The sequence below is a fragment of the Eschrichtius robustus genome, chromosome 21 (assembly GCF_028021215.1).
Source record: "Eschrichtius robustus isolate mEscRob2 chromosome 21, mEscRob2.pri, whole genome shotgun sequence".
Classification (NCBI taxonomy): Eukaryota; Metazoa; Chordata; class Mammalia; order Artiodactyla; family Eschrichtiidae; genus Eschrichtius; species Eschrichtius robustus.
Window position 1 is genome coordinate 13,851,912 of NC_090844.1, and position 576,716 is coordinate 14,428,627.

Sequence of the window (576,716 nt, forward strand, 5' to 3'; positions counted from 1 at the left end):
CTCCAAAGATGTCTCCTCCTTTGGGTTTCCCTAGTACCTCAGCTTGGTCCAGATGGCCCAAAGGGGACTGTTTCCTGTGGCCTCTTCCCACTGTTCCGAATGTTAACGATCCCCACCTGTACTGACTTCTTCATCCTGGCTCGTTGAGCCTTCTCTACCTGGGCTCTAAGTTTTTACAACACTGCGGGGAGAAATGTCTCTGAAGTTTTACTTTTCCACCTGAAATGGATAGTTCAGGCCCTCAGAACTTTCCAAACTCATACTTCAAATCCCAGTGTTTTTTCATTTTGGAAAAATTCATTTTACACTTGCGTTAATTTGGGACAGAGCCCCAGCCCTATGTGAGTGGATTATAGATGAAATCCTATTAAATAGAACTCTATCGGACCTGACTGCAATATGCAAACAAATTGGAACACAGCTTCTGGGTCATTTTGAACACAACAAAGGATAAAGGATTTACACTTTTTCCTCTCTCTCCTACTTGCTCTCCCAGCATTTTTTTTTTTTTTTCTCTCTCTCTCTTTTTCTATATGACTGTGCCTGAGATTGACAATGCACTGGATAGATTCTTGGTCTGATTTCACACTGGAGGTTTTCCTAAGTAAGTGGAAGAATATCCTAACTCCCAGGTGGAATTATCATCATTACTCTCTTTTTTATATGTAACGTAATCTAGTTAGTTCAAAATTTAGGGCAATTAGATCCATCTGTACAGATTAACCATTGCAATCCAGTTAGCATTTTCTTTCTTTTCTTCTGTTTCTTAAAATCTGATTTAAAATATTCTGTTCAGTGTAGTTTAATACACTTTTTAAATGTTTCTTGTTTTCCCTTTCCTCTTAGTGCTTTGTAATTTGTGGGAAGGACTGTCTTTAAGTTAAAAGCAATTAGAGTTGCTTTATGAGATTTAAATATAGCAGAGGAGTTGAAGGGAATAATCCAAGTTAATCAGAAGAAAATATTCAATCATTGACAAAGTATTGAGTACATCAATAGGTAAGTTATGGATTATGTCTAATATTCTATTTTAGAGTGAATACAGTATAATACAGAACACGTTTATAATCATAATCATCATCTATTAAAAGTCTATCACTTGTGGGCTTCCCTGGTGGCTCAGTGGTTGAGAATCGGCCTTCCAATGCAGGGAACATGGGTTCGATCCCTGGTCCAGGAAGATCCCACATGCCGTGGAGCAACTAAGCCAGTGCACCACAACTACTGAGCTTGCGCTCTAGAGCCCACGAGCCACAACTACTGAGCCTGCGTGCCACAACTACCGAAGCTCGTGCACCTAGAGCCTGTGCTCCGCAACAAGAGAAGCCTCCGCAATGAGAAGCCCGCGCACCGCAACGAAGAGTAGCCCCCGCTCGCCACAACTAGAGAAAGCCCGTGCGCAGCAACGAAGACCCAATGCAGCCAAAAATAAACAAATAAATAAATAAATTTATAAAAAAAAAAAAAAGGTCTATCACTTGTGTCATTTTAAACTAACAAACAATTTTAAATGCAATTAAAACTTTTACTTTGGGATCACCATTTCATGGATAAAAATATAGATATAAGTATAGATATAGACACACCTCTGTATAAATTACTTCAATGTTAAGTTTTACTGCAATATATCTCTTCAACTTTACATGTACTGTTTCTTCTTTGCAATGTAACTTATTTCTATACTTGTTATTGATTTTTTTCCTAATATACAATGGAAATTATATGAATTTTATAAAAACTGTCTGGAAAAGCACAAAAATGTGTAATGTAAAACATAACACCCTTCCACAGTAAAGGTTCCCTTCCTCACCCAGAAATAACTATTGATACCTTTGGCTGCTTGATGCTTCATCCTCCAGATTTTTTATCATATATATACTAACATACATTATTATTTTAAAATCAAATTATACTTGACGAATTATTCTGTCATTTTATTTTTTCCACTAAATCAGTCTCCAGATACCTGTGATAATATTTGTATACTTAATTCTCTTTAAAAGCCTATATAGTATTCCTTGTGTGGATGTACCATAATTTACAAAACCAACCCCTTACTAATGTATATATTGGTTGTGTCTAATTTCTCCTTACATTTCAGCCTCTTGAGCTGTGTCTTTTTTCCTTTCCATTGCAAATCACCACCACCCCAAATTTTGTGTTTTCTAGTGACCAGGACCACTTCATTCCTTTTTCATTTAGCCTGTTTTCTGAAATGTTTTTCTGACTTTCAGGTCTTGTCCTTTTGTTTTGAATATTCTCTTTTTATTCTCCTATTTTTTTTTCCCCATTAAGGACAAAAAACCTCTTATACAAAATCTCTCCTCTCTAGTACCAGTGTGCTGTCTTCACACTCTTCCCAACCCCAGCAGTGAAGAAAAAGAGGTGCTTAATATCAGGTTTCTGATAAGAAACAAGGGGCTGCTACCAGCAGGGAGCCTTGTCAAGATCTCCCTCATTCTGAGCACTCCATTCCCACGTGAACCACAATGAATGGAGATTTCACCCGCCCACCCCACATTGTTCAAGTTGTCCTTTGCCCTTTCTGTCAAATCTTGGCACCCAGGAGACAGCAGAACATGTTCTGAATTCAACCCTGGGGAGCTACCAATCAATATCACTTGACTCTTCTTACCCACTAGTTGTTCTCTTTCTATGCCTGATGTGGAGTGAGGCCTATGCTGTTCTTTGTCATGGCCCCTTCTCAGTGGGCCCAGCTAACCCCTATAGGGTGGGATGGCTCTGCCCATCCCCTAGGCAGAGTGCCACAGGCAGAGAGTAGAACAAGGGCAAAGTACAAGGCTGAGTCTTAGGACATAGGTTCTCTTATTGCTTCAGCTGTAGGCTCAGAGTCTGTGCAGAAAGTTAGTATAATTTATCTTTTTGTGATCTTAGTTATCAAATACCAGTTAAGAATATTAACTGTCCACTTAACTCACAGAACACTATAAGAATGGAAATCTATAAAACACTTTGAAAATAAAATTCCAAAGAAACAGAGTTTCTTATTTTATATGTCTCTTCTTTTTTGTACTTATATTTTAACTGACTTCCTTTGTTTATATCTGCAACTCATTTCTGGTTTTTCCTGCTATACATACCTATTCCTTCCCATGAATTAGTTCTTATTTATGAAACACAACAGTATATCTATATTTATTTCCAATGAGACCTTCTTCCAGTGAGACCAGCAGAGGTTTTGTTGGCTTTTTGTTGTTGTTGTTTGTTTTTGAGGGGAGTGGGGTGGGTTCAGAGGGAGAAAGACATGGCTGTTGTCATTTTTTTAATGTAAAATTTTTTTATGTTCCTCAAATTTCTTTTATATCCGAAACATTCTCTGGAATTTTTATATGATTATTAAGGCCTTAGTTTCAAGTGGCAACATTCAAATAAGCAAAAAAACTTTATAGGGAGACTAAACTCCTGTCTGATAGTAAGTTAGGTACTTAGAAAATTAGACTAATTCTTCTAAGCCATAGATAAGTTGGTCAAGAAAAACCGAAACCCTAAACCAACTCGGTGTTTGATTGACTCTGGGCCAATGTCTTAATCTCTCTGTATTTGAACCTTCCAGCTTTTTTCTTTTTTTTTGGCTGCATCGGGTCTTCGTTGTGGCATGTGGGATCTTCATTATGGCATGTGGGATCTTTGCTGCAGCACCGCAGGCTGTTCATTGCAGCGCGTGGGCTTCTCTCTAGTTGTGGCCTGCAGGTTTTCTCTCTCTAGTTGTGGCGTGCGGGCTCCAGGGTGTGTGGGGTCTGTAGTTTGCGCCACGTGGGCTCTCTAGTTGAGGTGCGTGGGCTCGGTAGTTGTGGTGTGCGGGCTTAGTTGCGCTGCGGCATGCGGGATCTTAGTTCTCCGACCAGGGACTGAACCTGCGTCTCCTGCTTTGGGAGGCAGATTCTTTACCACTGGACCACCAGGGAATTCCCTGAACCTTCCAACTTTAACACTGGTGGAACTTTGATACCAAATGCCAATTGCCTTCTAATAATCAAATGACAGATTGTGGGATGGTTAGAACAAATCTAAATGACACTGAACTCCTTAGGAAAAAGGTGTTTTAATGCTTTTCAGGTTTAAAATAAAGAAACATTTTAGGAATTTAAAAGGGACAAAATTTCAGAAAGTTGCAGCTCTCATGGTAAAAGAAAAGGATGAGAAATTCTGTTTTAACTGTCATTAAATTTGTTTTTCAATTATAAAAAGAACCTTGGCTATGTATAACTGTTCTTTTTTTTCCTTAGTTAAGAAAACGGCCCATTTCTAAACATCCAATACTATCACTTCCTTTCTAATTTAGTTCTTCCTTCCCCAGTGAATTTTAATACCATATCAATAAATTCCAACAATACACTATTGTTTTGGCCTTTGAATCTTAAGGAAGGGGGAAAATGCAAATTTGTCTTTTATTAATAAGTGCATAACTTCTAATAGATTATACACAGTCTCATAACTCATCTCAGTCTGAATAATCAACATCATTTGAATTTTCAAAGGTAACACTTCACTGTAATGAAAGAAAGCCGGGTGACTCAGCATTCAGTAGAACTATACAATAGTGGATATCATATTGCTGATTAAAGTGATTATAATTTAATGATCCCACCAAGCATTTCATCTTTGCTGTGCAAACTACAGAGACTCAGGCCATCAAGTAGAAGGAAGGGCCTTAATAGAATTTGTGACAAGTAACATGAGACTGCCAATGCCCCAAACTTACAGCTCCAGTAAACTATAGAAACCTCATATCTGCCAAATTGGAAAACATTAGTGTGTTAAAGATTTCAGAAGGGAGTTGAGTGTAAATAGTGTTAATCACGAGGATAAGGTTCCAAATAACTACATGGCTTTAATGAGGAGATCTGAAATAGGCGGTACCAACAAAAGAGTTGATTACAAGAGTTGATTACATGTAAAATTATAAATCAAGCCCTCACATAATAAAGGGTTGAGGAAGTCACTACAGAATACTCTTTAACAAAAGGAAGACCTTATGAAATGTTGGCAGAGGATGTGGTAAGCCAAATGGCCTGCTAACTGGTTAGATTATCTGAGGCAGTTATGCTTCTGGATTTGTATTTATATTGGTCTAATTTGGCTTAGTTACCCTGGACCCTCCGTGAAGTTACCCAGGCTATCTAGGGGATTAGGAACTGGAAGCGTGAACAGCTCCTACCAAAATAAGTCCTGGCCCTAACCTCTCTCCTTCCCTCCCCTCCCCCCAGCCCCTGCTTTCTCCACCCCCTGCCAAAATCTATATTCAATATATCTGAAATCAAATGAGGCCAGAACATGAACGGAGCATCCATGAAGAGCGTGAGTTTGGGAGTTAGACAAACCTGCCTTGGAATCCCAGCTCAGCCACTTACTAGTTGTGGGATCTCAGTCAAGATATTTAATTTCTCTGAACCTCATTTTCCTCGTCTGAATATCTGAATAAGGAGGACAAAAATCTCTATCCATACTTCACAGAGTCACCATAAGGAGTATTTATTTTAGCCCAGTTCCTGGAATGTAGCATCCAGAAGAATGTACCAGTATTATTATTGTTTCCTGATTGGTCTTTATATGTCTTCTCCCTCTCTCCCCACCCCCCACCCCACGCACACACACAAATAGAATAGAACAGAAGATAGAATTAATACCTAATTCCCAGAAAGTACTCACCCTTCCCACCAAAGAAGGACTTTGCTGATAATAACATATGAGATGCTGTGTAATTTTACTATTAATACCACCTTACTTCATCAGAAAAAAAGGCTTTGTAAGTAGATACATCCTCATAATACATCAGTTGGATAACATTTGTAGAATTTTTGGATGGCAGCAAAATAGCCTTAAAATAGTTGGAGTTCACAGCACTATTTTAAAATGTGTTCTTTTGTTTCATTAAAATTAACACTTCTACTCTTCAAAAGATATCATTAAGAAATGAAAAAAGCAAGCCACAAACATATGTTTGAAAAAGGACTTACATTAAAAAATAAATATATAAAGAGAAAACTGGACAGCTACATGTAAAAGAATGAAATTAGAACATTTTCTAACATCATATACAAAAATAAACTCAAAATGAATCAAAGACCTAAATGTAAGACAGGAAACCATAAAACTGCTAGAAGAAAACATAGGCAGAACACTCTTTGACATAAATTGTAGCAACATTTTTTTTTGGATTTCCTAAGGCAAAGGAAACAAAAGCAAAAATAAACAAATGGGACCTACCTAATTAAACTTAAAGGCTTTTGTACAGCAAAGGAAACCATTAACAACACGAAAAGGCAACCTACTGAATGGGAGAAAATATTTGCTAATGTATGACCAATAAGGGGTTAATATCCAAAATATATAAACAGCTCATAAAACTCAACATCAAAGAAACAAATAACCTGATTACAAAATGGGCAGAAAAATCGAATAGACATTTTTGCAAGGAAGACATACAGATCACCACAGGCATATGGAAAGACGCTCAACAAAGTTAATCGTCAGGGAAATGCAAATCAAAACCACAATGAGCTATCACCTCACACCTGTCAGAATGTCTATCATCAAAAAACCCACAAATAACAAGTGTTGGTGAGGATATGGAGAAAAGGGAACCCTCGTACACTGTTTGTGGGAATGTAAATTGCTGCAGCCACTTGTGGAAAACAGTATGGAGGTTCCTTAAAAATGAAAACTAGAACCACAGTATGATTCAGCAATTCCACTCTTGGGTATATACCCAAAGAAAAGGAAAACACTAATTCGAAAAGATACATGCACCCCAGTGTTCATAGCAGCATTATTTACAACAGCCAAGATATGGAAGCAACTTGTGTTCATCAACAGATGAATGGATAAAGAAGATGTGATATATATATATATATATATATATATATATATATATATACACACATATATATATATATACATACACACACACACACAATGGAATACTACTCAGCCATAAAAAGAATGGAATTTTACCATTTGCAACAACATGGATGGACTTGGAGAGAATTATGCTTAGTGAAATAAGTCAGACAGAGCAAGACAAATACTGTAAAGATATCACCTGTTTGTGGAATCTAAAAAATAAAACAAACTAGTGAATACAACAAAAAAAAGGAACAGACTCACAGATATAGAGAACAAACTAGTGGTTTCCAGTGGGGAGAGCAAAGGAAGGGGGGGAGGTAGGTGTAGGGGATTAAAAGGTACAAACTACTATGTATAAAATAAAATAAATAAGCTACAAGGAAATATTGTACAGCCAGCAAATATAGCCAATATTTTATAATAACTATAGATGGAGTGTAACCTTTAAAAATTGTGAATCACTATATTGTACACCTGAAACTTACATAATATTGTAAATCAACTACACCTCAATAAAAAAAGAAGAAAATATAAAGAGCTTATAACTCAGTAATAAGAAGATAGACAATCCAATTAAAAATGGGCAAAAGATTTGACCGGATTCACAAAAGGAGATATATGAATGGCCAATAAACTCATGAGAAGATGAACAACATCCTAAGTCATGAAGAAAATGCAAATTAAAACCACAATGAGTAACTGCCCTATACATCCATTTAAATGGCTACAATTAGAAGGACTGACAATATCAAGTGTTGGAGCAATTGGATTCTCAAACATTGTTGTGGGAACATAAAATATTACAATATTACATTTGGGAAAACAGTTTGGCCGTGTCTTACAAAGTAAACCAATGCTTATCATCCAACCCAACAATTCTACTCCTAAGTATTTACCCAAAGGAAAGTAAAACATATGTCTACACAAAGACCAGCAGCTTTGTCCATAACAGCCCAAAACTGGAAACAACCCAAATGTTCAACAGATGAATGGATAGACAAATTGTTGCATATACAGGGAGTGGAATACTACCCAGCACCAACAAATTACTGCCGAATGATGGATGAATTTCAAAAACATGCTGAGTGGAAGAAGACAGACATCAAATAAAACATACTGTGATTCTCTCTCAGATAGATAGATAGACAGATAGATAGATAGATATAAATTTTAAAATATATGTCATAGGGGACTTCCCTGGTGGTCCAGTGGTTAAGACTCCATGCTTCCACTGCAAGGGGCGCCACGCTGCACGGCCAAATAAATAAATAAATAAAACACCTTTAAAAATAAATAAAATATATGTTATATATAAACACATATATAAATACATATATATATTTATATATATGATTTTTGCTGGGTCACCTTTGCTCTTTATTGGCCATAGTCCCTCCAGCCTTCAGTCTCATCAGCACACAAGTGGGGTGAGGGGTGCAGGGGGCATGGGCAGGCTGCCCCTTGCTGGGCGGGGCAGTGAGGAGAAGTGGCAGCCCCTCTGGCTGGATCCTTCCTGTCCCCTAGGCCTGGATCCTTGCCTCCTTTCAGCCCTCTCATATATGTATGTATACACACACACACACACACACACACACACACACCATTGCCACACAGGCAACCAGTCATGCCAATGTAATGGAACTTGAGTAAGAACTCTGAACCACAAGGCTCAGGCAGGCTTCCCTAGTGGCAATATTCCATGTGTTACACACAGGTACCAGGAAAATAATGCATACAAGGCTCCACAGAAAGAGGACCATGGGAGCTCTGTATTTAGTACTTTTCCTGGACTCTGCCCTGTGCTCTTCTTCCCTTGGCTGATTTTAATCTGTATCTCCCCCTCAAAATAAGCTATAACTGTGAGTTTAAGAGCTTTCAGTTTGTTTTTTTGAGTCCTGCTAGCAAATTATCGAACCTGAGGGTAGTTTGGGGAACGCTCCCACTCCACACGTGCAATTAGTGTCGGAAGTGAGAGTGGTCTTTTGGAGAACTGTATTCCTGTTAATTCTGCAGTTTCCAAAACTCCCAAGGATTTAGCTCTAAATTTTAGCAATATCATAAAGGTGATTTTTTTTTAAAGTGGTCGTTTTCCCTCATCTACTATGTATGCATGTGTGTGTATGTGTTTGCGCATCTGTGCATGTAATCAAGTATACACACACATACCCACAATGGAACACTGTGCTTTTAATGCTGGGAAAGAGAGAATCTCTTAAAAAGGCAATTTTGGAAGCACCTCAATATTTTGTACTTCAAATTTTAAAGGTATAAGTAGATCTTTATAAACTTAGAAGAAATATGAATGAATGAGCATCAACTAATTAACAGAAGGAATCTAGACAAAGTAGGGAGAGAGAAGGTAACAGGGGTTGCCATTTACTGTTCTCTAAAAATATTTAAGTGGTATGATTAAGGGTCATTTTTGTGTTTTTATGTTTTCCAGAATTTTTCAAATTAATGAAAGAATAAATGTATCCTGGACAAATTTAGAAATATATATGTATGTATATTAGAAATATATATTAGAAATTTAGAAATATAAGAATTTCACACATTACTTTATGGTCACAGGAAATATAAAACAATTTATTTCATTTATACACATAAATGTTGTTCTCTTCTTGTTGCAGAGAAGAAAAATAGGGGGATCAAATCTTTTAAGCATAAAACACTTTCTATTAGTATAAAATTCTGTGAAGGAAATGCAGTGAAAAATAAGATGCGAAGGAGAAAAAGGTGTGATATTAAGCATCCAACTGTAAAAGACTAGCTCATTTTGGAATTTTTTTGAATAGATGATGATGGCTGTCAAACCCCTACAATATTTTGTATTCAATTAGATTTATTTAAAGGAATGACATAAGTTTTATTTTTAAATTTCAGCATTTACAGTTTGCCAGAAGTTACCTCTCTTTAGTTATTTAAACTTTTGTTGAATACTTTTATACATAAACTTAAAAGTTTGTGGAGGGTGTATATGATTTAAAAAATATTTTAGGCATACATGAGTGAAAGGTTTGTAGGCCACTCACGTTAGCTATAAACTACATTTGGCGATCAGTGGAAAAGTGCAATACTGTTTAAACTAAGCCAAGGATACTCTGCCACCTGGTGGCTTAGAAATTTTCATGGTCGCTAGACAGGAATAAAAACCTCTCCTCAGACCAGGCGTGATGATGAACTGATTCATAATATACAGAATCAGGGAGATGAATTCCTTGATTACAAAATGTATGGATACAGAGAAGGAAGCAAAATGATTCTGAATATTATCACTGCAAATTCTGAATATTATCACTGCAAATCCAGGGAATTATCACTGGTAGTTTTTTACAGGGTAGGAAAATATCTAAAATCTCTCACCTAAGATCAACTAATTTCAGAAATGCTTAAAATGATAATTAATACAGTTTTATTCTGTGAACTTGAGTAAAAGCAAATTTCTCTGTCATTTTATTGTGGAGAAACAGAAAAAAAAAGTTTTGACCCATTTCTGTGCACTGTAGAAAATTGAAATTACCAAAGATTGCATACTTTATTGAAAAAGTATATATGTAAATTCTTACTACCTGCATTTTTTTTTTTTTTTGGTTCCTTGCTTTACCTTGGTTAATTTTTCCATTGTTTGGATTTCATAATGAAAACAAGAACTCTATTCTAGAAGTTGGTGGGGGATTTTTGGTTTATTTGTTTTGGGTTTTGGCTTGCATTATGGATGATCCTTAAAAGAAAAAGCCCAATTTATTTAAACATATTATGTTAATAAAATAATATACTAATATATGTGTATATAGTGTTATATAGTGTGTGTGTGAATATAAACAAGCTTTGAAGGTATAGCTCAGCACTAAATGGGGCTAACATTACAAAAATACACCGGCAAAAATAACTGAGAAAGTTTTAAGGAAGAGTAGTGAAGATGACCAGCCCTACCAGATAGTAAAACATAAAGTTACTGTAATTAAGATGGTCATACTACACGTGACTAGACACCTTAGCAATAGTAGAAAAGGACTGGAGTGCATGTGGAAGTGAGTACATGATAATGCTGGCATTGTTGAGTGAAAACAAAGCGCAAAATAATGTATTGGCACATATTCATTTGTGTATGTGTAGCTGTATAAAGGGAATAATATTTTTAAATTATTATTGGACTCTTCTCTTTGTCTTTCTTAGTACAGGCCTAGGACACTTAAGGTATCTACCTGCCCAGGAGAAAGACTGGGATCTGCTTCCTGTGGTAGATGCTACTGTGACTTAGCCAGTTACACTTTATCTTCCCCTTCTTCCACGGGGACAGATAGTCCCACAATAGATCCTGTGGAAATGCCTGACATTTTCTTCCCCAGTCTTCCTTTCAGCTGTGGGTATCCATGTGACATGGTTATGGATAATATGAAAAACAGAGAAATCTGTTGGAACTGCTTCTGGAAAGATTTTTCACCATGATAAAAAGTAGAGAGACATGGGGAGATGTTTCTCCACTATGAAAGCCCCATTTCTCTTACCTTTGAATGAGGCTGTCTGAAGTGATGTCCAGAGCAGCTGCAGCCATCCTGCGACCTTGAGGTGATAAACCTGAAGATGAGACATCAGCACGCTGAGGATGGCAGAGCACAAGGTCTGGGCCTTGAATGGCATTGTGGACTTGACAAATCAACTCTGGAGCCCTTAACCCTCAGAGTTTTTGTTTTGTAAGATTATTAAATGTCTTCATTGTTTAAGCCACATTTAGTTGGATATTGTCACTTGTAGCCAAAATCATTCTAACTTCTACATTACAGAGGAATGTCTAAAGACTGACAGAGGTAATGTGCCATTACTGATATATAAAAACAGAAATTTACCGAGAAAAGAATGTTCAAACTCCCTTATCTGTCCCTTGAGTATATCAGCATCCAAGGTCAGAGGACCCATGTTCACTGGGTTCCCCACATGGTGAAGAAGTTAGCACATCTGTCAGGGACAATCAGACCATGTATTTGTCTTTTAATAAATGACCTCTGGTGCGGGGGGAGGTTAGACAAGCACGGGTGACAGTGAGGGCAGGGGGAGAAGCTGCACCCACTCCACAACCCTCTGTCTGACTCTGGGAGGCGCCACCTCTCGGGGTGTCCCATTCCAACCTGGTGCGGCCACATCAGGACAAACATCATCGTGCTTGTGGTCAGGTGGAAGGTCTAATGCCAGGGTTAGCTTTGCGGAGCCGCCCTTGGGTCTCACGTGCTGACAGGCCCCACAAGTAACTGAGAACCTGGCTGGGCAGCTGAGCCGAGGCAGCTGCCAGGCAAGAGCAAACTGCTGTGGGGAAGGCTGCAGAATGGGGCATGTCAGCCTAACCCAGGAGGGCCACAGGGCCATCGGAAGCCAGGCTGCAGTCACCAGGAGTGGTGCGCCAACAGCAGGCCACTGACCCCCCTCAAAGGTCTGCAGGGTAGCCCTGACCAGAGGGATAAAGCTCATGGCCCAGAGGCGGGAGCCAGAGGCCAGCGGACACACACCAAGTGGACTTGAGAATATTGGCTGAAGGTCACATAAGCTGCCCCCCTCCCCCTGCCCCCCCGCCGCCTTCCTGAAAGGTACAGGGTGAAGGACAGGCTATTGAGAGACTGACATTTTTCATCCAAGTAAGGTTGAACACCTCTCCTAAAGGAGCAGCTTAAACTACCAGGTAGACTAGGGTTTAAACGAAACTGGACACTGGGTTAGTTTTTTTGCCGTTTGCCCATGAGTAGGGGTGGTGGAGAGGTGGAGCCAGGGCGGGAGCAGAGGAAAGCCAGATTCATTACAGGCAAAAATAAAGAGCATACATTTCATCAACACGTCTAAATTGTAACGTGAGCTAAATGTATGACCTTGCTACACACAATATTTCATTAAAAAGACCTAGGAAAGTGACAGCAGTTGGCCCTGGGGGAGGGGACGGGGAGGCTGGGAGTCCGGAGGAGGAGGCTTACTTTCCTCTGAACACTTTGTGCAGTCTGAATATCTTTCTGTGTATATATTACTTTTTCAATTAAAAAACAAAAGAGTGCTTAGTAAAAACCAGCGAAAGTAAATGGTATGGGACTTCCCTGGCAGTCCAGTGGTTAAGACTCCACACTTGACTGTAGGGGGCACAGGTTTGATCCCAGGTCGGGGAACTAAGATCCCATGTGCCATGCGGTACGGCCAAAAAAAAAAAAAGTAAATGGTATGAAAACGGTAAATAAATAGAAGATAGATAACTAATCATTCTTTTTCATAGAAACATTGTTTTAAAAGCCTTAGTGGATCAGCCAAGAAATTATATAACTTGAAAACCACATCTAGCAAGTAAAACTAAACAGTGGTGGAGGGCAGCACAAACGCTCATCGAGTCACCAGGGCACAGGGAAAGACTCCTGCTCGCCACGCACTAAGGTGAACAGTCACTAGCGGGACTGAGTACGTCTAACTGCCCAGGCCGTGTGCGGAGAGGCAGCGGGCCAGGTGGCTGCACCGATGGACTTGGACGCCACTCTCCTTTGGTTTGATCTGGGCTGCCACTTACTAGCTGATAACTCTGGGCGAGTTACTTAACCTCTCTTGCCTCAATTTCCTCATATGTCAATTGAGAATAATATTAATATAGTCATCATAGGGTTGCTTAAGGATTCAATGTAAAGCACTCAAAATTGTTCTTGGCACATAGTAAGCACTCAGCTATCACAGCTATTTCTGGAATTGACTGAGGGGGGAAAAGGTGCTGAGACTCCCACCTTCTAAGCTCAGAGAAGCGCCATGTCTTGGGGCCAGTCATCACCCCAAAGGGGCCAGTCAACAGAACTGGCATCAACACCCTCCCCATCCCCTCAATCCAGCCCCGTCAATATGGCGGAGGACTTGGGTTAAGGAGAAAGCACAGTGTCCATGAAGAGAGGCTATCCCCATCACCTCATCTCACCTGCCCAAGGAGAGGGGGCAGTTTTGTGCATGGGTGGCCAAGGAAATAACATGTAGAGCTGTGGAGGCCCAGAAGCAGGGGGATCCTGACATCTCATTTCCTGGTGAGGCTGCGGCTTGGCCATGGGACTTACAAGAGAAGGGAGGAGATGGCATGGTGTGACAGTTAGAGAAGGGGGCAGTGAGTGCACCTCCTGGCTCTGAGAAGTGGACGATGGATCCTGTTCCTGTCTCCAGGCCCCTGGAGCTATAGAAGGCAAGTAAAATTGGGGGCATATTCACCCTGTGCTCTAGATAAATACGCTCCATTAATTGGAAAAATTCAAGTAAAATTTGTAAATCCAATATAAACAGACCAAGCCAAAAATGAATTCAGTCTTTAAGGAGTTTGCACTTTAGACACAGTTATAATAGAGTATGTAGTGAGTTTTATGAGAGAGTTACAGGAACGTGGAGCAGGGTGTCTAAATCAGATGGAAGGATCCAAGAAGTCTTCCTGGAGGAGGTGACACTTAAACTGAATTTAAAGGATGAGAATGAGTTAACTAGAAAAAAGGGGAGGGATGGGAGAGTATTTCAAGAACAGCACGTGGAGAGAAGTGGAGGTAAGAAAGCACACACTACATTTTAGAACTTACATCTGGTTTGGAGTGGCTGAGAGGGAGGGTGGATGTGGGAGTGAAAGGAGATGAGGCTAGAGAGGAACGTATATCCAGATAATGCAAGACCTGGCATACTAAATCAAAAGGTTTTAAATTTGTTCTTAAATCAGTGGGGAGTCATTGATTTTGAACAGGGAAGCAACACGATTACATTTGCAGTTTAGAAGCATCATACATCCAGCAGTGTGGAGGCCTCCAGGCTGAGGCAGGAAGGCCAGCTAGGAGGCTACTGCTGCCATCGAGGCAAGATGACACAGTGACAACACGGCACCTGAGTGAAGGCAGAGATGAGGGAGACGATCAGGAAGCAGACTCTATCCTTGGTGACTTTAAATGTGAGATGAGGAAGAATGGGGAGTCTAGGATGCTTTCTAGTTACATGATTTGGACAGATGCCCAGACAGGAAAAGCAGAAGGGGGAGCAGGGGTTTTTTTTCTTTTTAATTTATTTATTCATTTATTTATTTTTGGCTGCTTTGGGTCTTCATTGCTGCGAGCAGACTTTCTCTAGTTGCAGCGAGCGGGGGCTACTCTTCATTGCGGTGCACGGGTTTCTCCTTGTGGTGGCTTCTCTTCTTGCGGAGCACGGGCTCTAGGCACGCGGGCTTCAGTAGTTGTGGCTCGCGGGCTCAGTAGTTGTGGCGTACGGGCTTAGTTGCTCCGCGGCATGTGGGATCTTCCCAGACCAGGGCTCGAACCCCATGTCCCCTGCATTGGCAGGCGGATTCTTAACCACTGTGCCACCAGGGAAGCCCAGTTTGGAGTACTTTTTGTCCAAAGAATATTATTTCGACTTTTGGAACTCTACAGAACAAGGTATCATAATGACATAATTTTTTCCTACATTTCTGAATATTATGATCATTTATTTGTACATATATCCACTAAGTTTCATATCAGTAATATATACTCACAAAGTCATAAAATAGTACAAAGTGTGAAGCAGTCTTTCTTTACCAAAAAAATTCCTGAAGTCATTTTCACCGTGCTTTAGAGGATGCTGTGGGAGAATCACAGTAAAACATTGGAGAGGCCCCTCTCCCTCAAATCCTAACAGGTAAAATGTTGTGTTTCTGTTAGAAAGATTGCCAGAATGTACTGTAACCTCACACTTAGAGAAGAACTCCTACCTTCCAGTCATAAACAAAACTGAAAGCACCAAGCCAAAGGCCCCTCTCAGAGCAGATTTTAGTCATCCTTTGACATCAACCAAAGGACATGCATGATATATCACAGGGCCCAGTCTCAGGTGAGGTTTGGAATTTCCTTTCCTGATTCTCTCTCTTGGAGAGCAGAAAAAATAATCCCTCAGGGTTGAAACACACTGTCAAGCTTGACATCACTTCAGGCTGGAAATCTCCAGAGTTTTCTCCTCACGATTCAAAACCAGGGCAGGTATTAAGACTGAAAATCATGCTGACAAGTTAATTAGGGGGAAAAAAAAAAACAAAAAAACACAACTGTTAATAAAAAGGCAAGCTGAGTGAGATTCTCCGTGTCCCTCTTCAAACAAAGCCCACATACGATCCGGGATTGTGTGACATCCTCCGTGATAGATGTACTGTTCTTGGGAACACTGCCCAGAACCCCGGCCAGGAAGCCAGAAGCAGGCCTCTCAGTTCTAGAACGTTACTAACTAGCTGTTTGACTCTGAGTCCCTCTCTGGGCTTCAGTTTCCCATAAATAAAAAGGCAAAAAATTGACTATGTGATTGCTAACAGCCCTTAACCCTTAGCTCTAAAAATCACTGATTCTTTTTTTTTTTTTATCATCTCAGGAAATATGTGTATTAAAGTGTCTCTGAATGACAGTAGTGCACATGGTAAACTCATAATACATGTTCCTTGAACTAATTAATTAATTTGGGCACTAAGAAAAAGAGGCTCTTCTTTGGCAATTATTTGGTAAATTATAACTACGGACATTTTTCTCTTTCAGACTAGGAGGAGAGAATGCTGCATAATAGCAAGCAGCTGAACTGAAATATCTCTGGTACTCTGCTGGTGACTCCACCCCATTAGATTTGTGTGGCTCAGGAATCAAATTCCCCCATTAACCTAAAAAAATCCATTCATCCTGCCAAAAGGAGTCCCATGCCCAGAATGGAAAGTCTTGACCATGCGTGGAATGCGTTTTACAAACAAAACTGAAGCGCAATCCCTAACAACGTGCTGGGTACTTTCTGAACAAAGAAATAACCTGGGCAGATGATTTTGTTTCAAAGATGAAATGGAATATTAGAAGACACAATTGTTTTTAAACAGCTAAATACAGAGTAGAAAATAAAAGCATTAAAAGGGCTGTAAATTGTGTGAAAGGACTAAACATTTACCTCTGTTACTTATTTTTATATTTGTTGGGCTCACTTTTGCCGTTATTTAACGTTTAACGTTGAACGAGTTACTTTTCTATTTCTGGGTCTCTCGTCTAGAAAAAGTAAAGTTAGGGGTGGGGGAAATTGGTCTCGATAAGTTCTAGAGTTATTCTAGCTTCTATGAGTCTATGCAAAACTTCTTTTCTGGTTACAGAGGTAACAGAATTCATATCAAAAATTTGATTTACCATGGATGAACCTCGAGGACATTATGCTAAGCAAAATAAGACAATCGCAAAAGGACAAATACCGTACGATTCCTCTCATATGAAGTATCTAAAGCAGCAAAAATCATAGAAACAGAAAGTAGAAAAGTGCTGGCGTCAGAGGGGAGGAGGAATCCGTGTTCAGTGGGTACGGAGTTTCAGTTTTGCAAGATGAAAAAGTTCTAGAGATCTGTTGCACAACAGTGTGAATATAATTAACACTACTGAAACGTACACTTAAAAATGGTTGAGATGGTAAAATCAATATTATGTTTTTACCTCAATAAAAATTTTTGTTTTAGTATAAGAAGAAAGAGGAAATGTTAAACCATCCAATATTCAATCACTCAGAGAAAACTTCTATTAACCACATGATACTTATCTGCCAGATATGGTCACGGTCTATTTTTCACCACTTAATGAGTGCCTACACTCTGGTACAGAACAAAATAGTGGACATGACAGACATAGACCCAGCTCTCATGGGTAAGGAAATCAGCAATTACACTAAAAAGCAATACGTTCTACCATAAGGGGGCATACAGAAGGCAGTGGAAGCACGGAGACGGAGCTTTCCCAGGGAAATCATTTTTTAAAAAATTTATTTATTTTATTTATTTATTTTTGGCTGTGTTGGGCCTTCGCTGCTGCGCGCCGTCCTTCTCTAGTTGAGATGAGCGGGGGCTACTCTTCCTTGCGGTGCGTACGCTTCTCATTGCGGTGGCTTCTCTTGTTGCGGAGCATGGGCTCTAGGCATGTGGGCTTCAGTAGTTGTGGCATGCGAGCTCAAAGTTGTGGCTCGCAGGCTCTAGAGCGCAGGCTCAGTAGTTGTGGCGCACGGGCTTAGTTGCTCTGCGTCATGTGGGGTCTTCCCGGACCAGGGCTTGAACCCGTGCCCCCGGAATTGGCAGGTGGATTCTTAACCACTGCGCCACCAGGGAAGCCCAGGAAATCATTTTTAAAGGCTGCATGGTAGCTCATTGTATGGATATTCCATGATTTATTTAACTACTCTTCTATTTTTGAAGGGAAAAGCTTCTAAGTTTTTGTTGTTCTAAAACAAGTGGGAAGCAGCCGCATAGCACAGGGAGATCAGCTTGGTGCTTTGTGACCACCTAGAGGGTGGGATGGGGAGGGTGGGAGGGAGACGCAAGAGGGAGGAGATATGGGGATATATGTATACGTATAGCTGATTCACTGTGTTATACAGCAGAAACTAACACAACATTGTAAAGCAATTATACTCCAATAAAGATGTTAAAAAATAAAATAAAATAAAATAAAACAAGTGGGATGCATATTTTGGTATAAGAGCCTTATCCACATTTTAAAAATATTTTCATGAATGTTAGGATTATACTAATCTCTTGCAGCAGATGGCAGAAGAGATGTAAAAGAAAAACCATTGTCTTACCAGACACGCAAGGCAATGTTTTTTGGTTTTTTTTTTTAATTTTTTTGCCCCCCACCCCTGCACCTCACGGCATGTAGGATCTTAGTTCCCCAACCAGGGATCAAACCCGTGCCCCCTGCAGTGGAAATGGACAGTCTTAACCACTGGTCCACCAGGGAAGTCCCTAGACATGCAAGGAAATGTTACCAAAGAGGTATGTGTGCATGAGTATCTCTGTGTGTGTGTGAATATAAACCATTTTGCTTTGTCCTAAAAGACCATTCTGGATTGCAGAGCTTCCAAAGAAGGCATATCTAACACATACATGCCCTACATTGCATGGTACAGGGAGGGTTATGGGTTTGAGCTCCACAGTACATTGCTCTATACAGGCAAAAGGTCAAGTGCTGCAGAAGACCAAAGCTAAAAATAAAGTGTGGCATTGGGAAAATTAAGGAGTGAGTCAGACCAGATTAGCACTTCTGTATCCTCCCATGCACTGTGGTAACCTCCTCAGCTAGCAAAGGCAGACTGATCCTTCCATGAAAGTCATTGTTATAATAATACTAATAATTTTAGTAACAACGCAGAGCAGTTTCATGTTAACACCTTTGTTCCTAAAGGCCAACTTCTCGTGGACCATCTATGGACCAGACTGCCCCTTGTCCACAATTCAAGGTCTCCAGGAAGACATAGCACCACAAAGGTGAGGAACCTAAGGAGCTGAGTCTCCTTGAAAGTTTATCAATAGTCTGGTAGGACTTAGTGGATTAGAAGAAAGGAAGTAACAATATGGAGCACGTGGATGGGCTTAGGGAGGATTTTGTGTGTGATCCCTTCCTTCATCATTGTGATCCTGAACATTTCTCAGAAGATCCAAATAATTAATGCCATTGGGACTATTTACAAGGTTGTATCTCTACAGGAAATTGTCTGAATATTCCTCCTGCAGATGTAAGTCAAACTTTTTCAGGACTGAAATCTTTCTTTCCAACCTCTGAGAGAATGAAAGAGAGAGAGAGAGAGAGAGAATCACACACTGCTACTTACAGAGTTGCCATATAAATCATAGGTCTGGGTTTTTAAATATTTTCTTCCTGTTAAGAGTCATGGGGAGGATGGTGGGGAACAATTTGGGGACTGCATTTAGCATATTTTTTTAGAGTATCTACTGTGTACGTATAAGACACAATAGGGCTGTAAAGTCATAGTGACTATCTTCTTGGGGTTTATATTACAACTGGAGAATTAAAACTCCATGTTAATAGTCATTTATACAAGATAACAACTACATATAAGGTGCTACAACAGTCCAGAAGAGGGAGAGCTCATTCCCTGCTAAAACATCCAGAAATAGGAAGGCAGCTGTGAAATTTTTTAGTGAAAGATTATTTCTTTCTAATTAGAACCTGTATATTTAAGACTAACTTAATTTAAAATTTTATAAAATAATGTCATTCATAAAATGATGAAAGAATATATACAAACAAATGCTCAACACTTAAATCAAGTTATCTTTTCCAATTGATAACTTAATCTCTAGGTTCATTCTCAATCTTCATTTAACTCAACTGATTCATACCTTTGGCAGAACTAAAAACCAAAGCAAATTAGGTTGACTTTGCGTTTTGTTTACCGTGTCCCCACCTTGCCTAGGCTTCTTGAGATTTCTAAAAATCAGGGAAATGCTTTTCAGAGACTCACAGTAAAAGAAGAAGAAAGCAGAACTCCTTGATAAGATGCAAACTGGATAATCAAGACAGGGAATTATTTACATGAATGACAACTATGTACCTTATGAATCTTGAAATTAAAAAAAACAACTTAAGAAATTTAATAGAATTTTAAGAAATTAATAAAAACAACTTAGAAGAAAATAAGAATTCTAACCAGGCTAAGCCTGCAGAACCTACTAGCTTCTATGTCTTCAAGTTGATTTAAAAATGTAATTCAAATGGTAAGTATTTACTAAATGCCAATTATGCGTTGCCCAGTGGGGTCACAAAGATCAGTAAGACAAAGGCCCTAGCTTCAAGAACTACTGTCTAGTATGGAAAATAGACATGTCAATACAGGTTAAATGACACAATACCATTTACAACCATTAAATTGATTTTAGAAACCATTGAGATTGATAGACCCAAGTATTGCAAGTGTTAGGGACTGAATTGTGTCCTTCCAAAATTCGTATGATGGGGCTTCCCCGGTGGCGCAGTGGTTGGGAGTCTGCCTGCCGATGCAGGGGACACGGGTTCGAGCCCTGGTCCGGGAGGATCCCGCATGCCGCGGAGCGACTGGGCCCATGCACCACGGCTGCTGGGCCTGCGCTCTGGAGCCCGTGAGCTGCAGCTGCTGAGCCCACGCGCTGCATCTCCTGGGGCCCGCGCGCCTGGAGCCTGGCTCCGCAACAAGAGAAGCCACCCCGTTGAGAGGCCCGCGTGCCGCAATGAGGAGGAGACCCCGCTTGCTGCAACTGGGGAGGGCCCGCACGCAGCAATGAAGACCCAATACAAACAAAAATAATAAGTAAATAAAAATTTTAAAAAATAAAAATTCATATGATGATGTTGATGTCCTAGCCCTCAGCGCCTCAGAATGTGTCCATTTGGAAAGAGCATCTTTAAAGAGGTAATTTAAGTAAAATGAGGTTGTTAGGTTGGGCCCTAATCCAATATAACTGGTGTCCTTATAAGAAAAAATTAGGACACAGACTCTCACAGAGGGAAGACCAAATGACATCACAGGGAGAAGACAGCTATCTGCAAGCCAAGGAGAGAGGCCACAGAAGAAACCAACCCTGAAGACACTTTGATCTTTGACTTCCAGCCTCCAGAATTATGAGAAAATAAATATCTGTTGTTTAAGCTACCCAGACTGTGGTATTTTATTATGTCAGCCCTAGCAAACTAACACAGCAAGGATATAGGCAAAGCAGAAGATTTTATACATTGCCGTTGACTAAATTGCACAACGATTTTGGACAATGATTCCATTTGAGGTGTCTACCCTGGAGAAAGTCTTGAAAATGTGCTCAAGAAAATGTATAGAAAGCTGTTCAGTGTAGCATTACCTCTAATGTGAAGAAATTGAAACTAACCTTCCCTTATGAAAACACTGATACAAATAAGTAGAAATCAAAACACTGCAAATAACCTATAAGATAAACCATTATCTTTAAAATCTCTAATAAATAATACCCATGTGAATATGTTTTAAAAAAATAGGAAATGAGCTAAATAAATAAATGATTCGTTCACACCACAGGATACTACACAGTAGCCAAAATGACTGAACTAATGTATTTGCATGTATCCACTTGGATAAATCTCAAAAGCAATGTTCAGCAAAAAAAATTCAAAACTATTTGTACAGTATGATATGTATGTGTAATTTTAAAATGAAGTTGTATATGTTATTTATGGATATATACATATGTATAAAGTACAAATACATACATGGGCATGAGAAGCATATAAGACAAGACTAGTTAAGGGCATGGACTGTGGAGCTTCCTTACCAGTTATATAATCTTTGATAACAAAAAAAAAAAATCTGTCTCAGTTTCCTCATCTGTAAAATGGGATTAATAATACTGCCTACATTATTGGATTGTTGGGAAGACTGCATGACAAAATGTACATAAAATGCTTAGTTCAGTGTCTGGCTAATTGAAAATGCTCAATAAACATTAGCTTACTAGATAAAATATTAACTTAGAAAAAAAAATGTGTTCAACTATACAGGTAATCAAATGTAAGCAAAGTAAAATAAAATTGAGTTGTTAGTTTTGGCAAAGCTTTATCAAAATGAAAATATTGTGATAGTCTCCAGATCTTGGTGTGCATGCCCTTGTATAATGCCCTCCCCTTGAACGTGGGCTGGACTCAGTGACTTGCTGTAACAAACAGAATATGGCAACATCATGGGACATTACTTCCAAAATGAGGTTATAAAAAGACTGAGGCTTCGTTCTTGGGTACTTTCTCTGTCTTGCTTGCTTGCTCTGAGGGAGGCCAGCTGCTGTGTTGTGAGCTGCCCTGTGGAGTGGCCTACATCACAAGGAATGAATGTGTCTGGTTAACGGCCAGTGCCTGAACTTGGAAGTGGATCCTCCCCGGGTTGAGGCTTCATTCAGCAGCTCTGGCTGACAGCTGAACTGTGTCTCATGAGAGCCTCTGAGCCAGAGACACCCAGCCCAGCTTCCTGACCAATTGAAACTCAGAGATAACAAATGCTTACTGTTTTCAGCTGACAAATTGGGGTGGAGGGGGGTTACTTGTTATACAGCAATAGATAACTAATACACCCAATGTAGGCCAGGGAAGCTAATGCTGGTGTATAGTGTTAGTAAGAATGTGAATTGGAATTTCTAAAGAGCAATTTTGGCAATATTCCTAAAGATATTCACGATTTTTTTGCCCTAAAGAAATAAATACACAAAAATTGATGCATATTCATTGAACTATTAAATATAATAAATATAATAGTGAATAACTGGTAATAACTTACATGCCGAACACTAGTTGGAGAATTGTGATGTGATATAATAAGAAACACATATTTTGGTCTTTATCCCTGGTTCCTGGCCAGAGCTTCCACAGCCTTTGTAATTTCCTAAGTGATAAAAGTGCTAGGAGCATCTTTTGTTCTAATATATGGTCTTTGACCCCAGTTCCTGACCCAGGGCCCCTGATGAACCTAATTCTTGGAATGACCTGAGTGATACGAATGTCTTCTGTTCTAATGAGGCAACTCTTGCTGGGCTCCTAGATGGGGGCTGGTCTCCAGAAAGACCAAGCCATGATTAGAAGCTTGGGCTGCTCAGCCCTGCCCCACCCCATCTTCGGTGGAGCGGGGGCTGGAGATTGAGTTAATAATCCATTATGCCCATGTGATGAAGCCTCCATAAAAATCCCTAAAGCACAGGGTTTGGAGAGCTTCTGGGTTGGTGAAAACATGGAGGTGCTGAGAGGGTGGCATACCTAGCGAGGCATGGAAGCTCCAAACCCCTCCCCCATACATTATCTTCTGCATTTCTTTCATCTGCCTATTCCTGAGTTGTAGCCTTTTATAATAAAGTAGTAATCTAGTAAGTAACCTGTTTTCCTGAGGTCTGTTAGCCATTCTACCAAATTCTTGAACCTGAGGAGGGGTCATGGGAACCTCCGATTCATGACCAGTTTGTCCGAAGCACAGGTGACAACCTGGACTTGCACTTGGTGTCTGGAGTGGGGAAAGGCATTCTTGTGAGACTAAGCCTGTAACTTGAGGGCTCTGATGCTATCTCCAGGTAGCAGAATTGAATTAAATCACAGGACACCCAGTTGGTGGCACCCACAGAGAATTGGAGAATTGGTTGGTGTGGAAAAAACCCACACACATTTGGTGACAAGAAGCGAAATATTGGAGCATAGAGTGTTGAGAGTAAAGTAGAGAAAAATAAGTTTTTTTACGGTATGTCATTTGATAAAATCTTGAGCAGACTAAAATTCATGTGAAAATTCTAGTTAATGGTTTGTTGAAATATTCACAATGTAATAGTAACTATGTACACAAATAAAAGTAATTGGGGCTGACCCTAATTTTTGTTTATTTATTTGTTTACTTTTTAAAGGACTTGATAGAAATATACCAACATGGGGACTTCCCTGGTGCAGCAGTGTTTAAGAATCCGCCTGCCAATGCCGGGGACACGGGTTCGAGTCCTGGTCCTGGAAGAGCCACATGCTGCAGAGCAACTAAGCCCATGCACCACAACTACTGAGCCTGCGTGCCACAACTACTGAAGCCCGCGTGCCTAGAGCCCGTGCTCTGCAACAAGAGAAGCCACCGCAGTGAGCAGCCTACGCACCGCAATGAAGAGTAGCCCCCGCTCGCCGCAACTAAAGCCCACGCGCAGCAACGAAGACCCAACACAGCCAAAAATAAATAAATAAAATTTTTTTTTTTTAAAAAGAAAGAAATATACCAATATGATAATGGTGATGGTCACCAAGTAATGGAATTATTAGGTGATGTATATTTTCTTGGTCGTACTTTCCTGTAGGTTCTAATTTTTCCACAGTGAATATGTATTATTTTTAATCTGAACTATTCTTAAGTACAAAATAATTCAATGTGGGCCTAGTATGATTCTTAAAACACATTTACCTTACCTATTTTTTCTGGGTCATATTTTTCAAATTCTTCTCTCAAGTTTCTGAATCCTTCCAGCCACTTCTCAACATCAGGTAAATCTTCTTGTTCTTCCTCTATTCTTGATATTTTCCAACACGGTCTCTAGATATGACTGAAAAGGAAAAACACCAAAGTAAATCTTGATTTAAAATTATATAAAATCTAGGGGTTCCCCGGTGGTCCAGTGGTTAGGACTCTGCACTTCCACTGTAGTGGGCCTGGGTTCAATCCCTGGCTGGGGAACTAAGATCCCACGTGCCACGTGGCCAAAAATAAATAAATAAATAAAATAAAATAATATAAAATCTCAAAAAGGTAATTGGATTTGACCCTTTGCATAAAGTATGATTTTACTTCAGGAAATAAAGATTTAAATAAGTTTACATAAAAATCCAAAATGTATTTATATAAGTCTGGATTTCTTAACCCAGGCTCCATGAACATCTGGGGCTTCACAAGTGGGTTTCAGGTAGTTCATGAAACTTTACACAAAATATCAAGTGTATTTTGCCTCTTCCTTGGAAGAGAGTTCATAGTTTAAGTAGGTTCTCAGTCAGGGCTGTAATCAGAGTGACAGCTGTCCTGGTTCGACCAGCACTGTTGCTTTTAGCACAGAAAGTCCTGAGTTTAGGAACTTCTCAGTCCTAGGTAAACCAGGATGGTGGTTACTCTATCTGAAATCCAAGAAAGACCGATGAAAAATAACACAAAGATTTAATTAAACTCAATTGAATGTACAAGTAAAAATTAGAAGACTACTTCTTAAATCAGAATACTGCCATTTCTTCTTATTTAACCTATGTCCTGATAATTATTTTGTATATAAACCAAAGCTCCTGGTATCTTTCCTACTTAGTTTCTAGACTAACTTCAATTTGCAAATGACCCCCGCCTTGTTACCATGAACTTTTACCTTTTGTCCTGTGTATTTGGTGGCTCCTGCATTACTAGGTTGAGGTAGGACTGCCCTGGCATGATCACCCCCAGAATCAGTCCTGAAGGGAAATGCATGTCATCACATAAGAATCCAGATCTGTGGCAGGATGGGGAACTCAGGTGCTCTCCATTGGGTTAGGTGTCGGGGCACTCCCAAATGGTGTATATTAAGCTAATTTCTGCCCTCATTGGGGGTAGGCTAGAAATCAGTAGAAAGGACCCAGGAGAGGCCTTTCCATTTCTGCAGAATTCCATGTAAGGAAGGATGGGGCCTATGAACTCCGGAGATAAGCTCTATCTGATTAGGAGTACTTAAATTATGGTATATCTTTTTATTTCTCTTTTGTAATCCATCGACCTTTGGTAAAGTCTTTTTGAACCGTCAGCTTTGTGTCAGCTGTGCCTCAGAGAATCATAGGGGGACTTTAGGCCACAGCTGGGGAGAGCAGTTCTTGTGGAGGGCACAGTGGCAGCAGCAAGAATTAATGAGACTTCGATGCAAAAGTGCGTCTCAGGAACAGAGTCTCTGACTCAATCAAGGAGAGTCTCTTTCCACTCTTCACCTTGGAAGTTCTGGTTTTGTTCTACTAAGAAAAGTGACTTTTGGACTTCCCTGGTGGCACAGTGGTTAAGAATCCACTTGCCAATGCAGGGGACACAGGTTCGAGCCCTGGTCCAGGAAGATCCCACATGCTGTGGAGCAACTAAGCCCGTGCGCCACAACTACTGAGCCTGCTCTCTAGAGCCCACGAGCCACAACTACTGAGCCCACGTGCTGCAACTACTGAACCCCGTGCGCCTAGAGCCCGTGCTCTGCAACAAAGAGAAGCCACCGCGATGAGAAGCCTGTGCACCACAATGAAGAGTAGACCCCGCTCACCGCAACTAGAGAAAGCCCATGCACAGCAACAAAAACCCAACGCAGCCAAAAATAAATAAATAAAATAAATTTTTTAAAAAAGGTGACTTTTATTATATGATACTTTACAGTGTCAAATAATCAACATAGGTAGCTTTCTTCCTCTGCTGGTGTTTTTGGATGATGCATTGTGATCTTCAATCCCCAATTTTTTGAGTTCCATCTCTTTTGAGAACACCTATTCTGTTCTCATCATACCTGCATTAGTAGAAATGATACATGTGATGTAACATATAAGTTTTATAAAACTGACAAGTACATGATCTTGAGATGGCAAATGTGAGCCATGTGGGCCACAGATTTCGCCTCCTGGGCCCATACCAGCAACTCTATTAATCACAGCATTATTTCTGTTAAGCCCAGACTCAACCTCAGAAATTTTCACAAGTCCTACCAGACATTTATTTATTTCTGTGTTCATGGAATATATTTATTTATGTGTATATGTATATACATATATGCATACACACATATACATATACATAATGGATTCATCTATTCTTTCCATGTAAAAAATGAATAATTCTTTAAAAATTCTTTGGCAGGGATTTCCCTGGTGGCGCAGTGGTTAAGACTCCGAGCTCCCAATGCAGGGGACCCGGGTTTGATCCCCGGTCAGGAACTAGATCCCACATGCATGCTGCAACTAAGAGTTTGCATGCCCGGGAGATTTTTCAGCAGAGGACTGAAGCTTTGGCCCTAGAGTTCTCGCCTGCCCTTCCTGCCAGCCTGCACTACAGATTTCAGACTCTGTGAGAGCTCCTACATTCCTAGAAAGAGTCTATATTCAGGAGGAAGTAATCCCAGAAAAGGAAGAACAGGCAGATCAAGATGTGTAGCTCTGTGGCCGCCAAGTTGTGGTTTTTGACAGATCGTCGAATCAGGGAAGACTATCCTCAAAAAGAGATCTTACGAGCGTTAAAGGCCAAATGTTGTGAGGAGGAACTGGACTTTAGGGCTGTGGTGATGCATGAGGTGGTGCTAACAACTGAGCAAGGAAACCTGGGTCTTCGTACCAAAGGAGAACTAATTACTGCTTACCCTCAGGTGGCGGTAGTGAGAGTACCAACCCCTTGGGTGCAAAGTGATAGTGACATTACTGTTTTGCGCCATCTAGAGAAGATGGGATGCGGGTTGGTGAACTGACCTCAAGCCATCCTGAACTGTGGTAATAAGTTCTGGAAGTTTCAAGAGTTGGCAGGTCATGGTGTTCCTCTGCCAGATACTTTCTCTTATGGTGGTCATGAAAATTTTGCTAAAATGATTGATGAAGCTGAAGTACTGGAGTTCCAAATGGTAGTGAAGAATACACGGGGTCATAAAGGCAAAGCAGTTTTCTTGGCTCGCGATAAGCACCATTTGGCTGATCTAAGCCATCTTATTCGCCATGAAGCTCCATACCTGTTTCAGAAGTATGTTAAAGAGTCTCATGGAAGGGATGTACGTGTCCTTGTCATGGGAGGCCGTGCGGTTGGCACCATGTTACGCTGTTCAACAGATGGGGGGATGCAAAGCAACTGCTCACTAGGTGGTGTACGGATGATGTGCTCCTTGAGTGAACAAGGGAAACAGCTAGCTATCCAGGTGTCTAATATCCTGGGAATGGATGTGTGTGGCATTGACCTGTTGATGAAAGACAACAGCTCCTTCTGCGTCTGAGAGGCCAATGCAAACGTAGGTTTCATAGCCTCTGATAAGGCTTGTAATCTGGATGTAGCTGGTATCATGGCGGACTATGCCGCCTCCCTTCTGCCCTCTGGCCGGCTCACCTGGCGTGTGTCCCTGCTCTCCGCGGTGTCCATGGCCAGTGAGACCAGTGAGCAGGAGCTGGGTCCCCCAGCCAACACTACTGTCGACAACATGAGCGCAAGTTCCAGCTCTGTTGACAGCGACCCTGAAACCACGGAGCGAGAGCTGCTCACCAAGCTCCCAGGGGGCCTATCCAACATGAACCAACTGCTAGCCAATGAAATCAAACTCCTGGTGGAGTGATTCCACCAGTAAATAATTAACCAACAAAACCCTTGTAAAACTTTCTTTTTCTTCTTTCCTTTTTTTTTTTTTTTAAACCAAATCGCAATGCTGTTCATGGAAAATGCTCAGGAAGATGAGAGAAAATTGAGTAGGATTAGTTAGGAGGGAAGGAGGGGGAGATAGACGAGACCTTTGCTACTAAGATGTTACTGACTTTGATTTACAAATCCTACAGATAGAGGCAGAAGAGGTGAGATACAGAAAAATGTCAGGCTCTCACAGTTACCCTTTTAAATTACTCAAAAATGTGTAGGCTCTCAGGCCACGAAGAACATAATTTTTTCATGGTCTCTTGCTTTCGTTTTTGTACAGCTGGTACAAATTTCAGAGTAGTGTAACTTCACATTGTGTTGTAATCCGTGAGGAAGACATCTACCTAAATTATAATTTTTTTAATACAAATCTGAAAATTCAGCCCATACGCTCTTATCTAGGAGCTTTATGTTCATAGTTAGGAAATCGTGAGGAGCTCTTTTATTGACTTTTTCCCCCTTAATTTGGGTAGGAGGGCAACATGAATGTGACCCAATAAAGGTTTTTTTAATGATAAAGTTGGCATGTTTGCATGATAAAAGGGAGATGAACAGTATTGCAATGTCTGGCACACAAAATAACATTTACTCCATTGTAGACACAATTGCACTAGTTAAAAATATGTGCATTGACTTGTATTTGTTAGTGTTTTAGCCTTTTTTGAAAGATATATGCTCTGTTTATATTGCTTTTTTTTTTTTTAATACATGCTAGTCTTAACATTCCCTGATTTATGCCTGCATCTTTAACAATGCAAAGTGAAGAAAATGCTACCTTTTTTGTTAACAAGACACTGACTTGAAACATGTGCATTTAAAGCCTTTTATTTTTGTCCTTTTTTCTTTTGGTGGTTGGGCATTTAAAGAATAAGGACAAGGAAAAATATTTTGGGGGGGGAATCAAGGGTCTATAAGTTCCTAAGTATAAAGTTGAAGTGATTTCTAATACCAGAGTTATATATCTGCATTTTTCACATTTTAGGTGGGTGTGTGTGTGTGCGCGTGCATGTGTGCACGCGCACGCACGCTTGCATGTTTATGTGCTTTGCTTTTTGTTTACACCAACCAATCAAAAAGATTCTAGAAAATGGAGCATGATGGGAAACAGTTTTTTACTTTAAAAAGAAAAAACAACTGAGTTGTTTTCATAACTATAATCTACTGGGTAGAGGTACTCACCTAAAGACATGAGGAGAATAGCTGCTTCTTAGGCTTTTGTGTATATGTACGTTGTTTGCTTTTTTTTCTTTGGTTCTAGACTGTTCAGTGTGTGATTTATTCCACGCTACATGCTTTTCCTCTGCTTCTTGCTGTGCATTTTCTCCTATTACACATAGGTTTTGGGGTGGGGTGGACTGAACATTTTTGTTTGGGGACTTATTTAGCAGTATTGAGTCTTTTATAGCCCTACTCCGAAGCCTTCAATATTCTACTCTTTATATTACTTTATTTCTGAATTTATAAAAGCCCCCAAACTGCATATAATATGAGCCTTTAAACATGGGTAAAACTATCGCAATGAATGGTTTGGAAGGTGTGTTAAGAAATGGAGATGCGGGGCTTCCCTGGTGGCGCAGTGGTTGGGAGTCCGCCTGCCAATGCAGGGGACACGGGTTCGAGCCTTGGTCCGGGAGGATCCCACATGCCGTGGAGCAGCTAAGCCCGTGCGCGACAACTACTGAGCCTGCGCTCTAGAGCCCGCGAGCCACAACTACTGAAGCCAGCGTGCCTAGAGCCCGTGCTCCGCAACAAGAGAAGCCACCGCAATGAGAAGCCTGCGCACCGCAACGAAGAGTAACCCCTGCTCACTGCAACTAGAGAAAAGCCCGCACGCAGCAACGAAGACCCAACGCAGCCAAAAATAAATAAATTAAATAAATAAAAAAAAAAAGAAATGGAGATGCTCCAGAGCTCAATGTAATTTTTTTAAGCAGCAAGTTCCATCTCCCTACAATCCTCTGAAGCTTTTTACCCAAGTCCTTTCTTGCCTCTCCAGCGCTTTTTTCCTTCAGATGGACCTTAAACATAATTTCTTGGACACTACTAGAGAGACTTTGAGGCAATAAGATCAGTATTAACCAGCTCTAACAGACGTTTGATCATGCTTACTTGCACAGTTTTCCCCCCATTTTAAAAAAGGAATGCAATAAAACTTGTTTTTTCCATAGAATTGAATAATATTAAAATGGAGTGAAAGGTTGATTGTTGACAAATAGAATAGTACCTCTGCTCTGTGCAGTGTCTCATTTCACCTTAGAAAAAGATACATAAGAGGAGCTTCTAATTTATTTTAGGATATTCTCATCTCATCTAAAAGAATTTGACTTGTACAGGGTTATTGTGTGACATATTGTGGAATATATAAGTACCTCTGGCTCACTTGGTACTTCTTTTACTAAATGACCATACTTTGGAAGATGCACACTATTCAGGATAGAGAAATAAACAAGGGAGAAGGAATCGCTTAATTAAATCATCATTCATAAGTGTGTAGAGACCATCTGGTTGCCACAGAGATTATGATACATATACTTTGAATAGTTACATATCACATGTATATAGCTTAGTGAATTTTAAAACACAAATAGAACACCCTCTCTATTTGATGAAAAACTCAAGGTTTCTGTTGGGTGGGATAAGGCACCAGGAAAAATGTAGGTAGCCTTTTAAAAAAATTATCAAATTAACCAAGTACATTAGAAGAACTATCTGAGATTATTTCACTGTTAGTTTTACTCACTATCCATCTTTTGTGCATACACACTATGTTAAGACATAGCCTTACCAAACTATTTCTGGATCGTACTGAATGGACAGGAATGGACATCTTAGAGTTTAAAAACATGAATATCCTCTTGAATTCCCTCAAAAAGTAAGGTAAAGAATATGAGCAAACCATATTGGAAGAACCCAAATAAAACAGCCCAGATATTAAGTGAAAGTTAAATATATTTTCATATTGTTTAGTAACTTTCTTAAAATCTTTATTGCTATTATGAGAGGTAAAAATGTGTATTTATCAAATATGCATAGCTGTTATTTTATCATGCAAAAATCTGAATTATTGTAAAACTATTGTACATTGTTAAAATTGTAATTCTGAATTGTATTTAGAAGTAATTCTTTCTGATACTGTTTTTATGTCACCCATGATGAAAAGCGGACTATGTATATACACAAACACACAAATACGAACTATTCCATTTAATAGTTATTTTCTTTTGATTGGTAATTTCTGCCGGCTTTAACTCCACTGAACTTTGAAATATTTCTCTATATGCTATCAAATAAGAAAATACCCTGGAACATTAGAAAAATCCATCAAGAGACTTGCTTTCATCAAGCGCTTTATGAGACTTTTGAAAAGGTATCGAAGGCGTTTAAAGAAGTAATTGACTTTCAAGATCATCTCTTCTGGGGCTTCTCTGGTGGTGCAGTGGCTGAGAGTCTGCCTGCCAATGCAGGGGACACGGGTTCGAGCCCTGGTCTGGGAAGATCCCACATGCCGCGGAGCAACTAGGCCCGTGAGCCACAATTGCTGAGCCTGCGCGTCTGGAGCCTGTGCTCCGCAACAAGAGAGGCCGCGACAGTGAGAGGCCCGCGCACCGCGATGAAGAGTGGCCCCCGCTTGCTGCAACTGGAGAAAGCCCTCGCACAGAAACAAAGACCCAACACAGCCAAAAATAAATATAAATAAATAAATTAATTAAAAAAAATTTTCATTTAAGATACATTTAGGTGCCTTTGAAGCTTGGATTTTGGAATGTTTCAGTAGTGGCCAGAAATCTATTGTTGGAATCTTCTAGTCTTCCAGGTTTAATCTGAAATGTTTTTAGTTTTGTTTTGGATTTTTGTGTGGTATTTTATTTCCTTTATACCAATGCCCTTTTGCCATGCTGTTTTGGGGTGGCTGCCTAACTCTAGGGAAAATTCTTTCTATATTAACGAAAATGTGGTGTTTTAAATTCCTTAATGTTTTACATTTTTTAAATTGTTTTTAAAGAAATATTCTAACTGCTAAAAAAAAAAAAAAAAGAGTTTGCATGCCACAACTAAGGAGCCTGCTGCTGCAACTAAAGAGTCTGCCTGCTGCAATTAAGGCCCAGTGCAACCAAATAAATAAATAAATAAGTAAACATTAAAAAAAAATTCTTTGGCAGACCATGTGTCCTGATTTGGGGCTTGAAAAAAAACATATTATCACTGTATGCAGGACCACATATACCTTTACATACATAATTATGGAGAAGTACAACTAACTGTTCCTGCCTTGCCCTTAGAGGGTGACTAATAAACCTTTGGCTTGTTAGTTGGTTCATTCTGCCATTCCTGATATCCAAAATATATATATGTGAATCATTTTTGGCTTGAAGTCATGATCAGAAATGCAACATATGAAGAATCGGTACCAACACGGTGGTTGAATAGCACAAGCCCTGGAGTTTGACGCTGAGTAGGCTCTGAATCTCTGTCCTGACTCTGCAGTTTGTAACTTCTAATTCTCTCTCTCTGAGTCTCAGTCTCTTCGCTTATGAAACGGAAGAAATAACACTCACCTGACAGGGCTGTTAAGAAGTAAATGGTACATTGTATAAAGAGCCTAGGACAGAGTGTGGCAATTAACAGGCCCTCAACGAATGGCCTTCACGAACACTATGTTGGAACTAGACTAGAGCTGACAAGAGCTCAAAGCTGAATGTAACACAGGGGCAAAAGCTGAGAGAAAATTACAAAGTAAGGCTAGGATTCATCCGTTCAACCAGCATTCACTGAGGGTCCACCATATGCCAGGTACCACGCTGGCGCTGGGGTCAGAAAAGAGAAGGGAGGAGTGAGAGCAGAGGCCAGAAGGCTCCCTACCCCTGGACCCTCCCGGTTATTACCTATCTGGATGGGTATGTTCACACTCAAGTCACCTGCTCGGATCCCTTGTGACAATGACAGGGACCTGGACAGCCAAGGAACTGACAAGGAAGATAAAATTAGGAGCCAAGACCTCACTAGTGAATGCAGTGTGGATGAGAAAACACGGACTTTAGAATCAGACAGACACAATTGTTTGTTTTTTAATAGTTTATCTGCTTACAGAAAAAATGTTAAATTTTTGGTAAAAATTCATTTTAATAAAACTAATTTTAATAAAAGATTAAAATAAGAAAAGTAATAAATGTAATTTCATTGCCCAGAGATAATTGATGCTAACATTTTGGTGTTTAGCATTCCTGTTCTTTTTCTGTGCATATTTTTTAATGGTTGAGATTATTATGTATATTATCACAATTCATTACTAATAACTATCATCAATTCATTATTATAATTGATATAATAGATAAAAATATATCCTAACATCTTGTTCTTTTCACCTAACCTTATTACATGAACATTTTCTCACGGTTTTACAAACTTTGGGGGAAGGATTATTTTACCAGCTGTGTAATATTCCATCACATGGAAGCTCCACAGTTTACTGTTTCCTTAGCCATTTCCCCAGTATTGGTTACTAGGTTCATTTCAGGTTCTACCTGTTATGAATAACTCTCTAATGAAGAATTTTATTCAATAAGCTGTTCTCTGTATTTCAAACTATTTTCTTAGGATAACTTTACATTAGTAGAATAACTAAGTCAGAGACACTGAATATTTAAGCCTCTTGATAACATTTCCTTCCAAAAGTCTATAAATTGGTACTTTCTCCAACAATGTCTAGGAGTGGCGGGATATGAGTTTGAATCTAATTCTACTTCTTATTGACTGAATGATTTGAGGCAAGTTATTTACCTTCTCTGAGCCTCAGGTTTGTCATCTGTAAAATGGAGATGCCTACCTAACAGATTTATAAAATTTAAAAGATGTGACATGTGTAACTTGGCACAAGTTCTGGTACACAGTCTAAGTTCTCAACCAAAATATTAGTTCCCTTCTCACTTTCCCCTATTGCTTTTTCCACTGTTGAGTAAAAAGGAAATACTAAACTTCACGTTTGTTCTATTTCCTATTAGTCAGTCATTTAGAACATAGTTGAAACTTCTTAACCACAAGGCATCTGAAGTAGTTAACTGTACATATACAGGCACATTGTTTGTATCTGCTTTAGAGAACCCACTAGATGCTGTGTCACTGAACCAGTAATAAATATTTAGTGCATCTGTTACTGTTACTGCATTTCTGAACAAGATTAGTGTTTTATATGTTTTTCTTTTTTTATTCTTATGCAAATTATTTACCATCTCTGTTCCCAGTTTCCCCATCAGAAAAATAAAGATCATACCTGTCCTATCTTATTTGTGTAATGAAAGCACTTCTTACTAACCACTGAGGTTTTCACTCACAGATGGACTATATGCACACTGAGTAAGATATGGGTGGGATTCGCCACACATGTCGGAGAGACATGGAAGGGAAGAGGAAGGAAGGAGCTGACCTTTAACCAGAGCCTGCATCTCACACACATTCATCACACACACACACACATATTCATCACACACACACACACACACACACACACCAATCATGACAGGTGCTTCAGTGTCTCAAATGTTACAGGTAAAGAAACTGAAATGCAGCAAATTTAAGTAATTTCTTCAAGGTCCCAAGCTACCAGGAGGTGGAGACACAATTCAAATACTAAACTGTACCCTGAGAAGCAGAAGGGCATTTTTATGCTTTAGCAGCTAAGTCATTATTAACACCGTTGTGGGACTGAATGAGAAAATCGTTTTTTTTAACTTCCACTTCTTTGCTTAGAGAGAAAAACACAAGGTAAATTCACCTGCAAAATTTATTTTGTTAGTTCTGAATATAAAATATGTAAACAAACTCCATCTGGAAGACAGTTCTATTACTGTAGCAAGTACTGAGTATGACCTCTGTGAGGGCATCATGTGCCTGTGACCATGTGTAACCAACATGAGCTTCCTGCTAAGATGACAGTCACATGCAGCTCTTGGAAAGGAGAGGCACAGAAGGAAAAGGATTCTTACAGTACCCAGGGCTCCCTTCACAAAAGTATTCTTAGACCAGTCAGAGTGATTTCCCCACACCCCAAAAGGAAGAAAGATGCAGGCCAAAACTGGCCAAGACTGTAAAATAAAATAACTAATATCGCAATAAGTTAAGCCATATGAAATTATGGTTTTGTAGGCCAAAATCAGTCAAATACCATCATTTTCATATGGTTCAACATATACATATGACATTGTTCCAGAAATCCAGAAAGGATTGTTTCTGGAAGTGATTTCAAAAGTGACACTTGGTAGATAGCTTTTGATGAGCTATTCCCTCTAAATTATATCCATCACTTTTATAATGGAACTATGAAATATTTTGATGGATATTTCAAACTACACAAAAGGAAAATAACTTCATTACAACAAAATCTCTTGTTTTCTAAGTCCTAAACTTCTTTAACTTCTGCACCTGAAAAAATTGCATGTATAATAGGTGGAATAGTATTTGTGTACATTGTGATGGCTGAAATGTGTGATACTTTATAGGAACTGCAGATATGGGGGGGCATTAAATAAGGAACCAACTGCCTTATAGGTGTGTGACCTTGGGCAAAGCTGCTGACCCTCTCTGGGCTTCAGTTTACATCCATGTAAAACAAAGAGAATCACTTGCTTCATGGAGCAACTTGTGATTATGACATGAACTGTAATAAAGTAAGGGAGAGAGGACTTCCCTGGCATTCCAGCGGTGAAGACTCCAAGCTTCCACTGCAGGAGGGCGCCCGCTGGATCCCTGGTTGGGGAACTAAGATCCCACATGCTGAGCTGTGGTCAAAAAAAAAAAAAAAAAAAAGTAAGGGAGAGATCTTTACAATGATAAAGTGTTATTAAAAGTTGGTTATTATATGTCAATAAAGTGTGATGCTATAGATGACTGATGCATTATATCTCTGGTTTGAAAGGAGCTTAAATAGATTGTTTCCAGTCCCCTCTTGCAGGGTAAGGAGAGAGCCACCTACAAAAGACAGGCTTCTGCTAGATCCCAATTGCTGAATTGAACGAAATTCACCCTGAGGATGAACGGCGGGGCTTTTAACAGCTACACTCTTGTGGAGGCTGAGACCAGGCCACGGCTGGAGGTGCTTCACATTTCTGCCCTGGCCTGGAGAGGTCACACAGGGCAAGGGCCTCTTCCCAGACTCGAGCAACTTAGTCTCAAAACAGAGGTAGCACCGCCTACCTGGGTTTTCTGAAAGAATTAAACGCGATGATGGATTAAGAGCCAAGTACGGTGCGCAGCACAAAGTCATGGCTAAATTAAGTTTGTGGGAGATCGGTGTCCTGCAGGGCGGTAGACTCGAAAACCGAATAAAAGAACCTCTGGGGATGGGTGAGGGGCCGGTAGGGAGCTGGATTTAGAGAGTTCGTGATGCCGTTCGTGATGTGTCGGTGTCTCACGGATGCAGGACGACCCGCCCCGGAGGGACCGCGGAAGCTTGGCGGCGTTGACCCCGGGATGTCGCACGCCCGCACCTGTGGGCCGGGGCCACTGGGGGTCAGCCCGCGGAGGGCTGGGGCCACTGCGGGGCTCTCCGGGCGCCGTCTCTCCAGGTCGGTGGCTGCGCAGGGTCCGGGCCGGGCGCCGCGGCGGGACTATGGGGGCGGGAGGAGGCGCGCGCATCCCGGGCCCGCGTTCCAGGTTGACCCGGGCTCCCTCAGAGGCCGAGAGGCGCCGCCGAGAGTCCAGGCGCGCTGGGCGGCTTGGGCTGCAAACCGGGCACCGAGAACGCAGGGGGCGCTGATCCCACCCGGCTTCCTTCCAGCCTCTCTTCGGCCCCCGCTGTGCCCCTAGTCCACACCCTGGCCGCGTCCCCGCAGCCGCGCGGCTCGGCTGTTTTCCCCCGGACTCCGCTCTCCTGTTCCGGAGGAGCCGAGAGGCGCTGGGCTTGGCGCCCTGGGCTCTGCTAGCCGCCGGGTGCGGGTTGCCACGGCAACGGGCCCAGCCCCCAGCACCCCCTTCCGCCTCACTTCTCCAGAAGCCCGGGGCAGAGCCCTGGGGCTGAGGGGAGGGATGAACGCAGGAGGCCGACCCACCGCACCCAGGGCTGTGTGTCCGCCGCCCCCAGGCCCGACTTCCCCCGAAGGCACCGGGGAGCGGACAGCAGAGCGGGCGCCAGCCTGGCCCTCCCGGCGCAGGGACCTGGTCGCGCCCCTGCGCCTCGGGGTTGGTGGCCCGGTTTGGGGGACCGCGCTTGAGGCGCCTCCAAACGCAGGGATAGCGGGGTTGCCCGAACTCCAGAAAAAGGCCTAGCAAGAGAGGGTAACTGCAAGAAAGGGCTTAATCTAAAGGCAGCTCCGTTCTTTCTACGTTAAGCAAATAACCCCGCTGCTCTCTGGGTAAATCAGCCAACGTGGACCGAGTACTGTACCAGGTGCTGCTCGGAAACGCTTTCTACCGCCATCCTAGCCGTCTCTGCTTTCTCAGAACAAACTCTGGGGACTTACTGTGTCCCTCTGTACCCAGCTTTTCGGACGAAGAAGGTTAGAATAGTTAAACAGATCTTCTCTTTACCAGGCCATTCTGTTAGCATTTCCCTGCGACGTTTTTTGTATTTTCTTTTGTTTCTCAGCGGAATGGTGGTCGGTGGATTTAGCGCATGCGTAGCGTTAGCGGGTACGATCAAATATTTTTCCAAAGTGGCTGTGTCGTTTTACATTTCCACAAGCAGTGTATGAGGATTCCAGTTGTTCTGCATTCCTGCCAACGTTTGGCAGTCTGTCTTTTTCAATTTTAGCCTTCTGAGATGTGTGGTGGCATCTCACTGTGGAGTTTTCTTTAGGTTGAATCATATGAAATTGCTGAAAATTGACTTACAGAAAGGGCAATGTTATACGATTGAACCAAATTTGCATTTCCCTGGTGAGTAATGATGTCAAACGCCTTTTCATGTGCTTATTAAACTATGAATATAATCCCTTTAGCGAAGTCTATGTTTCTGTTCAAGTCTTCATCCATTTTTAAATTGGGCAAAGTCTTTTTTTTCTCTCTGATTTGTGGTTTGTCTTTTCACTCTTATTGGTGTCTTATGGACTGAACTGTATTCTTCCAAAATTCATATTTTGAAGCCCTAACTCCCAGTACCTCAGATTGTGATCCTATTTGGAGATAGAGCCTTCAAAGAGGAAATTAAGTTAGAATAGGGTCATTGGGGTAGGCCCTAATCCAATATGACTGGTGTCCTTATATGAAGAGGAGATTGGAACACAGATACACATAAGAACAACCCCATCACAGAGGAGCGATGCGATCAGGACACAGCGAGAAGGCAGCCATCTGCAAGCCAAAAAGAGAGGCCTCGGAAGAAACCAAACCTGCTGACATATTGATTTCGGATTTCTAACCTATAGAATTGTGAGAAAATTAATTTATTGTTTAAACCACCCAGTCTGTGGTATTGATACTCTGTTATGGCATCCTTCACAAACTGTTACATGGTATAATAGCTACATGTGATCCCCCCCTAGTGGCCACATTGAATAATGTTATGAAATTCAAGCAATTCTTCCAGAGAGCATCTTATGCACAGCAAGCTGCACATATTTGACCACTGTGTCAGTTCCTAATTAATTTGACGTTAGTGTTTTCTGCAGCAGCAAATAAACTGGCGTCACAGTCCAGAGAGATACTCAGTGACTAAACAGACCAAGAGAGGAAACTTGGCATTCTCAGAACCTGGCAAAACAGTAGCCACCTAAAATAATTAATAACCATTATAGTGTTATTAGCACCTTAATATGTAATTCAGAAACATATATAATGGTTGACATAGGATATTCATGGTAGATAAATAATGTAAATGGTAACTTTCAAGGACATGAACAAGGAGGACAAATAGAAATTATAAAATAAAATGGCACAAGTAAAAATTTTAAATATGTGTAGTGATTCCCTTGCAACTTCCTGTGAATCTATAATTATTTAAAAATAAAAATTTAAAAATACCAATGGTCACAACAAATGGAAATGGGTCCAAACTCTCCAGCTAAAAGAATGAGTATCAACTTAGACTTTTTTAAAAAGGGGAAAATATAAAAGTTTATGGAAAACATACCTCAAATATACAGAATGGTTGAACGGAAAGGAGTAGAAAAAGATAAACTAGGCAAATACAAACCAAAGAAAAGCAGGTATTGCTCTGTTCATTTAGGGGGTTAAGAATTTAGGGCACAAATATCACTACAGATAAAGAGGACTAAAACTTAATGATAAAAGTTAAATTCACCAAGAAGGTATAACAATTCAAATTTTCTTTGCCTTTAAGAACAAAGCCTTAAAACGTATAAAGGAAAATTTGTCACAACTACAGGAGAAATTGACAAATCCACCACTGAAGTGACTATGATTTTACATGGCGGACACACATTAGAGACAATCATATTTCTGCTAGTATATTTACTCCTACTTTATACGATGAAATTCTATATACCCACAGTTCATAGTGCTACACAAAAGTTAAGGTGGGTTCCAGGTGCTCCATTATTGAAAAATTTAAGAACTAGTACACTAGACAGAAAGAAAAAGACAAATACCATATGATATCACTTATATGTGGAATCTAAAATAAGACACAAATGAACTTATCTACAAAACAGAAACAGACTCACAGACATAGAGAACAGACTTGTGGTTGCCAAGAGGGAGGGGAGATGGGGGAGGGATGGATTGAGAGTTTGGGGTTAGGGTATGCAAACTATTATATATAGAATGGATAAACAACAAGGTACTACTGTATAGGACAGGGAACTATATTCAATATGCTGAGACAAACCATAATGGAAAAGAATATATATAACTGAATCACTGCTGCACAGCAGAAATTAACACAACATTGTAAATCAACTATACTTCAATAAAAATAAAGAAATAAAACATCATACAGGTTCACTGTAAAAAAAACAAACTAGTGCACTAAAAATTGAAGCTTGATATTTCCCTACTCATTTAAAAAACATTTATTGAACAACTATTATGTTTAATACATCATGGAGCTTGTATGTTAAACGAGTCAGTTACTGTGCCTATTTAGTTTAGCCATTTAATAGAAATGCAAAAGTTGGAGTCTCACAGAGATTTATAGAGTAAACTGCCCTGAAGGTCCTCCCTCTCAACACTCCCTCCCTCTCTCTCTCCCTCTCAATTAAGTCTGCATCTCCTTCTTAAAGAAATGTGCTTGACAGTATGAGCAACAGTGGTTTCCGAAACTGTGATATGCCTTTAGTATATTGGTTTTTTTAATTAAGAAAATACTATAAGTACAAATACTGCCCCACGAACTCAGCTGTGCAAAGCAATTTAATTTCTATGAAGAGGCTCCCTTTCGCCAAGTGGTAGAAACAGTCTGGGTCCCCTTTTTCTCTCCACCGCTTTCCGGTGGATTCCATCTACATTCCAGGGATGTCTGTAGCACTAAGGCTGGGGAGGAAGGGCATGTGGTCTGGATCACCCCGCGCTGGCATCAGCTGCCAGGTCCTCCCTTATTCCCTTCTGGTCTTCAGTCATTGCCCCGCCAAGGTCACGCCTGACACTTGCCTCATTTCCAGCCACAGGGCTCTTCAGGTCGGTCTTGCCCTCGGCTGACTTTCGTGTCCTTGGTTACAGAATGGTATTCTGGTGCTCCCACACCACACAGGGGCAGGAGGAATGTAATGGGTTTTTCTAGGGTCCTTGACCCAAGCAGGTTAAACTGCAGGTGCCTGGGATTTGTTCTCCTGCTCCCTTTCATGCTGGATGAACTCTGCAAGGCTGTCTCTGACTGTGTCCTAAACCACCACCCAGCCATGTCTCCCTGGCTTCTCACAGCCACCCCGGGCTGGGGAGAGTACAGGGCCCCGTCTCCTCAAGACCCAAACAAACACATCACTCCTTGCTTTCTCTCTAACTAACTCTCTTCCTTTCACCGCAGGTTTGGGAAAACTTGAGGTAATCTTTGGAAGGATGTGCTGGGCAGGAAGTTCTGCTTTCCCTCAGGTATTCTACCAAATCTCCTGTGTAGACGTGAATTCTTTCTCTTCCTTTGGAAATTCGAATGCCAAGAATAGACTCTTTATTTTCTTTGCTTTCTGAATGTTTTCTTTTTCTGAGGCCATGACACAGAATGTCTCCCTGACAGAAAAAGGAAGGGTCATGGGGTAAAAGCAAGCATATGGGGGAAAAGACTTCCTATATTAAAATAGCAACATATTGTTATTCAACAGTACAGATGAGCAAAAATGGCCTCTTGGATAACATTTATTAAACACTGATTTAAATAATAACAGGAATAAAGCAAGTATTTAAAAAAAGCAATTCTAGGATAAGGAAACACTAAATACTGGGGAAGCCAGTTCAAAATGTACAACACTTAGAAAACCAGTCAAGACAACTCCAGGTGAGTATTGGTTTTATTCATAGAGGCTGTAGTTCAGTGAAATCAGAAGCCCGTAAATCATGAAGGGTGGACGGTTATGATCAGAAGACTTTATTACACATCCATAAAAATAAGCTTGACTGTATTACAGAAGACTGAAAATGCTTACTGGGGTCGCGGATAAAGTAAAGAGGGGGTACTAAGATTGGGTGGGAGAGAAGAGCTTATGGGTCTCTTTAGGAAGGGGGTGTCCAACTCTGTGAGTGGGGGACAGGCTGCAGGGGCTGCAAGCTTGCAGGCTCCTCCCGCCAGCAACAGCTGAGCCAACTTCTCCAGCGAGGAGGGACTTCTGGGAGAAGAAATCCCTCTGACCATCTTTTTGATGATTCAGGGGCTCCTCTGCCCCAGAAATCACCTCCTTTAAGTAATAATGCCTAAGATCCTTCTAACAAAACTTTTGTGTCCTAAGCATTCCTAAAATAAAAATACAAGTTCTGACTCAGGTAGCACATTGAAAGTCACTCACCTGGAAGCACAACCACAGCCCTACTTGGACCCTTGTCTCACCACCTTGGAACACCCTTATAGGCAGCACAAGTATGTCTGTTCCTGCCGTGTGAGCTTCTCTAGGGCAGCACTCTTACCTTTCTGATTTTTGTATCACCAGTGCCCAACAGTGTTTGGTGTCTAGAGTAGGCATGCAATAATGCTTGTTGAAAGATGAAAAGGAAATGAATGAATGAATGAATGGTGAGTGAATGGTTCAGATCATTTCTATTTTGATGGATAAAGGAAGGAGGAGAGTGGATACCCAAGGGAGTTGATCACTAAAGGGTAAGCAGTTTCTGCAATGAACAAATAGGTTAAAAAGAAGACACATTTTGTAGTTGCATAATTTTCTTGGCATGAGCTAAGTAGGAGCTGGTAGTTGGAGTGTTGTGCATGAATACACATGATTTCTGAAGGCATGTGATGTGTGTGTGCACTTTAATAAGGGCTTTACTATTAAGACGCTTTCTTATAAAGAATTTGTTAATTAAGGTATCGTTCTAATTAATTAAGCTACCCCGAGCGAGAACTGTGGAGAAATATAGCATTTGTTTTGTTTGGTCTTTTGGAAACGATGCATCAATGAATGAAAATGAATGAGTCTACTTCAATCTTTGACTGAAATTCAGCAATTCATGTATGGTCTTATATGATCAAAAAATAAATTTTCAGAATTCATTCCTCTTTGTTTAAGGCCGGAGTTTACCACATGAACAAATAGTAATAGTGTGTTCTACTTCCTTGCAGTTTTAGAGATACACCTACACACAGGCAGTGCATTAGCCCCACCATCACCAAGTCCTTAAGTGTTTTTTTTTTGTTTGTTTTTTTAAATTTCTTGTGCCTTTTTCTCTTTAGCAGCTCCCGTTCTCTAGTCCCAATTTGGTAAAAAGAGACTAATTCTTTAAAAGCTGCCACTAAAATCCAAAAAACCGCTCAATACCCTACTCTCATTTCTACATAGCCCTCCCCCCACCCGACCCCAGTCTCCAGGACACCATGCCACATTTGAAAGCAGAGTTTTCTCTCTTATCTCAGATGCCTTGTCCATCCTCAGGCTGGCAGAAAGCCACCAACTACCGGGATTGGCGGGCAGACACATGTTCTACTGAGCGCCATTTTCACCCCTGCCTGTGTAAGTGATACCCAGATCTTGTGATCACAGGCAGCTCATGCTCCTGGGGGCATCTGAGGCCTCTCCTTTCTGAGAAAGCCCATGGAGGGAGAGGACAGTGTGCAGATGTCCATGGAAAACCTCTTGTCAAGGATTCCAGCTACAGCTCCTCTGACGTGACAGGATAATTGGACAGAAGCCAAGGAGAGATATGATATCTCCCACTTAGGAAATACTAAAAATTCTGATTGGTAAAATTAAGGGTAACAAAGATGATAAAACTTCCTGAATTAATATAAGTTAATATTTAACTTAAATGTCTGTTTAAAAAAATCTTCTTGTGATGTTTTAATAATTGAACAGCTCGACAGTAAAAATAAATCCAGGCATATAGGCAGACAAAACTTTTTTTTTTTTTTTTTGGCCACATCTCACAAGTTGTGGGATCTTAGTTCCCCAACCAGGGATCGAACCTGGGCCCCAGCAGTGAACGCACGGAGTCCTAACCACTGGACCACCAGGGAATTCCCAACTTTTTGAGTTTTAAGTGGTTGTGGACTTTTCTGTTTATGCTGAATCCTTGACCTTCTGCCTGCTCTGACCTTGGTAAATTTGCACTTTGCTAGCTTTCATACAGCTCACCTGGATTTCTGAACTCTAGTCTTCTCCAACCTCAGATAAACACGTACCCTTTGTGGTCCTAGCACCCAGCTAAGTGACCTCAGCTCTACCGAAGCCTCCAAACCCAGAGTGACACAAAGCTGCAGCTCACTCAATGCCTAACATGATGTCTGTCTGCATTCAACAGCAAGCTTGTGAAAAAAGTGAATAAACTTTGTCCAGTGTACAAAGGAACATTAACAAACATGGCAAGAGAATTGGATAGTGTAAAGAGTTTAGAGCAATCATTCTAGGGGAAGGAACAGCTGTATTTGAAAACCTGTATGATTATATGAACTGTCTAGAAAAAATGTTAAGGAAAATCAAAGCTCATAGTAATTATATTTTCTTAAAAAAAAACTCCACAAATTAATTGCAATCAATTCCTAGGACTAGATAGCATATATCTCCCCCACCCCAGGTGTCTATTAAAAAGAGGCAAATACAGTCAAGGATTCGACCTTCTCTTACTTAACATCCTGGTCACCCAGCTACTCCAATGGGAAGGGTAACAGCACTGACCCTCAGAAAGCCACCAGCTGCCTGAGAACATTCCGCCCAGAGTATGTGCTGAGATTCCATTGAGAGCAGAGTGGAACATTAAGCCCTTAAGGGATTTAAAAAAAAAAAAAGGTATCCTGTATCCTATAAGGTCTTTGGGGCTATGTATCATGGGGTTACAGGCTGACCCAATAGAAAAACAGCACACACACACACAACTTGCTAAAATAAGTATTCACCTAGTGGCCCCCTGCACTCAGCCTGTCCTGGTGGCACTGAGTGCCCGACACAGAAACATTTGATAGCAGAATGAGGGATTGAACGATTGAATGGTGAGAAGAGGGGATTCAGCAGGTTGCCAAATTAGATGAAGCAACCACAGCATCAAGTGACGTTAGTGTATTTATTTTGGCGGATCTTATTTGTGAACGCACACAACTCTTCAGAGGCCCACATCCAGGCAGGGAGCTCTGGTGAGGGACACAGTTACAAGGAAGAAGAAGAAAAAGTAGCATTTCAGGCCTTGGCCAGGGACGGGTCGCGTGCAGGCCCGAGGCTAAAGCGAGCTGGGCTGGAGGCTGCAGGTCCTGTGTCTGCGTCCAGGTAAGGCCCGGGACTAAGCCTCCTTGTGCTATAAATACAGCGGCCCACATGCTGCACAGACACGGTGTTCCCTCTGCTCGCGGGACAGATAACATGAATTCGCCCTTTAAACGTCCCAAGTAACGGCACAGTCCCCGGCCCACCCCTGCCTCCCGGAAGCGCCTTCGCCCCCTTTGCCCTCTGCAGAGGAGGGGGCCGGCCGGGGGTGGGGGGGGTCCACGCACCTGCCCAGCCAATGCGCGGGGCGCACACGGCCCCGGGGTCCCTACTTCTCTCGCGAGAGGCTGGGCGGGGCATATAAGGCGGGCTGCGGGGCGGAACGACCGGCCCCTTCGCGTCGCGCAGGGACAGAGCCGGGGACTCTGTGCCTGGTCAGGCGAAGAGAGCGAGAGCGCGGCTCCCGGAGGCGGTGTGCGCCCGGCTGTCACCATGAGCGACCAGGCTTGGAGCTTCCTGAAGGACTTCCTGGCTGGCGGCGTCGCCGCTGCCATCTCCAAGACCGCGGTTGCCCCCATCGAGAGGGTCAAACTGCTGCTGCAGGTGAAGACCGAGCGGGCGCGGGCGCGGCGAGCTGGGCGCGGCGCGGGGCGGGGCGCGCGGGGCCCGGGCGAGCTGCGGGGCGAGGGGAAGCGGGGCGCCGCCGAAAATCCGCCCTAGGCCTGGGCCCGGCGCGCGGCCGGCGAGAAGGGGAAGGTGCCCTCTGCTCAGAGACAGGTCCAGCGTCAGTCAGTAGCGGGTTCCTGGTGTCGGGTGGCGCCCCGCGTGCGAGTGTCTATATATGGAAAGCCACCCGGAGTAGGTTGCAGCCAGCCAGATCCTGCTCCCGGGACAGCGCGGGCACTCAGGCTTCTTGGGTCGGCCTCACCTCTTGATTTTCAAAGTCCCTTGCACCCTCTTACCTGCATCCACCTTTTACGATAAGAAACATCAAAATAATTGTTATTACTCGACATTATTACGATGTCTCATGCGCTGTGCTATAGGCTGACATATCTATTATTCGTTCATCTTTGTATGACCTCTGTAAGGTAGATATTATTTTTCCCCATTTCGCACATAAAGAAACAGGTTTTGAGAGACTAAGAAACAATTTTCAGAATAAACTTAGATGGCTTTACTCGTCCTGTCCCCAAATCTTTTCCTCCCCAGCCTGGTCTCTGAATGGCTTGTCCTCATCATCCCACGTATCCTTTTTTTTTTTCACTTGCCCAAAAGGCAAGGACCCCTCCAATGAGGAATTGGGCGTTCTCAATTTGGGAGTCAAAATGATCAGTAACAAGAAAAACCCCAACAAATTGCCCACGGCAACAAACCCCTCAATAATTAATTACTTGGATAATCCACTTGAAAAATTTCAGGCTTGAATGCCTAGTGGATTCCTTCTCCTGCTGTTAGAACATCTACTACTCAGAGATCCTGGTCTCCAGGGAGACTAGAGAGAGACTGAGGAATTCTCATCTCCTGCCGATCATGTCTGTCAAATCAGAGCAGGTGTCCTTTGGGGCAAGGATCTTTAATCATTTCTATCTCCCAGTAAGCCCCTAGTATAGTTCTGGCACCTAGGAAAAAATGCAACAAATAAATGACTCCCTTTATGTAATCAAATCATCCTTTCTGTTTATTTGGAGCAGAAACTTTTCTCTCAAATGCCCTGATAATTGAGGCAAAATTGGGTTTGGGGGGCGTATTATCCAAGTAGCTAACACATTTACTCAATAATCATTTGATTTCCCCATACTTTTTTTTTTTTAAATATTTATTTATTTATTTTTTGTCTGTGTTGGGTCTTCGTTTCTGTGCGAGGGCTTTCTCTAGTTGCGGCGAGCGGAGGTCACTCTTCATCGTGGTGCGCGGGCCTCTCTTGTTGCGGAGCACAGGCTCCAGACGCGCAGGCTCAGTAGTTGTGGCTCATGGGCCTAGTTGCTCCGCGGCATGTGGGATCTTCCCAGACCAGGGCTCGAACCCGTGTCCCCTGCATTGGCAGGCAGATTGTCAACCACTGTGCCACCAGGGAAGCCCTCCCCATACTTTTTAAACAAGGAAATCCAGGAAGTGCAAACCTTGTTCTCCTGTCATCTTTCCTTCTCTCTGCCCTGCCTGTCCTCCACCACCCTCCTCCTCCTCCCCTCCACAGGTCCAGCATGCCAGCAAACAGATCAGTGCTGAGAAGCAGTACAAAGGGATCATTGATTGCGTGGTGAGAATCCCCAAGGAGCAGGGCGTTCTCTCCTTCTGGAGGGGTAACCTGGCCAACGTGATCCGTTACTTCCCCACCCAAGCTCTCAACTTCGCCTTCAAGGACAAGTACAAGCAGATCTTCCTGGGGGGCGTGGACCGCCACAAGCAGTTCTGGCGCTACTTTGCGGGTAACCTGGCTTCCGGTGGGGCAGCTGGGGCCACCTCTCTCTGCTTTGTCTACCCGCTGGACTTTGCTAGGACCAGACTGGCCGCCGACGTGGGCAAGGGTGCTGCCCAGCGTGAGTTCACTGGTCTGGGCAACTGTCTCACCAAGATCTTCAAGTCTGATGGCCTGAGGGGTCTCTACCAGGGTTTCAACGTCTCTGTGCAGGGCATCATTATCTACAGAGCCGCCTACTTTGGAGTCTATGATACGGCCAAGGGTGAGAGAAGGGCATCAGGGGGTGCAGAGTGGGGAGGAGGAGGGTGTGTGCAGAGAGGATCCTGAGGGATCTCTAACTGATAAAGGACTTTGTATTTGTTAATCTTGTTTGTCCCTTGTCCCTGGCCTAAACTGAGGCTTCTCAGTGAGGAGGTGTTGAGGCGTGGATCAATAGCTGGGGGATTCTCCTTGTCCTCTACTGAAATAAACTGGCCCTGAGTTATTCAGCGAGGACGGACGAAGGGGGAGCCCAGCTCCCTCTATCAGTTACCAAGTTTAACTTGGAGCCACTTCAACATGCCCTGTGCACTGGGCACAGCTCTGGCTTTGTGGATCCAGGGAGGGTGCCACCAACTTTTGTCGGCTGCCTGGTTACTCACGAGGCACCCCACGAAGGGCAGACTCTTCTGGAAGGGTAGGGCATGGAGTTGGAGGTGTGGTGGCCTGTTCTCCATCCCCACCTGCTTTTTGCTCAGCTGCTCAGAGGAATCATGTCATGGTCATTTGGTTTCTTGGCTCTTCCCACAGGGATGTTGCCTGACCCCAAGAATGTGCACATTATCGTGAGCTGGATGATTGCCCAGACTGTGACGGCGGTCGCAGGGCTGGTGTCCTACCCCTTTGACACTGTCCGCCGTAGGATGATGATGCAGTCTGGTCGGAAAGGGGGTAAGCCTGAGACCTCTCAGAATCTTATTTTTCTGCTCAAGGAGAATACCAGTCAGTGCTCTTTACAGCCTTCACTATTCTAAGTTGTTAAAATTGTGCTAAGAATTTAGGAAAGAAAGATGATAATGAATCCTCCCCAACATTCTCAACTATTCCTTTAAAAAAAGATTTTTTATTTTTATCAAAGAAATGATAAGAACACCAAAAATGGGATATTTAGAAGTGAACTTAACTAGGTATCTAGCATCATAGAGGCCTTAGGCCCTTTTCCCTTAGAGCCTGGGTGCAGAAACAAGGGGAAAGAATTGAAGTAGGCAGCTAGTTTATTTAAAAATACTTCTTCTCTTATCTAGTTATTACAAGTATTATTGGGGAGGGTGATTTAGCTGGGGGAGACATGGCCTGAAGCAGTCTGTTGCGATAGGAAAAGTTTTGGCTTCCATAGGTTGAAACATATGAAATTGCCATGTTTACAGTAAAAAACATCGAATGTTGGCAGTTTCTTATGGTTCAACCTAATAATTGCGTCTCTTATTTTAACCTTAGGCAGTATAATCTGAGATTAGGCCTTAGTTTTCTCATCCATAACAAAGGGGACCACCCAGCTTAATACTTCCGCTGTATCCAGCTCCCTTCCTGTTTCACTGTTTGACTTCTGTGAATTAGCTGGTTCATCGCCCCAGTTCTTCAGTTGATCTTGAGTTGAGCTGAAGTAGGAATCACCAGAGACCCCCTTCAGCAGTTATGCAAGGGGAGGGGACATCCTGTTGAATGTGCATAGAGCTGGGCGGAAGGCTCAAAGTGACCTTTATAACACTGGTGACAGTGTGGGCAGATGTCTTTTGGAGGAAAAGTCTCTTTCCCCCAGAATTATGGAGCCCTTACCAACATTTGTTTCCACAGCGGATATTATGTACTCTGGGACAGTGGACTGCTGGAGGAAGATTGCAAAAGACGAAGGACCCAAGGCTTTCTTCAAAGGCGCCTGGTCCAACGTGTTGAGAGGCATGGGCGGTGCTTTTGTATTGGTATTGTATGATGAGATCAAAAAATATGTCTGATGTAATTAAAATTCAAGTTCATTGGTTCCAGATCCATCGTGTGGTTTAATAGACTCTTCCTAGGGGAAGTAAAAAGAAAGATCTGGGATGAAACCAGATTGAAAGGAATACCTCAGGAAAAAAAAAAAAAAAGGCTTCATTGAGTATTCATTAAACCACAAATGTATTTTGTATTTATTTTACATTTAAATTCCCACAGCAAATAGAAAATAACTTATCATACTTATATAATTAACTGAAGATACAATAATGAATAACTGAATGTGAAATGTCAGTGAAGACCACTTAATGCATGCTATTTTACTGAATTCTTATTAACTGCCAAATGGATTAAAATCATAAGACCATCAATCTTATTTTCTAGCATGACTCATTTATAACTCCGTGGCCAAGCTTCTAAATGTCAGATATTATACTATGTATCATGTGAGCACCTACAGGGCTTAAGGTTCTGGTTTTCAAACTGAAATAGGTTATGCCGTCTCTCTTCACCTTACCTCCTGCGATGCTGCTGTAGACTCTTAGTGGTAACACGGATCGTAGCTTCTATAATCTTACCTTACTTTATGCACTTTCATACTGTCTTCAGGAATTCTGAGGTTCCACTAAAAGCTTTAAATCAGTTTCAAGAGCTTTGCGTGATTAGGAAGCGCTCTGTATTAGTGCCTTTAGAGAACTGTGATACTTGGAATTTTATGACAGGTAGACAGTATTCATTGAAAATCAGTTAGCAAGCTGGTATTTAATGCCTATTAGGTCCTGTGGAAGATACAAAAAGGCAGGAGCCTATTCTGAAAAAGCTCAAGTGGGGTTAGGAGAGAGGAGTGACATGGCATTGTTAAATAATGTAACGTTTAATACAGTGAATCCTGGCTGAGTAGGACTAGGAGCCGGGAGATGAACTGGGGGAAGTGGTAGAAGGTGGGCCTTGAAAGAAAATAACTCGATTTAAATACATGGGTATAGAAAGTATCTGCCAGCACTTCTTTTCTGCAACAATTTATCAAGACCTACAGGAAAAGTCAGTTTTGGATTTGACTCTCATAAACCTGTTTGCAAGAGGAAAGTAAGCATTATTGGTCCAGAAGAACACGCAGTTTATATGGTCCTTGCTTGTTGGGAGTGACCTGGAGGAAACAAGTCCCTACCTGCTGGCGAAGCCTGGAGGGCAGGCACATGTCTTTTATGGTTCTCCTGACAGGTGGTTGAGGGGCATCTCGGTACCCTCTGTTTTTTTGTTTTTGTTTTTGGCTACGGGACCTTAGTTCCCCGACAAGGGATTGAACCCAGGCCATGGCAGTGAAAGCGCAGCGTCCTGACCACTGGACCGCCGGGGAAGTCCCGGTACCCTCTGTTCTTTACCCTTCTTCCCAATCTCTTCTCCTTACTCCCGCCTCCCCGATAAAAAATCGGCTGCCTTGTTTCACTCTAGTAACTAAGGTCTGTGTTTGGCCACCTCCAAGGTTATATCCTTCCTAATCTAGCAGTTGTCTCTGCCTCTGGAAAAGGCCAGAGAGCTAAAAAGAAAGTCTCTTAAGGCCACCTCAAGGCCAGGCCACAAACGCTGTTTGTTAGGCGCCTTCTGGATACCTTGTCCTCATTGGCTTTCCAATGCTAAGGATGATAGAAACGGCCCAAATTCTGTTGCTGATGGAGAGAAAAGAAAAGCAGGGCAGGCTAGGAGGACAAATGGTTTTGTGAAGTATATCTCGAAGTTAAGGCCAGCCCTTTGAGTATTTTCAAGCCTAAGAGTGAGCCGGGGGTGCGGGATGTGGGGTATGAGAAGCAGGTGGGCAGTGTGGGCAGTGAGCGAACAGCGGGCCCTCCCTGGCAGGAGCGGGAAGTGGAGAAGGGGACTGAGCATTTATTAGTGTCACTGTCCTCCTTCTGCACGTGACCCAGATGTTGGCCTCCCCCATCCCCGCGAGTGTTACCCCTGAGGCATCGGGAGCGGAGATTTGTGTAAGGAGCCTTGTGGAATCAGTCCTCAGCCCAGCTCCTGAGCGCACCCAGAACCCCCAGACCCCTCAGCCTCGACAGGCAGTACCTCCCCTTACCATCCTAGCTCTGCAGTCTTCTCACCGTGCAGAGCTGTCAGGCTTGAAGGTCTGGAGGGTTGAGAAGTGTTTAAAGTAACAACTGGGAATGGAGTGTCCCGCCCCCAGGGATTCCTCACTAGCCCTCTTTCCTGCAAAGCTCTCTCCCTAAATGCACCCCTTCTCTTACCAGCACCCCAATAAGCCCTTTTCATTTTTTATGGATATTCTCCCTAAAAGCCTCACCTATGGGTATCTTCTGTCTTTTTAGCCACCTTATTTTGTATTTTGCATGTATGGGAAAAAGTATGGAGGCTGACAGAGAAGAAGGCAGCTCATAAGGGTGTAACTTTGAAAGAAGGCTCGCCTCCATGGTTTGTGTTTAAACCTCAATTAACTGAATAATGGCTTCCATTCTGTTTTACTTTGTGTAGAATATGGACCATAGACTGTGCTGAGGCAAAATTTAAAAACACCTACAGTGTGCAACGCAAACTCAGGACGGTGATCATCATTTTCACTGCCTGTGCCTGGGACATGGGTGGTGTTTAATACGTGTTTGTTGAATGCAAGAATGAATGAGGAAAAGGTGCATCTGAAAAAAACACAGAGAACCTGGGGAGTATTTGGGGAAAGTCGAGTCCTCCAGTTGGGTGGGATCTTGAACACGCAGAGGGTAGTAAGTGGACAACCACGTTGGGGTCATGCATTGACCCCAATATAATGTTATGGATGAAAATTGATGGCTGCCTTAAATTCAAATTTCAAGTCCTTAAATACAATTTTACAAAATCTATCATGCCATAAATTCCTTTCATTTTTCTGCTTCTCTTGAATATCAATTTTTATCAGTGCATGAAAAAGTACACTTGGTCTCATTTGCAGATTCCATATTTGCAAACTAGACTCCTCTCTAAAATTTATTTCTAACCCCTGTGTGTTCATTCCTGGACATGAACAGAGCAATGAAAAACTTGCCTGACACGTGCCTTCCCAGCTGAGGTCAAAGTAGTCCATGACCTGCCTTCGTGTTTCCGCTCTGCTCCCACTCTGAAAACGGGGCCTTTCGTGACCTATGCAGTGCCATGTTTTTCACCTTTTTGTGCTTTCTGTTGGTGATTTCATTGTTTAAAATGGCCCCAAAGCGTAGTGATGAAGTGATGTCTAGGGTTTCTAAGTGCTGGAAGGCTGTGCTGTGCCTTATGGAGGAGATATGTGTGTTAGATGAGCTTCCTTCAGGCATGAGTGCTGTTGGCCATGAGTGTAATGTTAATGGATCAACCATGTATATTAAATATGTGGCTTTAAACACAGACACACGTAAAACAAGGTTATGTATTGGTTGGTTGACAAAAATATGACCAGAAGCTCAAAGGAACCTAACCTGTATTTCCCTTAGGAGCAGTGAACCAGTATTTGCTAATTCAGTGCTCCTGCTAACACTATAGGACATGACTACCACAAATAATGAGAATCTACTGTTTTATAATTGTTAATGTACAGTGTGTGTATTAATGTTACCTATGTCTCATAAGACATTTTGTAGAATATAATTTTTCTGTATTCTATTCATTTTTAATTCTTGTAGCCCTTTACTAGAGCATCTTTAAACATTTTATTGTAGTTCAGTTTCCCTATTTCTTGCAATTTCTTGCAAATATCGATGAGCCAGATATTACTGAGTGACACTCTGTGGTCTCACATGTGCCTGGATGCTGTGGCAGATCCAAAAGCATGATGGGGTCTCTGCTCTCAGGGATTTTCTCTTGCTTTATTTGGGATGTAAAACACAGACTAAAGTCAATACCTGAGACCATATGACTTAAGTACCAAACCACATGATATATAATCTAAAGTGAGTGCTTCCTAAGCTTTCTCTAGCTAAAAGCCTATTTTAGTCATCCAAATACGATGTGATAAAGGTGTGGATTAGAGGGACGGCAGTGAAAGTGAGGCATGTGTTACATTTTGAAGAATGACAGGACATAATTCAGACACTGAAGAAAAATGTTAATCAACAAGAATGCTGAGCTGTAATGTTTGAGAAAAAATGACACTACCCTGATGGCAACAGAAGTTAGGAGGCAGCACTTGGGAAAGTCAGTGACTTCAGTTTTGGATATAAGGATTCTGAAGTAACTGAAAACATCTAAAAGGGATCCTAAAAGTAAAGAACTATGTAAAAGTAAAGGAAAGAAGACTAGATAGAAATTTGGAAACTATCTTAAATGTAGCATTTTTTGTAAACAGTCCTTAAGAATCAATAAAATGAGTAAGTATAAAAACAACAGAGGGACTTCCCTGGTGGCGTGGTGGTTAAGAATCTGCCTACCAACGCAGGGGCCACGGGTTCAAGCCCTGGTCCGGGAATATCCCACATGCCTCAGAGCAACTAAGCCTGTGTGCCACAAATACTGAGCCTGTGCTCTAGAGCCCGTGAGCCACAACTACTGAGCCCGCATGCTGCAACTACTGACGTCTGCGCGCCTAGAGCTCGTGCTCCGCAACAAGAGAAACCACAGCAATAAGAAGACCGCGCACCTCAACAAAGAGTGGCCCCCACTTGCCGCAACTAGAGAAAGCCTGCACGCAGCAAGACCCAACACAGCCAAAAATCAATCAATCAATAAATAAAATTAAAAACAAAAAACAAAAAACAACAACAGAGAAGATGACCGAGATGGCCTTGAAGAAGAGTCACCACCATTAGGGGTTAGAGAGACAGGTGCTACTCCCAGTCATCAGGCAAAACCCAGAGAAAGAATTGAGGTAACCCATGTGGCATCAAAGTAAAGTAGAGGATTATTTCAAAGAGGGTCAATCATAGCAAATGCCCCAGAGAGGTTAGAAAAGAAGGAGGTAGAGAGAAAGGTCTTGGGATTTGGCAAGGAGGGAGCCATCAGTGACCTGAACAGATTCAGTACGGTGCTGATGAGGTAAGGCAGCATTTTTAAGAGGTTATGGAGGGAGTGGGGAGTGGGGCAGAAGGGGGACAACACATATTCACCCCACACACGGCTGAGCACACGCCAAAGCAGCACGTCAGGCACTGGAGCCAAAGTTAATGCCAGACTGACCCAGTCCCTGTCACTGAGGAGGAGTCTTAACAGAGGAAAGAAGAATGTAAATAAGTAACTGCAGTAACTTAGAGACTACAAGTGCCACAACAGAGGGTTGGTAAGAGAGAAATACCAAGTGATGGGTTATTGGGTGAATGTGGCAGGCCTGCAGCGAGATGTCAGAGGAGAGTACACACCCTTGGGCTTCTGGAATCCAGTGGACCAGGGGAGACAGGTGGCAGCCAAGGTGGAAGGACCCGTGTGTACAAAGAATTCTCACACAGCATTCTCAATTTAGTACAAAGAAATAAAGAAATAAAAACAGGATAGTAGCCAGAGGGTCGGTTAGACAAAGGGAATTTTTGCCCACAGATTTGGAAGATGGGCTCATTTGAAGCCCCATGACTAAGAGGACAGAGAAAGGTAAGAATAAAGGGAATGGTAAGCATGGACACAATTGTTTTAGCTTATCCATCAGTCCTTTCATACCATCATGTGAATACCTACACTGTGCTAGACCCAGAGAACATACAATTCCAGTAAAACATGATGTCTGCCCTGAGGGAATTTATAGTCTGGGGGGAGGCTGAGCTTAAGGAAGGCTGAAAGGGGTCTGTGGGCGTGATGAGAAGTGAGGCTAAATAATGAAGCGCTTAGTGGGCTCTTCGGAAGGACTTCCATTTTTCTACAACAGTCTCTCGAGAGCCGTTGAACTTTTACAGCAAGGAAGTGACGTGATCAAGTTTCCGCTTCAGCACTTTGGCAGCAGCATGGAGAAGGGATTGGGGGCAAGGAGACAGCAATGGAGGTGAGACTCGATTACCTGGAATCAAAGTGGTAACAGCAGGACGACGTGAGGACCTGCAGTGGGTTTAAAAGGCGTAGAGAGTGAGCACGGGGGAAGAGGCTGGGGTTATTCCCGGGACTCAGTCACTGGTGGGAACCAGACGAACGGGGATCATGGCCACCACCACCCTCAACCCTGGGGGGCTGAGGGGGGGATGAGAAAACGGGGCTGCTTCATCTGACAGCTGCCCAGACCCCTCCAGGCTCAAGACTAACACAACTCATTTGGCAGTTTCACTGTAACATCGAAGAATCCTCTCTCAAAGCAGAGTGTATTTATGATTCATAAAGGATTTCCATACTGGCAGACCAGGTAGTGCCAACCAATGGTCTCTCTGAAAACGACTAGAAAAAGGGTTCAAACTATTTAAAATAAAAATTTGCTTGAAGGCAGCGGGGAGCTAACAGGGCATGGGAAATTGGGGCCAAGATTTGGGGGAAGACATCCTGAGAAGAGTCTGGTGTTTGGGGTCCATTTCCCCAGGAGATGGGAGGTGTCTGAAAGTCGTGGAAATGTGGCTGGAAGGCTGAGAACTAGAAAGCGATTCTGAGAGCCTCTCAGGGAGGGAAGCGGGGCTCGCCCAGGGAGGGAAGCCCTGGGCGCCCTCCTGCAGCAAGGAAGAGGGAACCGGAGACCGGCTGGCCCCTGCAGTCACTGATGCCAGCCTTCAGACCATCTCGTCCCTTTAGCTGAATTAGGGCGATTTGAGATTGTGAGCACCCCTGCTGCCTGCCAGAAGCAAAAGTAAATCTCGTCTGCAAGAAAATATCATCCAGAGCAAGGGTCAACAAACTTTTTCTCTGAAGGACAAGGTAGTAAATATTTCAGGCTGTGTCGGTCAGATGGTCTTTGACACAGCACAATTCTGCCCTATTGCAAAAGCAGCCCTGGATAAGACAAATGAACCCAGCATGGCTGGTCCATAAAACTTCACGTACCGACAGTGAAATGTGAATTCCGTATAATATTCACACGTCACAAAATATTCTTTTGACTTAAAAAACCATTTAAAAAGGTAAAAGCCACGAAAATGGGCTCTGGGCTGCTGAATTTGGCTAATGTGCTATAACTCGCTGAACCCTCATCTAGAGCTTCAAGTTTTTCCTACAATTTTTCATATAAACTAAACCAAAACCACAAATACAACTTTAAAACACCCTATAAAAATATATTCTAAAGGGCCATGGTGTAAAAAGTGGAAATCAGAAGGGCAACTCAAAAATATTTTGAACTTGAAAATAAAAATACCATGTTATCAAAACTTGTGGGAAACAGCTAAAGCTATGCTAAGAAGAAATCTATAGCCTTTGATGCATCTATTGGAAAAGAAGGGCTGAAAATCAGTGAACTATACATCCATTCCAAGAAGTTTAAAAAATAACAGCAAATTAAACCCAAAGAATAAAGCTGGAAGTAAATAACTAAATTAACAATTAATGAAAATAGAGACAATCAACAGTGCCAGGTGAACTGCATATCTAAGTGTGAAAGGCAAAACTTTTAGAAGATAACTGAGCAGCATTTTTCCATGTCCTCGGGTAAATGAAAATGTATAAAACCCAACATTTTAAAAAGTACTAATCATGCAAGAAGAGACTGACAAACTGGACTAAACTAAAATTAAGAATTTCTGTTCAGAGACACCATTTATAGTGAAAAGGCAAGCCAGACTGGGAGAAAATTTTTGTAACATGACTCCACTGGGATTGATCATATCCAGAACACATAACTGCTCCTATAACAAGAAAAAGACATCCAACCAACAGAAAAACAGGCCAAAAGCTTGAAAAGTTACCTTACAAAAGATATCCCAGTGGCCAATGTTCAATCTTATTAGCCAGAGTAATGCAGTTAAAAAAAAAAAAAAAAAAAAAAAAATCACAAGATGGGGACTTCCCCAGCAGTCCAGTGGTTGACTCTGCCTTCCAATGCAGGGGGTGCGGGTTTGATCCCTGGTCGGGGAACTAAGATCCCACATGTCGAGGGGTGCGGCCAAAAATTGAAAAAAAAAAGAAAAATCACGAGATACCATTACATACCCACCCAAATGGTTAAACCTTAAAAACGACTGACACTAAATATGAGTAAGGATATGGAGCAACAGGAACTAACACACTTCTGCCAGAGAGTAAACTGGTACATTCACTCTGGGAAACTCTGGCACTGTCTATCAAATATGTAGACTCTGTTCAGCAACTCCACTCCTAAGCATACGCCCAACCAAAATGCACACGCAGGTCAAGGCACATCTACAGAAATCTTCGTATTGGCATTATTTGTAATAGTCAAAACCTGGAAACCACTTGAAATGTCCATCAGCCACAGACTGGATAAATGGATCGTGGTATAGTCATACATTAGAATACTACACAGAAATGAGCACCAACGAATTACAGCCACAGGCGACGACGTGGAAGAATCTCACAATCATAAGTACATTCAGCAAAAGCACCGAGACACGAAAGAATATAATTCCATTCGTATGACATTCAACAACAGGCAAAACCGCACAATGGTGTTAAAAGTTAAGCCGAAAAAAAAAAAAAAGTTAAGCCGGTGGTTAAAAGTTAAGCCGGTGGTTACCTTCTGGCAGGCAGAGAGGATGGTAACAGGGAGGGATCCCCATGGGATCTCATGAGTTCGCCCCACAGGCCCACTGAATTCAGGTGGTGGAAATCACAGCCCAAGAGGTGCAGACAAATGACTCAAGAGAAGTGGTCAATAAATGGATTCCAGACAGCACTGGACAAGACACAGAGAGGCTTGCCAGCCTATTTATCTGCTCCATGAAGACTTGTTAGAAAAGTAAAAATGCTAAAGAAGCCCAAGTTTGCACTGGGAAAACTCATGGAGCTTCAAGGTGAAGGGAGCAATTCTGGACAAGCCTGGGGATGAGGGAGGTGAAAGAGCTGGTGGAGATGAACCACCAGTCCAAGAATCTGTTTAAAACTCAGACTCTGAATGGTGACAAATAAAAAATCTCATTTGTGAAAAAAAAAGTCGGGGGGGTGGGTGCAGATCTTGTGAGTTCTTGGCAATATTCTAACTCTTGATCTGGTTAGTGGTGACCCAGGGGTTTGCTCTGTGACAACATGAGTTGTACATTTGTTTTGTGCCCCTTTCTGTATTTCTGTAATACTTAAACAGCTATCAACAAAATCTATGGAATGTCATTTTCTTGTGGATATTCACCTAAAAGACCACATTCCTCTCACATTCCCCGAAATATAATTTAAAATGAAATCTTCTCAAATTAACAGTTAGAATTAGGTTTTTCTAGTTTGTATACCTAACTACATGGGAAGCAGATATATTTGCTTAATTTTGGATATTTTCTTCATGAAACATAAAGATTCTCCTAATGAAATAAAGAAACCAAAGCATACTCAAAACTTGGAGATCAGCTATAATCCCCAAATATATGAAATAAATGTAACATGATTTTTGGTGAAGACTATCTTTGTAATATACATACTCTAAGAATTTCAAACCTTAGTTTTTAATCATTTTTTTGGTGACTAGCCAAATTCTTTTACTATAATAGTGGATACAAAATTAGGTTCATAGGAAAAAAACCCCGTGTCTCATTAAATTATAGTAAAATAATGACATGTTACCTTGTAAATTTTACTTTGTAAAGCAGTAAAACCTTAAAAATATCTAGAACAAACAGTGCAATTTACCTGAACTTACAAACTGGATTCTGAAATAGAGACACAGAACATTAAAATTGTATTATGGTGGCTCCAGAAATATCTCTAAGTGGACTAAAAAACAGTCACCAGAATTTTAGAACCAAACAAAATTTTCTGCTATAATGTAATCTTATTTGCTATAAGCATCCTTTAACTTCCTAGTTGAGAGCTCAAATATACAGCAGAACTACTCAGTGATTTACTCCAAAGGTATTGTTACTTAACCCTCATCCAAAAAATTCCGAAACTAATGTTTTAGCAGCAAGTTTTAAAAAGAGTATTTCTTATCATTCATAATACATATATTACATATGAAATGTTGATGTGAACTTTTTAAAAAACACTGCTTCAAGCTATAAAAGAGTGTCTGTTGTAGCATCATAACAATTTTACAGGACAAATTAGATGATGTGGTTTGAAGAGATGAGGATCAAGAATGTAATTTCTTTTTTTAAATTTATTTTATTTTTGGCTGCGTTGGGTCTTCGTTGCTGTGCGTAGGCTTTCTCTAGTTGATGTAAGCAGGGGCTACTCTTCGTTGTGGTGCGCGGGCTTCTCATTGCGGTGGCTTCTCTCGTTGTGGAGCACGGGCTCTAGGCACGTAGGCTTCAGAAGTTGTGGCACGTGGGCTCAGTAGTTGTGGCACACGGGCTTAGTTGCTCCGCAGCACGTGGGATATTCCCGGACCAGGGCTCGAACCCATGTCTCGTGCACTGGCAGGTGGATTTGTAACCACTGCACCACCAGGAAAGCACAAGAATGTAATTTTTTTTTAATTAATTAATTAATTTATTTTTGGCTGTGTTGGGTCTTCGTTTCTGTGCAAGGGCTTTCTCCAGTTGTGGCGAGCGGGGGCCACTCTTCATCGCGGTGCGCGGGCCTCTCACTGTCGCGACCTCTCCCATTGCAGAGCACAGGCTCCAGACGCGCAGGCTCAGTAGTTGTGGCTCACGGGCCTAGCCGCTCCGCGGCATGTGGGATCTTCCCGGACCGGGACACGAACCCGTGTTCCCTGCACTGGCAGGTGGATTCCTAACCACTGCGCCACCAGGGAAGCCCAAGAATGTAATTTTAAGCAAACACTTTGCCACATAAACGTCATACTTTCAAAGATATAAATATTAATATCCTCTTTCCAATTTCATTCTCGCTAATTCTTAGTCATGTAAGGCACATAAAAGTTATTATTCTAACTTTTAAAATGGGAATAAGAGAGTGCATTTGAGAGACAGACATAGGATCAAAACTCAGTTATGTTTCATTCTTTTCTTTCTTTCTTCACTGTGCCAAGCTAGTTCTTCATGCCTAAAACACATTACAGTGGACTGGAAAATTAAAAACGGATGTTGATTTTTAAGTTTCTTACTATCTTTATTCATAGAAATAAAGTATTCATGAGCATTAAGCACATTTTCTAGGATGGTTTACAATCATTTATAGGTTTAGACTTTGGCATTTAAAATATTAAACATTTTATGAATTTAGTTATTAAAATAGAATAACTTAAACTTGTGTCCCCAGCTTTATATTGGTCATAATCCTTTTCACACTGTGCAGTACTTGAATTTGAAGATGAGAAGTACACAATCATATCCATCCCAATGACTTCTTTTTAAAGTTATCTAGGACATTTTGGACATTTGGGTTAACAAGCTGAAAACCACTGCATTACACTACATTTATAAGCAAACAAGAAAAATTTTATTCGGAGTAGTAGCTAAGAAAGCAGCTTTTTATGGAGATTGAAAAAAGGAAGTAGGGGAAGTATGAGATAATTGCTATCCCTTAGGAAATAACTTTAATAGTTCAAAATCTTTCATAGAATCTTATTAAAAAGGATGTAACATCAGTTTAACATTTGACAGATATGAAAATAACTCTCAGTAAGAACCTTGCCTAGTAATTGTAGATCTTGGATTAGTATAATTTCTAGTTGCACGTGTAAATCTTCAAAATATATATCTTAGGTACAAGTGAACCAAATGTAAAGTAGTGCTAGAGGATCCTTCACTTTTTTTATGTTCTTGAAAATGAAAATAGTATACTTAAAATTCCTTCATAAAAATACCCCTTAAATCATGACATCTTAAAAGCACCTTGACTTATATCAGAGAATATCACATTTTTCAACTCCTATCCCTCTATTTATACTTATCATATAAACGAATCATGACAACAGAATTGTAAATTCCACTTTGAAAAGATGAATATTGTTGCTCTTCCTGACTTTTACTTCAAGTTGAACCCCTGTTATCAGAAATACTTAGATGAACCTCCCCTGTTAACGCAGTAAAAACTAAAGGCATTATATTAGTATCTAAAATCAAAATACAAAGAAAAAAATTTTTTTAATGATCAAAAATAAAGTACAGCTTTACCTATAAAATTATAATTGTATCCTGACATATGGTAGCAAAGACCATACAAAATGTATTCAGAAACTAATGCTATTACATAAAAGGTTTCATACTTTTTTTTCTCTAACAGCTTAAAAATCAATTTAAAAAAATTGGCTAACTCACTATTGAGCAGATATTCAAATGCTGAATTTTAAATTCAACATTATCGCATTGCTCCTTAAAGATAGGTTGTTATACAAACATTAAAAGTGCAATAAGTTAAAAAACAAAACAAAAACCTTGGTTTAGTATAGCTAAAATTTATATATGAAGCAGAGCACTAAGTGATGTAAAAATCTGTTCACCAGGGCTTCCCAGGTGGCGCAGTGGTTGAGAGTCTGCCTGCCAATGCAGGGAACACGGGTTCGAGCCCTGGTCTGGGAAGATCCCACATGCCGCGGAGCGGCTGGGCCCGTGAGCCACAATTACTGAGCCTGCGCGTCTGGAGCCTGTGCTCCACAACAAGAGAGGCCGTGATAGTGAGAGGCCCGCGCACCGCGATGAAGAGTGGCCCCCGCTTGCCACAACTAGAGAAAGCCCTCGCACAGAAACGAAGACCCAACACAGCCATAAATAAATAAAAAAATTTTTTTAAAAATTTTTAAAAAAATTAAAAAAAAAAAAATCTGTTCACCAGAACAGAATATCAGATAGCAGCGAACGAACACTGTAAGCTCAAAGAAAGCAGCAGAAAAATCTCACAGTCAGCTTGTGTTCACATAAATTTTTTAACCCTATTCTTCCCACGTTTCACATGCCCTATCGTAAACAAAATCTATCAATACAAACTAAGACCAAGAAATTCTGAATTGATGTTGAGTAAAATGCAGTTTGGCTTACTGCCGAAGGTATTAAGAAAAGTAAGTTCGGCATGCACGCTACAGAGCTTGAGTTAACCCAGAAAAACAAAGAACAAATCTTACTGTGGTTACAGATCAAAAATTCACACTAAGAAAAAGAAAGATTTGGCATTTAATATAGAAACTTTCCAATACATTTTAAGGTATACAGAAAAGGCCAGTAATGAAAACAGTGACAATTAGGACAGCAGAAGCAACATGACCTAGATATACTTTGTTGTATAAGAGCCTATAGATTGACAGAAAAATATTCTAATTTTAAAAGTCAACTATATTACACCCTACTCGCCATTACTAATTCCATTTAAGATTATTAGGACTTTAAAAGTGGGACAGATAAAAATGATACTTCCAGGGTTCAACACAAATGCCCAAACCAAAACAAAGCAAGAAAGTTAGCTGACATTTAAAGTAGCCTCAACAAACGTGATATTTTTCCCCTTTATCATATTTTTAGTTTTCTTTTTCAGCCCTTAAAAACACTAGCTGGAATTTCTAAAGCTGTGAGACAATGCATTTCTTTCTTTTCTTCTCACTTAAAACAATAAACTCTAAGTATAACACAACTCATTAACAGCATCCCTTAAAACACTGTCCTGACACAACTCAGGATCTGCTTCTTGGCCCTTCAAACTGGTGGTGCTATTTTGCTGATTCAACAGATACTTGTTTTTGCTTATGATGATCTGGTCCTTGGACAAACTATTTACAATGCAGTAGCTCTAAAGAAACCTAATTTCTCAGAATCATTAACTACTTTCCCTGAATATATAAAAACATGAAAGAGGAGCTTCTAAGTTGAGCTTTCTAATACTCACAGTTTGAAATGGTTCAGAATGGTTGATAAAGTGTTTGAGATCTAACTCCGTTCCCTTATACAGAAGTAGTAGGTACCTCTGGTGAATCACAAGGATGGCCCCAGTTCAAGCTTCACTCAATCTGCTCATCAAATCTAAATCAGCTCCACCAATGAAAACAAATTTCAAGATTTGTTTCATAATAACTGTCTTACAATTAAGTTATAAGTCACACTGCCCAAGTTCTGAAGCAAAGAGAAAACAAAGTCAGTCAGGAGCTATGCTCATGGTATAAAGCTTACAAGAAACGAAAAAAACAACACATCAAACAAGAACTATATAGCTAACATCTTGGGTCCAACGTTCAGCGATGCTATCACAACTGTTTTGTCAGTCTGACAGCTGAACCAATTTCTATGTTGAGAAAATACACCGGCATACTACCATTTCTCTGTAAAATACATACAAGTCTCATATAAACTCCTCCTCACAGGAAACACTGATTTTATATTAAGTTGTCTTTTTCAAAACAATTTTGCATCGAATTACAATAAATTACAAGTCACTGTTGTACACCTTAAATTGCTTAAAGCAGTATTTAGATGTTTATACAGAGAATGATAGTAATATACAAGAGCACTTCAGTAAGAATTTGATGATCAATGTTTAAAGTAAAAAGAGTTTTTATAACCAAGCTGTACGGACATTAGGGGGCTTAGGTCTTAGCAACAGGCCACTGGATGTGTCAAAAGCTGATCGCTCACTCTTACAACTGAGACCACTGGTAGCACTGGATGTCCTGGAAGCTCCTCCTGAAAATATATAAAGAATAAGAAAGGATTTGAATTACTTAAACTAAATATATAAATCATCATCTAATAAACTTCCTCTCCTATCTTGAAGCCCAGAATAAAATTTTCTTCCCTATCTCACAGGTGTTTTTAATAGTCTAATTTGATTCTCAACCAGGAATGTACTTCTGAATTCCCCGTGGAACTTAAAAATAGAATAACAAACATGCCCAAACTCTATATTAGGGCATTTTGATTCAATAGATTTGGGGTGGGAATAAATGTTTTTAAAAGCTTCTCAAAGGATTCAAGTGGGAAAAAAATCTCTATGTATAACCATTTATACATTTATTCAACAAATAATTTACTGCTTTCAAGGCATAATACTAAGTGTGAGTAACTGGAATAAGACCCTTTCTTAGTCATGAACTGTGCCAAGGAAATGATGCTTGAGGGATGAGTGAATGGAATTACTAGTCATTTGAGTGTCTAAGATTACAAGCGGTTCCAACTTTCTCTTAGGATTAGCTTCTACAGACTTTATAGTTTTGAACACATACATGAACCAACAGCATAGACTTCTGTAGGGAAAAAGGTCTGGCCTTTCCATGCGTCACACACCCTAGCACTCAGTGGTCACTCCCACCTGCGTTCTCCGGGACACACTACCGGCCAGGCATGTAACAGATCGTATATTAAGCATTAAGAGGGATTAATCTGATGACTACAGATTGCTAATTCTTCTTTTAGTTACCAATGAGGAAGAAAAAGCACATATTAGGGCTGGAAGATACTACTAAAAATTCTTAACTGGCTAAAGAGAATGTTTCAGCAACTTTTAAAGAGCATATCTGTTCATTTCTTCCTTAAATAAACATATTGAAAGTAAAAGTCTCTCCTCCATGATCTAAGAGATAACTGATATTTTCAATTGTTTTATCTCCTGGTTTCCTTCCTATGTTGCCATTGAACACTGTAAATGAAACCTGAAATCAACGAAGTAACACAAATAAAACAAAGCATGCCAGTGAAAAACAACAGATTGCATTCCAGAAGTCAGCATTTTAAAACTCTATCGTAAGAACCGGAGTTATATGTTTTTAAAAGGACAAAAGACACGAACAAGTACAAAATAATTTCGAGTATGCTTACGTAACGGGCTGTACTGGCCAAGAGTGGACCTCGCTCGCCTGGAGGTCAGGGATGAGCTGAGATGACCCATGTTGCGGTGATAATTCATCAGCTGTTCTGAGCGTTTCATACCAACTGTTGGTTTCACGGCTTCAAGCCTTTTCAATAAAGCCTTCATTTAAAGACAACCAATTTAAAAGCCAACGTTAGATAAATAGCAATAGTTCTTTAAAAAGGCGAATACTTTCTAGAACCTGAAATTCACAAAATAAAGTAGAAAAGACTTAAAGTCACTGTGAAAAAATATTTCAAATAATGTACTTTCAGGAAAATCCAAGGGTTTTCACCTATCCTATGGCTAACCAAAACCGCTATGATTTTAACAATCGACTGTAGGCACATCTCTCTTCTTTGTCGGGTTACAATCTTAGAAAAGGTGCTGTAAGCTGAAATACATTAAACCTGATTTTCTCATAGAAATGACATAACGGGAGCAATAACGCTAAGAGCCCAGTGTTCAACCGTAGAAATGACTGTGAACATCGCTAAGCTACTATAAGTTCTATCTATATATGCGCACAGAGCAGTGACTGCCAACCTGTTTACTTTCCAGTGGTGCCTCAGGGCTCCTAGGACGTTGAGGAAAGGCCAAGTGGGCCGCCCTCTCAGGTCTCCCACTCCTAACTTCTACCAGCCCAACGATGCTTTCTGTATTGTCTGTTTTATATATTGAAGATTCTGCATAAAATTGTTTGGAAAAAAAAAGTTTTTGCTCTTAAGAAGTTTGAAATCAACTATATAGAACATAAAGCTTTTTAAAGATTGTATAAACCAACTAGCCAAGGCAAGATAGTATCCAGTAGCGTGGTATGTGCATTAATAACGATTCTGTAACAGAGGCTAATGTGTAATGTCCCTAATTTTATTCATAATCCTTCCTTCACAAATCAGAAGGTGAAAGAGTTTCTTTTGTTTGATTTTCACAGGCTTCGGTGAGAAAGGAATGTTTCAGGAGACCAAATGGATTGGGGAACTGATCCATGGTTGTGTTTCATTATTTTCTTTATTGACTTAAACTTTCTCTGTAGCAAGCTGATCTTTATTTGAGAAGAGAATGCTGTCCTGCACTAGGATTCACATTATAAAGTTAGCCTCAGGAGTTTAGTCACAGGACAAGTTTTCTCTGGACAATCTTTTTCCTTCTCCCTCAACTTAGTTTTTTCTTTGTATTGTGGTATAATCCACATAAGATTTACCATTCTAACCATTTTTAAGCCTACAGTTCACCACCACCAACCGTCTCCAGAACTTGTTCTCAACTGTTATCAGCCCCCTCCTGCCCTGCTATTCTGAGGCTCCATTATCAGTGTTCCTGTGCGATTCCAGAGAAGCCAAAATGTTCAGGGAAGAGCTATCGAGGAAAGGAGAGCAAGGGCTGTAGGATGAAAGGAGCTTGCAGACGAACGGCAGAGGCGCGGGACACAGGAAGAAGCAGCTGGACCCACCCAGAGGACTCAGCCTGCCAGCTCACCTTCCTGCATGAAATGCCCTTCTTCAGTTCTGAGCCTTCAAAAGCTAGAAAAGAGTCAGCTCCTCAGTGAAGTCTTACACAATTAGAGTAACGGTTCTCTTTGCTGAGTTCAGAGTCAGGATTTATCTGTGGTTCCACCTGACTATAAAGTCTACGGTCTTTCCATCATAACATGCTGCCCTTCTCTCTTTGTAGACAGAGAACCTGTACAATTTAGGTGCCAAGACCTACCAACTAATATATCTCCTCCACCTGCAGTTTATAACTGAGTAAGAAACTTGCTGGATATCACATCATCAATGTGTTTTACTGGGTAGAGAACCATTCGCTGTTTTATCTGATTATCCTATTAACTACCCATTGAGCTGTGCACGGTGGAATGGACAGCACAGAAAACTTGGTATTTTCAGTTACCTACTAATTTTGTTTTTTTGCTGGTAGAAGTCTCAATGTTTTTTAGATAAACTGCTAAGTCCCTAAATTTATTCATTTGGTTGTATGTATATTTTTCTTTTACAAACTTTAAGAGAATTGCAATGCTTATTTATCAGATATAAAACATATAAAGTAATGTGATCAAAATCAATTTTGAAATAAGTTAACAATAAGGCAAAAAGTAAACCCATTCTGTAATGCTGATATGTCACTTATCAAGTTTACATGCAGAAACCTGGGGAAATAAGAGAGCAATGATTTGGTTCAGCTATCCAGATCACACGGAACCGTGCCAGGTATCTGTGTGCGACATGAACACAACAAGCTCAGCAAAAGCTAAAGGGATGATTTCATATACAAACAGCTCTTACTTGTAGAAACAATATACTGATAAAAAGATGAAGGATTACAGTAGAAACCCTAAAGTCAAAAGTATATACATTTCAATCTAGTCATCAATTTACAACTCCTGAGTAAGACTTAAAAATGATAGCTCAAAATACTGTAACACTTGTAATTGAGTGATAAAAAAATATAAGTTTTCTAGCCAGAAAGACCTGGATTTAAACCTTTGCTCTGCCATTGATTGTGTGACCTTGGTCAAACGACTTAATAGTGATATTAACAATGAAATAAAACTCAAAGAGTCAGTTTAGGGTACTAAGTGAGATAATGCATATAAAATGCTCAGAACAGTGCCTGGCATATAGTAAGGACTTATTAAATATTAATTGCTATCCTTAGCACTGCTTTGATTATTTTCTAGTTGTTTGACACACTCTAGTATTATCTTCATAGCTAAGTTATATATTAAATGACAGGGCAGTATTTTATATTTTTTCTTTTTTTTTTTTTTTCCCACACACACACACTGTATTTTATTTTTACAAGAGATAAATAGACTGACACCAAGCATTGTACATGGATGACCACAACAAAAGCAACGATGATTGCAATTACCAAACATGAAACACACTCATACTATGTCATAATATTGACATTCAGTCCAGTAATCCTCCACTGTAACAGCTCCTTTACTTTGCAGTGAAAATTGATTTGTATATTCTTTGCCTCTGAGTCCTTGTGGGATTTTTTTTTTTTTAAATTCAGACAGAAAGTCACAAAAATTATACTCATCCATTCCAGTTTCTTACATAGCTCATAGCAGACATTAAACAAATATCTGTTTAATGGATTGAAAAATGTAAGAATGGTTACTTATATTCCCATTTATGGTTTACAAAATCTTAGAACTGCTACTCAAATCAGATTCTAATAATGAATCCAAACAGTTTGTTCAAATATCTCTGTTCTATGTAGGAAGTATCACTCTTTTTCGAAAGAAAATTAACCCAGCCTGAATCCTGTCTTCTGAGGTAGAAAGGTTAAAACGAATGAATGGACAAACAGTGAGTTAATGATTTCTGCAGCTGTCGGCAGAGGAGAGTTGCTTTTATTGTTTCTAAAGTGAAAAAGCAAAGACCCCAAAGGACATTAAAGAGTAACAAGTGTCCTACAGTCTGGGACAATCAGGACTGTTCTACATATTTGTCTATAGCTGGAGTCGTATTCAGTTATCATTAGCTTGCTTTCTTCTATGGAAGGAGATAATAGACAATAAGCAGAGGAGGAAGACCAGAGTGAGTGAACTGTAAATTATTTCAAGACCTTGGAACAAAGGTACTGACTAATCCACAGATGATACTCATACTTGGTATGAGATTTGCTATAAACCTTCATCTTTGTGACAACATGTCACTCTCTCTCTAATAGTTTTCACATCTATCTAAAATTACCTCCCTAAACCAGCAGACAAAGAACAGAAGAGGGAAGAAGGATTTTATTGCTCATTTAATGTTTCTAAGACTGGTTTGAATTTTATAAATTTACATTGGGTTGGCCAAAAAGTTTGTTCGGGTTGTCTGTGTTACGAAAGCCCGAACAAACTTTTTGGCCAACCCCACACATGCATTACTTTTACTTTAAAAATATTTTAACACAGTAACTCCTGAGTGGAAAGATTATGGTTTACTTTATTCAATTACTCCTCTCCCCACCCCCTTTTCACAGCTCAGGAAACTGACATACATACATTTAAGAGCATGAAATAGCCTCATTACTTTTAGAGTAAGGTGAAACTATAAGTATCCTCACTGACCCCTTCTCCTTCTGCTAAAGTTATTCTTGCACTCTTTCATGAAAACAGAATTCATATTATGTCCAAATGAATATAAAGAGACATGGTTTAACAAGAATATTTCAAAATTCATGAATTAAAAAGTTTGTTCCCTTTTGAAATAATGAAGTTCTAATATAATTGAGTCTATATGTAGCAAGCACGCCCTCTACTGGATAGAGGGCTCTCCTTTTCTACCTCTTCTGCACAGCACTACTTTGTCTCAAGTCTAACAGCTCTGGAATACTAAGGAACTAATTTGAGAGTACTGGAACAGAACTGCTTTAGTCATCATGCCTGTTAGCCACCTGAACTGGCCTCTATCATTGGAGATGGAGCAAATGAAGGATTATAAATCATGAAAATTATAAAGTAATGGACCCTGCTTGTGCAGTACACCTGACACAAAAGTGCTGTGTGAGCATGTCTGTACCCATGCACGTGTGTTTTGACTACGAACAGTTTAGCAAACAGGTTAAAAGTATATCATCTCACACTGAGGAACTATTAGAGCCAATGTGGCTCTAAATAGGGATTTGGTAGGTGGCTGCTTATATAATAAATATACAAAAAGTGATGGTTTACAAAAGTAACCAATTAGAAAATGTAATGAAAAATTTCATGGCACTAGCATAAAAATATATAGTTTTAAAGAAAACTATAAAACCTTACTAAGGTAGAGTATAAGAAGGCTTGAGTAAATGGAAAGACATACCATATTTCTAGATAGGAAGGTAATATTTTAAGAGTGCCAAACACTCTGCAATTAAAATGTAAAGTCAACACAATTCCAACAAAAATTTAATAAAAAAACTTTTTATAAAGAAAAAAATCAGTTATTATGAAGAATAAACACAAAGGAATAGCCAAGAAAAAATTTTAAAAGGTATAGAATTAGTTTTATTTTGGTATAGACGATGAAGAGTTAAGCATAAATCTGGAAGATTACTTTTCCTTACAATAACGTAATGATATTTTATAATAAATTATGTTTATTTTCCTGTTTAGCTTTAAGCTACTTTTTCCACTTCTTATGAATTAAGCTTTTGTTTCAGAGCTGCACTGCCCAAGGCCACAAGCCACATGTAGCTACAGAGCATTTAAAACGTGGCTAGTCCAAATTGAGATGTGCTCTAAGTATAAAATATACAACAGATTTCAAAGACTTAGTACCAAAAAAAGGTAAAACATCAATTTTTTATATTGATTACATGTTAAAATGTAATATTTTTGATTTAGTCAGTTAAAATATTATAGCAGAATGATTTCACCTGTTTCTTTGACCTTTCTAATGTGGCTACTAGAAAAATTTAAATTGTACATGTGGTTCACATTATATTCTACTGTCCTAGAGTATAACAAATAAGACCTTACTATGAAATGGAGAAAAATATTGCTCACATATACATATTACTAAGCATACAAAGTAAAAAGAATAAAATAGTGGTAATTTTCCACTGTTTATTAAAACAGCTGAGATGTACAATTGATATGGCAGACGATAAAAGCTGTAAACAGAAGCTGCTTAACGGTTTTCATCCTGTTCGTACTAGTAAAGCCACTAGCCATTATGGCTTCAGCTTCTCAAAAGTAAACCCAAGTTCCTCAAAAAGATAAACACAGAATTACCATATGACCCAGCAATTCCACTCTTAGGTATGCACCCAAAGGAACTGAAAGCAGGGACCTGAACAGATACTTGTAGTCAGTGTGCCGTGCAGCATTACTCACAATAGCCAAAATGTGGAAACAACCCAAGCGTCCACCATCAGATGAATGGGGAATCAAAATGCGGCACATACATATACGGAATATTATTCAGCCACAAAAAGGAATGAAGTTCTGATACAGGCTACAACATGGATGAACCTCGAAAACATGCTAATAAGCGAAATAAGCCAGACACAAAATGACAAATATTCTATTATTCCACTTATATGAAATATCTAGAATAGGCAACTTTATAGACAGAAGGTAGATTAGAGGTTACCAAGGGCTGAGGAGAAGGGAGAACAGAGTGTTACTGTTTGGTACAGAGTTTCTGTATGGAGTGATCAAAAAAGTTTTGGAAATAAGTAGTAGTGATGGTTGCACAACATTGTGAATGTAATTAATGCCACTGAATCAATCACTTAAAAACAAAATGGCAAATTTTATGTTACGTATATTTTACTACAACTATTTTACTACAACTTATGAATTGTACACTTTAAATGAGTATGGTATGTGAATCATATCTCAAAAAAGCTGTTTAAAAAAAGTAACCCCAAAGCTAGGTAACCGGGACATGATTCTGCCACCTGCTAGCTGTTTAACCTTAAGGAAGTCCCTGCGCCCTACTCAGTGTCTCATTTTCTCCTCCACAACAACAGTAACTCTGTCGTTAGGTTGCTACGAGGATTAAATGACCTAAAATTGTAAAACAGTATGCACTATGCAACTGCCTGTTAAATAAACAAAACAGACTCCAGAGCCATGTGGGAGAGTGAAAATAAGGTAAAACCAGATGTTCGTGACACACACTAATTCCAAATTTTCTTAAATCATGAATGAATCTTGAAACTGCCAGAGTGACATGCAGGAAGTTATGTAGCTCACTACCCACCAACCTCACTTCAACTTGTTTTGTTGTTACCTACTTCCTGCCACATTCAGGGTGACTCTCCTGAAGGGCCCAAGAGTTTACTATTTTTGTAAATATACCAACCCAGCTGGCCAACTCCTGGTGCTAGTGATGGTGACAAAGAAATTCACAAGAGTTGTTACTCTTGCAAGTTCAGGTTAAGTACATAGTTAAACAGAACTGTACTGATGATGAAACATAATGAGGGTGAATTCTGTGAATTATTCTAGTAATTTTAATAATAGCTTTACCAATTATTTTAGCTCCGAATGTATGTGCTCATTAAGGGTCTAATTTTAGTTTAAGATGCTACCTGGGTTTAAAATCTTGGCTTAGCCACTTCCTTACCAGCTCCTTGTCCATGGGTTAATTATTTAACCCTTTTAGGTCTCAATTATTCCATTTGTAAGATGTGGATAAAAATAAAGTACCTACCTGAAAGAATTATTGTCAGGATTCAATAAGCTAATATTTAGAAGACACTTAGAACAATGCCCAGCATTAAAGAGCTCAATAAATATGAGCAATTACTATGAATTGCATTTTATAAAGAAAATGATATGCTATGAATAAATAGTTTTTAATGTGAAGATTTTCAACAGTTTCCATATGTATTCCTTAGGACATCAAAGGGTACTTACATGGTTTTTAACAGTCAATGTCTTTCATACATTCAAGCAGCAGGGCAACAAATTTGACCTCTCTGAGAATGTATTTATTATTTAAAATAAATGATATATAAATTATTTTAGCTTTCGAGGATAGAATGAAGTGAAATAGATTTAGCTCTCCAGAAGAGAGATGTATCTCACCCTTGGACACCATTTCCTATACTACTATAGTGATTTCACAGATATAGTCAAATAAATAATGGAGCTTTCAGTATTTTCATTTAATATTCCCTTAAAATATAGTTTCCTGGATAAAAAAGCACACATTGTACCTTCCAGGCTCATAGCTCATCATGTATTTCAGGCTATACATATCTATTCCTACTTTTATATAATTTAAGTTAGAAAATTTCGCTGTATTGGGTTTCCTGAAAGTTGGGCTAACAAATCAGTACAAATGCATTTTCTCTGATGACTAAAAAAATCTCAGTTACTTACCAAATTTTCTCTTTCAATCCTTTGTTGTTCTCTCTGTCTGTTGAGAGCACTATGATATAACTTAGGGGGAGGACCAGTCGATCTTCTTGGAATCGTACTTTTGCTTCCTGGTTTTTCAGCCTGTCTCGACAGTTCCTTCAAAAGCCTCTGATTTTCCCGATCAATCTGTCTCACCTCCTCTCTTGTGAAAGAGTAGTTTTTCCTGGGTGCTACTGAAGGCTGATCAAAGTGATGTTTTTGTGGTCCCTTTTTATCTAATTGCAGAAAAGCTACAGAAGTGAGCAAAAAAGGGGAAAATGGCTAAAGAAAGTAGCACAGAAATATGATAGTATATGCTTTAGCTCCTATAAATGGAAACTACATTAATTCATGAAAAGGGATGTATGAAATAATGCCAATGACATCCAGGCTACAGTTGGGTAGAAAAAAATTCAGAGGCAGCTTAGAGTTTTATGCTCGTTGGTTTCTTTGGGAATAAAATGCTAACATAAAACCATGAAAATATTTTAATGAGAAATGTACATGGCACTGGTTGTATGCTGCCGGTATAATTTATGGAAAATGCCTTTGTCACATTCATTTTATGTTCTCCTAAGGCAGTTTAAAAGTTAGAAACCTCTGGTGGAGTGCACTGACACAATACTTAGTTGAGATGGTTTTTGTTGGTTGGAGGGTATACTTCAAAAAATAAAATGTCCTCAGCAATGCAAACAACGGCCAGAAAATGGCAAAAGCAAACACAGAATATTCTGAAACCTTCAACTTAACCTGAAAATATTTTACTACACAAGATTTATGATCTTAATATTGGCATTAAAACAAATACTTGTATTATAAAAGTCAAACTTTTATTCCTGACTAAGCAAAAGCCAAATAAATACATTATATAAAAGGAGTTTTTAACAAAGAAAAATATTTTGCATACTATGATTATCAAATGAAACTTTTATCAACATGCTAAATTCTTATATTTTCATTATTATAACAATATTCAGTAAGTCACAATTATTACTAAACATTTGTCAGAAGTTTCTAAAAATATTAAGCTGGCTCAGTGTTTTGGCTTAAGTCTGTGCTAAAAATGAATACATTATATCAGATTAACAGAATGGTACATTTGTTTTAACAATATTTTTTTAGAGTAACCATTATTTGTTTTTATTAGAGCATACCTTTATGTAAGCTCTTTTACTTCCTTAGTATTTTATGCTGTTAAAAGCACAGTGCAAAGGCAAAGAGGCATTTTAAACTCCATTTAAAAATGTGACTGGTGCAAAAAAGTTAAATCCTTTGAGCAAATTCACAAAAACTAAATCTACCTCCCAACGCTTAAACTGAACACTATCAAAGATTACAGAAACTTTAAAAAAAAAGATTAACAGTGGTTTCCTGACAGGAAAAATTAGGAAATCAGTGGTTGATAATTTGTTGAAAACCATACCACACTAATGACAAAACCTGAATAGGAACCCATTTAGAAAGATATACATGGGGTTCAAGATGGCGGAGTAGAAGGATGTGCCCTCACTCCCTCTTGCGAGAGCACTGGAATCACAACTGACTGCTGAACAATCATCAACAGGAAGACACTGGAACTCAACAAAAAAGATACCCCACATCCAAAGACAAACGAGAAGCTGCAATGAGATGGTAGGAGGGCCGCAATCACAATCAAATCAAATCAAATCAAATCCCATAACCGCTGGGTGGGTGACTCACAAACTGCAGAACAATTATACCGCAGAAGTCCACCCACTGGAGTGAAGGTTCTGAGCCCCACGTCAGGCTTCCCAACCCAACCCGCAGGTCTGGCAACAGGAGGAGGAATTCCCAGAGAATCAGACTGTGAAGGCTAGCGGGATTTGATTGCAGGACTTCAACAGGACTGGGGGAAACAGAGACTCCACTCGTGGAGGGCACACACAATGTAGTGTGCACATCAGGACCCAGGGAGAAGGAGCAGTGACCCCACTAGAGACTGAGAAAGACCTACCTGCTAGTGTTGGAGGGTCTCCTGCAGAGGCAGGGGTGGCTGTGGCTCACCATGGGGACAAGGACACTGGCAACAGAAGTTCTGGGAAGTACTCCTTGGTGTGAGCCCTCCCAGAGTCTGCCATTAGCCCCACCAAAGAGCCCATAGGCTCCAGGGCTGGGTCGCCTCAGGCCAAACAACCAACAGGGAGGGAACCCAGCCCCACCCATCAGCAGACAAGCAGATTAAAGTTTTACTGAGCTCTGCCCACCAGAGCAACACCCAGCTCTACCCACCACCAGTCCCTCCCATCAGGAAACTTGCCCAATCCTCTTAGACAGACTCATCCACCAGAGGGCAGACAGCAGGAGCAACAAGAACTACAATCCTGCAGCCTGTGGAACGAAAACTACTTCACAGAAAGATAGACAAAGTGAAAAGGCAGAGGACTATGCACCAGATGAAGGAACAAGATAAAACCCCAGAAAATCAACTAAATGAAGTTGCGATAGGCAACTTTCCAGAAAAAGGATTCAGAATGATGATAGTGAAGATGATCCAGGACCTCAGAAAAAGAATGGAGGCAAAGATCAAAAAGATTCAAGAAATGTTTAACAAAGACCCAGAAGAATTAAAGAACAAACACCTAGAAGAATTAAAGAACAAACAGAGATGAACAATACAATAACTGAAATGAAAAATACACTAAAAGGAATCAATAGCAGAATAACTGAGGCAGAAGAACAGATAAGTGACCTGGAAGACAGAATGGTGGAAATCACTGCTGCAGAACAGAATAGAGAAAAAAGAATGAAAAGAAATGAAGACAGCCTAAGAGACCTCTGGGACAACATTAAACGCAACAACATTCTCACTAGAGGGGTCCCAGAAGGAGAAGAGAGAGAGAAAGGACCCGAGAAAATAGGTGAAGAGATTATAGTTGAAAATTTTCCTCACATGGGAAAGGAAATAGCCACCCAAGTCCAGGAAGCGCAGAGAGTCCCAGGCAGGATAAACCCAAGGAGAAACATGCCGAGACACACAGTAAGCAAACTGACAAAAGTTAAAGACAAAGCAAAATTATTAAAAGCAACAAGGGAAAAATGACAAATAACATACAAGGGAACTCTCATAAGGTTAACAGCTGATTTCTCAGCAGAAACTCTACAAGCCAGAAGGGAGTGGCATGATATATTTAAAGAGGTGAAAGGGAAGAACCTACAACCAACAATACTCTACCCGGCAAGGATCTCATTCAGATTTGATGGAGAAATCAAAAGCTTTACAAACAAGCAAAAGCTAAGAGGACTCAGCACCACCAAACCAGCTCTACAACAAATGCTAAAGGAACTTCTCTAAGCGGGAAACACAAGAGGAGAAAAGGACCTACAAAAACAAACACAAAACAATTCAGAAAATGGTCACAGGAACATACATATCAATAATTAATTACCTTAAATGTGAATGGATTAAATGCTCCAACCAAAAGACACAGGCTCGCTGAATGGATACAAAAACAAGACCAGTATATATGCTGGCTACAAGAGACCCACTTCAGACCTAGGGACACATACAGACTGAAAGTAAGGGGATGGAAAAAGATATTCCATACAAGTGGAAATCAAAAGAAAGCTGGAGTAGCAATACTCATATCAGATAAAATAGACTTTAAAATAAAGAATGTTACAAGAGACAAGGAAGGACACTACATAATCATCAAGGGATCAATCCAAGAATATATAAAAATTATAAATATATATGCACCCAACACAGGGGCACCTCAATAAATAAGGCAAATGCTAACAACTATAAAAGAGGAAATTGACAGTAATGCAATAATAGTGGGGGACTTTAACACCTCACTTATACCAATGGACAGATCATCCAGACAGAAAATTAATAAGGAAACAAAAGCTTTAAATGACACCATACACCAGATAGATTTAATTGATATTTATAGGACATTCCATCCAAAAACAGCAGATTACACGTTCTTCTCAAGTGCACAAGGAACATTCTCCAGGATAGATCACATCTTGGGTCATAAATCAAGCCTCGGGAAATTTAAGAAAACTAAAATCATAGCAAGCATCTTTTCCGACCACAACGCTATAAGATTAGAAATCAATTACAGGGAAAAAAATGTAAAAAACACAAACACGTGGAGGCTAAACATTACTAAATAACCAAGAGATCACTGAAGAAATCAAAGAGGAAATCAAAAAATACCTAGAGACAAATGACAACAAAAACACAACCATCCAAAACCTACGGGATGCAGAAAAAGCAGTTCTAAGAGGGAAGTTAATAGCAATACAAGCCTACCTCAAGAAACAAGAAAAATCTCAAATAAACCATCTAACCTTACACCTAAAGGAACTATAGAAAGAAGAACAAACAAAACCCAAAGATAGTAGAGGGAAAGAAATCATAAAGATCAGAGCAGAAATAAATGAAACAGAAACACAGAAAACAATAGGAAAGGTCAATAAAACCAGAAGGTGGTTCTTTGAGAAGATAAAAAAAATGGATAAACCTTTAGCCAGACTCATCAAGAAAAGATTCAAGGGAGAGGACTCAAATCAATAAAATCAGGGCTTCCCTGGTGGCACAGTGGTTAAGAATCCACCTGCCAATGCATGGGACACGGGTTCGATCCCTGGTCCGGGAAGATCCCACATGCCGCAGAGCAACTAAGCCCATGCGCCGCAACTACTGAACCTGCGCTCTAGAGCCCACAAGCCACAACTACTGCAGCCCGTGTGCCTAGAGTCCGTGCTCGGCAAAGAGAGGAGCCACCGCAGTGAGAAGCCTGCACACCGCAACGAAGAGTAGCCCCTGCTCACCGCAACTAGAGAAAGCCCATGCGCAGCAACAGAGACCCAATGCAGCCTGTCCCTGGCCTCCAGCCCCTGGGAGCAGCTGGGAGGGGGTCCCTGGATCTTCCCTACCCCTCCCATATCTTTCTGTTCATTGTCACTCCAGCTGGCTGTATTGCTTTTTAATATTGCACCAAAGGTTTTTTAAATAAAATTAAAAAAGAAAAAGAGAGAAGAAAAACAAAACAAAAAAAGCTTTACAGACAAGCAAAAGCTAAGAGAATTCAGCTTTTTTTGTTTTTTGTTTTTAGATTTATTCACACTTTATTTTAACATAAATTCTTTGATCTGGGGGTCAGACATAATTTTTCATTTCAGCAGGACTTTCACATGATTACAGTCACAAAATTGGCACACTATATTAAAAAACTAAATCAGAGCTAGACAAAGCATGCAGCTTTATGCCAATTTAAATCTCATCATGCACCACCCCTCATACATGATCTTGGAAGAACTGGCTGCGAGCTTACTAAAATATTAACCAGAGAATGTCTGAGGTCACAGTTGATTGTTTACAAAATAAAACCTATTTTTCTAGTGCTACTCGTTTTGTTATAGAAAAACGTTACAAATAAAAATTAGTGCTATTCAAGGTGTTCATTTCAAAGTCACATATGATACACAGGTCCAAGCCATTTTTTCCTCTCATATAAAGATATCACAATACACAATGTGGAGACTGAATTACTGAAATACAAAGCATCATAAGAGACTACTACAAGCAACTCTATGCCAATAAAATGGACAACCTGGAAGAAATGGACAAATTCTTAGAAAGGTATAACCTTCCAAGACTGTACCAGGAAGAAAGAGAAAATATGAACAGACCAATCACAAGCAATTAAATTGAAGCTGTGATTAAAAATCTTCCAATAAACAAAAGTCCAGGACCAGATAGCTTTACAGGTGAATTCTATCAAACATTTAGAGAAGAGCTAACACCCATCCTTCTCAAACTCTTCCAAGAAACTGCAGAAGAAGGAACACTCTCAAACTCATTCTACGAGGCCACCATCACCTTGATACCAAAACCAGACAAAGACACTACAAAAAAAGAAAATTACAGACCAATATCACTGATGAATATAGATGCACAAATCCTCAACAAAATACTAGCAAACAGAATCCAACAACACATTAAAAGGATCATACACCATGATCAAGTGGGATTTATCCCAGGGATGCAAGGATTCTTCAATATATGCAAATCAATCAATGTGATACACCATATTAATGAATTGAAGAATAAAAACCACATGATCATCTCAATAGATGCAGAAAAAGCTTTTGACAAAATTCAACACCCATTTATGATAAAAATTCTCTAGAAAATGGGCACAGAGGGAACCTACCTCAACATAATAAAGGCCATATACGACAAACCCACAGAAAACATCATTCTCAATGGTGAAAATCTGAAAGCATTTCCTCTAAGATCAGGAACGAGACAAGGATGTCCACTCTCACCACTATTATTCAACATAGGTTTGGAAGTCCTAGCCATGGCAATCAGAGAAGAAAAAGAAATAAAAGGAATCCAAACTGGAAAAGAAGAAGTAAAACTGTCACTGTTTGCAGATGACATGATACTATACATAGAGAATCCTAAAGATGCCACCAAAAAACTACTAGAGCTAATCAATGAATTTGGTAAAGTTGCAGGATACAAAATTAATGCACAGAAATCTCTTGCATTCCTACACACTAACAATGAAAAATCAGAAAGAGAAAGTAAGGAAACAATCCCATTCACCATTGCAACAAAAAGAATAAAATACCTAGGAATAAACCTACCTAAGGAGGTAAAAGACCTGTACTCAGAAAACTGTAAGTCACTGATGAAAGAAATCAAAGTTGACACACACAGATGGAGAGAAATACCATGTTCTAGGATTGGAAGAATCAATATTGTGAAAATGACTATACTACCCAAAGCAATCTACAGATTTAATGGAATCCCCATCAAATTACCAATGGCATTTTTTTTTACAGAACTAGAAAAAAAAATCTTAAAATTTGTATGGAGACACAAAAGACCTCGAATAGCCAAAGCAATCTTGAGGGAAAAAAAATGGAGCTGGAGGAATCAGACTCCCTGACTTCAGACTATACGACAAAGCTACAGTAATCAAGACAATATGGTACTGGCACAAAAACAGAAATATAGATCAATGGAACAGGATAGAAAGCCCAGAGATAAACCCACGCACCCATGGTCAACTAGGAGGCAAGGATATACAAGGGAGAAAAGACAGTCTCTTCAATAAGCGGTGCTGGGAAAACTGGACAGCTACATGTAAAAGAATGAAATTAGAACACTCCCTAATACCATACTCAAAAATAAACTCAAAATGGATTAAAGACCTAAATGTAAGACCGGACACTAAAAAGATGAAAAGACAACCCTCAGAATGGGAGAAAATATTTGCAAACGAATCAACAGACAAAGGATTAATCTCCAAAATATATAAACAGCTCATGAAGCTCAATATTAAAAAAACAAACAACCCAATCAAAAAATGGGCAGAAGACCTAAATAGACATTTCTCCAAAGAAGACATACAGATGGCCAAGAGGCCCATGAAAAGATGCTCAACATCATTAATTATTAGATAAATGCAAATCAAAACTACAATGAGGTATCACCTCACATCGGTTAGAATGGGCATCACCAGAAAATCTACAAACAACAAATGCTGGAGAGGGTGTGGAGAAAAGGGAACCCTCTTGCACTATTGGTGGGAATGTAAATTGATACAGCCACTATGGAGAACCGTATGGAGGTTCCTTAAAAAACTAAAAATAGAATTACCATATGACCCAGCAATCCCACTACTGGGTATACACCCAGAGAAAACCATACTTCAAAAAGACACATGCACCCCAATGTCCACTGCAGCACTATTTACAATAGCCAGGTCATGGTAGCAACCTAAATGCCCTTTGACAGATGAATGGAGAAAGAAGATGTGGTATGTATATACAATGGAATATTACTCAGCCATAAAAAGGAACGAAATTGGGTCATTTGTAGAGACGTGGATGGACCTAGAGACTGTCATACAGAGTGAAGTAAGTCAGAAAGAGAAAAACAAATATCATATATTAATGCATATATGTGGAATCTAGAAAAATGGTACAGATGAACCGGTCTTCAAGGCAGAAATAGAGACACAGATGTAGAGAACAAATGTATGGACACCAAAGGGGGAAAGTGGGGGGCGTTGGGGGGGGGAATGAACTGGGAGATTGGGATTGACATGTATACACTAATATGTATAAATTAGATAACTAATGAGGACCTGCTGTATAAAAAATAAATAAAATAAAAAGATATATTTGTACTATATATAATTGAAGTATCTTCTTCCAAGAAATATCCATTTTTTAGAATTTAATAAGGTTTCTAGATTAATTTAGCCATTTATGAGAGCCTTTAAAATTAAATTCTAGAGGGAATTAAAAGTAAGCTATTTTCCTAATGTCATTTAAAAAAAGGTTTTAAAAGTAAAAGAAGGAAATAGCTAAAAAATAAAGGAAGAATTTCAGTCTAATTCATTTAAAAAGATAGCATTCTAACTCTCCTTGATGGAAAAGTATATGTTGGATGTTATTTACTGACACCAGGCATCACTAGCACATTTTTCTAAAGTGGCTGCTATGTGCTTTAGTACAAAGCAACCTCCAATATATAATCCATTGACTTTCCAATTAAGATCTAAAAAAAGTTAATTTGAATAAACTTTCAGGGATACAAACATATTTATATAAATTGTACATATTTAAAGTCACACATTTAAGAAATATTGCTTTTTCCTAATTTTCTTTAATGAAACAATTTTGCTCAAACTCTTTACAGTATTTCAATATGTCCATCATAGCTAGAGCCACTTCTTGACTCATCTAACACCATTTACTGGAAGTACCAGCTTAACTTGCACCTAAGCTAACTGAGATACAGACAGCATTTAAAAATTCTATGTGTAATGCTATTAATGGAAAATTTATCCCAAGCCATATTAAGTCCTTATTCACATAATATTAGTCCTTAAAAAAAAATCCATCCTGTAGGCATATTCATGATCCCTATTTAAAAAAACCAATGATATTTGCTTTTTAAAATGATTTTTAAAGGTTTAAAAAAAATCCAACTCTTATAACTGAGAGGTGACAATTCAAGGAATAATAACTAAATTTACTAAACTTTTGTCTTCTTTATGAACATCTTGTCAGATGAGAACTTCTGTGACATTCTTCCGGTCTCCTTCCTTTGCATCTCGGCAGGCCTGTGATGGCGTGGACCAACACAATACAGCCCAAGGCTCGGCAAAAATGGAGACAGACACAGGCCACCCCCCCTTATTGGCTGGCCCAGGGGCCCAAGCACAAGGATTCCAGCATCCTGGAAGTATCAATGGTTTATTTTACCACAATAATAAGACAGGATAGAAAGAGATGAACTAGAAAAAGGAATTGGGGGGCTTCCCTAGTGGCACAGTGGTTAAGAATCCTCCTGCCAATGGAGGGGACAAGGGTCCGAGCCCTGGTCCGGGAAGATCCCACATGCCATGGAGCAACTAAGCCCGTGTGCCACCACTACTGAGCCCGTGCTCTAGAGCCTGCGAGCCACAACTACTGAAGCCTGCGAGCCACAACTACTGAAGCCCACACGCCTAGAGCCCGTGCTCCACAACAAGAGAAGCCACCGCAATGAGAAGCCTGCGCATCGCAACGAAGAGTAGCCCCTGCTTGCCTCAAGTAGAGAAAGCCCGCGCGCAGCAACGAAGACCCAACAGAGCGAAAAATAAATAAATAAATACATAAATAAATAAATTAATTTTAAAAAATGGAATTGGTCACTTTTCAAGCAAAATTTAAAGAGAATATAAGAGTCAGGACTTCTGGGGTTCAAAAGTATAACTACTACTTCAGCTTCCTAGTCTCTCCCAGCAGAAGGTTTTCAAAGTACTCGAGCTATAACCGAGGAACCACGCCCGAGGAGCCACAGCTGCACCTGGACTCGATTTAAACCCTGAATCTCCAGGTTGGAGGGATCTTTGGAAAGGGGGAACATATTTTTGCACTGGGGAGGAATGTAAATCAATGTACGGCCAGAGGCTGGACTGAAGAGGTTTTGAAACGTGTCCATGTTATTTGGCACTCCTCCCATTAAGAAGGAGGGTCTATGCCCTGGGAAGGTTTATAACCATTTAAACCAATAGAAAATGGAAGAAATGATGCTATGTGACTTCCGAGGCTAGGTCATAAAAGGTGATGAGGTTTGTGCCTTGTTTCCTGGAACACTGTCCTTGGAGCCCTGAGCCAGCTGCGCTGAGGCTGTGGTATGTGAAGAAGCCAGGCCACGGGGAGAGGCCACACGTGGGTCCTCTGCTCAGCAGTCCTGGTCTTCAAGTCACCCCAAGCCCAGATATCTGACGTGTGAGTAAACCAGCACTCAGATGATTCCAGACCCCCAGCTGTCAAGTCACTCCTGCCTTTGAGTCTCTCCATACCCTAAATGTTGGGGTAATTTGTTATGTAGCAACAGAAACCGATATTTCATCACTTAAAAAAATTTTTTGTGTGATAGACAAACAAAATACCCACGGCCAAGAGCAGTCTACAAGCAGGTAGTTTATTTATTTATTTATTTTTTTGGTCTAACTGATTTGGTCTAACCAACTTCTTCCACAGTGATTATGGCTTTGTCAATTTGATCATCTAGTTCTGTTTTGCTTTTATTATACATTTTAAATCAATGGCTATTAAATCTTTTTAGTATATTTGGTCAGTTTATTAATGTAAAACACTCTTGTCCCTTTCAGTAATTTTCACATCCTGAATTCTATTTTGTGTACGACTAAGATTGATATTTCTATTTTCTCCTTGTTACCTGTTTGGCATATCTTTTTCAAGCCTTTATTTTCATTCCTCCTATGCTATTTTAAATATCTTTGCAGGTTGGATTTGATTAAAAAATTTTAACCCCCTCTGATATTATCTTCTGATAAAACCATTTACTTATATTGTTTGATCTCTTTTCTCACAATTTTATTTCTTTAAAAAATGCTTTTTTTGTTATTTCTTCTTTTTTCCCCATTTTTCCCCCTTTTGGAAGACTGACGATGATAAATTTTTTTTTCTCTAATAGACTACAAATGCTATATTCTAATTCCATTCTTCTAGAATAGAAGTTCTTAAACTTCTTGGTCTCAGGACCCTTTCATTACATCTAAAGATTATTGGGGACCCCAAAGAATGTTTTTGTGGGTTACAGTTATCAATATTTATCATGTTAGAAATTAAAAGGAAAAAAATTTAAAGATATTTATTAATTCGTCTGAAAATAACATTAAACCAGTTATATGTGAACATCACATTTTTATAAAAAAGAAGTTTAGTGACAAGAGTAGCAGAGTTGAACATTTCTGCAAATATTTTAATGCCTGCCTTAATAGAAGACAGCTGGATTCTCATATCTGCTTCTGCACTCACTCTGTTGTGCTGTCATTGTCATGTAGCCCCTGGAAAACTCCACACGTGACAGGAAAAAGTGAAAAGCAAATCATGCCTTCGCTTTACGAGTGAAAATAGTTCTGTCCTTGCAGATCCTCTCTAAAATCGTTGAGCTTGCTCCTTTAACACTGTTTCAGGCATTAGGTTCTTCACGTGAGTCTGGTGCCTCTGTTGATTTGAGCTTTTCTCAAACCTTCGGTAGTATCTGGTGGTGGGCCAAGGGTATCTGAGATTTCCTGCCTGCCCATCTGAACCCTGTCTGCTGCAGCCTGCCAGCAAAGGCAAACAACGTGCTGCCAATGGATGTGCCAGCAGCCACTAGTCCCAGCGTGGGCATCCTCTTTCTTACCGAGGGTAACAGGGTCTGCATCTTCCCCTTGAATACCGTACTGCTTCATTTCCTCCTATGTTGCTATCAGTTTAGCAATAGGTCTGATAGGTTTCTCTGCTCATCAATGCTTCCTTATCCCGTTTCTTTCTCTTATATTAGTTTTTCTTCCCAGGATACACCCTCTAATAATGTATCTAATTATTTCCTACAGAATCTAGGTGGTAAAATCTGAAGTGGTGCATTTCTAAACCCTCTCTGTTTCGCCCTCTGGATTCTTCCTAAACTGACCTCATTTTACCGTTACAAAGGATGAAAGGTACTTTAAAATCTAGTCATGTCAACTTCACTGCTCTCCAAACAGGAGCCATTCATGCCATAAGCCAATGCCTAACTTTGGTTTCCTCCACTACTCCACTTTTTAATGCCCTCTCTGCCTATTCAGGGATAAACAGCCCAAGGCCAAAGAACTAATTCCAATCATACCCTTTCAACATTTGTACAGCAAAGGAAGGCTGGGGATGGGAGTGGGAAGTCCCCCCAAAGTAAGATGTCTAATAATTCTAGTCTCCACTGACTTTCCCTTCTCACATTCTCACAGAACCCCAGAACCCTGAATTTAGAATGGACCTTAGCAACCTATATCAACTACCCTCATCTTACAAATGAAGAAATTGGGGCACAGAAAAGTTACTGCTTGTCTATGGTCATGTGGATGACACCCAGAAGCCTAAAAGTTTCTTTTTTTTAAGTCTTTATTGAATTTGTTATAATATTGTTTCTATTTTATTTATTTTTTAAATTAATTAATTTATTTTTGGCTGCGTTGGGTCTTTGTTGCTGTGCACGGGCTTTCTCTAGTTGCAGCGAGCGGGGGCTACTCTTCGTTGCAGCGCGCGGGCTTCTCATTGCGGGGGCTTCTCTTGTTGCGGAGCACGGGCTCTAGGCGCGCAGGCTTCAGTAGTTGTGGCATGTGGGCTCAGCAGTTGTGGCTCGTGGGCTCTAGAGCGCAGGTTCACTAGTTGTGGCACACGGGCTTAGTTGCTCCGCGGCATGTGGGATCTTCCCAGACCAGGGCTCGAACCCGTGCCCCTGGAATTGGCAGGTGGATTCTTAAGCACCGCACCACCAGGGAAGTCCCTATGTTTTGGTGTTTTTGGCCCCGAGCCATGTGGGATCTTAGCTCCCTGACCAGGGATCGAACCCACACCCCCTGCATTGGAAGGAGAAGTCTTAACCACTGGACCACCAGGGAAGCCCCAGCCTAAAAGGTTCTGATTCTGCTTTCAGAATTTTCTTCACCCCTCTATGTGAGTATTCAAGTTCAACACTGTTTCATTATTCCATGGCCTATAATTGGGACACTTGATTTTATGTTCTTTTATTATTAACTTTCCTTTCACAGGTTTATTATTTTTTAGTTTGAACTCACAAACTTATTAACAAAACATTTTTAAACCCATAAATAATGTTAACACTGTTAGCTAATAGAGGCATCCCTATCTAAAGTCTCGCCCAATATTTGCTGTAATTGCTTGCAAAATTTTTACCTCAGAATTCACCATCTGAACGAATGAAGTGCTCTACTGTAGCTGTACTTGAGCTAGTGAGAATGTTTAAACTGAGAGGATGCAGAGCATGCTGTGTTCCTACTCAGCTGGTCTCTGATAGGATCGCAGGTCCTGCTCATACTTTTTAAAATGTGTTATGCATTATCACTATCATCTTCCTCTCATTAAGTGAATTTAACTTCCCAGGAAGTGGAAAAGGCTGTGAAGAAATTAGGTGAGCCAAGAGGCCTAAAAGGCCCACAGAGTGGGGTAAATGTTGGAAGTAATAAGGCTTATTGAGATATGAGGGCAGAGGGGCATAGCTTGGCCATGCACACATCGCATCTCACATGTCCATGGAAACTGGACATGTGAAAACTTAATGAAAGAAATGAAGAAAACTTAATGAAAATATTCTTGGATCTGAACAGCTTCACTGGGTAAACCGAGAATGAATAATAATTTGAAAAATCTAAAGAAATACCTTATGCAATAGACTGATCTCCATAATTAGCATTTAAAATACTTTACTACTATAAAGAATCTTTGGTGGGTTATTACTGACTCCAATAACAGATGTATCAACGGGCAGAACGCTGCTTTGTTCCTGTGCCTGTAAAAGCCCTGAACACCGCCTACTGGCAGGTCACTGCGATCAGGGCTCCCTACGGTGCAACAGTATGAATAAAGCTTTCCTTCTACGTTTTAGCTCAGTTTCCGGGTTAAAACAGTGTTTCAGTGCTTCAATTATTTGGGGTGGATTATCATTTTTCCAACTTAAAAATATATAGGCTTTCTGTATCTAAAAAGTTTCAGAAATGGATTAGATAAGAGTTGTGAGGGATACCCCTTAATTATTTTCAATGGAACCAGGTAGTTTTTTTAATGTCTTGATACTCAGACTAGGGTCCCTGAATCAGCAGCATTGGTATCACCATCGGGCTGGCTAGAAATGTAGCTCCTTGGATTCTACTCTAGATTAACTGAACCTGAATCTACATTTTAACAGGATCCCCAAGTGATTTGTATGTATATTGAAGTTTGAGAAGCTCTGGCCTAGTGGATAAAGCTGGCTGCCCAATTAGCATATATTCCTACTGTTGGGGTTCTGGGCAGGTCACCCCCAAATATGCCAAAGTGCCATACTGATGATTTTGAATTAAAGTTACTTAAGAAAAAGCTGGTGAAAGAAGGACACTTTGACCCTCCTGTCTCCCTGAAAACAAGAACTGAATCTCTCAATGTGAAAGGTGCCCTCCCTGTACCAGGAGGGAGAGAGCCAACCTTATCACCAGTGATAGGGAACTGGGGACCAAGAAGGCTGTATAAACAAGCCTGTTCTTCTTTGCTGATTTACTACTCCAAGCCCAAACCCTGTTAAGATTCTTCTCTAATTAAAAACCCAAACCTAAGGTTCTTTGTCCTGTCAATTCCTCACAAAATTTATTGTTTCTCTGTCTAAAAAGTATGAGAGCTGCCTGCCTTGGTTACTTCTTACCTCTTATTTCTCTGAGACCTCCGTAAGTATGATTTAAATTTGTTTTTTTCTCCTGGTAATGTTTTGCCTCAATTTAATTTTTAGGCCAGCCAAAAGAACTCAAGAAGGAGAGGGGGGAAATTTTCTCCTCCTTGACACTACTTTCCTCCTTCTTACTTATTAACACATCCTGATTTTTTTTTTTTTTTTTTTTTTTTTACGACATCTAGCTCCTCCCCATGAAGCTATGTCCTTAAGAGGAAGTTGACCTCCCTCTCTGGACTCCCAACCCTGACTCCAGAGTGAGTTTACTGGCCTGGAATAATCCCATTCGCCTTGCCAATCACTGTTTCAGGAATGGGAGTGTAACTCAGTTCTAAGCAATGACACGTAAGTGGAAGTCAGTTCAAGGTTCCTCCACTCTAAGAGAGCCAGAGGTAGAGGCAGCTTCCGTTTCTCTGGACAGTCATGTCTGCATGTGGATACTAAAAGTTGCTGCAGACATCTCCTGGTAGCCTAAGGATGAAGCCAACACCAGGGCTGGGGGAATACAGTGACAGAACCTGGGTCCCTGAGGACATTTTTAAGCCACTGAGTCAGTCAACCCTCAAGCTGGTCTATCTCTGGACTTCCTGTCATGTGAGAAACACTTTCATTAGGAATTTCTGTTTCTTACATCCAAAATCACCCTAAATAATACAAAGAGATAATCATTGATGGTACTGAACAAAAAGCTCAGATATCACAGACTATTTTCCATTAGATGGTTTTTTTAAAACCCGACAATTCCAAAAGGGTCAAATGTTTTCTTCCTAAAGCAAGATTTTTATTGGCTGTGTCCTCTCTCATTCCTAGAATGGAGTGATGCTTATAATTTGTGGAATCAAATAGTACTTATAAAAATAAAAAAATGGAACAGTGGGCCCTTAAAATGAACCTACAAGTCATATTATACATTTTCATTTATCTTCTGTAACATTTATTTTCAATATACTTACTTTTCTAATCTAAGAAAATTTTGTAAGATACTTTATAATGCCAAATGCTTGGCTGCTACTTTTAAACACATATAAATCACAGTAGAAATTATTAAGAACAATGTAGCAATAGACATTTGACACAGAAGAAAAAGCAAATATATTAAGATGCATATTATTAATACAAAATATTAGAAGCAGTCTGCATTATCACATCAGATAGATTTTTATGGTTTAATTTCAACTACCTTCCAATTTTTTGCATTACAAATATGATTTTAAGAAACCTGTCACTTCAAGAAAAACTGACAGTATCTGTTGACGATTGTAAAATCTGAGCATTTTAGCAAAAATTAGAATTTTTGATAAACCTGAGTTTGATAGCTTCCCAAGAGCTTTCTAGTGAGATTGGTAGTGATATTAACAACTGTGATTTCTGTATGGTATATTATGAAATATGTCAACATTTATATGCTCAGTGAACCAACATTTTCCAAATAACCTATACATCATGTTACAAAACCATGCAAGGGCAAACAATACATTCAAAATGTAAGACCGAGCAATAAGTTCTAATGTAACGGACTACAAATGAATATCAGTTTCAAACTGCACATTGCAACTAACATTTAAGAAACTACTACTGGGCTTCCTTGGTGGCGCAGTGGTTGAGAGTCTGCCTGCCAATGCAGGGGACACGGGTTCGAGCCCTGGTCTGGGAAGATCCCACATGCCACGGGGCAGCTGGGCCCGTGAGCCACAACTACTGAGCCTGCGCGTCTGGAGCCTGTGCTCCGCAACAAGAGAGGCCGCAATAGAGAGAGGCTCGCGCACCGCGATGAAGAGTGGCCCCCGCTCGCCACAACTAGAGAAAGCCCTCGCACAGAAACGAAGACCCAACACAGCCAAAAATAAATAAATAAATAATTAAAAACTTAAAAAAAAAAAGAAACTACTATTTGTGGAATCTTGGTGTGGTATCAAAAAAAAATCTAAAATTAACGGAAAAGGCTATTAAAACACTCCATTTCCAGTTATATATCCTTGTAAAGCCAGATTTTCTTCATACACTTCAACCAAAACAATATATCACAATAGCTGTATGCAGAGGCTGACATGAGAATACAGCTATTGCCAGGCATTAGAAACTAGCAAAAATCACTTTTTTGGAACTATAGTTACGTTGTATAGAACATGTTAGTTATATTAATACATAATGGGGCTTCCCTGGTGGCGCTAATGGTTAGGAATCCACCTGCCAATGCAGGGGACACGGGTTCGTGACCCGGTCCGGGAAGATCCCACATGCCGCGGAGCGACTAGGCCCGTGAGCCACAACTACTGAGCCTGCGCGTCTGGAGCCTGTGCTCCGCAGCAAGAGAGGCCGCGACAGTGAGAGGCCCGCGCACCGCGATGAAGAGTGGCCCCCGCTCGCCGCAACTGGAGAAAGCCCTTGCACAGAAATGAAGACTCAACACAGCCAAAAATAAATAATAAAATAAAAATAAATAAATTAAAAAAAAGATACATAATGGGTTTACTATTACTATTCTTAAATGAACTAATAAATATTTTTTAAACTTCTGATTTAATTTCTAATATGGTAAATATTTATATAGATATAACCCACTAAACAAAAGCTCTCTGGGGTCCTCAATAATATCTAAAAGAGTGCTTTTAGTCTTAAGGCCAAAAAGTTTGAGAACTGTTATGCTAGAGCACTAGGACTGGTGCTGGAGATCCGGAAGAGATGAAGACAAAGGCAGCCCTCAACCTGACAAATTATCAACCCGATTCGTCATACACCTGATCTTACAGACTGCAAAGTGGCCATTACAATTTTTTTTTTTAAGTGAAAACTGTTACACTAAATGGCTTGATAAAAAATTAGAGATATTCCCTAGAGAAGAATACTAATCAAATATATTAAAGATTATAATGCAGACAGAGGCACAGACTTATTCTGTGTATTTCAGATGGCAAACCTAAAGCTAATGGGTAACTGTTACAAAATCAAATTTCAGTGAAACACGACAAACACTTCCTGACCGTCAGAGCTGTGAACAACAGAAGAGTCCTCCCAGTCCGTCAGTTAATAAATACTGTCTATTATGTGCCAGTACTTGCTAGATTTGGGGATCCCATCAAGGAATAAGATGCTGCCCTCATGTTGCTTACACTAATTCCAGAGTCTCATGGAAGGAAATATGTTTTTGTGAGAGAGAGGCAGGGATGGGGTACGCAGCTTCTACACAGAATGTTCAGAAAGAGTATCCCTGAGAAGGTGACATAGAAGCTGAGACCCTAGAAACAGACTGAAGTAGCCTCTACAAAGAGAAAGGCCAACGGCAAGTGCAAAATGCCTCATGAATGCAAAGTATTCTGAGAACAGTAAGGAAGCAGTGTGACTGGACCAAGGGGTAATGAGAGAGACAGAGGAAAGGAGATGTAGGCAAGTATCCACATGATGGGCAGCAATGAATCATTCATCACCCTTAACTGCATATTGGACCAAGTGCATCAGAATCTCATGGCAGAGCCTAGGCATCAGTATTTAACAGTTTGTTTTGATAATTTAACAGTTCTCCAGGTGATGCTAATGTACTGCCTCGGGTGAAAATCACTGATATAAAGTCTGTTAGCCTATGATAAGGAATTTGGATTTAACCTAAGAGTAAGCCCACTGAAGAGTTAAGAAGGAAACTAGCAGGATTGATTTATGTTTTAAAAGATCACTCTTCGTTGTTAGGGGAAGAAGGAGAGGGGCAAGAATAGAAAACTCAATCCTGAAAGTTTTAAGAGACTGAATGAGCATTTATCAGGAAAGATATATTGAGTAGAGGCTTAACCACTAGATGGTAATAGCCAATGCCAAGAATCTGATTTTTCAGACACAGTAAACATCAATAGGTACGATCAGAGCAAAGAAAACATATAAAAGAGGGAACATTCACAAGTGTAAACTGCTCCAAAATACACTTTATCAATCTGACTATGAGACTCATTTGACTAAATAGGGGATTTATTTATGCCCTTACATTGCAACCATATGTAAATTATGTAGCTGAAGATTTATTCTTTCAAATAACATTTCAAACAAACGAAGACAGTGAGTCCTATTTACAACTTAAAAATTTTATCTCTAACTGCCCCAAAACCTAACCAGCAAGCTCAATATTTTTACAGTTTTATATTAACTAGTCAAAGATAAAGTTCAAAGTTGCTTTTATTTCACCTGGAATATATTGTTCCCTTCAAACTAAATCATGGGTAATAATAAACTGAGACAGAAATACAGCAATCAGGATTATCCTAATTCTAAAATACTTCTTTCTTAAAGCAACTAAAACTTGAATTATGCTATTTCATCAACTTGGTAATTATTTTCAAGTAATGCTCTTTCACCTTTAATTTAAAATCTGAATAGTCTCCTACAGTTTACTCTGAGTTCTCTAATTTGCCAGCATTCTTGCCACTTTCCCCGAAACAGGTCAGGTTATTTTAACCTTAGTGCTGCTGCCTTTCTCAAAGAAGAAAGTGAAATATATCTTAACGCCCGTGTCTCTACCAAACGTGGGAAAACATCTGGCTCCCCTTCTCTTGTTTACTTTATCCATCTGGTCTCTCCAGGCATTTTGAGTTTGTAAGGCACTAAACAGAATCAGTATGAAGTAGTTTCTAGTCCTAGCTGAGTAGCTTTGCAGTAATATAAACAATGATATCCCAGATATTTTTAAATGGAATATTTGGTAAAGTTATGATAATATCAATGATCCCAAACAATAAAACGTACCTACTAGAAAAATCAAGGCAAATTCATATCATTTAATATTTAAGCTCAATATAATATTAAGTTTAATATTTAAATTCAATACACAGTTTTTAAAATTACCTTTTAAAAGATGATTCAGGTCCATTGTGTCATGTAAGACGTTTTGCTTGTATCTGTGGTCTAAATTGGAATCCAGCACTGCCGACATTGAGGCAAGACTGGGCTCATGTTTTTCTTTCCCTGTTTTGGCTGATTTCAAAGATTTTGAATTATTTTTAAAATCCTCAACATTTTCATATACTTCTTGACTCACGTTCTCTTGCCTTTTAACTTTCATTTTTTGATCGTTTGATGCACCCAGTTCAAAAGACTGAACAGGGCTGATGTCCGGAGTCGATAAAGGAGTGACATCCGTCACAGTATCTTCAGATTCCTCGGTGTAGTCACCGACTTTTGGTTTAGTACTTGAAGTTTGCGCTCCTGTTGATTTTTCTCCCAGTTTATATTTCTGTTTTGGTGGCAAGTGGGTTACACCAGACAGACGCTTCTTTAATGATGGAGATGAATCAGATAAACAGACATCAGACCCGGTATTTGAACAGTCTGTATCGGAACTTGAAGACGAGGAGGACAGAGAAGAAGAGGAGGAAGAGGAATTACTTCTGGAATACTTTTTACTTATGCTTTTCTTGAAGTTATTAGATGGTTTAGCTGACTTTGATCTGACATGATGGTTTTTCTCATCATCACTGCTTTCCTCTCCATCTGTAGAGTAATCACGTTCACCTTTTAGAATTTTGGGAATGCTACTTGGGATGGGCAAGTGTATTTTATGTTCTACTGTAGCATTACACAATTTTGATCTTGAAGAAGTGGTCAAGGACAAAGAATTCCTAGCTTGTACATTATCATTTTCTACGGGGTGTTCTTCTGGAGGAATTTTCTCATTTCTTTCAATTCCCTTCTCAGTAAGATCATTTTTCCTTCCTTGTATTCCAAATTTCAAGTTTACATTTTCCGTATCTTTATCTATTCTCTCTTCATCGTCATAATTTTGCTTGTCAAAAACTGAGTTGCTTTCACATTTCTTTGCTTCTTCAAAGTCACTGTCAAAGAAAGAATGGTCCACTTCACCTTCTGATATATCTCCAAACCGATCCATGACGGCAAACATATATCTGAAAAGAGGGAAAGTGTAACCATCAGATGAAAGAGTAACTTCCAAATACTTTTCATTTTGCAAATTTTCCAAAACTGAGAAGTTTGCGTAATAGATAAAGAGAAACATGAACCAAACAAAAAAAACACCACCAAAAAACCAATAACTCGGACTTCCCTGGTGGCACAGTGGTTAAGAATCCACCTGGCAATGCAGGGGGCACGGGTTCGATCCCTGGTCCGGGAAGATCCCACATGCCGCGGAGCAACTAAGCCCGTGCGCCACAACTACGGAGCCTACGCTCTAGAGCCCGTGAGCCACAACTACTGAAGCCCGCTTGCCACAAGTACTGAGCCTGCGCTCTAGAGTCCGTGCACCACAACTACTGAAGCCAGAGCGCCTAGAGCCCGTGCTCCGCAACAAGAGAAGCCACCTCATTGAGAAGCCTGCGCACCACAAGGAAGAGTAGCCCCCGCTCGCTGCAACTAGAGAAAGCCCGTGTGCAGCAATGAAGACCTAACGCAGCCAAAAATAAATAAATAAATAAATAAATTTATTTTTTTAAAAAAACCAATAACTCAGTGAAATGATAATGGGGCTACAGGGATAATATCAAGTAGCACCAATGATCTGAACAGTAAGTAAGTCTAATAGTTTGGTTCACAAGAAAATAATAAGAGATCAGGCATATCAGAAACATGGATACCTAGACTGAACTCCAAGGAAAACCTGAATTCTATAAATTAAGTACAGTTAGGGTTTAGAATAAGAAAGGATGGTGTTAGAACCTCTTCAGATCAGCCTAGCCAGCCCAAACACACATCATTCTGGTAGAAATAGTTCAATGGGGATTAACAAACTTCCCTATTTCAGTATTTGTCTTTGTCCTATTCTGTTCCTTCACTGCCCTTACTGGGGGAGCAGCAGGAGATAACTCCTATTAAAAGTAAAAGCTCCCTCTGTCCCTTCTTAAAGAGGAACAAAAACTCTAAGACACACGTATACACAGTACAGGGAGCTTGGAGGAAAAACTTCTGAATATTTAATCACATACTGTTACATAACCACAATAAAAAGGGGAAAGTGTGCATGTCTCATTGTGCTAAAGGGAGTCCAGCGTAAGAGAGATTTAGTATCTACTGAGATAGTAGACAGGCTGTCTAAAATGGAAAAATTAAGGCATATTATTTAGACACATGGAGTTAAATATTAGAAATGGATTAAAAAGTTCAAAGCCATTGCTGCTAACGTGGTGCTGGGACCACTATTTTGGTTATAAATCTTAAACTATTAGTTGACCTGTAAATTTATATGTGTACTACTAAGGTAAAAAATTAAAATTGATTTTAAAGTATTTTAATACTTCATGCAATTGGGATTAAACTGGAAACGTCAGTATAAAGTCATATTTTTCTTTCTCTCTTATTACAGGGGTCTACGCAGCAGTGTCACAGAATCTGTCACTAATAATCTAAAATTCAGAGTTTGACCTCTCTAATACTATTCTCCACTAAAACCACCCCTCAAAACCAAGATCCTTTGGAAGGCAGCTGATTCCATTTCTGGAGGTAAAAACAAACAATAAGCCTAGAGTAGTGGTAATAAAACAAAGGATTCAGTTTATAGGGGCTTCCACTGTCCAAGCTGGACAATTCTGCACTGAAGAACAAAAAAACACAAAATACACTTAAAAATAAAAAAGTAATTCTGTGGAAAGCCATTAGTTGATAATGATATTCAAAAGAGGCAAATAACATGAGCTATGTCAAGGGAAAGGTATATACAAAATTCCAATAATAATAATATGTAGCCAACAATCCAATTATGGGTTCACTATATTCAAATCATGATTAATTCCGTTACACCACATCAAGCAATAAAAGACTATGTAATCTGTATCCTAAATCAGCCATGATACTCTGCAGCCTTTGTTTAAGTGACCCTGCAATCTATAAAAACAAGTAGGTAGAGACATGATTTAAAAAGCAACCAAACATACTATTAACACTAATGTGACAGATTAATATAATAGGTTAAGGTTTCTGCCGTTAAAGTTTTGAAATACTGAAGAGATTCTGATATATTAAACTTGCAAAAATTTAACTGTAATCAACTTTTAAACACTTAAGGGAATCTGATTAAATCAGTAAGTTTAGACTTAGGTTTATAAAAAACATCTAAGTACTTAGGTTTCCTTTGTGAGATCTGTAAGTGTGCCTTGTTAGCTGTTTGAGGTACTTAAGAAAATCAAATATAGTAAAACTGTAATTGTGCCATTAATTAAGCAGGTTTGCAAATGGTATACAGTATTCAGGAAAATTTAAGCTAAATGAAGATAAATTAAGAGAGGATTAAGTACAAGTGAGTTTTAAAATTCTAACACATTATTATATTTAAACTGAAATAAGATGTAAGTAGATTTTAAAGATTTCAGAAAAATTGGACTGCAAAACTTATTCCTAATAAATATTAAATACAAGAAATATTATTTCCTGTAGCACGGATTAATGGCCTCTTTATGTTTTAAAATTCAAATCCACAGAAGGAAGCCTCCTCCCCAAAGGTTTTACATATGTTAAAAAAAAGAAAAATTCAAACAAGTAAATTTTAAAGATCTAATTGGCTTTATTGAACAATTCATGAATCAGGCAGCATCCCACCCAGAGAGTAGAGGGGAGCTCCAAAGGGCTACAGAAAGGGAAATGTTTTTAAAGGCAAGACAAGGAACTCATATATAAAAAAGACTATTTCAGGCTTAGGTAACCTACCCATGGGGGACGAAAGGGGTCTGTGTGGCAGTTTACCTCATCTCCCTTTGGGGGATGGACAGGGCCCTGTGACAGATTACCTCACTGGTGCTGACCAGAACATTTCTGACTGACCGGTTAAGACTACATTTCTGGGGGAGGTTGAAGCTTCAAGTAGGTTAGGTATGAAGCCCCGGTTTGGCGGGGTGGCCCAGCAGACGTGACTCCATCTGGAGCCTGTAGTTTTCTTTTTAACAACTCCCCCGTTTGGATCAGACTCAGCTTAAATGAGAGATGTGATTAAAATCTAAGGCATTAGCACCACTCTCAGCTACTGCTCTGAAGTTCTCAGAGTTTGTTGTTCCTTTGTGTGGCGTCCAGAGGTTATGATGTTTTTGCTTAACCCGTGTGATATTCACAGGTCACAGCTTCAGGCTCAATCTTTAAGTCAGTCATTTTCTTCTTTACTTTTCTGACGTTCAGTCTTAGGGAGACCATTTCCTTGATGGTTTAGTGGCTGTGACTGTGCGTTACAGCATTTCTTTTAATACTGAAAAAAACTTGAATATAGGAATATTATGAATCCATTAAAATAATTATTTAAATCAGGGGTCAGCAAACTACTGTGCCTGGGCTAAATGCGGCCGCCCACCATTTGTTTCGTAAATAATGTTTTATTGGGACACAGCCCCACTCACAGGTTTAGGAACTGTCTCTGACAGCTTTCCCACTACACCTGCAGAGTTAAGTAGCTGTAACCGATACCATAGGGCCCACAAAGCCTAAAATATTTACCAACTGACCCCTTTAATGAAAAATTTTGTGGACCCCTGATTTAGGTGCTATTACCGGCATGAAAAATGCATAATACAAAATTGTTATCCATCTTGGGTTAATAATACAATTTAGACATTTACACAAAAAGTAGGGGAAAAAAGAACAAAAATGAAGAGTTGAAAAATCAACAATCCCGCTGCATTTTTAATATTTCCATTACTGTTATTGTAATAGTGTTCATGCAATAAGCTAAGCAAGTAAGTGATAACAGGGAGTCTGCACAGTGAAAAAGAACAAACTGAGTCAGACACTCAGGCTCAAAACTTGGTTCTGCCGCTTCCCAGTTGTGTGTTCCTGGGCACAAGTACAAGATGTTCATCACAGCCCTGTCGGTAACAGCCCTGACTTAGAAAAAACTCAATGTCTAGTAAGAGGAAAATGGATAAGCAAAATGTTATATATGATATATTATATATCAGTCAAAAAGGATAAGCTGAGATCTACAAAAATTATATTTACCAAGAGAAAAGAATTAAATGAATGACAATACAATTATGAAAAACAACACACACACAAAACAAAACTAAATTCTCAAAGGCACAAACATATAAATAAAATTCTACATCATGCACTGGGAGGACGTACATTAAACATCTAAGAGTATGAGCCTATGAGCGGAGGGAGGAATGAGGCTGGGCAAGTGGACAAAGGAGAAAAGTTAAGAACCTGGGCAGAGGCCTGTGATTACAGGTCATCACAGACCTAAAGAGTACGACTGATCGTTATCAATCCAATTCTGCCCACCTGAGTTCAAAAAGAAAAACAACAAATCAAATCAGCTACTGAATGATGGACAGCTCTTATTAACATTGTCATTAAATTCTCCCCAAAGTCACCCTTTTTTGTAAGATAATTCACCCTTTAATCCAAAATGTCAAGAATAAAAGAATAAAAGAGCTGTGGTTACTGTTCTTCCCATGGTTAAGACTGCCTTTAGGACTCAAGAAATTTTTTTACAAGTTTCTTAAAATTTTAAAAGCGAATGGTTTCATAGCACAGCCCAGAGCACAAATTTTCCTAGCCAGTTTAAAAAACAAATCTTTTAAAAAGCTAATCATCCAAATCATTCCAACTTCCATCCCTCTGCAAAACTTGTTTACATTTCTATGGAAATAAAATTGCTAACATAACTAAGTCTCACTTGTACTAGTGCTGTTATTCTACTACTACTAATAGCCAGAAGTATTGAGTACTTACATGTTAGCATTGTTCTAAGTGCATTACAAGTATTAACTCATTGAATCTCTACAATAACTTTAAGAGATTTCATCACTCCCATTTGGCAGAGAGGAAGCTGAAACAGACCAAGAACTTGCCCGAAGCCATACAGCCAAGAAGTGGCACAGCCAAGACTCTAAAGCAGGCTGTCTTGAGGATCATGCTACTAACCACTGTTCTACTCTGCTTCAAAGTATGGTCCTTCGAAAAGGCTAGGAACTGAGACTTCCTTTTTTGAACTTTAAAACACATTGTTGTGATATCTATTATTTATTTGATGGTAAACAGTGGGCAAGATAAGAAGACCCTCCCGTCACAGGGATTTTTAAGGGAAATGGGACTTGTTTAGCAATAGAGCTTTAGAAACAGTTCTTTGCAAAAAAGGGTGGTCTGTACAGTTAAAATTAGATACATATGCCAGTGTTTGCCACACATTTTACTAGATATATGTGCTGTGTAGCAGTTTTCCTCTAATAAATTAATCTGGAACAAATTCCTTGGCATTGCAAATTAAATAAACCAGTCACCTTAGGTAAATTTAGAAGTGTTAACCTAGGTAATAGGTTTGAATTAACTTGTGACTCTCTATCCCAAGCTGAGCTTGGGACCCAACCCCCTTTCCATAGAGAGTAATGAATTCCAAAGGTATTTCTGGCAAGGAGAGTGACACTTCTGGAAGTCACTAAACCTGGGGTAGCAACATACAGTGTAGGACAACTTGCATTACATTCTGCTTGGTCAAACCATTGGGTTGGCCAAAAAGTTCATTCAGGTTTTTCCGCAACATCTTTTTGAATGAAGCACTTAGCCCTGGGTGCTATGGTGAAGAGTCTAGAACTGAAGTTATGATTAATTGGTTTACAGACCAAGGGCTCATAGGAATAAAAGAAATGACTAAGAGAAAGGGTGTGTTCAGACTTGAGAGCTATTATTTGTAGCTCCAGAGGTAGAACTTGCATCAACAGATGGAGTGCATACGAAAGCTGTTTTGAGTTTAACATTAGAATTGCTCAAAAATGGAATGGGCTGCCTTCTAAAATTAGGAGCCGTAAATCACTACATAATGTTGGAGCAAAGACTGGATGGCCATTTGCTAGGATGCTGCAGAGGGAATTATAAATTTGGAGGCTATGACCTTTCCCAACCCTAACATGAACTAGGTCTAAATCCCAAAGTCTAACCGTAAGCCAAATGATTACAGATCCTTCTTTTGAAATCCCTGTTTTTCAAAGCTGTTTCCCGCCTTTCCTGTCTTACCAGACTGGGAACTCCTGCTATCTTGCTCATCTTTATATCCTAGTGCCTAAAATAGGACGTGACAAATACTAGACATTCAAAGAATGTTTATCTGATGAAGGAGTTTGGAGTTAGGAGATTTAAGGCTGAGCCCTAGTTCTGCTCTTTGCTAGCCAGTTACGTAAGCAGAAAAATCACCTCTTTCACCTGAGCTAGTTTCCTACAGCTGTCCCTCATCCCCCCTCTCTCACACACACCGGAATCAACTATCCCCTTACCTGCATTTACAAGGCTCCTATAGTCCCCAGTACGTGTAAGCATCTGTCTCTAAGTGGTCACAGTTCGTGAGAGGGGTGCATAGCCCATTGCCTGGGAGACTTTTCAGGTTTAAGTTTAGGTTCATAACATCCAACAGACCGGTTATTGTAAGGACTTACAAACATTCAGGTGATTTAATTAACGGAAAAATTATCCAACTGTCCCACTAAGCAATCCTTTTGATAACATTCACTTCAAAGTTAGTGAGATTCAAATCAAATGACAGTTCTTCAGGCTGCAATAACCCTGCTCGTGCTCAATGAGGACAAGTACTTGCCAAAGGTGCCCGGGAATCACTTGGACACTCACAATTTGTACAGCCCCTGCAGAACCAGCAATAGAAATACTGATGCTTTCAGGTTACATCAGGAAAACACACAAATAGGAATCTGGCATTTTTAACTGCCATTTTGATACTGTGACATTACATTTCTGTAGTTTGACATATGATTTGGTCCAAAGAAGGTAACCGATTGGGTACACGAAAATCTCGGGCCAAAGTAAACACCTGTATTCCAGGAACTCAAGTTCCTTACACGACCCCCTCCTGATCCCGCTAGGTAGCGGATAATAACTGACATCCCCCTCCAGCCTCAGGGGTCAGGGGCAAGTCCCCGGAGGTGGGCGGCGGTGACCTGAGCCGGGATCCCGGTCGCGACCGCGTCTCAAATTCACGGCCGACCCCGACCACCAAGCCACCCGCAAACGCGCCCCAGGGCAGGCCGGGCCGTCCCACCGCGGCCGGCTGGGGCTGCGGGCCCCGTGGTCCCGCCGGCCCGGACGCCTCCGCGGTGGTTACATCCGCCGTCCGAGGGTCTGCCCGGGCCGCAGAGGAGGCGGGTCGCAGGGCTGGGGGCCCGGCCGGCCCGCCTTCCTAACCTCCCGCGCCGGCTTCCGCATACCGACCCTGCGTGCTCGCCGAGGCCTGGGCTCCGGAGAAGAAAACGGATCCCGAACGGGGGGCGGGGGCTCTGCGAGGGGAGGAAGGGTCGCCCGCGCGCCGCTCACCTGGGCACCGCGACCACCGCAACCTCCCAGCGCCGCCCGCGGCGTTGCGGCCTTGCGCACGCGCACGCGCTGCTGCAGCCCCTCCACGCGGCCCCGGCGGCGGCTCGAGCTTCCGGAGGCGGAGAGAGCGGAACGGGAAAAGAGGTCGTAGGGGCACGCGGCGAGTCCCTTGAGAACCGGGCGGTGCCAGAGGGCCCGCGCGGCGCCGCTCCTCGCGGCGGGCGTCACAGAGCGCGGCGGGCCGGCCCCGCTCCGGCCGGCGTGGGGCGCGAGGCCTGCCCGACGACCCTCCTCTCGAATGGCAAGGGACGCGGGAAGAGAGTGATCTCCGCGCCCTCGGCTGCCCGGTGCCCCTCCAGGGTGTTAACTGCTGCTGCCTCTCGGCTGTTAACCGCAGTGCGGGTGGACCTAGTTGTTGCAGTGGCTGATGTCATGGGGAAAGCTGCTTTAATTATCTTGTACCCGAAGAGCAGCAATGATAATAAATACGGAAGTGGCTGTGTCTGTGATTATTTCTATCAGCAAAGTTAAGTTCAAAGAATTAGTTAGCTTTATGGGCCAGGGGCTGGTAACACATTAGAAAGTCCTCTGACTACTGGTAAATGAGATGGGTAGTTAAAACAATCTAAGAAAAATGATTTCTGTCCAATGTATTGAATGCAGCAATTTTTCGTTTTTGAACTCGCAGGCACATAGTAGGTGTGGTAGAACAATGGTGCCCCATAGATGCCCACCTCCTATTCCCAAACCTGTGAATATGATGCTTTACATGGCAAAAGGGACTTTGTGATTAAGGATCTTTAGATGGGCAAATCAACCTAGGTTATCCCAGGTGAGCTCAATCATAAGGGTCCTTATACGAGGGGAGGCAAGAAATTCGGGGTCAGTAATAAAAGACATGGCACTAGAAGCAAGAGGTTGTAATACACAGCATGGTGACTATAGTTAATACCCTGTTGTATATTTGATAGTAGCTGAAAGAATAGATCTTAAAAGTTTTCATCCTAAGGAAAAGAAATTTGTATACATGTGAGGTAATCAATGTTAACTAGACTTGCAGTGATCATTTCGTAATATGTACATAAATCATTTTGTTGTACACCTTAATGTTATATGTCAATTATACCTCAATAAAACTGGGTTAAAAAACATTTTTTTTTAAAAAAGAAGCAGCAAGAGGTCGGAGTGATGTAAGGGGCAGTGAGCCAAGAATTGAAGGCACATCTGGAAGCTGACAAAGGGAAGAAAGGGGATTCTCCCCTTGAAGCCTCCAGAAGAAATTCAGCCCAGCCCGTACCTTGATTTTAGATTTTGACCTACAGAAAGGTAAGAGAAGAAATTTGTGTTGTTTTAAACTGCTAAGTTTGTAGTAATTTGTTACGGCAGCAACAGGAAATTAATACAATAGGTACCCAATATTTTTTACATGAAAGTGTAGGGAAAGGAACTCCTGGTTACCCATATCCTAGGGAGTCTCATTAAGAAATTGGCTCTATTTTTGTTCTTCATTATGCATTTCGTACTTATTGGTCGTAACTACCAACAAGCACAGAGGATCATTTCTCTGTCGTTTTAGGAGGCTAAAAGGAAGGATTTCACTTAATTTTGCTTGAAAAAACTATGCTGACACCATTTTCCAGGGATGGTTGTCTACCCTGTGGTCAGAAGTTTATTATACAAAGGAGTTGAATAGCCATTTCTCCAAAGAAGATGGCCAATAAGCACATGGAAAGGTGTTCAATATCATTAATCATTAGGGAATGCAAATTAGAACCATGAGGTACCACCTTGCACACATTGGGATGGCTATTAAAACAAAACAAAACAAAACAAACAGAAAATAACAAGGGTTGGCAAAGATGGGGAGAGATAGGAACCCTTGTGCATTGCTCCTGGGAATGTAAAATGGTGTTGCCACTGTGGAAAACTATGGCAGTTCCTCAAAAAATTGAACACAGAATTACCATCTGACCTAGCAATTTCACTTCTGGATGTATACCCAGAAGAACTGAAAGCAGAGTCTCAAACAGATATTTATACACCCATGTTCAGAGCAGCATTATTCACAATAATGCTTCCAAAAGATGGAAGCAACCCAAATGTCCATCAACAGATGACTGGATAAACAAATGTCCATCAACAGATGACTGGATAAACAAAATGTGGTATATACAAGTAATGAAATATGCAGCCATAAAAAGTAACGAAATTCTGACACATCCTACAACATGGATGAACCTTGAAAACGTTACACTAAATAAAAGAAACTAGACAGGAAAGGACAAATATTATATGATTCCACTTACATGAGGTACCTAAAATAGGCAAGTCATAGCAACAGAAATTAGGATAGAAATTCCCAAGGGGAGAAGGGAAAGGGGAGTTATTGTTTAATGGGTACAGAGTTTCAGTACGCAATGACAAAAATATTCTGGGGATGGATAGTGGTGATGTTGTGCAACAATGTGAAAGCATTAATGCCACTGAATTATATTAAAAATGACAAATTGCAAATTTTGTGTATATTTTACCATGATAAAAAAATAAGATTATTATATCTCAAGCTTTAATTTTGGCTCTTTTCTGTGCTATGAATTTGTAAGTTTTGCCCTTTCCCTGATTTTCTTTTCCTGAAGGAGCGTCTATATTGAATGAATGAACTAATGAACTATATTGTAAATAAGCTCCTTCAGGACACAGATTTTATTTGCTTTGTTCCTCTTCATAGTTCATATGAGGTCATCAACTCATAGGTGAAAAAAGGTCTTTCCCCAGATTCACTGAATCTGTACTCTTTTGTCAGAAAAGATGTAAATATTATCCCTCCTATCCTTTTTAAAAATTGTTCCTCACTTATTTGTAAACCTCCCGAAACAATATAGGCTTGACTATTTCTATAGAGAGCTATTAAAAGACTCTTCCATTTTATCTGGCAGTTTTTTCACTATGCTAAACTTCCTTTAGGTTATGAGAAAATGTACACCCATTGGAAGACTTTTTTGTTTTTTAAATTTAGGAATCAAGTTTTGAAGGATGAAATATTTACTGTGTTAAAGTTTATAAACCAGCTTAAAAATTGTGTAGTGTAGTCCCATATCTTTTGAGTATCTAAAAGGCTAGTTCAACATACCTAAACACTATAATAAATAGAAGAAACTCAGAAAGCAAAATGACTTAGATTCCCAGGAAAGGTAACATTTGAAATTTCCTTAACTCCCACAAAGCAGAAATAGTAGCTCTCCTCTTGTCACCCTAGAACTCGGTAATACCTTTCTTATAATATGTATTACATTGCTTTATGCCTCCCTTCCCCACCCCAATTAGACTGTGAGCTCTTCAAGGACAGAGACTGTATTTTATACTACTTTCTAGCAAAGCCCCTGGCTAATATTTTTGGACTGAGTGAGAGAATGACTAGAAGTCACGTACTGCCTTTCAGAAGTTTACAATCTATTTAAAAGCCAAGTATGGAATTCCCTGGCAGTCCAATGCAGGGGGTGCGGTTTGGATCCCTGGTCAGGGAACTAAGATCCCACATGCCTTGTGGTGTGTCCAGGAAAAAAGCCAAATGAATGCCATTATTATTGTATTGGTTTTGTAAGGACATTTTCATGTAATGTAGAAAGCAGTTTTGTCCTTTAACATTACTTTTAACTATTGTATTTGAAGGATAGCATAATGAAGGAGAATCCTATAATTTAGGTCCTACCACCAACTAGCTATGTGATTTTGGGCAAGTCATGTAACTTTTTTGAACCTCAGTTCCCTCATCTGCAAAATGGGATTTTAATATTTAACTCTATATTCCTTTATAGAGTTGTAGTGAGAAACATATGTTTTAAAAAGGATTTCCGAAAGTTCAAGTTCCTGTTCAAATATGAAATATTTTTATTACTGTTATTTTGTCTGTTCAATTATTCTAGATATATTTTCCTAGAAGGATAACATTTATTCATTGAAAAATATTTAAATTAAGGGCCTACTCTGTGCCAACCCCTGTTCTGAACTGTGATTAATTCTCTAATACTAATTTTTACTTCCCCAAAATATGTTCTCTTTCCTATAGCAAATAAATGACAAATCAGAGACACTGACTTCTTTTAGGTAGTGTATAAAAGCTGTATATAATCTTAAATGCATAGCGTTAATCTTAAAATATTCAATATCCTTTCCTAATTTATGCAAGTACATGTAATAATTGTGTGCTGCCTACTTTATATTTTACTCTGCTCATGACAAATATGAAACAGCATATAAGTCAGTTCAAAGTTTTTCAGCATGCATATATTTTGGAGAAATTAGATAAAAAGTAAACAATTTATTTTCTTTCTCTATAATCTGCTGTCCAATAATACTGGATATCAAAATCTAAATGAGCTTAGATTTTTCTTTTATGCTTTGTGTTTCATAACTTGAAAATATTAGGGTAAAATAAAGCTAACGGCTACATCACCAAACTTCCAGCTGACAAACACAGTTGTACACTGCCTCCTATGTCCCTATCCTTATCCAGGCTCTTTTCTCTATCTCATAGGTAGATGGAAGCAGATTATGAACAAGAACAGGAACAAGAAATGTGAACTTTAACATGTTTGAGGGATAAGTCCTTAGATGCTACTGATTCTGGTGACCAGCCGGATGATCCACCAAAAACTGACTAGTAGGGCTTCCCTGATGGCGCAGTGGTTGAGAATCTGCCTGCCAATGCAGGGGACACGGGTTCGAGCCCTGGTTCTGGGAAGATCCCACATGCCGCGGAGCAACTGGGCCCGTGAGCCACAATTACTGAGCCTGCGCGTCTGGAGCCTGTGCTCCGCAACAAGAGAGGCCGCGTTAGTGAGAGAGGCCCGCGCACCGTGATGAAGAGTGGCCCCCGCTTGCCGTAACTGGAGAAAGCCCTCGCACAGAAATGAAGACCCAACGCAGCCAAAAAAAAAAAAAAAAAAACTGACTAGTATATTCTGTCAAAGTAAATTGTGGCGGGTTGTTAAAGTAATGGAACCAATGAATTACACCTCCCAATGTTTAAATCCACGCCTAGGCCCCCTCTCCTATTTAACTCCTGGTTGGGCCATATGATTTGCTTTGGCCAATGGGATGTTAGCAAACGTAACGCAAGCGAAAGCTTAAAAAGAACTTGTAGTATATATCACATCTCTGAGATTGTCATGTGAAGAAGCCCAAGCTACCTCTTGGAGGATAAGAACACAGTGAGCAGAGACAAGCCATCTCAATGGAGGCTCCATAGCCCAAGCAGCCCCAGCTTATGCACCAGGAGATGACAGCATTGTTAGTGACCCAGGCAAGAAGAACAGAACTGCCCAATGACCCCAGCCCAGTTGCTGACCTACAAAATCATAAGCAAATAAAATGGTTGTTATTTGGTGGTGGTTTGTTATACAACAGCAGATAATTGACATACTGTTTCCCTAAATTTCAGGTCAAAACTTAAGTAAATTGAAATTATCCTTTTTTTGTGTGTGATCTACCCTCGTCAATTCTTTATCTTGATACCAGCTAATTTAGTTTACAATACTTTCCTTTGTAATTCTCTCTCTTTGAAGATTAATACAAAGACACTTCTGCCTGAAAGTTTCCCAATATGAATATTTTTACTTACTAATAAGGAGCCCCACTCAGCATAATTTATATATCTGTGTTCTAAAATTTTGTTCAGAGTTTCATCTTCCTCTTCTAAATGCTGCAGTATGTTTCCTTTAAGCTTTAACAGTCTACTACTTTTTTTATAAATTTATTTATTTTAGTTATTTTATTTTATTTTTTTGGCTGCATTGCGTCTTCTTTGCTGCTCGCGGTCTTTCTCTAGTTGCGGTGAGCGGGGGCCACTCCTTGTTGCGGTGCGTGGGCTTCTCATTGCGGTGGCGTCTCTTGTTGCAGAGCACGGGCTCCAGGCGCGCGGGCTCAGTAGTTGTGGCTCGCGGGCCCTAGAGCGCAGGCTCAGTAGTTGTGGCACATGGGCTTAGTTGCTCTGTGGCATGTGGGATCTTCCCGGACCAGGGCTCGAACCCGTGTCCCCTGCATTGGCAGGGAGATTCTTAACCACTGCACCACCAGGGAAGCCCTACCATTTGTTTTTAAAGTATTTTATAATTTTTTCACTTTTACTTTTTGAAGTTTGGCCATACTTATGTATTTTCTGTAAACCACACTCTGCTTGAAAGTTACCGGAAAGAGAGGTTAACGGACCTGTTAGGGTCTTGCAGTGAATCACTAGGAGAAACTATAATGATACCTAGGTCTTTTGATTCATGTTAATACCTATTGACAGTTTTACCCAAAGTGGTCAAAGGCAAATACTGTGGTTTTCTCTCTAATCCTGTGGTTACCTTCAAGGAGAGCCAGGGGATTTAAGGAGAAATATACTAAATAGTGAAGGGAAAGATGCATCACATATTTTGACAGAGATTGGGTGTTGTCTACCTGTTTACACTAATATTTTAAATGTCAATTTTTCACTTAATTTGTCCTTATAATATCCCAGTGAGTTCAGACAGACACCATTCCCATCTTACATAATAATGAAGATAGCCTGTGGAGCATTTAATTATAACCCGTCAGAATATGCTGGCCATAAGGAATATAAATAAGGCATCTCTACTTAATTTGGTCTTTAACTTAGACCTGGTAGGACTCAACACCGACTTCTGGGAGGGAACACCGGATTCTAATTTAATACCTGACTTCTCCCTCAATACCTCCTGATCCCAGGCACTCCCTTGTATATCGTACCACCTCTCAGTGTTCCTCAGACCTTGCACAGGGTAGAAACCCAACTACTACTTGTTAAGTAAATGTTTGAATTGTCAATGCTGACTTAGCAATACGACATATGCTTTAAGGAAGTTTTCTGACCACGAGTGTACATTTCTCCAGATCTGCATTCCTGGCAACAATATACAGGTGTGTTGGAAAGATCATTGTCTTAAGAGTTACAGACCGGGGCTCTCAATAAAAGATAGTTTCCCCTTTACTGATTGTGGTTTTACTGACTTAGTGATTATTATAAATCACCTTGCACTTGTCAGGGGGCTGGCTAAGATACAAGCCATACTCACAAAGCAACAAAACTAAACACTTTTAAAAGCATGGAATACAGGTACTAAGCTCATGGATTTAAACCCTGTTTTTTTCCTCTGGAATATAGGATGACAAAACGAGATAGTTTTTACGAAGCACCATGGCATAGTGCTTAAATGCACAAGCTCTAGAGCCAGACCACATCGGGGTGGATAACCAAATCCTAGCTCTGATGTTTATTAGCTTTGTAACGTTGAGCAAGTTATTTTACCTTCTGTGCCTCAGTTTCCTCATGGGTAGATGGAGATAACATTCTAGGGGTTGTTGTGAAGATTAAATGAAGCATGTCTAGTGTTTAGAACAGTATCTGACACAGTAAGTGCTCAGTTAGTTATTATTGTCAACTATGGTAAACCCATATTTTGGAAAACTTTATATATAAAGTATGTAAAGCCCTCAGCCCACTGTCCCAGGCATGTAAATGATCAAAAAATATGGATATGAGTGTCGGTAATAACAGGCTACCATGCTTTATTTGAAATAATTTGGAATTGTAGGTACACTTTGAAGAGCCCCAGCGGGATGAACATTAACTATTTTAGAGGCAAAAGGGCTCCTTCAAAATCAGTTACACTGCTTTATTTAAAAATAAAAAAGAGAAGACAAGGAGGACAGGAAGGTAGTAACTTCTTTTGATGTCCTCACCTGTAATTACCTAGGCATGGCAAAGTCACATCTGGCCTAAGGCACTCATTATCTCCTTGTCTTTGACTTACAAGGAATAAGAATAGAGTGGTCCATGAATACTAATATTAAAAACAATAAACTTTTAAAAAATGACAAATGTGAACATACTTGTTTTTATATAGGTACATAAAATAATTCATTTCTACGCTGTTTTGTTAGAGCTTAATATTAGGGATACTTTTTTTTAGACCTCCTACTTCATCTCCCGCTTGAAATCCATGCCATTCCAGGGAAATTTATTACAGTGATGTGAATACATGGGTGGGCTGTGTATGTCTATGGACACTGGTATTTCTTCTTTTGATTAATAACCTCTTCGATAATACTTTGTTTTAAAAGAATAAATATCCACTAAATAGTTTACTTTGTATGAATGTTATATTTTTTTCCTCTGTTGAAACGACAGATATTCCTTATAGAAAAACCCAGTATAGTCACAGTATTTGAAAATATATTTTAATGCTTACTTTTCCTAACTATGTTTCCTGGGAAGCAGGATATAACTCAATTTATTGGGAAACAATAGCGCTTTTAAACTGTTGAAATTCTTCATGACTGCTGCATGGAGAGAGTTCTGGGCTTTTGCTTTTTAATGTTTCCCGTATCCTTCACGACTTCTCTCATCCACTTACCTCCCTTTCCCTTTCTTCCCCTTTTTATTGTTGATTTGCCCTCTCTATCACCCCCTTTTAAATTATCATTAACGTCTTTAGAATTCCTTTATTCATTAAAGATACATCTGCTGCTTTGCTGGCGTTCCTAATTTCTAGTATTTCGCATGTTGGCATCTTCTCAGTAAGCATTATCTGTATATTAACGCTGGGACCATGCTAGGAGAAGAAAATATGTACTCTCAAAATTATTTGGACTACTTTCACTTGCGTGGGTAGTAGCATTTGTACTGAATCGTCGGCGACAAAAATACAGGGACTTGGAGCCAGTGACTATGGCAGGTGTGCACACCCTCTGGCACCAGGCAGACTTTTTTGGGCCTTTCCGTAAGTAGGAATTGCAGGCTTCATCTACTGCTCCACATTTGTCTGATTCCGTTCCTGAGGCGGCTGCGTGGGAAAGGGAAGGTTGTTCGGAGAACTGTGTTAAAAGTGAGGATCAGGAACGGTTGCCTATTTAAATAGCAGGTGCAAACGGCGCAGAAATTTTGCGGGCTGTAAGCATGCTAGGAGGTTACTTATCAGTGATGAGCGGGGACAGGATTAAGGGATCACCTGAGCTCGAGAATTACAAATGCTTCTGACACCTGCAGCAAAAATTTCCATCAACAGACGGTATCCTGGGGGAGGGGCGGGGAGGAGCCCAGGAAAGAGCAGTTTTCGCCAGGATTGGCGGCGCCCCTTCCCCGCCGGGCAGCGGCGGGTCGGACCCCGCCCCCGCACCGCGGGTGGGCGGCCGGGCGGGGCGGGGCGGGGCCGGGCACCTCCCAGCCATCGCTCAGCCGGACGCTGTGACTCTCCGCCCCCTTCTGATACGCACTCCACGGCCGCCCCCACCCCCATCCCCGCCCCCACCCGGCCGGCTCGAGTCCCAGCCGGGTCCGACTACCTGGGCACGCCCGGCCGGGCAGCTGAGGGCGCGGCGCCGCGTGGCGGCGCTGAGGGGTCGCCGAGAGGAGCTCCGCGGCGTCTGTTGGAGCCGTTCCCTCGGTGGGCCGCCGGCGAGGGCATGAGCGCGGACTCCCTCTGCCTCCAGAGCGGCGGGAGCGGCGAGGGGAGGAGGCGCCGCTTGGAGGCCACCGTCCAGGGCAGCGCCGGGGGAGAGCAGGGCGGGAGATGTGCCTGTCCTTAGCGGCCCAGGAAGCAGCATGCACCCCGATGCCACCGACAGCAGCGGCGCCGGCCTCACGGGCGCCCCAGGCGAGCGGCGGCCGGATTCCCGGGAGGACGCGGCAGCCCCCGGGGGCCCTGGCGGCGGGAGCTGGCGGGCGCTGGTGGCCGTGGCCGCCCTCGCCGCCGTGTCCCTCTGCTTCCTGGGGCCCGGCTGCTGGGAAGCGGGAAGCGCGGGGCCGGGCACCGTCCTGCTCAGGCTCAGCCTGTACCTGGGCTGCGCTGCGGCCGCCTTCCTGCTGGGGACCTTGTTCTCCCTGGTCTGCCGGAGCCCGCGAGCTCCGCCGCCCGACTTCGCCGCCGCCTGGAGACGGCTGGCCGCGGCCACCCGCCGCCCGCCGGAGGTGAGTACGGGTCTCCCCGCCGCCGCGCGCGCCCGCCCGCGGCCTCGCCCGGCCCGCCCGCTTCCGGCGCCCGCCGCCAGCTCCGGGAGGGCCGGGGGTCGCGGCGGGCCCGTCTTCTTGGCCCGGCTCGGCGGACGCCCGAGGGAAACGGGGCTTGGGGTGGGCCGGCCCGGCGGGGAGAGGCTCGCGTCCCCTCGGCCCCCGCGCGGGGCGGGCTCCGGGCTCCGGGCTCCGTGGGTTTGCCGAGATGCACGTTAGTAGGCGATGTAGTTGCTCGACACCATCCTCATTTCCAGCCTCGGTAGTTGAATAATCCTTCCAGACCTTCGCTGTGGCTCTGCAGCTGGCGAGTGGGAGCCAGGGGAGCGCGGCGGTCGCTGTACGCAGGCGCTGCGCCCTGGGCTGGTCATTACCTTGGGTTCCGATAACCGTTCCCTGTCGGGGTGACTTTATGCCCTTTTACAGACGAGGAAGCTTGGCGCAGAGGGGCTGACTTGGCTTAGGTCACCCACCCGGTACCTCATGCCCAAGCCTGGGTACACTTTTTACCACGCTGTCCTGTCTTCCACCATGTTAAGTATCGCAGTTTCAGTGATTTAGGAAGGGGATGCCCGAAATCACTGTACTTTGCATCAAAAGGAAGGCTATCATCAGTGAGGTGTGGCGATATAGTAAAGAACGGTGGTTATATAGGGAATATAGGGAAGGACAGTATTTTAAATGAGCTCTTCGCTTCCTTAGTGCCAAACCACTGCTTCCCCTACCTCCCAGCATCCGTCTCACCGCCCTTTAAAAGAAACTTGCTTCTGTCGTAGCTTGACTCTTCCTGCTTGACTGAATGATACTATCATTAAACTTAAATTGACCAAGCACTCTGGGGTAAGGGAAATGGCAGTGGCTCAGCTTCCTAAGAATATTTGTTGGAAGCGTCATTACCCCCTGGGTTTTGTGTTTGCTTATGATATGACCTGCTTACTTTTTTGTGAAAATCATCACACTCTTCACCAAAAGTACCGTTTCCTCAGTGTGTCAGTTCCGAATGCAGAGCTGAGATAATGGCTGAAGGGTTGTAGGTAAAAGAGTGGGGCACCCTCACTGTGTAAGCTGAGCAGCAATTCAATATAGTAAGGAACAGGAACTTCTGTTTTCATAAGTGGTCTCAAATTACGTAGTTGTGTTTATTTCTCTTAAAAACCTTCACTCAGCTGTCCATTTTTTCATATCTAATTTAGCAAGACTTGGTGAGTAGGTGTATTTTTCCTCTTGCTTTTTCTCTACAATGATAAAAAAAAATAAAGATCCCAAGATTTTACTAGTTGATTTATCGATCTGTGAATGACGTTAGAATTCTTTAGAGTATTGTAAGACGTTGTAATTCATTCAGTACGTATTTATTATTTTATGCCAGCCAGGTATTATTTTGGAAGCTGGGGTTGAATCAACAAGGCAAAAGCCCTGCTTTCTGGAGACTATATACTTATGGGGGAATCAGGCAATAAATAAATGGAGTTACTTTTGGATAGTGGTAAATGCTTATGAAAGCAAAAGTAACTAAGAGTTAAGTGATTAAGAGTGCCTGGTATGTGAGGGCAGGAAGTTTAGATGGTGGGGTCAGGATCAAAGCTGTAGGATTGCAACTCACTCTGAGGGCTTGGAAGCCTCATGTTGTGGGTTACCTCCCCTTGTCCTGGAAAATACATCCCCTCAAACCGCCTAGCTCACTTGTACCTCTGGTAAAACTTGCGTTATCATCCGGAAAGATGCTTTAGTAGAGGAAGCAGAGAAAATACTACATTAAAGGTGACAGAAAATGAAGCAGCATGTGTAATCTCTCATGTATACTACCCGAAGATTTCAGGCAGTAGAAGAGGTGAAGTATGATTTAAGGAAAGTAGATTATTGGTCATTCTTTTTGAATTCAGATTCCTACAATGTTAAATAAGAAAATAAGTACACTAGGATGTTTACTTTCTAGGTTGTGTTACTTAGAATTGAAATGCATGTTATTCACATAAAATTATATATATAGGGCTTCCCTGGTGGCGCAGTGGTTGAGAATCTGCCTGCTAATGCAGGGGACACGGGTTCGAGCCCTGGTCTGGGAAGATCCCACATGCCGCGGAGCAACTGGGCCCGTGAGCCACAATTACTGAGCCTGCGCGTCTGGAGCCTGTGCTCCGCAACAAGAGAGGCCGCGACAGTGAGAGGCCCGCGCACCGCGATGAAGAGTGGCCCCCGCTTGCCACAACTAGAGAAAGCCCTCGCACAGAAAAAACGAAGACCCAACACAGCCAAAAATAAAATTAATTAATTAATTAATTAATTAAAGTTAATGGGTTAATAAAAAAAATAAAATAAAGTCTTTAAAAAAAATTGTTAGAAAAAAAAAATTATATATATATATTTACAGTACCAGTGCAGTTTACGCAAGCCTTTTGTTGTGCTGTATTTCCAATAATTTATGCTTAAGGTTTTAAAAAAATGTTCTTTATGAATGAAAGCATAAGCATGTGGTGTAGTATAAACTGTCCGTTCTGTGGTGGTAGGAGCTGGACCACACTGGTCATCTAACAGGTGGAGGGGAGGCTATTTTGGAGTGAACCAAATGGTGCCTCTTATGATACAGTGACTACTTCACTACAGAAGTTTTGATCCAGCATTAAGAAAAGAATCCTCATTTGTTCTTACCTATTTTGGGTTCTTCTAGTGTCAGCTAGACGTGTCAGACATGGGAATCTATGCCATCTGTCCATCTTTCCTTCCTTCTCTTTCCTTTTTTTTTCCTTCTTGGCTTCCTTCTATAGAGGAAAAAAATGCATACACTGTTAAAAGTAGGCAACCAGAGAAGCCTACACTAAAAGGGAAAAGGTGTTTTCATGTCTAGGAGTGTTCAAATGCTCCCGCATGCTTCGCAAGGTAGTTATTGGCTGTCAACTCTATGCAGTTAGGACCCATGACTGACATCTTTTGTGAGTGTTTGCTGATGATAACGAAGAAAATTATGTCAGTTTGCGGTCACTAACTCTGTGCTTTCCCCCTTCAGTTAATCTAGTATTTACTGGGCATCTCTTATGTGCAAGGATTTTGATTTTACTTGGCTGGGAATCACTATTGATTAAAGTGGTAAAACTAAATTTTCATCTCGGGTGGAAATAACATCCAATGGTATATTCAGGTGGCAAAAAAACTTTGTGTAAGGTCAGCAAGGTTGATGGTGAAGTCTTGACAGTTGCTACCTGGGCGGCCCCACTTTAGAAGCACTTGGGCTTTGTTGTAGGCCAGCCGACTGGAGCTCTGATGCTGTGGGGCTGGCTTGCTCCTGGGCAGCAGCTGCTAGCCCGCCTCTGCTGAGGAGGCTGCCAGAGTGTGGTGCTCCTAGTCCAAGGTCGTAGTTTGGTCTTGTGCCAGGCCAGTTAACTCACGCGGACCAAGAGCCTTAGATTCACTCGCCACAGTTACTTGACCCTAGCACATGATCTAACCAGGGCAGCAGCAAGAAGAATGTGGGAATAGTGAATCAGTAGTTCAGAAAACTTATTTTCATTACTGGACCAGCAGGATCTAAATGCATCTTCATAGAATGGAAAAAAGGGAAATAATTTCTTACATTTTGGCGATAGGAATAAGAGGGAATAACTTCTCTTTAAATGTCAGTCATGGGCTTCCCTGGTGGCGCAGTGGTTAAGAATCCGCCTGCCAATGCAGGAGACACGGGTTCGAGCCCTGGTCCGGGAAGATCCCGCATGCCACAGAGCAACTAAGCCCGCGAGCCACAACTACTGAAGCCTGCGCGCCTAGAGCCCGTGCTCCGCAACAAGAGAAACCACCACAATGAGAAGCCCGCGCACCGCAACGGAGAGTAAACCCTGCTCGCCACAACTAGAGAAAGCCCGTGTGCAGCAACGAAGACCCAACACAGCCAAAAATAAATAAAATAAATAAATTTTAAAAAGTTAATCATTCACATAATTATGGATTTTTCTCTTTTACATTGTATTTTATTAGATACTTCTTGATTTACATCCCATTAAGTTAAAAAATAAGCAGTTAACTAATGAGGATTGGAGGGCTGATGCAAGAAAGTCCACAAGTCAGGCGATTAGTAGCATATGGGAAACTGAGGTCCATTGCTATGTGAAGAAAACATTAAAGACTTTTCCAAGTTTAGACAGATAACAAAGTTCAAGAAGTTCATCAAATCTTGTACGCATTTACTGAATATCTGCTGCATATCTGCTTTTCTGATCTCGTGAGATCATTTTTGGCCTACTTAGTTGCTGAGTGTCAGTGCCAGGCACATAGTAAGTTCTCTGTAGATGGATTTTTGTCCTGAATGAATGGATTATTGTTTGAGATGAGAACAGACTTGAGAATCCAACTGACATTTTTAGATTTGAAGTTTCAACCACAGTTCCCTAGAGAAGGGATCATAGTCTTGCAGTAGGTGTCACTAAGAGCTTCGATAATTGCTTTCTGTTAAGTGCGTGGCAGTGTTCTTAGTGTTGGGGAGGAATCAAGGGTGAACAAGATGCTCCCTGTCAAGGTCCTCTCGCTCTGAGTAGATTAGACTGATAGGGAAGACTGGAGGGGAGAGCAGATGTTTATAGAGACAGTATAAACATTCACACAGCAACCCATGGTGCCACTTGGCTTGGGTAGGACTTCTAGAATCTCTAAATGAGTTCTTTTACCAATACAAAAGTTCTTTTGAGTAAAACAGACTTGATTTAGTTACTCGAGGGAAAAAGGAAAAGAAACAAGACTTAGGGAGACTATACACAGCCTCTTTGTGACTTTCCTTTATTATGCTAATATGATAAACTAATCCTCAATAATTTGATAGTGGATAGTGGCATAATACACTTACTGTCTTCAGAATATTTGATTGTATTTTGACCAGGGGATTTAAGTCATGGTGGGTACTGGGAAAAATGTTTTTGAGGAAGATGGCTTTTGAGACCCTCTTAAATCTACCTAACTCTGTAGTGTAAGGTTTGTTTGCCTTAAATTCATTCTAATCATAATTTTTAAATCTAACTTTTTATGCAGGTTATACAATCACATGGCTTTAATAAAAAAACATATAAAAGGATATGCAGTGGGAAAAAAATCTCCCTTCCTTATAGGCAGCCATTATTAACAGTTGATTATTCTTCCAGATGTATATTATGTACGTACAAGCAAATACAAATGTGTACTCAAAAACGGGAGCTTTTGTTACCTATAATCTCTTGATATATAAACAGTGATTACACATGAAAATTATTTTCTGTATCTTTATTATGAAGGAACTCTTTCTTAGGGTTAGTAAACATAAGAAGTTGTATGTGAATAGTGATAACTTCAAAGTAGGAAGCTACAATACACGATTAAACCTGAACATAAAAAAAATGCTCATCAAAACCAGCAAATGTATTCTAAGAAATAATGAGTGTGTTTTTGAATTTAGCAAAACTGTCTGAAGGCGGCAATATATATTTTCACAATTTGTACAAAACCAAAACAAACCCAGCAAATTGTTTTAGAGACGGAGTACATGTACTTTTTGGGGTTTGAGTTGCCGGCGAGTGTATGAGATGAATCCTCGGAGGTAGGATTGAAGAGGTAGTTTGGGCCAGGTTGTGGAAGTCCTCATCTGAGAGAGTAGGGTTGGTTTATAGTCTGTAGTCAGGGCAGCTACTCACACTTTCTGAGCTCTGGAGTGTAGCATCAGAGCTGGGCTTTAGAAATGTTAAATGGAAATGTGATTGGGAGGGACTCAGGAGAAACACTGATCAGTTGCAGTGATAAAAAGTGAGTCAGTGAAGCTGTGGGAATGGAGTCCGGAGGCGAAAAGTCAAGATTGAGTGAGACGTTTCTTTCGTGTAAATTATCAGTAGTTATCATTACAGATTGGTTCAAGAATCTTTTCAAGAGTATCTTAACATTCCCTCTAAATAATAAATTCAGGCCCCAAACCAAAGGGTCCTACTGTTTATTCACAAATGTGAAGACCAAAGTCTCCAAGCTTGAGTGGTCTGCTTGGAGCCTAAATTCTGGTCATTCCCAGGAAGCTTATTTCTAACTCCCTTGAATCTTAAGCTGCTTTTGCTTTGGGAACATGCTACGATGTCACCTTAGTAATTGAATGTTGCCTTCTTAAAAATATCTTAGGTTTCATTTCCTAACCTTATCATTTTGGGGGTAGGAAGTGCCCTAGATTCCTTAGAATGTATGAGCCTTTGTGCAGTCAGAATAGTACACACAATTGTACTTAAAAAAAGGTGACTCAGCAAGTTTGGTGCTGAGGGCTTAGGCTTCAGAAAAGGAAGTGTCTGTAGAAGGCTGTTAGTATTAAAATGATGGCATACAAACTTGCCTTTTTTTTTCTTTTTTCTTTTTTTGGCAGCTTTGCTTTTGAAAGACTTGCAAACTTGGAACTTGTATTTTTACCAACTTCACTGTTAGGTCACTTTCTAAGTGAGGGTTGGTTGTTTGGGTGGAGGTGACAGATGACGGGTAGATAGGCAGCCCTTCTCAGGGGGTCTGCTGGGTACCCTGGGGGGCCAGGGCTTGGGTTCAGTTAGTCACTTCTACACCCTCCTTTAGTCCTGGGGTGTGTTATTTAGTTTCTCTAAACACAGTGGAGCTTTCCAGAAAGCCCAGTGGGGTTTGGTTGCATTTTGGTGGGCTTTTCAGCTCAGGTGCTGCTTTGGGAGAATGCAGTTAGGAGAGTGAGCTGTGCCCATCTGTCCCCAGGGCTGGCCCGTGCTTATCAATGACTCTAGGCACTGGCCAGTCCTGGTGCATTTGTCAGTCAGCCTGGGGTTTCCATGTATGAACGCCATGAGCTGGATGTAGAGGAAAATGAATATGGTAACTCCAAGTAAAATGCCTCTGAGGCCAAAGGGGAAACCGGAATGAATAGTGCATTTTTAGAATAAGACACTGGAACTTGTTTAGGTCACTAAGATCTATTTAGTAAGCTTTCTATTTTAGTGTAGAATACACTTCTTGGAAAGTTGGATGCATTTTTAACATACTCATTTCTAAAGTTACCTGAATTTCTGTAGTTCTCACCCACCTTGTATGTATGAGTGAGTTTACATTAATAGCAGTAGCTCAAATTGTATAGGGTTTGCTCCTGTCTGCTCATGCAGGACCGCATCCTGCAGCTCTCCCCTCATTTCTGCCAGACCACAGGCAGTATTTTTGTGTTTATGAATATGTTCACTTATGTTCTTCCGTTCCTGGTGCCTGCAAAACATTTGAGAGAGCCTTCTTTCTGTCACCTGTGCCAGTCTGTGAAAAAGCACATTTCTTCTTGGGCTACTGCTGTCTCAGTCCCCTAAAACTGGATATCGAGGAGTGCTCGGTCCTTCTGGTTTCTTTTGTTTTTGTTTTTTTCCTGAGCCAAAGCCACTTTATGTGCTTTATGGAAGTTGAGAATGTAGCCTTGTTTCTCTCACTCAGGTATACTTAAAATTTTTTGTTTTTTACCTTGTAATAGAAGCTGAGGAGTTTATGTCTCTGTTTGCATCTCCTGTGAAGACAGACCCATCCCTTCTGTCTGGCTCCTTTCTGTACCTGGCTCAGAGCAGCCCCTGGGGTCAAGCTCGGGCTTTCTCTCCTAGCTCCAGAGCTTTCTCTGTCTCCAACCTTGAGCGGCTACACACAAGGCACCTCCCAAAGGCCTCTTCCTCGTATACAAATATACTCCTACAAATATACACCTGAGGGCCATGTGCAAACCCTGCCAACTTGTTAGGCGTGAAATTAATACCTTAAACATCCCAGAAATTGCGACGTGATTTTCCTGAGGCACAGTTGTTAATCTCATATTGTTCCTTCTGATTTTTTTTCCCATTTCACTAAACCTTTCTGAGATTGCAACCCCTAGATTAGCTCAGGAGGTTGCTTTGTTTTCTAGATTTGAATTTTGATCATTCTTGAGGTCCCATTTTTGGAAGTATCTCACTCTGAGGCGGGCTTCCCCGGGGACCCCTGCAATAACCATCTCTACACAGAGGAGTCGAGATTTACTCCTCAGGCTTAGACTCACTTATTCAACTGCTTAACTTGACCTTTCCACTTGGTACCCTCAGTGGTGCCTGAAACTCAACAAGTCCAAGGCTCCATCTGTCTTGTGATCAGTGTCTCCGTCCCTCTCCCATTGCTCCTTGCGTCAGCGACTAGCACCTCCGAAAGTCCTGCAGCCAGAAGCCCAAGTCCTTCCTGAACGCTCCTTCTCCTTCCTCCCCACATGCAGTCCATCCCCCAGACCTGTCTCCTTACCTCTTGGGTATCTTACGTCCATCCACTTCTTTCCATCTCTCCTGCTTGGTCCCAGCTGCCATCATGTGCCTCCTAGGTGACTGCAACAGCCCCTCAATTCATCTCTCTGCCTCCGTGTCGCTCCTCCAATTCCTTCTCTGAAAAATGCACACCCGGTTCAATCCCTCTTCTGCAGCATGTTTAATTAAGAGCCGTCAGCTTCCTGTTCTTGCCAGCTCTCCAGCCTGGTCTCCTGTCATAATTACCTTCACTTCTCATGCTCTATCCTCAGCCCTCAAAGTGCCAACCTCGGTCTTTGGATGGCAACTTTGAATATTGCTTGCTCTGCCTGGAGCCCCGCTGTGCCCTTACCTGGCTAACTTCTCCTCAGGCCTCAGCCATCACTTTTGCAGAGAAGCTCATATATTCTTGTGGCACCGTAAACCTTTTCTTCATTGTACTTAGCACAGTTGTGATTTTATACTTGGACGGTTCCTTGTCCGTCTTTCTCATTAACCCTTGAACTCCATGAAGGCAGAAACTCCCCCCTGTATCTTTAACATCTAGTATGATTAAGTAGGTAAGCAATAAATATGTCTTGAGTGAATGAATCACTGGGGATCAGTAGAGCATAGGCATTAAGAGAATGGTTCTGGAGTCAGCCAGTTATTTGAATTTGAATCTAGCTCTGCTTTAATAACCCTGTGACAGTGGGCAACTTACCTAAGATTTCTAAGCCCCAGTCTCCTTATCTGAAAAGTGGAGATAGTAAATACCTTAAGAGGTTGTTTGGAACAATGTGATAGTATTTGAAAATATAAATACTAGTATTTGTAAAAGTGCTTTGAATTAGAAGGTGTTAAATGGTAGATGTTACACTTTTACCTTTTTAAAAAAACTTTTTTATAAGAATAAAGATGCAGCTTCAGAAAAATTACACAAAATAAATATATAGTTGGATGAGTGATTATAAAGACAATACCCTTGTAACTTCCAGAAGCCCCAGAAGCCCCCCTATATCTCCACCCCAATGGCATTCCCTTCCCTTCCACCTAAGTAACGCCATCTTGACTCTATAATAATCACGTCCTTGCGTGTTGTTACAGTTTTATCAGTCAAGCATGCATCCGTGGACATTATGGCTTAGTCTTGCCCGTTTGAAAAAATTAAGTCTTCCCAGTATCCTTTTCTTTTCCCTGTGGGTTATCTATTGAAGAACCTGGAGCAGTTGTCCTGGAGTGTCCTATAGTCTGGATTTTGCTGGTTGCATATGAATGATACAGCTCAGCTTGTTCCTTCCTCCTTTGTATGTCCTACAAATTGACACTGGACCCAGAGGCCTGATCAGACTTGTGTTTGACCCCTTTGGCAGGACTGTAGGTGGTGGTGTGACCTTTCATCAGGAGGCACGTAATATCTGATTGTCTTTCTTTTTGTTGTTAGTAGCTGTTGATGCTCAATACCTGGATCTGTTAATTTTTGGGGGGTGACAAATAGGGATGTTTTAATTCTGTCATTTGTCTTATTTATTGGTTTGAATATTTTTTTAAAAGAGACATTTTCCCATCATCTACTGTTTGGTTGCACAGTGGTACAGTTCCTATAGAAAAGCAGGATAAATGCTAGATTCTTTCCCATTATCAGTTTTCCAAGATAATGAGTTGGTTCCCCATCATCCTCTGAAGGTGACCAATTAGTTATGTGTTTAAAAAAGTATTGTGAACTCATGGATTTGAATGTATTTGATGGGTTTCAATTAGTTGTAATTATTATCTTTTTTGAAGCTTAGGCAGTCCCATCTCTGCCCAGTGGAAACCTTTTCAAGTTGACTCCTGAGTCCTTTTGATATGACCCTACTAAGTCTGAGAGTTTTCTTGCTATCTGGTATAATAAGATATTTCAGGTTCATTTTGAGCGTTTTCTGCTCACACCTGGAATTAGCCATTTCTCCACAAAGAGCCCTGATTTCTTTTAAGGGAAAATAGTATTTCATGAACTCATTCTGTTTCAGTTCTGAGCAGCACAGCCAGACTCAGACCCAACTGTTGGGACTTCACCTGCTCATTTGTTTGTAGGGTGACCAGTTGTCCTGGTTTGCTCAGAACTGTCTTGGTTCTAGCACTGAAAGCCCGGTGCCCCTGAGAGAGTGGGGGACTCATTCTAGGTGTTAGGGAGGCTCATTGCTGTTGGTTTGGTCATTGTGTCTTGGCCTTCTCTATGGAGAGATTGGAAGAAATATGTATGAGATCTGTCTTTTGCAAAGAGTAATCACTCAGTAGTTAGATTTATATACTCTATGTCTTCAAGACAGGTAACACTTAGTTTGAACAGTGTTTTGCAGTCGTCTTTGCCATTTCCTTATGATAGCCTATAAATTGACATTGTTTATGGGTTCAGGAAAATGGTTTCTATGGCCTCAGTTTGATTCATTTTACTCTAACCCATGGCTGTGAATACAGTGGACAAATACATGCACTGCAAGAGCCATAATATGAATGTCATAAAGTGAATGCCTTAGTAATTGCTATAGCTAAACTTAATATTTATTGCATTTACTGTATGCAGGTGCGTATATGCATTACCCAGTTAAATTTTTATACCTTCCACCTGAGGTAGGGACTGTTAATCTCATTTTACAGATGGGAAAACTGAGGTTTAGAGAGGCTAAATCATGTGCCCGGAGCAAGTGGAAGAACTAAAATAAACCCAGGTCTTTCTTATTTTGGAGCCTCTGTAGTTAACCACTTTATTACCATTTTAATTATTAAACATTAGTTTGGTCTAATTTAAAACCTGATTCACGTTTTAAAAAACTTGAGAATCTTTGGGCTGGTTCTAGGATCTGTTTAGGAACTAGTGTCACTTTAGAGGTCTCAGAATGATGTCACAACGGCTCTTTCTATGTTCGTGACAATCATTGCTAATCAAGTAAGGCAGCTTTTTTTTTTTTTCCCTGCGTCTGGATGAAGCCTCAGAATCCTTTTCAACATAGCATTCCAGGCAGCCACTAAAATTTTACTAGAGTTGAGATATAACGTGAGACCCATCTGCCATTCTGAGTGAGAACCTCGTAGAACGGCAGTGAAGCCTCTGGGGTCCCATGGCACTTTTTCTGTGTTACTCTGCTGTCACTATACTGTGTCATAACAGTCAGTCATACATTCTTTTCATCTGTTCTAGGAAAAATCAGTTTTCTAAGCTATGATCCATAAACACTTAATTTCAGAGATGCTTTTAGGTATACTGCAAAAACAGCAGAGGCAGGATGAGAGACTTGCGGGGTCGGGGGCGGGGGGGGGGTCCGCATAAATTTGAGAAACCAAGTTCTTGAAGCTTTACACTGTGTATTGCTATGCTAACGTTGTGAGAAATCCTAGTAAAGGAACCTGTTTAGCTGTTTAGTAAAGGAACCTTTTTAACCCAGTGTTTTCTAAACATGACTTATACCTGTATCACCACATTTTTTTTTTTTTTTAAGCAACAAGGAGATTTATTATCTTAAGAAATGATACATAACCCAGAGGTAGGACAGGCCCAGGAGTAGTAGGGCAGGCTCCATGTGGGAGTGTCCAGCCTCAGGACCATCTCTCTGTATCTTTCTTAGCTCTGCCCTCCACGTGGGTGGGCCTGACGCCCTGGCTAGTGGCTAGATGGCTGCAGGCATTTCAGGCACCATAGCCACACAGGATGAGATCTAGATGGGGAAAGGCCCTTTTGGAACAAGGAAAGTGTCCTTAGAAATGCAGTGGCAGTGTTCCCTTCATATCTGTTTGGCAAGGTTTGGGCGGGTACCCGCCTGTATGGAATTGTCGGCTGCGGGAGGGGGCCGTGATTCTGTGATTGGCCTAGCCAGTCCTTTACGGAGGAAGGAAGCAGTGGAGTCAAAACAATGAATGTTTCGCTTCATCGCCAAGGTTTTCAGGACTAGGAGGAACCTCTCTTTTTAGCCTTTCACACCTTCAGTTACTCCTCACTTTAACCGAGCTTCTTGCTGTTCCTGACTTTACCTTTATGGGGTGTATGTGTTGCACCCATGTGCCCCTGGAAGACCTCTGCCCCCATTTCTGCACATTCAGTTCTTGTTGTTAAAGACCTAGCTCAAGCTCTTCCATCCGGTCAACTCTACCACGCTCTTCAGTTCTGCCCAATAAACATTTGTGGAGGGAGGAGAGGGAAAAGTCAGGTGAATTCCAGGTTTCTGACTTGGGTGGCTGAATGGACATGGCACACGTGGGCAGGTTTGGGATGGTGGAAGGTGAGGAGGTAAGTTTTGACCATGCGGATTTTGAGATGCCTGTGGTTATGTTCAGCCTGCAGGTAGGCTTGCAGCTCTGCCATTAGAGGGAGAGATCGGGGGAACAGATCTGGTGGGGGTCAGTGTGCACGTGTAGTTAAAGCTACAGGTCGATGAGACTGCCAAGGGTGGCCCGCAGTGGTTGAAAAGCAGCAAGCTGAAGGGCAGGCAGAGGAGTGAGAAGGACGGTGAATAGGAGAGAGAAACCCAGAGAAGCCAAGAGAGCAACAGGGACCCAGTGGCCAGAGGTGTTGGGTGAGGTGGGGGGAGTCCAGAAGGAGGGCAGGGAAGTGTCCCTGGATTTGACCCTGGACACCTGTGCGGGTGGTGTCTGGGGAGGGCAGTGTGGACATGGGGCAGACGTGGTGTTTATCCTCTTAGGTGAGGAGTGAGAACAGGTGAGGAGGCTGAGACGGGGTGCACGGTGCTCTCTGGAAGCTTGGATGAGAAGGAGAGAAGAGAAGGCGGCATTCACAGGTGTGTGTGGTGCGTGTGCTTTGGGAATTTTTGTTTTTGAGGAGAGATTTAATCACATCTTTGGGTTAAAGAGAAATCTTGAAAAGTAGAGAGGGAAATCCCAGAGGCAGAGGATGCTTGCTAGAGCAGCGGCCAGGCCAACAGGACCAGAGCACTGGTGGAGGGTTTAGGCTTGAGACTAATGGGAAAGAGGTAAAAGTGGGAGCAGAGAGAGAAGCTCGTAGGCAGCTGGCAGGGAACTGAGATGTTTCAAACTGGGTCGCCTCGACTGTCTTGGTAACTGGGAGGCAAATTAGTTGCCCATAGTGAGGAGGATGACATGTTGAGGGTAATTTTTAAGACAGGTGGAAAGAGGTTTGGTGAATCTTTTGTGACTGCCCCAATTTATGTAAAATGATTGCTCTACTCGTGTATTAAAATAAATCTTCCAAAGAATAAAACTTCTCAGCTTTTTTCAGGGGTCTTAATCTTTTGTCATCACGACCACTTAGTGGTGTTTCTCAAGATGTGGTCTAAGGATTTATAAATAATATAGGAATGCTTGCTAAAAAATGCTGTATGTCCAAGACATACCTTATAAACTTTCTGAATTAAGAATCTTTGTGGGGGGAGGGAGGAATAGGATCTAGAAATCTGCATTAGAACAGATTCCCCAAGTGATTGTTGAAAATGGGTTAGTGTATTTTCAGGCAGCGGATGGGGGCCTCCGGATGTCAGCAAGGGCCAGGGAGACTCGGAGCCGCGTGCAGTGTCCGTGTCTGACGGACCCACATGTGAGAGTAAGCATTGCTGCATTCTCTCTGCTCAGAGGTAGAGTGGCTGCCGCACTAAGGCTTGTCTTTAATACCATGTTTCTCATAAGGGAAGGTTTTAGTCTTTGAATTTGAACACATTTATTTTAGATAGAAATGGAAGAAAGAATTTTTATGATCTAGACCTAGGCTGGGGCAGATAATTTTTACTCTCCAGTTAGGAGGGATGTAAAAATCGGCCTGTTTGAATTGTATTTTCGGTTTTTTGCAACTAGTAGTTTTATGGCAGTAATCCATCTCACGCACCTTAATATCTTGTACATGTATGTTATCCGGGCCACTGCCCAGAGCTCAGCTTTTCGCTTCAAGGGAACTATGGAAATAGAAATCCCGCTGGAATTGGAATCAAATTACCCATGTGGTATTTTTCCAACCAGGTCCTAAATATCTTATCACCGGTTTTCATTTAAAAGCCAGTCCACAAATTTAATAAGAATGGTATTATGGTATCCAGGACAGTAACGGAGTTTAAAAAAAAAAAAAAAAAAGTGATTGCTTTCATTACTAAAGATCTCTGTGAAAAACAGCAGTTCTGTGTGACTCATTGAGTTGTTGGGTTACATGATAGCTTTGAAGCAGGGCAACCACTCTTCTATATTTATATTCAGTGGTTTCAGTGCGAACTCTTATGAAATGAGAATGATTTTTGTAATTTACTTTAATACATATGAACTTCAAAATTCTTATGAAATGATCTCATGGATTGGTTGTATATTTGAGTAGCTGTTCTCCTGTGACCTGGACCGGAGTGTGGAATGTAGAGGAGATACCAGAATGGGAAGAATGTTAGAATTCCTAAGCAGAGCCTGCCCCATTGTTAGAGCTCATTAGTTACTCGATTATGAGCTTCTGTTCCATCAAGGATAGATTAAGCCCCTTGAGCACAGAGAACGTCATGTATTTACCTTTGTCTCTGGTACCCAACTACGTGGCAGACGCACAGAGCCCTCAGTATGTGTGAGATGATTGAATGAGTTGATGGAAATGTGATTCATATCATGGAAACCTCTGATTTCCCTTATGAGCTCAGAATTACAATGGAAGCCAGTGATAAAATGGCTACAGAATTTTTATTCCTACAGACCTTTGCAGGAATGCAAAAAGCTAATGCCAGTTTTCAGTGATCTTTCCTAAGCCAATTTGCTTTTTCTTCATTCTTCTCCCCCAGCCGTAGTCTCTGTTCTATATTTGCCAGTTTAGACAAACTGCTGCTGCCTGTATACTTTCAAGTGCATGTTATAATTTCAGTTTCCAAATCTGTGTCTGGTTTGAAATAGACTTAAATTTCTCTTGTAATCAAGTGGAGTGTGTTTCCTAAGGATCTTCAGATTTGAGTCCTTGACATTAGAAATGAAGCACATTTTTTCTTCCCATGAGTCTAATTCTTCCAACTGAATGGAAAAACAATCCCTAGTATATTAGCCTATCTCAAGAAACACCTCTATTGATAAGTTAATAGAGATTTTGTGTTTGCATTAATAATCATTTTTCTCTTAGAAAGCAGATTAATCACCAAGAAACATTATTAAAGGAATCTGCTTGTGATACTAGTCAAATCTGAAAGTATGATAGGTCATAATACTAATCACATGTAATATAACTATAATCATTCTTTGATTAACATTGTAAAAAATTTGGACTGTGACTTTTGGCACCATAATAACTATGTTTGAATACTGTTTTATAATTAAAAAAAAACCCTTTTACATGCATTATCCTTCTTGAGGTGCATAATAATCCTTTAGTATAAATAGGGCAGACATTATTTAAACTGAATCTCAGAGAAATGGACATATTCATTATAAGTCAGCAAGAAAATGGCAAAGAATCAACTCTCGCCTCCTTTTATCTGGGTCTCAATTAAGTGCTCTTGCCACTATCATGTGATGTCATATGTTTTTGCCATAGTAATAATAATGGGGTTATGCTCCAGCCTGAAGCACATTTGAGTTTCAGGTTTGTTCAGAGGAAAGATCTAGCTGATTTCATGCCCAGTCATAGGATCTAGTCTCAGGATCTATCCTGATTATCTTTCATTGTAGAAATGGAAACAGAACCTTGATTCCTACATCTGCATGCAGGCAGGGTTGGCCTTTAGCCTGAACACAACAATACTTCGATAACTGGCGTAATAAGCTACGGAAGCTACTGATAATCTAATCTACCATTGATCTCTTGCCGAGTTCATTTTAGGTAAAATCATGATAGACATTTACGCTTCTGGAGGCCAAAGTGGTTTACTTTACTGTGTAAGTATCCCTGAGGGTAGAGAAGGCCCTGACCTGCCCCTGTGGCCATTACTCATCTCCCCACCTGGAAATAAATACCCTGCAGTGTTGGGCTTTCAAGGCACGTAGGTTAGTGTTGGTTGAAGAGTCTGGAAAGGGACTTTTCCTGTTCACCTTTGCCTAGTTTGTGCTTCAGAGTGTCCCCTACCCCCCACGCCCTATTGTCCCTTCAGTTTCTCACTGGCTGATAGAAGACGCTGCTTGAAGCACATCAACATTCTCGAGGCGCACAGACAGTCCTTTGAGGTCAGAGTCCGAATCCAGTGTATGGTTCATAGGCACTTTTAGTGTTTTTTAGAACATTTTTGGTGGTACTACACTTAGATCAATAGCATGGAAATGAATATGTTTTTCATTTCAAATAGGAAAAAATGGTGAGGCCAAAGTAAATACACAGTAGTTATAGTTAGATTACAGTATAAGTAATTCAAAATAATATATTCCAAATCTTTTATTACATAACAGATGCTCATGATATAATACTGACTGTGAAAAACCAGGTGCAGAACTGTGTGAGTACTGTGATCCTAATTTCTTCAAAAGTGTATGAAAATAAAAAAGCACCAATAGTAATTTTTATAATTAATAATGTGTTATTAGGCATTGTTTAAGTGCTGCATGTGTGTTAACTCAGTTAATGCTCTTATCAACCCTAAGAGGTAGGTACCGCTGTTATCTTTGTTTTACAGATGAGGACATGAGGTACAGAAAAGTACGTTGTCCAGAGTAAGTAATAGTAAAGATTGGAGTCGCTGACTAGGAGGAAATAGACCAAAATATCAATAGTGATTATCTCTGGAAAATGGTGTTATCAGTTGATTTAATTCTGAATTACATCTATAATATAGAATGTGTCTCTACACTTGATATAATTAGAAATCGTATTTTTAAAAGAAATTGAAGCATCTTTGGAATCTAGAAAAACCATATGAGAACATTTGTAGGTTTGAATTTCAAAGAATAGCTTTTCCTTCTTATATCTAACAGAAATTATTCTTGATTAAGAGGGGTAAAAACACACAAAACCACTACTTTCTATCAATACAGTCTCCCTAAATGATAACCTCTCAGTATATGTTTGACAAGTTTCTTTTATCGATAAGGAGAACAAGACCTTTTTTAACTCATGGTTAAACATTATATGATTTCAATTTTCTTAAATTTACCAAGGCTTGATTTGTGACCCAAGATGTGATCTATCCTGGAGAATGTTCCATGTGCACTTGCGAAGAAAGTGTAATCTGCTGTTTTTGGATGGAATGTCCTATAAATATCAATTAAATCTATCTGGTCTGTTGTGTCATTTAAAGCTTGTGTTTCCTTATTAATTTTCTGTCTAGATGATCTGTCCATTGGTATAAGTGGGGTGTTAAAGTCCCCCACTATTATTGTGTTACTGTCGATTTCCTCTTTTATAGCTGTTAGCATTTGCCTTATATATTGAGGTGCTCCTGTGTTGGGTGCATATATATTTATAATTGTTATATCTTCTTCTTGGATTGATCCCTTGATCATTATGTAGTGTCCTTCCTTGTCTCTTGTAACATTCTTTATTTTAAAGTCTATTTTATCTGATATGAGTATTGGTACTTCAGCTTTCTTTTGATTTCCACTTGTATGGAATATCTTTTTCCATCCCCTCACTTTCAGTCTGTACGTGTCCCTAGGTCTGAAGTGGGTCTCTTGTAGCCAGCATATATACTGGTCTTGTTTTTGTATCCATTCAGCAAGCCTGTGTCTTTTGGTTGGAGCATTTAATCCATTCACATTTAAGGTAATTAATTATTGATATGTATGTTCCTATTACCATTTTCTGAATTGTTTTGTGTTTGTTTTTGTAGGTCCTTTCCTCCTCTAGTGTTTCCTGCTTAGAGAAGTTCCTTTAGCATTTGTTGTAGAGCTGGTTTGGTGGTACTGAATTCTCTTAGCTTTTGCTTGTCTATAAAGCTTTTGATTTCTCCATCGAATCTGAATGAGATCCTTGCGGGTAGGGTATTGTTGGTTGTAGGTTCTTCCCTTTCATCTCTTTAAATATATTGTGCCACTCCCTTCTGGCTTGTAGAGTTTCTGCTGAGAAATCAGCTGTTAACTTTATGGGAGTTCCCTTGTATGTTATTTGTCATTTTTCCCTTGTTGCTTTTAATAATTTTTCTTTGTTTTAATTTTTGTCAGTTTGCTTACTGTGTGTCTCGGCATGTTTCTCCTTGGGTTTATCCTGCCTGGGACTGACTCTCTGTGCTTCCCAGACTTGGGTGGCTATTTCCTTTCCCATGTTAGGGAAGTTTTTGACTACAATCTCTTCAAATATTTTCTCAGGTCCTTTCTTTGTCTCTTCTCCCTCTGGGACCCCTCTAGTGAGAATGTTGGTGCGTTTAATGTTGTCCCAGAAGTCTCTTAGGCTGTCTTCATTTCTTCTCATTCTTTTTTCTCTATTCTGTTCCACAGCAGTGATTTCCACCATTCTGTCTTCCAGGTCACTTATCTGTTCTTCTGCCTCAGTTATTCTGCTATTTATTCCTTCTAGTGTGTTTTTCATTTCAGTTATTGGATTGTTCATCTCTGTTTGTTCGTTCTTTAATTCTTCTAGGTGTTTGTTCTTTAATTCTTCTAGGTCTTTGTTAAACATTTTTTGCATCTTTTTGATCTTTGCCTCCATTCTTTTTCTCAGGTCCTGGATCATCTTCACTATCATTATTCTGAATTCTTTTTCTGGAAAGTTGCCTATCTCCACTTCAGTTAGTTGATTTTCTGGGGTTTTATCTTGTTCCTTCATCTGGTACATAGTCCTCTGCCTTTTCATTTTGTCTATCTTTCTATGAATGTGGTTTTCGTTCCACACGCTGCAGGATTGTAGTTCTTCTTGCTTCTGCTGTCTGCCCTCTGGTGGGTGAGACTATCCAAGAGGCTTGTGCAAGTTTCCTGATGGGAGGGACTGGTGGTGGGTAGAGCTGGGTGTTGCTCTTGTGGGCAGAGCTCAGTAAAACTTTAATCTGTTTGTCTGCTGAGGGGTGGGGCTGAGTTCCCTCCCTGTTGGTTGTTTGGCCTGAGGCAACCCAGCCCTGGAGCCTATGGGCTCTTTGGTGGGGCTAATGGCAGACTCTGGGAGGGCTCACACCAAGGAGTACTTCCCAGAACTTCTGTTGCCAGTGTCCTTGTCCCCATGGTGAGCCACAGCCACCCCTGCCTCTGCAGGAGACCCTCCAACACTAGCAGGTAGGTCTGGCTCAGTCTGCTGTGGTGTCACTGCTCCTTCCTCCTGGGTCCTAATGTGCACACTACTTTGTGTGTGCCCTCCAAGAGTGGAGTCTCTGTTTCCCCCAGTCCTGTTGAAGTCCTGCAGTCAAATCCCGCTAGCCTTCCATGTCTGATTCTCTGGGAATTCCTCCTCCCATTGCCAGATCCCCCAGATTGGGAAGCCTGACATGGTGCTCAGAACCTTCACTCTAGTGGGTGGACTTCTGTGGTATAAGTGTTCTCCAGTTTGTGAGTGACCCACCCAGCGGTTATGGGATTTGATTTTATTGTGATTGCGCCCCTCCTACCGTCTCATTGCGGCTTCTCCTTTGTCTTTGGATGTGGGGTATCTTTTTTGTTGAGTTCCAGTGTCTTCCTGTCGATGACTGTTCAGCAGTTGTGATTCTGGTGCTCTCGCAAGAGGAAGTGAGTGCACATCCTTTTACTCTGCCATCTTGAACCAATCCATGGTTAAACATTATAAAGCACAATCCAGGAAACTGATTCTGATCAAACCAGGTTTTGTTTGAATACTTAAAAACTTCACCAGTGATAGAAAGTGTAAAGGCACAATATGCAATAGAACATCTCCAGGAAATGGACACGTTGCTCTCTGGAAAGTACAGCCTCAAAAGCAAAAATGCTTCAGGAACACTATGTTCTATTATGTAGTGTCTTAACTTTGGTGACTTAACTTTCAACCCTTCTCTCTTGCTTTCGTTTCCACTATACCTTTCCCTTCAGAAAACCAAGAAATCAGCTGTTAAACCAACCAGCTGATTAGCCTCAACTTGTTGCAAGTTGATAACATTTTGAGTTTTAGTAGTGATAATAGCTGTACTTTGCTACTGTGTGCCAGGAATACTGCTAAATGTTTTCCATGAGCCAGCAATTACCGACTAGATGCCCAGCGTTCCAATGTGGCTCAGGATTTGGTCCAAACAGTGTAAGCCCACAGTGTTTGGAATAAAATGAATTACTTGGAGATATGATATAAAATTCTTGATTTCCATTTTTTGTTGAAAAGAATTGGGACCCCTAGCAATCCCCTTAACTCATTTATTTTCCTTGCCAGGCTCTTGTTGTCTTGTTTCTTTTTTGGACCCCTGATATTATTTTCTTTAATTCTCTGAGGTGTTATAAGCCCACTTGAGCTAGAGAGGGAGTGGCTGGGACAAGGACCTACCATTAGTAAGAAGTACTGTTGGACTTGGGAGCCCTCATAACTCCTCACGGTGGCCACTCAGCTTCCATTCTGACATGACTGTTGTCATTCATGTCACAGCCTTTCGTCAGGGTCTTAGTCAAGTCAGATGGCCTTTCCAGTTTCTCAGTCCCTTCCTATCTTCCTGAGAAGGGATATGTGTGGGTCCTTCGTTTCTTTGGTTTTGATTAAATTATTTTTTGAGGAGGAGGCAGAATATGGTTGGTTTGAAAGGAGCCATGGTTTTGAGAATAACATAGTTATTAGTCATGAGATCCCAGTAGACTGTCAGATGCTGAAAATACTTGGAAAGACTCGGCCACGTGACAACTCCATGTGGATAATGATGATTGGGGGTTTGTGTTTGTTTTCCTAACATAAGTCACTCTTTCAGTAGCTTTACAGGAAATTATACCCATCACTCCTTCAATTGCTTTTCTTTTTAAAATAAACCAAAATAAATAATTTTTTTTTTTTTTGTAGAAGTATATAGCAAAGGAGAGAAACACTTGTTTATTTGAGTAGCTCAGGTAATAGGCATGAAAGGAATTACCAGTCATGGACTGGCTGTTCTAGCCCCATCTCTGCTCCCACAGGAAGGAACACAGTAAGCAATGTCATCCTTGTAAACAATGGAAAATGAGGTGTATGTCTCAGCTGGATTCCAGATCATTCCTGGTTGTCTAGTTGCTAATGGTATCAGAGTACCCAGGTCTCTCCACATGGATTCTCTCCGAATGTTGTTCCCTCAGGAGAGGGTGTCTTTACTCTGACATAAAGACAATTTGAGTGTATTATGGCTGTAGACTAACAGCTGACATTCAGGAGTAAACAGAAAGCTGATATGTACTCAGGAAAGGGTTTGTTGATATCGCATCTATTCCTTGATGCTGAGAATCATATATCAGAGAAGAGCTTTCAGGTTTTGCCCTGTCTTTGGAAAACGTTTTCTTTTTTTCTTTTTAATAAGTTTATTTATTTATTTATTTATGGCTGCATTGGGTCTTTGGTTTTTATTTATTTATTTATTTATTTATTTATTTATTGGCTGTGTTGGGTCTTCATTGCTGCGTGCGGGCTTTCTCTAGTTGTGGCGAGCGGTGGTGCACAGGCTTCTCTTGTTGTGGAGCATGGGCTCTAGGCACGCGGGATTCAGTAGTTGTGGCTCGCGGGCTCTAGAGTGCAGGCTCAGTAGTTGTGGCTCACGGGCTTAGTTGTTCTGCGGCACGTGGAATCTTCCCGGACCAGGGCTCCAACGTGTGTCCCCTGCATTGGCAGTGGATTCTTAACCACTGCGCCACCAGGGAAGCCCGGAAAACGTTTTCAAAATGAGCAATTATATGTTGAGGCTGCTCACTTTCTCTCCCCAGGGAACTCACTGAGTGATTAAAAGTGATCTTGACAAGTTGGTTCTAAGCTAGGTTTAATTCTTAAAATGAAGACGGGTTTCATTTATTTTAATTAAGTAAAAAATAAGGTGTATTTTTTTACATGACAAGTGTTCTGGTTCACCAAACTCCCATCTATCTTAATATTGGGATATGGATGCCAAACATCACATGAGGGCGGATTGCTCAGACTGCACTCGAAGTCCTCAGTTCTGGATCGGGTAGTGAAGACTTCTGTCCCTTACCCTTTGTGACAGAGAGAAAAGGACGCACATTTTTCTCTCACCTTTCCTAAAACCAGCATTATTAGGAAAGTGATTGTCAGGAAGAGGCAGGCTTTCCCTGAGGAATGGGAGGGACCTGCGCAGTGCAGAGAGGGAGGTTAGCATTCGCTGTAACATCTTTTGGGGAAGTCTCTGCCGTGTGGAGTTCCTTTTTTCAAACCTATAAATGGAAGGAGAATGAAGACAGGTTTTGCTCCACTGCCCTCTGGGCCACAGGAATGCACATGTGCCTCTGTTTTAGTGCCGGCCTTCTCCCCTTCTTTCCCTTCCTCCCCTCCTTTCTCTCTTTCTCCACCTCGGGATAATGATTAATTAGTGAATTCCATCTCTGTGATCTGAAAGAAAAGGAGTATGTAGTGACTAATCTACACTCACGTAGTAGTTTAGTCATGAGGAGATTCTGGCTCCGTAAATATTAAATCCTTAAAAAAGGAATTTCCATGCATGGTTACCCAGTTACTTTGGGCCCGTGATGTTTTCTTTTATCTTCCTGTTCTCCTTAATTACAGACTCGCCATCAGGCTGTGAGGATGGGACAGGGCTGAAGAACTTTTTTTTTTTTTCTTTCTATTAAGGGCCAGTGACCCCCTGGGGGATGGGGTGCAGGGAAATCCAAAACCAGTTTGGAAAACGAGATGGAAAAAGTAATAGCGCTTTTAGGTAAAGAGCCAACATAGAAAACGTTATTCTCATATAAGCTTTTTAAATTAAAGAGAGTAAAGGCCTAATTCAGGTACAGTGAGTAGTGACAAACATGTTTATTGTAGGTATTACATCTAAGTATGAAGCAGAGAGAGAAAAGAAATATGCAGACAGATGGCGAGAATTAGTAAAGCCCTAACTAGGGAGTGAAAGAAAAGATAAAAAGTAAGAAACTGTTTTGAAGGAAGTTGTAATGATAGATACAAGAGCTCACAATATGCTTAGGTATGCATGTGCTGTCGTATTCACACCTGCTTCTCTCCCAGCCCTTAAAGACAGTTTCCATTTTAAGAACCCCAATTCAGGAACTTCTCAATTAAGTGTTGTTTGGCTGTGGTTTCATCATCCGGTTAGTACTGTGCATGAAAACTGCCATACCTATGTTTGGGAAGCTGTAAGAGACTGCTGAAGACTTGAGAAGTTGTGATTAAAGTTATTTATCAGTATAGCACTCTAAAAGTATTAACTCAATTAAAATTTTGTCCCCAGTTCATAAGTTGTTGAAATATCTGCCTGATGTTCTAAAAAGCACTAGGATTTAAAAATTCTTCTCATCTCTTCAATTTTTTTCTTTCACGAACTAAAATTTTAAAAATTGCAGTAAAATGTACTGACCCCTTAATTTTATAGCAAGCTACTCAGAGACTAGAAAATGGTTTTAAACGCATGAGAGTATATTTCTTTTAGGAATAAAGTGGCTTTTGTCTATAGGATTATGTATGATTAAGGTTTTTTTTTTAAATGATTCCTTGGGAAAGTGTTGAACGTTATATGTTAATTTGTAGCATGAAGGGATTCTTGAGGCTTTTAAAAGTGTTTCAGCTAAGGAATCTCAAGACTATGGCATTTGGGACTTCCCTGGTGGCACAGTGGTTAAGAATCCGCCTGCCAGTGCAGGGGACAGAGGTTGGAGCCCTGGTCCGGGAAGATCCCACATGCTGCGGAGCAACTAAGCCTGTGCGCTACATTACTGAGCCTGCACTCTAAAGCCCGCAGGCCACAACTACTGAGCCCGCGTGCTACGACTACTGAAGCCCACGCACCTAGAGCCCGTGCTCCGCAACAAGAGAAGCCACCGCAATGAGAAGCCCACGCACTGCAACGAAGAGTAGCCCCCGCTCGCTGCAACTAGAGAAAGCCCGCGTGCAGCAACGAAGACCCAATGCAGCCAAAAATAAATAAATAAGTAAATTTATTAAAAAAGACTATGGCTTTTGTTTTTTAATAACAGTGATCACAAAAATGGATGATACTCTTGGCATTTGACCCATGGGTAGTGTGAAACTAAGCCAAGGACTAGAAATTCTCTGCTCATGGGCGGGTGGTCCAGGGCCATGGGGTTGATTGCAGCTGTGTTGGGGTGGCCTGCCCGAGAACAAAGGGGTTTCCTCATGCTCATTTACTGGATGAAGGTGATGCTAACATGAGCCATTTAGATCTCCTGAGTGACTGTGGTGGTGCTAGTAAAGCGCTTGTAATATTTCCCATGCCTAAAGAAGTACTCTACGTTCCACTACTAGTAGCTTTTTTTTATGCTCGGAAACCAATAAGTGGCCCAATTACATTATACATGCTTTTGATCACTTTGGTATGTGATCAATTAAAAGTTTTCCTCTTTAATGTCGTCTTACTAGCCAGATAGTGGGATTTAAATCTGGTACATTGCCTCTCTCTGTTATTGTTTTTTGTTTTTGCCAGCTAGTATCTTTTTATAACTAAAAATTTTAAATTTACTGTTACACAGACATATATGGAGGAAGAAGTTAAAATCCTATGCCTCTGCCTATTAAAGGAAACCACTTTTAATAGTTTAGCATATGTGCTTCCAAACATTTTCCATCATGGAAAACTTCCCATGAAGGCATATGTATCCCTAATTCATTCCTTTTAAGGGTTGCATTATATTGTAAAATATGAGCATATCATAATTTAACTCTTTGGCTATTGATATACACTTGGGTTATTTCCAATTTTTTGCCTTTATAATCAATATAGCAGTGAAATTCTTGGTACGTATACTTTTTTGCAATGTGGAGGTATTTTATGCTGGCTAGATTCCTAGGAGTGGAATTGCTGAGTGAAGATAGTGCATTTAAAATTTTGACACGTGGCTCAGTTTTCTTAAAAGCTTGTAGAAATGGACATTTCCCCCAACAATGTATGAAAATGACCATTTCCACATATCTTTGCCAACATTAGATATGATGACTCTTTGCCCCTGTCTTGGCAGTCTGATGGTATCTCATTGCTCTGATTTGCATTTCTCTAATTGAAAAGGAGTTTGCATATTTTTTTCATGAATTGATTGGTGTTTATATTTTATGATTGCCCTGTCAATTTCTTTGCTTGGTTTTCTTTTGAGTTATTTTTCTTGTCTTAGGATCTCTGTATATAGGAAATAATAGTCCTTTGTTATACATGTTGCAGATATTATCTGTCAGTTATATTTTATAGTTAGTTATCTTTTGTCAAACAGGAATCTTATATTTTATATAGTCATATTTGTCAGGGTTTTTTTCCCCTTATAACTCTTATATTTTGTGTCTTGTTTTAGAGAAACCTTCTCCATCCCAGGATTAAACACAGCGTCTCCCTTGTTTCCTTTAAATGCTTTTTTAGTTAAAAAAAATATTTAGCGTTTTAATCACTTTGGAGTTATTTATATATGAAGTGTGGGATAAGACTCTAATCTTTTTTGCCACATGACTATCAAATTGTCCCAACACCACTTATTGAATAGTCTGTTTTCCTCACAGATTTCAAATTCTCATTATGTTCTTAATTCTCATATATATATGTATCTATATGTAGGTGTTTTTGTACTTTCTACCATTCGGTTGATTTGTTTATTCCTACACTGATATCATACTGTTTTGATATCTGGTAGGGAAAATCCTTCCTTAATTCTTCTTTTTCAAAAATTTCTTAACCTTAAGCATTTATTTACTTTTCCAGAAGACCTTTATAATCTGTTAAGCAATATTTTAATGCCTGTTTAAATGGTTTTTCATACCTTTGTTTTTATTTTTATGTATGATTTATTCATTCAGTAATATGCATCTTTTCTTCTTCTTCTTCCATTTCAGAGTCCTGTGTATGGAAACTCAAACGAGTCAGTTCAGTCTAGAAGGGTAGTCATTTCTCATAACATGGACAAAGCTCTGAAAGAAGGTAAGGATTAAGTTAGGATATATAATTACCATGGGAAGCAATTCATTATGTTCTAAAAGGAAAATAGTAATTCCTAGCAAATTTATCTATCCTTGTCTACATGTTGCATTTGAATTTTTTCTTCATGAATTTTTACTTGAAGACTTAATAAATACATCCATATTTTAGTTAAAGGGATGGGATCTAAACATTGATTAAGTAGGAATTTGCAGGTCACATGAAACTAGCCAGCTAAGTGGAGCTAGTTCCAGGATAGGAAGCAAGGATCTGCTCTCTGTTACCTAAAGTAGGTATCAGGAAACTTTGTTTCTTTTAGATATAACCTAGAGAAGGTGTGTTGGGGATAAATACACTCAGGCTCGCTCATGGACAAACCAGTTAACCAAATTAAGGGATATCAGTCAACCTTATAAAAGAATGAAGGACATTCACGTGAAACTTGTATTAAGGATGATTGGAAAGGGGATTGTGGCGGGTACAATATTATATGTCTAGAAATGGGGACAAGTAAGTGTAATTACAAATATTAAAGTTTAAAAGAGAATAATATATTTTGATCAAATTAAAGTTTAAAAAGATATTTTAAAAATTAAATTTCTAAAAACTGATAATTTCAGTTATATGTACAGAAAAAAATGTCTGAGGTTTTTCAGATGAAAATACATGGTGTTAAATATGAAGTTAGGAGAGAACTGGCAGCTATACCAGACACCCTTAAAAGGCTTTCTCCTGAAGTTACATTTCCTAGAAAACTGACAGAAGATAGACTTTTAAAAATCTTTTTGACTTACTATTAAATCTCACTAGATCTATAGCCTAATTTTCACTAGGCTCCCCTGAATTATCTCACTAATGTGGGCCAGAGAATTTAATTCAGTAATTATCGCGTACCTGCTGTTTGCTCAGTAGACTTGGACTACTCTAAGTAGACAGACTGCTTAGACTGTCCAAGGATTAGATGCTGACACAGCGGAAGCAGAGCTAGTACCTCAAAGAGCATGACTTCCCCCTCCCCATAGGCTCAACTTATCTTGTTCATGACTCACTCTTTCTTCCTTCCTTCCTTCCTTTCTTTCTTTTCCTTCCTTCCTTCCTTCTTTCCTTCCCTTCCTTCCCTTCCTTCCCTTTCTTCCCTTCCCTCCCTTCCTTCCCTTCCCTCCCTTCCTTCCCTTCCCTCCCTTTCCTCCCTTCCTTCCCTTCCCTCCCTTCCCTCCCTCCCTCTCCCCCTCCCCTCCTTCCCCTCTCTCTTTCTTTCTTGCTGCGTTGGGTCTTCGTAGCTGCACGCGGGCTTTCTGTAGTTGCGGTGAGCGGGGGCTACTCTTCGTTGCGGTGTGCGGGCTTCTCATTGCGGTGGCTTCTCTTGTTGTGGAGCATGGGCTCTAGGCGCGTGGGCTTTGGTAGTTGTAGCACGTGGGCTCAGTAGTTGTGGCTCGCGGGCTGTAGAGCTCAGGCTCAGTAGTTGTGGTGCACGGGCTTAGTTGCTCCGCGCATGTGGGATCTTCCCGGACCAGGGCCCGAACCCGTGTCCCCTGCATTGGCAGGTGGATTCTTTTTTTTTTTTTTTTTAATTATGCTATCACAGTGGTCTTTATTTATTTATTTTTATTTTTATTTATGGCTGTGTTGGGTCTTCGTCTCTGTGCCAGGGTTTTCTCTAGTTGTGGCAAGCAGGGACCACTCTTCATCGTGGTGCGCGGGCCTCTCACTATCGCGGCCTCTCGTTGCAGAGCACAGGCTCTAGACGCGCAGGCTCAGTAATTGTGGCTTACGGGCCTAGTTGCTCTGCGGCATGTGGGATCTTCCCAGACCAGGGCTCGAACCCGTGTCCCCTGCATTGGCAGGCAGATTCTCAACCACTGCGCCACCAGGGAAGCCCCCTGGCAGGTGGATTCTTAACCACTGCGCCACCAGGGAAGTCCCTCATTCATGACTCTTTACCTAGTGATATGAAATATCCGTCCATTTTTGTTGAATGAATGAATAGATCAACCAGTGACATAACCTAATAACCCCAAAATCTTCCCAGAAGATGACTTTCCTTTTGCACACAGAGAGTAATTATTAATTGCATTTTTGAAAACTTTGTACACTGTAAAGGGCCATCTATATATCAGTGAAATTGTTGTTCTTATCATTATCGTTGGGGCAGTTCCTGGTGGAATGAGGACTGTTTCTTTGTGCCAGGGGACTCAGGTCATGGACATTTACAACCTGCGGGGCTCTACCTCTTGGGCATGGAAGATTGCACCCTGAGTTATCCTGGGGAGAAGGCAGAGATGGAAAATGGCTGCCTCGGAGCTTCTCTCTCATACTATTTACTTAGGTTGAGTCATTCCTTGTTCTGAACATTTATAGATAGAGACTTACCTAGCATCACATTTTCTAGACTAAATGGTAGCTTTTTAACTGGTCTCTTCACCTCTAGTAATTCTCTACTTTGTTACCCTAAATCCTCTTTTCAGATTAATCTAACTAAAGCTGAAGTTCTAATCATGTTATTCCATTCTCTCTAATCTTCAGTGATTCCCTCTTACTGCTTATTTCTTTGAGAGCCGTCCTAGAAATTAGATGTATTTGAGTGATAATAGCATCTGGATTTTTGTTGGCTGTTTTGCCTTTAGAAGAAAATCTCTTTGCTTGGCAGTGAGAATAAGTGTTCTTTCACTTCTCACTGTGGTTTGTTACATTACTTATGCTTATTTCTTAATGAAGACCATAAAATGATTTTATGATCACGAATTTCTGTCTCCTTGAATTGACCTAAAAGGTATATTTAAAAACATGTTGTTCATATGTGTACTTGTGTAAGTGAGTGTATGTAGTTAGGTAATACGTACTTAGAATCATGGCTTTGTTTTATACTTTTTATATTTGTTATATTTTTATGATACTTAGTTTGAAGAGGGGTGCTGATGAGCTATTGATGGAAGATATGCCTGTGGCTAACACATATCTCTATTACTGAGTACAGATTTTTGTCAGTATTTATTTTTATCCATTTCTCACCAAAACCTATTATCAGAGGAGTATTTCAGATGTGTAATAATTAGAGTATGCAATGTGGTTAACAAATGTAGTGAGACATTATGTAGGTGAATATGCCCTTCACATAAATCTTTTAGCATGCTGAAAAGATCTTATTTTTAGAGATTAAGTCTCTTATAATTGCTCTTAATTTCCTGCTTTAATTTGAAATTAAATTTTAATGAAAGGAAAAATGCTTCTATTTTCCCAAACGTTTTGGTTTGCAGATTTATTTGCTACTAGCTAAAAATTCTTTGGCATGAAAACTTTGTTTGATACAAGAGTACGAGAGAAAGAATTGCACATGAACAAATTAGCAGTGTTTTATTGGCAAGGTGTGTGTCATCATGCTCTTGTTGCTTGGCATTGGGGTGCCCAGAAGGAGGGTAAAAGGATATAAAAGCCTGGAGGTCGTGTAATCCAGCCTACCATCTCAGGAAGTAATTTTTCCATGTCATCCTTGTCCATTAGATACTCAGCTTGTTTAAAAATTTCTTATGATGGAACATTCATCATCTAATATGGCAGCCTCTCGAATAGCTTTAATGGTTTTATTCAGTTCTTCCTTATGTTGAACAGAAAAAACAACTTCCTTGTGATTTCCACCCATTGGTCCTATTTGTACTGTCTAGAGCAATTTAAAATTAAAAAAAAAAAAATCAGAGAGTTTGGTACCAAGATAGAATATTTAAAGATTGGGCTATCTGAGAAAATCCAGTATCTATGGTCACCACACCCCCAAAATTCTAGTTAGATGAGACTCTCTCATTTTGAAAGGCTTCAGGAAAGAGTATGTCTTCCCTTGTTTTGTTTTCTACTCTCTTTAAATTTTAAACAGTGAGGGGCTTCCCTGGCGGTCCAGCGGTTAAGACTTTGCCTTCCAGTGCAGGGGGTGTGGGTTTGACCCCTGGTCGGAGAGCTAAGATCCCACATGCCTCTCGGCCAAAAAACCAAAACATAAAACAGAAGCAATATTGTAACAGATTCAATAAAGACTTAAAAAAAAATGGTCCACATCAAAAAAAAAAGTCCACATATTTTAGACAGTGACTACTAAATAGCAGGTGGCCAGCTTCCAGTAGAAAAGCCGTCTCAGTGTCTGCTGCTTTCACCCATGTTTGACGCGTCGCTTTGTCTCTTTCCGGTAGTGTTTGACTACAGTTACAGAGACTACATCCTGTCCTGGTATGGAAGCCTCAGCAGAGACGAGGGGCAGCTCTACCACCTGCTTTCCGAGGACTTCTGGGAAGTTGCCAGACAGCTGCGCCACAGGCTGAGCCACGTGGACGTGGTCAGAGTTGTCTGCAATGATGTCGTGAGAGCTTTACTCGCTCACTTCTGTGACCTGAAGGCGGCGAACGCCAGGTAACTGTTACAATGGGAACAACCTCCCCTTCACCTTCATTCCCAGTAAAATATTTTCCTTATTGAGAAAGTGGTTGAAGTCAAACAAAACTCTGGCATATTCATCCTCTTGCTGGCACTTGGCTGGAAATGTAGACATATTGGGGGGATAATTATGTTCTGATAGAGTAAATTAAAAAAAACTTTTTAATAGAAAACCACTTTATAGACTTGTTTGATTTTGTCAATAACTGAAACAGTGAAATGAATTTTATGGAGCCAGCAGCACTATCATGAATTTATTTAGACAGTATTAAGGGTACCTAGAAACAGAACATTTAAATATAGTGCTTTACACTCTGAAGAGTGTCAGTGAGTTTTCAGTTTTCAGGAAAGTTTAAATGAAGTTCATTTTTGTGTGTGTGAGAGTCCTGTGTTAAGAGCTCTGTTGCATCACAATATCCTGAAAATTGATTTTTAAAAGGAACTCAGTGTTGGAGCATGTGGGCTGTAATTAGAGAAGATCTTTCAGTGTGAAAATTGCTAATATTTAGGCTTGTTAGCCTTTTGTTCTGTTACACGGGAAGGGTTTGTGCCTGTGAGGTGACTCTGCCTATGGAAGAAGACTTCAACAAGGCCTTTCTGTGCTCATAACAAATTCTTATTCTCTTAGGTTTGCTGACAGGATCTTAAGTGTTTGTCTTACTCTTGTGTGAGTGACAGTACGATGACTCATAGCACCTCTAACTGGGACATAAAAAGCAGTCTTATTGCAATAAGTAGCCTTCTGCCTGTTTGGATCTGGACTCAGTTGGAGTAGGAGCGGGCTCCCCACTGTTCCCGTGGCCTCTTCTCATTGATACCGCTCTGCCTCTACTGTTGGGACGAGAGAAAGTATTTGCAAAATACGTCAGGGGATGAGGAAGCAGAGGCGTCCTCGTCGGGCAGGTGGTAACTCGCATTCTTCTGAGAAGCCCTGTCTCGCGGCTCTGTCAGAAAGTACTCCCTTCCTGCCTGTGAGGTTGCTCTGGGGCCTGGCCGCCGAGGGCGGTGGGTCGTGCAGCAGCAGCTCTCTGTCCTTGGCTGTGCCGCCTCTTCCCACAAGTTGTCCTCTCTCCCCATGTCCGCCCGGCTCAGGTTCGTGCGGCCAGAATCCACAGGGCCGCCATATGCCTGTTCTTTTCCAGCTTGCTGCCCCCAATGTTTTTTGCAAACTTTAAAAATAAAACCAGGAATACATTTTATATTGTGATGCAGTTTCATCAAATAATGCTCAGTACCTGTGAAAACTTTGATATTTTTTGTTCTTTACCATTTTTTAAAAAAATGGCATTTGAGACTAAATTTTATTTTGTTCCTTGTGGGTCACAACCCACGGTTTGAAAAAATTCCTGTAGAGCTACGGTTTTCAGATTTCGTGGCCTCAGAGTCCCTCTACACTCATAAAAGTTATCAAGGACCTGAAAGAGCTTCTGTTTAAGCGGGTTAGAGCCGTGGTGTCCCAGGGCTGGCTTGTGCTGGGTGCGGGAGCGGACAGTGCACATCTGTCAACTCTGAGGTCAGTGATGATCGCCTTGTCGGTTTGTAATTGGCCATGGCGTGGGTATTTACACCTTGAGATCGGCAAATGCTACTAATCGGAGCTTTTTTCCCCCTTGGAGAGCCAGTTGTTGAACATTTACCAGCTCGACACTCATCCTATCTGTCAATACTTACCATATTAGATATTAAACTGAGACAGTCCGTACTTACCGTATTAGATATTAAACTGAGACATTTTTTAAGTGTAGGAATGCACAGTACATTTTCCACTTACCATCAGAGTGATGATGTCACTACACATCACGTAGCCTCTGGAAAACTCCACTACAACTTGGGAGAGTGAAAAAGACACATGGATGTTTTGTGTTACTATGAATATGGTTTTGACCTCACAGATCCCCTGAAAGTGTCTTGGGGACACACAGGAGCCTATATATAGACCACCCTTTGAAAACCATTGTTTTTAGAGAAAGTAACTTCCAATAAGGGGGTATGTGAACTTATAAGGAAAGCAGAGAAATAGGACTCTTGGGTTACCTCTGTGGAGTCTCAAAAGCTTAGCTTCTGCTTCCGAGTGTTCAGAATCCCACACAGCACCTAATTTGCTGTGATATATGCCTGGTGGATACTGTCAAAGATTTATTTGAATTCAGTGGAAGCTCATTTTAAAGTATTTAAATTATGGTTCAATAGAGGACCGTATTTTATTATTATTATTATTTTTTGGCCGCGCTGCTCGGCATGTGGGATCTTAGCCCCCCCAACCAGGGATGGAACCTGTGCCCCCCTGCATTGGAAGTGTGGAGTCCTAACCACTGGACCACCAGGGAAGTCCCTAGAGGACAGTATTTCAGATCATTGTTTTATTCCAGTTAGGAGACTGATGAATTTAGGTTTGGGAGAAGAGCAAGTGGTTAGAGAAATTTAGTGTTTTTATGATTATCTGATTTCAACATGAGAGTATATTTTTCATTGAGACATTTATTTACCAGCTTCTGAAATTACTGCTTTTGTGGATAATATAAAGGTATTGTGATGAGTAAGCATCAGAATAATAGAAACAGAGAATTGATTCCATTTTAGAAGCTCCTTTCCTGTGGAATTCTAGTTTTCTTGTGCCAAGGGTAGATTTAGGCTATGCCTAGGAGCTTCTAGTTGATGATTCTTATTAAAGGAAAAAAATCTACCGTTGTTCTCTGAGATTATGGATATTTGAAAAAGTGCCACTAGGTCACTGGTGTTTTGCATATAGATGATCGTGCCCTGGAGGTGAATGCTGGGGATCTAATATCTGATTGTGCATCACCTTCTACAAATCACACAGTGAGACTGGCAGAAACCTAGGTTCGATGGTTATCTCGATACTTGCCTGCCCCAGGTAAACAGTGCCCTCGCCCTGGTAATCGCTGTTGGTGTACAAGTTTCCACTGGCTGCAAAATGACTGTGGCAGCCAGGAAGAACCCGATTGAGTTGGCCACTCTCAGGCAAGAGAATAATAAATTGCATTAATAAAAGCAACACATCCTCTGGTTGACTGTTAGGCAATTGTGTGAGGTGGTTTTCCGGTCAGCCTGTATTTATTTCCCAGCTGACGTTCTGTTGGCTGCTTTAAGCCAATCCAGATCACACTTAAGTTTTGCCTCTGCTTCCTCTTCCTTTGCCCCATCTGTCTTGTTCCAGCATGTTTCAGGAAAATCTAAAAATGATTGTTTTTATGCTGTTACATCAATGGCATCTTTAATTTCACAGCCTCCTTTTTACAATCTGTGCATTTTGTTTACTGGTCAAGCATAGGCATGTTGTTTAAGGCACAAAATAATGCTTGTTTTCACATGTTTCTTCTGTATTTCTGAAATTTTTTTCCTTTTCACTTTAACAATCTCTGATTATGGTGTAGCGTTAAAGAGTCTGGACTTGAGAGTCAGACAGAACAGGACTTGAGAGTTATTTCTACCATTTATTACCTCTGTGGCTTTGGACTCTTCACATAATCATTCAGATCCTTAATAATCTCATCTATAAAATGGTGATGATGATACCTACTTCTCGATGTAGGTGGGAAGATTAAATAATACTGCACGTATGAACTGTATTGAAGGTTAATGTCCTTTTGCTCACTCAAGGCATGAGAACCCAGAGGCAAGTACTAGGAGTTGGAGTAAACAAGTGGCAGATCCACACTGACAGAAGGATGCTGCCGGGATCTGGTGACCCTGGTTTTTTTTTTTTTTTTAAAGTTTAATTTTTATTTATTTATTTATTTATTTATTTATTTATGGCTGTGTTGGGTCTTCGTTTCTGTGCGAGGGCTTTCTCTAGTTGTGGCAAGCGGGGGCCACTCTTCATCGCGGTGCGCGGGCCTCTGATTATCGCGGCCTCTCTTGTTGCGGAGCACAGGCTCCAGACGCGCAGGCTCAGTAGTTGTGGCTCACGGGCCTAGTTGCTCCGTGGCATGTGGGATCTTCCCAGACCAGGGCTCAAGCCCGTGCCCCCTGCATTGGCAGGCAGATTCTCAACCGCTGCGCCAACAGGGAAGCCCTGTTGACCCTGGTTTAATGCTTTGTTAGATTTTTTTTTTTTTGGAAAAATTAAGCTATAGATCACATTTAGGGAGAGAGCTAGGAGACTTAAAAATAATCTAGTTAAAGAGCTACTCACCCCTTTCTAGATTGTTGCTGTGACTTGGGAGTCGTGTATGAGGGTTGATGCTACTTAAGGTTGGAAATCCCGAAAAGCCATTCATTTGCATTTTTCCAGATTAGTCTGTGGTTGCGAAAATTATTGACTGTTGATATAGTCAAAGAGTGGGCATAGTTATTAAAACTGATGCGTTGCCCATTTGAAATATTTTTTTACCTAATGGTACATAACCAAACTGTTTCTAGAAACGTCTTTCCTTCCCTTTCCCTCTCTTCATGTATTTATTTTTTTCAGACATGAAGAACAGCCGAGGCCTTTTGTGTTGCATGCATTCTTGAGGAACTCAGATGATGAAGTAAGATTTCTACAAACGTGTTCTCGGGTTCTGGTGTTTTGTCTCCTCCCCTCAAAGGATGTCCAGTCTCTCAGCTTACGCATAATGCTCGCAGAAATTCTCACAGCAAAAGGTAGACTTTCATAAGTAATTGATATTACTAATGCGATACTTGTGCAAGCTAACGTGCTACATACGAGTGTGATAACACTTTATATGACACCTATGCAGACCTTGTATACTGTGGGACATACGGGAATTAAAGTATTTTCAAAAGGTCAGGTTTAAATGTCACTCAAAGAAGGCATCACTTGGCCCTACGTGATAAACAGATGTTTTATATAACATATTACCAAATACATAGTCCACTCTGTTGTTTATAATGGATAACCAGTCCTTATGCCCACCACAGTGTAGTATCCATTTGGGATAGATTTTGAGTTACCCAGGCCAGTTATGTGCTTTATGAAAGACTATCTATACTCAAACTCTAGTATGCATTTGCTTAAAATACCTTTGCTGCAGTATTCATTGACAATGCCTGTATGTAACTTAGAATAAATAAAAGAGGAACTGTACCACAAAATAATGTGATTATTAGAAAAAAAGTGTATCCAAGGAAATGCTTAGCTAGGATAAGAAAAAATGGAAGAAAATATCATCTAAGAGAAACTTTTCCTATCTCAGAATCTCAAACAAATAACGTTGTGTTTGATATGCCGTGATTTAATATCTCATTTATTATCTCAGTATTAACCAGCTGTACCCATTAGCTGATACAGCCAACCACAGAGAAAAGGGGAACTTTTTAACCTAAAGTTAGTAGGATGAATCTGTCATAGTGTCATTGACTTTTTTAACAACTTCCTCCCTGAGGTCTGTTCCACCAGTTGGGAGAATGTTAACTTTCATCTTTTGGCAGACAAAACATATTGAGCCTTATAAAAGAAATCAAAGGAAAAAAATGAATGTACTTAATTTTGATAGCTTTGCTAACAACTTGGGTTCCAAATGGCTTTCTTTCATTATTCTTTTACATGTAACTCATTTGTTAAAACGACCACTTGGTTGTAGCCATTAACTAGTAGCAAACCCAGAGGGATGGGTAGCTGTGTGTGGGTGTGTGTGTGTGTCTGTGGCCCATCTGGGTAGTTTTAAAATGTTTCCCAGATGTAGTTTCACTTATATAACATGAAAGCAATTCCTTTAAAGGAGAATACCCTTTTCAGTGGTGCTCTCTTCTCTGTCCCACAGTCTTAAAGCCAGTAGTGGAGTTACTTAGTAATCCAGATTACATTAACCAGATGTTGCTTGCCCAGTTGGAGCACAGAGAACAGATGAATGAACATCACAAGAGAGCCTACACCTATGCTCCCTCCTATGAAGAGTTCATCAAGCTTATTAACAGCAACTCTGATGTCGAGTTCTTGAAGCAACTAAGGTATTTGGTCTTTAATTATAGCATGACCGTGCTACTGATTATACTCCTCTACCTAGTTAGGTAAAAAAAAAAAAAATGTGGTTGTCAGGGAAGCAGAAATAAAGGAAGTCCATAAAACTTACTAACCAGTAATAGCAAAATTTATCCATCTTCTCCCTTGGCAGTGGAATTCGTTCAAAGTATCATGTTTTTCAAATAATTAGGTTATAATAGAAAACTGTTCAGTTGTTAGAACCTGCGTAACTGCTCAGATGCTTACCTTGGAAAAGCATTGGAAGGAAATACTGTTTTTTTGGGTTTTTCTTAAAGGATAATTTTTTTAAAATTTTTTATTTATTTATTTTTGGCTGCGTTGGGTCTTCGTTGCTGCACGCAGGCTTTCTCTAGTTGAGGAGAGCGGGGGCTACTCTTCGCTGCGGTGCGCGGGCTTCTTATTGCGGTGGCTTCTCTTGTTGCGGAGCACGGGCTCTAGGCGTGTGGGCTTCAGTAGTTGTGGCACACGGGCCTCAGTAGTTGTGGCTCGTGGGCTCTAGATCGCAGGCTCAATAGTTGTGGCGCACGGGCTTAGTTGCACCGCAGCATGTGGGATCTTCCCGGACCAGGGCTCAAATCCATGTCCCTTGCGTTGGCAGGTGGATTCTTAACCACTGCGCCACCAGGGAAGCCCAATGCTGTGTTTTTAAAATTACAATGTAGACCATTTGTGTTGATTTTCATTTTTCTTAGAAAATACAGAGGCCCAGGTTTGGGAATAAAGGGTTCTTGACTAATTGTTTTGAGAAAACACATTTGAAATATACCCCAGGAATCTAATTTATAGGGGAGTTCAGTCTCCTTTACAGTACTTGAGATATTTTTAGGGGTGAGTGTGTGTGTTTATTTTTAATTTTTAAAATACAGGTTATGCATATACAGTATGATTATATAGTATTGTGTAGTTTGTGGATTTTCTAGGCTTCTGTTTCTCTAGTTACCCTTCTGTTTTAGTGTCCCCAGACAAGCATGCATGGGAAAAAAGGAAACGCTGGCCTGTCAGTTTTGCTTCTGATAGGTAATTTTTGTAAGTCTCTGACGGAAAAGTAAAATATTGGCTGAAATTGGGTCTTTGCACTGTTTGAGGGCTTTGGACTTGCCACATTTGCCCCTGAACCAGGGTCAACATTAAAGTGAGTTATGCTGCTACATTTTCTAATCTGAATAATACACCCTCTAAGAAGCACACACTGTGGATGCGTCTGTGTTCTCGTAAACTGTGCTGTATCTTAATCTGGGTCCCACAAATGTATAATGATGGGTTCGATTGTATGACTTTGTTTACAAGTAATTTAATTCTTGTGAGATACAGTCTCTGAAGATTTTAATCATGTTTCTCTTTCCATTCATAATCTTGAATAGGCTATATGGTACTTATTTATTATAGATTTGTGATTATTTATGTCTGAATCTAGAAATTCCTTTTTCATAATTGTGACACTTGAGCTGATAGAGAACCCAAGAGCCAATATTCCAAGTTTGTTACCTGAGGCTTACAGGTCACATCTACTCAAAGATCATCCTTACTGTGGCTTCCTCTGACTCCTTTTAAAGTGTCATTCCACAGAAAGTGAAAGAGCCCACAATGTCAGACACCCTTGTTGCCTCCTCGTCGCCTTAAAATTCTCAACACAACAACACACACACACCAAGCTCTGGTTCTAGAGACGCTGTTCAAACTTATACTCTAATATTCCTCTGCCTGGTGCTTTTATAATATTGTTCCCAGATGTGCTGTGTGTGGTGTGACCAAGGTAATGTGATGACCACCCTCCATGGAATTACGATTTCCTCCTAAGACTGTTTATGAGCAGGTGATACCTCATGTTGATAAATTGTGGGTGCATTGAATTCCTCAGCATTTTCCCCTGCCAGACAGTCTCTCCACAATAAGGTCAGACATGGACCATTTGAAAACTCCAAGGAAGTTTAAGATAACAATCTAGAATCAGTAGTGGCAGATACTCAAGTGAATCAGTATTCATTCTTCTTCCAGACTTGTGGATGAGTGTTCTATTTTCTGAACCAAACAAAAGATTCCAGCACTGCACACATGGTGACATAGTTAATGGTGTAACAAAAAGACGCCAAAAGACATTTTTTGATCAGAACTAATTATTTTGAATGATCAGCTATTGGTACTCCAGCACCATCTGTCATTTTTTATCTGAGCACAGTTCCTGTATTATAAGATGAGTGGATCTTGGTAAGAATTAATGGTTTATCTTCTTTAAAATGTGCTAGCGAAAGTCTCCAGACTATTTGAAATACTATGACTGTCTTAATGTTGGCAGTTTGTCATCGAGTAGGTAAAGGAGTAGCTCAGCAAGAACTGCCTTTTAGAAAAACAGAAGCATGGTATCTACTGTCCCAGGACGATTGGACAGCCTGCTTTTGTCGCAGACGGAGTGTTATGGATTGCCCTCCCTGTGTGGCAGCAGATTACGCTAGAAGTGCTGCATAATCATTTTCCCCTTTCCCTCTCATATGTGGTGGAACAAAAACAGTATAGGCACTTAAATCCTTTTTGACATCACTTCCTCTCGATCTCATAAATAGGGCAACACTGAAGGGTAGCCCACTGGGGGTCCCACTGAAGCAGGCCCTCTGTTGAGCGCTGGGAGACTTAAGGGGAAGTAGAAAAGCTGAACTAAAGAATGACTATTTCAAAAATTGAGATATAAGTCACATACCATAGAATTCACAATTTTAAAGTGGACAGTTCCGTGGTTTTTAGTGTATTCAAAGGCCGTGCAACCATAACCACTAATTCCAGACTAGTTTCATCACCGTAAAAAGAAACCTCATACCCATTAGCAGTCATTTCCCATTCTTCTCCTCCCCCCAGCCCTTGGGAACCACTCATGTGCTTTCTGTCTCAGTAGATTTGCCTATTCTGGACATTTCATATAAATGGAATCATACAATATGTGTCCTTCTGTGTCTGGCTTCTTTCATTCAACATAATGTTTTCAAGGTTCATCCATGTTGTAGTATATATCAGTATTCCAGTTTTTTGGCTGAATACTATTCCATTGTATGAATATACCACATTTTGTTTATCCATTTATCAGTTAGTGGAAGATTTGGGTTGTTGCACTTTGAAGAATGCCTTTTGAATGATCATTGAGCATCTTCAGCAGTACTATCAGTGACTGCTGATAAATGAGACTAAAATTAAGTGTTGCAGGTTCCTAACCTCTTCCTCTCACCACCTCCCCTCACTCTAAATACCTGCCACCAACAAGCGGTGTTGGAGTACAGACACCAGGAAGGGGTGTTCATTTAGTGCATTATTCCTTTTCCACATATTGTCTTCTCTTTTGTGTCCTCCACCCTACTGTTAGAAACACCTTACTCTAGGTTTCAATGGGGAGAACACTTGGAGGTACTTTGGTGATTAGACAATCAAACTCTTAAAGTGCCTTGTCTATTAGAAGCACAAAGAATCCATTTTCATGTGTCTTTTTGATATAAGTATATGTATATATTTAATTAAGTGGATGTAATGACCTATTCTTCTGACCTCCATCCCTTTATAAGCTTTCAGTTCCTCATGTAAATCTTGGGAAGTATGTTGATAACTTCCTTTAGACAGGCTGCAAAATTCTCTTGTAACAAGGGGCATGAACTTCTTCAAAGAGTCAAATGTGCCTGGCAACATCAGCTCTGGGATCGTAATCCTGAAGAATGTATAGTCTCCTCAACACGCCTGGCAAAGAACCTTAGGAGAAAATACTGTGAAAGGCATTTTTGTCAGTGACAGATACACACGTCCAGAGTTGCTCTCTGTATACTTGGTTAAACAATGCATTGTCCTGGGGCATCTTTCCTGGACCTGTGACCACGAGACAGTTCCTTGGGCATTGCTTTATTGTGACATTTTAGGTAGTTCTCTTTGATGTGGCACTGGTATATCTTTTATCCTTGGGGTGGTTGTCCCTATCCGTTGTATCTGGGGCACAGACCTGAGGACTAATTTTTACTCCCTGCTTCTTGCACTAGAGAGGCTACCAGGAACAACTCTGTGATGGCAGAGATTGATCTTTTTGCTCAAAGAGTAGGTGATGCTGCATAGATTATCTTGTTACTTGGCTACTTACTGTTCATCTGATAAAAAAAAATTGCCCTCTCTTTAAGGGTCAGTTCTGCTCACTCGTATTGACCGGCAGAGTTGCTTTTTATCAGACTTCTGTCTAAAACCCACGTTGATGAGGCTTATCAGCCACATAGCACGAATGGAGCTGCTTTCTTCAATCATAGTCTCAACTCTTCTGTTGTTTTTCTGGTACAGTGAGAGTCCTCTGCCCTCTGACTTTATTAGGGTTTTAGGTCATTATCTTCAAACTGCTCTCCGTAAAATTTTGGGGTAGGCTGCATAAGCCAGGGAATGCGTCTTACTTAGACTAAGTGAAACCATCCACTTTTATTTTATACATATTTGGGAGTTAGATGAATATTTTCTAAAGGAAATAGTCATTCAGCTCTGCCAGGCTGGAGTGCATTAAAAATAAACAAACAACAACAACAACAAACCCTTAAAGGTGCTATTTGTAGTTCTGCAGTAGTTTGTTGTTTTCTCTGAGCGAGCATGAGATCTTTTCACAGTAGGATTATAAAGCTAGAAATGCGTCCTTCAGGTATACTAAGTTAGTGGGTTGTTTGTTTGTTTGTTTGTTTTAACATCTTTATTGGAGTATAATTGCGTTACATTGCTGTGTTAGTTTGTGCTGTATAACAAAGTGAGTCAGCTATACGTATACTTACACCCCCATATCCCCTCCCTCTTGTGTCTCCCTCCCACCCTTCCTATCCCACCCCTCTAGGTGGTCACAAAGCACCGAGCTGATCTCCCTGTGCTATGCGGCTGCTTCCCACTAGCTATCTATTTTACATTTGGTAGTGTATATATGTCCATGCCACTCTCTCACTTCGTCCCAGTTTACCCTTCCCCCGCCCTGTGTCCTTAAGTACACTCTCTACGTCTGCGTCTTTATTCCTGTCCTGCCCCTAGGTTCTTCAGAACCATTTTTTTTTTTTTTAGGTTCCATATGTATGTGTTAGCATACGGTATTTGTTTTTCTCTTTCTGACTTACTTCACTCTGTATGACAGACTCTAGGTCCATCCACCTCACTACAAAGAACTCAATTTCGTTCCTTTTTATGGCAGGGTAACATTCCATTGTATATATGTGCCACGTCTTCTTTATCCATTTGTCTGTCAATGGGCATTTAGGTTGCTTCCATGACCTGGCTATAATAAATAGTGCTGCAATGAACATTGGGGTGTACGTGTCTTTTTAAAAAAGTTTTCTCTGGGTATATGCCCAGTAGTGGAATTGCTATGTCATATGGTAGTTCTATTTTTATTTTTTCAAGGAACCTTCATACTGTTCTCCACAGTGGCTGTATCAATTTACATTCCCACCAACAGTGTAGGAGGGTTGCCTTTTCTGCACACCCTCTCCAGCATTTGTTGTTTGTAGATTTTTTTTAAAAAATTTATTTTATTTATTTATTTATTTATTTTTGGCTGCGTTGGGTCTTCGTTGCTGTGCACAGACTTCCTCTAGTTGTGGCGAGCGGGGGCTACTCTTCGTTGCTGTGCGTGGGCTTCTCATTGCGGTGGCTTCTCTTGTTGCGGAGCACGGTCTCTAGGCGGGTGGGCTTCAGTAGTTGTGGCACGCGGGCTCAGGAGTTGTGGCTCGCAGGCTCTAGAGCACAGGCTCAGTAGTTGCGGCACGTGGGCTTTGTTGCTCTACGGCACGTGGGATCTTCCCGGACTAGGGCTTGAACCCGTGTCCCCTGCATTGGCAGGCGGATTCTTAACCACTGTGCTCCCAGGGAAGCCCTGTTTGTAGATTTTTTGATGATGGCCATTCTGAGCAGTGTGAGCTGATACCTTATTGTAGTTTTGATTTGCATTTCTCTAATGATTGATGATGTTGAGCATCCCTTCATGGGTTTGTTGGCAATCTGTATATCTTCTTTGGAGAAATGTCGATTTAGGTCTTCTGCTCATTTTTGGATTGTGTTGTTTGTTTTTTTGATATTGAGCTGCATGAGCTGCTTGTATATTTTGGAGATTAATTCTTTGTCATTTGCTTCATTTGCAAATATTTCCTCGCATTCTGAGGGTTGTCTTTTCGTCTTGTTTATGGTTTCCTTTGCTGTGCAAAAGCTTTTAAGTTTCATTAGGTCCCATTTGTTTATTTTTGTTTTTATTTCCATTTCTCTAGGAGGTGGGTCAAAAAGGATCTTGCTGTGATTTATGTCATAGAGTGTTCTGCCTATGCTTTCCTTTAAGAGTTTTACAGTGTCTAGCCTTACATTTAGGTCTTTAATCCATTTTGAGTTTACTTTTGTGTGTGGTGTTAGGGAGTGTTCTAATTTCATTCTTTTACATGTAGCTATCCAGTTTTCCCAGCACCACTTATTGAAGAGGCTGTCTTTTCTCCACTGTATATTCTTGCCTCCTTTATCAAAGATAAGGTGACCATGTGCGTGGGTTTATCTCTGGGCTTTCTATCCTGTTCCATTGATCTATATTTCTGTTTTTGTGCCAGTCTGAAGACAGGAAGCCTGATCCCTCAGCTCCGTTTTTCTTTCTCAGGATTGCTTTAGCTATTCGGAGTCTTTTGTGTTTCAATACAAATTGTGAAATTTTTTGTTCTAGTTCTGTGAAAAATGCCATTGGTAGTTTGATAGGGATTACACTGAATCTGTAGGTTGCTTTGGGTAGTATAGTTGTTTTCATAATGTTGATTCTTCCAATCCAAGCACATGGTATATCTCTCCATCTGTTTGTATCATCTTTAATTTCTTTCATCAGTGTCTTGTAGTTTTCTGCATACAGGTCTTTTGTCTCCTTAAGTAGGTTTATTCCTAGGTATTTTATTCTTTTTGTTGCAGTGGTAAATGGGAGTGTTTCCTTAATTTCTCTTTCAGATTTTTCATCATTAGTGTATAGGAATGCAAGAGACTTCTGTGCATTAATTTTGTATCCTGCTGCTTTACCAAATTCATTGATTAGCTCTAATACTTTTCTGGTAGCATCTTTCGGATTCTCTATGTACAGTATCATGTCATCTGCAAACAGTGACAGTTTTTCTTCTTCTTTTCCTATTTGGGTTCCTTTCATTTCTTTTTCTTCTCTATTACTGTGGCTAAAACTTCAAAAACTATGTTGAATAATAGTGGTGAGAGTGGGCAGCCTTGTCTTGTTCCTGATCTTAGTGGAAATGGTTTCAGTTGTTCACCATTGAGAACAATGTTGGCTGTGGGTTTGTCATATATGGCCTTTATTATGTTGATGTAAGTTCCCTGTATGCCCACTTTCTGGAGGGTTTTTATCATAAATGGGTGTTGAATTTTGTCAAAAGCTTTTTCTGCATCTATTGAGATAATCATATGTTTTTTATTCTTCCATTTATTTATATGTTTTATCACATTGATTGATTTGTGTATATTGAAGAATCCTTGCATCCCTGGGATAAATCCCACTTGATCATGGTGTATGATCCTTTTAATGTGCTGTTGGATTCTGTTTGCTAGTGTTTTGTTCAGGATTTTTGCATCTATGTTCATCAGTGATATTGGCCTGTAGTTTTCTTTTTTTGTGACATCTTTGTCTGGTTTTGGTATCAGGGTGATGGTGGCCTCGTAGAATGAGTTTGGGAGTGTTCCTCCCTCTGCTATATTTTGGAAGAGTTTGAGAAGGATAGGTGTTAGCTCTTCTGTAAATGTTTGATAGAATTCACCTGTGAAGCCGTCTGGTCCTGGGATTTTGTTTGTTGGAAGATTTTTAGTCACAGTTTCAATTTCAGTGCTTTTGATTGGTCTGTTTATATTTTCTATTTCTTCCTGGTTCAGTCTCGGAAGGTTGTGCTTTTCTAAGAATTTGTCCATTTCTTCCAGGTTGTCCATTTTATTGGCATATAGTTGCTTGTAGTAATCTCTCATGATCCTTTGTATTTCTGCAGTGTCAATTGTTATTTCTCCTTTTTCATTTCTAATTCTGTTGACTTGAGTCTTCTCCCTTATTTTCTTGATGAGTCTGGCTAATGGTTTATCAATTTTGTTTATCTTCTCAAAGAACTGACTTTTAGTTTTACTGATCTTTGCTATCGTTTCCTTCATTTCTTTGTCATTTATTTCTGATCTGATCTTTATGATTTCTTTCCTTCTGCTAGCTTTGGGTTTTTTTTTTTTGTTCTTCTTTCTCTAGTTGCTTTAGGTGTAAGGTTAGGTTGTTTATTTGAGGTGTTTCTTGTTTCTTGAGGTAGGATTGTATTGCTGTAAACTTCCCTCTTAAAACTGCTTTTGCTGCATGCCACAGGTTTTGGGTCGTTGTGTTTTCATTGTCATTTGTTTCTAGGTATTTTTTGATTTCCTCTTTGATTTCTTCAGTGATCTCTTGGTTATTGAGTAGTGTATTGTTTAGCCTCCATGTGTTTGTATTTTTTACAGATTTTTTTTCCTGTAATTGATATCTAGTCTCATAGCATTGCGGTCGGAAAAGATACTTGATACAATTTCAGTTTTCTTAAATTTACCAAGACTTGATTTGTGACCCAGGATATGATCTGTCCTGGAGAATGTTCCATGAGCATTTGAGAAGAAAGTGTATTCTGTTGTTTTTGGATGGAATGTCCTATAAATATCAATTAAGTCCATCTTGTTTAATGTGTCATTTAAAGCTTGTGTTTCCTTATTTATTTTCATTTTGGTTATCTGTCCGTTGGTGAAAGTGGGGTGTTAAAGTCCCCTACTATTATTGTGTTACTGTTGATTTCCCCTTTTATGGCTGTTAGCATTTGCCTTATGTATTGAGGTGCTCCTATGTTGGGTGCATAAATATTTACAATTGTCATATCTTCTTCTTGGATTGATCCCTTGATCATTATGTAGTGTCCTTCTTTGTCTCTTGTAATAGTCTTTATTTTAAAGTCTATTTTGTCTGATATGAGAATTGCTACTCCAGCTTTCTTTTGATTTCCATTTGCATGGAGTATCTTTTTCCATCCCCTCACTTTCAGTCTGTATGTGTCCCTAGGTCTGAAGTGGGTCTCTTGTAAACAGCATATATATGGTTCTTGTTTTTGTATCCATTCAGCGAGCCTGTGTCTTTTGGTTGGAGCATTTAATCCATTCACGTTTAAGGTAATTATCGATATGCATGTTCCTATTCCCATTTTCTTAATTGTTATGGGTTTGTTTTTGTAGGTCCTTTTCTTCTCTTGTGTTTCCCACTTAGAGAAGTTCCTTTAGCATTTGGTGTAGAGCTGGTTTGGTGGTGCTGAATTCTCTTAGCTTTTGCTTGTCTGTAAAGGTTTTAATTTCTCCGTTGAATCTGAATGAGGTCCTTGCTGGGTAGAGTAATCTTGGTTGTAGCTTTTTCCCTTTCATCACTTTAAATATGTCCTGCCACTCCCTTCTGGCTTGCAGAGTTTCTGCTGAAAGATCAGCTGTTAACCTTATGGGGATTCCCTTGTATGTTATTTGTTGCTTTTCCCTTCCTGCTTTCAGTATTTTTTCTTTGTATTTAACATTTGATAGCTTGATTAATATGTGTCTTGGCGTGTTTCTCCTTGAATTTATCCTTTTTGGGACTCTCTGTGCTTCCTGGAGTTGATTGACTATTTCCTTTCCCATATTAGGGAAGTTTCCAATTCTAATCTCTTCAAATATTTTCTCAGTCCCTTTCTGTTTCTCTTCTTCTTCTGGGACCCCTGTAATTTGAATGTTGGTGCATTTAATGTTGTCCCAGTGGTCTCTGAGACTGTCCTCAATTCTTTTCATTCTTTTTTCTTTATTCTGCTCTGCAGTAGTTATTTCCACTAATTTATCTTCCAGGTCACTTATCCGTTCTTCTGCCTCAGTTATTCTGCTATTGATTCCTTCTAGAGAATTTTTAATTTCATTAATTGTGTTGTTCTTCATTGTCTGTGTGCTCTTTAGTTCTTCTAGTTCCTTGTTAAACGTTTCTTGTATTTTCTCCATTCTATTTCCAAGATATTTGATCATCTTTACTATCATTACTCTGAATTTTTTTTCAGGTAGAGTGCCTGTTTCCTCTTCATTTGTTTGGTCTGCTCGGTTTTTACCTTGCTCCTTCATCTGGTGTGTATTACTCTGTCTTCTCATTTTGCTTAACTTACTGTGTTTGGGGTCTCCTTTTTGCATGCTGCAGGTTCGTAGTTCCCGTTGTTTTTGGTGTCTGCCCCCAGTGGGTAAGGTTGGTTCAGTGGCTTGTGTAGGCTTCCTGGTGGAGGGGACTGGTGCCTGTGTTCTGGTGGATGAGGCTGGATCTTGTCTTTCTGGTGGGCCGGACCACGTCCGGTGGTGTGTTTTTGGGGTGTCTGTGAACTTACTATGATTTTAGGCAGCCTCTCTGCTCATGGGTAGGGTTGGGTTCCTGTCTTTCTAGTTGTTTGGCGTGGGGTGTCCAGCGCTGGAGCTTGCTGGTCGTTGAGTGGAGCTGGGTCTTAGCGTTGAGATGGAGATCTCTGGGAGAGCTCTCGCCGATTTATATTACATGGGGCCGGGAGGTCTCTGGTGGTCCAAAGTCCTGAAGTCGGCTCTCCCACCTCAGAGGCTCAGGCCTGATAGCCGGCTGGAGCACCAAGACCCTGTCAGCCACACGACTTTTGGTAAGTCTGAGGTCTTCTGCCAGTGTTCAGTAGGTGTTCTGTCGGAGTTGTTCTACATGTGGATGTATTTCTGATGTATTTGTGGGGAGGAAGGTGATCTCCACGTCTTACTCCTCCGCCATCTCGAAGGTCCCCTCTCTTCACACCTCCTGTTTCTAGAGGATCCACATTTCATCTGGAAAGGACATAGATCTGGCAATCTCACTTCAGGCCTAGCCCTTCCACCTTTTTTCCCTTTGTGCTTAGTCTATTTCACCTGCTCGTAGCGGACCCTGTGCAGAGGCCTTGCCCCCAGCCCTTCAGGCAAGAGTTCCTCGTGAAACGGCTGAGCTGACGCCTCAGCTCGGGACGTGTGCTGAAGCTCCTCATGGGACACTCAACTCAAGATGGCCTGAGTTAGTGGTTTTTAACCCTGTCTGTATGTTAGAATCAACCAGGCTTTAAAACATTACAGTTTGATATCCTGTTGTCCCTTTGAGGTACTTCCTTTTCTGGCATCCAGGATGTCAAAATGAGGATATGGGAGCTAGACTGGTTTAATATTTTGAATTTTCTGGGTCTTCTAGTAGGAGCAGTGATCAACTCTGCTAACAAAAGAGGAGCCAGAAATCTGAGTGTCATGTTGATGCAGGATGTTAAAGGGCAGCTGAATAGATTCCCACCTGGTGTGGCTGTGGGGGTGATGGCCACCGTCAAGGAAGGCAGAGCAGTGTTCAGAGTCTAGGTGCATCCATTTGTGAAACTCCACGTCACAGCCGTACTAGAGAAAGGACTGTGTGTTCCTTTATTTTGACGATAAAGCAGGAGTCAAAGTGAATGTTAAGCAAAGGAGCAGTGAAAGGTTTTGCCCCAGTGGAACCTCTTGTAAAGAAGTAGGCAGACCGTGGTCCAGGAATCTGGCACATCCAGGACTGCCTGCATTCTGTAGTTCTTCAGCGCATTTGTGAACAGTACCCTGATGAAGATTACTTGGTCCTCTATGGAAGATACAGATGCCTAGGCTTCAGCCCCAGGAACTTTTATGTAACTGGTCTAGAGGGGATCTGGGGCCTCAGTTCCCCAGGTGATTATAAAATGCAGTTAATGCACCGAGAATCTCTTTTAAACGTAATGTGCTTTCACATGCTGCCAGTCTGACATCTCGGCTAGATGTCGTGTCATGTGATTCATTATATTCTGATTCTTTGAAAACTGATTATTACTGTTTGAGATATATGGTAACTCTGTTGAGGAGAATACTGACTAATCAGGACGCCTCATTCTTCTGCCATGATTACTGTAATGAACAGAGGGCATTTTATCACTGACCTTCCTGAGAGGTGTGTTTAACCCGAGGTTTCTCAGCCTTGGCAAAACTGACGTGGGGCTTGACAGCCCTTTGTTGTGGGAGTTGTTCTGTTAACTGCAGGATGTAAGCAGCATCCCTAGCGCTTCTACCCACTGAATGCCAGTAGCACCTGCGCTGCTGTGTCAACCAGCAATGTCTCTGGACGTTGCCAGATGTCCTCTGGGGGACAAAGTTGTCCTTGCTTAAGAGCCACTGGTTTAACCCCGTGAACAGTTTGGAGGTACTGTACTTATATTAGTTAGGATTAGATACAGCTGAAAATTATAGAAAACCCACAAAATAATGATGCCTTGTCAAAGTACAGAGGGTTTTTCTTCCTCCTTGCTTAAGGGAAGTCTGCAGTACCCAGTCCAGGGCTGGTACGGGGCCCCGCCTTCCTCAAGGACCCAGGCTCCCCCTGGCTCACTGCTCTGCCATCCTGTATTCCGGAGTCCTCCTGGTTCAGGATGTTCTCTAGGATGCCATCCGTCATACCCTAATCCCAGGAAGTGGGATGGAGGCAGGGAAACATGGTGGCCAAGGTCCTGCACTGCTTGTCTTTTAAGGAAATTTCTGGTAGCTGCTACATGACATTTTTGTTTATGTTTCGTTGGTCGAAACAATTGAGAAAAAGCAAGTAGTCTCATTCTGGGCACCCTTAGGCTTCGTTAAAAATGGAGGATTCTATTACTGAAGGAGGAAAAAGAATGGGTATGGAAGAGGCAAATAGCTGTTTTTGCTACAGTACTTCATGTTTTGTAGTTATAGTGAGGCAGGATAGCACTGCTTCCCACACAGGCATTGGAGAAATGACTGCTTCCCTGGACTGGGCATTTGCCAGGGTTAAAGAGATGCCAAGCAAATGCTCAAGAAAGGAAAACTTTCTTTGTTTTTAAGCTACCATTTGTTAACTATCTGATATGTGTCAAGCACGGTGCTAGGTTCTTTATAATTATCATCTGATTGTTACAACCACCATGTGAAGTAGGTACTGTGATTCTCATTATTTGGTTGAGGAGAGGAAAGCGACTTGCCCCGGATTACAAAGCTAATAAGTAACGGAGCTGGGATTTGAATTCAGGTCTGTCTGACTTCAAACCCCATATGTAAAGCTGGGTAACTTGCTAGCCAGGTGGGCAGAGAACAGCAGTGACACACGACCCCAGCCTTGTGGGATTTTCTGCAAGTGTGGAGATAACTCTCTATCTACTGTACGTGAGCCTTTGCAGGCACTAATCCTTGCATGGGGAACAATGCCATCCGAAGTACCGTCATCTTTTATTAAGGCAGTGACAGACTGCCAGAGAAACAAGTAGTAAGAAAGAAAATCAGAGCAGCCTGTCACTGCCAGAATCTCATTTGCCACCAGCCCAAATCTTTATTAGAGTTTTCAGTTCTGTATTTGTTTACTTCTGACCCTCATTGAAAGAGCACTGTGGAGCACCTAAAAATAGATAGGAAATTCTAATAATGAACGAAAGGTTTAAAATTAAAGAGATTAAGGATTATTTAGTCTGGAGAAGAGAAGGGGAACCTTTTATCTGGCACATACTGAGGTTGGTGTGGTGTTTTTCAGTTTTACCAGACTAAAGCAAGAGGCAATGGGCGTAATGAATGGATTAACTTAAGAGATCATGCCTAACAATGGGTTACAGAGGGGGTCGCTTAGTACTTTTTCTCTAGATATCGTAAGGGGGTGGATTTTCAGCTCTGAATCAGCTTAGGTGCATTTGCACATGAGGATAATATTAAAAGTATTAAAATTCTTAAAATTGCATGCTTCTGTGTAGAAGAACTTAAATTAGTTGAATGTGCAGTGTTTTGAACATTGATTCTGAAGAGGTGAATCTTGCAGTAAAATAGGATTACATTGTAGAGGAACAAGAAAAAAGAAATCACGCATACCTAAGACAACCTACTGCAGCGTGTCAGAAATCACTGAGCACGTGTGAACTGCTGAGGAAGGCTCGTGTGGGTGGACAGGGAGATGGAAATTCGTAAGTGTAAAACAGAAGCCTGGCAAATTTTTATGAAAAGAATAAATGAATATAAATTTAGTTTTAAAAAAACACATTAAAATGTGAGGCTGCCTATGAAAAGTGTTCTAAAAGATCTTTCAGTTTTATGAAAAATAAAAGTACATTGACTTTAGAATATAACTGCTTCTAGTGTCTTAGAAATAGCAGAGGGCACAGAGGTGGAAGTTAAACATATCCGAGGACACAGATTATTTTCATTTAGGAGGAAAGACAAGTAAGTGTTGGCAGCAATGTAAAATTTGATACGAGAAGGGGAATTTTGGTATGAAGAAGTTTATGATGTCTCTGAAATGAAAGAATTCATCATGTGCTTGCATTTAGAGCAGCACTGGTGCCGTGTTAGGTGTGTGTAAAGGGTTACCTGCTTTCTGAACGACAGTTGGGACCACAAGTCAGTTTATGTAAAGCACTTGGCCCAGGACCTGTATATTCCTAATTGTTAGCTGATACTATTATTGTTATTGTTTATGATCATTAGACTAAGGATCCAAATAGATTTAATTTCTTTGTGAAGACTGGGCGGTTCCTAGTGGCCCACTGGGATGCAGTGTTTCATCTTGGGGTTTGAGGAGGCCTAATGAATAGCAGTGGTCCTCTCTCCATCCTGAAGTCTGACCCATCTTAGGGTCAAGAAATAAGGCAAATGAAGACCACAGTATCACTCTTATTACTGGAGATCCTGGACAATGTAGTTTATATATGCAGGCAGTGCGCTTTCTGAAACTGAGTTTCACAATTAGACATTCTTTCCCACCTGTTACTGCTGGGTCGGAATCCCTCTCCTTGTCCCCGCTGCTCCCTCCTTTCGTCTCCCTGGTAGGTGCAGTCTACTTGCTGGCTGCCCTTTGGAGGCAGAGAACACATGCCCTTAAGAGGAAGGGGAACAGAAGGGCTGTGCTTCACAGGCCCAGTTCCTCCTACTCTGTGATCAGATTAAAAGCTTATTCCTCTCTGGAGAGGAGAGGAGAGGAATGAGTGAGAGGTGGAGGGAGGCCAGAGATGGTGCTTCTTGGACTTAAAACATGAAGAGTTGAGGGAGGGGTGAGGTCAATAGGTACTGCTTGTTTCTTTAAAAGACAAAGACAAAAATTGTGGTGCTGAGTACCTCCTCAACAGAAAAGAACTTTATGGTTCACAAGTAGAGAAGGCTGGAGACTTCCCTGGCGGTCCAGTGGGTAAGATTCCGCGCTCCCAATGCAGGGGGCCTGGGTTAGATCCCTGGTCGGGGAACTAGATCCCACATGCATGCCGCAACTAAGAGTTTGCATGCTGCAACTAAGAGTTTGCATGCTGCAACTAAGAGTTTGCATGCCTCAACTAAGAAGCCCGCATGCCTCAACTGTGAGCCCACATGCCGCAACTGTGAGCCCGCATGCCACAACTGTGAGCCTGCATGCCTCAACAAAGATCCCGCGTGCTGCAACTAAGACCTGGTGCAGCCAAAAAAAAAAAAAAAAAGGTAGTGAAGGCTGGTGGAAGGGTGGTAGTGAAGGGTGGTGGAACGGATATAAATAACCTCGAACATAGGTAATAGTAAAATGAATGAAATTATTAGGAAACGATGAGTTTTGAGTACTTTTACTTTTAAAAAACGGTAGGTTTGTGTAATTTAATTTTAATAATGATGGGCTTAATTGCTGAAATGCAACAGCCAGCTCTCCTGAGCTGGCATAGGCCTCGCAAGCTGACTTCAGCCCAGCACTGAGTAGCGGCAACGCGCGCTCTGTCTTTCGATTCCCCTGCGCTTGACAGAAATGCAGTTCTTCTAGAGGCTGAGGAGCGTTAGCAGCACAAGAAGTCAACCTGTAGTGACCGGTCAAGCACCACGGCAGACCCTGGCCATGAACACAGGCTCAAGGGTCCGGCAGGCCTGGGTTTCACAGACCTGGTTTGCACTGCGGCTTCACTGCTTGCAAAGTGCATGGTCTCAGGCAAGTCATTTACACTCTGAGCCTCAGTTTTCACTGTGAAACGGAGAAAATAGCTCCTACTGCATAGGGTTGTTGTGATAATTAAATGAGATGATGTGTGTAATGCGGGACATCTAGGCTCCCAGTAAGACCTGAAAAAATTACAGTTGTCAGGAGCAGGCTAGAACACCCTCACGTCCTGACTTGAGTAGGATTAATGGATGAGCTGAGACGACAATATCTTCCTTCAGAAAAACTTTGTTCAAAATGTATAAGAAGTCATTAGGACACTTTAGATATGGAACATAAAACTAGGCAACTGAAGATGATATTCCATTCTAAATGAACCATTCTAAATGAAAATGCTTTAGGTAAGGACTGGGAATGGAACATACTGCAGTGGTGCTAAACATACATCTATAAATACTTTATAACTATATTAATAGCTGATGTAAAAATATGAGGAACACAAGTAGAAACTAGGTACAGGCAACAGAGAGAAAACTTTGGCTTTCTTGAGGTTAACTAAAGGGCACCAGCTGGCCTGTGGTGACAAAGCTTTGGCCGCTTCTGTAACATGTAATTTCTGTAGGCTCTGGGAACTAGCAAATGAATATATGGTAGTTATTTTAGGAAGATTAAAAGATATAAACAAGATTAAGAAAATAGAAATCACTTATTGCAGACAGATAAAAACTGTGAATACTTGGTGTATATATATTACCAGATTATTTTCTGTATATATAACATGAATCGTGTATGTGTGTGTGTGTGTGTGTGTGTATGTGTTTGCTTACACTCGGGATTCCTCAGGCTGCTCTGGTGCAGAACTTTCTAGCTGGTGTAACTCAAGTACAGTGCGTGGGTGTTCAGAGATGACCGGTCTCTTCAGCCCACGAGGTGGCTGGGTAGGGCCTGGGATGGCTGGTCACCCCAGTGTCCTGATCAGATGTTGTCACTTGCTGTGTGTGCCACGAATGGAAAAAGGCTGGGAAACGTGCCTTAGACTCTCTGTGAGATCGGTTGCCTTCTGCATGCTAGAAAAGTGGAAAACAGGTTTAAAAGCCCCTTTAGTGGAAAGAGCCTCTTACTCCTCCAAGCCCTAACTGAAAATGTTTCCCCTGCTTGTGTCACAGCTCCGGCCACTTCCTGAATACCATTAAATATGCCTCCTGACAAGATAGCTCAGGCCCTTGTTATCCTCAGTAGTACTCAGACATAAAAGCTAAAATGATATACTTTTCGTTGTTCATAATATTGGTGAAGATTAAAAATTTGACACCTAGTGTTATCAAGCGTGTAGGAAGATAGACAACTTCATGTCCTGCTGGTAGGAGTAGAAATTATGGCCTTTCTGTTACAGTTTTTATAATCTGAACAAAGATCACAAAGTGTGTATTTTGTGATACACTTTTGTGATACAAAGTGTGCACTTTTTGATACATTCATTATTCATAAGAATTTATCTTAAGAAAATGACCATGATTACATGGAAAGATTTTTTCCAAGAATGTTTCTTGTAATTTTATTTAAAATAGAGAAAAGCTCTAAATAATTTAAATGTCTAACAATAACGGTTTGGTTTAAAAGGTTTTGGCTCATCTATACAATGGATTGCCGTGTAACAATGATGTTGCATCAGAATATTTAATAATATCGGAAGATAGTAACTCTACATTTATAAATTAAAAAGGCTCTAAGCCAGTATTTATTAACATAAATCCCATCTTATAAAACAAAAAAAATTGTGTTCGCATAGAAAAAAGGTTATAAAGGTATACCAAATGTTAATAGTAGTTAACTTTGAATGTTGTGCTTTGTGTATTTTCCCATTTTCTTGGAAGAGCATATGTTGCTTTAGAGAAAGTAAAAATTGGCTCGGACTGAGAAAGTAAAATCTGCCTGTCTGTTTATCAGGCTGGGATAACAGACACTAAAACCAGCTACCAAGTTAACAGGAAACAATATTTCTTCCAGATATATTCAGTGGCTGTAAAATGTCATAATGATTCTCCTCGCTTAGTGACTACTGCTTTCTTATTCACTGAGAAACATGCTCTCTAAATTCTATCAGAAACTTTGCTGTGTGAAATTATATCAGAAGGAATGACACATCCTCTTCTTGCCTGGAGGATTTCAGTCACTTTGACACAGAGAAGCAGTCTCATTTTAATCCAGATGCAGAGCTGCAGATAAGGGGTTTCTGGACTCAGCATCCCATATTTATCTTAACTTTGTAGTTTCCAAGGCAGTGGAACCCTATATCCATCTGAAATTGACCACTTTACAAGCCCCGCTTTGAGCCTGTCACAGTGCTGCTTCATTTAAATTTCATCCACACCCCACCCTTCCCAGCATCCAGTAGTAACTTTATCTTTTTCTTTGTTTGGGGAGATGTCCCCTGGGTCCTCTTGCTCATGGCAGTGGGTCAGTAAACCTGAGGCTGTTGGACTACAGTGACCCTGGTGGTCTTCGATTGATCAGGCCTGAGACACTATTATAGTCCGGAAAAAAAGTAAGGTTACTTAAAATGGCTTTTATATATATTTTACAAACACACACATACCATCTCCCTAAATAGCACATATCTGAAGAGTCAGCAGCAGTGTTAAGGAACAATAATTGTTAACGGTCATTAAATTCTCACTGAGGGCAGGTGCTGTTCCAGATATTTTAAAGGTGTTCTCTCATGTAATCTTCATGGCAACCCTATGAGGAAAAATGCTGTTATTCCACTTTTTGCAGATGAGGACTCTTCAGTTTTAAAAAGCTTGAATAATTTTCCCAGGGTGACACAGTAAGTGTCGAAAGCAGCATTTGAACACAGGCCATCTGGTTCCAGAGCTCACATTCTGAGCTACTCTGAGCCACTCCCTAAATAACCCAGCAGACCTTGTCAGTAGTGCTGTGGATGTGGGAAGCAGCTTCAGCTTAGCTAGCAGAAGTCACCATGGCTTCATTTCTTAAACATTTTAATTGAAGTCTCTTTAATGAAAACATATTCCCTAGCCTAGTACAAAGTAGCCTGTGGCAACTCTGAAACATTATTCTTAAATTTCTGATTTTTTCTTGAACATTTGTGTGTACATGGTATTCTATTCCATAATAGAGCCTTGCTAATTTTGATATAAAACGGTATTTTAAACCATTTACCATATGGTACGCTTAGACTAGGGTTTGTCCAGCCTTTGACTCCCCTAAGACATTCCAGCATGTGCACACCCAAGACAGCTCTAAAGTAACACTTAAAAGGTGTGCCTGATGAGATGACGAGACTAATTTTTTTGGTTTGGCTTCTAAATAACGTTGAAATCAGTTCTAATAGCATCCCAAAGCTGTTCTGAACATTTGACAGTAGAAGGTGTTGATTTCTTTTTTTTTTTTTTTTTTTTAATTTTATTTATTTATTTATTTATGGCTGTGTTGGGTCTTCGTCTCTGTGCGAGGGCTTTCTCTAGTTGCGGCGAGCGGGGGCCACTCTTCATCGCGGTGCGCGGGCCTCTCACTATCGCGGCCTCTCTTGTTGCGGAGCACAGGCTCCAGACGCGCAGGCTCAGTAGTTGTGGCTCACGGGCCCAGTTGCTCCGCGGCATGTGGGATCTTCCCAGACCAGGGCTCGAACCTGTGTCCCCTGCATTGGCAGGCAGATTCTCAACCACTGCGCCACCAGGGAAGCCCGAAGGCGTTGATTTCTAAGGTGATTACTTTGAAGGACTGTGTAGCATTCAGGCGAGATTAACACTGGTGAGAAGAGTTCGTAAAAACAGTCTTGTTCCAAGTCTGTTGATTTAGCGAAGTGTATAAAACTAAAGAGAGGTGAGGTGGCAACTCAGAGGGACATTTGGCAGCTAGCTTTGTGTGACGTTTTCGTTATCCAGACACAAGGGGTGCTCTGGGTAGGATCTTGCCAGAATTGGAAAAGAGCTGAATTCTTGGTTCGCTGCTTCCTCCTAAAACTTGAGTTTACAATGTCATTTTGGAAAAACGGACGAACAGTCTCTGCTTTTCTGATCAAGAGCATGTTGACAAATATTAGTCTTCCCGATGGTTGAACCGCACTTGGCACCAGCTAGGCCACGTCCGCCTCTGGAGGAGGAAGGCCAGGTGAGTGCCGGGTGCCGCCAAATACGCCCCAGGTGACTAAGAAGCCTGTGCCGTCAAGGATGGCCAGCATTTGGATGTATGTGTCGCATGGTTTTGTTGAGAATGAGAAAGTCTCTCATTTCCTACTTTGCCTTTTGGTATCAAGTGAAAGTGAATTCTACAGATTCAGTAATCATCTTCAGACGCCTCCTGTGCGCAAAGCACTGTGTGAGGAGGGCCTGGTATTTGTAAAGATGAATTACTTGCGGATCTTTGGATTCTTTCCCCGCCATCAAGGTGTTCCTTGTTCAGTGTAGGAGACCCCTGTGGGTGTAAATAGCTAAATATGAAGCAAGGTAGGCCAGAGGTAGAGTGTGAAGAGCTAAAGAAGTGGGTAGGAGCAAATCTTTCATCCTGTAGCCGAGAGGAATCTGCGAGGCCTGAGTGGGAGTGAACAGGATTTCAGCAGGTGAGCGGGGAGGCTGTGTGTGAGAGGGAGAAGAAGGGGAGCAAAGGCTGGGAGGCAGGAAGGAGCTGCGTTGTGTTTGGGGTGTTGCACATGGTCTGGTTTGGCCGGAAAATGGGATGTATCCAAGAGGGATATGGAAGGCAGTACGGCTGGAAAGATGGTCTGGCCTTGGCCATGCTGATGTGCTTTGAAGGGCCTTAGACAAGATAAACACTAACCTATATTGAATTTTAGGGCAGCCAGAAAATGGTTAAGAACGTGAGCTTCAGAATCAAGCCCTAGGTTGTAATTTTGGCTCTCATACTTAAAAGCGGTGAGACCTTGTATAGATTTCTTCATACACCTGAACTCTAATCTCTTCCTCTGTAATATGGGGTTAATTACAGCACCTTGTGAGGATTAAATGAGATACTATAAATTATCTAATCAGGTACCTGGTATCTGATGAAAGGACTCTGTTAGGTGGTATTACTTTATAATTTTATGAATTTGTTTGAACATTTTACCTCTTACTCAGATGGCGTGTATTTTCTTCAGTACCATTGATGACTTATTTGTCCCAGAGTGTGAATCACTAAGAATATTGGAAGAACAGATTGTTCAGAATGTTATGTGTGCCTGTTAAGTGTTACAGATGTTAACACTTATTAATGTAGCTCATTAATAAGTCAGTTTGGACTGCTATCACAAATATACCATAGAATGGGAGGCTCAAACAACAAACAGTTATTTCTCCTAGTTCTGGAGGCTGGGGAGTCCAAGATCAAGGTGCTGGTAGGCAAATTGGGTTTCTGGTGAGGGCCTGCTTCCTGGTTTATAGACAGCAGTCTTCTTGCTCTGGCCTCATGCGGTAGAGAGAGCTCTCTGGCGGGGGGTCTCTTTTGTAAGGGCACGTACCACCCTCGAGACCTAATGACCTTTCAAAGGTCCCGCCTCCAAATACCATCACACTGGGCATTAGGCTTCACATATGAATTTTGCAGGGGACACAAACATTCTGTCCCTAGCGCTCATTAGTATTTACTGCCAAGCTAGGTTCGGTTGGAGAATCCAAGACTCAATCCCTATCTTCAAGAGGCTCATGATCTAGTTGGAGAGAAAAAAAAAAAGGTAGCATATCTTTTTTTATAGACAAAGCCACAATTTTGTCTTAGGCTCAGATGTGTGACCATTTTAAAAAGAAGGGCAAGGCCCTGAACACACTGGACACACCGTTTTCTTCGTTCACAACATTCTTTGTGGAAATGTGACTCTTTAAAATAACAGTATAAAATAGTAGATAAATGGGTACTATTATAGAGCAGAAGTAATTTAGGGTTTCAGCGAGGAGAAATATTAATGTGAATTAGAGGGATTGGGAATGACTTGAGGGAAGAAAAGCATATGTAAGATCTAATTAGGTGGACAAGAAGGGAGATTGTTTTCAGAAGGAAACAGCATGAGCGAAAGCCTGGAAAGTGACTGCAGTCTGGGGAGAGCAGTGTGGAAACGGTCGTGGCTTCAGTCCAGGCTTATATGGGGGTTGGGTTGGGGGGGCCAGGGCCAAGGTGCAGGGGAGGCTGGAGTGGAGGCTTCCTCCTCTGGGGAGGTCCCTGGAGGGGTTGAGCGGGGGACGAGGAGCTGAGAGTGGTCTTTGAGGAAGGTGTTTTGACAGGGGCGCTCGAAGTGGGTTGGGTGGGAGATAGAAAGCTTGGCATCAAGGAGACAGACCGTTTAGCTAATGCAGCTGACCCACGGGTGAGAAGGCCTGAAATAGGGTGGTGACAAGAGGAAGAGGAGGAGAGGAACTTATTTAAAGATTGAAAGGACTTTGAGATTCATATTTATGGGAGGGCAGATATCTAAGATGATGAGATTGCAAGCCTAAAGGATAGAAGGATGATGAGGCTGGTGCAGAAATGCAGAGGTAAGGAAAGCTTCCTGTGCAGGAAAGAAGGTAAGTCTGTCTGAACTGGCTAAGATAGGTAAGCAGTTTGGGAACAGTTTTAAGATGACTTATAATTCTACCATTTTAATACGGATGCCCTTCATTTTTATTCTCTGTTTTGCATTGTAGCCCTGGTTCATATATCCACATATTTACGTATCTGCAATCGTAAGTGTACATGCCATTTTGCATTTTAAAATCAGTGTGCCATTAAAATCTATTTTTATGTAGTCTTTCAAATATTATAGGCTGAGCGTTTTCCCCTTAGTCTGATATATCCCCAGAGCTTTCTGAAAGCAGATACCGTATTGCTGTTGTTCATTTCAGTGTGTCTAGAAACTAGGAACTGATTTAAAAAGTGTTTGTTTAATGAAAGCGTATTGACCACATAGATTATTCTCATGCTTTTCTTCGTAGAAGTTTCTGCAACAAGCATATGTTTGGAGTTGGGTGACATGCGTTGGAGTTGAGTGAAAAGTCAGTGCTTTCTGCTTATAGAACCTAAGTCCAAGGTTAAATTAAAGACTTGGTTAAGGAGTGTTTGACTTTGATGATTCCAGGTTTGTGTATGCTTCTTATAAGCTGTTTCCTCATCTGTTCATAACTGGCAGGAAAAATCACGTGAAAAGCTACTTTTGTGTTTTACCATTAATGGAGGAATGAAGGCAGTTCCATCAGACAACTTTATTGATCATTAATGTCCTAGCAAGGCCTCCTTTTGGAGAACATCGCCTGAGTGTGTATTCAGCCTGGAGATAACTTCTCTATGGATGGAGACTTCAGAGAGCTGTCTCTCAGTCAGACGGCATTTGGCCATGAGACGTATCGACGCACAGTTACTTAAACAAGTTAGGGATTTATTCTCCTCAATAACAAGATGTCCTGAGTTGGACAGGCTGGGGCTGTTGTCATGGCTCAGTGATGTCACTGGACACCTGAACTCCTCCTGTCTTCTCCCGCCGCCACGTGGCTTTCATCCTCATGGCTGCTGTGCCTTCATCCAGCTGCATCCTTGCTCCATGGAGGAAAATTGAGGAAGGACAAGGACAGAAGACTGAAAGGGCTTTTCCATGGAGTCTGCCCCTTTAAAAACCCTTCCTGGAATCCCCTCCCGGCAAGTTCTGCTCATATCTCACAGGCTAGAACTGTATCAGATGGCTGTCCCTAACTGCTAGGGAGAAGGTTAGCGCTTTGAGCTGGGTGCATTGCTTTCCCCAATAAATGTGTTCCAGTTGGTGGGGAAAAAAGAGAGGAAGGGTGTTGGCAAGCAGCAGTCTGCCACAGTCTCCAGGTGACTGCCGGCAGCGCTCCTGACAGCCTGTTCTCTGAGGTGGTGAGAGCGGGCATCGATATTCTTACTACACAAGTGAAGAAATAAAAAGATGTGAATTTGTGAGGCGGCCGTGAATAGCTGTGACAGATGAATTCACGTCTGTCCTCTGGGTTTTAGTTGAAAAGCAAAAGAACATATCTTGTGTTCTAAAAGCCAACCAAATGTAGCATTAAATCTTAGAATGCTGCAAAGTTTGTGTTCAGATAAAGAGTTAATGTTAAATAGCTTTATTATAGGCAGATTCTTAATCAGTCAACATAATTAAGGGCTAAGAAACACTCAGGATAGATAAGTTTGGTTAGGGCAATACTTAATAATAATTAAATAGCACTTAAGAGCTTGGGTTCATAACTCACCTGACTTGAATATGCTCAAAATAGCCACAATTCTAGGGTTGTACTTGGCACTAAAAATATAAGCTTTTCTTTTTCCTCACACAGAGGTGACCTCAGTCACATGTACATCTACCTGGTGTTCTGCTCCAGTGGCTGTCAGCTCTCTCTGTGCATTAGAATGACCTGGGGAGCTTAGACAGTGTTGACACCAGAGTCCCACTGCAGATGCTTTGAATCTGTTGGTCTGGAATGCTCTTCTAAGTGAGGAGTAATGCAGGAAATCACGAAGATGGTGACAGTGGGACTGGAGGGGAGAGGACAGCTTTGAGAAGTGTGTAGGACAGCGCAATCCAGTGGAACTTTCTGCAGTGATGGAATTGTTCTATTTGCACTGTCCGCTGTGGTCCATGAGGTCCATGAGGTGGTTGAGCACTTGCAGTGTGGCTGGTGCAACTGAGGAACTAAAATTGTGATTCAATTTAAGTAGCCCACGTGGCTCGTGGCCACTTTATTGGACAGTGCAGGTCTAGGAGGTAGAACCAATAGGCTCTGGTTTCTGGTAGCGCGGAGGAGAGCAGAGGTGGGGGGTGCGGGAGAGGGAGGAGCTGATCATAACCTCAAGGTTTCCCTCTTCAGTGGGGGGCCAGGTGGGAATGCGTCTGTACAGGGAATGGAGTTGGAGAAGTACGTTCACAACTCTTACGTTCCGGTCTCAGAATTGAGTAGCGCATGGCCCAGCACCCGGACCAACGACGTCATCCCTGTTGGATGGTTTTAATGATACTTGGGCAGGATTCACAGTATTATAGTTGATTAGTACAAATACACTCTAAACGTATCTCTGAAAATAGTACTTTTTTCCTATTCAATCTTTTCTTGTTTTCTCTTTTTAAAACTCAGGTATCAAATTGTAGTGGAAATAATCCAAGCAACTACAATTAGCAGCTTCCCCCAGCTGAAGAGGCACAAAGGTAAGAACCAGTTTGTTTTCTTCACGTATGCATCCTAAAGGTCCTAGGTCTGTCTCCAGCCTTCTCTGTCCTGTCAGAGCTTTGACAAGTATGAGCATACTTTTAAATATTTCAGATTTGTTTAAATAATGGTGTAACAACATAAGAGAAAGTAAGTGTAATTTCATCCTAATAAAAATCTTTGTTTGTAGTTCTGTGTTCCCTTATAAACTTTATTCAGCTGTAGTCATAATTTTTAGAATATTAAAGTCAGTGGGTACCTATTGCTTCTGTTCTGTTTTTAAACTAATCATGGTTTTATAATTTTTTCTCATATTAAAATTTAATCTTAGTATTCATTGATATTTCTATATTGGAACATAATCTTGATAGTGATTTGAATGACTTTCGTGAGTTGATGTTTCATAATTTTCTTAACCTTTTCCTTTATATTTTTATTTATTTTTATTTTTAAAAATATTTATTTATTTATTTGGCCGCGTTGGGTCTTAGTTGCGGCATGCGGGGTCTTTCGTTGCGGCACGCGGGCTTCTCTCTACTTGTGGTGCGTGGGCTCCAGAGCACGTGGGCTTAGTTGTCCCTCGGCATGTGGGATCTTAGTTCCCCGACCAGGGATTAAACCCTCATCCCCTGCATTGGAAGGCAGATTCTTAACCACTGGACCACCAGTAAAGTCCCTCTTTTAGTTAAACGTTTGTATTGTGAACATCTTTCCTCCTCTACTCTTGTAGATTTAAACATATACATATACATGTTCTATAATTTTTTCCTGTTTATTTCTCTTCAAATAAAGAGATGGTTATCCAGGCTTTGGTGCTGAGGAATAATCAAGGTCTGAAGTTGGCTCCCACCTCCCTACAGTTTGCCCGGTGCTTCATTTATGAAGTTGCAGGACGTGTTACTCTGTGGAGGGCAGAGAAGGTCAGGATTCCCAGCTGACAGGCACCAACACTACTACCTTGTAGGCTGGACTTCCCATGGAAATCTCCAGGCCCCCTCAAGTTCCTGTCTGGGAGTGGAGGGTCCCGAAAGGACAAGAAGACTTGGGCCAGAGACTCTAACCTGTGCCCAGGTTTCTAATCAGCACACAGAGGCAAAGCGGTGCTTGGGGACTTTTACTTGTCTTTCTGAGTCTCTGACAGAAGGTAGGAGCCAAGTTTTAAAAAAAAAAAAAACGAAAGAGGGTATAGACTCTGAAGAGGCACTTATTCTTAATCTCAGCCCAGTGAGGAAGATTGCGCAAATGCATTCATTTGAAAATGTTTATTGAACGCTGAGTAGGTGATTATGATTCAGCAGTGGACATGGCGAAATCTCTGCATTCACTGAGTCCCTGAACTAGGCTGGGAGGCAGTCGGACAATCAACAAATAAAATGCACAGCATTTCAGACAGCGAGACGTGCCTTGGGGAAAAACAGGTTCTCCCTTCTTGTTGAACTGTGGCGAGGTGGGGGTGATAAGGAAGGCTGGCTCAGCCGGAAGGGGAGGATTTTGCACTTGGATAGGGTGACCTGGGGAGACCTCGCCCAGGTGGGACCTGTGAGCAAAGCCTTAGGGGCCCGAGGGGGTCTGGGGAAGGACAGGTGCAAAAGTCTGAGGCAGAAGCATGCAGACTTGCTTGAGGGGTGGGTGGGGGGAGAGAAAGCCAGAGATCAGAGGTGGCAGGAGACCCTGTCCTGAAGGGCTATAGGGGCTTCAGCTTTTACTCTGAATGAGGAAGTCTTTGGAGGCTTTTGAGCAGAGGAGATGTGATCTGATTAATTCCTCCAAGAGTACAGGCTCTGCTCCTCTCCTATTCCTCATTGTTCCTGCAGAGAAGATAGCTTATATTCAGACAGTTTGACCGACATTTTAAGGAGAATACTAGAGAGGGGTTTCTTGTTGCCACCATTGTCTGGCTTTTCTCGGTGCTCCTCCCTGTTGTGTGAGTTTAGTCAGAGACACCTTTCTTATCTTGCGTTATTGTGTTAGTTTACTAAGGCTGTGTAATAGAGTGCCACAGAGTGAGTGGTTTAAATAACAGAAACATTTTCTCGTAGTTCTGGAGTCTCCAAATCTGAGATCCAGGTGTTGGCAGGGTTGGTTTCTTTTGAGGGCAGTGATGGAAGAATGTTTCAGGTCTCCCTTCTTGGCTCTTAGATGAGAGTCAAGCAGTACATCTTTGGCAGGACATCTGCAAAGACCTGTTTCCAGGTAAGGTCACATTCACAGGTACCAGGGTTTAGGACTTACACGTATCTTTTGGGGGGACACAATTCAACCCGAAACGTTATAACTGGTAAGTTCAAGGTAACATTGTAGGGACTTCCCTTGTGGGGCAGTCGTTAAGAATCCGCCTGCCAATGCAGGGGACATGGGTTCGAGCCCTGGTCCGGGAAGATCCCACATGCCGCGGAACAACTAAGCCCGTGCGCCACAACTACTGAGCCCGTGTGCCACAACCGCTGAAGCCCATGCACCTAGAGCCCGTGCTCTGCAACAAGAGAAGCCACTGCAATGAGAAGCCTGCGCACAGCAACGAAGAGTAGTCCCTGCTCGCCGCAACTAGAGAAAGTCCGTGCGCAGCAATGAAGACCCAACGCAGCCAAAAATAAATAAATAAATAAATAAATTTATTTTAAAAAAAAGATAGCATTGTAGTTCCTCTTTCGTGAAAATGCTAGAAGCATTTATTTTCAGTAAGCTCTATAACCACATTAAGATTTGCTATATTACTCTTCTTTTGGGTTAATTCTGTTACCAGTAGTTAGCTTTTCCTAAATTAGTCTCTTTTAAGTCTATGATAGGGTTTAGATTAAGAAGTAAAATCTCAGAAAAAAGTTGGGCAGCTAAAACCATATAAGCGATTTCAGCTACCGTGTGTCTTCATGTCCAGAACAAAGACAGGTTCCATGGAATCAGTATTCTAGCAAACTGTGTGGGTCTGTATAAGAATGAGGGGGAAGTATAAATGACCAAAAAAAGGTAAATTGGATTTCATCTAAAGTTAAAAACTTGTGTCTTCCGCAGGAAAGTAAAAAGACAACCCTCAGAATAGGAGAAGGTATTTGCAAATCATGTATATGATATAGCGCTTGTATCCAGAATATATAAAGAACTCATATAACTCAGTAATCAAAAGACAGTCCAGTTGGATAATGGGCAAAGGATTTGCATAGGCAGTTCTCCAGAGAAGATATACAAATGGCTAATGAGCACATGAAAACATGCCCTACGTCATTAGACATTAGGAAAATGCAAATCAAACCTAATAGGAGATACCACTTCACACCCACGAGAGTGGCTAAAATAAAAGACAGAGGGTGACACAGTGTCCAGGAATGAAGTATAGCAATCTAGGGTGTAGATAACGGTGGTGAAAAGGAAGGGATTGATAAAGAAGGTTATAAAGGAAAGACAGCCTAGTTGGTAACTAATTGGATGTGGGGAGGGATCAGATGGTGGGACATTATGGCGCTGTTCCCGCCTGCTGCCTTTACAGATGGGGACATGGCTGTCCAGAACTTACGTCTGAGGTCCCAACTCCTAGTCTGCTGCTGTTGCTGTGAGGTCCCACTGCTTCAGGTTGGTGAGATGAGGTTTGGGGGCAGAGGAAAAAGTGCGGGAGCTGCAGTTTAGGAGGCCTTGGTTCTCTTGCCAGCTTCCCAGTGAAACCTGGGCACGTCCTTCCCTTCTCTAGGGCTCAGTTTCCTCAGTCTTTAGGTTGCCTGCTCTTGGTGATCATAAAGGGTTTCTCAGTGAAGACACTCAAAGAGTCAGGGGCTGTGTAGGGGTCTGGGTCAGGGGTGAGAGAGCTCACCGGTCCTGGCATTGTGGACCTGGGACGACAGGAGGGTGGAGAAGTGCCCATCTGGCGTTTCTAAGCTGGGATTCACGCTGTGGGGAGAGAGCAACCCTGAGGAGAAGTGCTTGGAAGTGACAACATAGAGGTAATAGTTAATCGTCTCCTATTTCTGTGTATCTTTGCGCAGCCCATTGTTAGGGGAGAATAATGTGTTAAGACTCTGAAGTGACTTCCCTCATAAATAATACCATCTGCTGTCTCACTCTTGAAGTTCATGTGTAGGTGGTTTCAATTTTAAAGAATTAGGTTGTTATAATTTAAGTGCAGGTATTTTTTTTTTAATAAAAGGAAGGTCAAATTGAACATTCCCCATTGTCCTTTTTCTTTTAATAAAATGTCCAGTAACATATTATTATTGGAAACAGTTCTTATTTCTCTGTGACCTTTGAGTTTTGACTTACAGCTGTCACATAAAAAGTTAATCTCATTCTTCCTCAAAATAATCTGTAATTTATTTCCAGACAAATGTTTTTTTTGTGTGTGTGTTTTTTCCTCCCTGTAAAAGGCACTACGGAAACTTTGATTTTTTACCATTAAAAGGCTCCCCTCAAATAGAACCGTTTTGTTGTTTTCTGAGGATAGTGCGATCTAGTGAAAATATCATCGGGCGGAGAATCCGGGAAAAGCCTCAGTCTGTGTGTTAACCTCTCATCACCAGCTGCACCTGTCTGCACTGTTTCCTTAAACCTGGAAAATCGGGCTGTGCTCAGAGGGACCGTGTAATGATGCTGCCAGGTTGTGTGTGAGGTTGTAAGCAATTTCGTTTCCAATGTTGTTTCTCCTTATTTCCATGTGCTCTTGGTGAGTGGGAAACTGAAGAAGTTTAAAAGAAAGAATGACCAGATGGAAGATACTAAGAATACTTAGGATTCAAACTACAGATGGGAAATTTATTTATGAAAATAGTATATATAGGCTAAAATATAATTTTGTTGCTACATATAAATATGTTTCAGGCAGGTCTTTTTCAACTGTAATTGTTGATGATTAAGAAATGGTATGCAATTGTGAAAATATTTTGAGGATTCAGAGGAAAAAATGCCGTATAACAAGTGGGGAGAAGTTACCTGATTGTGTTTCCTCTGAAACCTTAAGGAATTAACCAGCTGACTCTGCATTGACTTTTCTCAGGATGATAGAGTAGGGTCGGGGGGACCACTTTACTTTGTATTCAGAGGAAGGTTCAAATAAGGCTTCTGAGCGCCAGCAGACTCCAGCAAATTCACACAAAACTCTGTACATGTTTCAGGTTCATAGTAGATTAGTTTGTCTTAAATGAAGAGCAAGTTCCTCTCTTTAACAATGTAGAAATTTCAGTTTGATTCTTTTCTTGATGGCTTTTTTCTTACGGTATTTTGATCTTTTTAAGAAATAAGGTATCGAATGATTTTAAAAGCCTTTACAATGCCTCAGCTAGTTTAACTGCTGATACAATTCTAGGGAAAGTAAATAATCATAAAACTAAAAAAGTTTTGAGACCATCTAACTCAGATCCTTGTCCAATGGGCAAGAAAATTAGGTATGATTAGAGAAGGAGGTTCTTAGAGCAAATTCATAGATATTAAACAATTTGAAGCACTTGGTCTCAGAAGTTTTAAGTATGCTCACAAAATTTTCTTGCCTCTGACCTTCTTTTATCATTCATTCTGGCCAAACATATTGACTGAGGCCTGAATTTTACCCGCTAATCACATCAACTTCTTGTTGGTGATGGAATTTGGGAAGTTTAGTAAGTCCGACTAGCTAGTTTCAGTGAACATTTTTCCGTCTTCATCTTTGACTGTTCGGCAGCATGTGACATTGGTGACTACTGTCTTCCGGAGCTTTCACCTGCCCTGGCTGACACTCTGTCATTCTAGTGGTTTGTTTGTTTTTCTGCTTGCTTATTCGTCTCTATTCAGCTTTTAGATGTTGGAGTTCCTCAGGATTTGTTTCTAACTCTCATTATTTTATACCTGTGCTGTCCAGTATAGTAACCATTAGCATATGTGGCTATTTAAATTAACTGAAAATAAATAAAAATGTAGAATTTTGTTTCTCAGTCACACCAGTTATGTTTCAAGCGTTCAGTAACCACGTGTGGCTACCGTATTGGATAGCGTGGAACATTTCCTTCATCACCAACGTTTCCTTGGGTAGCACTGCTCTGTGTTCTTTGTCTGGTTAGTCTTTCCTTTATATGCTGATGACTTTCCAAATTTCTATCTACAGAACCTCTATTCTCTGCTTTTCTACTTACCTACTGTTTACTGAACATTTTTTAAAAATTATTTATTTATTTATTTATTTATTTATTTATTTATTTATTTATTTATTTATTGGCTGTGTTGGGTCTTCGTTTCTTTTTTTTTTTTTTTTTTTTTTTTCCAGGTTCTTATTAGGCATCAATTTTATACACATCAGTGTATACATGTCACTCCCAATCGGGTCTTCGTTTCTGTGCGAGGGCTTCCTCTAGTTGCGGCAAACGGGGGCCACTCTTCATCGTGGTGCGCGGGCCTCTCACTATCGCGGCCTCTCTTGTTGCGGAGCACAGGCTCCAGATGCGCAGGCTCAGTAGTTGTGGCGCACAGGCTTAGTTGCTCCGCGGCATGTGGGATCCTCCCAGACCAGGGCTCGAACCCGTGTCTCCTGCATTGGCAGGCAGATTCTCAACCACTGCGCCACCAGGGAAGCCCCTGAACATTTTTATTTGGATATCAAAAGACACCTCCAAATGAAAATGTCCAAATCTGGTCCCACATAACTGGTCATCTTCTGTAGTTTCTTGTCTCTGTGAATGGCATCGCCATCCATCCGAGTAAGTCAGGAAACTAGGAGTCCTCCTTGTTCATTCCTTCTCCATCATGCACTATATCTAGTCCATTGTCGTCCCACAGACTGACCTCCTAAATATATCTCAACTCGGCTCTTTCTCTGCACCACCATTTTCCACCACGTGTCTCCCTCGGACTAAGGCAGTAGCTTCCTAATTGGTTTCCTTGTATCCACTCCTGCCCCTATTCAATTTATTCTTCATACTGAAGCCAGAGTGATTTTTAAAAAATACAGATCTTATTCATGCCACCCCCATGCTTGCCTTTCATTGTCTTCGCATTGTTCTTAGAATAACAACCCTTCGATGTGAAACCTGCAAGGTCCTGCTTGCTCTGGGCCCGTCTCTATCTTCAGCCTCATCTCCTGCGAGTCCGCCGCCTCCCTCTGAACTCCAGCCACACTCACTTTTCTATTTCCTCAGCTCACCCCAATTCCTCCCGCCTCATATTCTTTGCACATTCTGTTTCTCCTTCTTGGAATGCTGCCCTACACTCAGTATCGCTCTGCCTAGATAACTCCTACTTATCCTTTATATTTTATCTCGAGTTTCTCTGCTTTGTTCACAACACCTCCCCCCCCCCCCGCCTCCCCGCTGATCCTGGGTAGATGAGAGACCACCTGAGTTCACAGGACCCTTCACGTCAGTAGAGAAAGGACTCTGAAGGATATCTTAACCACCAGAAGTAGGTCTTCAGTCACTCAGCAAACGTCTTTCGAGTGCCGTTGTGTATGAGGCACAGCTGTGCGGTGCATGGACCTGTCCCCGACCTTCGGGAGGTCATAGCCCAGTGAGGAGACAGGCGGATACACAAACAAAATCACAGTACAACTTGATGAATTCAGTGAGTGTTGCAGGTTCAGGATTGAGTAGTGGCACAGATGTGTGGAGTGTCAGCTCTACCTGGGCCAGAGCTCAAGAAAGGCGCTCTCTTAAGGGTAGCAGCATTGAATCAGAAAGATTGAGTGGCTCTCATCCCCTTTGGGCTTGTCGGGGGCTGCGGCTGGATGCTGCCATGTGTGCGTTTGTATGTGGGTTATGTCAGCTGAGACACTGCGCAGGTGCTTGGGATGTAATGGAGAGATGAGCCTTGATGGGAAGACAGGGGCCGATCCTAAAGGGACTTGTGAGCTGTCCTGAGAAGTTTGGGCTTAATCCTGGAGACCAGTTGTTCTCAAACTACAGTGTGTGTCAGAATCACCTGGAGGGCTTGTTAAGATGCAGGTTTCTGGGCCCCAAAGTCTGTGATTCTGTGGCTCTGAGTGGGCCCTGAAAGTCTGCATTCCTCACAGGTTCCCCAGAGATGTTGGTGTTGCTTTTCCAGTAACCACAGCGTGAGAACCGCTACTGTAGAGCCAGTGATCTGTTCGCGTTTGCATTTTAGTGCCCAACTCTAGCTTTGTATTTACAATTAGAACAGCCCAGGTAGTTGAGAAGTGGTCTAGTAAAATTAGCTGGCTGCTAGGGTCTCAGTAATCGTGTTCCCCCAGAATCCTTTCTTTGAAATCCTAACATCCGAACTTGATGGTGTTAGGAGGTGAGGCCTTTGGGAGGTGCTTAAGTCGTGACAGTGGAGCCCTCATGAATGGACTTGGTGACTTATAAAAGAGGCTGCAGAGAGATCCCCAGCCTCTCCCATCGTGTGAGGACGCAGCAAGAAGGTGGCAGTCTGCCACCGACAGGAGGGCCTTCACCAGACCTCAGCTGTGGTGGCACCCTGATCCTGGATTCCCAGTCTCCAGACTGTGAGAAGTACACTTCTGTTCTTCATAGCCAGCCGCTCTGTGGTTATTTGGTCGTAGTCGCCCGAACTAAGATACTGGCCGAGTGTAGGAATTCTAGTAGTAATGGAACATACGCTCCATTTTCCCTGCAGTTGGATGTGAATGAGCCCAGTATTTCAGCTCCCTTTAAAGCTTTCCCCCACCCCACTGCTGTTCTGGATCCTGAAATGTTATCAAGAATAGTTAAAATGATAACTAATTAAGAACCTGCTGTACAGCACAGGGAACTCTACTCAGTACTCTGTAATGGCCTATATGGGAAAAGAACCAAAAAAAAAAAAATAAAGCGTGGATATATGTATACGTATGACTGATTCACTTTGCTGTATACCTGAAACTAACACACAACGTTATAAATCAACTATACTCCAATAAAAATTAAAAAACAAAACAAAACACACAAGCTGTTTCCCCAGTAGGAAATAAAGGATCCTCTGTGGACAAACAGACCCTGCAAATTAACATGACTTCTGACATACAGAAACATTAAATGAATTGTTAAAGAAAAAAAAAGAACAAAGTGATTCAAGAGTAGTATTTATTCAGCTGACTGCAGAGAGGGACATAATGTTGATTTGAGTCTGCTAGAAACTGCCGTATATAAATACTGCACTCTTGGGGGTGACGTGCTCATAGTATAGATTGGGAGGTGTTGGCAACATTGTGTATCTTGTTTAGAGTGTAAGTAAAGAGTTTTGGAACTGAATGTGTCAAGCAGAAGTGTAGAAGAACTTCAGACTATATTGAGTATGTACATACAGTTACTTGTTGATAAGAACCATAATGATTTCCATTAGGAATTTTTTTTTTTTTAACTTTGTTCTCATAGAATTGTTTTTTTAAATTAATTAATTAATTTATTTTTGGCTGTGTTGGGTCTTCGTTTCTGTGCGAGGGCTTTCTCCAGTTGCGGCGAGCGGGGGCCACTCTTCATCGCGGTGCGCGGGCCTCTCACTGTCGCGGCCTCTCCCGTTGAGGAGCACGGGCTCCAGACGCGCAGGCTCAGTAGCTGTGGCTCACGGGCTTAGTTGCTCCGCGGCATGTGGGATCCTCCCAGACCAGGGCTCGAACCTGTGTCCCCTGCATTGGCAGGCGGATTCTCAACCACTGCGCCACCAGGGCAGCCCCAGGAATTATTTTTTTAAATAATATTTCTCATCTGATTTGGGATGTAAAGGTGTTCCTGCCTGAAAGAAGGAGCTACTCTGTAGACTCTAGCAGACTTCTCAGAGTCCTTTCTAATGCTCTGTGATCTAACTTCCTAGCATTGCAGTAATTTGACACAGTTTCTAATTTATGAATGACCTAAACTTACAAAACACCCCAGGCCATTGCTGCAGGGCGCTTGCCAGGGTTTCCGTCTGCCCAGCCCTGATGCTCTGAGTGCGGCAGCTTCCAGAGCCTGCGGTTCCTTCCCCAACATCCAACACAGCCCCATCCCTTACCTGCCTTGAGGGACCGAGGGCTCAGGGCACTTCCATTACACTCTCTACAGAGAGTGTAATTTTATATAGTTACATATAAAATTGCATATATATAATTTTATATCCAACTCTGCTCCCACCTCTCTTCCCCCAGAAAACTTTAGTCATCTTCCATTCTAAGACCTGCATTTATATGAATAAAGTTCAGGTCCAGAGATGTTACACAGGTACCTGGTTAGTCACACGCTGATCTGGAACTTGAACCCACATCTCCTGGACTTTAGTCCTGGACTCTTCCCACCGCACTGCTCACTCAACGCAGGCAGATGCTATGCGAGTCATGCTCAAAACTTAGAAATCGTGTGCGTCAGAACTGCGTTCTAAGTGTCTACTATCAAGTCACAGTTCTAATGTGGGAGAAGGGTTCTCCCGGCAATTTGATGTGTGGATTTAACTGAAAGGACACTATTATTTAGAAAATCTATTGAAAGCATGCTGGAGGGCCTTAAACCAAAGGAAGCACTGGAAGTTTCAGCCCTTGAGATGTTGAAAGGAAGGAGATAAAAGGTGCGCTGTAGGCACCCTGCCTCGGCCTTGCCTGGCCCGTGAGGCCGCTGTATTCTCCTCCACTATAACGTGAGAGGCTCCACCATCAGCTCCTGCTGTAAGATCTTTGCTTATTCCTTAAATATACTTTCTACTAAAGTGGAGTGACACACTCCAGACTTTGAAATTTCAGGTGTTTGGTGTGATAAGAGAATCCCACTTGTAAAAAAGAGAACATTCCGGCCTCAAGTTGAAAAGTAAGGTAAATATTGTTTTAGTTCCTGGGCAGCTTTTGAGGTGATTTTCAGATAACTTTGAAGAAGTTTGTGACGATCACTAACTACTGAGAATTGCCATCAGCTTCGCATTAAGAAGGAAGCACCATTTCTCGTTTGGAAACTGGACTAGTCCCTGAGTAAATCCATACCTGTTTCTTTAACCCTCTTCTCTGGGGGTGTTTATTGAAACTTGTATTTCAATGTACAAGAAAGATTCAAAGACCTGTTAGCCTGTCGGTGACGCTTTCTAGCGAGGAACCCCCTAATCCCTTCCCTTGATTGCGTGGGGTGTGTGAGGAGACCTGCGCATCGTGGGGAACAGAACCCAGTGCTGGGGAGTCAGGGGGTAGTGTAGCCTTGCCGTCTGCACTCTCGCAGGAGCTGTGCCTCTGTATTAATACTTCTCAGTGGGGTGGGAGGACAGGGGCATTTGACAAGGTCTGGAGACATTTTTGGCTGTCACACGGGGGAAAGGGATGCCACTGGCATCTAGTGGCAGAGGCCAGAGGTGCTGCTAAACCTCCCACGATACTCAGGACAGCCCCACAGCAAAGCTTTATCCGCCCAGAACGTCACTGGTGCCCAGGCTGAGAGGTCCTGCTGTGTGTCGTCCGTGGAATTCCTCAGTCAGCCTGCCGAGGCTGTAGCGGTTAGGCTATGCCTTGGAATTTGGTAGCGCACTGTGAGAAAAGAAATACTCTGATACTTTTGAGTACTTGAAAAATACAGCGGTGCCATTTGAATCCAGCTATACGTGTGCTACTTCTGGGGCCCTTGGTTTGCACTGTAAGTTAACTTTACCCTCCTTTGCCACATTGGAAATAGTATCTAACAGTTGTCCCCTGGTGTTTTTGTTTTACTGCAAGTCGCTTTACTCACTTAAGGAAGAACTATATCATGGGCAGAAGGCTTACAGCAAAAAAGCAGTTCTGTGATGTTGTTCATAGGTCCACTGACATAGCCTTATAGGGTTCGCCTAAGGTCTAATCCAAATGTCTTTTTCCGCAAATGACCCCGTTTCCTTTTGCTCTGACCTCAGTAGAATCTAGACTCTCTAGGAAGGAAAACAGTAGACATTTATAATTAATTGTTTTAGAAGATTATATCACTCGTGTGTTCTTCTCGGCACCCATGTAAAGAGCCACTGCCACCCAGTGTGTCACCTGCCACTGTTTGTGGTCTCGGCCTTCTTTTTTAATCTGGATTAAACATTGTGTGGTTAACCGGTTTTTAACAGTGTGCAGCATTACCTAGGTCTCTGCAGAGAGACAGCTGCAGGAGTCTCGCTTGAGCTGGGCGGTGCATCTTCCACCCTCTTGCCTGCGCTTCTCTTGGCGTGAAGATTTCTTGCATGGACGGCTTCTCAGGTCACAAAGAAGCATATTCGTCTGCATCACTGGATTTACTGGGATTTTTGCACGGCAGTCACGTGCGCTGCAGGAGTGCCCTGTTAGTCATTTAGCCCTGAACATGGCATTCGTTTTCCGAGGCAAAAATAAACAGAATTGTCTAAGCAACAAGCTTCTGTAGCGTTTGTTAGCAACAAGCTTTGTCATCAGACAATGGCTTTGTCTTGCCCTTAACAAGCAGAATGCATCCACGTGAGCAGGGGACATTCAGGCAGGACTCCAGAATGTTTTCTCAGCTCTGCAGCTGGGTTTTAGGGGAAGGTTTATTCTCTTTCTTCCTTCCCTTTGGAATTTGCCTCAGTTTTTGTCCTTTTAGAAAGACTTTTAAGCCTTCTCAGGAGAAGAACTTAACACACATTGTTAAATGTGTGTCAGTTTCTTTCTCTATATCTTTCTTTTTATTAGTCTGTTTTAACCCAAAATTAAAATTGCAGTCTAGGTTTATTCTATAAAAGGCAGCTTTTTGTCCCCCAGTTTTAAAGTAGCTTAAATGTCACGTACAAAATTTAGAGTTTAAGGATACATGTTTAGAATGTTTAAATGTAACCAATGCAAAATAGTTTAAGGATGTATGCTTTAAATCTATTTAAAATAACTGTAATCAATGCAGAATAGCGGAATATAACTGTAGGAGTTTAAGCTCCTTAGAATCTAAGTATAATGGAAATAACATGAGCTTTGGAGGTAGAAAAATAAATGAAAACTTTTCTGAAAAATTCACTATTCCCAGCATGTCTTTCTTTAGGTACACACACCAATAGTTTTAGTTTGCAATAGGCTAATTTGGGGACAGACTACGTTTACTTTTGTCTTCCCACCAAGGGGGCTCTGAAATATGCTTTTTTCCTCTCGAGATGAGTGCTGAGTTAAGTTCTTTGGTCAGGGCCTCTCTGTCAGCCAAGAATAGGATATGCTGAGAAACCATCATTGAAGTCAAATGAAAATGTCTCCTCAGCACATGTATGAAAAACATCCTGTAATACCTGACAGACCCTCTTGAGCGAGGCTGACTGTTGACTTGAAGTCTGCCTGTGACGGTTGGTGATAAATATCAGAAGAAGCTGCTCTGAAAGACACAGTGTTTTGTGGTCCTTGCCTGAGTTTTTGCAGTTGATTGTTCAGCCTGCCCAGGCGCTATCATAAGCATCTGCACGATTGACTCTGTGACACGAGGGCGGTGACGACCACCCTAGGGAATTGGAGGTCTCCCTAGGTGTGTAAAACCTCACTTAGACTCCGTGTCCAGGGGCACCGAGAAACACAACACCAACCTTCTTTTATCGTCGCCACTTCCAGTCTAAGTCAGGTGTGTTCTGACTCACCTCCAGAGCTGTGCTCTGACCTGCCCAGGAAGGTTTATACCCATCCAGAGGTCGCCTCGGCCCTGGACACCACCTGAAACAATCCCCGCCATGTTTCTGAAGTGAGCTTGCTCTTCCACTTTCCACAGTGGCTTTCACACTTTGCCCACTTTCCTCAGGCCTCTGTCCCCTCCCCCTTTTTACGCACCTCCCTCTGAGCAGATAACCTCCCTCCCCACTTCCAGAAAACAGAAACCCTAGGAAGGGAACTGCTCCAGCTCCCGGCCACCAGTTCCCAATTTGCTTGTGCCTGCATCCATCGCTGTGCCTTCCGTGTTACCACAGTGGAGGAGGTGGCCTTTCCCAAAGCCAGTGGTACTGGGTACCACTCCCCATCTGTCACCTTTTTCTCTTTTAACTGGTTCCTGCTCATCAACATTAAAACCAGCTCATTTCTTGCCCATTTAAAAAAAAAAAAAAGAAAAGAAAAGAAAACTGCCTTCCCTCAACCCAGCCCTTCCCTGCCTTCAGGTGTGTATGCAAAGCCAGTCTGTTGTCCACAAGGAAATGCTCAGTGCTTATCGTTTTTAAAAATTAATTTCGTGTGAGTCTTTTGCTTTTTATAAGTTATATAATGTCAGCTTAAGGAAACAAACCATTATAAATGTTTTTGAGGTGATTTTCTTTTTTTAAAAATAAATTTATTTATTTGTTTTTGGCTGCGTTGGGTCCTCGTTGCTGTGCGCCGGCCTTCTCTATTTGCGGCGAGCGGGGGCTACTCTTCGTTGCGGTGCGCGGGCTTCTCATTGCCGTGGTTTCTTGTGTTGCGGAGCACGGGCTGTAGGTGTGCGGGCTTCAGTAGTTGTGGCTCGCGGGCTCTAGGGCGCAGGCTCAGTAGTTGTGGCGCATGGGCTTAGTTGCTCCGTGGCATGTGGGATCTTCCCGGACCAGGGCTCGAACCCTTGACCCCTGCTTTGGCAGGCGGATTCTTAACCACGATGCCACCAGGGAAGCCCATTGTAAATGTTTTTAAATTAAATTTTAAAAAAGTCTCGCTAAGACCATGTAGCTCGTGGTGGCAGAGCCCGATTTCTAGTCTGATTCCAGACTCTACTGACAACTATCTACTGCATTTGATGTGGAGGTCCACTAGTGATCTTGGCCACAGCAGATTTGATGGAGGGGAGGGCTTGACACCATAACAGAGTAAGTTGAAGAATGGGAGGTGAGGAGACTCACCCTGGCTCTCTCCTTCACAGCCAGAGTTCTAGAAAGAGCACAATACCTGATCCACAGCAAGCACTCAGCAAAATGTTAGCTATGTTGTGTTGACCTCTCGGTAACCTTTGACACAGATCGTACATCCATTCAGCACATTTTATGAGTCCCTCATGTGTTGCCAGGCACTCTCGTAGGTGCTGATGGTACAGCAGTGTGTGAACAAACAAAATGCTACCTTTATGAGGACATACAGGATAACTAAGTGGAATGTGCAGTATGGCAGTCGTGCTGTAGAGCAGGGGTCCCCCAACCCCGTCAGGAACCGGGTTGCACATCAGGAGGTGAGCGGCGGGTGGGCGGGCGAGCGGGGAAGCTTCATCAGCCGCTCCCCATTACTTGCATCACCGCCTGAACCATCACCCCCCCCCCCACCCCCTGTCTGCGGAAAAACTGTCTTCCACGAAACCGGCCTCTGGAGCCAAAAAGGTTGGGGACCGCTGCGCTAGAGAAGGAAAGACGGGCGAAGACTGGTGTTTTAGGGTGGAGGTTGCAGGTAGAAAGAGAGTGGCCGGGGAGGTCTTCCCTGAACCCTGAACTAGGGACCTGAAGGGGGCGGGGAACTGAGCCAGGCAGATTCCTGGGGGATGAAGGGGCCAGGCTGAGAGGATGGCTAGTAAAGCCCCGAGCAGGGAGCTACCCAGTGTGTCCAAGAAGCTGGTCACCGTAGACCACGTAGTGTGTGACTCCATTCATACAAAGTGTCCAGGATGGGCAGTCCAGAGACAGCCCTATAACATAGTGATTCACTATTTTTATAGATTATACCCCATATAAAGTTGTTATAAGATATTGGCTATATTTCTTGTGCTGTATGTTATATCCTTGTAACTTATTTTTATTTTATACCTGGTAGTTTGTACCTCTTAATCCCCTTCACCTATGTTGGCCCTCCCCATTCTCCTCTTCCCTCTGGTAACCACTAGTTTATTTGTATCTGTGAGTCTGTTTCTGTTTTGTTACATTCATTCGTTTGTTTTAGTTTTTTTAGATTCCACATATAAGTGAAAACATATAGTATTTGTCTTTTTCTGTCTGACTTATTTCACTAAATATAATAGCCCCCAGGTCCATCCATGTTGCAAATGGCAAAATTTCATTCTTTTTATGGCTGAGTAATATTCCATTATATATATTGGGTGGGTCAAAAAGTGCCTTTGGTTTTTTAAGTAAAAATAAAAGACACATTTTTCATTTTCACCAAGAACTTTACTGAACAATGTATTCATCCTTTTGTTCCACACCTTCTGCCATTTTTCAGGCAACTTCATAGTTCCACCTTCCCAAAACTTATTTTTTGAGCAAAGAACTGTTCCAGGTGCCTTTTACAGTCTTCCAGGGAATTGACATTTTTTCCATTAAGAGAAGTTTGTAAAGACTGAAATAAATGGAAATCTGAAGTTGCAATGTCTGGTGAATACGGTGGATGAATCAGAACTTCCCAGCCAAGCTGTAACAGTTTTTGCCTGGTCATCAAAGAAACATGCAGTCTTGTGTTATCCTGATGGAAGATTATGCGTTTTCTCTTGACTAATTCTGGACGCTTTTTGTCGAGTGCTACTTTCAGTTGGTCTAATCAGGAGTAGTGCTTGTTGGAATTAATCGTTTGGTTTTCCGGAAGGAGCTCATGATAGAGGACTCCCTTCCAATCCCACCATATACACAACAGCATCTTCTTTGGATGAAGACCAGCCTTTAGTGTGGTTGGTGGTGGTTCATTTCACCTGCCCCACGATCTCTTCCGTTCCACATTATTGTACAGTATCCACTTTTCATCGCCCGTCACAATTTGTTTTAAAAATGGGACGTTTTCATTACGTTTCAGTAGAGAATCGCATGTGGAAATATGGTCAAGAAGGTTTTTTTTTGCTGAACTTACGTGGAACCCAAACATCAAAGCGATTAACATAAAACCAAGCTGGTGCGAATGATTTTCAGTGCTTGGTTTGGATATTTTGAGTATGTCGGCAACCTCCCGCGTGGTATAACGTTGACTGTTCTCAATTATTGTTTCGATTTGATCGCTGTCAACGTCAACTGGTCTACCCGCCCGTGGAGCATCGTCCAGCGAGAAATCTCCAGCACGAAACTTCGCAAACCGCTTTTCACACATTCAATCAGTCACAGCATCTTCTCCATACACGGCACAAAATTTTTTTTTGCATTTCAGTTGCGTTTTTACCTTTCTTGAAATGACAAAGAATAATATGCCAAAAATGTTGCTTTTTCTTCCATCTTCAATATTAAAACGGCTACACAAAAATTCACCAATCTTGATAAGTCTTTTTTTAAATGCACGCTGATGTGACAGCTGTCACATACAATCTAATGAAATTGTTTCAAATGAAGATAAAGACAACTAAGTGCTACTAGAGCCATCTTACGGAAAAAAACGAACAAACCTTTTGGCCCACCCAATGTATATGTATATCACATCTTCTTTATCTGTTCATCTGTTGATGGTCACTTAGGTTGCTTCTGTATCTTGGCTATTGTAAGTAATGCTGCTGTGAACATTGGGGTGCATATATCTTTTTGAATTAGTGTTTTCATTTTCTTTGGATACATACTCAGGAGTGGAATTGCTGGATCATATGGTTGTTCTATTTTTAATTTTTTGAGGAACCTTCACATTGTTTTCCATAGTGGCTGTCCTCTAGTACCCACTGCTGCTCAGAATGTACCACATCAGACATTAATTTGGCCCACAGTCGCTGGGTTCCCTCTTTTGTACCTTGTCCTCTGAATGTGTACTATGCATCTATCTCATTCAAGGTAAAGAAACTGCTGCCATGAAGGCTGATCTCCTGAGGGCCAGGAACATGAAAAGGTACATTAACCAACTGACTGTGGCAAAGAAGCAGTGTGAGAAGAGGATCAGAATCCTGGGAGGCCCTGCCTACGACCAGCAAGAGGATGGGGCTTTGGATGAGGGGGAAGGACCTCAAAGCCAGAAGGTAGAACTTTGTAGTTTCTTGTTTTGCCATTTCATGTTTGTTACGAACACTGGTTTAATCACATAGACAGTCTTTTCACTTCTTGGTATTTAACCTAAGACATATATTCCAGAACATAGACTCACATGTTTACTTTTATGAGTCAAGTAGCTGTATTTCTTGGTGTGGGGTGCGTGTGTGTGCACATGCCTGTGTGTGTTTTACTGTCCCCCTTTTGCCTTCCCACAATCCCAGAGGAGCATATTTATATTTTCAAGGGCTTAGTCAGGTTACTCACTACGAATTGGATAGAAATTACCACCAGTGAAGTAGAAGGTCTTATTATAGGTTATTTTACTTAGCTCTCTCCACAGTGCTGTGAATATGTACTCCATGTCCCCATTTTACAGGTGAAGAAACAGTTGGTTGAAGTAAGTTACCTAATAAGGGCCCATGGATAGGAAGAGGCAGACTAGATAAAAACCCAGATCTAGTTGATTCACAAATCTGAGTGTAGCCCAGGCCTCTGCACTTGAATGTGACAAGATTCCCTGTCTTTGTTTCTCCCAGAATTCTTGTAGAGCTCTCAGTCCATCTTTCCTTCTTGACTTCCACACTGTTTTTAGTTTGCTAAATTTTTTGGCCTGAATACAAATCAGGTAATTTCTTAAAGAGAGTAAGTATTTTACTATAGTTAAGAAGCTGTGCTACTGAGTCAGAAAGCCTGGCTTTTAATCCCAGGTCTGCTGGGGATTGACTTTGGGCAAGTTAGTTAACCTCTCTGTACTCTATTTGTAAAGTAGGGTTAACTGTACATACCCTACAGGGCATGATAATCATTAAATTAAATAATGCACATGAAATGGTAAGTATGGTACTTGGTGTATAATGAGCACTTAATAAACATTTGTTATTACTGGCAGTAATTATTCGGGGGTATGTTTAGTGATGTTATAAATGTAAGAGGAATCCAATTGTGATCTCTCCTTTTGGGATAAAACATGAGTCCCAAGATTCTAATTCTCCACGTTCTCATTAGTACGCCGTAGATAGTCTCATGAATGTATCATAGATATTCGGCAGCTATCTTGGGCCTGGGTCCCTCTTGGTAACATGTTGGGTGTTTTAAGAGCACATTTACTTACTCTTCTAGGCCTTGTGGTACTTTTGAGTGCTTAGGGGATATATTTCCTAGAGAAAAATTAACCTGCTGGTCAAGGGGTAATACACACAAAACATAAAACTAGGTTAATAGAGTACGCATCATGAAACCAGATCCAATGGGTTTGGGAGATAGTGAAAAAGGAGTAGATAAAAATCCCTGAAGGGGAATAAAGAACAATCTGCCTTCATAGGCTACCTTCCAGCCTGAAATACTTCACGGCCTTCGGCATATGAGACATCCACCAGGACAATTTTTTGTCGTCTGCCCAGAGATTATTGATTGTGGCATCAGCCCTCCCAGAATTACCAGAAGTCTTAGGACAGAAGGAAACGTGCTGATCCAACAGAAGGAAATTAATGCAAGAGCACAGTGTTTGCTATATGGAAGCCCTTAGTAAATGTTAATTGGTATTACATTGTCTCTCTCTCTATATATATATATATTTTTTTAAATCATATATTTAGCAGTAGTGTCAACTTGGACCTACCCAGTCTTTTCTTCCCACTTCCACACAACAGTCTCAGAATTACTGAGATTAGTTCATCTCAAGTTAACACAATGAGATTGAGTTCATCTCACGTTAACACATTTGCCTCAGAAGTGTGCAGTCTCCTTATCCTGGTCACCCAGACCCACGCCGTTAGTGTAGGTGTGAATCAGTGAAAGGCTCATGCAGGCTTCAAGAGAAAATAGAAAACAAATGGAGTAGAGAACTTGGTTAATTCACCAGCTAAGATATGAGATATATCAGATGTTTAGTTAGACTTGCGATATATTTGCTGTCATTTATTTGTATATATTTGCACTTCTAGAACTAAACATAAGAGTGTTCATAAGACACAATAAAAGAATCTAAAAGTGGCTAATATTTTAGAACATGTTTTGGACTTGATTTTGCAAATACGTGGATTTGTATCTAACTTGAAATTCATTTCAATCCATGAAATTATACTGGGAAGACTTCCTTAGAATTGTTTAGTGTCTTTCCTGCTCAGCTCCTCCCCGTGTTAAAAATGGATTGCTATCTGAGTGATCTGTCATTCCTCGCCAGAGTTGATATGGGAGCCTTCAGACTTCTTTGGAGCCTGTACAGTTAGGGTTTGTACTTAAAAATGCTTCACTGGTAGGTTTACATAAAGTGAGGATAACATGCTACGGTCTCCCAAAGTTAGTAAACTAAATCCTAAATATTAATGGTCTGTAGCAAGGGATCACTTTTGATTACTTAGTTATCAAAAGTTGTTAGAAAAATGCCTGCCCCTTTCTGCCCACAAAACAGATTGAGGATTTACTGTCAGTGGCAGAAAGAGTTGAACATGCGTTGATCATATGCACTTGATTTTAGAAAGATCTTAACTGGTAATATTTCTGAAATTTTTCCAATCGCCACAATATTAATTTTAAAAATCTTAAATGTAAGTTTTCTTTTCGTTGAAGTATACATAGACATCATTTTTATTACTAATTAATAACTAAGGGTATAGGAGTTAAATTCCTTCTAAATTAATTTGAGGCATTTCTCCTAGTTGAGTCATGAATTATTATGAAGCTCACCTGCTTTCTCATATTATAGCAGTCCATACTCAAGATTGATCTCACTGTGTCTTCAGATAGTGGTTTTTCTTTTCTGTAAGCATTCAAAATAGTAAACAAAGGAGTAATTTTGATACATCTCTACAATACTTTTATGGGCCAATTAAAATGATGCATACAAAAGATTTTTTTAAATGAATGTGATATTATAAACAAAAAGACAAGGTATGAAATCATTTGTAGATTTCCTCAGCCATATGAAAATAGGATGGAAAACAAAAATGCCAAATTATTAGGCTCCAGCTTCCTGGTCTTTTATACATTTCTCTTCACTTTTTCTATTATTGGCACGATTGCTTTTAGCAATACATCCCGTAAGGCAGGGATTTTTGTCTGTTTCATTTCCTAGAAATGTGCCTGATACAGAGTAGATGCCAAATAAATCTTTTGCTGAATGAGTGAATGATTAATAGAAAATTGGTATTTATTGAATATGTGCATTTTGAATATTCAATAAACCTTTTTAATTTAAAATTTAGGAAGGTGAGAGAAGTACTGTATTACATTGACTATGAACTTAGAAAATGAGACATTTTTTTCCTGAATGTAGAAGTTAATCCATTGGAAGTTAAAGCAAACTGATATTTAAAGTTTGATTTTTGGGGCTTCCCTGGTGGCGCAGTGGTTGAGAATCTGCCTGCTAATGCAGGGGACACGAGTTCGAGCCCTGGTCTGGGAAGATCCCACATGCCGCGGAGCAACTAGGCCCGTGAGCCACAACTACTGAGCCTGCGCGTCTGGAGCCTGTGCTCCGCAACAAGAGAGGCCACGATAGTTAGAGGCCCGCGCACCGCGATGAAGAGTGGCCCCCGCTTGCCGCAACTAGAGAAAGCCCTCGCACAGAAGCGAAGACCCAACACAGCCAAAAATAAATAAATAAATAAATGAGTTTGTTAAAAAAAAAAAAAAATTGATTTTTAAAAACTTTCTCTTAAATTCCCTTCATAGATTCTTCATTTCGAAGATATCTTGGCCAGTACTTCCTACCGAGAGCACTTTCGAACGTACATGGAAAGGATGGACAAGAGAGCTCTGATGAGCTTTTGGGAGTCTGTGGAATATTTAAAGAATGCTAACAAGGTAGGATATATAGGCCCGAAGGAATATTCATCACTAGCTGATGAAAACTTGTATGTTAGGCAGTATGTCTGTGTTTCTCAATAAAGCTGTAAGATAAGATACATTAAAGGAATACTTTAAACCAAATACATTATTGGCATTATGTTCTAGCCCATAATGGCAAATAGAATTAGATTTCATTTTTACAAAAAGTGCTTTTGAATGTGTAGTCAAGGAAAAAGGATTTACAAATATCGCCAATTATTGAATTTAGTTTCAGGTAGTTATTTTTTAACCCATTATAAAAAAGGCATATACTTTACCCACATGGCTGTTGTAATAAATTTGGTCTTATCACCTATACTTCAATCTCATAACCTTGTTATTTTTAATATCATAATGTGCACATTTTACACAACTGTCCTCCTTTTATTTAATTTAAAATATGATTGTGTTAAGGAAGACAAAAAATAATTTTTGGTTACAGATGCCTATTACAGCGCAAAGCCCAACAATAAGCATTGTGTTTTGCACTTGGCAAGTTCTCAATATATATTTAAGAATTAAATTGAAGAATGTGAAACATATATGTGTGTATATATATGTCTAAAAACATATATAACAATATGTACAAATATATAATACATGCATTTTGAGAGGCTTATTTATTTTTAACATTTTTATTGGAGTGTAATTGCTTTACAATGGTGTGTTAGTTTCTGCTTTAAAACAAAGTGAATCAGCTATACATGTGCATATATCCCCATATCTCCTCCCTCTTGCGTCTCCCTATCCCACCCCTCTAGGTGGACACAAAGCACCGAGCTGATCTCCCTGTGCTATGCGGCTGCTTCCCACTAGCTATCTATTTTACATTTGGTAGTGTATATATGTCCGTGTCACTCTTGAGAGGCTTATTAAAGTAAGCATAAACAGCACTATGTACATTAAATTACTCATTTGCACTTCATATGAATGTTGCTAGGGCTGAATACCAACTTAAAATACATCATAAATTACAAACTACTTTGGTTAAGGAACTAAATCCAGTCTCATAGTATTTTTAAATCTTCTTAGGAATGTCTTTCATTGTTAATTTATAAGCCACAAATTACCTCATTTCACTCAATATTATATTTGCCAACTTTATTACATATTTTATTTACCAGACTTGACTACAAACTTGATTTTTGGCTGCTCTCAGAGGAATATTGAAAAGAGCAATCTAAAAAATTTTCCTAAACTACTGAAGACAAGTTGAAAAATGTCAATGCAATAAGAGGATATAGCTTCCTCAAATAGCTATATTTTGACCTAGCAACACTGATTTGGATGTAAAACTTCTGGATTGCTTGTTATATTCATAATATTCGTTAAGTTGTTTGTCTATATTTTTTGCTACCGTCAAAGACTTTTCATAACATTTCTAGAGTTAGTAAGTTGTCTGTAGCGGAAATGTAAAGGTTATGTTAATCAGATGTTTGCACTTCCTGATTAGGCTTAGTACACTTAGGCGGAGACCTTGTTTAAGACCAAGCTGTGTAATACAAGCTTGATTACAATGTAGGAAGTCATCATTCTGAAGAATATTTCTCTTGCTTTCTTTAATTACACAATTATTATATTGACTTTCTTCTGGAGTGAGAAGTTGGCATTTCTAATTATTTATACTAGATGAAGAAGTCATACTGAATTTAGCTGATAAATTGTATTGCTGTGGAACTGAGATTTATGAGAAGGAATCCACTGCAAGAAGAGAACTGTTCTCATTCTTATTTTTTTCCTTCCAGCATTAAAAAGAAATTACATTCGTTAACTGTTCAACGTAAAGTGTTCCTTTTAAGGAACCAGTTGTTTTTTCGGGGTCTGACACTCACCCCTTGGCCCTGAATGTGCCCACAAAAGCCTTTGCGCACTCATCCCACATTCTACATGTCTCCCTTCCACCTTTAAAATGCAGAGAATTCAGAAGAAAATAGTTTTTCTCAGAGATGGTATTTCTTACTTTCTCCTTCTTCATCTTCCTGTCTTTTCAGAACGAAATTCCACAATTAGTTGGTGAAATTTACCAGAATTTCTTCGTGGAGAGCAAAGAAATATCTGTGGAAAAATCACTTTACAAAGAAATCCAGCAGTGTCTTGTAGGAAATAAAGGAATTGAAGTGTTCTGCAAAATCCAGGGAGACGTTTATGAGACGCTGAAGGATAGGTATTACCCTTCATTTATTGTCAGCGACCTGTATGAGAAATTGATGATAAAAGAGGAAGAAAAACATGTCTCCCAGTTGATTTCCAACAAGGATGAAATGGTGAGTCACGTTTAACTTTCTGCTCCCTTTTGAGTGGATAGGCTTTGACTATGATTATGTGGGTGCAGATTGTGTGAGCCAGATTTGGTGTGCACCTTTATCTTTTGGCATACAGCACCTTTTTTTTTTTTTTAACATCTTTATTGGAGTATAATTGCTGTACAATGTTGTGTTAGTTCCTGCTGTATAACAAAGTGAATCAGCTATACATATACATATATCCCCATATCTCCTCCCTCTTGCACCTGCCTCCCACCCTCCCTATCCCACCCCTCTAGGTGGTCACAGAACACCGAGCTGATCTCCCTGTGCTATGTGGCTGCTTCCCGCTAGCTATCTATTTTACGTTTGGTAGTGTATATATGTCCATGCCACTCTCTCACTTTGTCCCAGCTCACCCTTCCCCCTCCCCGTGTCCTCAAGTCCATTCTCTGTGTCTTAGCATACAGCACGTTAAGTGGAACTTTAAGTTGAATTTCCTTGTTGCTTCTCGTCCTCACTTCTGTCTTTGTCCTTCTGACCAGCTGGGTACCACCACCTGGTGCTGAGTCAGAGACCGCCCCCTGCTCTGTCTGCCTGAGGCACAGCTGGGTTTGACTCCTGACAAGTGAGGGCAGAAAATCTGTGGGGTGGGACATTTGTGACCAAGTAAGAGAGTCATTATTAGCACAACAGTCCAGCTGGAGAACAGACAGAAAGGATGGGGAAGAAATGAGGAGAGGGAGAGAATGCAGGAAGAGCCTGCAGGAAATATTTTGGAGTTTAAAAAAAATCAGATGAAACTAAGATGTTTTGAAAGAAACCTTGTCCAGCCATACCTGAAGTCTAATTTTCTTATAGTGTCCTGGATCATTTTGGATAGCCCCAGTTGCCATCTCCCTTTTACTACTAATGTCCTATATGAGTTTGAAGGTTTTGAAGGTACAAAGGAAAAGTGTTTTAGAATCACCTTCCATAGAAAGATTGTAATTTATCTTGGATTCTTTCTTTCTGTCCAGTTCACTGTATCTCAAGCCCTGAGGAATCAGGTACTTGTTCATGAACCATCATGAAGCAGATGTCTCTGAACTGTTGGTAAATTCATTCATTCAGACTTTTGAAAAAAAGTTTTGTTACTTAGTTCTTTACATTTTCAGCGTATAAAACCACTGAACTAATTGGTCCAAAACTCGTTACTCATTGCATTTTATTTTTAGGATAGCACAGCTAAAACAAACCAATCTCTCTACCTCAGAAATTAAAATGGTTAGTATTCAAATGTTGTGAAAAGTTTGTCCAAATTATAATACCCAGCAGATAAATTGAATAAGGATTTGAACTGACAGTTAATATGAAAGGTAATAAGTAGTAAACAAACATGAAAAAACGTGCAGCTTCGCCTAGGATTCAAAGAAGGGTGGTGTGTATCACGGATCGTTTTCTTTCCTCCCCCCCCCCTCCCCCTCCCCCTCCCCCTCCCACCTTTGGTCCAACGTCTCAACCTGGTTTTTATTTTTTTAATTAATTAATTAATTAATTTATTTATTTATTTTTGGCTGCCTTGGGTCTTCGTTGCTGCGCGCAGGCTTTCTCTAGTTGCAGTGAGCGGGGGCTACTCTTCACTGCGGTGCACGGGCTTCTCATTGCGGTGGCTTCTCTTGTTGCGAAGCACGGGCTCTAGGCACACAGGCTTCAGTAGTTGTGGTGCACGGGCTCAGTACTTGTGGCTCGCGGCCTCTAGAGCACAGGCTCAGTAGTTGTGGTGCACGAGCTTAGTTGCTCTGCGACATGTGGGATCTTCCCGGGCCAGGGCTCGAACCCGTGTCCCCTGCATTGGCAGGAGGACTCCCAACCACTGCGCCACCAGGGAAGCCCTCACTGAGCTTTTGAAAGCTCCTACTCTTTGTTCCAGTAGTCCCACTTCTAGAAACTTACCCTGTGAAAAGAACTAAAATGTAGGAAAAAAAAAAAAGTGTATGCACTGTGTTTATTTTAGTATCTGGGAAGGCAAAAAAGCAGAATCAACCCATAGCAATAGGGATATACCTCAGTATATTATCAATTCATAGAATACTATGCAGCCATAGCACTTATAACTTTGAAGACTCCAGTACCCTCAAATATACAGCCTCGTATATTATACGAAAAAGGCAGAATACCCTCTTGAATGTATACAAGGAGTAGGATGATGTCATAATATATATACTCATGGGCAAGGGTTAGAAAGAATATACAAAAATGCTTGGTGTTCTGTGATTATTAATACTTTATTTTTCTTTGAAAAATTTCTTTTACTGTTTGTTACAATTAATAAAAATCAGAAAAAAAAATCTGGAAGAAAGTTAGGGAGTACATGAACCAGAAGACAGTTCTCAGCAGTTCTCTTCATGCTGTTGCTGCTCATGAATCTAATGACTGATATGCTATTTGTTGGTAATCTGTTCAGGTTTTTCCAAATTATGTAGTCCTTTATGAATCTTAAGTCACTGTCAATGCTAACCATTTTACTTGGAAAATAATCTACCTGTTGATTAGTAAAAATAAGGACTGAGCAAAGTGTATATTGAAAATACTTTCACTAGTGGGAATTTGGAAATTCTATTTTAATGTATTCATAGGTTCTGAAGATTAAGACATGCACATCTTTTTTTTTTTTAATTTATTTATTTTCATTTATTTATTATTTTTGGCTGTGTTGGGTCTTCGTTGCTGTGCGCGGGCTTTCTCTAGTTGCGGCAAGCGGGGGCTACTCTTCGTTGCGGTGCGGTGGCTTCTCTTGTTGCGGAGCACAGGCCCTAGAGCACGGGGACGTCAGTAGATGCAGCGCATGGGCTCAGTAGTTGTGGCTCGCGGGCTCTAGAGCACAGGCTCAGTAGCGCACAGGCTTAGTTGCTCCGTGGCATGTGGGATCTTCCCGGACCAGGGCTCGAATCCGTGTCCCTTGCATTGGCAGGCGGATTCTCAACCACTGCGCCACCAGGGAAGCCCGGAAATTCTATTTTAAAGGGACACGCATGAATTTTTCATAATATTCTTAGGAGACCAAAAGGAAGCCAGGTCTCTGTTTTTTGTCAAGTTTAGGCACAGAACATTTGGGTTGAGTTGGGAATATAACTCAGTTGCCTTCCTTGTTCTGTGCAGGTTCCCTTGGGTATACCATTTGGGAAATAGTGGTGTGGCCTTTGGCTAGGTATTAAATGTTTCTTTTTTTTCACTGCAATTCCAAATACCAGTTACTTTGATTCTAAATATTGATCCTTTGCTTTTTCACTTAGCTGAGAAAAAACAGTCTACTTCTAGGCTTTCTACCATGGATTCTTAGTGGAATCCAGTGCTTTGGAGCAGTGTATTGTAATGATCTAGAACCTATACTATAGGTAATACTTAGGGAATATTCCACCACTGTAAGATATGGTGGTTCATGTGATGTTTTCCCCCAGGACCCAGGAGGTGAGGCTGGTGAGGCATCTGTGGATGAAGGCACCAGTCGGATTAATGAACAAACCAGTTTTGCTGTAAACAAACTACGAGAACTAAATGAGAAACTTGACTATAAGAGGCAAGCTCTAAATTCTATTCAAAATGCACCAAAACCTGACAAGAAGGTAACTCTTCTGCTTTCAAGGTTGTCTTTTAAAAAGTTTCCATTTTTCTAATTTGATAAATAGTAGTTTTCAGTTTATGTTGAGAAGTGTTTCTTTAAAAAGAATTTCAACTCTAAGTTCCATTGGCTTTTTTTGTTATTTTTGTTTTTTGTTTTTGTTTTTGCTTCTAGTATAGAATTAGCAAAGCATTTGTCTTTTATCTGTTATGATTTGGGGTTCTTTCCCATCCTCAGCTGTAACTCTGTGTCTTTTGTCCGACTTGCCTACAGTGCCTTTGGGGAAGGGGCTGAGCTTCCCCTTGTGCCACAGTTGTTTCTGGAAGTGAGTTAACTCTGCAAGGACAATCTTAAAAATTTTTTTTCTTTTGAACACTGCAAGTACAACTTAGAGCACCTCACAGAATTATGCAAGAAATAGATTGTTTCTCTAGAAACCAACAGAATTTGAAAGTTTAAAAAATGTAAACAGCATCTCACTCTCTGGCATTCCTCACACCCAAGGGGTGGTATGGCTTTTTGCTTTGTGTTCATGCCTCTTTGGTCGAAAAAGGAGGTTTCCCTAATGTAGGAATGGCTGGCACTCTTTGCTTTCCCAAAGTGATCTTCTCTGGCACTTTCTGAATGTGCGTTCAGAAGCCTGAGTGATGAGTAAGTGCAGGAGGCTATGCTGGTCACCATGAAGAATCAGTGAAACAGAGTCTAACACCTGCCCTTGGGGAGCAAATGTGCTGACTGTGGAACCGAACATTACAGCCCTTACTGATGATAAAATGCAGGATGTGCTTCCTGCAGGCTTTCTGAGGAGGGTCCTTGTGGGCTGCATGTTTAGGAGAGCTGAACGTGCAGCCATGAGGCAAAGTTGAGGCAAAGCTGCTGTCCTCAAACTACAGAGTTGCATAACCTTATAGGTTTTCTCATTAAAAGAGATCCAAGGAGACGGTGAGCATAGAATTTTTTTTAATTATTTATTTTTTTAAATTGTAGCCAAGTATACATGACATAAAATTTACCTAAAACTTACCATGTGTACAATTCACTGGCATTAAGTATATTCACATTGTTGTATAACCAGCACCACCATCCATCTCCAGAATTCCTTTTCATCTTGCAAAACTGAAACTCTATACCCAGTAAACAGTAATTCCCCATCTCCTTACCCCCAGTCCCTGGCAACCACCATTCTCCCTTTGCCTCTTATGAATTTAACTACTCTAAGTACCTCCTGTGAGTAGAATCATTCAGTGTTTGTCCTTTTGTGACTGGTTTGTTTCCCTTAGCATAATGTACTCAAGATTCATCCATATGGTAGCATGTGTCAGAATTTCATTCCTTTTTAAGGCTAATATTCAATTGCATGTATATACAACATTTTGTTTATTCATTTATCCATTGATGGACACTTGGTTTGCTTCCACATTTTGGCTATGGTAAGAAATGCTGCCTTGAACATGGATGTACAAATATCTCAAGACCCTGCTTCCACTTCTTTGGGGTATTGCTGGGTCATATGGTAGTTCTGTTTTTAATTTTTTAGGAACCTGTGTATTGTTTTCAATAGTGACTGCACCATTTTACCTTCTCAGCAGCAGCACATAAAGGTTCCAGTTTCTCGGTATCCTTACCGGCACTTGTTACTTTCTGTTTTTTGATAGCATTTGTTCTAATGGGTGTGAGGTGGTATCTCACTGTGGTTTTGATTTGCATTTCCCTAATGATTAGTAATGTTGAGCATCTTTTTATGTGCTTTTTGGCTATTTGTCTGTTTTCTCTGGAGAAATGTCTATTCAAGTACACTGCCCATTTTTGAATCAGGTTGTTTTTTGTTGTTGAGTTTTAGGAGTTCTCTATATATTCTGGATATTAGCCCCCTATCAAATAAGTGATTTGCAAATATTTTCTCCCATTCTGTGAGTTGCCTTTTTACTGTGTTGATAGTGTTCTTTGCACAAAAGTTTTAAAAATTTATGAAGTCCAGTTTGCCTGTATTTTCTCTTGCTGCCTGTGCCTTTGGTGTCATAGCCAAGAAATCATTGCCAATCCCATGTCATGAAACTCCTCCATGTTTTCTTCTAAGAATTTTATAGTTTTAGCCTTACGAGTAGGTCTTTGATCTATTTTGAGTTAACCTTTGTCTATGGTATCATGTAAGGGCCCAACTCCATTGTTTTGCATGTGGTGATGATCCAGTTTTCTCAACACCATTTGTGGAAAAGACTGTCCTTTCCCACTTACGGTCTTGGCACCCTTGTTGAAAATCATTTGATCATATATGCAAGGGTTTATTTCTTGGCTCTCTATTCTATTCCATTGGTATATGTCTGTCTTTATGCCAGTAGCATACCGTTTTGATTAGTGTAGCTTTGCAGTAAATTTTGAAATCAGGAAGTGTAAGTCCTTCAACTTTGTGGTTCTTCTTCAAGATTGTTTTGGCTATTCAGTTTCCCTTCAGATTCCACATGAATTTTAGGATGGATTTTTCTATTTGTGCAAAAACATCACTGGAATTTTGATAGAGATTGTGTTGAAACTGTGGATTGCTTTGGGTAGCATTGAGTCTTAGCAATATTTAGTCGTCCAATCCATGAACATGGGATGTCTTTCCATTTATTTATGCCTCCTTTAATTTCTTTCATCAGTGTTTTGTAGTTTTCATCATAGAAGTCTTTCACCTCCTTGCTTAAGTTCATTCCTAAGTATTTTATTATTTTTTATGCTATTGTAAATGGAATTGTTTTCTTATTTTCTTTTTGAATTATTCATTGCTGGTGTATAGAAACACAGCTGATTTTTGTGTGTTGATTTTGTATCCTGCTACTTTGCTGAATTGCATAGCATTTTAGATGGTTTCATAACTCCCAGGATGTTTTTCCTGTGGCAGATTGTTTCTAAGTTGAAGGAGGAAATAATTCTAATAGAGAAAGAACGCACAGAACTTCAGCTGCACATGGCAAGAACAGATTGGTGGTGTGAGAACCTTGGTATGTGGAAAGCCTCCATCACCAGTGGAGAGGTAGGTTTGTCTGCTTTTCTTCCCAGTTTATTAGGTATTTATTTCCCAAGTTTTAAGTTTGACTTTATCAGACAAGATTTTGTTCCAAATAATTAAGGTTGGGAATAGAAAACTTATATCCATTCTTCTAGACTGCATTGGTCTTGCCTTCCTCACCCCGTATTTTCACTCTTGTTCATGACTGGGAGCTGTTACTGGGTTGCCTGGTGTAGATCTGATCTCCCTCCACTTCAGACAGAAAGTTGTCCTTGTTCATTGGAATCATAAGCAACTTTCAGATAGGAACAATTAATGTCCTTGAATTACCAATTTACTTTTTCCACTGAGGGTTGAAATAAAATGGAAAGCACTGCTTGAAATTTGGAGATGAAAAATTTTAAATGTGTTTCTGACTGATGCGTCCTGCTGACTTCAGTGGCTCAAATGTCAATAGCTCTCAGATCTTTAATAATGAATATTTTTCCCTTGAAGTAGAAAATATTTTGCTGTTCTCTGAGGGATATGGGATAATAGTTTTCAGAATACACTGTATCCCTTTTCTTTTGTCTGTAAAAATAATTTCACTTAAAGGAAAGATATTTCTACGCATTTACATTGTTAGTGTTGACAACTCCTTCCTTCCCACCTGCCCGACTGTCGAAACCTGGAGATGAAGGTCAGGTACAGCGTACCTAGAGATGATGTTACTAAGTGAAGTAAGTCAGACAGAGAAAGACAAATATCATATGATGTCACTCATATGTAGAATCTAATTTTAAAAGATGATATAAATTAACTTATTTACAAAAGAAACAGACTCACAGATTTCTAAAAGAAACTTATGGTTACCGAAGGGGAAACATGGTGGTGGGGCGGGGATAAAATAGGAGTTTGGGATGAACACACACATACACTACTATATGTAAGATAGATAACCAACAAGGACCTACTGTATAGCACAGGGAACTCTACTCAATATTCTGTAATAATCTATATGGGAAAAGAATCTGAAAAAGAATGAATATATGTATATGTATAACTGAATCACTTTGCTGTACACCTGAAACTAACACAACATTGTAAATCAACTCTACTCCAATAAAATTAATTAAAAAAAAAAAGAAAGTCCAGTCCACCGTATAGCACACAAATGACAAGATCCTGAGTAAGTCATTGTGACTGTTTGGCCCCATCATTGCCTCAAATGGCTGGTCAAATACTCAGCTCCTGAGATTTGCAAGGGCCCGTCTGCCCAACTTATGTGTCCATCCCTGCTTTTCCCGTCAACTCAGTGGCCTGACACTCTTACCGGGGGAAGGGCTTAGAATTCACAATCTTAAATTCCCTTCTAGTTTAGGCAGCAAAACCACGCATGTTCTCCAGGAGCCAGCCTGAAAGCACACGTGTTACGTGAGAGCTTACCAAGTGCCCTTAGTGTGTCTTTGGTGCTTGTTGAGCCTCCCTGTAAGGTGAGCTGCAGGGCCAGATACCTTTCTTGAGGGGAGGTGAGGGCAGTGGGTAGGGAAGGTTGCACAGAGTCTGGAATACCATGTAGAAACGCTTGGTCACCGCAGATGGAGTTATCTCTGGGATGGACATCTAGGAAGGGGGGCTCAGGGGATGTGATGTCAAAAGGTAACAGAGGCAGCCCTTGGAGGGAAGAGAACACACATTCTGTCACCTTCTCACCTTTGCCTAGAGCTGCCTCTGACATTTCACAGTTTATTATAACTATCTTCCAAAGGCAAATACTGAGGGAGGGAGGAGAGGAGGAGAAACCCTCACAAGGCCCTTTGCCCTGGTGATCAGTTATCACTCAGGAGCTGGCCGCGACCTTGGTCCCCGAAAAGATAAAGGAAATGGGCCCAGAGGGGTCACCTGACTGCCGAGAGTTCACGAAGCAGCCCCGTGTGGGGACGTGTGGAGGATGTGTTTACCTCGTGCCAGCCTCCCTGGAGCTCTGAGACGGGCTGAGCCGCTGTGAGCTGTGTGCTGGCCTCCACCTCCCGTCCTCACAGAGGGACGGTGGTCCTACCTGGTGGGGCTCAGCCGGTGCTCAGCAAGTCCGGCGTCTCCTTCCCTTGCCTTTCTGTTGATTCTTTGTCTCTAATACGGTTCATGACACTAATTCAAGCTTAGATTCAATGTATTTCCTTTTTGTTTCTTCTCTTATCCATTTACATTAAGAGCAATGGTGGCTATTCTGAATTATGATAGGGTGTGTGTGTAAGTGTTTAAGAATTATCTTAAGTTGGGAGGTAGGGGAAATTAGGTCTCCCAATGTGAAATTTCTCGAAAATGGAAATCACAGTTTGTGGAATCCTGTATTAAACTGGGGAAGCCCTCATCCTTCTCTGAGAGAGGTTTTGGTCTCTCACACCTGTTCGCTTCCTGTTAATTTGCTTTTTCAAGGAAACCCAGTTAGGATGTTAAGTCTGCTATGTTAGTTTTCTTTTGCTGCACAGCAAATTACCGTGCATTTCATGGCTCAAAACATCACCCGTTTATTAGCTCACAATTCTGTAGGTTGAAAGTCCAGCGCTGTCTGACTGTGTTCTCTGCATCGTAAGGCTGAAATCAGGTTGCTGGCCAGACTGAGTTCTCGTCTGGAGAATCTGGGGAAAATCCACTTCCAGGTCCATTCAGGTCGTTGGCAGGACTCAGTTCCTGGTGGTTGTGGGACTGAGGACTCTGTTCTTTTGCCGTCAGCACGATGTTGCCCTCAGTTCCTGGCAACACTCCCAGACCCTTTCCGCGTGGCCCTCTCCGTCTTCACAGTGGCACAACGTGTCAGGTCTTTCTCGTGCTTCCTCTGATTCCTCTTCTGCTACTCGCCAGAGAAATCCCTCTGCTTTGAAAGGGCCCATATGGTTAGGATTAGGCCCTAGTTGAAGGTTGGTTGTCCATGTAACATACCCTAACTGCCAGACTAGAACCCATCATTTTCAAGTCCTGGGACCATGTGGGGCATACATACCAGGGAGAGGGAGATCCTGGGGGCCACTTAAATGTCTTGCCTACCGTGTTGCTCACCATGCTTTTCGTCGCTGTTGTGTTTGTCTGTTTTTCCAAGGTTACAGAAGAGAATGGTGAACAAATGCCCTGTTACTTTGTCATGGTAAGCTTACAAGAAGTTGGAGGAGTTGAAACTAAGAACTGGACGGTCCCCAGAAGGCTCAGTGAGTTTCAGAATTTACACCGGAAACTTAGTGAGGTATGAATTCTTGTGAACACAGATTTAGAATAACTGAAGAAGAGATTTAAGAGCTCATTTCAATTTTTACACACAAAGAAACTGATCCATCTTTCTCCTTTGCTGTTGATACTGGCAAAGTGGCATTTTCAGCTTGACGTTTAGAAATTTACTTGAAGATCAACCATCTAGTCTAGTCTAAATCCTTCAGGATAGATAATTGTCTGACCTCCGTTGAACCCCCCAGAACCCCAGAGCTGGAGGAGAGCTGGGGAGCATCGATGGCCAGTGGTTTCAAAGCTGCCAGTTGTGACCCACTGGGGGTAGTGAGATCAATTCTGGGTTGCAGCAATAGAAAGAGGATAGAATATATTGCATTTCATCGCGTAAAGGAATTGAATCAGTAGAGTGCGGTGGTTGAGAGCACAGGCTCTGCAGCCAGGCTGCTCGAGTTTGGATCCAGTGTGGATCCTCGCTTTACTATTTGCCAGCTCTGTGACCTGGGCCTGTCACTCTATCTCTTTATACCTCTTTTTCCTTATCAGTAGAATACAGATATTAATAGTGCCTTCCTTACCTATCTCACAGAGCTATTGTAAGAATGAGGGGAATAAGCGTGTACAGAGCATTTAGAAGAATGTGCTGCACATAGTAAACATTTGTTTTTATTAGTAGTAGTTACAGTAGTAGTAGTAATGAGCATTGTTTCATGGTACTTTTGCTTCAGTTTTATGGGTGTATATGTTATAAGTATGTGTGTGTATATTATAAGTATGGGTGTGTATATTGCATATATGGATGTGTATATGTCTGGGTGTGTATAAGTCTGGGTGTGTATATTGCATATATGGATGTGTATATTGCGTGTATGGATATGTGTATTGCATGTATGGACGTGTATATGTTTGGGTGTGTGTATTGTTATGTCTAGGTGTGTGTATTATATAATATATGGATGCATGTATCTGCATGTGCATTGTGGGTTGCAATGTGGTGTGTATTTCCTACTGTGGATTTTAGTGTAAAATGTTTGAAAGCTACTAATCTAGGTCAGTTCTTTTATTTGATAGATGAGGGAATGTGATCCCAGAGAGTTTAACTGACTCATCATAGGATGTATACATAATGGCCAAACCAGGACTAGAATCCAGGTTGTCTTAGTTTCCATTCATGATTTTCCCATTTTTCTCAGGAGTTGCATCTTCTCTAACTGTCCATCTGCTGGAGCTAATTGCCCTTTACCCCAGCAATTAAAGGGTTCTTCAGTTGTTTCTACCTTCATTTAAGTCCATTTTTCTCTTGCTCAGAATGAACTGATGCTGGTAAAACCCTACAGTCACCTCTCAGACCCTTCTTTTGCAAAGGAAATATGTCTGTTTCCTTTCACCTTTTCTTCTAGGGTGATTTTTTAAAAACACTTTTAATCAGTAATTTCTATCGAAAACAATTGCTCTGAAGCATTAGAGGAAACAAGCCTTATAAAATTTCACGTCTGTCCTTTTGTCTCATTATCCTTCTTCCTCTGTGGCCTGATTCCTGGGGTTCTTCTCTCACCTTTGGTATTTCCTATTGTGTGAGTTTTTTCTTTTCTTACTTCTTTTCTTTTTTTTGGAGTTTTCATTTTTTGGAAGAACTCTTCCTGTTGACAGCTGTGATAGGTCCCTGGCGGGGCTGCTGTGACCCTGAAAACAGCAGGAGGGAAGGCCGTTGCAGGCAGACTCTGTGCTCACTTACTTTTCAGCACCAGTGATCTAGTCAGCATATTCCAGTGGCCCCAGTGCCTTAGTGAAGAGGCAGCGTCTGGAGCATTTGGAACCCACTGTCCTCCTGGCGTCTGAGGGGCATACTGCAGAGTCCTGCGGGCATTGGCACTGAGATCAGACTTTACGGTCAGATGGATGTGGGTTTCACTCCTGACCCTCAGTCGTCTCACGTGTAAAATAGGGGTGACTCGGGTGACTCAGAGCTGTACACACACCAAGCCTCTAGCACAGTGCCTGGCAGAACGCAGGATTTAATCCACAAACGGAAGTTTATTATCTGTTAACATATTTTATTATTATTAATATATTTACATTCTGCAGTTTACCCTTGAAAGGCAGTAATAAAGCTACAACCTGAGTTATTCTTTCTTTCCATGGTCTTCTTTTGTCAACCTTGATAACTTTTTACAGAGACATTGTAAACAAAACACATTCTAAGAGAAAAGTTCTTGCTGGGAGCCACGTGTCTGTACCCCACACACTGTGCTCCGTGCCTGTGGTGCAGACCCACCTTCCCAGCCCAGCTCCACAGTTTCCAGCTTCCAGGCGTTTGTAAGTCCAGGGACGGGCGTTAGCTTTTTTCGTCACATGTCCTGTTCCTCCGGATTCCTTGAGCCTGGTAAGAACAGGTAGGTTTTCAAGGCCTTCAGTCTCAGAGGAACCTAGTATAGGAAGAGGATACTCGGTTTGTTCTTATTAAAAATCTAAAAATTTTTTAAAGATTTAAATGTAATTTTAATATACTAACATTTGATTTTTTTTCCCTCACAGTGTTTCCCTTCTTTAAAAAAAGTCCAGTTGCCTTCTCTTAGCAAGCTGCCTTTCAAATCTGTAGATCAAAAGTTTATGGAAAAGTCAAAGAATCAATTAAATAAGTTTTTACAGGTAAGCAAACTTTCTGGGTATGGGAGGAAAATTAGTTATTTGGGGGTTATTGGGGGTTGAACTGTCATCATTCTAAGAGTTTGCCTGTTTGCTTCCTGTTCTCACAGGTCAGGACAGAGCCTCAAAATATCTTTGGTTTTGGGTTCTGGGGTTTTTTTTTTTTTGGTGCTATATATATATATGTATGTGTGTATATATATGTATACTCTACAGACAGAAAATGCAGATACCACGTGTACGGCTTTCTCCATTTTCACAAACTGGACACACCCTCGTAACTAGCACCTAGTCCCAGAGACAGTGTCACCAGTCCCGCCAGCGTCACCACAGGTAACCGTGGTCCCGACTCACGACCACGCAGTTACAGCTGGTTTTGAACTTCACATGAGTGGAGTCACAGGGCGTGGACCCCCTTCACTCGGGATCGTGGGCCTGAGGTCCTCCCATAGGGCTGTTTCAGTTGCAGACTGTTCTTTGGTTTCATTTTTGTTCTCGTTTTCATTGTTGAATGGGCTTCTCCTGGCGTGAACCCCCTGCAGTCTGTTCCTGCTCTTGTTGATGGGCATTCGGAGAGTTTCCAGCGGAGGCTGTTAATGAGCTGCCAGCGCTTGGCTTTTGGTGGATAGCTGCTGGGGAATCCCTAGGCATTTGGGTTTTTCAGTTTTTCTGAGTGGCCGTAGCGGTTTGTACATTCTCACCAGCGGCATGCGGGCTTCTGTTCGCTCCACACTGGACGGTTTCTTTTGTGAAGTTAAAGTTGTGTCTGCTCTTCTGTCGTGTTGCCTGTCTTTTCCGTATCGCTTTGCAGGAGTTTCGTGTGTGTTTTGGATGTGCGTCTCTTGTCAGAGCATATGTGCTGTGGCTGTCTTCTTTCTGTGGGTTGCCTTTTCGGTCTCTTAATGAGCATAAATTCTCAATTTTAATTTAGTCCAATTTATCCATTTTTTTTCCTTTTGTGGTGAATGCCTTTTGTGCTTGTGGAGAAATCCTTGCCTACTGCAAGGTTCTAAAGATAGTCTCCTTATTTTCTCTAAATGCATAACTGGTTTCTTTCACTCTATCTTTAGAGCATAAGACCGGACAAAGGTATGCTGTCTCCAGTAGCAAACCACTGTTTATTTTTTCCTTAGCTGGGGCCTCTGTATTCAGGGTATAGTTAAGTTGCTCACACCATGGCCCCCAAAGCCCGTATAGTTCTTGGGGGGCATGGACCTTTGCCTTGTGAAACACTTTTTGCCAATGCAGTAGTAGCTAGAAGTCCTGAGACTTAATAACGGATGTTGCCAGATTCTTAGTAAAGGTTATGTTATATTCAGTTGGATCAGGGTGTGAATCATACTTAAAGTAGGTACATTTTAGCTAGAGTTCCCTCGCAAGTGTTTCTAACTATTTTTCTCTCATATATTCATCTCTCTCTAAATATATATGTATTTTTTATAAATATATAAATGTGTGTGTATATATATATATGTATATGTATATATTTCCCTCAGGAAATAAAATAATTGCACCTTTGAAAAACTTTCCGAGTTTAATTATGGCAGAACTGGAATAGAGAATCATTAATGTTTAAATGCTATTACAGGAGAGAATTTAAAACTGAAATATTACCATCTCGTTGCTGATTCAGAACATCTAGGAAATATTAAACCCACTCAAGCATTGTACCTGATTAAATCGTTCAGATGAACTAAAGGTCTTGTTTGTGAAACGAATATGTATTATTCAAAATCCAAGCTTGTGAAGCCCCACGTGTGTAGCTCTGGGATCTTGCAGCTGATGCTTCCCTTTCCTTCCAGCCTCTGCTGTTGGGGGAGGGAGGGTCTCGGGTTGTTCGGCGCTTCCAGCCCTTCAGCTGCCTTACCAGTTGTGCTGCAGAGACTGGGGTGCCCCCTGCACTTTTGGGGATGCGGGGAGGGGTCACTCGTGCCCCTGTTGGGTTGCTGGTGATGGAAATGGGTTAGTGATTCCTGCCCTGGTGCCAAGAGAAGCATGTGCTCTGCGCTGCCAGTAGGTGGCGTGGGCGAGGCTGGGGCCTGAAGAGGTGGAAGGGGCATCTCAAGGGGCCATTTGTCTTTTGATCAAGAGGACTGTAAGTCAGAAAGTAATGGTTTAAATTGCTTTTCATTTCCTCAAAGACTTTATGTGAAAGTGCTCACTATTTAATAACTTTAGGTAGATTACACAGCAGACTGAAGTTTCAAAATATCATCCCACCAGCTGCAAACAGGAAAAGCAAGATGCAAAAGGTTTAGTCTGAAAGGCAGATATTATTAGGTCCACAGGACCTTCCAGAAAAGAGGATTCCATTGAGTGTATGTTTGTGTGAGTATTTATACATGACACATGGTTCCCTTTGAGGTATACTGATAATAGATAATAATCTAGCCAGTTGTCCCTCACACACAGGCAGCTTACTCTAGCCGTCCCCGCAGTAGCGCGGTACCCACTTCTGGGTGTGCGTGTGCTGTTCGCTCTTCCTGGAATGTTTTACTCTCCTCATCTTCCACTGACTAGTCCTCTTAGAGGCTCCACCTGTGTAGAACAACGTGCTCTAAGCCTTTGGGGGGAAGGAGTGGGGATTAGGATTATATTCTCAGCTTAAAGATGAGACAAGATCCCAATTATACCTTGCCCCATAGACATAATCTTTGAGAACATTTCTAACTTCTCATACATGTTCCATTTGGTTGTTTTCCTTCATGATAGAATATAACTCAGTCCAAAGACTTGTCATCCTTAATGATTTCCTTATTTATGTTGCTTGCATTATTTGAGACTTACATTGGTTATCATTTCCTACTATTTGATAAAAGAGTGTTGGAGTGGAGATTAGGTAAAGGAAATCAAGGTGGAAGGAGACTATCTCACTCCTCCTAATCCACCCTCACATACAACTGAGCATTTAATGCTCTACAAAAGGAATAAAGGCTCAGGGGCCTGCCCGGTAAGGCAGTAGTGACCCCCAACTGCCTGTCCCCTAAATCTCCTTCCCCACGTCTGAGGCAGAACCTGCATCTTCAGGCCAGTCTTCCGCAGGACACAGGAAGCTGACAACCACTGGAATGCGGGGGTGGGGGGGGTGCCCCGGGACCCCCGTCCCCAGTGTGGCACTATTGGGCACGCTCGGAGGTGCTTTTCTAGGGAGGGTCACAGGGTTTATCAGATTTCAAGCTTCGTCTGAACAAATATAATGTGAACATCATGGACCAACTCCTCTGGGACCAGAATGTAACCTGTTCTCCCAGCAGAGAGGGTTCTGCCATCAGAACCCCAGTGTTCCAGCCCCCCAGGGGGGTTACATCATCCATGGGGCAGGATTTCTCATTGGTTCATTTATTCCTAAACCCTGTATCTGTGAGTACCAGACATTTACACATTCTTGTGGTCACATTGTTAATTTTCCTGTCTTACCGGTAGCACTTGCTTTGTACGTAAACTTGATGCATGTTCTCCTTTCCTTTCTCCTAAGGCCAGAGAAGTACAGAGAACTTGAGCAAATTTCCAGTTTACGGGCCAATAAAAACAGTTATAAAATTATGTGAACATACGCTGCCTGTGGAAGGTGGAGCACAGGGACAGAAAACTACTGCCTGGCAGGCAGTTACCACCATGTGACAAGCCAGAGCTCTTTCTTCAGCTGATGTACAAAGTCCGCACGTAGCCATGAAAGGGTTGGGTGGGATCCCTGGGGAGCGTGCGAAAAACACAGATGACTTTTTTTTTTTTTTTAATTATTTATTTATTTATTTATTTATGGCTGTGTTGAGTCTTCGTTTCTGTGCGAGGGCTTTCTCTAGTTGTGGCAAGTGGGGGCCAATCTTCATCGCGGTGCGCGGGCCTCTCACTGTCGCGGTCTCTCTTGTGGTAGCACAGGTTCCAGACGCACAGGCTCAGTAGTTGTGGCACACGGGCCTAGTTGCTCCGCGGCATGTGAGATCTTCTCAGACCAGGGCTCGAACCCGTGTCCCCTGCATTGGCAGGCAGATTCTCAACCACTGCGCCACCAGGGAAGCCCACAGATGACTTTCAAAGGCGGCAGCCCCTGGACCCGCAGGCGGTTCGCACAGTGAGACTTCACGTCGCCCTGAGCACGATCAGGGCGCCCCAGTTAACCCACAGAGCGCTCTTTGCCATCAAGCTCAGTGAGAACTGATCTAATATATTTTATTTCAGGAGGAAAGGGAAGTGGTTTTAGGTTCAGAATTGCGATGAAAGTAAATTTCCCGGGACAGTCACGTCTTTGCCTTCACTCCTGGTGGCTCCCAGCGCACAGACGAACCACGCAGGAGGAATTAATCCTCTCTCTCCCACAGAGTCTGCTTTCAGATGAAAGACTGTGTCAGAGTGAAGCACTTTATGCCTTTTTGAGCCCTTCTCCTGACTACCTCAAGGTTATCGATGTGCAGGGGAAAAAATCCACTTTTTCATTGTCCTCATTTCTGGAAAGACTCCCTCGCGACTTCTTCTCCCATCAGGAGGTGAGCTGTCTGAAGGTTGTATGTTTTTGAAGCATATTTAAGCAGACGTCTTCTGGGAGGCTGTTTGATGTGGCAGGTATTTGTGGAAGTCCTGCTACAAAGGGGGAGAAAGCAAATACCTTGAGCTACCATGGCTGTCGTGTGTGGGGACAGGGTTGGTAACAAGGTAGGTGAGGGGCCTGTGGATGGAGCCCCTCTATGGGAGGTGGCCCGGGCCGGGGGCCGTCATTGCGGAGGAGTTGGCACTAACGTTGAGGTTCAGGAGAGGAGGGTGTGTTTGGGGAACAGTCAGCAGGTCTTTGGACGGGGGAGGGCTTCGGGAGTGGGGGCTGACGGAAATGAGGCCAAGAGTAGGAGGAGGGGCAAGGCCGCGCCGGGCTGAGGAGTTTAGGTTTTATCTCAGGGAATGGCAAGCCGTGTCATGTCCTGAAGCAAGATGAACCTCGCAGTGATGTGGGTGGGCGAAGGAGTGACTAGAGAGAGACTGCAGACATTTGCGAGCTCATACCTGGCCCTCGGGCTTCCCTCCCGGGGCTCCTTACTTGGCTGAGGCCTGCGGCCCCTCGTTCGGCTCTCCAACAAGTTGCACGAGACCATCTCCGAAATGTGGCGTCTCCTTAGTTCAATGCCAAACGCCACCGCCTCTTCACCAGAATTGGTTTAATGAGCTTGGACAGAAGGAAGTAACCATGGAAAGGCGCGTCTGCTTTACCGCGTCCTGAGCTGGAGCAGAGCCCGCGAACCACAGAGGGTCCCCATGCCTGTCTGCCTCCCTCCTGGGCACCTCCCCGCCTCTTTCCTGCACGCCACACGTGTCACGTCTGGCCGTACTTGGCCCCTCCCCTCCGTCACCTCCCGTTTATCCCTGAACCTCTTGGGATTCACCCTGTGGCCCAGTCACTCGGGTTAACTGCTCTCTGAAGGCAGGCCAGTGGCCGACCAGCAGCCTCCTCCCGGGCTGCGGCTTCTCCAGCGCCTGCAGCATGTGATGTTGCTGGACTTGCAGTGCAGCCGTGAGGTTGGCGGCACCCCTCCGGCCTCTGTGACTTCTCAGCCCCCTCCTCTGCTCATCACGCCCCCGAAGCCCTGTCGTTAGGCCGCTGCTTGCTCCCGCAGCTTCAGCTGCCCCCCTGCACACATCCGAACGAACTTCCTCAGCTGTCCTTCCACTGCCTAATGTCTGCACCCCTGCTGCAGCTCTTCGCCCTGCTTGGAGAAACAGCCACGTGTATACTGGCCACCGCCCTGCAGAGCTAAGGGCCTCTCAAAGTCGGGATCCACGTCACACTCGTTGGCACTAGCCTGGTGCCTGGCATAAATGAGTTTTCAACTGAAATTTGCTGATGTGCAGATCAAGAAGTGAGACTAGCTGAAGTACAGAATAAAAGCTTGAATCACAGCTTTAAAAATAACTAAATTACTTTAAATTATACATGTCTTTAAAAAAACAGTGAATTTAAAGTATTTCAAGTTAAAAAGCCTTAGTTTTAAAACTCAAAATGGTTAGAAGCTGTTTTGTTATCTACGAATTCACGCCTCATTAATACAGTGACAGAGGCTTTTCAAAATTATTTTAGACCTTGAATAAGGCTTTAGGATCAAGCTATGCCCTGAGTTTAGATACACTTCGGCCTCTTTGTGAAAATGCATAGGTTTCTGCATGTAGGGAAGTTGAAGGATTGTGTGAGGTTGAACCATAAGTGCATCGTTCGGAATTGACACTGGGAGAAGGAGAACGTATCACCTTCCTTGGATGAGTGACCTGCTTCCTGTGGCTTTACTGTTCCCCCAGGAGGAGGCAGAGGAGGACAGTGACCTGTCAGATTATGGTGATGACATGGATGGAAGGAAAGACTCCTTGGCTGAACCATGTTTCATGCTGATTGGGGAGATTTTTGAACTTCGAGGAAGTAAGCTTCTTTGTTACTATTCAGTGGTGTTTGCTGGTTAAGTGGTTACACACACACACACACACACACACACACACACACACACACACTTAATATCCCTTTGTTCCTGAATCAGACATGTATTTATATTCATTCAGCAAATACTTTTACAGGCCAATCAGATACCAAGGTAGGATCTGAGGACACAACCTTAGGACAGATATCCCCGTACTCATGGAACTTAGGGTCCTGCTTTACCCTGCACCATGTTCCTCTGTATGCAGAAAGCTGGAATGCTTTGAATTTCTTTTTCTGTGACTTAGCATAGCCTCATTGCTTCATCACCAAAAGGTATACAAAAACTAATTTTGCGTAGCAGAGGAAGAGCCCTGTTGTTCAAGGTGAGTATGTGGCCAGGGGCGCAGGGATGCCCAAGCCTGCTTTCAGCCTCCTCTCGTCCCGAGAGGAGCGGTCATCCGTGCAGGCGTGCGGGAATTTTGTCCCCAGGGGACGTTTGGCATGTCTGGAAACATTTCCGGTGGTCACAGCTCGTGGGAGGGTGCCCCTGGCATCTCGTGTGTGGGGGCCAGGGCTGCTACGCGTCCTCCAGCGCACAGGGCGGCCCCCAGCAAAGAGCTGTCCTGCCCCAAACGACAGCAGTGCCAAGTTGAGAAATCCTACCCTAATCGTTCCTGAGGGACATGTACTTAGAAGAAACAAGAGCAAAAAGAGTGTCAAAATACTCTTTTGTTAAGACCTGCACAAGTGCCTCTCTCCCGAAGCGGTACCGGGGTGAAAGGTCAAATGGTACTTCTTGGCTTTAGTCTTGAGTCCTGAATAGGACTCTCTGCCCACCCTCACCTTCCACAGTCCCCAACCTGTAAATCACGCCGCCAGCATACTCGGTCACACCTGGAGCCGCGAGTCCTAGCTAGAGGTGTGGCAGGTGCCCAAAGGCACGGCTGAGCGCCTAGCAGAGGAAGCGCACGAGAGGAGCGAGGTCCGGCAAGGCGCAGCAGTGCTCCAGCCGGTAGCACGTTGCTCGGAGGACGTGCTGGCTCTGCCCACTTGGGTGAGCATCTTTTCCCCTGGGGCAGAGAACGTGGGCTGGGAGTTGGTCCTATACAGGAAGCCGGCTGTGCATCGCTTCTTATTTATATATCCCTTAACATGTCGCTTAAAGAATTCTTCGCAGATGAAGAAACTTCAAGTGCTGTTATCGACTTGAGCGCGTCTTTTATGTCTTTTAATCCTCGGTATCTTTACAACGATTGATCCATAGTAGGTGATCAATGACAATGCTTGGATGGATGGATGGATGGATGGATGGATGGATGGATGGATGAATGAATGAATGAATAGGCAAGAAAATTTTCAGTGCTGGGATTAATTGTTTTGGTCATTGAACTTTTTCTTCCTCTAAGCCAAATCTTAAAATAATCAGCAAACACTTTGGGAGCTTATGTTTTAGATATAGCTCCATAGGGGAAACAAAAATATCTCAGAGGTAGATTCTTCCTTCAGTGAATTTACAGCATAATGGTTTCAAAAATGTAATTCACATTAAGCAATAGACACAAATTCTAAACTCCTGGCAGAGATTTATATATAAGCATGTTCATTTGAGCATAATTACAGTAAGGAAAAATTGGAACTAAGCTAAATTCAGAAATGGGTGATAGTTAAATTAAGAAATATCCACATGATGGAATATCGTCCAAGTATTAAGGATCCTTTCAGATGAAAAAGCTATAGCTGGTCCGTATTTGCGACACTTTAAGATGTATGCTGATGTTTAACTTGGTTCAGTATAGGCAGAAAAAAACAGTTCTCCCCCCGCCACCCCAAGTCTGGCTCCTCCTCAGTGAAATCTGCCTATTAAATCATGACTCCTCCCCATCTCCCACAGAGTCCGTAAGAATGAGGAAGCACCATCTTAGCCTTTGGTCAGCGTGTTCTCTGCGACACAAAGAGATTGAGAAGGCTGGTGGATGCGTCAGAGGCAGTCAGGGCAGGAGTAGGGCTCAAAGTCCTCTCTCTGTGGTGTGCATTTCCTCCCTCATGTGCCTGCTCAGAATATTTGGGTTTGCTAGTGACTTTCCAGAGGGGAATAAATAGAACATCATTGATAATGAGATGTGACATATTTGCCATCAGCAAAATCCTAGTGTTGCTGCAGCTGCCTCCATGGCTTTGAACGAATGAGTCCTTGGAAAGAATAATGGGGCTATTCTGTGTTGGAGTGGGGACTAGGGAAGGGTAGGAAAATGTAGTGGAGTCAGGGGCATCAGTGATGGGAGAGAATCTGTAGCAGAGCCGTTTTTGGTTCCTGCTCTAGTTCAGTTTATGAAAATGGACCAGAAGTACAGCTGTTTTAAACATTTCTAACCAGTCACTCGGCTGTCAGGCATTCTTCGTGGAGTTGCTCATGTCCTCAGACCCTCTGGGTACGAGCTACCTCTCTGCTGCCTTAGAAAGGGGGAGCGAAGTTACCATCCCTGACAGACGCTCCTCCCAGCCTGAACGCCAGCCTCAGATGGGCACGTCTGCAGTGCACTCTGAATTCCATCAAACACTTAGGGCACTTCTGAGGCATGGTCCTTGACTCTCACTTGAAGGATTAACACCACTGCACCTGGACACTTAGATCCATTTTTAAAGTTAGAAATGACTTGAGAATGTATTAACGTCTAGTACCAAGTCTGTGTTGATTTCTGTTTGTGTGCCTTCCCTTGTACAGAGGTGTTTGTGAATTTACTCCTTTTTTTTTTTTTTTTTGGTGCAGGAGCCCTGAATTCTTGGCTCCATCATAGCCAAGTCATGTGTCACTAGCTAAACATTGCAGTGGATGGAAGTGAATATATAAACGGAATATTTGGTTTCGATTCCAATTTGCAGACCAAAAATATCCTCACAGCATTTCTTTGCCTTCTTTTGGTTTATATTCATATTCTACACTTACAACAATGTGTCGCCTAATCTAATGCTAATAGTAAAAGTTCAGATATGTAGGACCCTTCACAAAACTCTTTCACACAAAGTATTGACATGACTGTCCAGCAAAACGAAAGTACATGCTAACACTGTCCTTTTCCAGGTGAGGTCACTGAGGCTCGGAGAAGGTGATGGTGGCCGCCTGCTCCAGGCGGTGGCGCAGGAGCGATGAGTCCATGGCTCACTCAGAATCCTGGGGCTTCCCAGTTCCCCTTTCTTCCCCCACGGGCATAAAATATATAAAAATGCATGATCTACAAACTACTATTCAAAAGGGAGCAGTTAGACCCATCAATTTGTTAATATTTCCAAATATTTGTCAACATCTGACTACAGATGCTTCTCGTTCAGAGCCGTGTATTAGAACATTGGGTTCAACAAGCCAGGCACAAATCTAAAAGGAATTGCACTGTCTGCTAGTGGAAAACAGACGTCAGTAGCCCGGGGACACATGAAGTGCAGTTTTAGTTCCACTTGCTAGCTCAGCTGTTGTTAGGCATTGAAAAGCTGTTAAGAAGTCTTAAGTTTCCTCTCATCAGTTGCTAAGAAGAAAATGAAAGCTTATTCATTAGAGTATTCCTGGGCAGAAGTTTGCTAGGCTAGACCCAAATTCTGTGGATATCAAAGCCCCTGACTTAGTGTCCAGATTTGGGCTGAGTGACGTGGTTAAGATTTATGCTTTGTGCTGCTATGAAAATGTCACGATTGTGATAGCCTGTGGTAATGCTTTTCCTCTGATTTATATTTTAGTGTTTAAATGGGTGAGAAGAACATTAATTGCTCTCGTTCAGGTCACTTTCGGAAGAACCATCAACAAGTGAGTTGCACGAAACTAATGTTTGAATTCATGCCCTAGCCTTTGCCTCAGTAGTCCAATTACATCCCCAACTCAAGGTTTTTTCGTTTCTTTTACTTTTTATTTCTGATATGATTCTAAGATTGGATAGGGAAGCAGATTTCTACAAGACTCTCTCCCCCAGAATGCGTGGTGCACCAGATAACAGAAGTTTGGGCTGGCTCTGGCAGGCTGGTTGACGAGGGTCAGAAGATTGTTCTGGAAAGTTCTCTGTTGACCATGATGACTGGTTTTAATATCTTGGGTACAGCGTTTTTATGTCACATGATGGGGATCAGTTTAAGGCTTAGACTCTGAGCCAAAATGAAAGTAGGATGAGCAACGCACGGCAGGTTATTTATTTGAAGGGAAATGCAAACCATATATTTTTTTAGAGTTGGGGTGATATTAAAATAGTAATTCCTCTTGTTAGTTGATAGCTAAGTATCCATGAGGGGTGTGTGTACCCTATAACAACACTATTATAAGCCATATGTGTATTCTGAATTGTATCACGTTACCCATATCCCTAAGGGTTATATTCTATGCCCAGTACCCAATGCTTACGAGGCTGTAGCATTGTGACTTCCCCACACAAAAACTGGGAGTCAACTGCTAAAACTAAGGGGAAAAAAATCAGTTATTTTTGTATAGCAAAATATGTTTTAAGATGAAATTGTCAGATTTTTCCAAGTGAAAGATTAATTTAGTTGTCAGATGTATGTATAAGGTTAACATTATAGTTTTATCACATAAATCTTATAAAGTTTTTTGGGAAACACAATAAAGATCATATTATATTTTTATTCAGTTGCAAATAGAATATATTTTCCTTGTGGTCATAAACCAAAATTTACTTCTGTTTATTTCTAAGATTTTTTTTAAAAAATGGTGTTAGTGGCTTGTTTAGTTGACTTTTAGTATCGTGGGCTTTTAAGCAGAAAAATGCCCTGTTTAACTTACAGTTTCAGTCTGAGGCAAACCTCTTAACCTTAGTACCGACAGGCCTTGGATAAAGAAGTTTTCACAATGGCCCTATTTTTCTCAGAACTCCAGACTTGCTAATTTATTTTCTTTTTCAGTTTCAGAAAATCATGCATATATTCCCTGCTCCTAGTTATGATATTGGCTCTTAATTTTAAGATGAGCAGCTGTAGTTTGAGAGTGGTGAATACATCAGGCGGTTCTTGACATGGGGCTGGGGGAGGGGGACCATGTAGGGAATTTTCAGACTGTGGGTTTCAGTGGACTTTTTATCAGGTAGGGAAATTACGGAGCACCTGGCCCTGTGCTGTTTTGCCTCAGGCAGACGAGGACACATCATAAAATTAAGTAGCAGCACAATATGTGCCTCTCGCCTTGTACCAACTGTAATTTCACATCCCAGAATTACCGCAAAAGCTTCCTCCAGTTTTGGCTAATACAAAGTCAGACCTAAATTGATAGAAGATGCTCAGGTGAGATGGCCTTTGGTAAAAGTCACTCACCTAATTTTAAGTTGCAAACTGAAATTTTCCTTCTTCATTTCTTCATGCAGTGCTGGTGAGCAACCCAAAGACTATAGGCAAAACAAGCTGTGTTTTTATGTAGATTTTACTTAGGCAGGCAGGTCAGCAGGTTCTTAAAGCCAAAGTCCCATTGAATTAATAAAATTATTTTATTTGATCTAGATATGAATTGCACAGTTCTAAGCAGTATTGGGAAGTTTCTTAGGAGACATGCCGTTACAAACAGGATTACCATGGTTCTAACTCACAGTGGAATTTAGACTTCATTGGTGACTAGTACTGTGTACAAAGTGCTGGGCTTGAAACATCTATTTCAGATACTATTTCTGAAAACGTCACATTGTCCCTTTAAAAATCTGGTAGGGAAGTCAGATTCTTAAAGGGCTTTTTGATTTATTATTCGTGAATTAAGTTTGAAACTTCAGGTCTTCCTTGCACTAATAGTCCAAGGTGATTCTGCTCCCATTTCTGCAGAGAGACGTCCCCTCCCCACCTCAGCACCGCTGCTGGCTCTGTGAACGGTGCTGCTCTCTGCAGCAGTCCTGTGGTTGGCTGGAATTTGATGAAGTAGGGTTTACGGAAGACCTGGGTAACCAGATAAAAGCCACTTATTTATAACCGTGCAGGTCAAGATCTGCCCGATTTTCACTCCTGTGGGAAGGTGACGTGGCTGGATAGCAGTGTATCTTTTCTAAGTCCCCCCCTTTGTGGTGAAAGGGGGGTGTCTCTTCCCCCTTTGCCTCGTGAGCGTGTGAGATGTTTCCCGGGTCGGACAACTCTGCCCAGCGTCCTCTGCCGCGGCCGCCCCAAGGGACAACTAGTGAAGAGGCTGGGTTCTCCCCAGGACTACCAGAGCTCAGGGAGCTCTTCACAGTCTTTAAAACGGATTGATGTTTTCAGTTTATACCACTTCATGGAGAAATTAGTATGTTAAGTACCGTGCACAGTTAAGAGTAGTTGCAAGCTTCAAACAAATTAATCTCCTCTCAGTTCTTGCTTTTCCAGATTGAAAGACACCGTGCGGCAAACATTTAGAGAATTCAGTACCAGTGAACATGTGAGCTCCAGGAATGAATGGCTAGCAGTGTTACCAAAATAAAAATAACTTTCCGAGTCAGAGTTTAAAAATCCAATTCCTAGTTTATTCATCAAACGCTTATCTTAACCTACCCATTGATAAATGCCTTGTGAGAATAGAGAATAAGATTTTTAAAAACCTCATCCAAGAAATATTCTGCTCTTGAAAGACAAATCCGGGACGCAGTGGACTGGGCCGTCAGCGAGCAGATGGTGGTCTGCTACATCGGCGCTCTCCGCGATGCTCTGTGGCCCGCTGGGAATTTGGCGCCTCCGAACACAATCCCAAGTGAAGAACAAAGCCAGGAAACAAAGCGGAGAGCACAGCAGAAGCTGCTTGAAAACATTCCAGGTGAGGCCTGGGTTCTGACCCTGAAAGTCAGATGAAAAGGGAGTGTTGATGGCCCTTCTCCTTTTTCACTTCGGAAACATTATTTACAGTGAAAAAAGTGATCATACTTTTTCCTTTTAAATCATGTCTTGTCCCTTGCTAAGAAATTATACTGAGAATCCCAATAAGAACAGTACTGGTTATAATTTAACTAGAAAAATGTTTTAGAACAGATAATAACATTTTATGCTTTAAAAACCCTGTTAAAGTACCCTATTTTGAGAGCTCAGTTTTTTTTTTTGTTTTTTTTTTTTTGAGAGCTCAGTTTTTAATTGGGGATCCACGTATTAAAATTATAGTTTGTATAAATGCCTTATATTGAAAAATTCTAAGTTTTCTCCTTAGACATTGGAAAGAGCTGATCACTCATGTTCCTCGCGTCTCTGTGCCTTTATGTGCTGTGTGTGCATATGTCGTAGACCCTCACTGAAGGTCCATGCAGGTCCATGCACTTTATCAATAGCAGCGTGGAATGTAAACTTAATTTTTCAGATATGCTTCAGAGCCTTGTTGGACAGCAAAATGCCCGTCATGGTATAATAAAAATATTCAACGCACTGCAAGAAACGAGAGCCAATAAACATCTGTTATATGTGAGTAATTTAAAGCCTCCCAGAGGATTCACTGTTTCTTCAGTTCTACATTTCTGTTCATATACGGGGGTAGATTTTAACTCTTTATACGCTTAATCATTCTTATTGCTTGTAACTCTGAACCCATTTTCTCTGCTTTATTTTTGTTCAGTTTGGTTAAAAAAAAATACCCCCCTGTGGGTGTGGCATCCCCCTGCTCGCCTGCTGGTTGTTTCTCTCGACTTGTGCTGTAACATTTCTGCCTGAGTGCTTGGCTTTCTTATTTCAGCAAAGCCAAGTGTTTCCCAGTAGTCTGATAATACTGTTGATGGTTAACGGACCGTGAAATAAATCAATCTGATGCTAAATGGAGTTTATAGAATACTAATTCCTTTTGAGAGTAACTTGTTCACTGAGCATGGGCTCAGACTTAAAATGAGACTTTTGTCTTAGATGTAGATAGTTGAGTAAACCCTTAGAGAGAAAGACTTTTTTTTTTTTTTTTTTCTTTCTTGGTTCAGGTGCTGATGGAACTGCTGCTAATTGAATTGTGTCCTGAGCTGAGAACTCATTTAGATGAACTTAAAGCTTGTCAGGTTTGAGACTACACAAATAAACCACCCGAGAAATGTCTGTAATAATAGACATGAAACATTTTCCTCTTTTCCACAGAGGGCTTGACTGAGAACCATACTGATCTTTTAGTTACCTCCCTCTAGTTTTATGTGAATTAAGCAGAACTGGGGGGGGAAACTTGATGCTGTATATTAGGCAACAGAAAAAAACACTTGTTAATTATTTTTATTTTAATATAAATCCTTTAAAGGTCAACATACTGATTGAAATATTAAGTGTTAATACGTGATAAGAACCTAGGAAATATTTTAAGTATTTATGAAGTTTTGTTTTAAATGAAGAATTATGAACGTTGTACAGTTAATTTCCTCACTGAGGATTCTGAACATTCCTATATTCGTGTGTATTGAATATTGTTGTGCAATGCTTTGTGTGAAGTTACTGTGAAAATTTTATTGTCTTTATTTTTACCAAAGATTTCCCATAGTTTGAAGCATCTGAAGCAATAAAACATAAAAATGAATCATAGCGCTCTGATGTTTAAGATGCTTATATCTCAAAAAAAGTTGAAACACTTAAGGCAGTTCAGATATTTATCAAGTGCCTTTTTTGTAGAAAACATTGCACATGTAAGTACTTCCGTAAGGAAGTATAAAGTTTGTTGCCTTTCTCGAGACACAGAATGAATGTGAAAAATATGATTTTTAGTGTGAATGAGAAGAGCCAGAATTGGTGCTTGAAGTGCTCTATTAGGGAGGTGGGATGGATGGGCAGGAATGAGATGGGGAAACAAAGAGGAGGGAAGTTCCTTCAGGCTGTTCAGGACTTGATCGTGTCATCAAGTCTTGGGCACTAGTAGGGGCATTAGGCGAAATCCAGGGTACAGACGTTGCTTTGTTTTTAGTAGTGGGACCATGGACAAGTCACTTAATTTTCCTGGGTTTTACCATTTATTATGCAGAGATAATGAAACACTTTCCCCTTTCTAACCCCCAGGAATATTGAAAGCAAACCAATTAAGCAGGAATTCAGTTTGAAATCCATGAAAGAAACATACTATGTATATATATATTAAAGTGGTATTAATTATATCATTGTTAGATCATACCTGCTGAGTTCCTGATATGCCAGGTTCTTGATATGAAACATAAGTGCTGAAAGACAAATGATTAAAAATTAGTAAAGCAAATTTTATCTTTGATATTCTTTTAGCTACAGCTCTTTGATCCTTATTTCAAACCAAGATATTTGATACTTTCAAAAAAACTCAGTTGCCTATTTATACGGATAAGAATTATCCTTCACAGGGATGTAGAAAAGACATTCAGTAGAAAAGACAGTCAGAGAAGAGAAGCAGTGTGAAGTCACCAAGCCCTAGGAACTCATAGCGGTTACTAAAAGTGACCATCTTCTGCATAATTAAACCATGGCTGTTATGACTCCTCGATCCTTAAGAAGTCGTCTTACTTTTTCATAAGTTATCAACTATAAGGACTCTTACAGAAGTTTTAATTTTTTTTTTTTGAAAAAAATTAATGACCTTGAAGCTTCACCTCACTTAAAGGGTGACTCCAATCACAGGTCAAGGTGTGCACCATGGTCGGGAGTAGTGGTAGTTTGCAGGGGCTCACCTGTGCCAGGTATGCCAGCTTTATGGCAACTAGAGTCAACTGAAATTTTAAATCCTGTGTTGGGTTCACTTAGGACATTTAAGCACAGCATATTACCAAATATGACATGTCAAATTCCTACCTTTAGGATTTCTCAAACCGTGTTTTAATGGCAGTTAAAGTGGCCTTCACTTTGGGGATGTAGAGCAAGCTATGAAAAGTGCTATTACAGTCCGCATACACTGCCTTATTACATTTCTATTTTAAGATTCTTAAAGGCTTAAGGAACTGGATTGAGTGTGAAGAAGAGAATACCGTTGGGAATTTGGATCTTCAAACCACTGAAGGAATGTTCTGTGGATGGTATTAAGAAAACAAGAGCAAAAGCAAGTGGGCTTGTATTGTAGAATGATTTACGTTAGGTTTTACGAAATCTTTTAATGGGCTAGAGACATGGAAATGTTGTTACTGGGGAAGAAGAGTGAGTCTTCAGCAGAGATTTTAAAAGCAAAGGACTGGTTTTCAGGGATGATTTAAGTTTCTACTCTAAGATTTAAAGAAGTATAAGGCCTACGTTTGTCTTTAGATACAGGGAAGAAATTTCAACAAAGTGAAGTTCAAATAATGTAGACAAACCAGAACATAAAACAAGAGCAAGTAGTTTTGTGCCATATAATACTTCTTTAGTGACAGGCACCTACATATTAATTGCATTTTCCCAGTGCTAAGACTAGATCTTGTAAATCACTTTGGAAAGGATGGTTGTGACTTTTAAAATTAAGCCATAACATTTACAAAGAAGGTGTTGTTCAGGTATCTTAAACATTATTTTCAATATCTGTTTCACAGATGTATATTTCTTTAGAATCTTTTGCATATGGATTCTATTTTTACTGTCGGATTTTGCCTCTGTAGATGTAACTGATAAGGAAAGCCTCTTGCTAATTTAACAGTTTAGTTATAGTTATATTGGTAGGTGATTTGAAATTTTATCTTGTTTTGAAATACATTGAGGGTTTTTAAAATGTAGAAAAGGACTTGAAGCACAGAGAAACATCTTGTTTCAATTGATTACCAGGAACGTAGCAGTTTTACTCATTAAGATGTTTATGGAAAGGCAAGATTGTAAGCAATTTCTTAAACCCACTTATTTTGAAATTTAGATTTTTAATTTTCAATTTGGAATTTTCTATTTTAGAAGTCTTCGATGACTGAAATAAAATTAAAAGTTATTCAAAATTCACAACACTAAGGATTAAAGAAATTTAAAGAATTAAACTTAAGTTTGTTTTAATAAGTTTGTAGCATTTATACTTCTGAAGTTATTAAAGCTAAGATTACACTAAGTCTTTCAGGACACTATTTAAGAAAGGAAAAAAATACTAGCTTTATGGAATGGTTTTCAATATTTGACATGGTTTTGGTCAGTCACTAGCCTAACACAGCTGGATCTTTGAGGACTCTTCCTGCAGTTCAATCCTGTAGCTACGTTTCAAGTTGCAACATTTTACAGATTCAAGAGGGGTTGGATAGGGAGGGTGGGAGGGAGATGCAAGAGGGAGGAGATATGGGGATATATGTATACGTATAGCTGATTCACTTTGTTATACAGCAGAAACTAACACACCATTGTAAAGCAATTATATTCCAATAAAGCTGTTAAAAAAAAAAAAAATGAAGGTAACCTGTCATCAGTAAAATACCCAGGATAATGTAATGTGGGAGAGAGAAAACAAACATAGCTATTATAAAAATTATAAAAATACACACATTCTAAGGTGTTAGAATCGATGATCTTTGTTGAAATACATTGTAGTCTAAATTCTTTGACGAATAAGTAAAGTGTGAAGTTCATCTGCCAATGAAGGATTCAGACGACATGCCTTAAAAATCAAAGAAAAAGTTTAGACACATTTTGAATTGTTGGATCTTTTGTTTTTAAGAAATAGAGTACAATGATTTAAGGGAATTCTGTAGTTAGCGATACATTTCTATTCTGATTTCTTAATTAGGGAGATTCAGGTTAACCTATGCAAAGTATTAATAGATCATAACTAAAAATAACCATGCTATTATCCTTTGGGAGAGAAAATTCTCAGTGCCAAAAATAATGGATTTACACATTGATAGTACTCTAAGTTATGAATTATCAAAATAAGTAAAATAGAAAGCATTAACATTTGGCCTCAAACCTGTTATGTGAATAGCAGCATGTATAATTTTTTAAACATATGATTTTGTCATGCCTAAATTAGCAATAAGGTGCATAATTTCATAGTATGTCAGGAATTTGAAAGACACAAGTTACCTCATCCAGACCTTACTCCATGCAGAAATTGTCCCTTTTAGTACCCATGACAGTTGGTTACCAGATATTTGCTTGGTTGCTTCTAGTGGCAAGAAGTCAGCACCTTGGCTTCTGCACACGGCCCCCCAAGCTGAGGTGTGGGCACAGCCATTTCACACTAGGTTCAAGGCCTCTACATGTGGCACCCTATGAGCAAGTCAAACTAGACTAAGCACAAAGGGGAAAAGACTGGGGCTTACACCATTGGTTCTCCTGGTTCTCAGGCCTTCAGACTCAGACGGGAACTAAACCACCAGCTTTTCTGAGTCTTGCAGCTTGCAGATGACAGATGGTCTCTGCAGTCTCCATAATCATGTACAAATTAGTATATACAGGGGAGGAGGATAAGATGGCGGACTAGAAGGACCTGAGCTCACCTCCTCTCACAAAAACACCAAAATCACAACTAACTGCTGAACAAGCATTGAAAAAAAAGGACTGGAACCTACCAAAAACGATATTCTACTTCCCAAAAGAAAGAAGCCACAACAAGACGGTAGGAGGGTTGCTTTCACAATCAAATCCCATATCCGCTGGGTAGGTGACCCACAAACTGGAAAATAATTATATTGTTAGGTTCTCCCATAGGAGTGAGAGTTCTGAGCCCCCATGTCAGGCTCCAGTGGTCTGGCATCAGGAGGAGGAACCCGCAGAGCATTTGGCCTTGAAGGCCAGCAGGACTTGATCGCAGGAGCTCCAGAGGACTGGGGGAAACAGAAACACCACTCTTGGAGGGTGCACACAAGGTGTCATGTGTACCAGGACCCAGGGGAAAAAGGAGTGACTTAATAGAAGCCTAGGCCAGACCTACCTGCTGGTCTTGGAGGGTCTCCTGGGGGAGGTGGAGAGCAGCTGTGGCTCACTGCGGGGACAAGGACACTGGTGGCAGAGGTACTGGGGAGTACTCATCAGCATGAGGTGTCCTGGAGGCTGCCATTGCGACGCCAAGACCTGGCCCCACCCAACAGCCCAAGGCTCCAGTGCTGGGAAACCTTAGGCCAAACTACCAACAGGGCAGGAGCACAGCCCCACCCACCAGCAGACAGGTTGCTTAAAGTCTTCCTGAGCCCACAGCCGCCTCAATACACCCCTGCCCACCAAAGGGACAAGACCCAGCTCCACCCACCACTGAGCAAGCATCAGTCCCTCCCACCAGGAAGCCTGCACAAGCCTGTTAGATCAGCCTCACTCACCAGGGGGGCAGACACTACAAGCAAGAGGAACTACAATCCTGTAGCCTGTGGGACGGCAAACACAGAAAGTTAGATAAAATGAGATGGCAGAGGAATATGTTCCAGAGGAAGGAACAAGATAAACCCCCAGAAGAACAACTAAGTAAACTGGAGATAGGCAATCTACCTGAAAAAGAATTCAGAGTAATGAAGTAAAGATGATCCAAGGTCTCAGAAAAAGAATGGAGGCACAGACCAAGAAGCTACAAGAAATGTTTAACAAGGAGCAAGAAGATGTAAGGAACAAACAGTTGGACAATACAATAACTGAAATGAAAAATACACTAGAAGGAATAGCAGAATAACAGGTAGGAGAACAGATAAGTGAGCTGGAAGACAGAGTGGTGGAAACCACTGCCACGGAACAGAATAAAGAAAAAAAGAATGAAAAGAAAGCAGGACAGTCAAGAGACCTCTGGGACAACATTAAACACACCAACATTTGCATTATAGGGGCCACAGAAGTATGAGAGAGAGAGAAAGGGCCTGAAAAAATATTTGAAGAGATAGTAACTGAAAACTTCCCTAACATGGGAAAGGAAACGGTCACCCAAGTCCAGGCAGTGCAGAGAGTCCCATACAGGATAAACCCAAGGAGGAACATGTCGAGACACATTAATCAAATTGACAAAAGGTAAGGACAAAATATTAAAAGCAACAAGGGAAAAGCAACAAATAACATACAAGGGAATCCCTATACAGTTATCAGCTGATTTTTCAGCAGAAACTGCAGGCCAGAAGGGAGTGGCACAATATATTTAAAGTGATGAAAGGGAAAAACCTACAACCAAGAATACCCAGCAAGGCTCTTGTTGAGATTTGGAGAAATCAAAAGCTTTACAGACAAGCAAAAGCTAAGAGAATTTAGCACCACCAAACCAGCTTTACAACAAATGCTCCAGGAACTTCTCTAGGTGGAAAAGAAAAGCCTACAACTAGAAACAAGAAAATTACAAATGGGAAAGCTCACCAGTAAAGGCAAACATACAGTAAACATAGGAAATTATCCACACACAAATATATCGAAACCAGCAATCATGAGGAGAGTACAAATGCAGGATATTGGAAATGCATTTGAAATTAAGAGACCAGCAACTTAAAACAATCTTGTATATATATAGCCTGCTATATCAAAACCTCATGGTAACTGCAAACCAAAAATGTACAATAGATAAACAGGCAAAAAAGAAAAAGAAATCCAAACACAACACTAAAGTAGTCGTCAAATCACAAGAGAAGGGAACAAAAGAGGAAGGGAAGAAAAAAGACCTACAGAAACGAATCCAAAACAATTAACAAAATGGCAATAAGAACATACATATCGGTCATTACCTTAAATGTAAATGGATTAAATGCTCCAACCAAAAGACACAGACTGACTGAATGGATACAAAAACAAGACCCATATATATGCTCTCTACAAAAGACCCACTTCAGATCTAGGGACACATACAGACTGAAAGTGAGGGGATGGAAAAAGATATTCCATGCAAATGGAAAGCAAAAGAAAGCTGGAGTAGCAATTCTCATCTCAGACAAAATTGATTTTAAAATAAAGACTGTTACAAGAGACAAAGAAGGACACTACATAATGATCAAGGGATCAATCCAAGAAGACATAAAAATTATATATGCACCCAACACAGGTGCACTTCAATATGTAAGGCAAATGCTCACAGCCATAAAAGGAGAAATTGACAGTAACAATAATAGTGGGAGACTTTAACACGCCACTTACCTCAATGGACAGATCATCCAGACAGAAAATCAGTAAGGAAACACAGGCCTTAAATGATGCATTAGACCAGATGAACTTAGTTGATATTTACAGAACAATCCATCTGAAAGCAGCAGAATACACATTCTTTTCAAGTGCACATGGAAAATTATCCAGGATAGATCACATGCTGAGCCATAGAGCGAGCCTCAGTAAATTTAAGAAAATTGAAATCAAGCATCTTTTCTGACCACAGTGCTATGAGATTAGAAATCAACTACAAGAATTAAACTGTAAAAAGCACAAACATGTGGCGGCTAAACAATATGCTACTAAACAACCAATGAATCACTGAAGAAATCAAAGAGGAAATCAAAAAATACCTAGAGACAAATGAAAAAACACAATGATTCAACCCTATGGGACTCAGCAAAAGCAGGTCTAAGAGAGAAGTTTATAGCAATACAGTCTTACCTCAGGAAACAAGAAAAATCCCCAATAAACAACCTAACCTTACACCTAAAGCAACTAGAGAAAAAGAACAAACAAAACCCAAAGTTAGCAGAAGGAAAGAAATCATAAAGATCAGATCAAAACTAAATGAAGTAGAAATCAACAAGAGAAAAGATCAATGAAACTGAAAGCTGGTTCTTTGAAAAGATAAACAACACTGATAAGCCTTTAGCCAGACTCATCAAGAAAAAAAGGGAAAGGGCTCAAATCAATAAAATTAGAAATTAAAAAGGAGAAGTTACAACTGGCACCACAGAAATACATAGGATCATAAGAAACTACTTACTACAAGCAACTTTATGCCAATAAAATGGCAACCTAGAAGAAATGAACAAATTCTTGGGAAGGTACAATCTCTCAAAACTGAACCAGGAAGAAATAAAAAATATGAACAGACCAATTACAAGTACTGAAATTGAAACTGATTAAAAAACTCCCAACAAACAAAAACCCAGGACCAGATGTTTTCACAGGTGAATTCTATCAAACATTTAGAGAAGAGTTAACACCTATCCTTCTGAAACTATTTCAAAAAATTTCAGAGGAAGGAATACTCCCAAACTCATTCTATGAGGCCACCATCACCCTGATACCAAAACCAGACAAAGATACCACAATAAAAGAAAATTACAGGCCAATATCACCAATGAACATAGATGCAAAAATCCTCAACAAAATACTAGCAAACAGAATCCAAAAACACTTTAAAAGGATCATACACCATGATCAACTGGGATTTATCCCAGGGATGCAAGGATTTTTCAATATCCGCAAATCAGTGTGATACACCATGTTAATAAATTGAATAAAAACCCGTATGATCATTTTAATAGATGCAGAAAAAGCTTTTGACAAAATTCAACACCCATTTATGATAAAACCTGTTCAGAAAGTGGGCATAGAGGGAACCTACCTCAACATAATGAAGGCCATATATGACAAACCCACAGCTAACATCATACTCAGTGGTGAAAAGCTGAAAGCATTCCCTCTAAGATCAAGAACAAGACAAGGATCTCCAGTCTTGCCACTTTTATTCAACATAATTTTGGAAGTCCTAGCCACAGCAATCAGAGAAGAAATAAAAGGAATCCAAATTGGAAAAGAAGTAAAACTGTCACTGTTTGCAGATGACATAATACTATACGTAGAAAATCCTAAAGATGCTACCAGAAAACTACTAGAGCTCATCAATGAATTTGGCAAAGTTGCAGGATACAAAATACAGAGAAATCTCTTGCATTCCTACACACTAACAATGAAAGATCAGAAAGAGAAATTAAGGAAACAATCCCATTTACCACTGAATCAAAAAGAATAAAATACCCAGAAATAACCTAGCTAAGTAGGCAAAAGACCTATACTCCGAAAACTGTAAGACACTGATGAAAGAAATCAAAGATGACACAAACAGATGGAAAGATATACCATGCTTTTGGATTGAAAGAATCAATATTGTCAAAATGATTATACTGCCCAAGCTAATCTACAGATTCAATGCAATCCCTATCAAATTACCAATGGCATTTTTCACAGAACTAGAACAAAAAATGTTTAAATTTTTATGGAAACCCAAAAGACCCTAAATAGCCAAAGCAATCTTGAGAAAGAAAAACGGAGCTGGAGGAATCAGGCTCCCTGACTTCAGACTATAGTATAAAGCTGCAGTATGGTGCTGGCACAAAGACAGACTTGCAGATCAGTGGGACAGGATAGAAAGCCCAGAAGTAAACCCAAGCACCTGTGGTCAATTAATTTACAACAAAGAAGGCAAGAATATACAATAGAGAAAAGACAGTCTCTTCAATAAGTGGTGCTGGGGAAAGTGGACAGCTACATGTAAAAGAATGAAATTAGAATGCTCCCTAACACCATACACAAAAATAAACTCAAAATGGATTAAAGACCTAAATGTAAGACTGGATACTATAAAAAAAGTCATAGAGGAAAACATAGGCAGAACACTCTTTGACATAAATCACAATATCTTTTTGGTTCCACCTCCTAGAGTAATGAAAATACAAACAAAAATAAACAAATGGAATGCTAATTAAACTTAAAAGCTTTCGCACAGCAAAGGAAACCATAAACAAAATGAAAAGACAACCCACAGAAAGAGAGAATATTTATTCCCTTGTTGGTTGCATCATTTGTAATCTCCAAAATATATTGGGTTGGCCAAAAAATTCGTTTGGGTTTTTCCATAAGATGTTATGGGAAATTCCGAATGAACTTTTTGGCCAAACCAATACAAAATAATTGCACTCATGCAGCTCAATATATTAAAAAACCACCCAACCAAAAAATGGGCAGTGGGCTTCCCTCGTGGCACAGTGGTTGAGAATCTGCCTGCCAATGCAGGGGACACGGGTTCGAGCCCTGGTCTGGGAAGATCCCACATGCCGCGGAGCAACTGGGCCCGTGAGCCACAATTACTGAGCCTGCGCGTCTGGAGCCTGTGCTCCGCAAACAAGAGAGGCCACGATAGTGAGAGGCCCGCGCACCGCGATGAAGAGTGGCCCCCGCTTGCCACAACTAGAGAAAGCCCTCGCACAGAAATGAAGACCCAACACAGCCATAAATAAATAAATTAAAAAAAGAAAAAGAAACAAGTCACTTGAGGATTTGCCTTTAAAAAAAAAAAAAATGGGCAGAAGATCTAAGACAGACAGATGGCCAAAAAGCACATGAAAAGATGCTCAACATGGCTGATTAGAGAAATACAAATCAAAATTACAATGAGGTGTCGCCTAACATCTGTCAGAATGGCCATCATTAAAAAGTCTACAAGTAACAAATACTGGAGAGCGTGTGGAGAAGAGGGAACCCTCCTACACGGTTGGGGGGAATGTAAATTGGTGCAGCCACTATGGAAAACAGTATGGAGGTTCCTCAAAAAGCTAAAAATAGAGCTGCCATGTGATCCTGCAATCCCACTCCTGGGCATATATCCAGAGAAAACCATAATTCATAAAGACACATGCCCCCTAGTGTTCATAGCAGCACTATTCACAATAGCCAAGACATGGAAACAGCCTAAATGTCCATTGACAGATGAATGGATAAAGAAGACGTGGTACTTTAGTTGCCGCAACAAAGAGTAGCCCCCGCTCGCCGCTGCAGCTAGAGAAAGCCCACGCACAGCAACAAAGACCCAACGCAGCCAAAAATAAATAAATAAAATAATTTAAAAAAAACAAAAGATATATGTATAACTAAATCACTTTGCTGTCCACCTGAAACCAACAACATTGTAAATCAACTATACTCCAATATAAAAAAAATTTTTTTATGTCACCACCTTGGGCTTTCCTGGTGGTACAGTGGTTAAGAATCTGCCTGCCAATGCAGGGGACACGGGTTCAAGCCCTGGTCTGGGAAGATCCCACATGCCACAGAGCAACAAAGCCCGTGTGCCACAATTACTGAGCCTGCACTTTAGAGCCCACGAGCCACAACTAATGAAGCCTGTGCGCCTAGAGCCTGTGCTCCACAACAAGAGAAGCCACCGCAATGAGAAGCCCGCGCACCGCAACGAAGAGTAGCCCCCGCTCGCCACAACTAGAGAAAGCCCACGCGCAGCAACAAAGACCCAACGCTGCCAAAAATAAATAAAATTGAATAAAAAAAAAAGTCACCACCTTTAGGAAATAGAAACTAAGGTTTTACCTATAAACAGCTGTTTTAGAAGATTCTTTGTATTAAGCTAAAATCCCCCACCCCCAACCCTTTAGAATCGTTGACTGTTCCTAGGAGGACATACATTGCTGGTTTCCTGGAAACTGAGAGGCAGAGGAGTGGGTAGTCACCCAGCCTGAGGGTGGCAGAGCTGAGACCAGGCCTGGGGCTCCTGACTTTCAGCCCAGGGTCTCTTCATCTGCGGCCTTATCTTTCCTGTAACATACTGCCGTGGGCAGTCATTCTCCCTCCCCTACAGTGCCTCTTTTGTAGGACAGCCTTTCAGTCTGATGAAGACCACTATCAGAAGCCCCTCAAGTCTTTTCTCTGAGTAAAATACTCAGAGTTTGTTATTGTGCCTCATCTGACATGATTCCAGATCCTTCACTGGCTTACTTTTAAAATGGAGAAAACTTAGAGGAAGTTATCTCCCATAAAATCCAGTGGCCAAAATTGAGTAATGGGGCTGTATTATCTCCCACCATAAGGAAAATAGTTTTAAAATTGTAATCTGTTTATTATGCTCTTTTATTTAGGATGAACATATACCACATTTCAGGATATTTTACCCAGAGCTCTCCGCTTATGTTTACTTGGAAAGGGTACCAAGGATAGCATAGAATCTGAAATTGACTTGGTTTGGAAATTGGTATAATATACAGAACATTTAGATTAAACAAAGACAGCTGTTATTCATACTAATGGTGTAATGGTAAATATCTCAAAGGTCAAGTTGTATTTTTTTTTTTTTTTTGGCTGTGCTGGGTCTTCGTTGCTGCGGATGGGCTTTCTCTAGTTGCGTCGAGCTGGGGCTGCTCTTCTTTCCGGTATAGGGGCTTCTTATTGCGGTGGCTTCTCTTGTTGCAGAGCTCGAGCTCTAGGCCCGCGGGTTTCAGTAGTTGTGGCTCGCGGGCTCTAGAGTGCAGGCTCTAGAGCACAGGCTCAGTTGCTCCGCGGCATGTGGGGTCTTCCCGGACCAGGGCTCAAACCCGTGTCCCCTGCATTGGCAGGTGGATTCTTAACCACTGCACCACCAGGGAAGCCCCAGGTCAGTTGTATTTTTGTACTGTGTCCCTATATTTGTGTTGGTATGGGTTTAATACTCTGGAAATTTTAAATTTCCAATAAAATAATTTAGGTTCCAAACTTGCCCACACATTGGAACCCCCTGGGGAGCTTAAACAAATCTGCTTGTGTCCCATTCTGGGAGATGGTGATTTAATTTTTCTGAAATAAGGCCTGGGCTTTAGGAATTCTTAAGAGATTCCCCATGTGATTTTAATATGCAAATAATTTTGAGAACCACTGCTGTAATGTGATCAGATTTAGGCAAGGGACTTAGAAAATTGTTCCTTGCCTTGTTCCCTGCTCCAGCTTGAACAATGTGGCAATGCGTGAAATTTTATGATCTAATTCTCATTTGGACTTATGGATGTCATGGACCTAAGGTGTGTAATTTTTTGTTTTCTCTTTTAAAAAAAACTTGCAGTTACTATTCATGATTCCCTTTCACACTCCCTCTGCACTTTTTAACAGTTGATTTTAGATGTGAAATCCATTCGGTATCTAAATAAACTGATCACATGGATTAAAACATGAAAAGGCTTATTTTAACTGGTTACCTCAAAATCATGAATATCCACCTAAGTGTGGTAGATGTCATGCAAAAAGAAACCTTAATGAAATGTACCTCTAATGTACTAGAATAAAATAGAGATTCACACTTTTTCTGGGTGAAAGAAGGCATGCACGTTCTGGGGTTAAGGTCTTGGTGCTGGGCCTTAGGCGGCAGACAGTGAAATAGAGTAATTTGCATCAAAAATAGAAATTTTACCATCTGTGCTTAATTATTAAAAAGAATGACAGAATTGTTTGCAAACAAGCTGCATGTCTGACAACCTCTTGGTAGAACAGAGGTTATCTGCACAATAAGTAGGAAAAAAACACTGATTTAAAAAGATGTCCAAGTCTCAACTAAAAACCCAGAAATTTCTATTGAGTCAATTTATATTTGTTGTCAGGCTTACTTTAGAATAATAGCGTTTAGCTGTTGCTTCATCCTTTGTGATACCCAAGCCAAGCTGCAGACACCGTGCGTGGTAGAAAGAGGCCATGGCCATGCCTCTGCTGATGAATTCTGGGAGACAGTCCGTGACCTGGGCTATCATGGGGATGTCATGAATCTCATCGTAGTCAGCAATCCTGTTACAACATCCAGTTGTGAAATTAAAAACAGTATCAGTTACAGTTTACATTTTTATAAACATGCCCAGAAATTGTCCATGTGCCCCAAGTGGTTTCTCTATTATTTCTACCAGTTTGAGAACAAAATTGTTTGCTCTGTGGTGAAGGGTAAATAGAACAGTCAACTAACACCAGAAGAAGAGGAACTAACTACAGTGGTTACTATATGGCTTCCTAGGATTATACTGGTCAGGCTTAATAACCACTAAAAAACATTAAGTTTAAAATATTATAAGAACTCTTATCACTTTGCAGATTTAAACAATGGGAAAAAAGCATTTTTCTATCTCTTTGGGTATTTAAACATCAACCTTGAATTTGGACTTTAGTCACACAGGACCAGAAAACACATTAAGAAACTTGCACATCTATGATAATGGGCAATAAAAAGTCCTTCTCTATAACCCAGATACAGAGATGGAGAACTATACGAAAACAAGTCAACTCCACGTCAGCCGTAATACTGTGGGAAACAGGAACATGGACAATAATGGAAAGCTCCAACAATGTTTAAAGAACTGTTTGAAGTCTTAGTTTTAACCATATGGGCACCTGGGGATTTGAGACAGCAGAGACCACACCTTTAAGTGGCCTGCTGCCTGGAGGCCACGATGGTGGGGAGGAGAGGGTAAAAGCAATCCCTGCATCCTCCAGTGTGGATGTCTGCCTCACACTGGGCTCGGGGACAGGGGAGCCTGTGGGCTCCGTGGGAAGGGCATTATTGGGAAGGAAATGGCAGCATGGCCTTATAGCCATTCTAGAGGACACCCAGGTCTGTTGCATTTGTACATTGTGGGTAAATGCAGGAAAGTACACGGCCTCAGAGAAAATAAATTTCCATATACTTTATGTTAGTGTTGGAGTCTTTTAACCATTCTCATTGTACAGTCCTCATCAAGCTATATTGCAATTGTGCAGTTATAGAACCTATGGCTAAGGGTGTAGGAAAAAAGTTTAATATTTCTCATGTGCCAAGCTGTGTTAAACACTTTATATTCACTATTTTTTTTTTTAAATCAAGAAGAAAATACTTCCGCAGGATTACAAAAGAACAATTGATGCCCCAAAAGTTCAACTTGTGTAAGATTACTTAGCTGGTATACAGAGCAAATAGCACTGAAGTTCTGCAGACTAATAGATGTACTATCCAATATGGTAGCCATGAGCTACGTGTGGCTATTAAAATCCAGTGAAAATTACAAGTTCAGTCCTCAGTTGCACTGGCCACACTGCAAGTACCAATAGCCATCATTTCCAATTCTGCAGCGAGTTCTATTAAACAGACCTGGCATAGAACATCTAGTAAGAGTTTTTGTAAATACTTTTATCCAGCTTACTCACCTTTTGGAAAATGCAACACACTTTGTAAAAAATTTCATCTTATAGTAATACTCCACGAGATTCCCTTGAGCGTAGACATTTCCACGCTCTGCTGCTTCCCTCAAGCAATGCAGGGCAGCCTCAGTATCCTGGCGGATGCCTTGTCCATAAAAGTACATGAGCCCAAGTGCACCCTGGGATTCCAGGTTTCCATTGCCACAAGCTTCTGAATGCCAATAAAATGCCTAGGAAAAAGCACAATTCCCTAGTATTCACAAGGTGGATTATAAAGGGAATCTCTCTATAAGATAGTACTATTAATTCATCTCTAGGACATCGTTCTAACCCCTTGAACGTATGTCAGGCTAGCACCAACTTCGCATGCCTGAGAGAGGGTGCTGAGGGGAGCCCGCCCGCTGTCTGCCCACAGTGCAGGCGAGGTCACTGGCTCGAGCTCAGCTGTTCAGGTTTCAGGATTTTCAGATTTTCCAGAGGAAGGACCAAGAAGGTGGGAAATAGGAACCAAGCGTCTGAAAGGCTTTGTAATGAGGCACAGCAAGGAGAGGAGAGCAGCTGATGTTGTGAGATTGCGGCCACCTCTCAGATCCTCTTGGAGCTCCAACGGGATCAAAGAAAACCAAGGATAAAAACCTGCATGTGGTCCCAGCACGTTTGCTCAATACTCAGCTACAGTGAATCTGAGTTAGTTCAAACCGATTTCCAAGTAGCTGCTCAGTTATCTGACAAGGATCTTGGGGGTTATGTGCCTCCTACAAGTTTGCCTTTTAACGCCTCATTTCCTTCTCCCTATAAGATTTCTTGGAAAGGGTTTCCATCATTGGTGATTAAAGAGGTTGTACTGACTCTCCCTCCTGTTTTACCTTTTATGGTAGAATATTTTGTATGTGTGCTTTTTATAGCATACAAAGTGCTCACATCCATGGTCTCCTTTGGTAGAGGCAGGGAAGGCAGCATTCATAGTTGAGGAAAGGGTGAAATGAGCTTGGGCTTGGAGATCTTAAAATGTAAGCTTTCTATACGTTGAAAGAAATATAAGAGATATTCAAGACTACATACTTACTCCTCACCAAATATTAATCTACACAGGATGCTAGGATTTAAACAAATAGATCACTGTTACCTTCTCTAACTCTCTGGGTTCCTTTGTTGAGTAATACAATCCTAGGATACTTTGAGCCTTCACACTAGCTTTTGGATTTCCATTGTCTGCAGCAAAAAGCCACAGTCTAGAAGAGAAGGGCAAGGCAAGTTATTCTTTGTTTAAAGCATTTGATTAAAACAAAAATCTTGTTCTCAGGTCAGATTACCTTTCGGCTTCCTCGTCTGATTGTTTAACGCCTTTTCCTTCATAATAAGCTCTTCCAAGGTTGTAAGCTGCTGCAAATTGTAAGTGTCTTGCTTTGGGACACGGAGAATCAACAATTTTCTTCATATATTCCACTCCTTTTTCCTTCCACAAAGGAAAAGAACAAAACAGAAAGTCCTAGTTTAGTTTTACCCAAATTAAGTTTTCTCCGAATAATGCTGTAAAGCGTTCACCCTCCGACATGAGGTAGAATGTCATGAGTCTATACCTAACAGGTATGGTTGTCCTGGACTCTGCAGGGCTAGAAATAAGTAAAAGTCCATCTCCTGGGTCAGCGTTCCCAGGAGCTCTGGGATATAAAGCATTTCCTTCATTTTATAGCTTCCACATTTGCGTTACATCTCAATATGGTTTCCTTCTTCTCTCCTCATAGCCCTTATTCTGAATCGGCACAGTTCTTAGAACTTAAAGTGTAAGAATAGCCAGTAACTTCCACATTTTTAATCCTTACAGGACACGTGTGAGCCCCAAACTCTGTCTTCTCTCTTCAAGCACACTTTCCCTAGCTGTGCTCAGTGATAAATTTACATCTACTACACTCATCTTCATATGACATCTGCATAGTCACAAAACACAGAAGACGTTCTAACCACCAACAAAAGGCTTTCCTCCCTCCAAAAACCCAAACACAAACTGTTTACTAGACTAGGTTTCTCTTGTCCAACGCACAGCAAGCCAAAATGCTGAGCCCACGAGGTTTGCAGCAAAGAGGGTTTACAAGGCAGCCAAGTAGGAGATGGGAGAACAGATCTCAAATCCGCCTCCCCAAAGGCAAGGAGCTCGGGGTGTTTATAGGATAAAGAAGAAAGCAGCAGGCAGTTGGAGGTGTGGGGAGCATGGAGAAAGGTGATTGGAAAAAGGTGCAGGAATCTTTGCTCTGCACAGGTGTAACTAAGCTACAGGCCTCTGCACGTTCAAAAAGTCACTCAGCAACAGACACTCACGCATGCCCAGTTGAAGGGTCGGTGGTTCTATCCAGTCTTAACCAGCTCAGCTCAAACTAGACACAGCTGACTCCAAGTTCCTAGAAAACAACTCGGGCAAACGTCTTGTTTAGGCTACATGCTGCTTGGAGGACATGAGAGTCTTAAAAAACCACCTTGATTAGTGAAGGCAGGTAAAGTGGATTTGACCCACGGTTTCAGTCCCACCCCCACCCCCCCTCGCTTTTTGATCATTCCTCAACTCTTGAGGAAAAAGGGTGAGGACAGCTCTGGCTAATTCCTGCTGATAAGGGGCATAGGCCTAACAGGGGCTTGAGGAATCAAACTATTTAGCACTCATTTGAGAATATTCTCTTGTTCCTGGTTTCAAGTTAATTTTGATCCCAAACAAATACCACTTATGCGCCAGCTGTCAAGGCATTCATAGGCCCAAGATTGGTAATAAAAACTGTAGACAAATAGGTACAGGGTGGGGCAAATATGTACACTGTGAGGGCATACTGAACGCCAGACATGCGAATATTTCGACTCTTATTTTCAGGGATTTTACCTAGGACACTGGCGAGCCAGGGATCGGTGTCTTACTTTTTTTACGAATTGGAGCGTGTTGATCATTATCACCTTTGACTGAAACGCTTAGATAGTATCGAAGGAACACAGGCTGGGAGAATTAAGTGTGGTTTCTACAATATCCTCACCAAATAGAAACTTGACAAGGGTAGATGCCAGGGATTTTTGTTGTTTGCTTTTTGGTTTTTGTTTTTTATTCTGAGGACATGAGGAGACCAAATTTTGGCTTATTCAAGGAAAAATGCGACAGGACATTTTGTTGATTAGCCTAATTTGATATGTTCACACCTGAAGTCACAGTGAAGTTAGGGATGGTCAAAAATTAACGACAGGGGCTTCCCTGGTGGTGCAGTGGTTGAGAGTCTGCCTGCCAGTGCAGGGGACACGGGTTCGAGCCCTGGTCTGGGAAGATCCCACATGCCGCGGAGCGGCTAGGCCCGTGAGCCACAACTGCTGAGCCTGCGCATCTGGAGCCTGGGCTCCGCAATAGGAGAGGCCACGACAGTGAAAGGCCTGCGCACCGCGATGAAGAGTGGCCCCCACCTGCCACAACTAGAGAAAGCCCTCGCACAGAGATGAAGACCCAACACAGCCATAAATAAATAAATTAAAAAAAAAAAAAAAATTAACGACAGGCACAACCAAGGGGTCAGCATGATCAAATACAGAAGGTTTTTTTTTAGATGACATATCCAAAAGCTAGAGAAATTACCTACTTTTGCCAAAGACTGAAAAATCCTAATCACTGAATTGTCCTTCCAAGCCTGGGAGCTTAGAAACAAAGAGAAGGCAGAACAAAAGAAAACAATCAATCTGGTTACTAGCAAATTATTTAAATTGCTTTCTAAATTTTACTTTTCAAAGCCACCACTGCAGCAATCCCACTCACCTTAATTTCTTTCTCGTGGCTTTTTTCTGGGGGTTCGCTTGCCCACTCGGGAAAGTCAGCGTCAGGGTTGGAACCACCGCGGTATTCCTCACGCAACGTGCTTCCCTTTCTCAGTGCGTTCCTCATAAGGTCCCAACCGGCGAAGATGGAGCTGGTCTTCAGGATGTTTATCCTCCATGATTTCAGTCTAGATGTTCATTTTCTCCTTTAAGAGCTTCCTAAATGGGTTTGGCTGTGAGTCCAAAGTTGGGGACCCAAATACGGCAGAACCCAGCCATTCCCAGAAATTCCTGCAATTATCTCTCGGTGGGAGCTGCAGCCCTAGCTAGAGCTTCCCTTCCATTAGAGGGCAAGTCTCTCTGTCCTTGTGAGAGTTCAAAACCCAAATATTTCACAGAGGGATTGAGAACTCTGTGCTTTTTCTTGGATACCTGACAGACCTGTTCAACCAAAAAGGTTGAAATCAAAACCATATCCTGGTCTCAGGTGTCCTTTGTTTTTACTGGTGATCAGTATCAACCACATCCTGGAGCAGGGCTCCCTCATTTAGTTGAGGGTCCCTCCAATCTTTTGCCAGGATTTCTCCAAACATCGTGGGTAAAGTTTTAAATCCCTGAGGAAGTACTGTCCAGCAGTACTGTTGTTTAATTCTTAGTACCTAGATCTTCCCATTTGAAAGCAAACAACTCTTGGGATTTAAAACAAGGATATGCAAGAAAAGGCATCTTTCAACTCGAATACAGTAAACCAACAATGTCTGGACAGATTAGTGAGCAGAGTATATGGGTTAGGGACTACTGGATGAGTCTCTTTTACACTCTGATCTTAAATCGTGTACAGGCTGACTTCAGGTGGTGCCCTAAGCTGTATAAGCCTAGCTCTTTGCTAGTCCCAGCCTCCCGTCTGCCCAGGTCTTCGGACTCCTCTTTGCAAACCTCTTCTGAACAGTTGCAGGATGTTCTTTTTGGGATTGGAGTAATAGAGCCTGCAATGCGCAAGCCTGCTCTGGTGGTACTTTAATGTCTGTTCACTCAGGGGCAAAGGTAACCCTGGTATTTAGTTAGTAAATCTCGTCTCAGAAGGGGAATGGGGCATTCAGGCATGTATACAAAGCTATGCTTCAGATGCGTTTTCCCCATCTGACAGTTTAGCAGCTGGAAAAAAGGCATTTTCAAGGTTTCTTTGGACACCCCAGTTACTAACATAGTTTTAGAAGGAAGCTTAGAAAGCCAGGTATTTAAAACTGAGTAAATGGCCCCCATATCAATCAAAATCCTAAATTTCCCACGGTCATAGTCATCCAGGGCTCCGCCTGGGAGATGATGGACTTCACAAGATTTAAAGGAACCCCTAGGGCCTGTCATTCTTGGTCTCTGTCATTCTCTTCTTGGGCATCTGATGTGCCAGCTGTTTACCTTCAAGAGTCTTACTTAGGATGGGACCCTCTTTTCCAGTGTCCCTCCTGGTTGCAGTATGCACACTGGCGGGGTCCCGCTATTGGGTGCCCGTTTGAGTGGAAGCTTTTGCCGAGTCCCTTGTGGGAGTCCTTGATTCCATCCAGCTCTTCCCGGTGTTAAGGTAGCCGCCCGCAGAGCAGCCTCTTTCATTCTCCATTGTTCCCTTTTCTCCTGAACCTGGTCTCTGCTATTAGAAACTTTAAAGGCAGTTTCAACAAGTCAAGACATAGGCATTCCTAAAGGCCCTGCCATCTTTTGCAGTTTCTTCTCTATACTGGGTGCGCTCTGACCAAAAAATGGTCACTCTGACTTTTATAAGTTCTCTTTGTATGTTGCCTATAGGCTTTAAAGACCCTTTCTGGAAATTCTGAAGGATCCTCATTTGGTTTCTCTTTTACCTCCTGTACTTTATTAAGGCTTGTTTTGGCATCCCTCTTCGCAATCCTGCAAGAATGCAATCTCAATAAAGTTCGGGCCTGTCTCCAGCATTCACATCCCCATCAGGATCTGCTTTTGGTGTAGCCCCGCGTGCAGCAGCCCTCACCGGGTTGCCAGGGGTTTCTGCACGAAGCAGATCTGCCTCCTCTCGAGCTTTATCCAGCACCATCTTATGCTCTTCTGAAGTGAGGAGGGTATTTAATAAATTTTGGACATCTGCCCAGGTTCGGTTGTGGGTTACAAAAAAAAAAAAAAAAAAAAATCAATGAAGGTTTTCCATTCTCGAGTCATCTCTGTAAGTTGGCATATTGTTCTTCCAATTAAATAAATCCAAAGTGGACAGGGAAGTGGACCCAGATCCATCCCATCACCTGCCCAGTCTCAGCATTCACAGCCCCAGTGCGGACTTGCCTTAAGGGATATTGCCCTCCCCGCATTTGGGTAGCTCCCTGGCCAAGCTGCACACCCTGGCAGGTGATGAGAGGGGAGGCCATTCCTGTTTCTCAGCCCTCAGAGACTGGGGTGGGGGGAGGGCACAGGCGCCCGAGAGCCTGAGGTTCAGATGCTGACAGTGAAGGAGCGACAGCGCCGTCCTGTGACGGAGGAGGAGCATCAGAGCGGTCCACTGAATTTCCAGCAAGTCATCCTCCTTTTCATTAGAATCAAGCAAAACAGGTTTCTTTGCCTTTCCTTCCTGTTGGACCATTACCTTACATCTACTCTACACAGGTTTATTCTGATACAAGAATATAAGAGACTGTACATAGGTATTTCATCCCATTTTTATTCCTGTTTACAAAATAAATCTACTTGCAAAGTTTTATTGTAATTTAAGGATCCATTTTCAGGCCATTGTGCTCCAGAGTCTAGAGGATATTATGGTCATTCAGTGTTACAAGAAATAACCATCCTTTATTTTTCCATGGATTCATAACTGAAAGTCTCCCAATTTTGGAGAACGTAGCCTGGAGGGCTGCAAGAGGGAACTGAATTAACATTGCCCATTTTGAAGGGGCTTTGTTCCCAGGTGGGTGCAGCAGCAAAATCTAAGGGTCCTTGCTACAGTTGCCAAGAAGCTCAACCCCCGGTAGCCAATTCCTAACAATTAAGACAATCAGACATAGACAGACATGGACAAACAAGACCAAAACAAAACCAAAAACCAGAGCCCTGGGCCTTTAACTCAGGTACAGAGTACCTCAGCAGCTGTGACCTTTTATATTGTCTGCCAAAATCCCATCAGGTGGGCCTCTGACCCATGATCCTTCAGGGTTCCAAAGACAATCTAGGCACAGGTGCATTTCTTTAACGAGGTTACCCTAAAAACATCTTCCAAATCCAAAAGCCCAAAACCCCAAAAATGTTACTGGAAGTCGGGTCCAGCTGCTTGCCACTCAAAAGCCAATATTCGAGAGGCAAGGCTAGTGGAAAGTTTGCTTTATTTCTGAGGCCAGCAACGGGGAGAATGGCAGACTTATGTTCAGAGACTGACTCCCCACTGACAAATCAGTGGGCAAGCACTTTTAAAGGGGAGTTTCAGGGGTGTTTAGGCGGAGGGAGGGGGCTACATGCAGAAACAGCCCAGTCAGCTCCGACAGTCACCTTGAAATTGGTCCTGTGGTGACCAGCGTCATCTTGATTGTTTTAAGTACAGTTAGTCTTCAGTTCCAGGGTCGGTTTGCTCCCATTTCTTTGAGGCCAGTCCTCAGAACTGTGGTGGCTTAGGTCATGGCTACAGTCCGGTCATCATGTGAATTTCTGTCACCCGGTGGGGTTTCAGCATCTACAAGACAGCTCACAGGACATGGCTCAGAATATTACCTACAGCCCTTGAGGAGGGACTAATGGTCCCTGACTTCATTCAGTGACTAAGCTATTATTACTTGGTCTTGTTTTCCTTTGCTTCTGCGCTTTCTCACTTCTCTGAATTTATCCTTTGACTAAAGTTTTTCTACAGACGAAAGGCAGGCAGAGGACACGGAGGGGAAGCACCACAGGGTGCCGCTCCACTTCCTCTCTTTTTGCTACAAGACGACACTGAGCGCGGAAGGTCAGCAGCGCCTCCCTGAAAGCCCAGGGTCAGCCTGGGAACGGACACGCCAGGGAGCTGCTCGGGCTGGTCCATAGGTCCTCAGTGCCTGCAAGGGGCCGACGAGCCATGGGCCAGAGGTTCACCCAGACTCACCTCTTGGCTGGCTCACCACATGGGTTACCGAACCAGGTCTGTCCTGCCAGACGCACAGCAAGCCAAACGCGGAGACACCGAGGTTTGCAGCAAAAAGAGGGCTTATTCGCAAGGCAGCCAAACCAGAAGACGAGAGAACAAATCTCAAACCAGCCTCCCGGCAGGCAGGCAGCTCGGGGTATTTGTGGGATAAGGAATAAAACAGCAGGGCGGTCCGAGGCGTGGGGAGCGTGCGGGGCGTGGGGCAAGATGATTGGGAAAAGATGTGGGAATCGGCGGGTAATCTTCTCTCTGCGCAGGTGTAACTAAGATGCAGGCCTCTGCACGTTCAAAACGTCATGAAGCAATGGACGCCTGTGGATGCCCAGTTGGAGAGTCGATGGTCCTATCTAGTCTTAACCAGCTCAGCTCAAACTAGATGCCACTGGCTCCAAGTTCCCAGAAGACAACTCAGGCAAACATCTTATTGTTTATACAAGTGCAGCTTGGAGGACACATGAGTCTTAAAACGACTTTGATTAGTGAAGGCAGGTGAAGTGGATTTAACCCGCAGTTTCAAAACCTTCAAAAATCACTCCAAAGAAGAAAATAATATTTGACAGTCAAGTACATTCTTATACACTGCATTCTAACTTTTACTCCTCACTAGTCTCTCCAAGTGCTATTGCTGGCTAAACAGCACAGTAATAGATGAGAAAATTAAGGTGTTTTACTGAGTCCCAGATCACGTGGATTTACTTTTGTGAGTCTGTGAGGTAGGTGTCTACCATTTTTTTCCCCAACTGGTTAGTAAGAGGGAACTTACAGTATAATGGTAGTAGAGTGAAGTGTTCGTGTAAATCCTCCCACAGATAGCAGTGATTAAATCAGGACCAAACATAAAGAACAACTTTCTAAAGGCACTGGGAGGGACTTCTCTGGTGGCACAGTGGTTAAGAATCTGCCTGCCAAGGCAGGGGACACGGGTTCGAGCCCTGGTCTGGGAAGATCCCACATGCCGCGGAGCAACTAAGCCCGTGCACCACAACTACTGAGCCTGCGCTCTAGAGCCCACAAGCCAGAACTACTGAGCCCACGCGCCTAGAGCCGGTGCTCTGCAACAAGAGAAGCCACCACAATGAGAAGCACGTGCACTGCAACGAAGAGTAGCCCCCACTCTCCGCAACTAGAGAAAGCCCGCGTGCAGCAACGAAGACCCAACGCAGCCAAAAATAAATAAATAAATAAATAAATAAATAAATAAAGTTATTAAAGGCACTGGGAAGTTTACCAAAGCAAACACAAACTGGAAGAGGAATGACTCTTGAAAACTGCAACTGAAAAGGATCCTTGAAGTTCAGTGAACCCCAGACAGGATAAACAAAAACCCTCTCCTAAGCACGCATCATAGTCAAACTGCTGAAATCCACAGAAATCCTGAAAGCAGCCAGAGAAAAAGGACACATTATTTACAGGGAACATAATACAATCAGAGACTGACTTCTCATGAGAAGCTAGAAGATTTTACAATGGCATTTTTAAAGTGAGGAAAGAAAAAACTCAACCAGCAAAACAATTCATCGAAAATGAAGGCAGACTGAAGACATTTTCAGGTAGTTACAATTGGAGATAACTCATCATCTGCACACTTACAAGAAATGCTCTTTAAAGGAAGTTCTTCAGGTTGAACGGAAAAGGAATATGGTGCCAGATGGCAACACAGGTTGATAGGGAGGAATGAAAAGCCCCAGAAATGGTAAATATGTACAAATATAAAAGGATACCCAGGCACATATATACATACCTGTGTATGTATTTTTTCCTCTCAATTTCTTGCAAAAGATATATGACTAAAGCAAACATAATGCGGTTTTGTATCAATATTTTGGGGTTTATAACATGTAAATTTCAAGACATTTCAAACCTACCACACAAAGCATATTTGGTTCAACCAGACTCTGGACCAAATTAGTGTCAAGAACTTGGTAAATTAATAAAATGATAAACATTAAAAGAATTTGCTCTTTGCCCCTTTACCTTGGGTTAACTGAACAGACCTACAGAGGCCATCTTCTTTTTTGCTCCTCTGGCCTCCATATGTAACTACATTCAAGCCATTCTATTTTGGAGTTGCCATATGCCAACCCGTTGAATCTACCAATTTTCCTGGTCTTTCTACACCTTCATGGTCTTCCCACATCAGCTTATTCTGTATCTGTCACCGTACTCATTCCTTTGTCCCTCTTTCCCTCCATGACACTCACTCATGTGGCAGATATCTTATTTCTCCAGCTACTCTGCTGTACTTAAACCACTGAACATGGCTGGAGAAAAACATAACCATGCTGACAGGTCCTTCTTACAATTTGTGACTTCAAATTTCAGAGCGAGCTCTCCCCTCGCAAGCAATACTATCAGTTTGTCTCATCAACGATCTCTCCCACTTATCTGGAAGAGAAGATACTACTTCAAACCTTTTCCTTTCTCTTCAGACTTCTGCTGTCCCCTTGCTACCTCTCCTCAGTCTCAGCTCATGGCTTCAACTTTTTAAATATTTTTATAAAAAATATGGAACAGTTCATGAATTTGTGTGTCATCTTTGCACAGGGGCTATGCTTATTTTCTCTGAATTGTTAGAATTTTAGGATACATCCTGCCACAGCAAACACATGGCTTCACTTTTATTTCACTGAGAAAACAGAAAGAATTGAAAGAAACACCAAATCTATCAGTTTACCTGATTCATCATCAATTTCTTCCTCTCTACCAGATCTTGTGTGTCAACTTACAAATAACACTGTAATATCTTTGATCTGGGAGAAAACTCTCCCTTGATCCCATGATCCCTCCCAGTTATTGCACATATATTTGTTCTACTTTATAACAAAGCTCAGTGCTTATCTCCACTTCCTTACATCCATATGTCTCCTCCACCCACTCCAATCTTGGTCCCTTATGACCTTGGTCCCACTGAAATGCTTTTGTCAAGATCTCCAGTGAAATTCATCTTAGTATGTCTGATAGTAAGTGCTCAGTTTTCATTCTACTCACCTCTCAGCAGAATCTGAGACAGATGATCACTCCCTCCTTCTTGAAACAGTTTCATCGTTTGACTTTCAGATCACCACACAGTCCTCATTTTCCTCTGTCCTCCCTGTCTCCTCCTTCTCATTCTCCTTTGCTGGCTGGCTATTCTTTCCGTTATGACCATGAAATATTGGAAGGCTTCCAGTCCCTGGCCTTGACCTTTGGCTCTTGTCTATGATACTCATTCAACAATCTTATCCAATCTGGTGCTGTAACTCCCACTGCTCCACAGATAGCCCCCCACTGATTTCTCTAGTCCTGACGGCACCGTTGAGCTCCAGACTCTCTACCTGACATCTCTACTTAGGTGTCTTAACAGGTACTTCAAATGAAACATTCAAACATAAATGTTTCACTTTTCCTCCTGTATCCCAACCATGCTTCTCCCTCAGTCACCCCATTGTTATTAAATGGCAACATCATCCACTCAGGACAAAAAGTAGGAATCATCCTTGATTCCTCCCCTTATCTCTGCCCCTCTCCCAGTGCATCAGAAAGTCCTGTATCCTCTTAAGAGCATATCCTAGATCTGTCCACTTTTCTCTATTCCCACCACTATAATTTCAGTTAAAGCCGCTATTTTATCTGAACTATTGCAGTGGCTTCCTCACTGGACTTCCTGCTTCTACTCCTGCCTCCATTCAATCCATTCTCCACACAACAGACAAAATGATCTTTAAAAATGTTAATCATATTAATTGCACTCCCTTTTGGTGTCTTCACACTGCATTGAGTATACAATCCATTTGGCCGTAGTTTGCCAAGTTCCACGTGGTTTGGTCCCTGTTTCACTGTTTTGACTGTATTCCAGCTGTACCATCTTTCCTCAGGCCTGAACACGAGCTATTTCCTCTGCCTGGAGTGTGATTCACCTACATCTATATATTGCTCCTTCTTGCTGCTCAGTTCTTCATTCAAGTATCAGATAAAATGGTGGAATGACACAGGGAAGAAAACTGTAATCCCAGAGCCAAAGTCTTCAGGTTAACGTTAGAAAATCACCAACAACCAGGAAATTGATAGAACTAGGAAAGCAATGAGTTGGTATGAACTTCAAAGTAGGTACACTTTGTGCCTGAGGTGGAGGAGAAATAATAGCTAGAAAGTGAATTGGGAAATGAAAATACCAGCTCTACCTTTGAGCACTATGGTACTTTGGGAGGTTGTAAGGAGAGCCCTCCTCTAAAGAGGGCTGCTTGTGGGACAACCAAGTTTCTGATAAGGCAAGGAAGTGAAGGAAGTAGTCTGAGAAAAAGGCTGAGAATACAGAACATCTTAGAATGGCATACAGAAAAGTAGAAAGAATATTACATAAAAATTTGCATAACTACCACATAGATTGTCAGTAATAACATTTTGCTATATTTGCTTCATCTATTTTTTTTGGTGACTTGTTTCAAGTTACATGCCAATATGAAAATATCAGGACACTTCACCCCTAAATATTTCAGTATGCACTACAAAAGAAGACATTTTTCTGCCTAAGTACCATATAAGTGTCACTTCTAATAAAGTCAATATTATGGAAAAAAGGCAGGAGAGAGAATTAATCTAGATGAAAGAAACTTGCAGATATGACAGCTCAGTGCATTGGGGTATTCAGTATAAATTCTATTTTTTTTTTTTTTAGAATCAAGTAATGCTTCCTTTAATGTTTTTTTTTTTTTTCACACACACACACTGTATTTTATTTTTACAAGAGATAAATAGACTGACACCAAGCATTGTACATGGATGACCACAATAAATTCTATTTTTTGAAAGTAAAATTTTTAAAGATTTGTTTCCACAAGTTTAAGTTGTTTCATTGCAGTTTGTTCCCCAGTCTTCGCATGTTTGATTGACAAAATGTGTTTTCTTAACTTTTTGAGACTAGAGTTCAATTGTCATCTAATTTCTATTGTATTTCTTCTGGTTAGGCCCTGTCAGAAATTAAGCATTTTATTGCTTTCTGCTTTATTCTACTTTTGTGCAGCAAATATTTTTCACTGATATTATTATTATATCTTTGGTAAATTCAAATTGTTGATTCTTTTTGTTTATGTAAATTCTTTCTGGTTAGATTGTTTAAAAGTTTTAAAAAGATATAGTTATGAATATTATCCTACTGTTATTACCATTTTCCAAGGACCTATTTCTAAATTCCATGTTAAATAATCCTATAACTTGGGTGATGGTACAGTCATGATACCATTTAAATAGAAATAGGGGACCACTGAGTTAGAAAGCACGAATAAGTATAAAACCAATTTTTCAAAAAAATTCGCATTCTAGAGAGAGACTTAAGAAGTTTCATGGCAAGTGTGACTGTCTAATGAACACATTCTGGTTTCAGCTTATCTTTTTTTTTGCACAGGGCAATACATGGAAGAATATACTCTAAAATAATAACAAAGTTCATATTTGATAGTAAAATTTGGAGTGATCTTATTTTTGCTTATTTTCTAACTTTTCTCCATGTTCATGTAGTTTTGAAGTAACTTTTAAAAACAAAGGAAAACATTTTAAAGCAAAAATGTTATTGACGGCTAATAGTAGCAAGGAGAGGGGCAAAAAGAAATTTGTTTTTTACATAAATGTAAAAATGACTAGTGCTATCCTTTAAATGCTGAAAGGATAGATAATTATTTAAGTATAAGTATAGAAATATATTATTAAAATGTAATTTTAAATGTATCAAATAATCCATAAACAATGAAATCTTAAACACTGTGAACAAAACAATAACTTACAGCATCTGCAGTCATCCCCAGGCCATCATAATACATCACTCCTAGCTGGTAAGTTGCCTGATGATCCTTTTCCTTGATTTCTTCAAACTGTTCTAATGCTTCTTCATACCATCCCTGTAAGCTCCCAGGAAATACTGAATTATTTTCATTATTACCTTAAAGTAATCCCAAATACTTAGTTCCCACCTAAATCTAGCTAGCAGCACCAAGTAAAAGACAGCAACAAATTTATGGAATTTGCAAGTAAGCTATTGACAACAATCAACACACTATAAAATCAATAAAATAAACCTAAATATGGCAACTGAGGGAACTGACCAGGAGGAACCTGGGTCAGACTCTCCTTGGCGTTCACTCTACTCTTGGCTGTTGCCAAACCACTCTCTAAAGGATAGCCTAGCCCTCTGCTCATTCCAGCCTGCTGTATCACCCGCTACTCCTGGAGTCTGAGAAACTTCAGAGCTGGGGCCAAAGACTCTGAGAAAAGATAAACATCAGGATATCCGCTACTACTAAATATCCACTATGATATGGCTCTTCCAGTTTTGCCATTTTCTAGCTAGGGAGAAGACACAGAAAAACAAACATGTGATTCTCCAAAATTATCTTTCTCCCATACTTCCTATAAAAACCTACGTGTCATATGTCATTCATTTAAGGCTCCTCAGCGTTATAGGATATAATAACAAATACGATGAAGTGTAAGGAACAAAAATGGGGCTTATGTCTTAATCCACCATGGAAAATGCCTTACGCTAAAGAATAAATCATTTGTAACAGTGGAAAGAGAGTCTCTGAGTTGGAAGGTCATTACTAGGAAGAGCAGGCCAGAAAAAAGCAACTTTTGGAAAACACAGGAACAATTGAATTTCTCTTTTCATAAACTGTAATTAATCAACAAACTGATAAAATTAATAAAAACTGTACCAAAATGCTAACAAATATTTATCTTAAAGAACACATAACAATGAGTAAACGACTGAGTTGTAAAGATTCATTCTCCTTTCTGGCTAATGTTTGGCCAACATATAAGAGGGCTGGAAAACTTAGAATACTCTATACAGAGGAAGAGAAAGGAAGTCCTTTTAGTTTTTCATGATTTTAAATACCATATACATGCTGGAAAATCTCAGATATATACTTTCAACTCAGACTTCTCCTTTGAGATCTAGAGTCTTACATGTAGTTTCTACTTTGAAACATGTATACTTGGATGACTAAGGGGAATCTCAAATATAAAATGTCCAAAAACTGAACTCCTGATGGTTCCCTCAAAACTCACTCCTCCCCACTTCTCTTATTTTTCAGTCCATGCCATTACTTGTATCTCCAAAATAAATCCAGGACCCAGCTCCACTGCTGGGTCAAGATCACCATCCTCTCTTGCCCCAACTAGTATAATTTTCCCTTAAACTGGTCTTGGTTCTATGCTTCCCTTCCAATCCATTCATCACAGTCTCAAAACACTTCAATGGCTTCTCACTACATTTTAAACAAGGCTTATCTAGAGCCATTCTCTGCCTTGCTCACTATGACATTGGTCTCTTAATTCCTAGAGCTCACCAAACTCTTCCTCATCTCAGAAACGTTGCATTTGTTCTCCCTTCTACCTGGAATGCACTTCCCTATGGCTGTTTACATTGCCTGTTTCCTTGTCTTCAAGTTTTAGTTTCAACAACAGGTATTTCTGCCCTATCCCTAAGTTATTCTCTATCAGAGTACCCAGTTAATTGCTTTCATAGTACTTTAACTTATTTTTAATTATATATTAATTTATTTTCTTCCTCTAGACTGTAAGCTCTATGAAATGGGGACCATTCTAACTCCCTCATCACTGTATAGCTAGTACCTAGCATAATAGTAGCAAATACTTATAAAGCACTTACTAGGTGCCAGGCCCTGTTAGTATTTTTACAATTAATATACCCTCATAATAGCTGTATGAAATGCATATTATTACGCAATTTTACAGATGAGGAAACTGAGGCACCAAGAGGTTAAGCATTTGTGCCCAAGGATACGGTTACCAAGCAATGGAACCGTATTTGAACCTATGCCCAAAGCTGAAAGATCATTCTCTGAACCATTACGCTACGTGATCCTCACAGTGACAGGTGCATTATGAGTCCTCAACAAACATTTGTTGCCAGAATGAATGAAGGAGCCATCAAAAGATAAGTAAGTGGGATATAGGTGAACAGCTGCCCAAACATTCAGTTGATAGCGAGGGGTTGGGGACAGCTGGTCCCTTTTCGCATCTTCCCTTGGGGTTCAGTGAACAACTGAAGCTATATTGCTGAAGTTGGAGTGATAGTTTGCATAGGTCCTCCTAGACCTACTTTGCAAACCTCAGCATAATGTGGATAAAGAGGGAAATTCCCTCCTTACTCCATATAGGAACATACAAAGCTGCCTTTAAGTACTAGATAAGAATCAGGATTTTTAATTGTTAATAAAATGAAAATATTTTATAAATGATGTTGAATATATTGGGCAAAATATAAAAATTAGATTTTTAATTTATCATGTGAAAATGGATTTCATACCAAAATGACTCCTGTAAATGACATTAATTAGAATGACTTTTATGGAGAAAGGTTGAATATCTCCATAAGCTGGGACCAATGTATCATACTTAAATCCACAACCATAATCTATGGAATTTGACAGAATTTCCCTGGTTTAACAATGTAAGGAACTCTATAGGAAATTGTGCTATGAAGATCTAACAGCAGCTTGATATGAAAACAAATCAACAAAAAATGATACCTCTTCAAAATACAGTTGACCTCGTAGGAAATATGCCAGAGTATCCCCTCTTCTTATTCTTTCCTTCAAGAGGTGCAATGCCTTATCCACCAAACTAGCATGGCTGTAATGATCTGATTTTTTAAAAAGTAAAGAATTCCATCTTTATCCATACAATATGAATTTTCTCTCTTAAAGTAATAAATTAAATAGAATTCATCTGACACTGTTTATACTAGTTTCCTTCCTAGTTCTCATTCCTAAAACTGACCTCCTTAGTTCAAGGAAAAAGCACTATCTTAAAAAAGGAAAGCCCTATCACAATACCTGACATTGTGCCTTATATAATTAAGAAATATATTGGCTAGTTGTCAAACTAACCCTCTTTCCTGCTAGGCAGGAGCTCTAGCAATGCAGTCAATGTGGAATTCTTTAGACAAAGCTGGCCTGTGGGTGAGTGAAATTCTTAATTTGAGCCTTAATTAGAACTACTCTAACTAGATGAACTAACCATCCCCAATTTAATTTTTTTAAGTCTGTAGAAAAAAATGGTAGCTTTAAATGCTAATTTCAAGTAAAGTATGGTACTGTTCTCTTTATCAGAACTGACATCTGGCTTCTCTTTTCCAGAAGGGTGTCCTAAAGTCCTGAAAGTAAAATCAGGATCAGGATCTCATTATGAAACTTCTTCACTGATGATTTGCTACCAGGTAGGTTCAAGCAATTTCACAGATTCTTACAGAAAAGCTAGAAAGGACTGTAAACTTAACCACTTTCTTGCCAGCAATAAGACTCATATTTCTTGTCTCTTTTGCTCTGGTGTACATAATTAACTTTTAGTGAAAATATTATCAGGATTTGTACCAGTCTTTTCCTTTCTCCATTGGAAGAGTTTTTGGTTCTTAGCAGCATAGTGGGATAGAGAAGTATAAAAGGGGTTCTTGGGCAACTTTTCACTGGTCAACTTCATCCTGTCTCCACAGTGGGTATTCTGTAAATTAAAAAATTATATTAAAAAATAACATGGTAGAAATATCTTCCTCCAGAAAAATGCAAAAAGAGACTCCACTCCAACTTGGCAGTCATTATAAAAAGCATCTTCCCCTCATCACCTAGGGATAGGTCACCAAACTACCAGCTCTGGGATGGGAACATTCCTTCTTAGGAAACCAGGACCCTCCATAGCTATGAGAAGCACAGCACTCCTCCATGTCTGTTTCCACAGCATGGGATTAATGATCAGAGCCGTTTGCAAATCCTTTCTGGCTATGAGATCACACACTCCAGTGAGTCATGTCACCCACCACAGCTGCTGCCACTAGTAGGAATTGGTGACACTGCCTGTAGATACAGTTCCTGTGCACTGGTACCTTCCTGTTGCCTTGTAACTGAAGCTCATCAAACTAATCCATTTTAAATGAAAGCATTTGTCTCTTTTACCTGGGAATACACTTTATTTTAGCTGTGTTGTTCAGTTTTATCTTCCTGTCTGTATTGGATTGCCATGTTATAAGGTGGATCACAGTTGAATGGAAAATCAGAGCCTTCATATAAAATGTAGAGGCCACCTCATCTGGGATGAAGGAGTCCAGGTTGGCCTAGGCTGAGGGTAGTGAGACAGCAAACTCAGTTGTTGCTATGCTTTTTTGTTTACTCCTTGGAATTCCACTGTTACAGCAGGCTTTCACCAATCAGGAACAAGCTTCCAGTAAAGGTTCCTGATTGGTGGTGAAGAGAACTCAATAGACCTTTAGTATTATTGGAAAGCAGAATTTATACAATTTTATGATACTATTTTAGACAATAAATTGCTTCATTAATGAGAATGAAGTACAGAAAAGGGAGATAATTCAGTATACCAGAGAGAAAAAATCACCGAAGTATCTGTGATTTTGGAAGAGTCATATAATCTTCTTAAGAGTCAATTTCCTCATCTGTAGTTTAGACTATAAGTAGTTTGAACTAGAGGATTTCAAAACGTCTGTCCATAGATATGTAAAATTCTTTGATTATAGGATTCCAAAAATCTATGGTTGCACTAGTAAATATAAAAGCTTCCAATGAACTTTAGGGTGAAGCAATATTAGGTGAAGTATTTAGAAGAAAGACAATCCAAATAGGATGATGTCCATAGCACCATCAGTTTACTCAGAAACTGGTTACAGAAGTTTTTATTTCACTGAAGACTTAAGCCCACGTCCTATTGTATCCAAAAAGGCTAAGAAAAAAGTTGACACATTCAGGAAGGTCATCAGAAAAGAAACAAATCAGAAAGCAAAATCCATTTAAACTCACGTTGTCTTCTGTGGGTACAATACTCCACAGGGTTTCTGTTGCTGTAGCTTAAAAGAAGATTTGGGGAGGACCTAGAAAATATAAGCAAAGATTTATTGAGCTCTTACTATAGGCCAGGATTTGTTCTTTGTTCTAAGTGCTTTACAGGTACTAACTCCTACAAAACTTTATGAAATACAGGCTATTATGAGGCCCACTTAATGTGAGAGGAAACTGAGGCACCAGTGAAGAAGTTAAGCAACTTGCCTCAGATCACAGGGCTGGGAGGTGGGACAGCTGGGATGCCAGAGCGCCTGTGTACTTCATCATTATTCCATACTGTTCTCCAAAAAGCAGAGCTAACATGATTGTTTAAAATGGCAGGACTCCCATAAGAGGGTAAGCTAAAATTCAGTACTATTTAATTTCAGAAAATGAGAACTAAGAGAAGATTTTAAACAGCAAGAGATTATGTTTATTTCTGCCAAATCTTGGGATAAGATATGAAATTATAATTTGAAACTTGACAAGTATTTGCATAGCATGCACTGAATTTAGAAAATGCTGTAATAGAAATTATAGACCTTAATTGATGATGTAAAATCTGAAAGAAATATATGATTTTAAAAGGAAGGGCAGGTGTAGTAGACACTGACGGTGACCTTCCCAGACCCTCTTTACTAGTTAGTGCCCTATCTCCAGTGCTGTGAATGTTAACTGCTTAAGGTTGTGCAACCACCACCAATATCTAATTCTGGAACGTTTTCATCACTCCAAAAGAAACCCTGTAGAAATTAGCAGTCACTCCCCAATCTTTCCCTCCCTTCAGCCCCTAGCAATCACTAATCAACCTTCTGTCTCTACAGATTTGTCTATTCTGCATATTCCATATAAATGGAATCATACAGTATGTGGCCTTTTGTTTCTGGCTTCTTTTACATAATGTTTACAAGGTTCGTGCATGTTGTAGCATGTACCAGTACTTCGTTCCTATTTTTGGCTGAATAATATTTCATTATACGGATATACCACATTTAAAAAAATCTGTTCATCATCTGATGAACATTTGAGTTGTTTCTAGCTTTTGGCTATCATGAATAATGCTGGTAGTTTTCACGTACTTGTTTTTGTGTAGACATAGGTTTTCAATTCTTTTGGGTATAAACCTAGGAGGGGGATTGCTGGGTCACATGGTAATTCTATGTTTAAGATTTTGAGAAATTGCCAAACTGTTTTCCAAAGTGGCTTTTTGCTTTTCCACCAGCAATGTGTGAGGGTTCCACATCCTCACCGACACGGGTTATTGTTCATCTTTCTGATAATAGCCATCCTAGTGGATGTGAAGTGGTATCTTGTGGTTCTGATTTGCATTTCCATAATGAAAAATGATGTTGAGACTCTTTTCATGTGCTTATTGGCCACCTGTTTATCTTCTTTGGAGTGATGTTAATCCTTTGCCCATTTTGTAGTTGGGTTGTCTTTTTATTGCTGAGTTATAAACATTCTTTATATATTCTAGATACTAGACTCTTATCAGGTATATAATTTGCAAATATTTTCTCCCATTCTATGGGGTCTTTTCACTTTCTTGTTTCTTTTGATCCCTCGATTTTTGTTTTTAATTTGATGAAGTCCATTTTTAAAAAATATTCGCAAATCTTTTCTTGTAATTTTTTTCTTTTTAAAAAATCACTTTGAGGTGTGATTGACATATAAAAAGCTGTATATATTTAACGTATACAACTTGATGGGGTTGGACGTAAATATATACCCATGAAACCATCACCACAATCAATGCTAAGTATATTCATCATCTCCAAAAGTGTCTTCCCATCTAATTTATTTGAACACTAAGCATAAGATCTACCCTCTTAGCAAAATTTTAAGCATACAACACAATACTGTTAGCTGTAAGCACTGGGCTGTACAGCAGATCTCTAGGACTGCATAACTGAAACTGTATACCCTCTGCCCACCACCTCCTCATTCCGCCCCCCCCAAGCCCCTAGTAACCACCATTCTACTGTCTGCTTCTATGAGTCTATTTTAGATCCCTCATATAAGTAGGATCATGTTATATTTGTTCTTCTGTGTCTGACTTATTTCAGTTTGCATAATGTCCTCCAGGTTCTAAGGCTGAATAATGTTCCATTTACGTAGCTACCACATTATCTTCTCATTCAGGGACAGGCATTTAGGTTGCTTCCATGTCTTGGCTATTGTGAATAATGCCACAGTGAATGTGGAGGGAGAAATCTCTCTTTGAGATTCTAATTTCAAATCCTTTGGCTATATGCCCAGAAGTGGGACTGCTGAATCATATGGTAGTTCTATTTTGAATTCTTTGAGGAAGAGCGATAGATACTGCTTTCCATAGTGGATGCACCAATTTACAGACCTAATTCTCGAAGTATTTTGGTTACTTAGTTCTTAAAAACATTAAGCATGTAAGAAATTTATCAATGGCACCTGCGTAAAATAATTGGATAATAAAAATGATTTATTAGATAATTTGGGAAAATGTGTCAAAAGTTAGAAACTCAGTTGTTTTACTTAAAAATTACACAGTATTTAAAGTAGCTGGAAAATGTAGAATATTAGATATATGCTTTGAGTAGAACTTATCTTGACATCATATATTACTGTTATTTAGTTGTTTTAATTATTACTTGATTAGTAAAACCAACATTTTATCTATCTATTTTCTCCTCTTAGGGACAAAGATTAATTTGAGTAGGATGTTAACAAATTTTGACAAATCTGAGTTACTGTAAGAAAATGAGTTTCAACTTTCTACACTAGATAAATTATATATCAAATATATCAATTAGCTCTGGCCTACACAAAAAATATAACGCATGCTTTTTCTGAAGGTATTCTATATATTCAGCTACTCTCTGTTTCCTAAATGAAAGAAGTAGGTTGCACAATCAATGCAGTAAGAGCCCTCTTATCTGGTATTATTGGGACTTGTAGTTTATCAATTAAACAAGAATCAAGGTGGAAATTAATGTGAGTATACAAACATATGATATACATTTTAACTTAAAATATGTAAATATATAGTTATTTTCCCACCTTTTCACTTAGGGTCAGAGGCTATTTCTTTAAATAGAGGATGAATGTGAGAGTTCAGAACTGTCTTTCTTGCATAAACCATATGCATACAAATTCCAGATTATGTTTCTTTAAAATGGAATATGAATTGAAAAATGCCTGTGGAACAATTTGAGGGTAGAACTATTTCTACCCATCCTTTACAGTTGATTTATCCTCACCTACTTTGAAAGCATTTTCCTTAGCTACTTGAGGCATCTGAAAGCATTCAATTTAGTCTTCTTAAAAATTATAGCTCTCACTTCTCACCCATATCTCACCAGTTATATAATATTTAATTATATTACATATTATAATAATCCTTATAGTGTGGAAAAAAATTCAAACTGATGTGATCCCAAGTAACTGAGTATTCTAGAGAACAGCCTGTTAAGATCTCCCAGTGATCAATGCAACCGGCAGTGTGTTTTACAGAGGAGCTAAAGTGTATTGGTTAATCAGAATTTAAAAATTAAATAGTGATCAGAATAAAAAATTAAGTAATAAAGTTGTGAGAAATTGTGAGATTTTTCGTTCCTTGTTTTATTAAAACTAGCTTCATATTGGTTTAGGTATCTTCTGTCATTACTAAATCTAGAAAATTAACTAAGTGTAACTTTTGCAGTTTGAGGTGCAACAGCAAAACTAGCATAAATTTCTTTTTCCTTCTTCACAATTTCACAAATAGAAGATTTGTTCTTACTGTAGATCTCAACAACCTCAGTGTTTGATTTCTTATCTTTCCTTATTACGTCAAGAATTTTCGGGCTTCCCTGATGGCGCAGTGGTTGAAAGTCTGCCTGCTAATGCAGGGGACACGGGTTTGAGCCCTGGTCTGGGAAGATCCCACATGCCGCGGAGCAACTAGGCCCGTGAGCCACAACTACTGAGCCTGCGCGTCTGGAGCCTGTGCTCCGCAACAAGAGAGGCCGCGATAGTGAGAGGCCCGCGCACGGCGATGAAGAGTGGCCCCCGGTTGCTGCCAACTAGAGAAAGCCCTCGCACAGAAACGAAGACCCAACACAGCCAAAAATAAATAAATAAATAATTAAAAAAAAAAAAAAAAAAAGAATTTTCACCTTTTTACTTAAAGGAAGGACTTTATAACTTCTTTGGCATATCTAAATTGCCAGCATCACTACTCTTGCGCTTTGGGGCCATTATTAAGTAAATAAGCCTTACTTGAACATAGTAACCCAGTAAATCTGATAACTCAGATGGCTACTAGGTGACTAACCTGGACAAAGGGATGATTCCCCTCCCAGGAGGGATGGAGTGAGATTTCATCATGCTACTCAGGGCGGCATGCAATTTAAAATTTATGAATTGTTTATTTCTGTAATTTTCCATTTAATATTTTCAGACCATGGTTGGTCTGAAACCACAGAAATTGAAAATGCGGATAACGGGGGACTATTGTAATTTTCTTTCTGTTCCAGGATCCCATCCATGTTATCACACGTCATCATGTCTCCTTAGCCTCCTCTGGTCTATGACAGGTTCTCAGGTTTTCCTTGTTTTTTTTATAACTTTGACAGTTTTGTACTGGCCAGATATCCTGTACAATGTCTCCCAATCTGGGTTTACCTGATATTTTACTCATGGTTAGACCTGGGTTATGGACTTTTGGGAAGATGCAGAGATGAAGTATTCTTCTCAACACATCATATCAGGGGTGCATGTTATCATCATGACTTATCACTGATAATATTAACAAATACCTGGCCAGGGTAGTGTTTCACAGGTTTCTCCACTGTAAAGTTACCTTCCCCCGTTCCTATACTCTTACTCTTCAGAAGCAAGTCATTATGCGTAGCCCACACTCAAGGGGACAGTGTGGGGAGAGAATTAATCTCTATTTCCTGGAGTGGGGAGCGTCTACATGAAGTATTTGGAATTCTTTTGTAAAGAGAGTTGCCTTTTCACTCCTTCTCTCCTTCCCTTCCCTTCCCTCCCTCCCTCCCTTCCATCTGTCTATCTGTCTATCTAAATATCTATCTATCCTTTGTGCCACAATATCCTGGAGCAGCAGTTATTTATAATAACTATATAATTTATCACCTTCTCCAAGAAGTTTGAGTAAGCAAGGCTGGAAGGGTTTATATAATAAGGCACAAGAAGAATTTATTTGTGGGAAATCTTTTGCTTTTACAATCATACAAGGATCATACATGGATTTCCTGACTGCACATGCCAGTGAAGGCAGAATTACATTTGATTAGTTCAAACACATTTGCCAGCAAATTAAACATAAGTAGAATCAGCAATGCTTGGAAGAGTGACTGTTGAATATGCATCTTAGACCATCTTCCACTTTAGAAAACTGATCCCACTTGCTACATGTTCAGTAAAATCTCGTTACTTGCCAGTAAGATATTGTCCCCCAAATGTATTTATTCTGTATATTTTTGTACTCTATCAGCTTTGTTCAGTTTTTAGACGGCTTTCAGGCCCATTTTTAAGACTAAACCAAATACCAGAGATATAAAGAATTTTTTGGAAACATTATGAGCAATGGACAAGTATGCAGTGATTAAAGGGACAAAAGCTTTAACAACTCCTCACAACATTCCCTTTCCTTGTGAAATTTAAATATGTCACAGGGAGTTAACAATAATTACCAGATTTAATGCATGCTGAACAGAATCTTGTTTTCAAGAGGAAGGATGTCATGTGGAGGCGCATGCATCACACACATATCCCACTGCATAATATGTTGACTGCAAAACATATGTTTAGAACTCTAGGAACTTCTTTGATAATACCTTGTATTAGTTAGGAAATCCTGAAAATGAACATCTGTGCAAATTTGAAGCTTTATTATATGCTTTGAAAAACAGTACTTACCTAATTGAAAAACATGAGAAAAGGAAAATTGGCAATATGGACATGTGCTCTCATGTATCTCTGACATTCTTTAAATAGCATAAAAAGGTACTGTGAATAGTTTAAATATTAAAAAAAAAGAACACAAGTACGATTCTATATATGTGTTTGAACATAAATACGTATACACGTTTATGTTCGAGTATGCATATAAACAAAGACGTTTAAAACTACCCCTTAGCAAATAAAAGAGCAAAGAGCATTTTGCTCACCATCCAAGTCTTCAGAGATTAACCTGCTGCAGCCGCTGAACAATAGGGCACTGGATGCTTCAGATGAAGAGATTAAGGTGATAACAGGATGGGCACTCTGTGCTTCAGACAAAGGAAATTTAAAGATGAAAACGGGAGGCTCTGTGCTTTGGACAAACAGGCCCTTAGATGCATTTCATGAAGAGTTTTAATGAACCCCGCTTCCCATACATAGAAAAGCCCTATAATCATTAACTTGGGATATCTGTTCTTTGTGACGAGCAGTGATCTTTTACCAAGATACATCTGACTGCACGTATTCCCTAACAACAACAACAAAATCACATAGAAACTAGCCTCCCCCCACCTCTCTGGAGCAGGTCCTCAGAGCTATCCGAAGGCTGTCTCTGCGGCTACAGTCCTCAGTAAGACCCTGAATAAACCTTAACTCACACCTCTCATGTTGTGCATTTTTCTCTCAGTCGACACCCTGGATCACTGCATAAGTCTAGTAATATGAATTACTGCAAAATTATTTTATGGCTCTTATTACAAAATAAACAATAAACCGTAACCAAAATTAGAACTAAAAGGCCACCTGTCTTCACAGGACAATGAGCTTGTCCTCTACAAGCATAATAACAAACTATCTTTCAGTCCTGCTCTCAAAGGTATCAGCAGATAGAAGGGAATCGCTGAAGATGTTAGGGAAAACAAATATATGGCTGGAGCTTTAGCTTTTAGCTAGATTAACCCGAAAAAAAAAGTGCCTAGGAAAAGAGTCCAGAGATTATCTGATAGGCGGTCAATGGCTACGGTTTTAAGTCAGGATGTCTGTCTGTTCCTAAAGCTTTACAAAAACGAATGACTCAAGCTAAAGGAATGCCTCAGCATAAAGAGCTCCGGAGAGCCTTCCTCCCGCCACGCCCCAGCGGTTCAGAGCTAGTCAGCCCTGCCCACGGGGAAGAGCCCCATGGGTCCTCAGCGTCCACGGCCCGGGCCCTTCGTTTATCCCCTAACTCTCCCCATGATGAGTGGGGGGCTCCCGCCTCGGCAAGCTCAGGGTTAGACGCTGGGGACCCTCAGCACTTCCCCAGGCGGCAAGGCCAGCACGGCGCCTAACCCACCTCCAAGAGGGGACACGTTAGTGGTTGGCTCGTTTTACATCATTCCCAGAACGGACGTGGTATCATGTTAACCCCGAAAGGGTGGGGTTTGATAAACCATTTAAACCAGATGTTCAATCCCGGGAGGGCGTGAGCCTGGACAAAGGCGAGAGGGGTGCTGGAGCTGGGGCTTAGGGTGGGGCAGTCCCTGCGGGAAAACCCGTCCCCTTAGCTCACCTTAGCAGCCCCTCCGCCTGCCCTCCCCCGTCGCCCCCCCCCCCCAGCTTCCGCTTTCCTCCCTAAACGTCCAGGGCCTTGAGAGGGACAGAGCCAAGCCTGGGGCGACTTTGAACGTGAGGCAAGAAGGAATTTTCATTCCTCAGGAGCCGGAGGCTGGGACCCCGGCGCCAGCACCAAGCTTAGCAGCTTCCAAAGGTCGTGTTGCAGCCGAGCTCCTTGTAGCTCCCTGGTTTCCTGGTTACGTGCGTGCCAGCAAAAACCAAAACCTCCGCCCGCGACTTCCGCTTCCCCAAAGGGCCTAAAGAGGTGAGCGCGACAGCGTGAGACGTGTCGAACTCAGCGCGCCTCATGGCGGCCGCTGAAGCCCAGCCGCCCGGAATCCCGTCCCTCACAGCGCACGCGCACAGGGGCTCCTGGGGAGAGGCCCGGGGCCCCGCCCCAAGGTGGGCGGGCCTGACACCTCACGCTGGGCCAATCAGCTGGCAGATCCGCGCTGCCTCCTCCTCCTTTCTCCGCGCCAGCCTTTCTGGGTTCCCGGTTGCACGTGTCAGTGTTTGTGTACGTGCGGCTGCAGCTGGGCGGAGAAACGCCGGCAGGCCAGGGTTGGGCTGCTGGGGCGCAGCCAGAGCTGTGGCGCGGCGGGGAGGGGCGGGCCCGCTGGCCCTGGGGATCTTTAAATTCTCCTGCTCTTGGGCGGCCTGTGCTCTCTAACCTCTTTGTCGGCAGCGAGCACCTCACCGCTCTGCTCTCCCAAGCACTCCGGTCCTCTACTTTAGGTGGGAGATGCTGTTGCTCGATTGCAACCCCGAGGTGAGACTCAGGCTGCTTTTGCCCTGCAGGCTTAAGTCTTCTAGGGAGGGCTAGCTAGGGTGATGGCTTACTGACTACTTGGCGTTGCCAGGTCAAGCCTCTTCAGAGTTGGAAGGTTTTTGGAGTGGAGGAAGATGTTCAATCCCGGGAGGGCGTGAGCCTTGACAAAGGCGAGGGCGGTGCTGGAGCTGTTCTTTTCTCGCAGGTGGATAGTCTGAGGCATCTGCTGGAGACCGGGGCCTCCGTCAACGCACCCCCGGATCCCTGCGAGCAGTCGCCCGTCCACTTGGCCGCAGGTGGCGGCCTCGCTTGCTTTCTTCTCTGGCAGCTGCAGACCGGCGCTGACCTCAACCAACAGGTAACTAGGTAACTGATTGTTGCCGTGTGCAACCAACCCTCCCCCTCCACCCCAAATCCACACAAACATTTCTTAGACGCCGAGATATTCAGTCGTTTGTTATTAGAAACATGACTGTCGCAGCGATGTCCAATAGAAATATAATGTGAGACACGTTATGTTACTTAAGATTTTCTAGTAGCCACATTAATGAAGTAAAACGAAACATGAAAATTTTAGTAACCTAACCCAATTAATCCAAAATATTATCATTTCATATGTAATCAATATAAAACATTACTGATAGATATTTTACATTTTCTTTTCATGTGTCTTCTCCATCTGCTGTGTATTTTACATTTACAGCACATTTCAATTCAGAATAGCCACATTTCAGGTGCTCATTAGCTGGATATATGGTTGCTGGCTACTACATGGGACAGAATTTCCAAGGTCTACAGTTCATTTCCAAAGGAACAGTTGCTCCATTACCAAATTAAAAGTCTCAGGATAGCAATACTTGTGAGGCGTGCTCACAACCAATACAATTCCTTACAGAACTTTCTTAGGGTAGTTTGCATCTTCATTGAATATTAAAGTATGGTGAATTTTAAACTAATTTTTTTACTTCTATAGGATTCTGTTTTGCTTTTATTCACTTAAAATTTAATGTATGTTTGTAGCTGTGGCTGCACATATTTTTATTAATGAAAACTTTGTATTTAATAGGGCACCAAGTGAATTTTATTTAAAAAAAAAAAGAATTAAAAAATACGGTCCAGTACAATGCATTTCTAACCCCGCTTCCTCAAACAATAGACTTCACCCACCAACTTCCACTAGAGTGTTTCGGGGAGAGACTAAAATGTGCTGTTTTGTCTGTAAGGATGTTTTTGGAGAAGCTCCACTACACAAGGCAGCAAAAGTTGGAAGCATGGAATGCCTCAGCCTGCTTGTAGCCAGTGACGCCCAAATTGAGTAAGTATGAAATCAGTGGCTTCAAATTTTATATTTTCTTGGATTAAACTAATCAGACTCCTACAGCTTAATTACATGATGCTTGCCATTGATAATTTAATGTTATCGTTTAAATGTTAACTTAGGCTGTTAATGACATCTAATACTATGTATTCAATTTGAATAAATAAAAAATGGATCCTAAGCAATCAGAGATACAGTTCTATTCATCTGTCATGGCAGTGTTACATCTTAGTTTTGGTTTAGAAAAGCCATTCTATAGAAGTTCTCACTGACTTCCTTTGCGTACTTAACTCATTGTAGTGAACAAAGAATACTCTTTCATTCGTGCAAAAATAAAATGCCCACTCTGTGCTGTACTCTGTGCTAGCCATTGAGGATACATAGTGAGCAAAAATGGAATTCCTCTCTGCTTCCTTTACAACTCTTCTATTCTGCAACCAACATTTGTATGAGCCCAAAGCGCCTTTGTTAGGAAGATAAAAAAGGCTAAACAATTGTCAACTTTTACTTAACTAATTTTTTGTCTCAAATTCAGTTTATGTAATAAGAATGGGCAAACAGCTGAAGATCTGGCTTGGTCATGTGGATTTCCAGAATGTGGCAAGTTTCTCACAACAATTAAATGCATGCAGACAATAAAACCAAGTGAACAATCCAATAAAGATCATTGTGTTCCAGTACTCAGACAGAAACGAAGTTTTGTAAGTGAAGAAGATACAAATGGGAAAAGGAAGTGTTGGTAAGGAATTGATAGTTTCTTCTTTCTTCCTCCCTCAAGGATCTCTTATTTAGCACAGAATTTATTGTTTCATTTAAATATCGGCAGTCTTATTTCTAGTATAACTTTTCATTCTCATTAACACATTTTAATACTGGTTGTAGTAACTACTACTAGATTCTAGAGACCAAAAATTGTCCTGCATGGTGGAAGATTGGGAAGGAAACCTTTAAATAGTTTTTAATGTTAATATGTTTTTTAACAACAGATGTCGTATTGGTTATGAAGAGGTGTGGAGAAGGTCTTCACTTCATGCAGATCTACTGCTCAGCTACAGGCTATGGCTTTTGGCTCATCAAGTGTGTCTAAACACCTTCTAAGAAGGAGGAAAACTTTCTTCTAAGTGAAGATAACATTCAGGAATACATGTATTTACATGCCTGTAACGTTCTGGTTGTGCATGCTTTGTCTTTTAATTTATTAAAGGAATGTCTAAAGAATAAATTCTTTTCTTTGTGTAATATTTACAACCTTTACAAAAAAATCATAGAAACCATCAAACTACACCCAGGATTTAATCTGAAATTAAATTTATCAACAAATTTATAAAGTACAACTTTACTACAGTCTTTGAGTCCAAGATATTTTAAATAGTATTTGGTCGCTGAGGAAGACATAAGTTATAGTAAGCATCGTTGTTCCAAAAGTCTGGACCCTTCCATCCACACCAGCCCTAGATTTGGGAGAAGGGAAAGGAAAACCTTTTACAAAGTTACAGGACTACATGATTGAAACTGTAACATTTTACAATCCTGTTCTGTCAGCAGGGTCTTGGAATAAGGCTCTATATAATTCAAATATTTGAGTTCCTGTAAAGCATAGAAAAGTAGCTTATTTGGCTCCCTTTCAGACAGAATTAAAAAAATTTTAATTCTATGATATTTAATCATAGGAATCATTAAAAATGAAAAGCTTCATTATGGTACTGTTACTCAGTACCACATTTTATTGATTTTAGGATGCATAGTTTTATAATTCTGGCAGTCGATGGCATGTGATAGTTTAACTGGCATCTGTCCATAACAAGACTGTATAGACAGTGAAAAAGACTGAACTAGAAAGTGGGCCTCCCCAGCCACCGAATCGGCCACTGCCTTGATCCCGACTTCCCAGCAGTGGCATCTCAGCAGTGATACGTGGCAGTGAGAAATCTGAGATTGCCCTTGGAGTTGCATTCTATGCCCTTCGTTTTCCTCAGGCTGTAATCATGCCACTTTCCAATTTTATGTCAGTATTAATCCTTTTCCCCAGCAGAGAAAATTACTTTCAAACAAAATCTCATTGTGAATATAGAAGTTTATCAAATTTCTTCTAAGGCCATTGATTTATCAATATTTTCTTTTTTCTTTTTTTTTTTTTTTTAAAGATTTATTTATTTTATTGATTGATTGATTGATTGCTATGTTGGGTCTTCATTTCTGTGCTAGGGCTTTCTCTAGTTGCGGCAAGCGGGGGCCACTCTTCATCGTGGTGCGTGGGCCTCTCACTGTTGCGGCCTCTCTTGTTGCGGAGCACAGGCTCCAGACGCGCAGGCTCAGTAGTTCTGGCTCACGGGCCCAGTTGCTCCGCGGCATGTGGGATCTTCCCAGACCAGGGCTCGAACCCGTGTCCCCTGCATTGGCAGGCAGATTCTCAACCACTGCGCCACCAGGGAAGCCCAACAATTTTTGCAGAGGCTTCCCTGACCGGGAAACGAATATTTTCTTCAAGACCCAGCTCACGACTTGTCTGTGTTACATCATTCTGAAATGAAATGCTTTGTTTGCAAATACTTGTGAGGAGACTAGTGAGGATTCAAGATGCCACCATGTGAGTGACAGGTGGTAATTTTACCCCTTACCCTACCAAACTGGGAAGCTGCTGGGCATTCTGGCAGTGACCTGAAGTCAAAGGTCAGAGTTCCTATAGGGGAAGATGGTGTGTTAGTCTGTTTTTCAGTGTGGAGGTGGGAGGGTTGAGTAGAGATGCTCTATAGGTTTTTAATTTTTATTTTTCTGATTGCAGAAATAAAGATACATATAAAAATTCAAATGAGGTGAAAAGTAAAAATTAAAAAAAATCCTCCACCAGTCCTGCCCCGCCTCTCCACAGGTAACCACCATTAAGTTTGGTTTATTATCGTTGAGAACTGTTTCTTTACATAAACAAACTTTTTTTTATCTTCTCATTTTTTTCAGCAAAACTTTCTCTAATGAATTTAATGTCCTAAAATCTGTTTTCTTAACAATAAATAGAAAAAAGGCTTATACTTTCTCTGTTTTAATCTTTCTGTGGTCTTTTCACACATGTGGGCCATCTCCAGGTAACCAGACTCAAATTTTTTTCCAGAGAAGTGGGTAGAGAGGGTACCAAACCAGAAACTGGGGGAGTAAGTAGGGGAGCCAGACTTCTTTCCTTTGAGGTGTCTGGCTTGGGAACTTCAAACAGGAAAGCTCCCCAAGTGGGTAAAGAGAGGTCAGGCAGTGGTGCAAATGGCCCTCTGGCCCCTGCCATAGACTGAATGTGTCCAAGATTCATATGTTGAACCCTAATCCCCAATGTGATGGTATTTGGAAGTGGGCCTTTGGGAGGTGACTGGGTTATGAGGGTAGAGCCCTCACGAATGGGGTTGGTGCCCTCATTAAAAGAGGGCTCAGAGAGCTCCCTCATCCCTTCCACCATGTGAGGACAGTGAAAAAGACTGCCATCTTTGAACTAGAAAGTGGGCCTCACCACCCACCAAATTGGCCAGCACTTTGATCCTGGATTTCCCAGCCTCCGGAACTGTGAGAAATAAATTTCTTGTTATAAGCCACCCAGTCTATGGTATTCTGTTACAGTAGCCGGGATGGACTAATATGACAGTGCCTTAGATTTTTGAGTCACGTGAGAGTCAACAACACTTCTACTGATGGCCCGGCCTTGGCCTCAAGGTTTCTTGCATGTGTGAAGAGAGCAAAGGGTTTTTGCTGTTCCAAAGTTCTACAGAAATATAACTAGCAAAGGAGGGCTTCCCTGGTGGTGCAGTGATTAAGAATCCGCCTGCCAAGGCAGGGCACACAGGCTCAAGCCCTGGTCCGGGAAGATCCCACATGCCACGGAGCAACTAAGCCCATGCGCCACAACTACGGAGCCTGCGCGCCTAGAGCCTGTGCTCCTCGACAAGAGAAGCCACCGCCATGAGAAGCCCACCCACCGCAATGAAGGGTAGCCCCCGCTCGCCGCAACTAGAGAAAGCCCACGTGCAACAAAGAAGACCCAACGCAGCCAAAAATAAAATAATTTAAAAAAAAAAAGATTATTGCTAATCACAAGAAACAGACATCTCAAGTTAATGATTAAAAAAATAAAACTAGCAAAGGAGAGTGCAGTTCTCAGAGAAAGTAAGCAGGGACAATGCCTTACTCTATCTAATTGCATTAGAAAACCCTACCTAGATAATTCCATTTAGTCCAAAGTCCGTCAAGCCAGCCAAAAAGAAGTAATTTTATTATCTGTATTATGCCTCTAATTAAAATCATAAGGCGTCTCACTGCCTTTAAGATAAAATCTGAAAGCCTTGCTCCTCTGCCTGGCGCAGTGACCATCCCAGATTTAGCTCCTGCCTATCCCTCCAGCTGTCAGCCACACCTCTTCACCAGCTGTCATCACGCTCCTGGAGCATGCCCTGCTTTCCTTGCACTGTCTCTAAGTGATGCCTCTGCAGGAGCAGCCTTGTGAGCTCCAAGACCCAACGCAGCCAAATTAAAAAAAAAAAAAGAAAAAAAAAGAGCAGAGAAACCTTTTTATGGGTACTAATGATATTGACTTAAGTGACAACATGACAAAAATGAAGGGTAGTGGATAGGATATATTCACTGGCTTATAGCTGGAAAGGCTGTATGCATTCTTTGTAATTTTAATATATTTGGCAAAGAATATAAAACTTATTTAAAACTCAGGTTAATTATGTCTTATAACACTTGCCTCCTAAAGATTTAGTACTGAGTTTCATGAAAATTTAGTACTAGTTTCTCATGAAAACTCAGTACTAAATCTGAATTAGTTGCCTATAAATTAACTTAAGTTTATACCTCCTTTAGCTGGTAGTTTAAGCATCAACAAATACTCTTAAATCTGTTTCAAATATAACTCCTTCATAGAATGAGATGAAGTTATATGTAAATAAATTAAAGGCAGTCAAGCCTCCATAATGTCCAGCATACTGCTTAGCTAATTTTTGGTTAATTCTAAAATTATAAAGGTTATATACTCCACTCTATTTCAAGGCATTGATATATCTCACTATATTTATATTTGTGCAAAGCTGTAAGTCTCCAGGGGAATATATTTATGAGTTTTGCATTCTATTAAGTTTAATAACTGAGAAAGTCTTGATAAATCTAAGCTAAATTTTGTCTTCCACAATTTTCTTTAGTTCCCCCCTGTCCTTGTCCTCTGTATCTAGAGAGACAGTTACTCATCACAGCCTTAGAATCCCTCCTTACAGTGAGGACCCCTGCCCTCAGTTCATAATCCATCTTTCTGTTAGCTGCCAGTTTTCCATCATTTGGTCCTGGGTTCTTTGCCTTGTATCTAAATTTGTGTTAAACAGACACTTACCTTTTCTATAATAACTTGCAGATCTTCAGCGCCTGTATAATGTGGATCTAAAATCAGAAATTTTATCTGTCCTGTAATCTCATTCCATGCAACTCCTAGTATTGTGTGGGCCAAAACTCCTCCCCCTATTGAAGAGGAAATATGAAATGAGAGGGCATATATTAATCTCAACTTCCCATTCAATTTCAATTTAAAAAGATTATTTTGCCTATTAATTGACCTAACAGCATTAAAATCAACTGGCGTACACTGTAAACGACACAATGTCAAATATACTCTGAAGAGATAAAATTACATCTTTAAGACAGAAAAGAAACAATTGTATCTATAATCATACTAGGTTTATATTTCACTGCAGTATCCATGGAATTACCTAGACTGGATTTAAAAAGGGCCACAGAGGGTCTAAACTCCACACGACAGAGTAACGATCACCGCTGTTGGTACCTCTCTCAGCAGCTGGGCAGTGCTGCCTCTGGTCTGAGTACCTCCAATGGTGCCGCCCATCTGCTCTTTCAATACTTCCTGTATTTTGCTGAAATCTGCCTACCAGCATTTCTTACACACCAGTCTTAGCTTGCCTTCTGTCATCGCAGGACAAGTCTTACTTCTCACAGAATCGTGAATCTTTAGATCAGCTAATCCAATCCTCTGATTTTACAACTAAAGCCTGGAGAGGTTAAGCAATTTGCATAATGTCACACAGCCAGCCAAGTTAGTGCTAGCCATGACTTACAATGCTCAGCTCAGTGACCACTGCCTCTTTTCCATTCTGCTCTCAACTCTTCAAGTATCTGAACACAGTTATCATTTCTCTTCTTAGCCTTTACTACTGCTGGTTATTATCTTTTTTGTAACTTTCCTCCTGCCTTGGAAATTTTAAAATAATATCCAGAGGACAGTATGCATGATGTAAAAGCTAATTTTAATATGTTTAAAAATGACTGATTTTATGTGCCATTACATATTTTTATTAACCATAAGTTTCACATACTCGCCACTCTACCAAAAGAACCCAAGATATCCACACACCTTACCGATCATTACTGGTGTTCCTTCACTCTGGAAATGATTAACCAGTTCCCGTCCCTGAGAGGCCATTTCAGAACCTTGGCTAGAAAGAAACCATTTTCTATCAGATGAACTATTTCTAAGATAGTTGGGAATGTATGAATAATGTTTTACTGTGACAAAACTCACTTTTTAATCACCATATGCTTCACTACTTAATCTATCACTTATTTGTTAGCACTGATTTCCACAGCCAATCAAAACTGCACTTGTGAAATCAGAGGTATTAAAGTACTTGGACAATAAAAATAATAACACTATAGTTAGCAAGGTTGTTGTAATAGAAAATGTATTGAACACATAAGCTCATAAATCAGGAGTAAGCTAGTGATGGTCATAGATATCAATCTTATATTAATATTTGCTCATATTTTTATACTAGAATTGTGATTAAAATATATTGGAAAAGAAAAAATGAATGTATTATTTGGACACATTATTAATTTATTAAAATCTTAGGAAGAAAAAGAGTAGGAGATAAACAAAAAGGTCAGTCATAGACCAACATTTGATTTTTTCCTTTCAAGACGTCTCTGCCTTAAGCATTAAAAAACTAGACTTTCTGGGGACTTCCCTGGTGGTGCAGTGGTTAAGAATCCGCCTGTCAATGCACGGGACACGGGTTTGATCCCTAGTCTGGGAAGATCCCACATGCCGCGGAGCAACTAAGCCCATGCGCCACAACTACTGAGCCTGCGCTCCCTAGAGCCCGTGCACCGCAACTACTGAGCCCACGTGCTGCAACTACTGAAGCCCGTGCGCCTAGAGCCCGTGCTCCACAAGAGAAGCCACCGCAATGAGAAGCTCACACACTGCAATGAAGAGTAGCCCCCGCTCACCACAACTAGAGAAAGCCCACGTGCAGCAACGAAGACCCAACGCAGCCAAAAAATAAAATAAATAAAAAGAGAAAAACAGAACAAAAAAACTAGACTTTCTGTAACTCTACTCAAAACTGACATATTTGCAAGTTTTCCTCTTCCAGACTAAGATTAGGCCTAGAGCATATAAGCAGATATCACAAAGTTTACTCATAAACTCAAACATCTTCTAAAAAATAACAAAAAAATTTAGGGCTAGAAAAATGAGATTTATAAAGCAAGGAGGCAATGTGGAGGAAGAGAAAAGAGTGAAAACAAATGTGGGGGAAAATGCGCTTTTTCTTTTAATAAAAATGACAAATTCTCTTTGAAATGATTTCTCAGATTTCTTAAAGTGTCCTTACCTGACAAACAGTATTTTTGAAGTTATACCAATCAAATGGTTCAGTACCAGCTGCACCTCGATAGATCCAATCCACTGCCGTGATCCAACAAATGTTGCTGGTTTGTCCCCAGCATCAACTAGAGCCTTTGTGTATTTAAAAATACAAAAAGATCCATACACAAGACAGCTATTAAAAATTACGTTTAGGGCATTTTCCCTGATTACCAGTATTTATATTTTTTTTCTTCAAAACAGAAATAAGTCTGCACCATGAGGTAGGAATAATTATTAATGGTATATTAAGGGTTAATGAAACATCCAACTGATTACAATTCAAAATGGCATGTTCTGTACCTGCTGAATTTCTCTGTGTGTTGGAATGGATCTCTCTGTGTATCCCTGGTGTTTGAACCAAGAGCAGATAGTCTGCAGAGACCGATAAGCACAGCCCCAGCCATTGTCATCTATCCGATCCTGCATATAATGATGGTAACCATATATACCCTGGACCACAGAAATCTATATAAAAAGAAGAAACACAGTAAAATATTAACTTAAGATAGATGTATGTATTATATTACACATACACATACCAAGTCATTTTACTATTCTCGGAGCTAGACTTACTCTAGTTCCTTAGAAAAACTTTTTTAAAAAAGAGGAAACCCTCCCCAACTCTTTCAATGAGCCAGTATACTACTGATACAAAAGTGAAGTAAGAACAGTATGAGAAAAGAAAATTATAAGACAATATCATTCATGAACACAGATGCAACAATCTTAACAAAATATTAGCAAACTAAATCCAGCAGAGAATAAAAAATAATAATTAATCATAACCAAACTATCATAAACGCAAATCTAATATTGTTTGGAGATTTGCATTGTAAGTATTTAGGAATAAATAGCATGATGCCTGTAATTTTCTTTGAAATGGCTCAAGGGGAAAAAAGGAGAAATGAAGCAAATATAGCAAATTGTTGACATTGTTGCATATATGTAACAAGAGACATGTACAGTAACTTTCATAGCAGGGTTGTCTAAATAGCAAAAAAACCTGGGGGAAAAAATCATACCAAGGTATATTATCCAGCAATAAAGATAACTGAACTACAGTTATACACAATACCATGGATAAATCTTAGCTACATGATATTGAGTGAAAAAGCAAGTTGTAGAAGACTATACACAGAATGACACCATTTTGGTAAAACTCAAAATCAAGCAAGACTAAAAGCAACATTGTTGAGAGAATATGTACATATATGGTGAAACTATTAAAAGAAAGGGAAGTGAATGATGAACCCAAAACTCAGTATAATAGTTCCTCCTGGGTGTCGGGGAGGCAGAGGAGTGCATAGGAAGGAGCACACAGTCAGACTGGCCACGTCCTAGTTCTTAAATGGCGTAGGGAGCTCTCCAATATTGATTTCTTTACTGTGCTTTATAACTTATATAGATGTTACATGCACACATGAAGTATCATATAATAAATATTAAGAAATATATAAATGCTTCTTGCATTTTTGCAATACAGATAACCAACCCATTTCATTGTCAAAAAACAATCAGTATTTATTCATCAGTATTTACCTTCTGAGAGTCCTGGCGCTTAGTAAAGAACTATTAGGAATTAAAATTGAATATATGATATAATACTTACCCTAGAAGAGTTCCAAATATAATCTGAGAGAGAAAACATTTATGTAATAATCTACGAGAAAACCATCAAGAGTTATGTTGCTTGTTAGAGACTCTAAGTTTTGTATTTCCTATTCTATGATTCTATGACTGTGACAGAACAAGATTTTCAATCAGGAACAGGTCTCTCAAGATTTCCTCCCATATAAGCAAAATAAGTGAAATCATTCAATGTCACTGAAATGTTGACTAAAGTCTCATTCGTATGCATGTAACGGTGAGTGCCCAGCCAAGGCTGTTCTATGCGAAGCTGGCCTGCCCATAGCTCTTGCAGGTGAAGCTGCTGTCCCAAGTGCATGCTGATAGCCAGAACCGGAAGCGGGCCCCTAACTGCCCTAGGGTCAACGTTGTATCACGTACTCATTTTTTTTTTTTTTAACTTTTGGGTTTATTTATTTATTTATTTATGGCTGTGTTGGGTCTTCGTTTCTGTGCGAGGGCTTTCTCTAGTTGCGGCAAGTGGGGGCCACTCTTCATCGTGGTGTGCGGGCCTCTCATTATCGCGGCCTCTCTTGTTGCAGAGCACAGGCTCCAGACGCGCAGGCTCAGTAATTGTGGCCCACGGGCCTAGTTGCTCCGCAGCATGTGGGATCCTCCCAGACCAGGGCTCGAACCCGTGTCCCCTGCATTGACAGGCAGATTCTCAACCACTGTGCCACCAGGGAAGCCCACGTACTCATTTTTAATTCTTAAGATTTCCTTACAAAGCACCTGGAGACTCAGCAGGTATTGAATAAATGCCATGACAAGATGGGCCAATCAAGTTTTCTCTTATGGGAATTTGAATTGAGAGGTGCAGGGTGAATCAGGCAGTAAGTGCAAGGAATGAAGCTGAAACAATGCATGCAATCAGCAGGTCTGAGGGAGAGTAGGAAAAGCTATGTCAGGCTGAAAAAATGAGGAAACAGAAGACGAGGCTGAGAAAAGGTAGAGTAAAGGGAAGGAACAGGCCAGTTAGGACCAAAAGCACCCCCAAAGAAAGCTGAGAAATGCCATCAAGGAGTGAGAGTACGCCTTGAGACCGAGGCCAGTCATAGCGCTGCTTTGTTCTAAGAGGCCCAGCTGTACGATTCCTATTCTTGGTTGCCCATGAGATCCTCTCTTACTAGCCTGCATGCATCCTTAAAGGAACCCTTCCCCACACTCCTTTTCTGAGCTACCTTTAGTGAAAAGATCTACCCCTTACAACTAGGTATGTGCTGTACAGGAAACATGTAGTGCTTTATTAGCCTTTTCCAACAGTGTGAGTTGTGTAGAAATATGCCCTTAATTAGCATGATTTCTCAGGTTCAGAATGGAAATAAAATGGGACAAGCCTTTAAAGAAATTAAGGAATGGAATTTTAGTAAGAGAAAAGTGCTACACACTATCTATTCCTAACCTTTTTAGACCACTGTGAATTACTGCTATCTTAAGCAATGATCATTAAAAGAAAAGGGTGGTAAAGTATGTTTTAGGGACGACGATACCCATTATAAATTGATCGTTACGACTTCCACTGGGTACAGACAGAAAACAACTAACGACACTTATGATCAATTGACTCACATAGAGAACTATTAAACTCACCATACCAGTCTCTATGTTAGGTGAATTGAGATAAGTATGTGGATTTCTAACGTAACCATCTTTGTATGGTTCATCTGGAAAGTGATAAGCATTAGACCTTCTGAAATAAGGTCTGTCATGAGGCAGACTGAAGAGATCGTGTAACTCCTAAATGAAATCAGAATCAAGAGGAAGGAAGAGAAAAAAAGTTACATGATTTAGATTCCTAGTCAATAAATATACTCAAACTAGATACAAAACAGAAAATTTACTAAATATTGTAAACGTTATCAAACGCACTTATGATTTAATTCACTAAGGTCAAAGAAAGTGAGATTTAAACTAAAACCAAAAAAGATTTATTTTTGTTTATCTGTGTATATGGATAGAAACTGGAAGGGAATGTAGAAAAATGATAATAATTCGTTAGAGTCAGAGAACTGAGATAATTTAAAATTACTCACTATAACACACTCTGTTAAAATACATCCAGGCTAAAGACTGGTTTTGAAACCGCCTTGTAAATGAGTAAATTATAATTAACAATGATAAAATTATATCAAAATACTTTAAAAAATCATGCTTAGAGTACTTAACAAATATAAGGGGTAGTGATTAAATTATAGAGATTGGTGGCATGAAACCAACCAATATGGCATCAAAATAAAAATACACATACATGTCTAAAAGGCAATATATTCCTGAATGTATAAAAACATGTAGTAGTTACTTTGAAAAGTCTGACATCTTCTTTTGCTATCTCCTGTGTATTCCAGCAGTTTGAATGGGATCATTAGCTTATGTAACTGTTGCCTCTGCAAATCAATTCATCTGGCACTTACAGAGAGGTACAGAGGGTTACATTGTTATATCTCTTTTCAGGGACAGAGACCAGGAAGACAGTCCCATGGTATAATTTGATGGATGCCAGGCAAGGCCACACATCAAAAATATGTACTCCCAAACCAGTCATTTTGCCAAGAAATCTCATTTCTTTGAATGCTGATCGTGTTTCCTTCAAAATGCCTCTAATAAAACCCAAATAACCCTGGGAGGTGGGGGATGGAGTAATACTATAAATCCTAATTAGAAACAGCATAAATCCTAATTTTCCTTCTCTGACTCTAATCTTGTCTCTTTCACAAATCTGGAAGTAACGGAAGAGAAAAGGAATATATTAAATACCACTCATCAGCTGCTCTAGGCATGTAAGCATCTTTTCAGTTCTAAATTTCATTACAGAAAAATAACATATGAACTACACTGAACATATGAAATTAAAATGTTACATATGGTTTAGCAAAGTATTTTTTCATTAGTAATACTTTAAAAAGTTATAGAACAGAAATTAAATAAGGTGTAAAGCTAATAGTCTGTGTCCACACTTTAAAATTAAATCACAAAACAATGTCCATTTATTAGAAACACATAATTAAACACAAAATGAATGATAGCTGTATTTTTTTTAAGAAAAAATGAATTGGTTTCACCTTTCTATAGGCCTGCAGCTGATCATCTGGAATTCCTGATGGATATGAAACTGTTACAAGATTTTCTTCCCCTGGTAATAAAAAGTGCAGTGGTTCAGGGACCACGATAGATGTTCCTTTCATGTATTTCAAAATACATTGTTCCATATCAGTTAGTTGATTATGAATTGCATCAACTAGATGTTTACGAACTCTGGGGGGGGGGGAAATATACAAGTGCATTAACAGAAGTTATAGTAGTTTATGATACATGAAAGTGTCGAGTGACTATATTCCTAATATATCCTCGATTGGACCAGGTTTATTAAATGAAGTCTAAAAAATGCAAAGTTAAATGTTAAATAAACTAAATTTCCTCTGTGTAGATAAAGGGAAAACCCTACAGGTTTTGCATATTACTCTACTTCCTCCAATAAACATCTAATTACTAGATGACTCTTAGCTTAATAATAAACAAGGAGTAAATCACAGTAAAAACAACAACAACACTGGATATGCCTATATGATAATTTAAAATGAGCTCTGATTACTTTGGGAGAGGGTCCTTATTTAAACGTGGCAGTAGTATTAGAAAATACCTACTTTCCCCACGTTTCTTCTGGAGCAACAGATACAACTGCATCGACCGGTAAAGTCATATTAACATAGTGGTGTCCTCCGCTTTCTCTTTCAATTATGGGTGTTACAGGTGCCAGAGGGGTTGACATCTCCAGCATAAGATCTATATTTACTATTTGATGCTATAAAGATAAACAGTAAAAGTTAACTTATAGAACATTGAATAATAATATAAAAGGTAAGTAAAAGGACTTTTTAAGGACCATATAAGCTATATTACAGTAAATTATTGAAAAGCACAAATCTTAAAGAAGAAATCTTCCCTGCTTCAAAATAATCTGAGGAGAAGGGGAGAGTGAGTGGGGAGTGAAGGTGAAATCAGATTGATCACGTACTGATAAACATTAAAGTTAGGTTCACCAGGCTTCATTTAATTATTTTCTCTACTTTTGTATACATTTAAAAATTTCAAAACAAAACAAAACAAAAATCAAATGAACAAGATACAATAACCACACACTGAAGCAACTTATAAACATATATTATGACTATACACCTGTGGTCTAAAGACATAAAAAACTATAAACAAATATTGAACTCTATTAGTAGGTTTGATTTTGATAGTGGTATGGGAAAACAATTTTGAAAATGCTTTCTGTATATTAAACAAATTTAGCAAAATATTAAGAGTACTGGAAGCCAGGTTTCTCACTGGGAAAAGGTTAGCAATTGTGTGAGGCTGAAGTAGAACTGGAGGTATAATATGATTTACACAGATAAATATGGATGTATGTGTTATATATGTATAGTATGTATATATACATGTGTGTGTTCCTTGGGGAAATGGCTGATTTCTGAGCTAACACAGGGAAAGTACAAGATGTGTCTGGAACATCCTGTGGAAGAAAGTAGCAAGTACTCAAAAATATGGTGTCAAGAGGACATTGGAGCCAGCATGAAGTTTCTATTGGCCAAATCTTAGAAAATGTGAGCATCAAAATAACTAATGACATAACAGTAACAGATAACTCATTGCATAAGATAGGAATCCATGCTTCCATGCAGTTAATAAACAAATAGGGAAATAGAAAATCTCCCCCTCACAGTATAATGTCATCTAATAAATGTAAAAGGAAATGATAGACTTAGAAAAATCACTACTTTGCAACCATCAGATTAATGCTAGATTCTGGCAAAAATTATCAATTGATGTTAGAAGTGATGGGTAAAAACTTGATGAGGAACAGGATATATATATATAAACTCAAAGTATCTTCCCACAAAATACTTACTAATTATAAGGGCAAAAATTAGTACCCTCACAGTGGAGAACACTGGCGGATACCATATTAAATGATCAAAGTTAACATCACTAATACAAGAACAAACTGAGCATATGCTTCTTTCATACGACATGCTGAGAAGGACACACATTACTTCTGTGGTATTCCTACCAACAATGACCACATGAATCTATCATGAGGAAGCCTAAAACAAACCCAAACCCAAACTGAGGAACATCCTACAAAAGAACTGACCTGTATCCCTCAAAATGTCAAGCTCCAACGACTGGTAATTCTCAAATCCTTATCCAGAGCCCACAATTTTTTTTGTACACTCCACATTTATAAATCTAACAGCTCATGTGGACTCCTCACTGCTGTCTAAAACATAATGTGACCGAAACTGACCTCATGTCTTCCCCATCTTCCATCTTTACCCAAGCAAGAAGCTGGTCATCCCACATCCAATTAGTTTCCAAGTATAATCTATTCGATCCCCTAAATAGTTCTTGTATCCATTCCCTCCTCTTTATTACTGTAGCTACTGTTTTGGTTTGGCCTCTCCTAAGTGGTCCCTGCCCACATCTCCAACCTCACGTCCACTCTATTTTCCTTACTAGTCTGGAAAAACACTAAAGGCATACTAACTTTGTACAACTTCCTGCCTTGAAGCAGCAGCTCCATTTTTCATCTCCAATATCTGGCAAAGTTCGTGGCACGTGGCAGGTACTCAATAGTACTGGTTCAAAAATCAACAGAACCAAAACAGTGTGAAGAAAAGTAAATCATTTATTATTTACTACCTCATATAGCATAATGTGTCACTGTCATGTTTCAGAATGATCCCTTTTTATTTGTTTTTAAATAATCTGTAAACAGACTCAAGCTGTTTTATTTCTGTGGGAGCAAACAAGGCATTCAAAAAACCCATTTAAGATATATATTATAATGGGACAAAAGTTTAGATATGTACATCAGAGATATAACCTTTGGCAAGTCATTTAATTTTTCTGGACCTGAATAATCTGATCTGTAAAAAAAATAAGAAAGTTGGGTTAAGTAATTTCTAAGATCTCACTCAACTCCAAATTCAAGGATTGAAAATTTTTATCACTAAGAAGACAGGTGATTTGCTTACCAGGTCTGACAACTTTTTGTCTTTCTTCCTCATGAATTTTCGTTTTGTATCTTCTTCCTGTTCAAATCTAAATTTTTAATACACGAAGATGTTTATCATACGAAATGACGTTGTGAAAACACTTCTAGCCATTTTCAAGCATACTCACTGAATAAAGCGCATTATGTTCTTACAGGTGGAACTATCAGTCAGTTCTCCTGGAATGGTGTTCATGTCACTGTTAGGCCATATGTACACTGAACTGTGGCAGATTCTGAACACAAGTGCATTTGAAGAAAGCTTGGTTGAGAGGTCACTCAACATATGTTTTAGTGCTTTCTTGATAAAAATTTCTAAATTAAAAGAATATAAATAGAATAAGAAAAATTGTAAACTTTTCAACATGAATGCTTCCAAGCACACAAAAGTACAGCACAGTAAAACTGACCCCCAAATATCCATTCCCTATATTCAATACTATAAAAACATTTTTTTTGCCTTTTTTAAAAAAAATTGACATAAAATTCATTGTTTAATGTGTACAATTCAGTTGCTTTTAGTATACGACAAGGTTTAAAATCATCACTATTTAATTCCAGAACATTTCATCACCCCCAAAGAAACCCTGGCCTTACCAGCGGTCATTCCCCATTCTCCCATGGTAATCACTAACCTACTTTTGGTCTCTATAGATCTGCCTATTCTGGACACTTCATATAAATGGAATCACACATTACGTGGCCTTTTGTGTCTGGCTTCTTTCACTCGGCCTAATACTTTCAAGATTCATCCATATTGTGGATTCATCCATAATGTGAATTCATCCATAGCATGAATTAGCACTTCACTCTTTTTTACGGCTGAATAATACTCCATTGTATGAGCAAAACATGTTTTGTTTATCCATTCATAAGCTGATACACATTTGGGTTGTTTCTACTTTTCAGTTATCATGAATAATGCTGTTATGAACATTTGTGCATAAGCTATTGTGTGGACATATGTTTTTAATTCTCTTAGGTGATCACCTAGGAAGAATTGCTGGGTCATATGGTTAACTGTCTTTTTGAGGAACTGCCAAACTGTTTTCCAAAGAAACTGCACCATTTTATATTCCCATCAGCAATGTATAAGGATTCCAATTACTCTCAAAATACCTTATTACTTATAGCAATAAAACTGTTGCATGAAATTTAAATTTCTTTATAGTTCTATTCTTCCTTGGACTATATCCCACTAAGACTGTACAAAGTACTGTGCTCTGAAGTCAGAGTTTTTTTCTCTGTGTGGTATGTCATCAACCTGATATTTTTCTGACTTCATTTTCAGGGATTTCCTTTTTACTTTATAGAACTTTTTAAATATGAAAAACATTTTCATGGTTCCAAAGTCAAAACTATAAAGAAGATATATCTGAAGAAGACAATATTTAAATACTTGTCTTAGCTTTATATTCCTAAATCCTAAACCTAGTTAACCTTGTGATTAAAATATTTATTTAACTATCACACTGATATCTTGATAAATAAATACCTTGAGATTGTGGTAGAGAAAAGATTACTTTTAACAAGTCAGATTAAAAGATATCCTGATATGCTTCAGAAAGCCAAATGTAAAGATTTTTAGCTGCACTACAAAAGACAAACATTAATTCCTGGATTACCTTCTGTTTATCCCTGAAGGACCATGAGGTAAAGTACCTAAATAATTGTGATGTCTTTAAGTTAAGCACCTTCTTCCCCTCAATTTCCTCATTAACGATTCCCTTCATAGAGTGTTTCAAAGAGTTTGATACAGGAGGAGGAATACTATCAAGTCAGAAGACAAGCTCAAATACATTAATTACTAGGTAAAAAGTATCTGTAGTCCTTACTTACATTTGAAATTACATCATTATATCTGGTGACTAATACATTAGTTATACTTTGGCATAAGTTCATAGCAAAGTATACCTTCAATTTATATTAAGTTGTAAAATGTAAGGCTTTATCCATACAAGTAACATATTAAGGAACAACAATACTTTACTGATAAGATAGGCCTAAAAGTGAGTTTTAGTCCTTGCAAAATGATTCTCATCTTGATGGCACATTAGAGAATCACCTAAAAAGCTTACTGATGCCCGAGTCTCTGTCCTTAGAGACTTTAATTGGTCTGGAAGTGGGGATTAGAATGTGGACCAAGATTGAGAACAACTGCCTAATGTGAAGGGATGGGTCAGAAAGAACATTCTGCATTCACTCTCCCTCTTTCCAAAGGGCCAGTAAATAATTGTCAGCTGGTGATCTCCTTCAAGGAACTCTGACACTATTTATTCCTTATCTTTCTGAACTTCTTTGTGGCTCCTGACACCATTGATCATGCTTTTCTTGAGTGATTTCATTTAGTATCAAGGTATTAACTATCATCCTTGAGAGATATTAAGTTCTCTTATCTCCAGTTCTGACCACTCTCCCCTAAGTTTCAGACTCAAATTACCAAATGCCTGTTGGGCGTTGGCACTTGGCTTACTGTGGCATCTCAAATGAAACACATCTCCAACACAGCTCTTCATCTTCTTCCTCTGATATTCTTTGCCTCAGTTTGTGGCAGTAGTCAGAAACAGGAAGACATCCTAGAATTTGGTTTATATAAACACTGCTGATTTTTCTCCCATAGAGCTTGCCTACCATTCCTAAACAACACGACATTCAAGAGAGTGGGCTCTGGAGGCACAGGGTTATGTACAGTTTTAAGCCTACAATGTACAAGTCTGGGTGCCTCTTTATATTGTGCTCATGGTGGATATTTATATTTATCGTGACAATTTTCTTTGAGAGGGCAGTAAAGTTTCTTAAGTAAGGAGACACCTTTTCCTAATGTGCACAGAGAGCCCCATGGGCTAGAGGTGGTGGGGAACAGTGTCTAAGTTTAAATCCAATGTATATCACTTACTAACTATATGACCTTAGACAATTTATTCATCCTATCTCTCAGTTTCATGTGCAAAATGGTAAGAATCTCACTATATTTCATAATCAACTTTATAATAAAAAAGCAGAGTATTTTGGCAGACCTACCATTAGGAGTAGCTAGCTGAAAAGCTAGATCAAGGCCACCTCTCATTCTGAAGAGTATATCCATAGTCTCTGAAATAACCTAAGACAAATAAAACCAAAATTTCATTGTAAAACAAAAACTCATCCTCATATAAATTAGAATCTAACTGAATTTAGGTTAAGGCATTAATTAATCTTGATTTTTCAAGTTATTTCATGAGTTAATTCCTTGTTTTATGGAGAAAAACAAAACACCCTAAATTCTAAATTAGAGGTTCTCAACCTTTGTTCCACATTGAAATCACCTGAGAAGTTTAAAATACTGATTCCTGGGCTACATCCCCCGAGATTCTGATTAATTGGCCTGGGGAGGGTCGAGGCACAAGGATATTTAAAAAGTCCTCCATGTGAATGATTCTAATGGGAAAAGGTTGAGGACCACTGCTCTAAGAAAGTATTTCTAAATTACAGTTTTAACAATTATAGGGTTTAACAATGACATGAAAAGATCAATGGAAAATAACTAGTTTAAGAATGGGACAGAAACACTGACCCTATTATGATAAGAACTGATGGTCAAGACAATGAGAGGAAACTAATATATCACTGATGGTGGGAGTATAAACTCTTAGAATTCTTCATAGGGTGATGTGGCAATAAAAATCAAAAGCCTTATATTCACGAGCAGAAGCAAGAAGAACTACAATCCTGCAGCCTGTGGAACAAAAACCACATTCACAGAAAGACAGACAAGATGGAAAGGCAGAGGGCTATGTACCAGATGAAGGAACAAGATAAAACCCCAGAAAAACAACTAAATGAAGTGGAGATAAGGAACCTTCCAGAAAAAGAATTCAGAATAATGATACTGAAGATGATTCAGGACCTCGGAAAAAAAATGGAGGCAAAGATCAAGAAGATGCAAGAAATGTTTAACAAAGACCCAGAAGAATTAAAGAACAAACAAACAGAGATCAACACTACAAAAACTGAAATGAAAACTACACTAGAAGGAATCAATAGCAGAATAACTGAGGCAGAAGAATGGATAAGTGACCTGGAAGACAGAATGGTGGAATTCACTGCTGCAGAACAGAATAAAGAAAAAAGAATGAAAAGAAATGAAGACAGCCTAAGAGACCTCTGGGACAACATTAAACGCAACAACATTCGCATTATAGGGGTCCCAGAAGGAGAAGAGAGAGAGAAAGGACCTGAGAAAATATTTGAAGAGATTATAGTCGAAAACTTCCCTAACATGGGAAAGGAAATAGCCACCCAAGTCCAGGAAGCACAGAGAGTCCCATACAGGATAAACCCAAGGAGAACCACACCGAGACACATAGTAATCAAACTGGCAAAAATTAAAGACAAAGAAAAATTTTTGAAAGCAGCAAGGGAAAAACGACAAATAACATACAAGGGAACTCCAATAAGGTTAACCGCTGATTTCTCAGCAGAAACTCTACAAGGCAGAAGGGAGTGGCATGATATACTTAAAGTGATGAAAGGGAAGAACCTACAAACATTACTCTACCCGGCAAGGATCTCATTCAAATTCAATGGAGAAATCAAAAGCTTTACAGAAAAGCAAAAGCTAAGAGAATTCAGCACCACCAAACCAGCTCTACAACAAATGCTAAAGGAACTTCTCTAAGCGGGAAACACAAGAGGAGAAAAGGACCTATAAAAACAAACCCAAAACAATTAAGAAAATGGTCATAGGAACATACATATCGATAATTACCTTAAACGTGAATGGATTAAATGCTCCAACCAAAAGACACAGGCTTGCTGAATGGATACAAAAACAAGGCCTATCTATATGCTGTCTACAAGAGACCCACTTCAGACCTAGGGACACATACAGACTGAAACTGAGGGGATGGAAAAAGATATTCCATGCAAATGGAAATCAAAAGAAAGCTGGAGTAGCAATACTCATATCAGATAAAATAGACTTTAAAATAAAGAATGTTACAACAGACAAGGAAGGACACTACATAATGATCAAGGGATCAATCCAAGAAGAAGATAAAACAATTATAAATATATATGCACCCAACATACATAAGGCAATTGCTAGCAGCTATAAAAGAGGAAATCGACAGTAACACAATAATAGTGGAGGACTTTAACACCTCACTTACACCAATGGACAGATCATCCAAAATGAAAATAAATAAGGAAACACAAGCTTCAAATGACACAATAGACCAGATAGATTTAATTGATATTTATAGGACATTCCATCCAAAAACAGCAGACTACACTTTCTTCTCAAGTGCGCACAGAACATTCTCCAGGACAGATCACATCTTGGGACACAAATCAAGCCTCAGTAAATTTAAGAAAATTGAAATCATAACAAGCATCTTTTCTGACCACAACGCTGTGAGATTAGAAATGAATTACAGGGAAAAAAACGTAAAAAACACAAACACATGGAGGCTAAACAATACGTTACTAAATAACCAAGCGATCACTGAAGAAATCAAAGAGGAAATCAAAAAATACCTAGAGACAAATGACAATGAAAACACGACCATCCAAAACCTATGGGATGCAGCAAAAGCAGTTCTAAGAGGGAAGTTTATAGCTATACAAGCCTACCTCAAGAAACAAGAAAAATCTCAAATAAACAATCTAACTTTATACCTAAAGGAACTAGAGAAAGAAGAACAAACAAAACCCAAAGTTAGCAGAAGGAAAGAATCATAAAGATCAGAGCAGAAATAAATGAAATAGAAACAAAGAAAACAATAGCAAAGATCAATAAAACTAAAAGCTGGTTCTTTGAGAAGATAAACAAAATTGATAAACCATTAGCCAGACTCATCAAGAAAAAGAGGGAGAGGACTCAAATCAATAAAATTAGAAATGAAAAAGGAGAAGTTACAACAGACACTGCAGAAATACAAAGCATCCTAAGAGACTACTACAAGCAACTCTATGCCAATAAAATGGACAATCTGGAAGAAATGGACAAATTCTTAGAGAGGTATAACCTTCCAAGACTGAATCAGGAAGAAACAGAAAATATGAACAGACCAATCACAAATAATGAAACTGAAACTGTTATTAAAAATCTTCCAACAAACAAAAGTCCAGGACCAGATGGCTTCACAGGTGAATTCTATCAAACATTTAGAGAAGAGCTAACACCCATCCTTCTCAAACTCTTCCAAAAAATTGCAGAGGAAGGAACACTCCCAAACTCATTCTATGAGGCCACCATCACCCTGATACCAAAACCAGACAAAGATACTACAAAAAAAGAAAATTACAGACAAATATCACTGATGAATACAGATGCAAAAATCCTCAACAAAATACGAGCAAACAGAATCCAACAACACATTAAAAGGATCATACACCATGATCAAGTGGGATTTATCCCAGGGATGCAAGGATTCTTCAATATACACAAATCAATCAATGTGATACACCATATTAACAAATTGAAGAATAAAAACCATATGATCATCTCAACAAATGCAGAAAAAGCTTCTGACAAAATTCAACACCCATTTATGATAAAAACTCTCCAGAAAGTGGGCATAGAGGGAACCTACCTCAACATAATAAAGGCCATATATGACAAACCCACAGCAAACATCATTCTCAATGGTGAAAAACTGAAAGCATTTCTTCTAAGGTCAGGAACAAGACTAGGATGTCCACTCTCACCACTATTATTCAACATAGCTTTGGAAGTCCTAGCCATGGCAATCAGAGAAGAAAAAGAAATAAAAGGAATACAAATTGGAAAAGAAGAAGGAAAACTGTCACTGTTTGCAGATGACATGATACTATACATAGATAATCCTAAAGATACCACCAGAAAACTACTAGAGCTAATCAATGAATTTGGTAAAGTTGCAGGATACAAAATTAATGCACAGAAATCTCTTGCATTCCTATACACTAATGATGAAAAATCTGAAAGAGAAATTAAGGAAACACTCCCATATACCACTGCAACAAAAAGAATAAAATACCTAGGAATAAACTTACCTAGGGAGACAAAAGACCTGTACACAGAAAACTATAAGACACTGATGAAAGAAATTAAAGATGATACCAACAGATGGAGAGATATACCATGTTCTTGGATTGGAAGAATCAATATTGTGAAAATGACTATACTATCCAAGGCAATCTACAGATTCAATGCAATCCCTATCAAATTACCAATGGCATTTTTTACAGAAGTAGAACAAAAAAATCTTAAAATTTGTATGGACACACTAAAGATCCCGAATAGCCAAAGCAGTCTTGAGGGAAAAAAACGGAGCTGGAGGAATCAGACTCCCTGACTTCAGACTATACTACAAAGCTACAGTAATCAAGACAATATGTTACTGGCACAAAAACAGAAATATAGATCAATGGAACAAGACAGGAAGCCCAGAGATAAACCCACGCACCTATGGTCAACTAAGCTATGAGAAAGGAGCCAAGGATATACAATGGGGAAAAGACAGTCTCTTCAATAAGTGCTGCTGGGAAAACTGGACAGCTACATGTAAAAGAATGAAATTAGAACACTCCCTAACACCATACACAAAAATAAACTCCAAATGGATTAGAGACCTAAATGTAAGACCGGACACTATAAAACTCTTAGAGGAAAACATAGGAGGAACACTCTTTGACATAAATCACAGCAAGATTTTTTTGATCCACCTCCTAGAGTAATGGAAATAAATACAAAAATAAACAAATGCGACCTAATGAAACTTCAAAGCTTTTGCACAGCAAAGGAAACCATAAACAAGACGAAAAGACAACCCTCAGAATGGGAGAAAATTTTTGCAAACGAATCAATGGACAAAGGATTAATCTCCAAAATATATAAACAGCTCATGCAGCTCAATATTAAAAAAACAAACAACCGAATCCAAAAATGGGCCGAGGACCTAACCAGACATTTCTCCAAAGAAGACATACAGATGGCCAAGAAGCACATGAAAAGCTGCTCAGCATCACTAATTATTAGAGAAATGCAAATCAAAACTACAATGAGGGGGCTTCCCTGGTGGCACAGTGGTTGAGAATCTGCCTACCAATGCAGGGGACACGGGTTCGAGCCCTGGTCTGGGAAGATCCCACATGCCGCAGAGCAACTAGGCCCGTGAAGCACAATTACTGAGCCTGCGCATCTGGAGCCTGTGCTCCACAACAAGAGAGGCCGCGATAGTGAGAGGCCCGCGCACCGCAATGAAGAGTGGCCCCCACTTGCCGCAACTAGAGAAAGCCCTTGCACAGAGACGAAGACCCAACACAGCCATAAATAAATAAATAAATAAATAAATAAATAAATAAATAAGTAAACATTAAAAAAAAATACTGAAAAACGCACACAATTTATACGTGTACATCTCTATTAAAAACAAAAAACAAACAAAAAAAACTACAATGAGGTACCGCCTCACACCAGTTAGAATGGGCGTCATCAGAAAATCTACAAACAACAAATGCTAGAGAGGGTGTGGAGAAAACGGAACCCTCTTGCACTGTTGGTGGGAATGTAAATTGATACAGCCACTATGGAGAACAGTATGGAGGTTCCTTAAAAAACTAAAAATAAAATTACCATATGATCCAGCAATCCCACTACTGGGCATATACCCAGAGAAAACCATAATTCAAAAAGACACATGCACCCCAATGATCACTGCAGCACTATTTAGAATAGCCAGGTCATGGAAGCAACCTAAATGCCCATCGACAGACGAATGGATAAAGAAGATGTGGTACATATATACAATGGAGTATTACTCAGCCATAAAAAGGAATGAAATTGGGTCATTTGTGGAGACGTGGATGGATCTAGAGACTGTCATACAGAGTGAAGTAAGTCAGAAAGAGAAAAACAAATATCGTATATTAACGCATGTATGTGGAACCTAGAAAAATGGTACAGATGAACCGGTTTGCAGGGCAGAAACTGAGACACAGATGTAGAGAACAAATGTATGGACACCAAGGGGAGAATGTGGCAGGGGTGGTGGTGGTGGTGGTGTGATGATTTGGGCGATTGGGATTGACATGTATACACTGATGTGTATAAAATTGATGACTAAGAAGAACCTGCTGTATAAAAAAAAAAACAAAATTCAAAAATTCAAAAAAAAAAAAGCCTTATATTCACATTCTTAGCCTAGTAATTCTGCATTTAGAAATTTAATTTCTAAGGAAATTTGCAAAACACACAAAGATTAGGGTATACAGATGTTAACCTGTCAACAAGATATTGATTAAATAATTATGATTATACAGTAATGAAAAATAATGCTTTATAAGAATATTTAATGCCATAGGAAAATGCTTGTAACTTATAAATGGGGAAAAAAGCACTTGCAAAGTGGAATCTATTAGCAGTTCTTAATTTGGGTCCATACACTGCAGGTAGTTGACATATGACAAAGACATATATCATTTTGCTGGGGGAGAGAAGTGGGAAGGAGGAAGGCGTTTCAGAGATTTCATCAGATACTCAAAATATGTCCCAAACAGGCTGAAGAACCATACTACACAGTAAGAACCCTATTTTGAAATAAATTAGTAACTACTAACATTTACTGAGCCCTTAAAAAGTAAAAGACACTATGCTAAATGACTGGACATATATTAACTTTGATCCTCAGAACATTACAAAGTAGGTACCATTACTATTTTTCTCATTTACAAATCCTTGTCACATTTTTTTTTTTTTTAAGCCACGCCACGCGGCATGCGGGTTCTTCCCCAACCAGGGATCGAACCCGTGCCCCCTGCATTGGGCGAGTAGTCTTAACCACTGGACTGCCAGGGAAGTCCCCTTGTCACATTTTTTTAAGGGTGACTGCTTTTATTTTCCATAAATTGTAACCTGTTGAAAGGCCATGCCCTTTGCCCCAATTATACTTCTAGGAATTTATCCTAAAGAAATAATCACGAAAGTTCAGAAAAATTTAGCTTGAATGTTACCCACTTACCATACTGTTATTCATCATAGCAAAAACCAAACAAACAAAAAACCCCACCTAAATAGCTATCAATAACAAGTATGTTAAGTAAATAAGTCAGTTAAATACTATGCACCTATTTGAATAAAAACTATTAAATGGCACTGAAAGATACTGAAGATAAAAGTTATAAAGACAGGCAAGAGCAACATTTAACTGTTACTTTCTTTATGACCTTGTATCTAATCACTCAAGTCTGTCTTCTCTTCTGTAAAACTGGAAAAATACACAACTTCACAGGGTTGTTGTGAAGGTTCCATAAGAGATCTTATGAGAATGCACTAGAATCTCCTTACACTTCTGAATTGAGATCCTTTCTGAAGAAATAATATTTAAACTGAGATCTGAGGGGTAAGTATGTAAGAGTATGAACAATTCCAAAGGAAAGATGGGGGTGCAGGTGGACAAGCCCATCCCAGGCAGGGGCTCAGATTGGTGAAGGCCTGCTTAAAAGACCACTTAAGAGACCACAGCAGATGGTTAGATCTCATGGTGCCAAGGACAAGGATAGTTAGAGACAGTGACGACTGACAGCCATTTAGAAGTAGATTTCATAGCATTTGATTAGTGAACAGATGTTCAGGAGTTGAGAAGAGGGCGATGTCAAGGATGATGATTTCCAGGTTTTTGGCATGAACAACGGTGGGGTGGATGGTGGCGCAATGAACTGAGATGGGGATCACTGGAGGAAGAGCAGGTGTGGGGACGAGGGGAGGTGGGAATGGTGAGTCAGTTTTTAACTTGCTGAGTCTGAAATACATATGAGCCATCCAAGTGGAGGTACAGTTAGTACATATGCGGATCTGGAGCTCAGAATACATCTCTAAGCTGGAGATACAAATTTTGGAGAAAGCATAGGGTGTAAAGAAAAGTACTGAACGCCACATCTAGGATACGGATTGGAGGACCTGCTTGAGCAATTAAGAGGGAAACCAGGGGAGTGTGACATCACAGCAGCTAAGGGAATACAGTATTTGCAAAGTCACTCGTATCTTTCCCAGATCCAATCCTTCTTCGAAACCTTCAAAAACGCCTCATAATTCCCTCGTTCTCAAAATGTATGCACAAGTAGAAGGTGCAGGGAGCGCGTATCCAAAGGCGGCTGCAGTGGGGCCGGGGGTTCAAGGTTGTGCGGGGCAGTTTCCCTCCGGTCCTACCGGGAGAGGCCGAGGACAGGACGGCCCAGACCACGGAGTTCGCAGCTACCACCGTGGGCCCCAGCAGAACCAGTTATTTCAAGGGCCATAAAGCCTCGTAGCAGCTAGTGAAGTCTGAGGGGAAACGCAGGGGTGGGGGGCGAGCACGGGTACTCACCATAGCGGGTACGTGGAGCTGATAGGGGCGCCGACGGCCGCCCAGGCACAGGACGCTGGCCCGGAACTGGCGTCATCGGGGGCGGGGCTTGGGAAGGCCGACTACAATTCCCAACATGCCCTGCAACATACGTCACGGGGCGTACCACCACGCCACATCTCGCGGATGGATAATGGGGCGGGAAGCGGAAGTCTCCTTTTCGGTAAATTCTGTTGAGTGCGTCATTCGTTTCCTGTAGCCACTCTTACGTCTTTCTTGATGCGGATTCGAACCCTCCACGTATCCTCCCGTAGGGTTCGTTCTTGGAATGGATTCTTCCGTAGCCGGGGTAACGCGCCACAATAAACCCTGAGGCGAGCGGAGCGTGCGGAGCAGCCTCGTAGCGAGGTCCAGGGCGGGAAGCGCTCTTGCGGGGCTGGCTCGTGTTCCTGGTTGCTCTTGCAGCGGACTTAGCCCGGGCTGGAGCTGGGACGCTTTGATCTCCCTAGTTGGATTGGGTGCCCTTCTCAGAGGTGACTTGGTCCTCGCAGACGTCAGGTGTTGTCCTTTAGATACCTACATACTCTGAACCTCCGTTTCCCTAATGGGACATCATTTTCCTCATCACCTCAGCGAGTTTTCTGTCCCTCCTTCACACCCCGCCCCCCACCCCCGGCTCTTTATCCGTACCTTTCGAAGGGAACTTGCAGTGTTCCACTGTGTTATATTTAATTATGTCTTGTCTACTAGAGTGTAAGCTCTCTATGGGCAGGACCTATGCTTTTTAAAATCTCAGTTTTCCTAACTTCTACCAGCGAGGCCTACTCAGAGGAGGGGTTTGCAAAACGTTAAGTAAATGAATGAGTGGTTTTGTAAATGTTGCTCAAGAAGAGTTAAGTAGTGGAAAAATTCAAGGCAATAACTCCTTGTCTCCCCCTCCTTTTCGTTCCCTTTCCTTTCTTCCCTCTGTGGCTCACTTTGTCGTGTGCCAAACACTGGTAAGGAAGTACCAGACTCACACCACGGTTCCTGCCTTCTCGGAGCGCCTAGTTTATTGGGGAAAACAGCTGTTAATTAAAGGATCCCTACACGGTGAATGTAAAATAGCCCACTAGATAACCATGATGAGGGCTTGGAAAGAGAAGTGCCTGGCGCTATGTTAGAGGGAATTAAAGAAGTGAGGAATGAGCTAAACAGTCAGAAGGATCAGTATTAATTGGGCAACAAAAGGGGTCGGGGCAGTGAAATACCTGCCTAAAGTGAAACAGCATGTGTTAGGGTCCTGTGGTTGGAGAGAGCCAGACTTGAGAACTGGAAGAAGACAATTAGAGCCCGGTTGCCCGGGAGGGGGGCTTCCATTGGTGACAAATGAGGGTGATAGTGGCCTTGTGAGCCATTTAAAGGATTTGAGCCCCCTGTAGCAGCACAAGAAGCCTTTGAGGTTGGGCAGTGAAGATGGAGCTTTGAAATATGAAGCAAATCGAATCAGCACACTCCAGCTAACTGACTTTTAGTTTTAAAGCATACCTGATCAGAGGAAGAGGTAGGATGAGGGGGAGGGGAGGATAAGCCACAGTTTCAAATAGGCAATCCTGTTTAGTGTCACTGAAACAGCTTGCTCTAAATTCAAGGCAAAAGTGTCTTACCTTGGATTATAAACTGGGAAGCATAAGCCAATGTTTGTTTTGTTCACTAATGTACGTCTGGTGCCTAGATCTAGTTGGCGCTTCAAAAAAACTACAGTGAAATGGAAGCAAGTATTCTTAGCTCTTTGGTCCTACTTTTTTTTTTTTTTTTTTTGGTCCTACTTTTTAGAACACGTCTAATTAAAAAAAAAAATCCAAATAAGTAGTTGCATATTTAGAGTGATATTTCAAAAGAAAACTCATAGTTGCATTATGTCCTTTAACAAATACTCTGAATTCATTGTGGATTTTTGTTTTGCTGTTCTTTGTTTTTATCTTGCCTAGACAGTTGTCCTCTCTTCCCATCCCCTTTGTGAACTAATTTCGCCAGGTGGCACATTTCTTATATACATTTAATCTTGAAAAAATTCAAGAACTATAGGGTAATACCTATGTGTGTGGTGCATTCTGAAAAAGTAAGTTATAATTTTTAATACAAGGAACAATGCAGTATGTTTAGATAAAATGATTTAAACTGAAAATGACTGCCTTACATAATTAAGATCTTTGAACTTCTCAAAAGGATGTTGTTTACACAGTATTTATACCACACTGTACAGTAATAATTTTATTATTTACGACAGATGAATGGCAGTGCAACAGATACACATTTCTTTGTAATTTGTGGGTACTTCACCTGGAGAGTCAAGGGGAGGGTTTGTGGTGATAATTTTGAATCGCCATTATTCCCCCTCAGCCCCACAAAGTAGATTCTTTCCCCACATAGTTTGAGACTGTTGTTTTATGATATAATGATATGCATGTTAACTCTCAGACTGCAAGTAATTTGGACTGAAATTTAGTAATCACCTTTTCCCTAAACTTTTCCCCTGTATTTTTCAGTGTAGAGTAGGATTTTGCTATAGAAGAAGTAGCCCTCAGGGACCCATTGAAGTTACCTATATAGAGCACACCGCCACAAGAAGCAACCATGCCTGTGGAAGGAGGGAAAACAGATATGGAGAGGATTGGGCTCTTCAGTGAGATGGAATATGTCACTGTTGGTGATAAATATGTGTCACAATTTAATCGTAAGTATATTTGGTTTCCTTTACAGCCTAAGAGTGATGTTTTCTGTATAAAATCTTGGCTTTAACGTTTGCTAAATGATATTTTTTAATGGTCTGTATTTTATGGTCTTAATTTTATAAGAGCAGGAAGCTCATTTTATTGGGCTACCCTACCTTCATATATTCTCCTCATAGGTAATTTTATTTCTTTCCGAGGTGCATGGCAGTTTTCTCCCAGAATATTTTGTTTTTAGCTTTTTTTGTTGCCTTAGATGGGACACTCTGCTATGCAGACAGCATTAACATTTGCATCTGAAAAGGCCATCCATGATCACTTTCTTGAAAAATGAAATGCTAAATGAATAGCTGAGGGATTTTTAGAAGAGTCATAAATAAAACAATAAGAAAGAATACACTGATATGAAACATCTCCAAGATACACTATTCTGCACCTTGCCTTTTTATTTAATAATGTATGTGGTATGCTAAGCATTGAAAATGGAAAAGGATAAATATGAAAATATTCACTGGAACATGCCTAAACATTCTCTGGAAAACAAAATTACTATCATGGGTACCTGTGGGAAAGGACTTGGGTGACGGAACGTGGAAGGAAAATTTACTGTAAAAATATTTATACTATTGAATTTGGAACCATGTGAATATATTATCATTTCAAAAACCTAAGTTAAAAAAAAATCAGTGATACAAATTCACATTTAGATAGCCAATTGAATTAAGGGTTATTTGCACTTCAGAAAATTCTTTCACATTATGGAAGGACTTTACAAATTGAGTTCTCCTAGATGCAAATTACAAAAGAAGTTCTAAATATTCATAAAACCAGCCTTTTAAAAATTATTGGGCTACTAGTACTTCACTGTATACCACAATTTATCTGTTCCCCCGTTGATGGGCATTTGTGTTGTTTTTGGTTTTTGATTGTTATGAATAAAGCTGCTGTGAACATTCTTGTTTACGTCTTTTAATGGATATAGGCACTCATGTGTCTAGAGTATATACCCAGGAGGGGAATTGTTTCAGTTTGAGTATGAAATACCCTTCCCCTCCAACCTAAAAATACACACTCACACACACGCTTATTGACATCTGACACAAATAGTTTCCTAGCATATTCTTACACAGTGTTCCGTAGTGTATAGATGGGGAAGCATTGGATTCAGTGACCTGTAAGGTCTCTTCCAGCTCTCAGATTCAGAGTTTAACAGGACCTCAATCTAATTATTAAAATGTTTTAATGGAAGCCTCTTAGTTCTTATTGTCAGTGTAGCCTTTGACACAGACCTTTCAGTAAATGTTTTGAAATAGTGTTTAAGAGCTCAAAACTCACTGGTCCAAATCACATTTTGAAACTTTTCAAAGTCATTTTTCACGTCCTTTAATTACTAGTGAGCTCAAAATTGTGATACTCCTAATTTATTTTTAAAGGACCCTTTAATGAAGCTGCAAGCAAAAATAGACAGATGCTACCTGGGGGATCCAAAGAAATGTCACATCTCCAGGCAGGTTATTTTGATCCCCATTTTGTAAGGATTTTTGAAGGTGAAGGCTATGTAAACCTGAATCAAGTGAGGAGACGGCATATGATGGAAGAAGCCAAAAAAAATCTAGGCAAAGCGTTCCTCCCTAGTAATGGAGATAAGAAGCTGTAAGTATTTGGGAAAAAGTCTTAAATATTGATATATCTCCTGCATAGCTCTCTCTCCTCCATCCTAAATTAAGTTTTGGTTTTTCCGGAGGACTTACTTATGTATGATTCATTTTTTAAAGTATGATTCTTAGGTCAAGTTTGTCTTAGATGAAGACAATTATATTGGATGATTTAGGTTGACAGGTAATTTTGATTAAGTAGATTTTCATTATCACATTAAATTTTTGGTTATCTCTGTCACTATTCTCTATCAGTTTATACTAATGAAGTCAACTAAATAATGAAAATAAGTTTAGTTGAAAACCTTGCAATAGTCAGATTAGGAAAAAAATTGCCTTGGGTCATCATATCTGTGCCCTTGACTATTTTATCTGCTTTTTAAAACTTTAAGAAAAGTGTAAATACAAAATGTGAAATTAGGAGAAATCTTTTTTGGATAAAGAGGATAATTTATCAAAGATACGTTATTTAAAAATCATGCATGAAGATACATGTATGGGGTTTAACAATATTTTAGTTGTGAAAATTGTCTATGTGAGGTTCTTTTTTTCTTTAACCTTTAAATACTTAAGATCATGTAGTCTATGTAATATCATATAATATAGCTGAGCTTTATATATGATGTTAATTCACACTTAATAACGTTGACTCTCAATTTAGAGTTTATGACAGACGAGGATTGGTTGAAAAATAATTTGGGGCTTATTTATGGTTTTGAGATTAGTAAAGCTGCGGTCTTCAAAGTTAAATTATTAAGTTTTTATTAAGAGTGGAGAATGTCTTCTGTTATTATAGTTTATCTTTTTCCACCTTTTCACACTTTTGAGAGGTTTGAATTATTATTTTTAAATTTATTTTATTTATTTATTTTTGGCTGCATTGGGTCTTCATTGCTGTGTGCGGGCTTTCTCTAGTTGTGGTGAGCGGGGGCTACTCTTTGCTGCGGTGCGCGGGCTTCTCATTGCGGTGGCTTCTCGTTGCAGAGCACATGCTCTAGGTGCGCGGGCTTCAGTAGTTGTGGCACGTGAGCTCAGTAGTTGTGGCACGTGAGCTTCAGTAGTTGTGACACGTGGGCTTCAGTAGTTGTGGCTTGTGGGCTCTAGAGCACAGGCTCAGTAGTTGTGGCGCACAGGCTTAGTTGCTCCGCGGCATGTGGGATCTTCCCGGACGAGGGCTTGAACCTGTGTCCCCTGCATTGGCAGGAGGATTCTTAACCACTGTGCCAGATGGGAAGCCCCTATTTATTTTTATTATTACTACTTTTTAAATTTATTTTTATATTTATTTTTGGCTGTGGTGGGTCTAAGTTTCTGTGCGAGGGCTTTCTCTAGTTGCGGCGAGCGGGGGCCACTCTTCATCGCGGTGCGCGGGCCTCTCACTATCGCGGCCTCTCTTGTTGTGGAGCACAGGCTCCAGACGCGCAGGCTCAGTAATTGTGGCTCACGGGCCTACTTGCTCCGCGGCATGTGGGATCTTCCCAGACCAGGGCTCGAACCCGTGTCCCCTGCATTGGCAGGCAGATTCTCAACCACTGTGCCAGATGGGAAGCCCCTATTTATTTTTATTATTACTACTTTTTCTTGGGTTTCTTTTTTTCTTCTTAGATATAAATTCAGACGTGCATTTTTTGGGTCACTACTTCATTTCTTTTTCATGTAATATATGTATTTTATCCTTTAAATAACTGTTTTGTATTTTTCAGCCTCCCCCACCCTCTGGAACTAATATAATATTGTAAATCAACTATACTTAAATAAAAAATAAATAATTTTAAAAAAACAAAGATTCTATTTGTTGTTATAGTTAACTGAATTAATGTAAACTCTTCTAACTTCCTAGAGATTATTAAGTTTTGTTTAGAGCATTTAAAATAGGCATAAAAATTAAAAATATTATCTCAAAATCTGTGACTTTGAAAAATAGGGGAAATTAGATTACAAAATAAGAAAAAAAATTTTTTTCTTACCAAAGTTAGGCAAGTCAGTTCCATTGCATATATTTTGCTCCCCTTTTAATAATATTTTATAAATTATGGTAAAATATGTATAACACAAAATTTGCTATTTTAACTTGCTCCTTTTTGTTTTTGTGGTTAAACTGTATTTAAGATGTGGATTAGGAAGTTACTATGGAACAATAGGTAGACCAGTCCCATTTTTCAGTGCACAATCAAAACCCAAAGAAAAATATGAGCCACCTGGAAAGAATTTGTACACAAACCCAGGAAAGAAAGGAACTGGATATGGGTAAGATATTTTTAATACTTTTGTATCATTTGTTTTGAATTAAAAAAAAATTTAATTTCTGAACCCTGAAGTCATCATCATTATTATTGTCCTTCTTTAGCTATGCAAACGTTACCATAGGTAAGCAGTTTTCACACTCTGCTGATTTCTATGATGCAGCAAAACTAAATGACAAGGTAAAAGAATTATTTTAACTTTTTCCAACCTTTCTCTTATTTAGTTGACTTAGAGAATTCACTTGTGATCTAATTAAGGTTTGTTTTGTTTTATCTATTTGTATTACTTGGGCAATGGCAGATTGATGTTTATGAATTGTGATAATTTTACCTTTCTGATATTAGATTCCCAGAATGAGCTTTAACCCCTGCTATAGTTTACCACATCTATCCTGTATCTCTCCAAACCAGCTGTGAAACTTCTGTTAACTTGGCCTGATCAGCTATGCTCTATTTTGATTAGAAGAGTCCTAAAAGTATCCTGGTCCTTAGCCGTGTTCCCACCACACCCTAATATATTGTGCCTAAAAAAGTAGTGGTAGTACTTTTGGGCTGATCAGGCCATTATGGTGAATGAATGGGATGGAGGAGTGATGGGGAGAAGGGAGGAAGTGGAGTAGAGAATGAAAACCTACAGGAGTGAAAGTGAAAGGATGGGAGAAAACGACTCACTTTATTACATGGCAGAAATAAAAACTGAGATGTACTGGCATAAGCCTCTTACACTCACTTTATACAATATTTGACTTGACAGTGACGCATATTCACATTTGTGGAGAATGCCTACATGCGAAGGAATAGAGGAACCTGTAGAAATTTTGGAACCATATCAACATAATTTAACAATATTGATATAATTTAAAGAAAGCTGGTAGTAATGGAAAGTCAAGTTCATTTGGATGTTAAGAAACAGAAATTAAATGGCAACTATTTTATAAGTTTTTAAATTTTTGTTTTTTTAGGCATACAGTCTTCAATAATTTTGGCTGTGGTGATTTTAAGTGGCAGTGAGATAGAAGGGTATTAGCCAGTTTTGCAAATGGGCATGTCCAAACCCAGGAAAAGTTTTCTATTAAATTGGGCAGAAACCTTGGTCATTTGAAAATAGGCATCTCTTGTTTCTATGCATGGATTATTCACTTTATATAAAATTCTGTGTAAACTACTTTTTATATAGAATAGGAATAATAATACATAATATTCTATAGGAAAAATAATACATAATTTATAAATGCACACAAGGCAATTTTATCAATGGCTCAGTAATTAGTCTTTCATCCAAAGTGTATGGGTATAAGATACTTTTCTCTCTTTAGAGTTCTTACTTTTAGAACTTATTATTTATAAGTCAGAAATTTTATGTCCCTGGATTTCCTAAAATAATATTGTAATATAAAAATGTTGTAATGTAAAAAGTAAGTATTCCTTATACTTAGAAGTAAAAGCTGACATTTTTTTGAAGGCTTATCATATGTCAGGTACTTTGAACACATAATCTCATTTAATCTTTACAACAGCATTAAGGGTGTGGGGAATATTATCATCATTATTTACAGTTAAAGAAAATGTGACACTAAAAAAGTAAGTAACTTTCCCAGTGTCCCTGAGAAATGCTAAAAAGCAGGAAGGAGTTAGGGTTTGAACTAGAGACTGACTTTTTTTTACTGCCTTATATCACCCAGATAGTTGATACAGATTTGTTCAAGTGATAAATACATCTCTATACATCAAATATATTTATATCCAAAATGAACAATCATAACTGTGCTTGTTCATAAGTAAGCATATCTTTTGTATCATAAAAATAGAACATAACAAAGGAATGTTTCAAAAAAGTGAACCCAGCAGTGTATATTAAAAAATCTACATGCTTATATTAAAATTTAAAGGTATATTAACTCTACATTACTTCCAGTTTGAGTAATTTTTGCTATATAATTTCAAACTCTTTAATTTACAGAAAGAGAATGAAGAACACCATCGTTTACTTAAAGGGACACCTTTCAAATTAAATCTTTACCCAAGGGAATATTTTGATACCAATCCTTATTTGTTTGAGAAACCTTTACCACCAATTAAAAAAGCAGAGAAGAAAGAAGCACTTGCAAACCCTTTTAAGCCCTCTTCTCCTGGTAAAAAGGTAAGTTAAAAATTTTAGAATGAAAAACTATTAAGCATTATAAAGAAACATTGCCTCTTGCTGTCATATTATTTTATTACCCATGTAAATAATAAACTTTTGTTTATATTCATGCCATGAATCATGAAACTTGTTTTTATGAAATTATGAAAAGTCATAAAACTGGATAGCATAGGGAATAATGAAGCTCTTATAATGAAATAATTATTAGCCATTTCATAACCATTTCAAAAGTATTTTACTTTACAGTAAATTTTCTAAGTGCCTCTCTAGATTTAGGCATAGTTTTTCTCAAAACCATAAAAAGTCAGATAATCTTTAGTTTTTGAAGTGGTGATTAAAATGAACTGTCTCCCTTCTGCTGAGGTTTACAACAGGTGTGAATAAAAATGAAAATGCTTCTAACAGTAAACCTTAGTTTATACTTTCGTTTTTCTTCTGTGAATTGCCTGTTAATTTTCCTTGCGAATGTTCTATTAGGATATTTGTCTTTTTGATACTGATTTGTAAGATCTTTTCATATATTAAGGATATTGTTTTATCATTTGTGTTGAAAATAATTTTTCTAGTCTGGTGAATCTTTGACTTTGGTTATAGTATTTTGTGCTCTTCAGAAATTTAATAATTTGATGTAGTCAAATTTATCAGTCCTTTGTACTGAGTTTATGTCATTCTCAGAATGACTTTCCTTCCCAGCAGTATTAGAAAAATATGCATTCCTGATTTCTTTTACTGAAATGTATTTTGATGTAAAGAGCAAGGTAAGGATCCAGCTTTTATCTTTTTCAAAATTCAGTTTTAAGGGCAAAAGGAAGCGTTGTGGGGAGGACACGTTCTGTGCCTTGACTGTCGTTGTGATTTCAAGCGTGTATACATCTGTCAAAGCTCATAGAATTGTAAACTTAAAATGGGTGCAGTTTATTATACTTAAATTAGATTTACGTAAAACTGATTGTGAAAAAATTCAGTTGTTCCTGATCTCACCAATAGGATAATTAGCACCCCTGCTTTGAAATGCCACCCTTATCAAATCAAAATTCCCATTTTTTAGTTTTTTTTTTTCCTGAATTTTCATGCAATTTGATTGATGTTTATTTCTACCAGTACCAAACTACTTTTAATTATTTTTGCATTTTAATATTGGGTGGGTCTAGTCTCTTCTTACTCTTTAAAAAAGTTATATGGCTGTTTTCCAATATTTATTATTGAGAACTTTGGAATTATTTTGTAAAGTGCTGGGGGAAAAAAGACCTTAGGTATTTTGCTCTAAAATTAAATCTTTAGATTTTTGCTTGTATTAACATATTTATATTTTGAATCTTCTGACCTAGAATTAAGCTACTTACAAAAACCTTTATTTGTCTTGTAGATTTTAATATTTTACTTCACGTAGATTTTTCTATCTTATATTTATTCCTACTTATTTTAAGGTCTTGGTCAATGCTTTTTTCTCCCATCAATCCCCTTTATTATTTGTTCTTATTAAAACATTTGATTTTTTAAAATAACTGGCCACTTCATTAAAGTTTCTTATGTTCTAATGGGTATTCTGTTGATTCTCTTTGGATCTTTAGACATATGATTATATATCTGCAAATAATTTTGGTCCTTCCTTTCTAATATTTATATCTCTTATGTCATGCTCATTCCAATATTTGGATATGATATGGGGATCATGGGAACTCCTCCAGTGTTCATTTTTATAGATGCCAAAAATAAGACTAAATCAAGAATGTATGTAGAATTATACTGAATATTTTGGTGTAATCTGTTTAGACCATCTTTTTTTTCTCCATTGACTTGTTATGAGTAACAGTAATAGATTTCTTGGAATGATTCCCACTTGACTGTGTTGTATTAATCTTTAAGTGTAACACTGTGTTTTATTTGTTAATATTAAGTATTTTCACATCAGTAATTTTAAGGGTTGTGACTGGTCTGTACTTTTATTTTTATATGCCTTGTTCTATTTTGGTATAAGTAGATAATAGCATCTTAAAATAATCGGGAGATTTCCTTCTTTTTCTGTGTTCTGTAAGAGTTTAATAGCACCAGAAATATCTGTTCCTTGAAAGCCTGAAAGAATTCTCATAGGAAATGTTCTGGGCTTAATTTCTTGCATGATGCCCATCTGTTTTCTGTAGGTGGTCTCTCTCTTTTTGAGTCACTTTTGACAATATTTTCTTTGAAAATCATTCATTTCATTCATATTTTCAAATTTATTAACATAGAGGTGTACAAAAATACTATCTTACAGTTTTTGCTATTCCATATATGTACAGGTTTCTTCCACCCATTTCTCAATCTTAATTATAATATAGACTTACCTATTTATTTTTTAAGTATCATCTGGTGGGTTGGTTTATTTACCATGTATATTTTTACATTTTCAATTCATCTGTTTTGCTTTTACATTAATTAATTAATTAATTTTATTTTCTTAAGATTCCTTATTATTTGTTGCTCTTAAAAATAATCCATGTGCCTCTATCTGGAAAACTTGAAAAATTACAACCATATCTTTCCAACGAATCAAGTTTTCATGTATATCTGACTTAGACATTGTCAGAGAAAGGATGCCTAATTAAATGGGTCATTGTGATTGTATAGAGTTTTCTTGGTGACCATATATAATATAATGATAAAAATCCTGTTAGTAAGTCAGTTTAAAAGGTCAAAGCAAATGTTTGTTTGTTTTGTGTATAGCTCAAAAAATATTTTGATTGACTTCTCCTAATAGATTACAAGAAAAGTACAGTATATGGTACAGTATCCATGGGGGATTGGTTTCAGGACACCCCCCCGCCCCCACTCTCAGGATACCAAAATTTGAGGATGCTCAGGTCCCTTATATAAAATGGCGTAGTATTTGCATGTAACCTTTGCTTATCCTCCTGTGTACTTTAAATCATCTTTAGATTACTTATAATATCTAATACAATGTAAATGCTATGTAAAGCACATGTCAAGTTCAAGTTTTTCTCTTTGGAACTTTCTGGAGTTCTTTTTCTTTAAATATTTTCGATCTGAGGTTGGTTGAATCTGAGGATGCAGAACTTGTGGATATGGAGGACTGACTGTGGATTACATTTTCCTCTCTCTTTTTCTATGTGCTCTTCCTTTATTCTTATCAAAAAAATTTTTTTATTTTTAGTATCTTCCCCATCATTTACTGACATTTAGTGAACTCATGTCGTGCCAGGCTCCCTGTTGGACAAACCTTACCCTTGGCCTCTTCTCTCATCTTCTGCTTCTGAGCCCTAACTCCTTTCTCTATCAGAATACGTTTGACCTAGGTCTCATTCCCTCAGTAATGGGCTCACCTCCTGTGTAGATGATAGCCTGATCTGATAAATTCTCACTAAAATATTAACTGTTGGCAACAGTTTAGAATATTACCTTCTTATAAATATTTGCATTTTAATAGAGAACTTTTGGAATTACAGTGTCTTAACCCCATAGAATTGGTGGTAGGGAGACGCTTTGGTGGTATTTGAATTAAACAGTACAGACAATTTTCTTTAAATGTAAAACCAACTCCATGTACAATACACAAATATGTATGAACTTCTTCAAATCTAATTTCGTTAGAAGCATTTTTACAAAACCACATTAAATTGTCTCATTTTTATTTGTAGGCTGGTGGAATGAAGGCAGGAACATTTGATTCTTACCCTTCACATTCTGCTGACCCTTATGGGGTTAAATTGACAAGCCATATTTCCAGAAAAGGTGCTAAGGTTTTCCATCCACCAGGTGGACCAAAAAGCAGACCAACTGAAAGTATAATGACTTTGAATGTCAAAAGGTAGTAATGTTACATTTAGCCCATAAACCAAGACAAATTATTTTCAGCTTTTAGATTTCTTCAAAATAATATCTTTTATTTATACATACTTTAAAAAATGACAAATTTGGGTGACTTTAGAAATCTCAGCTTCTTTCTTATACCTGCCCTCCCCTGTAGAAGTTCTTTCCCATCTTCTGAAATTCCCAATTCAAAAAGCTTAATTTTTCTGTAACAAACTATTCTGTTAATAATTTTTAAAGCAAATCTATATAGCACCTTATTTCGAGTCATTTGAGACTTTAGATATATACAGTTCAGTTAGCAGTACATGTTAACATTGTCTGTTTCTCAGTCTTTTGACCCTTGCTAAATTATTATCTCTATGTGGGCCCCAGGCTCTCAGTAATTGTTTGGAATCCTAATGACACTTATTCTGTTCTTAACTTTCAAATAACCTATGAAAGCAGGAAATATTCCGATTAATTAAAAATGCTTCGAGGAAAAGTATATGTATATTATTAATGTATCATGGAACTTCAATTTTACCTAGATTTTGAGCACTCTCAAAACTGAAAAGAAGTTCTTAGAAGTTCAGAGTGTAATTTAGAATAGGACAATCCATCATTCTTTTGGTGTGTGCACAAGATCATAAATAACTGAAGAATTGATTTGATTACCTTTCCACCTATTCATTGGAAAACTTCTAATGCCAATTTAACTAACTTACATATTTCTAACTTCAGTGTAATCATACAATGGATTAGGTAAAGGACATCAAATTCACATTCTTTCCTTTTGTAAAAACAGTAGTACATCTTCATCACTTGTGGACAGTGATTGTAATGCCAACATCATTATTATATCACCAAAGTGAGACCTGCCCTTCATGATTTGTGTAATTTGACTGTTGTCTATAGGAATAATATTCTTTGAGGGCTAGTTGGTAGATGATCGGTCTGGGAAACAAAGATATGGAGCCTTTTTTCCATGTGTTTGGACCTTTATCCTTTGGCAAGTTACCTATCAGTACTCTGGCCAACTTTAGTTATACAATAGAACTGACAGTAAAATTGGAATTTTCCTCACAACACTCACCCTCAAATAGATGGAATTTTTTTGGTGCAGGGTGGTTTCAGGTTTTCTGGCTATCCAGAGGACAGATCCAAGAAAGCTCTATGATGCCCTAGCATATATGTTTAGAGCAGAGTAAAGAAAAAAGTAACTGATTGTTCTGGAAAATCAGAAGTTTATCTTTTGTTGAGTAATTTTGAGTTTATTCAATCCCTCTTTTTTTACATGATCACAAATATTATCCTAAATCAAGTTTTAGCTTCTTCTATCCTAATTTTAAAACTAATAAACCTTTGGGCAATAGCATTTAAAATTGGTATCATAAACCAGTTATTCCCTCTTAAATTACATTTTAGAAGTATATCTGACATATAAAGTGAAGCTTTTTATTTGGTGAGAAAATTTGGTTTTGGATTGGTAATTTTTTATTGCAAAATGTTTTTACAAGAATAAACAGATATATTACCTGCACCTATAAAATTAAATGTGCATTTATTTTCCAATTTTAGGGCACTAAATATGAAGAACTACAAGACTGCTTCAGTACAGTCCTATTAGCATCTGGAAGACAAATAGCCGTATAGGTCCCAACTACCAGAAATTCATTATCAAGTGCTCATTATTTGAAAAAATATAAGATATTGTGGAACAAATAGCTCAAGCATTTAAAAGAAATTTAGGGCTGTGACTCTAATACTCTTCCATCTTTTACTACTATTACATAATAAATAGTATTTGTTAATAATTTAACATATGCTTGCTGATCTGTGTTTAGATCTGTGTTTCTGAGGAGATGTTTAGGAATGTTTAGAAATGTTATAAAACCTTGAAGTGTAGTCTGTCATTTGAAATATTTTGCTCCTAATGTTAAAAAATTGCAGGGTTGGAGGGTAGGGGTGGAAATGGGGGCTGGAGGGGTAGAACATGCACAGTGAATTCTTAATTTGCTCTTCCTTCTTGGAGGTATTTGAAGGTTGAGTTGATAGTTATCCCAGTGTCACAGCCCGTTAAAGCATTCTTAACATCAAAGAGAAGTATTGATCCAGTCATATTGCATAGATTCATGTATACACACATGATATAGTGAGGCAGATAGCTCAATTTATGTGGTATCGTGCCTTCTATTTGTGGCCTATGTAGAGCATCAGATCAGCCAATGGCAGCCTCAGGATGAGCAGGGGGAAGGGAGAGTGGGGATGTACTTTAAGTTCAGTATCTTACGAACAATGGCCAGGTTTCAAGACAGGTGCAGTTGGCCTTTGGTGTCCTCTCATGCTCCTCGGTAGCTGCTCAGAGCTGCCTCTCGTACCTGCCTCTCTAGGTCTTACCCTCTCCTTCCCAAGTTCTCTCTTCACTCGTCCTACCACTTAAAAAATATCTGTTCTTAAAAGATATGATTTAAATACATTACTGTAATTCATAGTGAGGTCTCTCTCAATAGTCGTCATTCAGTTGGGGCGGGGTGGCAGTGGTATTTAAAAAGAGAAATTTACAATATCTATTAATATAATGTATTGCGGGAATTATTTTTGATCCGTGGTTTTTTCTTAGTACTTGTCTCTCTGCCACTCTAGACCTGTCAGAGCTGAAAACCAGAATATATAGGGGTGGCAGTAGTCTCCTTCTGGACCCACTTTTTTTTTCAGTGGGGGGAAACCATGTCAATCCAGATCCACATCTGGCTTTTAAAGGGATTGCAGATGGTACAGAGAATTTTTAATGTTGTCAAAAATCTATTTTTATTTCCATGCCTCATAACTGTTTACTTTTTTCTAAAAGAAAATATTTTTTTTAAAGATTTTTTAAAAAGACTTAAAAAGTTTTCTAAAATATTTAAAAATGTTGTTTCCTATCCAAAGGACAGTGTAGAATGAAGATCTTGAAGACATTGTTAGGGGTATAATGAGACCCAAAGGGGAATACATTTGTCTTCAGAATAGCAAAGGTTTTGCCAGGTGGACAAAACTGAATAAAAACTCATTTAGTTGCATATAGATAAATGTTACCAAACAAGCCTTATAAGTATATGCATTATTTTGAGGAAGAGGTTTATATATTCAGATTTTATTAAAATCTAAATAATTGCTCATTTTCACCTCTGCCTTTTGTTAGCTATTTATTTTATTAATGTGCCTCTCATAACAATGCACACTTCATATAATTAATTCATAGATGCGAATACTCATCTAATGCCTCCTGAAGGGTGTAAGAAGCAGTGTGACAGTTGACAGAGCTTATCTAGTGTTTACATAAATATATTGTGTCAAATAGAGAAACCAGTAATAGGAATAGCGAAGCCTATAGAAAAGTTAAGATTTTTGAAATGATCAGAAATAGAGGAACACACACATACAAATTTGATTTGAGGGGCACAAACTATTTACGATGCCCATTGTTTTCTTACAACTAGTGTCCCTCTCTCCTTTTAGTTTTGAAAATATAACAATACAACTTTGAAACAACTTTTTCCCCCAGAGTCAGTTGTGAAGAGTTAACGTTAATGGACACCGGTGTCCTGTCTCTTGACAACTCAGGCATCTAGTTATCTACTGCCCATTAGGATGCCTGTATGACTTGTGTGGTTTTCTGCATCCACCATCAGAGAATAATGGAAGCAATAATATGCTTGCTTAGTAGTTGTTAATCTCTGTTATGAACCATCCAACCACACCTATTTAAGGCTCAAAGTTGAAACGAAGATTAAGGATGTTAACCTGATCATGGAAGAAATGCTTAACTTTGAGAGAGACTTAGATTAATAAGAAGCTCCAACAGGAACTGGAGGGAATGTTAAGCAGTAGCATAGTGTATTTTTGGAAACCTTACCCTGCTTCTTCAGAGATTGCTTGCTCCTTTTGTATGTTAATATTGTGGATTGTGTATTAATAATAAGCCAGGCTCAACCTATGACTAGCTGGGTAAATTGGAGCAATTTAATTAAGCTTTAAACCATATCTCCAGCTTACAACATTATCCTGAATCAGAGTTCTATTTATAACTGCCTACAAGACATCTTTTTTTTTTTAAAATGATCTCCTAGAGAGCTCAAATGTAATGCTTCCAAAATGAAATCTATCATTTTTACCTCTTAAATTAGCTCCTCATTAATTATTCCCTCTCTCGGTAAATTGTGCTTCCAAATATCATGTAACTTAAAACAAATCTTGAAATTATTCAGAAATCATCTCCCTTTACCATCCAATCCACTACTTCACTAAGTTAAAAACCCTTTAGTGGATTCCCATTATCCTTAAGATAAAGGCAAAATCTATATCAGGGTTAAAAGGCTCTTCGAGACTTGACTCATTTCTTTTCCTTTATTTCTTGTTACTCTTTGCTCTTTTCATTCTACCTAGGGTAGATTTATTTCACTTTTTATAATGACAGACATGCTGTCCCTTGCCTGGGAGGGATTTATCCACTTTCTATAGCTTGGAACTTTTCCCACCATCCATCATCTTCTTACCTTACTAACTCCAATTTGTAGACTTTCAGATCTCTTCTAAAAATGTTTCTTCCTTATGTAAGGCCTTCTTGATCTTTGAGATGAGGTTAGGTCCCCTTATTAAGTATTCAGATAACACCTTCTAACTTCACGTTTATAATATTTATTAGCCTGTATCTTCTGTGATATCATAAGTACTGTAAAACCATATCTATTTTGTTTATATGGTTATTAGCACCTAGCATAGCGCTTGACACTTTTTATAGGCAGTCAGTAAATATTTGTTGATTGAATGAATGAATATACTATGGTGGCCATATTTAATCATCTTTCCCCTTCACCTTGAATTATTTGTAATTCCTTGCAAGTGACATGTTGTTCTGAGCTATTATGATGGCTCACATGCTTTTCCTTTCCTGGAATACCCTATGCCTTTCATTGTCTTGCTAACTTCCCAATTATTACTCAAAACTGAGATCAATACATAATAAAAAACCAAAGCTACATAAACAAGACGAGAAGACAACCCTCAGAATGGGAGAAAATATTTGCAAATGAAGCAACTGACAAAGGATTCATCTCCAAAATTTACAAGCAGCTCATGCAGCTCAATATCAAAAAAACAAACAACCCAATCCAAAAATGGGCAGAAGACCTAAATAGACATTTCTCCAAAGAAGATATACAGATTGCCAACAAACACATGAAAGAATGCTCAACATCATTAATCATTAGAGAAATGCAAATCAAAACTACAATGAGATATCATCTCACACTGTTCAGAATGGCCATCACCAAAAAATCTACAAACAATAAATGCTGGGGAGGGTGTGGTGAAAAGGGAACCCTCTTGCACTGTTGGTGGGAATGTAAACTGATACAGCCACTATGGAGAACAGTATGGAGGTTCCTTAAAAAACTAAAAATAGAACTACCATGCGACCCAGCAATCCCACTACTGGGCATATACCGTGAGAGAACCATCATTCAAAAAGTGTCATGTACCAAAATGTTCATTGCAACTCTATTTACAATAGCCAGGACATGGAAGCAACCTAAGTGTCCATCAACAGATGAATGGATAAAGAAGATGTGGCACATATATACAATGGAATATTACTCAGCCATAAAAAGAAATGAAACTGAGTTATTTGTAGTGAGGTGGATGGACCTAGAGTCTGTCATATAGAGTGAAGTAAGTCAGAAAGAGAAAAACAAATACCGTATGCTAACACATATATATGGAATCTAAAAAAAAAAAAAAAAGGTCATGAAACCTAGGGGCAAGACGGGAATAAAGACACAGACCTACTAGAGAATGGACTTGAGGATACGGCGAGGGGGAAGGGTAAGCTGGGACAAAGTGAGAGAGTGGCATGGACATATATACACTACCAAACGTAAAATAGATAGCTAGTGGGAAGCAGCTGCATAGCACAGGGAGATCAGCTCGGTGCTTTGTGACCACCTAGAGGGGTGGGATAGGGAGGGTGGGAGGGAGGGAGACGCAAGAGGGAAGAGATATGGGGATATATGTATATGTATAGCTGATTCACTTTGTTATAAAGCAGAAAACTAACACACCATTGTAAAGCAGTTATACTCCAATAAGGATGTTTAAAAAAAAAAAAAAACACCAAAGCTAAAGAATTAATCAGACGGAAAATTGACAGGCTTACACGCTGATGTTAATATTTGAAAAAGATTGAAAATCAAATAAAATAATTCAAAGAGAGAGAAAAACAACCAATTGAAAAGTAGATCTGAAAAACTTAAAATTGTTTTTTTGAAAAGCAGCCTAGAAAAAAAAGAGAGGTGAGAGAGAATACAAACTATACTCTGAGTAAGGAATAGATTTAACCACAGATGTAGCAACAGTTAAAACATGTACAATTCCATGTCAAATACATTTGAAAATGAAATGTTACCAGAAGTAATTCAACAAGAACTGAAAACATGAATGGACCAATAAGGGTAGAAAAAATGGAAATAATAGTTAAACTTAATAGCCAAAAGGTACTGTGTCTAGATTATTAAGGAGCTAAATCCTATCAAATCTTCAAAACAGAGAAATCTTTTGTTATTTAAATTGTTTTGATCATAGAAAAATATGAAAAGAGTTTTGATTTATTTTATGAGGATAGCATTACTGGACAAGGATAACATAAATAGGAAAATAATATTTCTAACTCATTAAAAAAAATCCTAAATCAAATACAAGCCAATGGAATCCACATTTTAAATGAACATAAAATGATTTATTATTCTATGACTGCTAAAATAGCTTGACATGAGTGAATCTATTATTATAATAAAGTTCTTCAATATATTAAAATGAAAAAAATACATGTTCCCCTAATAGATGCTAAAAAGCCGTTTGATAAAATTAAATACTCTTTCCACTTAAAACCTCTTAGGATGTGATGATTAGGAAGAACCTTCCTTACTTTCTAAAGTATATCTATCACAATCATAACAGACATTAAGCTTGAGCCATAAACAAGACAAACACTGCCCTGGAAAATATATTAATATAAATATATTAATGCAGGAAAACAAGAAAAAATCCCAAGAGGAAATAAATATTAGAAAAAGACAATATTATTGCTTGCAGGTGATATATAGTTATTTACCTACAATGTAAAAAGAATCTATTGAAAGATATTTGAACTAATAAAATTGTACAATAAACAGATGTATATAATGATCTGCAAAAAAGATAGTTTTTTTCCATATGTCCATTAGGAAATGTGAAAACTATTCTATTTACAATAGGAAAAAAACTATGGAAACTTAGGATTAAAATGAAGATATAAAAGGAGGCTGGACCATGTTCCAGGGAGACTAAATATTGTAAACTTGCTGTTTATCTTTAATATATCAATAAATTTAATGCAATTTAATAAAAATCCCTACAGAATAAAAACAATAAAACTTGACAGCTAATTTTAAATTTTATTTTGAAGACAAAACATTAAAATATGTCGTGAAAATTTGAAAGAGGATGTTTGCTCTAAGCAAAAATATACTAAGAAGCTATTTATACTATAATCAAAAACAGTAATGTATTAGGGGCTTCCAATTAAAACTGGCAGGCAGAACACACTTATTTGCTGGCTCTCCTCTGACCCTAATAACACAACAGTAAAATAATGAGTCCAGAAAAATGACTCATAAGGGGATCATCAGAGAATAAGGAGTTTCAAAAAAATTCTGTAGACAAAAAAAGTAAGAATAGAGCCAAAAATGTTTAATTAAAAGTGTGTTCAGGAAAGACTTTTTCAGTCAGTTTCTTTTTTTCCTCCTACCTCCTTCCCATCTTCAGTGCTTTCCCAGTTCAGGCAACCCAGAATTTTACCCCCAGATGAAAAACTAAGCATCTTGCCTCTGAACATTCTGAAGAGCTACCTAAGGAGAATTGGGACTACAAGAGTAAGGTTCTTGTTCTGGCATTATTACTCCAATAAGAATAATTCTGTTTCTATTCTGGTCAATAGCCCTGTACACACATACTCATAGTTACAGGCATCTTCTTTATAGTTGGGGGAGATCTGGTGGAAAAACTTACCTGCATATACCAGCTACCTAGAAAAGTCAACACTGTGTTCTGTCTGTTCATAGGACTTGATTTTCCAAACTTCCCAAACTTGACTACCCAGAAATGGCTTCTAGCCAAGATAGAGTATCAGGAACCAGATTTATGCTTCTTCTTTAGGCAATTAAAAACTGTACAAAACATACATAACAACTCTTTTTAGATACTGGACACAGACAGTGCAGGATTGTGATCTGTGAGGAAAAGGAAACAATTGAGGTGAGCCCTGCAATTGCTTTTTGTCTGGAGGCACTTTTGGACTGAAGAGGATGGAGGACTTGGAATCTCAAAGTATAGTAGCCTTGCTGAGTTGAGACAGAAATTGGAACCAAGGACTCTAAAGTGGCTCGAATTTGTGGGGTTGAGTTCTAGAGAGGAAAGATCTACGCAGGAAAAGAGTTCAGAAATCTGCATAGGAATCCCCTTAACCCTGCTGACATCTAAGACAGGCATGCGTAAGGTTAAATTCCATGAGGCAGAACAAAGAACAACATGAGGCAGGACAAAGAACAACATGGACCTGTCATGGTTCCCACAGCTCACAGAAGGCCAGGAACCATTCAAGGCTGGGACATTCTCACTTCTCTGCATTCAGTGGTGGTTCCAGAGGATCTCGAGTAGACTAGAGGCTACTCTACACCCACCCTAATAAAAGTTTAAAAAACAAGCCTTAAAAGCACCAAATTGAAGCAGAAGTAATGTAATGCCTAACACAACCAATTCCAACAATCTGTAAAGGAAGCAACGACATTCGGACAATCAACAATGTAAAATTCACAAAAACCCATCTTCCAGGTGGATTTTTGGCATACTAGATATGCCAGGAAGCCAGAAAATATGACCCATAACTGGGAGAAAAATCAGTCCATAGAAATAAACCCCCAAACAGTAGAGAAGATGGAATTAGCAAATAAAGACATTAAAATAGCTACTTGAACCATGTTAATGTATTTAAAGGAAAATATGAACATATTGGAAAGAAAAATGAAAGTTATAAACAAGAACCAAATGGAAAATCTAGAGATGAAAAATAAGATAACTGAAATGAAAAACTTCAGTAAGTGGGAATAGTAGAAAATTAGGCATGGCAAAAGAAAAAACTAGTGAACTTGAAGATATAGTAATAGAAAGTATCCAAAGTGAAACACGGAAAAAGACTGAAAAGCAAATGAAAATAATACCAGTGAGCTCTAGGGCAATATCAAACAGTCTAACATATGTGTTATTGCATCTCAGAAAGGAGCAGTGAGAAAAAGATTTAAAGAAATAATGGTTGAAAATTTCCAAGTGTGATGAAAATTATAAATCTACATCCAAGATGCCCAAAGAATCACAAGAACCCCAAATTATCAATGTCAGAAGTGAAAGATGGGACATCACGGGTCCTCTAGACATTAAAAAGATAACAAGGAATATTATAAACAACTTTATGCCAATACACTTGAGAACTTATGTAAAATGTACAAATTCTTCAGAACAACAAATGATCAAACCTGATTCAAGAAGAAATAGAAAATCTGAATAGTTCTGTATCTATTAATGGGGTTGATTTTGCAGTGTAAAACCCTTTCCATTTAGAAAACTCCAGGCTCTCTGGTGAATTATATTATGTATTTAGAAAGGAATAATATCAATAATACCAATTCTACACTAATCCTTTCAGAAAATAGAGGAGGAGGGAACACCTTCCTATTGGAAAACCTGACCTTATATTTTATGAGGCCAGGATTTTCCTGACACCAAAATCAGATAAAGACATAAAAAGAAAATAATATAGATACCAATATCCTGAACATAGAAGCAGAAATCTTTAACAAAATATTGTCAAATTGAATCCAGAAGTATGTTAAAAGAATAATACATGATATCTGATGAAGTTTATCTCAGCAACTCAAGGTAGGTGTAATGTTTCAAAATTAATCAATGTAGTCACCATATTTACAGATTAAAGGGGGAAAACACAGGATCACCTCAATAAAATGCAGAAAAAGCATTTGACAAAATTCAATAAGTTTATTTGTATAACAAGAAGTCTTGAAAGCTAGAGATAGTGTCTCTGCTGGAGCAAGGACAGGTATTCTAACTGTCCTGTATAATAAAGGTAACGTTTCCATCTAGAGCAAAGGGCAGGCATGCTTACTGCACTCAGAAAAGTAATGGTTCCCTAAGCTCAGAGTTTTCTCTTGTAACGCAACCACTGTGTGACCCTTTTCATGTTGCCTATAGGAACTGGGGCTTGGAGAACCCATGCGAAAGTGCTGTTAACTCTGGCTCCTGCTATTGCTGTGAGCAACAAACTGTCCTTTATCTCTGACCCAGGAGTCTCATGTCTTCCACTAGAACCCATGAAACTGTCAGGCTAACATATATTAGCTTACAAGTTGGATAAAGTCTCAGAATGTTGACAGTTCTTGACAACATAAAAATATATACCTAATTCCAATTTCGAATTTAAAAAAACTAGTCTAATCAATTATAAGGTAATTGTAATCACATGTAAAAGTGAATTTAAAATTTTTTGTTGAAAAAAGTACTTGGACAAAGGATTTTGAAACATTGATTTTAGAAATTTATTTACATGGCTTGGATGGAAGCAATTGATACGGTTTACTTGGCATTCCTGGAAAAAAAGAAGAATTTTTTAAAAGGTTGGACTTCTAAGTGTATTGCAGAAAAATAATAATTAAAAAAAATCCCTGTTTGCTGCCGAAGTTGCTTTGGTCATATACAATGTATAGAAGTAGTATAAATAAAATAACATGAATTTTATCAAAAGAGCAAAATCTCTAAATAATTCCACTATATAATAAATTGGATACAAATCTTACAAAACTGAATTGTACTTACCTTCTTATTACTGTCCTCTGGCTAATGCCCGATAGGGTAAAAGAATCTTAAACATATTTCTACTAATCCACCACGATATACATACCTTTCAAATCAGGGGCTAAAGGCCTACTCCTGGGACTAGAGGTGTCTTCATAAATATCATAGATGTCAAGATGGAATTTCTCTCTTCTTGAAATGTAGCCCATTTTTGATAGGTCAATACGATGATTATAGATTTTTTCACTTAGATTTAAATATTCTCTTTGAAGATTCCGCATCTCAAATTCCAAGGTATCCCTTTCATTCTCTATACTTCTTACATAGTTTTCTAAAAGTATTTTGTCTTCCTCAAGTCTACTGATGCTGTTTTCAAATTTTATACTTTCTTGACTATGGTTTTTTAGTTCTTCTTTTAGAATCTGATTATCAGTTTTAATTTCCATTAACATTTTTGATAACATTTCACATTTGTTGCCCATTTCTGACAAACTATTCTTATAAATACTTGCTTCTGATTTTGCATTTTTTATTTCTTGCAGAAAATTCTCTTCGGTGGTAGATTGGTATGTTTGAATATCCTCAATTTCTCTTTCCATCATTTCTCTTGCAGCAGTAGATTCTTGTAAGGTTGTTTCAAGATTAAGCTTTTCATTTTTAACTGTTTCTATTATTTGAAGAAGTGTCTCTTGTTCAGTTTTTGCCAGTCTTTCTTTCTCTTTTAGCTGCATTATCTCTAGCTGGTTTTCTTTTTGTTCATTTTCAAGTGAGCCTTTTTCTGTTAGAAGCTGGTATGTTTTTTCCTCTAACATTTCTTTTTCCTCTTGTATCAATAGAATATTTGTTTTCATTGATTCCATTTCTGTGATCAGTAGTTTATTTTCATTATTGACAATGGCCATGTCACTTTGAGTTTGGTGTTCCTTACTTTTTAGTTGTTCTAATGTTTCTATCATTTGTTGCTTCTCCAAAGAAAGTTGACTATTTTTTTCCTCTAGGGTTTTATTTTGTCCTTGGAGAACATTATAGTTACTAATTATTTCTTTCAATTCTTTAAGACATTCTTTGCCATCTTCTTCTGTTTTAATTAACTTGGACTGAATAGTGTTCTTTTCTTCAACCAGTGTCTTAAGTTGTTTTTCATACATTTCAATTTTCTGTATCAGAGATTGTGTGATAAAGACAAGAGGTTTAATTTTCGTTTTAAGGGTTAGGTTTTCATTCTCCAGTTTCATTACTTTTTTCTGTATCTGCATAGATTCTTTCAGGTAATTCTGTAAGTACTGAATTTTTGCTACACACTGCTCAGTAACAGAATTGACTTTGGATATCTTCTCATTTTCAAATATTATTGATCCTTGTTTTACTGCAAATGGTTGTCTTTCTTTGTCTTTCATTGCATATTTTGTTGGGTCAAAGAATGCCAGTGTATGTCTTGGAACTCTGGAATGGAGTTTTAAATCTGCAATATTCTTGTCAGTAATAGGAATTTCTTTATTATTTTTCTCATTCTTTTCCCCCCTGTGTATTTCACTCTTAGATAGTTTTTTACATTTCCTACAAAAACTCACATGGAATTTTGACACTGTTTCCCTAAGTGGGAGTAATTTGTTTACTAGTGCCTCTAATTCCAAAATTCTCTTTGATTTTATATCTTCATTTAAGTTACTTTCAATATTTTCTTCCTTAATAAAGTTAATTTTTTCCTTGTGAGTGGGGGGCAGGTCATAGTTACCATTCCTTGGAATAGCTTTTAAAGTTTGCAGTTCATTTGTAAGTGCCAGTTCCCTATCATGTGACTTTTGAAGCTCTTCCTTCATTTGTTTGATAGAATGGCAAATATCATCTAGATTTTCACAAAATCCATGCTTGAGAAAAGGCACAGTAATTCTGGACTTATCCACAATTACCATATCAGCTTGAGACATCCCGTTTTGAGGTACATTAGGTAGGAAATTATAAAGGTTATTATCATTCTTCAAGTCAGAATTTTCTGAAGCTGAGTTATCTGTCGAAGTTAATATGTCCTTGAAATATATCTGGCATGGGATATTTATACCTTGAGAGAGACTGTTAACACTATCACTACTGAATATTTCTTCTACTGAATGAAGAGTCCTAGGATCCTCAAAATGCTGAATTTTCTCCATAGAAAGGGTTTCTTCTTGATTCTGTATAGGCTAGTAACAATAAAAATCACACTATGAATGTACTATCATTTGCTACATGACCAACAAATTAAGATAATATTTCGTGGAGGAATTATTTTTATTACAACCAGAATGAACATTTTATCCATTTCTGCAGCAAAGAGGCTGACAAGTATGATTCATTTTCTCCAGAAAATCTACCATTATTTTGAGATCTGTAACTCTGGTCTTCACAATTTGCTTAGAAATTGCACTTATTTCCTTAGGGGGTGAGATAGAAGGGCCAACCCCTCAATTCCAGAAATACAAATTCAGCATTTCTCAAGAGACCATCATAGATAGGTGGGGAAGAGAGAAGCAATAGTTCAAAGGGAAGTTTAAGGAAAATGAAAATTTCTACTTCTGGGCTATTTGTCAACCTTAGCTTGTCTTCCTAGTTTCAAATGGATCTAGGGCTGTGACTCTTCACAGAGAAAGTGTGAAGTTCTAATAAGTATGGACACAGTGACTCTAGTTTGGACCTGTTTTAGAGAACTCACTCTAGGTGTCAGTCCTAAAAGTAGAAAAACTCAAAGTGGACAGAAAAACTGCCATGTATTTCAGTTTACTTGGGAATCTTTAGGTATATGGACTAAGTCAAATGGCCCTCACACGCTCTCCTAAGAGAAACAAGAAAATTGCAGAAGTACAGAGGTAAACGCACATCTTTTAGGGTTTTCAGGACAGGAGTTTCCTTATTTTCATCTTTGACAATCCAGTCGCCCTGTGAAGAAGGGGAGAATGTAAAGGTGAAGGTAAACTGGTTGTAGTAACATTTCTGAAGTACCTAAATGTAGGAATGATTTTGTACTGAAACACATACCAAAGCTTTTTCATTGCGTGTGCTGAATACTAGATTTTTTTCTGAGCTAAATTGTGGGTTTTCTCCTTCAGTAATACTTTTGTTCAATATTTCACTGATTTCAGACTGCACCTTTAAAAGAGAAATTAAGAATGTCGGACTTTGATTTCACATTTATAAAGTTATGAATGCACAAGGATAATAGATATTATACTTGAAAGATACCTTTAAATTTCCTATGCATATTCTTTTCCATCATATAAAATAAAAATTAAATTTAATTTATTGTAATCTCTCTCATTGAAGGAATCTTTAAGAAAAGTATGTCTTTACTACATGACTATAAAATCAGAAAGACTTAATTTAGGAAAGCAATAAAATCTTATGAATTAAAATAATTTTAGATGTTTGATTTTTACATTGTTGAATAAGTCAGAGGTCTTTGATCTCTGTCATCAGAATGGAATCTATTCTGTCAGCCTCAGGAGGATTTTATCTTCTCTTCCCATTTCCCTGCAGTTGCTTTTAGTACAAGAATTTCAGGATGAAGTTTATATTGGGTCTTTAGCGACTATGCGTTGTGTTATGTACCCCCAGGAGCCATGCCCTATCCTTCTGTTAACACTACCCCGTACTTCTGGATAAAGTCCATGTGCCTTTGGTGATACAGATCCCTCCTTCAGCTCCAAGGGGTGGGCATGTGACCCAGAGCTAACCAGTCAGAGCGTTGCCTCCCTCTGAACAGTGATTGCTTCAAGCACTGCACGTGGGGCTGTCAGAATCAGGCCAAGAACTCAGTACACACTGTTGAGAGAGAAAAGCACAGTCTCATCTCTGTCTAACTGGAATCTGGAAGGATAAGGGCCGGAACTTCTAGCAACCCTTTTGCTACCACATGGAGTCTGAGAATACGTTACTGTCAAAAGCAGAACCAAGATAAGGAGTGAGGCTGGTTCCCTGATGATGAGGGTCCTGAACCTATGGATGAAGCCATCCCCAAGTGAGCTATTCCTAGGGCTTGCGTTACTAGAGCTAACAAAGTACACTTTTCCCTTAGTCAGTTTGACTTAGATTTTATATCACTTATAATGAGAGTCCCTATTTGTAGACTATATATAGGTAGCACTTTAAACATATGTTTTTTAAAAAAATCAGTGTTATTTCTTTTGGCTCATATCCAAATGCAAGTATAACAGAATGTAGTTTCCTGCCAATTTTGTGTCTAGAATAGGTGTGGCCTTATTACATTCAATATCAACTAATCAGTTGGCTAGTGATCATCAGCTCAGAAATGTGTGATGGTATTCTGTTTGGATATTTTCTATGTAAATTAGAAGAAACATACCATGCTAACATTCTGCAAAGTCTGTATTCGGAGAGCCTGAAATGATTCCAGCTGATGCTGAAGGGCCTATAACAAAATTACACAAGGTATGAAATTGAACATTTTTAGGTGAACATACATTTTGTTACAATTAAAAAAAAAAATCCCCCAAAGTTGCCTATTACAAGGATCATGTGAGGGTCAGGTGACTCACATTCTTCATCATTCTTGCTCACTCTCCAGTGCATTTTGATGAAGACTTTTGTGGAAAACCCGTATATATTTAGGAAGTATTCTGAGAAAGATCAGACTTTACACAGCTTTTCTGAGAAAATAAAATGAAATATACTCACTTTCAGTGCTGAATGTGGTTGGATTTGATTTTCTGATTCTGTTATGCAGCCGTATTCTAAAAAGTAAAATTGAAAAACTATGCGATTTAATTCTTAAGTGTTATTTTTAAACAATGTTAATGGAAAGCAGTCTCCTAGCTTTCCTGGATGGTGAGGCAAAGAGATAGTGAGACTGATGTTCACATTAGGACAAACCCGATGCTAGCTGCATAGTGAGTTTAAGAGATAATTCTCATCTGACTTACAATACTGCACCTACTTAAGGTTGTAATAGTGGTATTACTTTTATAATAAACCTTTAACTTGTAACACCAAACTGAGAACTCTCAGGAACTCAGATATCTTTGTTTGTTTCTGGGATATAAACTATATTTTTTGGTAAAAAAATTCACAATTCTTATGTTAAGGGAGACGCTTGGCAAAGTCCTGTATAGGTCTCAGTACCTATGCAACAGCCATGTGATGTTTTTCTTCCTTAACATGGAAAACAATTTGGATTAATAGAACATAATTTTTGTTATGCCCTTAAGCAAAGTGCTGTAAGGATCCGTGTGTTCCTTCCTAGAAAATAGATTTTAGATCTGCAATAAGGGAGAGACTATATAACGTTTGCAAATTTCCTGACATACATTCCTCTTTTTTCCCAAATGTTAGGCTACTTGCTTTGCAAATTTTTATTAAAAAAATTAAAAAACATGTCCTGAATGAAATGAGAGTTATGTTAGAATTTGCCCCAGGCTGACAATTTCTGCTGTAAGAGAAGGTTTTTAAAGAAGTCAGCACATCTCCTTTGGAATGGCAGTCTGCCAGATGTTATAGAATCTGGTTGCAAAGTATACTTCCTTCCACCCAGTCTCAGTGTGGCCCTCATCACTGAGAGAGCTGCTGTGGTTCAGAGCCTGGAGCCATTTGGCCAGTTGAAGAATCCCACCTTCATTACAGGGCAGGGATGGACTGTGTGTGGGGGCTGGGCAGGGGTGCATTAATGAGTATCTTCAGGATTCTGGCTTTCTTTATCGCCTCTGAAAGTCAGAGGGAGTTATGAGCCATGCTATAGATAGCCTTGCCAGAATCATCTCTTTTCATCTTTGGCCTCCACTCTCCAATTTTATGTCCTGAGGGGGTGCCCCCTTCCTTCTCCAGGTACTGCTGGTGAAGTTTTTGCTGGTGTTCTGGCGGGGTTTTTTTGTTCATGTCCTTTTGTAGTGGGGGAGGAAGGTCTGGGATCTTCTTTAGCTCTAAAATCTCTACCTGAAAGTCTAGAATAATTTTGATAAGTTTATGATTTGGCCTTAAATATTGTTTCATGTTCAAGTGGTTCATTCCTTCAATAATATCACACATTCAGATTTTGAGTGTCTACTACTTGGTGTGCCCCACTGTAGTTACTATAGACACAGCAATGAATAAATCAGCCGGAGCTCCTGTTCTCACTATGCCTACCTTCTAAAAAAAGTAAACAGAAAAATAGCAAACAAAGATATAAACAGGATACTTCCAAATAATGATAAATAACACAAAGAAAATAGGCTACTGTGACAGTGAGGGGGGGTGAGGACAGCATTGGGGAGGGTGGTTAGAAAAGGCCTATCTGGCATTTTGTGGCTTCAGCCAAGACTGCTACGTGATAAGAAGGGGCCAGCCATGGGGACATCTGTAGGAAGAGATTCAGAGCAGAGGAAACCGCAAGGCCCTGAAGCAGAGCACGTGTCACCTGTGTTTGGAACAGAAAGAAAGCCCATGTGGATGCAGCTTCCTGAGCAGATGGGAGCACGGTGTGCTAAGAGTTCAGGGGGAGACGGGGGTGAGGTTAGAGAGAATCTGGCAGGCCATCCTGAGGGATTTGGCTTTTATTTTAAGAGAAATGAGAAGCTTTGGGGGGTTTCAATCACGAGAATGATTTGATTTGACTAAAAACATTATAGGACACTCTCCTGCATGATAATGGATTACAAGGTAGCAGTTGCAGGACTGTTGGAATAATCCAAGGGAGAGACAAAGGTATCTTGGACTAGAATGGCAGTGGGGGAAATGGAGAAAAATAGGTGGATTCAAAATATGTTTTGGAGATGAAGCATTGCTGGAGGATTAGATGTGGCCAGTGTCGAGGAAGGAAAGGTGACTCCTAGGTTTTTAGTGAGAGCAGATGGACGAATGATGATGCCATTTACTGAAATGGAAAAGAGTGGGGGAGGAACATATTTTAGGGAAAACTCGTTTAGGTCTGTTAAAGTTAAGTTTTCTGTTGGACATCAAAGTGGAGATGTCAACAGGCAGTTGGATAATCCAGGCTCTGGGTCAAGGGAGTGGTTATGAGCACTGCATTGGGAAATATGGACCCTGCTGCTGGCCTAGACAGGGGCACTTCCTGTGCAGCGAGCAGCTCAGAACCCCAGATGAAGTGGCTCGAGGGGAGATGGAACATGAAGGTTCGTGGGCAACGCTTTCTGGTTTTACTGTGGCAGGGGATAAGGTGCCTGGTGGGGATAGGGGTTTTGGGAAGAGATGTGAAGGTTAAGAAGAATTTTTTTTTAACCATGAGAGAGTCTAATATGCCTGCTTACTGCGGGAATCATATAGTGGAAATGGAGGAGAAGAAGAATTCTGGAGAATGAGGAAGGCTGATGGCCAAAGTTGAGCACTTGAGAATTCCAGGAGAGATACGATCTGGAGGAAATGACCTGTGATTGAGCAGGGACAGTCCTTCCATTGAAGTGGGGGACAGCAGAGAATATGGGACACAGGCGATAGGTTAGCAGAGTTTAAGGTTGAAGGTCAGGGAGTTTGGGTCTGATTGCTTCTATTTTTTTCATATAGTTTAAGGTCGTGTTACACGTTGGGAGGTAGCGGTGAGAGGTGTTGGAGATTTGAGGAAACCAGAAGAGTGGAATAGTTATCTTGGACAGGGCTTGCAAAAGCATTTACTGGGGAAATAAAGTAACTTTTCCAAATAGCATTGAGATCCATGGTATGACTCAGAAGTGAGTGTTTTTCTCCTGCAAAGTTCATATGATTCAGTGAAGATACAGAGTAGGCAGAGAGTTGGATTCATCTATTTTTAAAAGCTATGAAAATAACTTTCTGTTTTTCTTATGAGATTCAGAGACATTGGCTACTACTTATTCCCAAAGGGAAGATAATTTTAAAATTCATCAATACTTAAAGAAACACATAGGATTATGTGATTCTAGAATTGGAAGGGAAATTATCAGTGAAGCACAGGAGAGGGAACACAGTCACAGGTCACCATTTATCAAGTCCTTGCTGAATGTACACTATTGGGAAGTATTTAGTAGAGGATGTGGTGCCAGCCCTGAAGAAGCTTATACTGTATTCAGATTGCAAGAAATATTCAGATTATATTCAATTTCAGATTATATTCAATTCAATTCAAGTTCTGTAGCTGTTTCATATTTAAGTGTCAAAATTTAAAAACAAGATAGTTATCAGCAGGATGACTTTTGAGGTAATTAAGGTAAAGATATAGGGAATTTATTCTGAAGTCTGCAGAAGATTATGTCATATTCAATGTATAGAGAAAGTTTTAAGGGCATACCTGTAGCTAACAGAGCAGGGAGAACAAAGGAGTTTTAAAAATGCAACGTGGTAATGATTCTATATACGATGGTAGACACTCTGTAGTCAACGCCTTTTAATTCTCAGGTTCAAATACTGAGTTTTGCTGTGACAGTTCACACTCACTCCTAGAAGTAACTGTTTTATTGAAGCCTTGTGAGCTGTTCTACCCAAGCCTTCATTCATTCATCTAACAACTATTTTTAAGCACCTGCTATGTATCAAGTACTGTCCAAGGTGCTGGGGATCCTACAGTGAACAAAATATGCAAAATCCCTGCCCATGTGAGGGGAACAAAGGATCTTGTGTGTAAGACGGCAGTGAATCCTATGGAGAATAGTAAGGCACAGAGCAGGGGAGTGTGCATATCTGCACGAGGCTTTGTTATGGGAGCTATGGAGCCAGGCTGCCTCAGCTTGCACGCTCACTGCGAGGGGTCAGTGTCTCGTTTGTAGGTAAAGCCTTACACAGTGCAAGGCACACAGTAAATGCTCAAGAAAAATTTACTCTCTTACTGTAGCAACAAGGGTATTATCAATATGATGATGATTTGGTAAATTTAAAATTTCTAATAGAGATGGGAGGGAGGGATGACTGCCCAAATTCTCCAGTGCTTCCCATTTTGCTCAGCATAAAACCCCACATCCTTAGGTGGAATTACAAAGCCCAGTGTCCTCTCTGAACCCTTCTCCTATCCTCGTCCGTGCTCATTCTGCTCCCGTCACCAGCTGGTCCTCAAACATGCCAGGCATCCTCCCACCTAGGGACCTTTGCAGCTGCTGTTCTCTCTGCCTGGAATGTTCTTTCCCCGGAAATCTGCACTGACTACTCCTTTACCTCCTTCAGGTCTTTGCTCAGATGTCATCTGCTAAGGGAGGTCTCCTACCATCCTATTTGAAATAAAACTGCACACTCCCCACCCACCTCTGACACTCCATATATATACTTCACGCCATATACTAACTCCTTGTTCTTTTAAAATCAGAGACCTGAGAAATATATACGACCTTGTAATTCGGCATTACTTATGCAAATCACGTCAGTGTTCTGTTGGTCAGTACCCAGCGAATGGATCACTTGGTGACCATGAAGTGTAGCTAAGAGAACAGAAAGTGGGGAGGGCACAAGGTCACACCTCCTAGTTTTGCCTTGAGCTGTAAGCACGAAGTCCCTGCCATCTTTGGTGGCGCCTAACTTAGAATATCTCTCACCGATTGAGTCCCTGCCCTTATACCCGCCATGCTCTAGCAAGAAAGACTGTAACTCTCACACAAGCATATGTGCTATTTTGTATGTAACTGCATTTTCTGTGAACGCTGGCATTTTTCTCCAGAGCCTTCCATCTCACATTAGAGAACACACGGTCTTGCCACATTAAGCTCCCTCAGTCTCTTCTGACCTTAAACACTCTCTCTTGGTATGGAGCTGTCTCCGTGTCTAATCTCTCTGTGAGGGCTTTCTGCCCCACTCAGGGCTTCCCATCACCCCTCCCGTTGCACAGGGAGGCCTGCCTGGCCTCATGCAGGCGGGAGGGGCACAGAAGAGCAGAGAGAGGGCAGGTCAGTGCACTGCCCTGCGGCCTCTACTGAGGTGTGGCTTATCCTGGTGGTCACTGGGCATCCAATTGTCTTGCGTCTTTTGTCTGCCGGGTGTGGCTGCTCCAGCCCTTTTTTTAGAGCCCTTGACAAGGCCGTTGTGAAGGTCCCCGGTTTACGGAGGTGGACAAACCCCAACCTGACCTCAGGTCTCCGGCTCACCACTTGTCACAGCACCTCTGCGTCTGGATTGCCCATGTGTCGCGCGTGGCTTATGGGCAACTGTAGGATCCCAACGTGGCCCCTCAGTTTAGATACCGCCTTCCGCCCACGGCGCTCTGCTCCTTCGCTGGTGTCTCACGTGAACACCAGGCCCCTCTGAGAGCTGTGTAGCCTCCTTCAGCTTCTCTCAAGGAAGCTAGACTCCAGCTCCAGTGTTCTCAGATCCTCCCTGCATCTTATTCATGGTTTATATGGAACTTGAAAACTGCAGCTTTTTAATGATTTCAAACATCCTCCCTATACAGTATCCTGTAGTCCACAAATATTTACTATAAAAGTATTTCTCTTGGAAAAAGATAGGTAACTTTTTAGTGACTGTCCAAAAAATCAGCAATTCTTATTTGGTATTCAGAGAAGCAGTACAGTGTAGCATGGAGGTTAAGGCCTGGACCCTGGAGCTACCCTGCTGAACACTGGCTCTGTCCGTTGCTGCCTGTGCGACCTTGGGGAGTTAGTTAACCTCTCTGTGCCTCAGTTTCCTCACTTGTAATATGAGGAGAATGGTAGTGCCTACTTCATAGGGTTGTCGTGAGGATTAAATGAGTTGATACATTTAAGTGCTCAGAACAACATCTGGCACAAAGTAAATGTCCGTGTTAGTTATTATTAGTATCTTACGAGTAGTTACCGGAAGCACACCAGTTGGGCCAGTGGATTTAAGTAACGTACTGGTTGCCTATAGTAAAAGGCGGAAACATCACTGCCATCGGAGCCTTGGCCTGGGAGGTTTTACCTGTTTCACTGCCACCATTTTCCTTTACCCCCTCAGAGGAATTTAGGATCTTGGATGCTGAAAGGAGAACGCAGTCAACCTCCTCCTCTTCCTCAGGATGCTTTTCTGTAACAGAACAGTACGCGGCTTTTGGTTTTGCTGGGAGAAAGGAGGCGAGGCGTGGGGATTCTGGACGCGGGCGCGCTGAGCGGCCACGGGAGGGCGCGCTGGGGCCACGCCGCGGCGGCGGGCCGGGCTGCTCCGAGGCTGGAAGCAGGGCAGGCCCGGGGACGCAGGCGGTGCTTTCCTCCCGGGGCGGGCGGAGGTGTGCGGCTCGTCTAGGAGATCCGCACTCCAGACGGGACCCGCCCCGCGGGGGAAGGAGCCGGGGCGGGGGGAGGCGGCGCTGCCCACCACGCGTCCGCTTCCCAGGGTGCCCCCTCCCAGGGCAGCCCCCAGCCCGGCTCTTACCCGGGCTCATTTCTGCTGCTGAAGCTCTCTTTCCAACCGCCTTCCCCTCTCCCAGGCAGTCTGCTCGGTTGCTTCCCGCCCGGGCAGCTCGTTGCTTGGTAACGGGGTGGCCGGGACACAGCGAGCGGCAGTGGGGCGCGCGCGAGGGTGGGGGTGGGGAGGAGGAAGGTGCGCGCCGGGGGCCGGGGTGCAGTACGCCCGCCCCTCCGGAGCGGCGCCCGCGACAGCTGCGTGCTACCTTTGCTGTGCCTCCCAGGCCCAGCGACAGTCTCACTAGGGTGTGTCCGCCCCCCACGCCCACCCCCGCCGCTCCCCTGCTGACCCAGAACTTGATCTCGATCAGACTCTGATTTAACACAGTACCTGTTGGACCCAAGCTGTGTGGAGAAAGGGGAATGTTTGGAGACACGCAGACACCTAGGAACTCCCCCCCCCCCTTTCTGATCGCCATTTCATTGTTTTATTCTGTTCTATTCCTCTTGTTTCAACCCATCGGTCGAATTAGTTTCAGCGTTTGGGGATTTGAACGGTCCTAGACCATTATTGTGAAAGGACGTCTGTTTGCTGTGGTTAAAAGAAGACCCCTGTTTCCGATAATGAACTTTCAGTAACCGTGTATGGAAATGTACACATTAGAGCTGTCGCAGAGGCGCCGGTCTTCATCTGTAGAGCATGCTCATTTCCTGTGCACCTGGGCAAACCGCTTGCACAAGATGAATGTTGCGTTGGAAGCTGGGGCTTGTTCAGCTGAGGACTGGTTGGCGTGGCCGCAGTCAGTCCCTGTGCCCATCAGGAAGTGGAGCTCTTTAAATAAAAGTTTTAAATGAGTGTATATTATTATTTTGCGATAACAACCGTTACAGATAGAATATAAAATAATTGAAAATTCAAATTTTAAGTCACAATAAGGAATTTAAAGTCATGATGACATAACTTATTATATAATTATGTGGCTTGCTTTCATGGAAATGAAATTCTTTATCAGAGGTTCAATGTTTACTTGCTGTAATTTCTTGTTTTTTAGCCTATAGAAATGGTGTCTAGAAGATTCGACAGTCTTGTGGTGGTGTAGACAATTTCAACAAATTGTAATTTTGAGAACTTAGGTTCTCCATTGATGATTGATATTGACAAAGTTAATTTTTTCCGAGGAGCTACAAAAATTTTCATCAATGTGTCTGTTAAATTACTATTCTGAATAAATTACAGTATTTTGAAGGGAGACTGTAGATAAAAAAGCATTACATTTTAGTAAGTTAATTTCCATACTAATGAAATTTCCATAACAAATAAGAAATTACTATAAAATATTCTACTTTATGTAACATTATATTTTAATATCTAGTAACCTGATAATTAACATAATATAATATTCTATAATAACTAATTTGTCTATGTAATATTCGTGGATTATGATGGCAAATGTATACAGAGAAGTTACTTGTGGATTTAAATGAGAGGATTCAGCCACACCATTTAGCCCAGAATAGAAAAAGCAGATGATAAGAGCTATAATATCAAAAACTCAAACTTAGCCAGTGTGCTAATTTCAATAGAGATCTACTCTAATTTTAAGATACTTCCGAATCAGTTCATCAGTTAGAGAAGCAGTTCTTTACTTAGAAGATCAGTTGATTTTAGGTGTTAGGTCAACAAGATCATTTGATTATCAAACTCATTTCTCTTTAGTAAACTAAATCACATATGTGTATTCTCAGTTAGAATAGGAATAATTTATTTGTCAGAAAATTATTGTAATTAATATATAAAAAGCCCATCTTTGGAGCCAACAAAGATAATAAATTTTAAAAACGTCTTCAGTAATTACAGTGTCTATGACATGAATGGCATCCCCTCAGAAAAGGCCCCATGTTAGGGCCTCACATCAACAGTTGCACATGGAGACCCTGTTCTTTGGTGAGAGAGAACCTGGAAGGGTAAGAAGAGAACATGAACCCCCAGAATAGGGGTGGGTGGTGGACGCATCATTTTGGGGTTGTTCACTGCATTTGTGAATGTATGTCGAGGGAAGTCTTTTCTGATTACTCATGGCCACTTAAAACCGTTGTCACCAATCACAACCTGCTTGAAACTCCCTCCATTCTGAACTTTGCAGGTAATGGTGACTCGGTGACTTGCTATATGTGAGCATGAGTTTACTTATCTCCACAACAGGCCAGGATTGCTGTAAAGGGTCCTACTACAGTAGGTTCAGTAGTTACATAGGAGGCTGCCAGTGATGGCAGCTCTAGACCCCAGAGTCTCAGGTGAGATTCCATTAACAATGCTGACATTTTTTCCTGTGATTCATCCTTATTTTAAAAAAATTGACACTTCAATTGAAAAAGATTCAACTGCTTTAGCTCAAATACCAGAACACGTATATATTTTAAAGAGATAGTTTGTGTTGTCTGATTTGTATTGTGCATCCACTTTGTGATGAACTTGCCAAAGTTCAAAAAATAAAAAATTTTATAAGTTTCTCAGTCAATGCACATTTATATGGCCTATAAAATGTAAAGTCCTCATTATGTTTTATTTATTAAATTATTTTTTGAGAAATTTTAAAATGATGGAATATGCAAAGAATGCTATAATTAACCCTTTGCTTCCATCTCCCAGAATTAACAGTTATAATTATATTAGCATATTTGATTTTTATTTAGAAACAATAAAGAATCACATAGAATGGAACTCCCCACCACTTCCTTTTCTGTTCCTTCTTCCCTACACTCCTCCCATAAGAAACCATTGTCATGAATTTAGGGTACAATCTTACAGTCCATTCTTATATTTTTATACTAATTATAATGAGTAATAGAGATGATTGCCCTTGTTTGTTTTAAAGTTTTTCATAAATGGTATCATAGTTTACATTTTATTCTGCAGCTTGCTCTTTTTCTTCAACAAATATGTTTTTTAGGTCTATGCATTTTTAAAGAATAGATCTTTAATTCAATTGTAAAAATGGACTTGAGATACCTTTCAGTTCTTCCAGTGTTTTTGCCCTTTTGGTCTCCATTATGTTTTAAATTTTGAAATGAGATCACCAACTTATAATAAAGTTGGAAGTATAGTCTGATACATATTTCATTTTCTCCTGAGCCATTAAGAGTGAGTTGTTGACATGTTGTCCCGTCACTTCCGAATACTTTGATGTGTATCTTGTAAGGACACTCCAACATGTGCACAATACAGCCATTAAAGTCTGGAAATGAGCATTGATACATTACTGCCATCTAATCCTCAGACCCCACTAAAGTTTGACCAGTTCTTCCAATAATGTCCTTTACAGCAAAGGGATCCAGTCCAACATCTTGCTTTACATGTAGTTGTCATGACATGCCTCTTTACTCAGAGTCTCATGGACCCAGAGTTGCCTGTTTTATTCAGTGGGTTAGAATGGATTATCTTCTGTTGCTGACATGATTTATACTGTTGCTTAAATTTCCCTAATTGGGTCAGTGCGAGTGTCTCTAGCTGGCCTCTGCGTACTTTTGACACATCTCCTTCATTACTAGAGCACTTTTTAATTTGGTTGACACAGTCAGATGTTTCATGCTTATCCTGTATTTTCCCTGCCCTAGCCCTGAAATCAGCCATTTCTCCGAGGAGTCTTGGTTTCTTTTAGAGGAGAATGGTATTTAGAAGCCAGGATGTGAGCGCTAAGTTGCTATCTAGGTGTAGCTGCTCCCAGGCCCTCTTAGTAGATAGAGCAAGGGAATGTCTGCCTGGGTACGTATACACATATACACAAGCACACATGCACATGCGCATCCACGTTTATTTATCTATATTGAGAACCATGAGTTCACAATGCCTCCAGTTCCAATGCAACATCACAGTGCTCTTTCTAGTTTTCTCCCTTTCCAGATGAGAAAGTTGACTTCCATTATCCCTTATATATTTCCTTATATGCTCTCTCATGCCAGTCTTTCACCATCACCCCCACATGGATGCCCTCGTTATCCCACTTAGGTTCCAGGACTCTGTATCGCCCCTTCCCGACTCCGCTGAGACCCTGAACCCTATGCCGGGCCTCCCCTCAACCTAGAGACACTCCTCATCCCTTTGGGCTCCGTCACTGCAGGCTGGGCCTCCTCTCTGTGGAGGAGACCTTCACGTCCTCCCTGCCTGTGACACCATGCACACCCAGGCCCATGCAGGGCCACCCTCCCCACCCTGCTTGAGCTCCGACTGCTGATGCCAGTGTTCCCACCCACGCGGATGCTTTCTTTTCCCACCTTGGGATGGGACACCCAAAGCCTGCTTTTGCAAAGTCATGAGATGATTCTTCCATGCTTTTTTTTTTTTCTAAAAGCTTTATTGTTTTACCTTTCATTTTTAGACTTGCTATTCATCTGGAATTGATTTTTATATAGAGTGTGAGGTAGGTGTCAATATCCATTTTTTATATGCCTATCCAATTGACCCATCATTTATTGTAAAGAATGTGATTTTCCATACCAGCTATATATTTTAATATATTTTACAATGTGTTTTTCTTTTGTGTGCTCATATTCTACTAATCTTGAACCTAAAGTTCCTCATTGCCAAGTTGCTAAAGTCAGGTAAAGTGATTATTTGCTTACCCAGCATATAGATTAGAATTAGATAAAAGGCATAGTATAGTGAAATTTCCTTTAGACTGCAGAAATGGGGAAAACCCCATTCTCCTGAGTGAGACCAGGAGAACCCTAGGTCTCTGAGATTCTCTGTTGAGCACCCAGTGTTTTCTGTAGCACTCAGGTTTTCAGTACATAGAAATGAAGGCTAGTGATATTCAGAAGAATCTGGCAAAAATTTGCATTACACTTGCCCGGCCCTACCTATCATTGTTCCTGCTCCTGTGACACTGAATGGGTTCATTATCCCATTTGAAATTGGTAACCAAATTTGAGAATTAAAACACTTACTCTGGTGGACTTTCAATTTTCTCCCTCCCTAATGTAATTATCACCCCCCCCCACCCCCAAATTAAGCTTTTGGTGAAATATTCTTTTTTTTTTTTTTTTAAAGATTGATTGATTGATTGATTGATTGATTGCTATGTTGGGTCTTCGTTTCTGTGCGAGGGCTTTCTCTAGTTGCGGCAAGCGGGGGCCACTCTTCATCGCGGTGCGCGGGCCTCTCACTATCGTGGCCTCTCTTGTTGCGGAGCACAGGCTCCAGACGCACAGGCTCAGTAGTTGTGGCTCACGGGCCTAGTTGCTCTGCGGCATGTGGGATCTTCCCAGACCAGGGCTCGAACCCGTGTCCCCTGCATTAGCAGGCAGATTCTCAACCACTGCACCACCAGGGAAGCCCTTGGTGAAATATTCTTGCTTTTACTTAATGGTGTTGAGAATTGTGGAATTTTATGGAAAAAAGTTATTTTCCAGATTTGTGTGGGGAAAACTGAAACATGGGGAGGTTTAGGAACTTTTCAAAAACTCTCTTAACTGGTCAGTGCTAGACTTCCTGATTCTGAGACCCTGGTTTTGCCCAAATCAGTTTATTTTGATGTTTTGTCCCCCATAACAAGTTATAATTTTATGAGATAGGACAATATTTCATCTAAATTTTCCAAAAGTATAAAGGTGGTATAAATATTAATGCTAGAAACTAAGAGTTCCTATTCCCTGATACGGTGTCACACGTCACCTGTACTACCTTCTCAGTGTGGTGAGATTGTTTCTATTTCATTCGACCTCATATCAGATAGACAGTGGAGCATTTTCTGTCACGGGGTATGCTTTCTCTGGCCACACATGTCAGTCAGTCCAGCAACTGCCCTGAAAAAATCTGATTTATTTTTTTATTGTGAAGTTCATTGCTAAAGGTTGGAATTAAAATCTGTACTGCCAATCGTTTTAAAAAAAACTGTGAGTCACAATATTTCAGAGTCTTCAAAGAGTAGCTCCTCTTAGAGAATCCATTTTCACCTGTTGACTAACAGCTGCAGATTCAAGAATCTGGAACAAATTCAAGAGCTTGAACAAAAACAAGCTAGTCAAATCTATTCTTAGCAATTTATGACCAGACTAAAATACTTCCGGGTTTTTTAGCTTCAGGAGATCTTTTTTAAAACCTGAGATCACAAGGCTATCATTAATCATAGCTGAGATCTATAGTAGTGTGAAAAAGTGACCAAACCACTCCTAAAACATAACAAATTTGGGCAACTGTCATAAGGTTAGTGCTTTGGTCAGAGAGGGGACCTATGTGCTGGTGACTTAGGACTCTTGGATGGGTAGTGGGCCTTCAACAGCTTAAAGGCTTGGTGCCACAGCCAGCTTTAAGTTTCTTTCAGAGTTAATTTTAACCTGATTTCATCTATATAGGAGAATGAACCCCACAACTCACTAAGAATAACCACAAGCTCTGGCTCTTAGGAAGTTGACTGCAGCCTTAAGGGGGCTTATTTATATGGTGTACTGTAGTGGGGGTACTAAGAAAGTGGAGTCCATCTACCTGTGTGAAGTTTGGTGTGCTCAGGGATAGGCAGAGTGAAGTTTGGTGTGCTCAGGGGTAGGCAGAGTGAAGTTTGGTGTGCTCAGCGATAGGCAGAGTGAAGTTTGGTGTGCTCAGGGATAGGCAGAGTGAAGTTTGGTGTGCTCAGGGATAGGCAGAGTGAAGTTTGGTGTGCTCAGCGGTAGGCAGAGTGAAGTTTGGTGTGCTCAGCGATAGGCAGAGTGAAGTTTGGTGTGCTCAGGGATAGGCAGAGTGAAGTTTCGTGTGCTCAGGGGTAGGCAGAGTGAAGTTTGGTGTGCTCAGGGGTAGGCAGAGTGAAGTTTGGTGTGCTCAGGGGTAGGCAGAGTGAAGTTTGGTGTGCTCAGGGGTAGGCAGAGTGAAGTTTGGTGTGCTCAGGGGTAGGCAGAGTGAAGTTTGGTGTGCTCAGGGGTAGGCAGAGTGAAGTTTGGTGTGCTCAGGGATAGGCAGAGGAACATCAAGGGAGCTTGAGAAGGAATAGATGTTAGGGAAAGAGAGATTTCTGGGCTGGTGTAGAGTACTTGAGCATGCTTGCAGGCTGAGAAGAGTCAGTGACACAGAAAGACTGAGCAGGAAAAATAAGTTGGAAAGAGAACTTGAGGAATAGAGTGATGGAGATGAATTGGACCAAGAAGAAAGAGGGACGAACAGTCTCTTTGAACATGGGAAGGTTTGGCCGTTCTACAGAGATGATAATATAGAGCTTTCCTCCCTCTGACCAAGGCAGAAGCGATGGGGAATGCACTTTTTCTGGACTGAGGCATGTAGGTCAGATAAGTGCTCTGTTTGTGAAGCTTATCGAGGCTACGTAGGTGTTTATTGGTTTGAATAAATATAGCGGTCGGAGTCTCTGTAGCTTCTTGTAGACTTTAATTCAGCTCGCAGTATGTGACCTTCTTCTTACTAATGCTAAGCTGCTTTATGCTTTTTAGATACTGAAGGAGCTGCACTAACTCAGGTCACTTGATCACACATTAATAAAAGGAGTTCGTTTCCCTTGCTATATAAAGATACCTAGAATGTGTGCTTCCAGTGGAGCTAATGAATTTGCAATGATAAATTCATATTCCTTGCTTGATTTCAGCTGTGAGCTATGACATGAGTCAGAGGTGGTATCCGTGGCCATGGAACAGAATGAAACTTCTAAATTGAACCAAGAGCCTGGCCACATTGACAGCATGCCTTCACTAAACTGAATGTCTAGCCAGTTAACACCAATAAAGACAATGTCAAGAACAGATCAGTGACTTTTTGAGCTGATATAAGTCTCAGGGGTCATCCAGTCCGTTTCCCTCATTCTGCAGAACAGAAGTTGAAGCCCAGTGAGTCCAGTCTTTATCCAGAGCTATTTTCATGACAGTCTTCTTACTTACGCCTTACTTAATCATATCATGACTTAATATTTTTATTATTCCACACTACCTTTTTCTAGCGCTCACGGAAGAAATGATTTTTATTATAAAGAGAACAAACATAGACTGTAAGTAAACATCGATATAAATAAAATAATACAATAGAGAATTATAACAATGTCTAGGATTCATAGGTTTAAAGATTTCAAAGCCGTATGACTTATTACTGGGGAATATTAGTGAGGTTTTAAATGCTGTTTTTTTCCCCTACTTGTTTGGTCCTGTACCAAAGTTAAAACTCTCTGAAACTTTTCCTCATCTATAAAATATTTAGTTGGCAAAGTTGTAAGGAAAAAATTACATTTGAATGCGACCAATATTATGTCAAGAATTTTGTAAGCATTCAATTAAAAATATATATACTGGGCTTCCCTGGTGGTGCAGTGGTTAAGCATCTGCCTGCCAATGCAGGGCACATGGGTTCGAGCCCTGGTCCCGGAAGATCCCACATGCCGCGGAGCAACTAAGCCCGCGAGCCACAACTACTGAGCCCATGTGCCACAAGTAGTGAAGCCCACGCGCTTAGAGCCTGTGCTCTGCAATAAGAGAAGCCGCTGCAATGAGAAGCCTGTGCACCGCAACGAAGAGTAGCCCCTGCTCACTGCAGCTAGAGAAAGCCCACGCCTGGCCACGAAGACCCAGTGCAGCCGAAAATAAATAATAATAAATAAAATAAATATAAAAAAACTTAAAAAAAAATCTCTAAAAAAAAAAAATATATATATATATATATATACTAAATAAAATAGATGTAGGCAATTGAGGGACCTTGGTTTTCTTTCTAGCTATAAGATTATAATGTAGAATATTGCCAGTGAGTCTTGTGTGGGGACAGGTTGCTTGTGAACTCAGACTTTTAAAATTGTCCTCCTCAAATGAAGAAAAGTTCCAGTGGACTTCCTGAACCTGATCTATCTTAGTGTGAAATGTCACTTCTCCCGGGATCACCAAGGATAGGAGTCTAGTTCTGTGACTCTTCCAATTTGACACAGTTGTGCTCATTGTAATTGGACCCGGATTTCCAACACCAAAGAACAATTAGAAGGAATAAAGCCACCATTTTGAATCTACGATTAAACAGTGAAAAGTATACATAATAATAGTTAGGTGCTTAATTACGTATTACCTGCTAGGAAATTTGTTAGATCTTTTGATACGAATTATCTTGATTTAATCCTTATAACAAACCTGTAAAGTAGGGATTATTGTCCTAATTTTATGGTTGATGAGACTGAGGTCTGGAGAGATTTCATGATTTCCCCTATACCTTACAGCTAGGAGATTGTAGAGCTTGGTTTCAACTCAGCTCTGCCCGTGTCCAAAGCTCATTTTTGTAACCACCAAGCTCTAATACCTGGAGTAAGTTATACTGAAATGGAATCTAGGTGATAATTTTTACAAAGCGTACTGAGGGCTTTGTTGTCCCATGAAAGCCTTATAATCATCTTAAACTAAAAGCTACTAAATCTCTTGTGCAGAGATAATGTGAAGTGGTCTAGAGCATGGATTTGGAAGCCAGGCCACCTGCGGTCAAATTCTGGCTCTGTCTTTTACTACAGGAGAAACCTTGGATGACCTCTTTGTGTTTCAGTTTCCTCAACTGTAAAATGGGAAGAAAAAGAGGACCCACCTCACAGGGCTGCTGTGAAGATTGGATGAATTAGTATCGTTAAAGCACTTAGGACACTGCTTGGCACATAGTAAGAGCGATGTAAGTGCTGGCTTATTGCTATTGTATCAGCAATGATCAAGCATTTTCTGGAAAAGGAAAATGAAGCATCTAAATAAGAACGAACATTCTACCCATGTTGTTTCTTTTGCTCCTGTGCATTTCTAATCTTAGGACTCTATCTAACAGATTAGTGACAAATACATATTTATAGTAATAGTGTTCTTTTAAAAAATAACAGCATTGTTGAGATATAATTCACATACCACATAATTCACTCATTTGAAGTGTGATTCTATGATATGTAGCATATTCACAGAATCGTGCAAACTGAGTTGAAGACTCTTCAGTCTAGAAGAGGCTACGAGACCCCCAGTGCTAAATTTACTCAAACCAGTAAACACCTACGCACCCTCAGTGAGATTCACGAACGCAGCACTTATCTGACCTAAGTGCCTTGTTTCAGAGAAACTGCATTCCCCATTGCTTTGACCTTGGTCAGAGGGAGGAAAGCTTTATATCACCTCTACAGATCAGCCAAACCTTCCCAAGGTCCAAGAGACTGTTAGTCCCTCTGTCTTCTTCTTGGTCCAGATCATGCCCATCACTCTATTCCTCAAGTTCTCTTTCTAACTTTTTTTTCTATATCTAGAATTCCTACCCTTGAAGGCATTCCTTTAGATGAAAGGGCTGTCTCCAGAACAAAACACAAGTATTAGACATAAAAGGGGCAGTAGAAAATTATTAGTACTTGTTAGCAGGAATTAGCCTTTTGCATTGGCTGGCAGAGCAAGCATTAATCTGAGGATTGGGATCAAGGACAGTCTTCATGAGGAGGAATGAGAAGGTTTGCAGCATGAAGCAGTGTTCTGGAAGGGTCATGGTTGGGAGCTTTGGGAACTTGGACAGCAGCATCTGGAGCCCAGATGTGTGAAAGGGCAAGCAGGGCAGCATGTGCAGCTGTGTGTGGCATAATGGTACACAACACAGGCTCTTGCATGTGACGTTGGTAGCATAACCCTGGTGTTTTAGTGAACCACAGATATATGTGCACTTTGGCATTTATACACGTGATGAGTAATTCACACACCTGTGTTTTTCAACCCCCTCTACTTCAGAAAAGGAGATGGAATGGGAATTTGGTCTCATGAGAGGTAGTTCTGAAACTCACAACATAATTTTGCTCTTGGTACAGAAATAATGACTTGTATGTACTCCTTCGCCAGATGAATAGTTGAATAAATAAATGAATGGAGTAATTTTCAACCCAAACAAATATTTGGCATTTTATATCTTAATTTTAAATCTATATGCTTAGTATTTATGATAGGGGTAGCAATTAGGTTTTAAGAGCAGCTATTATATTATTCTTTGGATAATGGAATTGTGCTTTGGGTTTTTCATAAGTTGAGGTGTGCTGACATGCCTTATTCTTAGAGGAAGGAAAACATGTTGTTAGACATTCTCTGCATACTTGGACACACTTTTGAGCTAATTCAGAAGATAGTGTTAATATCTCATTTTATGTTCTTCTGATGTGAGCAGTGATGAATAATAGTATTACAGAATTTGAAAGAAAGAAATTATGATAAAGCAACCACTTCTTCTAGGTGCTTTGTTTTAAACTTAATTGCATGAAGCATTCTAATTAGCTTGAAAATGTCAATTTGTAAATATAGCCAACACATTCAAAAATCCATTTTGTTAAAAAAAAAAAATCCATTTTGTTGTTGTGCCTAGTATTCAACATCTCTTACTTGGTAGGTGCTCAACTAAATATTTATTGAGTACTCTACAACATGAATAGAAGCTTAAGACGATTATCTTGAAATAGTCATGTAGATCAGGTAAATGGTTTATTTACTTCAATTATCTGAAAACCCTCAATCTGTCTCCAATTTTCTTTTTTTTATGCTTAAGATTCAGATGGCACAGCATTTTAAAAAAAAAACATTAGGCCATGATGACAGGATAATACAGAATAATGGTTGTAAGTAGTAGTTTCCAAGTACTGAAATAAATCTGTTCAAAGGACAACTTGACAAACTTTTGCAACTCAAGTTGTTAGTAGAAGAACCCCAAAGCTCCATTCTGCCTATCTTGGGATATTCCTGTGATGGACAAACTTTAGATTAGCTTATGTAGAGATAATCTAAACTGTTTGCATGTCACATTAGCCATTAGCTTTACCTTTGCTTACACAGGTGCAAGTGTATGTGATAACTAGAACTGTTTTTCACTCAAACAGTCGTCCTATTGGTAGAGAGTGTAGCAACTCTATTCTGCATTTACTCTGAAAAAACAGCAATTTAGTTAATCATAAGTCCAAAGTTTATAGATGCCCAGTTCTGTCATGGATCATTTCATTGCTCATTGCTAGCTTTAATAAGCTTATAAATATAAAAACAGTGACTACTCTGCTTTCTAAGAAGACATGGTATTCTGAGAGCTAAATAAAAACTAGTTGGCATCCTTTGTTCATGGCATGAATTCCTATATAAGACCTGGTGTGAATTCATTATTGAAGGACAAAATGCTAGTATGGGGGAAATACTGTTATTTGTTTGCTTTTTAAACAAAGTTTTAATTCCTTTCCATTTTAACATTGCTATTTTCACCCTGTACGTTACGTATTTTAAAACGATTTTTATATTGCATTCATTTCTATTGATTAGTTCTGTCATAAATTCCTCTATATGTTTAAATTTCTAGATTTAATCGTCAAAAGAATAAAAATAACGAACATGCAATTTTAGGGTATGCTTCACAAGCCTTAGTCACAGAGACTGAATTATCAGCTTTAAGTCCTATCTTTCCTGAATTTCAGATTAGAACTATACTACTACTTTTTTTCAAACTGTACTACTTTTTTTTCTCATTATTGAACATCTGAACTTAAGAAGTTCATTATGTACTCTACTACATATAAAATATGTAAAATATAATTTTAAGGGAAATATTGTCTGATATCCAACGTAAAATGTACATTAATGTACAATATAATGTCTAATCTACACTTTCCTTCTCATGAGTCTTTCATTCTTATTTAACTTCTTTTTAATGTGGTACACATACCTTCAACGGCACTTCCTGACTCCAGAGATGCTGTTTTACCTTCTCCAGATAACACCAGGCACACTTCTGCTGACAAGTGCCTTGGGTGTGTGAGGGGGAGGGACAGAGAGGGGACACAGTGGGGATTAAGTGCTTTTCAAACAGCTTGTATGTGATCCTCCTTATCGTAACTCCACCTTTATCCCCTAGTCCAGAAATGCCTGGTGCTGTCAATTCCCATGCTGTTTCAAGATGCTGGAGAGTAAATTGGGTTGGTTTTCAGTTTTCTCCGTTGCTGCTTTGGATTTTAACTTTCTCAGGTTTCCTAAGTCAGTTACCATGCACTTGCCCTCTAGCTTCCAAACTTTTAAGATTATATCCTTACCAGAAAAAATATTTTAAAATAACATCTGAACAAAAAAAGTAATGTATTTGAATATATTCATTTCTTTGATTGCAGAATTTTCTATTTTATTTGAATAGCTCTGTGAATGAATTTGTGTTTTGGTTCAGGGGTTCCAGTTTTGATCTCAAATGCCCATAGGGGCCAGGCAGGTGTTCTGGCTCCTCTCACTGGTTCAAAACCTCAGACAGGTCAGGGTCAGAAATAATTAGTTAAGTTTGGGAGAATCCCAGAGCAATACAACCCAGGCCCTATTTTCCATCTGGGACAATAGGAGAATCCTTGCTCCAGGCCCAGAGGCAGCAGCTGCAGTAGGGTAGAGATGACTTTGTGACACAGTGGTGAGACTGAGGGATTGAGACAGTCCCCACCGCCCCAGCCTGCTGGTTCCCATGTTTGTACTTGGAGAGGACAGTTTCATAAGCTCCCCTGTGTCCCCAGTGAGGAGCATGGGAAGTAGGTAAGACATGCAAGTAACGGGGCATTGCCATGGAGCCACCATAGTGAGAGGCAAAGTGACAAAGCAGAGCCAGGGGCCAGATGGGGTTCATGTCTGAGATGCAAAGGATCCATGAATCCAGGGAAGGCTGAGCTGAGACTTTTGGAGGTGGTTGTAGAGGTGGGCTTGTTGCCTGATCCCAACTATGTTGAGAAAACAGAGCACAAGTGGAATCATGGATTTCAGCAGAGAATACGAGCAGGACCCCAGGAGACCAGCAGCCCCTCCCTTCCCCAGGGGGTCCCCTAAATGTCTCCTCTTGGAGGTGCCATCTTGGGAAGGAGAAGGTAGTGGTGGTCAGCCTTGAATAAAGAACTAGCCTTGATAGAGCCTGAACCTTGACTTTGAATATTTATCTGAAAGAGACATTTAAAATGAAAGAGACTATTTCAAAGCAGCAGAAACTGTTTTAATCTGAAAGAGACTGCATCACCTTTAAGTAGCAAATTTAAAATTTCCCCTCCTATCAGCAGAAATTGTGGGATCAGAAGAGTGAATGAGTTATGAAAACTAAAGAAGCCACATTCTTCTTAAAATACCTGAGTTGTTAGTGTACACGACGAGATATGACTGGGCCCTCTCATTGGAATGTTGATTTTATCTGAATTCATTGAGTGCCACTTCGTTAGGTATTTTTAAAATGTTTTATGTATTTATCATGTATGTTGCATCCAGTAGTATAACTGTTTGAATATGAAACTAGAGAGATCTAGGGAATTTCTCCCTGACATGCACTATTATAGTTAAAACAGATAACAGACACCTGCAGGCTGTCTTAGAATACAGGATTGTCATTTGTCATAAGAACTGCAATTGCAAAATCAACTGGTTAAGGAAGGGCAATTGGACTCCCCCTAAAATCTTGATATTTACATGTTTGATGGTCATATTATAAATGTAAAATATAGAGTGTGACATAAAAATGATTGCTCTAAACTTCATTAAGTTATTGCTAGCCCCAAAGAGAAATACAGTTGAATGTACGTTTCTGTTATAGCAGGCATCTGCCTCCCATTCCTTCTCCTGAGGATACAATAAGTGTCTAAAAGCTTGGTTCTAGATTTGGAGTCAGCCCTTTGCTCTACTTCTGCCCCAAGCCGTTAACGTCTGCCTGTGAGGGTGCGCCTGGGTGAGTGCATGTTCCGTCTGCCGGAGACTTAAGCTTTGGGATAAAGAGTGACTGTGTCGTAGCCCTCTGGGGGCCTCATGCGGGCCCGCGCGTGGATTTCGCAGTACAGCTCCCCCTCCACGAAGAAGTAGCCCTTTTGTTTGAGGTTGAGGTTACAGTCAGCACACACGAAGCACTCTGGATGCCGATGCTTGTCCCTCGCCTTCACAACCGCACCACTGTTGGGGGAAAAGGAGGCCTCGTGAAAAAAACCCCCACAAAGCCAGAAACATGATACAAAGGCAGACAGCACTACAGATAAGGCAGGTGTTATCTGTTTCACGTTCAGGAAACAATAGCTGCAAACCTGGGCACAGCTGTGGAACTGATGTAGTTGTCAGGGAGAGCCAAGACAACCATAGTAAAGCTTCGCATGTGTCTCTCTGTTGTTGACGTGTGAATATTTTTCAGATTTTTTTCAAACAGATTTTTTTTTCTTTAGAAAAGTGGTAGGATCCTTACTTCATGATCATTCCCCGTTGTTTCTTTGAAAGAGGGGGAGATGATACAGATAAAACAGACACCTCTGCAAAGGATTCTGATTTTGGCCAAGGTTGTTGTCTACACAACTAAAAGTCCCTCTGATTACTGTCTAGCTTGGTGGTCCAGCCTCTATTCTATGGAACACAGAGAGAACAGGTCAAAGGGCAGAGATGGAATTTCCACTGGTGGGTGGACTTGGCCTCTACCGTCAAAACAGTTTACTCCAACTTGGGAGCAATAATTGCTTTGGGTAACATCACAACCTGTTGTGTGTTATGAGGTCCTGTCTGCTCCCAGCTCCCTGTCCTGCTTGTTTCTCTGTCTCACAGCCCCTTCTGTGCTGTAACCAGGCTTATCTCCCACTGCCCTCCTGGGATGAGTCCCGGGTAGGGGGACAGATGGTGCCTCAGTGTGTGAGCTAATGACAGAGGAACAGAAAAAAGGGATGGAAGAGGTGGCCACTTGGGGCATGAGGTGGAGAGACTGAAATGCTCTGGTTCACTTGAAGATTTGAACTAGCAAGCGTGGCTATTCACACATGAAGTCCCTTGAAATGGAAGCTGACTCTATGTCTAAAAATCATATTTCAATATTTGTGCAACTTAAGAAACCACGTAAAGATAATGTGTTTTAATTAATAACTGGGTGACCCCCATATTTGTTTTCCTGGGTTTATACAGAAAAGGAAGTGTTCAAAGACTATATACATTAACAAAGGGAGGGTTTTTTGAAGTGAAGTTATTCTTGGAAATGACTTTTTAAATATACTTCTGGGGCGGTTTCTTTTCACCAGAATATATCTGAAATTATACGTCAAGATATCCGACTCACCTTCTATGCTAATTTTGGGGTACATCGAAGGAATTCTGGTCAAAATGTGCCAAATGTGTGGACATTATGTTTCAAGTTGATGAATAGAAATTTGTTTTTCATAAAACTTAAAGGCTTTTCTATATACGGAGTCTTAAAGTTCAAGAAATAGAGAGCTGACAGCAAGATTTATGATGAATTTTGGGGTTGACAATGAAACTTACACAATGCCACTCCCACATTTGTCACAGAGTGGCATCTTCTGTGTGCTGCCAGCACCGCCGTGCACTTTTGTAACTGGAGCTCTCACACTCCGAGTTCCAGCAGGACGGTCATCTGAAAAACAAAGTGTTTCCATTTATGGCAAGGGAACAGCTGGCAACAGTTTATACTTTACTTCTATTTTAAGGTGTGCACTTTAACCTGAGGAATTCTTAGTTGCGCCCACGATATCATTTAGGAAGAAGCAGGACTGGTTCAAGAATAATTTGTTCTGAAACGGGACCTTACAAAACAAAATTAGTTAAAAATTGTAGTTGTTGTCGTAGGGCGCTGTTACAAAATGCCCAGAGGGGCAGAGAGCATTTTGCATTCTTCTTTTTTTAATTGTGGTAAAATATACATAAAATCAACCATCTTATCGATTTTTAAGTGTGTAATTCAGTAGCATTAAGTATATTCCCAATGTTGTGCAACCGTCACCAATATCTATTTCGAGAACTTTTTCATCATCCAAAACAGAAACTCTGTACCCAGGAAACATTAATTCCACATTCCCCCCTCCCTCCAGACCCTGGTGACCTCTATTCTGCTTTCTGTGTCTATGACTTGCCTATTCTAGGGTCCTCATATAAATGGAATCGTACAATATTTGTCCTTATGTCTCTGGCTTATTTCACTTAGCAGAATGTTTTCAAGGTTCATCCATGTTGCAGCATGTATCAGAATTTTCATTCCTTTTTAAGGCTGAATAATACTCTACTTTATGGATATAGCACATTATGTTTATCCATTCGCGTGTGGATAGACGTTTAGGTTCTTTCCACCTTCTGGCTGTTGTGCATAATGCTTCTGTGAACGCTGCTGTACGAGTATGGGTTTGAGTCCCTGCTTTCAGTTCTCCTGAGTATACACGTAGCAGTGGGATTGTGGATCCTATGGCAATTCTATGTTTAACTTTTTGAGGAACCACCTTACTGTTTCTCACAGTGGCTGCACCATGTTACATTCCCCATCAGCAATGCACAAGGGTCCCCATTTCTCCATACCCTCACCAACACTCATTTTCCATTTTTTTTTGATAGTGGCTATATTAATGGGGCATTTTGCATTTTTGTGCAACTTCTGAAGGACAGTATATCTTTTGGAAGTGGAAAAACATTGGTAAGGGTATGAACTCTGAAGACAGCAGGAGTGGGCTGGAGACCCAACTCTGTTTCTTAGTTGCTGTGTGACTTTGTACAAATCCACCCTCTCTATGCCTCATTTTCTCTTTTGTTAAATAGGGAAAATAATAGCTCCTACCTCACTGAGTTATTGTGAGCATTAAATGACCATGTGTGCAAAGCACTCAGCACAGGATTTGGAACACAGTAAGGGTTCATTCCAGTGTTATTTAAAAATTTTGATGATCATGATACCCTGGAATATGGGGGAGGCTGAGAAATTTTGCAACATTTTATGATCTATAAGCTGAGCTAGCCCTTGACTACTGTGGATGGGATTTATCTTCAGCACCCTTTAATCACCAAGTTGGTGGCTACGTGGATATGTCTGGAAGCTCCTTTCCTTAACCAAGCACCACCCAAGTCCTTTTCAGCAAAGAATCATTTGATGACTGATTAAAATCGGTTTTTAGACTCTCGTTCCCATTATGCTTGCTGCCCTCCCCCACCCTGATCCTTCCAATAGCCTCTATCAATAGCATTTCAGCAGATGTTCACGACTGCTCACCATCGTTCACTAGTTCCTGGAGCACCCTGAAGGAGCCTGACTGGCGAGGCTGAGTAGGTTCATTCCGATTGTCGTGGAGCATCCGGTACACATCCGACTGGGGGGGCACTGGGGAGGCCGCGGGTTCACTGAAACACAACATGGTGGGCGAAGCAGCTTCAGGAGTGTGTGTATGTGCAAGAAGCCACAAGATATCAACAAGCAGTGATCACTATATTTACAGCAACTCCTGAACAGAGATTCAGTATTTTCAAGTTAATCTCTATTATATCAATAGCTAAAAATATAATGTGAATTCACACGGGTTGCCTTAAAAATATCAGTAATTAACCTGGGGGTCACATCGCATTTCTCCATGTGGCAAAATCCTTTGGAGGGCAACTAAAATGTGATTGTTAGGAAATAGTAATTTAAAAAATAATGCTTGTGTCTGATGGATATATAATTATAATGTGAACAAAATTAACCTTTCTCAGAAAAAAAAAGACAACATACACGTGATAGAAAGTGCACGAGTGAGCCCGGTTTGATTATTCTCAGTCATAAAGATGTCAGTAAAATTCAGATTCGTTTCTGATATTAAACCAACAGTGTATGGTTTAGTTTTGTTAACTCCTGTAGACAGCAAAGGTATCGTTTTTCTTGTAAATTGAAGAAATTCAACTTGTCGGTGTTTGAAAGTGCATAATGTAGCAACTTTCACAGAGAAGTCAGCTTTGTTGGCTACTAAATAGCCACATTATAATTCATTTACAAAAATGATAGAAGCTTTATTTTAATAAACTTTCTACAGATATATTCATGATGAACAATAAAAATACATGCCAGGCACTGAGATGCTTTATTATTTTATGTCATTTAATTGCATTATCTAGAAAAGGTAGTTGCTATTTGCACATATTTTTATTACCAGTATCATATTTGGAAATAATCATCTTATATATCTGAAACTCCTTGCAAATGGCTTTGAAATACATTATGGTATTATTATCACATTGTATTCATCCCAAGAGTTATCTTTGGGATATTGTTACATAGCACTCATAAGCATTATCATACTTTATAATGGCTCTATAATATTGAAAGAAGTAATAAGATTTTATCTTATAATAAATATTTTTAATTGAAAATGCTTGATAGCAAAAGTACTTTGAACAAATATGCATAATAAAGAAGAAATTAGTCAAAATAGAGATCAATGGAAATTAAATATCTATAGCAGTAGCTTGAGATATTCACTTATAAACCCTTATTCATGGCAAAAATTTTAAATGAGAAATAATTAACTCTCCACAAAATGCCATTAGAAGAGAGAAGAGGTATCATCTCTTTTAAAACTTCTCTGAACCTCCCATCCCTTTCCCAGTTTTTGACCCCCCAAGGAGAAACATAGATTATCCCAGATTATAAATCACTTTTGAGAAGTATTGTACCAGACATTCGTAAACTACACTGTAGTTTTTCAAAAGACATATACGTTTGGTCCTTCCATGATTTCAGTTTATTGTGATCTGTCACATAAAACTCTACTTGGTTAATTTTTCAAATCGCCCGTATCATTAGGCCTAGATATCTGCAATAAATCCTTAGATTTATTTATTTATACGGAAAAAAATCCGTATATTTTTTCTTGAAAGCTTTTCACAAAGCTTTCTTTCAATGATAAGACAGTGTTACAAGACACCAGTAAAGCTGACATTGCCCATGTGTTTAGTTAATATGCCGATGGTTCAAAAAGACTCATATTACCTCATTGAGGGTGTTTCACCTAGAGCTGTTGAAACCTGACCCTGAAGTGTTTCCATAATATTGTCATCTGAGTACAACTGCATAGGTGTATTAAACTGAGCATGTATAATCTTCACACCAGGAAGTTCCATTTCCAAAGGAATGTTAGGGGCCATCTTAGCAGCAACTTTCAAGTCACCTGGGCAAATAGTACTAAGAGTACTGACAGAAGAAGGGGTGCTACGTCCACTGCCACCGTCAATACCGGACGGAGTACTGCATCCACTGTGTTAATGACCACGTTACACAGAGATGACACAGGAACCAGAAAATCCAGACAGGAGAACACAGAGAACAAGTACAGAGAGGTTAAAAGTAAGAAGTGAATTAAATCAAATGAAAAAGAAATATTTATTTCTGGCTAGAAGTTATTTTCAAAAGGGAAGACATTTAAAAATTCATGATTGAAAAACGTTTAACAAAATTAAAAGGTACAGGTGATATTGCATTGTTTGGCTCTGTTCTACTAGACAATACGTTCTACGAGGCGAAGGTTTCATGTAAAAAGAGCTGTGCATAAGGGAAGTGGCTCAGGGAAATTACATTAGCGGGACATCCTTTTACATTTCTGAGCTGCAGTTTTTAAAACTAAAATATTAATGAATGATCCTTCACAAATAGTAATATGAATATGCAGCATGAAGATCCAATCAAATATTTAGGTTAAACATTTCAAAATAAGAAGTATTTTCAGAAATGCAGTTGGGCCTTAATTGAATAGTAATTGGCAACTTGTAGGTTATGTGATAGAGATTATGTTTTAAGACTATTTTGTAAATATTTTACTATTTTAACTTTTTCTACTTTCATTCTTTCATTTTGTGAAGACTACACTTTAAAAAATTGTTCGGTGATTTGATATAGGCTCTGGAAACAGCCAATAAATGCCTGTCACCTTGAAATGAATGATTAGAGGGGAAATAAGGTGATCTCAAACTCTGTGAATGCTACTTAGAGCTAAGATATATATATTTCTTTCATACATAGCTATTTCTTTTAAAATTTTGGAAGCACACATATATTTCCATGCATAGTTCTCATTTCCTTTTAAAGACAAATTAAGGCAACTCATTATTAAAACATCAGAAAGGCCAGTCATGCAATTTTAAGGACAACTACAAAAATTTCTTATTCTCTATGAGTAGAATTTTCTATGGATAGGAGGTTAGTCATAACTGATGCCAATGACTAAAAAGCCATTTTTCTACATGCATTTTAAGTGCAGCATGAGAAATGCATTTTTTGAGAAAATGGAATATATTGTTTTTTTTAAGCACAGTCATTTAAGACAAAGCTAAAAGAAATAGTAATATTAATGTGAACTTCAGTCATGCCTGCAGGTTAGTGTTGCTGTAAACTGAAGGCAGAGAACAATTTATATGGTGTGTTTACCTGAAAATCAGTGTTCTCTGAGGGCTCAAGTATGGCCGCATACCTGCATTTACTCTCTAGGGCTACTAATGCCAACCTCAGCCCCATTCAGAGAGCAAAAACCAAAAGCATATATTGGGCATTGATTTTATTGGCTTCATCAATGCTGCAGCCTTGTTAGTCTGGGCAACCCATGTCACTAGACGAATTAAACTTTTTTTGTGTGTTGTGTTATCCAGGTCAACCACCTGCAAAGACTGAATGGGGCAGGTATATATGAACTTGCTCCTTCACTTCCCAACTACTGAGAACTTGTTTGAATCTCAATCAGTAAATTCGTTGATCACATACAGAAATGTCAAATGGTTTATTCACCATTTTCATAGGCTCAACACTATGCTGAAATTGACTTCAGTTGGTAAAAGAATAGAAATAACATTTCAGTTACAGTGCAGTTTAGTCAGGATCGTATTGATTTGACCTCAGTATAATGAAGTTTATTAAATTGTAATTTAGGGATTTGAAACACTGAGTTTCAATATTGGGAGACTTGGGCTCAAAATAGTGAACCTTTTGAACAAGGATTTATAACTACTCGACCTTACTGTGTGCCAGGCATGGTGCTAGATTGTGGAGAGGTAAACTATGGTCAACTCAGAACTTATGGATATACCTTATTTTACAGTTGTAATTAGTATTACATTTTTTTCTGTTATTAGTGTTCTTATATACATGCATGCTTGTGTATATAATTTTATTTAAGCAGAGATTGTGTCTTCTATTTCCTAGTTTCTTTATCATTCTATTTAGGGGCCCATGTCTATTGAATAGATAGGAAATAAACCCTAAGCAAAAAACAATTATCTTTTTATAAATTTCTGGGACAATTTTAAAAGAGCTCTTGAACTGATGCTTTAAATAAAATAGTTTTCATGGACTCTAGTCACTGTGGAGATCATCATGGGTCACCATGACCTATTCCTGTGACCTGGAAAGGTAGATACCATTGAGATTTCTTGACATTGACTTACTGGCTTGGCAACCTGTAAGGCTGATGATACACTCAATTACTATCATACACCTGGATAGATCATTAGACAGAGAACTAATTTCCCTGGTGTGTATATAGACTTTTGGGGACATGCTTCTGGAAGTGACTTGTCCAAAAACCACTCACCAGATTGTATTTTATCATTTGGATCTAGCCTTGGATGTATTTTTAATGATAGCTGTGGCTTTAAACATTTACATATTTTCATATGAAAATACTGGTCTTTTAATATGCTTCAGTTATGATGAAATCATTGAAAGAACCCTAACTAATAGTAAGACCCAGGGAAATGAATATATTAGCATCTCCAACTTACTTCTGATTCAAAAGTTGTTTATTAATGGTGTAGTTATTGCTTGGTAAGTAGTCACTCAAAATTCCACCTTGATGAAGAATCATTTGGTAAGAACAAGAAATTGAGAAGCTAGAGCAAATATTGAGGGGGCACAGGAAGAAAGGAAAGATAATAGAAGCATTTTTATAATTTTTTTAAGGTTTATGTACTGATACCTATTTTTTAAGCAGATCCTCTCATCCCTGTTTTTCCACTCCCCTCTTCCAAATTTAGCTAGGCTGAAAGGCACCAGCTTACAATGACAAAATTATGAGTGGCTTATTATTATCACCATGTTTGAATTAAATGAAAATGTAAAAGAAGGGCATTACATACCTGAATCGCCTTGACCTTCCCTGAATTTTTATAAAATTAAATGTTATTGGTCTTCAGCAAAAGCAAGATCTGTGTTACTCTAATGTATCATTTTATTTGAGCCTCGTGGAGTCCTATAGCTCAAGTTAGTGAGCTTACCATTATGCCAAGCTCAAAAGAATGCAAGTATATCCACTTTACTCTGCTTCTCTGGGAAGATGTATATATTATGTATATATTTATTCAGTAGTAAAAGAGCATTTTAACTTTTAATCCAGTTTTTTAAATGTTATTTAGAGTGGGGTTGGGAAGCTGTTTAATGTGGAGAAATAGAGAAAAGATACAGAGGAAAATGGAATATGAAGGAAGCAAAAAAAGGATTGTTCAGAGTTGCCAGTATGAGGGAAGGGCAACAGCTCCTGATTCTTCTTGCTACTCAGGAAGTCTGATTAGGTACTCTTGGGCTTTTGTTCCTTTATCTAATGAACATTTGTTGAGCATGTACTCTGTCCCAGCCCCTTTTCCAGGTGCTGGGGATATAATATGTAGTGGGGGCAGATGTATTTGGTAGTCATTGCCTTTTTAGCATCTTTCTCCTGCTCTTTTACTCCACTCCTTCTTTCTGAGTCTGATACCACAAAATTGTCTGACTTATTTTGAGGTAATCCTCTGGCCCTGACTATAGCTTATAGAAAGGTCTGCACACGGAAATCATATATCAAGTGATGACTGACCATCCACAGCAGGCATCATAAACTCAGATGTCTCCAGGGGCCAGGAGGGTCACACATATATGAAAATGGGCCAGGTATCATACGCTTAGGCGTGATGGGCATTTTGGCAAGATAGAGAGTAGATGTTCCATCTTAAACTTAAATTCAGTATTTTTAAAAACAGGAGGGTTAAATAAAACATTGTGAATTGACTCCACCTATGGACCCCTATTAGTGACACCTGATGTAGATCATTATTCAATGATCCTAACCTGTTAGGATTGATCCAGCCTAACCCCCAACTTCCTTCCTCTGGGCTGATTGATGTAGCTGAGGTCAGAGGAATGGGTTTGAGGTTTCCCGAAGTCACTATTTCCTGATGTGGCAAGACAGGGCATTAATTTCTTTCCTTGTAGGTTGGAATTCAATTTCTAGAGAAGATTTGAGAAGGATCATCTGAAGATGATCTGTTTCTCTGACTGACAGACAAGAAGGGATCTTGCTCATTTTTATTCCACTGTGTGCACAGTTACCCATGAGGGTAACCCAATAAATCTCTCTGCCTCCAGCTCTTTCTTTCTTTATACTTATTTTCCCCAAGTGGAAAAGTTCCTTTTCAAGTGGCTTCTCTTCCTTTGCAAGTATCCATAAGAAAGCAAATTTATTTTTATGTAAGAGCTAGAATGAGTGGCATTACCCACTGGGCTCTGATGGTGCAGTGAGAATTAGGTGCTGAGATGGAATGATCAGAGACTGTCAAACATGGAAAGCTACACCAGCCTTTCCACGTTTGCCTCACCTGCTTCCTTACTCCTGACCGGGGGCTGGTTTTCATTTTTGTTCCTGCTGACTGGGCGTTCCTGCCCTGGGATAGGGTATGTCTGCCTGCCTCAAAAGGTCACTGTGTTCTGGACGGGATCCTCAGAACAGCAGGGGTATCAGTTATAAATACACACAGCGATTGCATAATATTTCACAGCTCTATAATCTGGTCAGTATTTACTCTCTTCTCTGCTAAGTGAATTTGTTTCTTTTGCTTTTGAAATAAGCTTCAAAATGAGAAAAGTCACTCCAAACACCTAAGAGTTATGTGTCTTGGTGATTAGTAGGATGTATTAAAGATGCATGCACTCCAAACTTCACAATCTTAAAGTTTTATGACCTGCTTCGGCCTGGGATTATGAAAGGTTTGGGCCGAATATTGTGCTTGTGTTCAAAGTAGTTCACATCCTGTAAAAACAAAGGGTTAAAAAAGTCCCTCAGTGGAAGACTAATATATATATATATATATATATATATATATACATATATATATTTAGATAAAATTAAATGAACAATAATCGTACAGAAAGGATTATTTACCACCAAATATTGACATGACTAAGAAGGGTGATGATGGAACCAGAGCGATTTCTTCCTTTTAACCATCTATTCACTAAATGTTAGGGAACTGGCAGATTGGACTCCAGAACATTAGAACCATGTTCTAGATGCTTGTCTTTAAGATAAAAATCTGATCGTGCCTTCAGGAAAGTAAAAATAAAACAGCAAGAGCTGGACTTTTGAAAGGAAGAGAAGCCGTACTATCACCATTAAGAACATGGTGGGCAGAAACCAAGTGGAGTACTTACTTTTGAGGTGAGCTAGGAATGAGCCCCCGCAGCTGCCCGTGAAGCGCATCTTGTATATTGCTGGTTGAATAGAGCCCAATGGGTGAGTTATAGGAAGCGCTCACTACCTGTCTTTTGTCATCAATGTTTGCTGCTGCAACAAAAGGCTGGGCCCTTCTGTTGTACCCGGCACCAATGGGTTTGAACTCCTGTACAATGGCAGACAAAATACACAGAGCCACAGAATGCACAACAAAGCCGTTAACGCGCAAATCAACAGCATCGCTCTTGTTAATCAAGGTTTCTTTACCACTGCGAGATTAATGGCCAGGTTAAAGGAGGACTGCATTCGCCGTGAACTTTACATGTGCTGTAATCACCCACCAAATGTTCAGGTGCAAAGGAACTGACCTTATCTGAAATATTATAAAATAATTCGAATATTATACCTCTTGTCTGCTCCCTACTGACTTCTACATCTAGAGCTCTTTTTTCTTTTTAAAGAATACATTATTCCACATTAGGTGCCTGTCTTATCCTTTTTTTTTTTTTTAAGTATTTATTTATTTATTTATGGCTGTGTTGGGTCTTCGTTTCTGTGCGAGGGCTTTCTCTAGTTGTGGCAAGCGGGGGCCACTCCTCATCGCAGTGCGCGGGCCTCTCACTATCCCATCCTCTCTTGTTGCGGAGCACAGGCTCCAGATGCGCAGGCTCAGCAATTGTGGCTCACGGGCCCAGCTGCTCCACGGCACGTGGGACCCTCCCAGACCAGGGCTCGAACCCATGTCCCCTGCATTGGCAGGCAGACTCTCAACCACTGCGCCACCAGGGAAGGCCCCACATCTAGAGCTTTTAAGACATTCTCATAAGACTCGTTTGAATCCAGAAATTATGTGTCGGAAGTGAGATTTTTGGCTTAGAAAAATTACTTAACATTTTCTTAAGTAGAACTTACATATGCTTTCTCTTCTAGTAATATCTTAAAATCTCCCCCATTTTAGAAAACGGGAGAATAAAACAATCAGAAAGGGAGTGAGCATTTATGAATAACTGTACTGAATCATAACTAATCCAAGTTTTTTTTTCCTGTTTCTTTCTTAATTCCTACAACAAACAAAATTCTTAATTTGCATTAAGATATAACCTTAAATTTAGAAAAAATAATAGGAATTAAAAGACTTTCCTTATGAAAGCAGGAATAACATTTATAGAAAACCCTCCCTTTCTACTGTGATGATTTCATGTTGTGGATTCATGTTTACTCTAGTCCCAGAAAGACTTAAGTCAGCAATTTAGAGATAGCTAATTTTTATGATTCACAAAAGGATTTTCACTTCATTGCTTTGGGAAAAGGACCAAACTTCAGTCCTAAACTCTGGGTGTGAAACATGCCTGAGTGATCTGAAACTCTGTATTATTGTCTTCTAATGTAGGAATCATGTCTTCCAATTCTTATACAGATTTATAATTTTGTGAAGTTCATTAAACTTTTTTTTTCTTCTAAGCAACAGAAGAAAACCAAAAGGGAATGCTGAAATACACACAAGCTGATTCTCTTTCCAAATCTTTTCATTTGGCAGAATTAGTAAGATCTGTCTTTACAATATTTTTGCTCACACATTCACATCAACTTCCTTTACTTTTGACCGTGCCACCAGTGTTTCACACGGATCTCAAACAGTACAAACATTTATGATTATTTGAAATGGTTAATGGAGACTGTTTTGATTAAAAGAATAAAAAGGTGTTGTAATATTCGTGTCATTTTTTTTTTCTTGTCATTGTAGGTGAGTAAGGTGTGGGATGGTGCTTTTAAGAAAAGAGATTGTATTCCTTTCTTAGGGGTGGAACCACAGTTTTGCGTGGTGATTCCAGAGAACACCAATGACTTACTGTAGAGACCCAAGCAGCACACTGCTTCTTTTTGGTTCTCCTGAGCAGGCAGTTGTCACACACACTCCCTATTCCCCCATCTAGGCCTGTTGGCAAAGCCCACTTAAAAAATAGTTATGAAAAAAAAAAACAGTTATGACAAGGCAAATGGGGTGCAGCTTCAAATACTAGCCCTGCAGAGTCTTTGACTCTAGCTGCCCCAAATCTCGTGGTACCTAAAAATCTGTGATGTGGTAAAGAGGAGCTTTTCTCTCATCAACATTGGGCAGCAAAATTTAACAGCCTCCTGAACTTGAAAAGAAGGTCTGAGTTGAATACAAAGCCTGTGATTCTATAGTATGATTGAATTGACTAATATCTTATTGATTCAGTTTTTTTATCTCCAGAATAATGACTCACTGCCTAGAAGTTGGTTCGGTGACAATGTAGCTGCTGATATTAGATAGCAGAATGACTGAAACAACCAAATATGGCTTTAGAAAAATGCTGAATCCAGAATATGTGAAAATGTGTGCGAACATTTATATACTGGTACAATCTGATTGCTTTGGCTGATTTAATAATGAATTTGGAGTGGCTATGTTTTATGATTAACCATTATGATTAGCTGTTATTATGGCATGAAAAAAGTGAATGGCAAATAATCGTGAGTAATAACAAAGGCCATGATTCAAGCCTTTGCTCCTCTTTTGGATATGAAAGAAGACAGAAGGCTAATTGCCTAATTTAGCTTCGGTGGACTATAAATCTCTCAGGTTAATTAAAAGAGTGAATCAGGAAGTACTGAAGGAATCAAGCTTTGTGGAATTTAGCGTTTGTTTTTTTTTTAAACTGAGAGTGATATGCCTTAAAGATCTTGGTATATAGAATTGAATTTACAAAAATTAGGTAAAATAATGTGATGGCTTTATGGGGGAAAAAAATCTCTGCCCTTATTTCTTCTGTCTTAAAATTATAAATAAACATGGTTGGCAACTGTCCTATAAATGAGGCATCTTCTCTGAAAATATTTGTGCAATAATAGCCTCTAGTAGTACTTCCAAAAAGCAGCACATAAGTTAATTAGCTCCAAGCTTTTCCTTTGCCATTTTCAGTTTTAGTTATGTATCGCAAAAGTCACAAAAGTGTAATTTGTTAAAATAAAACAGTAAAACTCTATTTTCCACTCAGATCATAAAAGGAAGTGTTTCTAATACAGGCTTCAAACATTTGTATTTGGGTTTTGCAAAGCATTAGTTTATGGGCTGCTGGAGTCATTCCAAAAAAAGCACAATGAAGTGTATACACTAAAGGTAAACAAAACATTTAAATACAGCACAGAGAGGCAACATTCTATCCAAGTCTTACATCATTGTTGATGGTCACACAGAATCAAAAGACAAAACCAACGGGAAGTTTGCTATTCCACTTTAATTCCTTTTTATATTTTCCTGGAAAATCATTAGTAATGGAAAATACTAGTAAAAAAAATTATGTAGCAGTTAATAGAGTCCAGCTCTTGTGTTTATTCTACTCAGACAAAAGCATCTAAATGATTCTTATGTCTTAAGAATTCAACAAGTAATCATCGCAGTTAATTAGATTTTTAAATATTATTTTTAAATGTTAGGAGCTCATATTAAGGAGTAATATTCTGAATTAATGGAATGCTAGAGCTGCCAGAATCAAAGCTAAGTAACTTGACAGAGATCCGCTGCCATTGGGAGAATATGCACCTCTTGACAGCAATCTCCCACGTCCTTGAAATGACCTCAGCAATGATGTCATTCAAAGACAGTTCACCTTTCAGTTTCTTACTTGGATAAACATTCGGTCTGAGAACTGAGACAATAACCAGCTCCAACAGATACAACATGTTTGATACATGTGTGATAATATACAGATCTATTTATTTATAAGAAAAAAATGCCTGTGAAATGAGGGAAACTATGTCAAGTGATCATATATTTGATCAAGCCACACTGAGTAAATGATGATATTTTATCATGTTTGGAATTTATGAACAACCCCTGCCCCCCTCCTCATGCTCACCCCTTAACTGAAAAATAAAGCCACCCTTATAATTATTTTCTCTTCAGTGATCTGTTTCACGTGTTCCCCATATCTCATTGGGGAAGAGTTTGGGGAAATGGGGATTTTATGAAAATTTGTGTAGGCTGCCATCCAGTTATGAAAACATTGTAGAATAAAGTTATTTCATGAAAATATGACAATTTCAACCCATACCCCACTTGATTGTGCATATAGTATGTCTTTATTATCAAATCTTTTATGGAAAGGATGCAATCCTTTCTCATTTAGAAAACAGCGTTTTTATTTCTGAAAAGCATCTTTCCTGCCTTGTGGTAACTGCATTATAAGTTTGAATTGTTCAGCGAATATTAAACAAAGATGAGGGCAATGTTTTATTGGAGAATATAAGCTTTGAAGAAGGACAGAGAACTCTAGCACATACCTTTTCTCTAGAGCAATGCGTTGTATAGAAAAATGCACCTGCTCATAGGCCATGTTCAGGACTGTCTGGAAAGAGTTTATCCAATGGCCGGGGGTCGATCTAAACAACCTCTAAAGTTTCTTTTAAGCCTAAGATTCGAGTCTGAATTCATAAAACCAAAATTTAGCTATTTAATAATAGCACGGAAACATGAAAAAATCTAGATATTAAAATTTCGTATCATTATTACTATAACTGTGTCAGAAAAAGTCCCCAAAGCCTAAACCTATTCCTAGGGGAAAAAAAACTGGAAAAAATACACTAACATTTTATTATTTGTGGCTGTACTCGGATGGTAGGATGTAATGGGTTTTTTTTCCCAATGACTATATATTGCTTTTAAAATGAAAAATAGTATTTAAGTCCAATAGCAAAGGTCAGATAACTTACAATAGAAGTTCGACTTGGGTTGAGAAACAAGAGCTCAAATATTGTATCGCTCAACAGCATTTTACTATTCATATAAGATGACATTTTATTTTATTTTACTTTATTTTATTTATTTATTTTTTTGGCTGCACCGCGTGGCTTGTGGGGTCCTAGTTTCCCGACCAGGGATTGAACGCGGGCCCTCGGCTGTGAGAGCGCGGAGTCCTAACCACTGGAGTGCCAGGGAATCCCCTCATATATGATGGCATTTTAAAGATTTAACGGTATTTGTTTTTCAGACTGACACATCTTTGTTGTCCAGAAGGGGTTGCTTTATTTGTAGAAAGAAAAGACATCTCTTTGCATAGCTTTGTATTAATTAAAAAAAAAAAAAAAGAATACAAACATAACCACAGTTTAGCCTTTCTCCAGTCTCAGTCTACAAGTTAAATTCACTGTTTGATATTTATCAGTGCATTTTGTTCTAGTTTGCGCTATAGGATTTTCAGATAGGAGAGGTTATGCTGAAATTTAGCTATATTTTGTGGGGAAGATCCTAAAGTGCCAAGTTATGTGAACTGGTCATGCATAAATCTGGCCTGAGGTTCGTGAGGAGTAGGAATATTTTGGTCCTTTAGGGGAAGAGCTGAAATGGTCCTTATCTCTGAGCCCTTCAAACACCCACCTCTTGGAGAGGGTGCAAGTAAGAAATTAGTCATGACTCAAACTAATGGAATGTTCAAAAGCTCCATCTGACTGACTTCTGTAGCCCTTAACCCAATCTTCACCTTTTTGTTTTTTAAACCTATCTCATTCTTTATCTTTTCCCCCTTTGCAGTATCATAAATATCCATACTGTCTGACCCCAAAATTCAGGACACATGGGCTAATAAATGATTGACAAGAGGCCAGAGTATTTAAAATTTGGATTATCTTTTAAAATTAATTCTTAGAATAACCATAGCCATAAATTAATACTCCTAGATCTGCAAAAGGGGCCTCTTCTAGAGTAAAGCTCAGACAATTGCCTTGAAAACTCCAATTCTGGAGAGATGTTAGCAAAACACAGGCTCCAATCGTGTGCTCTAAGCTCACCCCGTGCTTAATAAAATACATACTTGCTGAGTCACCCACATGCTAGAGTGGGCGCTGCAACATGATCAGGGATCACTGGAGATTTGGTACTTTGGTCAAACATGTGTAGTTGGTCCCACATCTTAGCATCTCGTATTGATGAAAGCGGGTTTCAAAAATTAGGAGAAATTGTGAATGGAAATGTGCAAAAGGGTGCAGTACAATTTTGGATGTGTACTCTATATCAGGGGTCCCCAGTCCCCAGGCCGCCGACCAGTACCTGTCTGCGGCACAGCAGGAGGTGAGCGGCGGACGTGCGAGCAAAGCTCCATCTGCCGCTCCCCATCGCTCGCATTACCCCCTCAACCTCCCCCGCCCCTGCCGTCCGTGGAAAAATTGTCTTCCACGAAACTGGTCCCTGGTGCCAAAAAGGTTGGGGACCGCTGCTCTCTATGGAAAAAGGAAACTCAGAATTCTGTGCGGTTTGTCCTAGTGATGATGAGAGATTGGGGAGGTCAATATATGCGTGTACGTGAGCCTTAAATTTCCCTTTTCTGTTTTTTAAAGCACCACGTGATCTCTTTCTCATGTGTTGCCTCTAAGTGATGAGTTGATGAGGGCTGCAGGAGGCAGGTAGGCTCGGGCATTCCTGCCAAGGGCTGTCGACAGGGGCAGCTCTGCCTGGAGAACTTTGTTCTTATTCCTTCTTGCAGCCTTTCTTCTATCAGGAAGATGTCGATTAGAGACATTATTCGCCCACCCACCTTGGATGCTGGGGTAAGCCACCATCAGCATGCAGAGCGCTTCTCACCACATGGATCACCTGTCTCGTCCATTTTACCTTTTACTCACCTACCCTGAAGAGCGGCACTCTTACCTGACCTAAACATCCCCCTCAGCTTTCATGATTTCTTTGCCTCGCGTGCAGCCCCTGGGGGTGGCAGTAGAACACCAGTCTGATAGTTGGTTCCCAGGACTGCGGTGTTCGAATGAAGTTTATCTTTAGGGCCTCCAGTTCCTTTCATTCACTTCTCAGCTATTTAGTGAGCGCCTGCTGTGTGCCATGCCTGGGGGACTCAGAGTAAGGAGAACAGACACACCGGTTCCGCCTTCATGAATATTCCATATCCTGCTCACTCCCTTTGGGGCCTGTTTTCTCCTCCTTTTGCTTTTAGTGATTTTTAGGCTCAGGCTCTACCTTCCCTCCAATCAAAAGTCTAGGACAAGGATCTAATAAACTCATTCCCTCTAAAAGTTAAACTACTTAGTATGTTTTTTTCTCCTGGGGTTGGGGTGGGGGTTTTATTTTAACTGAAAATAAGGTTTTAATCCAAAGTAATTTGTAATGACCCTTGGATAGTGATGAGGAAGACATTCCTGGTCTCCAGGAAGCTCTGTGCCGCCTTCTATCTCACTGTCAAGAAAGGCCAGGAGGCCTTCTGATCACAGGCTGGTGGGAGGGGTGCCATGCCCAACGATAATGAGAGCATACACTTAACTGAACATCTCTGAGAGCACTTCACTGTGCCAAGTTCTTTTTCTATATTATTTTATTTAAATCTTTAGAAGCTCTATGAGACACATGTACATATGGACTCCATGTTTTTACCAAGAGTAAAATGAATGGGGGCTTTTGGGGGTAAATGGAAAACTTGAAGGACAAATTCAGGAGTTGATGGTCCTGAAAGGGGATATCTTGCTGAAGCATAGATTATAAATATACTTTCAGTTCGTTTTCATTAGATATATAGAAAAACTACACTTTGGGAATATCTAATCAGTTTAGTAGGGATACTTGTTTAAAAAGGGATATTCGATTTATATGTCTCTGTCTCATTAAACTTGGGGAGCTTCTGACCAAGCAGAGGTTCTAAAATCCTTTTCTTGATGACATTTCCCATATAGCACAATTGAGGGTTGGTTTAATTGCAGTTTTTTGGGGGTTTTGAAAGTAGACATAGTCAGATAAGCATCAGATTATTAGATTAATTTAGCTTATTATATAGAGTTGCCTGAAGGGAAAATCCTTTATCTTTTGTAATTCAGCAGCCCAGGCAGCATATCATCATGATTACATAATGCAAAACTCTTCTCCTAGAGTAAACTTAATTATAGAATGCCAGAGCTGATAATTAAAGAAGGATGTAACATAAGAGCTGGGTGAAGACCTTGAGGAATTGAAGTTCACAGTAACTATTAGATTAGAGACACCTGTTTCAAATGGTTGACCCTATTTTTGTTTTGTTTTGTGTTAACATCTTAAATTTCTTGGATTACCTCATGGTCATTTGGCAGATGTCCATCATAAAAAATGAAAAAATAAGTGGACTATACATAGATATAGCTTACTTTTTCCTGATGAGAACATATTTGTCTTTTAACAAGGTGTTTGCCTAGGCATACTTCTCTTTTTTTCTTGATGTAAGAAGACACAGTTAATATAAATTAATCTCAGAGAGTAAAGACAACCACTTCATCAGGTGGCTTATTCCAGTTTTTTCAATATTTGCCACTTTTCCCTCTTGGAACGTATCCACATCATTTAAAAGGAAACATAATGTGAACATTATTTACTCCAAAATTCATACCTGTGGTTCTGATTCTAAGTTGATTTTGAAAGGATGAGCCTTTCCATCTTCAGTTACCTGTGGAGACCATAAGCGAGTTTCCGCCCTGTAAATAAAACAACGTTTGTAAACCCCAAATTCTAATGGTACTTCTAGTTTTAGTATACTTTAATTTCCTATGTTTCTGAAAATACTAACAACCCTTGGTACTTTGAGCAAAAGCAGTATTCCTTGCTCATTATCCTGTATTGTCTTATTGAATTAGTCTTATGTTTTTAGTGTACTTCTGGGAAGACTTGAATGGATCAGAATTGCTTGGAGGACTGCTACGGACTGAATGTTTGTGTCCTCGCCCCACACCCCAGGTTCAAATGTTGAAATCCTAATCCCCAGTGTGATGGCCTTTGGAGGTGGGGTCTTTGGGAGGTATTAGGGTTGGATTAAATCATTAGAGTAGGGCTCTCATGGTGGGATTAATGACCTTATGAAAAGAAGAGGCATGAGATCTCTTCCCTCTCTGTGTGAATGCACCAAAGAAGGCCATGTGAGGACATGACCAGGAAGCGGGCTCTCACCGAGAACCCGACCATGCTGGCTCCCTGACCTTGGACTTCCAGCCTCCATAACTGTGAGAAGGAAATGTTTGTTGCTTAAGCCACCCAGCCTATGGGATTTGATTGTAGCAATCTGAACTAAGGCGAGGACATTGTACAGGGTCTGGAGAAAGTGGGTCTCCAGTGCATGTGGGAAGCAGTACAGGACAGGGAGATTCTGGAGGCATACCCTGCAGATGACCACAGGACAGACTAGATCCCTAGATCTCCTCAACTTCCTTCCTGTCCTACCTGGGGCACCACAGGAGGCAGTGAATGATTTGTCAGGTGGATTTGCTGTTAGCATCAAGGAAATGTGCTTTGTCCAACGCTTCTCATGTATCTACTTGGGATCATGTGGCTCCTACGGGACTATGTGCTTGGCAGGAACACAGGTTATGCATAGATAGGGAAAGAGTCGATTTCACCTTGTGAAATGGCAGATTGGCGACTGATTGTGCCTTTTGGACCACAGCAGGGAAAATTGTGAATACAACAGCAAGAGGATAAACACACATGCTAACAACCACGATAACAAATCATTATTTTCACAATTCAGTTTCAGATCACAAGTCTGATGGCAATAGATCAATTTCCTAATGTTGTTTTTGGTCAGAAGTGTCTCATTGTCTAAAACCTTCATGTACACGTACTCTCTCATAACTTGTGGGATTCTTCTGGGCTAAATTCAGTACAAAACAGCCAATAGCATACAGGATATTAGCAACCAAATTTTAACATGATCACATCTTGGCAAGCACGAGATTCTTTTAGGAGCATCTCTAAATTCCACTCCATGTTCTCTACCATGTTTAGAACAGCAGTATAACTAGACATGCTGTTCGGTGTTTATGTGGCCAATACCTTAAATGGTTCTATTTTCATGGTCAACTAACTGCGTTAGTACAGGAAAAAAGTTCTTTTAGCCTCTTTCATTATTCTCACATTCCAGAGGATTCTTTTTAGAAATCCTTTGTTAACAGCTACTAGATTGACTGACTTCAGTGAAGAACAGACCAAAGTGGCTGATACATTAAAAAAAAGCCAGTCAAAATTCTGTGTCCTGATATACTCCTTCTCACTGGGAAGATGAAATCATTTATAGTTCTGGTTCAGGTTCTTCTGCAAAACAGATCAAATTTTAACACCATTAATTAAAGAGCACCTGTCAATTTTGAGACACAGCTGGTGTGCTGCTGCTTTAATCCTGTCCTGTGCATCAGCATGAGTCATGGACTCAGTACCGAAGCCATCAATAGCCAGGATGACATCTCCGGGACACAGGTTGGCAGCTGCCGCCTTGCTTCCTGGAGTAATCTGGAAGAAATCATCGCACATTTAAAATCAACACCCTGCAGCATCTTGAGTTTTGTGCCCGACGTTTACATTGCACCTTGGTAACATTTTAAATGCTTCACTGGGCAGGACATATTAAATCTCACTTAAAATAACTCTTAACTGATCAGTTGTGCTATCTCTATTTTCCCATTATGTGAATAATTTTGTTTCTTACTAACCACATTTCCTCCATCATGACATCTCTGATTCTCTTTTAAAACATCTTCCATAACTCCCCGTTTGGATCATATTTTCTTTGCTTTAAAGAAAATAATTTGTTTCTTAGGATTTTTTGTCACCTAGAACTCTCTATTTGGGAATAGAACATTACTACATCTGGGGAGCCTTAATATTTGAACTGAAACTACTTTAGCATCCCTATAATGTACCTGGGATATAGAAAGCTGGAAAGAGAATCACTCTTGTATTAACAAGAAGAAGCCAGATAATATGCAAAATTATGACTTTTTGTGGACTCTTCAGAGAGCTGAAGTTGCAGGGCAACCAACTAGCTTGGAATCTAAGGAAAGATGGGAGTCTCCAAGGAAAGACAAGCATGGGCTCACCTGTACCAGAGCATGGAGGAAGATGGGGCCAAATGTACTAGTTGTTAAGAAGAGTTTAGCTAAAATTATGAACAAATTGCTAAAGGCCAAGTATGAGTTAAGCATTGAGAGTCTAGAACCTGTGGGAACCACAGACACAAGAGAAGTTTGTATCTACTCACAGTCTCTTCTCCATGAATGAAGAATAGATGGAACAAATAGGAAACAACTAACAAGATGGTAGCTTTTAATTAAACCATACCAGTAATTACATTATATATAAATGGCCTAAAAACACATCACGTTCTGTTTTTTAACAGAGTTTGTCAAACTAGGTAAAAAAAAAAAACAAACAAAAAAACAAGATCTAACCTTATGCTGTCTACGAGAAATCCACATGGGTTTCTTTTTTGGAGGGGAGGCGGGGAATGATATGGGGGGAAATGATATGAGAAAAATATGGTTGTTAAATGTTTAGAAAGTGGCAAATCTGAAATTATTTCAGATATTTCAAATTATTTCAACAAAAACATGTTGAGTATACAGTTAAAGGCGATGATTGTTTTGATGGCTATACCTACTCCCAGTTTTTCTGGGTAAATCCCAACTATTTACAACTGCCTAATAGTCCTCACCTGGTCTCACCCTGCCTACTTCTCTAACATCATCTCACACCATTCTCACTCCCCCGCCCCTCCCAATCCACTGCTCTACAGCTAGTCCGATTTCCTTTTAATTCCTCACATAGGCCAAGCTTGCACCCTCTTCTGGGCTTTGTGCACACTGTTAACTTGCTCCTGAAATGCTTCCCCCGACTCTTCACCCGGTTGCTTCTTCTCCTCCTTTTGGTTTAGGCTTAAATGTCATGTTCTCAGAGAGACCTCCCCAGACATCTGACGTAGTTTCTCCAGCCCCCTCCCCATCATTCTCCACTGTTACACCCTGTTGTTTTCCTTTATGAAGACAGTTTTTACTTTCATGTTTGTTATTTACTTGTGTAGTGTCTGTTTTCCCAACTGGAAGTTCTTGAGGATGTCTATAATATTATGTATATTCCTAATGCTTCACAGTGTATACTCAGTGTTTGGAATTGATGAATAATTACTTGAAAAATGAATGAAATGGACATTTAAATCAGAACTTGTGAAACAAAAATAACTAGTCCTTATATACCCAAAGATTATGGCTATTAATGGCAACCTATCATTGTTCCTTTTGCAAGTTCCCACTGTTTAGATCAGAATAATATGTAGAACTTGACTTAAAGCTCAAACTGCTCCAGGAATAAACTAGATCATTCCTAACGTTTAACTTGAGGATCAGTCATTAATTCATTTTTTGTCTCTTTGCTTCATCTAGTCATCGATTCGATTTAACTTTGTGGCTCTAAGAGAGATCCAAGATTCATATAAATGAATAAAATTGCTAAAATGACAAATTCTCATGGGTCCTAGATCTTCAGTCTCATCACTAACATGTTTATTGTACTCATTTCATGTCTGTGATCACCTCACTGTAGCAATCATGATAATTTCCAGAAGGGACAGATGATGGGGGCTGGGTGAGGACAACTGGAGATTATTACATCTCAGCTTTTTGGAGGCATTTCATAGATGTTTTTCCATTTAGAAATTCTCCCACACTCAGAACTGTTAGAAGAATAAAAGTTTCCATCCCCAATGTGACTTGTAGGACTAAAAATAACCTCAAACTTTTAATTTTCTCCAGCTATAGTTCATCAAAATCAGTACCATCTATTTTTAAACTTCTAAGACCAAAATGCTTTTCTTTGAGTTAAAACATGAGAAAGCATGGCTCAGTGTGCTTGCTTTTAAAACCTCACCTAGCTTTTCTAATATACTTTAATTTGGTTTATATATAATACTCGATCTAGGTTTAGAAGAGCCTAACATTATTTCTTAGCTCTGGTTCAGATGAGTGGAAGGTAGGGTTGTGTGTATCTGTCTATATAAATTTTAAACGGAGATATCTGGGGTGCTGAACTTAGATACTGAATATTACTAAATGTTATTAACAACGTTAATATGGAAGTTAATAACTATTTTATATTTATGCAGAATATTATATTTGCAAAGCTCTTTCTAATAACTCTCACCATTACAACTCTAAGATAGGCTGGACAAAGAAGGCTGCTTCTCTTTTTCAGAGAACCTGTGGCTTCTCACTAAGGTGGGAGCAGTTGTACAGCTATGTCACCAGTGGTTTCATTACTTAAATAGGAAAAGTGGTCGATAGTGATGCCAGAACCAACTTCTGACTTTGTGTTCAACCTGGCGATTGATGTCCTGGGACCTCCACGTTAGGAGTTGATAAGAAAGAAAAGAATCTGTAGAGAAATGGATGAGAGGCAAGGAGAAAACACGATCCTTCACTTCTTAGTTCTCAAGTTCAGCGACGCTAGTGATCAGCAAATGGCCACTAAACTGGCCTGGTTTTAGTAAGTTAAACTATCTGTTTAATCATAAGAATGTATTATTTTCCAGCATGACTTTATATTATTTCTTTGCAGTTTATTTATATTACTTTGTATTATTGCTCACAGTTTATTTTTAACATTTTCCCAAATGATGAGAAGAAAGAGCTAAAATGAGGCAAAGAGTTTTTCAGTGGATTCTTTATTTTTCAGTTTCATTAGGGTCTCAAATGTCAAAAGCATTCGAGAGATCCTTGGACATAGTACTGCTGGCAGTCACTTAGCACATGTTTTCTAACTTGTCTGATTAGAAGGATCATCGAGCGTCTTTGCTTAACACAAATATTCCAGTCCAATCCAGATGCCTGGAATCACGAAACAGAAGCTGTAGCAGAGGAACTAGGGAATTTGTGTTTTTAACAAGTCCCTTAGATGATTTCTGTTTTTCACATCAACCTATTACTTGGGTTTATTTGGAAAAAACTAACTTAAATCACAGGTCAAGCATCTATCAATGTCCTATTAACTGTGGGAAACATGAGGGAAGTCCAGAATATCGCCCTGGTGGGATTTCTGTATCAAGAATAAAAATGGTTGAAATAGTTATGGAGCAAGACAAGTGTATACGGAAGGGCTGTCCTGTGGGGCGTGGATCTAAATAATGAGAAATCCCATTGTTCAGTTGTTCTCCATTGCCTACAAATAAACTTCAGTACCTCACCTGGCATCAAAAGCCCTCCAGCACCTGGCTGCAGTCTACATTTCTAGTTCAATCAGAATCTCTGCAAGTAGCACCTGGGCATGGGTATTTTCCACTTATCTGGGTGAGGCTAATGTGAAGCCACAGGTGAGAACTATTATGGTGTTGTTATACTGTTGGTATTGGTATCTTTTAAGATGAGAAAACTGTTGCTCAGAAAGTAGAAGGAACTTGCTTAGGGTCACACATCCAGTGAAAATTTGAAATTCCTTGTGGGTCTGTCTAACTCTTTAGCTCAAGCTCCTCCACTATCCCCAAATGCCACCCCTGCAGGTACTCTCTCTCCCCTGGCTCCGCCCATCTCTTTGGCCATACTTTTTTCATGGAATCCTGGAGAAGTTGTATCATCGTTGTTTGTGTTCATGTCTCTTCTGCTGATACATGAACTTCTCAGGGGAGTAGAAGCCCATTAAGTGATGACTGTATCCCGCACAGTGCCTTCCACATACAATACCTTCTGCGCTTAGTAGGTACTTGTGGGATGTATGAATGTTGGGAACAGATGAACCAGTGCTTCCATGCAGACACGTCTTTGTCAAAACACAATTAAGTACAGTCACCCCTCTGAATCCGTGGGTTCCGCATCCAGGATTCAACCAACCGAGGGTTGAAAATATTTGAAAAAAAATTCCAGGAAGTTCCAAAAAGCAAAACTTGAATTTGCCACATGCTGGCAACTATATTTACATAGCATTTACATTGTGTTAGGTATTAGAAATAATCTAGAGATGATTTAAAGTATAGGGGAGGATGTACCTAGGTTATATGCAAATACCATTTTATATAAGAGACTTGAGCATCCTGGGGTTTTGGTATCATTGGGGGGGGGGGTTGGGGGCATAGAGGAGTGGGCGTCCTGGAACCAATCCCTCAAGGATACCGAGGGCTACCTGGAAAAAGACTGTATTCAACTGTAAACATTTCTTTCTAAAAGTTCAAATTTCAAATATAGTTTATATTAAAGTACTATTCAGTGTTAAAGCCTACAAAACTTAAGAATACACTAACATTTTCTATGTTGGTACCCAAGTCCATATATAGCATTCTCAGTTACAGAGATCTTGATCCGGGGTGTGGTCTGTATAGAAAGGAGGGAAGAGGAACTGAGTGGGAAGGGACATAGTGGCATGAGATGTGTACAGTAGTTTTACATTGTGTACACAAAAGAAGCTTGTGCTTTATTCCAAATTGGACCATTTATGAAAACAAACTATCTGTAACTTCGCTGTGATAGTAGATCCACCTTCTGGGTGGTCCAAACATTTAAGAAAGAAAGAGACTCCTTAGAACCTTCTTGCCAGAAAAAAAACAGCTGCTCGCTTAGAGATGTGAACCTTAAACTTTATTCTGTGAAATGTCTAGGCCAGTTGTATATGGTGTTTGCAATAGCAACTCCCTGCCGCATGCTGAACATCCGAAACTTAAATTCATATTGCACGAAGTAGAGCACACCCTTGCCTAGAAACTGTTTTCCTACAAATCGTATCATAACCAATGGCTCAAAAATTTTTTTGAGATTGTCTGGTGTTTGATTTACCTTACTTCTAATGTTTTTTATGATACAAAGTTTCACCCAGCTGATTAATTGGATGGTAAACAATTGTAGGGTGGGGACCCTTTGTCCTAATTTTGTGAATTGTAATTTCAGCTGATGGAGAGAATTACTTTGTAAACCCTGCCCCCAGCAGAGGGTGGAGCAGAGGACCACTGTCAAAGGAGCATTTCTATAATCTGATTTTGCAGAGTGTGAGGAAGGGAGGGGAGGGCACTGCTTGTAGGACAAAAAGTGATTTAATTGACTTGAGGACTGTATCTCATTCATGGGACTTTTTGTGGTGTTAAGTGCAGGCATTGGCATTTTCCTTCTTTGTATGCTTAAGAACTTATGTAAAACAGACAAATCAATTAACAATAAAACAGTTCTCCTTTTTCTTTATTGTGGAATACTTCTGAGGACACAGTTTACACCTATTATGAAAATAAATTTATGTCAAAAGTGAACAATGTAGTCACTCATATTGTGTCTATTTGTATTCTGTGACCTGTATGAGGTACTAGACACTGTGCTTGGCACTGAACAGCTGCCAAATTTGCCAGTTGTTGCCCTGAGGGGGGAGCATTCAATCTGTGGGATACAGATGTACTCAACCATCTGTGGTACAAGGCATGTTATAAGGAGAGGTTGTAGGTCAAGAGCTACAGTAATTAAATGGATGAAATGATGACTACTGGAAGAAGGCTGGAGGAGTGGTATTTGAATGGGTTTCCACAGGCACAGAGGACAGTGGAGTGGGTGGGGAAGAGAATTCTGGAGAAAAATGATAGCAGGAGCAAAGCCATGTTACAGAAATCATGAGTGCTCCGGAGTATGGGCACCACTACCTATTTATGGAGTGAGAGGAGGAAAGGAGAGAGGAGGGAGAGAGGGAGGAAATGAACTTGAAAACTTGAGCTGGGAGAGAGGGTGAAAGCCATGAATTTCGTGCTGAAGACCACACATTTTATTCTCTATAAACTGTGGATGCCACTGAAGGATTTTTAAGAATGGGGAAGATAGGAGCAACCAGCAACCATCTCAAAGATGGCTGGTAAGAATATGCAGGGTGAATTGGAGAGGGGAGACAACAGCTAGGTGTGAAATTAGGAAATCTTGCCTGGGGACAGTGGTAGAAAAAAAGGAAAGTGGTAGATCTTAAAGATGTAGCATCAATAGGACCAGGTGATGAGTTGCATGGCACAAAACACCTGTTTGGAAATATCTGTACAATAAGCAGAATCTTCCACGTGTGTGGGCTTCAGGATGCAGGCTTTGGAGGCAGGTCGACCTGCATCAAATTCTGTCCTGCCACTTGTGGTCATCGACAGGTTAATGAATCTCTTGAAGCCTCACTCTCCTCATCTGCAGAAAGGGATATTACTACTACTACTCCGATAGGATTATTGTGAGATTTAAGTGAGTGCATATATAGGGCTTAGAAAGAGTGCATAGCAGGCAAAAGAGTATACTAACACACACACAGTCTCATTCACTACCTTTTAACACAGTATAAAAATATTAATAGGATTATTCTACTACCTAATTACAACACTGATAATTATGTTTGTGTAATATTTTTTAGTCTTTTTTCCAAATGATTTTTAATATTCTTATAATTTCAGTGGAAATACTCTCAATTAGGTGTTCACTAAGGCAAAAAAGTTCACGTGAATATGTTTTCATTTATTCAACAAGAATCTATTTATGTGAATGGCTTTGAGTACACTTGGAATACAAAACAGTTTAGTTCACCTACTCTCCTTGAGTTAAATTAATTAAAGAGAAAAGCCGTAGTCAAATGAAATAATCATATGTGTTCGTGCACTGTCATTGAACCAAGTGTCAATATGAGTGATACAAATTAGTTATGAGTTAAAAATTCAAACGGAATTGGCTTCCCAAACAATAACTGTCATCAGATCAAATATATTTACCGATAGCTCCTGCAGTCAACTGCAAAATGTTAAGTTCTGCTTTGAAATAAACACTCAACATATCAAACAACTCAACATATCAAACATAAGATTAATCATATTGACATGTTCCACAGTAATAGCGAGATATTTCTTTTATAAATCACTGACAGGATTTTTGTGACAAAATTATTCCTTTAAGGTTTAATATAAATATGGTTTATCCTTTGTAAGGATTCAAAAGCTTATTTCATTTAATATAAACAAATGAACACTATACTTCAGAAACTTTAAAAATATTTCTTCGTAGAGAAAGTGGAGACTGTTTCCTTTGGTAAATCCATAAAAGGCATTGCTTGGCCCAGGGCACTGAACCATTTTCTGCCTAATTTACTTAGGAACATTTTTGGGGTATGTTAAGTTTTCATGTCTCATATGAAAACACATGTCAGATATGTTTATATGTTTTCAAAAAATGGAAAACAAAGCTTGAAATGTTCCATGGTATGCATCTGTTCCATGGATACATGTTTTGAGATATTTTAAAAAGCCATTCATTCTTAGAACTCGTAAGTAGAACAGAATTTAAAAAGTATTACCTTGTTCAAAGCCTATGTGAGGATATCAGATTATAAAGTATACATTTATAAAATGTAGTATAAGCAGTAAGGAACAAAATAAAGCATAGTAAAGGTATAAATATTCTGAAAGTTTATGTTTTAAAATTAGTTTAATGGGCTTTATATGTGAAAATTGAAATAATAATAATTTTCTGTCAAGACAAACACATGTTGGGAAAAAAATCAACTAGACCAACTAGAAATTTACTGACGACACATCCTGAAGTATCCATTTTCTTTCTTCTTAATTAGACAATACTTTAGAGAATATTAAGTAAGGAAAGCTGGACTTTGATGGTCAAGTATTCAGAGTTATTAGGCTGAGGATGGTTCTCCATCAGGTAAACGAAACTATCTGACACATTTTCTTTGTAGTTTGAGTTGTAGATGATGATTTCTAAGCCAAGCTCCAGCTTTGGAAAATATTTATTCAAAATGCCTGGAAACCTAGGAATCCAGATTACTGATATTGTCCCTGTCTGCGCTGATATGAGCGCCTCCAACTTGGTCTTGCCCTGAGAACAGCGCCCTGCTGAAGTTTTCCTCCAGACAGGGAAAGTGCTCAGTTGCCTGTCTCTCTCCAACTAACAACCACCACTGTCTCTCCTTCTCTGGACCCCATCTAACATTTGTTACTGAAAGGAGACCCGGAGTGGAGGGCGAGAAGGCAGCCCACCTCGCAGCCTCGCCTTCTCTGAGCGCAGGGAAACCACGCCGTCCGTTCGTCTCTCCTCGGAAAGTTGCTGGAGGCCAACAGGCTGCAGACAGAGACCACTGGAACTGACTTGATTAATTCTCTAAGCTGCTCTGCATCCTCCAGACCTAGTTTGCCAAGGTGCTGCCCTCCCTCGAACCGTGACCCAGAAGCCGAGGCCCCACCCAGCGCACCCCAGTACCTCGCTGGCCACTCTTCTCTCCAGGGGGGCCCGCGGCACGCCAGAGTCCCCGACTTGCAGCAGAAGAACGGAAAACACCTACCCTGGTGATGATCAAAGGCTGGTTGAAGTCTATGCCCCCCGAGAGTCTGAAGCCCCAGGGCGCAGGGCCCGGCAGGACCACGTTTTGGGGCATGGTGCCTCCTGACACGGCCTTCCTGGGGCGGGGGCGCAGCGAGTGTCCCCGAGCGGAACAGCCCACTCTGCTCCTGGGGCAGTGTCCTTGCCGGACCGCGGCCTTGGAGCTTTATCCCCGCTCCCGAGTGACGTCACTGGCCTCCCCTCCTCCCCGCCTCCTCCCACCAAGGAGAGCTCCAACTTTGGAAGAAAGAGACGCGCCAGACCCGCGGGAGTTTACAGGCGCGCACCGGGCCGGCGCAGCCTCCCAGACCTCTGGGGCAGAAGCTGAAGGAGGCTTCGGGTTACAACTCCCATCACTCTCTCTCTTTTTAACATCTTTATTGGAGTATAATTGCTTTACAAGGGTGTGTTAGTTTCTGCTGTATAACAAAGTGAGTCAGCTATACACATGCATATATCCCCATATCTCCTCCCTCTTGCGTCTCCCTCCCTTCCACCCTCCCGATCCCACCCCTCTAGGTGGTCACAAAGCACCCAGTTGATCTCCCTGTGCTATGCGGCTGCTTCCTACTAGCTATTTTACATTTGGTAGTGTCTCTATGTCCATGCCATTCTCTCACTTCGTCCCAGCTTACCCTTCCCCCTCCCCGTGTCCTCAAGTCCATTCTCTACGTCTGCGTCTTTATTCGTGTCCTGCCCCTAGGTTCTTCAGAACCATTTTTTTTATAGATTCCATATTATGTGTTAGCATATGGTATTTGTTTCTCTATTTCTGACTTACTTCACTCTGTATGACAGTCTCTAGGTCCATCCATGCCACTACAAATAACTCAGTTTTGTTTCTTTTTATGGCTGAGTAATATTCCATTATATATATATGTGCCACATCTTCTTTATCCATTCATCTGTCGATGGACACTTAGGTTGCTTCCATGTCCTGGCGATTGTAAATAGAGCTGCAGTGGACATTGTGGTACATGACTCTTTTTGAATGATGGTTTTCTCAGGGTATATGCCCAGTAGTGGGATTGCTGGGTCGTATGGTAGTTCTATTTTTAGTTTTTTAAGGAACCTCCATACTGTTCTCTATAGTGGCTGTATCAATTTACATTCCCACCAACAGTGCAAGAGGGTTCCCTTTTCTCCACACCCTCTCCAGCATTTATTGTTTGTAGATTTTTTGATGATGGCCATTCTGACTGGTGTGAGGTGATACCTCATTGTAGTTTGGACTTGCATTTCTCTAATGATTAGTGATGTTGAGCATCCTTTCATGTTTTTGTTGGCAATCTGTATATCTTCTTTGGAGAAATGTCTACTTAGGTCTTCTGCCCATTTTTGGATTGGGTTGTTTTTTTTTTTTGATATATAGCTGCATGAGCTGCTTGTAAATTTTGGAGATGAATCCTTTGTCAATTGCTTCATTTGCAAATATTTTCTCCCATTCTGAGGGTTGTCTTTTCGTCTTGTTTATGTTTTCCTTTGCTGCTCAAAAGCTTTTAAGTTTCATTAGGTACCATTTGTTTATTTTTGTTTTTATTTCCATTTCTCTAGGAGGTGGGTCAAAAAGATCCTTTTTGACCCATCACTCTCTTAAAGTGATGCCTGTCCTCCTGTTTATCTTCTGCTTGGAGCTCAGCAGTGAGCTTCATTCGAAGTTAGCACAGGGAACTCTACCTAATGCACTGTGGTAACCTAAATGGGAGGGAAGTCCAAAAGGGAGGGGATATCTGTATGTGCATGACTGATTCATTTTGTTGTGTATTGGAGGCTAACACAACATTGTAAGGCAACCATACTCCAATAAAAATTTTTTTAAAAATGTCTATCTCTACCAGAAAAAAAAAAAAGCAGTTAAGCCATGGCCTCTGTACTTTCAATTAAAACACAAGTATCAGGAATGCAATTGGTTATTTAGCAATTTTGAGTGTGCTAATGTTTACTTACTAGCTGTGTGGTTAAATTACTTAACATTCTTAAGCCTCAGTTTCCTCATCTGTAAAATAGGGGTAATAATGGTACTTCTCTGGTAGGGTCACTCTGAGAATTAAATGAGCTATCTCTGCACAGTGCCTGGCACAGCACGAGGGCTCAGTAAATAGTAAGCATTTCTGCAATTAAGTACATATAGTTATATATATTTGTGGGTATATGTAATATATGTGAATACAAACATATTAAGATTTTATTTTTTAAAAATGAAGAAATCTACAAGTGAAAATGTCATGCAAAGGTACCCTATCCAATGAGCCATCTAAAAGTATATATGAGAAGAGAATTCGTCAGTATACTCAAAGTATAGTTTAATTTTGATTGGAGTAATTGTCACCTCCCTCAAATTCAGTCTCTAAACCTATGTTTTTGACACATGGGTGGCAAGTATTAACAGAAACCTAGGAGTTGAGACTGTCCTGTGTGGACAGTGCAAGAGGAGCCCCAAACAGGATGGAACTGCATGGAGGAAAAGGAGGGAGGGTGGGTAGTCACTGAGCATCTTCATGGTCCAGGGCTGTGGTGATTGCTTTACCCGTGTCATCTTCATCCTCATGGCAAGACCATCAGATTGCTATTATTATTCCCTTTTTTTTTTTTTTTTTGGTAAAGAAGTAATTTCTTAGAAGTTGAGTTACTTGCATAGAATCACACAGCTAATAAGTGATACAATTTAGATCACAAACCCAGGTCTGCCTGACTCTAATGTGTGCCTGGTATAGGTCTGAAGACCAGGAGAGTCTGGGGAGGGTCCTGTCGTAGGCTCAGTGTGGAATCAGGTATTTCTGGTGTTATACTCCAGGATGGTCTGATTCCCAAGGAGAGGGGGAGGGATGAGGGATGAGAAGTGTGAAGTGCTTTAAAAGCCCAAGAATGAGAGTCTTGGACTTCATGCCCAATATGATAGGGCTGTATCAGTCCAGGGGAGCAGAGCTGCAACACACTTTATTAACAGCATAGTCTGTTTGGATGTGGTTTTAAGACTGATAGAGAAGGGAGATTTAGGAAGCTGTAAGCAAAGTGGACTAGCCTGGTGATAGTGTAAATCACAAAACCTGGATTGGAACTACTTTGTCCACTGTGGTAGATTATATAAAAGTCCCAGGGGGATAGGTGTTTTCTAGTCCCAAACATTTTCCAGTGCCCCACCTATGTTGGGTTATCAAGGAAGTAATCATGTATTCTTGTTGATTTTTGCCTGTTTGGGCTGGCTATATTGTCACAAAGCACATTTCCTCTGTCAGTCACTGGCTGTGTCTGCATGGTAGACACACACACACACACACACACACACACACACACACACACAGAGGTCAATTCAGGAAAAAAAATCAGATAAGTTATTTAGTATTGTGTAATTGTAACAATCAGTTGTTTATACCTTATCTCATGAGCTGGCTTATATAACAAGTTGATTGTATGTTTTTATTTTTTGTCAGTTTTGTTTTATTTTTCTGCCTTTTTACCAGTCGTTTTGGCATCATGTAGATGTAAGCAACATCTGTACAATATTAATATAATACCTGATGAGTTCGTAAGGCTTTGCAGAGAACATGGAAATCAGGGACCTGAAATAGACAGTTTTCCTATATCCTACTGTTCACTGACGTCACCAGAAAGGTGTTCAGAGGTGACCGTCAAGGTGGAGGTGAGAATAGCCGTGAGGCAGTGTTCTAAGGAAGAAACAGTGACCCAGTCCTAACTAGTCCTAGAGGTTCCTGCTTTTGGTTTGGGTACTGTCCTAAGAAGGAGTTCTTTCTGGATGAGACTTTCATTTATTTTCTTTTTTATATTTGCCTTTTGAAAGGATTATGATAAACTATGATTCCATTAAATATTACTTTTTTGATTATTATTTGAAACCATGTTTAGGAAGCCCTTTAAGGTTTTCCTTTTAGAGTAAGTTTAATAAAATTGTTCATTCTACTCTTGTATAATTGGAAAACTTTTCTGTTAGTTATAATAATCATCTCATCTATTTTAATCCTCAAATCTATAATCTTAACCTTGAACTTTCATTTATTTTCTGATCCTGTTTTTCTAACCACCTCCTGGTACAAATACAGTTCAACCTGTGAAAAACCAAATCCATCCTTTTCTTTAATCACCTCAAACTGAATTCCTGGCCTCCATGCCTTTTAATTTTCTCATTTCTGTTCATTTTTCTACTACTCTTCCAGGTTTCTAGGATAGATGTTGTAAATTTTCCCTCTTCTTTATTTCGTATATATCAAATATCACTATGTATTGTGACTTCTTTTATTCATTCATTCAACAAACACTTATTGAACATCTGTGACATACCAGCCACTGGGAATGCAAAGATAAGATGAACTTTCTGTCCTCTAGGAGCCAGTAATAAAATAAGGGAGATGGAGATGTAAAACGTGATCACCTTATGTGTTGAGTGCTGGGACAGGATTTTGTACAGTGATGGAACAAGAGTAAGTAATCAACTCTCCTTGAGGAAAGTATCCATGAAGGGATGCTGGATCTTGATGGGTAAGAGTTTTCCAGGTGATTGGGGATTGGAAAGGGAACAGGAAGGAAGATGTTCAAGGCAGAAGGAGCTGTAGAGGATGTGCGGTGGCAGGGAAGCAAGAAACAGGTGGCAAATTAGGAAATAGCAAGTGACTGGTATGGACAGAGTTTAGCCCATTAGGTAGGAACAGGAGGCCAGGGTCATAGCAGTCAGAAGCCAGATCAGAGGGAATTTTGTGTGTTACACTAGCATTTTGACTTTATTCTATTGGGAGCTTTGGAAGAGTTTTAAGCAACATGTATAATAATCAAATTTGCATTTTATTATCATCGTTCTGGGAGGTGGGAGGGATGAATCACAATTGCAGGAGATAGGAAGCAAGGAATCCAGTTAAAACTTAACGGCAATAATCCAGGGGAAGATGTCGATTTGGGTAGTGGGGATGAAGAAGAGTGGCAGCTATGAGGACCTTAAGTAGGTTCATTGACACAGTCTGGGGACAGTTCTCACATGGGGGATTAGGGAGAGGCTAGGCAATGGCTCCCAGACTTCGTTGCGTGTTACATGAATGGTGGAATTATTAACAAGGAGAAAATATACAAGAAGGACAGAAAGGTATTTTTGTTTTAATGAGGGAGTGGTGGATTGAAGCACAGTTTTTGTCATGCTGGGTTTGAAATACCTGTAGAATATGTGTGCTGTTTAGTGTACTGGTTATAAGACTACAATTTGGAGCCAGACTGCCTGAGTGGTATCTTAGTTCCATTGTACTTGTTATGTGAGCTTAGGCAAGATTAACATTTTTGTTAAAATGATGATAATAATAGTACTTGCCTCCTAGAGTTCTTGTGAGGTTTATATGAGTTAATAAGTACAAAATTCTCAGAACTGTGTCTGGCACATGCTATGTGTGTATAATCCTTTGCCGTTATTAGTGCTAGTAGTGTAGTAAGCAACTGGATATATAAATTTAGAGCAATTAGATATATTAATCTAGAGATCTGAACTTGAATATTTTGGAACTATAGTAGAATCTGTACCTATGAGTGCTAGAGGTTTTTAAAAAAAAATTGGTTGCAGTTTCTTTGACATTCCTCATTTTGAGAGATGGAGTTGATGTTCCCTCCTCTTGAACTTGGGTAGTTGTATGTGACTCATGTTACCAGTAAAATGTGGTTGAAGTGACATTGTGTGACTTCTGAGGCTAGGTCAGAAAGGGTGATCTAACTGCTGCCTTGTTGACTGTAATACTTGTGCCTGAAGCCCTCAGCTCCCATGTAAGAGGTCTGAGGTTCCATGCTGTAAGGAAGCCCAAGGGCATGGAGAGGTCACATGTCAGTACTACTATCCGTAGCCCCAAACCAGACCCCAGACATGTGAGTAAAGATTCCTCCTTCCAGTCCCCAGCCCTTAAGTCACTCAAGCTTCCAAGTCCCCTCAGCTCAGGCTTCAGACATCGGCAGCTGAGGAGAGTCCTCCGCACCGGACCCTTTCCAAGCTGTTGGCCCGCACAGTCTGTGAACATAATAAAATGGTTGCTTTAAGCTTCTAAATTTTAAAATAATTTGTGACATAGCAATAGTAACAGGATGAAATCACCCAAGGAGATTAGGTGATCAAGGCAACAAAAGACGATGATTAATGATTACGCTCTGAGGAACAGCAGAAACAGGGGCATTTAACGGGCAGGAGAATAGGAGGATCATAGGAGAAGAAGATGCTCTTCCTCTTACAAAGTGTTTAAAGGAAACTGTGAAAGTGGTGCCATGGAAGACAAATGAGAAGAATTCAAGGAGAGAAGGCAAATATTATTGGGAGGTGAAATGAAAGTTGTCAGAGTGCCTATTAGATTTGGTAATTGAGACGTTCTAGGTCTGAGAACAGTGAATCACTTTGCTGTACACCTGAAGCTATAACACAACACTGTTAATCAATTATACTCCAATATAAAATAAAAACTAAAAAAAAAATTTAAAAAATGGTGAGGACAGAAGCAGACTGCTGTGGTTTGAAGAACAATGGGAGGACAGGTGAAGATGGACTATCTTTTTAAGGAATTTAATAATGAAAGGAAAGGGGAGACCGAGGATGGTCAGCTGGGGGCTGGTGCAGGTCAAGAGAAAGAACTTTTTTAAAAAAGATGGGAAGCTTAGCAGTATTTGCTGAAGTCAGAGAAAAGTAGATGCTGAAGAACCACGTGGAATGTAGAGGAAGCAGCTTTGACACGAGAGGTGGAAGTAGAGGTCTTGAAGAGGACAGACCCTTTTCTTCTGAGGGTGGATGGACTTCCCCTAAATTGAGGTGTGTTAGCAGTAAAACAGACTACCTAGTTCTCTTCATCTAAAATTCTCCCTGCCTGTTTCAGGCACTCAGTGGCTTCACCTTTTGACAGTGGCAAGTGTTCTGAGACTGCCTCCTTGCCAAAAAAATCTCTCCTACTCTTTCTACCTCATGGTCTACTGCCAGATTGAAATCCTGTCTTTCTCTTGGATAGGAACCTACAATAGCACTTCCCTGCCCCTAGGACAGAGCCAAGCTCTGTTAACGAAGGCCTTTTATCATTTGACGCATGCCGTGGATGCTGTTCAGACTCGGTCTCCTGATCACACACAGTCACTGTGGCGCCTGCCTGGTGGGCTGACTCCCCTTCCCAAGCTGTTTTCTATAGTTAAAAATGTTTTTCTCCCTCCCTCCCTTCCTACCTTCATCTCTTCTTCCTTCCCTACTTCCCTTCCTTTCTGTCTTTACAGGAGGAGTGTGTGTTTGTTTAAGTCTGAGATCCCTTAAGCCAGTGGTTCTGAATTTTGATGTGCATTAGGAGAGCCTAGGTGCTTGTTAGAGATGCAAATTGCTGGGCTCCGCTCTCCAGAGATATGAATTAAGTTGCTGGGGCCAAAATCCATTGTGGGTGGTCTGTGGACCACACATTAGGAAAAAGTAATTCAAATCAACACATTGGATTATAATTTCTTATACTGTGTCTTTATATGTGTGGTTCATCCTTTCTGGAATGTTCTCTTTTGTCTATCGCATCCCACTCTCTTTCCACATTTTCTGGGAAGACTCGATTGGCCACCAGTATCTACATCACACTTTTTCTCTACTTAACTCTTATTTCTTGTCAATATCTCAAGTTTGAATTTAGCTGTTCTCCAGTATAATCAAGCACCTGGCAATGGGATGGGTGCTGGGGCTAAACAGTGATAAGGCATGGATCTGGATTTTGAGAGGCACATAATCTTACAAGGATGACTTTTTCTTGAGAGCTGTTTTTGTGTTTCCAACCAGACAATAGGCTCCTCCAGGTAAGGGGTCTTATTTCTTTGGGATTTACCATAACTACCATCCAGTGCTGGGCCCTGAGGAGGTGGTCAGTAATTACTGATAGGTTGAAACAGGTTTTGGTCTTGATTGGAGTTGGTTGGGTGGGGGAAGCTCATTCCTCCTTCTCAATTTTTCCTTCTACAATTGTCCTGCCAAGAAGCACCTTCATTGACAGTCGCTGTTACGCCTGTTGTTTACGGTTGCGGCTTCCCCAACTCTACCTTGCTGTTGCTGTATTTGCAGTCCTTGCTGGTTTGGCTCCACAAACCAACTTTTCCAGGGCCCCAGGCAGCCAGCCAGAGCTCCCAAGCCCTTCCATGCATTGTGCCCGACTTCCTCTTTGGTAAGAACCTGTGTGATTTTCATGCTTTGGAGGATTTGGGCCCTTGTGAAATGCCTTCTGGGGAATTAGCCACACTGAATTCCATGCTTTGTGTCTGCCCTCAGTGCTGTCAGGAGCCTATATTGTTTCATTCCCACGTCGTCACACTCCTTGGGACAATGCGATGGTTCAGCTCAAGTTCATTTGTATTCCCCTCTGAGATGTCACTTTTTCCCACCGTTTTTACTGAATTAACTAATAACAATCAAGGGACTCATCAGTATGCTGGAAACATAAACTGAGGCCTTGGAGAATGAGCAGCAAATAGGGGTGTCTCCTCTGTTACTGCTGATGGCTGCCATTTTAGTGCTAGTGCCTTTGCAAATTGCAGGGTCAGAGAGAGAGAGAGAGAGAGAGAGAGAGAGAGTTGGTCAGAGTAGGGGAGATTTTAACATGTTTTCCCATTGAAGCAGCTTATCTGGGGCATTTCTATCCTTACTAGATTGTCTGGGTGGACTTCAAGCTGAGTGAAGGCAGGTTGCTTCCTGCCACTGGCAGGTTGAGAAAGATGCTTCTTTCTCTGTGGACTACTTACCTGTTTCTGATTCTGCTAAAGTGATCTTGATCAGGAGAACTACTATGGGGTGTCAGGCATTGTGCTAAGCATTTAACATGCTAGTTATTTCTAATTCTTAAGACAACCCTGCAGAATAGATATTACTATCCTAGGATATAGGGCCTGTGAGAAGATAAGGAATCTGCCCAAGATCTTACACCTGGTAAGTGGCAGAGCTGGATTCAAACCTAGATCTGCCCCTTTCTGCCACTTCCTGATTCTTCTGCTATTTCACGTTGCCTCAGTGCACATTTGCTAAGGTTTATTGACCCCAGAGCACTTCTAACAACCTCTACAGACTGTTTGGTGCCATAGTTTGAGGTCTTCGAAGAGCCAGCAGGTCATTTTCCCTGGGGACCAAGGTGGCGTCACAAATCCCAGTGGAAAAGGACTCCTCAGAAAGTTGGAGTTGCCCTCACTCACTGCAGCCTGTTATTGCTGTTATCAGGATCCTAGAAATTCCTGCCTAAATGTGTCTTGGAAAATCAAAGACCTAATCTTCAGTCGAATGGTATTTTACTTGGTAGGGTTAATTGCCCTCAGGTTCTATCTAGATGTACCTTCACATTTTCCACAACATTTGCAAGCGATCAGAAGAGCCAGGATGCACAGTGATAATAGAAACACATCGGAACCCATTCTTCGGTAACAGAGACCATGTGTTTTAGGGCTTTTCTGTTTGGAGTCGGTTTATCATCACTATAAAAACATTTCAGATGAGAACGGAGTGTGTGGAATCCCTGGGGAAACGTACAGGGAGCTCTAGATTTGGATGGCTGGATGCCTGGCCTGGGTTTAGTCACTCAGAAGGTTTAAAGCGAAGCACTAATGCTAAAATTTAATCTATCACAGACGCCTTGGCCATGTCCCTGAGCGTTTCCACCTGCTTCACTGCTGGGCTCTATGGCTGGTATCCTAATAAATAAAATGTGTGTGTTCTGTACTTAGTATATCAGTTTAGTCAAGAGAGCACTGGGTCCCATATATAGTCATCTTAGTGGGCCCTCATTTTCTTTTTTTAAATTCTTTAAAACTTAAGATGAAAAATGGGGATAATAACTAATGAGTAATTACTTTATATAGTCCATGTTTATATTATCTGGAAAATGTTATTCCTAGTCTAGAATACTGGGCTCAGCCTCCTCTTGTGTGGGAGACACATTCAGGAGTGGAGGAAAATTAGTACTTCTGCTCTGTTTTTCCCAGTTTTCTGGTGACACTGGGAAGGAAATGAGCATTTTAGGTTCCAAGTCCTGGCAAGTGGTAGCGGTTGGAGGAAAGCCTTCTCTCTACTGGAAAGGCATCTGCAAAGAACATACATTTGCTGCTCCCCTAGAATAATGAATTCACTAAGTTTTAGACATAGAATTGGATGCTCGAGGTACAAATTAAAACCAAACTCAGCAAAGACTCTGGGCCGAGGTGTCCGGACCCTGTCATACCAGAATCTTCCGGATTTTCTCTGACATACATCACTGGAAGCCCCTTAGTTCCTTCAAAGGCCTCTTCGATAATTGCCTCTTAAATGTCAATGATTCCCAGGCTCATCCCGTGTTCTGGAATTTCACTGGGTGGTTTCATGAAAACCCATGGCTTTTTTACTTAAAAATTAAAGCCTGTCTTCCCCAGTCAAATATATATCCCATTATTCCTTTTTTTTTTTTTTTTACTGGATGCAAGATCCATATATTGAAATATTGAAATGTCTCTTAACTTTTTCCCTCAGAGAAACTCAGGCTCGACTTTACCAAAATTCGAATCTTTTGCTTCTTTCCCTTCCTCTCCCCTCTGTTCTGGTGAAGAGCTCCCCCCGGATTGTTATTCAAGGCTCAGACCTGAGTGTTGTCTTCCTCTCCTCCCCTCAGCCACCCTGAATAATGAGCGCTCCCCACATGTTGTTTGATTCCATGGATATGAATATTCAGAATAGGCAAGTCCATAGAGACAGAAAGCAGATTAGTTATTGCTGGGGCTGGAGAGTGTGGGAAATGGGGAGCGACTATTTAATGGGTGCAGGATTTCCTTTTGGGGGTGATGAAAAGATTCTGGAAGTAGACAGTGGTGATGGTTGTACAACATTGAGAATGCGCTTAATGCCACTGAATTGCATACTTTAAAATGGTTAAAGTGGTAAGTTTTATGCTGTGTGTGTTAGCTTGGGCCGCCATATCAGAATACCACAGACTGGGTGGTTTAAACAACAGAAATTAATCTTCTCATGATTCAGGAGGCTGGGAAATTTAAAATCAAGGTTCCAACAGGGTTGATGTCTGGTGCTGTCCCCTTGAGTAGCAGATGGCTGCCTTGCTACTGTGAGCTCGCATGGCCTTTATGCCCTGCGCTTGGAGAGAGGGTGAGCAGGCTGCTCTCTGGCGTTTCCTCTTATAAGGACGCTAATCCTATCAGATTAGGTTCCCACCCTTATGACCTCATTTAACCTTAATTACCCCCTCACTCCACATACAGTCACGTTAGGGGTTAGAGTTTCAACGTATAAATTCTGGGGGGACACAATTCATTATGTGACACATAGCATTATGTGTATTTTACCACAATAAAAAATATTATTTGAACTACTGTGTGGAGCATGGATTATAGTGAAAGGAGGGAGACTAGTTAAGAAACTAATACAGTAATCTAAGTGAGAGATGATGGCGGTGGTGGAGAGGAGCATTTAGTTTCTACCCTTCTTATTTTCACTTGGAGAGGTTCTCTACTTGGCTTCTCACCCCACCCCTTCCTCTTCCTGTTTCCTAACTGGTATTTGAAAGCCGTTGGTCCACATTTCTTAATTGGGTGGAGTTACTCTAAGGATGGGGGATTCTGTGCCTTTTCTTCCCTCTGCTTTCCAGTGTGAGGTAGTCGTCCTGTTCTGCAGACCCCAAATTCCCCCTGGAGCATTGGCAGTGCCCAGAACGGGGTGGGATGGGGTGGGGGGCAGACAGTATCAGCAGGCTCACTTGACTACAAACCCAATCTCTGACTCTAATCAGCTTCATCATAACGCAGGTGATATCTTGGTTTCCATCTTCACGGCTCATTTAGCCTGCTCCACAGAGCCTTCAAATCGCAGCTCCAGTGTTACTTTCTCTGAGCAGTATTCCCTGGCCACCCTCCACCCCCAGTCTCCAGTATGGTTTCTGTGCATAGGCCCATGTGCATTCCCCTAGCTTAGGACATAACAAACCATACTGCAGTCACTTATTAGTGTCCTCTCTGGGAGAGATAAAGCCACTGCTTTCCACATACACATCATACTTCATACTATTGCAGTGCAGGGGTCTAAAGACATTAAGCTTCTTAAGGGTGAGGTCAGTCTTACTCACTTTCCATTTCCTGTACCTGATATAATGTCTGACAGAACGTAAGTGCTCAATAAATGTTTGTTGAATACACAGCTCCAATAGCACAGTTAGTGTTCCTACTTCACCTTTTTTAAATAACAGAGAGAGCATAAGAAAGCCTCTAAATCTTTATAACTTACTATCAAAAGTTGACTTACTATCAAATAGTTGACTGTTATCAAAAAACCAAAAGATAACAAGCGTTGGAGAGCATGTGGAGAAATTGGAACCCTTGAACACTGTTGGTGGGAATGGAAAATGCTGCAGCCACTATGGAAAATAGTATGGTGGTTCCTCAAAAATTTTAAAATAGAATTACCATGTGATCCAGCAATCCGACTTCTGGGTATATACCCCAAATAGTTGAAATCAGGGTCTTACAGAGATATATGCACTTCCCTGATTACTGTAGCATTATTCACAATAGCCAAGATATGGAAACAGCCTAAATGTTCATTGACAGGTGAACGGATAAAGAAAATGTGGTATATACATACAGTAGAATATTATTCAGCCTTGAAAAATAAGGAAATCCTGCCATATGTGACGACCTAGATGAACTTGGAGGACATTATGTTAAGTGAAATGAGCCAGTCACGAAAGGGCAAATACTGCATAATGTCACTTAGATGAGGTACCTAAAATAGTCAAACTCATAGAAACTCAGAAACAGAAACAGGAGCCTGGGGGGAGGAGGAAATGAGGAACTGCTGTTCAGTGGGTATAAAATTTCAGTTATGCAAGGTGAATAAGTTCTAGATCTGCTGTACAACACTGTGCCTGTAGCTAGCAATACTGTACTGTACACTTAAAAATTTGCTAAGAGGGTAGATCTCATATTAAGTGTTCTTACCACACAAAAAAGTTAACTTGAATCTTCGAAGAGACTGGATCCATAATTCACATGTAAATTAGTCAGCTAACAAAAGATGGTCAGCGAGGCAACTGGAGTTCTTTCATGCTTTTGATAAATCTCCACTGTGATACTCAGCTGGAGTTTGTAGTCTTCTTTGAAGGTTTTCTGAATTCCTACAGTTAAGGAGTGCTATTATCTTCTTGGAGCTGATTGCCTGAAAGTTAATCAGCACATGAAACTGGTTTATGTTTTCTGTTCTCAGGACAGTGAAAGGTAGCAATATTCTTGGGGCCATCTATATTCTCAGAAAATTGAAAGGTGTAGATACAAATTATGCATTTCTTTAGGTGCAAAAATGAATTCCTTTCAAGAAGTCATGGGCTTTGGGGAGTTTTCTACCAACAGTTATGAGTTTTTGCTGTTCTGTATGTACGTTCTCATCTAATTTCCCTATAACTAGGGTCCTGCATACTTTAAGTGGTTGGCTGGGCTCATGGCTGTGGTCTGAGGGCGTGACATGGGTTGAAGCCAGCTTGCTAATATGACAGCTGAATCCTTTGATTTGTATATCCTTAAGTTCCATTCTCCAACTAGCAAATTGACCTACCACGGATTACAAACTTCCTGAAAATGAAACCATGAAATGATTTAAAAGCTATTTTGAGATGTGTCAAAAATTGAAAAATGTTAGTTGATTATGTATTTCTTAAGATAGTGTGCTGCCTAAAAATATCAGTGAAATACTTTGAACATTATGCTAGTCTGCAAGTGAAACATAAATAATGAATTGTACATTTACCTGGCATCATGGCATTTAAAAGAAGCCAACATGAAAATGAAAAAGTTGCATCTGTGGGTATCACAGAGAAACTACTGAAAGACTGCCTGCCATTCATATGCTACGTGTTCATCTATTTAGTGGAGACATGCTCCTTTGTCCTAGAAAAATGCCCTGTTTTCTCTCTCACTCTTTCATGGGTTAAATGTAGCACACCCCCAGCCTCAGTTTTACAATGTATTTTTAAATAACACAAGGCCTCATTGGAAGCAATATATCCTTTTAGCTAAATATTTTTTGAAGGTGGATGGGATGGTGATTGACTTGAGAGGTTGGTAGGAGGCTTAGCAGTCATTCCTAGAATTGCAGGCACGTCTGATTTCATTTTACAAAGCAGTTTAAAATAGATGACACAGAATTAGTCTGTCTGAGAGCTTTCATATTTCCTGGTCATCCAGCTGTGATGGGGAGGCCAGAGCAGTAGCAGCCAGGGCATTCAGAACCCTCAGAAGTATGTTTTCTTCTGGGTCTTTCACTGGGGTCCTCAAGTTAGAAAAGCTCTCTTTATCACAGAATTGTCAAAGGGAGTCTTGAGATCCTTACATTGTGATACCAGTTATGAAATGCATATTCAGTTGATTACTGCAGTTTTAAATGAATTGTCAGGAACTCGGAACTTCTTTTCTTGATATTAAGTATTTTACCATCTCCTGTTAACGTTTTGAGGGGTTCTCTTAGAATTAGGACACAGATTTTCACTTATTTAAAGAAGGTCATGAGGTTACTTCTAGAGACACAACAAAAGAAAACAAAGAAAAACAAAACTACCAAGTACTCAAAATTGAGCTGATAGCAACTTAAGTTTTGAACTTCTAGGTTTGTCCACCACTTGGTATAAACAAAGGTAAGACCATTTCTTATTGTCTTTGACGTAAATACTCTCAATAAAAGAAAATACATATTTGCAGCAGGCAGGTCCTGGAATTCAAGATTATCTGGGCATATGTTAAGGACTTGTGAGCTGACCGGGTACTAAGTGGATTTTTAAATGAAGAGTAGTTGCATGAGTAACGCCTTCTGAAGAATCTGATCCCAGGGAAGAGAGAATAAGAGGTTGATAAATACTCAGAGGTTGGTGCAAGTCCATAGACTGGTTTAAAAGGGCAGGGGTGTTGTACCCAGTAGTTATCATTCCAGATCAGCCACATCACTGTGTTTCAAAGCCCTAAGGCAAGAAGTTATAAGAACGAGAAAGAGCGGTTTCATGAAAATATCGATATGATTTAAGCACACATATTGCCAGTTACACTAGTGCCACCAAACTGGTAGCTTCAGAGGTCAACTTCCTTAGCCAGTAGCACCCTCAGCACTGGGCATGGCCAGCTGCTGGGGATTGGTGGCCCAAGAACATAAGTAGACGTTAGCAGCAATATCATTGCCTCTGGGAGGGAGCATATTGCAGACTTGGTGCAGCCTTATTGCCCACTTTCCTTGGAACTGTTATGGGGATCAGTGACTTCAGTGGGCATAGGCAGGAGTGATGGCAGCTTTTCTGGGCACTGGCGATTTTGACTTCGTCATGTTACAGGAGCAGAAGCTGTCATTTTTGGTGTAAATAGTTCTAGGAACTAGACTATGAAAGATGGCATCGTGGAGTATATGTGAGCTACTACTCCTGGGAAGAACAGGGAAATTGGCATTACTACACAATTGTGGGGACAATTGTGGGGACAAGAGCCAGGTTGTAGTCTTCTGCCATTGATTGTGACCTTCTTTTTATCTCGGGTTAAAGCAACCTGAGAGCGAGATTTGACCAGTTTGGGCCAGATAATCAGTTTACATTTTGATGTTTTGAAGTTTTAGACATTTAGAGGGAACCAATGAATAATTGAGAAAGGAGAATTGTAAAGCATTCCTTTCCTTTCTGTTTTCTTTCCATCTTCCTTCTATTTGTGTTAAAACTGTTTAAAATTTCCTTAATTCCAAGATTTTCAACTTAATTTTGTTAAAAGAAGCTTTTGTAAATATTCCGTTTACATTCTTTCCACAAATGTAAAAAGAATATAAACGAAGATAAGTTTTACTGAAGCCCTACAGGCCAGAGTCAACTAGATAGATCCTTTAAAAATATATTATGGCAGTTACTCTGGAAATTGAGCATCATTATTTTCCATTCTGTCATTTTCTCCTCAGTGGCTCGGCTCCATATTGATCGTTAGAATCAAGCGTCATCTCTGAGTTTGGCGAACAGCTGCCCTAACTTGGTTTAGGGCTAAAGCCTATTCTGGCAAAGAAGATGGGGCTGCTCATTCCAGATGAGATTTGGATGGAAACGGTGTGGCTGTCTGCCAGAGCTTCAGGGGTCAGAGTGAGGGCTGAAGCACACGTACGTTGTGAGCTGGACCCAGGAGTGCGGATCAAATCTACAGGCTCTGGAGCCTGTTTGCTAAAGGAGCAGACGTCGAGTCCTCCAACCAGCAAGATCCAACCATGGAACAGTTGCGTAGTCTTGAATCTAGGTATGTTGCATCATATCCCCTGAAAATACTTACACGTGGCAAAGGTCAGTTATATTTCAGTTCTCGTAGCAGAGGAGAATTAGCCTGGTTCCTCATAAAATTCCCTGTCCATATATCATACTTAATGATAATAGAAATAATGATTTATTATTCCTACTAGAAATATTTTTGGATAGTACTGTGTTAGATTAGCCATTAAGTAGCCATTCTGAATCTACCAGCTTCTCGCTTATTCATTTATTTAAAAAACTTCTATATGTCTAGCATTGGGTAATGACAGAAAAAAATGTGACAAGAAATGACACTCCCTGGCTTTGAGAAGACAAATACGCTTGTATAAAATAACTTCAGGGTGATAAACGGGTCGAATGAATGTTAGAGGTTTCAAAAGTTAAAGAAAATTCTGAAAAAACATCTCAGGGTTGGGAAATAGGGAAGGATACCTGAATGTTTTGCACATCGTGAGGAAAATGTTTGATCTTAGTTGGCAGAGAAGAGAGGATTTGGCTTTGCAGGCTGGTAAAGATTAGCAAAACTGTGTAGGTGGAAAAAAGCATCTTGTATGATTGAAGGTAAAGGAAGAGGCAATGGGGAGCTTGGATAATGGTTAGAGTGGTAGGGGAAAGACTGAGTAACAAGAAGACCAGCCTAAAATTTTTCTTGTTAAGGTTATTGGAAGGGAATATTGGATAGGATGGGTGGATCCATCAGATGCAGGTTCTTAAGTGTCTGGCAAGGGCCTTTGTGTTATCATTCATTTATGCATTTGTTCATTTATTTATCAAATGTTTATGTGTTAGGCCCTGGACTAGACATTGGAGATGAACAGACCTGTTGCTTGCTCTAAGGAATTCACTTGAGGGAAAAGAGGCACATAGACAGTCATTACAACATAATAATGGTTCTAAGAGAGGTCTGTAGGAAATAGCCTAGTAACAATGCAGAAGATTCATTTTGCCTGGAATGGAGTCAGGGCTGAAAAATCTTGGGAAAATATATGTTCTCAAGCAGATGGAACTGATGAAGCAGCTCTAGAAGCTGTTGCAGAAGGATCGAGACACAATGAGAGGAGTAAATGCTGTAACATAAATTGAGGTGGGGGCCAGCAGCCAAGGAGGACAGCAGAAATACCTTAAAGATGCGCGCAGCTTAGGTAGGCCTGTGTTTGGGCTGCTGGGAAGAGGCAGTGACGCAAAGCAGTTTAGCAGTTACAGTTAGAAACCGCTGATGTTGTAAGCAGAGATGAATTCCTGGCATCACTGCAAGTAGCAACACGCTGTGTGGGATGACTGTTGGACTGTCACCCAAGTTCCCATTCACGGAGACAGCATTCTTGGTCATTTTCTTTGCTGGTCCTCCAATACTTCAGACATTTTTTTGTGCCTCTCAATCTGTGGATATTTTACTCCTTTCCCCTTCCACCCCCCAAATGCCCTTCTTCTGGAGAAATCTTACTCATCTTTCAAATGTCATTTCTCTGACACCCCAAGGAATTCCTCATTCCTCTAGGTAAATATCTCTACTTTGTATATATATATTCTTCAAGGACAGGGATATGTCTTATCTATAGCAAAAGCAGGATTGAACCTAGTCTTGGCTTCGAATCCCTGTTTTACCACTTACGAACTCTGTGACCTTAAGAAACATGGTTAATCTCTCCTTACCTGTGTTCCTCACTTAAAAAACAGGGCAAATAATATCTACCTAATAAGGTTACTAATTAAAAACTAATTAGGATAATGTATGTGAAACACCTATCAGAGTGATTTATTCATGAAAACTCAATAAACATTAATTTTTTTCTTCTTCCTTTCTTGTCATTTGTATTCACAGTGCTCGGCACAGTGCCTGGTATATAGTAGAAACTCAATAAATTTTGGTTGAATTTACAAACATTAAAGTTGACTGATAGTTTACCACATCCAGGCACTGTTCTAAACCCTACAGATATATACTAACTCATTTAATACTCTCCGTAACACCATGAAGAAAACATTTAATATCCTCCTTTTATTTATGAGGAATCCAAGACACAGAGAAGTTAACTACTACTTACTGAGGCAAGCCCAGAGAATAAGTGGCAGAGGCAAGATTTGAATCCAGGTAGATGCCACTCTGAAGCCCATGCTCTTATCTTAACCTTAATTCTACAGGTTGATTCTACATAGTTTACATATGATGTTGAACCTTCTGGAAATTTTCTGATGGTGATGATCTGGCCCACTCAGAGAGTTCCAAAAGTAGGATTGGCCTGTGCCTTGAACAAATCTATTCCTAGTATACTTCTACAGGGACTTCTGACTGCTCTTAAATTCTTGAGAAATTATTTCCCAAATAAAAAAGAGCCAATTCTTTCTTTCATGGGAACTCCAGCTAGTATGGACATCCACGGAACTTATTCATGTGAGCCGTACTTAGTTAGAGGTTGCTTAATTGTTGTTAAGCCATAGAGGAGTTAGACGTGGCAGTTGCCCTTGATGAATAACCACCACCAACAGCAACAACTACCATTTCCTGGGCTTCTATATGGAAACACTACAGAGTAAGTCTTGCTATAGCTTCATTTTGCAGCTGAGAAAGCTGAAGCTCACAGAGATAACTAATTCGCCCATGGTCGTAGACCCAACAAATGTTTATACCTATGTCTTCCTGACTCAGGCACTATTGGGGAAGCAAGAGCAGCAAAATTAGAGAAGCTGAATGATGGCTCCATAGTGGCTTGTCCTTGGTTTGTCTCAAGAGGAAAGAATGCAGTATATGTTATCAGTACTCTCCTGGGTAGAGTTTTCACTATCTGTGTGGCCTTCATGAGACTCTCCTGTTATTTTAAGTTAGTAGCAGCGCAGAAGAGGAGCAAAAGACATAGTGCAGGACGTCTTGGGTTTGAGGCTGGTTCCCCACTTAAGTCACCTAACGCCTCGATTTCTTACAAAAATGAGAATAATAATGGTACTCGGACTTCCCTGGCCTTCCAGTGGTTAAGACTCCTTGCTTTCACTGCTGAGGGCCCGGGTTCAATCCCTGGTCGGGGAACTAAGATTCTGAAAGACACTCGGCCCGGCCAAAAATTAAAAAAAAAAAAAAGGTACTCACCTCAAAGGGTTGTTGTGAGGATTAGTTGACATTACAAAGGTGCTTCAGTAAGGCAAGGCGTTTTGAGGACATCTATTGTTTTGTCTGCCCAGCTTCTACGAGACAGAGAGAGACATTCACTTATGAGTGGGAGCATAAATAGAGAAGACACATAGACATGAAGCAGGAGAGTCCTGAAGAAACCATGAGGGAGCCATGAGTATGAGCAGCCAAAAGGCAGAGAAGCAAGGATGCGGGCTGTTTATCACACACAGATTGGTAGCATTGTCACATTTATATCCCTGAGGGGCAAGAAGGTAACCCAGTGCATTAATTTTCTATTGCTGAATAACAGGTGACCACAAACTCAGAAGCTTAAGACATATAAATTTATTATACCACAATTTCTGTGGATCAGGAGTTCAGGCACAACTTAGCTGGGTCCTGTGCTCAGGCTCTCACAGGCTGAAATCAAGGTGTCAGTCAGGGCTGTGGTCAGATGAGGCTCAGGGTCTTCTTCCAAGCTCATTGCTTGTTGGCAGAATTCAGTTCCTGTGGTTGTAGGACTGAGGCTCTCAGCTCCCAGAGGCTGCCTGTCATTCCCTGCTGCATGGCCCTCTCCACACATGGTAGTTTTCTTCTTCAAGGCCAACATGGGGCTCTCACTCCAGTCTTTTACTTAGGTGTCTTATGTAGCAATGTAATCAAGGAGTGACTATCTTACCACACTCACAGTTCTCTCCACATTCAAGAGGAGGGGGTTTTACAGGGTGTGTACACCAGAGAGTGGGAATCTTTGCGGCCATCGTAGAATTCTGCCTACCACACCTCGTCTAGTCCCAGGGTGTCCCTAGAATCTTTCAGTTCTTGATCTGTATTCCAGCTTCCTGGCTTCCCACACAATTCCTGTGCCTCTCATTGCTAAATATTATAATTCCTTGAGTGAATCAAAAGACCCTATTTAACACATGTAAGAAGGAAGCATAAGAAAAACTTTCTCTCTTGTGATCTGAGAAATGAGCATTTCTAGTGAAAAAGGAAAAAGTACACATCAGACATTTTAATTACTCCTGATTTAAATATTAGTTTAATATGAATTTTGATTTCAGCAAAATAGTGATTACATGACCTAAAACTATAGTTCCTCTAAAGTCAGACTTTTTCGTCAAGAAAAATAGAATGCTTCAAAATCAATCCATTTTCTGACTATTTAGATGGAAGAATATTTTTCTATGATAAATTTCACTTTAAAATTAGCCAATGGGACTACAATAGTTTTCTCTTTTTTCCTAACTCACTATGTAATTTTTCAATTTATGGGGAAGCCAGAAGATGAATTTCTTTGTAGAAAGTGAAACATAACAAATATTTTCTCAGAAGAGGCCTGCACAGACAATATTAATTATAAGTGATGAAATGGTGTAACCTTATGACATCTAATTTTGGCTGTGTTTTAGTGTATTGATTGATGGAATTCAATTTCCTTTTTACTTTATTTAAACCCATTTTATGGTTCCTGAGCAAAAGCCTGAAAGCGAGCAAACATGATAAGACTAACGTGCACAAAGTACACATTCCTTTCCAAACTGGAAAGTACATACATTCCTTCTTTTTTTTTTCCTTTGGTTACTTGGCCAGATAAGCACAGACTGTACTTGTGAATAAGTCAAGAATAAAGTCATAACCTTCAGGAGTGCGATGTTGAAAATTAATTAATTTATGTGAATTTCCACGTAGATGAGATTCCATGGGAAGTCAGTACTGATGCACAGCACAGAGATGACTGTGCCTCTCACCCCTGGTTCGGGTCTCCTTGGGGCCCTTCCTTTCCTCCTGGCATTAGTGGGCTGCAGGAATCAGTGGATGGTGATGCCACTTCTGTCGCTGGGAGAACGTGGGGCAGACATGCTCCAAGTTTTTCTAACGTTATTGTTTTTGCAGTGGATTTGGGTCTCTTTTCCTCAGATACTAACCCTCAGCACGATAGGATCAATCTGCCCAATTTGCTCTTTCTTGTTCTCTTCCTTTCAATATGAAGGCAGCCCAGATACAGGTGGTGAGCAAACACTTGCTTCTGTTTTGCTCCGAGTCGTACTGGCACTTAAGTGATGGTATCTGTATCACGGGTAGACCCATGGGGTTCCCGTGAAGATGGAGCCTCTGAGCTGGATGCCAGCACTTCTGGCCCTGTAAGGCTGGCCCCCGCACCCTCAGGTCTCCCTGGTCACCAGCATCTCTGCTTCCCAAGGGGACTGAATGGACTTTTTACTTCTGGTGGTACCTCAAGCTTATGTTCAGCCAAGAATATCCCACACCAAAACTCCTTGAGTCCCAAGCCTTACAGCTCTTGGTGACACATCTCTTTCCATTACCGTGGGTAGCCATTTGCCTTTTAGCACATACACTGTGACAGCATGGCTGGAACATCAGCTGCACACTTGGCCCAGGATCCACAATTTTTCTACCTAGGCCCTGCTGTTGTGTCTGGATCCGTCCTCCGGGCACCCTTCTCCCGTCGTTATGATAAATGTCTTTACGGTCCTTTGCTGTTCTTGGGATTCACATAAGGTTATGCTAGTTCATCAGGCATATTTTGAAATCTTCGGCTTTTCAACAGAAAAGATCAGGACACTAATCAGTTTTCTTTTGGGTCCTCTGCCCCTTAGTAAGCTCATGGTTGCAAAATGGTACACAGGGAAAGGCAGCACCCAGTAACTTTAACAGCTGAAATGCAGATAGATATGTTGATGGGAGCTGACATCTGTCTCCTCAGCCAGTGGTGTCCAGGACTCAAGATCTTGCCACGCTCTACAGGATGTGAGGATAAGGAAGGGATTTGAGTTGGATCCGTACAGTGATGACTGAGTGCTCACAACATTCTGGGTATAGCACCACTTACTTGCAGGTAACAGTGTCTCTGCTCTCAATAATAGTCCTCTCTGACTAGATTCCATTTATTTCTCTTTATGTGTTGAAAAGTTCTGCAGTTGCCAAGAGGCTTTGTGTGACTTGTTTATCAAGTGGTGTGATGAAGAGGGATTTTTCTCCAAAGCATTGCCATTATAGGCAGGGTTCTGTCACTCTCTTGATTCCAGAGCAATACCTTCATGTTGAAGTGACATTTCTTCCTGGAACATTTACTAACTGTCTCCTTAGGCGTGGACCTGTTCCTCTGAGTGATAAAATTCAGGTTTGGGGGCCTTAACAGTATTTTCTTCAATGTTTCTTTCCTGTATTCCTGAAGCAAACCCCTTCTGGTTCTGAGGGAACCACACATCTCTCTGCATGCCAGAGGGTGTTTGCCAGTGCCTGCTCCTTGGGACCAGAGGTGAGCTTCTGGAAAAATATAACCATCCTGGGGCCAGAGAGGAGCTAAGTCAGAAGTTGCCAGATAGCTTGAGGAAGGAAAAGTACATTTATCAAGGATAAAATTGTGTTAGCCTGCCAGTATCCCTCTCTCCCTCTTTTGTTTTTCTGTCTCTATAGATTTACTTTTTCTGGACATTTTACACAAATGCAATCATACAATATGTGGTCTCTTCCCCAGTTTTAGAGGAAAAAGCATTCAGTCTCTCACCAATAAGCATGATGCTAGCTGCAGGTTTTTCATAGAATCCCTTTATTAAGTTGAGGAAATTCTTTCCATCTCTAGTTTTTGAAACTTTTTATCATGAATGAGTGTTTGATATTGTCAAATGCTTTTTTTTTTTGGCATGTATTGACATGATCATGTGGTTTTCATCCTTTATTCATATTATTATATTAAAATGATTTTACATTGATTTTTAGATATTAAGTCAACTTGTATTCCTAGGGGAAATTCTACTTGGTCATAGTGTATCATCCTTTTTATATGTTGTTGGATTCGTTTTGCTAACGTTTTGTTGAGAATTTTTGCATCTAGACTCCTGAAGAATATTGGTCTGTAGTTTTCTTTTCTTGTGATGTCTTTGTCTGGTTTTAGTATTAGAGGAATACCAGCCTCATGAGATTAGTTGGGAAGTATTCTCTCTTATGTTTTGTGGAAGAGTTTTGAAGGAGTGGTGTTATTTGTCCTTTAAATATTTTATGGCACACACCTTTGAAGACCTCTGGGCCTAGTCTTTCTTTGAAGAAAGATTTTCAGTTACTAATTCAAATTCTCTATTTGTTATGGGTCTATTCATGTTTTATCATTTTCATTCAGTCAATTTCATTAATGTGCACCTTTCTATGAATCTTCCTATTTCATTTAAATTGCCTAATTTGTTAGCATAAAGTTATTCATAGCATGCCCTTATAATCCTTTTACTTTCTGTAGGATTGGTAGTGATGTCTCTCTCATCTGTCACTCCTGATTTTAGTAATTTGAGTCATCTCTCTTTTTGGTTGATCAGACTAGCTCAGGTTTGTCAACGTCAGCACTATTGATATTTGGGCCCAATAATTTTTTTTTTTTTTTTTATAAACAATATTCACGTTCTTTTATTTATTTATTTATTTATTTATGACTGTGTTGAGTCTTCGTTTCTGTGTGAGAGCTTTCTCTAGTTGCGGCAAGTGGGGACCACTCTTCATCGCGGTGCGCGGGCCTCTCATCATCGCGGCCTCTCTTGTTGCGGAGCACAGGCTCCAGACGCGCAGGCTCAGTAATTGTGGCTCACGGGCCCAGTTGCTCCGTGGCATGTGGGATCCTCCCAGACCAGGGCTCGAACCCGTGTCCCCTGCATTGGCAGGCAGATTCTCAACCACTGCGCCACCAGGGAAGCCCGGGCCCAATAATTTTTATTATGGGGGGGCTTTCACGCTATGTAAGATGTTTAGCAGCATCCTTCCCTGGCCTTGGGCAACCACTCATCTGCTTGTTTGTCACTATGGACTTAGTTCACATTTTCTAGAATTTTATATAAATGGTATCATGCAGTATGGACTCTTTAGTGTCTGGATTCTTTCATTCAGCGTAATGATTTTAAGATTCACCTATGTTGTTGTATCAGTTGTCCAACCCGCCTCCTCCCCTGGCTTTTTTTTTTTTCCTAAGTAGTATTCTGTAGGATGGATATTCCACAGTTTGTTTATCTTTACCTGTTGATGAAGAATTGAGCTGTTTCCAATTTTGGGTTATTATGAATAATGCTGCTTTGAACATTTATATATAACTCTTTGTGTGGACTTATGGTTTCATTCCTTTTGGGTGAATTCCTAGGAGTGGACTGACTGGATCCTATGGAAGGTGTATATTTAACATTTTAAGAGACTGACAAATAGTTTTTCTATGTGGTTGTACCATTTTGCCTACCAGCAGTGTATGGGAATTCCAGTTTCTCCACATCCTTGACAACATTTGGTATTGTCAGTATATATCAAATTTCCTTAAAGTGTAAATTCATGTAAATAAATGGTTGCAAATATAAACAATTATGTATATTACAGGCAATCCTGAAGAATTATTGTGTTTTAGTAACTGTAGTAGTTTTTAGATCTCCCCCTTCTTTTCTTCTCTTATGTTGTATTAAATTGGACACTTAGGAAAGAAAATTCATATTCTAGTCACTAGTGGACAATTTAACCCATTATAGCTGAGGTTAACAAAAGGCACAACTGTTAGTATCCTAACAGTTTAAAAAAATTTATTTCTCAAATCTCTAAATTACAATTGGGGAAGAATGGAGAAGAAAAAAAAAGTGATTAAAAAATTGTATGTGGAGGAGAGGGACTAGGTTGGAATATGGTGATTTCCACAATAGTTCTAATCATATATGGTCACATTGCTGTCCTCAGACCAGAGCTCCACCTTTAGATTTCAAAGGCTGGGCAGCCAAATTGTGCCAGACCATATCTATTAACCTCGAGTATGCTTTCCACTCAGTTTTCCATTTTCCACCATCACTCTCTGGCCATGTTAAGAGGGCCTCCTAGGAGATCAGAGGTCATGAGAAGTTGGCAGTAGCTGTAACTGATTCTCCAGTTTTCTCTGTAGGCCTTGATGCTGCCCATTGCTGCCTTTACTATTAAGTTATCAGCAAACAAAGCAGCTGGAGTCGGGCTGGGTGAGTCGGAGGATGTGGGTGGGGTGATCACTACCGGCCATAGCGAGTACCCTGGGAAGTCTTGAGTTCACGCGAGCTCCCCTGTATATGGTGAGGGTGTAGAAGAGCGCATGGGGCGCCAATGTAAGATGAGTGTGTAAAAGTGGAGAGAAAAAGGAGAAAAGAGGAAGAGGTGGAGGAAGAGAAAATAGAAGGAAAAATTTTGTGACCAAAGAAAAGAGCTTTTAAAAAATACAAACAATATACAACAAAGTTTCCCATTTTTACAGTAAAAATACTCACTATGATGTCTGCCTGCTCGTGCAATGGCATTTTTTTGGTGGTGGTGGGGGGGACCAGCACCATAGGAGGCACCTGTTATACCCACATGTGTCAATGCAGCCTTACCTAAATCACAGCACGTGCAGGATGGAGGCTGGATGAAGAGGAGAAGCAGTCCTGACTTAGATCGGAAGCCTGGCTCTGCTGCTTACCGACCTCAATTCCTCTGGGCCTCAGTTTCCTCATCTGTAATGCAGTGGAGATAATATCCTTATCAAAGGGCTATTGTGAAGATCCAAATGAGACAGCATGAAAGTTGGCACTCGATATAAAGGCTTTCTGTTTACCATATTTTTGCATTTTCCAGTTTTGAAACATTATTCATGAGGGTTCAGTTTTGAATAGTCTCTTAATTGTCATATGTCTTCGAGGACATAGTGAGAAGATAGGATTAAAATAATTTCTTCTGGGTGTCTTTTACTTTAATTGCTTTGATTATTAGTAACCCTGATACTTGCAGACAGGCAGCACTTGTAGGATCATGGCTCACAAAGGTTTAATTCTTTCCACTTGATTACTGAAGCTTAGCATATTTTAGTTACCCTCATTTTAGATTTCATACTATCTGGCCTTGCAGAATTGCACCAAACTGTCCTTCCCTCTTGAGGATTCTCTCCAGTTTTTCTCCATTAAACCCTGTAATGAGTTTTGTTACCAAGATGCCTGCTGTGTCCATGCCTACAAGTCCTGTTTTCCAAACTGGCTGTTCTCAGGCTGGCAAGAGTGAACTGATTTAACTCCAGAAACATTTTAAACTTCCTGAAAACTTCAGTAGCCAGGGGTGCTCCCATAGATCCTCTACAGTATTCTTTTTTTTTAAAAAACATCTTTATTGGAGTATAATTGCTTTACAATGGTGTGTTAGTTTCTGCTTTATAACAAAGTGAATCAGCTATACATATACATATATTCCCCCATATCTCCTCCCTCTTGCGTCTCCCTTCCACCCTCCCTATCCCACCCCTCTAGGTGGTCACAAAGCACTGAGCTGATCTCCCTGTGCTATGCAGCTGCTTCCCACTAGCTATCTATTTTACATTTGGTAGTGTATATATGTCCATGCCACTCTCTCACTTCGTCCCAGCTTACCCTTCCCCATCCCCGTGTCCTCAAGTCCATTCTCTATGCCCTTGTCTTTATTCCTGTCCTGCCCCTAGGTTCTTCAGAACCTTTTTTTTTTTTTTTATAGATTCCATATTATGTGTTAGCATATGGTGTTTGTTTTTCTCTTTTTGACTTACTTCACTCTGTATGACAGACTCTAGGTCCATTACCTCACTACAAATAACTCAATTTCGTTTCTTTTTATGGCTGAGTAATATTCCATTGTATATATGTGCCACATCTTCTTTATCCATTCATCTGTCTGTGGACACTTAGGTTGCTTCCATGTCCTGGCGATTGTAAATAGTGCTGCAATGGACATTGTGGTACATGACTCTTTTTGAATGATGGTTTTCTCAGGGTGTATGCCCAGTAGTGGGATTGCTGGGTCGTATGGTAGTTCTATTTTTAGCTTTTTAAGGAACCTGTATACTGTTCTCCATAGTGGCTGTATCAATTTACATTCCCACCAACAGTGCAAGAGGGTTCCCTTTTCTCCACACCCTCTCTAGTATTTATTGTTTGTAGATTTTTTGATGATGGCCATTCTGACTGGTGTGAGGTGATACCTCATTGTAGTTTTGACTTGCATTTCTCTAATGATTAGTGATGTTGAGCATCCTTTCATGTGTTTGTTGGCAATCTGTATATCTTCTTTGGAGAAATGTCTATTTAGGTCTTCTGCCCATTTTTGGACTGGGTTGTGTGTTTTTTTGATATTGAGCTGCATGAGCTGCTTGTAAATTTTGGAGATGAATCCTTTGTCAGTTGCTTCATTTGCAAATATTTTCTCCCATTCTGAGGGTTGTCTTTTCGTCTTGTTTATGTTTTCCTTTGCTGTGCAAAAGCTTTTAAATTTCATTAGGTCCCTATTCTTTTCTTTTTCAAAGTCAAAGTTTCTGCTCTCTTTACAGATATGACGTTTTTCTGTCTATAATGTAGCATCCATCCAGGCTGTTCTGCAGTTGTCAACAAAAAACCCTGTCTTCCCACTCCTCCTCCTTTCCAGAATCTCTTGAATGCTTTGATCTCCAGCTGCTTTTTCAGTGATTTTGGTTTCCAGAACTTTTACCTGTTCTGGATGAACATGTAATCCTTGAACTGCCTTGGCGATGACTTCCCATGGTGTCTGACACTGAAGACTAAAAATAGCAAGCTGAAGCCCAAAGCATTCTCCAAGGAAATAAGGTCGAATAACGTAACTGGATTATTCTTGGTTATCTTGCAGATATCCGTGTGACCAGACGTCTGCAAATGGCGGTGAGATCATTTCTAGTCGCCTTTTAATCTGTTGGCAGCTGGCTTCTGAAAGCTTCTTGAGAGTTTTTTCTTTTATTTCCCCAAGCCAAAGGCAGCCAGCAGTTTTGAAACTTTCCATACTTGATTATCATTTTGACTTTCACATGTAACTTTGTAAGGTTCCTTTTCCTTTCTTTCCTCATATGAGGCTTGTTTTGGGGTGGGGGAGGGGAAGGTAGCATTCTACTTTTTCACAGTGGTTGCTATGAAAGCATCTTCTCTTTTTATAGGTCCCTAACAAATAGTGACAGCTGAGAGACAAATATGGTGTGGTGTTTGCAGGAGGAGGATGGAAGGCGGCCAGCAATTAGCAGCCTCTGAGCACCAACGCTCTCAATGAGGCTTCTGAGAGGGGGTGCTGGCATCATGCTTCCACAGATTGCTTGCAATAATTTAAAAAGGGGCTTGCCTCATGCCTTCAACGACAAATGTATTTCCAGAAATCAGCCAGGGTTGTATAACTTGATAGGATTGTAAAATGACATAATCTTTTCTTTTTCAAAGAAGCCTTTGCTTATGAACAGGAGCCAAATCTCCATATGGTCTATATCTATTTTTAGAACAGGGTTCTAAGACCTTCGGGTCAGAGGCTGGAGTGTCATCAACCAATAAAGGGAAGCCAGGAGTAGTTTCATTCATGCTCACCCTTTTGGGGGCCTTTAGTCCATTCTGCTGGTGTTGCCCTAGAGCAGGATGGTGTCGATTGGGCTGGAGTTTGGAAAAGCATTATGCAAAGAAAAGAGAAAATGAAGTTGTCTTTCTGTCTACTACTAATATCTCTGTGGGTATTTGGATTCTTCATTTCCTAATTACAGTATAAAAGAAATGGTTACCTGGGATAAAACAGAAGGCCCTGAAACGATGCTTATTGAAAAGGAGGCCAAGTGGAAGGGGGATGAGCATCTAGTCTTCTGTCAAGGAAAACAGAGAGCGATGGGTGACGGCGGGGGTGGTGACAGTGAGGACCTCTTCTAATGCCCTTCACACGTGTATCCACTCATTCAGTGCCCGCCACAGCCCTAACGGGTAGGCCCTGTAATGACTGCAGTTTACAAGGGAACAGAGGGCATATATAACTTGTCCAGGATACGCAGTACATGGTGGAGCTGTGGTCTGAATCCAGGCAGCTTGGTTCAGAACCAGTGCTCAGAACCATGGCACTCTGTTGCTTCTGTTGGGAGGCCTCGGTTCTCAAAACCTCAACTCGTGTTCTCCATCTTTTAGTTTGACCGACAGCACTTCTGGTTCGGGGGAGACTGCCCCGAAAAAACCTTTCCACCGATTTAGTGGGGAGAATGCCTTGCTTGCCTCTCTTTTTTCCCCTAAACCTCCTCTAAGGGGACACTGTGTGTGTAAAATCCTGAAATGACTGTGGAGGAAACACATGAAACTTTGATATGCTAAGAATGGTAAAGGATTTTCCCCAACTCTGTACACAGTACACAATGTGAGCTTCTCAGTTCAGTACCACTATCTCCGGATTTTCTTGAACCCAGGAGTGCCTGGATTTATGTTTTCTGGGGTCTGAATTATGTCAGAAACCATCCATAGGCACGTGGTATCAGGTCGTCAGTGGAGAAAAATTCGAGTTCCTATTGGAGAGACTTCAATCCCACTGGAGAGCTGAGATACATATATGTCAATAGAAAACTGATTAAGCAGGGTTTGTCCTTGGCTTCAGGATGAAATTCAAATTTCTAGTCATCAAGGTCCCTACTTGCCTTTTGATCCTCTTGTCGATGATTCTGCAAATGTGATTCTCTCTGCCTTTAATCCCTTCTTGTCCTTCTTCGCTTCGGAACCTCTAGTGTCAGTTTTCTTCTTTACTAGCTCAGATGATTATACAATACTTTAAATACTTATTTAAAAATAAACCTGAAGAGCAAAATACTGGGAACAACATAAATTCCCATAGACAGGAGCCTACTTGAAACTGTTTGGGGCTGAACGGAGACTTCTTTTTATTTTATACTCATGTGATTATTTTGTAAAATTTGCATGTTATTTTTGAAAAGAAATCTAGCTAATTAAAAATGACAAGGCTTCAATTACTTTTAATGTTGATTGAGCATACCTTTTATGTGGCAAGGATATGAGGGAGGCCTTGGGAAGCTTCTCCCCGGGCAGTGAGGGACAGGTGAGATTTATAACGTATGAGAGATGATACACATACAGTGGCTTATAATACAGCCTGAAAATGCTCCATTGGCAGCAAGACTCACTTGTCATGGGAGCACAGAACAAGCAGTGGAGGGTGAGGAGGGGTGGGAGCATTAAAGAAAGGTTTACAGAGGAGATAATATTTTAGCTGAACCTTGAAGGATGTATTCACCCATTCAAAAACTATTGTTGAGTGCCTGCTATATGCTAGACTCTATGACAGGCGCAGGGTGGACAGTGGGGGAAAAAAGGCCCAGGCCCACCGCCACTGTGGACACAGAGGATCGTGAGCTGGCAGAGGCCAGGAGTTGGCAAGAGGAGGCTGCTGTGGGCAGTGATCTGGGTGGCTGAAGGCAGTGTCGGGCTCAGATGTCAGCGGCAAGGGAAGCCGTCGTCTGCCAAGAGTCCAGTTGGGACCAGTTGTGCCGAGCGGCACAGATCCAGAGGCCAGTGTTGTCAGGCCACTACTGTGCAGAGGCCAGCAGAGGAGGACAGCTCCCCCTCCCACCAGTGCTAGGACTCCTCAGGTTTCCGCTGTACCCAGATCAACGTGGGAAGGAAGAAGGAAGGGGAGAAGCAATCCGTTACTGAGTGTACTTTAAGCTTAATGAGTCTTTACCAAAATTAAGTTCTCTTAAACCGGAAACATCTGAGATATTAATTGCTAAATTTGAGCTAAGGTAAATTTTTACTGCCACCCAATGGGGTAAGAGTTCATAGGGGCAGTTTGGTTGGTTACGCAGTATATGATCCAACTGGTACGAAATAGCTAAAATAGGCAAATGCATAGAGACAGAAAGTAGATAAGAGGTTACCAGGGACTCGGGGGAGGGGAGAGTGGGGAGTGACTGCTAATGGGTGAAGGTTTCGTTGTTTTTTTATTTTTATTTTTTTTATTTTTTAACATTTTATTGGAGTATAATTGCTTTACAATGGTGTGTTAGTTGCTGCTTTATAACAAAAGCAGCAACTTTGCGTCTCCCTCCCACCCTCCCTATCCCACCCCTCTAGGTGGTCACAAAACACCGAGCTGATCTCCCTGTGCTATGCGGCTGCTTCCCACTAGCTATCTATTTTACATTTGGTAGTGTATATATGTCCACGCCACTCTCTCACTTGGTCACAGCTTACCCTTCCCTCTCCCCATATCCTCAAGTCCATTCTCTAGAGAAAACCATAATTCAAAAAGAGTCATGTACCAAAATGTTCATTGCAGCTCTATTTACAATAGCCAGGACATGGAAGCAACCTAAATGCCCATCGACAGATGAATGGATAAAGAAGATGTGGCACGTATATACAATGGAATATTACTCAGCCATAAAAAGAAACGAAATTGAGTTATTTGTAGTGAGGTGGATGGACCTAGAGTCTGTCATACAGAGTGAAGTAAGTCAGAAAGAGAAAAACAAATACCGTATGCTAACACATATATATGGAATCTAAGAAAAAAAAAAAAGGTCATGAAGAACCTAGGAGCAAGATGGGAATAAAGGCTTTCGTTTTGGAGTGACAAAAATGTTCTGGAATCAGACAGTGGTGATGGCTGCCCAACTTTGTGAATATACTAAAAACCACTCAATTGGACACTTAAAAGGGACACGGTGTGTGAATTACGTCTCAATAAAAAAATACATGCAAAAGATTAGATCAGTTAAAGAACATAAGGAAGCTACGACTTTCTTTATACATCTGAGTAGTTATATGAGTAAAGTCCCCTCCAGATGATAATTGTTAATCAAACAGTGATTTTCCAAACATCCTCATCTGGTACCATGTTGGATAAAAGTCTACATATAGCTTTACATTATTTCTACCAAAAGAATAAACTTCAAGAAAACCCAAAAAACTCAACTAGTAATCAGAATTCAGCTCAACTACCACTTAGAGCAAAAAGTACTTAGATAACTATGCAAAAATAAAGCAATCCACAAGGTGTATAAACTGAATGTGAAATGACACTTGTAAACTCAAAAACTTTTGGTTAAGTCAGTGTTTTATCTTTCTGATTTCTTTTATCCTTTGAAGATAAGAAATGACAAACATGTTCTAAATTAGAGTGCTTCTTACTGCTATTCAATGTACTGATTCAGAACAAATTTTTGAATTTTTAAAATTTTCCTTCTTTACTTTTACATCTATTGATACTGCTATCACAGAAAACTTGTATGTGGAAAATAAATTACCATCATTCTGCTTTAAGAGCAAGACTGGAAGTGGGCCATTTCTCATATTGTTTTTATCATTCCTGCAGTTGGCTTGGCTTGGAGCCTCATAGTTGTCATGGACCCCACCATTTCCTTCCATCCTTAATCCAATCATTGGCCAAGTCTTGCTTATTTTATTTTTGTAACCCCTCTCACGTGTATTCCACTGCTGCTGCCTTAATTTAGACTATCCTGGGGACTTCCCTCGTGGCGCAGTGGTTAAGAATGCTCCTGCCAATGCAGGGGACACGGGATCGATCCCTGGTCCGGGAAGATCCCACATGCCATGGAGCAACTAAGCCCGTGCGCCACAACTACTGAGCCTGCGCTCTAGAGCCCGCGAGCCACGACTACTCAGCCCACACGCCCACAACTACTGAAGCCCGCACGCATAGAGCCTGTGCTCTGCAACAAGAGAAGCCACTGCAATGAGATGCCTGTCACCGCAACGAAGAGTAGCCCCCGCTCGCCACAACTAGAGAAAGCCCGCATGCAGCAACGAAGACCCAACGCAGCCAAAAAAAAAAAAAAATTTAGACTATCTTTTCCCCCACCTGGACCAGCATGGCTGCTGGCTTCTTGGCTTCCATCTTGCTCCCTCTAAAGCCTCCAGGGTCGTCGTCTTAAAGCTTTGTGCCACCCAGCTCACTTCCTACACACTCTTTTTTTTTTGAATTGTTTTATTTTATTTTATTTTTTATTGAAATAGAGTTGATTTACAATGTATGCCAACCTCTGCTGTACAGGAAAGTGACTCAGTTTTACCCACACATATATTCTTTTCTTAATATTCTTTTCCATTATGGTTTATCCCAGGTGATTGGATATAGTTCCCTGTGCTGTACAGTAGGACCTTGTTGTTTATCCATTCTAAATGTAATAGTTTGCATGTACCATCCCCAAATTTCCAGTCCATCCCTCTCCCTCCCCCCATCCTTTGGCAACCACAAGGCTGATCTCTATGTCTGTCCCATACACTCTTACACCACGCTTTCCTTGATTAAATCATCACTTTCTTCCATACCTTGGTTTATCTTCTTTACAAAGCTATATTATTTTCAACATTTCTTTCCTTTCTTAATTCTTCTTCTGTGTGAACTAGAGAGTTTACACCTTTAAATGCTTCTAAAATGAAGAAACAGTCTTTTCTTTTTTGAAGCTCCTTAATCATATACCATTCATTTTTCCTGGAGGGTGAGAGTTACCCCTGTCAGCTGCTTGGAACCCTTTCTGGAGCAAGACGGTAGAGAAATAAACTACAGACATTGGTGTCTTGATTATTTATCTTGGTCTCCAGGAAGTTTTATGCCCGTAGCAGGAAGATTGTGTGTGTGTGTAGCATAATTATTTCTCTCTGCAGAAACTCGAGTATGTAGAGAAATATCATAAGTACACAGGACATTTTAGTTCTTATCTCTCAAATTTTCTCTATACTTTGCACTGGTTTCTAATTACCTTCATTAACTTTTAGCGTTCTCCAAGTCTCAGTTCACCTTTTCCTGGTGTCTGTTTTATCTAGGTACGTACTTAGGCCGACTCTTTTTCTTAAATAACTTTATAATGGAGATACAGTTTAAAAATATTTAATTTTTTCCTTTCTTGAGTCAAAAACCTTTGCCACTTCTGCCCTCAGTGTTCATTTACATATAATTTTTATAGGAGAAATGCCAAGAGAAAGACCATAAAATCATATAATATTATTAATATTATATGATTGAAAAACAGAAGGATATAAACTGTTGTTTTTGCAAGCTATCTCTTGAGAAAGGCTTCCTACTTCCCATTATCAGATTAATAACTGAGCATAGATGCCTCTGTTCAGAGAGTTTTTTAATAGTGCAGAGAGAGAGCTCGGCGTATTTAGCTGGAGTAGGTGGGGGGAGGGGCTGGGTATAGTGGAAGTAAAAGCAAAGCTGCGCCATATTCTGTCCTGGGAAATGGAGGAAAGTTGGAGAAGGAGAGGAAGAATGAAGAGAGTCAGGTGTCTCTTGATTTCCCCCCCAGAGGCCTATGATTTCAGGTGAATTAACTTCAAGAGAGTCTGGACCTCAGGCACATCAAAGTAAGCTGGGCAAAGCAGTGTGATCAGGCAGACAGGGGGCCCTGGGGTTTAGTTTTGCCAAGCTACCGTCATTCTTTGTCCGATGGGGATGCAGAATTGAGAAGTGAGGAATCTACAGTAGCGCACATGATGGTAAGGTGAGGTGACCCCACAGCAGAGGCTGGAGGAAGGGCACGACAGATGTTCAGGAGTCTGCAGCCTGCAGAAGCTAACATGAGGCTGAGTCAACCAGGAAGTGACCATCCTGAGCAAACCAAGGGCGATCAGGTCGCCAGTTACACCATCCTCAGATTTCAGCCCTGAAGGCCAGGAGACCCCCAGGGGACAAGGGACACAGCCCTGGAGACCAGAAGAGGTAGAGGACATCCTGCCCAAGACCCCAGGTCTTTTCCACTAACATGAGAACTTTAAACCCTCCTTCTTTGCATTCATCTGGGAGCTGTCTTGGGAAGGAAGTATAGGAGGGGAGGCTGTTCAGAAGGGCTGAGCATTTCATCCTGATGAGTGATTCTTTCCTAATATGAGTGCCTAAATCTTTGCAACAGATTGCACTCAAACAGGGTTAGACATTTGATTAATTTTACATATGTATTTACATAATACATAAATATATATTATGTTATAAATATATATACACAGATTATGTGTATGTATATATATATATATATATTTCTATTAACCAGAAGGTGGCGATTTGAAAGCCACAGTAGTTAAGAAATTACATATTTTAGGCTTTTTTAACTTGTGTGTAAATTAAATCTTTGACTTCATTACAACTTTTTCCTTATATCAAAAGAAATACATCTTAATTATAAAAAGTTTAAAAAATAAAATTTAAAAAATAAAGTTTAAAAATTATCTGTAATCACTGAAGATATGGCCATAATCAACATTTTTCTGAATATTTTTCTAGTCTTATTTCAGTGTCTATACAGTCATGTGTTAGGTTGAACCCTATGAAATGACTGGCATTTGACTGTTTTTGTCTTATAAAATTGTGATTTCATAGGGCAAACCTAATACATTTGTTTTAGGTACACACACAACCCTCTATTTTCTAGGCATATGTAAAAATATACATTCTTACAAAAATGGGATCACGTTGTTTTGTAGCATTTTTTCACTTAACAATTAATTGTGAGCATGTTTATACATCATTAAATATTGTTCCATGAGGCTTTGTAAAATGATTACATGGTATTCTATAGTAAAAAGTGCCACAATTTAACAGTTCCCCTATTGTTAGATATTTAGGTTTTTTATAATTATTTGATGTCAGAAATAACATGACAATCATATTTGTAGCTAAAAATTTGAACTCATTCATAATTATTTGTGGTGACTAAATATATATAGAATAAATCTATAGAAATAATAAAGATATATTAGAAATATATGTATTTATATTTATTATTTATGATTAAATATATTATTAAATATATATATGTAGAATAAATACAGTGAAATGGCGTTATTAGCAATGAATATATAGTACTTACAAGTTTTTGTTATTAATTGTCAAATTGTCATTGAAGAATTTTATCTAAATTGATAAAATGTAAATTTATTCCCACAAACATGATAAGGAAATGAACTTTTGCATGGTTGCCAATTTGCTAGATAAAAAATAATAACATTTTATTTTTGATTCCTGGGATTGAATAATTATTTATATGCTTAATAGTTCCATGTTTATTTTGTCTTTATCTTTTAAAAAAAACTGTCTCCTCCTGCCCTTTGTTTTGTGCTGTATGAATCTGCCCACAAAGGAGACTGAGCTCATTGTCTGGCCTCAAGTCACTAATTCCTGTTCCCTCCCCAAGGGCAGAATTTCTCTGCCTCAGAACCAATGTTTTTGAATTTCCATTTCTTTGAGATCCATATCCAGTTGCCACTCAGTCTGCTGGTATTTCAGGAAAACATTTCCCCTAAAGATTTCATGGACAGTTTAGAAATGGAAGGAACTTGATGATTCAATTGATTTTCTTCATTTTACCAATGAGGATATTGACCTTTTGGCCATTTCAGTAACTTTCAATGTCACAGATCACATGAGGAAAATTCAGGGCCCTATAATGGCGCTCTAGGCTTCTAGTCTGGTTGTATAATACATCCATCACCCCCAGTCCCACTATGGTTTCTGCAGATAGACTAGATCTCTGTGTTGGAACCGTCAAAGTAGCTCATGGCTGGTAGCACTTTATCCACATTTCCTGCTCTGTTCTTTTTCTATTTCTAGCTTCTAACTCTGTTTTTATGTCACTTCCTTCTTAAGAACAATTAGCTTATATGAAAAATTACAATACCTCCTGTTTTATATGGTACAATATATGCTTTAAAAATCTTATTAATTAAAAACATTTTTTAACACTTTATTCTGACTGTCCTCTTCAAACATCTAGACTCTAAAACTTGGTAGTGCAGCCAAGAGGAGCATTTACAAGTAAATCCAAATGTTTGATGCTAATTAAATCAGTGAAAATGGTAACTTCAAAAGGAAAAGAAGGGCAGGGAACTAGCCTTTATTTAGTGCCAACTATGTGTTCAATTCTGCTTTTATATTTTTATCTCCTTTACTCCTCAAACATTATGTGATTTTTTAAACTGTATCCATTTGCAAGCTAACTGAAGTTGTCACCAGTTCAGGGCCACTTCCTTAGAAACCTGAGTCTGAATTTGAACAATATGCTTTTCATACTGTTTTACTGATTTGTGTTGGCAAAGCAAGGCATTCGTTCTATTATACTTTTTCTTTTGGTAAATTCTGAATTCCAGAGCGATCCTCAAATAATATGTCATTGTCAACACCCACACACAGTCAAAAAGGAGGCTTAGCTACATTTGGATTTGAAGTTTACACTGTGGTCTTTGTTGTTTCTTTAAATCTTTTCTTGCCGGGAAAAATAGCTCCTTAGGTAGGAATATTATTCTCGACCCCATTTAGAAAATAGGTCATTTCATCTATGCATCATCAGTGTTGAGAAGTATGCTGTGGTTTTCAATACAGCTGTCTAGCAGTTTATCTTTAATAGTGAAAGAAATACCAAGCCCGTTAATCCCGGGGCAGATGTCTGCTAAGCATGTTGTCATATCATCTGACAACTGACCAAAGGCATAGCGGTGTGTGTTGAGGGATGTTGGGTGGATGGGAAGAGTAGATAGCACTAGCTCAGAGTTCATAAGCATTTTGAGATTCTTTCATTAGAAGAGAGAAGGAGAGAAAGAGAATGAGGGAGAGGGAGAGAAGATTATATGTTAGGGGCCTCATTACAAATACTTTGAACAAGTAGTAGTACAGTGTTTTTCCTAGGGAGTAGGTCAAAGATCAGCTTGCTAATTCTAACTCATTTCTGTCTGCCAATAACTATCTTTCTTAGCTGAAGAGTTGGGGAGAAAATGCCAGTAATTCTAGGCAGAAGCCTACACTATCAGCAACTCTGATAAGCTATCTAACAACTGCTTTGTTTGTACAGGAGCAGCCTTTGAAGGGGGTATTCTTACTAAAAAAGTAAGCCTACAGATGGCCAACAGACACATGCAAAGATGCTCACCATCTTTGAATTAAACATCTTCTATCGATATTGAGTCACCAAAATGAGCTCAGTGGAATGATCAAAAAATGTCTTGCTGTGTCAGAGCTCTGTGTCTCAGGCCCCAGGGGTGCTTAGTTGAGAAGTCGGCAGCATTCAGTCAGGAATCTTCAAGCCAGGATGCCTTGAATGTGTGGTCTTGATATCCTATTCCTTGTATCAAAACTCATCTGCAGAAAAGCCCAGGGGTACTGGCTCAAATACAGGCTAGCGTTTTTTGAGCAACAAAAGTGAAAAAGTGCTACGGGTTGGCATTGCATTAGAGACCCAATAAAGTCAATGTTTATGCCAATCTAATTCTGAGACCAATTTTAGTTGATATAGTTAAAGAATAGTGAGTGAGTTTTTAGAAAAGGTATGCTGATTCCTTGCCATTTTTTGTCCAAGGGAATTTTTCCAGGATAAGTATTATCTATAAATTCTTGAGCCTATACCTCACCATGACCTTATCAATACTTACACCCTTAGGAAAAACATTGATATTTCATGAGTATCCAGTCAGCAACTTCTGATACCATTAGCTTTCATTTTCTACCTTTTTGTATTTTAACTGTCCATATGTATCGTAGTGCATATCTCTCTCTTTCTCTCTCTCTCTCTATATATATCTAAATATCTATAGATAGATAGATATTTATAGATAGATAGGTAAATAGATATTTACTCACTGGCAAACAGAGTTGATTGAGTGTTTCAATACTATCTTCTGTCCCTTGTGGGAAGACAACTAGTAGTCTGCTGACACTTCCTTTGAAGGGTCTCTTGAGTGTGTATTGGAGATTACTTCTTGAAGAAGATCATTGAGAACATACGGTGAAACAAAGTAGATCAAATAGTCTGGTCTTGTGGAATTAGGTGCCAACTAGAAATCTCAAAGGAGCCTGAGAGCCCGAGGCATCATCTGAAGAGACATCGGTATCTGTGTCCTTTCTCTTTTTTGTCTCCTCAGCTCACCCTTTCCACGTTATACAATTATAATTTAGAAATGTTCTGTGCTTCTCATTGAGGGCGTAGCCATCACGGAAGCAGCCTTTGCAAAACTTGGGAACCCAGGGTTTTGAAAGGTTAACAAGAGAATAATCCAGAAATCCCTGGAGCCTATGGAGACCTAAAAGTCTTTGAATATCTTCTCAATAGACCCCATACAGAGAGCTTCAGCCACTCAGATGAGTTCAGCCAATTTGTCAGAAGGAGATGGTGCGTCAATACCTAGTCTTATCTTCTAAAGGTTCAGCAAAATGTTGTTTAATGACTCCGTAAAGTATTTTATTACTGAACTCACTGGAGGTACTGACTGGTCTCTGATTAATGTGCAGTCATGTAAAAGGCAATGGAGACAGTTAAGATCAGAGATAAGGACTCATCTCCCTATGAAGGATACTCCTGTAGACTCAGAGCCTCTGCTGTAGGATGGCCTGATGGTGAGTTTCCTAGTCTGTGCAAGTTTGTGTGTAATTAACAGCGAGTAAGAAGATCTTGGTAAAATTTTACCCGTCGGGAACTAGAATTTTTTTCTGCATTACTGAATATACCACTGGTTATTTTTTATTGGGGTGTCTCTTTATGTGCATGAGTGTGTGCGTGTGTGTGTGGGGGGGGGGGTATGTGTAGGGGAGAGGGTTCTCTTCTCTGTGAAGGCATAAGCTGAACTATTTAACAGTTATCCTCTGTTATATCTTGTTTTTATATGCAAATTTCAAATTGAGGATGGGGGTGGGAGGATGGGGAATTTCCGTGTTGTCACCCTCTGGGGCAAGATATTTTTTCTGTATTTATCACCCATCAACAACTGGGGAGCAGAGAAGGAGTGACCCCAAGAGAAGGACTGTACTGTTTTCCTAGGGCTGCCATAACAGCATACCACAGAATGAGTGACTTAAAGAAATTTGTTTTCTCACAGTGTCTGGAGGCCAGAAGTCCTAGATCAAGGTGTCAGCAGGGTTGGTTTCTTCTGAAGGCCTCTCTCCGTGGCTTGTAGATGGCCATCTTCTCCCTGAGTCTTTACATGGTCTTCTCTCTGTGCTTATCTGTGTCCTAATCTCCTCTTCATGTGAGGACACCAGTCATATTGGATTAGAGCCCATCCAATGATCTTATTTTAACTTAATTACCTCTTTAAAGCCCCATCTCCAAACATAGTCACATTCTAAGGTACTGGGGGTTAGGACTTCCACATGAATTTGGGGAGATACAATTCAGCCCATAACAAGGACTAAGCTCCTCGTTTTGTATTTAAACACAGTCACTATTACTAAAAATGTTGACTAGAGATGAGAATATTCCCACCCTTTTATTCACCAGGAACGTAGGTGTGACTCTCATATTGTAGATGGTGTGAATAATTAGAGGGGCACAGTTGGATGCCTCAAGGGAAGCCTAAGGAGGTGGCACTGTCAACTTCTCACTCAGAGCTCAGGCTAGTCTTGTCATAAGTTCCCTACCGTCTGTGTGTCTTTGGGAAAGAGGTGAAGTCTCTCCTTACCATCCATGGGACCTCTGATCAGGTGACCGATTTCTGAACTTAATCTACCCTCGCATGCCCAGCCCTTGACTCCACCATAGGAGAGATCAGCCTCTCTGCCCTGGATGGGCTTCAGTATCAGGCTTAGATGCTTTCACAGAGGCCCCATTTTGCTCAAGGAGATTTTCCACAGTTTAATGTTTACCTGTAAGCACTTGTTTAGTTGGTACCTTGTCCAACCTCACCGACAGTCTTACTCCTGGCATCCCTGGCCTTTATGCACTAGATGCCAAGAGCACCTACATTTGTGACAACCAAAAATGTCTCCCTACATTGCCTTATGTCCCCAAAGAGAGGGACAAAATCACCCTGGGTGAGAAACACTGTGTTATACATTATGAAAATATTTTAGATCTAACTTTTCTGGAATGTATCTACTTTCAAAATAAATTATTATCTGTTCTCTCAGTTTTGATTCAACACTTGTACACTTAGCTAACTCCCAGGATGCTTTGGATGCTGTATCCAACTGCTCTGCAGTTTATACATTTCTCATTTTAATATCTCTCTTCCTTTAGCTACCCCTTAGCTATAAAAATGCCTAATGCATGTGATGGCTTATGGCAAGGAGATAATAAATACTATTTTCTTCTCTCTCTTTATCTTTTCTTTCCTTCCTCTACCAATTCCTCAGATTGCAACAGATTTTCTAGCCTAGTGGTAATTCTGTAGTTCTTGCCTCTTGGCTTTATATTAATTGCATTTTCATGAATCCTGGAGATTGACTTTGGCTTTTTCTCACTATTTTTATAAACCTTGGTAATGTTGAAATGACTTGAAACATGATTTATTCACTTTATTTCAGAGTCCTGTTCAATGTTAAATGTAGGTTGTAATATAATATGTTCAGTATGATTCTACTTTTGTTCACATACTAAACACACACACACACACACACACACACACACCACACTAATACACATGTGCAGAAAACACTCTGGAGGTGTATGTTCCAAATGGTAATCTTTACCCTAAATGAGACTCTTAGTGATTACATGTTTTTTCTTTTTGCTCATTTATATTTTCTAATTTTTCTTACAATATACGTCTGTTGCTGGTGTAATTAAAAAAGACAAAAATGCTTTACAAAGTCATTCTCAAGCTTTCTGTATGATCAGTGCAAGATTTGACACTCATCCACGTGTGTTGTTAATGGTAACAAGAGTTTTGTTTGGAATGGCACTTATTTTTGGAAGACACCAGGACAACTGAGTCACCCGTTATATTTTAGGGAAAAGGGTGAAACAAGAAACCCCAAAGGAACAGGTGAAGATTCACTAGGCAGATTTCTGTCTTGTACTGAAAGTTTTTTGGGTCAAGATATATGTATGTGCATGAGCTCAGATGGAACTTTCCTGAGCTACGGAGGGGCTGAATTTAGCAGTGAGCTAAAGCTCTCAGTCACTTAGCGCATCATCCAGCAGAGAATGGCTAGTGTGTCCTGGGGATTTGTATACTGAAAAGAGGTCCAGTAAGCACACCATGTTCTTAGATCATGTTGGCCTTGCCTGTCTCCAAATGGCTCCACAATAGCAAGCATTTCCCAAAGCACCACCAGCTGTCAATGTGACTCATAGGCAACAGCCTCTAGGATCTTCATGAATCACAGCTCATGGGCAGGCTCCTGCTCAGCTGAGACATGTCAATAATTGAAATTATATCCTCACTGGTTACCGTGTACTTTTAGAAACCCAAATTAGCTTTCCTCAGGGAAACACTGTTGTGCTGGGCAAGGCATACACCTGTTTCTCATCATCTTGTGCATAGCTCGATAATGTTGCAAGTGCCTGGCCATTCATGATGGCAGAATTTGCGAGAGGGAAGTGGTGGAGAGGGAGGGAGGTGGATGGATGTAGTTGTTTGACTCGGAGTGCACAATCTGATCAAAAGTGTTTAGCACCGGGCTTGGCTGGCTTAGAAGAAAGAGTACAAGCTTGGTAGATAGATACCAGGTTTTGAATCCAATTTCCATCACATAGTTTGTATTAACGTCTTAGACCCTCAGCTTCCTCATCTATAAAATGGGCACAGAGCAGATTTCCTCTTAGATTTGTTGTGAGGATAAAGACATGGAATACTCGTAAATAACACATATAGCAGACAGACATAGCAGACATTCAGTGTTCCTTTCCCTCTAGTCACTTTCTAGGTTTGTTGCTGACAATTGGAATAGACCAGGGGTTCACAGGTTTTTTTTTCTATAAAGGGACATATAGCAAGTGTTTTAGGTTTTGTGGGCCAGGAGGCAAGATTGAGGATATTACGTACATACTTACATTACAGAGAGAAAACTACTTTCCACCCATTTTTAATTGATGAAATTCAAAATATAATAATAATAGGATAAAGTTTTTCTAATATAGACCGACCAGTGAAAAGAAAGGGATTCTTTTTCTGGGGAGACAGCATTTCACTTAATTGGGGCTCAAAGTTATCGTCAAATTTATTGCCCATGTTCATCTGTACAAACCATTCTTAACTTGCAGACCAAGTAAAAGCAGGCAGCGGGCTGAATTTGGTCCGCAGGCTGTAGTTTGCCAGTTCCTGGTGTAGTCCGTTTACCGCTAATGCCAGTCTCTGCTTGTGCTCTAAACCAATCATCCACGATGAGTAAATAATTTGAAATCATAATTGCTACACAAACAACTATTGGAGGGCTACAATCTGGAAAGGAAGATGAAATAATTCAACCTTTAAATACACAGGCTTTTAGACGCTGACCAAGTGCTTATCCTATTTGATTAATTTGTGGCTGCAATCTGGAAAACAGTGGGAAGAAATGATCAGGCCACACAAAGTGACCACCTACGCACAGAGATCAAGCAGTGGACCATCATGGAAATAGTTACTCAAACAGGTTCTTTCTGCTTCCTGTCAAATAAGAAATGGACATGCCCGTTTGTAGTACTCCCTCTAAAGGGGGGATTAAAATTTGGCACATAAAATAATGAGGGTCCCTTCCTGCTGCCCTTCCGCTGACCTGGCTGGCCAGTTAGTGGACAGATGTGAGTCCACAGCAGATTGAGGCTGGTGAGCAGAGACGGTGCTTTACGGGGTCGTTGTATTGGATTCACAACGATGCATCCTACTCCACCTACCAAGGTGGCCATCAGTGGCACAAATGAGATGCACTAAGGAATTTTTGGTGTGTATTGGTGATCGTGCATTGACATAAAATCAAGTAAAACAGGTCACTAAGCATCAACTTTTGCAGCAAAAATAAATGCATTCTACCCAGAATCCTGGCATTCACAGTGAGGAAGCACAGCAGGAGGGTCGAACTGTGGCTGTAGCTGTTCTGGACCCTGCAGCGGTGCCTGGTTGGCTGTGACAGAAGTCTAGGCAAAATGAAAAGCTGTTTAGGGATTCTGGAGCTCGGGGCTTTGACAAAGTTTCTGTTGCATCTCAGCAGACTCTACAGAGAAGCAGATGATAAATTCTCAGGTGGGACAAGGGAATCCAGATTTTGATGCATGTGGTCTTAAAATCCCAGATTTATATTTTTAGCGTGCCGAACACTTGGCAACAGATTCTCTTGAAGAGGGTAATGACAAGCAACCTCTGAGTACACCAACAGCATCCTTCATTTGATCAGATTCAGATTCACCTAGTTAAATTACCCATAAATGTTCTCATGAAGACAGGGCCGAAAGAATAATATGGGTCATGTTCTTCCTACAAAGGGAACATGTTTTTGTGGAAAGCTAATACACAGTGGAAACTATCCAGTGGAACAGAGGGGATCAGGGTGGGTATTAGGATGAAGCAACATGATAAGACATTGTTGATAACTGAATTGCCAACAGAGGAACGTACGTGTTTCTGAATACGTGAGTGATAGATATGGAATAGGGCTGAAGCACATAGAGCAGGAAGGACTACGCTTTATTAGAAAGGATCCAACTAGAAGAGCTAGTTACTTAGTATCTATGTGAGATAAAGGAATGACACCCAATGGCAATACATAGTTTGAGATTCATTGAGAGCTTGTGAGTATTAACAGAGTCTGCCATGCCAATGGTGGTAAAGCTTTTTAGGGCAACTGAAGAAAGGTGAATTTGGAAAGTGCTTACAACTTCTTGTAATTAACTTCTTCTTAGAAAAATAGCTATTTTTGAGGCAGAAATATTTTAAAATGTGTTGTTTTAGCTGAAGAGCAATGTTTAGCCAAGGAGTATTTAGCAAATGAGCTTTGGTCATGGTTTTAAAACATATTTCTTCTCTGAGCTGATGCAAATGCATCTTTTCTCCATTTGTGTGTCAAGAGAACACAGAGCAAATGCATTTCCTCTGAGGTTTATCTAACAGATTGGGATAAAATACACAATTCATGTAAGGATAAATGTCAAGAAGAAAAACTGAAGTATGCTTCCAAGCAAAATTTATTAGATGTCTATTCAAGAAAAACACAATGACCTTTGCTTGTAAGAATTCAAAGTCAGTTACCTAAAAGCTAGGTATGAATATTTTTCCTTTTAAAATCAGATACAGAGAATAGAAACATTAATTTTTCTTAAATATGACAGGCAACAGATATTGAATTTTTTCTCATAAATGGCATCAAAGGTAATTATTCATTTATCAGCAAAGCTGCATGCAGTTGACCTAATTTCAAACCCAAAGCCTTTAAAATATAAAGCTGGCTGAGAACTTGACAGTAATCAAGGTAGTAATCAAGGCTACTCAAAGATGTTTCTTTACCTTCTTTCTAATGGAATTCCTCTCTAATCGGTATTTATATACATTTCAGTTTGGCTGCTAAGATGTTTTATGTTCATAAACTTTTGCAGAAGTGCTGTCTTACAGAATTGCACTGTCAAGGCATAATGATGATTTGTGGGAGATGTAAAGGGTAATCTGTTGAAAGTGTTTTAGCTTAGTTTAAAGGAAGGATAAAGACCAAATTAGGAAATTCCCCTGTTTTCTCAACAACTAAATAGTCCATACAAAAAATGAGCAAACATATGTACAAAATTCTAGAGTCTACATGCATTGTGAAAAGATCAACCACTGTTCACAGAAGAAATGCCATAAAAAGTTTTGTCTATAAGGTGCTCAAGATCCAAATATGAATAGTTCTTATGCAAAGTCATAAGAAATACAAAGCTAGTTCTCGGGGTATGTGTAATTCAGGCACTGTTAACCACATTAAATCTTTCAGGTCCCAATATCATCTTCAAGGTTTCTACTTCAGGGCAGAAAATTTAACCTGAATGATTTAACATTGCCTCTAAAAAGTGCCTCATGTATTCTGAGGAAATATTTTACACACACTAGGAAAATCAGGCTCAACATATTCCTGTCCTCAAATGTAGCCAGGATTCTGAGTTCCAGAGAAGAAAAATAATTATCATAGTAAAAATAATTGTACTGATCATAATCCTTACTAAAACCAGCCTTAATACTTGTGATGCTTCTGAAGTACTCTATTTCTATAAAATAATATGTGAGATTCTTTTACATTTCCATAAAATGTACATATCTTATGGATTGTCTGCTCTCATACAATCTCAAATGTGTATGTGTACACACAGTGAAATCTTACCTATGAATATTGCTTACAGATGCTTTCAAGTGTCTATGTTAGAATGATTCTTTGCACCTCTCACTAACACTGCTTTTATTTAACTTTTATCAGATAAATAAAACACTAAGAGCTCATTGTTCATGATGCTGATTATTACATTTTAATATAAAATAGCAATGCAATTTTACAACACAATAGTTTTCTGTAATCTAGCTAAACCTCTTGTATTCTCCTGATTATTACCAAAGGCTCTTATTCACTTATTGTTTGCACTTCTAAAAAGTACAAAAAAAAAAAAAAATCCTACAGGAGAAGACTCCTATTTGAAACTCACGTTCAATTCAACAAAATCACACTCATTCGAATTAACTTTCCTACTCTCGCTTTAGATTTTGTAATCACTGTGCATATTACAACATATAAGTGCAGGCAAACAATAGCTGAAGTACAGTTGTCATATCGTGTAAACCAGGACACTAGGCAAACTCGTGAAAGGAAAATATACTGCCAAGCTAAGAAGGTGAAAATGCAAACCCCAGCAAGTAGTAATAAACAATCTTCTGGTTGCCTGAGGGGAGAACATCTTTCAAAGTGGACAAGAGAGCCTCCTTGAGACACTTACTTTTTTGCCTCAACTACTCAACCCTTATTAAATATAATGATTTTCTTTCTGATGCCGCACATTGACTTTTCAAAGTTTAGAGCGGACGGCAGGAATATGCGCTTTCACACGGAAGCAAATCCTCCAGTCTCCCCACTGCAGCAGCAGTTCCATTGCTGGTGGTTTGGTGGCAGATGGAGATGGTGATGGTGGGTGACTTCTACTGGAAACCAGAAGGCATAACAGCAGGAGGCCTGTGGAGATCTTTCAGGCAAGGTCATGCAGATGTGGTGCTGAAATGCAGCATAGATAATGGAGAGAGTGATTCACAGCCTCTTGACATAGTTCCCGGGAAAAGTACCAAAGAACTTGGTTCTTCTTGAGGTTCCTGAAAATAGAAGTGATAAATGAAAGAGGGGTAACAGCCATGAAATGTCAGTTCATATATGTGGGCTTGAAAACTCACGAAGAGAGCAAGCCCTCAGGGTTTGGAAAAGAGAGAAAACTCACTTGAAGAGATAGGAAGACAAAGTAAGCAGTTTTATCTGTATTGCCTGATGCCTCTGTTGCCCCTTGAGCTTAAATGCTGTGCTTCCATCACACCGGGCTGAACAGACAAGCTCAGCCTCTCGGTCTGAGGGGAGAGACAGCCTTGCTGAGGAGGTGGGCTTTTAAGTACGATGATACTCAAGTCTGATGAGGCTCCCTCGCCGAGGCTGTCAGACAGGAGTGAGGAGCGGAATCGGAAACGCATCTGGGAAGTGACGTTTTCAAACACAGTCTTCTCAATTAGGATACGGCTGGCCACGGGGTAAGGCAGGCTGGAAAAGCACCACAGCAAGGCTTGGTTCTGTGAGCAGGAGGTCTGTCACAGCTCCTCAGCACAGTGTAACGTGAAGGCTTTATTGGGGATGCCATCACCATCCAGTTTTATTATCTCATGGAAGATCATGCTGAACGCCACAGCATTCATTTACAAATAGCGCTGCCAGGGTCCTTAATAAAATATAGAAAATTTGAACTATCTACCAAGTCACTGAAGAAAAAACAGATAGACCACTACGAGTGGGCGGGGGTTGTATCACTGGGCATGTTTCTAATATGAGGAGTAAAACCAAATGCATAAACGGCCATCATTATGATCGCCTTTGGATTCGAATAACATGATTTCTTTGAAACTGTTTGGAAAAGCTAGCGCTTAGACGAAATTCTTCCTTAGGATTTCCAGCTCACGTAGAGCGAACAGGGTCTCTACACTTCCCTTTTGCATTTACCCTCTGGAACTTACTGTCCTGGTTTGATGACTGATTTTCTTTACCCCTGTGTAGGTAAGCCATTTTACCGTCTTCTGAATGGGGGATTAATATAAACAGAGGCAGAGGCTTGTGGCCGCTAATGTGGCCTTTGCTCTTATATTTCCCCACTGTTGGCCTGTCTACAGAAAGCCCTTATTCCCTCATCTTTTGTCTCCTCCATCCTCCTATGCCTCTGTTTCCTCTTTACCTCTTTCCTCTGTGACTTAGTATATGATACTCTTGTCTACAAAATTTTTCTCAGAAAACCTCTAGTTTTCTTTTAAGACGGTAAGAATGGGATTGTTTTTTAAGTGGTAAGAATGGAACTTCTACTTGGACCACACATTAAAGCTAAGGTGAATCACTGGTGTTTTAGGGCACCTACAGCAGACCTAGTCATGGGTGAGTTGTTCATTTCATCTTGTTTTCTCAGATTAGATCCTCACCGCTGACGACTAACATTTACCACTCAACAGAGTATTTGTATTTTGCATCTAGGGAGCAGTTTCGTTGTTTTTGTTCTTAGATCTCAGTCTTTCCTGGTTGGTGCTATTTAAAGAAATTTTCTTCTCTCAGTTGAACTGGAAATAAAACCAGCAGAAAATCACGTATACCTGAAGCAGTAAATACTAAACTATATTAAAAATGCAATTGCCTTGGGATTACATAGTGCATATGGATGTGTGAAAGATCAAAGGCATTATTAAATCAAAGAAAGCTTGACTATCACATCCAACCGTGCAAGGGAGCAAACATAAGCAAATTACAAAATGGCCAAATGTGTCTGAAAGGAAATGTACACATACCCACAAACCATCCATCATCACATTTTTCCATCACATCGATGACATCACTTTCTCTGAGCTCCAGCTCATCTTCATTCCTAGGAGTATAGTTATACAGAGCCTGAAACCTTAAACAGGACAAATGGATGTGTTAAACAAAATCTTTATGCCTCTGCGAAACTATAGAAGAGAGTATAATACTTATTTTACTTTTAACATTTCTATTCTTATTAACATATTAATTAGGTAGTATAAGTCTTTGGTAAGCATGTAAAGTAAGTAGAAGTAGTTAGGCTTTCAGGGGAATTAGACCACTCTAATAGCATTTCAAAACTCATAATGAGGAAAATTTATGGAAGATTCTGCTATCCATAGTTGGATTAAAACATTTATAAATTGGACCTGCATTTCAATTGTCCAGTCATAGATAGCTATCATTCGGACATTAAATGATAGTACAGAATATAAAAGAAGTGATATGTGCATTATTCAGCTATATAAAAACAAGAAGGAATTACGGTTTTAATTAGCCATAATCAGAAGCAAGTAATTGCAGCTTGCAAGTGGAATTTTCAAAAGATTCTAAATTGAGATGCATAAAATGTCTCAGATACAACTTCTAAATCACTGTATGGGAATTACTATAACAGAGAAGTGTGTGGTTTTTTTTTTTGTTTTTTTTATCAGGAGGAATTCTTTAAAGCAGTTTAGTTTCATAGTTTGAATCAGTGTAAGTGGTGATCTCAAACAGTAGGTTAGGGACATATGTTCCTTTTTAAATGGGTCTCAGAGAAATTGTGTTTAATGTAGAAACTCTCAAAATAATCATATAAAAAAGAATTACTGATAGAATGCTGTCACTTTCTCTGTCTGAATTCTTTGAGAACACATATTTTGCTGACATTGATCAGTAGCAAACTCAGACATTGAATTTTTGGTAATAAAATAGCATGCATATTCATATGGACTGGCATTTTGGAAAGACACAAATTCTAGCAGCTCGGGGTCAGGAAGCATTTGATATGCAGTTAACATGAAAACTTCATATTACCACTAAAATATTACCAGTATGTGAGGGGGATTTTTTTAAAAAGTTAGTGAATTTGTTTCTGCCGTTCTTCATAACAGTTAATGTAATTCTGCCAATGTAAGAAAATAAGAACCACATTTCAGGGCACTTTGAATTTTTTCAAGCCAACTTTAAAAGGTTGATAATATTGGATACTGCTCAGGAACAAGAATGATTTATTCTGATTACTTCATTCAGTCAGAAAATCTTACTTTGGTAGAACAAAACTATTCTATCATGTCATCTGAACTCAAACATCATGTGATAAACTGGGGCCTCGGCTGCATTGGCTTCTCTCCCTGTCCTTGAACTTTTTCGCATTGGGGGGTCTGGATAAAGTTGGATTGGGGGAGGGTGTATTGGAGAAAGAGCTGATAAGATGTGGTGCCTAACAGCCTCTCCTAGAAAACATTATCTTCCCTGGCCTGAGAGCAAAGCCTGAAATTCCAACATTAGAGATTTCTTCCCCTGTTAATATTTTGTCCTCCTAGTAAACCTTTTTAACCACTTGAGCTTTTGAGGTCTTCTATGGAAAAAGGATTCTGATTGTGGGGAAGGACATAGAAAGGTAGCCTGAATCCCAGAGCCGTGGCGCAACAGACAGGAAGGTCTTGAATACGGACATTCCTTAATTTGGATGTTTGCATGGGCCAACCCTGGTTGGAGCAAATTATTCTGCTGTTTGATTTGAGGATGCTCAGGTGAAGGAATGGTATCTCTTGTCTATCCCTGGGGAAAGTTAATTTCACCATAGTTCCTTTTACAATCTCACATTTGAGGGAGAAAGGCATTCCTGGGCTGTTAATTCTATGGATATACATTGCATCTCTCACTTTGGGAAACACTGATTCTCCGAGCTTTTCAGGCTTCAGCCTTCACCCAGGCACATCTCCAGCCACTTACAGAGACAGGCCTATTTAAGGCCACAAACCCCAGCTGCTTGAAGAATCTCAAGGTCCCAAGAGATTAAAAAAAAACAAACAAAATTGGCACGAACTCCTACTTCACTTTGATATGATGAAAGCCACTGTGCTTATCAGTTTACTTACCATTCTGGTTTAATTAGACCACCAAAAAAAAAAAAAAAAATTTGGAAGTTTCATGGAAACATAAACAAACCTTCCGGAAATCCTCCTGCCTCTGCTGGCTTTCAGAATCAGTGTTGCACGACAGGAAATGCAGTCGAATTACAATAAAAAATGCTGTTTTGAAAGATGTGTTGGTGAGATGAATGATGGTGGTGGGGTCAGGATGCCTCAAAAAGAAATTTGTCTTTTAAATAGGAAATGCTCAACCAAACTTGAAGCTCTCTCTATAACTTGCAACTTCTTCTATAACATATTTTACCATACTTCTGAATTGCAGTGACATTATAACATTATGTTCCTATTTTCACTCAAAACCTATTTCTTAAATGAAAGAGATTAAGTGATACCCATATAATTGGCATTGTGATCAAATAGAAATTTAATAAAGAATGTTTTATAATGTCCAAAGCAGAACACTGAAAATGTGCCTTCTTCTACCTGTGAGCTCATAAACTCGAGGAAGCATCAACTTCGTGACATGAAACAGTGTGACATCACCTACATCTTAGTTCATAAATTCATTAAAAGCTGCTGATATAATGGGTTGATAATGCAGTAAACCTAAGCAGCCTTGGGATTTATTTTTTGTGATGTGATCCCTTCATCATTTGTGTAAATAAGGAAACAAAACAAACCTTTAGAATTACAAGTTATATTTAACATTTTTCCAATTAAATGAAATTTTAAATTATTTGTACCTCCAACCTATTTTTTCATAGTCTTTTCCTTAACAAATAAAACCTTTCTGGCTGTACTCGGTGAGAGCCAGTTTCAGGTTAGAGATGGTTTCCGAGGAGCATGCTTTTAGCTAAGCACCAGGTCTGTGAGGAGTGAGGAGGTCACAGGCCACACACCAGGCCCCCCTGGTTTGCTCTGCTCCGGGGGAGCGGAGCTTGGGCAGTGGGCAGGAGGCACCCTGTGTGTGCTCAGGTCAGCCTGACGTGGTTTAGTCCTGTAAATGCTCCTTCCCAGGGTCTAGCTCCTCACTCAGAATAGGCAACAGCCAACAGGAAGTGGATAACCTCTGAATATCTCTCATGGGCAAAATGGAGCAGAAAGAGAATCTAAAAGACAATGTGTGACACCTTCAGATTGACTTGACTTAGAAAGGAGAGGGAATTTGAAAGAAAGTGTGAAAAGGCATTTTCCTGGTCCTCTGGGTAGTAAACATCCCGTAACTGAATGACAGTGCATGTTTTAATACTGCCATTTCCAGAAGAATGGAACTTTGGAATTATGCTACTAACTTATCACTGTAGGTCTACTTTGACGTTCTCCTGCTCTTCAAATATGTGTAAAAACAATGTTAGAACGTTTTCAGGGTATCTTTAAGGCTGTAGTTACTGGAATCTACATGGTGAGTAGAACAGAGCGGGAGACAGATTCATGAATCTTAGGAATCACTGCAGCATTGGAAGGTTTTTTTCTTAGTGCATAAATCAAAGTCTTCTCCGCAAAATCACGGATTTTTTTTTTTTTAAATTAGCTTCTGTTCTCTGTTGTGAAAGATGGAGACTATTGCAATTTCTCTTAATCTGGGAGATGTCATCTCATGTTAGTTACTCTGATCTCTTTCACTTGCAAAGTTGTACCATCCTCGCTTATGGTACACCAGTGGTCCATTTTGTGGGTCAAGGTTAGTCTCGAATTTAGAAGATAAGAAGAATACTTACGGTTCCCCCCCACCTTGAATGTTTTCATGAGTAAACACAGGACGCTGTGGCTGAAATGAAATGATTTTCAATGTAATCAATGCTTAAACTGGTACTAATTAAAAGATAATTTGGATAATGGCATGGCACTTTTCTTGACATTTAATATTTCCTGTTGTAAAAAACCAAGAGGAAGAAAAAAAAACCAAATAAAGGGTTTCTGCTGGATTAATAATTAAAATATTTTGAAAGGTGCTTTAAATTAAATCGAAATAACCAAGGTTCAAATCTTTTGAACATATCTGCAATCTTGTCTGCTCAAGCTTTATGGAAGAGTCAGGGTTTAGTCCCATTGATTTTTCAAAGGCCAGGAACATGGCAAGAACATAGACACCAAATCACTAGACTGGGAAGTCTGGACACCTTCATACAACCTTATTCTTCAGCGTTTCTCAAACAAGCAAAGAATAAACCACATTTAGTCTAACAGCAAAGTATCCACATTCATTCTAATATACTTTTCCTTCACAGACAACATTTTCACATACAGTACAGATAAACATGTCAAGAGGCAGACATGCCATGCTACATTTGAAGTTACACTCTCTGTTCTCAGTGTGGTGGAAACACATGCATTTTTAAAAAGAGAAAACAGAGTTTGAAATAGCATGTAACAAACAATATCCAGGTAACATGTAACATTTTACCTTAGAAGAGAAATATTGGTAGAAATTCCCAGTGCACTGAACTCTCAAAAGAGTTTCCTTTCTTTTTAAACTAAGCATCAAGACCAGTATCTGTAATAGATACTTATAATATTGGAAATGACAAGCCTTTGCATCCCATATATCCACATAAATATTGCAATGAATGAAAGTTCACACGTTTCTTGAATATGTAAACTCAATGTAGTTTATACCGACTACCTAAACGTTACCTTTTAAGGGGGAAAAAAAGAATTTCAGTTCATTCATAACACACTTCAAAAGCATTCTCTTCTAAATGATGGCTGCATGGTAAAATGAGATAAACCAGAGTTTGCATGGCAAATTGCATGGCAATTGTAAGTGATTCTTTATTGATGACTGCATTAGTTTTTAGATCCATGTCTTTAGACCTCAGGGCTAATTCCTGGATCCCGGAGTTAGGAATGGATTACTGAGAGGCTGGGAATTCCCCCTGCAGACTGTCCATAGAAACCCCATTGGTCCAAGAATGGAGGGGGACTCCGTTAATTAATTGCTATTAATATTTTGTAATTATTTCCAGTCTCCTTTTCTCAGTCTTCTTTTTCATTTTAAATCACTGCAGAATATTATTCCCTCATATATTTGTCTGTATCTTTTTTGGTTGTCTTAACCATTTCTCTCTCTCTTTTGTTTTTGAAATTCAGATTGATCTCGCCTTTTTCACTATCATAAATAACGGTACTATATGCATTTTTATACAAAGAGCTATTTTCTTGTTTTGAACTATCTCTTAGGACACATTTCCAGGAGTAAAATTTCGGGCCAAAGATTATGCATTGAAGCCGCACGATATTGAAAATGCTGGTGTTAGTTGCTCAAAAACACTATATTTAAAAATGCAATTAAAAAAAATCTAAAATGCCATGTTTTGAATCACACACCAAGATAGCAACTGTTCTCTCACAAAAACAATCATAGTGCAGTTTACAGTGCATAACAAAGTTATAAATAAGGAAATATTATTTGTTCTTGTCTTAAGAGAAAATGTTTTGTAAAATATATTTCATTGTGCTCTAAAAATGGCATGCCTATTTCCACATATTTAAGCCATTCTAATATTTTTGAGTTGAGTAGAAGTTTCACTTTGATATCATGGCATCAAGTGCTTGGTAAAACTGGCTGGTCTAATTTCATTGCTCCCTTATGTTAAAATGTGAATGCACCTTTAAGGATTAGACTGTTCATTAACATAAAACAATCTACTTATAAAACCTGTATAGCACCTTTCCTTTATTGTGATTACAGTTCCACTGGTTTAATTCCTTTAATTCAACCCATCTCATAAATCATTTAAATGAACCATCTCTGTGGCAATTATGAAAATTGGGCTATTGCCAAAAGTATGTGGCTCCCTTAATTCTACAGGCCTCTATGTCTTAAGAACTTGTGTTCCTGGGTGTGTCAGCCAGTAACATCCTCGTTTTTACTAATCTTTTTCAATACTTCCTTCATATCCTTTAAAAGGATCCACCCCACTTTTTTTTTTTTTCTGAATCACTGGTTTTCTATACTGTTCACATACTGAGGCCAGGATTTATCACAGCTTTTATTAGCAGAGAAGTTGTGTGTCTATTATAATGGTGACTTTTAGAACTTTTCTGAGGTTACTTTTGATAGGAATCATCTCTATGTGAATATGGATAACTAGGAGCCAGTTTTGAGGAAAGATGACCAGTTACAGGAACTGAAATAATTTATTTTAAAAGTCTTTTGGGAATTCCCTTGTGGCGCAGTGGTTAAGAATCCACCTGCCAATGCAGGGGACACGGGTTCGATCCCTGGTCCGGGAAGATCCCACATGCCGTGGAGCAACTAAGCCCGTGTGCCACAACTACTGAGCCTGCGCTCTAGAGCCCGTGAGCCACAACTACTGAGCCCACGTGCCACAACTACTGAGCCCACGTTCCACAACTACTGAAGCCTACGCGCCTAGAGCCTGTGCTCTGCAACAAGAGAAGCCACCGCAATGAGAAGCCCACGCACTGCAAGGAAGAGTAGCCCCCGCTCGCCGCAACTAGAGAAAGCCCGCGCGCAGCAACGAAGACCCAACACAGCCAAAAATAAATAAATTTATATTAAAAAAAAGTCTTTGGTCAATAGAGGAATAAGCAGCACAGATACTTATGAGGGCATGTTTGTGTCTTTCCAGTGTTGGCGATGACTAACTATATCACCTTGGATATGCACCTCAGCTTCCTTATCTCTAAAATCGAGGTGGACAAGTTGATGGTTTAGATCTTTTCCCCCTCAGGGAATCCATAAAGGAATCCACGTTTCCACAGATATATTTCCTCTGATACTCCTTCAGTTGTCAGAGAGCTATGACAACTGGCATTGGTTAATTCCCAAGTGTCTCAGTCATGTAAAAACAATTAATTTTAAAACAATAATTAAACGTCATTTTTCAGATCGGTAAACCAAAACCCAAAGATGATTTCTTAATATCACAAATAGGCAAGAAGAAGGAACAGAATTATAATTCTGACTCTCACTCTTTATTGCATAAAAGCTTACTATGATGGAATAGATAGTGCAGGCTTATTAAAATCAACACCTTAATTTTTTTCCTTTAGGCAAGTGTTTCTGTTCTGTATGGATACCCAAACAAATTGTTGTAGAAGGTCGTCTTTTGCCTTTCCCCCTCCTTATAACTGGGCACAAACCTTGGGGCAAAGACCTGTGAGGTATCTGCACTCTTTTGCCACCTACTGGTGAGTATTGGCAGCAACATGTTAAAAGCTGTTTTGCCTTTGGACAGCTCTCACCAAGTTCCTTCAGCCTGGATTCATTTTGAAAGGATATTTTAAAGACCACAGAGCGATGTGGAATAGATAGTCATCTGTTTTTCTGACCATGTTCTTCTTATTCCACGTTTTAAATTCTTGAGAAAGGATCAGTCTTTAGCCACCAGTATTTTTGGTCTGTGTTCATTTGTATTTTCACTATCTGCTCAGGCATTTCTATTACTCATAGCTTCTTAGCGGTTTTGTGATAAATATAGAAGATACATCAGTGACATTCAAGAAGCTCATATGAGCTGTGAGTTTAAAAAGATGGTTTTGAAGTTAACAGATGACAGTCACTGTGCTGGAAATTTTAAGCGAGAATTATGTCATATTTACATTTCCTTAATGAGTCTTAAGAGCCCAATGAAAATTAGAAAACCCAATGAAACATGCTGCTTTTATAAGAATCCTAAATATTTAGCTTTTTCCTTGGCAATGTAACAATCTTTTTTTTTCTCTTTTAGTGTAGCTATTTTTTAGTGTTGTCAAAAGCAGATACAAATGAGACAGGTTTTAAACACATGCTAATTTTCAAAGCCAGAACCAATCACAAGCCACTGCTCATAAGAAAGTTGGTTTGAAATATCCTAGAACCTTAGGTATCAGTAAAATATATACTTTTCTAGCTCAGATAGTAAGGCACAGTCTGTCCTAAACCTATCTTCTTATCTGTGCTTCTGCAGAGGCATCCGGAGGATTAGCTACATCTAGTTTTAGGTAATTCTTAGGTAAGGATTGACCATTACTTTAAATACTAATGTGGGAAAATCTTTGAAAGGGCTCTAAGCAGTTCTAGAGTTCTTATTTTTTTTTTTTTCCCAGAAAATGTTAGGTGTGGTACTTGCCAACCAGAATTAGATGAAATTCTCTTAATAACAAACAGTACCATGTTTATGTTTCTAGGTGTATTTTTCTTTCTTACATTATACAATTATTTTAAATATTTAAATTATTTTTTAATTTGTGAAAACACAACTTTGCCTAAATCTAAAGAATATAGAATATTTGTGTTCCACACAAACACATATAATAGAACATATAAGTACATAATGTAAAAATCTGACAAAAAAACTTATGGTGACCCAAAGCATACCATCTCATTGACCCATGGGAATTTATGGATGGGCCATATTAATTTTGGAAAAAGCTTTCTTTTTTTCTTTTTTTGGCTCTGGAAAGCCTTTCTGTGAGAATCTCTCCCAATCAACATTCCTCATTCTCTATGGCAACACAAATCTCTGCCTCAGAAACAAAATCAGGTCTTATTAGGCAAAGCAAAAAGCACAAAAATGGCCTAAATACAGAGAAGTATCTACATTTCTTAAAAACGGAAAAGGAAATCTGTCATCAAGTCCTTAAAAGCTTGCAGAACCATAATCATGTAATGGAGCATGTAAGATTAAACCAGGTCCATCAAAATAGAAATGGGAAAGGACCGATTCAGGCATAGATGAAAATTCTCAAACTCCTCGGCTGCCGTCCTCAGAATTGATGGTACCAGTTAGAACCCATTCATTTTCAAGGGCTGTCGATGCCATAGAACTAAGTAGTCAAAGGGAAAATAATCTGACCTTTAAGTTCCATCAGAGCTGTCAAGAGACTGGGAGCCCCTGGAGTCCAGAGAAGCAGAGTTGGCTTGAAAGGGTCATGGAGTGAATACGGCACATGTCAGCAGAGCAACAAGATATTTTACAACAAGGGCCATGGATTAAAAGAAATCCAAATAAACTGAACGACACAGAAGCAAGCATCCCTGGAAGGGTGTGAGTTCAGTATATGATTGGCAGCAGCTTTATTCTTTGCACTAGAAATAGTGATGGGAAAGCAGTGATTTACACAAGATGGATGTGGAAGACAACATATACCATACCCTTATTTGCACAGAGGAGAATTGGGGCATGTCTTTGTCGCTTTTGGAAAGCTTACGCGCACACATAAAGGGGGAGCTCATTGACCAAAGACTCAGGATAGGATTTTCGTGTTGATCTGACTTCATAGCTGCTCATCATCATCAGAAAGGTCGTTTCCTTTCAAGGGTACCTCCAGCCCTACTTCACTGGCAAAGCACAGCAATGACAACTAAGGAAGAGCCAGCCCACTGACGGTGGAGGGGTGGCCAGGGTGCCTGGCTCAAGGTGGGGCGTCTGATCCTACCCTGTGGGAACCGCTGAGCCCTCTGACTGGTGAGCTGCAGGATCTCCAGGACATCACTGGGCTACGCGGAGGCTTACCCAAGACAAGTAGATCGCTTTTTAAATCAGCCTGGAAAAGCCGTAAGAAGTTAATTAGTTCTCATCTTCATCACCCAGCCTTCAGAGGAGCTTTCCTGTTTTGTTTTTTTTCCATGCACACACAGCATGCCAAACTCCCAAATAAGAGCAGAGCAGGAAGGGTTAACAGTCTGAAGACAGCTCTTCTGGCGGCCCAGAGTTTTCACAGCACAGGTATCAGTCGCTGCTTTACTAGGGAACTCACAGGCAGAGCAGAGAGAGATTTATAGAGGGAAGTTGGCACAGGGAAGATGTCTGAATGCAGTGTAGATGGCTAAGAACACTTACAAGAAATTTTATGTCTTAACAATTAGTTTCAAGATACTCTCAGATCTGACCTGTTTTCTTTGTGTTTATTTGAATAGATGCAAGGTAAGAGCCAGGGAAATTTTGCTTTATATCCATCAAATTTCATAGACAGTGTCAATCATTTGTCACAGGTAAATTTTCTAATAAAACACATACAAAGAAAATATGGGGAATTACCCGGTGGTCCAGTGGTTAGGACTCTGCGCTTTCACTGCTGAGGGCCCAGGTTCAGACCCTGGTTGGGGAACTAAGATCCCACAAGCCTCGCAGCATGGCCAAAAAAAAAAAGGCTTTTCTGGGGGAAATTGTGAAATACTGTATAATTAAATACAGAATATTGTTCTAATTCCAAGCACCTTGTGACTATTTTGGTGTTCTTTCAAAGTAAGATTTTTAATATGACAGTGAGTAAACTAACCTTTCTTGTGTGTATGTTTTATTTTCTGTCCATTCATGGACAAGACCTAGCAATGTACTGTCTGGTATTTGATTTGGCTTATGGGAACTTTAGCAGGACTAAAGGACTTTTAAATAAAAGCATGTGGTTTTCTCAACTCTCATTTAGGAAAAAGTTCATAATAATTAGTAATGATTGACCTCATATCTTCAGTCTCTGGGGATGAAATGCATCAGGCATTTTTCTTTAAGGCTTGTGGCAGAGAATGCTTCATGTTCTCCAATATCCATTCTCTTCTTTGTCATCCCAGTAACAGAATCCCAAATGTTAGGTAGGCACACGGCCATTCTGAATAAGGTCTATTTTCCAAACTTCCTTGTATCTAGATATGTTCATGTGGTAAGTTCTGACAGATGGGATATGTGCGGTTTCTGGAAAATGCCCTTCAAGGAAGAAGACATAAGCTTCCCTCCGCTTTTTTTCTTCCTGTTGGCTGGAATGAGAAAGGGACTGCTGGAGCTGCTGCAGCCACTTTGGACCATGCAGCAGAAGCTTTTCATTGAGCATGGTGGTGTGCCAAAATAAAATGGAATCTCCTGGGATCCTTGATGACTGTATAGCCACATACCAACCCAGGATGCCCTACATTTATGCATAAGAAATATATATTTCTACCTTGTTTAAGCTCTAATTATTTTGAGCCTTCTGGCACTGCAGCTGCCCCAATCTTGACTAATACAAGGTTCTATAAACATCAAGACTCATAGAGAAAAAAAGTAGCTGTTGGAATGATGTGGATAAACAACTGGAAAGATCATTTGAACATATTAGGAAGAATCAGGGCTTAATTTCATGTTGGAAACTGCTCAAGGGGATTACCTTCCAGTGGGATGGCTTTAGGGTGAGGAGACTTCCTTTTGGGACCGTAATAACTGAGTTTCTTGGAAGAAACCCAAGAAAGAGTCTTTCTCTCTGTTCACAAAGCGCTTCCACTGCAGCTTGAGTCCACATTGCTGCAAGACTCTTTTACAGAATATTCTTAGATGGAATTGGAAGCTCAGCTTACAGCAAAGCTGAGGATTATAATAATTTATATTATGAAAACCCAACATTTAAAAGATGCTCAAAGACTAGAGAAAATATTGGATTCTGATTTATATATCAAATTCATAATTTATATGTACATTTCAGTCTTCCGTCATCTATAAAGTCGTGGTAAATTTTACTTCCATGGAAGATTTTGGATTGCATATGACAGACTTACATTATCTCAGAAAATACTTTAAAAGAACAAAATTGCATTAAATTAACATGAGTTAAGTAAAACAATGGCTGATAGGGGTTGATAACATTGTTGTAATGATTTCATGCATACCATACTATGCCTATTAAAACATTATTAAAATTTTATTTTCTCTTTGCTTTTAGTGCTAGGTTACTTTCCTTCTTTGTAATGAGCAAAATTTCTAACATTCTTGAAATGAGAGAAATAGGAAGCCTTCTTAAAGGATTCACATCAATTTTTTTACTGTGTCAGTTGTAGATTAAACTATAATAATGGCCTAAAATTTGTAGTTGATTCAATTTGTATGTATACTTATAAGCATAACTTCAGTCAACTTATATTCTTTCTATGAGTAAAAAATAGATTTATAAGGTTTTCAGGAAAAGTGGGGGATTAAAATTAACATTTGCTCTCAAATACGAGATAAAAAAGAGAAAAAACTTCATTTTTCTGGAGTTAGTTATTTGATGTAGTTATTAAAGTATTCTTTTAAAACATGGTTACTGTGAATATCTCCATTCTCTCATACCATTCTGTGAACAACTGAAACATACAGAATGCATGAGATGAGCTTGGTTCTTGCAGGAGAATAAACCTGTTTAAATTCTGGTTTTGTCCTTGACACTACAGTGGTGAGTGTTCCATCTCTCTACATTAGAGAAGGCCGATGCTCAAGTTACTTGCCCACTTACTGACTGAGCATAAAGGCTGAAGAACAAGTAGGGAAAGGCAAGGAATAAATATTTTGGCCTTAAAAAGAGAACCACAGAGAGAGGAAAAAAGGCAAATTCTTAGTCTCAGACATTATCTAAAGAATTATTATTATTTAAAAAATTTCCTAATTATTTCCTGCCAGCTAAGATAAAAACCTCAAAGGGCAAAGAGCAATATGTCTTTAAAATATACTACATTTTTTCAAAGATTCCTTTTCTACGTAAGATAAAATTCACGTAGATGGACTATTTTGGTGGATAGATTTGGTGATGGGGGTTTGGAAGATTGCATAAATGGCATTTCTCAGGTGTTGGTGCTTCCTAGTTCAAAAACATGACTCTACCAGAGCCTTCGTTTTGTTTTGTTTTTGTACTTATCTGCAGAGGCTCTCATTTCAAGTTGAGAAGATTGAGTGTGAGGTTGAGTCATTATTTGAAGTCCTTTTGTCTAAAGGAAAAGGTTTCAGGATCATTCTGGACATAGAGAAGTAAAACTTAGTTCTGAGATGGATTGATTTCATGCTGTGGTTGTCACTGAATCTCTTTCCAAGGCCAGTCATTAACTTTGTTAAAAATCTTTCATCATGGTATCCTAAGAGGGAGTTAAATGCCAGCAGAGCTGCCAGCCAGCCAGCAAGTCTCAGAGATGGATGCCTTGTTAACTGCTACAAAAGAAGCCTCCTTTCCACATCCTCATTAATTTACTTCAGTTTTGTGGAAGAACAAGGCTCAAGACAGTGCCAAAGATCATCCAGCCCTTAGGCTCTGCTGAACCTGCTGATTAGTTGGGAAACTTGGGAGGCAATGAGCCCACTAAGAAGTGACAGAGGATGACAGGCACACAGCTGACACCTTTGGATGGGATGGTTCTCCTGCTGACCCTCAACTTAAAAAAAAAGTCTAATAATCACTTTTTATTCTTATATGAAGTTTAGTTTTTCTCCTCAATCTAAGTATAGCTGCTATGCAAATATATCTTTTAAATTTTTGGACAGAGGCCATGCTAATGATGTTAAAAGTTAGCAAGCAATATTGAATGACTTTTTAGATCTTGTAAGATGGCACGAATCTAAAGACGTACATCTAATTAATTAAGTTCATTGAAAGACATGCAATAAACCACACTCAAGATGCAGTTACCTTTAATTTTGGTGAGCTTATCTCCTGTTGATAAGAGTATTTAGGGAGGAGCGGAGATGAGTAGGGCTGGGTAGGCTGAGAAAGTGTGGGGACCAGGTCAGAGACAGTGGCCAAGGAGGAATGAAAGGGAAGGGAGGAAAGCAGACAGCTGGGAAAGGATGTAGATGTTCGATCTCCCGAAGAAAATGAAGATGGCTTAGATATTGAGGAAAGACAAGATGCAATTATGCTTGTGTCCAGAATGAGGTTACATGCTTTTTAGAGAATACCCCCCACACCTAAATAATTTTAAAGTTACTAAATACCCCGGGGTATGTGACATTTATGACAAATTCTTGCTTTGAAAGCACTAACTTTTTCTTCTGCATTTGATTCAAAATTCCCAATGGGTATGATCAGTTTCACTTTTTTTTCTGATATGAGCGGCTGGAGATAAGAACCCCCATAATCTACAATTGTATAATGTAATTTGCAGGATGGGTCCTTCTAAACATTGAGGAAGAAAGTGTAAAACCCTGCAATGACTCTTTGTAACTTGCTTGTGAAGTAGATCACAATTTATAGTCAGTTGGCTGCAAAGCTAGGGGAGTTACGACCTCTGCCTGTGCGTGTGCGTGCATGGCGGACACTGGCTGTGAAACCCACCCCCTGAGCACCACGCTGGGGGTGCTGCCTGCAGCCGGCAGTAGCGGTTCCTGTGAACCAAGCCACATGTCTAATCACATCTTAAACTTGATTAAATTGAAGGGGAAATTAGTTATTTAAGTAATTGACTTAGAAATCTGCTTGACTTACTGCAATGAATGAATGATCTCTATTACTAAGCAGTGTGTTTATTTTATGCAAATGCAGACATGGCTACGTTCTTTGTCCAGATGACATTTTCTCACCTGGTTAGGGGACAGCCAAGACTCAGGGTTTTGTGGGTGTCCGGCGGCCTAATGGGCACTCACCATTATTTAATGCCAAGAATACCCCATAGAGACCAAATGCCTCTATATTTGTTATCGGTAAGATCTTAATTGGAAATTATGGGGTTTTAAAACTGATTTTCATTGTTAAAGATTTCTAAGTAGAGGAGCCATGGGGGAAAGTGACTTGCTTAGTGGCATAATATGAATCATTAATTTTGTTCCATAATTTCAATATTTGCCAGTAATCATATTTGCTTTCTAATTCGCAGATTAAATATTTGAGACATCAAGTTTTGTTTTTCTCTTTTTTGAAAGAGAGAAGCTTACAAGCTAAAGATTTAGAGCATTTCCCTCTTAACTGATTAAAATTATTGCCCAAGGTTCTTTGTTTGTAAGGTGAACATGTAGGACTCCACTCTTAGGTCGTCACCAACTTAAAGCCATTACCTCTTCAGAAAGAGTTGAAAGGGAACTGCAGTATATTTTTCTTTTTTGTTTTCTTTTCTTTCTCTTTCTTTCTTCCCTTCTTTTTCAAACTGCTACTATATCAAAGATATGGTGTATAGTTTTCTCACCCTGGAGGTGAACTAATCTCTCTGCGTAGCGATTTCCTCATCCCGAAAGTGGGAATAATAATATAACCCACCCTACTGAGCTTTGAAAAGTAAAGACGTAGCGTTCTTAGAAAGCTGTCTGACACTCAGTAAGAGCTCAACTATCAGCTATTATTATGAATATTAAAATTAGAAAGACTTTAAATTACAAAAATGTTTAAATATGGATTTATAGTAATAAATAAATAATGGAATAATATCACATATTTACATCATCTTGTTAAAATTTGGTGTGTTTCTATCCATCCCTCCACCCCTACCTCATATAGTGCTGTGTTTCTTGCATGGAAACCTTCTAAGACAGTGTCAAAATTGATGTTTATTAATATGGTTAACTGTACTAGCTAACCATAGTAAGACTGGTTAGTTCTTCAGGAATTAGGCAAAATTAGAGTACCTCTTCACTGGTTTTTGCTGCATCGCTGTCTTCCTTAGGGCTCCTAGGGTCTGTGGGGATTGCTATTGGAAATTTTAAGCGGTCAGCTTCCCTCTCCTCTTCCTCCTCTTCTATGTGCAGGAGTGGTGTCACCTCTGTGCCATCATGGCCACACCACAAGGCATCTGGTTCTTGAGATTCTGGCCCTCTTCGGATACCTGCCATGACCCCCTCATAGATTTCCTCATCTTCTTCTCCAATGACGGGGAGGGTTTGGGGCAAGGGACCCACACTAGCGTGTGCAGAGGTCACGAACTTATCACCTAGGACCTCAGGTACTTTTTCAGGGCCTGCAGAACCCTTTCTCATTGTTGTCAGATCTGCAAACTGGTTTTGAGGTGTCTTTCTGGAATCCTGAAGCGGCGCTGCCTCAGGGGGCTGGGTTGCAGCTGAGGTCACACCCAAGCGGGGGAGAGGTAGCAGAGAGGAGGGTGGCTTGGCAGGTGCAGATGCTGGCGGCAATGGGAGGACAACAGAGGGGTCCTCCTTAATTTCAAGGGTGATCTCCTCTGGGGTATTTGGTTTGGCTTGGTCAGCAGGTAAAACTAAAGCACCAAGCTTCTCTAATTCGTCCAATATGTTGTCCAGAAAAGGAGGTAGTGTTGGGGCCAAAGGCTTTACCAGTGGACACTTGGCTGTCAGGGACAGCCACCCCGGGGTGATTCCCTGGAGAGCTCCTTTATCTGGGCCACATGAAGCTTTGTGCAAGGGAGGGGGGACTGGTTCGCTGGAAGCCAACTTAGAAATGAGCAGGATATATGAAGTTAAAAAAACATGAAAATAATAATAATGCATTAAAACACAGAGAGAAATGCAGAAAGTTATGATGGTGAATATAAAAAATATTTTATGCTATGGTCTAGATTTGCTTATATTTTTTGAATTTAAATACATAAAATAATTAGTATGTTAATTAAAGATTTATCTGAATACTTTATACTAGTATTTGGAAAAGGTCTATTAAGTGTCAAATGACAAGATAAAGCTGTCATAGAGATTATAAGAACAGACAGCAAAATCTTTAGAGATTTAGTTTAATAGACTACTTCTTTCAAAGCAGGTTTCCAGATATTGATTTAATATAAATGACTCTGAAATAATGTAGAATGAAAACCAATAATTAAACCTTTTTTATTCCCAGAATCTGTTTAGTGTTCTTTCTTCCCATGCCAAATCTTTTGAACCTTCATCATTTTCTTACTTGGGTTTGCGAGGTGATTATAACATATGGCATAAAACATTTTTACATCATTATATGTTAACACATTTCTAAATGAATAAGTTCTGAGAGATATTTTTTAAGAACAGAAACCCACGATCAAAATGAGACTGAACTTACATAACTACTATTTCAAAGTTTTAAAAAATCCAAAGTAAATTTTGACATAGAAAGGGAGCATATGATGTGAACAGGAGTAAACTTCTGCTAGGACTTCCATTCTCTTTTTCAAAAGCTGGACATGTTATATACTCTAGTGGAGGTCTAATTTATGAAGCTTAATCTCCTGAAGTAAAAAAATACTTCTGTATGTCTTAATATTATCGCTATATTTTGGATACATTGAACAAAACAGAATTTTTTATGTAAATTCATTAAAAGTTGTTCTAGGATTGTTGCCTAGAAACATTCTAATACATTTATGTATTGTTTTTGGACTAGGAAGAATGCTATATGCTACACATATGAAGGCCTTGAGAGAGGCTGGTGGAAGACATTTTGCTTTGGTTCTTTCCAGGTCGATGATTTGGGTTTGGAAAGAAAAAAATCTTCAAGAAAGATTGCACTTGCTGGTTGATTGTTTAGGCTGACACGTCACCGGTGCACTCAGCACTCTTGGTCCTTGGGCCTTAGTATGGATCAGTGCACAGTGCACTCTCCACTTAACTTTTGACTCCTGTCCTATAAAAGGAGTGGGGCTTTAATAGAATTTATTTAGAGTTTTTAAAAACGGAAATGTGATGTCGTGTCACCATGGGGTGGGATAAATGAGATTAAATGTCACAGAACACTTGTGAGCACCCTTACAGAAGATTCAAGACTAAAGGCTACATAGCACCTTTAGTGTTAGGAACATTATGTGGCTGAGGAGGAAAGGTCTTTAAATTCCATTATCGTCATGGCTACTGCTACGCCATGACTACCTGCTGCTACTACTACTCCAGCTCCATGACCGCCACAGTCACGAATATCCATGTTAATGGGTTCAAAGTGCTTAGCCTTACCGTGGACTTGCTTCTACTGAAAGTTAAATTAAGTATCCTGAGATACCTATATCACAAAAATATACCTATAATACAAACATCATATAATTATCTTGTCTTCCAAAAGCATTAGAATTGGATTCTACTATATTAAAGGCAGAAATATCAGAAATAATATCAACTTACATTTGAGTCCCTCCTAAAATAAAGATAGTATGTCAAGAAATGTGATTTGAGTATGTCCAAGAGTGATTCATAAATCACAATGAATTCCCTCCTCTATTTATAAATATCAGTCAGAAAATAGTATATTTAACGTTTAGTATGTTTTGGGTATCATGGTTTAAAAGTACATTACAGTTCTTTTTCTGAAAATGATTCAGTTCAAAACTACTGAGAAGTTCCCTTCATTTAGCCAATGACATCATAGTATACATTACCAGTTGGTAAAACCATTAAATATTTTTCAAAATTTATGAACGTAAGCTTTTCAACGTATTTTTCCCCAGCAGTGAGAATAAAACACTAATTAGTTTTTAGTGAAATTTGTACATTTCTCGATTTATAAAATGTAAAATCTGGTATTCTAAGAGAAAACTTAGGAAACTGAAAATACATTTAAATCATATTCTCAGCAAAGATTAAAACATTGTGATCTAAAATATTACATTGCCAATATTTTGACATCATGTAAGAATTTCTTAAATTTTAAATAAGCCTTTGTAGATACATACTTATTCTTTCTTAGAAATATTTATTTGAAAGTACAGTCGCTTTGAAATTTATCTGATAGTTCTTTTAAGATGACTGAATGGTGGATAAGACAAAGATATGGATGAAGATTCTTTTCTTTCTAGCAGTAGAAACTACTAAAGGAAGGATGTTGCCCTCTAAATGCTGAGCTCTGCTAGTGAAGTAAATGTACTAAAGAAGATTCTGGAAAATTTTATAACCAATCAGACAAAATTGGAAAGTACCAAACTGTTCCATTATCCAATGATAAAGGATTGAGAGTAATTGCTCAGCAACCCAGTCTTCAAAGAAAAGTAGAATAAATAAAATGCCTAGCCTTAGCCCTATAAAAGAAAATGCTTCTCTTAAGATAGTAGATTCTTTATGTAGGTTCCCTTTATGTAGCTTAAACCTTTATGCCAGCACCCATAGGAAAAATTAAATTATATTGATTTGACCTGGCACTTAGAAACATAACATGTAAATCTTTTGCTTTGCCATAGATATGATGTTGTAATCTAATGTCCTAAAATCATGTACCGATTATGTTACTCTGAGCTCCCAAATATTATACTAATATGCTAGAATGTTTTCTTACCTTATTTGAACTTAAGCTGTGGATTCTATCACTAGAATAGCTGTGGGGTATTGGAGGGTCAGGGTAATCCTCAGCACCTTTGGTTGTATTCTTCTTGATGACTTCTACATAGGAAACAGGGAAGATGCCTTGTCTGTTGCTTCCTGGAATTTTACCTTCATACCAGTTTTGATCAACTCTTTTAAGAAGAATAATTCTATCTCCCTGTAATGAATATCAGGAAAATGCATTAGAAATAGAGATGTGATAACATAAAAATTATAATTGTCAATGTTTTCTAATAAACAATAGCTTTCCATCTGGGAAAGCCTTATACTTCCAGTGTTTTGTTTTCGTTATGAGAATGCAACTAAAGCCTCAGAGCTTACTCCCAAATTATGGCTTATCAACATATATGTGGTTTAATCATCCATTCACAGCATTAGAATCTTTCCTAAGGATATTTGGCCTTATACGTGTTCATACTGGTACTGTGGGAAATGACATGTGTAAGTTATTTCAAAAAGCACAGTAGTTTAACCTGCAATGTGTCGATGACAGTACCATCATCTGATCACTGACAGATTCAAGGGAATGAACTTATGTAGGAAGAGCTTCAGAAAGTGCATAGCTTGCTGTGATGGTGTATCTGAAATGGGTTATAGTAGTCAACCCCTGGAAGGGATGAAGTTGGATAGCACAATGTTTTTCTTCTTTATCTACATGTTCTGAGTTGTAACAAAGAGTGAGGCTAACAGGATGGGGCAAAGCTAGCATCCTAGACAATGCATAGCTGTGGCCAGGGCTGACATCCACCCGGTCTGCATCAAGATGGTGTAGCACCAGCATCCATTCTGATTGGTGGGTGGCCATGCCATAGCGGTCAATAATATTTTTTATAAAACCCCTGGCTTTTGCAACGATAGAACTTTCTACAGTCACTATTCCTGCTAGCTGCAGGATCAAGCCAATGCCACAAAGCCCAGTTTAAATTTTGAATTTGATATAATTTTTGAATAATAAGGCAGCAGAAGAACACTATTTTGAACTGTATTAAAGTGCTATTTTCTTTTGATGTTTCCACATGTACAGCTCCTGATGTTTAGCCCGAGGCACCCCTTGGAGACAATTTGGAGCCTCCCAGGCTAAACCACAGAGGGAAAGTCTCTCTGAGAAGCTTTGCATCCCACAGGGACCTCATCTGGAAGGACACAGGAGTGGCAGGTAACAGTGACTCAGGGCAGCCTGATGGAGTCCTTTGCGGAAAATGAGGGGGACACAAAAATGTCTCAGGAAAAAGGTGACCTATCTTAGTTTTGAAAGTATACAGCCTTTCAAATGCACCAGTGAAGAAAGCAGGTTACCTTTCTCAGCGATAGCTCCACATTTGTGTCAGCGCTGAAACTGTATTTGGCTACAGCTTCTCCGATTTCTCCGGGCTGGGCTGGGGGAGGCGGTCTCGCAGGCTGTGCTTTTTCAGGAGGTGTGAGTTTCTATGAAGGAGAACAGTTATTTATGCTTGACCTGTGGTAACCCTGGAAACAGCAACCACGTAAGGAGGAAGGGGAAGGGACTTACCTCTACGTATGAGATTGGGAAAATGCCCACTCTCCCGTGGTGCTCTCCCTCATACCAGTTTTGATCAATTCTTCTGAGGATGTAGACAGTATCTCCTTTCTTAAATGACAGCTCCCTAGAAGAGATACATTTAAATGTTTTTTTTTTTTCCTGATGTATGGCGATTATTCTTAAGATCAAGATTCTCACTAGATCTGTATGTGGCTGGGAAATATACTTCCAATATTGAAAAAAATCTGTTGAGTCCAGTTAGATGAGGATTTTCCTTGAAAATTTTTAGAATTCCTTTGAAACGTTGTAACTTTAGAAATGATTTCAAAAAGAACAAATGTAAACATCACATCCGATTTAAATCACAGGCAGATTAATATGAAATTTAAAGGCGGGGACAGACTTGCTGTCTAGTCATTGGTTTATAGTAGAGGAGTCCTGAAGCTTGCCATAAGGCCGGATTTATTCCGCACTGATTTTTACTTGTCCTGAAGCTAGTTACCTACTTACTTCTCTTTCTCTCTCTTTCTGTCTCCTTTTGATATGTTAAAGCTTACAATAAGGAAACCAGTATCATTTAGCCTTAGCACAGAAGTGCCAACGTGAGAAAAAATTTTATTTGTGGATCCTTGAAGCTGGTTGACAGGCATTTAGGTAGAATATCTTGATAATGAATTTATTTTGTGAAACAGAAAAGATTTTATACTTTGATTTTTCAGTGAGGCACAAAAATAAACATTTTTAAAATGTGGAGTATAATTGACCTGTAACATTATATTAGTTTCAGGTGTACAACATAATGATTCAGTATTTGTATATATTGCAAAATGACCCCCACCATAAGTTGAGTTAACGCTGGTCACCACATATGTTACAATGTTTTTCTTCTTGTGATGACAACCGTTCAGATTTACTCTCTTAGATGCAGTACAGTATTATTAACTATAGTCACAAAGATAAACATGTTTCAGGTGCAAAGACATGCACAGATTGCTTGTAACCGCCTTTATATCTTCTGTTTTTTAAATATAAAAATATTTTCAAGAAACTAACTATGCTTTTCCATTTGGGCTGTTTCTAAGGAGACAGTAGGTAAATTGGAGTATTTAATTTTAAGTTATAAAGACATTAGTCATCATAAATAATTCACGCCTAAATTCTCACCCTCACTGCTTCAGGTTTTCATGGCTTCATCCCCCAGGTAATTGTGTCTCTGTGTTATTTTGCCTCCACAATTATGTCTCATTGGAGGGTACTTATTTCAGATCTTTTGCCAAGAGCCCCATTTTCACACGCATCTGCCTTCCCACTCCCAAATCTTCTGCGTTGCTTTGTTCAGAATCTTGAGTTGGATCATTTATGTGTGCAGAATATATAATGGAGACAGGTTTATATCAGATGTAGAATATTTCATGTTGATTAAAAGAATTAATTGAAAAAAGTTGCATAGTAAAAAGAATTATTACACATTTAGAAGTGCTAAAACTTTCACATTGAATCTGTGTTAAATTTTCAGTAACCCTAAAAGCAAACAAGATTCACAGGGCCTTACATTCAAATACAGTACTTCCCTCTTTTATGCAAGTGCCTAATGTAGAAAATAAAACCCAAAATGTTTAATGTTTACAATCCAACTGTTTTATTTACACCAGGTATGTTTTATTTCTGGAAATGAGAGTAGGAAGCTTAGCTTAAAAAAAAAAGTATATAAGAGACAACTAATTATTTTTCTTTTAAGTGTGAAAAGATATCTTTTCTATGTGTAAAGACTTGTATTTAAATTTTTGAACTCGTCTAGAAAAAAGGACAGTGGTCTCACCCTCCAGTTTTCAAAATTATGTTCGTCTCATCTCAGAACTAGAATTTCTAAGAGTCCCATTTTGACCAGTGTGCTCCAACCAGCGCCTACCACCTTTGACCAGTGGCCACTGACAACCTTTGAGAATAGCATTTCCTCTCATTTTCCTCCTTAACAGTTGAGACATTACGTTTGGTGAGTTACTTAGGTGTCTTTCTGAAAATTAAACTTTCTTGTGTTAGGGAAAGAAAAACAGCTTTTAAAACAGATAATTATTTGAAACAGAGATATCTGTCTCTTGTTTGTAAGATGTTAGGCACAAAAAGCACTCACATCTCTTGCAGGACATTTGGTCCTGCCCAAAATGTCCATGAGACATTTGGTCCACATGAAGAGGAGCTTGATATCTGGTCCTGTCCAAAACAGTTTGGCATGAACCAAATATGCTCATGGACATTTTGGATAGGACCAAATGTCTGCTAACTCTCACATCTAGCTAATGATTGATATGACTTAAAAATGTGGCTATAGTCCTCCTGAAACTTTCAGTGCTCTCTGGGTGTGTGAACCTTTTTTTAAAACTGCATGAGTCATCCATAACCTTGATTTTTGTGTCAGGTACATAACTACGTTGGGGGTGACAGACAAGCGCTCTTTACATCTCCTGAGAACAGAACAGGAGGAATGTGATTAAGCTACAATCAGATAAATTTATTGATGGTATGGGGGAAACAATTTTTTTTCTTACGAAAATTATGGGATGGTTTCCGTGGATGATTGTTCAGTCCACTTCTCTGGAGGCTTATAATACAATTAGATTTCGTTGGTTGAGGAAGACCTTTGTGAAAGTGGGATGGTGCAAACAGCCCTTCGGAACAGCTGCGTCATTTACACTCCCATGGGCAGCGCGTGGGACGGTGGGTTTCCCTGAACCTTTGCCAACGTCAGACATTGACAATGAGGATGTGGTCTTGGAGGAGGGTGAGGGGCTTGGTACTTGGAGCAAACGCAATCCAGTGACAGAGTCAACACCACAAACACCTTTCCTCTGCACTGTACCTCATCTTTCTTTCAATGCCTGTTTCTAATTAAGGTTTCTCAAAAGCTTGTGAGCCCTGGGCATATTTTATATGCCCTGTTATTCCTCAGGGCTTCCTACATCTAAGGACACTTTTGATTGATTGTCACAAAGAAGAAATGAAATTTACATGTTTTATGTCATTATTTTATAAAAGTGACATGCCTTGTACAAATTATCACACCATATCCAAAGAACAGTAGCTAGGACCATAGTGTAGTAGAAACAGAGCAGATGTTACTTATCTCATCAAAAAAAGTTGTAAGCTTTCCTTCAGGATTTTTTTTAACCCCAGATTTAAGCCATGTTTGACACCTTCACTTCTAAAGAGAATTCTCTTAGTTAGTTAATTTAATTCCCAAATTCTGAGTGATTTTATTTTTTATGTCTTCTGCCAGAGATAGATTCTTTAACTATTAATTCATATAATATGCATTTTTATGAATAAATGCTTTGGTTATTGTATATATATTCAGCTAAACAGCACGGTATAATTTAATGCCAGTATCTTGAATTCTAATGGAGACCAAAGTTTCTTAAGTAAGGTCTGTGACATGGGCCATAACAGAGCTGGAAAACTCACTCCTATTTAAGCCTCCTCATGTGCTTAGTACTAGCCTTCCCCAACCCCATGCTCACCTGATGAACAAATTACCCCAAAAAAAAAAAAGGTAAAAAAATTACGACACAGGAGTATGAAAACACCAACATCAAAAGACCACAGGATAGAACTGTGCTCAGAGTCTCTAAGCTCTGAGTATTGAGAAATGGAGATTTTACTGCAGGAGTCTTCACACACAATTCTAGTCTTTAACCACAAACTATCCTTAATATAGTTGGATAAATAAATGATATAAAATTCTCCAGTTAAGTGTTACTCCCCAACAATTTATTTTTACTTCATTCTCCACATGAAAATTGTAGAAACAAAGATCCTTAATTTTGTTTTGTTTTTCCTATCCTTTTGAACTCATTGTGCTCTAACATGTTTGGTGTATTTTAAAACTCAATGTTTCTCAACTAAACTCAAAATGAAAATAAAATTACCCACATCCCAATCAATTCAGAAGGAACCATTTAGAGTAGATTGCTGAATTGGGAATTAGGTCTTATTTGTAACACATCCCAGTGCAATATTTGTCTTTTAAAGTATTATTAATGTATTTAAAGTCAACTTAAATCATATAATGAACACTTATCTTACTTACTTGGATGTCTGAGCCTTAAAATCGTAAACAGCTTTTGCAGGCAATTTCTGAAAATGAAGGAAATGGTTAGCGCTAACTTAAAATTATGGATTTCCTATAAAAAAGCAGTTTCACGTGAATTAAAGAGAAAAGAAACCTCAAGGAATGATTAAACATATACAATTTAAATCATTTATGCAATTTATAAATAAATCAATTAGTTCTTTATTTAGATGTTTAAACTATAACCAGAATGTAACAGATGACTTATTCACCATAACTGTTGAATATCATATTTCATCTTAGGAACTAAGGTAAATGAATGCCATAAAAGGGGAATAAAATGCCTGCAGAGGATTCAGTCCTAAGTATAATTTTGGCTTTTCCTGGGATAATTGTGGAAAGTCAATTGCTCTATGTCCTAAGTATTGACACAACTTCTGAATCATAATAAAAGGACTGGAAAAAGTCATGAGGGAAGTCATTACCCCTTTTACTAAACACTTATTGACATAGTAGCAAAGAAATATTAGCCCACTTATCACTGAGAGGCTCGTTAGTGGCCAAAAGTATAGGCTTGGTCATTTTATATTCCCTGGAGAGTTCAGGAATTCTTCAGCACACAGTAAACCAGCTGCTTATCTTTGAGTTATGATACGATGTGACTCGTGCCCACACTCAAGCTTCGGGGCCGCAGATCTGCCTGGGCCACCTGTAGCTACTTCCTCTCTGATTCCAATAATCCCCTCACCTCACTCTCTTTCCCTGTGACTCTGGTGAACTTTGGGCAACCTGGATCATTTCTGACTTCTTTGGGGGTCCACAGGCCCTGGACTATGTCAGACACCTGTAGAGAACTTTCTGGAGTGGCTGCCAGTCCAAGACCAGCCTTCAGTTTCTATCAAACCTTCATGGCTCCAAGATAGTACAAGCCAGACCTCCAGCCCTGGCTCAGGACCATGGACAAGAGCCAGTAGGTAGGTGGTTCTCAGGGGCAGTGTTTTTTTTTTCAGGGATCCTCTCTAACAAAAGCAGGCCAGCAAAAACTGTTTCTATGGAATTTGTTTTGATTGGCAGCACGGCTGACCTAGGGCTGTCCCCTGTATCACTGGGCCAGAAATTTGTACAGGGGAAACCTTCTTCCTCCAAGGGGCAGCCCAGCTCAAGACTCTTTAATTTATGGGTGTCAGGTCAAGACTCAGAGAGTCACTGTCAAAACTGGATTACAACTGGGGGAGACCTGCCGCTAGGGTCAGAATGCAGCTGGCTTCAAGTCCTTTGCTCGGGCTCCAGGGAAAACTGTTTCTAGTTTCTCTGCCATCACTTTTGTGTTTTTAATCTGGGTTCTTTACTGGTTTTGGACGTAACTTTGGCTGGCAAGTGCTTTATCAAGTATGTTGGTGAAAAAGACTCAAATGATACTAAACAGACTACCTCTTTTTCTGGAGTTCCTCTTCTTTCCCTTGGTGCACTTCTCCCCAAATCAGTCAGTGTGGATGAGTAACTTCTAGGGGACTCACGGTCTATTGGAAAGGACAGGGCCAGAGTGAGTATCCACTTAATCAAAAGCAGACTTGTTTAGCCATTTTCCCTGGTGGCAACTATTTACCCTGCACATTTGGAGAGACATCGCAATGGAAAACATGGGTCTAAAACTCATGGGTAATTATAAAGTTGTGATATAAGACAAAAACAGAGCATTTTAAGAGGAAAAATGGATATTTTTCCATTTTTTCCTTTTTCCTTTTTCTGCAATACAAGATTACAGAAGTATTATAATCATAAATGTAAATATAATTGTAACATTGCTGATATAATTATACTGTAGCACCTGGTATAGACAATTTGCAGTTACAGGGATTGTTTACTTCAAAGATTTAATACTTTCTATTCCTTTTTGCCACCAGTTTATAATTACTATGATAGGGCCTGGAGAAGATGGAGACGGTAGCAATGACTTATAAAAACTGAAACATGCTGTGGAACAATTTAAGAACATAGTAATGAAAAAGAGAGAAAAATAAAGTATGATGATGACAGAACTATGTCATGGCCATTCTCTTCCCTCTTTCTCTCTGTTTTTAATTACTTACTGAGTGTGAAGATGGCATCTTAAAGCTTAAGGCTTAACAGGCCATTACCTGTTGCCTTCCTTTGTGTTCAACTATCTTATTAGAAAGTGAATATCTATTCCAATAAACAAAGGGATAAAAATTTTCTAAACAATGTGTTGCATTGGTTGCCAAATTACTTATGAACTATTGCATTGCTTTTGTTCACCTTAAAACAAAATATACATGATTAATTACATTATAAAATAATGATTGCAAGTATCTATTAATGGTATCTTATATCTCATGCATTATACGTGGAAATGTAACTGATATTGAATAACTGGAAAAGTAGCTAATTTACTAAAACACTAGGTTATGACATGTCTCAATCAGTGAAAATTTCAAATTGTTGGCATTGATTTAGAAAATTTGAATTTTCTGTTTTTGAAGCATGTCGTATAGTATAAATGAAAGCAAAGATAAATACTAATAAGATAAACAAATTTGTGCAATGGTAACTAACATTTGGGCTATATATATTAATTAATATGAAATCTGAATTATGTCTCTTTTTTGCCTATAGAGATTATATTCTATGCTACAAATTCTGAATTACATGAGTTTGAATCTTGTTTCTGCTACCTACTGTCTGTGTGGCTTTGGTCAGATTTCTTGTCCTCTTTGGGCATTGATGTCCTCAACTGTAAAACAGTATTTACAATAATATCTATCACCTAGGTTTATGCCGTGTTAAGTAGATAATGCATGTAAAGCACTTTGCAGTGTCTGGTGCATAGAAAACTCTCTTGACAATACAAGTTTCAGCCTGGAATATTCATTCCAGCTTCCTAAAATTTACACAGTAAACAGATGCACTTTAAGCATTAATGAAAAGAATTGGATAAAAATATCAAAACATCCTGTTTTTCAGTACCGTAAACCTGAAAAAATGTCCTCTGTATTTGAATTGCTATTTGGCCTTGTGTTCCACTTTAAGGAATAATCCATCTATGAAAATGAAGTTGAGAGTCACTTTTATCCTAAATAGTCTAACTCAAATGTCAGTATAGGGTTGTTTTAGCAGAAATAGAAAATAAATTAATTAAATAATGGAAAGGAAGAGAAAATGAATACAATGAATGATGGAAATGAGACTTACATGGAGAGAGCTTAAAGATATATTCACAAAAATTTTATCCCAATTGTATCTTTTAAATGGAGAAAGTTATTAAACAAGTCCTATTCTCTTTTAATCGCCAATCAATTACTATATCACATATTTTGGTTTTGCTTCCTGAGTGTTTTGATTTAGTATCTTCTATATAGAATGTCAGCAAATTATTTATTGAATGAATGACTATAAAGTTAATATAAGAATCAAGGAAAAGACTGTTAGACTATTGGTTTTGATTCGTTTTACAACAAAAAAAAGAGCTAATGCAAAGTTGTCAGTTTCTTAAGGATACTGATATTCAGTTATGATTTTTGCCTTGAAATTCTTTTAAATTGGTAAAATAAGTTTAATTGGTTGTTTCTACGTAACAGTTGTTTCAACCCTAACATCAAGCTACAAAATGGTTTTCCCTTTCGATTTTGAATGAGTAAATTTTTGTGAATTGATGATCACTTTAAGCCACACATCAAGTCCAAATATCCCATGAGCAAATGAGAACCATTCAGTAAGGCATATTTGCACAACAAGCATTTGCTTCACAATACATAATGAATCCAAGTGGTCTCACAGCTCAAGAATGATGAATGTAGGAATGGAAAATGAAAGAGCTGGAGGGTGGGCATCTGAACCACAAGGGAAAAGATAGAAAAGTTGATCCACCTTGGAGGCTCAGTGCACTGTCGTGGTCTTGGTGGTGGTAGTTGTTGTTGGTGTCGTCTTGGAAGGAGGCACTGTGAGGCATTCTCCCACAATCGTTCTGGTACAATGGACAATGAGTAGCACCTTCTTGAGATGGTGGGTGGAAAGGCTGGTGCATGGGGCTCCTTTTTAGAGCTTTGAGTGATGAATTCCTTTCAGGAATATCTGGCAGCAGTTCACTGATAAGACGGTGCAGTATACTGTTGTCTGGCAAACTTCCCCTTCTCTTTTCAGCCTTAATTTGGTCACAGATGTCTTTAAGGGCAGAGTCCAGAGCCTCAAATACAGACGTTTTACATTTTGCCTTTTCCACCTGTTTTTTGGGAGTTGAATTTTTTTTCCTCCGGAAAGGCACGGGACTGACTAGAAATGCCAGTTTAGAAAGGCCAGGGTCCGTTTCTTGTCTTCTGGGCTCTTCAGTATTTTCGTGTTTAGCTCTTTCATGTTTTAACATTGTTGTAAATCGAGTATAGGAGGCAGGGCATCTGCCTTTGCAGGAGCTGATGAGGTGCCGGTGATGGTGGTGGTGATGGTGGTGGTGATGGTGGCTGGATCCATAAAAACTTTCAGAGGATGTGAAAGAAAAGTGATCAAAATCACTCTCACTGCAAAAGGACGATCCTTCTACATGAATGTAATCACTGTGGTCAGACACAACTCCATCCTGGTCACTATCAGAAAACTCCATATGAGTTCTCGGCTGCTCGTCACTGGTGACTTCAATGTGGATCGGCACCAGGGTTTTAGACTTGTAGCTTCGTTGTACCTGAGAAGGGCGTCTACTTTGATTTTCTTCCTCCAGCAAAGACTCAATGGAAAATCGCCTTTGGGGACATAAACCATTTTGTTGTGGTTCTAGGGTTACAGGAGATAACATTTCATCTCCTAAATTTGGCATGGATTTTGACTTCTGAATCAACTTTTCAAATTCAGAAATGCGGGTGGGTACCATGTCCCTGGGCACCTCCTCAGTGGAGGACTGGCTGCATCCATGGAGCAGGCCCTTGTGTTGCTGCTCCTTTTCATACTGCATTATTCTTGACTTTACAGAGCAAATCACCTCTGAATTCATCAAATCCTTGCGGTTGATGCGGTGCATTTTCTTGTACAATTTTAGGAACCCTGGGGCGTCGTGGGCTGACCTGTGTCGGAGCCTTGATCTGCTATTACTGCGGCCCTCCTGGATGTAGGGGGAAGCCCATGTTATGGGGCAGCTCTCCTTGGAGTCCTCTTCACATAACAGAGAACCCATACTTTCTGACTTGGCTTTCGGGTCAGGAAAACTATCGCAGTCATCGTTTAAAAGGTCATCGCAACTACGGGATTTGATTTTGGGGGAAACCGTTTCTTCAGTGCTGCTCCAGACCTCTGCGTTTTGCCGGGCCATTTGCCAGCCGTTTTTGAAAGTAATGGCCCTCTGTGAGTCATGTGGGATGTCCAAATGCTGTCTGTAAGTGTTACAGTAATCTAACTCATGGGAGGGGTTGCCGTTGAGCCCTGAGTAACTGCAAAGGGATGGACATATTTTGCTATCGTCCCCACCTTTTAGTCCAGGGCAGCGTGGTGGAAGAGAGACGTTGGAGAAGTTAAAAGGCTCATAAAGAGGAGAGCATGTCAGTTAGCGTCAGATAGCACAGCAAAGAGAAAGCATTTAGTGGAGTTTCATCTAGACACTGATTGTTATACGTGTAGCTTCAACTTCAGAGAAAAAAGCCTAATTCTAAAGCAAGGCAATACTTTGGCAATAAATGTAGCTTTGCAGATGATAGTTAACAAAACCACGTATAAAAAGTAACTGGTGTCGCTAATACGCCTATTTCTATTGCATATTTCATCCATCTTTCTGCAAATATGGTATTCAAAAATCCAGTAGTGCCTTGTAAGCTAATAGCATGACCTGGTAGTGATTTAAAGGTTTTGTAATTAATACCAAAAATGCTATAGATTTAAACATCTTAATATGGTAAGGATTTGAATCTTATTTGATTTATAATAATAAAGAGGTAAAGAGTAACTTATAAATTTACATTTAATTAATACTCCCATAACCGTATCAAATAATTTTTCATGGGCATTAGATAGAAAAAGCTATAAGACAAAATATTTTCCCAAATTGCAAAATCAAGTTCAGTTGCTGTGAACTATTGCTGCTAATATTTTTCTAAGAAATAAACCCAACTAGCACCTCTTTAAACAAATGAATTTACCTCTTTAATTTCTCTACCTTCAACCTCTTATTAGGCAGTTTCCCATAAGGATAACTGGATATAATGTAAAACTTTCATCAGAGGTAAATGCACTTGCTTTTTTCCAGGAAGGGTCTTTTTAAAAAATCATTTGCAATATAATAATGTAGAGCTAACCCTGACATCAATTTCGAATATCTATGGAAATAGTCTTTTCTTTTGTGTTGCTGAGTTAATTAATAAATGGGAGGCCAAATTACATCTAATGGGACATTTTCTTCTTAGAAATAAGCCTAGTGGAGGAAAATAGCTCTGTTGACAGCTCCTGCCTTCTCCAAATTCTTCAAAAGTAGATAAGCACATTAAGTAGCTATGTAGTATTTGAGAAAGGAAGTTGACTTAACACCCCCTAGGATAAAAACAAATATCTAAATTAATCAGAACCCTTTTAACTTTTGGGTGGTATCCAAGCATAATGAGTCAATGGCATTTCATGACCTATTGGTTTCCTTGGGATATTTGTTTATATAAATGAGTAGAATCTGATACGGGTACGTCTGTTAATTTGAGGAATGGTACAGTGAAAGGGGATCCCTCCCTGTGAATCTCCCAGTAAGTAGTCACAGCTCTACTAGGCCACGGACAAGAGCTAGCACCTCCTGCCTATCCAGAGCCCAATCATCAAAACCAAAAATCTTTTGCACACAGACCAGCTAACTCTTAGCTTTAATTTCATGTGGCAACACTTTCAGTGCCTACATTCAATATGTGTAGCTGAATCTCTGCTACTTTATGGAAACTTCAGTTACAGCTCACTTTCTTCACACACTTCAAATTTCTTCTCTCTTATGTTTCAACCCCAGAGGATTGGAGGAGACCCTGAGTCCCCAAATCCTAGGTACCTATGGATACTGGTTCAATCCTAGGTCTCTATCTTGGGGATATTCCTGTTACAGCTGCAGTAATGTGTAACTAAACAGAGACTTGAAGGAGTGACATCTTCCTTTCAACACAATTCACTAAATTTCCAGAGAGGAGACAGGCCATACAGAAAATTGGCTTGGTGATATCTAAACTTTACAGTTATGGCCTGAAACCAGTTAGTTCTTACTAGTGGACTGTTTGAATTGAACACTATGTTACATGCAGAACATGGATATTCTACTGTATGTATGAATATTGACCAAAATATAAAGCAAGTGATTAAAGAAACAACTTTCATAGGTTAGACAAACTTTTGTCTAGAATTAAATAATTTTAAAAATCCAAAACCAATTTATGTTTTAGGCAGCAACGTTCTCTGTTGCTACTTCTAGTTTCTATTCTATAAATCTGATTAATTTTTCTAGTTGTAGTAACATTAGAAAATGTTGACAATATGCAAATGTTAGGAAATGTAATCTTTTAATAGCCTGACAATACAATATTTGATACTTTAAATTTGTTCCAGAAAACACACACAATATATTTGGAGAAAAGAAAGCATTAACAGATGATAAGAGTCCTTTAAGCCACTCAAATGGTTCACCATCCTGATTTAGTCTGTGTATAAAGAAAGCTATTGTTCTGAAACTATATTTTATTTAAGACACTATTTACATGCTAACTATTTCTGGGTAGTTATCATTGGACCAGCTCTCCCAAAGTTAAAACTTAAACTAGTAAATTGTTTATATGTCATTTATTGCTGCTCACCTTTTGCTCTTGATGGGGAAGAAGGAGAAGAACTAATGAAGGACTTTGTCAGGGTGGTGCTTGATCCTGGGAGGTCTGCTCGACCTGGGCTAGTTCTGCTTGCAGTTGGATCCCCCAAGCCCCTCGGCTGCCCCACTGCAGGCTCGCTCTTCCTCCTTTTCCTAAAGTCACTGGCCATGCTTGCAGAACTGAAAAAAGGAATCAGCTTCAGTTTGGTTGGTGTTGCAGGGGGTTCAACTTTGAATCAGAAAGACTAGTGGAAGGTGCTGGTGGCCATGGTATGCCTCTTATCCCCCATCCCCCAAACTGCATTCTTAGGAATTCATTCCTTGATATTAAAAACTATTTCTTTATAATCACCTCTTTGAAAATTAATAGACTCATCTGCAAACAGTGACAGTTTCACATCTTCCTTTTCAATTTGTATTTCTTTTATTTCTTTTTCTTGTTTGATTGCTGTGGCTAGGACTTCCTAGACATTATTTTTTTAGAGCAGGTTTTTTTTTTATCTTAAATTCTTTTAAAGCAGTTTTATGTTTACAGAAAAATTGATTGGAAAGTACAGCGAGTTCCCATATACTCCCTTTCCCTTGCACACATTGTCTTCTGTTACTGACATCTTCTATTAGTGCGGTACATTTCTTACAGTTGATGAATCACATCGATATATTATCATTAAATGTAATTAAAGTCCATTGTTCATATTAGGGTTCATGTTTTCTGTTGAACATCCTATGGGTTTGAAAAATGTATGGTGACATGTGTCCCTCATTACTGTATCATATAGAGTAGTGTCATTGCCATAAAAGTCCCCTGTGATCTACCTCTTCATCCCTCCCTCCCTGTGAACACCTGGTGACCACTGATCTTTTTACTCTCTCTAGTTTTACCTTTCCCAGAATGTCATATATTTGGAACCAACAGTATGTACCCTTTTTAGATTGGCTTCTTTCGTTAGCAACATGCTCTTAAGTTTCCTCCATGTCCTTTTGTCGCTGGATAGCGCATTTATTTTTATTGTTGAATAATATTCCATTATATGGATGTACCACAGTTTGTTTATCCATTCACCTATTGAAGGACACCTTGGTTTGCTTCCAAGTTTTGGCAATTATGAATAAAGCTACTATAAACATTCATATACAGGTTTTTGTATGAACATAATCACCTTTAAAAGTAAAAATTCTCTATTAGTGTAATATTTTGTTACTGACAATTCTGTGTTAGGATTTGTACCATACATCTTTTCTCTATACAGAACAGTTGCAACAACATGAATATATCCGGAGGAGGGATGCCAAAATGGAGGAAAGGATTGGAAAAAAGGAGGAAATCTGGTAAGACCAATTTTTCTTACCTCGAGCTTTCCCTATGGCTTTTCCTAATAATCTTAGCTTTAAAAAACTTACACTGCAATTCCAACATTTTTCTGTTTAAATAATGAATGACCAATAATCTGGTCATCAAATAAACTATTAGAGTCCTTTTACCCGGTTGTATTAAAAGGTGTCGACAGTCTGTAAGGGCAGGGACTTTTTATCATGGTTCTGGATCTGAGTATAATATCATTTAAGACAAACATTAGTGAACGAATATATACCTCACATAGCATGCTGTCTGTCAAATCATTAGATAGAATTCCACCACCACCAGCAGCAACAGCACACCAGCTCCTATGAACCAGCAGTATGCTATTTGCTTCACTGTCATTGTTGTCTTACACAGCATGCACAGCGACCGCTGAGCTATGTGCTGTTGTCACTGTTTTACAAATGAATAAACGGAACCTGCAAGCTTTGCAAGTATAGAGGTGGAGCCAGACCTCAGAATTTGTCTGCATTCTTCTAAAGAGGACACCCATGTTCGCCTAGACCTCTTTTTGCTGTCATTATCCTGTCACATGAGTGTCTGTGTGTCTCTATGTAAATCCTTAGATCAGATTAGAACTAACTAAAATTCAAACATTTTAGGTGCATATATAATTGTAAAAGATATAAAAGAAGGGGTTCAGGGAGCTCCTTTCTCAGAGACATTAATGCTGTTTAATGGCACTCATGAAACCAATGTACAAAGGACCCAGTTTACTTTTCCATTTATGTTGATAGAAATCTGTAGAAGAGCAAATTATTGTTATATAAATATTTGTTGTTGATGATATGATATGGCTGGGAGTTTGCATTATTCATTATTGTCATTCTACTGTGTCTGAACTTCTGTAATATTTTAAAGTAAGAGTGATATTTAAAGCCTACGAACAGAACTTGCCTTGGTAGACTCTTAGGGCAGTTAGGACCTACAAGTTATTTTGGTTCGATTCTACTTTGTCCTTTGCCAACTGTGTAAACTTCGTATGTTACGGAGCCCAAGTTTCAGTTTACTAGAGATAAAATCTTAGGGATTGAGTATGTTTCTGTACTTAGAATGCCAGGTATATAGTAAGTTCTCATTTATCAGTTGTAACAGCATTCCTGATTTGTGTGGTCAGAGTATAATGAACAAACATATGTAGAACATAATTTATAAAATTTTTTCTAACTTATTACAGTTTTTTCAAATATATCATCACATCATCTCACAATATTGAAAATTAGATGTTTATTATCCTTATCTAAGGAGAAGAAAACTGGATATCGAGGAGACAGGGAAGGCAAGAATTTCTCAGCCTGTAATGGAATCTAGAGTTATTTTACTTAATTTTTATACATTCTTGAATATGGTCATATAAAATGATGCAGAAACAAGTTAAAACAACTTCATGAATTATGGTGCTTAAAATAAAGATGAGGGATAAATAATTTTTCATTTCTATTTCACTGAAAAAGAAACCACTGGTATAGAATATCCTGGTTGCATAATAATGAGACTCTTACCTAGTGGGTCTTTCCAGGCTCCTGTCGATAGAGGATTGATACAAGGAGGCCTGTTAAGATAGAAAGATAGTTCCATGAAAATTTTTACCATAGCAAAATTTTGTTTGTCCCTGGACATTATATTAGGTATCCTAAAAAGAATACTGTCAAAATTGACAAAATTTATTTTGGGCATAAAAATGTTTTCCCAAAGAGAAATCATGCAACCTAATTTCTACTTTCTTCTTATCTACTTCCTCTTCTCATATACAGTCATCCCTTGGTATCTGATGGGAATTGGTTCCAGGACCTCCCCAAGGATACCAAAATCTGAGGATGCTCAAGTCCCTCATATACAATGGCGTACTATTTGCATATAACCTACCCACATCCTTCCGTAAATTATCTCTAGATTACTTATAATACCTAATACAATGTAAATGCTATGGAAATAGTTGCTGGCATGGAAAATTCAAGTTTTGCTTTTTGGAAATTTCTGGAATTTTTTGGGGGGGAATATTTTTGTCCCTAAGTTGGTTGAATCTGTGAATGTGGAACCCACAGATATGGAGGGTCGACTGTACAGCACCGCTCTTCTCTGTGTAACTCAAAATATTCATAAATCAAACATTGCCTGAGGGGGAAAAAGAAAAATCAATAACCACTCCTTCATGTAGAAATAGACTATAAATAGAAATTTCTTACATAAGGGAATGGTTTGATGTTTAAAGAAATATTTGTAGTCATCATTCAATCCTTATAAAACATAACCTTCTTTATAAATTTTTGTCATGTTGCCAGGTGTTATTTTTATGTAGACATAAAATGTAAGCAGAACTGCTTTCATCTGTCAACATAGACATGACTTTTTAATAAAAACCACAGAATTTGGTTTGAAATTAAACTAGACTACCTGGTCCTTAAATCAGAAATTAGTTATGTTCAGGGTTAGCTTAAAATAAATGATTTAATGAACCAAAATATAACCTTTTTTTAGGAAAGTGCACTTTTAACATTTTAGTCAGAAAATCAGCTCTCAGTTATCCATGGTTTTAGGGACAAAGAAAAATAGATGATACAAATTGATAAATAATTCCAAATGCTTATTGTACACTCCATTTTCATACTTCTTCATTCTGAACAATACAATGAAACAGATATTAAACAAAAATGTTAGATATGAATTTGAGATGAAAGTAGTTGTGGTATGATGCATGATGTCTAGGATGTATAGGGAAATGCCTACCAATTATATACACACACACACACAATCCCCCTTATGCATAACTCTAAAATTGCTTCTATTAACTAATATTTTCATTTTTACTGAATGAGAATGGAATTGCCCAAAAACAAACAAAAGCATCTCTCTGCAAGAGAATATTACCCTCTCTTTTCTCTAGACAGAGAAAAGCATATTATAATACTTTTAGTTCCTGTAAAACATTTAGATTCTGAATTTCTCAATAGATATAAAGATAGAAAAAAATTGGTCTGCTAATCGGGTAAGTTTACATGACTATTTTAACTTGCTACTCTGAATTGGACACTGGAAAGGTGGAAAGATAAATACTAAATAAGAAGGATGGCAAACAAGTAAATAAATAAAACCAGACAATTATATTCTGATTTTGAAATATTAATTCTACATGTTTGCAGAAGAGCAACACCAAAGAGCCTCAGAGCACTGCCACCTGTGTGGCTCGCAGCTTTCATGGGACATCCAACCACAAACCACAGTTGGCCATCAAATAGTATCCATTGTGGAACACTCTTAGAATACCCCTAGAGTGATCAGAAATTTTGAATCACCAGCTAAATGATTTTGAATCATGACCCTAAACAATAATATGAAATAAAACATAGTGTAAAAAGTGAAGGCTCTATACTGATAAATTAATTGTGTTTTAGACTTAGGCTAAGAAACTACAATTACTCCTCCTTGTGCTGGTTTCCACAACCTAAAATAAACTGAAACCAGTATTGTGATGTGTGTTCAAAGGAAAGGTTCAGTATTAAATTATAAGGAAACAATAAAAAGTCTAGATAGATGACTAAGAGAAAACCTTGTATGATAAGTATAAAATAGTACTCATTCTGAAATGGAAATTGTCTCCAGAAAGGAGGTAGCTATTTTGCCTATTATGATCTACTGAGTATTTACATATTACCATTATTTTAATACACCTAAATGAAGGTCATTTTAATAAAATACAGACACTGAATCGCTCTTTCTGCTATGTGATCATGTGATTAAACTTTGCTTAAAAGTCCTTAATTGTTCCTTATTAATGCCAGCTTCTCACTTATATTTATGGATTAAAAAGTATGTTATTCATGGCATATACTAGGCAATTGATAAATGGTAGCTAAGATAATGTCTAATCAATTACAAATTTTACCAGAAATGTTTTACATAAGGTTATTAGAGACAGAATCCAGTACCTTATCAGAGGATTTTTTAACACTGAAAAACCATGACGTGAAGTTAATAATATAGTTAATATGCTCTCAGAACATACGACACCCCCTTCTCAATCCCTAAGAGATAATGCAAAATCAGTTTAACCATCAGCAAAGTGCTTCTTTATGTGATTTTTTTTTTGCCACTACCGTTAACATTACAGAATGCATAGAATTAAGTTTCTACTATTTTTATCCCAAGAATTATTGTGTAATGTTAATTATAGAAATGTATTTCACAGAAATTAATGGTTAATAGGAAATAGTATTAAGTAAATAATTTGGTTCTAAAAGATTTGAGCTCTAAATATATCTTTTGGAATTGCTAAGAAGTATGGTATAAAGGAAATAGCACTGAAGTGAAGGTTAAGAGATCTGTTTTTTACTTTTAATTTGCCACCATGTTATCATCTGATTTTGGACATATTTCTTAAAATAGTTGAACTCTACTTTCTTGACTGAAAAATGAGTGAGTTAGACCTGGCGATCTCTAACTCCATTTCAGTTCTCAATGAACTAACTGTCTTAAAAATATCTTGGAAATATCTGACCAAGATATCTGAGAGAAATAGCTGACCAAATTGAATTCCAAAGTAAATTCTTTGGCTGTTCATATATTGAAATGATACCCTTTCTTCAGATCTAGAGGTAACATGACACACAGAATAGAACTGCTTGTTGTATTTGATTTTCTTCAGATTATACACCTATGTACAGCAAATAAACCTTTAGAAATGATTGAATTCAATAACCCAGAATGTTTCTGGTTACTCTATTTTACTTTTTATTTAATATATAAATATTTCAACACTTCTCTGTTTTAACATACACTGTGATGCATACCTCAGGGGAAATAATTTGGAATTGCAAATTGGTCTAGAAAGTTGGATATTTCCTCCTGAGACTGTGCCTGCAATTCCAGTTGTCACCATCGTGTGTCAGGAGTATATCCTGCAGCATAGGTATTCTACTAGTTTTGTTTTCTAGTTGCACATATTTAACTGAGTTAAGACTTTTCAATGAAAATATATATTTTTCATACTCTCTTTGACTAATTCAAATAACACTTTACATTGCCAGGCATAAATTTTTTTTTTTTTTTTTTTACCTATCAGATTGTCATGAGCATTCCTATACAGAGATGGAAAATGCATTTCATCTCATGTGCCAGTGATAATCTATTAGAGTGGCTGCCTGGATTATAGCATTGAGAAGGATTAGTAATGTCTGCCAAGGGTGTCTGACTGGGAAGTTGTGACATGTGTGCCAGTTATTTGTCAGCCCTATTCTTGATTTTATCTGATGCTAAAGTCCACAAATTGTATTTAGGAAAATGAAAGAATTAAAATAAATTTTAGGAATATGTGAGGCATAAAAATCTGATTATCTAAGAATATAAACTGTCATTCTACACCTCCAACCATGATGATAAAATGGCTCTGAAGAGATTTCTAGCAGTATTTTACTCAGTCTAATCAAATATATGCACTAACACTACTACTTTTGCTTTTTGATTATCACACTGCTGGATACCAGGATGCATTGAATAGTTCACCTGAAAGTAATGATCGGAATGATTCTTCACCTATGTTTCAGAAAGAGCCAACACTTTTGGTATAATTAATGTCCAAGCAATGATACTGGATACAATCCAGTGATGCAAAGACAGATTTTCAAAAACAGCTTAGACACTTTAGCGAATTGTAAAACACGGATGTTCAGAATCACAGTAACAGGTCCTAAGAGAGAAATCTGAAAAAGAGAATAATTTGTTTTTACCTCATTGGAAACACCAGAAGAATGATCTTGAACATAGTCCAGAGCCTTTTTAGGAGGCTGGGTGTAGATGCACCACATAAGCAGAAGTGTAGAGATGGAATGGAGGAGAATCAATGGCAGCAAGGAATGAACATGTGGAAAAGGTGACAACAGTTAGAAATTGAGCGCTGACAGTATCAGATACACATATAGAGTGACATGAATGGAGCAAAATGGGGGTAGCCCAGGAGGAAGAGTGCGATGTTCGTAAATATTCTCAAGCACTGGGCAAAATTACTAGTGATTTGATTAGTATATTTATAAACTCATTTCATCAAATCAAAATTAGCACTCCTAGTCTCTAGCCACGGAGGAATGCAAGGTACATTAAAAAAAACACTGAAGGAGCAGGTGGATAGCATGCTGGTGAGTTTCCATGTGTGGCCTGAAAATGATTGTAGAAAAATGCTGATAATTTAGGCTCAAAACAGAAATTGGTCCTATCCCTATAAACTGTGCAATCAGCAATAACAACACATATAAATTAAAGCTAGGGAATTTTTTTTCTCTAAAGTAAAATGCATTTATGTGAATACTTGGATTCAAATTAGGAAAAATATTCTTCCTATCAGTTATAGAAATTCTAAAAATATTATTTGGTTTATACTCATTTACAGTCACTTTTGATCCAGTTCAATAAGATACAATGAATCTAACCAAGTCTCCTTTGCATTTTAGTGGACAAAAGGGACTAACTACTATAACCACCTAGTATATAATATATGGTCAGTATATGACTGTATAAATCAGTCTATGACATGATAAAAGAGAGATTGTACTCTCTGATCTTTAATAAAACTTCTGTGTGGTGTATTCGGTATGTTAAGTGTTTAAAATTCAGAAACACCAGTGAGAGTATAAAAACTATGTAACCGACAGACATCAAATGCACTGTGTCGGCAGCTGCAGTTCCCCAGTAAAACTCGAGTTAATAAAGGAAATTGTTATTTGAAGCTTGGGTTGATGCTTTATCCCAAACAGATGAAGCAGTTCTCGTAAGATCCACCTTTGGTGGAGGTCTGGGGACTAGAGGAGTCGTGGTGGTTTTCAGTAGCAGGAGGAGAAATCAAGGTCCACAGGGTTTCCTTGTTTTTCCTTCTCCTTATATCCCTAAGAGCAAATGAGACATTTTATAGTGGGGATATTCTGGCAGTATATTATAGTGGGGATTTGCCAGAAGTTTTTGTTTGTTTTTGTTTTTTTGATAGGTCTGAGTTTAACTTCTGACTCTGCCACTTAACTCTCTTGGGCAAATTACTTAACCCCTCTGGCCTCCGGCTTCTTACTGGAGAGACATTGTGAGGACTCAGATCATTAGTATGGAACCCAGCCCTCTCCAGGTGCTTGGTGATTCCTCAGCAAATAGGAGCTATCATAATAGTAATTTTTATTATTTTAAGTTTCACAGTGCTTTTCTGATTGAGCTAGATCCAAGTGGACTGTAAACAAATACAAATCTTCTATAAATCTGTAATAATTGTCTGACGATTCTAGGACAGATACTATCTCAACATTTTGAATCTGTAATCAATCAGATATTAAATAATCTAATGCATGATTTGGTGGGAAAGAAAAACTATATAGGAAGTGTCTGACATGTTTAAATATTTGGTAGAGAAGTGAATGCGGGCTAAGCTGTACCAAATTTGTGTGTGTAGAATATACTTTTTTCAGAGTATTTTTGGTGTATATAGTATTCAGCTTTCATTCTCTAAATGACACCTATCTCTTCTGATAACGGTATGTTTTATAAATCAAACAACATTCTCCTAATCGTTTTATATTAACAGTCTAGCCTCACTTACCGGGCGTCCAAACTCCAGTTCTGAAAAGAATTTATACCAGGGCTCATTTTCTAAATCTATGTCATCTGGATTTATGCGATCAGTCTGGAGCAGATGTGAAGGAAAAGGGAAGGAAAAGTCACACTGAGCTAAGTGAGGGCAACGCTGTGAGGCATGAAAAACACACACATTCGCACACAAACATGCATCAACTCTCACCCAACAAATCTCAGCCAGAGAGAACAAAGGAAGTAAAGTAAAATGGGCAAAATTAGGATATGAAGATGAGCTTTGATGGCATCACTTAGGCCCCTAGTTATTTTCTCCGCCATCATTTCTAGTTTTCTCCTTAGCTTGATGCATAAACTATGACAAACTCTCTGTGACAGTGAGATTGAGCATTGATAGCACAGCAGGATATTAAAACAGGCTCAACTCAGTCACCAAGTAGCTCTTCTGGGCGAGTCACTCCATCGCCCCCGCCCTCATTGGTCCCAGCGTGTAAGCCTGGAGTCAGCAGACAGTTCGCTCAGGTGCAGGCACTTGGAGAGCCTGGGGAAGGCAAGGGGTAACGTGGGAAGAGATACAAGGTGGGGGAGGAGTGAGAAGTGCTGGGAGACTGTTAGCGGGTTGTTTGGCATGAAGAACCCGGGGTCTCGGTGAGAAAGAAAAGGGCAGCAAAGTGGGAGTGATTGTGAGTAGCCAGCCTCTGATTATCTTCTTAGCCTCTGGGGAGCCAGGGCTGCACCTGAACTTCCCGACGGCATGAGGTAAGTTAAAGAAGGAAGGAGCTCACCCAGATGGGAGAGAGAGCCGGGGTGCACGCGCTTGGTGTGGGAATGCTGGTCCTGGGCGGAGGGGAGGGGCTACCAGTTACTTCTCCATATGGTGACATAGAAATAGGCTTCCGGCCAGGGTCCCTTGGAACAGGTGTTGGAGTGGTTGGGAGAGGGGGCTGTAAGAAAAAGGGGTGAAGGAAAAACTTCTTCATTAGATGGAGGTTCTCGATGGGACCAAGAGGACACCAGCTAGCAGCACTTTGTGTCCTGCCTTAGGTGAGGCAGGAGGAAACGTTCAGGAAAAGTAAAATGTCCCCGGGGTCTCAGATAATTTAGGAATGGCCCGGATCACTGAAAAGGCGTGAAGACAAGGAACCTTCACAAAGTGAAGAAAGGCCACGTTTTATGAGATACCCTGAGTATCACCTTCTACCTGTCCCCCGTGAGCTAGAGAAATGGACCTGGGTGGGGTTAGGTTTTTCATATTACTGTGGTCAGTCAAGGTTGGGGAAGAGAGAGGGAGAAAATCCCACCCTGGTTTGGTTAAGACTTTAGAGAAAAATTTAAAAAAAATTTTTTTTTTTTGTAATTGACTTACACCCCTCCACTGGTTTCTGAATGTCGTATTTAAGATACAAAACCTAGGACTGTTAATGTAAGCAGGTTGAGAAAATATATATATATTATATATATGCTTTAATAATAGAAAAAAAGACAGAGCATTTATTTTACCCAGTGATATCCTTAATGCTTTTAAATAATACATGCCTGACCAGATTCATTCAGGCCATTGATTTTACATTAAAAAGGGATGCTTAAAGTACTACATATGGGTTATGACTTCTTTGAGAATTTATTACATGACACTAATTAAGCGTGGAACAACTGGATAGTAATATTTTAAGTCAGGGGAAAAATAAAAAAACTCCAGTTCTCTAAAAGCCATTCACCTGGGCCAGGAGAGGACACATTCCAGGAGATATATGATGTGCTCATGGCCTCAAAGCAGATTCGTATCATTCCCTTCCAGTTTCTAAAGAACTCAAGGACCTCCATGGAGTAACTACATCTCAGCTCCAGGAGAAATGCTCTACAAACTTGTGATATTGGGTGCTTTGAGATATGCCATATTCAAACAAAAGCCATTATTTGACATTAGCTTGTCCAAGTGTTTTGTTGGCCTGTTGCATTCCCAATAGTTTTGTTAATAACACAGTCTGTATTTAATAATCAATTATATCCAAAGCCTTTTTAGAGATGTGCTTTTTATTTCAATATTTTATGAGATTATAATAGTAGTTACAGGCAGTGATAGAAAAGTTTGAGACATCATAACACAAGAGTGAAAGGGCCTATGGTATCCAGAATATGTGGTGACCATAATGATAAAGACCATGTAATAACCCTGTGACATGTTTACCGTGGAGTGCTAGGAGATTAAAAACAGACTATGATAACAGTTATGGTGGTGTCACAAAGCCTGTGTCTGGACAAGCACAGTATTGAGATTGTTCTGTTCTTTCTTTTAAAGTATTATTCTCCTTTACTGTTATAATGTTATGGAGAACATCGTATAATTACTATGAGAAATGTTGCAGAAATTTTGAGATATATTCTCTTACTTAGTCAACATTATATTTGGTTTACACTTCAGAAGTAACAGTGAAATTGATAGAAAATATTCTGGTAATTAATTTACCATTTTCTGTTTAATTAAAAAATTTGTTTCAATTTATCTCTGATTCAATAGTGCAAAAATAGTAATTGAGATTCTGATAGTACTGAAATACTGTTTTTCTCCAATTATCATTTAGATTATAGCTGCAGTATGTAGGTATTTTGTGGAATAGTTTGGCTGGAGCTGATATTTAAGGTAGTTGACACTAGAGAGAATTTTCCAGTAATTTTGTTCTGTCTGTAGAGACCCAGGACTGCTTCCACAGGAAAACTAATCTTTGGATTTTTCAAATCTCGCTGTTTCTAATGTTATATCCTTAATAATATTATTAATTCTTGATTTTATAATCTCTGTTTTCATGTACAGTACTTTATTTTGCTAAGGGGAGATAGAAACTTCTCTTAGAGGAAACATTTGTTTCAAAAACATTTTGAACAGTAGAGGGCAGCAAATTTACTAGACAAATAAGTATATTTGGTTACAACTTCACATTGATTTCCACCTTAAAAAATAGATACAACAAACAAATATACTAAATCCTGATTTATAGAAATCTATTTCTATGATAGACTATGGAAAAGGGAGCAGAATATCTACCATCTTGCACCCTACCTTGGAATGGCAACTTCCCATGAATTACGATTTTGTAGATTAAAACTTCAATTTATCATCTCAATGGGCAACTGTCTAGAATTCATGCCAATAGAAATTAGAAGAGAAAACCCCCGCAAGGATAACTGGTAATTATCCATAACTTTGGAATGTAATGAAAGGCACATGCTTGAGCAGAGCCTCGATCGATGGTAAAGAAATGGTAAGTGGCAGAACTAGAATTTTCTCTATGCTGCAGTTGACCTTTTGAATCCCTTTAGTCAGGCAACAATTAAATGTATTATGTAGCAATCTTGAGTCACTCTAAGGTACACAGAGGCCTCACAAAAGTCAGTGATATACATTCAGATGGTCAGCCGACGGACAGACATACTAATGATCTCACTAAATCAGCACTTTCCATAAGTGACTTGAAAGTTTTTTAGCCGTTCAACATGAGTGTTAACATTCAGAAACTCATTTAGGAAGCATGATCATGCTCATAAAAGACAACAAAAGAGCAGAGATACTGCTGCACCTCTTTCTACCCTCTTTTGATCTCTTTTCATTTTGAAAAACTCAGCACACATGGGCTTACAACGAACACTGGTCATGAGCTCAAGAGGAAGTAAGAAAACCTAAAATTATAAATCACACACAATTCTTATTTAAAGGTAACCTATTTTTGAAGTTTTGTTTTCTACAGTTTAAAAGCATTTTGTTGCTTTTCAGGTTATAAAAATTCTACTGTTCTCAGAATTCTTATTGCGGCCATGGGATTTCTATGTGCCGTTCCGAACAGAAAAATTGCCAACATCATTTGGTCCTTTATAACTTATGCTCATTAGATTTTTAAGCCTTAATGACACTGGCTACTATGTTTTATATTTATTGAGATACCACAGTAAGTGCTCTACGCATTGTTAGTTGGGATAATTTTTTATGGTTCAAACCAACAGATGAAAGTCTCAGAATTTTTATAGCTTAAGCTTTAAGTGACAGTCTTCACTGCTAAAGAAGCTTAAGTTTACTGAGGCTTTAAATTGCATTTCAACTCTGCCCTGTGTTTTCAATGCTTTTTCTTTCACTTTTACCATTATGTGCAGGTTTAGTTATTGTAGAGAAAGATAACATCTCCCTCTTATTTTCTATTTTCAAGCATAAAGTTGTCCTAAATAAGTGCTTAATTGAATTTATATTATTTTATTTTAATGTGGTTCACCTATAAACATATCCAACCCAGATGGGATGTAGAATTTTATTAATATAATCCAAGCAGAGAGTTTGCATGATTGTCTCATGGAATAAATTGCAGTTGAAATCAGTTTAAGATAAATTCCTGGTGATGGCAAAGTATTTTTCTAGATCAAACATTTGGCCCATTTAGTCATCATTTCTAAATTTATAGTCAAATGAGCATCTAGGCACTTCAAAAATTGTATTCATTTTTACTTTCCTGTTAAAGAATATAAATGCATATTCCATTGATTTCTAAGGAAGAGGAGGATCCTTTTGGCCAGGGTCAGGGGAGGACTTCTCTTCCTCTACCCCCTTTGTACGCTAGGGAATCATGGAATTCGGGAACCACAGTTACTAACAGCAGTGTGTGGAATCCCTCGTGTGTGCTTTGACGGAGACCCATGGTGCCTTTTGTCACTAGAAATGTACAGACTTCATAGATTAGCAACAGAACAAGGATTAGGTCCCACCAACTTTACCCACTAACTGCAAGGGTAAAACCTATACTCATTCCCTTACTATTAATTCAGTGTGTATTCACTGAACACCTACCATGTGCCAGGCATTGCGCTAGGTGCTGGGGATTCGACTGGTGCACCAGACGGGGTCCCTGCCTTCAAGGACCTTAAAGTCTAGTGAGGGACACAGACAAGTAAACAGGCCATTACAATTCAGGGTTGTGAGGGGTAATGCAGTGTGCTGTAGGGGGGCTCACAGCAGGAGAAGCTTGGCCCCTAGTGTCCAGTAGTCGGGATGGTGCCCTGGGGGAAGTGAGACAGGCCGAGGAGGAGATGGGATTTTCCACAGGAAGAAAGAGGTGGTGGAGAGAGCATTCCTGGCAGAGAGACAGCCTGTGCAAAGGTCCAGGGGGGGAAGATTGACAGCTCTCTGTAGAGCTGGAACATGGTGAGTGAAGCAGAAAGGGCAGGAAGATACTTGAGGCTGGAGAGGTCAGCGGGGGCCAAACCACAAGGTTTTTTGTATATTACATTAAGGAACTTGGATTTTGCTCTAAGGACACTTGAGAGCTGGGAGAAAGTTTTGAGCAGGAGGTTTTCTAAGATTGCCCTAGCTGTGGTGTGGAGACTAGATTGGAGAATTAGGGAAAAGAGTTAGTGGCTGTCATTCTAACATAGGCAATGGACAATTGTGGACCAGAAGAGAGGAGTGGCCGTGGCATTTCTCCTGGGAGGCAGGACTTTGAGATGGTTGGGGAGAGGCGAATCCAAGATGACACTTGGGAAAACTGGGCAGACAATGGCGTCATCTCGGAATTCAAAAGAACAACAGAGAATAACCCAGCTGTGGTGTATAATTTACAGACATTTAAGATGAAAAGAGTAAAGGAATGCTCACAAACCGTCTTGGAGGAAAAAGACATGAGAGTGCCTAAATCTTGCGGTCCTTACGTGTTGTCCACATGCTGTCCCATCACTCGTATTTAGCAAACCTGCTCTCTATCCTCTCTCTTGCGTGTGTCCAAGACACTCTCGAATCTTACGTAAACTCTATCAAGATATAGCCACTCTCTGCAAAAGCACCATGCCCTGAGCCCTTTGTTTTTGTTTTTCTGATTTAGAGAGGCAACTGGAATGGATTCAGGGTTGATGAAAAGAAAAAGATAATAGTCGAGTCCTATAATAAAAACCTGGCCAAAATGATACAGATGATTAGCTCAAATCATTTTGCATAAGGCTGGCCCTCAGCAAAATTGTTTAGGAGGGATAAACATTTTGGTTCTTTCCATTTCTTCATAAAATATCCATTTTCATTTCCTTCCAAGTTTCTAGGTTCCTTCCACTGCTCCTTTCCTGTGGCAGCAGAGACCCATCCGTACCCAAATCTTCAGCCATACCCACATTCCAGATCTTTCCATTCTTCTTAGAGCTAGTTAAGTGTACAGGTCTTGTGTCCTAACTACTCAGGGCCCAGGTTGCTGGTAAAATAAATCCAGTACACTAATTTATTATAAATGAACAAATTAACTTATACTGCAAAATAATTAAATAATCAAATACTCTAATTAAGGTGATAATGACTACCAGCTAAATATGTTTCCGATTTAGCTAATCCGGGATGTGCAGCAGTATGGTGGTGATTAAGTGCACCAGGCATGAGTCTGCCTGGGCTCAACTTCCAGGTCCAGCACTCACCAGCCACGGGAACCTGAGCAAGGTTACTTAATATGTGCTCAGCCTCTCAATCTGTAAAACGGGAATTCCATACATCTACTTCATAGGGTTGTTGGGATCATTATATGATATAAGGCATAAATTACTAATTATAAGGCCTGACACATAAGTAAGTGCTCAATAAGGAGCTACAACTACTGCTATTGCTGCTGATATTATTATTGCTATTTTTAAACCGGGAGCCTTCAAAGCTTTAACCCAAAGACATGGGTAAAGTGGAAATTTCTGTCACAATGACAGGGCCTGTGAATAAGCTCCTGATGGGGCGAATTCATTTGGTGTGTCTCCGTTTTAACCATACAGGAGATGGTCTACTTCTCACAAATGTGACGCTACTTTGCATATTGATTAAATGATAGACTCCAAGTTCCTTGAGGTAAAGACTATGTCTCGCTCACTGCCGTGTCCCTCACATGTAGTACGATGCCTGGCACATAGGTGGGGCTTCACAGGTTTTGCTGCATGAGTAAATACTAGAAATATCCTGACGGGATTGCTTCCAAAATCAATCCTGTTTCCTGACATCACAGCTACAAAAGCATTCCAGGACAGTTACAACCCCCAGCATCCTAAGAGTCTCAGACATTGTTAGAATGATCGTTAATGTTTCGTTATTTACATTTAAATCTGAGACTCATTATTTTGCATGATTATTTTGCTATTTTAAATTTTATGCAGTGGCGATATCATGGTTCACTCAGTTCTTATCCTAGAAATTTCAAAGGTCATGATATTCAGTCATATAACTTAGTGAATGGGTTATATGTTTGCAATGGAACCTGCAGTTCGGTGGTGGTCCTTTTTTTTCTTTCAGTTTTTCTGGTAAAGTCCTGTTACTCTAAAAGATATGAGTTATTTGAAGAAAGGCAAAGAAGGCTTAGAAAAATATCCTGTATGAATTATGTGATTATAAGATTTTTGAACATGTTTCTCAAGAACATAACCATAAATACAGGGTTTCAAAAACTAAATCAAGGACACTCATATTGGGTGTGGTGAGCAACGGTTTCTAATCAAATTTCAGGGCTGGCCTTATGTTATATATAATACTGTGGTTTCTTGGATACTCTTAAAGGCACTAACAAAGAAAACTCTCTTTTTCCTGTTCACTGACACCTAAAATTCTTTTAAGACAAAGACGAGCAAATTGCAACCAGAAGCAGGTTTTGATAGAGGGGATGCAGAGGAATTATAGAATTTCAAAGGGATCCTGAAGTCATTGATCTAGGAGGGAAAGCGAGGACTGGGGGAATCAAAACAAAAGAGGGCCAAGGAAGAGCCTATTTGTTCAATTGTACTTTGAGGAGGCAAGTGGTTATTTTCAACTTTTTATGTCTTTTCCTTTGCATGTAATTAAAATATATAATTGGAAAAAATACTGCAAAGTTAAATATAATCTTGATCCATTAGATTGACAATCAGTCAGGAAACTTGAGGCTTGGTAACCTGAGGGAGATTTAATAAGAATCAATTAAAACAACTTGTTATAACAAAGGACATTTGGAAAATTTCCCTTTAAGCCAAAGAAATATTAAGAAACCAAAATGGAAACCAAGGGATGGAACTGCCTGGTCCATTTGTATCAGAGAGAATGAAGGATTGTTCTCATTAGCAATGGAGACTGGCAATTCAGTGTTGCATTTGAGAGTTGTGCTTTTTCTTTTTAAAAAAATTAAACTCAGGATCACGATTAGGCACATTTATAGTTACATGAGAATGAGTCCTATATTTGGTGAGTAGGGACAATATATTAGAGACTGTATCTTTAATTCTGAGATAAGATACACAAATCATGATACAAAATAAACATGATTTCTAAATAATGCCAAATAAATAAATTACCTTTGTGGTTAAAAAATTGCTAAACGGTATGAAATTCAGGTTTATTTGGGAACCCAGGAAACCTAGAGAACTGGCGTTCTGTTTAATGACAAGTGCTTACTGGTCTTTCATGCTGCAGAATGGATGACTTCCCAGGTTCATATTCAAAAATACTCCTTGGCTCAGAACGAAATTTCCTTGTGTCCACTTTTCTGTCTGGAGGGTCCCAGTCATGCCTAGAAATCAACAACAAATTACATATTAAAATAATTCTCTATGCTTAAAACCGTTGTATAAAACCACTGATTATCTGTTTTCAAAGCTAATTTTAGTATAGACTTTTTTTTAAAGCATCTCAGGATAAAATGTTAATATGCAAAAAAATACCACATTTGTGTTCTGTTTTTCATAAATGATTTAAAGAAAGCCATTTCTTTGATTGCCTATTATATTTTCCTCTACTTTTTTTCGTACAAGGACTATCCTCCTGCTGGCTCAATAACTCACACGAGGGGTTTGTATTGATAGAAATGCAGCCAGTTATCTGCTAGTGAACTCTGGGGTCACAAATGGCAGCTGTGTATTTTTGTGTTTAGAGGAAGCGGCGGTTATGCTCCATTAAGTTGTGTGAGTTTATCCCATCACTCTGTGACCTGGCGTCTTTGATCCAAAGTGACAAGGAGTAATGTACACGTCATGTTTGATCTTGTTTATCTTGCAAGTGGCATCATAGTTTGTCTGTGAAAAGTGCAAAAGTATCACTTGGGTTGCCATCCATAAGAGCAAGTTGTATGGCAGTGGAGACCCTCCATGGTTTTACCCTTGAAAAACCAGAGGCTGGCATCTATTCCATCGCATAGGAGACCCTGGAATCAGCTCTTTTTCCTGAACTAATATCCTTCAAGAGGCAGGCAAAGAGGGACTTCAAAAGTAAAGCTTTTCTAGGTAGCTGAGGCTGAAGAAGTCTTCCTTTGGGAGGATCACATTTGAGGAAGAAGGATTTTCTGACTGTAGATGGAGGCAATTCTTTTGTTTTTTTCCTTTTTTTTAAAAAAATATTTTTTTATTTATTTGGCTGCGTCGGGTCTTAGTTGTGGCATGCGGGATCTTTGTTACCTGTGAGGGATCTTTGTTGCAGCATGCAGGATCTTTAGTTGTGGCATGTGAACTTCTTAGCTACGCATGTGGGATCTAGTTCCCCGACCGGGGATTGAACCCGGGCCCCCTGCATTGGGAGCTCAGAGTCTTAGCCACTGGACCACCAGGAAAGTCCCATGGTGGGGGCAGTTCTGACCCATAGAGTGGGATGAAATTCTGACTCCATGCATGTTGGAAATAGAAGTTTCTACAAGACAGGAGAATTAGGGGCAGGCAGGTCCTGGCTTTCTAGTAAATTGATGAGTAATATTCAGCAGACGTACTTTGAGCATCACATAAGACAATGTATATGAAAACATTCTAGAAAATTTTAAGGGATTATCGTGTTTCTCAATGAAAGATTTATTTTTACTAGACATATAGGACAAAATACATTTAAATCTGAGTTCATTTTGGTTCTTTTTTTATGGCAGAGATAGCATTTTGTGTCTAGACAATTATTTCTCAAATTTAAGACATAACACCTGTAAACATATAATCATCATGAGGAGACGGGCATTAAAATGAGAACTCTTCACACATAATGTATGTCTATCTTTGTGCTATCTTATACCCTATATGATCATCAGTTACTTTTAATGGTACAGTAGGGTGTTGAATATAATATTTCTGGGATGGGTATGATAGATGGATGCTTAATAACCATATTAATACTGAATAATTCTTATATTCTTATTTATTATTGCTGGTATAGCATGAGCTATGGCTTTAGTTAGAGCTGAGTGTGAATCCTGGCTTGGACATACTAGCTGCATGAGCTGAGCAACTTACTTTAATTTTCAAAACCACAGCTTTTTTTTTTTTTTTTTTTCTCTCTCTAAAATGGGTTTAAAATAGAACATATCTCATTGGGTTGTTCTCAGAATTAAGTGATATAATACAGGAAAAGTGCTTAGATTAGTGGCTCATAGTGAGGTCTCAATGAAGGTTACCTATAAGTAGTACTATTAGTCATTATCCTAATAAAAATGGCCCAATAGAAGTGTGTTTATAAATTTTTATTTTTGTTTGAATAGTTTCTATAAAAATATTTCAGTGGGGAAATTAAAGTTAGTGTGTGGAAATGAGTCATAGCTAGACATCAACTAATGCCTTACTTACGATTTACGAATAACCTTTTCTGTTTTCAAAAAGATACTTTTGTGATCAGAGGGGCAATTTTAAATCATTAATAGTCCTAACATTTCAAATCTGAGGAAACTGAAAATTAACTGCATAGTCTCTGACCTGCTGTGCCAAAGGGAGTGTGTGTCAATTATTTCTATTTATTTGTCTCATATGCATTTATTGATCGAAGAGTGGAGATGACGCTCAGTTACTTCAAGTCTAACTCAGGTGACCATGATATTATGAACCAATATTGTGAAAGTGTTCACTACACTCTTGATAGAGGAGGTGAACATGGCACCTTTATAAGACTATACATATACTATCTGAGAAAGGTAAGCACTGATTCTTCTGCTGAATGCCCTGTGGGCTTATTTTTATCCTAAGCTAAATACAGGACACTTCAGGGGAAAATGCCTTACTTTTCTGTTGAAGACCGATCTCTTGGTCGAAGTGGTGGGACTGGAGGAGGAACGTGCGGGGGAGGGACAGGAGAGGAAGCATCCTTAAAGGCATCAGTGCCGTTGTCGGAGTGGCTTTTGGAGAGGGGTCTGTAGGTCTGGGTCTTGGCAGCAGGATGTGACTGAGCACCGTAGGGTGAGTTGTACAGGCCTATCAGGAAACACAGCACAGCAAAACAAACACAGAACAGAAACAAATAACATGTTGAAAGTGCATTACATTACTTATACCCCACAAAAATATCCCATGATTTTACCAAGATTATTATCGGTAAACATATTCACAATGCATGCATTGGATGGTATGCTCTTGATTTACTAATATTATTAATTTATTAATCATTATTAATTCATTAATGGATTGAATACACGAGCATTGGTTACAGTGAATCCTCATCAGTTATTATGGAATTAGTAATAATTCCAACTGGTACTAGAAACAAGCTTACAGATACTTAGCAAATTTTCTCGTGGATAATGTAAACTAATAACGTAGTTAAGATTTTAGAAGAAGATTAAGAATACTTAATAGAACTGTTTCCAAATATCTTCTATTACTTTAAAAGCTCTGATTTGCATATGATAATTGACATGTTAATTGCAATCAAACAAAATATTGAGCAAGTTAAATACATGCGGTGCAAGGCATAAGGAAACATCCACTCTCAATAAGCTTATAGCACATCTGGGGAAAAGAGACATGATTAGAATTATGATTGAAAATAATTGGTAGCATATGATAAAGGCCACATGAGGAAAACATATTTTAGGCATTAAAGATTTTAGAAGATGGTGATTGGTCGGAGAAGATATCACAGAACTGATGACACTAGAGTGAGCCCTGAAGGATTGGTTTGGGTGGGTCGGGGAAGAGGGCAGTGGAGATGGCAGAGGAAAAAAAGCAGCAGAAAGTGCAAGGCATAGAACAGCGCGATGTAAGGTTAGTAGGAGGGGAAGAGACTAATCAGAGTTGCTTTGTCTACTGATTAAATGGTAAAACTCTAAAGTGCTCTGGAAGTATATATGTAACTACCGTTCAATTTACTAATTCTAATGGATGCAAACTTCAATGTGAAAAATAATTATAAAAATTCTGAATTTCCTGCCACCTCAATCTTTTGAGCTAAGTCTATTTTCATTCATCTGCTTCTCCTGAAGGTCCATGCAAATTGGCTATGACAAATGAGACAGTGTCTGCAGTTTTGTTTTGCCTCAGTGCTACAGTCAGACTTCAACCTGAGCGCTTGTTAAGAACTAAACAACAGACCCAAAATGGAGTTGCTCGTGCTAAGCCCCACAGCACCAAACCGAGACTTAACTTAGTTACAGTTTTGAGTCTCCCAGAAATGGAATCTTAAAGCTGTCCATCAGGAATGGCCTGGCCAGCACGAGTTAGATACTCTGCCTAACAGCCCCCTGCCCTCCCCTCGGGGAAAGTGACCTTGCAGTAACCCACCCGCTTTTTTTTCTTAGTCTAACTTCCTTGTTCCTGCTCCCTTCTGCCTATTGAAAGTCTTTCATTTTGTTCAGCTCCTCAGAGCTCCTTTCTATCTGCTATATTGGATGCTGCCTGATTCATGAATCGTTTAATAAAGCCAAGAAGATCTTTAAAATCTTCTCAGTTGAATTTTGCATTTTAAAAAGCTAAACACAGGAGAGGAGTTAGGAGAACCTGAGACCAGGAATAAAAGTTGAGGGAATCTTAGCAGGCCACCTGCTATCATCTGCAAGAGCGAGGACTGAAAACCAGATTCTTGCAGCTTGCTGAGCTTGTTCTGCTTGTTTTTTTCCCTCTACTTGTCGTCGGACACTAGTAGCAGAATCCTCAACAGGGAAAAGGCCTGAGTGCTGGCCTTCAGGCCTCACGGAGGGGACAACCTCATCCAGCTTGGGGGTGTGGCTGGCAAGGGGACCTTGATGGGAGGCTACAGCTGCCGAACGGGACGTGGGCCTCGGAGACTGCTCTACAGAAGGGAATAACAGGCACTGTGCAATCGTCCTGAGCCTGGGGCCGGGAAGTGACAGGCGGCCCCGTGTGGGGTCCCCTGATGTGACATTTAGGAGAAAGAGATGATGGAAACATTTTTTAGGGGTCCCTCACTCCAGCCCTTAACCACTTCACAAGATACCAACTCACTCAAGTACAAGTGGAAATGCCCGGAATTGAAGTTGTTCCATTATGACCGCTGGCAACTCTGAGTCAGAAAAGTGGTCCAGCAAAGTGGGATGTTTAAAAATCCTTCAATGAATGATTGCATTTGGAGCAAAAGCATGGACAGGGTCACAAAATACTTTGCTTGACTTGTTTTTGGTGAACTGTATCTGAAAGATCTTACGCAATTGTAATCATTCTCTCTACTGATAAAAGAAGATCTTTATCTTATTTTGTACCCCCTGTTACAGTATGTTCTTTCCTGCTGTCCTTCACACTTTGGTTAAACATTCCTGAAGCCGAGAATAAACTAACAGTGGGGATGAAGGAGATAAAATAGTATTAGTTCTCATTTCCATGAGAAAAGATCAAATCTTTCGTTATACATGCTGAGAAAAGAAAAAAAGCATCTTCCTAATTGTAGAAACTGAAATCGTGCACTCAGAGTGGTAAAAAAAAGGTGACTGGGAAGTTCTTCCAAGCATGGGAGGACACAGTGTATTCATGCCAAGCAAGGAAACCCATCCTACCTGCATTATATGTATAAGGAGTATTATACATGTCTGTGTCATCATCTAGAAAATGAAACATAAATATTATGGTAATACAGATTGGTCACCACATCCTAACAAGATAGCAGAACTTCAGAGAAACAACAGATTTGTTAGAAAACCAACACATTTTGCCTAGTTCATAAAACCATTTTTAAATTTTCAAATATTATGGGGGTTTTTTTTTTTCTGTTTTTTTTTTTTTGCTGGGCCTTTGCAAATTGACTTCTCTGGGCTGTAAAGGTTTGCTCTGCTGCCCACTTCACAGCATACAGATATCAGTCCCTCTTCCTCCTTTCCGCCTGTTCTGGATCATGAATTTCCTTTAGTAAGTGCTTTAAAGATCCCTTGTCAACTCAGTGAGACCCAGCTACAGTCACTGTCTTGATATGGGGCAGATACACGTGGACAGAGATACATGCGTCCGTTTAAGCAGATAATACGCCAGGCCAGTTTATACTGTGGATGGGGAAGGATGAAGGCATAAAGCCAGAGCCCCTGGCACTACTCCAAGGGTCACCTTCTAAGAGGCTTCCTGGCAGCTCAGGGGTGAAGCAGGAGCGCAGGTGTCTGGGAGTTGAGGGGTGATCTAAGAATAAGGAGGAGTGCTGAAAAGAAGGGAGGGCCATGAAGTTTGCTGGGATCTTGACAGTTTGTGTGAACCGAAACTACACGAAAGAGTATGCATCCTTCAGCCCACAAGGACCTGACCAGAAAACAGAACTACATACCTGGCTTGTGCACCATGTGGATTTGCTTAAACATGGTCTTGTACCAGTCCTTTGGCCTGTCAACTGTCTGTAGAAGAAAATGTCCAACAGTTACAAAACTGGTTCTAAATAAACATTGTTCCTCTTTGTATATTTTATCTTTTTAAATAGCAGATTTCTGTTCTGACTCTTTACTATGTCATGATGACATATCAGTAATTTATCCAGGGATACATGCAATTTGTAAATATATTACCCTTTGTTTGGGTGGAGGCTGAGTTGGAATGTTATACGCTACGGTTCTATTTCTTCCAGGTCACAGCTGTGCCCAGCCCTAGATAGTTGATATTTGTGCAAGCTTATTTATATAAAATTAACTGAATAAAAGTTATACTGTTGTAATTGTTTGCTTCGCTCCTTTTGGATATTATGGATATTATCATTATCCATAATAACTTGTTCGTATACTGTTCAAGACATTATTTTAAAAATTAACTAGGGAATATTTTGGACTCGAATTGTATTCTGATCATCGGCTTAGAATTAGAGAAATAAAAATTTGGTATTTACTAGTCTAAGTTACTAAAATACTGACTATAGTAAACAATCTAGTGTCCTAGAGGAAGTCACAAAATATAGATATTGTTTCAAAATTTCTTTAACGTGATAATAAAATGTTGGCAACATTTGCTGTGCTAAACTGTAAGTTCCTTAAAAGCAGAAGCTCCTTATCCACCCCGCTTTTGACATAATATAAACAGTAGGCTGCAGTGGAAAGCTGAGATTAATGTCAGATCAACCTAGATTCAAATCTTGGTTCCTTTCATTACTGTTTAATACTTCCAAGCAATAAGAATTTGGGCAAGTGAGGTAACCTTTTAGGGCCTCAGTTTTTCTCTTCTCTAAGGTGAAATAATTATATCCACATCGTAGAATTGTTATGGAAATTGAAAGAGACAGTGTATACAAAAAGACCTAGAACAATGCCTAGAATATAAGAAATGCTCAATAAATCATAACAGTAGGGAACCTCAGATATTTACAGAATAAAACAATGAATGAATCCAGGTTATTGGATGGAAGTCTACCTAATCGTATACCTGTGAAAGTGGACATATGCCTTTATAATCATAATTCAAGATTTTGCTTGGAGTGTCTTCATTTTAACTCTTCCAGGGTTATTCTGGTAAGAAACTTGACCATTCTGTATATAGTGACTAAATATACAGATTTTTCGAGGCAGTTCTCTTCAAAGAAAATATTCTGTTAGGAAGGCCACAAAAATATTGTTGTATTTGTTAGACTGAGCTTTGGTGTAGATTTTATATCCTGATTTTTCTTTCCAGTGTGGTCATCGTGTTTTCCATCTGGAAATTGAGGGTTTTGTGCTATATCTAGACTTATTTTGATCTCTAAGAATATACGATTCTGGTAATCACCACAAATACAGAGTAACATCAAGGGCTAATTGACTTTGTTGGGAATCACTTCTTCACTCATTCTAGGCTCTTTCTACAATGGAAATATTGAGTGGATCACTGGTGGACTTTATACTCAAATGGTGGGAGCTGGTGGGAGAGGCAGTGATAAAGCAAGAGTCTAGCTGTTATTTGCTGGGTTAAACAAAGTAGATGAACATGTATCTTTAAGGGACATTTATTTTCATAAAAGATGGATTTCTTTTTCATTAAGCTTTAATTCCTTTGCAGTCTTTAGCAATAAAAAATAAGACATAACTTTGTGTAAAAATGTTTCCCAGCCATACCTGGACACAACCAATGGCAACGAGGAAGCTGAATAAGTGAGTTATATCGCTGTATATGGCAATGCATCCTGACAGACAGGAGTTTTTCCTTCACTTGCTGGAGGGCACATATCCGGCGGGATCTCTGTTGTGCCATCTGCTAGCTTTATACGGTGAGCACAGAGATGCCAGGAAATGCCCAAGTTGGTTGGCAAAGAGGAGTGTGAGACTGGTAAATGGGAATACTAAAACTCTATGTCCCTTTCTAAAAGAAGTCCTCTAAGCATTTAAAGTCCCTTTTATAAATGCCACCATGTAGGTTGTTACGGCAAACATTGAGATTAGGTAAACGGAAGTCTACTCAAATTTCAGGAAGCTTACTTGTGTATTTGTTCTTCACAATGATTTTGCATGGACAGTAGCTACTAGTAAATCACTATTTGGTTGTTTTCTATAACTTGGCTGAATATACCTGAAATTTTACACTCCTGTAGTTTACAAAACATCAGAACTCTACATTGATTTGTCGTGCAGAGATTTCCAAAAAGGGAAAAGACACATATTTTCTACATTTTTGGTGATAATTATCATTATCCATAATAACTTGTTAGTGAGTATAGTGTTCAAGACATTATTTTAAAATTAACTAGGGAATATTTTGGACTCGAATTGTATTCTGATCATCGGCTTAGAATTAGAGAAATAAAAATTTGGTATTTACTAGTCTAAGTTACTAAAATACTGACTATAGTAAACAATCTGGTGTCCTAGAGCAAGTCACAAAATACAGATATTGTTTCAAAATTTCTTTAACGTGATAATAAAATGTTGGCAACATTTGCTGTGCTAAACTAAGTTCCTTAAAAGCAGAAGCTCCTTATCCACCCCGCTTTTGACATAATATAAACAGTAGGCTGCAGTGGAAAGCTGAGATTAATGTCAGATCAACCTAGATTCAAATCTTGGTTCCTTTCATTACTGTTTAATACTTCCAAGCAATAAGAATGTACACCAGTATACATTATTCTATTCTATTTTCGCCCCTTTCCAGATTGGAAAAGACTCAAATGTTGTTATATTTGAACTTGAAGGAAAGAATCTTACATTTCACTTAACTACTCGCCTTAATTACACAGTCTCGTGGGATCTGAACCCTAGCGGGTTTTGTTGTTGTTGTTTTTAAGGATGGCAGTAAAAGGCTAACATTAGACGTCCCAGGTCGCATGAGAGAGGGCAGTCTGGGGAGCTGCTTCCCTTTCTTCAGATAACATTTGGTTAATTCTTGGCTTTCTAGAGTTTCCATGTTACTTTTTGAAATTCTGTTTCCTTGGTCTATGCTGGTTGTCTAAAATGAGACTCTGAGATGATACACTGGGACAGTACTGCCTTTGGTGTGTACACTGAGCAGAAAGTCCCTGTGAAGCAATGTAAGTCTGATAATTATTACTTTCTATGCGGATGAGAAAGAAAAACAGCCTTGGAGATTCTTGGCCTGCTGTGGCTCAGACATGGCGAGACTCCACATTTATAAACACAGCTATACTTGGGGATGTGCTCTGTGGGGCTGACAGATAAGAAATGTGAATGACTCTTCACACCTGTACCTTCTCTGTAAACTTTGAACAGTCTACATAAGAGCACAGCTGTACATAAAAATGCTGGTTCCTTATAAGGAACTTCTGAGTTGCTTATGTTTTTATTTTCTATTTTATAGAGGGGGAACTTGCATTGAATGTCTAGTATCTGCATTTGTTTATGCATATCTAAACATGCTTTTGATTTGGCAGTAGATTAAAAATATATAAATTTTTAATATTTCTTGCTTTTTCACTAACCATCTATAACATCTCAGTTTTTTCCTTTTAAAACGTAAAAAGCAAGGTCTTGCTATTTAAGAAAATTATATCTTACGAATAAAGACAGTTCCAGCTTTGCATGTCCATTTGTGTCTATCATATATTGACTTAAAAACACACCTAGAGGTCTCAGATAAACTCAGACAATCTATAACTACACAGAATCAGGGATCTCCTAATTTGTCAAGGGTCAGTTAAACAAAACCAGAGACACTGTACCTGTCTGACACTGTATCCCTACATTATTAGGAAAAAAAATTCAAATTAAACCATTTTGAGTCAGAAATCTTAAAAGAGAAACAAACAACAAAGTGCCACCACCGGAAACATGCAGTCACCATAAGATTAAGAATGTTAGTCACAATCCCTGAACTTTTCCTGTCACTTAAATATGACAATCATTGGTTCCAACAGAGATTTTTAGGACTTTATAATTAGTCACATGCAACATCCCCAGAATCTAATGAGTCTAAAGCCCCAGCAACTGCTCTACAGATTTACTTTCTGGCTTCCAATTCTAATATAGATGCTTGGAATAATCAATTTTCAACTCTCCTCTCCGAACACAGGATCCCCATATGATGAATGCAAATCCAAGAAGACAAGAGACCCCCAGTCTTTGTCTTTCGTTCTTTCTGAGCGATTCCAATCGTCCCTGATCTCTTTTTCTGATCTCTTGCCGGTTCTTTTCCTCTCTCCACCCTTGTCTTTGGCCCCCCAGGTTTGCCTTCCAGGCCAGTAGCTCTCGGCACCAGCCCAGCCGTGTACGTGGGTGTTGGAGACCGAGTGTATGCAGTCGGCGCTCTATTCTCTCACCACCCCCCAGTTTCACCTGCAGAGGTGCTGCCGCTCTCATCCTGGCGCCCCCAGTATTCCTTCACGCAGGCCAGTACAGAGCTCCTCTCCAAGTGGCCTGGATCAGCAAGCAGCTGCCTGCCCAAGCTCAGCCTCTGCTGCTGCTGAGCTTTGCCAGAAGGGGCTGCCCTGACACACCAAGCAATGTTCTGGCAGAGTTTAAAGACTTAAAAAAAAAAACCCAAGCACTTTCACTTATCGCCCCGGAGAGCTCACAGCAGGCACAGCTGACGAGGGACACTAAAACGTGGTGTGTATTTTCCTCAGACAGTTTTTCCTTTCCATGACATGAACTCCCTTCCCTCCAATCATCTCGCTGCCCAGCACCCAATTCACAGCTCCCAGTCTCCTGGTGGTAACACACATCCATCTCAAGAAACAAATCACTGGTTTATTCGCAATGCACATGGGAATTCAGTGCAGCCAAAGAATTCACATTTTCTTCTTCCTTCCCTTTTCTCTCTCTATTGCCCCAACACTCCGTGGAAAAGGTAAAACCAAACAAAGCCTACTTTTTATCGTTTAACAGAATCACAATTTTCGTGATTTTTTTTTTCGTGATTTTTAATTGAAATGGAAAAACAGATTGGGTCATTATCTTCAATCGACAGTTCCCTTTCTCTGCCACACACAGCATAATATTCATGAGAACTCAGATGGCACGGAGGGCAATCCTCATTATATAAGAGCATAGGAATGCACAAAGCCATTGACAATCCATCCTTTGTGGAGCCTGTGCACAGCCCCGGAGCAAGGCGCGCTGGCATTTCCTACCGTTCTAATTGCCGTGGGGATTCCGGATTCATCCACCGGCCCGATCCCCGGGTAGTGCGGTGCTTTGATGACTGTCACTCTCTTCTCCTCCTCTGAGGATCTGTACAGCGGTATCGAGCTGCCCATGCTGCCGTCCAGAGACTGTGCATGCTGGGGGTATGTCTCTGAGGAATCTGTGGAGAAAATTTGGCAAAATATACTTGATGCACGAGGAGTCAAATTAATGGAGCCTCATGCCTACCGTAATATAATATATTTAATTACATGTAATTATGTATAATTACATAGTTATATGTAAATATATAATACTATATTATAATATATTTATAAATAAATATAAAGGGTATTTCCATCACTATATCTTTTAACTCATTGACCTTAGATTTGAGCCACTCATTGTTAACGTGTAGGTATATATTGAATAGACCTCTAACAACAAGATCCTCATTATTCAGTGATGAGGGGAAGGGGAAGAATAATATTTGTTGAAAGACCATGCGGCCACGTGGCAGCCACTGTGTTAAAAAAGCATTGTACATGCATTACTTCATTTTATCCTTCTAGTAATCTTGGGTGAGGGGTCCATTTTATAAACGAGGGGACAGAAGCTGAGACAAGTTTAGTAATTTCCTTCAGGTCATCATTTACATTGCTATTATTTTGGTGAAACTGCTGACTACCATTATTTTAAAGTACGAAAGTGTACTTTTAGGATGAAAAATATGACTATTGAGTCTATGACACTGATTTTATAAAAATAAAGTGAAAACAAAAATCACATAAGGAAATCTTCACATCCAAACATATACTTGGATGTGAAAGCTTATGGGTAGAGAAATGATCGTAAGCTATTAGTATTAACGTTTATTTAAGACTCCACGATGGCCACTAAAGTAAAGTAGCTTCACTTTTACTTTAAAGTAGCAAAAACCATGACTTCTCACCCCTTGGATGTGAAAATTGCCCTAAGCATACATTGTGACTGAGATTTATCATGCTCTTCATGCCATCTTCGTTAAATTTTTGGTATACTTTCATAAGAAACAGAGAGGACATAGGTGTACTATATATTCCACTTAGAGTTTACAGGTATTTATGAAAATCTACATTATCATTTATTTAGTACAATTGATAATATGACCTCCTGTTTTTCTACAATAAATTTCAAAATTTTGCTGACCAAGAATGACTCTTGGCCATGGTTTGTCAGATCTGTTAGTCAGGTCTCTTTTTATGTGCATATGGAAAAGTCCTTATGTCAGGGTAGCAGTCATTGATTATGTATAGGTATAGATATAAATATAGATATAGACATCTAAAAAGATATGACTGTGTTTTTGTAGCAAATTTATACAAAATTTCATAAGATTTTTTAAAAATTTAACTCATCATTATAAGGATAAGTAGAGATAAGACCTTTGTAAACTAATATCTGTTATAATATTTGTAACTGCTGTTACTATGACTGTGTTTTAGTTTGCAACAGAAAAGCATTTTCAATCCATTTCTGATGAAGAATGAATACGGCTAGGAATAAAACTGCTTTACGTGCCATTGTATGTAAAAGTAGTATCTTTTCCAAGCAACTCTGAATTAAGACGCAAAGTGATATTTGACTCTGATTTTCCATTTAATTACAGAAAGGATTTGAGTGGGCAACCATGATGCTAGTATTTCTATCAAACACTTTGAGCACTGAGTATTTGCAAAGTCCTAGCCTAAACAAACAGTGTTAACTCTCTTCATATGTGGGTCATAAGATTCTATGAACTTATAGCTTACAAGTTAGCCTTTTATTTTATTATGCTCTTATATGGTCCACTAACTCTCATTTTTGCAGCTTTGTCCTCAACTTTATAAAGTTCCTCTAGGGCAGAATAGATTTGTATATCCTCCTCAGGACCTATCTCAGCACTGGCCAATTGGAATTTGTTCAGTATTTATCTACAGAATTTCTTTCTCTGTAGTATAGTTTATATGTAAAATCCACCCATTGAAATGTTCTAATATAAAAGCCTGTCCATACTTAAGTATTTATATATTTTGTTTGTTGGGGTGGGAGGGACAAAACTGTGTTCATTAAGACAGGCAAAGGGGACAGAATCCAACTTTGATAATAGTTATTTGGAAAAATATTATGGCTAGGATAATTTGTAGAGTTTTACTATAGATGTGTGATCATGCATAGCTCCATAAAGAATCTAGATATAACGGACTCCTATTATAAAACTACACCAGGGAGTGATTATATAAGGGCAGTATTTTGGCACAAAGACATTCTACTCTCTTATACTGTAAAAGGACATCATTATAAGGTTCACAGATGATCCCAGGAGCAGCCTTAGAGAAGGTGCAAGTATATTTAGACTTCTCTTTGAGGCTCGTGGCTACATGTAAGTCTTATAGTTAGAGAGGTTTTGCTGGGCATAGAAGTTGAGTTCCACAATCCATAGGCTGGGTGTTCCTGGGTAAACTAACAGCCTCATCTTCTTTCAATACACAGTGTCGGGGAAGAGAAGGCACTGTCTGCTGTCAACGAGGACATGGGAGTTAAAGCCCTGTGTTCTACTTTCTTTCTCTCTGCTGGTTGGTGGTGGCCAGAGGATCGGTCTCCTGCTTTTGAGAGGTATGTTGTGGTCACGTGGTCCTCCGCCATTTTCCCTGTTTCTTGCTGCCCTGCAGTCCTTCTAGTTGCTCAACATGGAACCTTTCTCAGCTTGAATTCAGATGATGGTTCGATTTGGTCTGTTTTTCAATGTTTGTTTGGTTTTTTTTTTTACATTTTTAAAAACTAAGAAACATTTATTACATTATTTTCTAAATTGTCCTAATATATTTTGCTGCATAATAATGTTTCTAACATTATATAGCACAGCTTCTTTTCCAGGAAGCTTTAAAGAGTTCATGAGCCCCATGAAATCATATGTTTAAAAATTTATATGAATGTCCTAATGTTCATTTTTTTGGGGGGGGAGGAGAGCTCTGTCTTTCATTTAGTTCTTAATTCCCAAAGGATTAAGAACTACCTTTCTATAAAATTCTGCATCATTATTTAAAGGAACTCACATCCCTGACTGGTGGTCTTCTGGTCTCAGTTTGAATAGTAGTTTACTACTTTGGGAGGCAGCCTATCCCCTTGTTAAACTGTTTTAACTGTTAAATAGTTCTTCTTTATATATATCAAAAGAATTTTCTACAATGAAAGCTTTTCCACAAAAGAAGGGGCTGCCTCGAACATGGAGGGTACTTGCCACCCACGGAAATTCACTACATGAATGTTCTCCTGGTATATGTGCACACTCCTCTCCCCAACTGGCCATCTTTTTCTTTCTGCCCCATCACCCCAAATATCTAATAGCCTTCTCCAGACTCCGATATAGATGCAGTCATCATCTTGGAATAGCCGGGTCCCTATTTTCTCCAGTGTTAAATCCTCTGCCTTTAATTCCTCCCCTAGGAGAGGCTCATTAAATAGTGGAGTATTGAATGTTTCTGCTTCCTTTTCCAAAAATTACTTGGATGCTTTATATTTTTCTCATTTACTTTGTACCTGTTATATTGAAATTGTCATGAAAATCATGACTATCAGATGACTTACCAAGTGACCGGCCATGCTGCATGATAATGCTTGAATTGAGTGAGCCTGGTAGCGAGTAGGCAGAAGGGGAAAACGGCCTTTGGTAGTAACTCAGTGGACTCACAGTGCCTCCAGAGTTTCCATTCACTGTTATCTGGCTCTGAGAAAAGTGCAAAGACATCCTGTTAAAGCACACGGTCCCCTGTAAACGTCGCTCCTTTAGATGGCAATAATGGCTTCCATTCACATAACAGTAATCAGCCGTCAAGTATTTATTTACTAACTGATGTCGAGAAGGGCATGGGACATTTTGTTTTCAGTGTCTTCTCTATCTTCGTTTACTCTGAAAATCACTCTCTTTATATGTCAGAGGGCACAGGAGGTGATTAGGAGAATGGAAGCAGCTGACCAGTGGGCACATTGCTCTGCCAACAGTGATGTCCAAAGATATCAGAGGAGCCAGTATAAAATAAACGTGGAGGGTGAATCTGCTCTAATGTCGTGACTTAAATCACACTGCTCTGCGTGTAGGATTGTAAAAGAACATTCTTTGACAAGAGGAAAGTGATCGGTTCTCAGACTTAATCAGGGATATACTATCCTGTAGCGAATCAAGGTTTCCAGGGCAAGGTGACTAACATAAGGAGGACAATTGTTTGGATTTATATATGTCACGAAGCAATCTATTCTGGAAGAATCAAATACCTGGCAAAGCATCAGAAAGAGGTGTTAAACCCCCGCTTCTTCCTACTCATGTTTCATTTAGCATGTTATAGGCCTCTTTTTGGTTTTTTAATAATTTATTGTTTTGATTGCTTTATATTTGAGTATTTTCATATCCCCAGTGGTATTTCAAGATTCTTGTTGAAGATGGTCGTATATATGCTTTTTAAACATATTTTTCTGTATAACATGCAACCTGGTGCTAATAGGATAGTAGATATTCAATAGATACATATTCTAATTGAATTGAATCAGCTCAGTTAGAGAGGTTGAGCTCACTATTAAGCATGCCTATCTGTCCACAACACAGCACTGAGCATTGTGGAGATTGCATAATGCATGCAAATAAGATAAAACATTAGTAAGAGCAGTTAGTTAAAATACCTTACAGCTGCATACACACAAAACACATATATGCACATGATAAAGAACCATAATTTGTGACCTTTATCTGCTTATTTTAAAACAAATTAAACTTCTGTAGTATAGGCCTGAAACATAGGTAAATTAATTGCACATTTCCATGATTTTTCACTTTAAAGCAGATGTTTTCAAGTAATGTAGAATTACTCTAGTTTCATTACTTTATAGCCATACCACATCTGTCCTAAAGTCAGTAAGCATATCATTACAATGATTGTGCTTAATGATGAACTACTGTTCTGAGCTGTTACAGAAATCATTATTAGCAACCCTATCTTGAGGGTCATCTACCTTAGAGCACTGGCCATTCAGATAAGCGTGATGCACTGATCTACCCAAATGCTTCAGAGTGCTTATATATCTTTGATGAATTATTCGAGACTATTTTTGCCTCCTTGCCCAAATCCAGTTTGGTTGATCTTTGTAAATATAATTTAAATATTATTGTTATAATTAATGTTAAGGGCAGGAGAATTCTTCTTATTAAAAACTATCATGTTACTATGTAACTAAACTTAGGAAAGTTGCCCTGCCTCCTATTTTGATGGTTTCAATAACATTGGTTATGGGTTAAACAAAATAAAAGCTGCAAATAGATTTAGTCTTTCAGCATGTTAAATCAATTAGGATTTTACTAATGAAATAATACTATTAGAATTTTAGAAAATACTTTATTGTTATAGTGAAATAATTATTAGGAAAACCATCTCATGGAGAAGGTATGTGCAATTTAAACTGTTACTTGAAACTAAGTTCAGTTACAGTCGGCTCCACAAAGCTATATGTATGCCTCTCAGGCTCCTGAAGAGTCTTAGAAACAGTAAATTAAATAGGCTAGTACATAAATTAATACCCTATCACTGCTTTGTATTTTTAGGTAAAGGCATTCCTTAGAGTTTTAAAAGTAAAGAACTATTGAAAGCATAGTAGAACATGGAGAGGCTCATGCCTGTTGCGCTCCAGGTACTAGTGGCAGGGGAGGTATTAGCCGTGGAAAAGGAGGTTCCTTCTGTAGCTAGTTTCTGAATGCAACATTTCAGGGGAAAGTTTTATACCCAGCTGTTGAATGAATACTGAAGCCCATCTAAAGTATTATTAAGTATTTAGTAAAGATACTAAAAAGTATCTTTTGTCTTCTGTAATTGCAATGTCTTGAAAAACATATAGTTTATAATATTTCTCCAGGCATGAAATTCACAGATTTATGACCTTGATGCAACATAAAAATTATGTAGCACGGCTAAAATTTTCTCTGTGACAATGCATATTTAGAACTTCATTATGAAATCAATTTTAGAAAAAAATTCCCTTTATTTTGCCTAAAGTTATGTGCCTTTCAAATTGAAGCTATTATCTCTACTCTATATGCAATAGAAAATCTGCGCCATAAAATTTTGAAACACTTTAGGCATTTATAAATCATTTATTAGGGACTGCTTGTCAAGTAGATATATTTAGATGAAATAAATACGTATGGGAAATATTTATATATTGCTCTAAATGGAAGACAAATTATTGATATATAAAACAATAAATATTCATAAATTTCTATACTGGAGTGTCTTGGGAAAATAATTCCAACAAAATCATAGGGCTAAGTTTCTGCAATGTAGATTAAGGTTATTTACATCAGTCACTCCTGCTGGATAGATGGGTCCAAAAGATGTAGCTGTTAATGAAAGGAGAGCAAGAAGAATTAACATCATACAGTGAGTAATCATGTATGTGACAAATAAGGAGATGTGAACTGTTCACACAGGGCACATTCATATGAATCTCTGAAGTAATTTAATACTGGATTAAAATTTTAGACTTTCTCTACTAATCATCATCATATTATATGTATACCTATCTAAATTTCTGAGAAAGCTTCTTATTAAGGCAAATCACTGTACAACTCATTAGCTAGAGCAACACAGTGTAAACATAAGTGACTCTAAAATGAATGAAGAGAATATAATTGACCTTTTGAGCCCAAAATAGGTTTTTGAGGATGAATGTAATGTATTTCCGTAACAGATTGCACAGAATCGGTTTAGATGGAATCAACATCTATGCAAATAAAAATGCTCAGCTGCAAAATCAGATGGCAGACAAGAAATTGGTCCTTTTGGTCTTTGGAGATCTGTTTAAAAAATGATGGAGCATAGGAAAGAAGAATGATTACATGCATGATAGCAGGCGTGGTTAAAGTGATGCCGTCTGTCCTGGCAGACTGCTGACCCGCGGTTGGGGAAGGTGTTTCAGAACAGTCAGTTTGTCAGAGTCAGCTATCTGCAGCTCATCTGGGGTGGCTGAGGAGTACTCCCTGGAGGAGCAGGGGGAGTGCTCGCCCTGGGAGGGCTGTAGTGAGAGAGCCTGTGGTGTTGCTGTGGATAAGGCAGGCAGGAGCAGGAAGAAGGGGTTTATAAAAACAATGCAAAAACCTTGGGGGTCTTTGCAGGTGTGAGGGCCCCAAATCAGCAGGTGGTAGCAGGTAAGTGATGCTGGGCTGGAGCCACCATCTGGTGGAAAAGTGGTTGGGTTAAAAGGTACCACAGAAGGAGGGCATGAAGAAGAGGCTGCTGGTGGGGTTTGTCTGTGTGTTTGTGAAGCATTTACCTCCAGCACATTGGCAGTTAAGTTCTGGTTTCCGAGCTGAGTTTGAGGAAAAAATAATGAGAAGAGATATAAATGATCCAATTAATAAAAACATCTCTTTTTGCAATGTGGCAGAGAAGGCAAAGCATCGGTTTTATTTGCAAGCATTCTAAGGAAATATATTCAGAAGAATTAGGTGCCAACCACACAGTAGAGGAAAAGCATGAAAACATGCAGAAAAGGAATCCAGTAAATGTTTTTTGGAAATAAGACCAGTTTTCACACAGCTTTAGTTTTGGGTGAGGGCTTAAGAGTGTTGGCATAATGGAATTTTTTTTTTCTCCAAAGTTTTGGTTTTTGTACTTGTGACAACAAATTAATATCAAGTCATTTATTGGTTGGCAGAATTAGTTTTCCCTTCACCAGAAAAATCTTATAGCAGATTTCTCCCTACTGCCTCCTTGTTGGAAAATGTCCCCCAAATATAAATCAGTTTGCCTCATGTTTTTCAGATCTAGAGACTGATCAAATTAAAAACAACTAAATGGAAAGGGAATTTTGTTTCCTTTCCACTCATTGAATCTCTATTTTAATTTCACTATAAAATACTAAAGGAATTGAACTTTAAAATATCCTAGCAGTGCAAATAGTGGTACCTTTGTGTGAAAATGAAATGAAAAAAAAAACAAACAAAAACAGCCACTGATGATGTTAGAGTATACCCTAGCTGGTTAGAACTACTGTTGGCTTAAAATCTTAGGTAAAGGAGAAAGAAACTGAAGGAGAAAGAAAAGGTTTAATACCTCCAAAGCTAAACATGGCGGAGGGGTGGTCTGTAAAAGGAAGAGAGTGGATGGCCCATTAAAGATGTCATAGCTATCCATTTTAACCTTCATGATAGCTGACCACACAGGGCAAATATGATTATAAGTGAATTCACTCAACATGAGTGAATGAAACTCTGAAGAAGATTTTTTTTCTTACTCCTCACCCCCACCTCCAAAATAAAGGTGTTTTTGAGTGTTCAGTATGGGGCCAGTTGTAACATAGATAGCCAGAGTATTATAGGATATTAATACAATGATGGGGAATGTATTAAAGAGAACTGTATAAAGTTAAAAATCTTGCCTAGTAAAGATTTAAGTGATTCTTGGCCAGCCATCATCTTCCTAACAGTTGATGTCATGCAGACTGTTGATCTCATAAAAAGTTATAATTAATTTTTGTCCTCAGAATTTTAATTGGAGAGTTAAAAAAAATCCATTATATAAAAAGGTCTCTTGGCCACAGATACGTTAAAAATCTGAGAGCTATTGATCCTTCTCTTAGGAAAAATGCACAAATTCATGTATGCATAAAATTTGTATCAACTTTAGGGGTTCATGGATACTTGAAAGCACATCTTTAATCTAACAGGTTAAGAAACTCCAACCCTGGATAAAAAGGCAGATTTTTCTATTCTATTCTTATCTAGTGAGCTTTTGTTGTTGTTGTTTAAAGACACACATTTTAAATGTGATACTTTTATACTCATATGCGGGCATTGCAAACTCAGGTGCTGACCCTGGGCCAGGAATGTATCCAGAATGTGCAAATCAGGCTAGGGGTTAGATAAGAGGGAATGATGGTCCATTCTCTACGCCTGCATCTTCATTCCTGTCCTGGTACAAGGAGGGGGAAGGGTAAGCTGGGACGAAGTGAGAGAGTGGCATGGACATATATACACTACTAAATGTAAAATAGATAGCTAGTGGGAAGCAACCACATAGCACAGGGAGATCAGCTCGGTGCTTTGTGACCACCTAGAGGGGTGGGATAGGAAGGGTGGGAGGGAGACCCAAGAGGGAGGAGATATGGGGATATGTGTATATGTATAGCTAATTCACTTTGTTTTAAAGCAGAAACTAACACACCATTGTAAAGCAATTATACTCCAATAAAGATGTTAAAAAAAAAAGAAGAGGGAATGATAGAAAGTGGTAGAAGGGAAAGGGCATGTTGCCCCAAGGCAGCCAAATTAAAAATTAACTCAGTGGCAACCAAAGGATATCTATAGTCATAAACCCTTAGGCCGTATGTTTTTTTGGCTCAGTAAATGTAGAATCTGGAGGTGGAAGGGGAATAGTTGGATATGGGCTTGGAGTGGAGCTTGGGGTACAGAGAAAGGGAGCAGAGTCTGGCAGGGCCAGGCTGAGGGTGAGGTGAGCAAGGCACTTATCTTGGGTGCACAATTTAACGGAGTGACAAAAACTCAGTCATGGAGATAAACACTATTTTAATGCAATCTTATGAAAAAAAATCGAAGTCAATACAAAAAAAATCCAAACTGAACAAAATATCAAAAATTTAAATAATGAACAGTGCCATGCCAGGTCATATTGAAGACTGAGGAAAAAGGAAAAATTTGTATCCTGGATTTTTAATGGAAGCAATAATATTATAATAAAATAATAATATTTTCAAAATCTGTTTTTTCCCGATCTCATTTTCAGTTGAGACGCTAGCCATGCCTGACAAATTTCCCTTGGCCAACGACGATCTTAAACAATTTTTAACTAATTTAAGATGAAGTTAAAATTGTAATAAATTCTGTTTTGGTCAAAATAAAATATTTAAACTTAAAATAATGTTCAGTTTTGATACACTTACTTTTCAACTTTTCAGTATTTTTTAAACTGCTGAAATGTCCTAGAAAAAAATGACATACATACATAAAAACATACGTATATGGGGGAAATATTTTTCTTTCTGTCTCAGGCTCTAATTGGCTTGACATGGCACTGTAGTCTGGGATCTTAACACTTCCCTCTTGAATGTCTTCAGTGGTTGAACTTCTAGGCCTCATTTCTCAAGGAACGTATGACATATGTCTTAAATATCAAGTGAAAGGATGTGACAGGTTTTGTTCTCTACTTTTCAATAGAGCTGATAGTAATTTACTTGAAAAAAATATCTAGGAGAGAGTTATACAAAAATCAATCTTTATATTAAGAAATTATTTGTATCTTATTAGGTGTCATAATGGTATTTTCATTATTTTTTTCTCTTCACCCATTAGACAGAGGTACTAAAATTTCTACAGACCTAAGGATATCGTACCTTATATTGGCTTTAAACTACTACCAGGATAATTGAAGTTGACAGTTGAAAAGAAATGACAAAATAATGAAAATTGCTGAAGCCTTGTGATGGGCTACTTAAAATGGGTTTTATTCTATAATTATCCATATCACTGTTAAGATTTACAATTTCCATGGTAACTTTAAAAGAAACAATTTAAGACTTTCTCTGAAAAAAAAAAGTTCACTTTTACATACCACCCCATCTCCTTCTGTGATAATCCACCTCCTCTCTCACAGCCCTCCTGAGGGGATGAGGAGGAAGTCCCTGGCTGCCGTGTTTGTACCAGGCGAGCCCAGTTTGTTGTTCAGGAGGGGGAATAACTGAACTAAACTGGCCCAACGAGGCACTGCCTCTTTCCAGGGAATTTGAGTTAAATGATACTGAATGCCCCAGTCAGGTAATCGTGTACCCCACAGTCCCAGATGCAAGTTCACACATAATCAGAGCCAGGGAATGTCATGGAAATCCACAGGCAACTTGGAGACATAAGAGGGCAGAAGCTAAGAGAATGTGGCCGACTTGCAGGGAGGCGGGGCAGGAACTGGGTGGCATCTAAGATGGGCAAAGAGAGTAGCTAACTGGTCGTTCCCCAGGCCCCCTAAGACCTGGCGTTACTGCCTGCATTTCGTGATACAAAACTGCCCTGTAGCCTCAGAATAAAAACCCTTTTTACCAGAGGTCTTAGCCTTATCGTCCCTACCCACAAACTGGGTGACAAGTGATCTAAGATGGTCACACAGATTTGGGCACATTGATGGAGCGTGTTGTCTGGGTCGGGGGTGAATATTTCCACTGTGCTACTCAGACCAGCAATATGATTTTGACTCTGAGAAGGTGTCACATCTTAAGAACATTGCCAGAACATGGGGTTCAAGTGTCAGATTGCATTAGAAACTAGAGGCACTTGAACCTACTGGTTGAGCTGTGGGTCTAGAGTCGGACAGACGTGGCAAGTTGTCTACCTTCCCTTGGCCTCAGTTTCCTCATGTGTAAAAATGCAGACATTAATAAAACCCAACTCCTAAAGCCTGTGAAGATTAAGTGAGAAAATGTATGTAAAGTGCTAGTCCAGCATTTTGTGTGTTGTAATAGCTCTCAATAAATGAGAGCCATTTTTAAAAAATTAAAAGGCTTGGAAGGCATAGGAATGCTTTGCCCAAAGCAAACAGCAGGGTAGAGAGAAGAGTAATATGAAAAGGGAGACAACTTCATCTCTTTTGCTTCCTGTTGATGAAGTACAGAAGTTAAGGAAGGTAGAGTGCCTCAATATGAGAAATACTTTCTAATACTTAGATCTGAGAATTGCCCAAGCCCTGACTAGCTGTTCCTACACTAACTGAGCTCTCCATACCTACGTGTATTCAAGAAGAGGCAGGCTGCTCTTCTATTTGGAGGTGTTATAGAGGGGCTCCTAGGTGATTTCTAAATTCATACTGGAATCCCAAATATTCTCTACTGTTCAGTCATTCAAACACACACACACACACACACACACACGTACGTCAGGGGGAGGATTTGCCATAGACCTGATCAATTGATCTCATAACAAACCCATAAAAAAGAAGTCATGAGATATTAGTTGGCCATCCTAATAGAACACATGAGTGATTAGAGCTGGTGTTGATGGGATTGGTCCAGAAAGCATACTCTGTACTCTACACCTTTTCTAGCATCCCACACTGCTGACATTTATTCATGATTAAGCCTTCCTTAAAACTTCTACATCTTGATCCCATGGAGCAAAAGAGATGAGTTTTCTCCTTTGTCTGCATGACCCTGAGACAAAGTCCCCTCTGAGTCCCCAGCATATGTGCAGGAGGAGCTGTGAAAGTGAGGCTTTGGCAAATGCTTGATGACGTTATTTCATAATAGAAGGGCCAAGTTTATCCTCCTGAAGCAAAGGGCACAACACTAACAAATGCCAGAGAAAATGTCTGGGGTGTAGATTTTGCTGTCTTTCAAAGCTTCTGGTTTAGACATTCACTTATCTGACATTGAGAACAATGTGACATTTTTAGCAACAGGATGTCTGTTCATGTAGTGACAGAGGGTAACATACCTCATTTTGTGTTCTCTATATATATAAATTTGTAGGAGGTAAATTAAAACATACGCAGCTTATAAAACAATATGTTGTATTATCAGATACAGAGAGAATTAAAATTCCTAATGGTAGGCTGCAGTCTTCTTCTTACACTAATGGTTAGACTTTAATGAAAACAGCAAAAGTATGTAAATGAAACTTCCAGAACACTAAAGTTTCCTTTTCACCTCTCAGTGTAGAGCATTTTTGTTTCTTGGGACTGCCAATTTCTTGGGAGGATAATTCTTTATAATAGAGCATATATTTGGCTAATTCATGATGTGTAGCTGACAGCTCTTGGCATTTACTGAGACTTCTTGCAAGAATGTGGAATGAAAGTATTTAAAATGAAAAGGTCACCACCGTGAAAGGCCATTAGGTGGAAAATGAGACAAAAGTAAAGTATATCACAATAGGCAAGATGTGCAAACATGTCTAGATACCGATCAGTGGATAAATGGATAAAGAAAATGTGGTATATACAGACAATGGAAGATTATTCAGCCTTAGAAAAAGAAGGCAGTCCTGTCATATGAGACAACACGGATGAACTTTGAGGGCATTATCCTAAGTGAAATAAGCCAGTCACAGAAGAAGAAACACTGCATGATTCCACATATATGAGGGCTCTAAAATAGTCAAGCTCATAGAAGCAGAGAGTGGAAAGGTGGTTGCCAGGGGTGGGGGAGACGGGGAGATGGGAGTTGCTGTTCACAGGTGGAGTTTCAGTTACACAAGAAGATGACGTGATTACATTCTAGAGATCTGCTGTACAACATCACGCCCATAGTTAATGGGACTCTATTGTACACTTTAAAATGTGCTAAGTGGGCAGATCTCATGTTAAATATTCTGACACAATTAAAAAAACTCAGAACTGCAACAGTTTTATGCCACCTTTTGAGAAAGTGTTATAAAAGACTATACACTGTCATCTCGGAACCAACTGTTGATTGGATGAAACAAACTTTTATCTACCCATTCAAAAAATGTACTGTTGAAAATAATATATTTCCCTTTCCCAATCAGATGCATAGTTTGGAAAAAGGATATTATTTTAAAATAACAACAGTTACTCCATAGTGAGGGATTATTATGTAGCAGGCAGTGTCTTATTCAAACCCCACAGCAATAGTGTGAGATGAATGCTATTATTATCCCCATTTTATAGATGAAGGAAGTGAGGCTCAGGGAAGGGGAATAACTAGATGAAAGGTCTTACATTAATAACCCCTTAAGGAGCTGATTGTCCAGTTGTTCTCCTCCCAGTCTCTCTTAAGCTCGCAAGAAAGTTCCCCTCCCCACTTCTAGGTCAGTGGTCCGTTAGCAGACCTCATCTTACATATGCACCGTCAGCAGCATTTGTGCAGTTAACCATCTCTCCTCGATATACTTTCCTCACTTTCCTGGATTTCCTCCTCCCTTGAATCTCCTTAGCTGATTCCTCCTCTTACTGTTGGGATGCTCTTGGGCTCAGTCCTTGGGCCTCCTCTTTTCTCTGTAGTCATGCTCTGGTCATCTCATTCAGTCTCATGGCTGCAAAACCATCTATAAGCTGATGGCTTAGATCTCCAACCTGGACCTTTCACCTGAACTCCAGACTCATATATCCAACTACATACTGGACCTCTCCATGTGGATGTCTCATACACACCTCAAACTTACCACGTCCCAAATGGAACCTCTGATCTTCCCACAAACCTGCCTACTCACGGTTATCCAGTCTCAGTGGACAAAGGGTGGCAAATTCCATTTCTCCCCGTTGCAAAGATGCAAAACTTTGAAGTCAGTCTTGACTCTTCTCTTTCCCTCACCTCCAACATGCAATCTGTCAGGAAGTCCTATTTACTCTATTTTCAAAATACATTCAGAATTCGATTTCTCACCACCTCCACCGTTTCCACCCTGCTCGGAGCCACCGCCATTTTTCACTTACGTTGTTGCCATAGCCACCTACCTGGCTTGCCTACTCTCCTTCTTGCCCTACTATAGTTTGTTCTCCACTGAGCTGCCAGAATGATTCTGTTAGAATATAAGTCAAATGATGACAGCCATAGCCTTAAAATCCCCCAATGACTCCCATTTATATTGAGAGTAAAAGTTGAAATCCTTGCAATGGCTTCTAGGAGCATCTGTCCTATGGCCTCTGTTACCTCTGACTTGACTTCCTCTTACCTACGCCTCACATAATTCCTCTCCTTCCCTATGACTCCCTTGCTGGTCCTTGAGCAGCCCCGGAGTGCTTCAGCCTTAAAGCCCTTACACTAGATATTCCCTCTGCCTGGAATGTTCTTCCCCCTTCAAAGCTGTTCTATCTACTGCATGAAGACCCTTTGACTATCCTATTTAACATGGACTCTGCTCCCCACATCCCTGCTCAGTGCTGCTTAGTTTATTTACATAATCTCTTTCTAATGTATGTAGTAATCTACTTACCTAAGTTTTTATTAATATTTGTCCCCTCTACCCCCGACAAGACTTTGATCATCAGTGGTTTCAAATGCAGCTCTGTGACTAGAACAGACGACGCATGCCCAATAAATATTTGTTGAATGAATAAAAGTGACAGCATCTCAAATCTTAACTTGTGGCTCATGCTGATTCCCTGAGGATTGTATAATGAAACCAACTGTCTCCGGTCAGCCTGGACGGTGACAAAGCCATAGGGAAGAAAGTTATCAACTTAAGTTTCCAAACATAATAAAATGATTTAGAAGAACCAAACTATGTCAGGTGAGTGAACTGAGCTGAGAACGTGGTAGCATTTGCTGTGATTGCTCCTACACATGCTTCCAGGGACACGTCCTGGGACACAAGTAAGTCTGCTGTCTGACACTAGCCCAGCCCTGTCTGTGGTGTCTCAGCTTGACTTTGCTCCCTACCTCATGGGATTGTGGAAGTTATTAATAAATGTGAATAAGTTGGAACAGCATCTGCATATAGTAAACTCTTAGTGTTTGTTAGCTGCTATTGTTATTATTATTATTTCATAAGGGCTTTTAGAAAATACTACCTTTATTCAAAGAATTTACTCTAATGAATGAATTTTGCATATCATGATTAGCTGATGAAGGAAATGTTTTAGTAGAGGTATAGAAATACCCACTTGTCTTTTTAATCATCTAAGCTTAAGGTTTCTGCTTTATGGGTGTGGCGGGCGGGGGGAGAGGATTTTGGTGTCAATCAGATGCCTGTTGAAGATTTTCTATAAAGCTTAAAAATATATCTCTTCAAGGATATGTCTTGAATGATCTTTAATAGCACAGCTACAGGAAATAGTATTATACAAATTATTTACTCAGGTATGAGTGTTTTCTAGACTCCTACTACTGCTGCAGTTGCTAGTGTACCTTTATAAATGGCTACCATTTATGCAGGGCTTGCTCTGTCCTAAGTAATTTACCTCTACTATCTCCCTACTCTTATCACAACCTAAGAATTAAGGATTAATTAATATTCTCATTTCTTTGTTCAGACTCACAGAGTAGTTAGGATGGTTGCCTCATCACATAGCCAGTGATGGAGCTTGGATTGAAATCTGCACTTTATCATTAAAGCTTATGCTCTTAACATTACATCATTTTGTGGAAAAGCCAAGAAGACAAACACATTTCTCTTCTAACTAGATTAATAAATATCAGCAGAATGACACTATGGGAGAATTTTATGTATAAGCAAATAAAGATTTACTTCTTAATAGTCTGAGTACTAAAGATTGATTAATAGACTTTCTGAAATTGTAAACTTAAAAAGGTAGAAATTGATCAAGTTTCAATGAAAATGAATATTGAACTACAAGAAAATAAACTCTGGTGGAATTAAGATGAATGTTTCTTGCCAAAGTGAATTATAATGGACAATTATTTTAAAAGGTTTTACACATGTAAATAAAGTAAGAGCTAGGTACTCAAAGGTCTGGCATGAAAAATATTTCTTTAAAACTTAAAAGTACTTTGCAGCCTTAAGTGATAACCAATCATCAATGATTTCTAATAAATACCTAGAAGGAAGAAACTGTTAAAACATTATTTCTGGATAAAAGATCTGTAGATATATATTTTTTTTTATGTAGATATTTTTTAAATTAAAAAATACCTAGAAACTTCTCGATGAATTTAGTAGGGTTTTAAATAGGAAGATGGTTTCTTTCTCCTTTCCTGATTGCAAACTAACAAAGCATTGGATTATATAAGAAGCCCAAACCAAAGGAGTTAGGGTCTCTACAGAATGCTGTAAGAAGAGATTGGAAAGTGTAAGGTACCACTTGGCAGTCTGAGGACTGAGAGGCCGCAGCAACTGCAGGTTTTTGTCTCTCTGGCTGAAGAGGTATCTTTGCAGTCTCTGGAGAAAGCTCAGGTGGCTGTTTGTGGCTTTCAGGATCGTGTCCTGAAAGGGGAGCTATCTGAATGGAAAGAGATGCTGTGTGTATCTCAGGCACTGGGTTAGGGGGTGGTGAGCAAGGCCTTTTGCGAAATGAGGGTACTTCAACAGATTTGGAAAACTGTGGAGGATTAAAGGGGATGCTACTTCCTGGATCCTGGTTATGGATTAGTTTCAACGTAGAGATTCTCCGAGTCTGAGAACCTTGCGTGTAGTCCTCTTGTAGAAATGGGGTACTCATGTCAGCTTTTGGTGGGGGACCTGTGCTGGAAGGTGGTGGTAGTGGATTAGTGATTTTTTGTGTATACGACACAGTTGTGTTAGATTCTTGAGAATATACAATTGTCTGGCTGGACTCATCATTAGAATACATAGTTCCCTGAAGAGGTGTTTTGTTAGTAGAGAACTCTGTACAGGAGGGAATTTGTGTGTTAGTTACTAATTGGTCTAAAATGTCACCCTTTGTGTGACTGGTTATCAAGGAGCTACAGAAGCTCTCTTTTCTGGGTGGTGGAAGGGGTGCCTGGATTATCAAAACATCCGGAGAAAGAAATAATGTTGAAGGAAAAACAGAGAGAAAGTCAAAGTTAATCATTAAACCAGTGTTAACTCTACCCTTAAAGAAAGTAAAGCAACATGATACCTTCTTATTATGCTATACATTTTGATGGCCAGATTGAATGATCATTTTTCTTTTATTATTTAGAATGTGTTTTAATTTATTATCAATAGTTGCCCTCTGGAGGAAAATAGTTTTATAGAGAATACATTATAAAGTTTGTCACCATCTACATTCTGGGAAATTAGGTTAAAAGTGAACATATGTTCTCTTGGCATATTTTTAGACCTTGAGGTATATATATATATATAGTATTTACTCACATTGTTTTGGTAACACTTTTCATGCCTGTAACACAATTTTACTAATATCTCCAACACAGAGTTTCTTTAGTTAATATAATGAGCAGTTGTATAACTCATATTTGTTGAGTAAATAATATATTGCTGACCTCATAACTTTGAAATCCAAATCATCAGGTGGCAGTTTTTTAAGAATTAGAAAATATCCTAAAAATTATGTCAGAAACTGACCTGCTTTTATCAGCTGAATTAGAAAAAATATTCAGAAACCTGTTTTGAACTTAAGACATGTCTTCCACGTTGTAAATACAAGTCAATACGAATACAAAAGCAAAACCATATCAAAAATGAAACATATCAAAATATGCATGTTACTAGAAAAGAGGCTCTAGAGCAGTGGCCTAATAGCCGTGCTTTAAAATAACACAGTAGACAACAGTGTGCCAGATTACCTGAGCTGGTGATTTTTTTTCTTGTAGATTTGGTCGAACGCTTCTAAAACCTTTTGCTGCAAGAGAGGAATATGTAGCATCTCCATTCAGTGTCTCTTGATTTCGATCATTGTAATATCTCCAAGCTTTTATTAAGGGAAAGCAAATCGGATACAAAAATATCTACATTCACTTTTAACATTTTTTAAGTAGAATTTATTTTTTATTTCCAAAATGGAAGTTTTCTTCTTAAAAGTTTAATATGCATAAATGTATATGCAGTTTAAGTTTACGGTAGGATTAGCAATGTGGCTATAAATATGTTTTTTAAAAAACTCACAACAAATGTAGTGGTTATTCAGAATAGTTTTTTTTGTACCTGAGTCCGGTGACTGAGAATCACGCCCTAAAAGAAAAAGAAATGTTGAAATTAATACTCCGGTGAAAGAAACGAACAGTCGCGTAAAGATCATTTGGCCAAGAGCTACGTGTATTTTTTGGCAAACATTATCTCAGTTCTAAAACTCTGGGTACATCAAATAAACTAATGGAAGTTTGTGCATTTATTTTTACTCCAATTAGAATGTAATTCATTAAATATCTATAATATATAATTAACACATATATCAAACACTGATTTTTCCCTCAGTAATATTGCAACCATTCAATTTTATCTTATTATTGCTTAAGCTGGATGAATTTCTAAATATCAAATTAAAGGATCAAATGGTTTGTAAACAATGAATGCTTCTCCCAGCAGTGAATCAATCCACCAGATCCTTAGCTTTCAATGCCATCGATTTTTTGTAGTTTGTGGGGTTTTTTACCTTAAGAAAGTGTAAATACCCTACCATATTATGTGATATTTTCAAATTATTCTCTAGACTTTGAATTTTCTTCTTATTGCCATTTGAGTCATTTTATATTCAATTCTGAAAGAGCTGTTACAATATATTCCATTGTCTTGCAGTAAGCATTTCAGTAGTAATAAATTGCTTTTGATAATGCAGTTGGGAAGTGGCTCAATGACATATTTACTCTCAGTTTTATTGGAATTATACATTCAAGAATCTCCTATAACTTATGAACAATTTTAGGTAATCAATTTGTGTTGCTTGGCTCTATTATAACACATGGCCAACTTCACCTAGAATCATAAAGCCTTAATTTTGGAAAGGATCTTAGGGGTCATTCAGCCTAACCTTCTGTCCAGGTCCTGGATTCCTTCTGCATGTTCCCTGAAACCATTATTAATTGCTGTTATTTCAATGCCTAATAGAACATGAAAGTTGCATGTAAAAAGGACTCTCTGTTTTCTTTCTAATGCTTAAGGAATAGTTATTTTGAAATCTAAATACATAAATTTGGAATGATAAAAATTAGTTGAGAAATACAAGACTTTGATTTTTAGATAAAACATTTATAATAGATTCTTTCCAAATCAAAAGAAGAAAAATAAGTGTGAATTGGCGCAGAGTACATTAGAATGACTCCAGCTTAGGTGAGTTAGAGGAGACTAATAAATCTTCATTCTTTATGATAGTTGCTGATTTAGTATGGACTTATCTCCAATGAACTCAAAATCAGAGTAATAAAATGGGTACCATGAAGTAAAAATAACTTTGAAAAGTTATACATGAAATATTTATTAGACTTTACTTCTAGGATTTGATGGAAGCAGAAATGATTGAAATTCTCAAGCACTTAAATGATGATGAGGACTCTCTATAAAGAAAGCAAACACAGTGTAGCAATACAGAGCGATCAGAGGTCTGCTTTGGGGCACCCAAGGAGAGCGATTTAATAACCACCTGGTGCCACATACTGTTTGTGGAAAAGGAACAAGTTTTGGGACTTGGGGAAGTGGCAATGAAAAGAGAAGCAGCATTAATAATAATTATTATTACTTATAGTGTAATTATTTGCTTGAGAATAGGGAGTTAATTTTACTCTTGGTTTGATAAAACTGAGCTTATAAACAAGGGTACGTGCTGGGGATAGATGTGATAGGAGCCAGATGCTTGGAGGTGTGAGAGGTGTAGACTTGGTGAGGAAGAGGTGGGTATGTTGAGCAGACTTGAAGGACACTTGAAATAAACTTCCTGTAATTGACAGTTTGTAGAGGGCCAGTTTTGTTTCTTCTTACTGGTCACCATATTGGAGGTTATGGAAACTTCAGTGGGATAAACATTAGGTACAAGAATCAGAGGATAGTCACTGTAGGCTCAACTAGGGTCTATCCCTTTCCCCTCTTACCAGGCCCAAGTATCTCCAAATGAAACTGTACCTATGCTACAGGAAATATGAGATATTAATAATGGGGAGCTCTACGGAAAAGCCCTGCTTTACACTGTAGACACAAGTGTGTAGAATTATGAGAAAGGAGAAAGGATAAAAATGGCCATGGATCAAAACTTCAGGACAAAACCATATTTTAATGAAGCTTATATTAATGATTAAAATCCTAGATCCATGTCAAGTAAAGAGAATAAAGTTTTTTTTTAAGGGTTGGGCCAATAAATGACTTGGCAAATGCATGGAGAAAATGGTTTTGATCAATATCATGAACATTATTCATGACCATTCACTTGTGAAAAAAACAGAACTAGAATTCTAGGGATCAGAGTCCTTAATTTCTAGTATTCTTTAGTGGGTAGTCATTGCTTCTTTGAAAATGTAAGAATGAGGAAATGGGACAGATTTATTGTTCCCTGGCTGTTCTGCATGTGAAAATCAATAGAGTCTTTGAGAACTAAGAACTATAACTGCTCTTCTCTCTTACAATGAGCACTCCCTGTGTCCTGGCAGAAGGTAGGGAACACCTGTCAGAGAAGTTGTCAAGGCATTCCTGGCTTGGTGTCGGGCATTGGACTTGATGTCCTTAGAGGTCCTTTCCAACTTTATGATTCCAATACATGAATTGTCCATTGGGACTCTACTTCTTGTAAAAGCAAAAGAGAAAGACAGACTGATTTAGTGGACAAATAGTTGATGACTAGCAGCTCACATGGACTCTCTGATCTGGGAGGAGAGATTGGGAAGGTTCGAATCTTTTGTGGAGGTAGTCTAACAGCCTCTACTTAAAGGCTGCTCTATTTTAACAATACTTAAAGCAATAAATATTTATTAATCTTCCTTTGATTCACAAAAAAGACTGTCAAATAAGTTCTTATTATGAAGGCTACTGTATACTGTGAGTGGGCATACAAAGAAGCTGATTTCTTTCTTCAAAATGTAATTAAAACTTCTTTGAAAAGGGGCTCATACCTTACATGTCTAATTAATACAAAAGAGATCTATTTTTAATGTAACAATTAAATCCAAAATTGAGGGGACCTCAGTCTCTAGAACTCTTACTCCTATTTGATATAATAGGAGTGATACAAAATTTAAAATGGTCCAGAGTGACTACTAACTTTTATTACTGAAGATTATTTTATATTCCCCAAGTATTTAACATTTTCTAATATTTTGATTCTGAAGCATTATAGTATATTAAGTTGAATGATATGAAATTACTAATCTTCTAGCTTTGACTCTCCAAAATGGCAGTCTCTGGTTCAACCTAATAGTATTCTTTCTGTGGTTACTTTTATAAATAACAACAATATGGCATTTTTGAAGCATTGCCATGTTCCCTAGCATGTGCCTTAATGGTCCACATCTGAGTAGCTTGGGCTAGAATTTTACTTGGTTGAAATGCCAATGATATTCATGGTATACACATTCCAACTACCTGATGTCCCTGGACTTTATTTTATTTACTTTCTTATTTCTCTTCATTCTCATTTCCCTACAAACTACATTTGTAGTTTTTCTAACATTTTTCCTGCTCACATACACATGAACAAACATGTACAAATACATATATAAAGAGAATTTTTTTCAAACCAAAATGAGATCATACTACATACACTACAATGCAATTTACATTGTTTTAAAAAATGTAATATATTATGGAACCACCTGGCTTCGTATTTAAACTTAGACATTGAAATCTATTTATGGATTGGAGGTGGTGGGCAGGAGTGGGATTCTCCACATGGAAGCTTGTTTTTTCCTCAACGAAGCTGGGTAGTTTAGGATCAAGTGGCTTTAAAGCCAAGGACATCCTGACTATTTAATTAATGACTAAATGGATGTGTGTAAAAGACACTAATATGCACCGTGAGAATTAGAATTATTTAAACACTCTTCATCCCTTTCCCACTTCCGCTCCAAAAGCCATGAATATTATAAAAAAAAAAAAACCCAAGGAACCCTCAACTAGCCAACCAACAATCAAACCAACCAACCAACTAACCAGTCACCAAAACATATGGGTGTATTTCAGGGTCTAGAGAGGCCAGGGTGGAAGTCATGAGAGATTATTTATTATAAGGAGACTCACTTTAGTGGATGCTGAAGTATCACCCCCAGTTACTTTCTAGAGTATATTTATACTTGTGGGTGCATGTTAATCTTAATTGGACCAAGATGTTTAAAAATATATAATAGAAGGTTCTTTGCTGATTGGATTAAAGGAAGGTTTAAAGTCTCTTTCAAAACTAATATTCTATCATTATATTTGCAGCCTTTGGTATAGAAGCGAATTAATAAAGATTCAGTTTCCTGCAAATCCCACTTCCTAACCCTCTGTGTCCCCACCCCCCAACAATTTTTAGGTAAAAAACAACAAAAGCACCTGTGAGTTATCTTAATTAAATATTATGTTCCTTTAGTTCATGCGATACAAAAACTTCAATAGCTATTAACACTTGCATTTACTTAACACATTTTTGGCAAGTGACTGTTGTTTTTAATTAGATTTTTAAAATGTTTTCTACAAGATGTCAGTTTCCTTTGGCTTTTTTATTTTTAGAGCAAAACAGTCATAAGGGATAGGAGCTATTCTTGAGGCAAGAAAAATAAGAACTTGTGGGGCGTTAGAAAGGTATTTACAGCCACTTTCATCATCCAAACAGGATAATTCTGGAAAGAAAGAAAGGTCAGAGAAAGGCATTCAAGTATGACATTCTGTGAGTTAGTGATATTATACCTGCAGCCAATAGGTTTGGAGAACTTTGAACTCTCTTCACAGATGTTAATGTAACAGACATGGCAGCACGTTTGCGAGCACACCCACCGCTATCTGGAAGCAAAAAAATGATATAGCAGAGGCCACAGCAAAGGATAAAGCACATGCAGTATCATGCATTTTCAGTGAGATGTGGCAGACATCCATGAGAAAGATGAACAGTCAGAACTAGTAACCATGGAATACATCCGCAGAATTTACACCCACCCCAAACTAAAGGAAAACAAAACAGAAGAAAAAGCCAGGGGTCTGTCTTAGAAATAGATGCCAATGATTTAATAAAAAATCAGATTTTATACTTAACATTTTATGGTTTTTCTTTAAATAACACACAGCTATAGAATTCAACTTTGTTTATACCATTTAAATTCAACTATTAAATTTACAAGCAGTGTAACTAGCTTTTAGAGTTATGAATAACCTGTACTTCAGGATTAAGAGCTATGGTATAACATACTTTTGTATCCAGCATATAGGTTTTACTGTATTCTAGCTGTTATGATTCCTGAAAACAGCTTGAAGAACCTCTTGAAGTAAAAGTTGTTAGCTGTTATAGGTATAATATATTTGATACATAAGATTCATAAAGAGAAACAAATGGTGTTATGGCAATACTGTGTCTTCCCATGGTTATTATTAGTTATGGGAATAATTTGCCTAATTGAGGTAAAAAACAATGTTTATGTATACAGTACTGAAATGACCATGTTTTTAAAAATTAGTTTTTGTACTTTTGAAAAATATGTATATGATCTGTATAGTTTCACTTATGCAAATCACAACATGAAGCAAAATAAATGAAAATTCATCAGCTATTTTAATATGACTTGAGAAGTTTATTATAACAAGACTTCTAAAATTGGAAGGTTGATGTTCTATTTACGAACAGATTCCAATTCCATTCCCACATTCCTTTTTATTTGGAATGTGCAATAAATAGTTTTGCTCATTCCCCTGCAACCAAAAGAACTTAAATTTAATTCTTTTTGAAAGTTGTAACAAGAAGATAAATTCTTTAACCACCAATATTAAACATAATTATTATATATTGCCGCATGCTAGTCTTATATATTATTTTTCTTTATTTCTTAAGGAGTGTATCCACTTTGTTATTGGATGTGAGAGAATTTAAGAGTGCTTGAAAGTATGATTTGGACTAATTGTTGGTAAAATCACAAGTAGTAAGGTCAGCAGACCTTAAAATTGATAGAATGATTCTCATGTCAAAATATAATTTCTTAAATATTGATATATGCTTAAAATAACAATTTCGTAATGCAGATAATAATTAAAACAGAAAAATGACTTGAAACAACATACGAAAGTAAATCAAACAAATCAAAGACCAAATACAGAAAGACATAAATGGTAGAAACATACAACAAAATGTATCTTTAGGAGAGGCACCGATAGGATTTTAGCAATCTCTGCAAACTGAAAATAGTTATGAGGGATGAGTGTTTCTGATAAAATGGAGGTAATATAATTTAATATGCAGTATATAGCAGCTATCAATGTCTAAAAGGGTTAAGTAGTCTCCAGGGTGTTGAAAGTGTAAATGGAAAGCTCTCTAAGAGATTTAATTTTCTTGTTCTTTTAATTTTGAACATCTGAAAACAAGCAGAGATGCAAAGGGAAAATTTCAGAATGAGGAGACCCAAGGTCACTGGTTAAGCCTTTGGTTTCCAAAACTCTATGTTGAGCACCCACCTCAGTGGATTCACAAGGGTTTGGGGACACAGTTCACATTTTTGAGGAAAACACAGCGATATCTATCAGACAGACTGCATACACCACTATCCTGAGGTAGTTCCCAGTTTCAACATGAGAGGTCGTGTTATCTTCCTGTAAATGATGTCACATCTTTGTAAAGCTGGGTTTTTGATGATTGCTATGATGGAAAGCAAGTGCCCTGTGGAAGTAACCTGGACCAGTAACTGGGAGTGGTGATGTACAATCTAATTGCAAGTCTGAGAAGTTTTGTAGCATCCAATACGCACAGACATCCCAATAACAAGTAACTGTGGTTATAAAGAATGAGATAAAATGATTACTTTTCAGTTGAAGTATATTATTTTTTCAAATTGCTTCTGAGTTGATAGAACATGAGTACTTACTAAGTTGTTTGCCCCTAACTACTTAATAAATACAACTGTTAGGTACTTCTTTTGGCTTGAGAGTGTGGTAGAAAATTACTGAACTGTCTTGGCACCGTAAACCAAGAAAGTGTGGGAACCTCTGGGTTAAATAAAAAAATTTTTTAAATTTATTTATTTATTTTTGGCTGTGTTGGGTCTTCGTTTCTGTGCGAGGGCTTTCTCTAGTTGCGGCAAGCGGGGGCCACTCTTCATCGCGGTGCGCGGGTCTTTCACTATCGCGGCCTCTCTTGTTGCGGAGCACAGGCTCCAGACGCGCAGGCTCAGTAATCGTGGCTCACGGGCCCAGCTGCTCCGCGGCATGTGGGATCCTCCCAGACCAGGGCTCGAACCCGTGTCCCCTGGATTGGCAGGAGGATTCTCAACCACTGCGCCACCAGGGAAGCCCCGTGGGTTAAATAATTTTTGTAATCTAGGTAACTCTAAGAACTAGATAAAATGACTGGAGAATTTGTCTTTATTAACAGGTTAATAAAGAGCTTAATTTGAAAAGTTGAGGCATTTGTGAAATTGCTGGAACAGAGAAATCTATTATATTGTTTCTACTTATTGTGTCGATACTTTCTGCTATTTATTGAAGATATCTTTAAGATCACAAAATGAGGGTGCTGTCTTACATACTTAGGTCATCCCAAAGAATCCTAACGCTACCGTTACCTTCACACTCATTAATGACCTGCACACTCTTCCAGGCAGCGGCAAGACTCTCCGTAGCTGTTTCTACTGCTGGAAAACACTCACAGAAGTAAACCACATACAGTCAATCATTTGATGTCTTACTCTCTTTCCTCCATAGCTAAGATTTTCCTTAGAAAATAGTGGATCGAAAATTCCAAGAGAACAAATATACAAAACATGCTGTTTTGTATATTTTTATACATTATTTAGATACTTTAGTATGAAAAATGTATCACAATTCCCTTGGCTCGTTTATTATGTATTTGACTAAAAAACAAAGAGCTGCTTTAAAAGAATCTTTTTTTTTAAACATTAGTGACTGAACATTGAACACTGAAATAGTAATATATCCCTTTAATGATTGATAGGTATTTAAATAATGAAGACCCATTTTATTTATTGGATATTTAGGAACTAATTTCTACTTCATTTTGAGATACAGTGGCAATGCTTTTTTCAACTTCCCACAGTATTATTTATATGTATTTTCAAAAGTGGCATGTTTTTATAGCAACATTATAGTATTTTAACATTTTAAACAAAGCATTTTAAACAAAGGCTTCCAGTCACTTCTAATTAATTATGTATGCATATGTTTGAATATCATATTTTACATGCATACATAGACGTATAAATTCACTCATATAATCAAAATATCTATGCAAATTAGCATTCCATATAAAGCCCAGCTTATTCCTTTTAATGAGAGGATGTTTAGAGGGTTATATTCATGCTGCTATAACAGTAACTTGGCTCAAGTACCCTAGAGAACTAAACGAATTTACAAATTTCTATTTGCCTACTTTGTTATTATGGATTGAATTCTATGAATGGGAAGGTTAATTACTAAATGCATTGTAATGAATATGGCATATTTAGTATAATCACATATTATACCTCTGTCATAATAGGGTTATAATAAATAGGAAAATCAGACTCCACAAAATGAAGGATATTGGGAAGTTATGTTCAACTTAGGTCTGCAGGAAAATGCTGTAGAACAACCAGTAAATATAACTTCCTCCTGTGCACGTCCTGCTGGAGTGATTTTGCAGTTTCACAGTATGACTTACCATAGCTCAGCTGTGGGCCCTCTATTCTATTTGCTTTCTTCAATCTCTTTTGCCTAATAATATTTTCCTTTCATTTCCCATGTATAATTCTGTCATCTCCAGTTGTCCAAATGACTTTTCTTGGTTCATTTCCAGGGTTATAATTTCTCTTGATTTCTAAGCCTTCCTTGTATATTTCGACTGTCTCCAATATCCTCATCTTGCCTGGTGCTCTACACAGCTACGGGCTGACTGCATCTTCAGGGGCCAGCCGACCTCGAATTCTCTTTGGTCGGTTACAGCAGGTTTCTGCTAAGGGGCAGCTGCAGAATCATGTTCAATAGCGCATGTCTCTACACTTGATCTAGGGATTAGATATTGGTTTTCACCAATGGTTGTTAATCCTCCCTTGAGGCAATTTGATAACAAGAGACAGCAAAAAGGCAACCAGCTTGACGTGAGAAAAACGTCTTCCACTATCCTTTCTCCTTTGCTGTGGAGTGACGGCACTAAAACAACTTCCCAGTGATCACTTGTGGATAGGAAGTGCTATTTTTAAAATACAAATTACAAAATTTCAGTGAGACAGTTGTTTTCCAGAATTATTCAACACTGAATATAAAAATTTCAGGGAGAGAGGAAGGTGAAAATATAAGCTAAAATGCTTATATTATGGAAAAAAATCATATGTATCAAGCAAGTATCACAAACATTTTTACAGTTAATCTGTATACAGCACAAGAGTTCAGAGCACCAATGTTATTAAGCTATTTGGAGATACTGTTCCCACATCAAAATTATAATGCTTAAGACTTTAAGTGTATTGTGTCTGTGGATTAATTAAGCTGATTTCCTGTGAAGCTTTGGCACTCTATCTACGGTCGCTGTCAACATAAAATGTTTACAGAACGGGGGATTTAAAATATTTTCTACTAGAGCAACTTGCCTATGAATTTAACCTATTTTAAGTGAGAGATTTCAGATGTATGCATTGAATGGCATGCTACCTCTTCCTAGGGTTTACAGGAGTTAATGTCATGATATGATTACAGAGAAAGGGAGTAAGAATAGACAGCAAAACGGAAAAGTCTACTTTTGATAGCTATAAGATTAAAACACAAAAACAAAGAAATCAAGTAATGAATTTAGACTATCTAAGAAACTCAGTATCACATTTAGGATCAGCAGAGTGCTAAACTAATGATTTAGGGCCAAGATGATATTTAGAGAGCAAGGCTGAAGAGTTTAAAACTAACAGAGACAGCATACCTGTGTTCATTTTGACCTTGGAGGGTTTGTTATTAAAGTCTTCAGTTTTCCTGTAGAAAAAAAATGATGTATTAATTTGTTCACTAGCATGGGGAACAAAATATCATGAAAGAGTGTTTTTGTTTTTGTTCTGTTTTGGTGTACCTGTGAGTTAATATCACATGATCATTAGTCTTATTTAAATTAGAGTTTAATAAGGTGGCCAGAATTTATAGTTCTATTCAAGTTAAACTTCAGTTATTATTGGTTTTATTATCCTAAACATAAACTTATGTTTTTGCTTAATGGTGACCATTAATGGATGAAAATGGAGTGGGGTTTTCATTGTTAAAAATTAAATTGCTTTCATAAACATTTATAATAACAGTTTTTGTTCTCTAAGCCAGAAAGGATCACTGGTTGTTAAGCATCCTCTCCCAGAATTTTAATAAGCACTCTGGTACTTTGAAATCATTACCTTACATTATTCAATTATTATTTTCAATTTGTTATAGAGTTAATTTACTACCAGGGAATGTTTAATGTATTTAGTATGTATGTTGAGCAAATAGTCAAAGAAGATAAGATTCATCTATTTTTACAAAGATGCAAGAAATAAATGATTACTACAAAACCCACTTCTGTTTCAGTATCAGATATGGTGGTTTTTCCCATTGAAGTGTTTGCTGTATAACAATTGAGATTAATTCATTTGAAATGGTTGGGAAAATGGTGCTTGTTGTAGAAAAAAAAATTTTTACTATTTGTATTATTTCTTGACGTGTGAGATGACTTAGTTCTTTCCCTGGCGTATTCTCTTAGCCCATTTTTAGAGTTTCTTATTTATCCATAACCTACAACGAAAGAGAAAGGATAGGCTCTTCAGGAAGCAGTTCTTTTAAGAGGAAGAGCTCTCTGAAAGATGTTTAACCCTGGCCACTTTGCCTTGGCTCCTGAGTAGGGCCTGTTGTTAATGAACGTGAACTTCCCCTGTACCACACATTCAGTTTTCATGTGCATTAGCACTCTAACATCCGATAGTTAAAACAATTTTTATCTATACCTCATGGATGAGTAGGGATAGGGTTGAAATGAAATCATCTGTCATGACCTGTCAAGAAAGACCTTCAGTAAATAAGTTTTTCTTCATTCTCTAAAAAGAGCACCAAATGAGCTTCCTGGCTTTCTTGTGTTTGCCTGTCAGGGTTCTGGCCCTGTCCTCTTTTCTGAGCATTTCTCCGGTCCTCGTATGTTCTGCTCTAGTCATCATTCATCATTTTCTTTCAACATGGCCATCGAAGTTCACCTCTTATAGAAAGCCTGGTTCTATTTATTACTAATGTGAAATTCTAATAATAAAATTACAGTATCCAATTGGGAAGACTGGACAGCTACATCAAAAGAATCAAACTGGACTACTTGCTCACACCATGCACAACCATAAATTCAAAATGGATTAAAGACTTAAATGTAAGACCTGAAACCATAAAACTTCTAGAAGAAAATAGAGGCAGTATGCTCTTTGACGCTGGCCTTAGTAATATATTTTTGGATATGTCTCCTCAGGCAAGGGAAACAAAAGCAAAAATAAACAAATGGGACTACATCAAACTAAAAAAAGCTTTTGCACAGCCAAGGAAACTATCAACAAAACATAAAGACCACCTACCAAATGGGAGAAGATATTTGCAAACAATTTATCTGATAAGGGGTTAATATCCAAAATATACAAAGAATTCATACAACTTAACATCAAAAAAATCAAACAACCCAATTAAGAACGGGCAGAGGATTTGAATAGGCATTTTTCCAAAGAAGACATACAGATGGCCAACAGGCATGTGAAAAGATACTCCACATCACTAATCATCAGGGAAATGCAAATCAAAACCACAATGAGATATCACCTCACACCTGTCAGAATAATTATTATCAAAAAGACAACAAATAACAAGTGTTGGCAAGGATGTGGAGAAAAGAGTATACCCTCCTGCACTATTGGTGAGAATGTAAATTGGAAAAGAGTATACCCTCCTGCACTATGGAAAAGAGTATGGAGGTTCCTCAGAAAATTAAAAATAGAACTACTTTAAGATCCAGCAATTCCACTCCTGGGTATTTATCCAAAGAAAACAAAAGCACTAATTAGTAAAGATATACACACTCCTATGTTCATTGCAGCATTATTTAGAATAGCCAAGATATGGAAGCCAACCAAGCACCCATCCATACATTAATGGATAAAGAAGATGTGGTATATATGTACAATGGAATATTACTCAGGCATAAAAAAGAATGAAATCTTGCCATTTGTGACAACGTGGGTGGAACTAGAGGGTATAAGTGAAGTAAGTCAGGCAGAGAGACACAAATACTGTATGATTTCACTTATATGTGGAATCTAAAAAACAAAACAGGGAATTCCCTGGCGGTCCATGGTTAGGACTCCGCACTTTCACTGCCAAGAGCGTGGGTTCAGTCTCTGGTCGGGGAACTAAGATCCCACAAGCTGCTCAACATGGCCAAAAAAAAATTTTTTTTAATAATTTAAAAAACCAAAACAAATGAACAAACATAACAAAACAGAAACAATCACAGATACAGAGAACAAACAGGTGGTTGCCAAAGGGGAGGGGGGTGGGGGGAAGAGAGAAATAGGTGAGGAAGATTCAGAGGTACAGACTTCCAAGCTGCAAAGTAAAGATGTCACAGGTATGAAATGTACAGTGTGGGGAATATAGTTAATAATTATGTAATATCTTTGTACGGTGACAGATAGTAACTAGACTTAATGTCATGATCATTTTGAAATGTATAGAAATATCGAATCACTATGTGGTGTAACAGAAACTGACATAGTGTTGTAGGTCAACTATACCTCAAAAACAAACAAATGAACAAACAGACTCATAGAAAAAGAGATCAGATTTGTGGTTGCCAGAGGCAGGGAGTAGGGGGAGGGGGAATTGGATGAAGGAAGTCAAAAAGTACAAACTTCCAGTTATAAAATAAATAAGTACTAGGGATGTAATGTGCAACATGATAAATATAATTAACACTGCTTTATGTTATATATGAAAGACGTTGAGAGAAAATCCTAAGATTTCTCATCACATTGAAAAATATATTATTTTCTATTTCTTTAATTTTGTATCTCTATGAGATGTTGGATGTTCACTAAACTTATTGTGGTCGTCATTTCACGATGTATGTAAGTCACATCATTATGCTGTTTACCTTAAACTCATACAAGTGCTGTATGTCAATTATATCTCAATAAACTGGAAAAAAGTTATTTAAACCTACAAAAATTTTTAAATGTGAACACCAGCTAATTATAATGATACCTTCTACCCTAGGGTAGGGGGAGAAATGGGGAAATAAAATAGCATGGAAAAAAATACACATAAATGATATGAGATGTATATATGAACCAAGAAGAGAAGGATTTTATCTTTTTTACACCTAGATTGAATTACTAATGCCCGGTACTCAATAAATACTAAAACAATGAGCATATAGAATGGATAAAGTCAGAGTACTGATGTTCATCCCAATTTATATTTTAGAGCTATAAACTGAAAACAACACAGATGACATCCTCATTGTGTAGTGTTTTGGTATCACCTGATTGTGTTCAGTGTCACATTCTTGCCCATCCACCCTGGAAGGACACTGCAGCAGTGTAGGAGAAGCAGGGCAGGAGTAATGTGTACGGTTGCCACATCTAGGACTGAGAGAATTACCACAGTGTTACACTGAATTTTACAGTAAAATTTCACAGGCCAACTGACTTTAAAGAGTGAATGAAGGAAACTTTATTATGATGAATTTTATCTCTTATTTTTCAGCTGGTATAAGTAAAGGGGCACATTTCTATTTTCTTTTTCAGAATACAAAAATAAATGTGGCACATAGCTACGTATGTAGCCTTAATACCTAATGTAGCCTACTTGGTAGCCTTAATACCGCCTGGATTGAAGGGATGCCAATTAAGTCAGGGAAGAAGGCAGTGGTCAGTGCAGGAGACTTGAGAAAACTCCATCAGATGTATTTATTTTAATGTCTCAGTAGCAAAACTCCTAATACGTTAACCTTAAATGGACAAAATAAATGGAAAAGTAAAGCCTCAGGGGATGTCTGTGACCACAGCTGAGGCAACTGCTAAAACAAGAAGGAATAAACAAGTCTCCAGAAAAATGAGGACTGTGAAGACATTTCCCAAATTCTATTTATCACTCCTTTTCCAAACACTTGATGTTTAAAACTGTTTTAAGTTTTAAAACTGTTTTAAGTTTTAAAACTGAATGACAAAGACAGTGTTTGAGCTGGAACAATACTGATTGATAAAGAAAACATCAAACAGAAGGAAAGTTAACTCTGCTACTCTAATAACGTTTTTATACCAAGTTAGGGAACTAATAATCAGCATTTGTTGTTTGAATTCAAATGCCGATATTTACAAAATATCTGACACTGAAGAAAGTAAAATAGGATTAACGGGAACAAAGAAAGGCGCCACAAATCCTTGAGCTTTTCATCTTTAAAGGGATGTATCCTGTTACTTATAAATGTAACACGTGAGGTTTTTTAACTTCGCATTGTTTTAGATGTCAAAACGTGAAATGACTAACTTCCTAATCAGGCAAGACATTTTCCAAGTTTTAAAAGAAAAGCCACAGTGATTGAGCTCTGCAGAAGAACCCGAAACCGAAGGCTTCTTGGGTGACTAATAAAAATGCATGATTCTATTTCCATTATTTGTACTAAAGCCATTAACAAGTCCACAACTGAGAACTCTCTTTAGACAGTTTGAACTAAAGCGAACCTAATCTCTTTTGTTCTGTTCTGAAAAAGTGTCTTTGATTGTACTTACATAACAAGCACAGATTATTCTGGAAAGCATCAAATTCCTGGAGTGTTTGCATGCTACTAGGAGAGACAGTATTTCAAGTATTCTCTTAAATTGGAATTGAACCAGGTCCAAGACTATGAAAACTGACCATAAAATGCAGACTACCTTGAACCTCAGCAGATAATCCACAGAGCAAAAACTGTCTGTACATGAGAGTATCAAAATGATATTCAACAGGTGGAGCGGAGATGTATTTACTTAAATTCAGTTCTTGCTGAAGTTTTTATATAAAAGGCAACATTATGTGTATCCAATTTGTGTATAGCAATGGATTTGTTTTTCTCATAGGTCAGAGTAGGGTTCTTTCCCAATAGGCATTGGCAGTAGATTGTGCTGCTTGTTCATGCATGGATAAGACATGATTTGGTGGCTATGGTCTTTTAATTCTGCTTGAATTTCAGTGATCAGATATCTCTCTTTTTTTTTTTTAATGGATCAGAGTCGGCTTTATTTCCAACATGCGTATGACAACAGGTTGGGTAATTTAAGTTTTGAATGAGGATCCTAAGATGTTTGATTGTTCATTCATGGGCACCAACATGACTTTGTGCCCATAATCTTGTAATTCTGCTTGAAATCTTTTGATTATGAGGCATCCCATTCTGAAGAGGAGCTGAGGCAAATTCTCTCCTCAATTTTGGCCAAGAATTCTGTGTTAGTCATTTTGTTTTTGTAGACTTGATTTTAAGCACCAAGGCCAGCTATACAGCGATAGGACTACATTTTAGCTCAGCTAATGCGAGGAGTTTAAGATTGGAGCCCAAAAGATTTTCCATGGAATAATTTTAATCCAGTAAATTGCTAGGTTATTTTAAAATTATTCTATTCACAGTTCATATATAATTCAGAAAAAAGGACTCACAAATAGTCAAAGGGGTGGGAAAACATTGAGGGATGTTAGATTTCTTAGAGATATTTTAAACACAAGAATAAAACTACGGTGCATATTAATTTTATGCACCAGATTTTAGCCTGAATTTACTTTGAAATGGTATATGTACCACTCTTTCTGCATAAACTACCCTGAGTGGTCAAATCCTTTCTCTCTCTCTTTGTGGTAGGATTAGCCGTATTCATAAATGCCAAATGATTTCACTTTTCAATTACAGCCAGATGACTTAATTTAGGTTGTTGACATTTATCTTTAGTTATCTTTTCTAATATATTAATGTGCTGCTTTGAAATGTACACAGGAAATACCCTAAGTCGTTTATTATGTCCTTTACAGTCCCTGAGCTTAGAAAAATGAGAATCCACGTCTCCCCCTTTTCTGAATGGTTTCTCTGCGTTGACAGCTGGTATATGATGTCAAGTCAGGGACTCCTTTGCCTCTGAGTGGGTGGTACAAATCATCTCAGTCAATAATGAGGGCAGCCTCCACATAAGAACTTAAATCCCTCCCAACATTCCTGAGCTAATGGTGCCTGAAGATCGGTCCTTAGTTTTCAGAAGCCAAATCATCAACAGCATTCATACGTGAATGCTGGGATCAGAACACACTTAACGTCATTTCTAGGCATAAGGCAAAATCATTACTGTGAATAGTGATGAACAAAAGGACACGAGGCCATTGACTATTTTCATAAAAAATACAAAGTGTTCTTTTTAATTATACCAAATTTCATGATACCTGGAAAAATTTCCTGAAGAGCACCATATGTTTTTCAAGGAAACTAGCAATTTTCTTTCTGAGACTTTACAATGCAAGCTAGTCAAAATGCGTATAGATTTTCTGTAAAAAGTATACTAGTTAGAAGTCAATCCTGGTAGATAATTTTCTTTCTGATGCCATTTCAAAGCCTCAAAGTCTGTGATTTACTCTCTTTTTTAATTATAAAAGAATACTGGTTTCTTTTTGCACTAAATTGTCATGTGATTTAATATTGCTCTAGTATCCTGCTTTCATGGTATCTTTTACTTTTATACTGCAATACTTAAGGATGATTATAGTATATATCTAAGTACTTACAAATGCATTTTTTCTAAGACAAAGTTATTGATCAACTTGATAGTACAGTACTAGAAAATTTCCATTGGTTTCTATTCTATAAATCAAAAGCCAAGTGTATTCCTAATGAAAATAAACCAGAACCTTGATGTGGATCTGGTGAGTCAGGCACATCATCAAAGAAACATAGAAAGAATTAGACTATAGAAATACATGTTACAGGTGAACTGAATAGTGTTGGAAGGATAGGTCTTGAAGTCAAGTGGACCTGGATTCAAACCCAGTTTTTCCCATTTGCAGCCATCTAAATGATTTATAGCAACATCATTATCATCTTTGGCAGTAGCAACAGCAGCAAGATCAAACTCCCTCCCCCCAATGCAGCAGACCATCCCCGAATTGGCTAACTGGCGTCATGCCCAGTCACCAATATTTTGAATATTTTGAGACAGACTTTTACCTTTGATTGAGTCATGAGAGTATAATCTAGACTTTCCTGAAAACACACAGACTATATTTTATTGCTTTAAATTAAACTAAGCCACCACAGTTCGTAAGGTTTATTTGTATGTATTTTCCCATTACTCAATTATTCCATGCCCAACTTAGCAACATTTTGGAATTGAAAAGGAATTCTGCTTTCCAGGCAACTTTTCTTTCCTCCTTAAACAGAGCCTTCTTTTAGCAAAGTTCTCCCCCTGCCCCACCACCACTGCAGTGAATAAGAGGAGATAGACCTAAAGAAATGGTTCAGTCAAACACTTGCCTCCTATGCCAGCTAAGTCATTGCTATTGAACCTAAGGGAAAGTGACACTTAAAGGTTGTGACAATTAGCCTTTAAAAAAAGACTTTCCATTACCCTTGACAGCTTATAACCCAAGGTGATGGTTGGAGGGAAGAGATGTCTGTAAAATGTCACATAAAGAATTGTGTGGCAGATTGCAGAGTGATAGCATCCTGATGACAGCCATTCCTGTTGAGTTCACTAAGTGAAAGTATCTCCCCTGCTTTCCACCATTACAGAGAGTACCATAAATTTCTACTTTGAGGAGCAAATCTTTGATCTTTAAAAAAAAAAACGTTTACTTCTTTCTTTCTGATTTGGAAGAAGTAAAACTGTCTCTATTTGCAGATGACATGATATTACATATAGAAAACCCTAAACATTCCACCAAAAAACTGTTAGAACTAATAAACGAATTCGGTAAAGTTGCAGGATACAAAATCAATATGCAAAAATCAGTTGCATTTCTATACACTAATAACAAAATATCAGAAAGAAATTAAGAAAATAATCCCATTTAAAAATGCATCAAAAAGAACAAAATACATAGGAATAAATGAAACCAAGGAGGTGAAAGATCCGTACACTAAAAACTGTAAGACATTGATGGAAGAAAAGGAAGAAGAAATGGAAGAAGAGATAAATAAATGGAAAGCTATTTCAGGCTCATGGATTGGCAGAATAGTGTTAAAATGTCCATACTACCCAAAACAATCTACAGATTCAGTGCAATCCCTACCAAAATTCCAATGGCATTTTTCACAGAAATAGAAAAAACAGTTCTAAAGTTTGTATGAAATCACAAAAAACCAAATGAATAGCCAAAGCAATCTTGAGAAAGAAGAATAAAACTAGAGGCATCACACTTCCTGATTTCAAACTATATTACAAAGCTATAGAAATAAAAAAAAATACAGCATTGGCATAAAAACAGACACATAGACAAATGGAACAGAATAGACAGCCCAGAAATAAACCCATGCAAATATGGTCAATTAATTTATGACAAAGGAGCCAAGAATATATGATGGGGAAAGGATAGTCTCTTCAGTGGTGCTGGGAAAACTGGACAGCCACATGCAAAAGAATGAAACTGGACCGCTATCCTATACCATAAACAAAAATCAACTCAAAGTGGACTAAAGACATGAATGTAAGGCCTAAAACCATAAAACTCCCAGAAGAAAACATAAGGCATAAGCTTGACTTTGGTCTTGGCAATGATTTTTTGTATTTGACAACAAAAGCAAGGCAACAAAAGCAAAAATAAGCCAGTAAGAGTACATCAAACTAAAAACTTCTGCACAGCAAAGGATATCGTCACAAAAGGAAAAGACAACCTGCAGAATGGGAGACAGTATCTGTAAGTCGTACATCCGATAAAGGGTTAATATCCAAAATATATAAAGAACTCATACAACTCAACTGCAAAAAGCCAAAAACCAAACTAAAATAAAACAAAACTCAGAAAACCGAATTGATTTAAAAACGGGCGGAGGAACTGAACAGACGTTTTTCCAAAGAAGGACATACAATGGCCAACAGTACATGAAAAAGTGCGTAACATTACTAATCATCGGGGGAATGCAAATCAAAACCACAGTGAGATTTCACTTCACACCTGTTAGAATGGCTATTATCAAAAAGACAGGAGATAACAATTGCTGGTGAAAATGTGGGGAAAAGGAAACCCTGTGTGCTGTTGGTGGGAATAAATTGGTACAAGTACTATGGGAAAAAATATGGAGGTTCCTCAGAAAATTAAAAATAGAACTATCATGTGATCCAGCAATCCCACTTCAGGGTATAAATCCAAAGGAAATGAAAACAGAATATTGAAGAGATATCTGCACTCCCATGTTCACTGCAGCATTATTCACAATAGTCAAGATATGGAAACAACTTATGTGTCCACCAACTGATGAATGGATAAAGATGCAGTATATTTACACAATGGAATATTTATTCAACCGTGAGAAAGAAGGAGATCTTGTCATTTGTGACAACATGGATGAACCTTGAGGGTATTATGCTAAGCAAAATAAGTAAGACAGAGAAAGACAAATACTGTGTGGTATCACTTATGTGTGGAATCTAAAAAAGAAAAAAAGTCAAATTCATAGAAACAGAGAGTAGGAAAGTGGTTGCCAGGGGCTGGGGGGTGGGGGAAATAGGGAGAGTTTGGTAAAAATGCACAAACTTTCAGCTATAAGATAAATAAGGTCTAAGGATCTAATGTAAAACATGATGACTATGATTGATAACACTGTATGGTATAATTGAAATTTGCTAAGAGAGTAGAACTTAAATGTTCTCACCAAAAAAAAAAAAAAAAAAGATTAATATGTGAAGTGATGGATGTGTTAACTAGATGGGGGGAATCCTTCCACAGTGTACACATATATCATCGCCGTGTACACTTTAAATATGTTACAACTGTATACATCAATTATAACTTCCATAAAGTTGAAATTTAAAAATGTTAGTAACAGTTATGTTCAATGTAAAAAAATTAAAAATAAAAGAACCATTTTTTAAAAATTTGAGCTTTGCTAAATTTCCTTTTTTCAAAAAATAAAAAACTTTGTATTGAAGTATAGTTGATTTACAATGCTGTGTTAATTTCTGCTGTACAGCAAAGTGACTGAGTTATATACATTTATACATTCTTTTTTTATATTCTTTTCCATATGGTTTATCCCAGGATATTGAATATAGTTCCATGAGCTATACAGTAGGATCTTGTTGTTTATTTATAAATTTCCTCCTATTTTTAATTTTAAAACCTTTCATTTTGAGCTTCCCTGGTGGCGCAGTGGTTAAGAATCCACCTGCCAATGCAGGGGACACGGGTTTGAGCCCTGGTCCGGGAAGATCCCACATGCTGCGGAGCAACTGGGCCCGTGAGCCACGATTACTGAGCCTGCGCTCTAGAGCCCGTGAGCCACAACTACTGAGCCCACGTGCCACAACTACTGAAGCCCGCGTGCCTAGAGCCTGTGCTCCGCAACAAGAGAAGCCACTGCAATGAGAAGAGTAGCCCCGGCTCGCCGCAACTAGAGAAAGCCCACACACAGCAACGAAGACCCAATGCAGCCAAAAATAAATAAATAAATAAATAAATTTAAAAACCTTTAATTTTAATTTTTATATATTAATATCACAAATCATCGGATATAAAAAGAAATTACATAATCTAGTTTAGTTTTGTATGTATCGTATTTAGACTTTAAGTGGAAGCAAACATTAAATGCTGTGGCAGTAATAAAGAAGTATCATTTTATGTGTGTTTTATTTCTTAAATCTCAACTTCTGAAAAGGACTTTGGATCAATCATCTTGATTTTTAGATTGGGCTTTTGAAGATAAGAGAAATGACTGCTCCAAGATCAAACAGTAAAAAGCTGACCCTCAAAAATGACTTAGCTTTCCTGACTGTTAGTGAAAAAAAGGCGACTCCTTTTAAGGCATCTTGAAATGTCAACTGAAATCAAGATAATTCCCCTCAACACATTACAGTTAATTATAATACATTACATTAGGCATAGTTGCCTAATTGAGTGCTGATATGTTGGGGGTTCCAGGAGAGAAGGAGGTATGGTACGAGGCAGGCCTGGCTGATGAATAAGTTAGGGCTGTTAGCAGAGGACCATAGGATTTATTCTTCTAGAACTAATATGGAAATAATGGTTGCTTATGACAAGGATTTCTTTTGCCCGACGACTGCACAAGCCCAAATAGGAGGCTCTATTTAGACTTAAGCCTAGGCCAATAGCTATTGCTATTTTTTTTTTCAGAAAACGTCAGGATTTTAAGTTGAGAATGTTTATTTTAACGTATTTCCATGGCAATGTTATTTTATGAAATAACCGTTAAATAATCCTGCTTATTGTTAATTGACTATTAAAGAAACAGTCATATTTTTTTCTTTTGATTGAACAAACACACCTGCTTCCTGAACACCTGAAATAACGTTTACATAACTTAGTAAGGGCAAAAGCCTGCTGTATACCGCCAGTAGTGGTACAAACCTGTGTTTGTGTGTGTCTTAGATATGAAATGGTGAAACTCTGCTTGCTACCTGGAATTTGAATTTTGGGGGGGTGGTGGTGATAAGAAATTTGCTCTAATTTGGTCATTGAACATTTAAAGAGTATTTCTCTTGCAAAGTTTATTTAGAATGAAAATGTATCTCAAGTCACTTCACATATACCTTAAGGTCGTTGGACTAATTTGTGAAAATCCAAGGAAGAAAATAAGGGACCACTGGGGGAAGATACTGTCTCTGAAGAAATATTGAATCTATTAAAATTTGAACCTTTTGATATTTTTGTTGGCAAAAATATCAGAAAGTGGGCAGCTTATGACACTATTCATTCGGAGCCAATGAAAATAGATAATAAAGATAGATATCTTCCCTTTTCATTGTTAAAATTATTTATTTCTGTAATATTTGGAGTGCGAAAGTAGTTCACTAGATCTTTAGCAAGAAGTCTGGCAAAATTCTTGATGACATCTCTAGGTACTAACTTTAAAAGTGTTAGGTGGAATTAAAGGTGAATGAAAAATCATTTTCAGTCGTGCCTTTCCCTGCCTATGTATCTTCAACATTTTTATTTTGGGGAAGAATAACTGGCATGGTTATCAGTTCTACAGAAGGCATACGTGCGAGAGAGGATAGGTAATAAGTAGAAAGATGGATTATCTTGACAGGAATAAGTAGAAAGACGGATTATCTTGACAGGCTGAATTAAACTTCCACAGGGATAAATAAGTCTTGCAATTTCGCTAAACCAAGTTATTTCATGATTAGGTTGAAAAGATTGATTTCTCAAAACTTTATCTGAAATACATCTAGGAGCTTCAGTGGGCTGTGAGCTCAGTGTAACATAGTGCTTTAAAATATAATTATATAAAAATGAACAGTGGTTGCAGAAATCAAGGAAGATTATGATCCCACTTTTATGGCCATGTTGGCACCTCGTCACCTCAATTTAAAAATGTCGTCTTCTTGCTGTTGTCCATGAACCAACTTGGTATGGATGTGAGTGTCTCCCCAGGTTTTAGGGCCTGGCACTGAATGCTGAAGGGAGGTGGTGAGGCCACTGTGTGATTTGGTGGAAAGAGCTGCCACGTGAGTGTTAGCAGCAGTAGGAAAATGATTGACCGTACCCTGATTTGTTGTTGTTGTTATTGTTTCATCTCAGGGAAATCATCCCAGTGGCTTTTAGGATTAATGCTCTTAAATCATCCACACTTATGCTTTGCACTGACAGGGAGACAGATAACAGTTGTAACTAGAAGTTTCAATATTCCCTTCAGATGTACCTGCATTTAAGAAACATGATATTACAAATGAGACTGTTTCTCAGTGCTGGGTTTTTAACAATCTGGTTTACAACTCTCATCAGAAAGGATGTAAATGACTCCATCCTAGAACTAAGTGCTTTAATAATTCTGAATTATACAACAAAACTGGAGTTGCTATCTATTGCTCTTTTGCTCAGCAAAATGCCAATCCAAATGACCTCACTTCTAGGTCTTACCCAATTCACATGTCCCCAGCATTCTTCATTTTTTATACCTAATATAGTCCTTTATACCCTGCCACTATTTAAAGCTAAAACTTTCACTCAATCCACCAAAAATAGGCAAAGAAAACAACCTACAAATTTATACTTAAATTATACTTTGGAGAACAGTGAAAATTATTTGAACAAAGATTTTGTCCTTTCATAACACCTTTACCTGACACATTTGCTGCATCTAGAAATGGTTGGAATAGTCTTTTAGATGATTGTTGGGCATATTTTAACATAGGTAGTTAAATCTTACTTGATCTGCTCTGTATTAGTCTTTTTTCCCCCTTTTATCTATGGGAACAAGCTTTCCATTTCCTTCCTTTTATTTTGGACTACTGCTGCTCTTTGAAAGGCAGAAAGACTTCATCTTGACATCACAACTGCATGAGGACGGGAACTCTTTCAGGGCAGGCTGGGTTCCCCTGCAGGGTAAGCTGTGGCATGAGGTCATGACCTTAAGGACCCACCCTGGGCTTTTTGTTCACGCTGACTCTACTGTGTTCTACTTCAGGTTCACAAGTAGAGACTATCTGCCGTGAACATTCCCATGACAGAAGTCTGACACTCACTGACTTCAATATCATTTCTTCTCTGTTAATACAGAGCAGAGCATTCCCTCATTTCTCTCGCAACATTTGGAAACCTAGAAACAGTGTTGTGCCCATGTGCTGTCACACCGATTCTAGCAAATATATTTGAGGAGAGTGATCACTTTTCTATTTTCTAATGTGAGCTCATTACTGTTGGGATGGTGCCTGTCTGCCCTTCCTGTGTCAGGGTAAGAAAATGGAGCTCATCATATTACAATTCATAAATGTATCAAATCGACAATTTGTACACCTTAAGCTTACAAAATGTTGTATGTCAGTTATATCTCAATTTAAAAAAAAAAGAAAATATAGCTCATATTGGGAGGGAGCAAAAGATAATGGGCGGGCCAGAATGTTAGCAACTTTCTTTTTTGTGGGAGGGGCAACTTCAGAAATATACATATACCCTCATCAGCAGCTAGTAAGTGGCAGAGTCAGGATTTAACAACCCATGTTTTAGGGAACTTTCAGGTACATGCTCGTAACATTCCATTATATTCTTCGCTGTATTAAAGTGGGTATCAGTATTTAGTCTTATGTGTGTATATGTGCTTGGGCAAATCTCTGTACTTCTTTCTGCCTGAGTGTTTTAATTAATAAAATGAAAAGCTTGTTTTAAAATTGAAAAGCATATAAGGTCCTTTTATGGTGTGAAATTTTCTTAAATCCAAGAAGGGTATATTTAGCTGACTTATATTTATTGAACCTTTACAGTGCAAACCAATATGCTTACTAATATGATTGTATATAATATAAAGCAGAATCTTACTGGAAGTCAATATTTTAATGACTCATTTACACATTAAAATTCAGAAGAAAGAGATTTTAAAAGATCTGTATTTCTAATAGCATCAGTATGAGACAGATGTGTATTAGTACAAGTCCAAGCCATCATCCAAGGATGTTTTCCTCTTAGCTGCCTAGTTTACTTAAATCCAGAAATGAGATCTATAGACCTCTTTCTATATAACATGTCTTCCCATATTATCTCACGTGTCCTTCAATGGAGATGATCAATTTTAGGATTTCACCTCACCTAAAACAATATCCATTTTATAAATGTACATCCAAAACTATTTGTCTAAAAATAAACTTCAGTCAATAAATTATTACCACCTTTTTAAAGCTTTTTTCATTATGGGTGGTGTGATGGTATCAGGGATATTCGGAGTGACAAGAATCATTGATTTTTTTGGTTTTCTATTAGAATTTGCAGTGGAAAAAACAGATAAGTCAAGAATGCGGTTTCAAATTCCAAATGTTACATTATTTTGCATATCTCGTATTTCAAAGAGTAAAGTCTGTTGACCTTTGAGGAAACAAAAGCCTAAAAGATCTCAGCACATTGTGTTCCAAACTAGTATTTTCATTACATTTTCTTACTGGCTGAATTAGTCATGTCATCACTTGCTAAACTATAATAGCATGGGAAGTACAGTGGTATTTCACGTTATTTTTCATGTGGTTGATTGCTGTTACATGCTTTGGTTAATGTTGAAGTTTGGCATCAGGCTCACAAACAAATTGCCAAAGTCTTATGACCCTCAGAAATTTCAATCAGCCTGTTCCCCTTTTCAGAATCTTTGGAATTTGAATGTTTACTTAGCATAAATTATGATTTAATATATTAGGTTATTTGTATGGTAACTATGTGATAAATGTGTCATTAAGTTAAAGTGATTGAGAAAGACAATCAAATTAAGGAGAAGTATGAATTAGCGAATGTTTGTGAAGAAACAATTTATTTTCCTTTAAAAACGTAGATTAACTCTAGGTCCAGGAAATAATGCCAAAAATGGGTTCTTTGGGGTCCTAGTTTAATAAACACATAAGAATGATTAGTACATATGGCATCAAGTTACATGTAGTAAATGTTTCATAAAAGGTTTATTTTATGTAGTTTAGGTATTTATGCTAGCATTTCCTTTAAGAACCTAGCTTTTAATATCATCAAAAGTAAATGGCAGCCTAGGCCCTCATCTGATTATCCTCATTTGTAAATTGATACATCTAAGTTACAATTCAAATATACTTCATATTTATTTCCCATTTCATGCTGGGTTCATGGTATTCCCCTCTCCCCAAACCTCACCCCATTTTCTAGCATGCCCTAACTCAGAGAACGGCACCATTCATTCATTATTTAATGCATTAATTCATAAATCAAAAAATTTGAAAGGCAGGCACTGTATAAGCAGAACTTGGGGTTCACCCTTGACAACTCCCTCAACTCTGTATTAAACAAGAGACATTTAGCCCTGGAGAGGATACTATGCCTCTATCTCAGCCGCACAGCTCATTTGGCCAAGAGATTTGGGTGTGAGAGGATATACATTTTTAGCTCTCCGGACTTTACAAGGGCCAGATACAGGTTAGGCATAATTTAACATCCAGAGTCAGGAGATGGGAGTGCATGAGGGTTAACAGTGATGCAGGGACTAATATTATTACTTCATGTTCCTATGACAGCAATGAACACTAAATGGATGATCTTCCAGTGGTATACAGGTAGGGGGCAGCAAGGCAGATAATATCAACTCTTCATATCTAGCTTACCACTCCTTATCCCAACACGATGATTGCTGTTACTTTGTTGGGGGGGGGGGGGTGGTGAGTGGGTCTCAAGTATACACAACTGGATAAATTGTAATCCTTGGCTCATGACAAGGTCTAATCATAATCCATGTACATCTCCTTCCCACCCTCCCTCTCTTACTTATCACTAAATGCCTACATACCCACCATCTAAAACAAAAGATAGCCTTTGAAAGGAAGCTACATCTAACCAGATGGTCTTGGCCATTATTCCATCCTTTGCCTCGGGACACCTGAAATAACCATCATTCTGAATTCCATGTGGGTCATTCTCTTGCTTTCCTTATTATCTACTTTCATTGAAGATATATGTATATATATCTTCTGCAAGTACACTCATTTTTGTTGTTTTTATCTTTATAATGATGTCATTGCTCTGGATATAACCATATTCCTAAGATTTATCCATATTGCTGCCTGTTTCTGTAGTGCGTTCCTTTTGCCTTCCATATAATAGTCTATTGTGTGAATATACCACAGTTTATATATTTGCTTTCTTCTAAGTGAGCATTTGGGTTGCTTCTAGATTTTTGCTATTCTTGTATAGAGCTGCCATGAATATTTATATACATGTTTCTTATTGCTTTGCTTATCAATGAACTCCTTGCCAGAGAACTTAAATGATAATAATAGCTACTATTTAAGTGCTTTCTATGTGTTGGGCACTATTCTAACAATATTACATAGATAGTAATTCACTTGAGCCTCACAGTAACCAAACGAGGTAAATACTATTGTTATTTTACTGACTAAAGAAACAAAAACTCAGAGAAGTTAAGAAACTTGCCCAAAGTCACATAGCTATTAAGTAACAGAGTCAAGCTTGGGAACCGAGGCAGTTTGGCTTCAGAGTTTGTGTTCTTAAACACTGTGCTGTAATGTCTTTCTTAGATCTAAGAAGCTTTAGAATTACAACAGTTTATAATATATAGTTTGGCTATTGACCAAAACTTGAGTGTGGGACTGTCATAATTTGGATTGATCAATGTATAGTATACCTTGTAATGAGCAATACTGAAAATGCACAGGCCTATCATAACTACTCTAAAACACATGTTCATGTAAACTTCCTTGCATATCTTTTATCATTGGCACAAGGCTCTTGGCAAATTTGTTTCAATGGGATGAGCCCTCTTTTAGATGCTGAAGGTATCATTGCTTGCCCCGCCAACCCAGCGGTGGCAGTTCTTGGATGCACTTGTCACATCTCTCTACATCTTTTCACCCCTCTTCATCGCAATCAGAGGGCGCTCATCTTTGCAGTCACCCTGCCCATCTTCATCACTTTAAGGCGCCCAGGCTTCCTCTGTGCCTTTGTGCTAAGGGCACAGTCTGGACCCTGCGTGGCTCTCAAGGAATCAGATAATGAGCTTAAAGCAGAGACGACTTGGACTCTTACTTCCTAGAGGAGAAGATGCTCCTACGTGAGGAGTAAAAACGCTCACCCACCAGAGCAGCATCTGCAAAAACGTACGGACATCCTGGCAAACGAAAGGTTGCACGTCTCTCCTTAAGTTTGCATATGTTACTACACAACAACCCATAATAAAGAAATTCGGTCAAGAAACTCGATTGCCATAAATACACATAAAATATCAAAGACAGGAAGCACAAGCAGCATTTGACTCCTTTGCCAGCACGAAAGCCATCATCAGAGCCCCCATGTATGGCTCCATTAAGCCCTCGTTCATCCTGATTCTGAAGGTTTGGTCTCAAGAGGAAGAATGAGCCATCAGATGGATGAGTCATGTTTTAGTTAGAATCACAGGAACATTCAAAAATGAAATCACTTTATTCCACTGAACAAACCTTATAAAAAGTAAATTACTTCATATACGTTTGGCAAAAGACTAATTAGCTATTTTGAGTTCTCCCTGGAATTATCTCACCCATTCTTTCCACCCTCTGTGACTCCTGCTTCCATCTCTCTCCTTTCCCAGTGCTTTCCTGGTCACGCCAATAAAACAGGAAAAAAGCAGGAAATGTGGTTTTGACAACCTTCACATGGTTAAGACAAGAGGGAAAAGGTCCCACAATCAGTAATCTTTTAAAAGCAAGCATCTTTCAAAGAAACAAATACTTTCAAGACAGTTTAATATTATCTTTATCATTGCTTTTATATATCTGAATCTTTAAAGTCTTCATCTTTTAAAATCTGAATTAGAACACTATTTCTGGATTTCCAAACTTCAGCTACATCCGCACCTATCTCTACATGTGTATGAGTGTACAGCTCCCCTGCTCTCCTCTCCCTTTCTTCTCTTTCTCTCCATGCAGGTTTTTCAATATTTATCAATACTTAACACAAACAGCCGAGCCGATTATGCTTAAACTTGAATTCCTCTTCTTTTGTTCATCAAAAATTTCAATTCAGTCCTTCTTGCGAACCAAAGAGCTCTTCAGGTTCTTTTTTTTTTTTTTTTTTTAATAAAAGGAAACTAAATTTACAATGATACAGCTTACATTTTGCTGAAACTAAATGGCAGGTTTCAAAGACAGACTAATCTTTTGTATTAGGGTAGGGGTAATTATTGGTGACTTTCTTCTGCAATTTTCCAAGAGTTTGTGATGCATTTTTGTTACTTTTAAAATGAAATAAACATAAGCATAAAAGTAAATTATAGCACACCCACACACCTACATTTAAAAGAATATATCCCTGTGACCCGGCAGAAAAATGGGCCTACTATTCCCTAACATAAACCTTCATGCGCCCTTTAATATCTTTGATGATCTCAAAATCCCGTCTTCCTTTATTGAAAGCATGCTCACTTGCTTTTCAAAGTTTGGTTCAAGCTCTTCATATCTCCCACTCTGGCCCAATCACCCACATCTTTGCATACTTCTACAGGCTCACCACATGTGCCATTCTTCTGACACTGAATCATAAACTCTCTTGCAACATTCTGATATGACTGCCGTTGTATTTAACTTTTTAACTTTTTACATGCATTGCCTTTCCAGCAAGTTGTAAGTTCCTTGAGAGGAGAGATGAAGTCACTTAAAGTTTTTGGCCTCAGTTTCCTCATATGTAAAATGGGGGGGGGGGATTTGACCTCTGATTTTCCTTACCTCTAGCATGCTATGCCTCTTCTTCCCAGGACTGAAAGTCATCATTATTATTTTAGCTTTGCTTTCACAAAACTTCCCCTAGCCCAAAGATCTTAAAGTCTAAACTAGAAGATACAAAATACTGCCTCAGTCTTGAGGCCTGCTGGCTGTGAATGCCTTTATTGTTCCTCGTCTTGGGACATAAAATAACATCACGTTAGTGGACAAAAAGTATGAAGTGTTTAAATTTATTACTTACATCATTTTTTATTAAACAGGCAAAAGGGAGTTTTTCTACTGCCGATTAAGTGTGTCTGAGTTGTTTTGTTTTCAATTAGATCTACATTTACCCCCAAATTGTCAAGATGGATTAAATGTGTTTTGCCCAATATTTACCACTTAAGTTCCTTCCCGCATGATGGCATGATACCTGTATTTGTATTATGGTCGTTAGTTTCCAGCACTTGAGTTGTTTTTGTTTCTGTCTTTGTTTTCCGTGTGAGATATACAGCTGCTTTTGTGCTGTGGGAGCCCCTGTATTATGAGTTTTGGACCTTGTGTCGTACATTAGCGGGGGATGCTGATGGCAAAGTGAGCACTCACCAGTCTGCCGCCCACACTGCGTGGGAACAAGCGAGTCCACTGGCAGTGGAGACGCAGAGAGACCATGTGGCTGATGGGGCTGGGAGGAACCAAGCTCTTCGGCCAAACGCTGATGGGTCATCAGAGATGCAAAACTGAGTCATAGCTCTATTCGTAAATTGCAAATAACTATATCCCAAACATAGTAAGGATCCTACTAATTAGATATTTGGCATTGTTTTAAAACCAATGTAATGCCTTCTACAAAGAAATAGATTTATGTAACAGATCTTGACAACTTTTTATTACAGATATTTCATTTCTTGAGTTCAGCTAGAGCAATTTGCAGGAATTTACAGGTGTAACCAGTGTTACAGTTCACACGGTCTCTTGCTGTACAGCCTCATCCAAGTGAGCTCTAAGGGTCAAAGCACCTGCAAAAATGGCAGAGCAGGTGAAGCACATCTGTGGTGTCCTTCCGCCCTTGGTCCGTGTTTTTACCTCCATCATCTTTTTGTATTACTTTTTTGTTTCATCACAATTGGGTCTACACTGAACCCAAGCAAAATTCCCCAACTTATGTTGGGGTTTAGGTAGTCATACTTGAAACTGTGGCAGAGTAAGATATGAATGTGTTTGAAAGAGGGACTATGTCACCTAAAATTACAACCATTTGAAGATTGCTAAGTTTACTTCTCAAGCCCCTACCCGTCTTCAGCATGCCAGGCTTGGAACATCACCTGCCTATTGACCATGTCCACTTGGATATCCACCAGGCACATCAACCTGACCTTTCATTTCACCTCACCAGCCAGCCTCTCCCCCTGCAGCCTTTCACTTCTCCGTAAACAGCATCACCATTTCAGTTACTCAGACCAACAGCAGTGACATGACAGTTGACTCATATTTTCCCTTCCATCCCTGACCCTCATTTATGAGCAGATCCTACTACCTCTGCCTTCAAAATATATCCAGAATCCAAATACTTCTCATCACCTTCTCCACTACCGCCTTTCACCTTAGTCTAAATCTGAACTATTTCAGTAGGCTTATGATTGGTCTCCTTTTACCTGCTTATATCACCTGCATTCTACTGTTCCCAAAGTGCTCAGAATGATGTCTCCAAAACCTGAGAGCGATCACTCAGTCCCCTGGTGGGAACCCTTCATGGCCTCTCACCTCCCATTCTTACCACAGCCTACAGGGTCCTCCGTGTCCTGGGCCCTCACTAGACCTCAGGCGTCATTCTGCCACTCCCTCCTTGCCTGTTCTGCTCCAGGCTTGCCCACCTCCTCCCTGCTCCTCGAACATGCCAAGCTCAAATGGTCCCAGGGTCTTTGCCTCTGTCTGGAACACTTGCTCCTTATCCCCGGCTCTCTCCTTTAGCCCTTCAGGTCTAAGTTCAAATGCCACCTTATCAGAGAGATCTTTCCTAACCACCCCATATAAAATCCCTCCTCCATATTTCCTTTACCCTTTACAAGTTTTTTCCTTCAGAACCCTTCCTATCATCTCTCATCTTCCATGTTTGTTTATTATCTCTTTCCCACCCTAAGAATGTAAGCTCAGAAGACCAGGGACTTTCATCAGGGGAAAGTGATTCAGAGGCAGGAAATTCAGTCATGGGGTGGAGCTTCCAGAGAGGTTCCGCCTACACACTGGCATCCTGTGGCTCCACACAGGGTAGTGAGGGGAAGGGAGGAGATTACAAATCCTTGAAATCAATCTTTTTTCCCCCCCTTTAGTAAATGCAAAGAGGTAGTCAACGTTACCACTTAGGCAGCAGTGGCAAATATTGCTGTTGTGGACCAGAGTGCAAGAGAAAGTCAAAGAGTGGACAAAGTCAGTGTTTTATAATTGGATCAATAGAAACTATAATCACTATTATTTGATAATTGCTCCGCTGTCATTATGCTGCAGCATTGCACAAATTAATACTGTTCATACTGAGCAGTATGAACATTATTTGCCTTTGTTGTCTTCTCATGTGAAACTAGACAAACAGTCACCATCCAACTTTGGACTCTGATCACGGGCATTGATTCCAAACAATGCTGACGCCGCAATTCAGTGAAATTTAGGATCACTACCACTACTTGTGATCTTAACTTTCAGTTCTATAAATGGGATAGATAGCTATCACCTATCCTAAGTATAATGAAAAAATTACTTTCTTGGTGGTAAGAACCTTCATTATTTAATTGGCTGTATGGCGGATGTCCTATCTTACATTATCAAAACATCGAGCTTTGTTAAGATTCTGAGTGGTGAAGTTTTGGCTTATAAAAATAACCCATTTAAATTTTAGCAGGTTGTCTTCAATTTCTTTCCAAAGGAGTATCTCGAATAATGGGAGGAGCCAACAGGCTGGAGTGTAGTATATTTTTGAGCAATGTCTTACAGTGAGCCTCGAAGCAACGCTGGTCCCCGTAGCTAGCCCTCTGATTCTATACTCTGTCTATACATGGTCCATACCAGGTTCTATACTGGAGTTTCATGGATACACTAAGCTGGCATTATGTAGAATGATGGCAGATTACACAAACTTAATGTTTATTTAAATCTTTACTTAAATTTGCTTTAGGTCCTTTTCTACCTCATTACCACACAGAACTTGTATCCTAAAATTTGCGCAGAGATGTGTTTTACAATAGCAATAAGTAATACCATCTTGCTACCTGTGTATCTCGAATGATTTTAGACTTTCACTTAAGTCAACTGCAGAACACATGATTCTATGACAAGATAAGAAATTGTGTTTTTGGACCACAAGTTAAAGGCTTGTAAATCATTGTCAAAAAAACAAAACAAAACAAACCTACTTTACAGTGGCATTTTTCAAGAAAGGTTTCAGGAAATATCAAGATTTTCTAGTAAATATACATGAATTCATTTGCAAATAAAAACAAATTTACTAATCATTAGCTTTATACTGCTTTTGGAAAGCATGTCTATATAATTTGCCGAAACAGAGAGAGCAGTGTTAAGAGTAAAAGGGGGTGTCATTCATACTTATGTTGACATAACAGGCGTAGAATGAAATTATCCCAGACAATAAGGCAAAAAAGGGTCTTAACAAAATTCATTCTATTTTAATATTAATTTAGTCTCCAACACTTTACAGCCTTTCTCTCCAAGAAATATTCCTGCATGCTAAGAAAGAGATAACAAAGTTAAGAAAAGGCATATAGCAATATCAAAGGGACAGATATAAAACAAAATAAAATAACTTTTCAGATTAAAGAAGAAAAATTTTAATTCAGCCCAGAATAATCACGGCTGAATAAAAATGGGACTGAAATTTTAAAATCAGAAAAAGCACTGGTAAAATTAATTCTACTTTTCCCCTAAGCCCTAACTTAGCAGGATTAAGACACTCCTCGCATTTCAAAAGGTTTTTTTTTTTTTTGGTAAATGTAGATGAAACACTATTTTATGGAGTGAGCAGAAAATTTCTGGGGCTCAATAATTTGAAATATAAAGACTGAAAATGTAGACGGAATTAATATCCTCACAAGTATGCATGAGTGACAGCCCCATTCATGTTTCTCTCTTGAGTATAAATGGCTTAAAGACAGAGATCATAAATAATAAATGAAAAATACTAAATGCTCGAAAGATAAATAATAATACTAACTGCTCAGTAAATGTTTTTGGAATATCTAACAGAATATTTTTAAAAGAAGGCTATTCATGCTCACTGCACAGTGTCCTATAATGCAACTCTGCTGGGGCGGGCACCGAGAAAACCTAAAGTTGATTACATCTTTTAGTCTACTCAGAACAAGAATACTTTTCCATATACAAACCACAGTAAGAGACCTAAAAGAAAGCAGTCCTCTTCCTTTTCTTGAGAGAAAGAGACATAATTTCTGTATCAGAGGATTTCATAGAAAAAGTATTTCAGAACTAATGCTTACGATCTGAATTATGAGCATTTTCAAGAACTGTAGCATCATTACCTTCTGCCCTCAGTTTCCAGACAGAGAGCTGGGGTCGGTGCAGGATAATGCCTGCTGCTGGGGTGGGGGGGCTAGTGCGGTGATCAGGACTTTGGGGCCAAGCCAACTGGGTTAAAAGCCCATTCTACCATATCCCCGTGGATACCTTCTGGCAACCTCCTTATCCTCTCTCTGAACCTGAGTTTTCCACTCTATAAGTAGGAATAACAATGGTGCCAACCTCCTAGCGTTGTTAAAGATCCAATGATTAATATACATAAAGCATTTGAAAGTGGATCAATCTGGCACATCATGCCAAAAATGTTACTTGTATCACTGTTAAAAGTGAATGTTTCTTTGGTGTTGATTCTTATGACTAGTGGCTGACTCATTTCAGATATGGGTCCCTTTCTTGCCATGGTCATTCATTCAAATGAATTCTCTAGTAGGGTTTTCTCTTTTTATAAACTAAAAATTTTAAAGGAGTGTATTAACTCCTGGATCGATGAGATGACATGAATTCTCCTAGCGTCACATTTGCTTCTTCAGTGCACAGATGGCCGAATAAAATCTGCTTTGACTGCACCTTCATCTGGCACATGAAGGATCCGAGAGCAGCGGCTTCCTCAGATTGACAAGGAGCCGATTTTGACTGACTGGTCTCATCGGCACACCAGACTGTGCCGGCAGAGAATGAAGCCCACTGGGAGGAAACATCAGGGAAGGCAAGGATGCCGTGACGCTGTCCAACCCTAGGCGACAGATGTCCCTTTATATGAGAGAGGCAGGGAACAGGCTTCAGCAAAGGGGAACCGCAGAGCAGCAAAATGATCCTGATGACTAGTGACACTGCCCTGCAATTAGATTTTTAAAGACAACGAAAAAGATTATAAAGCTCTTCAGTGCCTTTCACATAGAACTGCCCCTGCTTGGGACATTTTAGTGCCCGTTCTTCCTGCAACGTCATCAAAAACGGGTTCGTTGTATCTGCAGGATACTGAAAAGAGTTAATGGCCGGAGCAGGAGCTCTGCTGGCTTCAAAGTTCAAAGGTACATGCGCTCAGACTCAGGCACACAAATTATTCCCTGGGAGTAATCTTCAGTGAGTTGCTAGGAGATGACCGGTTTATGTTTTCCTTTGATTATAGGGAATAACCGCCCCACTGTCAGAATGCCAGAAGTTAAAAAAAAAAAAAAAAAAAGGCAGTGATTGCTTAAGAGTCATTTTTTCCTGTTACTTGCAGTGAAGTGTTGAAACCTGGGCTGTTTTGCATGAAGGGAGGAGATTAAGGGAGCCACGAAGATAAATGTAGTAGAATTTTAAGAATTGTTATCTGAGCAGGGCCAGTATTTCTCCACATGCCAATGTGGTTGGCATGTTACCAGTGTTTAATACATATTATTTGTTTAATCAAATGGAATCATAATTTTTAGTAATTTCTTCAAAAATAGTATGATAGTATCATGCATAGATACAGTGGGTGGCTTATGGCTTAAAAGAAGTGCTTACATGTACATGTAGGAGCCTAGCATGGGTCAAAAGAGATATGGTTCCACGAACTGAGGAGGATAATTAGCTCAATCCTCTGGATTGAAGTAAAATAAAAAGAGAAAAGACTGTAACCCTTCTGGCCCCAAGACTAAGGCTCATTTCATTACGCCATACCGTCTTCTGTACATACTGTATATGTACAGCTATATATGCTGTGAGCTACAGAATTCTTTCTCTATGAGATCTAACATGTTGTAGTGATTGAAACTGACAACTTGGGTGTAAACAATAACTCTTACGACTTATTAGCTGCGGGACTTGGGGTGAATTACTTACATGCTCTGTGCCTCAGTTTCCACAACTATAAAATGGGGGAAATAAGAGTTCATACCTCACAGGATTAGTGTGAGGATGGAATGAAATAATATGTGTAATATACTTAGAAAATAATATGCTTAGGAAAGTCCCTGGCACTAAAAATGATTAAGGGACTATAAGCTATCATTTTCACTATGATTATGAACATTATTTTATTGCACCCAGAATATAGCTCATTACCACCCAAGAGTTAGAGGATCAGGTATATGAAACTTCAAAAGGTTGGAAAGCCAAATGTTTAGTTAAAAAGAGCAGGCTTGCCAAAGTAGGAAAAGCTCAAGGAAACCAAGAGAAAGCTGAGGTTTTCTTAAATCTCCTGTCTTGGTAGCTGTTGACTATCACCTTACTCTCAGTGACGGTTACAAATTTGGTATATACGTGCTCCAGGCTACCTAAGGTTAGCTACATATTAATCAGATTCTGTGCACAAGGACATCTATGTTTATTCCACTTAAAAGTCACGTGGTCCCGAGTGTTAAGCAACAGACAGTGCACTTTTCTGGGATTTGGGAGAACCTGGGATGCAGGTTCTATTTGCTAACTGGGTGGGATCTTTCTCCCTTTGTGGACTTCCGTGTGTCCTCATTTGCAAATGAGAGAGTTGGACTTCTAGACGATGTTTCCTTGATCTCCACAATTCGTAATTTTCTGATTCCTCTTTGGAAGAGCAGTCCTGTGCTACAATTTCCTTTGCAGGTTAGTTCTACGCAAACCTGCCCATGTGGAAACGCAGAGTTTGAAATCAGGAACCGTTAGATGATTTATTTTTGCTCTACAGATGAGTCATACTCTCTACAAATGTATTATCAAATTCCATTAAATAGCGAGTTTGCCCAGTGACTCTAAAAGAGAATCTGGTTTTCCAAAAATCAGCTTGTCTGTTGTCTATTGCATAAATAAAGGTGTGTCATAGAGTTCTTAAATGGTGCATTTTAAAAACTACTCTGGCAAATCATTTTCTTAGAGAGAGGTGACAAAAAAAAAAAGGGGAGGAAGGAAGAAAGGAAGGAAGGAAGGAAAGAAGAGAGGGAGGAAGGAAGGAAGAAAAGGAAAATTCAGTCTTTTCTGATTTGGAGAAGCAGCAGGTGCAAGTCACAGCTCTGGTACTAAATCGAGAAAGCTCCTTAGAGAATGACGTATACAGACTTGCCTGCAGTATTTTTATAAAGGCTCTCAAACCAGCATGAACCACACACCGTAATTAATTATTAAATGTGATCCAGGCTGGGCAGTCTATGCTAACACAATTCAGATACGTTTTTCCCTCCAGCATTTGGTTATCAGTTATGTGATGTATAGAGTAACAGTTATAAGGATCAGTTTCTGCAACTCCATCCCTCAACCTACTTTTATTGTAAATAAACCAGACAAGGGGGGAAAAAAAGGCAAAGGGAGAAAGTGCCATGTTTCAAGAACATTTGTCTTGATATTTTAGTGACAAGCTTAATCTAATTAATTGTATTTGGCTCTGACTAGCTTAGCATAAGGTGTTAGCTTTCAGCTGCAAGAGGGTAGCACTTGACGAAGTGAGAAATCCTCCTTTGATTGTTGAAATCATCCAGGATGCATTTCTCATCTGTTTTTGAAAATGAAAGCTCTCGTAATATGTGACAAAAAAAGAAAAAGATCACTTTTCTCATCCATAATAATGGAGTTCGGTAGGAGACTGTAGCATGGTTACCACCCATGGCAGAGACACCTAGCTGCCCTCTCATGCCCAATCTCTCCAAGACTACGTTTCTCAGTTTTCCTTCCTTTGTGATTAAAGTTTGGCTGGTGAGTGTGAAAAGAATTATGTGTGCACCCGCCAAGGGGCCAGGTTCTTACAGGGAAGGGGGTGCCTTCTGCTTTCCCTTTGTTTCCTCTCTGCTGGCTGGAATGCAGACCTGGAGCAGCCATCTTGACCATAAAAGGGAAGCCGTATGTTGAGTGTGGAGGAAAGAGACCGGGCCCCTGGTAATTACGGCAATACCAATCTGCGCTTTCATACGAGTGGGCAACGAACATCTCCCTTATTTAAGCCTCTGTTATTTTGGATCTTTAACAGCACTGAGCTTTTATCCCAATGATTGGACTACCATGGTTGGAATCCAGCAAATCATAATTTCTCATTCAGTTTATATTCATGCATAGTTATAAGGAGAACGTCTCCAATTTTATAGTAAATTTTATTTTCCTTCTAATTGTCACAGATTGAGTGAAATGTTGGCTAGCAAATATATTCCTGGTGGCACTATAACCCCTGCATCTGTTTCAAAGATCTTATTTCCTTCCTTCCTTCTTACCTTCCTTCCGTTTTTCCTTCCACTCCTCCTTGAATGTCTTATCATATCCATTGGACTATAGATTCCTTCAGGTCAAGACCTACATTCCATGTTCCAATGTTTACTATCCCATGTCTAAACACAATGTTTTGTACATAAAAAGTTCGGAGTGAGCCTTTGTTTGAAGAAATACTCCAAAGACATGCACAGAGCTGTATTAATTTTTAACATTACTATGCGTTACTTGAATTCCTGAAATGAACAATTTGAAAACAAGTGCCTAAATTAAATATAAAATTTAATTTCTAAGTTTCCAGACAGATATTATTAATCACTAGTGATAACACATTTAAAGAAGAAGTTCAGTGGAGTTTGGAGTGATTCAATACCTCAAGAAACAGCCCTAGGCACAACAAATGGTAGCATGATATATTAAATAAGATGGAATTCTTAAATCCATAAAGCCTTTAAGTATAAAGCACTTCAAGCCCATTATTTATTCCCTTATTGATCATTTCCAGTAAAAATTATTTAAAGATTAAGAGGGCCAAGAACCATAAAAGGCAAAATATCCATGGAATGTCTTAAGGGAAACAAAATGATTTATTCTGAGGTTTAGAAAATAAGTTTTAAAAATGCCTTAAATTCCTTATTTTTTCCTGAATTCTTCCTTTTTCCTGAGTTGATATTATAACAGTAGATTCTGATTATTCACATATAATGTAAACATTCTTTACAAGTGAGAAGATTGCTACAACCAAATAATGAATCAAGTTGTATTTTACCTTGTGTGTACTGCATTGTGTATAGAGTGTATTCTGTCTTTGCAGTGCAGGAACAGGGACAAAGTTAAGGTTTCTAGACATTTGGAAAATTTTTTCAGAAACATTTCTCAGCCAAGAAAGGCATTACCTTTGCAGTGGGGATGATTCTAGAGTTCCTGGTCTATCTCCCTCATGGGGTTGGTCAGAGGCTAAAGTGAGACAATCTAGGACAATGTACACACTGTGAACAAAAAATCAGCTACAATGAAAACTAACTTACTAATTCCTTCTCCTCCCTCCAGCCCCACCCTGCACTCTTTCAAGTACGATAGAAATGTTTGATCTATAATCTATCTGTAGACAAAAATCACCACGGTAATTGAATTGGTGCCCTAACTTTCTCAAAGAATAACAACAGGTAGCGGCTCTTTGAAGCTTGTGTAAGCAAACTTTCTGGAGCAACCAGTGAAAGTCTTGCCCTCGTTCCTGTTTTGTCACTTTTAATTGGAATTTTGATCCAGATGTGAAATGCAAACGGGGTTGAGAACCAAACAATTATGGAGAAAGAATTTTGGGGGTATAACCAGAAGATGAACCCGAGGCCACAGTTTCAAATAAACCAAGTATTTTACCGTAAAGTAGAAGAAAAAAATACCCAGATCTTTCTGGAGAGAAAAATGGTTTCTGTATTGACATGCACTGAAAAAAATGAGGAAAACAAGAACTTTTTTAGGAGACTAAACCAATCACCTGAGGAAAAGCCCCGTTCCAGAGAACTGAGGTCTTCCTCTTAGAAATTATAGACTTTTATTCCTATGTTGCTCAACTTCCAAATAATTTAAAGAAAACTATCGTGCGAGATTATAATTTTTCTCCAGAACAGCTTTCTTAATGGTAGTAGAATGTAGTAAGGGAGAAAAACGAGAAGTTGTTTGGATTTTAGCCAAAACAATAATTAAAGTCCCACGTAATTATATAAATGGGCACCGTTGATACCTGTCAAAAGGTCATGAGTTCTGTAACAGCTGTTAGAACAAATCGTACTTCAGAATAATCTGCAAAAGATAAATAGAAAGGAGATCATGTTTTGTCACTGGCCCTAGACAGGGTGATGAAACAGCTATGACCATGTTGTCAGGGAAGAATGTGTTACTTTTTGAGTTTTGTTTTTTTTAAATGAAAGTATAATGAGATAGGAGAGTTCCTAATTCTTTGGATCTCAAAATGCTTCTTCAATCCTAATCAGCTATGAACAATTAGATTTATTTTAAATTATTATTATTAACATGGTTATTTAATTAGAAAGTGGTATTATTTGGAAAAGTGTTTCTGGAACTTATTCTAATTGAGTTTAGCATGACGCAGCTATGTTGCCTTTCTGGATATCTTTAGAGGTGTGGAAATCCTGAATATCACTTCAGCCTTGGCAGAATTGTGCTCTACAATTAGTCTGTTTGTGGCATGTGACTGGTGATAAAAAATAATCAGGCATGGATCATAAGTTATTCTGGGACAGAATTTTGAGAAAGCTGTTGAAAGAGTAGGACTTGAAAGAGAGCAGAGAGGTCCTTTCCCTTCATCCCTGTGCTGGGCCTAAGAACTTCATCTCCTTTTCCCTTTAACTAATGGCTGAAGCATTGAGAATACTTGATATTAAGTGTCTACTCACCAGAAACACCTGAGCTTTTCTTAACCCTCCTTTACTGTTACCCAAAACTCTACCCAAAATGGGCACCCAAAGTGCCAGAAAAATAGCCAGTTTTGTAAGACTCAGTATAATTTTATTTTGTGTAATAGCTGAAGTGGGCCAGAGCTGAATTTCACATCATCATGGAGGGAAGAAGGAAAATATCTGAGAAATTAATCAATCCCAGAGCCACTTAAAGGTATATTGTATTTTGGGCACAACTTTGGCCATAAAGGTAAGCACCTGAAATAACACAGATGCCTTCTTGCTGGAGCGTAGCAGGAACTTCACTGAAAACACGAAGAAAAGGATTCTTTTGCTCTATCTCCCTTAAGAACTTTGAAAACAATCTTATGTTTTTGGAGAATAAGACCAATTTAGTTTGAATTACAGATCACATAGAACAGGGTATGTTCTAATAATCTTAAATCTAGGTAGTAGATGTTAACAGAGCAATCTGTTTCTATGAGGATGGTGAGAAAATAATTATGAAGCTTTACAGGAAGCCAGGAGGAAAAAAAAGATCCAATGCACCAGTATAAGTGTGTTAGAATACCCAGAAGCAGCAGAGATGCTGATTTGCCTTAAGAACTACCAAGTCTTATTCCATTAATTTCCTTAGAATAATTTCCAGTGTTTGTTAAGGCATACAGAATCTGGAGGCTCGAGGTGGGAACTGTGTCTTATTCACACTGGAAATTTTATAGCTTTGGGGAGTTTTGTAATGCTTCCTTTTTAAGCATGCATCTTTCTAGTTCAGTGATCTCTGTAGAGCTGAGGAAGAAACAGTAGAGTTCATAGTCACAGAGCAGGACGTTAACCTTGCTTCTGTGATGTAAAGGTCCTGGGTTCATAAGGAGCGAGGAGAAAGTGGCAGTACATTAATCCATAGACTAGAGGTGCACTGCAGCCTCATATTTTTAATCACTTTACTTACTTTAAACTTTTCTTGGTGTGCCATGTACACAAAGGGTAGATACCCAGGAAATAATAATTTTCAGTGTTTTTAGCATTTCTGTGTTAGCAAATTACTTGAATACTCCAGGTCATTTCACTCCTCTATTCTGAAGGCCAATTTCTTTACAATTGGACAGCAGGAAGCTGTTTCGAGGGTATAAATTACCTTTCATTGTTTCAACTTCCAAGTAAAGTTAACAATCCAAGAAGCTTAGTTTTAAAAAAATCTTGGGAGAAAAAAAAAAGATCTTGGGCTTCTTGACTTACATATAGCATCTTTGGCTCTTTTTGAGGATGCTTGGGTGTTTTAAGAAAAAAAAAAAAAAGACACCATAACTTTAGATCTTAAGTTGTGCTGGGACCACTTTGGTGTGTTTTTATTGATTACTTGGGAGTATTTTTATGCACAGAGAGTGAAAGAAGACAAAGGAATGAGCAGCTAGTTAATGGTCTTCATAGCTACCAGAAGGAGCTCGTTATCCTTCAACAGCAAATATTTTCTGGAGTGCTGTGGTATTTGCAGAACTGACCTAACAGTTTCCTAATGCAACATCCAATGATCAGATCCATACTTTGTCTCTGAGATCTCAGGTAGAGGTACCTAACCTAACTCTCCTACTTCTCCTCACCATCATTTACACTGTTGCCAGAGGGCTCTTCCTAAAACCTAGCCCAATTATGTCGCTCCTTCCAAAACTTCTCAGGGCTCTCTGTTGTCCAAGGTCAACTCCTAACAATTTAGTGTGACTGTAAGGCCATCCCCTGATCTGACGCCATCCTTCTTTTCCAATCTCATCTTCCACCATGCCCCTCATTTCAGCCATGTCTACCTGCTCTTCCTCAAACCCACCATGGATGGTCATGCTGTTTTCCCAATCTGGGTATAGAATTTCCTTAACCTTTGGTTTCCCTAACTCCCACCCATTCTTAAAGGCTTCCCTTTCCCTAATTAATTACTCTTTCTTTCTGTGCTTTTTAAAATGTTTTTAATCTGTTCAAATCCTGTAACATACAATTTATTTTCCCCCAGGCAAAAATAGTCTCTGAAATCATGCGCGTATTCCTCATAACCTCAAACACAGAAAGAGACTCTAAAACTGGCTTGTTCATATGCCTGATGCATTGACTGTCATTATTCTTTCTATGTTCTCAAAACACTCTCCTTTGGCAATACTAGAATACTTATCTATTTCATGTCTGTCTGTTTCTCTCACTGTGATACATGTGAGATTAAGGCTAATTTCTTTTTCACTGTTTATCTCGCATTCCATCTAGTTCAGCACCTTGCACACCTTACGTGCTTAGTACATTTTTTTAAAAAGCGAATCACATATAACATTGTGTTGCCAGTTTATATTTTAATGGAGAGCCTTTTTTTAAAAGCAATTGCAGTAAATCTTTGACTAGTTCCATAAAAAGACTTAGACATCTATTTTCGAGCATTTCTCCTGTTAATATTTACAATGAACTTCAGCCTTCTGTGGGTCAATAGCTATCAACCGTCACAGCCTGCTCTCATCCAGTAGTTACAAAAGGGTGGGAATTATCCTGCAAAAAGCACCATGCTGCAGAGATTCTAGTTTGGGATTATTACCACTGGTGCTGACTATTCTAGCTAATTATTTGTGTTCAAAAGAGAATCTTCATTTGATAAAGTTTCTAAATGTGGGTTTCTGACACCTACCACATAGAATTCTATTCCAGAGGATGAAACAAAATGTGACATCCTAATACAGTTTCTAGAAGAGCTTCTTTCAGGGAGTTACTTAATCTCTCCAAGTCTCAATGTCCTCACCTATAAACTTGTGAATTACAACTTTATAGTAAGAGTCCCAAAAGGTAAATTAATAGAAATTCTGACTCTGTGCCTGGGTATAGCATTGATCATTAAATATTAGCTATTGTTGTATTTATCACTTTTTTGCTATTGTTCATAGAGTTCTTGTAACTACTACTATTAATTTCAGGGTCATCATCTCTGTCATTTTAATTCCATTTTATCAAACAAATTATCATATTAATCTTTTGATTGGTTTGCCTATCTCTAGTCTTCCCTCTCATGTCTCTCAATCCCTCTTTCCATCTCTCTCTCTTCCTCGATTTGATGGTGCAACTGTTGCAAGGTTAATCTTTTGAAAAGGACCAGTGACTTCACATTATCTATTTATACATTCCAAATCAAGCCCAGCACAATATGCTCCCATCATAATTTTCAAGATGTTATATTCCATTTCCCTTCTCATATTCTGTTCTTTAGCCAAACTGGACTTTTTGCTGCTCATTTTTATGCACATTTTATGTTTCAGCCTTCGAGTTAAATAGGCACAATTTAACTGGGCGCCTACCATGTTTCTGACATAGTTCTGGGTCTCAGGGGTGCCCAGATCATCAAATCCAGTCCCTGTCTCCCAGGAACGCATGACTGGTGTGGTGAGGCAGATATGATTTTGAGTCACATCTTTTATATGTTTCCTCCGTTGGGATTACTCCTAATCACTCTTAAAATCACACGCATTCTTGGAAGTCCACGTCAAAGTTGCCTGATGTATATATAACATAAATTGCCTGCTTTCATTTAAGTGAATATAATTCCTTGTCTTCACCACTTTATCTTGTCTTACTTTCTGTTATTTGTGTTTATGTTTTCTTGAGGGCAAGGACCATGCTTTATTCACTTTCGTGTTCTTCATTGTGCCTTATACATAGTAGACTTTCAGTTAATACTGGTTGAATATCAAAGGAACGTATTAGTAGAATTTTATTTTAAATAGAAAAAAACCCAAAGTTTTCATGGATCATTTTTAAAAGATCTATCCCCTAAGATACTTAATCTAACAAAGCTTACTTGATAGGAACTCTGTGCTACTTAAGCTAAACAGATGATAGTTTTGGAAACCACGTTAGAGACTTAAGTATGGAGAGATATATATACACATATAACTTGACTTAGGTTGAGTGAATAAGGAGATTGATTGCCTATTTTCTTGAGTTCTTTTCTTGTCTGTTTGTCCTATAAGCATATATATATATTAATATATTAGAAAATCATAGAAACAGATGCAAGACAAATATTATAGAAAGACACAAACATAAAGATAAATATAGTATGGGAGCCTGGAGATTGACCAGGAATTTCAGAAATAGAAGTAGTAAAAATGTGTCTGGGAGGAGGGTCTGTTTTTAGCACATTTGGACACACATCTTTAAATATGAGACACATTTCTGGAAAGAACGTAGGGTCCTGTGAGTGAAGTATTGGGTTGCCTTGTTTTATATTTACTTGAGGCTATTCTAGAGAAACAACAAAAGTGTGAAGGGAAAGCAAAACCAAATGAGTTTGGTTTTTTGAGACATTAAATGTGCTTCTAATCAGATCTGGATCCCTGAACAGTTGCTGCCACAAAAGCAGCAGCGTCTGGAAGCCTGCACACTTGTTCCCCCCTTCATACTCCTCGGCGTTGTTTCCATGGTTACTAAATGAGTCACTCACTTCAGTCAACACTGATGTGATATAAACAGCTTCATCCAAGCAAATTCTCTTCCCCTCTGAAAAGTCGACAGATTATTAAGGAATGTCCTCAGTTTGCATCAATGGTGCTATTACTTCGGTGCTCCCGATTACACAATTACGGCTAGCTAAATAGGTGTGTCGGAGTCAACATATTGTGTTAATGGCTTACTATCAAAGTAACAATACTCACATACAAGAGGAAGTTAGGAGGATTTTAATAAATTCAGTAATTGGCTTTTATTATACTCTTGGCATCTAAATGAGTCAATTTTATTTGTTTATTTCAATACTTTTGATATTTTTCAAAGTTAGTGAAAAATTAATGATTTTTGTTACCAAATTAAGCCTTTTATGAGATCATACCTACATTAAGAAAGAAATGCCTGAAGAGATTCATTTCATTTCAATAAGCTTCTTTAACCAAATGTGCTCATTAGGACACAAGCCTTATTTATCAAGGTTATTAAACCATTATGCAACAATAAAACTTGATTTCCAATTAATGTCCCATGATTAGGCATATTTTATTTTGATAAAACCAGGTTTGCTATACATTTTAAGATAAAGTAAGAGGAATAGCTTGTTCAGGAAAAATAATTAAACCCAAATAAAATCACCTCAATCACTGTTTTGAATTACTGATTAATGTTTGCCCCTGAATCTGCTCCAGACAGGTTTTATGCTTTCTTTGATGACTAACTCTCACAGAAATATGATTTACTTTTAAGATTAAACACACCCTGGTGGTACAATCCTTGACAAGGGGTCTGATGTTAAAAAAACACTTGAAATATACATGGTCAATGCCTTAAAATTAATCTGAGTTTTAGTAAACCTATGGAGAATAACTTTTGTGGACATTTTTAGAAAGTTCAAAAAAAGATTTTTATTCCAAAAACAAAGTGTTTGTATTTTGGGTCTGTGGGTTTATCCAACCATCCCAAGAATAGGACTCAGATAAGGTTCTGTCTTCCATTATGGGGACCAGAAGATCTACCATAGTGCCAGTGCCTGCGTTCCCTAAAAAAGCCCATTGCATGGTATATGGAAAAATGTGGCCATGAATTGATGATTGCCTGGCTCTATCATCTGTCACCTAGGCAAACGTTTTCACCTGCTGTGGACCCTTGGCTTGCCAAATAAAACTGTATTTGTGGATGGGGATCACTTGAAAATATTTTGCTAAGGTTCTGTCTTTGCCATTCTGTCTAATTCTGGTCATCGGGATGAATCTTGTGTTCTAGGTAAATACTGGTGATATTTCTTTTAGTGTAAGCATTCTTGTCTCTTCCATGGTGGTTGATAAGACTTTTCGGTGAAGCAGCAAAACTATAGGGCTTTATTTCTAAATCTGGTTAACCAAATGAATCCTGCCTTCATCTCGTCATCACAGAATGATGCACAATAGCACTAGTTATTTTCATTCCAAGTTCTAAGGTTAATCATGGTGATTCTCAAATCAGGAAGAAAATAAATTAAGATACAGTGCTACTTACTGGTCTCCTGTGAGACTACACAAGTCTCTCTATTAAATAGCACTATTAGTGTTGGGTTCAGTGCCTTGGAGATGGGCAGACAGATGCAAATCCCTGGCCGCTCGGGAAGGAGGCAGAGGGGATGGCTGTGTTCCCGGCCACATTCCCCCGCATTCACACCATGCTGGTCACACATTAGGAGCCAAATGCATGTTTTCTGAGGGACTAAGTGGGACAGTAGATGAAGTCAGCCCTCCAGTCTCTCCTTCCTCGGCTGCGGAATAGAATGATGATATCTATTTACCACTGACTGTGTGAGAATTAGATAATATATGTAAAGTGTTGAGCGTAGGGTACAGCATACGATAAGAATTCTGTGACTGGGAGTTGCTTATCTTGTACATCAAGGCCTTATCTCCGATTCATAGAAACTGCTTCTTTGTTTCCTATTCTCCTTTATTTTCTTATGTGGTAAAGTATAAATTCTACCAGTATTAAACAAGTATACTCAGAATAAAGCTGCTAACACTTTAAAGTCTGTATACTTGAAAAACAAAAGGACTCCAGATGTTTCATTGACTTTCTACCCAGCTCTCTCCGAGCCAGCCAAGCAAATCTCTGCTCTTTCAGAGGACTGTCCTCTAAGGGGCTAGAGACAGGATTTCCTTCTGCATTTTCTCTGTCCTTCCAGTTTCTGAATAAGTAAAGAGCAGAGCTAGATGCTTAGTGCTTCCTCTGTGCCTTGTCCTTATGTTAAACTGATTCGGGGAGAATACCCCTCACCCTCAGGTCAAATGATGGCCGCAGTTCTGTAGGCAAGTGGATCACAAATACACGGGGTCAGTTAATTCTAGAGAATCATCCGATCTAACGTTTGCCCAGATCGCTAGTTTCCAGCCTGTGAAATACAAGGAATAACGCATATCTTCAGTTTCCTGGGAAGACACTTTATTACTCTTTCTCTTTTTCTTCTTACTTAGTCTAATGACTCATATTCCAGGTGGTTCTGCCCAGTTTTAGAATTATCATGATCTACTTTGTAGGAAAAAAAAACCCCCATAACATTTCATGTACGGTATAACTTAACGTAGTTTTTTTGAGGGAATGAGCAAAATCCAACACTCAATGCAGAATTTCTGGCTCCTTTAGCATTAAGAGATAGAAAATTTTTAGTATTTATCATTGGGTTGTATTGTAATTTACTTATTTAGTGTAAACTCCCTGTGCAGCTAATTAATTTACATTTTCAAAGAATACTTAATGAATGGGAACAATATTCTCAAAACAATGAAGTAAAATAAGTAAAATTGAAGATGCAAACAATGCAGTGTAATTCCAATTTTGTTTTTTAAAAAGGTTACTATGAGATTTTTTTAAGAGCAGGAGAAAAATATCTCCAAATGTTCATTTCATCATCTCTTGGGTGGGTTGAATTTTTGTAAAAGTCATCTTTTTCTTTTTTGTGAAGCATGCCTTCTTCCACTCAGGGGGACACTGTCAGGACAGCCAAGAAACTTTAAGAAGTCATGCTTTAGCTCTTATGAATCTCCACAAATAAAGGCAATGTATGCATGTGATGAATTGTAATAGAATACTGATGACTCAGCATTTCTGACAAGCAGTCCTTGAGCAAGTCCCTTTTAAGTTCCTCCAAGAAAGGACAGTCAGAGATTCCTCATGTGAACTGCTGCAGCCCAGCTTGCAGTAGGCGGTTTGCAGCTAGAACCCAGGAATAATATAGCTCAGCTCAGGACCCTGCCCCAGAAGTCACAGGCTTGAGGAGGTCCAGGCTTTAAATGCTGTCCCACCTTTGGAGCCGGGCTTCCAGGCACCTGCCTGCCTGCTGGAACAGGTGAGGAAATATCAACCATCTTGAAACCTGGAAGGGGCTTTATCCTGACTTAGCTGCACATCAGTGTTCTACCCAAATTCCATTGTTACTGATAAAATATCATGCTGATATATTTTTTTAAAATTGATGTTATCTGCTTACTGGATATTTTTCCTATAAAAACCACTAAACAGGTCATTCCCTTCTATTAGGGAACAAATGACTCATGCCACTCACTATTTTGTATCTTTTCCTCATGGTCAAGTATCCATATTCTTTAACTGGCTGTTTTAAAAAACCAAGTCCCATTGGTTAATTGAAATCCTTCCTTCACCTATGATATGTAAAACTTACTTTGATACACAGTGGCATCTGGACAGATTCGAATACAGAGGCTCCAGTGCTGCCCACCTAATATGGGAGGAGCTGGAACTCAGAACAGAACTTTCCTCCAAATGGAAAACAGCTCAGATGGTTAATGCAAATGAGGAATTTCAATTGTCTTTGAACATAGCATAATGCAAAATTACCGTCTCACAAATCACTTTCGCTTGTACCTAGGTATGAAAAATTTATAAAATGTCTTGCATTGTCATACCTAACTAAGCCTCTTGGTATTTACTTTTTCAGCAGGATTCTCTGTCTTTTTTTTTTTTTCGTAATTAATTAATTTATTTTTGGCTGCGTTGGGTCTTTGTTGCTGCACACAGGCTTTCTCTAGTGGCGAGCGGGGGCTACTCCTCGTTGTGGTGCGCGGGCTTCTCATCGTGGTGGCTTCTCTTGTTGTGGAGCACGGGCTCTAGGCTCACGGGCTTCAGTAGTTGTGGCACGTGGGCTCAGTAGTTGTGGCTTACGGGCTCTAGAGCACAGCCTCAGTAGTTGTGGCGCGCAGGCTTTGTTGCTCCGTGGCATGTGGGATCTTCCCAGACCAGGGATCGAACCCATGGCCCCTGCATTGGCAAGCAGATTCTTAACCACTGCGCCACCAGGGAAGTCCCATTCTCTTTGTCTTTACACAAAGTCTGATGCAATGACTAAGCACTGACTTTTAGAAAGTGGAATTTCTCTCTCTCTCATTCCGCCTCTGTCTCTGTCTCTTTCTGGATGTACTCTCAAATCCGTGTGCAGATGGAGGACTAAAAGTGTCACACAGATCGTTACTGTAGATCATGGGTAATAAATTCCACAGTGTGATATCTGTGCCCTGATATCTGACCTGCTTTCTTGAAAAATATGCACATTTAAAACCCGATTTTCAGTTGAGGAAGTCAAAATTTTCCTTTTAAAAGTAATATAGGAGTAGAAAATGGAAAGTTCAGTGGAGATTGGTGATCTTATAAATTGTCTGCATAGGAATAAGTAACTCCAGGGCATTCTGCAGCTCTCCAAATTCAGAACAATCAAGGGGACCCATGAAGTTTTAGGAAAACTCATTCCCTTGGAAGAAAATCTCAATATTGTGTGTGGATTGGAAGGGCATCTAAGTGTGACAGAAAGAATGTGAAAAAAGAATGATCTATTCCAAGGATGATCATAGTACTTCGGAAAAAGTAAGTTTCGGGTTTAAAGTTCAGAGTAGACCAAAGTGCATGAGTGATAGTGAGGGGTGATTAGTCCTCCGGGCTCTGACCTCACTCAGAAATAGCCTGGACCAGGTGGGCCCATCCTGCCAGTGAGACATTAGGCCACAGCCCTGCGTGGACCCCGCAGAGCAGGTCAGTTGCAAGGATGTGGGAGGGGGTGAGTGCTGAGTCTGGGGACTGAAGGGTGTGTTTTGAGCTTGTGATACACACTAAGAAGCTGCTTCTTGCTCGGAGACACAGTGCCCAGGAGTGGCGATCGTACGGTGAACTGTGTCTCCAAAACAGTATGTTGAAGTCCTACTCCTGGTACCTATGAAAGAGACCTCATCTGGAAATAGGGTCTTTGCAGATGTAATCAAGTTAGGATGTGGTCAGAGAGGATGAGGGTGGGCCCTAAATCCAATGACTGGTGTCCTTTTAAGGAGAGAGAGATTTGGAGAGAGACAGACACACAAGAAAAAGGAACACCACCATATGACAATAAAAGCAGAGATTGGAATGATGCTGCCATCAGCCAAGGGATACCAAGGGTTTCTGCCAACCACCAGAAGCAAGGAAAAGGTCAAGAAGGGTTCTTCCCTAGACCCTTTAGAGGCAGCACGACCCCACTGACACCTTGATTTTGGACTTCTAGCCTTCAAAACTGCGAGACAAGGTTATTTCTTTAGTGTTAAGCCACTCAGTTTGTTGCACTTTGTTATGGCAGCCCTAGGAAACAAATACAGTGCCTAGGATATATCCTTTAGGCATCTCTTCTTTTGCAATTTAAGGCTGCAACAATTTGTCCAAAGGGGTAAAGGAACTACTTAAGTTCGCCCTTTTCGGGGGGTAGATTTGGGTAGATTCCTCCATGATGAGTTAGATGAACACCATATGGTGGAACCAAATCCAGGCAGCATTTGGCCAGAGTGGTGTCAGAAACATAGAGCCAGCATGCCTGGGCATCAGCAGGTGAAGCAACCTAACTAGCCTGAAGCAGCAGTCAGGGACATCCGGAAGTGGGGCCTTGCTGTCCTATCCACCATTGGAGCCCAGCTGCACCAGGGAAAATTCAACATAAGTAGGTGGCTTGGAGGGCCTTAGAAGTCCTGCCATCAGGGATGCTTGTGGTGATCAGAGCATTCCCTGTGCTCCGTGAAGTGTCAGTGAGCAAGAGACATCCACTCACTGTAACAAGTAGGGACCATGTGGGCGTGGCTGTAACTGAGAAGAGCAAGATGGGAGGATTTTTAGGACAAGGATGGGGCCCGGTTATAGATTCCTCACAGTATTCCTAAGACCCCCAGCACAATATTCCACTGTGAAATAAGGCAGAGTCAAGAATTCCAAAACCATCGCTCTGGCCTCCCTGTCTCACTTCCTCTCATTTCCCCACTGGCCTCCTGTAAATCAATCAGCTTAAATCAAAGGTATCTCTGCAGAATCTCAACAGAATTCTGCTGGGACATGATAGGAATGAATGTCAAGGAGAGGTCAGAGTAGCCTCATATTCTTTGGTGCCCATCATTTTACTTCCTTAACTTCCCTGGGAAATCTTTTTGTTAAAATACATGCACAGATTTCCTCCTGGCCTTGTCAGCCCCAAGCCCAGGCAGCCGCGGTTCCCCGTGAGTACAGCATACCTTCTGAAGAAATGCACCCAGATCAGAATGGTATATGAGTCTGTCCTATTCTGGCTCTAGAAAAGAAACGTTACAGTAAATAGGTGGGTGGGATCGGCCCCACGATCACGAAACAACCAAAATAGCAATGAAATCAAACTCAGGAAAACTTAACTTTATCATTGTATATACACTTTCTCCTTGACCAAGTTTGATACCTTCTTCACAAGAAACAGCTGCAAAAAAGAAACTGTGCAAATACTTGTCGTTAGTTTTAGTTTGTTACATACCACAGTTCGCCACCAGAATTACATAGAATAGGGTAGATTGGGGCTTTTTTACACAGGGTGGGTCTCAGGTGGGCCTGAAGCAGGCAGTGTGACTTTGGAAGCCCTGATTTGTTTTGCTGATTTGTTTTCACTTTCCTTGCCCCTTTTGTTTAAAACAAACTTTCTCATACAAAGCTTCATTACCACTGATGAGCGTTTTAATAGAATGGAAGTAGGCAGAATAGCAAAGACTATAGTGTTAGTATATTTTATACCCACCATTCCCATCTCCTCTTTGCTTTTCTAGTCCTTCCCAAATCTATGTGGAGATAGGGGAGGCGGGAGATATAAAGGGTAAGAGTGAGGCAACCCCATTTCGTGCAGGATCCAGTCAGCTCTCTGGAGTGTTCTCCCCCTGCGCCCACTGCGTGCTCTGCTATCTTCCCTCTACCCACAGCCAACTCATCCTGCAAGGAGACCCCATTAGGTACCCCTCCTCAAAGGATCTTTCCTTGATGTTTCACCAGCTGTTGATCCTTTCTTTCTCTACAATTCAAATTTCCGTTGCCCAGACGCTTTTCACAAATTGAAAATCACCTCTCGGGGACTGCTCTCTGTACCTTGAAGGGGTGCAGTAGCTTATCTGACCATTTAAGGCTCTAAGAGATGCTAACAGAAGTTGAGCACTCTCTCCTCTCTCAGGTAAATTCTATTTTAAGCAAGTTATCTGTATTTTTGAAACATAGGATTGACCCTGTGGGCAGGAATTTCAGACCAGCCCAGAAGCGAGGGTCATGGGATGTGGGGAGCTACTTGGGGGCTAGTGAGGACTTGTCAGGGGGCCTCAGATCTTGTCAGGATGCATTGCCTAGTCAACCTGTTTCAAGGGAAGGCCTTGATTTTAGGGTGAGAAGCAATACCTGTTTCTGCAGTTAAATCAATCTTCTCACAGCAATAAGTACTCCCTTTTGACATTCTAGGAGATTTGCTTCAAATGAATCATAGTAAGCTATTTTTTACCTTCTGGGCAGAATACTATTTGCAGACATCTGCAAATTTGGGAAGAAAGCTTGTTTCCTAAATGGAACCATTCTGACAAGGGAAAAAGGCAAACTGCACGCGCACACACACACACACACACACACACACACACACATGCACGCAACCCTCTCCCCAAATCTCTCCAAGTCTTCATTCTGTTTAAACTACCTGTTTATAAATAATATCTGATGAAACCTCATTAAAAAATGCATCTGCTTCTATGTTAAACTTCAGTTAAATCACCATTCCTGGACTATATCTTTAAAGTATTTGAGTGTGTGTGTGTGTGTGTGTGTAATTTTGTCCCCTTCATCTATCATGGATCAAAATAAATGGTTTACCTGCAGAAAACTAAAGTTCTGTGCACATGCCTCGAAGTTCAGATTATTTAACAGTTGCAATGAACAAATATCTCAGAAAATATTTAGAATTTGATTTTTAATACAATACTAATGTTGCTGAGTTCCCAGCAACACAATTATAGTATCTATCGCAGCCAACACGTGTGTCAAGCTCTTTTCCAAACGTTTATAGTAACTTAGCTAATCGCCCCCTCCCCCACACAATGGTAGGGCCATTGACAGGTGCCCAGTTACCCAGGTCCAGGCCGGGGAGGGGTGGGGCTGTGTCTCCCACACAGGCAGGGCTCAGATGTACTCTGCTACGGCTGCATTAAAACTGCCCCATCATAACGGTCCCAAAGGGTTTGCTCATCATGGCTTCTTGAGAGCTTGGATACTGAGTCAATCAAGAGCCATCTCAATAAACTTTGTAGTTGTGTCAGCCTCACCAATCACTAACCTTCATGCAGCAGCTGTAGTGCAAGTCTGGGTTTGTATGAAACTAAAAGGAAAAGTATGCTTTGCATCTAAGGCAAACAAGTAGCATACTGGTGTTGTCATTCAAAAGTGAACACTCGCAGAATATACTACCCCAAGATATGCTGCTTTGGTATATTCATTATTTTGAGCTGTAGACACTTGAAAAACAGCAAATGCAGGGAGAGGCTTTCTCTGAACTCCCTTACCTGCCTAAAGACAGATCCTCTGAAAGGAACTCAATGGTCACAGATCCCCTCTGATAGTTTCATCAACCAGGAAACAGGGACTCTTCTCACCGGAGAGGAGACTAGAAGTCAACACCACACCCAGACACGTGTTGTCACAAACTATCACACCTCCTGTCTATTCTTCTAAGGGTCCATTCATCGTCCTAAATATCATTTACCCTCCCCTCAGAGGCCCACATCCTCCCTCCCCTTTCCCTGTGAAGATGGCATTTAAGCCTGAATTCTAAGCCACCTTGGAGAGTTTCTCATCTTTCCCTGTGTATCTCCCACATGTATGAGGTATACATGTTAATAAACTTCTGTTTGTTTTTCTCTTGTTTATCTGTCTTTTATTACAGGAGTCTTAGCTAAGAACTCAGAAGGATAGAGGGCAAATTATTGTTCCTCCCCTACAAAAGTCTACCCTTGTCTGCGAGTGCCCTGGGACTATTAAGGTCAAACTATATGGAAGTCTGTACATGAAGGAACTGGGTATTCTGGAGGTCACGGAGCAGACCTGGGACTCGGGAGAAATAGGAAGGGAGGGTGAGCTTTAAGGGGAGGTTGAAGCTAATGACATTCAATGACCACAGCACTCGGTTCTGTTTGTGTACTTTAACACAGACTCTGAAAATGAGGCTTCAGGCAAAACGCCTTTTGCAAAGGAGCCAAGGCTGACTGGTCACAGCACAGGGTTTGTACTGTGGGTGACTCCCAGCCCCCATGAGTCTTCCAGTTGTTTCTGATAATAACAGGGCCACTCTGACACAACCCGCTCAACCCAAGGGTCCTCCAGGACCGGGCTCAAGAGCCGTTCATTCAGAGATGGGTCATCCACACGGCGACCCACTCTCAGCAGCGACTTGGAATCGGGAACTGAGGGCCCGTATTGAGGTAAACTGGAGGGCTCCCCAGCAAGAAATCCTGATCCAGTTTACCAAACAGTACATGCTTGCCTAGCAATACTGTAATTGCTCCCTTTGCTCCCATCGCTAACGTTCTTACTTCAAGTTACACGTCGAGTAAAGCACAGTAAAAATGTCTGAGTCCTGGGTCGCTCTTCGCAACCTTCATGAGTCTGAGCTTCTCACCTCATTTACTAAAGAATGGTAACCAGGCTAAGAACTGGCAGCATTCGTTGCTATTGCGATTGCCCACGGTTTCTCCCTTTTCGGCAATTATTTAAGGGCTTTCAAAGCACTGCTCCTTTCACTGTTTTTCAGGGCGAAATAGAAGGAGAGGTTGATTTTCCAATGATTGTTTTGACTTGGCATTTATACCTAGAATTTCCACTGCTTTCAAGTCTCAGGTTTGGGCCTTAAGGAGGTCTGGTAGGAAGAGCAGTAGCGCTGACCCCCACCCAGGCCCGGAGGAGAGAGGAGGTGGAAGGCCAGGGGGATCATCCAGCAGCCGGGTCTCCCCTCCTGCAATCAGCGCAATCAGCGCAACCAGCGTCGAGACTTTGTCTGCTCCTTTAGAACCTGCGCCCCCCCTAGAATGGCTGTACTGTTTAGGGAGGTCTTGCTGACAATAAGGTGCAATTCAAAAGAAATGAGGTTGTGTTTTTCTTGTTGTTGTTTTTTGTGTTAAAGTTAAGGGAGGGAGAATGGAGGTGAATTCTATCGTTGAAAAATAAAAAATAAGAAAAAACTTAAAACTTTGTCTTCTCAAAGACTCTGTAAGACCCTTGACAGTTTGAAGGTTCTGATTCTGAAGCTTGGGTGGGAAGGTGAGGTACATACGGTATCTTCCCAGCATCGGAGAAAGTAAGGCACCTTTATGAGGATTTACGTTTTACATCGTGGAAGGAATTAAAGGACTTTCCCACAGATAAAGCCAAATCCCCACAAAATCAGGTTGTGTCTGCTGCCTAAAGACCCAGACCTCTTGTTGAACTCAGAGGTAAAATGGAAAAAAAAAAAAATACTGTGAAGTTTCCTTTCAATAAACAAACCTTTCCACTCTCCACTCAGCAGATAGAAACACTCTTTGTTGACTTTAAATACGAGACCAAAAGTGCACAAGGGCTTACTAGTTTGGAAGAGCTAGTTTTCTAGTTGCTTAATCATCTCAATGAAACTGCTTTAGGGAATACAACACACTAGGGGACAAAAAGCATGGAGAGAGAAAAGCTATGGCGTTAAGAAGGAATGGTAATAGCACATTTTTTGTGATTTCCATGCCTTCTTCTCCAGCATCTGCCTACGCTTCTAATCCAATCAGGGCAGCTTGTTTGTGTGCAGCTTTTAGCAGACACAGATTCTCCGCCGACCCTGGAAGAACACATGATCCACATTTGAAGCAATTTTTGTATAAATGATTGTGCTGTTAACCTCTGAGGGTCATTCAGATATTTTCTGAGAAATTGGCTGCTTTAACTTCTTTCTCAGAATGCCATGTGTTTCATTTGGGGTCAGGACAGATGACAGCTTAGGCATTCCAACAGGAGTGGAGTTCATGGAACTAATCCCCGTCAGGAGATGGGAAGTGATGGGACTCATAAGCCCATTCCAGACGAGGATTTTCCTTCTTCCCAAACAGAAAGGCAAAAACACGCTGTGTGGTTTTGCAACTGGTCAAGCTGGGAAATATTTGTAAGCTTTCTGCTTTGCCAAGTGTTTCAGAAAAAAAAAAAAACAAAACTATTTTCTTTCTCTTTCCTGCCAAAAAATGTTCCCCCTTAAATATTTTTTCCCATATCTGGCTACATGTCCAGGATTTCTTCTTTTCTAAGAATAAATAGTTTTTCTGGGGTTTAAAAATGCCACTTGCTCTATCAGATTAAATGTCTCTTTGTATAGAAAAAGCATTTGAAACATTCCATCACTGGGTCTAAGGAAAGATCCTTACTTAACTTGATTTTGTTAAATTAATTTTGATTAAATTTTTGGTCCTTTAATTCTTTTTGTGACCCTCAGTGGAATGTTCAGGCTTGTTTTATAACACTTCCAATTCTACTTTTTCTCTCACTGCCCTCCTACTATTCCCTTTTACCAGAAAGCAGTAAACATGAATTAATTTCTGTCTTTGACCAAAATAATACCTCGGAAACGATACCAATGCAAGGGAACCCTCTGGGTTCCATTCTCTATTTTCATACTTAGCTGGAGTTAGAAGGGTTCAGCTGTCAGGGTTTCAAGAACTCTAGCATTAAAAAAGTGTGAACTTGCAAATTAGCTGTCAAGTTTAATAGAAAATGAATAATGCAGCCCAGAGCTGACTTCTTTCCATTCCTGGTGTCCTATTGATCTTGCTGTTAGGTAAAGCACAGACACACAGGAACACTGAAAAATAGCAATTCACATGGCTTGGTTTGGTATTTTCTTTTTTATCAGCTGAGAATGGCAGTTACATTCACAAAGTCAAAAAGTTGAATAGTGTTAGAGTTGAGAATATAGGACAAAGTAAAAACAAGCTTGAAAAAGCTATAATAGCTATACACCTGAAATGTGATAAATATTCATAGAGAAATAAAGAGCATTAGCTTTCATAAAACCACAAACGACCTGTTGAAATACACTACAGATTTAAAGCTTAACATTGGGCGACAAATATGGTCATTTGTTATTGACATTTAACGAATTATTCTGCATAAATCTACTGTAAGCAAAAAGCATTCTAGGTTGATATATAATGTTATTGCTAGTTAGCTAGTTAATTTTTAAAATCTCTTTGTGTTCGTTAGTGTGTGAGGGTGTGTGAGAGTGTTTGGTATGGGGGAAGGGCCTTATGGTCCTTTATAAAGGGTTCTCTCTAAATTTCCTGGTTTATCTTTATCACTCTTTTTAAAGTCTAAAAATGCAAGCTTATTCTATTTGGAGACCATATAAAGATGAGGATATGCAAACATTTTAGAGAGAGCACATGACAATATGATTCTGAAAATCACAAAGCTGCTTCAGAATAAACTAAGATTCTCTCAGAGGTTAATGATATACTGAGAAACTGGAGGATGCAGCAAATTATTTCGCTCGTCTTCAAATCCACTGTCATCCTGCCACCAACTGTACCAAATAAAGTTTCCATCCCTATTCCATCTTATCACATGGCCATTTCCCCTCATGCATGGGGAATTCGTTATTTACATTTTGAAAAAATCAGGCATCTCAAAACACTTACCTTTTGTTGAACCGGGTCTCCCATGGTAAAGGATAAAACCCAACTCAGCGAGCCTGCTTCTTAGGAACGGCAAATCAGCATGGTGATGCACCCAAGCCAGAAAGAATACCCTTCATTTGCTGCAGTTGGTTTAGTATCAGTGCTATAAAAAATAGATGATGGAAAACCGGAGCCCTTGACAGAAATACAAGTCTGCTGTGTGTGGCTTCTGCAGGACGAGCAGAGCACAGTGCCTATACATCGAACTTGGACTTTGCCTGTGCTGGTCAGCAGACGCACGTGCACAGGGTACTCATCAGGGCATCAGCGTTGTGGGCATGGCAGCGCCTGCTTCATTTACATAAATGACAGAGAGCTGTAAGCGTATGCACCCGTGCGAGGAGTCAACGGGCACAGAAACTTCAACCTATGGAATATCACTGTGGGGTGGGAAGGCCACGTTATTTATGGTGCTTGGGTTTTCCTCTTTGCTTTTGCAAAAAGGTACTTTCAAACACAAGAATAATCTGTGGCTTTGGCATAAGGAAAGCTGGAAGTCAGTGAAATAAAGGCGTGAAGGTCAACTCGTCTGCGCTGCAGCATGGAGTGATGCTGAGAGGCCAGAAATGCAAAAGAAGCACCTCAGACCGGTTCTCACTGCGAGTACTTGTCATGTACTGGTCCCGTGGCACAGAAATGGAAGCCAAAAATGCGTAGAGAAAGTCTAACTAAAAATTGCCAAATTAGGACCTGTGGTCTGTGCCTTGCCTGAATACAAGGTCTATGAGTATAAGACATGAAAGAGAAACGCGGTCTGAAAACTTTAACATTATTTAAGAGAGAACAAGAGGAGTCAAGAAGGAAAAAGGCAGAGTGAGAAATAGAGAGAAAAGCATGAAAAACACCTGTCATTTCTCCAGTCCTATCACCGCTTTAGAACCGGGCTCGCACCTGAGACCCACCCCCCTTCTTACCTTCATTATGCACCCTTGCTTTTGTGGCCCTGATTGGACACTGCACTAGACTCTACACAAAGCAAAGTAAAAATACATTTTTGTTTTTGTTATCTGCTTCATTTCCGGTCCTTTACGTTGGACTAAGCCAGCCACAAATCATACAGTGGCCAGCATACAAGAGCGCACTTGAATGCTTGATTTTCGAGGTGATTATGAAGCTGCTCAGCACCTCCCACCCCACGCGGTCCTCCTCCCGACCCTGGTCTGTACTGGCTCGTCTCACCTCCTGCCTCTAAGAACCGCTCCAGGCTGATGCAGTCCCTAGCCCCTCCAACGCTGGCGGCCTTCCAGATGCCTCCCTTGCCTTTCTCGGAAATTGGTATCTCAGCCCCCTTGCATTCTTTCTGATTTAACTTGCCCCACTGGCTTCTTTATTCTGCTCATTCTTGGGGAAGAAAACAATTTCTAGTTCTTGGGGGCCAGCCCTGGCTCCAGGAGTTTGGGTGTGGGATTCAAACAACCCTTGAGAATCTTACCCTTCAAGCCCGCCAGCTGGCATTTTAGGGCAACTCAATTCCTAAAGCAAGCGGTGAATAAAAATAAAACAAAACCCACCTGATGTAAAGGTGGTACCTGTACACATCAGGAAGACTGTGGAGACAGACTGCCTGGCTTTGTATCTTGTTCTCCCCATCGATTGGCCACTTAACTTTGCATGTCGTGAAATGGGAATAATAATAGTACCTGCTTTATAGGCTGCTCTTTCACTCACTCATCCATTTGTTCATTCCTTCAGTGAAGATTTATTGAGTACCTACTACCCCCCAGGCAAAAGGAATCCAGAAGACTCCAGAACAGAGCCCGTGCCCTCATGGAGTTTATATCCCAGTGCAATTTACTTCCAGGGTTGTATAAGATAATCCACCAAAGTAGCTCACCATAGTGTCTTTGACATAGAAAATACTCAAGAGTTGTTAGCTATTATTATAATAACAATAAACTTTTTAGCAAAGGTTTAAAATCGGAAATAGAGATATATCTGCTATAGTAAAAAGGAGAGAAAATATAGGGAAGTCAGGAAAGAGGAATAGTCACTAAAGGCATTCATGAATCTGGCATTAAGTAGGTTCTGAGTGTTTCCTAATCCGTGAGCTGTGCTATGGGATAGGGTGTTACACAGCTGGGAACTTGTATTTATAAAGCCCCTACCTGTGCGCACACCATCTGACCCCGCCCCCAGCCGCATAGCCCGCAGCATGTGTCGGCGCCCCCCTTAACTCTAAAGGGCCGTGGGCAGCATGGCAACAAGTAGCCATGAGCCCTCTGGGCATAGTTGGTACCAGCTGCATTCTTCTGAGGAGGGATCTCTTTTACACCCATCTACAAAATTGCACCCTAGATCTGAACCTCAGATCTCAGGATCATGCGGTGGGTAAGACTGAGGTTTTGTACTGTTACTCTTTATTAGATACACTTTCTTTTTAAAGTGTATCTTAACCATATTTTTACAATCACGTTCATTTATCATTGCTTTTTTGTAGCATCCTAATGAGCAGGCTTGTTTTACAATCTGCTGCTTAGCGGAAATTTTCGATAAGTCATTTGACCTCCCTTAATTTCGGCACAGCGTGAAAACCTAGAGTGTTGAACTCACTCTGTCTCGTGTACCCACTAGATTCCCCATCTCACTGCTGATTTTGCGAAGGCTGCTCACCTTGCTCCCTGCCTGCTACCTAGGATGCTGAAGACCAGGACCAATTACAGGCTGTGAGTCTTGTAATTGTTCCTTCCACATCGTCCTTCAGGCCTGAGGATGAAGTGAAGACATAGATCTAAAAAGTGTGATAGGCAATGATTTATTGCCTCCTTTCAGTATGTACCCCCGGTAGCTGAGAACTCTGTTTCTTTACTTCATGATCTACTCAGTTTCCTTGCCTTCCCCTCTCCCACTGCCACAGGTTCCATGTTAGAGAGGGTTCAGGTATCAAATGGGTAGTCAGACAAGGCAAACTTCAGATTCTTTGTTATTATTTGTGTTATTTCTCTTCCACCTCCTAATTCTTCTTCCTCTTCCTCTCTTCCTCCTCTTCTTCCTCCTGCTCCTCCTCGCCTTCTTTTTATTTTTTGGTTTTTCTGTCTCCCACTTTTGCTTCCTATAGGTTCACGTGGCTGGACACTATTGTAACTATACAGTTACACTATGATCATGTCAGTGCAGGTGGTTTCCAAACAGTGTACCCCATCGTGTAAGTTACTGTATTCCTGTAGGATTTGGAAACCTAGTAGTTCCAGGCAGCCTTTTCCAGGGTCCCCAAGAACACTTGGTGGGTATGGAATCCAGTTTCTTGTATCAGTCAATCAGTGTATTACCCTATCTAGAGTGTACTCTGTTATATTTAGTAGAAAACCAGCTTAATACTTGAGGAGAATTTAAATATTATTTTCACAGGTAAAAAACAAAGTAGCATCAGACAGATGGCGTTTCTCTTTTCGGTTCTCTTTAGATGTATGTTTTATTTTTAGGCATAGACTGCCCCCAGCACCCACACACGGTTTGAAGACACCAACTCAGGTGCCTCAAGAGTGCCTATGATGAAAACCTGTTTCATCCATCTCTTTGGTTTCTATCCCCTGGCCATGACTCTGACTGCCGCTTTGGCCTTCCTGAAAAGTGGGGCAGCCCCAGCTGTCACAAATAAGTCTTCCGGATCATATTTTTAGTTCTCTCCACTCATCAGCAAAACCTCAAGTCTATCTTCCTACATTATAAACTATGGGAAAGGCAGCAGAGGGAGAAATCACAGAAGGAATAACAAAATGACAGACACTCGGGGAAGAACAGCAAGTGACTTTTCATCAGGGTCACCTTTAGGTAAGATTTACAGGAGAGAATGTTTTCGCTACACTTAAGTGGCTTGAAAAGTTATAGAAAGATGATTCCCTAGTGACATAATTCAAACACATTTAGTTGTTTCTGAAAAGTCCTCCACTGACATCACCATCAGGCATGTTTTTAGGGATGTTTTTCAGAACTGTGATGGATTTCTATGGACCCACATGGCCTCTTTTACCTGATTTGAGTTACTTAAGTGGGAATGGAAGCTGTGGTTACAGGCTGGAACAAACTGTGACAAGCTATGACAAGCTAAGTTCATCCTGGATTGATGTACGGTTAGGAATGCCTGGTAAAACATTCCTGTGTGGGGAGATTTTCTTTCCCCATCAACCAGACTGTCTCCTAAACTAGTTGCAGCCTGTAGGCTTTAAGCTAAAAGGAAGGGATGCACCTTTTTGTGTTGCAGTAATGTGAATTTATCGCATGTGTTTGGATGTGAGCTCAAACAGGCTTTCGATGATCTATCTGATAGGAAAGGCCTGGAGGGTGGTAGTTAATGGGCAGTGTGTTCAGTAAGAGCCCCATAGAAGAGAGAGCGTTCTGTCCTCTCTCAGGGACAGCCAGAGGTACCAGACTGTGCCATTGCTGGTCCCTTGCTGGTCCCTACCTGGGCCCCAGATGGTGAGTTAGACTCACAGGTGATCAGGGCAATGGCTTTCCCCTGTCCTCTCCCAGCTTGCGCTGCTCCGTGCCTGGAGGGGGAAAGATGTGATCTCTGCCACCTCCTGGACCAGGGATCCTTGCCTTTCTCCCCAGTTTGGTCTAAGATGTTGTAAGAGCTGGTAACAAAGGTTTTTTCTACTCGAGGCACATTTTGTGAGTTCTGGGGCGGTCCACTCTGAGGTAGAGAGGGCTGCTCTTGGTGACCCTGTGGAACTGGGAAATTAGCGTCAACCCTACAACATCCAAGCATGTGGCCTTGGCCTCTTCAGTGATGACTGGGCTCCAACGAAGTGAACTGTGGCCCAGGGCCTCAGGGTGTGAAGCAGGGATACGGGAATGACTGGCTAGGTTTTCAGGACCTCATACGAATCCTTCACGAATCTCACCCGAGGACTCTTAGTCATTCAGGGAAGCTCTTTCTAATCATGCTGGCTTTGATTTTTGCAATTTGTTCTTGAACATATTTTCAGAGTTTAGTGTTCATCAATATTACCCTTCTGTATTGACGTTTGCTTCTGGGGTTTGAAGTAAAGTGAGATGGGGAGCAGAGCGCTGAGACCGTTTAAGGACTGGTACGGTCCCCCTGCACGTTAAAGCAAGAGCGCCCTCCACAGGCAGTCCAGGCTATCAAGGCAGGGCCCCAGGGGCAATTTTAAGGAGCTGATAATGGGCGGGAGAGATTTATCATGGATTTTGTATCCGCAGTTTTGATATTAGTGACATTTGAAGCATAAAGTTGATATGTTCACCACCTCAAGGTAATTTTCTGATCCTATGAGATTTTGTTAGTCAGTTGATTCATCAGTTTTCTGTAATCCAAGTAACATACTGAAAAATGATAGGCAAACCTGGCTTATTATTAGAGCTGGTTCACCTTTTGGCAGCTCTAGGATTTCCCTGGGCTGTCTCTGGAGCCTAATTTATTGATGAGCTCCTGTGCCCTACTGCAAGAAGCAGCATCTTTCCACCTGAAGAAATGAGGGGTGGAGCCCTCATTTCTTGGAAGAGAACCTGAGGAAGACTGAGAGAGAGTTCCAAGCTAAGGTGGTGTTCTTTTCTCAGAGGGGAGCAAAGACCAAAAAGATGTTTAGAAATAATGGCTCTGCTTGCAGTGGTTATGGCTTTAAAAAATGCATATTTAGGAAACTTTGAGCAAGACTTTTAAAATAAAACTGATCCTTGATAAAGCCATGGAATTCTACAGTCACCAGTAAGGATCAGCCACCACTGCCATTAATCCACCTCTGGTGGTGGTGCTGAGGGCGCTGAACTATCCAGCCTCCCCAGAGGCAGAAGCTGCTCCCGACCATCTGAGGAGGAGAGGGACACGGAAACAGTGCATCATGGGAGTGACCCTAGCGCCACAGCCAGGAGGCAAGACGGCGTGATGTTGCCAAGAGCAAAGGGCTCCCAGGAATTGCCCCTGCTCTGAGCCACCTCTGGGAACAGCAGAGACTGTCAGAGGAGATTTAACTGCTCTGCGCTTCCTGCCTTGTTGACACCCCACCGAGAGTCAGCCTCCCCACCGAGTGTCAGCCTCCCCACCGAGAGTCAGCCTCCCCACCGACAGTCAGCCTCCCCACCGAGTGTCAGCCTCCCCACCGACAGTCAGCCTCCCCACCGACAGTCAGCCTCCCCACCGAGTGTCAGCCTCCCCACCGACAGTCAGCCTCCCCACCGAGAGTCAGCCTCCCCACCGACAGCCAGCCTCCCCACCGAGAGTCAGCCTTGAGGGAGACGGAGACAGAGCCCTCACGCTGTACTGAGCAACAACAAGAAAGAAGAAAAAAGACATTTTTTTTTTTCATCTGAAATCTTGATGGGATTGGATATCAGAGCTAATTATATAGCAATTAATTAATCACATGGACCTCTGATTCCTGGCCATTCTGGGTCAGAATTACAGAGACAAATGTGTGAAGTTGTGTAACCTTAGGGTAAATGGACTTTTAGGCCAGTGGAATTTTAGGAAGGGAAGAAACTGTAAAGATAAATTAGTTAACATATGCATTAAAATATAAGGAAATAATTTTGGAGATGTGGCCAAGGCACAAGCAGGATGGGCCAGGGTGGACTCGTTTGCCAGGAGTTTACAGATCTAATGGAAGACTTTCTGTTGCCTGTGTAGACAAAACAAATACAGAAATGGAGATCAAAACCTTTGATGCAACCCAAAAAAGAAACTGCATATCTACCGAGTGTATACCCATTAAGCTCCTTATAAACAAAAAATCAGAAGCTATTCTTTGGGGATCGTTGCTCACCTGCTGCCCCAACTGGGTGCTATGGCTTCATTTTCCGTCTACAAACACTGGTTGGGCTGCTTGCTAAGTGTATTCACTGGGGAACTAGTAAACTGTTCAAATGTAACCACTTACATGGCTACTTGCAAATACCTCCCTTGAATCCTATCACCATACTGTTGAGAGATTCCCCGTCGCAGGGCACCCATCTCGATGCTGGAGTGTCACACAAACCCAGGCTAGAGTCCCTGCTCTGCCACTCACTAGCCTTGGGACTTTCAGAAAGTTTAACTCTTCTGAAGCTCTCCCTCATGTGTAAATGAAAAGGATGATACAAAGTATCATTCTAAGTGTCAACTGTGTATATCAAATAAGTACAAATTATAAAATCCAGCTTCATTTCATCACCATCAACCTGTGGGTTTAATATGTATAACTGATTCACTTTGTTGTGGAGCAGAGACGAACGCACCATTGTGGGGCAATTATACTTCAATAAAGATGTTTAAGAAAAAAAAAAAAAAAAACTGTGGGTTTAAATTTCCTCATCATCCCAGCAATATTGTCTCTTTCCCACTGGAAAATATCAAGAACATAGAGCACATCTGCATTCAGAATTGAATCATGTATTTGAAAAGGATCTCAAAAATTCAAAAGCAGCATATTACCTGCCATAACCTAATAGCTAAGATGACCAGCGCACACTGTCCCAATCATACGGCACAATAGAAAGCTGCAGAGTGGACCAGGGGCTGCCGTGGAGGCCCCAGCTTTTGATCTTTATTGGAGTTTACTGATAAAGTTGGTGCACTCTTTGCATAGTCATTTTGTACCATGTGGAAAATAAATGAACTAATTCCAAAGTAACAAACAAGCCCCACTTTCACCCACATTTCCTGAGTTACTCATTTGAGAATGAAATGCTCCCTCTTCATGTAGTGAGTAGTGCTAAAGAGTGATAGAGAACTTGAATGAGAAAACGTGGCCCGTAACTTTGTCTTTTGGCTTTTATTTATATTTTGAAACTTGGGGGTAAACTATAAGCTACTTAGGAGCGCTTAACTTTTTTTTCTCTCTCTCTTTTTTTTCCTTTTGATAGCATTTCTCTCTCTTCTCCTTGACCTTACATGGGTGTTAAAATTCAAATCACAAGAGCAAATAGCAATCACTTTCCCAGTATATATGAGGCATTATATCAGTACATAAGGCACATCAAGGGATGCAAAAAATTTACAACATGGTTTCACTTTCAAAAAGTTTGTAGCCTTGTTTGGGGAAACAAAACATACCACATGAAAAGATCGTGATGTAGGATGCAAACAAGTGCTCACACAAATCATGGATGGATTGTTATATCACATGGGCACTTAAATAAATTGCTTAAAGGAATGCCATTAGCTCTAACTACTATATGAATTTGGAAAAGAGAGGAATCTGTGAGCTTTCCAGTAAAGACTGAGGTAGAGGGCAGGGCAAAAATGAACTATTTGAAAAGCATGTAGGTAGTACAGTCGATCTGGATGTAAGAACTAGTGCTGAGAACCAGGAGAGGAGGAAGACCAGCACAAACTGAAATAAGATAGGCCTGGCCTGAGAAAAAGTGAGATGAACAGAAGGGCGGCCGTCATCTTTGACCTTTTGCTAAATTAGGTGACAAAGGGGCAAGAATAGGCATCCTCAGGCAAAGTCAATCTCCGACCAAGCTTGAGGAGGCTGGATTGAGGGCTGGGAGGGGCAGGAGAGGCAGCTGCCCAGTGGTCCTCAGAAGATAGCTGAGACTTTCTGAATGCGGGAGATACATATTGACCACAACAGAGGCAAAGTGTGTGTGTCCACATGTACACATGCATGTAATAGGCTGGGACATCTAAAAGTAGCAGGAATACGGAGAGAAAGGAGGCCAAGGAAGGATGCCTGACATTCCCCAGAAGCTTAGGCACTGGAATGATTGGGACAAGTCCAAGTTGCTTTGGAGAAGGGTTCTTACTAGAGTCTGTGTCTACAAACAAGTAAAATCACCTTTACATGGAGGTGAAATGTAGGGATATTTTATTATCTAATGCAGCGGTTTTATTCTGTAAGGCCAAGGTGATTTTGACATAGGTATATTTGACAATCTGGAGACATTTCTGGTTGTCACAACTGGGCGATGGGGGGCGGGTGCTGACTGGCTTCTAGCGGGCAGGGATGCTGCTAATCATCCAACAGCAAACAGGGACGTCCATCACAACAAAGCATTATCCGCCCCCAAGTATTCACAGGGCCCAGGGCGAGAAACCTCATCTAGAGGATCCCAGGGAAAAACGGAACGCGATCCTGAAAATAAACGACACTACTTAGTTGCAAATTAGTACCGCACAGTTGAAAACGTTAGCATTATGCATTTGCTAAACATGAATTTAAGCAACAATTATTATTGTGGCTAGAATTTAATATATACATTTACTATAGGACTTCTAAAAGCGTGTATTCAATTTCATCACCCTTTTAAAAAACTAGACTGAAAATACTCTGTCAAAATCATGCCAATGGAAAGCAATGGTATGCTGAGCTTAGTCCTTTTCAGAAAGAATTCAGGTACAATGAGTGGAAAATAGCCTTAAAGAAAAAATTGAAAGAAGTGACAACTTAATTAAACTCAGCTACTGGTCCCATTTTATATTTGTCTTTCCAAACTACTAATGAATTCTGACCCATTTAGTCATGAAAAAATGTATATCCTGAAGAATCTGTATCCCTTTTGAGGTAATTAATGGATATTTATTAGACAAAAAAATGCATGTCTACTATTCATGATATTTGATTTTTAAATTGGCATTAACATGCTACATTTAGACTAGTAGGGGAAACCCCAGCCAAATTATAGAAAGCAGCTACTGAGATGAAAGACATTCCACAAAGGGGGGGACCCAATCTCAGAACCAGTTAACACAGCCATGAGTACTTTATGGGTTGCTACAACACATTAGCCACAAACAATTTCCAGCATAGGAAATACACTCAGTGTAGCTACTGGTGCATAATATATATTTGATCCTAATTAGACCTAATGAATGAATTTTAATTCTTTATCCACTATGCTTTGTAGGACACCGACCCACAAATACAAAAAAAAAGGTTTTGGGGGAGTGGGTATAGAACTAGGGCCATTTTAACACCAGCACTAACATCTTCATTTTCCTAAGTCATTTAATGATGATGAAGGATTGTCTGGAATTCTTTTTTTAAAAATAGGTTGTGGTAAAAAACAAAACAAAACACATTATCAAGAGAACTATAAATTGCATAAAGATTCAATAAGATGTACAACTTCGTAATAAGAAAGTTTTAGATTTCCTTTGTTTATTTTAATACATTGAGGAGTTCAAGGTAACATATGCTTTCTAAAAATCTAATCTGAAAATTTTTAATTGGGGTGCTGATTTGGAACTTGACGGATTCAAATCTGTTTTTAAAGATTATTCATAAAAATTCTCCTTTCAGATAAAGTAGAAAGGATAACAGTTTCATTTGGGGGAATTAAAAAAATGAATGTCTTGTGGATTCTTCCTTATGATAGAATAACTCTTATCCTCTTAGAAGGCAGAAATATTTAATGAGCATTGTCCAAAAGACATAAATGTAACTAAAATATTTTCAAATGAAATTAAAAAGTTAAATTCAATGATTTTAAAAATTCTTTTAAAATCATGGCACCACTGCATTTGGGTTTCTGAAATTATTCACCTATCTTTTAAAAAAGACTTCCCTTGAGAAATATCTCTTCATATCTAATCACAAAATCTATTAGGATATGTTGACATATTACACTGTAGGGTTATGTAGCTCTATAGTTTCATCAGCAGTGTAAGGTTGGCTGATGTCTGTAATTGACAGGCCCTAAATTTTAGTGGCTTAACACAGGAAGATTAAATATCCAGTGCAGGTCAGTGGAGGGTGGGAGGTGAGGGTGAGGTGGGAGGCCTCTGCTCCAGGCAGTCATTTAGGAACAGACCTAGTCAGTTATCATGCCCAGGCCACCCTCTCGGTCTTCTAAGCAATCATGCTCCTTTCCTTCTGTGATTGACAGTCTTGCTTCCAATAGCAGTCATGTCCAGTTCATGAGAAAGATTGGATTAGTGTCCCCTGCATCTTTGTCTTAACATGGGGAAGAGTCACTGTCACCTGGAATGAGACTCTAGATTCTGCTATTCATAAACTATATCAAAATTATGCTCCTTGAAAGTATTTGAAGAGTCATGAGAAAATGGTAGGCACCAGAAATATCACAAATGTGAGGAGTTTGACATGAAAGACAGTTTTCCAGTCAAAAATACACAACTTGAAATTTGGTATAAATATCAGATCATGAATCATCCAGTCACATTTTGACTGGCAGATATTATCAGAGGAGACATTATGATGAAAATTGTCATAGAGCTTGGAAGTAGCACAAAGTCTTGAAAAACCAGATGTGACTATCAAGAGGGGCTAAAGCATCCATTAACTTGGATCACAAGGGCTAAAGTTCTCATTTGGAACTTCTTATCATTCAGCAAACATCGCTCTGTTCAGAACCCACCATCAATATAATTTTGGACTAAGAGCAATCGTATTCATTCTTTCGAGACCTTTCCTTCTAATTATATATAAAGAAGGAAATGGCTTCTCATTCCTCATATCTCATGGGGTAAAAGTCTTTTATTTGTTCATCTCACTGATCCTGATCTCATACCCAGTTACATTTATTAAAAGAACAGATTTAACTTTGAATGTTAGAAAATAGATCTGAAGTAAATATCAGTGTGTATATATCATATATCTATATCTATATATATTTAAGCCATCCAAAAACTCAGGGCTTACTCATTGTTGAATGTGGCCTGAACTCTGCGTAACTTTAACTACATGTGGTCAGCCTACAAAAATTTATCTGCTACATATGCTTATAGGTAATACAGGTAACACCCAGGGCTGGGTCCTGAAGAGGGTTTCCATTTCTCTACTTTTGGCATGGTTTCCTCATTGAACTGCATGGAAAAACAGGAGATGCACTGCTCAGGGGGCTTGATCTTCTCCTAGAAGACTTTAAGATATTGTCAAGTTTAGTTCACTTTTCTGGACTTCAGTGACTTCTATTACAACATAAGATATTTAGAGTATGCAAAGCCCCTTCAAGAAACATAATTTGACAAAGAGTAATATCTGATTGATTATGCTGTCATTTCATAATTAGCCTCAGAAATGAGACAGGAAATTCATCTAAGTGAAGAACACAGAGCAGGGCAAAATACCCTTACTGCTTTTCAAATTTTGATTTCTGGGTAAGAAAAACACACAACTAAACCTCATATCAAATTTTAGTCTTTAATTTTATATTTAGACTAAATATAAACTTTTAGAGATTTTTGTTAATGTTCCTTTTCATTGCTAACTTGATATTCAATAGAATTCAGAAGCCAGTGTCTTTATAAAATAATTTCGATATGAAAATAGCATTTATCTTTAATGTCATTTGCTTTGTACCAACATCACAATTCTATTTTAACAATTATTCTGAGTCCTTAGAAATTAAACCACTGTATTAACTACAGAGACAAGAGTATAAATTAGTTCAGCTATTTCAAATCCTTAAAATATCTGCTTTCCTTCCAGTTAGATCTATACAACCAGATGGTAAAGATCAGGCTTAGGTGTTTAAAAATGATCTTCCTAATGGTGGCTTTCTTATTTTACTCTTATTATAAGAGTTGTTTGCAAGCAACAGCTTATACGAATTGGTTGGTTCACTGATATGATTGAGTGTAATACATGGAAACTGCTATAGATTGTTAACATAGAGGTTGATAACCAGAATATCATGTAATTTTTCATACAGTTAGTAAGAACTGGTGATGCAGAAACTCTCAGGCCCTAAACAACAATTCACAGATTGCCAGTAAATCAGCATGAATCTGCTTGTGTTATGCTTCATTTTTGGAGTAAATGCATTTATCAATACCCATTTTATATAGTTCAATGAAGTAATCTACAAATATAAAAGCATTTTGCTTTTGGGTATCGCCATGGTCCATGTAAATGCTCAACAATCAGAATCGTCTGCAGGAAGCACTCCAAGTCACATGGTTTGGTTTACAGACCTGAATATACATATTTCATTAAACACGGGCATTTATGTGCTCAAGTGGTACAGTGGCTTTGGAATCTATGGTCAAGTGGAGTAAAAATAATGTGGAAGTTTAAATCAATCGAAGAGGTATCAACCACCAATCAAAACACTTCAGTTTTTTTAACTTAAATATCATGCAAAAGACTTTCCAGAATTATACCATTCCACCAAATTGCTCTTGTCAGGGTCACTAATGATCTCCAAATTGTGAAATTTACTAGCCAAGTCTCGGTTGTCATCTTACTTGATCATTCCTCCTCCTCTGATATAATTTCTTCTCTTGGCTTCCAGCACACTGCATCCTCTTGCTTTTCCTCCTATCTCCCTAGATACGTCTTCTCAGGTTCATTGATTTGTTTCTCCTCTTCCTCCTGACCTCTCAACCTTGGAATATCCCAGGGATCTAGATACCCAGGGAGAACCAGTCACTTTTTGTCACCTCCTCCATCCCCACCCTGTCCAAAGCCATCATCCTCTCTCACCTGATTATTGCACTAGCTTCCTACTTAGTCCCCCAGCTCCCACCCTCCCCTTCTTACAGACTCCTCTCAACACGGCAGCCAGAGTAAGCCTTTTATAGTGTAAGTGCCTCTCTGATCTCATCTTCCGGTTACTCTCCTTCTCTCTCGGCTGCAGCTGGACCAGCCTCCTTGCTGTACCTCGAATAGGGAAGCCCTGGCTGCCTTGGGGTCTTTGCAGGGGCAGTTCCTTCTGCCTAGAATACGTCTCCCTCAGAGAGCCATATGGATAACTCCTCACCTGCTTCAAGTTTTTTGCTCAACATTTAAAGTTCTAAGCTGCACTGTCCTCAACACATTCTCCAGACCCTCTTTACTCTGCTGTATTTTAAAAGCACTCTGTTACTTTCTTATCTGCTATGTAATTACTTATTATGTTTATCTTCTATTGTTTGTTTCTTTTCATGGGACTGTAAGCTCTTTGGGTTAGGAATTTTGATCAGTGTTGTTCATTGATGTGTCCCAAGAACTCAGAACAGTGCTTTGCTCTTAGAAGGTGCTCCAATTGCATCTGTGTGAGTGAATGGTGGTGCTATATCTAGAGCGATCAGGAGGTCAGTCTTTCTAAGTCTGGTATGCCAAAAGCCGGAGGAAAGAACAGTTCCTTGGTTAAAGATATGAAGTAGGAGTTAAAACTATTTTTGCCTAATATAAGGAAAGCACCTTTCAAGCAACAACCTCAAAGGGTTGATTGCTTTTTTGTCAGTAATTCTCACAATACCACACATTATCAGGTTCATAAATCAGGGTAAGGTTTTCCATTGATATATCTAGAAATTGAATAAGGTTTGTTGTGTGTGTGTGTGTGTGTGTGTGTGTGTGTGTGTTGGAAGGGAAGAGGGGATGTCTTTTTCTAAGGGATGAGCTACATGACTGTATGATAGGATAGATTTAATGACAGTGGGTAGAGAGAACATAGTTATAACAATTTACAATATCTCATAATAGTGAAGGAATCAAGTAGAGAAGACCTAAGAAATTTCTGAAAGTTGAATTTCCTATGGGTTGAAAGATTTTCCTTCACAATTTTTAAGGAATGTGAAAAATGGAATAATTTGATAAAATATAGCTGCGATTTGCACGAGTGCTCTTAGAAGTTATGCTCTAAGATAAGTATGCAAAGATAGGTGATGATATTTCAGATGGTAATTCAATAGAATAAATCTATATTCTATAGTAATAATTCTGTAATTGCTTTCATGGTCTTATGTTACTATTGTATTAATTATTTCAAAGTTTATCACATTTTGCAAAAATCCTGTATTGTTATCAATATTCTAAGTCAACTTCAGCAATCACTTAAGGTTAGATCTTCAACTTCTATAAACCACTCTATGCCACAGCACTTTCATATTCCTATGGAGCAAATTTCTGTTTTCCACTGCAGGTTGGCTCATTGAAATGGCATATACTCAAGGATAGCTTAGGGCCCTCCAACAAATGTTTTGATTCCCCTTTATTCAACATATTTTTATCACCCAGATTTCCCAGCTCTCGAGTTCAGCTCTTACATCAGGAATATAATATTCATTGAATTGGAAGTGCTTTGTTTAATACTTGGTATAATACTCATTGAATTGGAATACTCATTGTTTATTACTCTCTTTCATTCCCTTTTGTTACCGTTCATGGTTAAGCCAAACATGAGGAAGGAATAATCTGAAAAATTAAAACATATCTATACAGACACCCACTTTGTGATTTCGAACAGCATTTTCTAGGGCAATACTGATCCCTGGAAAAGAAATGTCAGAAAAGTGCTCAGCTACCTTTTCAAATATAAGGTCATGAACATTTCCAGAAAAATAAAAACATGTAATGCATTAAAAGCCATGTTTCTCTATTTTTAGTTGCATGCAGATATTTTTGTTTGAAAGCACTGAAATTCTTAAATTAGCCATGTTGCTGATTTCAAAAATGTGAATGAGGGTATAAGGAGCAGAAGAAAAAATTGTTATCAATCCTACTCTGAATAATACTATTAAAGCAGAAAATATTTTATTTTAAATAATTGCCATTTCAGATACATAATAAAAATAACAGGAATAACCCCAACCACAAGATTTAATTCACACACACATATTTGTGTTGGTCCATGGAGGAAATATATGTTTTATGTTGAAATTATATATTTCTTTGAAATGTAGTTCAAAGTAAGGAAGAAAACTTTAAACATCTTCTTTCACTTTTAACTCCTTACATGCCTCAAAGCAAGCACCTGAACATATGTCAAAATACTCGAATTCATAGCTGCAAATCAGTAAGGTCTTTATTCATTGAGAAGTTTCGTTTCCATATCCCTCTTGTTAGATTTTCCCTTGGATGTTTATCTTGAAAATCCTACTCAGAGCTCAAATAAGTTTTTCTCAAAGTCACATTCATCTTTCATAGATCATTTCAGAAATCATACTCCTTCAGTATTTAAATAGGAGCAAAGACAACACTATCTCCATAACCCATGGAGAATTTATATATACTAGCACAGCTAGCTATCATTCTAAAGATATTTTCCACAGGAGACAAAGTCCATCACATAAACTCACGTGCATTTAGAGGGTGGATATTCACAGTGATGCCTGACATACCTGTTTTTGGAGGAATCCTGTCCACATCTCTTTATTCTTTACCCTCAGTAATTGATAAAAGGGGCCATCATTCTTGGCACAGGAAATGCTTCTTTTGATTGCTACCCCAAGTAATTAACCTTCCTAATAATTTCACTAAATTCCAAATCTAGCAGTCTTTTTCTCATTGACCCTTGGTTCTCAGAATTGTAGATTCTGCTCTTCTAGCCTCCTTTATCTTTCTTTCATGGCTCTTATTACAATTTGAATTACATGACTGGCCAATTACCTTTCAATAACTATCTCCGACAGCACGAGGATGGGGGCGGGGATGACTAGTCCGCGGGGACTATCACAGAGGCTAGAACAGAGTACCGAGTAGACTCTTCTTTTTTTTTTTTTTTTTTTTTTATGAAGTGGATTTATTTAGAGAGAAACACACTCCATAGAGTGTGGGCCATCTCAGAAGGTGAGGAAAAAAAAAAAAAGACAACAAATAACAAGTGTTGGTGAGGATGTGGATAAAGGAGAGCCCTCATGCACTGTTGGAGGCATTGGAAATTGGTGAAGCCACTGTGCAAAACAGTATGAAGGCTTCTCAATAAATTAAAAATAGGACTACAAAAAAAAAGGTGAGAAAAGGCCCTGAGTAGACTCTTAACAAATGATTATTGACTAGATGACATAAAGACCAATGGTGCCATAAATGTTAAAAGATCCAGAAGATTGGTGTTTAGAATTTCACCCTTTATATTATGCTTTTCAGATAAAGTTACATTTACTGAAATTATGGCAATAATTCAACGAGTGAGACCTTTATGCTGTTCCAGAATATAACTCCATACCTTGTTTTTGTATTTTTTACTGAATATTAGAGCTTGGTACATTTAACCCTTGGCTGTGCTTATATTTAAGAAGAGTATTCTCACATATAAATCAGAAAGGAAGGAAATTAGGCGTTTACTAGTAAAACCAATTAGTGTTTTAAGTGACCACGGAAAATGACTTTAAATACCTTAAGCGATTTCATATTTATTGAGTGAAATATTGTCATAAGGATCTTTTTATATTTTCAGTCATTTCTTTTTTTTCTATTCAGTTTTGAAGATATTCACATTTTTTAGAGTTGAATGGCTATCATCAAAAAATAAGAAATAACAAGTCTTGTTGAGCGTGTGGAGAAAAGAAACACTTGTGTACTGTTGGTGGGAATGTAAATTGGTGCAGCCACTATGGAGAACAGTATGGGGGTTCCTCAAAAAATTTATTTCTTAAAGACTTCTTTCACTGTCACATATGAATCATATGGAGTTTCTGGTTTAAAACTTTGTGTTCTTACTATGGTCCGATTTTTTTTTAAACAAAACATTTATCATTTAGCATTTGCCTACAACCATCACATCGGTACATAATAAGTGGCAACGAAACAGGTGATTGGCGAATGTTGTCATTACTCTGTTAGAAGGAGAGTCTGAGGAAAAGGGTTCTTTGAGAGAAGTAACAGGACTGATACTGGATCTCTGTTCCATGGCTGGCACAGCGAGCCACACCCTTTCTACTAATGAGTCTGGAAAGGTTGCCAGCTCTGCCTTTTATCTGGGAAGACACAGGGCTATTTATGCCCGAACATCATGTACTGAATTTACTTCCATTGGTTAACATGGTCACCATTCCTGGTCTTTCAAGTCTGAAAAGAAAGCAAAGTGAATGTACTTGCTATATGATAGGGGGAGTTTGGTAGTTGGGAAGTCTACATGCAAAGCTTGTTTATTTTGACAAAACAACTCTGGTTTCAAGGGATTAGACTGGAAGGCAGAGAAAATGGAAGTCAAGAGTGATTGGGTCAGTATTGAGAAATCCTAGTCAAGAATGTTGCAGCAGCCTTTAAGCTAGGGCAAGGGGGAATATTGATGTTGCATGTGTAGATAGAATCAACAGTGACTAAGTTGGTATGAAGGAAAATTTGAAGGCTTGTTTAAGATTCTAATTCTGAGTAACCGGGTGACACGATTATATTAAAATATAGCCCTGGGGAAGAAGAGCAGGTTGGGAGTTGGAAGATGATGAGTTTTAGAAGTTTTGAGTTTGAAGTACACTGAAGATATTCATATGCGATGTTTACCAGTTACTTGGAAATGTGAGTCTGGAACTGATGAGAGAGATCAGGGATAGAGACATAGATTTTAAGATTTTCATAAAGGAGGAAAAGGTGAATTGAGCGGAGATTAAACAAGAGGGACAGAACCCAAGGGAATACCTTTAAGGTCAGGCAGAGAAAGAGGCACCTGTAAGTGGATTCAGGAGTGATCAGAGAGATTGAAGGAAAATCTTCCAGTGTCACAGAAGGCAAAGGAGAAGAGATTTTAATGGTCAGGGAGCTGACAGTGCCTAATGCCAGTAATCTGAAAGCCTTTTTCTCACATTTGTTTCCAAATATTACTTTGTGTTAATTATGTAATAATTGGTTTCTCAGCTTTAGTAACAATGACATGAAGAAACTCAAAGTAATTCTTTGTGTTATTAGAACTGCACAATTTCCTCAATGTGTTTATTGTTTACCATTCAAATATTTGACATACTTTACCTAGAAACCTAGGAAATATATTTTCTTTGAATTTTATGATTTAAAATAAGGAACCTTTGGCTTGTACTGAATTTTCAGACTACGTGTAAAATTACTTGTAATGAAAAAAAGGAAAAAAATTATTCAGTATAATCCATCATTTATCAAACCCCCTAAAAAAATAGTGATGTCTGCCAGCTTTTCCATTTTAGCATTTTGGGATAACTCTATGAATAAAACAAACAAAAAAAAATCAGAATAAAAATTCTCAAAA

General features: G+C 39.6%; 10 protein-coding genes, 1 long non-coding RNA gene, 2 other non-coding genes and 1 pseudogene across 41 annotated transcripts in view; 7 read left to right on the plus strand and 7 right to left on the minus strand.

Annotated features, from left to right (window-relative positions):
* The first annotated feature begins 24,773 nt into the window (after positions 1-24,773).
* Positions 24,774-24,846, plus strand: TRNAG-UCC (transfer RNA glycine (anticodon UCC)). The gene has a single exon. It is a non-coding gene; the product is annotated as a tRNA-Gly (tRNA).
* A 2,443-nt stretch (positions 24,847-27,289) lies between these two features.
* Positions 27,290-28,503, plus strand: LOC137755937 (beta-citrylglutamate synthase B pseudogene; annotated as a pseudogene).
* Positions 28,504-45,622: 17,119 nt separating this feature from the next.
* Positions 45,623-49,687, plus strand: SLC25A4 (solute carrier family 25 member 4). Its single transcript, XM_068532088.1, has 4 exons — positions 45,623-45,845; positions 47,440-47,926; positions 48,454-48,594; positions 49,498-49,687. The coding sequence occupies exons 1-4, from the start codon at positions 45,735-45,737 to the stop codon at positions 49,653-49,655; spliced, it is 897 nt and encodes a 298-aa protein (XP_068388189.1). The 5' UTR covers positions 45,623-45,734; the 3' UTR covers positions 49,656-49,687.
* A 10,702-nt stretch (positions 49,688-60,389) lies between these two features.
* Positions 60,390-101,242, minus strand: CFAP97 (cilia and flagella associated protein 97). 3 transcript variants are annotated; one of them, XM_068532095.1, is made up of 5 exons: positions 101,037-101,223; positions 92,736-93,793; positions 73,145-73,398; positions 65,292-65,442; positions 60,390-64,160 (listed from the first exon to the last, which is right to left on the minus strand). In XM_068532095.1, the coding sequence occupies exons 2-5, from the start codon at positions 93,787-93,789 to the stop codon at positions 64,033-64,035; spliced, it is 1,587 nt and encodes a 528-aa protein (XP_068388196.1). In that variant the 5' UTR covers positions 93,790-93,793; positions 101,037-101,223; the 3' UTR covers positions 60,390-64,032. The 3 variants fall into 3 exon arrangements, with proteins under 3 accessions (XP_068388196.1, XP_068388195.1, XP_068388194.1); XM_068532094.1 differs by having other exon boundaries at positions 60,391-64,160; positions 73,145-73,413; positions 101,139-101,242; XM_068532093.1 differs by having other exon boundaries at positions 60,391-64,160; positions 73,145-73,413; positions 101,037-101,220.
* Positions 101,243-101,366: 124 nt separating this feature from the next.
* On the plus strand, positions 101,367-106,499 carry LOC137755949 (uncharacterized). Its single transcript, XR_011072132.1, has 3 exons — positions 101,367-101,970; positions 102,306-102,464; positions 105,673-106,499. It is a non-coding gene; the product is annotated as an uncharacterized lncRNA (long non-coding RNA).
* A 3,975-nt stretch (positions 106,500-110,474) lies between these two features.
* SNX25 (sorting nexin 25) lies at positions 110,475-223,539 on the plus strand. 7 transcript variants are annotated; one of them, XM_068532290.1, is made up of 19 exons: positions 110,475-111,108; positions 137,131-137,215; positions 141,388-141,604; positions 146,061-146,233; positions 147,355-147,541; positions 172,551-172,621; positions 190,077-190,258; positions 193,944-194,075; positions 196,091-196,363; positions 199,783-199,947; positions 202,825-202,956; positions 206,009-206,149; positions 208,663-208,776; positions 213,093-213,257; positions 215,050-215,167; positions 218,891-218,957; positions 221,731-221,912; positions 222,444-222,544; positions 223,045-223,537. In XM_068532290.1, exons 1-19 carry the CDS (start codon positions 110,743-110,745, stop codon positions 223,123-223,125), a joined length of 2,952 nt encoding a protein of 983 aa, XP_068388391.1. In that variant the 5' UTR covers positions 110,475-110,742; the 3' UTR covers positions 223,126-223,537. The 7 variants fall into 7 exon arrangements, with proteins under 7 accessions (XP_068388391.1, XP_068388395.1, XP_068388392.1 ...); XM_068532294.1 differs by lacking the exons at positions 199,783-199,947; positions 202,825-202,956 and having other exon boundaries at positions 223,045-223,539; XM_068532291.1 differs by lacking the exons at positions 221,731-221,912; positions 222,444-222,544; positions 223,045-223,537 and adding an exon at positions 221,474-221,676.
* On the minus strand, positions 221,644-255,164 carry LRP2BP (LRP2 binding protein). 2 transcript variants are annotated; one of them, XM_068532303.1, is made up of 10 exons: positions 255,041-255,164; positions 254,198-254,310; positions 251,429-251,542; positions 239,089-239,231; positions 238,902-239,007; positions 237,782-238,005; positions 236,224-236,398; positions 226,480-226,592; positions 224,208-224,253; positions 221,644-221,932 (listed from the first exon to the last, which is right to left on the minus strand). In XM_068532303.1, exons 1-8 carry the CDS (start codon positions 255,144-255,146, stop codon positions 226,527-226,529), a joined length of 1,047 nt encoding a protein of 348 aa, XP_068388404.1. In that variant the 5' UTR covers positions 255,147-255,164; the 3' UTR covers positions 221,644-221,932; positions 224,208-224,253; positions 226,480-226,526. The 2 variants fall into 2 exon arrangements, with proteins under 2 accessions (XP_068388404.1, XP_068388402.1); XM_068532301.1 differs by lacking the exons at positions 251,429-251,542; positions 254,198-254,310; positions 255,041-255,164 and adding an exon at positions 240,092-240,244 and having other exon boundaries at positions 239,089-239,224.
* On the minus strand, positions 248,172-248,276 carry LOC137756125 (U6 spliceosomal RNA). Its single transcript, XR_011072183.1, has one exon. It is a non-coding gene; the product is annotated as a U6 spliceosomal RNA (small nuclear RNA).
* Positions 255,165-255,659: 495 nt separating the features above from the next.
* On the minus strand, positions 255,660-292,866 carry UFSP2 (UFM1 specific peptidase 2). 5 transcript variants are annotated; one of them, XM_068532298.1, is made up of 13 exons: positions 292,796-292,866; positions 284,490-284,568; positions 281,600-281,783; positions 281,452-281,518; positions 279,055-279,212; positions 278,473-278,665; positions 277,004-277,150; positions 274,088-274,252; positions 273,753-273,877; positions 272,494-272,570; positions 271,457-271,581; positions 256,472-256,542; positions 255,663-255,779 (listed from the first exon to the last, which is right to left on the minus strand). In XM_068532298.1, exons 1-13 carry the CDS (start codon positions 292,796-292,798, stop codon positions 255,746-255,748), a joined length of 1,428 nt encoding a protein of 475 aa, XP_068388399.1. In that variant the 5' UTR covers positions 292,799-292,866; the 3' UTR covers positions 255,663-255,745. The 5 variants fall into 5 exon arrangements, 3 of the variants coding, with proteins under 3 accessions (XP_068388401.1, XP_068388399.1, XP_068388400.1); XR_011072171.1 differs by lacking the exon at positions 255,663-255,779 and adding an exon at positions 262,645-262,746 and having other exon boundaries at positions 256,481-256,542; XR_011072172.1 differs by lacking the exons at positions 255,663-255,779; positions 256,472-256,542 and adding an exon at positions 267,382-267,548 and having other exon boundaries at positions 272,489-272,570.
* ANKRD37 (ankyrin repeat domain 37) lies at positions 264,622-267,319 on the plus strand. Of its 2 annotated transcripts, XM_068532305.1 has the most exons (5): positions 264,622-264,779; positions 264,985-265,137; positions 266,003-266,094; positions 266,633-266,836; positions 267,084-267,319. In XM_068532305.1, coding segments are annotated over exons 1-5 (477 nt in total). In that variant the 5' UTR covers positions 264,622-264,752; the 3' UTR covers positions 267,085-267,319. The 2 variants fall into 2 exon arrangements, with proteins under 2 accessions (XP_068388406.1, XP_068388405.1); XM_068532304.1 differs by lacking the exon at positions 267,084-267,319 and having other exon boundaries at positions 266,633-266,840.
* Positions 292,867-292,962: 96 nt separating the features above from the next.
* Positions 292,963-307,035, plus strand: CFAP96 (cilia and flagella associated protein 96). 4 transcript variants are annotated; one of them, XM_068532133.1, is made up of 8 exons: positions 293,043-293,332; positions 295,303-295,490; positions 296,919-297,138; positions 299,250-299,387; positions 299,488-299,563; positions 301,344-301,523; positions 305,162-305,331; positions 306,894-307,035. In XM_068532133.1, the coding sequence occupies exons 2-8, from the start codon at positions 295,391-295,393 to the stop codon at positions 306,940-306,942; spliced, it is 933 nt and encodes a 310-aa protein (XP_068388234.1). In that variant the 5' UTR covers positions 293,043-293,332; positions 295,303-295,390; the 3' UTR covers positions 306,943-307,035. The 4 variants fall into 4 exon arrangements, with proteins under 4 accessions (XP_068388233.1, XP_068388232.1, XP_068388234.1 ...); XM_068532132.1 differs by lacking the exons at positions 293,043-293,332; positions 305,162-305,331 and adding an exon at positions 292,963-292,997; XM_068532131.1 differs by lacking the exon at positions 305,162-305,331 and having other exon boundaries at positions 293,037-293,123.
* A 9,298-nt stretch (positions 307,036-316,333) lies between these two features.
* On the minus strand, positions 316,334-327,563 carry CCDC110 (coiled-coil domain containing 110). The gene is made up of 6 exons (XM_068532129.1): positions 327,495-327,563; positions 327,045-327,149; positions 320,919-320,974; positions 320,587-320,652; positions 319,263-319,373; positions 316,334-318,430 (listed from the first exon to the last, which is right to left on the minus strand). Exons 1-6 carry the CDS (start codon positions 327,502-327,504, stop codon positions 316,334-316,336), a joined length of 2,445 nt encoding a protein of 814 aa, XP_068388230.1. The 5' UTR covers positions 327,505-327,563.
* A 13,887-nt stretch (positions 327,564-341,450) lies between these two features.
* PDLIM3 (PDZ and LIM domain 3) lies at positions 341,451-371,843 on the minus strand. Of its 3 annotated transcripts, none has more exons than XM_068532014.1 (8): positions 371,714-371,843; positions 362,754-362,905; positions 361,017-361,101; positions 352,151-352,218; positions 347,166-347,429; positions 345,417-345,544; positions 343,688-343,799; positions 341,451-342,349 (listed from the first exon to the last, which is right to left on the minus strand). In XM_068532014.1, exons 1-8 carry the CDS (start codon positions 371,804-371,806, stop codon positions 342,160-342,162), a joined length of 1,092 nt encoding a protein of 363 aa, XP_068388115.1. In that variant the 5' UTR covers positions 371,807-371,843; the 3' UTR covers positions 341,451-342,159. The 3 variants fall into 3 exon arrangements, with proteins under 3 accessions (XP_068388115.1, XP_068388116.1, XP_068388117.1); XM_068532015.1 differs by having other exon boundaries at positions 343,688-343,804; positions 345,416-345,544; XM_068532016.1 differs by lacking the exons at positions 347,166-347,429; positions 352,151-352,218 and adding an exon at positions 352,620-352,807.
* Positions 371,844-416,769: 44,926 nt separating this feature from the next.
* The window catches only part of SORBS2 (sorbin and SH3 domain containing 2), a 203,712-nt gene continuing 43,765 nt past the window's right edge, over positions 416,770-576,716 (minus strand). The window contains exons 3-26 of one of the 10 annotated variants that reach the window (XM_068531974.1): positions 509,926-509,975; positions 504,732-504,824; positions 500,073-500,099; positions 499,715-499,839; positions 485,111-485,249; positions 481,513-481,685; positions 476,305-476,371; positions 475,553-475,597; positions 472,832-473,021; positions 470,266-470,380; positions 462,641-462,799; positions 461,866-461,949; positions 460,022-460,078; positions 455,801-455,850; positions 452,931-453,118; positions 449,011-450,591; positions 446,557-446,645; positions 445,144-445,190; positions 441,069-441,183; positions 440,855-440,983; positions 439,512-439,715; positions 424,388-424,437; positions 420,579-420,685; positions 416,770-418,865 (exon numbers count right to left, since the gene is read on the minus strand). In XM_068531974.1, the coding sequence (XP_068388075.1) occupies positions 418,804-418,865; positions 420,579-420,685; positions 424,388-424,437; positions 439,512-439,715; positions 440,855-440,983; positions 441,069-441,183; positions 445,144-445,190; positions 446,557-446,645; positions 449,011-450,591; positions 452,931-453,118; positions 455,801-455,850; positions 460,022-460,078; positions 461,866-461,949; positions 462,641-462,799; positions 470,266-470,380; positions 472,832-473,021; positions 475,553-475,597; positions 476,305-476,371; positions 481,513-481,685; positions 485,111-485,249; positions 499,715-499,839; positions 500,073-500,099; positions 504,732-504,824; positions 509,926-509,935 (3,906 nt within the window). In that variant the 5' untranslated portion in view covers positions 509,936-509,975 and the 3' untranslated portion in view covers positions 416,770-418,803. Of the gene's footprint in view, positions 418,866-420,578; positions 420,686-424,387; positions 424,438-439,511; positions 439,716-440,854; positions 440,984-441,068; positions 441,184-445,143; positions 445,191-446,556; positions 446,646-449,010; positions 450,592-452,930; positions 453,119-455,800; positions 455,851-460,021; positions 460,085-461,865; positions 461,950-462,640; positions 462,800-470,265; positions 470,381-472,831; positions 473,022-475,552; positions 475,598-476,304; positions 476,372-480,715; positions 480,832-481,512; positions 481,686-485,110; positions 485,250-499,714; positions 499,840-500,072; positions 500,100-504,731; positions 504,825-509,925; positions 509,976-576,716 lie in introns of those variants that run through there. The other 9 variants (XM_068531978.1, XM_068531980.1, XM_068531979.1 and 6 more) reach the window with 9 other exon arrangements.

Excerpts from the sequence above, each read along its gene's own strand:
- SLC25A4 (XM_068532088.1), top strand. The coding sequence starts at position 45,735 with ATGAGCGACCAGGCTTGGAGCTTCCTGAAGGACTTCCTGGCTGGCGGC. Across the intron at positions 45,846-47,439 it reads GGGTCAAACTGCTGCTGCAG|GTCCAGCATGCCAGCAAACA; the intron begins GTGAAGACCGAG and ends TCCCCTCCACAG. Across the intron at positions 47,927-48,453 it reads AGTCTATGATACGGCCAAGG|GGATGTTGCCTGACCCCAAG; the intron begins GTGAGAGAAGGG and ends CTCTTCCCACAG.
- CFAP97 (XM_068532094.1), bottom strand. The coding sequence starts at position 93,789 with ATGTTTGCCGTCATGGATCGGTTTGGAGATATATCAGAAGGTGAAGTG. Across the intron at positions 73,414-92,735 it reads CCTGAATCATCTTTTAAAAG|CTTTTCTGCAATTAGATAAA; the intron begins GTAATTTTAAAA and ends TCACTTCTGTAG. Across the intron at positions 65,443-73,144 it reads GGATTGAAAGAGAAAATTTG|GCTTTATTGAAAAGGCTTGA; the intron begins GTAAGTAACTGA and ends CTTTAAATGAAG.
- SNX25 (XM_068532290.1), top strand. The coding sequence starts at position 110,743 with ATGCACCCCGATGCCACCGACAGCAGCGGCGCCGGCCTCACGGGCGCC. Across the intron at positions 202,957-206,008 it reads CCTCCATCACCAGTGGAGAG|GTTACAGAAGAGAATGGTGA; the intron begins GTAGGTTTGTCT and ends TGTTTTTCCAAG. Across the intron at positions 218,958-221,730 it reads TTCGGAAGAACCATCAACAA|ACAAATCCGGGACGCAGTGG; the intron begins GTGAGTTGCACG and ends TGCTCTTGAAAG.
- LRP2BP (XM_068532303.1), bottom strand. The coding sequence starts at position 255,146 with ATGAAGTTGACCAGTGAAAAGTTGCCCAAGAACCCCTTTTATACTTCT. Across the intron at positions 254,311-255,040 it reads ATGGAGAAAGGAAAAGACTG|ATCATTACAGCCATGCTAGT; the intron begins GTACAAATCCTG and ends TTAAAAAATCAG. Across the intron at positions 239,232-251,428 it reads TGGGGATGACTGCAGATGCT|GAAAAAGGAGTGGAATATAT; the intron begins GTAAGTTATTGT and ends CCTTTGTGGAAG.
- ANKRD37 (XM_068532304.1), top strand. The coding sequence starts at position 264,753 with ATGCTGTTGCTCGATTGCAACCCCGAG. Across the intron at positions 264,780-264,984 it reads TGCTCGATTGCAACCCCGAG|GTGGATAGTCTGAGGCATCT; the intron begins GTGAGACTCAGG and ends CTTTTCTCGCAG. Across the intron at positions 266,095-266,632 it reads GCCAGTGACGCCCAAATTGA|TTTATGTAATAAGAATGGGC; the intron begins GTAAGTATGAAA and ends TCTCAAATTCAG.
- UFSP2 (XM_068532298.1), bottom strand. Across the intron at positions 278,666-279,054 it reads CCAGAAGAAACGTGGGGAAA|AGTTCGTAAACATCTAGTTG; the intron begins GTAGGTATTTTC and ends CCCCCCCCCCAG. Across the intron at positions 256,543-271,456 it reads TGCAAGTTATTATAGAAAAG|GTCCTCCCCAAATCTTCTTT; the intron begins GTAAGTGTCTGT and ends TATATTTTCTAG.
- CFAP96 (XM_068532133.1), top strand. The coding sequence starts at position 295,391 with ATGCCTGTGGAAGGAGGGAAAACAGATATGGAGAGGATTGGGCTCTTC. Across the intron at positions 297,139-299,249 it reads AGTAATGGAGATAAGAAGCT|ATGTGGATTAGGAAGTTACT; the intron begins GTAAGTATTTGG and ends ACTGTATTTAAG. Across the intron at positions 301,524-305,161 it reads CCTCTTCTCCTGGTAAAAAG|GCTGGTGGAATGAAGGCAGG; the intron begins GTAAGTTAAAAA and ends TTTTATTTGTAG.
- CCDC110 (XM_068532129.1), bottom strand. Across the intron at positions 320,975-327,044 it reads AAATGGTGGCAGTGAAACAG|AATACGGCTGCATAACAGAA; the intron begins GTAAAACCTCCC and ends TTTACTTTTTAG. Across the intron at positions 318,431-319,262 it reads CACGCAATGAAAAAGCTTTG|CCTATACAGAATCAAGAAGA; the intron begins GTATGTGTTTCA and ends TATTGTTACTAG.
- PDLIM3 (XM_068532015.1), bottom strand. The coding sequence starts at position 371,806 with ATGCCCCAAAACGTGGTCCTGCCGGGCCCTGCGCCCTGGGGCTTCAGA. Across the intron at positions 352,219-361,016 it reads ACTTAGAATCAGAACCACAG|GATGTGAACTACTTTGAACA; the intron begins GTATGAATTTTG and ends TTGTTTTTACAG. Across the intron at positions 347,430-352,150 it reads ATAATCCCAGGCCGAAGCAG|TGGATGCAGTACTCCGTCCG; the intron begins GTCATAAAACTT and ends TCATTAACACAG.